The 576,716-nt window shown below is 35.0% G+C and overlaps 3 long non-coding RNA genes and 1 pseudogene across 9 annotated transcripts, besides 2 other annotated features; 1 reads left to right on the top strand and 3 right to left on the bottom strand.

Annotated features, from left to right (window-relative positions):
* Positions 1 to 97,151: 97,151 nt before the first annotated feature.
* HNRNPA1P57 (heterogeneous nuclear ribonucleoprotein A1 pseudogene 57) lies at positions 97,152 to 98,142 on the bottom strand (annotated as a pseudogene).
* Positions 98,143 to 284,439: 186,297 nt separating this feature from the next.
* On the top strand, positions 284,440 to 575,966 carry LOC105374497 (uncharacterized). 5 transcript variants are annotated; one of them, XR_001739423.1, is made up of 5 exons: positions 284,440 to 284,498; positions 417,379 to 417,535; positions 516,555 to 516,629; positions 557,780 to 557,862; positions 558,589 to 558,873. It is a non-coding gene; the product is annotated as an uncharacterized LOC105374497 (long non-coding RNA). The 5 variants fall into 5 exon arrangements; XR_001739421.3 differs by lacking the exons at positions 516,555 to 516,629; positions 558,589 to 558,873 and adding an exon at positions 574,490 to 575,966; XR_939995.2 differs by lacking the exons at positions 516,555 to 516,629; positions 558,589 to 558,873 and adding an exon at positions 568,135 to 569,911.
* Positions 469,544 to 469,838: a silencer, noted in NCBI's record as "tiled region #3356; HepG2 Repressive DNase matched - State 9:DNaseU". NCBI's record gives its function as "represses a minimal TATA promoter and a strong SV40 promoter by Sharpr-MPRA in HepG2 cells {active_cell/tissue: HepG2}" and the evidence as "EXISTENCE:reporter gene assay evidence [ECO:0000049][PMID:27701403]".
* Positions 489,749 to 508,226, bottom strand: LINC01794 (long intergenic non-protein coding RNA 1794). 2 transcript variants are annotated; one of them, NR_183396.1, is made up of 4 exons: positions 507,595 to 508,226; positions 500,078 to 500,141; positions 499,488 to 499,569; positions 489,749 to 490,450 (listed from the first exon to the last, which is right to left on the bottom strand). It is a non-coding gene; the product is annotated as a long intergenic non-protein coding RNA 1794 (long non-coding RNA). The 2 variants fall into 2 exon arrangements; NR_183395.1 differs by lacking the exon at positions 489,749 to 490,450 and adding an exon at positions 496,866 to 497,086 and having other exon boundaries at positions 508,055 to 508,226.
* Positions 503,286 to 503,460: a silencer, noted in NCBI's record as "fragment chr2:40978387-40978561 (GRCh37/hg19 assembly coordinates)". NCBI's record gives its function as "represses an EF-1alpha promoter that drives an FKBP-Casp9 reporter gene in an ReSE screen in K562 erythroleukemia cells {active_cell/tissue: K562}" and the evidence as "EXISTENCE:reporter gene assay evidence [ECO:0000049][PMID:32094911]".
* On the bottom strand, positions 522,402 to 537,431 carry LOC105374491 (uncharacterized). 2 transcript variants are annotated; one of them, XR_939993.3, is made up of 3 exons: positions 537,287 to 537,431; positions 536,867 to 537,079; positions 522,402 to 522,509 (listed from the first exon to the last, which is right to left on the bottom strand). It is a non-coding gene; the product is annotated as an uncharacterized LOC105374491 (long non-coding RNA). The 2 variants fall into 2 exon arrangements; XR_939992.3 differs by lacking the exon at positions 522,402 to 522,509 and adding an exon at positions 535,253 to 535,339.
* Positions 575,967 to 576,716: the final 750 nt, after the last annotated feature.

The following is a 576,716-nucleotide window of genomic DNA, read 5'->3' as shown; positions in this document are numbered from 1 at the left end:
GAGTCAGTCTATTTTGTGTCTATTTTTATTCCTGAGGAGCTGGGGTTGAAATTGTATCTCTATTCAGTTTGCCAGGCCCCAGTTTTGTTCAGATACTTAGTTTGCAATAATCTGGAGCTCTTGAAGATATTCTTGATTGTAGGGAGTTACATTGCTGTAAATATGTCTTTCAGGCTTATCTGAATTTATTTCATAATTGGGGCTCCACTTTCTTCTCTCTGTCTCTCTCTATATATATATCTTATCTAATACATGCAAAGTATTAAGGAGTTTTTGTAATTAACTCACTCAATGTGTCATCTCTCATAACAGATCATTTACTAAAAGCAATGTTTTTACTTCACAGTTGCTGAATATATCATTTTACCTCTATTTTAGGTTCCTCCCATGGCCCTTGTAAGTGACCTTAGAAGCAAAAAAGAATTACAGAATTTATTCTTTACCTCCCTTCTTCTTTGTGTCTCCCTTGGCAGTTCCATTCCTTTTGTATTAGAATGTTACCATTCTTTGCAGAGCTCACGTAGAAGGTTATCCATATATTTCTGGTTTTGAGACATTGCCAATGTGCTTTTTAAAAAAAGTCTCTCCCTGATTGTTGTCTATGTGTCATCTGTCTAGCTTGCACCTAGCTATTGTCTTTTTCCTTTTATTCTCAGTCTCCACCATTTTCTTTTGCTTCATAGGTTGCCACTTCAATAAATGTTTCCGTAGGTAGGTATCTTTAAATATATTTTCATCCATCACTATTTTTTTTTCTGTGATATACTTATATTGCATCTACATATACAGTTCATTCCTTCTAACTTCTGTTCCTTAGTTTGTATCCATCACATTTGACTTAATTTGATTTTAACTTTTTTTCCCTTTTATGCAGTCATAGGTAATTCTCACAGATTTGTTGACAGGTCTGTTGACTTATGACTACTCTGTTTTCTTTTCATTTATATACCCCGGTCCCTGGTAAAGAGGATGAATCTAACTTATCATATGTCTTCTGCTGGAAGGGTGTTGGGACAAACTTCCTTTCATTTCTGCTATAAAATTCTGATAGAGTTCCATGCTGCAGTTTTGATATAATCTTCATTTTCTTTCTTTTCCAGTGTTAGGTAATTCCATATCTCCCGAAGCAATCAAATGACTAGCCTCCAGAAATCTAGTAGTTAGTAGTGATTCTGGCAACTTCTAACAGAACTATGTGAATAAAATTCCTGTTAATACTTTAAAAGTACAAATGAGAGGAGACTAATTTGATTTTGAGGTATAAATGCTTAGAAATTGAATTTTGTGGCCGGGCGCAGTGGCTCACGTCTGTAATCCCAGCACTTTGAGAGGCCAAGGCGGGCGGATCATGAGGTCAGGAGATCGAGACCATCCTGGCTAACATGGTGAAACCCCGTCTCTACTAAAAATACAAAAAATTAGCCAGGCGTGGTGGTGGGCGCCTGTAGTCCGAGCTACTCGGGAGGCTGAGGCAGGAGAATGGTGTGAACCCAGGAGGTAGAGCTTGCAATGAGCCGGGATTGTGCCACTGTGCTCCAGCCTGGGCAACAGAGCAAGACTCCATCTAAAAAAAAAAAAAAAAAAAGAAAAGAAAAGAAAAAAAAAGAAATTGAGTTTTGTTTCTAGACAATTTCCTAACGAATTAAAAGAGCTGTAGATATTTTATAGCTGCCTTTAGTTCTGTTTCATCTAGGGACTTATACCTAGAACTCAGAAAATATAATAAAGAATGGCATTTGCATTAAATGTAATTTTTTCATTTAAAATAATCACGTAGGGCTCTTTTGGCTCTGAGTTCCACATCAAATTGTGAATCGTGACACCCAAAGCAGTCTAGTAAGAATGTGTCCACACAATGGCACACAAATATTTTAGAAAAGACCAAATGCATACAGATGTGGGCTGGTGTTATTTACTCACGGAACCAGCAGGAACAAAGGCATATCTTACTCAAACAGTTGGTTAAATATTTTGTCCCAGAGAGGGAGGTTTATATTTCATATAACTGATGACCTTCAAGTGAATTGAAATGGCTTGAGAGTCATACTTTTTAGCCTTGCCTTTCTGCTTGCATTTTGATTGGTGATTGCTTTGCCTAAGTACAAATTTTAAAGGTGATTCATGACCAAGCATGAAAATTTGCAAATAGCAATCTTCCAAGATATATGAACAAATATTCTCTTTCTAAAGGGTCTTGTTTAGTTTTGTATAAAGAACAGATTAATGTTTTCAGTGCATTACTCTAGTAGACAGGAAGCTTAGGCTGGAGTTTTGGGGAATTTTTTGAATCACAAACTCGTTACAAATCCAACAAAAGCCCTGGCCAGGAATATCTGCGTTTGGAAAATTCACATATTCGTTTTAAAACACATTTTAAAAATAATTTTAGGTGAACTATAGAACCCTAAAAAATACACCCCATTCACATATTATAAATACCATTCACAGATTCCTCTTGCAGTCCGTAGATCTCCCAGGCCAAGTAAATTGGTACTTGCCAATTATGTGGACCCTGAGCATTTCATTTCATGAACACTCAGCATATTCATTTATAATATGTATAATGGAGAATATAAACTAGACAGTATTTTTAAAGTGTTAGCATTATCTTTCTTACTAAAGTGCAAAAACATGTCAGTTAAACAAGTAGTACATTTAGTTAAAAATGGAGGGAACATACAGTCTGGCTGATATTTGGAATAAATTTTGTCCAGTGGACAAATCAGTTGTCTACGTATCCTAAACTTTGAAAATATGTGAGTCTCTGGTATCAATGCAAGCTACTGTCATTTTGTGTATTTCGCAAGTTTGTTTACACTCACAAAAAAGGGACATGGCTACCACAGGGAAAATTATAATAATCTATTCATAGACAAAATTTGTCATAATTAGATTAATTTACAAACTTGCCTGAGGTTTGTTGTTATTAATTCACTTAAAGACAATTTTAAATATTCTATTAATTAATGCTTTCTTTTATAATTTAATGAAATATATTTCAAATGACAACTCTTAAAGTTAAGTGGAGGTCATTATATTTTTCTGTCATAGAAATCAGGACAAGGCTGTAAGTAATGTGTCTATAATTCCACAGAGTCAACCCACAGATGAACATGCCCATACTTACATGACTGCAAAATGTATTAACAGTCAGAAATTTCCTTTGATGCTTAATACACCATTGGTGGGAATGTAAACTAGTTCAGCCACTGTGAAAAGCAGTTTGGGAATTTCTCAAAGAACTTAAAACAGAGCTAACATCCACCCAATAATCCCATTACTGACTACATACATAAAGAAAAAGATGTCGTTATACCAAAAAGACACATGTGTGGGTATGTTCATCACCACACTATCCACAGTAGCAAAGAGATGGGATCAACTTAGGTGCCCATCATGGTGGAATGGATAAAAAAAATGTGGTACATATACACTATGGAATACTATGCAGCTATAAAGAGGAATAAAATCATGTCCTTTGCAGCAATATGAATGAAGCTGGAGGTCATAATCCTAAGTGAATTAAGTAGGAATAGAAAACCAAATAATATATGTTTTCACTTATAAGTGGGAGGTGAACATTGAGCAGACATGGACATAAACATGGAAGCTATAGGCACTGTGGATTACGAAAGCTGAGAAGAACTGGGGGAAAACATGGGTTGCAAAATTACCTATTGGGTACTATGCTCACTACCTGAGTGCAATATACCAATGTAACAAACCTACACATATGTCCCCATATCTAACATAAAAGTTGGAACTTAAAGAAGAAAAGAAATTTCCTTTAATTGGTTGAAGAGTTCTTTTGGCAAGGGAGATAATATTGGGAGATAATATCTGGGGATTTCATAATGGGTCAGAACATTTTGAGATAGAAAACAAATATATCAAGATGCTCAAACTTTGTCACCTACACTTGTTTGAGTAAATGCTCATCACAGAACCATTGGAACACATTAAAATAATTCAGTTGTAAATAATTTTAATCTGCCTTTTATTTTTAAATCTTCACTTAAAAAACAGCACCAGTAGTGAGCTAAATGGTGGGTCCCCATGGTATATATGTCGTAATCCCCAGAAGCTATGAATTTTACTTTATTTCAAAAAGAGGTCTTTGCAGATGTAATTAAGGATTTTGAGGTGAGGAGATAATCTTGGATTATCTGGGTGGGCCCTAAATCCAGTGACAGGGGTTCTTATATGAGGAAAAATCAAACACAAAGGAGAAGGTGATGTAGAGACAGAGCCTGAGCTCACAGCAATGTGACCGTAAGCCAAGAAAGCTGACACGCACCAGAAACAAGAAAGGGAAAGGAAAGGAGTCTCTCCAGGAGCGTCTGGAGGGAATATGGCTCTGCTAACACCTTGCTCTAACATTTCTGACCTCTAGTACTGTGAAAGAATACATTTTTATTGTTAGCCACCTAATTAGTGGTAATTTGTTACAGCAACCCCAGGAGACTACTCAGCAGTTTTCAAATGATCTTTCTTTCTTTTTTTTTTTTTTTTTCTTGTATTAGTTTGCTAGGGCTACCATACCAAAACAAGCAGAGTGGCTTAAATAACAGAAATTTATTGTCTTACAGTTCAGGAGGCTGGTAGTCCAAAATCAAGATGTCAGCAGTGTGGTTCCTTGTGAGGGCTATAAGGGAAGGATCTCTCCCAGGCCTCTCTCCTTGGATTGCAGTTGGCCATCTTCCCCCCTTGTCTCTTCTCGTTGACTTCCCCTCTATGTGTATCTCTATATCCATATTTTTTCTTCTTATAAGGATATCACTTCTATCAGATTAGGACCCTCTTGAATGACTTCATTTTAACTTGATTACTTCTGTAAAAACCTTACTTCCTAATAAGGCCACATTTTAAGGTACTGGCATTTAGGACTTTAACATATGAATTTGCAGGGAAAAACAAACTCTTCATAGACCCTCCCTCCCTCCCTCCCTTCCTCCCTCCCTCCCTCCCTCCCTCTCTTCCTTCCATCCATCCATCCATCCATCCATCCATCCATCCATCCATCCATCCATCCTTCTTTCCCTCCCTCCCTTCCTTCTTTCCCTCCCTCCTTCCCTCCCTCCCTCTTTCTAGCAGTAACCAGTGTAACTAACTGTAAAAAGAAGTAGACTGTATAAGACTTAATGTATGAAAGAAATAACTATTTCATGGATGTGATTATAAACATCCCAGATTTCATTAAACTAGCAAAGCACCATTGATTGGTGAATAATATCCTTATTTCATACTTTTGGAAAAAGTACATCAACTTTGTTATTGCTAGCTGTGTGAATTTCAGGATCAACTCTGAATTTCCTGTATTAGTAAAGATTGAGAAGATAGAGTTTATTTTCTTTTTCCTACACTCTAGCTCTGACCTTATAGTTTGTCTCATTTTCCTCATCTCTTTTTCTTTATCTTCTGCTCCATTGGCTTTACTCTAGTAGTTTCAATGGAAAGGAGATCATGCCTCCAATCTAACCAGCAAAACAAATGTCTAATTATTATTCTGGCCTCGATTGTGTCACATACTCTTTTGTAGTAAAGAGCCATGGCTGATGACTATAAAATTCTAGTAGATTCAGCAACATGCTCATCCCTGAAGCCAGTATTGGAATTAACTCTACACAAAGTACATGAAATTGGTTGGGAGTGAGAGTTGGATGGTATTCAGGGAAAGATCAGTGCTGTGTAAACCGAAGGAAGTGAATTGATGCTGAATAGTCAGCAATGCCAACTTTCTGCTCTACTCATCCCTAAGAAGCGTTCCTTTGCCTTCATCACTTTTCCTAGGTTTCTCTAAGGACCTGATTTCAACCAAAATGTACCTAAGCATTCTGAAATTACATACCTCGTTTATTGCATTAGTTTTTTTTAAAGGTGATTTTAGTGATATAAAAAGAGCCGCAAGTGTATCTGCACACCACCCAGAAAATAAAAAGGAATCATAGGGAGGTTGAACCTAAAAGTAGGAGATCTAGAAGTAACATTAAATATCTATAAAACTTTGAGTTGTCACATGACCTCTCTGCAGAGATCATAGAATCTTTACCTATATAACGAATGAATTGGACAACATGTTCTCCAAAATGTCTTCTGCCTCTAAAGTTCTATGATTTCATTAGAAGTGATGATATAGTAATACCAAAACTTTGGTTTAAATGTAGTATCTACCATATTGGGGGAGTATCCCAGGAACAAAACAATCTAATAAGTGAAGTCAAATTCTAAAAACACTGCAGTATTACTTATAAATATTTGTCTTTAGTAAAATAAATCCTAATAGTAACACATACCATTTAAAATACTTTCTTCGGGTGAAAAAATATAGTGATGATTTTAGACTCATTTATTCTAAAGTATCAAGAATTGAGGAAGGTTCAAAGCGTTGTACCTCCTTGAATTAGAATTTACACACACACATGCGTGCACATGCACACACACATACATGCATACATGTATTCACAATTTTGCTTTTTCTGTCTAGTTTATTGGCATGGGTTATTTTTTTCTTATATCTTTGAACATTATAGGGTGTTGCTTCCAGTAGTTTGGTTAAATCATAAAAAGAATTTTTTTTACAAATATTTGTGCTATTATTTTGCAAATAGGAAAGATTATGCTTCAATAAATTAGAATTAAGCTAGTTGGAGAGTAAGTAAACTAACACTTATTTCCTAATTAAAACCTAGCTACATGATTTCTTTACTCCTCTAGTCTTACTATTCTCTAGGAAATTAGCACTTTAAGGAACTGTAAAATCCACTAGAAAATGCCACAGTCATTTTGCCATTATCAAGTTGGTTTGTGACTTTCTCTGTCAGATCTGGCTTCCAACTGTTTAATTTTTCAAAAAATAGAGATTGTCTTCAAAATAAGAAACACTCTGTTGGTGATAAACATGCATACGGCATTTATCTTAGTGATTAAAATAGATTATATTGGATTTCATCAAATTGATAATAAGGGAATGTGAACATGTCAATTGTTTTCCCTGGCTCGTCTGTGCGAAACTGGACTTTAGGTCAGAAGACCCCAGGGTGTTGATACAGTTGCTTTTTCCCTCTTCCTTGTTGACCTGAGATCACTGAGGAAAAAAACTAGGAAGAAAAATGAACTAAAGTTCAAGGCTCTGACTAATACAGGGAAGACACTGCTTTTCGTTGTCTATTGGTGTATTAAGATCAGCTGGTTGGGGAGCACCTTTGGTCACGATACTCTGTAAATAAATATCCTCTGTTTTATTTTTTATCATAAATTATTATTTTGTATGCTTTTTAGTATTTATGACCTTCTCTCTATTTGTTTATATGAAAGGAAAATAATCTGTAATGAAATAACTCCTTGGTATATTCTGGCTGCAGGCGTAGGTAGCTGCCAAAAGGCTTAAAGAAATGGAAATATTTATAAACTGAGGCATATATTGCACATATACCTAATTGTATAGAATGATGTTAAAGATATAAGAGTGCCACATTTCTATGTGTCACCAGTGCCTCTAGGAGACATAGAACCCTGGAATATTTGGGCCTTTCCACCAACGTACTCAGGAAGCAATGCATATGTTGGCAAGAACTTGCTCCTTCTGTAGAACTCTGGAATCACCACTTACCAGATGTACTGTTTTCAATGAGTGACTTAATTACTAGTTCAAACCAGAGAATTTTGTGAGTATCAAATTAGATTTGCATGTGAAAGTGGATTGGAAACTGTAAATCTCTCTATTAATGTGGCTTTGCTAAACATTTTTAGGTTGCAAATAATGAAATCAAGATGAGGGGCAGAGAGAGAGAAAGAGAGAGAGAGGGAGTTATACCATAAGGAGACAAGAATACTTCATCAAACCTGAGAAAAGAAAGTACAGTTGAAGTTCATTAGGAACTAAAATTGGGAACTAGAAATACATTAGGAAATAAGAGCTTTCTCTCTTTCTACGGTGCATGTTTCCTTTTTCTTTCCTACCTAGCAATTCTATGTAGTTCTAAGGACTACTCCCGAGTCCAAATAACCAATGTAACCTAATTAATGTCTCCAAATACCAATTTCAGATTTAATAGGAGGATGATGTGATAGGGTTGGGTTGGGTCATATATTTTGTTAAACCAATTAGAGCTGGGAGAGAATTTTCATATAATATATTTTCAGGGGCTAGGGTAGAGGGCAGTTCTCAAAAAAGTAGTGGTTGCTTATTGGGTATAAATCCAACAGGATAATGTGAAAATCATAAAACAATGTTATAAATAAGAATGTAATGTTATTTATATTCACAATTATGTTCTTGTGACCACTATAGGATGTTTACCTATTCACTACTGTCATTATTAAAAATTAATGACCCACTCCAATCACACTTTTACTTCCACCAGTTCACCAAAACTTCAAGGTTGCCGGTGACCTGCGTTCAATTAATTCTAATGGTTAATTTTCTGTCCCAATCTTTCCAGTCTGTAGCCCTTGATATTATTGTTTTTTCCTTCTTCATTTTCATTATTTATATAGCTTGTAGAAAACCATACACTACGGTTTGTTTTCTCCTAACTCATTAGTTGCTCCTCACTTTCTGTTGCTGTTTCCTCCTCTTCTCTAGCTTCACATTGTTGGAGTGCTCTAAGACACAGTTCAGAGCCTCCTTCACTTCATTAACTACACTCACTCCCTTGATGATAGTCCTAGATGTGAGTCCTATCATCTCATAGCTCTAAATACTATCTGTAATATATGTTGACAACCCATAATTCTTTATGTCCAATTCTGACTGTTTTCTCAAACACCAGGTTTATGTATCTTCTTGGAGGTTTTAGTATCTTGAATTCAGTATGCCCGACATCAATCTCCTGATTTATTCCCTCAAAACTACCCTACCAGAAGACTTCCCCATCTCTAATTATTCAAGAAATAAAGGGTTAATTTCAAAATTCAGAAACATTGTTTAATAACATAGGCAAAATAAAGCCATTTTCAGGTAAGCCAAAACCAAGAAAGTCTTGCAGGTTGAAGGAAAATGATACCAGATGGAGAAATGGAATTTTAGGAAGAAATATGGAGGATTAGAAATGAAAGATATATGAGTAAACATAGAAGACAAATTTTTTATTTTGTTTGATTATTTTGTTTATTGTGTTTACATATAGTTTTTTAATGTAAAAATTATAATATATTTTAATTTATGTATGTGTAATACATATGACAATTATAGCATAAAAGACTGGAAAATTATAGCATAGAAGACTGGAAAAGAAGGCAAATAAGCCTATATGGCTGCACATTTTCTATGTTTTACATGAATTAATAAATTAATTATTATTAATAATGGAGTCTTGCTCTGTTGCTAGGCTGGAGTGCAGTGATGCGATCTCAGCTCACTGCAAACTCTCCCTCCTGGGTTCACGTGATACCCCTGCCTCAGCCTCCCAAGTAGCTGGGATTACAAGCACCCACCACCACACCCGGTTAATTTTTTGTATTTTAGTAAAGATGGGGTTTCACCATGTTGGCCAAGGTGGTCTCGATCCCCTGACCTTGTGATCTGCCTGCGTCGGCCTCCCAAAGTGCTGGGATTACAGATGTGAGCCACCTCACCCGACCAGAGATGTGAACATTTTTAAATAAGAGGGTACACTATGGTATATTTAGAATATTTATCAGGGTATATTCACCTCTTGTGATCTTCCCATTCCATGTCAATAGTACATGTCTCTAATCCATAGAAATTGTGTTAGGTCAAGGGACATGATTTTACAGTAGGACGTGCAGAAGGAATGCAGTAGGGATCAAATATTAAGCATAGATCTTAAGAGACATCACACAGTTTGGCTTGCACTCTCTGGGACCTTCATATCTCCTCTATAAGAAGAAGGTACCCCAGGTAGCTACTGTTTCTTCAGCCTTAGGTCCAGCATGAACCAGGAGAAACAAAATTCAGCAACTCTGAAGATGCATATGCTGAGGTGGCACCATGCTAGCTGACATTTGGACTGAGTGAGATAAGATCCTCATAGTTGGGTACCACTGAGATTTTCTGGCTATTTGTCATGCAGCAATATTGCAACATTATTTGACTAGTATACTTCTTTGTACTCCCTCCCCAAAGATAGATATAAAAATTTAGTTAAAATTATTTTGACTGTAGAAGTTCATAATTTAAATCATATATGGTAAGGAAAACAAAATAAAATTAAACAAAAACTTACATGCATGTGGAACAAATTTAGTAACTAAATTTATACAAGGCCAAAGCACCTTTGCACTCGTGGCCAAGTACATTGCCATGTAAGATATGAATGTGTCTCTTCTCTGATAATTTTATTTGCAGTGAGTCTGGAAAAGCTTCATAATGAGAGTGAGGTTTTAGAAAACCTTGAATAATAAAAGAGGCCTGACCAGGTTATGGGAAGTATTATATGTCAGAATAAGTTATAAGTTCTCTTTTAATGTTATAACAAATTGCAATTTTCTGTCATTTGGAGCCTCTGTTGACATGCTTTTCAAGTTTCAGCAGGAGCTTCTTGCAGAGTAAGTTTTGTAAGCTTATTCAGTGATTCCAGGGATATAGCTGTCACGATAGTATCCCTGATATTTGAGTAATAGCATTACTTTACATTAATGCCATCCTATATTAGCTTGATCCAAAAATCAGTGAGTTCCAAAACCACTCCTGAGACTTGTTATTGGAAAGGAGGAATATATAGAATGTAGAAACATAGTCTAAAAAGATAGTAGAAAGATGAGGCTTACTTCTGAGAGAAATGTTAATTTGAACTCCATAGGTTGGCAGCAAACCTTAAGGATTGCAGAAAAAGTATTTGCTTATCTAAACACTGTTGTCTATCTGTTTAAAATCTTTTACTTTCGATTTCTACAGTTTTAAGCTTTATTTCCTATGGCATTTCTTTGAAACTTTGTTCAGTAAACATTTTATGCCCAGGACTTTGATGAGGCACAATTTTGGAAGGAAAATAAAGAAGATAATAGAGTTTCCCTGTACCAATGCCTGCCCCTAAAAACTGTACAGTCTAGCTCTCATAGCTTACAAGCTCTCATAGCTTATCCAAATTTGAATGTAAACAGTTTTTCTTTAAGAAGGCTTCATTAAGCTGGAAGAACTATCACTTTGTATATGGTTATGTCCCTAGCCTGGATGGATCATGACTGATGCCTTCTATTACATTTCATTAGTATTCATGATGGTACTGGTGTAGCTGCTATGAGTGAAAGCTTGGCAAAAAGAAACCCAAGAACTGTATGAAGTAGAATATGTTAGAGATATTTGATCCCTTTCTCCTTTTTCTTTGCTGCTCAAATTTGGTTACAAAACTTTCATTTTGAAGCTATTTAAGAGAGTTAAAAACAAAAGTAAGTGCATGCATACACATACACAAACACAGTAAAATTCAAATTAAAATGGATTTGACAACAATAATGTATACCCAGTAAGACGTTTTTAGAGGAGTTAAAAATCCAAAGTGATGTAGATTGATTTCATTTCATTTCTTCCCTTCTGATACTGAAATATTTCTACTTACTACTGAAATAACATAGTTATGGTATTCAAGACCCATTCATTTCAAAATGGATATGAGAAGGAGCTGCATATTTCATCTATCTTTCACGAGAAACAGAAGAAGCATTTATTGTTTGAATTTCATTGATTTCTTTTTTGTATGTCACATGATACTTTAATTATGTATCACTTCTCCCTTGTAAGTAATCATTTCAAATAACACAGTGGTTCATGTTAAGGAAATGATTCATCTTCCTAATGTATTTGAAACTATGGTTTGCAACTATTTTAGACACTAGATTATAATTCTATGTTATGCAAAACATCTTGGGAGTCTAAAATTAATGTCGATAAGAAGCTTATGCAACAAGAAAAATGAATACAGGGCAAAGCTAAGCAAAAATAAACCCCTCCTTCCTGACACTTCTCCAGTCAATGAGACTGCACATCTAACCTCCTCATATACTCTTGGACACATCAAGGTCTCTTCTGCATCAAAGAAGGGAGAGGAAAATGAAACCATGTATTTATCAGAAAAGTCTTTTCCTTCCTGTTTTCCTTTCCTGGTTTCTCCTACAAATTCTCTTTGTGTAATGTAGGAATTACACATCTCTAGAAAGATAAAGAAAAAAAAGAAAATATGCGTGCTAATTTTCTTTAAACTTTTATTTTGAACATTTTGTTAATTCATAGTCTCCAGGTCAATAAAAATAATGTGAGAAATTAATCTCAGAAAATGGGAGGCTATTAAATACAGAATAGTGATATATATATAATGAATTAATAATTTTATTTACAGAGTTCAAAAGAGACAGAAAATTTATGGAGGTCAAGAAACTGAAAAGGGAACAGTGTTAGTGAGCACAGTAATGATTATTTCTAGAGTGACATCAGCAAGATGGTAGAATAGGAGTTCTTCTGGCTCATATTCTTTCCATAGAAACACTGGTTTTGCAGCCATTCACGAACAAAAGTGCCTTTGTGGGAGCTTTGGGATTCAGGCAGGAAGTTACTAAAACTTGTTGCTACCCAAGACCTAGGAAGGTTGATTTGAGAGGGCAGAAGTATTCCCAGGTTGCAGACTTGCCAACCGTGGTCCCGCCTCTAAACCCCGAAATATCTCCATTCCCTTGTGGATTGAGTTCATTTCCATTTGGCATGGGTCCTATTGCCAGAACCATCTGACAAGGAACCCAGCAGCATTCATGCCTACTCATGCCTTGGATAGCAGGCCTGCTGGCCTCGGTACCTGCTATGCACCCTGAAACAGCCTTGTAACTCAGTTCTAACCTCACTCAGTTCTGGTCTGAGAGCAGTTGTGCCTGTCCAGGGACTGAGGGAGAGAAACACACATCTGTCCCCCAACTGGAAGAACAGCTGAACTCAGTCTCACAACAGATCCTCAGATGGAACCTGGCTCCAGTCCTTGTCAGCTGCAGTCTGAAAGCAGCCCAGAAAGCCTGGTTTTTAATGGATTTTTTGAATTTTGGAAGTAACTTTTAATTAAGAGTTGAGCCTGAAAACAGAGACATCCATCTGTGCCCCTAGGGGCAACCCTACAGACATGAGTCTCAGCTGTGGAAATTGACAGAACCCTGTAACTCAGTTCTTTCCCAGCTAGAACTCCATTCTAGCTCAGTTGCAGTCATGGGCCAGTATTGCCTGCCCAGGTATTTAACCAGTGACACAGCAGGAAGCCGTCCCGAAACCCAGAGGAAGTGATACCCATCTGAGCATCTGTATATTTGGTAACAGTCTTTCTGTTGGCAGACACTGAATAAGACGCTGGTCCAGGTGCAACCCCTACTGACCAAGGCTGTGGAGGCAGTTAAGTGCACCAAGAGACTAGATAGAATCCATGCCCATTCAAGCACTTGGTAATAGATCTGCCAACTACAGGCTCCACTGCAAACCCGGCAGCAGTTAGGTGACCTGGCTTCAACCCCATTCATCTGTGATCCTGAAGGTAGTCATGTCTTTGCAAGGACTCCAAAAGAGAAAGTCTTTATATGCTAAAACCAGCTTATAAAAACTGAAAGAGGTGTTTGCTCCTTTAGTTGCACAGGCAATAATGTGAGGCTTTATGGACAATAAAACAACCAAATGAAACTAGAAAGGCTCCAGTAATCAATCCTATAGAAATAGAGATCTACAAATTGCCTGACAAAAAAATCATCTTGAAGCTCAATGAGATTCAAGAGAACACATACTGAAAACGAAACAAAATTAGGAAAGCAATGCATGAACAAAATGAGAAGTTTAACAAAGAAATGGAATCCATAAAAAGGAAGCAAACAAAAATCCTGGAGCCGAAGAACATAATGATAGAACTGCAAAATTTGATAGACTCAATTATAAAACAGAATTAGGGAACTCAAAGATTAGTCATTTGAAATTAGCCAATTAGAGGAATAAAATAAAAGATTGAAGAAAGCATAAGGGACCTATGGGACACCATCAAGCATAGAAATATATGAATTATAGGATTTCTAGAATGAGAAGAAAGGGAAAATGAGACAGAAAGCTTATTTAGAGGGCTGGGCTCAGTGGCTCATGTCTGTCATCCCAGTGCTTTGGGAAGGCAAAGCAGATGGTTTGCTTGAGGATAGGAATTTAAAACCAGCCTGGGCAACATACTAAGACCACCATCTTCCAAAAAAAAAAAAAAAAAAAAAATCAGCCAGGTGTGATGATACATACCTGTAGTCCTCACTATTCAGGAAGCTGAGGTAGGATGATCTCTTGACTCCAGGAGATCAAGGTTGCAGTGAACTATCAATGTGCCACTGCACTCCAGCCTGGGTGACAGAGTGAGTTACGTATGTCTTTAAAAAAAAAAGAAAAAAAAAAAGGCAGCTTATTTAGAGAAATGACTGAAAACTTCCAAAATTAGGTGAAAGATATGCACATCCAGACTTATGAAGCTCAAAGGATGACAATAAGTTAAAATCAAAATTATCCCAAGACATATTATAATGAAATTCTCAAAAGTTAAAGACAAAGAGAAATCCTGAAACTAGTAAAAGAGTCTCTTCACATATGAGGGCACCCCAATGAGTCTATCAATGGACTTCTCAGAGGAAATTTTATAGACCAGGAGGCACTGAGATTATATATTCAAAATGCTGAAAGAAAAAATAACTATGAAACAATATTACGAAAAACTGTCCTTCAGAAGTAAGAAAGAGATAAAGACATTCCCAGACAAAAAAAATGTGGGAATTCATCACCATAAGACCTACCTTACAATAAATGCTAAAGGAGGTTCTTCAAGTTGAAACAAAAAGACAAAAACCAGCAACATGAAAATGTATGAAAGTATATATACACAGATATACACAGGTAAAGATAGATATATAGTCAAATTCAGAATGCACTAATATAGTAGTGGTTGTATTTAATCTCTTTTAACTCTACTATTAAATTTAAAAGACATATATAATAGAAATAACTATAGCTACAATAATTTGTTAATGTAGACATAATATAAAAGGATATAAAGTGTGATGTCAATCACATAAAATTATTGTTTGAGAAAAGTAAAGTATAATTTTTGTATGTGATTGAAGTTATCACTTTAAAATAGAATGTTATAATGATAAGATTTTTATATAAGATTCATGGTAACCACAAAAAACCTCTAGTCAGTGCACAAAACATGACGAAAAAGAAATCAAATACCTAATGCATGCGGGGCTTAAAACCTAGATGACGGGTTGATAGGTGGAGCAAACCACCATGGCACATGTGTACCTATGTAACAAACCTGCGTGTTCTGCACATGTATCCCAGAACTTAAAGAAAAAAAAAAAAAGCATACCACTACAGAAAATCAACCAATCACAAAGCAAATCAGAAAGAGAGGAAATAAGGAACTACAAAACAATTAGAAAACAATTGAAAATAATATCAATAGTAAATTCTTACCTATCAATAATTTCTTTAAATGTAATGGATTAAATGCTCTAGTCAAAGGACACAGCATGGCTGAATGGATAATAAAAAACAAGATCAAACAGTATGATTCCTGCTGGGGACTCAATTTAGCCTTAAGAAGACATATTGACTGCAAGTGAAGAGAAATAAAAAATATTCCATGCAAATGAAAACAAAGAGAGAATGGGTAAGCAATATTTATGTCAGAAAAAATAGACTTTGAATCAAATCTGTCATAAGAGATAATGTCATTATATAATGATAACAGGGTCAATTCATCAAAAGAATAAAACAATAGTAAACATATATCCACTCAACATTGAAGTACCTAAATATATAAAGAAATATTAACAGAACTAAAAGGAGAAATAGATAGCAATACAACAATAGTGTGGGACTTCAGTACTCCACTTTCAGCAATGAATAGATCATCCAGACAGAATCAATGAGGAAACAGTGGACCTGAATACCACTGGAGACCAATGTATCTAACAGACATACACAGAACTTTCCACCAACCAGCAACAGATTACACATTCTACTCAAGTGCACATAGAAAATTCTCCAAGATATACTATATTTTGGACCACAGAATAAACCTTAACCAACTACAGAAGATTGAAATAATATTAATTATCTTTTATCACTACAATAGCATGAAACTGGAAATCAATAACAGAAGGAATTTTGGAAAATTCACACATATGTGGAAATTAAACAATGCAGTCCTAAACAAGCAAGTCAAAAGAGAATTCAAAAGTGAGAGATACATGTTAGAAATATATATATATTTTTGTGACGGAGTCTGAATGCAGTGGTGCAATCTTGGCTCACTACAACCTCCATCTCCTAGGTTCAAGCAATTCTCCTGCCTCAGCCTCCTGAGTAGCTGGGATTACTGGCATGTGACACCATGCTCAGCTGATTTTTGTATTTTTAGTAGAGACGGGATTTCGCCACGTTGGCCAGGCTGGTTTCCAACTCCTGACCTCAAGTGATGTGCTCATCTCGGCCTCCCAAAGTGCTGGGATTACAGGCATGAGCTACTGTGCATGGCCTAAAAAAATATTTTTACACAAGTGGAAATGGAAACACAACACACCAAAACTTATGAGATGCTGTAAAAGCAGTTCTAAAAGGAAAATTTATAGCAATAAATTCCTACTTAAGAAAAAAAATTCAAAAACACAAATACATAACTTTACACCTCAACGAACTAGAAAAAGAAGAACAAACTAAACCCAAAGTTAGCAGAACAAAGGAAATAATAAAGATTTTGAGCAGAAATGAATAAACTAGAGACTAGAAAGGCAGTCGAAATGATCAATGAAACTGAGTTGGTTTTTAAAAAGACAAATGAAATCAACACACTTTTAGAAAAATTCACCAAGAAAATAAGGGAAAGGACTCAAATAAATGAAAGAGGATACATTATAGCTCATAACATAGAAATGCAAAGGATTATAAAAGGCCACCATGAACAATCATACACCAACAAATTGGCTAACCTAGAAGAAATGAATAAATTCCCAGAAACATACAACCTACAAAGACTAAATCATGAAGAAATAGAAAATCTAAGCAGACCAATAATGAATAAGGAAACTAAACTTAAAACAAAAATCCTAAGAAAAGCTCAAGACCAGATGGCTTTATAGATGAATTATACCAAGCATTTAAAGAACTAACACCAATACCTCTCAAACTTCCAAGAGATTAAATAAGAGAGAACTCGTTTCATGAAGCTAGCATTACCCTCACAGCAAAGCCAGATAAGGACACCAGAAGAAAAGAAAAATACAGGCCAATTTCCCTGATGAGCATAGACGCAAGATTTCTCAACAAAATGCTAGCAAACTGCATTGAAAGAATCATACACCATGATCAAGTAGGATTTATCCCTGAAATACAAGGTTGATTCAACATACATAAATTAATCAATGTAATGATTTGCATTAACAGAACGAAGAATAAAAATCATATGATTATTTCAGTAGATGCAGAAAAGCATTTGACATGGTGTTTAACCATTTATCTGTTGAGGAACAGTTGGGTTGTTTCCACCTTCCAGTTACTATAAGTAATACTGCAATAAGCATTCACAAACAGGTACCTCTTTGAGTACCTGTCTTAAATTCTTGGGGTATAGTATATCTAAAAGTAGAATTTATGAGTCATATGGAAATTCCGTGTTTAACTTTTTGAGGAACTTCCAAACTGTTTTGCATAGCAGGTACACCATTTTACATGTGTGAAGATTTCAATTTCTCCACACCTTCACTAATACTTGTATTCCATTTTAAAAATTATAGCCATCTGATATGGTTTGGCTGTGTCCCCACCCAAATCTCATCTTGAATTGTAGCTCCCACAATCCCCATGTGTCATGGGAGGGACCTGGTGGGAGGTAGTTGAATCATGGGGGCGGATTTTTCCCACTCATGCTGTTCTTGTGATAGTGAATAAGTCTTACTGAGATCTGATGGTTTTATAAAGGGCAGTTCCCCTGCACATGCTCTGTTGCCTGCCACCATGTAAGACAGGCCCTTGCTCCTCCTTTGGCTATTGCCATGACTGTGAGGCCTCCCTAGCCATGTGGAAATATGAGTCCATTAAACCTCTTTTTCTTTATAAAATATCTAGTCTCAGGTATTTCTTCATAGCAGTATGAACATGCACTAATACACCATCTTAATAGGTGTGAAGTAGTGCCTCTTCTCATCTTTTCATATATTTGCCATCTGTATATCTCCTTTAATGAGGTGTCTGTTAAGTCCTTTGACCTATTTTTTAGTCAGGTTGTCCATTTTCTTTCTTTTTTTTGAGACGGAGTCTCACTGTGTCACCCAGGCTGGAGTGCAGTGATGCGATCTCAGCTCCCTGCAACCTCCGCCTCCCAGGTTCAAGCGATTCTCCTGCCTCAGCCTCCTGAGTAGCTAGGGTTACAGGAGCGGGCGACCATGCCTGGCTAATTTTTGTGTTTTTAGTAGAGATGAGGTTTTGCCATGTTGGCTAGGCTGGTCTTGTATTCCTGACCTCAAGTGATGCTCCTGCCTTGGCCTCCCAAAATGCATTTTCTTGTGTATGTTTTTGAGTTATTTTCCTTGTAGGTTCCATTGGGATTATGATTAATATTCTAAAATTTTAAAAATTTAATTAGAATAACATATAAAACTCTGGTTCTACACAGTTATTTCCCTTCATTTTATGTTGTTGTGCAAAATACATTTTTGTACTTAATAACATAAATATATAATTACTTTTATGCATTTGTCTATTAAATCATGTGGAAATAAAAGTAGAGTTTCAAACCAAAAATTCAGTAATATTGGCTTTTGTACTTACCCTAGTTACTTTTGCAAAAGACTTTGAGTTACTGTCTAATAGCTTTCATTTCAAACTGAAGGACTCTAGGATTCTTGTAAGGATCGGTCTATTTATAACAAATTCTCTTAGCTTTTGTTTATTTGGAAATTTATTAATTTCTTATTTTTAAAGTATAATTTTTACTGGATTTTACTGGATAAAGTATTCTTGGCTTAGAGTTATTTTTCTTTCAGTATTTTAAGTATATCATCCCACTGTTTCTGGCTCAATGATTTCCATTGAGTAATTGGCAGTTAATCGTAGTGAGGACCTAATGATGAGTAGTTATTCCCTTGCTGCTTTCCCATGATGAGTAGTTTTCCCTTGCTGCTTTTAACATTCTCTTTGTCTTTTGACAGTTTAATTATAACATGTCTTGGTGTGGATCTCTTTGAGTTTTTCCTACGTAGAGTTTGTTGAGATTTTTGGATATGAAGATGTAGTCAAATTTTGGAAGTTTGTCTCATTTTTCCTTCAACTATTCTTTTCATCTTGTTCTCCCTCTCTTCCTTTGGAAGTTCCATAATGTAACTGTCAATCCATTTGATGGTACCCACAAGTAATTTTGCTCTCTCTACTTTAATTACTTTTTCTTTCTGTTTGTCATACTAGATAATTTCAATCGTCTCATTCAAAGTTCATGAATTCTGTCTTCTCCCTGTTCAAATTTGCTCTTGATTCTCGGTAATAAATTTAGTTTTTGTGTTTGTTAGCTCCAGAACTTTTGTTTGGTTCATTTTATAATTTCTATTTTTTCTTGAGATTCTAATTTTGTTCATATATTCTTTCCTGATTTCTTAGATTCTTTGTTCACGATTTCCTTTAGTTTATTTTTATTTTTATTTGAGATAGGGTCTGGCTCTGTCACTCAGGCTGGAGTGCAGTGACACAAACTCAGCTCACTGCAACCTCCATGTTTTGGGCTCAAGCCATCCACCCACCTTAGCTTCCCAAGTAGCTGGGACTATAGGCACATGCCACCACACTGAGGTAATTTTTGTATCTTTTGTAGAGATGGGGTTTTGCCATATTGCCCAGGTGGGTCTTGAATTCCTGAGGTGATTCAACCACCTCAGCCTTCCAAAGTGCTGAGATTAAAGGTGTCAGCCACCATGCCCAGTTCTTCTTTAGCTTTTAAAACACATTTAAGACAGTTGTTTTAGAGTCTTTGCTATGTACACTATCTAGAATTCCTCAAGGATGTTTTCTATCAATTAATTCAGTTGTTTTGGATGGGCATACTTTCCTGTGTGTGGTGTTTTTGTTGTTGTTGTTCTTTTTTTTTCTGTATGCCTCATGATTATTTGTTTAAAAAGACAAAACAAAACTGGACATTTGAATAATATAATGGTGTAACTCTAGAAATTAGATTCTCATCCTTCCCTGAAGTTTGCTGGGTTTTGATTGGTAAAATCTGTATCTGTCCATTTGTTTAGTGACCTTTGAAAACAATTTTTGCAAAGCCTGTGTTCCTCATTGAGTGTGATCACTGAAGTTTCTGATTATTTATGTTGTGTTTAGCCAGTGTTTTGTCAGAGATCTCCTTGAGTGCCAGTAGTTACAAAACAAAAACCAAAAACCAAACCTCTTCCAGTCTATGTAGATTAGCTCTCTGCAGGGGCACTTCTTCCACAGTTATCCGGGCTTGTACTGGGCCTTTATATTAGCAAGAGGTGAAAGTTTACAATCTTCTCAGTTCTTCCCTGAGTGTGCATCTTGTTTTAGGTGTGCAAATGTCTGCCTAAATACTCCAGTGTAGGTGGGTGCTTTTGTCTGTCCTACTTTTCCAGAGAAATTCTCTACAGCTTTTCATTCCAGGATTTAGGTAGTCAATTGCATGTCTCAACTGTAATATAATTTTCCTCTAGGTGATTGTAAGTTGTTGCTATCCTTATAGTATTTTAGGACAATGCCTGCTGCTGCTATTCCAACCTGACTGCAGTCTGTGTTCAGTGAAATAGAAAGAACACTTGGGATCAGTTCTTCAGATAGTCTTCAGATGGTTAAAACAGACAAACATTTGTGAATAAAATTGGCTCAGCAGGAGCCAAAGTCCCACACTGGGGACAATGACTGTTCACTGCAAAGTGGGCACTGTGCTGGGAAGGGTGTAGAATAGGGGGGTATTGAAAATGCCACAAAACTTTTCTATCATTTTTTAAATTTCCTTTTTCTTGCTTTTGTGTTTACTTGGTCGCTGTAAACTTTTGACTGTTTTTGCAAGGTCTGACAACATTGTTTCTGTTTGTTTTTGCTATTTAAAAAAAAATGTTTCTGTGGAGGAACAGAAGCTTAGAACTAACAACTTTTTCATTTTGCTGATGTTACTCCTCCATTAACGGCCATTTAATACATGGAGACTCTGTAATGTTACCTCTTTTATTTTTGACATTAGTAATTCTGTCTCTCTGTCATTGATCTGTCTAACTAGAGATTTATTGATATTATTGATCTTCTCAAAGACTCAGCTTTTGGTTTCACTGATTTTCTTTCTTCTGAAAGATTCAGCTTTTGTTTTCACCGATTTTCTCAATATTTGGGGTTGTTTGTTTTTCTTGTAAATTTGTTTAAGTTCCTTGTAGATTTTGGATATTACACCTTTGTCAGATGGATAGATTGCAAAAATTTTCTCTCATTCTGTAGGTTGCCTGTTAACTCTGATGATATTTTCTTTTGCTGAGCAGTTCTTTATAACCTTGTATAAATCCATCTTTCCATCTGATATGTTTCCTTTTTCTTGAAAGACTTCCTTTAACACTTGTTTAATGTGTATCTCCTTATGACAACTTTTTTCAGCTTTTACATGTGTTTTCTTTAATTTTTATTATTGTATAGTTTTGTAATTAATATAGTTGCACATATTTTAGCGGTACATGTGATATTTTGATACATATGTATCATGTTTAATGATCAAGTCAGGGTAATTGAGATTTCTAACACATTGAACGTTGATTTTTTTTCTTTGTGGTGGAAACATTACAATTCTTCTCTCCTAGCTGTTTTGGAATGCACACTAATTTATTGTTAACTATAATTTCCCTACTGTAGTATCAAATACTAGAACTTATTCCTTCTATTTAACTGTATTTTTATACCCCCCAACCAACTCTCTTTATTCCCCACCAACCCCTTCCCTTGCCATCTACTCTCCCTTGCCATTCTACTCTCTACTTCCATGAGGTTCACTTTGTAATTTCCACATATAAGTGAGAGCATTTAATATTTATTTTACTGTGCCTGGGTTAATTTACTTAACATGATGACTTTCAGTTTCATTCATGTCGCTGCAAATGACAGGATTTCATTTTTATGATTGAATATTTTATTCTGTATATATTCCACATTTCTTTATTCATTCATCCGTTGGTGGACACTTAGGTTGATTCCAAATCTTGGCTATTATGAATAGTGCTGTGATAATCATGGGAGTGCAGACACTGCTTCCATATACTGATTTCCTCTTTCTGGATATATAGCGAGCAGTGGTATAGCTGAATCATATGGTGTTTCTATTTTTAGTTTCTTTAGGAACCTCTGTGCTGATTTCCATATGGCTGTATTACTTTATATTCTCATCAACAGTGTACAACTGTTCTCTTTTTTATGCATCCATTTTTGTGGTCTTTTTAATAACAGCAGTTCTAACTGGGCTGAGATGCTATCTCACTGTGGTTTTGATTTGTATTTCTTGATGATTAGTGATGCTGAACATTTTTTTCATATACCTGTTTGCCATTAGTACGTCTCCTTTTGAGAAATATCTATTCAGTTATTTTGCCAATTCTTAAATTGGATTATTCTTTTTTAAGCTATTCAATTGATTGAGTTTGTATATATTCTGGTGATTAATCTATATGTGGGGCCACAAAACAATCCTCACATAAATTCAAGAAACATTGAAATCGTATGAAGTATTTTTTCTGATGACAATGGAATAAAACTAGAAATAAATCAAAAGAGGAACTTTGGATACTGTACAACTACCTGGAAATTAAACAACATGCTCCTCAATGACAAGTGGGTCAAAAAAGAAATTAAGAAGAAAATTGAAATATTTCCTGAAACAAATAAAAATGGAAACAAAACATACCAGAACCTATAAGATACAGCAAAAGTAGTACTAAGAGGGAGGTTTAAAGCAATAAATATCTATATTAAAAAAATAGATTCCATATAACTAACTAAATGATGCACCTCAAGGAACTAAAAAAGCAAGAATAAACCAAGCCCCAAATTGGTAGAAAGACAGACATAATAAAGGTCAGAGCAGAAATATATGAAATTAATACTAGAAAAATAAAATATTAACAAAACTGACAAACCTTTGACTAGACTATCTAACAAAAACACATAAAAAAGAGATGAAAAAGGAAATATTACGACTCATAGCATAGGAACACAAAGGATCATTAGAGACTATTATGAACAACTATATGCCAGCAAAATGGAAACCTAGAAGAAATGGATGAATATCTGAACAATACAGCATACCAAGGTTGAACCATGAAGAAATAGAATATATGAATAGACAAATAATGAGTAATTAGATTGAAGTCATAATAGAAAGCTCAGGACCTGATTAATTCACTGCTGATTTCTACCAAACATATAAAGAAGAACTAATATGAAATCTACTCGAACTATTTCAAAAAATTGAAGAGGAGGGAATACTTATGAAATAATTCTATGAGACTGGCATTACCTTTGTTACAAAACTAGCAAGGACTCAACGAAATAACAACTACAGGCCTATATTCCAGGTGAAAATAAGTTAAAACAATTTTCAACAGAATATTAGCAAACAGAATTCAAAAATACGTTAAAGAGATTATCCACCGTGATCAAGTGGGAGTCATCCTAAGGATGCAAAAACAGTTTAACATACACAAATCAATAAATGTGATTTATCACATCAGCAGAATCAAGGACAAAAATTACATGATTATTTCAATGGATGCTGGAAAAGCATTCAATAAAATTCAACATCCCTTCATTATGAAAAGTCTCAACAAATTGTGAATAGAAGAAACATACCTCAACACAATAAAGGCCATATATAGTATGACAAGACCACAGCAAATAGATAATATACTAAATGGGAAAAATTGAAAGCCTTTCCACTAAGATGTAGAAGAAAACAAGTATGCTCACTTTCACCACTTTTATTCAATATGGTATGGGAATGTCTAGCCAGAGCAACTAGGCAAGAGAAAAATATAAAGGGCATCCAAACTGGAAAAGAAGTATTCAAATTAGCTTTTTATGCGGAAGACATGATTTTATATTTAAAAATCCCTAAAGACTCCGTCAAAAAATTTTTACAGTTGATAAAAGAATGTCATAAAGTTGCAGGATACATTGTCCGCATATAAAATTAGTGTGTTTCTATACACTAACAGCCATCAATCTGAAAAATACATCAGGAAAGCAATCCCATTTAAAATAGCTACGAAACAATTTATACAAAGCAACAAATTTAATCAAAGAAATGAAAGATCTCTACAAGGAAAACTATAAAACAGTGATGAAATAAATTGAAGAGGACACCAAGAAATGGAAAAATATTTCATTCTCATTGATAGATTTAATATTTTTAAAATGTCCATGCCACTTAAAGCAATCTACAGGTTCCCTATGAAAATACCAATGACGTTCTTCAGAGAAATAAGAAAAATGGTCCTAAAATTAGTATGGCACCATGGAAGACCCTAAATAGCTAAAGCAATCTTGAGGAAAAGGAAAAAAGCTGGAGGCATCACACTAACAGATTTCCAATTATAATACAGAGTTATAGTAACCAGAACAATATGGTACTGGCAACAAGCGAATACACAGAACAGTGGAAAAGAATAGAGAAACAAGATATAAATTCATGCACTTACAGCCAACTCATGTTTGACAAAGTCATCAAAAATATACATTGGGGAAAGAACAGTCTTAAATCAATGGTACTAGGAAAACTGTATATCCATGCAGAAGAATGAAGCTAGACCCCATCTTTTACCATATACAAAAATTAACTCAAAATGGATTAAAGACTTACACATAAGACATAAAACTATGAAACTTCTAGAAGAAAATATTGGGGAATTAATTGCTACAGGACATTGATCTGGGCCAAGAGTTTTTAGGCAAGACCACAAAAGCACAGACAACAAAACCAAAAATAAAATAGGCAAATGGGATTACATCAAGCTAAAAAGCTTTTGCGCAGCGATTGAAACAATTAACAAAGTGAAGAGGCAACACACAGAATTACAGGAAATATTTGTATGTCTTAAAATACCCCTACCTCATGTTAATTTTTGGAAGATATTTTTGCTGGTTATAGAATTCCAGGTGGACAGGGTTTTTTTTTTAAAATTCATGTCAGCACTTTAATGATACTGCTGTTTTATCTCTTGCATTGTTTATGATAAGAAATCTGCTGTCATCCTTACTTTTGATTCAGTGTACACCATACACGCACCCTTGCACACCTCTTGATGTTAAATTTTTCCCTTTACCATTGATTTTAGGTGATTTGATTATGATATTCCTTGGTGTAGTTTTCTTCATATTTCTTGGACTTGAGCTTCTTATATCTTTGGTTTGGGATTTCATTATATTTTTTAAGTTCTGAGATATTTTTCTGTCTGCCTCATTAGATATGAAATATTAATATTTAATATTAAATTTTTTTTATGTCTCTGACTCATCCTCTCCTATCCTATGGGGTCTCCAAATACATCTTCATTAGGCTGCTCCAGTTTTAATGTTTTAACTATTCTCACCTCTATATAACTTTTCTGTATGGAATCACATGAATGCTGCTTCTGTTCCATGAATATGTAGCTATTTGAAATTGTCTGCAGCTCCCTGATGACAGGTTCTTTTTCTATTAAAAAAAAAAGTTTGTGTCTCTCATTTTGGTTCATTTCTGTGGCTGTGAATTCAAGTTCATTAACTTTTCTACTGCAGTACCTAACCTTCCATTAATCCCATCAAGTTTTTTTTGTTTGTTTGTTTTGTTTTTGAGATGGAGTCTCACTCTGTTGCCCAGGCTGGAGTGCAGTGGTATGATCTCGGCTCAGCACAACCTCTGCCTCCCAGGTTCAAGCTATTCTCCTGCCTCAGCCTCCTGAATAGCTGGAACTAAAGGCTCACGCCACCATGCCTGGCTATTTTTCTATTTTTAGTAGAGACAGGGTTTAACTATGTTGGCCAGGCTGGTCTCAAACTCCTGACCTCATGATCCACCTGCCTTGGCCTCCCAAAGTGCTGGGATTACAGGCATGAGCTACCACACCCAGCCCCATCAAATTTTTTTTTATCTCATGTGTTGTAGTTTTCATCTTGAGAAGTTTGGTCTTTGTGAGATTTAAAACATTTCTATACTTATCTATTGATCAAGTGAAATAGAATTATAATAACTTTTATTTTAAAGTTTTTGGTCTGACAATGCTAACATCTTTGCTAAACCTGAGTTGGCTTTGATTAAATACTTTTTTTCTTTTTATTTTCAGTTAATGTTTTCTCCACCTTTGCAGGCCTGCTAATTTCTTTGATGCCTAATATTGTAAATATTAACTTGTGAGTGCTAGATATTTTTGTATTCATATTTGAACTTTCTTCTGGGGCTCAGTTATGTTATTTTAGGAAAGTTTGATCCTTTTAAATTTGTTAGATGGGAACAGAGCTGTCTTATTCTAGGACAGGGTTGTTCAACTTCAGCATTATTGACATTTGGGGTTGGATAATTTTTTAGCATAGATCATTGTCCTGTGCGAATAGGATGTTTGGCATGATTCGTAGATCTACCTGCCTAATGCCAATAGCACCCTCCACCTTTAGTTGGACAAGCAAACATTTTTCTACACATTTCTAAATGTTCCATGGGGTTCAAAATCACCTCTGGTTGAGAATCACTGGTTGAGAACTAATTACTACATACTCCTGAGGCAAGACCATTCTGAATATGCTACCTGGTCTCCCTGGATTACAGGTTTTTTTCTTCTGGCTGGTGGGAATGTTCTCAAATGTGTGAAGTGTTAGCCACTCCTCTCCCGGTCCTTTGAGATGGTTCTTTCCTCAGCTTTTTCAGGTTGTTTCTTTACATCCATGTGCCAATCAGTATTATGCCAAATGCTTGTGGGGGCCATGTCTCCTCTCCAGCATTTTTTCTTGTAAATTCTAGCTGCTTGGTCTCCTCTTATTCTCAGTTCTGTCTCTTCAAGTCATAGTATCTGATAGGTACCCTTTCTTTGTACCACAGCCCAGAAATTCTCTCAAAGCAGAAAGTGTGCATCTTTGTAAGCCTTACCTTGTTCATTTCCCACCATCTCTCAGGGATCACTGTACTTCATTATGTAATGTTCAGTGTCTTAAGACAACTGTTTTACATATTTTGTCAAAATTTTTTATTAATTCAGGGAAGAAAATAAATCTTATCTCTTTACTCCATCTTGATTTGAAATGATAGTATCCAATGCATATTCCTTAACCATTGTCAAACCATTCCTTTATATAGTTTCCTCACTTACATTTCTCCCTTATCATTCAACAACCTTCTTTTTTCTCTGTTCTTCCTTATCAATTGATATTTTTATGATAATATCTGGATAAACAGGTAATAGATAATATCTGAAGAATCACGATATCTATTTGACGGTTATCAGCGTATAGCCTGAGTTAAAGCTGTGGGACTGTATAAGATTAGCCTATATAAAAAGTAAAGAAGGAGAAAAGAAAATGCCTAAGAATTGATTCTTGTATATGAGATGTTTGAATTAATGTGTTCCACAGAAATAATTTAACATATATTTGCATGCAAGATGAATTCGGTTGTATATGCTTATCTCCATTTTAAGACTGACTAAACCTTGAGTACCAGGACTATGGCTTCTTTGCCATCTGTTATCTCAGTAGAAAGTAAGTAGTTAATGAGGAAATTGATGATGAGTGGTGAATGTAGCATAGAAGAGAAAGGTTAAGGATGAACAAAGAAGTTGGAAAGATGCTGCCCTATGTTGTGTTTATCATCTGGTTCTGCAATGATTTGAAATAATTACAATCCTAGTCAGCCAGAAAAAAAGCAGATAATTATTTTGCTTTACCTTTAGTGAGAAATAGAGTTTAATTCTCAATCACCAGAACAAATGTTTAGATGGAGTTTTAATTGGTTATGCATCTTCAAAAAGGCTACCATCTGTATATGTTTAAGGCTACCATCTGTATATGTTTTCTATAACCAACACAAATGTCTACAGTGATATGGAACAATACACTTGAACTTTATGGAATGTGGCTATCTGGATAGTTTTGTGGTTATTTGGATTAAATAGTAAAACTGAAAACAAATTTACTCGACTTTGTTATATATGCTTCTGTAATTGTAAAGTAAAATGTACACATCAATAAGAAAATTCTTTTTTTCTTTATTTCTTCTAAAAAAATGGGATACATATGCATAATGTGCAGGTTTGTTACCTAGGTATATGTGTGCCATGGTGGTTTGCTCCACCTAACGACCCATCCTCTAAGTTCCCTCCCCACATCTCCCATCCCCAACAGACCCTGGTGTGTGTTGTTCCCCTCTCTGTGTCCAGGTGTTCTCAATATTCACCTCCCACTTATGAGTGAGAACAAGAGGTGTTTGGTTTTCCGTTCCTGTGTAAGTTTGCTGAGGATGGTGGCTTCCAGCTTCCATCCTCAGGCTTCCATCCATGTCCTTGAAAAGGACTTGATCTCATTCTTTTTATGGCTGCATAGGATTTCATGGTGTATATGTACAACATTTTTTTAATCCAGTCTATCATTGATGGGCATTTAGGTTGGTTCCATGTCTTTGCTATTGTAAATAGTGCTGCAATAAACATATGTGTGCATGTATCTTTATTGTAGAATGATTTATATTCTTTGTGTATATACCCAGTAATGGGATTGCTGGGTCAAATGGTATTTCTGGTTCTAGATCCTTTAGGAATCCTGAGGAATCACCACACTGGCTTCCACAATGGTTGAACTAATTCACATTCCCACCAACAGTGTAAAAGTGTTCCTATTTCTCCATAGCCTTGCCAGCATCTATTGTTTCCTCACTGTTTAATAATCTGTTCTGACAGACATGGGATGATATCTCACTGTGGTTTGGATTTGCATTTCTTTGATGATTGGTGATGGTGAGTTTTTTTACTTATGTTTGTTGGCTGCATAAATGTCTTCTTTTGAGAAGTGTCTGTTCATATTCTTTGCCCACTTTTTGATGGAGTTGCTTGTTTTTTTCTTGTAAATATGTTTAAGTTCCTTGTAAATTCTGGATATTAGACCTTTCTCTGATGGGTACTTTGCAAAAATTTTCTCCCATTCTGTAGGTTGCCTGTTAACTCTCATGATAGTTTCTTTTGCTGTGCAGAAGCTCTTTAGTTTAATTAGGTACCATTTGTCAATTTTGGCTTATGTGGCAATTGCTTTTGACATTTTGTCATGAAGTCTTTGTCCATGCCTATGTCCTGAATGGTATTGCCTAGGTTTTCTTCTAGGGTTTTTATGGTCTTGGGTTTTCCATTTAACTTTTTAATCCATCTTGAGTTAATTTTTGTATAAGGTGTAAGGAAGGGGTCCAGTTTCAGTTTTCTGCATATGACTAGCCAGTTTTTCCAGCACCATTTACTGAATAGGAGGTCCTTTCCCCATTGTTTGTTCTTGTCAGGTTTGTCGAAGATCAGATGGTTGTAGATATGTGGTGTTATTTCTGAGGTCTCTGTTCTGCTCCATTGGTCTATATGTCTGTTTTGGTACCAGTGCCATGCTGTTTTTGTTACTGTAGCCTTGTAGTATAAAGTCAGGTAGCATGATGCCTCTAGCTTTGTTATTTTTGCTTAGGATTGTTTTGGCTCTATGGGGTCTTCTTTGATTCCACATGATATTTAAAATAGCTTTTTCTAATTCTGTGAAGAATGTCAATGGTAGTTTGATGGAAATAACATTGAATCTGTAAATTACTTTGGGCATTATGGCCATGTTCACGATATTGATTCTTCCTATCCATGAGCATGGAATGCTTTTCCATTTGTTTGTGTCTTTCTTATTTCCTTGAGCAGTGGTTTATAGTTCTCCTTGAAGAGGTCCTTCACATCCCTTGTAAGCTGTATTCCTAGGTATTTTATTCTCTTTGTAGCAATTGTGAACAGGAGTTCATTCGTGATTTGGCTCTCTGCTTGCCTATTGTTGGTGTAAAGGAATGCTTGTGATTTTGCACATCGATTTTGTATCCTGAGAGTTTTCTGAAGTTGTTTATCAGTTCAGGAAGTTTTTGGGCTGAGATGATGGCATTTTCTAAATATAAAATCATGTCATCTGCAAACAGACACAACTTGACTTCCTCTCTTCCTATTTGAATACCCTGTATATTTTTCTCTTGCCTGATTGCCCTGGCCAGAACTTCCAATACTATGCTGAATAGGAGTGGTGAGAGAGGGCATCCTTATCTTGTACATGTTTTCAAAGGGATTGCTTCCAGCATTTGCTCATTCAATATGATATTGACTGTGGTTTTGTCATAAATACCTCTTATTATTTTGAGATGTGTTCCATCAGTAACTAGTTTACTGAATGTTTTTTAACATGAAGTCATGTTGAATTTTATTAAAGGCTTTTTCTGCATCTCTTGAGATAATCAAGTGGCTTTTGTCTTTGGTTCTGTTTATGTGATGGATTACGTTGGTTGATTTCTGTATATTGAACCAGTCTTGCATCCCAAGGCCAAGATGGCCGACTAGAAGCAGTGGCGTTCCAAGGCTCCCATCAAAAAAAAAAAAAAACAATAAATGAAACACAGTAAACATGTGAATCCTTCACTGGCAACCAAGGTATCCAGGTTCTCTCATCAAAATTGACTAGAAGGCTGGTGTGACCCATGGAAAGAAGAGCAGTGTGGTCCTGCAGCCCACTTGAGAGCCATGTAGGTCATTCTAGTTAGCAATTCCTCTTATCAAGGAAAACCTTTTATCAAAAGTTAGCAAAATCATTTATCAAGGTTGTTGGCTTCTTTGCATTGGGTTAGAACATATTCCTTTAGCTCATCATAGTTTTTTATTACCCATCTTCTGCAGCTGATTTCTGTCAATTTGTCCATCTGATTCTCTGTCCATTTTTGTGTCCTTGATGGAGAGATATTACAATCATTTGGCGGAGAAGAGGCACTCTGGCCTTTTGGGTTTTCACCATTTTTTCATTGATTCTTTCTCTTCTCGTGAGTTTGTCTAGTTTTGGTCTTTGAGGCTGCTGACCCTTGAATGGCGTTTTTGTGCGGCCTTTTGTTGTTGGTGGTGGTGATGCTGTTGTTGACACTTTCAGCTTGTTTGTTTGTTTTTTTCAATAGTCAGGTCCTTCTTCTATAGATAGGGCTATTGCAGTTTTCTGGGGTTCACTTCAGCCCCTGTTCATCTGTCTTGCTCCTGTGCCTACAGATGTCACTCCAGGAGGCTAGAAAACAGAAAAGATGGGTGCCTTTTCCTTCTTCTGAGACCTCTGACCTTGAGGGGCACCAACCTGATGCCAATAGGATCACTCCTGTATAGGGTGTCTGACAACCCTTGTTGGAGGGTCTCACCCAGTTGGGTGGCACAGGGAGTGGGACCCGTTTAATGAAGCACTTTGTCCCTTGGTGGAAAGGGTGTGTTTTGCTGGAGGGAAGCCCACTTGTCTGGGCTGCCTGGATTCCTGAGAACTATCAGGAGGAGAGGCTAAGTCTGCTGGTCTGCAGAGACTGCAGCTGCTCCTCCCGCTAGTGGCTCAGGCCCAGGGAGATCTGAATTCTATTTCTGAGACTGGCTGGAGTTATTGGAGATCCTGTAGGGAAACCCCACCCACTGAGAAAGGATGGGTCAGGGTTAGACCTGAAGAGGCACTCTCACCACAGACTGCCACAGCTGGTGTATTTTGGGCTGTGAGTACAAGTCTTAGAACCAAGCCATTCAGCCTCCCTGGCTCCAGCAGGGTAAAAGTGCAGCCTGGAGCTACAGAAATGGGTTCCACTCTTCCCCTGCCCACCGAGCTTAGCATTTTAGGCAGTTGTGAGTCCCAGTGCTGGCTCCTGCAGGTCCCCCAAGGAGGTCAGATGGCTTAGACAGCAGGCAGCTGCAACTGGTGCTGGTTGCCCCTCCCACTGGGAGTTTGGTAGGCTTAAGCAGATTCCAGCTGAGAGGCTGTAAGAATCTGCTCTTCTTGGGGTTGGGATGTCAGGCCCCACTGGCATGACTTTGCCAGTGGGATCTTTAGATCTATGGGTTGCCCAGTTCCATGGGAAAAGCACAGTTTCCCTGGCTGGGTAGCATGCTCACTCACTGCCTCCTTTTATTTTGAGCCTGTGTATATCTTTGCAAATAAAATGGGTCTCCTGAATACAGCACACCGATGGGTCTTGACTCTTCATCCAATTTGCCAGTCTGTGTCTTTTAATGGCACACTTAGTCCATTTACATTTAAGGTTAGTATTGTTATGTGTGAATTTGATCCTGTCATCATGATGCTCTTTGGTTATTTTGTGCACTAGTTGATGCAGCTTCTTTGCAGTGTCATTGGTCTTCATATTTTGGTGTGTTTTTGCAGTGGCTGGTACCAGTTTTTCTTTTCCATATTTAGTGAGTGGTTCTTTCAGGAGCTCTTGCAAGGCAGGCCTGATGGTAACAAAATTCCTCAGCATTTGCTTGTTTGGAAAGGATTTTATTTCTCCTTCACTTATGAAGCTTAGTTTGGCTGGATATGAAATTCTGCGTTGAAAATTCTTTTCTTTTCTTTTTTTTTTTTTCTTTTTTTTTTTTGAGGCCAAGTCTCACTCTGTCACAGAGGCTGGAGTGCAGTGGCTTGATTCCGGCTCACTGCAACCTCCACCTCCTGGGTTCAAGTGATTCTCCTGCCTCAGCCTCCCGAGTAGCTGGGATTACAGGCATGTGCCACCATGCCCAGCTAATTTTGTATATTTAGTAGAGACGGGGTTTCACCGTGTTACCCAGACTGATCTTGAACTCCTGACCTCTGGTGATCTACCCACGTCAGTCTCCCAAAGTGCTGGGATTACAGGCATGAGCCACCATGCCCAGCCAAAAATTCTTTCCTTTAAGAATGTTGAATATTGCTCCCCAATCTCTTCTGACTTGTAGAGCTTCTGCTGAGAGAGGTCTACTGTTAGTCTGATGGGCTTCCCTTTGTAGGTGACCTGGCCTTCCTTTCTGCCTGCCCTTAACAGCTTTTCCTTCATTTCAACCTTGGAGAATCTGATGATTATGTGTTTTGGGGTTGATCTTCTTGTGGAGTATCTTAATGGTGTTCTCTGTATTTCCTGAAATTGCATGTTGGCCTGTTTTGCTAGGTTGGGGAAGTTCTTGTGTCCTAAGGCCATATTAATATTTGACAATTTCATTAAGTTGATGACATCTAATATTTCTATCATTGACAGAGCCCAAAAATATATACACTCCTTTTCAACTAATAGAGAAGGTTTGGCTAATAGAAAGATACTGTTGATTAGAGTTGGACTCCCTTTTGTCAAACTACAATGGACTGTGAAGTTGTGATAATCTTTTTTAAGACTATTTTTTAAATAGCACTTTTAGGTTCACAGTAAAATTTAGAGAAAAGTACAGAGATTTCTCACATTTCCCCTACCCTTCACCTCCACAGCTTCCACCTTAATCAATGTTCCCCATCGGAGTGGTACACTTGTTATAATTTATAAACCTACACTGGTACAGCATAACCACCCCAAGTCCATAGTTTATGTTAGGGTTCACTGTTGGTGTTACGTCATGGCCTTTTTAGATAAATAGAAAACCATTTCATTGCTTTCAAATAAAGAGAAAAAAGTAACTTCCTGGAAGTATTTTTAATTTTTTGAGAGTAAAATGACAATAAGGCATTAAATTTCTCACTGTTCCTGCAGTTCAGGTTGGAGAAATACATGATAATTATGTATGCCGTTTGATGACTCAGTGATAAATATACTTAAAAGGAAAGTGGAAACGTCTCTAGAGTAAAGAATGGCTTAGAGAAACTATTTTAACCTTGTATTTATATTGGAATCAACATAACAATGCTACTCTGCCAGTAGTATAAACCATTTAAACTGGACTTCAAATTAATTTTTTAAAAATATTAATAGCTAAATAGTGTATGATCCCTCCTCACCAGAGTCATTTTATCTGATAATACTGGCATTTTTTTCTTTTAACTCTATATAATGGGCTCAGATCTTGTTTTAGGCAAAAGGATGGGCTAGTTAGCTAATGTGTTGAAGACAGGGTAAATATTCAGTAGCAAATATTTTGAGTGCACGCTGTCTAGGTGACATTGACAGTGTTGGGAGGTGGAAGCGCTACCTATTTTGAGAAACACATGGTTTTTTTAATTGAAATATCACCAGAGAGCAAAGCATCTGGGTCATGAAATTATTTCCACTGTGCAGTCATCAGTGTCTCTCAACTGTACCCTTGTCCTGCACACACATGCACACACACACACACAAAAGTACACATGCACACATGCACGCCCTACAGGCTATGGTGAAAATATAGAGGATAGGGGTAGGTGGGAATGAGTTGTGAAACACTGTATGGGATAGAATAAGGTCCAAAGCAGCAAAAGATATGGTAGGGATGGACATTTTAAACATAAGTAGGTATTCAGGAGTTACTGACTCACTGAATATAGGAGATATGAGAAGGAGATGCTGTTAGGAAGACTCTCAGGTTGTGGCTTGATTGCAAATCTTGGGATAGACAACACTGGCACATAAGTAGGTTTTAGGGTTAAAGTAATGATTCTGCCTGGGACATTTTGAGATACTTACAGAACATTTGAGAAAACATGTGTAATAGTCAGTTGAATAAGACAGGTCTAGAGTTCAAAATTAGGACTGAATTTTAAAATCCTCAGCACAGAATAAAATCTTAGAAGACATTTACAGGAATGGGATTGTGGTAGTAAATTACCATGAGAAAGAAATTGTGATGCATTAAATTCTTGGGAAACAAAAAAATAAGAAACAAATGGCTCAAGGAACATGGCTACTTTAAGAGAAAGTCTGGAGAACATGAAAGAGTTCATAAAGACAGGCTTTGTGATACACAAGGCAAGATGTCTGGTAAGATAGAGGAAAAAATTGGGAGAGTGAGGAACATGAAGAGTGCTTAGAATAGTCATGAGGGCAAGTTTAGAAGCTGAGGTGGGGACTCAACTGTGGAAGAATAAAGTATGACAGGATTCATAAAGGAGCTAATCAGTTTGGTCTGGTTATATTATTCAACATTCTACAAAAATAATGAAGACAATGATGAACTGGGTTAATCCAGGTTAGGGAATAAATGAGACTGGTGATAGAGAAGGTCAGTGTGCTTGCTTTTCTCTTATTGAGGGTATTGGTTGAAGAATTTGAACCCAGTATGTAACACGCTAATGAACTACTTACTGAAAGTCACAAAAAAGTAAAGAAATTTGAAAACTTGAAACATAAGGTATTGTAGTAAGAGAAAAGTATTTGAGATTTTTATGCTTTGAGTTGGTGAACTTCGTGGTAATTTGACTTGATAAAGTAGAGATGACATAAAATTCAGAGGTGTTTAGGAGATCAATGGTATGTGAAGACTGAAGGTCTCAGGTCTTATCAACATGTGCTTAATGCAGTGGTTCTCAACTGGGGACAATCTCATTCCCTAGATAGGACTGTCAGGTAAAATACACAACATCTAGTAAAATTTGAATGTCAGATAAGCACAAATAAATTTTTAAGCATCATTATATCTTATGAAATATGTGGGACATATTTATACAAAAAATTGTTGTTTATCTGAAATTCAGATTTCATTGTGTTCTTTATGTTTATTTGCTAAACCTAACAACCATGCCCTGGGACATACTGAGAAATTTCAGTTGTCATATTGTGAGAAGGGATGTTACTGGAAACTAGTTTGAGGCCAGGGATGCTGCTAAACATTCCACAAAGCACAAGACCACTCCCACCCATCACAGCAAAGAATAATATAGCTTACAATGCCAGTAGTGCTGAGGGTCAAGAAACCCTGGCTTAATGTAACTTCATAGAGAAGCTGTCCCTAACCAGTATACTAGGGTAGGTTCTCCTATATATACACTATATAACTTTTTTTTCTCCTTCGTAGTATGTTCTTTTCAGAGTGGCCATAAAATCCTTATTTATTCGTGGACAATTTCTCCTACTAGATTAGAAACCCCATCAATGATGCAATTCTAATTTTTAATCCTGTGATGAGGTACGAAATAGAAGTGCAATAAATATTTATTGACTAATAAAATAGACAAAGAGGCTTTGAACTCACCTGAGATAATGAGAGTGAACAAGAATGAGGGAAATACAATGAGTATTTTGATATGATCAGTATTGATAGATATAATACAGGTGCCCAAGTCCCTGTGGGATATGGAGCAAAATTTTAGAAGGGGCCATGTAAAGATAATACTGATGAGAAGAAAGTGTAATACTAGAATGTAATGTTTTAATGGAGGAGTTTGAACATCTTAGCAGGAAAATTGTAATGAGAAATTTTATAGCGACAGTTGTGAATATAATTAATAAAAATTAATGAGTTCTTATTAATTTGTTCTAATTAAGTTGTAGTGCTTCAGACTGACTTTTCATCTTCAAAGTACATGACAGAATTATCAAATGCAATAAAACCTAGTACTGCTTTAAAACAATAAATGTGTTGGGCCCTTGGCTTAAAGAGCAGGTTCCTGGATATATTAATTTAAATAGCACAATGCACATTGTGAAACCAAAATCTGTGAACAATTGCTATGTGATTTCTCTAGAGGACAACGACATGTTTATTGGGTTACTTTATTATATAACTAGGAATTTAAAGTTTCTGACACCCTATAGTTCATCATGACAACTATTTATTCTTTAAATGCTTTTGTTACTCTAAATATAATTCTTTTTCAAAATTCTGAGTTAGTTCTGATGCTTCTGTTTATTGCTGAATGTATCATTTCTTAGATATTCATAGGGATGTACTGGTTTGTTTCATTGCCAGAGGGCATCATTGAAAGATAAGTTTTAATCATTCTGCCATAAGGATATCTATTTTTCTAATTTTGCATAATGAATTAATCAATCATTTAAATAGCACTCATTAAATAACCAGAAGGTTTCTGCCTCTCCTTGTAGCATTAGGATGCATATTAATTCAGATATATTAATATAATTAAGCATATTTATTGAAAACCCATGTTTTCATAATCTCTGGCTTGGGGGAGATGAAGAAGGATAAAATGATAAGCAAAAATGTATATAGTTTATAATCTTCATGGAGTTTACTAGTAAGCGGGGTGATAATTTATTAGTTAAATTATTATACCAGTAGTAATTTAGTTATACTTGCAAAATATATTAAAATATATTATGAATACATTATGAACATGCCTAATGACACACATGCTAGCTAGGTACACTGCAATAGTTATCTACATTCATAACAAAGTATTCTAAAACTTAGCGGCCTAAAACAACACATTTTTATTATCTTGTAATTTCTGTGTGCCAGAAATTTGAGAATTCTCTAGCTTGGTTCTGGCTCAGAGTCTTTCATGAGATTGCAGTCAAGATATCAACTGGTGAGGTTGTTAATGAGAGGCTTGACTAGGACTGAATGATCCAGTTTAGACATGGCTTGCTCACTTGGCTATTGGCAGGAGTCTCAGTTCTTCACACACTGATGTTTCCAGAGAACTGCTTGAATATCCTCATAATACGGTCCTTGGCTTCCCTTGGAATGAATAATCCAAGAGAGATAGCAAGCAGGAAGTTAAAATATCTCTTATGGCCTCATCTTGTAAGTTACATAATGTCACTTTCACCAGATTCTGTTTGTTAGAAACAAGTCACTAAGCACAACCTACATTCAAGGGGCAAGAAATGTAATTAGGCTCTACCTTTTAAAAAGGAGAGAAGCAAATAATTTGTGGATATAATTTAATGTTACTATATTTATCTTTCTTAATATGAGACATAAAAACCTGTTTCTTATAGGATACACTATACAAATAATTGAAAGATGAATTTAAAACTTATTGCTATATAACAAATGAAGGGTGAAAGATTAAAATAGTTCCAGACATAGGAAACATACACAAATGTCATAAAACGGAAGAAGTCATGAGAAAGAAACAAAGAGAGAGAGAGAGAAAGGAAAAGAGAAGAAGGAAAAATGAAGGAAGGAGGGAAGGAAGGAAGAACAAGAAAAACAAAGGCTGGTGTAGCTGTAGAGACAAAAGTGAAAAAAAGAGTTGCGAGTTGAGGCTGGAGTGGGGCAGGAATGAAGAGGGAAGATATATAGAGTCTGCAGATCAGTTTAAGAATTTTGTCCTTCATTCTAAGGCAACGTGAAGGCTTTAAAGGTTTTCAAGTAAGAGGGTGGGGGTCGGGTTGAGGGTTGGGCACAATTAAGTCACCAGCTTACCAACAAGATACAATATTCCGTCTGTGAAGAGAAAGAAATAAAGGACATCCAAATCAATAAAGAGGAAGTCAAACTGTTGCTGTTCACCAATGATATGATTGTATACTTAGAAAACCCTAAAGACTCATCCAGAAAGCTCTTAGATCTAATAAATGAGTTCAGTGAAGTTTCAGGATACATGATCAATGTACACAAATCAGTAGCACTGCTATACACCAATGATGACCAAGCTGAGAATCAAATCAAGAACTCAACCCCTTTTACAATAGCTGCAAAAAATAAAATAAAATACTTAGAAATATACCTACCGAGGAGGTGAAAGATCTCTGCAAAGAAAAGTACAAAACACTGCTGAAAGAAACCATAGATGAAACAAACAAATGGAAACACATTCCATGCTCAAGGATTGGTAGAATCAATATTGTGAAAATGATTCTGCCAAGAGCAATCTACAAATCAATGCACAAATCTACAGATTCAATGTAATTCCCATCAAAATACCATCATCATTCTTTTCAGAACTAGAAAGAACAATCCTAAAATTCACAGGGAACCCAAAAAGAGCCTGCATAACCTAAGCAAGACTAAGTAACAATAACCAATCTGGAGGCATCACACTACCTGACTCCAAACTATACTACAGAGCTATAGTTATCAAAACAGCATTGTACTGATATAAAAATAGGTATGTAGACTAATGGAACAGAATAAAAAACCTAGAAATAAAGCCAAATACTTACAGCCAACTGATCTTTGACAAAGCAAACAAAAACATAAAGTGGGAAAAGGATACCCTATTCAATAAATGGTTCTGGGATAATTGGCAAGCCACATGCAGAAGAATGAAGCTGGATTCCCATCTCTCACCTTATACAAAAATCAACTCAATATGGATCAAAGACTTAAATCTAAGACCTGAAACCGTAAAATTCTAGAAGACAACATCGGAAAAATTCTTCTAGACATTGTCTTAGTCAAAGTGTTCATGAACAAGAACCCAAAAGCAAATGCAACAAAAACAAAGATAAATAGATGGGACCTAATTAAACTAAATGCTTCTCCACAGCAAAAGAAATAATCAGTGGAGTAAACAGACAACCCACAGAGTGGGAGAAAATATTCACAAATTGTGCATTTGACAAAGGACTAATGTGTAGAATCTATAAAGAACTAAAAAAAATCAGCAAGAAAAAACAACCCCATTAAAAAGTGGGCAAAGGACATGAATAGACAATTCTCAAAAGAAGATATACAAATGACCAAGAAACATGACAAAATGCTCAACATCACTAATGATCAGGGAAATGTAAATCCAAACCACAATGAGATACCACCTTACTCCTGCAAGAATGATCATGATTAAAAAATAAAGAACATATTGGTGTGGATGTGGTGAAAAGGGAACACTTTTACACTGCTGATGGGAATGTAAACTAGTTCAAACAATATGGAAAACAGTATGGAGATTCCTTAAAGAACTAAAAGTAGAACTACCATTGAATCCAGCAATCCCACTACTGGGTATCTACCCAGAGGAAAAGAAGTCATTATATGAAAAAGACATTTGCACACACATGTTTATAGCAGCACAATTTACAATTGCAAAAATGTGAAACCAGTCTAAATGACCTTCAACCAATGAGTGGATAAAATGTGATCTATATCTATATCTATCTATCTATCTATCTATCTATCTATTTATCTATCTATCTACACACACACACACACACACACACACACACACCATGGAATACTACTCAGCCATAAAAAGAATGAAACAATGGCATTCACAGAAACGTGGATGGAGTTAGAGACCAGTATTCTAAGTGAAGTAACTCAGGAATGGAAAACCAAACATTGTACGTTCTCACTTAGAAGTGGTAGTTAAGCTATGAGGACCCAAAGGCATAAGAATGATATAATGGACTTGGGTGACTCAGGGGGAAGGGTGGGAGAGTGGTGAGGTATAAAAGACTACACATTGGGTACAATTTACACTTCTCTGGTGATGGGTGCACCAAAGTCTCAGAAATAACCACTAAAGAACCTTTCTATGCAACCAAATACCACCTCTTCCACCAAAACTATTGAAATTTTAAAAAATTAAAAAAAATTTAAATTGTTAACAAGGAAAAAAAAAGCATGAAAACAAACATACTGTCTGCAGTGTGTATAGGGACAGAGGTTAAAACTTGTTGCCTGATGCTTAAGATTTGAACCAGTTTGTGACTATTGATGGAGAATAAAGAGGACATTTATTATTATTATTATTATTATTATTATTATTATTATTATACTTTAAGTTTTAGGGTACACATTTTAAGTGTATTTGAAGGTAGATTAGATAGGACTTGGGAATTAATTGTATATGGTAGAAAAAAGAGAGAAGGTGGCTAAGAGAATTCCTAGGTTTCTGGCTTAGGCAATAAGTAGATGGTGGTAATACCATTTACCTGCACTAGGAAAGGAAACACATGAAGAACAATAGATTTGTGAGCAAGGAGAAAAATTACAACTAAGATATTTACGACGTAGTAAAGTCAATAGGAGATCCTCCAAAATAATCAATGTAATTTTCCCAAAATCATAGTTAACTTATTTATTGGCAGAATGCAAATCCCTTATATTTAAACTCATGTAATTTATACCACATTATGATTCCCTCTTTATGTTTGTTTTCCTGTTTATTTCTTAGGAGATAGAAAAAGAGAGAATGATTGTAGCACCCCCCCTAGTAAACTCTTTATAGGTTTTTTGACCTATCTTTGCATTTAAAGAAACAGATTTTTGATATGTGTGACTACTTAAGTAAAAGAAAAAAAGAATTTTCATGGTGCTACTTGGCTGATGTTTGGGATTATTTAACTGGAGTTTATCATATAGGCAAAGTAGACATTTTGGTCACGGGAGAAGCTATGGGGAATTGTTAGAGTGACTAGGTAGAAGACGTAGATAGAAAAAGGTGGTTTCATTCAAATATGTGGGTGGAAATTATGTGTAGAGAGACAGAGAGAACGTAAGTATCATTGTGAAAATCAAAATAAGGACTAATAAAATATTTTTCGAACTTATTTTGAAGAACTGCCTTAGTACAATCAAAATTGCCCTACAATGTTATGAGTCATTTTATGTGGGTCCTGGACAGAGTCAAGTAAACAACAAATAATGACCCATCAGTGTTGTTGAAGAAGGAACATGATCTTTGGGAGGCAGAATTGGAAAGCATTTGAGATTCATATCACCTTTAATATCAGTTTAGGGAAATGGAGTTAGCTAATGAAGAGCTTGAAATTCAGGATAAATTCAGGATAAAATGTTCATTTTTGAACATGAAGTGTAAATAATAAATTAGAAACATTAATGGGCAGGGTGTTCTGGATGCTTTCCTGTAGAAAGAATATGAATTTAGAGAAGTCCTCTGTCACTCTAATATAGTATGTATGAGCTTTGTTAGATTTGAGGTTTGCTACAGTCAGGTGGGATTATGGCTTTTATGGAAGGCTATCCAGAATATTATATGAGGGATCATTTTAGGAATCAGATAAACCCAAGAGTGAGACTTGATTGTGCAACTTGTCATCTGAGCAACACTGGATGAGTTAAACAACTTTTTTGAATTTTACCTTTTTCTTCTCCAGTGTAGAAAAAATAACCTCATCAGTATCTCTACCGTTCTGTGGTCTACACTTTCTCCCTTTGTCAGAATCTTTCTCTTCTCTTACAACATTGTCCTGTTACTGCGGATTTGTTGATACTGTTAGGAGAGCGGATAAATAATTGATTGAACTGCACATCCTAATTCATAGTGGGTAATATTTGTGGGTCATAATCACTGACCAGAACAAGCAGAATATTAGCTGATAAATGGATATTCAGAGATCAGCCATTTGGCGAATGAGCTAAACAAAAGCTGGATGCCAAACCTGGGTCTAAGTAGACACGAAGCCAGAAAAATCCAATTAATGGGAGTGCGGTATATTTCCCTGAAGATTTAAAGTATATATGTTCTATACTTACCTACAACCCCAAAGATGTATTAGTGAGTAAAGACTCAAAACTTGTTCAGTCAGAAAGTATTATTGCTCAGTCTGGTTGTGGAGATACCTAAATCGCACATGTTATCATCCTAGTGGTTTGTACACTGTTCTGGAGTGAGACCATCTGGGTCCAAATATCGTCTTGGACACTTAGAACCTGCATGTAATTGGGAAATGACTTACATCCCCTGTATCTCAATTTCCTTATATGTACACTGTGGATAATTATAGTATTTCCTCAAAGGGGTCTTTTCAGAATCAAATTAAATGACAAGTGTCTTAGCCCAGTGCTTGGCTCTGGTAAATGATCAATAAAAGGTTTATGTTACCTGTTGCGATTATTACCTTCAACAACAAATATATAAGTGCCTGCTGTAATATATTGGTACATTGGTTAGCAAATATTCTCTCAGCCTCATCTTTGGGGCAGACTATACTTCTTTACATGATCAACTTTGGCTTGATATTGTGATTCACTTTGATTTTACTTATTTGGTTGGTTTAACGGGAAGAGAGTGTTTAAATGTACCTACATGCTTTAGTTTGTTCTTTTGCTGGGAGACGTGCCTTGAGAAAAATATGCCTCAGTTAGTGCTGGTTCACGGAGAGCATGAAGACATGTACAACTTATTTGAACCCTATCTGAAGCCTGAAGCTTAGCCCAGCCAATGCACAGCTTAAATAGCAGCTGTCCAAGCTGACCTGGCTGACCTCTACACACTAGGTAAGAAAAAAATGCTTATATTTTAAGCCACTGAGTTTTTAGGTGGTTTATTACACAGCATTTTAGTGGCAATATCTGACTTACCTTTTGTGCAGCAGTGATTCATCATTAGCAAAGCAAGCTCCAGGTAGCCACTGCCCCTTTACCTGAGTAGCCTAAAGCAGAGCCACCAACCAAGCCCAGATTAGATGAGCCAAACTAATTGTGATGTGAGCTTAGGAGGATTTTTTTACATTGTTACAATAGCTGCTTGATCCACCTATTTTGTGGCAGGCATGGGAAAGAACAAGGACAGTGTTGCTGTGGTATTTGCATTAAAGTGAATATTTATAAATACTACTAAATATAAGTCAGATGCTCTTATTTCTGACCATAATGTTTTAGACAAAATGCTACAGTTCACTTTTTCTTATCTTTAGCCAAGATATGAAGCTAAAGTATAAACTCTTAAACCCATAAGTGAGAAAATAAATTCCAGAAGGTGCTACAAAGGAAACTATGAAATCTCTTCCCTGAAGAATTTGAAATATAACATAATCAGGCTTTTGGTTAGCTTATTGGGATATCTGCCTATCTGAGGGAAGAGGTATGAACCAGAAAACTTGGAAGTTGCTCTGGTTTTAGGATTTTATTATTTTAAATAAGATGATCTTAGCCAGCTCAAATTGTAAGATGGCTTGCTATTTCCTAGTTTATGAAGGTAAATTATATGTATATAAATTAATAATACATATTATAATTATTCACATAGATATTGGAATCTATGTGTGTATGTATATAATTTATATATATATATCCAATATCTATGTGTGTATATATATATAATGTATACATATATGTATAAATAATACATAAATATCCTTCATAGATATTCCATATATATCTATGAAGGAATATCCTTCATAGATATTAAATATGTATGTGTGTATGCTTTATTTCCATAGATATTCCTTTTCATGGTCCAAGGAAACATGCTTCAAAGCATGTCACCAGTTTGAAAGGCTGTCTTCTTAGAAGATTGAAAGGGTAGTGAAGAGCTTCGTAAAATAGCTAGTACACATTTTCAGGTACAAAGGTTTCAAAGATGTCAAAGAAAACAATCAACAAAGTAAAGAGACAATGTTGGGGTGATCGGACCCAACACCAGGTCATGGGGGTGACAAAGTCTGGTGGAATCAAAGGAATGAGAAAAGACAGTTTGAGAGAGTAAGTGGGTTCAGGGGGACAATGCAAGTTTGGAGGCTGTGAATTCCCAGACTATTTATTGGTGATCAAAGAAACAGGTGGTGAAAATGTGGGGGTCAAAAGGGAGAGTTGCATTAAGCACATGATTTACAGCTGTGACAGTTTAGCATATGCTCTGCTACTTGAGATAATGGAGAGCAAGTTCTTTTAACTCAAGATAACAATCGGTCCTGGGAGAGCAAGGAGCAAGGAGCCAGCAAGTCTAGACACATTCCAGGGGCCATGAGGGGTTTTACGCCCTGAGCCCTGGATTCTATCTAAGCCAAGAGGGGTTTTATGTCCTGGGCTTAGATTATGGTGCGTCAGGGTAGCCTTCCACCCTTTAGCACAGAGCTTGGTGTTCCAAAGGCCACGAGGGGTTTTAGACCCTGAACCCTGGACATGTTTGAAGACTCTTTTACATTTTGTCAGACATGCAAGCCCTGCCTCAGCTTCTCTCCCAACACTCAGCTTTTCTCCCAACAAGACAATCTACAGAATAGGAGAATATATTTGCAAACTATAAATGTTATAAGAGGTTACTATAAAAATATATAAGGAACTCAACTTAATAGCAAAATCAAATAAATGAATATAAAATGTGCAAAAAACCTAAATAGCCACTTCTCAGAAGAAGACATATAAATGGCCAACAGATATATGAAAAAATGCTAATATCACTAATCATCAGGGAAATACAAATCAAAACCACAATTAGATAACACCTTATTTCAGTTAGAATGGTTATTGTTAAAAATGTGAAAATATAACAAATGCTGGTGAGACTATGGAGAAAAGGATATTCACACACTGTTCGTGGAATGTAAACTAGTATATCTATTATGGAAACAGTATGAAAGTTCCTCAAAAAATTTAAAAATTGTACCATTATATGATCCAATTCCTGGGTATATATTCAAAGGAAATGAAGTCAGTATGTCAAAGAGATATCTGCACTCCCACAGCACTATTCACAGTAACCAAGATATGGAGTCAACCTAAGTGTACATCAACAGACGAATGGATAAAGAAGTGGTATATATACACAATGGAATACTATTCAGCCATAAAAAAGAATAAATTTTTTGCATTTGTAACATGAACTTGGACAGGATTATGTTAAGTGAAACAAACCAGTCACAGAAAGATAAATGCCACATGATCTCACTCATATGTGCAATTTAAATAAATATAATTAGAGAGTAGAATAGAGGTTACCAGAGGCTGGGGAAAGTAAGAGAAAGAGATGATGGAGCGTGAACAATATGTACAATGTTACAGTTAGGAGAAATAAATTTATAGTTAACAATTGTCATCCTATAACTATAATAATAGTTACCTACACATAGTTAACAATAATGTATTGTATATATCCAAAAAGCTAGAAGAGAGGAATTTAAATTGTCTCATCTCAAAGAAATGATAAATGTTTTGAGGTAATGGAATTGCTAATTGCCCTGCTTTGATAAATATGCAATATATTCATGTATCAAAACATCACACTGAAAACATAAATTATATGCTTTATACAAGAAACCCACTAAAGTCATAGATAGGTTAAAATATGGAAGAAAAGATAATCTATGAAAATATGAAGAAAAAGAATACTAAAGAGGCTCCATTAATATCAGAAAAAGTAGAATTCAGAACAAGATTTCCTTTGGTATCCCATATATAAGACTTAAAAATTATGGCCAGAAAAAACAAAGAAAGATAGGAAAATATAGAGTTAGAATTATTTGATTTTCTCCACAGTCAGCTGATAGTACCTATCAGTAACTGATACCAATTTTTTCCTTTATCTGTGTATTGATCTTCACTGTGGCAAAACTTCTTTATTCCCCCAGCCCCCACACTAGATTTTGCCTCAATATTTTCTTTGCACACATGCATGTAACCAAATGACAGATCTAATGAAATGCTAGTCACTTTCCAATAATTGCATGTCATAAATAATTGTGTAGTTAAATGTTACCAGAATCATTTTATAGGTGATGGCATAGAGACTCAGACTGGTTAGTAATCTTTTAAAAGTCACACAATCAAGATATGGGGGCAATAAGAAGAGGATTCAGTTTGTTTTCTTCCAGGGGCTACGTAACCCCCATCGCCAAAATTTTGAGACCAGGGCTCCTTATTACACCTCCTTTATAAGTGTTCTATTGCTGTATAACAAATTACCACCAACTTATCAACTTGAATACAGCCACTGTGTGTGTGTGTGTGTGTGTGTGTGTGTATGTATAATATATACTACATATTATAGTATATATATAAAATTTAGCAGTTTTAAAATTCATTCCATATTCTCTTAATTCATTTTTTATGAGTCTGTAGTCTTTACAATTTTGACTCCAGTGACTTTTTTATTTGCTTTTTTCATCGTTATATCCAATTTAACCATGAAAACTTTTGGACTTTTGAATATGTTAATTATAATATCAGAAGATGGGAATGAATAGGAAAGGAGCAGGTTTGGGGAGAGGAGATAAATAGTTGTTTGAGTCAGGTTAATTTTAAATTAGGGATCTGGTAGGAAAGACTGGTGAGTCATTAAATATTTGGGCCTGAAATTCAAAGGAGGAAGTACAGGTGGGGCATGAGAAGGCTTATTCAGTAACCAGACTTAGAAAAGGCATTGGGTTGCTGTACACAGGATGAAATAGGACACGTGAGGCGTGGTGGAATAGTAATTAAGAACACAGGCTTTTGACCACTGTTTGCATTCAAATCCTGGCTTGTGATGTACTTGTGTGATACTTCCTAATCTATTAAGTTGTGGAGGTTGGAGAATAAAACCCACACACACTGACTCACCTTGCTTTCAGTTCATGATCACTCTCCTCAAGTAGGCCCTTTGTGCTGCCCATTTTATTTACCTGGTCCATTCCCCATGCCTCTCTTCTAGATGACCATTTTTATGACTTATAAGAGACATTTCATTTGCTTTTTCCATACTGCGGGCTGCAAGTGATGGCTGTCTTGATTTATTCTTGGATCCCACTCCTCTAGATAACGTTTTGTCAGTGGTCTTCTCAAACCTGAAAATTCCAGCTTTTCCTGCCCCATCCTTGATCCTGGATGCCAGTGTTCGCTGTTTCCAATTTCTTCCCCCTTGAGCCTATTTTAATCAGGCTTTTGCCCTCGCCACTTTACTAAAATTGCTCTTGCAGAGCTTTTCATTGACGTCCACTCTATTCAGCAATCAATTATCAGAACTTGTTTTTCAGCAAGATTTTACATATTTGTTTATTTCTTTGTTTCTAGATACCAATCTATTTCAGTTACCTTTCTACCTAACAGGTCCTTCCTTTTCCATTTCTTTCTGTGATTTTTTTCATCAAGTTGATGACTTCTAAATACTGACATACTCTCAGTCCAAACCTTATACTTCTTGTCTTTTAGGTATGCACTGTAACCTTGGTAATTTTATCAATTTTCAAGCTTTAAATATTATGTATATGTTGATTATTCCCAAATTTGTATTTCCAACTCATTATCCCTAAGTGTCAAACCTATGTATCTAGCTGTCCATGTGACATCCTCACTTAATTGTGTGTAAGGCACATCAGACTTAATATGTCCCAAGTCAAATTTCTATTAACTTTTCTCCTATTTCAAAATTATTGCTTTAATATTATTTTAATCTCATCACTTGCCCACTTCATTTTTACATTTGCTCAAATGTCTTAGATAGGAAAATTGAGATGTCATCCAAACTCCCAGAAAGGAATGCAGATTCAATGGATAACAAAGCAGGTAGATAGTAGATGTGGCAATAGATGCCTGTGGAGATTCTTCTCCAGTTGTTTCTATTTTCTTAGTGAGCCCAGAAACAATCCCATACCTAATACTAAGGTGGAGGAAATGAAAGGAGAGGCCGAAGCGTTGGAGAGAAAGGGGCATTTGAGGAGACTTGAGTAGACTTTCTTTCATACCCCACATCTGGCTCTAGCCTCAAATACATGAGGATTTGAATATTTTGTATTGTCTTTAATGCTACTACTCTCATCTAAGCCATCAGCTGTCTCTTAGATTACTGCAATTCCCTCTTAACTAATTTCCATGCTTACTTCCTTGCCACTTTCCCTTGCAGTTTTATTTTTTTTTAATTCACCAGCAAAAGAGATCCTTTAACATGTAAGTCAAATGTTGTTGCTTCATAAAAGCTTTCTATCTTAACCAGAATAAAGGCCAAAGTCAACAGTGGCCTTCAAGGCCTTGTATTTTCTGGCTCTCTGAACCTCCTTAATCTGTCTCCTACCAGCCTGCTCCTTGCTCCCTTGACTCCAGCTACATCAAGCCTGTTGTGATGGCCAAACACAACAAACATAAACTGTACTTATTGTTCCCTCAACATGGCGTTCTTTTCCCTAAGAATTCTGGTTAGTTCAGTCCCTCATTTCCTTTTGTTTTCTTCCAAATATCACTTGATCAGGGGAGTCTTTACTGATTACACTGTATGAAATTGCAATACTTCTTTCTCTACCATACCTAGTGTGCCTGGTCTTCTTTAGCCTATTTATTATTTTACTTTCCATAGCATGTATCACACAATCTGATATATTTTATTTTTGCCTTAAATATTTCTCCTTTCTTAGAAGCTGTGTAAGAAAAGCACCATTGTTTTTGTCATTATAAAATCTCTCATGCCTAAAACACCAATTTAGCACACAGAAAGTACTCAATGAACATTTTCATATGAATATGCATCATATTTGTGAGAGACCAAATCAAAGTTTAATTTTTCATATTTTTTATCTGCCTAGACAATATTTCACAGGATGTTTGCTTCTGAGAAACATTGAGGAATCATGAGACTAGCAGGGAGATTATCATCAGGATACCTTTTTTGGTTTATGTCATAGTTCTCCTACTTTTTAACTTAAGACTCTGGGTAATAGGAGACTTTATTTCACCATTTTGATCCTCAGTTTCTTAACTGGTAAAACAAAAAATACCTAACTAAATGAAGGCAATGTATATAAGAAGGCCTTGGAATATTTGAAATACCAGAGCACTGAACAATGTAGATTTTTACATTTACATTTTGAATCAGGATTTGTTTTTTAAGGTGATAATGCTGCCATTTTTGAAATGTAGTTCAATTAATGATTTCATACACACATCATCCCTATGTTGATTAATATATCACTAGGTGAGCGACCATCCAAAGCTAGAAAATTTTACTTCTGTACATCTCCATTATACACCTGTAATAAAAATCCACCAAATCACCATATACAGAGCTCTATGCAATAACTGACATTTGGCCAAATTTGCAGAATCAGTCTATTTTCCGGTAACATAGCACTTTTATATGTGATCAATAATCAAGGTTAGTTATTCTGAAGAAGATTTGGTCTATAATTAGGGCAGAGAAGTTATTATTAAAATGTTATTTTTGTCAAAGAAGATTCCCAGTACATAATTAGAGATATTTATGCCTGGGACTAAAACTGGAAAAAAATGGCCATCTATTACATTCTTCTAAAGACAGATTGCTCTCTGATTTATCCGCTTTCAATATCTTTCAAATCACAGTATTATATCCCCTGACACACACACAAACACACACCCCCCACATACACGCACGTACACACACATGTGCACACATGCATTCCTGCTAGGCCTGTAGCACTGTGGCCCATAAGCAGATTAAAATAACATGTTTGCTTGTTTGCACTAATCCTGGTTATGGTGGATTGTGGAACTAGGATACTCTCCTTGATGTGGCATCGTTTGGGAGAGTTGTTCAATCTTCAGAAAGCTAATGTAAACTTATCAGCTTATCCTGTGCAGACTGCCAGGCATGCTGTTTTCCTCCTGTGTCTCACAATGTCAAAACCATCTCTGTCTGCTTCTGTGTCTTTGCCAGTTGATTCATGTTCACGCTACTGCCAGCCCTTCCCCAGGTCGTCCTTCTCTTGTCTTCTCACATCCTTTAAGATGAGGTTTGTGGTCAGCCTTACCCATGAAGATTTCCTAGCCTTGGATAGTCAAAGAATGTCCCTCTGTTCTCAGAAAAGTTTATTGTGCTTAGACACCCCATAGTTTAGAATGTATTTCAAGTTCACTGACAAACTTGCTTGTGTGATAATGACTGAAACCATATTTTGTTTCCTGAATTCTCCATAGTAAATATTTGCCTGAATGATTCATATACTAACTGAATATAAAACCTAATATTGACAATTTCACCCAGTTTTCTGAAGCTACTTGTTTTACTTAAGTAATTACTTCTTTTCACACTTGGCATCACAATTCTAGATTTAGTACAGGAAAAATAATTTTAAAGGTATACTTATAGGGGGGGATTTATCTTTCAATTCTAATAACTTATTATTAGAAGCAATATTGTTTAAATGGGCGAGTTAATGTAATACCAATTCAGTACCCACATAGAATTTCATGCCATGGCAGAAAACTTCTTGGATATACTGTAATAGATTATGGTCCTGAAAGTGTTACAGCTGTCTAAAGTCTCCATTTCAAGTGTTCTACAATTGTAGCTTCCGCAAGGATTTTTCCAGAAGCATACTCCCAGATTTGCACGTAGTTTGTGTTTTTTAAGTGGCACTGAAATCTAGCCTTAGTCATTGTCCTCATTAAAGTTTTGTCACTGCTCTTCTCGAGGTCATTGCTTCATTCGTCTTTCTTTTTTTCTTTTTCCAATATATTCAAAATAACTGGTCTGAATACACTAATTAGCAATTCTCAAGCTACTACTTTACTATCTTACTGCACCAGCTGAGGCACCATCAACAGCAGGGGTTTACTATCACACTGAGAGAGAGGGCCGGAGAGAAAGAAAGAGAGAGAGTGAGACTAACTCTGTCAAACGTATGTAAAATTTGACTATCATCAATGAAGTATTAGGGGTCTATAATATCTACTTCCTTCTTTAATTTGTTTAATCCATTCCGTGAATGCCCAATAGCTTGGTCTAGTTAACAGAAAATGCTGTCAGTAGGAATATCAATCATACTGTTGTGTTGTGAGTTCTACTAAAGTATAAAATCTTGGTGTCTGGTCCTTGATTTTGTCATTTATACACCTCTTCCTAAATCCTACGGACTGCCTGGAGGGCACTTGATAACTATTTGTTGGTTAATGAGTGAGTGAATGAGAACGTTATTTGGAGGATAATTGGTTTTGTGAATGACACAATGTGGCATATCAGAAGGAGATAGAATTTGGGACTCAGATATTCTAGGTTCAAATACCTACCCTGCCATTTTATAGCTATTATATTCAGCAAATTATTTTAGTCTGAGAGTGATTGCTTAACTCAAACTTTCCTAAGGGGGAAATACAGTTATATATTGTTATCTATTCTTTTTCTACATTCATTCTTTTACCAGCTAGTGTCCTGTTCTTCCTTGGAATAATATAGTATCTTCTGTGAAATGATCTGCTGTGTTTTCCTGCCCGCAGGGAAAGATGAAGCTTCCATTTCACACTTACTAAACACCTTTCTCTCGGAAGGTTATCTTTATTCTACTGCAGCCCCTCCAGTAAGTGAAAAGGAAAGCAATTGAAATAAAAATTAATTATAAAAAGAGATTTTCAATGTTACCCCAACAATATTGGTTCTAGGAAGGGGAACAGATAAGCTGTAGCTGGTCTATCATTCCCACTAAGTCATTTTCTGGTCATTAACAACTTACAAAACAGGAGTCTGTGTTTATTTTTAAAAAGCCTATTTTCATGACACACTTCTAATAGTTTGGTCTGCAAAGCTGCAAAATTTGAGGTCCATTTTTAAAAAATAATGGTCCAGAGTGATTGAGACAATGATTACAACTATGAAGGCATGGATGGCAGTAAAGTTGGAGAATTAGAATGGGTCAGAGTCCTGAGAAGAGAGGATGGGAGGGAGAACCAAAATTGCTATTCTTTCTTACATGGAGTTTTTTGTTCTTAATCTTCTTTGCTTGTACTGTACATTTATTACACAAGACTCTTTTCCTCTCAAAGATGGGAACTGGAACTTTGAGAATGTTTGAGACTCTGAAAAGTAAGACTGTTGTCTGAGAGAGAGGTCGATGAGAGTCACAGCATGGGAGTAGGGTAGAAGGTGGCTGGTAGAGGTATAATGGCAAACATCCACGATTTAAAACATTGCCTGATCTCCACAGAGTGCACCTGACTCCTGTTCCCAGGTGCCCCAATTCAGTAACTGAACAGAGTAGGAAACCTGATCTTCTCTTCCTCAAGTCAGCTAACCCCTCTGGACTGTAAATGAAAAATTCAGCTATGACAGTTGTCCAACCGGGAGGATTAGTTACATGGACCTGGCAAAGCCTCCTTGAACCCTTTGAAATTAACATGCAGATATGAGGTATTTGAAACTGACAGAAGTGCTATATTTTGCCCCAGGAATTTAAAGTTCTTCCTGAAGCCAGTGATGAGACACATTTCTTGTAGCAATCTGCTTATGACTCAAAGTCAGAGGTGTGAATTTTTTTCTGATTCCTAATACATAACGTGCAGATGGGGGAGTAGGAAGAGATGCTTAAGGAGTTTTCTTCCCTCCGTAAAGTTACATTTGTTTACTATGGATGTTTATATCATGTAGTTAGTGTGATATTGTTTTACTGGAGGAGGACAAAAAAAATCCTTGTTTGATATTGAACTTTGTTATTTCATATGCAATGTAATTGAGCACAGCTGAACAAGTAACTGGCCATATTGATCTAAAACCGTAGCTCAAGTCAAAATAAAATAGCTGGTCACAGGCATTTATCCTTAGGCTTGAATTTTGGATAAGGAAATTCTTCCAAGATTTCACATGCTTCTTTTTCTTCTTAGAGTATTTAATGGGTGATGTTTCAAAAATCAGTTTATTTCCTTCAGTTCTTTCTTCCATCTGACCTTCCCTAATTTTTTGTTTTGCCTTGGCTTACTAACTTTTAGGCCACTAATAAAACCATGGTGAGTGTTGAGAAGATGTAGATATATCTTTAAAATGTATGATATATGTTACGTATGTAGGATTTGCTGGCCATCGTTGAATGGGAATAACAGTAGCATTTGGCTTTTTGGCGTGTGCTTCATTTATTGAAGAAAATAGTAAACCTCCTTAGTATGGTGGCATTTTCATGAAGCAGCATGGAATCAGCTATATATTCATTGTGTCAAACAATTCACTGTTTGCCTTTTATCTTCTTTACTTTGCCCTTTTAAATCTAGCATGATTACTTTAGCCTTGCAAAAAAGGGGGGAGAAGCTTTACTCTCGTTTAGTTTGGTCTTTCATTTGATAGTTCCCATTACAGAAATCATAATATATTTGAATCATAGGAGATAAACAATAAAATTCCTCATGGCTAATAATGCAAAATTTTGCCCTATAATTTTTTTTTATTTTTGATAAATAAAAGGTTTTACACTGAATCTAACTTTAATAATAAAAATATTTTTTAAAATTCCTCTACTTATTTCTGGAAGGCTAATTTTCTTTGGCAAATTAAACTGAAATTTCTGGCATCACAGAAGTGAATGGCTATAATGGGCATCATCCCAATGTTGGTGAATGCCATAGAAGATATTTAAGGAAAACTTCTACTCCTGTTGATTTTAGTGGTGGTTCTGGTGGTAGAGGTGAGGAGATGGAATCAATTGCCATGTGTAGGTTGCACTTCAGCATAGGATAGAAAGTTTAAATTTTTTTACATTTCAATATAAGATAGACTATTTTGAAATCCCATAGCTATTAACTAATATGATTATACAGAGCTCAAACTTTAGACTCTACATTAAAACTACATATCAGTATTAAGCAATTGTCATAATAAATTTTTCATGAAACAATAATTAGAAAACACGTGTATACGGTATTTGGTGTTGCTTAGTCTGAGACTGTAGATTTCATTTGGTTTAAAAAATTATGCCCATGTGCCTACAGTGGCATCAGGATAAGCCCAGTGTAAACTTGAGGGATTTTATAAATAAACTATTTTCCTTTAAAAGAAATATAAGGCATTTAAAATGCAGGATTTCTTTGAAGGTAAATGGCCACATTATTTGTTAATGGATCTCTGAAATCTGTGACAGCCAATGAGGGAAAAAAGCACCAATATAGTGGTATCATGTTTCTGCAAAGAAGGCTATAGATGTTGGACATGCTGTATGTTTGAGGGCTCTAGGTAAGTTTTAATTCTAATTAACTACACGTTTTTTGACAAAATATTGATTTAATGATCTCAAAACTCATAACTTGTTATTTTTGCTAGTTTAAATAAAAGATAATTTTTCTTTTATTTGCCTTAATAATTCTCACAAAGATAAGCTAATCAAAATTTTTAGAATGGTCAAGAAAATAACCTCTTATGTGAGGCTTTACTTTCCCTAAGATCATCAGAAATATGAATTTTTAGTCCCAAATGCTACAAGATAAACCTCAAGCCTGCACATCCTATTATCCTGTTAGTGGCATAAAACATATGAGAAAAAAGCAGGGGCATCTTTCTACTTGGCATAGAAATTTATTTGTTGCCATTCCATCACTAAATACAGTTCTAGTATGCACTGGTATGGCACCTAGTGAGGTTCCTGTTTTAGATGTTTATTCAGGCTCTTGCTATTTTCTGCAAAGAAACTCACATCATTAATTATTTTATTTTGGTGACTTGCAGAGCTATAATATTTTCTTTCGTTTAAATACAAAATTTGTGTCTATTAGAAAATCATTCCTTTTAAGGCCATTGTTAACAGAAAGTAAATTTGAAATCTAGGTATATCTAGCTATAAATAGGTGGGTCTCTTTACACATCTCTAGGCTATTGACTTTTACTTGACACTGGAAAAAATGGACAGCTTTTTGGTGCTTCTCTGCGGGGTTTTCCTGCATGTAAAATAAAGAGAACAGCTGCCATGCACTCATTCCAAATTGGAGTGATTCATAAGGATCACACATGTGAAGACCTTGTACAGTGCAGAAAAGTGCTAGCTCAGCCAAAGCTATTATAGGAATGAAGGGCAATGTCCATGTCTATTTCCATTATAGCCACCTGCTCTGTTTGCATATGTATTTAATTTTCTGTGACTTTATATCACCCCCTAGCTTTGTTAGAGAAACTACATTTGTTTCTTGAGGATCTTAAATAAAAAGAATATTTTGTATGATTATTTTACAATGAAAACTAGATAAGACTATTAAACCATATCTTTAAATAAAGAAAGACTATTCAGAGGAAATGTTAATCATAGATTTTTTTAAACTAACAACTCTGATATCATTAAAGAGTGATCTTCTAAATTTCCCAAGAATGGGTTTTTTTCCGAGAGACATTATTGGCATGTCTGTTTTGTAGAGCATACTTTGATTTTATTTTCAGTAGTAGCAATTTTGAGTCAGAAGGAAATAACTATATTCTGGGAAATGGTTTGGAAATCTATCATTTCTAATAGTCTTTCCTGATGTAGAAACACAGAACATTGCCTTGGCCAATGGACATATTTTGCTTACTGGCTTAAAATCTTTGGCAAATCTAGTGAAACCTGAGAGCTAGAGAACAAAGAAGAGGCCTATGTGTAATATTTTCCAGCTAAACTATAAACAAAATGGAGGTACCCTTTCCTTGTTCTAGGAGTTTTCTGAAGGGTAAGAGTCCCTTCAGACTTTGAAGATACAATCAAAGATGAGATGAAGCAAGACAGTGCATTGGCATATATGGTAATAGTGAGACTTGCTTAATTTTTGCCTCATGATGCCACTCATTTTTATTTTATAAAGGTCATTTGTATAAACAAATATTTTTCAGTATGGAAAAATTGGAAAATACACACAAAAAGGAAAAAAAGGATTTCTCATAATCCTACTCAGAGATGATCACTCTTAACATTTTGGTGATTATATTTTTAGTCTTTGATATATTTGTCTGTATTATAGGCATTCACAGATATGAATTAATAGAGTGCGTTGGGCTATATTTTCTATTTTTAAAACACTTGCCTTTTTATGAGCTATCTCTTGCCATTTTAGTATTTGGGTAAAACTCCTTTTGAACGGATACATCATACTTCATTTTATGGCTCTCTAATTCTGAAAAATACTTGTTATCTCAACTCCTTAAATGCTAACTTCCAAGCTGACCAAATATAATTGCAATCTTGGGGTGATAAGAAATTCCCTCATCCCCATAATTAATATAGTATTCTACTGACACTATATTGTATATTTTGGAAATGATATTCAGAAAACTCTGTTTCAGTTATCTCACTCATAAAATGAGGAACACATTTCCCATTTGGCCTCATAGAAACATTTTGCGGGTAAAATGAAATGTAAAATATTTTTTAAAAAACCTATAAATGTCCACGCAAATGCAAAATGGTTTTGTTTTTGATACTGAGCTCTCATGGATTTAGATTACATGCATCTCCATTCCCGAGATCATCTCTAAGATGCAGCGTACCAACTGAGTGGATACACCATCATGTTGTAACTGCTTCATCCAACCAGCACCATGGATAGGTCCTTCAGGACTCTGGTATTAATCTTAAGACAATAGGAGTTAAATCTAGAGTGGTTGTAAATTAGATTTCTGTTTAACTTATGTTAAATCCATTTAGATAAAATATCCAAACATAAACACAAAAATTGCAGATATATAAATATGAAAGTTTACAGACTAGGAACTGCATAATATTAGGTTGCACAGGCATCAGCTCTGAAAAAAGAAAAAGGGTTATGCCTTTGTTGACACTATTAAGCCTACATGTGGGCTTCTTGATGTAATAATTAAATGTCATTATTACTAAATTTCTGTTCATCCATTATTTAGCTTCTTGTTGTTGAAGGGATTCTTAAGTTATGTATAATATAAATATAACTGGAGTAATCCTTAATGGGACCTGCATGTTTTTGTTTATAATTCCCATCACCCAAAATAATGCTTTCCATCTGGCAAGTGCATATATATATACACACACACACATATATATACACACATATACAGATATGTGTGTGTATTATATATATCATAGTCACATATATTTAGGTGAATAAAATGGATACAAAATACATACAAAGACATTTTTATGTATTCAGGACATGGCAACATGTGGAGAAATTTGCTTGAACTAGATGACAAACAATGTGAAAGCAGAGATTCTCTTTATTTTATTCATCAATCTTCTCTGAGCTCCTAGCAGAATATTTGTCTATTGCAGAATTTCATGAAGTATATTTTAATTAATGAATTAAGTAGCAAAGTGAAACATTAATGCATGTAGTTACCTCAATAACTCTACAAAGCATATCTCCTGAATATTAGTATTCATTATTTACAGGTGAGAAAACTGATGGTCAAAATGACTAAATTATTCACTCAAGGTCATATTACTGGTAAATAGAACACAGATCTCTTCATCCCCATGGCTAACACTGTGCACATTGCCTTAGGAGCATCTTGTTCATTTAAAGGGATGATTGAGCACATCATGATTGGTTTGTAGCCTAGCAGTTTTTAGCCCAAAGTGTTTTTATATAAGAGGTATGATATGGTTTGGATCTGTGTCCTCACCCAAATCTCACATCAAATTGCAATCCCCATTGTTGGAGGTGGGTCCTGGTAGGAGGTGATTGGATCATGGGGACAGTTCTCATGAATAGTTTAGCAACACCCGCCTTGGTGTGGTATGGTGATAGAGTTCTCATGAGATCTGGTTGTTTAAAAGTGCATAGCACCTCCTCTCACTTCCTTGCTCCTGCTCCCACCATGTAAGGCATCTGGTCCCGCTTTGTCTTCCGCCATAAGTAAAATCTCCCTGAGGACTCCTCAGAAGCAGATGCCATGAGGCCTCCTGTACAGCCTGAAGAACCATGAGCCAATTAAACCTCTTTTCTTTATAAATTAACCAGTTTTCGGTATTTCTTTATAGCAGTGGGAGAATGGACTAATACAAAGTGTAACAATCGGAATGTTTTGACTTCAGTGGTTTCAGGTAGCACTTTTATGCTTGACAACTATCAGAGAAAGAAATAGAATATCTTTTCGTTTTGTTTTTTTTTTTTGGAGTGAGGAGAAACCTACCTGGCATTCCCTAGTAGGCTCCCCCTTGAGTCTCAATGGTCAGGTTACCATCACATGCCTGTTTCTAATTTCTGACCATTTTTATCTTTTTTTTTTTTTATCTCTTCTGCTCCTGTTCCTCCTCTCACCGTCCCTGCTCAAGTGGATCCCTGTGTCTGTTGTTTCCTTCTTTGTGTTCATAAGTTCCTATCATTTAGCTCCCACTCATAAGTAAGAACATGCAGTGTTTAGTTTTCTGTTCCTGCATTAGTTTACTAAGAGTGATAGCCTCCAGCTACATCCATGTTCCTGAAAAAGACATGGTCTCATTCTTTTATTATGGCTGCATAATATTCCATGGTGCATATGAACCACATTTTCTTTAACCAATCTGTCATTGATGGGCATATAGGTTGATTCCATGTCTTTGCTATAGTAAATAGTGCTGCAGTGAACATTCACAACTCTCTACAGTATTTTAATCTTACTGTCATTACTGAAATTGTTTCAGTTCTAATGCTTTTGCAAATCACCCCAGGAAGGTCTATGTTTTAGGACCCTAGTACCTTTTTCTAAGTAGTTTTTCAAATATTTGCACTTGATTTAATAGGCCTATGCAATATATAATGCCTTGTTTGGTAGAAAATGGGGTAAGAAACTCAGAAAGACAAAGAAACAAAAGAAAAAAACGGAAAAAAGTAAATGAGAGAGCAACTATGCTTTAATATGAGAAACCTAGGTACTTTATGACACTCTGAATGGGCAAGTGCCAGAAATGACGCTTATACTACATATAAGGTTTAGGATTGTTGGTGATATAAAATACTAACTCTCTAGGCAGAGTCTGTCTTCAGTGAACATATATTTTAATGGAGAGAAAACCAAGTAAACCTACAGTTATTATATAATATAAGTCTTGATTTCTTGAACCACAAAGTGCTCAGGACCCCATTGGAAGGGCACTTCATCAAATCCTTAAATACTCCAAACATCTCTCTTCTTTTCAGTCTCTTAACACTACATCACACTTTTATTCTACTTCACAGTTTAGCACTGAAGCATATTCTCATGTTTTTCAGTGTTGTTTCGTAAATAGAAAGTAAATCAGTTTTATTTACTAGATTTCCCCTGGGAAGAAAACTGTATTTCTTTCTAATAAATATTTTTATAAGTAACTTAGAAAAGAGGTTGAAATTTGATAGAACCCATGTCTAACTAAATGGCTTTGATCAGGAAATGAACTTATATTGTTCCTGAAAAATAAAGAGGGAGAGGGAGACAAAGAGAGGACAGAGATAATAAGGGGGACAATTTGAGAAAGAGAAGTTTTTCAATCTGTGATGTGGTCCCTCTATATCACTCTTTGAATCATCAGGATTGTAGCTGAACTACTGTAATTTATGAGGCAATTACAAGTAGGTTTTGTGTGTGTGTGTGTGTGTGTGTTTGTGTGTTAGGTAGAAAGAGAGAAAGAGAGTTTCTGGTGAAGGAGAGATGCTTTGTCTCTGACATTGGGAAAAAAGAGATAATATTAGTAAATAAAGAAGCCAGTGGCATCTGGAGGCTACAGTCATCATCTATATGAAATAAATTAGTGTTGGTACTCCAAGTAAGACTGTAAGACTATAAGCTTCTTAAGATAGGGACTGTGATTCACTTTTATGTATTTAATGTGGACCAGAGAAGGCATCTAATTTTTTAATATGAGTCTCTTAGTTTTTGACAAATAAAATATTTGGGCTGGAGTTGGATGTGGTGGAAGGTGACAGAGACAGAAAGGGATGACATTTCTAGAAGTGATTTCAGATACATTAAATAACCAGGCAGCTATGAACATTGCTTCTTGCTGGCAATTTCCATTGAATCAGCAACATAGCATTTCTGCCTTTCTGATATTCTGAACAATGTTCCGCTCCAGACCTGCTGAATGTGATTAGACAACATGACTAACAGCATGCCTCAGGAGAACAGTGTGCAGTCGTCTGTGCTGTGTGGTTGGAGGGATTGGCTCTGTGCCGCCTGTCAAAATGTATAACCTTATGGGCCAGAAAGGTCACAGCCATTTCCTGTGTGGATATAGCAAAGCTACTGCATGAATTCTTGACCAGAAAATGTCCTTGGCCGATATGTACCAGGGGGAAAACAAACCCTGTGTTATAATGGGATTTACTTCCAATGACTTTGGGCTTCGAGGAGAAATAATCTACTCTGACAAAAATGTATTGCAAAAGAAGCTGCCATGCCACTTATCATATTAACACTCATTGATAACAGCTTTGTAACTATATTCCAAAAGCAATATTTTTGCTATTTTTTTCACAATATGCCACAATGAGATCCCATAAGCAGCCAGCTGTCTAATGTTGCCCACTGTTTTTGTTTACCAAACGAATTTAATTCAAGCTTCTACTATGGTGGTATTTCACTAGTTTCATTTCAGACTCTTTCAAAACTATATATTTCCTGGTCTTTCTACAAATTTTAGAATCGAGTCTCTGGAGCTAGGGCCTGTTATCTGCATTTTAAAATGCATTAAAGATGATTTCGATGATCAATTAGTTTCTGGATCTTTGTTCAAAGCAGATGGCACGATCTTTACCACTCTAAGCTACTTAGTTTAAAAGTCTAGGTCAGGACCCCAAAATCTTCCTTTATAACAGGACTTCCTAGAGATTCTACAAACCATCCTTAAAATTAACAAGTGAAAGCTGTCAAATACACTAAATTATTCCTTTCTGTTTTACACTATAATAACCAAATAGCTTAACATTTACACTGACATTATTTGTTGTTTTGACACAGTTGTGCAAATTCTGAGTCTTACTATCACAAATTTAGACACAGTGAAAGCCAAATAGATAATAGAAGAGAAGTTAAAGTTATGGTAAAACTTGTTGTTTTATAAATCCATCTGGGGTACTAGTTAAATATTTGCAAACAGTACGAAGAATAAACTGAAAGGGATTAAGAAACTAACCAGGATGTTATCTGCCATACATCAATATGAACAAAAAATAATAAAACACGTTGCTCTAAATAAAATTGTTATTAAAGGCCTTCTTTCTTTCTTACAGGTAAAAACTGATTCTTCTCAGGAGACAGATTCTTCTAGCTCTCACCTCACTAAAGATTTGAGGAGTAGCTTAGAAAGCATCTCTAAAGCTTTGAAATGTACCAACACCCTCTATAGGATCTCATGTTTTGGGGGATGACTATCGAAAAGCTCTGACTCTAAAGAAGGGTTAGGAATACCACTGATAGAACGGAAAATTCTGTCCAATAATATTAGAAATCATGAAAACTATAAATTGCACATTTAAGAGAGATTAAAAAATTAAAACAAAATTCTTTATAGAGCTTGAAATTTTACAATAGAAAAAAACTCAATGGTTTCTGTGAAGGATGTATATTGTGAAAAAGTAGAAATATATATATATATATATATATGTTTTCATTAATATATATATTCATTTATTTAAATCAACTTCCTGATAGCTAGACCTGAGAATGGGTTTGAGGGACAGCTGATTTTCATGTCTATGATAGTGGTTTTATGGTGACCAAACATATTGGTTTGCCTGAGACTGAGGAGTTTCCCCAGATGAGGGGTTTCTAGGACATAGAACTATCAGTGCTAAAGCTGTTTAAGCAGCAGGAAAACTGGGAAGAGTTGCTCACCCTAGTTAGTTACCTCCTCACATGTACCCCGTGATGTGTGCATCCTGGGTGGACAACGAATTGCCTAGTTCAACTCCCTCGCCACAGGGATTGATTCCAGCAGGGTATATAACTTAAATACTTTTGATGAGTGTGAAGCCAAGGACTTTTGCTTGATACTCTGAAGTAGAGAAGCCCTCCATTTCAGGGTGGCCTTGTGTTTATATAAATATAAAATAAAACTATTACAGCCCATTTTTGCTGCAATGGAGAAACCAAACCCCAGGATGAAACTGACACATGGAGGAGGATACAGTCTATGAACAGTGGGGAGGAACTGGAATCTTGATAACAAAGAAGCCCTCCTTATCCAACATTATCTGAAAGCAACCTCCACCCCGGGCCTATTTAATCATTATTTGGGTAAAAGCCATGCCTCATGGAAGGTTAGATAATCAGAAGGGTTGACTTTATGATATTGGGTAATCCATTTAACCCCGCTTTGTCTCTGAAACCTTATCTATAAAATGGACATGATAATTCCTTTTCTGTTTGCCATATAGGCTGCCAATCAATCTATTAATTTTTTATTCATTCAACAACTATTTATTGGCGTATTCACTGTCTTTCAGGCTCTAGGAACACAGCAATAATGAAGTCACATAGTGCTTAAAAAGTAGCTTTGGGACATAGCAAATTTATAGAGGGAGCCCCTTGATGGAGATCAACCATAATTTGGGACATTGGGTGTCTGGGAGGTGAGATGGCGTATGAAGTTGCTGGAAAATAACCTTAAAGTTTAGGATTATAGACAAGCATATGTTGTGTGGTGCTTATAAAAGATGAGTGACTGGAGGATCTCTGAACATACACTTGACTGTTCTATATGTGTAGTCCATGGTTGATCTTGACCTTCTCCTCTAAATCAGTGACCTGGTAAAATATAGCTACTGCAATTCAACTTTGTATTATTTGTTACTGGCAAGACTTGTAAAACTACTGATGTGTGTGCAATTGCTGTACCTTCAAGAACTTTAAGGGGTCACAGCTATCATCAAATAGAATATTTCCTGGGAGACTGGGTATACATCCAGTGCAATAGCCTGCCTCTAGGTCTTTGCTTCTGTTAGTCTCTGATTCTGTCTTCCACTCTCCATCTGTCAAGTCTTTGATGAAGCCTTTTATAATTCCTTGTAAACAAAAGTGGGCTCTTGTTGAAGCTCTTAGAGAATTGCATCTGTGCTTTACTTTGACTCTTATCACAGATATTCTTGTATTATTATTTGTGTCACATTTAGGTCATTGATGGGGACTCTGTGTGTGTGTGTGTGTGTGTGTGTGTGCGTGCACCATAAATATTTAGCAATCTATAAGCATATGCTGAGTAGAGAATTAAGTTTTTATAAGGGTCCCATAATATGTTGTTTGTCTGTTTTGTGAATACAGCCTCTAAATTTGACCTATAACTTCTGCAAGTTCCTGTTTTAAAAATGACTGCATGTTACAAATAAAACTGCTTTTGTCTGAAGAAAATGGGAAACAATAGTAGGTAAATAAAAAGAAGATGGACATGTTTCTTTTTCTAAGAAAACTATTATTTTATATAAAGCCTTTGGAAGCTCAAATGCCTCTGCCATTGACTATTCTATTCAGCCTATTGCTGAGCTCTCAAATTATGGATGACCTGAATTGGCATCTTTTCTAAGAAAATGAATTATTCTTAGACAATAGCAGGGGTAAAAGTACTGAGCTGGATGAATGAGAGGAAAAGACCAATTTTCCTTTTGTGGTGAACTGGGAAAGAGCCCTTGGAGATAACCATGGAGGAATTTTCAAAATCACAGAAATTATGTTGTGGGGAGGGTTTGCTGAAGAAGAGATGTTATCAAAGAAGTTGTCTTTGGCAAGTGATGCTCTTCAAACTGACCTCATTTTACGTAGCATGTGTTTCTGACAATTATTCAAGTGACTCTGGTTTTGTACAGTAAGTACTGGCTTCTAATGTTTCTTTATTTATCCGTTGCCTCTCATAGCACCTTTTCACCTAGAAGTGCCAATATTGTGAAGTAAACAGGAAACACATGATTACATCCAGAAACACTAAATACAGTCCAGTGAATACTCATTATCTCATATATGTGCAAATCAAGCAAGTGATTTGAACTCGTCACTATGCCTCAAATAGGAATAACAACAACAAGCTGAAAAGGAGCAGAAGACTTGTAGAAAAAAGAGAAATATTGCATAAATGAAATTACAGAAACAAAGGAGAAGTAAAGGTGAGAACAGAGCTGCAAAGCTAAGAGGGATGCTGGAGATTCTTTGGTAAAGGTTGTTATAAGGCCCCTTGTCTCTGAATCTCAGGAATGAAATAAAACATGCACTCAGGTAGAAGAGAAAATCACATATGAGGAAAAATCAAGCTGGTCTCAGTCTTCTTCACAATAAACCACAATTCTAGAGGCCTATATAATAGACTTCTGGAATAACGTCTACAAGGATGGCCCAAGAAGATCATATTCTCCCAGCTGCCATTCATCTGGAAAGGAAGCAAAATACATTCTTAAATGCATTATAGAAAAAGTCCAGTCATTTTTAAAAGTAATAAAACTACTGGATGATAAAATGCAGCGTAAAAGCAGATCTGAATCTCTACAAAATGCTCAGGGCAAGAGGAACTTTGAGGAAAAGAGTTGGGAGCTAAGTATTTAACCCATTGAAATGGAGAACCAGTTTTTTAATCATTCCAATATTTTCATTTTATTAATTTTTATGACTCTTGACCAATATTTCAGAAAACAATATGTATAGTAAAGAAATATTATCTAAAAATTACTGCAAATGTTAGTTTCATTCCTTTTTTTATTTGTTTATAGCAGCTTTGTTTATTTTTTAATTTTTTATTTTAACTTTTAAGTTCAGGAGTACAAGTGCAGGTTTGTTACATAAGTAAGCTTGTGTCATGGGGTAGTTTATTTTCTTCATCTAAACATGAGAGAAATAAGTTAATATCTCATAAAATAATGTCGTAGTCTGAATCTGTTTTTCTACCCTTTTTCTTTCTTCTTTCTCTTATTCTTGACTTTGTCCCTAGGTATATGGGCGTGTCTGAGACCATCTACAACAAATGCTAACAGCACTACCTTCAGGGTGATTTGATCAATATTTCAGCAAATAATATGTCTATGGTAAAGAAATATTATCTAAAATTTACCCCAAATTCTAGTTTCTTTTTTTTTGTTTGTTTACAGCAGCTTTTTTTTATTGTTTTATTTTTTAATTTAACTCTTATTTTAAGTTCAAGGGTACAAGTGCAGGCTTGTTACATACATAAACTTGTGTCATGGGGATAGTTTAATTTCTTCATCTAAGCATGAGAGAAATAAGTTAATCTCTTATAAAAATGATTCCACAGTCTGTTTTTCTACCCTTTTTCTTTCTTCTTTCTCATATTTTTGGCTTTGTTTTTAGGCATATGGGCATGTCTGAGGCCATGGACACCAAACGCTAACAGCACTTCCTTCAGGGTGACTTGATTTTGGCTTAAGCTTTCTTCTCTTGACTGTCCTGTCATGCATGATTTCATTTTTTAGTATTAAGCACATATCATTTTTATAACAGAAGTCTTGTTTTTCAAAAAAACAGAAGCTATATTCATATGTTATTTTCATGTCAAAAGGCTGTGAATGAAGTCTAAAGAAAGAAACTCTTTTTTACAAAAGATATTCAGTAAAACTTTGTCAATCAGGTAGTTTTGAGAAAGAAGCTTGAAAATTTCTTTGGAATTAAAAAAAATATCTCTAGGTAAATCCTCCACCCTGTTGGCATCGCATATCTATGCAGTAAATGGTTGTCTTGCAAAACCCGCTAAGTGCCTGCTTGGGCTCCATCTTGCTAGGCAACAGCCTAAACGAAAAGGAAGGTGTTGCTCCAAATAGAGCCATAGAAAAGCTCTGCTCCTGCCACATTACTATTTTTAAAAATATCAACTTGACTTTCATATGTAAAAATAGTTAAGCCCTATAATAGTTAAGCCCTATATTTCTATGTATTTTTCTTCCATATAGAAAAATGATTTGCTGTCTTTCAGGTTTTAGAAATGACCGTTGTAAAACTTTTGCTGTATCATAAGCTCTAACTTTTAACTTTTACAAATTAATGTTAAAAATAAATTAGGTTCCTTCCTGGCCTTTGCTTATTCATTTAGCATTTCTAGTTCCCCAGAGCTAGAATAAGGACAAAGGCAGGTGGAGTTTCCTAAGGCTTGGAGAGAAGAACTAGAGGAGCACTATATGTCACCATTGCCATATTCCTAGGACACTGGATCAGTCAAGGCCTAGTATTGAAAATAGCATCAGAGCTGTTGTCAAGATCTTTACAGATAATAATATATCTAATCACCACAACCATTTTTATAAATTAGTCTGTGAAGCTGAAGATATCCTGAGTTTCAGTAACCTACCTACGCGTCATAAGACTAGTAAGTTTCAGCATCATGCCCTGAACCCAGAGAGTTTGGCTCCAGACTTTATTTACATGCCTCATCTGATATCTCAGAAGGTAAAATGCTTAGGTGTTAATAGACATGTTCCTAGTTTCATAATGGGTGAAATGGTCCTATAAATAGCATTACCATAAATAATATACTCACTAAGGCTAATATTTGAAAACGTCTTTGAAAACTGAGATGGTTCTTAAATGGGAAAGTTCTTACTCATCAGTGGCACGTGCACATACTTAGTGTGTTTACTCTTTGGGGGATACTCTTTAAAGATGTGTGTGTGCTGGGGGGGATTTGCAATTAAATAAGTATGAAAATAAACAGGGAAGCAGATGTTACAGCTGGATGCTCCTTTGGGGTCATACCGGCAATGTTATTAATGCTCTGATGGTCATGAAGATAGATGTTCTTATGTGCTCGCAAGAGGCAAGAAGGCAGGCAGACAAGGGGAAGAACATAAATCTAACCAATAAAAATATTAGCCTATGCCAGTTTGAATCAAGAAATAATAATCTCTGTAAAGAACAGGGCATGGGTGTTTGTTTTTATTGTGCTGCATTTAGGGTTATTATGAGGCAGTGTAACTTATGTTTCTGTTGCCAACAACATTTGTAAAATTGGCAGTTTTACAGGGAAGATTGTGAACAGCTATAAAAATATTATTTCCCTATAGATAAAAGTTAATTCCTACTTCTATCATACCATGAAGCATGGTCTAGGGATCAACCAAAAGAGTCAGGAGCAGCGGAATCTGGAATCTCATCTCAACTGTTGAGTCCTTAAGGATATGCAAGTCTCATGCTGTGTTTCTTTGATTCCAAGTCTCTCTTGGCAATGAGCTAAGAACCTAGAGATAACTTATTCTTTCAGTTCTTTATAGGACCATTTATTTTAGTACTGCAGTCATAAAGGCTTAAATACTAAAATCCTACCAGTTCCCGTGAACAGAATAAAAAATAATATTTTGCAATGGGCATTTTGGAGGTGATTGGAAACACAGAGCACTACATTTCGGTTTCTGGCAAAGAAAAAAACACACACAACAACAACAACAAAAATTGTCCTAGAGGTCAGCATAATATGTATGCTATGTATCTGTCTCATTGACATGGTCATCAATAAGTTCTTTACATGCAAGTTCACCTTTCTGGATACTCTATGCTGCTATCTGGATACTCTAGCTTATTTGAGAGGATGACAGAAAATAATCCATAAGGTAGCCATAAATAGGAGAATAAAGGGTTTGGGGAGTGTTAAAATTTATGTGAGTGTTAGATAAGCATACGTTACTATTTTCGTCTAGAAAATGGGGACGTGAAAAATGCAAAAAGCAAACTCAGGACTAGAATTTGTCAAATAGGATAAGATAGTATACAGGAGAAAGAGAAAAGGAAAGGAAACTATGTACCACTGCATTATTTTATTTGTTCATTAATTCATTTAAAAAATGTATATTAAGCCCCTACCATGCCTTAGATGTATCTTAGATGCTTGAAATAAATATATCAATGAGATAAAACACATTAAAGTTACAGTTTTTATGGACCTTGAATTTTAGCAAGAGGATACAGAAAATAATAATAATAATGCATTAATAATATAGAACATTAGGAGATGACAACTGGTATGGAAAAATAGATCAAGGCAAGAAGTTATGGAAAAGCTATGAAATTGCATTCCTGGATGCTGATTTCAAATTATATGAAGGTATACAATTTAATATTTTTTAACAGAATGATGAGGATGGTTTACAGGCAAAATAGTTCAACGAAAATTGTTGGTATCTTAGGAAGAGGGATGCATTAATAGAGGCTCTCTACAAGGAATGGACTGCATAAACATTGCTTATTATTTAATAAACATTGCTTATTGTTTAATAAACATTATGTTTACTGAAATGGTATGCTGTTTTCCTGGATGGAGATGTAATATAGGGTCCATTAAAACTCACCAATCCTTTATAATAGTACCTGCTTTCCCTCAGTTTCATAGTAGTAAATCACAACATAAAAATACCTCATTTATGATTATGAAGTCCAGGGAAAAAACTAAAGGAGCAGAAGAGTTTCCTCTATTTTGTTTTTCAGTTTAAGATCATGCTTTAAGAGGAGAAAGAAATTCGAAAAGCCAATAATTGAAGCAGTGTTTCATTATTTGTGGTCTTGGTTTATGGTTTTAAGACTCATGAGCAACGAATATAGCACAGCTTGCAAAATCAAGGAAAAATGTTTTGGGCAGGTCACTGGCAGTGTTTACCTGAAATTCGAGGAGGAAAGAGAAGGAAATAGCTAATATGAAGAACGCTAGGTAGGACATAAGAAAATCTGTTGTTAAAGGGTTTCATGTCACTGTTGGAGAAATTAACAAGGAAACAGACAGGAAATAGTGATGTACGTATGTCTATATATACTTTCTAAAATATATTAAAATGCATCTTAATATCACAAGTGTGAAAAATTGGTAAATAGGATGTTTGGAATATCAAAATAAAAGCAATCAAATAAAAACAATGACGTGGCAGAAAAATACCTACATATAAGAAGAAACCAACCTATAGTGCAAGCACATTAAAGAGTTTTAGCTGAAATTCAAAGGAGAAAGAAATTACAATGCCTGTAGGAAATAACTATGTATTTTCAGATATTTTGTAGTATAGTATATATACAGATAAAAAGCCAGGTTAATAAGTTTTCATGAGGTTGTGCTATAAAGAAGCCGTTCTTGGTCAACTGTAAATTAGCTTGCACTCTTAGCTAATAAGACAGATTGAAGGGTAGATTTTCGAATATCAACCTTGCTGCATGTTCTAGTCAATGTTCTTTGGGTATCAAGAATAAGAGACCCACTCAAACCAGTGCAATAAATGTGGGGTTTTATTTTAAGGATACAAAGACTCACAGGGCAGGAATTGCAAACCAGTTAGGTATCACAAGAACTAAAAAAGTGGGATACCTGACTCAGTCACCAATTTCTGTGTGTATCTTCCATTCCCTTCTCTTTGCAAATTTACTGTATTCAGTTTCCAAATAGTAATTTCCAATCATCAAATCAGTCTGACTTTTCACTATGCTTCAGATAACTCCTTTATTTCTTTGTCTCTGTCTCTGTGTGTATACATACATATATATCCTTCACTGCCTTACTATGTTGTGTTTAGATTAAATTCCTCAATACTGGGTTCATGAATTATCTCTCTGGCTATACTTAGCATAGAGTTTATCTTACCTTTTGAATTATTTATATTTTATATTTTAATATTTTTATTTCTCTGATTGCTAAGTGGTTAATTTAAATTTGTGTGATGTTTCATTCATCCCTATTTTTGTTCCCAAATTTTCTCATTTATGAATATTTTTTGCTATGTCTGTCTTTGAGTATTCTAAATTATCTATTTTAAGCAAATAACATCTGACTAAAATTTTTCTATAATATTAATTTATCTGCAATAAGTTCCTATTCTAATGGCTGTTGTTGAATTCCTCATTTAGCTTTAGATTTCTTCAGGTATTTTTTAATATTGGTTTGTCTGCCCAACTTGAGGGAGAAATTTTGGTTTTGATTTATCTTCTCTCTCTCTCTCTCTTTCTCTTTCTTTCTCTGTGTATGTGTGTGTGTGTGTTTGTGTGTGTGTGTGTTTGTGTGTGTGTTTTCTTACACATCCTTGGCAGTTATTGAAAATGAGGCTGTGTGTTTAGTTGTTATAGTATTAGTTGTATAGTTGTTAAACTAAAAATTCAATGCTGTTACAATCGGGTAGAAAGAATTACCACCAGTCTTTAACCATTCCATAGTAACTTGCTGTTTGCTGGAGAACAAGGAATAGACTTCCTGGTGCCTGATCAGTTTGTAGAATGTTGTAACTTGTTATCAAGGTCATACTTCTCTACACATTATGATGCAAACCATAACAATTGCATACATGAGCACAATGGTTATAATTGCCTAGATGCAATGAGATTACATATGCTTCCCATGTTATAGCCTGGGGACAACAGAGTAAGTTAGCATCACTAGACTAGAACCTGGATGTTAGATGCAGTTGATATTGTATGTAAAAGGCAGTACTTGAAACCATATAAGGTAATTATGCTAGTTTTGTGATGACATGGTCAAACACATAGGTGTCTGATAAGCTCTTACTTAGTGCTCTCCTCATAGCAGGTCCTTGCCTGAACAATTTTACCTCCACAAACCCAAGAGAAAACACCCAGAAGAACAGTGTGATTTTTATTGGGATGGCCTCTATAGGAACAGGCTTTGACTAACATGATGGGTAAAATTTTGACAAATTGAAGTAGAATTTGTTTGCATTGAGTAACATTTACATAAACCTGGTTGATAATTAAATGAGTGTATATCTATAGCTCTGAGAAGCCATGTGTACAGACTCCACCAATTTGGGAATCATGAACGGAACAATGGAAGTCATGAGCATGTGTGAGCAGGGAGTATAGACTTTCAGGGAAAGAGGACCCAGAGAAAAACCTTGAATTACCTAATAATTAAAGGATCTCAGAAAAGAATAAAGTCTTGAGAAACAGGCTGAAGGAGAAGCCAGGGACATAGGAAAGCTGCGAGAAGACTTGTGAGTCAAGTATAGAAACAATTTCAAGAAGATGGTGTTTCTAAATGGTGATGTGTACTGTCAAATATCTATTAGATTTAATAAGGTGATAGTTAATGACCATGAAATGTGGTGGCTACAAAAGTTTAAATTAGTTAGTTAAGGTGGAAGAGATAAATAGGTGAGGAGGATTTTACCAGCTAGAAGAACGGCAATAATTCTAGGTAGAGGATGTGTTGTGGGGGATTTTATTTAAAGAATATAGTAACGACATGAAGCTTTCTGTAATATTTTTCTCTGGGAGACTATGTCTTATAAAACTACGTCGTATAAAACTTGTACTGATTTCACTTCGTAGATACTTAATAAAAATTGTAGAATGGTTGAAGAACACATTTTGAAATAGCTTCACCAAGTGGAGGGAGAAATGTGGGAAGAAACTGACTTGCATTCTGAGTACTTACGAGTGTGGCAAATGCCATAATTGGCCCATTCATATCTGCTAGGCACTCATCATTATAAGCACAAGGCTGCTTACGTTGATACCTGTGACTCTCTGCCTAAGGGCGTTTTTCTGTCTATGGAAGACTGCTCAGTCTACACATAGGGCAAGCTAGAAGCGCTGCACAGTTAATGCTCCCAGAAGCAGCTCTCAACTAGTAACAGGCAAAGATAAATACTTCAGCTTTTTAAACATCAGAGGGATGTATTGTACATTGTCTCTTAGAGTTTATCAGAAGGATTAAACTCCAGTTTCCCACAGTGGTAACTTGCTTTATGATGCCCCTTAATTGACTTTCTTCTTTGCCTCTCTCATTTCTTCTGCTAGGGCTTCCTGAAATAATTTCCCAAATAAATTATTGCCCTAAAATCCTTGTATCTGACCCACTCTGGGATCACCCCAAGCAAGACACTGAGCTAGTCTCTATATGCTTTCACATTTTATATTACTTAATCCTCATGGTTTATTTAACCCTGTGACTTTAAAACTAGGTAGAGTATCCTACTTTATAAGTGATGGGTTGTAGGCTTGGAGAGATTAAGAGTATTGGCCAGGTTTGTACAGCTAGCAACTTGTGGAACAAACTCAACTCTTTTAGTCTAAATCTTAGACTTTTGGTTTTAAACCAAATTGCTGCATCTCTGGTTTCTTGTCAGGTGAAGTCTTTATTCCTCTTCATCAGGACATTTTTTATAACTATGTGTGTACATGGAGAATAAAATAAATGTGAAGAAAGTGGAAAAGGAATTCTGTAATACAGATGTTATTTGGCTATTACCAAAAAGTTGAAAAACAACAGATGCTAGCAAGGCTGTGGTGAAAAAGGAATGCTTACACACTGTTGGTGGAAATGTAAATTAGTTCAGCCACTGTGGAAAGTAGTTTAGAGATTTCTCATAGTACTTAAAACAGAACTAAAACTCAACCCAGCAATCCCACTCTGGGGGTATATATCCAAAAGAAAATAAATCATTCCGCCAAAAAGACACATGTAGTTATATGTTCATCAGAGCACTATTCACAGTAACAAAGACATGAAATGAGCCTTCATGCTCATCAGTACATGTACACGATGGAATACGATGCAGACAAAAAAAAAAAAGAATGAAATCTGGTTTTTTTGCAGCAACATGGATGCAGTTGGAGACCATTATCCTAAGTGAAGTACCACAAAACAGAAAACTGAATACCACATGTTATCACTTATAAGTGAGAGCTAAACATTGGGTACTCATGGACATAAAGATGGGAGCAATAGACACTGGGGACTACTAAAGAAGGGAGGAAGGGAGTGGGGCAAGGAATGAAAAAATAGCTATTTGGTACTATGCTCAGTGCCTGGGTGATAGGATCAATTGTATCTCAAACCTCAGCATCACGCAACATGTGTAGCTAGGCAGCAAACCTGCACATGTACAACCTGAATGAAAAATAAAAGTTGAAATTATTTAAAAAATGAAAAAAAGTTATTTGGAAGAAATTATTTGACTCTCCTAACTATCAAAGGTACAAATGATAGAAATCCTTCTCGTTTCATTTTTGGATATAACCTGTTACACTCTAAAGCTACATTATATTTACTTGTGTATGATTAACCATAGTGCCAATGCTTTAAATGATTTCAAATTATCATAATGGTGGAATTTGGATTTAAAAAATCTTATTCCCAAAGTAACACCATTTATGACTTTTAAAACCCTTAATATTTCTTAATTGAAGATTTTAGGTAATTACTTTTATAAAATTTTGTTTTTTAGATCTCTCCCTCCAGTTGTGGAGACTTTCTGCTAATATTATGTTCCTACTTACTTTAATCAGAACTTTTCACCTATGTAAACTAAATAGATATTATTTATATTTTCAAGAAATATAACCAAATTTGGTTTAATTAGAAGGAGATTAATATATGTTCAGCACACAAATTGTACAGCACCCATAGCTGTCATATGACACTAATTACCCCTCTATAGAGGTTCAGCGGTCCCAAGCATGAACTATACATAAGATCTTATGTGTGAACATATATAATGTCATTTCTTCCTTTCCAGTATTAAGCCTTTTATTTTGCTGGCCTTCTTGCTCTGTCTAGGACTTCCAGGACTATGATGAATATACATGACAAAAGCAAGCTTCCTGGCCTTGTTCCTAATTTTTCAGTCTTTCACCATTTAGTCTGAAATTGAATATGATTTTTCTGTGGGGTTTTTTATATTTGACTTTTATTACATTACGGTAGTTTCATTCTAGTGCTAGTATGTTGAGTGAACACTCATGAAAAGCTTTTTTTTTTTTCACCATGGAAGGGCATTGAATGTTGTTAAATACTTTTTCTTCACCAATGGAGATGACTGTTTATTTCCATTATTCTGTTAATGTGGTATATTACATTGATTGCTTTTTGTATGTTGAACAATCTTTTCATACTAATAATAGATCCCACTTTGGTCATGGTGTATAATTCTTTTAATATGCTGTTGAATTTGTTTTGCTAGTATTTTACTGAGAATTTTTGCATCAGTATTGCTCACATTGCTATAAAGAACTACCTGAGACTGGGTAATTTATGAAAAAAAAAGAGGAACTCTCAGTTCCACCAGCTATACAGGAAGAGTGGTTATGAGGCACCAGGAAACTTACAATCATGGCGGAAGGCAAAGGGGAAGCAAGCATGTCTTACCATAGTGGAGCAGGAGAAAAAGAGAGTGAGCAAAGAAGTGCCACACTTTTAAACCGTCAGATCTTGTGAGGACTCATGATCATGAGAATAGCATGGAGGAAATCCATCCCCATGATCCAATCACCTCCCACCATACCCCTCCTTCAACACATGAGGATTACAATTTTACATGAGATTTGGATGGAGACAGAGAGCCAAGCCATATCAAATATTAATTAGGGATATTGGTATGTAGTTTTTCCATAGGTTCTTTAGATATTGTTCATTATTATTATATATTTAAAATTTCTGTTCCTCAGACATGATAATTTCAATTGTCCTATCTTCAAGTTTGTTGATTCTTCTTTCTATCTGCTCATATCTGCCTGTGTATCCCTCAAGTTATTTTTTTCATTTCAGAATCACAAGGGCAAACTGTGGAAGAAACAAAGAAGAGGTATTGTTTTAAATGAGGAACAGGGTACGAGGTTGTCATCTTGAATGTCCTCTCATATATTGTTTAGCTACTTCCTATTCCAACAGCACTCTGTAAGCCAGAGTTTCTGAATCACCTGGGAGCTTGTAAGAAATGAAGAATTCATGTCTCCTCCCAGACTTAGTGAAGCAGAATCTACATTTACACAATCCACAGGTGATCCACAAACACATGGAAGTTGAGCATTCTTGGTTTATAAAAATTATCTAATATTTTATCTTTGCCAGAGAAAGCATAACAGCAGTGTGTAAGGTGATGACTGGAGACTAATACATGATAATACATACCTTTCTATAGTAAATTCTTCTGTATGGAGTCATATGAATACTATGTGTATATTTAATTAGTCTTATACCATTATGTATGAATTAACAGTCAATTTGATTTAATATATTTGCAAAAATAGTTTTCAAAAGTACAGGCTTAAAACAGATATTTAATTGTTAAATCTAATGTACTGGTTTTATAAAATTCTTATTGAATACATGGTTGAAAATATATCAACTTCATATGCAGAAATTTTACATCCTAAGTGCAAACCCTGGGATTATTTGCATTTTGTGTGATTTTTTCCATGCTGTTAGAAAATATTAAAATGAACGTATCATATTTTTGTGTCCACACAAGATGTTGCTTTAAAAATTGTGCTTTCCTTATCCACTACAATGAAGTTGGCTTCATCCCCAGTATGCAAGTTTGGTTCAATATACGCAAATCAATAAATGTGATTGATCACATAAACAGAACTAAAGACAGAAACTACAAGATTATATCAATAGATGCAGAAAAGTCCTGCATGTTTTCTGATCAAATTCCGATCAAATTCAACGCCCCCTCATGCTACAAAGTCTCCATAAACTAGGTATTGAAGGCACATACCTCAAAATAAGAGCCATATATGACAAGCCCACAACCAATATCATACTAAATGGGAAAAAGCTGGAAGCATTCCCCTTGAAAACAAGCAGAAAACAAAGACGCCCTCTCTCACCACTCCTACTCAACACGGTATTGGAAGTTCTGGCCAGGGAAATCAGACAGGAGAAAGTAATAAAGGTATCCAAATAGGAAGAGAGGAATTCAAATTATCTTTTTTTGCAGATGACATGATCCTATATCTAAAAACTTCATCATCTCTGCCCAAAAGCTTCTTAAGCTGATAAGCAACTTCAGTAAAGTCTCAGGATACAAAATCAACTTGCAAAAATCACTAGCCTTCCTATATACCAACACCATGCAGGCAGAGACCCAAATCATGAATTAACTCCCATTCATAATTGCTACAAAAAGAATAAAATACCTAGGAATACAGCTAACAAGGGACGTGAAGGACCTCTTCAAGGAGCACTACAAAGAAATGCTCAAAGAAATCAGAGATGACACAAACAAATGCAGAAACATTCCATGTTCATGGATAGGAAGAATCAATATTGTGAAAAAGGCCATACTGCCCAAAGTAATTTATAGATTCAATGCTATTCCCATCAAACTAACATTGGCATTCTTCAAAGAATTAGAAAAAACTATTTGAAATGCATATAGAACCAAAAAACAGCCCGGGTAGCCAAGAGAATCCTGAGCAAAAAGAACATAGCTGAAGGCATCACACTACCTGACTTCAAATTATACTATAAGGCTACAGTAAGAAAAACAGCATGGCACTGGTACAAGAACAGACACATAGACCAATAAAACCACACAACTATATCCATCTGATCTTTGGAAAACCTTATCAAAACAAGCAATGGGGAAAGGATTCCCTATTTAAAAAATGGTGCTGGGGAAACTAGCTAGCCATATGCAGAAAATTGAAACTATGGTGCAGTTTCCTTACACCATATACAAAAATCAACTCAAGGTGGATTAAAGACTTAAATGTAAAACCCAAAACTATAAAAACTCTAGAAGAAAATCTAAGCAATACCATTCAGGACATAGGCACAGGCAAATATTTCATGATGAAAATGGCAAAAACAATTGCAGTGAAAGAAAAATTTACAAATGGGATCTAATTAAATCAAAGAGCTTCTGCACAGCAAAAGAAACTATCATCAGAGTGAACAGACAATCTACACAATGGAAGAAAATTTTGCAATCTATCCATCTGATGAAAGTCTAGTATCTAGAATCCATAAGGAACTTAAAGGAATTTACAAGAAACAAACAAACAAAAAAAATTAAAGAGTGGGCAAAGGATATGAACAGGCACTTCTCAAAAGAAGACATACACGCAGCCAACAGGCATATGAAAAAAAGCTCAACATCACTAATCATTAGAGAGATGCAAATAAAAACCATAATAAGATACCATCTCATGGAAGTCAGAATGGCTATTATTAAAAAGTGAAAAAACCAAATATGCTGGTGAGGTTGTGCAGAAAATGGACCACTTTTATACTGTTGGTGTGAGTGTAAATTAGTTCAACTATTCTGGAAGAAAGTGTGGCAATTTTTCAAAAACCCAGAGGCAGAAATATCATTTGATCCAGCAATTCCATTATTGGGTGTATACAAAGGAATATAAATTATTGTATTATAAAGATACATGCACCTGTATGTTCATTACAGTGCTATTCACAATAGCAAAGACATGGAATCAACCTAAATGCCCATCAATGATGGACTGGATAAAGAAAATGTGGTGCATATACACCATGGAATACTTTGCAGCCATAAAAAGGAATGAAATCATGTCCTTTGCAAGGACTTGGATGGAGCTGAAAGCCATTATTCTCAGCAAACTAACACAGGAACAGAAAAACAAACACTGCATGTTCTCGCTTGTGAGTAGGAGCTGAATCATGAGAACATATGGTGGGAGAAAAACACACACTGGGGCCTGTGTGGGGGGTGGGGGTAGGGAGACCATCAGGGAGTATAGGTAAGAGATGCTGGGCTTAATAGCTAGGTGATGGGATGATCTTTACAGCACACCACTGTGGCACAGATTTACCTATGTAACAAACCTGCACATTCTGCACGTGTACCCCTGAACTTAAAATAAAAGTTGAAGGAAAAAAAACACAACAAATAAACAAATGAAAATGTTACCAAATAATGATACAGAAGCAGTCAACTGTAGAAGATAAGTAAATGGACATTATTTTCGCTTTTTAATCTCTCAAACTGGAGGAGTTATATGGCTGTTGTGACATAGTTATGTGAAAGATTTCATTGATGCCTTCTGGTTAGATTTTTAAAAAGTAATGACATCAAAACACTTTAGATACACAGATAATATAGAGATACACTCAGATATACTGTAAGAACTCCGAAAAACGTAATTCTTCTACTGTGCTTCATGGTGCTTTTGGTGGGGCCCTGTGTTTACTTCATGAAAGGGTCTTAAAGGCTGGGCTAGCTCCCCACATCTGTAGAGCTCTGGGGACCTAAGCCTTACTTCAGCATTACTATGCTTATTTAAAAATATGATTTATGCACGAAACATCTTTGCAACAATTTATTAGAAAAATAGCATTTTATAACCCAAATTGTTTTTTAAAATTGAAAGCCCTGAGCAAATATGTTAGTCTCTGGAGTGACATTCAAGACCTTGTATTAACTTAGCATCTTTTCCTGCCCGGCATTAATTCATCACGCTATCTGAATTGCACTTGCATGCAATAAAAAACAACTCATTGTTTCCTAAATTTGATGGCTTAGAGATCTAAATTGTCCACCTTTAGATTAAGGTAATAGTTCATCCCTCTGCCTCTCCCTTGGTCTAGTCCCTGTACTCCTTGAAGACATTGTGTGTTAGACATTTCTTTGACAAATGTGCACTTGCCTTCTCCCCCACAAATGTTACATATTGTTGCCCCATAAAACTTAGAACTCATTATTCACTTGTTCTGCAAATCTTTGGTGGACCTAAAAATGCTAGGTCCTGGGGTACAAGTGAATGTCAATGTGTTCACCATCCAATGAGGGAAAAGACAGAAAAATATATTAAATTAGAAATCCTGACTAGTGAGCTCCATCAGTACAAATTCTAGAAGCTTTCCAGTTAATGATGATATGCATAAGACTTAAAAATCACGGGTAGACCACATTTACAGTCAATCAAGATCTCCATGTAGTTGTATAAAGTGATTCTTAGAGACACATAGAAGAACTCTTGGCATAGTTTACCGCTTTGTTCCTCACCCTATCCCCACCATCATTTTTTTTAAAACTGAAAGGAGTCTTAGGCAGCTTTTATACTCGAAACCCACATTTTCAGTTAAGGGAATGATAAATGGAGACATATAGAGGCATGGCCAAGACACTACTATGTAGTTCTTCTTCTTCTTCTTTCTTCTTCTTCCTCTTCCTCTTTTCTTCTTCTTTCTTCTTTCTTCCTCTTCCTCCTCTTCCTCTTCTTCCTATTCCTCCTCCTCCTCCTCTTCCTCCTTTCTCCTTCTTCCTTTTTTTTTTTTTTTTTTTTTGAGATGGAGTCATGCTTTATTGTCCAGGCTTGAGTGCAGCAGTGTGATCTTGGCTCACTGCAACCCCTGCCTCCCCGGTGCAAGTGATTCTCCTGCCTCGGCCTCCTGAGTAGCTGGTATTACAGGCACATGCCACATACAGCTATTTTTTTTTTTTTGTATTTTTAGTAGAGATGGGGTTCTGCCGTGTTGGCCAGGCTGGTCTTGAACTCCTGACCTCAGGTGATTCACCTGCCTTGGCCTCCCAAAGTGCTAGGATTACAGGTGTGAGCCAACATGCCCGGCCTACTATGTAGTTCTTCTAAGTCCTAGTTCAATGCTCTTGTCTTTCCATGCTGGACAGACTGAGTGCTATTATTATTATTAATGCATTGTAGGTAGGAAAAATAACTCCCTTTTATAAAAGTCTTCTGTCACACATATATACCCTCATGGAAAGCATAAATGCTTTCAATCCTATTTCTTCAGGAACTCTACATGCTTTGCCCTTAGACTTTTATTTTTCACTTACTTTCATGGGCAGTGTCTGAATCTGCACAGTTATCACACTATCATTGTATTTTATTATCAAATCACTTTTAGCATGGTAAGATTCCCTACAACACCAGCTACTAAAATATATTTTTAGCTACTCAATCATAGTTTGAGTTCAAAATATGTTTGCCAGGTTGAAATGTTCTTTGGGATTGCTGTTAGAATCTTTTTCTGGGTTACATGTCAAGAGCAAATCACAAGCTACCATTAGGAATATTTCTATATATCTTTTTATTGTGCCCAGTGATTGCAACACCAACAACCAAAATCTGTGGTGTGTTTTCTGATTTACATAGTACATTTTTGTACAGTTTCTCATTCAAAAGTCTCAACTACTTTTATAAAGGGCAAATATAACCAGAGGAAAAAAATGACTTCCCTGAAGGCACACTGCTAGTCAGTTCTCAAGCAGGGGATTCGATTCTAGGTTTTCTTTTCGGCAAATTTAAGAATGACACTTTATATTACAGGACTGTTGAGGAAATCAGAGTGTATTTTCATAGCGAATGTACTATCAATTGGTGTTCTGTAGAGAGACCTGCTGCCTTTTTCTCAAATGAAAATGCAAGTGGGTGGTAAAACTTTGTTTCATAAATTTGGAGTTCTTCTTAAATTACCAGAGTTACAGAAAATGTACTCAATGAGCAGGCAGACTAATCATGACACACGTGATGGATTTGTTATTATTATCTCAGGATTAGTGCTGGCATCGTATTTGTAAGAAATTCAAATACATTAGTTTTGTGGTCATCTTAAATTATTACTGGATATATATAGATACTGAATCATATTTCATTGGTTTCCACATTTCCATACAGATAAAAGCATAATTGCATTAATCCTGTGTTTTTGTTTTTGTTTTTTGTTTGTTTGTTTTGTTTTGTTTGTTTGTTTGAGACAGAGTCTCATTCTGTTGCCCAGGCTGGAGTGCAGTGGCACTCACTGCAACCTCTGCCTCCCACATTCAAACAATTCTCATGCCTCAGCCAGCCCAGTAGCTGGGATTACAGGCATGCGTCACCATGTCCGGCCACTTTTTTGTATTTTTAGAAGAGATGGGATCTCACCGTGTTTCCCAGGCTGGTCTTGAACTCCTGAGCTCAAGTAGTCCGCCTGCCTTGGCCTCCCAAAGTTCTGGGGTTACAGACGTGAGCCACCACACCTGGCTAACTGCATTAATTCTCTACGGTTTTGTTTTGCAGATGATATACCAATTCACTTAGAAACATCCATGCATTTCCAATATCTAGTTACACTATAAAAAAACGATTTCATTGCAGCTGAAGATTTATTTGAATCCAAGCTAAAATAATACAGAAAGGAGTAGAAAGTGATAGGCCTGGCATGGAGGAAATTATTGTCTTGTGGTAGTATATTTATTTATTTATATTACTATATGCACATTTGTGAGTGTGTGTATGTGTGTGTATGTATTGGAGATCAGGTGATTTTGTATTCAGACTGGCACACAGATGTATTCATCCATACAGTAAGCCACGTGTAAATATATATGTTGATTAAAAAGAAAATGGAAGGCAAGCTGAGAAACAGGGTGACTAGCCTCTGATCATTTTCCTTAGGAAAAAAAGTTGTATGTTCAAATTCAGATGCTGCTGATTTCTAGCTGAATGTCTATAAGAAAGGAATTTAATCCTTTGGATCTCTGTTTCTGCAAATGGAAAAATCAGAATGGTATATGAGATCAGAAATGTTTAGTCTGTCTGTCTATCTATCTATCTATCTATCTATCTATCTATCTATCTATCATCATCATCATCATCATCTAACTAATCTGTCAACTGCATACTATATACTGGCCTGTCAGTATGGAACCTTTTTCATAATGAAAGCTCACATGCAATCACTAATTGTAAAACAAGTGAAAACTGAGTTTTTCTTGTTGAAGCTAGGGGTTCACTTCACAGGCTCAGTTTCTTTCCTTTTTCCTTTCAAAGAGCTATCAGTATCCCTTACCTTCCTTTAGGCTCTTTTTTCTTCCTAAGTCATATTTTTACAATATTATTATATTACAAAACAATTTGAAAAAAAAAAACTGGACCAGATGATTTCTTGGTTTTCCTTATGCTCTTAGACTCAGTGATTAAACAAAAGGAATAAACTCTTAAAATAAATATAAATTTAAGATTAATATTTCTCTCCCTCTCCCTCTCCCTCTGAAATATGTGCATTATAGTGACTGGTTTGAATTAAATTCTAACTTTATTTGCTTATAAATGGGTAATCAATGCAATTCTTTAAATAAATGTATTATTCTCATATATTTGTGAATTATTACACTAATACCATCCCATTACATGCCTTCATACAAATATCCTTATTGAATTAATTTCACATTTTTTGTATTTTCCTTTCTGAAATAGTTTATTCCTTTTATGTATATATAATGAATATAATTCAAATTAATTTGTAATCTTTCATATACATTTTAATATGTCTATAATTTTCTATTATATATCTATTACACTTCTGATTACAATTTTACTGAATTCATAGATTTAATTGAGGAGAGCTTACATTTTCACTAACTAGAAATATATGGCACATTTTACCACAAATTATATCTTTTTATGTTCTTCACTAAAGTTTCATGATTTCACTCATATGATACTTACATATTTCTTGTTAAATGCTTTTATTATACTTTAAAATATGTGGTTTTATTATTTTTGTAATGGAATGCTTTCATTATATTTTTATAATTAATAGATCCTGGTATATAGAAAAGCTGCATTTTAAGATGTTGAACTTAAAACTGTAAACTTTTACTGGTTTTAAAACATTTTCTGATTATGTTATTGGCATGCAATCATACCCTTCACCAAAAAGTATTGAGGTTGTTTCTCCTTTCAAATACTTGAAGCTGCTTGGAATGTAAATGGTACTTTTGACAAAAGGGTTGACAATTTCTTACAAAGTTAAAACTCTACCTACCATTTGACCCAGTAATACAATTTTTATAAATACTAGAGAAAAAAAACACAGTCACGAAAATAATTGTGTCTGGATTTTCATAGCAGCTTTATATGTAACTAAATATTAGAAGCAATTCATGTTCCCATCCACAGAAGAACTGGTAAACTAATTGTGGCTTATTCTTCAATGGAATTCAGCACAGAAATGTAAATGAAAGAACTACAACCTGAACTGATCTCATAGGCAAGCTGAGCAAAACAAGCCTTTTGTTCTAAGGATAGTTTTGTAGGCTGATTGCTAAAATCATTTATTTTTCATCTTGTTTTATTGAATATTTTTAAGAGTATAATTTCAGTTCTCACTTCTGTGGCTGCATCTGCATTCTAGAAATTTTGACATGTAGTTCTTATGTTCATATTCAAGTCTACGTGTTTTCCAGTTATCCTTTTTTAATGCTTAATTTAAAAAATGATGAAAAGTGGGACACACATAGGAGCCAGATGACCATATGAATTCTGAAATTCCGCTGTGAAGATGCTGCCAGGTCCTCCTGCCCCAGGGATAAGCCTTAACTAGCTCTAGTTTTGCTACCTGAGGATGGTACCCAAGTCCATTGCTCTCTCTAGCTTTTGACCCCACTTTTGGGATGTACTTCCTTTTCCATTATCCTCCTTGGCCACATCTGCAGAGTTAAAATGGAAAAGTATGACCTTTTTGGCAGCCAAAAAAAAAGTTTCCAATCTGTTCCCTTCCTTTACAACATTGAAAAACAGATATATTTTTGAATCTCAAACATTTTGGTTTTTTAGACCTGGTTGGCAGTGCTTTTGCTAGTACATCTCTTTTTCAAATATTGATCAATTTCTTTGGCAAAAGCCACCTCCATAAATCTTTTTTAGATAAAACTCTCTATATACTTAATTTCAGGTGATTTGGGTGCAAGTTTCTGAGTAACAGGTATTTAATCTTTCTGAGCGCATTTACGTCTAGGAGAAAGGTCTACTAGACACTAACTAAATATTTCCAAGAGTGTTAACAGATGGAGTTGCAGCCACGCTCTTGATTTGGTCTTTACCTTGAGCCCATTTCTTACTGTTTGTATCCTGGGTTTCATCTTTTCCCTGTAGCTATGTTTAAATGACATGCCTTTGATTTTGTGAAAAACACTTTCATATTCTGACACTAAAATTTATAAGCTCTTTATTTTCCTTCTAAATTATCTTGTCAGTCAATATTATTCTGAGCTTCATCACTTTTTTGGATCACTTTAACAAATGCAACAAGCTGTAGCCTCTCAAACCTCACACTATCAACATACTTTCAAAGCCTCATCATCTGACTTTATGAAAGTATTGGGTACATTTCCTGTTTTCAGATTATTTTAGGTAGCACTTTTACCAAATATTTCACCACCATGTAACATGAGTCACTATTTTTCAACCTTCTATGTTTCTTCACCTCTCTACGGTCTCAAGTCAATACCATATGTTTTAGATTTTTGTTATAGCAGCACTATACTTCTTGGTAGCAATTTTTATGCAGTTAGCTATTGATATAATAATGTTTCATAATATATAACCACAAAAGTTTGAGGCATTCAACCATAAACATCCATTTACTATCCAACCATTGGTGGGTTAGCTTTGATTCAGGTGATCTCGGCGGTGCTTTGTTTGCTTTAGGTCCAGTTCTATCTATTAGTCTCAGACTTCTTACCCAGTGACTGCCCAAGGCATGTTCCTTTCATGGTGAAAGGCAGGAGTCAAAATACCTGGCTAAATTGTGCAAGCATGTTTCAAGCCTCTGTTCATGTTACCTGTACTAACATTCTATTGACCAGAGCAAGCCACATGACTAAGCTCTAAGTAAATGTGATAGGAAATATAGTCATCCTATGTAATGGTGGTCATGAAGAATGAAAATTTTCTGAACGCTAATCCTAATCTACTCAGCTAGTTTTTATTTTTAATTTATAGCAAAATATAGAAGTAATCTCCCTTAGTTAAAAAAATGTCTATTGGGGAAATTTAAAAAAAATCTAAAGATAATTTAAATGTTTTTGTTTTCTTGTTTTGTTTGCTTTTTATGAATCAAGATTATAGGGGTTTGATGGACTTGGGGGCTGGCCAAGGTGAAAATATGACAATGACAGGCTGTAGCACACCAAGCTCTATTGGGCAATGCCTGGCAGGTTGACAAGTAGGGGGAGCTGCTTTCAGAAGGAATGTTTCCAGAGGCTGAGGTGTAGGGGTCTGCTACTCAGAAATGGAGGTGGCTCAGAGAGGTAAGATAACTCCTATAGGAGAGAGGAACCTGAGGACGGGCTTAAATGTCCTCGTGATATTTAAGGAAGCAGGAAGTCTATGGGTCAGAGGACTCTGAAAGGTAGCAGTGATCTGGGGCCTTTCCACTGAAAAGACCTATTTTATCAACAGGTAACAATTGTTGGGTAAGGTTCCTGGGCTATGCAAAGCAGTCTCTGTAAGGCAAAACATTTGCCTATTTATTTTTAAAACGCTAAATGTGCAAAGATATGAATCTCATGCCAGTAGGCTTTTAAGCTAACAGCTCTAAGCCTGCAATGAAGGAATAAACAACATAGGGGGCCAATACACAGAGACAATTTTTGGCTCATTTATGTAACAATGATATAAGAGAAAAAAAATAGGTGATTATACATGGAAGGTTGGCTGCAACTTGAGCTCTGATACTGTTTTTAGGGATTTTAGTTAAATAAGTCACGTAATTCCTGTGAACCTGATTTTCCTCTTCTAAAATAGAGCAGATTAGACCAAGAGTCCACAAACTGTAGCTCACAGGCCAAATCTGGTCTACCACTTGTTTTTGTAAACACACTTTTATTAGAACGCAGCCACATTTATTCATTGATATATTGTTTATGGCTGTTTTTCCTCTACAATGGCAGAGTTGAGGAGTTGTGACAGAGACCATATGGCCTACAAGGCCATTATTTTTATTATCTAGCCCTTAACAAAAAAGGTTAGCTGACCGCTGGACTAGATGTACTACAGGCTTTCTTCAGCTTCAACCTTTTTTGATTCAAATATTTTTTAAAGCCCAGCTCTTATCATCTTGCTCAGAGTTCCTGATTCCATTTTTTATTTACCTTTTGAAAAATCAATATTCCAGCTTTGCCATCTATTTGTAAATTTCATATCAAACACCATAGACCTTGTTTCTCCTACTGCTAAAATGATGCCACTCTTACTGCATAAATCAGTAGCTATTTCATTTTCATGTCAAACCTAAAATGAAAATGGAAACAGAAGGCAAAAATAGTGCAGGAAAATGAAAATGACAAATATAATATTTAATTGAAGTAACATGAATATTTTATGTTAAAAAATGTAATTACATAATAGATCGCAGCCCGTGGCACCCAGCTTACCTCTGTCTTGGTGTGAGTGCCCATGATCATTTTATCTCAACAGGCATTCAGGTCTACAGATTCACATCTTAACTGACAATGGACAAAAATTAGTCAGAAGAAACTCAATTCATTTCAGTCACTTAAGTTTTCATTTGGCAAACATTATCCTTAAGCATTAATTCAATATTTAAACTAGCAATCGTTTGTTATTACCGGGAGCTTTAGAACTGTCAGAAGTCAAACTAAAACCTCTCAGAAATCATTATTCCTTCCTTCTCCAATGAAATTGTTTTGCCATATGATGAATAAAATTTTATACAGATCTTCATTATATTACCATCTCAAGAATAGCAAAACACATTATATAACTGTGTATCATATATATTTTAAAAATAATTTAAAGCATAATGAGAATTCTCACCTAAAAAAGGGATATATGTTCTTCTTAGAATGTTTTTATCATACATATTCAAAATGATTCCTTCATGAAAGTCCTTTTGAATGTGATTGAAATCAGAATTCATTTAAATTCAACTCTACTATGCATATTATGATGAAGGCCCAGAGAATGTAGTAAAAAGATAATGGCCACTCAGTTTCAAATAGAAAATTGATTTTCAAACAGAAAATGCAACATGGGAATAGAAAATTTAAAATATACTTTTGGCTTATGTGAGAAGTACAGTTTGATGGAGTTTTCTAATTTCAATACATATTATGTCTGCTATTTATGCAGATTCCATAATGAAATGCACCTAGATCTAGCTGATGTGTGCTGACTCATTACACTGTTTCAAGCATTACCGGTGGTGCCTTCAGAACTATTTCCCTATTTAATACTGACAACAGCCTTGAACACTAACTACTTATTTTATTTTGTTTGTTTCCATTAAGTAGTTGGGAAACTGAAGCTCAGAAATACAAAGCATACACTAAAAATAGAATAAAAAGGCAACAGAGCCAGCTTTCAAACCCTTCTCCTGGCTTTAGATGTCTAAATAGAATAAGAACAAAGATCTTACCAAGCTAAGTCCATGCTGATTCTGACCTGGTTTGCTGACATCTATATTGATAATAAGACTGGTGAAATCCTGGTTTAAAAAAAAAAACAATTAGGACAAAATCCTTCATATTGCTTTCTGAGAACTTTTCATGACAAATATCAACCATCAAAAAGAGAATAATAGAATGTCGGCAGTAGAAGAAAAGATAAAAGCTTACGAGCAAACATTAATTAATAGCAAAGTCAAACCCTAGTTGTAATGATGGTGGTTGAAAATCACAGATTTCTCAAATGTGCCTTTTCCTTTGTTTCCTTGCTTCTATCCATGCTATAGCACTGTTTTTTGTTTGTTTTTTATTTTGTACTCTGCTTCCTGCAGTATTTAGAAACTACGCCAGCAGAGTGCCTACTTGGACCCCCTTTGATAAGTGTTCTGGAGGGGAGCAGCATGCCATGCCAATATATCCAGTGATTACCAGGGGATGATGGGTCTTTATGGCATCTCCCAGGTCAGGTGGATTGGGCTTTCTTAAGCACAGTAGATCCGCTGCCCTCATGCTGTGGCTTTTGTTGATGCTGTGGAAGTCATTCAGCCTGTCTCCAAAACAGCATGATTTTGACAAGGTTTTTAGTTTCTGCTGCTGAATAGAATATATTCAGTGCCTAGTCACTTTGCAGCAGCAATTAAAAGAACCCTTAGCCTTGCTTCCTTTATGTAAAACTGTTGACAGGTAGTAAAGAGCTGTGTGGCACACTTGGATATGTGTTGAAAATGGCTTGCGTTTTCAGACACACCTCAAATTCCCGAAATCATGAACTATAAAGCAAATGCCAATCAGGTTAATGATTTCTTCCCACAGAATTCCATTACAGAAGTGAAGTCAAGTTTTATGATATATAACCTAAAGTTTTAGTTGAATGCATTTCACTAAGAAGAGGTTAAGGCATTATGACCAAACAATATGCTTGATATTTCTGTTGCAGAAAAAAAATAGTTTTGACAAAGTATTCTCTACTGGCACTACTTTATCTTGGCTCCCACTTCCTTTCCTGAAGTTATTTTTTTCTTAGATGGTATTATTTTCTTCCTTGATTAAAAATTCTCTCTTATCACTAATTGCTTTTTATGTGATTGCTAGGTGACAGGTTTGTGATATTATTTAGTCACAATATTGATATTAAATTAGTTTTTATTATTTTTTTTTTGTAGAAGTGAGATCTCACTACGTTGCCCAGGCTGGTCTTGAACTCCTAACCTCAAGTGATCCTCCCATCTCAGCATCCCAAAGTGTTGGGATTACAGGTACGAACCACTGCGCCTGGCCAATAAGTTCTTTAAGCATGCTCTCGAAAGTGTGTTTTGGGATCTCCAGTGGCTATTTAAATATTTGTGCTTGGCTTGACATCTTTTGAACACTAATGTTGCATTAGAGGAATTTGGTACATTAGACGTCCTGCCTACACAAGCTAGAAGCCCTTCTTTTCATAATGTCCTTCAAAACAGATTTTAGAAAAAGGTCCAAGGCTCTTTCAATTAGACAAATGCACATAAGAGTCTGATTCAGGTGACAGTGATGTGAGAAAAAGGATGCTGGGTAGAATTTATCTGGGAAGATACAAGTTATGATGAAGAGAGGTCTGGCTGTCAGAGCATCCTATGGCTGGAGCTGGCTTTGGGAGTCCCAGGGTTTGAGCTTGGAGGTGGCTGCTGGAAGGTCTCCACTGGAGTAGCCTGCAGTCTAATCTAGGAACTGGAATCTCTAGTCTTAAAAAGTCTTGAGTCCTTGCAGAGGCTCAGTGAGCTGCCTCTATCCATATATATATATATATGACATTATATATAGCTAAAGTGGATATTCTTGTAAAACCAGCACTAAGAGATAACCAAACTTTCAAACACTGACTTTCAATTCTTATTTTGATATCCCATGTAGCTGTTAATAGAAAGAAGCATAGCAGATGTTTTCCCTTATATGCCAACCATTGCTTTAATCTATTTTCTACTCTCCTTGTTTAATCATCAACCATTACCTTTCATATGGTGGATACTCAATAAATACTGAATATATAAACTCTCTTATTCAAACCTTATGATATAAAGCAAATTATCTGTGTCAAGTGCTTGAGGGCAAAGCAGCATTAAATTTATCATAAGTAGAAAATATTGCCTTAGAACTTAGTGGACTGAAAGTGCCTTGAGGGAGGAAGTAGAACAATCAGATGAGAAGAGAGAAGGTAGGTAATAGGAAAGAGGAAATAATAAGAAAAACTTGTTTATGATCCACAAATTCTCCTTTAGTTATGAACAAAAGGAAAAAATGCTTTTTCATAAGCAATCGAAAAATAAATGTTGCCATTTAAATCATTTCTGTGAAAGCAAAGATGTCATTTAAAATTTAATAACACTTGTCCAGAATATTGTTTTATTATTTTTACAATAAAGTATGGAAAATGTAATAACAAAGGATAAAGTAATAAATCAAGTTGCCAGCATGATAAAAAAATTATTAGAGCGATATCAAATTTAACTGGACTCTCATTTAATGGGGTGATAGAAAGCTAATAAAAATAGTTTTGAGGCAACAGGCAATACGTGACTCCAACTCACACAACTTTAATAGTCAGGAAGAAGGGGTCTGGTTACACAAAATAATAATATGTGTCATTTTCCGCAACTAAAATTTCATTGTCTGAGACTTGTTTGGGATTGTGCTCTAATTTAGTAACGCTTATTTTAATTGTATTTTTGCAATGAAGTAGACTTCACTTTCTGTCAAGTGTCATCAATTCAGTTTTCAAAGCTGTATGTCTCCACACACACCTACCTATACTAGTACTAGTAATAATAAAATAAGAATTCTTCAGAATGAGAGAATAACTGGGTCAGAATGTTATTCTGTTGAAACTGCATCATTTTCCTACACAAGTGAAAATCAGCAAGGTATTGTGACATACAAGTGCCAATATATTGAAGGTATAGAATCAAATACTTTTAGAGGTTCAATGCACTTTAAAGGTCATCCCCAATTTTCTACTCCCTTAGGAATCTTTTCAATAACATCTCTGGCAGATGACTGTATAACTGTAGTGGTAGTATTAAGTATCCATTTGTTTACTTAACAAAATAATTATTGGTCTTTTTGCATGCTACAGACATCATGCTAGGAGGGTGTTTGCTAGATATCATATGCCACATGTTGTGGAGGCCTATCTTTAGAATGTTCTTCCCACTCTACAGTGGGGTAAAATTCAAACTTTATGACCCATCAACAGCCATGCATTTTTTAAAATTAATCATTTAGTTAAAATTTCTATGTATATTACGCTTCATGATCCAAATAACTAAATTTAATTGTTAGGTAGAGAAATTCTTATAGTTCCATTTAATTACACTTTTTTATCAGAATAGTAATCTTTATTAAAATATCAAGGCTTATCAATGTAAAGAACACCAGGTCAGGCATGGTGGCTCATGCCTGTAATCCCAGTACTTTGGGAAGCCAAGGCAGGTGGATCAATTGAGCCAAGGAGCTCAAGGTTGCAGTGAGGTATGATCTTGACACTGCACTCCAGATTGGGCAAAATAAATAAATAGATACATTTTTAAAAAAAAATTTAAAAACCCATTTAAGAGAGGATATATACTGAGCAAAGTAAATATCTAGGGTACACTTTATCTTCGTATTCTTAACTGTTTTTTAACAATGTGCTGTAATTCCCAATCATGTTTCACGAAGAGATTTCCCTCTTCTATAGGTTAATCAAAATATAACATATTTTCTTAACTTTGAATTACAAGTCTCTCTTGAATTTAAAACTGATGCAGAGCTTATGCAACTCCTTTGCCTTCTGCCATGATTATGATGCCTACCCAGCCATGCTGAACTGTGAGTCCATTAAACCTCTTTCCTATATAAATTACCCAGTCTTGAGTATGTCTTTATTTGCAGTGTGACAACAGGCTAGTGCAATATATGCAAAGTTTCTGGCACATATAAAATTAAAAGTATCAAGGCATGGAACACTGTGGATAGTATATAAATGTGTTTTTAAAAGCCCTTAATTTTTAATGGACCTAAATTTTCTGAAAGAATACTAGGCGGAAGGGAAGATTACACACATGTACACAAACACACTATGAAATGTTTAAAATTTAAAATTTCTCTAAAGGGTTATCATTTAAAGCAAAAAAGGAACAATATTGTATTGTAGCATTAAAAACATATTTAGAAGACGTAAGAAGAGCACAAAGGACAGGAAAATGTTAAATGGGATTACGCTGTTGCAAATTTTACACATTGTTTCACTGTAGATAAGCAAAATATGCATACAGTAATCTCTAGGGAAGTCAAAGAGAGAAATGTTATAAAAAGGGTATCTCAAGAATTTGTAAAGGAAATACAAATAAAATACTAGAAAAACATATTACTCATCAAAAAAGGGCAGATAAAGATCTGCAGAACAAAATATATATTAGTATTTGGAACAAATATCAATACTTAGAATAAATGGAAAGAAAAGAAACACTCCAATTAAAAGACTTTGATTATAAGACTGAATTAAAAAAACAAGGTCTGCCTATATGCCATCTAAAAGGAATATTAAATAAAAAAGACAAAGACTGCGTTAAAATAAGAGCTTGAGGAAACTTCACTTTGAGAACCCTAAGCATAAGAAAGTAGAAGTAAGTATATTAACATCAAAGTCTAGTGTACTTCATGACCAAAAATATTGTCAAAAATCTGTGTGCTCACAATAATAGACTTTCAAAATACAAAAGCAAAATTAATAAACGTAAAAGAAAAATTAAAATGCCCAAACAACTGGAAATATTAACACTACCCTCTCAAAAATGGATAGGACTCATAAAAATCAATGCAGACATGATATTTTTGAACAGCTATAAATCTTAATTGACATTGATAGAACACTACATCTAACAGTTGAAGAATATATATTATTTTCGAGTGTGCATTAAACATTCACCAAAATAGACAAAATGCTTTGTCATAAAACATAAGATCAAAGAATCAAAATAATACAGAGTATATTCTCTGAGCACAACAACATTGATTTAGAAATCAGTAGAAAAGACATATACTCTGAGTATCTGTAATAATCCATGGCTCAATGAAGAAATCTAAAGAAAAATTAGAAGATCTTTTTAGTGTTCTGCTAAAATGGTGTTTAGAGTAAAATTTTTAGATTTAAGTGCCTGTAGTAGAAAGGAAAATGCCTGGGTAGAAAAGCAGTGATCTAAATATCCACCATAAGAAGGTAGAAATGTGTGAATTTTTTTAAGCAGGTAGAAAAATAATAATAAACAATAAGATCTCATCATACTGTACCCCATAACATGCCCAATTAGTATATGTCAATGAAAACTAAAATACACATAAAAAAGAACAAAATCAATCTATAGGTCAATGATGAAGAAAAATAACGAACAAAATTAATGCTAAGGCCAATAATGAAGAAACATTTTTTTAAATGGAATATTGGTTCCTGAAAAAGATTGATAAACTTCTAGAGAAACTGATCAAAGTTAAAGAGAAAGAGAAAAAAAACTAGCAAGAAAATACAAAATGACAATATCTAGAATTAAAGAAATGGGTATAATTAGAAAGCTTTCTTATATTAAAATGGTGATAAGGAGTATAAACCACTTAGTGTCAAAAATTAGAAAATTTGGATAAAATATTGAAAACAAATCTCAGGACCAAGGCTTTATCTCTATTCCTTCTGAAACATTAGTGAGCTCAAAAATCACTCTGAGGTTCTTGTTAAAATGCAGATTTTTATTCAGAGTTCTAGAGTGAGACTCAAGATGGTGCATTTGTAACAAACTCCCATTTGATACTGATGCTGATAAAGTAACTATACTATATGAGAAGAGATATCCACTATGCTCTTACAATCCTTTTGTGTATTGAATGAATTTGTAAGCATAAAGGACAGTTTGCTTTGATCTGGAATCCAGGGAAGGAGCACCAAAGACATGGGATATTGACTTTATAAGTATTTGAATGGTCACCAGGTTGTAACAGGCACCTGGGTACAAGGAGAAGAATCTACGTATTACTTGGAGAGAAATGAAAATAAAATTCTAAAAACACGTAAACAAAAAATCCACAAAATACACTACTTCACAAGCTTCATGCATCCTTCTTGAACTGGATCCTACTGATTCCAAGCCAGAAGGGTGAAGATACCTAAGCTAGAAGAGAAGCTATGATATAACTTTGATAATGGGTATAATGGAAACCTGTACCTCTTTTTGTTTTTTCTCCCTTTTAATAATGGAGGTAAATTTTCAAAAAAAATACTAAAAATAGCAAAAATAATACAATTAAGTAAAGATCACATTTAAAAGGGCCCTTGATTTGCGGGAAAAAAATCAAGTGTAAAATTTTTCTTGCTATAATAATCTTTTAGGCTATGTCATTTTAGTGAAAAAATGTAATTTGACAACGTTAAAAGAGAGTCACTAGTCTTCAAAAATAGTTAATCTTCAAAATTACAACTAAGGTACTTTTCTCATTTAAAAGCTGCACAGTCAATACAAAGTGTGTTTTGCCTCATATTAACACTGTGTGTCTCTAAAGCTCAGCATAAAGCATGTACAGATCAAACTATTTTCTCTTTGATTTATATTTTTATTTCAGTAATATTTTGCATTCTATTCTGATTAATTGTAAATAAGCACCGACATCTAAGTTAGGATAATGTTGCTTGAAAAACCTTAGAAATTTACTAAGATAAAATAGCAGACAAAAAGTAACCAATTATATCACAGAGCATCATAAAATAGCTACTTGGCTTTTGCAGCATGCTAATTTCTTGGACAGTGGATTTAATTCAGAGTGTGGTCTGAGGACTGAAGTTCCAGAAAATCACCTTTATAAGCAGACTCCAAATTAATCAGGCCCTCAATTTTGTAGGATATGTGTGCACAAAGCAGAATATTAAAACATAGAGATGGTAGATGTTTTTTCCTCCTGAATGTATTTCACTGTCTGATGTGGCACATGCCTTTCCTGGAATCATGATTTCTAAGAACCTGAATTCAGAGCCTTAAGATGACTTACTGCATGAACTCAGAGCACAGGAAACTGGGCTAAAGGGTATGTTAGGCCATGGAAAATCCTGGTGATGTCTGTCATCACAGGATGTGCCTGTGTAGTGATTAGAGGGCTGTGTAGTAAAGTTTGCATTACCCTAATCTGGTGTCTCTACCTATAGACTTTGTTAGATAAACACTGATGATTCTTCCACTGCCTTTGCTTCATGTTGCTGATCTCCACGCAGACCAAGCACCTTCCTCCTGTTCACTCATTTTTTTCTTCAGGCACTGTGGTAGGCAGAAAAGAAATGGCCCCTAAAGATGCCCACATCCTCTCTCCTGGAACCTGAAAATATGCAATGCTCAGTAGCAAAGGGAAGGTAAAGTCACAGATGGAATTAAGGTTGCTAATTAACCAACTTTAAGATAAGGACTATTCTAGATTCTAGGTTATCCAAGTAGGATGAATGTGATCACAAGGGTTCTTAAATGTGGAAAGGGGAGGCAGAAGAGTTAGTCTCAGAGTGAGGCAGTATGAGGTGACTAGACTGGCCATCACTGGCTTTGGAGGTGGTAGGGGACCAGGAGCCTAGAAATGCTAGCAGCTTCAAGAAGCTGAAAAAGGCGAGTAAATGAATCCATCCCTCGAACCTCCAGAAAGAAATCTGCCCTGCTAACACCTCAGTTTTAGTCTAGTGAGACCCATTTCAGACTTTTGACACTGAGAACTGTGAGATAACAAATTTGTGTTGTTTCAAGCTGCCCAACTTGGGGTCACTTGTTACAGCAGCCAATAGCATGGGCATATTATTATGTCCTGTTGCTTTACTTTTGTCTTAGGAAATATCTTGTATTTTAAAGGGGTTTTTACCACTGAGAATTTCATCCAGTGTGAGTTGTCTATAATGAAGACCAACTTATTGATGACTTACCTTACTGTAGTTTTCTATATATTGACAACAAAAGCATGGGATATGGAGTAAAATAGTTGGAGTTCCAACTCTGGTTTTTCACTTGATGGTTCTGAGTTCTCTAATCAATTTGTTTTAAAGACTATCAATTTCCTAAACCACTATGTTTACTCAGCTGTACGTAACTGACCTGACACATAGGATGTTTTGAAGTTCAAATTGGAGAATGATACATAATTAAGATAATCAACTTGTTTTCTTAATTTACAATGATAGACATTAAGACTGAAAGGGAATACTATTTAGAAGCTGACTAGCTTAGCAGGAGATATTTGCCCTATACCACTGTTTTTAAAACTCTGCCACTAGGCCGGTTGCGGTGGCTCTCGCCTGTAATCCCAGCACTTTGGGAGGCCGAGGCAGTCGGATCAAGAAGTCAGGAGATCGAGACCATCCTGGCTAACATGGTGGAACCCCGTCTCTATTAAAAATACAAAAAATTAGCCGGGCATGGTGGCTGGCGCCTGTAGTCCCAGCTACTCAGGAGGCTGAGGCAGGAGAATCTCTTGAACCCAGGAGGCAGAGGTTGCAGTGAGCTGAGATCGCACCACTGTACTCCAGCCTGGGTAGCAGAATGAGACTCCATCAAAAAAAAAAAAAAAAGCCCTCTGCCATTAATTTTGGTGGGAAGCTTGGTTGAGATAGGCAAAGGTTGAAGGAAGGGAGAGGTTGGGTGGTGAACTAATTTACTCCTTACCCACACTCGATTTAAACCAAAGCAATACCAATCTGTGTAAAATAGAATTTGAAGTAAAGGGAGAGGGTTCAAAAAAGTTGAGAACGCTTGCACCGTATTATGTGCAAATGCCAGGTCCATGTAACCTTGAATAGTTCCTCTGGCCTGTCTATGTGAACATTTGGAGATGCACAGTTCCTATAAGCAGGTGCATAGAAACAGAAGGGTACATATTTGCATATAGGATTAAAAGAAATGACTTCCGTAAAACGTCTAGCACAGAGCTACAGAGTGTATTTTTAATACATTACAGTTCTTGAGTAAAGATGATTATTTGATAACACTAAGTGATATGAAGCCAAGAAATGTAGTAGTGTTCGAATCCTTTCCACCTCCCTTACTCTTGGGTTCTGACTTTAGAAACTAAGTAATTCCAGGACATAAGTGAAAACACATTTCAACTGCCCTCTATTATACTTACTTGGTAAATTAGCCTGCGCATTATTTTTAAAATAAATTTTGTTCTATTGCTAAAATGCCTTCTCTAGAAAGTTTCTGTCTGTTGAATTCATTATTTAAAATTGAATCTTACTGCTTTGGGTAAATATCAGTATGTTTACTATATATTTGCATTGTGCTGGCATTAGGTAAGCATTCATACAGTGTTCCTTCTTATGAAGAGTGACATATTTTATAAGAGTGGAAAACCATGGAAATGAATTCTCATAGTTTAATAAAATATATCCAGTGTCTGTCTTGCAAAATATTGTAATACCATATAGTTAATAATATAATAATTAATATTCTTAAACATTTCCAAAAGACCAAGTATACTATGAAAAAATTTTTTTTAAAAGAAGACATTTGGCCGGGCGCGGTGGCTCACGCCTGTAATCCCAGCACTTTGGGAGGCCGAGGCGGGCGGATCACGAGGTCAGGAGATCGAGACCATCCCGGCTAAAACGGTGAAACCCTGTCTCTACTAAAAATACAAAAAATTAGCCGGGCGTAGTGGCGGGCGCCTGTAGTCCCAGCTACTTGGGAGGCTGAGGCAGGAGAATGGTGTGAACCCGGGAGGCGGAGCTTGCAGTGAGCCGAGATCCCACCACTGCACTCCAGCCTGGGCGACAGAGCGAGACTCCGTCTCAAAAAAAAAAAAAAAAAAAAAAAAGACATTTATTCAGCACCACAATCAGACTATTACATTTAGCAATCAACAGCATGGGTGCAAAAAAAAAAAAAAACTACATTAAAACCCTTTGTTGGAATGCTTTACACTTTCCACAGAACAGAAACTAAAATAACCTGTTATACAGTTAGTCGCAAATACAGTCCTCGAGTTTTTTGCCCATACACATGAGTGTTTTTCTAAAACATTTCTTCTTTTTAACAGCTAGGCCCTGCCACCACTGTGCTTGGCTAAGGTTACAAATCTATTACAACCGGTAGCTTCCCTGTCACTTCTCTGGCTCTCCTCTCTTGCTAAGCTTTGTTTCCTAATTAAAATTTTCTGCCACTGCCATAGCTACTGCTTCTACTGGAACCGCCATCACCACCTTTGTTTCATGGTTTGGCAAAGTATTGGCCTCCACCACCATAAGGGCCAGAGCTTCTGCATCCAAAGTTTCCTCCCTTCATGGGTCCAAAATTTGAAGAGTGATTGTTGCAATTGCCAAAATCATTGTAGCTTCCACCACCTCCAAAATTGCTTCCATCATTACCAAATCCATTATAGCCATCCCCACTGCCACCGTATCCACTACCACTATGGCTGCCACCAAAGCCACCACAACCATTGAAGTTTCCTCCATGACCAAAGTTGTCATTCCCACTGAAAAGACCTCCATGACCACCACCAAAGTTTCCGGAACAACTTCGACCTCTTTGGCTGGATGAACACTAGCCATCTCTCACTTTGACAGGGCTTTCCTAACTTCACAGTTGTGGCCATTCACAGTATGGTATTTCTGAATGACAGTCTTATCCATGGAGTCATGGTCATCAAAGGTTACAAAGGCAAAGCCCCTTTTTTTTGTCACTGCCTTGGTCAGTTATGATTTCAGTCACTTCAATATTTCCAAACTGTTCAAAATAATCTCTTAGATGATGTTCTTCAGTGTTTTCATTAATGCCACCAACAAATATCTTTTTCATAGTTAAATGGGCACCTGTTCTTTGAGAATCTTCTCTTGAGATCGCTCTTTGGTTCCACAACTCTTCCATCCACCTTGTGTGGCCTTGCGTTCATGGCTGCATCTACCTCCTCCACAGTGGCATATGTGACAAACCCAAAGCCCCTGGAGCACTTGGTGTTTGGATCTCTCATGACCACACAGTCCATGAGCATTCCCCACTGCTCAAAATGGCTCCTCAGGCTCTCATCAGCTGTTTCAAAGCTTAACTCTCCAATGAAGAGCTTCCTCAGCTGTTCAGGCTCTTTAGGAGACTCAGACTTAGACCTGATGGCAGAGAGAAGAGAGATTTTAACCATGCTTCTTCGGCGGCATCCATGGACAGAAAGGCTATGAAAGTATTTTAAGCAAATAAATGTATTATAAATATTTACACAACACAAGAATTTTTACTATTATCAGAGGATGTGAAAAATATATTAAATAGACATGATATGATCATTTCATTTGAATAAAGAAAGCACAGTAAAGTATCCCAAGAAAAAGTTGAAGAAACAAAAATATTAACTGTCAAAACTTACTAAGGTTGAGTGACAATACAATGTTTTTTCTTGGTAACTTTGCGATAATGTATTTTGGGCAATTTCTATTGAGATACACTATAAAAGTTTGATTTTATTTATAATTTTTATAATACCCTCTTCCCCCACACACTTTCTGGATGAAAACAGCCTGAACTTCTATAATGTTTTCTTTCAAGGAAATATTTAGCACAGACATACACAAAATAAATAAAACCTAAAACCTACTTTAAAAAGCTTCTGTAATGCACTGATTCCATATACATACATACATACATGCACATGTGTATAATTCTACATTGTGTTTATTTATATATATATTTGTGCTAACTTACATACAAACATATCAACTGTCATTACCAATACTGAGATGATTTGAGATCGTGTATGAACATGACCATCTAATGACTGAAGACCTAGGTCTAGGAAAACATCTCTTTACTAAAAATTATTATGTTTAATTCAATAATGAAAAACAATAATAATTATTTTTTACTATTTATAACAGCTTTTGTCCTTTTTGAAATTGTAAGATGTTTTCAAACATTTGAAAAGTTCTCAAAATCTTTCACAAACAGCAGTTATTTTACCCATTGTAATTCTAAAGAAAGAAATATATGCAGATTGTACATTCTAATTACTATTGGTCTCAAGTGGATGCCAATCTATACTGTGAAAATATAATGGAAATTTGCCTTAACTTTGCGTATTGGGGTGATGATAATAGACAATCACTACATATCAAATACTCTACTCCTCTAGATTCTGAAATTCTTTTTTCAACCCATTGTACTCTGGAAGTTCCAATATTGGTACACTGGGAGGAGAAATTTTCTAGAGTGAGGACCAGTTCTTAGTTTTATTATTATATATGATATGTGCAAAAAGTATATAATGTACATTAGATATAATCAGTCTACATACATTTACTGAACAATTATTGATGCCTAATAGACATGTCAAACTGAATATATTCTAACTAAATTCCTGGTCTTCCCCTAAAAACTTGCTCTACCACATTGTAAATAGTAGTAATTCTATCCTTTCAGTTAGTCTTAAAATCTTGGAGTTACCCATGTGTTCTCATTGTTCAATTCCTATCTGTGAGTGAGAACATGTGGTGTTTGGTTTTTTGTCCTTGTGATAGTTTGCTGAGAATGATGGTTTCCAGCTTCACATGGACACAGGAAGGGGAACATCACACACTGGGGCCTGTTGCGGGGTGGGGGGAGGGGGGAGGGATAGCATTAGGAGATATACCTAATGTTAAATGCTGAGTTCATGGGTGCAGCACACCAACATGGCACATGTATACATATGTAACAAACCTGCACGTTGTGCACATGTACCCTAAAACTTAAAGTATATATAAAAAAAACTTGGAGTTACCCTTGATTTCTCTCTTTCACTCAAAAAATCCTGTTATCCTGAAATATTTCCAGAATACTACCACTTCCCACCGCCTCTGCTGCTTGTCGAAGCCATCATCATCTCTAACTCCTATCCTTGTTCCCCTTACAGTCTAATTTCAACCTAGCAGCCAGTGTTATCCCCCTAAGTATAGATCATGCCATCTCTTAGTTCATATGTCCAAGGGCTCCCCATCTTACATAAAGTGAAGGCCAGCCTCTTCACAATGGCTGTGAGGCCCATCACACTAGCTCCCTGCTACTTCTCTGACATATTCTTCAGCTCCAGCCATTCTGGCTCCTTCTTGGTTAATTACAACATCAGGAATTGTATTGGTTCTTCCTGATTCCAGGAATATTCTTTCTCCATATGTCTGGTGGCTCATCCCTCCTATCTTTCCAATCTTTGCTCACATGTAACCTCCACAGAGAGGCCTGTACTGACCACCATACTGAAGCTTGCAAAACAAACCCTGGTATTCTTGCTCCCCTTCCCTGCTTGATTTTTGTCTGTAACACTAATAAACTTCTAACCTATTATACAGTTTACATATTTCCCCTCACTAGAAAATCCACGAGGGAAGGAATTTGTTTATTTCTTTAGCCCAAGTCCCTCGAGGTGTGGCTTACACACAATGAAAATTTCTTGAGTGAATGAATGAATATGTGCTATTCACTATAGTAAGTACCCAGGAAGCCGATAGTGAACAGGACACATGCCTCCTGCTTAACGGAGCTTACAGGCTATTGCCCTAGTTGTAGCACTTAAAACTTGAAGAGATATTTAAAGTGCACATATTCCAACTTCAACATTTTATAGATCAAGAAACTGAGGCCCAGTTATGGGGCTTTTCAATAACACTAGAGGTTTCAGAATTCAATTATCTGATTCATAATGCAGCAGTGTTTTTACTACATACTACGCTTAACAATTACCTTTTATCATAGTTTGCAATCAAAGTACAGCACGTGTTATAAAAATTAAATATAAGACATATAGGGGAGAAGCCAATGTACAATATTACACATTATATTATTTATGCTGCTGAATAAGTGGTATAAACAAGTAATGGAGCTGAGTGCAGTGATGCATGCCTGTAGTCCCAACTACTCTGGACATGAGATGGGAAGATCTCTTGAACATGAGTTCAAATTCGATCTGAGTAACATAGCAAGACTTCCTCTCTTTAGAGCAAAAACAACAATAACAATAAACAACAAATAATGCTGGAGTAGTTCAGAAATCTCTGTGCTCTAGAATTATTATGGCATAATTCAATGAACTGAAAGATGAGTGAATAAAAAATAATGAAATGAGGTATAATATAACCAAAGTTGTGGAAGTAGAGTAGATATAGTTTGGGAAGATGATAAAAGAGAGTGAGAAGCTCCCTTGAATTAATTTAAGTCTTTAGGCTTTAGAGAATTGAAATCCTTCCAGATACTACACATTGAAGATGTGATCACAGATGAACTCCAGATGTCATCATGGAAATCAGGTGAGAAAATGTTCTTTCAATTTTCAAAAAGATAAAAATAGTGGATGACAGAACTAAAAATACTGAATAAACTAGCTAAACAAAGCTTTCATGAGCAATTAGTGGCAGAATTGGCAGTTATAAGGAGTTAGCATAGGCTTAATGATAACAAGACTTGCTATAATGGTTTGATATTGCATCTTAAAGTTAGTATGGCCGAGGTAGGTGGATCATCTGAGGTCAGAAGTTCGAGACCAGCCTGGCCAAGATGGTGAAACCCCATCTCTACTAAAAACACAAAAATTAGCAAGGGATTGTGGCAGGTACCTGTAATCCCAGCTACTCAGGAGGCTGAGGCAGGAAAATCACTTGAACCCAGGAGGCAGAGGTTGCAGTGAGCCAAGATCACGCCATTGCACTCCAGCCTGGGTGACAAGAGTGAAACTCTCTCTTGAAAAACAAAAAAAAAAAGAAAAAAAAAAAGTCAGTATGATGGTGCCCATATTTGTTATGTGTGTATTTGTGTATGTGCATGCACATTTGTATGAATTTGAGAAAGGTATTTGACAAAGTTTCTTTTGTTGTAGGCCATATGGAGTTAAATAATCACCACATTTTGCTGGTTCATAGCTGGCTGAACATTTATACATCAATTATTGATTAATGAATAGGTTTCAACTTAGAATAGTCTATACTGCAGCAAGTTTTCTACCTTGTCTCATTTATTTTTTCCTTTTTAACATTTGTGTCAATGACCTGAATGTAGATCAAAATAAAGCACAGTTATGAAATTTGAGGCTGAGGCTATATAATATGGCTATTTAAATATAAGATGACAGAATCAAGGTTTCAATGACATTGAGCAGAAATGATAATCATAATTTTAATTACCACATATTGGAGTACCTGTTATATGCTGAATAGGCACCTTTATACACTGCATCTCATTTGATTATTACAACTACTCAGCAAAGTAGATGTTATCCTCATTTATACATAAGAAATATAAAAATTAAATCACATACTGATTGGTTGAAAAGCAATTTTTATCTCAGCTCTGTCTTACTCAAGAGCTCATGCTATACCATTCCTATGCTAAAGTTTATAAAATTTATGAGTAGGAAATTTAATAGGGATAAATGCAAACCCCTACATTTAGATACTGAGTCATTTTCCTGAGTATGGAAAGGGGCAACTTGAATTTAAAATACCTATTTTCTAATAGAAGATTTTTTTTATATGAGTGAAGAATTTTATTGAGCTGCTAATGAAGCTAATATAATCTTAAATTTTAGGCTGCATTGAAAGTTTCAGACCAAAAGGATATTTGTCCCATTCTGTTCCTCTTTGATCAGATCATATCTAGACTACTGTGTTTAGTAGGTCCTGTGGCTCCTAAAGAAGTGTACGGACAAACTAAGGAGACTCTTACGGAGCATGAGTAATTATGACCACAGGACGTTTATCACATTCTTTATGTATTTATTGTTATTTTTAAAGTGAGTTCTTACAGGAAAAGTCCCAAATTTCTGTTTGGAAGATACTTATAACAACAGATGACCTAATCTTACAAATGAACATTTCTAAATCCAGAGAGTTAGCGGATATACAAGATTTGAACTCATGCACACTTACTGGATAGACCAGATCTCTGAATGACTCTACAAAGCAACATGAAGTACTTCTGGATAAAGCAAAATAACAATACAATAAACCACTTAGGACTACCACACTGAGAGAATGTAGCTCCAATAAAAGCTTTAACAGAGGAAAACAATTAGGGTTTCTACCTATTTATAAACATTATAGGATATATTTATAAGCATATGTATTCATGCAAATAAAGGGTGTACTTCTTCTGTAAGTTCCACCATTACCAAAGGTGCCATAACACATTTTATAGTCACCAGGTAAGAGTGGGAGGATAGTATAAAGCACTCCAGCCATTGCAGCGTATCATGCAGAGGTAACTTGACTGACTGACCTGAAAAATGACACTGCTGATCATCACATTCTGTTAGACTTTCAGACAGTTCATTTAGCCTTTGATGTTTTGGGTATATTAACTTCAATTTGGGGCTTTCAAACCAGTTCCAACTGATTTGACAGGAGCAGAAGAGACTTCTGCTTTCCACTTAAAGACTATGATCAAAGAAATAGTGAATGAGATTTTTTTTTTTAATTTGCAACACTGGTTTTCTTGAGTGCCTTTAGCTATGATCTGGCTCATTTATTCTTCTTTGAGGAAGAGTAAGGTAAGACTAATTTAACACAAATACCTGCAGCTGGAATACAAAGAGGGTTCACTGTGTCATCTCAGGAATTTTCCTCAATTAAGAGGGAGTGAAGCAATGAAAATTGATGTTCCCATAAATATACTGGTTTTCTTTCCATCAAATAAATTTGGAAACTCTGCCAATTGGAAAAAAGATTTTAATCAATGTCAGTTTTGTTACTCATTTATTCTAGCAAAGGTCATAAAGGGAAAAGTCATAAATATTTCCACAAATACAGCAAAGACCATCAAGATTACTTTATTTAGGTCACATTAATGCTTTGTGCTAATGACCATAAAGTATTTTTCATTTAGCTGCTAGTAAACACTGCTAATGAACATCTTTCAGATCTCCTTCAGGTCAGATTGCCTTGAGTGACACTTTAGAATCCATGAATTAGGAATGTGCTCACTGAGGAGAAACGCTCCCTTAAAAAAAAAAAATTACCTCTTTTCAATATCCTTCCTCCACATAAATACCAAGGACATTAATAATATTATTGTCAATGCAGGAAAGAGATTAAGCTATATTTATCAGTTTAGCATTCTTAGGTCACTTATATTTCTGGAACTAGAATATCAAACATCTATACTCTAGGATAAGTTTAGTGAAAGGCTTTCAAGCAGGTTAATTGATGTAATGACTGAAAATCTTTACATTGCTCAATTTACTGGCTCAGGAATTTATTGCTAACGACAATAGAATAATTAGAATGTCATTTTAAAGTTTATTATTGGCCAGGCATGGTGGCTCATGCTTGTAATCCTAGTACTTTGGGAGGCCACAGCAGGCAGATCACTTGAGGTTAGGAGCTCAAGACCAGCCTGGCCATCATGATGAAAACCCATCTCTACTAGAAATACAAAAATTAGCCAGGTGTGGTGGCACACGCCTATAGTGCCACCTGCTCAGGAGGCTGAAGCAGGAGAATCGCTTGAAGCTGGGAGGCTGAGGTTGCAGTAAGCAGAGATAGCGTCATTGAGCCCCAGCCTGTGTGACAGAGGCTCCTCCTCCAAAAAAAAAAAGCTTCTTATTGATAACTTTATCCTCTCTCTGGGCACTCCAGAGGTTATGAAGACCAATTATATCACAAAACAAAAAATAACAAAAGTGAGAAAAAGAATGCAAACTTCAACTTTGAAAAGAAATCTAGCCTGAACATATTAACTACATTATTCAAACTTGATTGTGGCCAAAAGTCCAATTTAATCAAAAGCACTGGATCTTTTGCTTGTCAGTGCTTAGTTTCAACAATTTGCTGTGTAAAGCAGAGAAAATCAAAATAGTGACAACTTTTTTATGTGGATATAGCATGGGTCAGTAGCCCTTCAACAAAGACTTGCAGGAAATGGTTCCTAAGTGAGGAAACAAGTTATTATCTAGGAATATGCATTCAGATTTATACACTCAAAAGCCAAATTTTAATATCTTTTCTACCAACAGGAGAAGGTCATGACAAGATTTTCATGAGGAAGGAGAAAATAGGACATTAATTTGAAGCATCTTGTAAGCGTCCTGGCAAGAGATGATGAGAATCTAAAGTAAATCAAGCAGGAGTGTGGGGAAAAGGTGGAAGGGATAATTTTGAGTTAGGTGTAAATCAAGACACTAGCTACAACAGAATAATTAGAATGTCATTTTAAAGTTTATTATTGATAACTTTATCCTAAAATCTATAGATTTTAGTGGTTGAATATAGAAAATGAGAGAAATAAGAGTCACAGATAACTACTAGGCTTCTAGATTGGAGGCATTGTTTTGAAGAACAAGGCTAAATGACAGAAACTATCAGAAATCAGAATTTATTATACATCTGTATTAAGACAGTATAGAATTTTATTAGCACAAAGAAAGACAAATAGAATAACTAAATAGAGACTTCAAAAATAGGCCCATATTTACACAATCACGTGATTTACAATTTACAACCAAAGTTCCATCATAAAACATTGAGGAAATAATGTCTTCTCAGTAAATAGTGAGGAGTTTACTCAGTATCAGTATAACAAAAAATAAACTTTCAACCCTATCTTTCACTTCACACAAAAATCAGTTTAGTTGGATGGTAGAAAAAGGGTGAAAAATTAAAAAGATAAACACAGCTTCTATAAGGTAACAAGTATAATTCTTCATGTCTTTATGGTAGGTAAAGATTTTTGTAAACAAGGGACAGCAATAGCAATAAAGGGAGAAATTGAAGAATTGTACTCAATAAAATTATGAGCTTTCCTTCATCAAAAGACAGCATTAAGATAGAAAAAATATATAGAATGGAAGAGATATTTGCTATAAAAGTTTTTGAAAAAGTGCTCATATTGAATATATAGAGAGAACGCATAAAATCAATTTTAAAAAGATAACAATATTTTAAAATGGACAGAATTATTGAATACACACATGATTTTTCGTAAAAAGTTATGTGGAAGTTCAGCTGGCTAGATTTCTTTTTTTACTTATAGTTCAGATTATTTTAAACAGGTGCAAGCTGAAATGTTCAATAATATGTCTTTTCTGCAAAATACTAGTGATTCAAAGGTTGCTCTTTAGCACAACTCCTAAAAAAAGCTGCACCAACTTTATTATGGCAATGGTAATGTGAGTTCTTGAATGATTAGTTTTTTCCTTATTTATTAATAAAACTAGTGACAAACTCCATAAATGTTAGTCGAAAATAATAGGTGCATTTTATTGAATACTTATTAAATACAGAAAACTCTAATAAGAATTCTAGATCATTATCTCATTTCATGCAATAAGCATGTAGGATTGGAATTATTATTATTTCTCCTCTTTTACAGAAAAGGACATTGGAGCTAAAGATGTTAAATAATTTTTCCAAAACCTAAGCACTAATGGGAGATGGAGTTAAATTCAAATTGCCAGCATGCCCCTGGAGAACATGCTCTTAAGCAATGTGCAATGCAGTAACGAGTTATAGTAAATTCCCTTCCAAATTTTAGCAGATTTACCACTGCTTTTCCTAATCAGTGAATTCTAATGCAAAGGTTCATTTGGCAGTTTTTCTAACGTTAGAGATACCCTGAAAGACAGATCATTGAATCAAAGTATTTAGGATCAGTTATAAGATTTCTACTGACTGCAAGTGTTTGACAAGGAAAAATGCAATCAATACCTACAGATGCTTCTAACTGTAACCAAAGTACACTTACTAATAATATGTTTTTCAAGCAGAAACTGATAACAGTAGTGTAAGCTGAGGACACAATTTATTATCCGATTCAAAAGTGCTTATAAGTCAATGACTTTCAACTCGGAAATTAAAGGGGAAAGTAGGATTTAACCAATGAGGCTTTTATTCTCTTTGATTAAGAAAGCAATGCTTACTAAATAATATTTGGAAATAGTGACAAGTGTTAAGAAAAAAAATAAGTAAAATTGCCCAAATTTATATGTTAAAATTCAGACGGTTGGCACAATATATAAAATTGGATCAGGTTAAAGTTAACTTTGAGCTATTTGCAACTAGATGCTATTAAATGAGTGTTATAAAGATCAAAAACCTCCTATTTTAGTCTTGTGTAACTGATTTTATAGTATAGATATTGACTGTAATGTGGTTTAATACTAAAATTTACAGACAAAAAGTGAAAGCAACTTGTCCCAGCTCTGGTTTAAATCAATTCTGTATTTTCTTAGAAAGTTATTTAACTTCTCATACTTATTTGTATTTGTGTTATGGAGTAATACAAAACTGATTCTGTCAATTTCTCAAATTGATAATAAAAATGAAAGAAATTTTAGGTGTCAAACTTTGCATAAGAGAATACTCTCTCAGTGCTCTATGTTTCACTTTTGTTCCTTTTTAATATTACTAATACTCCCAAATAAAATACTATTGCATTTTGTGTGAACCATTTAAGTAGTTTCTAACTTGTCCACTACCCTTCAGCTTTACTCTATGTAATGCAGGGCCCATCATCCTGAGAGACACTCTTCCAAAAGAACAGTTCTAAGTCTGCCACTTCTATTAGTACTCGGTGATTACAGAAATTCAGAACTACTTTAGCCTGCCTTCTTCATCTTTTCCACAGGGGCTGCTGTAAAACTTCATTATATTTTTATGGCTTTCTTAGTTCCTTTAAACCTCTCATTCTCAAAAACTTGGGGAAGGGCCTTTATTGTTATCTTCACACAAAAGAAAATGGAAGTAATCTGCATGAGACCTTGCAATTTGCTCATCCCCTGCCCTCCTCTAAATGTACGTGGAGTACATTCTTACTTCAGAGGAATCCATGCGTCTTCTTTCCGAAGTGCGAACTCCACGTAGGCACTCCAGCTCATCCCTCTTAATTTCCTGAGGTCCATGATTCACAAGTTCCCTTTCATATTTTGTCTTCGTACTTTCCCTTTCTGTGAACCCCTTCCTTCTCTCTGTAAAATTGTTGAAGCTGCCTTCATCTTTTGAAAAGCTTACTTCAGCCTTACCTTGCACTCAAACCACCATTATTCCTTTCCTTCGCTGACACATTACTGAAGCCAAGCCTCTAATTCTTTTCCACTTATTCAGCACCTTTTACTCTTCAAATAATTTCAATTCAGGTTTTTTATTAATTTGAAAATTGACCTTGATAAGATCATCAGGGATCTAAAAATTATTAATCCAATGCCTCACTTCACTGCTCACTAGATAGACCCCCTCTAGGATTTAACATTACTGATGTCATTCTTTAGACTCTTTCTTCCTTGGATTGATAGGAAACTCATTTTTTCTGGTTTCCTTTCTATCTTTTGACCTGATTACTTATGGCTGTTTCATCATCGTTCCCTAAAATGTTGATATTTTTCACGGAGCTCTAACTACCCATTTGCCTCTTCGTTTATATATGCTTCTCCTCTTGGTAACATATGCTACATATGTGGTCTATACTCTTATGATTTTCCCTTACACCTAAACATTCATAGCTCTAACCACTACTTTCTCATGAAAGTTCTTCTCCCCTGCCTTTCCATGCCACAATATGCGTGATTTGATGCTATCTATCTTTCAGAGTCTTATTCAAAATCTTCCAGTATATATGATCCTTGCTTCTTTCCCTCCCTCCTGAGATATCCTATATTGTGTTTTTTGTGTCCTTCTTGTGATACATTACTTTCTACCTTGCTTTATCTGCAGCGATGTGGAAATGTGTGCTACCTGAGAATAATGTTCTTGTTTTTTAGCTGCATATCAGTGCTTTTCACAGTTTTCTGTATAGTAATTTCTCAATAAGCATTTGTTGAATGTGTGAAAAATAAATATTAAAATTGCAAAATATCTTACAGATAATCAGATTTTGTTCTGATAGCAAATGGTCAGACTTGGGGTGGGGCATCTTATAACCTAATATCCTGTGCTCAAAAGAGCCTCATTAGTTCCTGAAATATTTTTGTTGTAGCATATAGATCCAACAGCTTTCATAAAATTTCCCTGATTAAGCAAAGTGTGGTGCCAGTGTTCCTCCTTCCCTCCCAATTCAAAACTTCCCTTCTTTCTTCTGCAGAGATAATGAACAAGATAGCTAGTACATGAGGTAAATATTGTTTAATCCCTTTAGAAATATAGTTTTTACAACATGTTTGACTTTCCTCATGTATGGTTTTCTGATATGTATGCATCAAGACAAAAGGAACACAGGTAGGGATCACATGTTACTGGGAAATGTTCTTTAATTTCAAGAGCAGAAGAAAGACAAACCAGTATGAGTGAAGGAAGAGAAATGGGATCCCCTTTTGGGTTACTCAGTAATCCTGTGATAATATCAGTTCCTGTACACAAATATTTTAAAAATACATAGAGCAAATTAGAGCTGTTTTCCTAATTTCATAGGCTTTTTGAAAAATTAGGGACATTTGATATTACAGAAATTAATTGCAGAATAATAATCGTAAGCTGAGCTAATTGAGCACCAGTGATTGCTGACTCTGCAGTTAGTTTTAGCAATACAAGTACAGGAGAAAGACTCTGAGGAGTGAAGCATTAAATACAATGAAAAACTAAGATATAAGAAAGATGGTCAGGGGCACATGCCCTAATCTAAAACAGGTAAGTTAAAATTCAGAGGCTTTGGAAATTAAAGAACATTTCCCAGTAACATGTGATCCCTACCTGTGTTCCTTTTGTCTTGATGCATACATATCAGAACACCATACATGAGGAAAGTCAAATATGTTGTAAAATCTATATTTCTAAAGGGATTAAACAATATTTACCTCATGTACTAGCTATCTTGTTCATTATTTCTGCAGAAGAAAGAAGGGAAGTTTTGAATTGGGTGGGAAGGAGGAACTCTGGCACCACACTTTGCTTAATCAGGAAAATTTTACGAAAGCTGTTGGATCAATGTACTATTTCTGTAGAATGAATCAAAAGAATTGAGATTATGTAAAGTTCTTACTAGAAGAAGAACAGAAAATATTTCTCCAGAAATTATGACTGGGCAGAGGTTGGTTGATTCAGTCATTCAACAGATATTTATTTACTCTTCTGTGTGCTAGCCATTGTTTTATGTGCTCAGGATAGGCCAGTGAATACAATAAACAAAGATCTCTGACCTCCTGGAGCTTATATTGTAATGAGAGAAAACAGATAATAAGCAACGAGCATGATAATAAATAAGTAAATGATATGGCGTATTAGGAAGTGAAAGTGTTATGGGAAAATAAAGTAGTTCAGGTTAAGAAGCAGCAGGAGCTCTGTGCTGTATTAATGCAGTGGTCAGAGTAGATTCACTGGGGAAGTGAAGTTTGAGGAAAGACTTAAACTAAGTGGGATGGAGAGCCAAGCTGTCGTTGGATTGCCAGTCAGAATACATTTCCAAATCCCTGTGAGAAACTCAGGCATTAAATCTGGTAGGAGGATATTTGGCCCAGGAAATGTGAAGACAGGATTCCTCTACTTACATATAGAGTTATGCTGCTCAAATCATTGATATTCTATTAACTCTCAATTTCTTCATTTGTAAAAGAAGTATAGTAGTATTAATGTCACAGTACAGGAAAAAATGAAAAAGTTTTATATTTAATAACCTTTTAAAATTTAGAATTGATTTAGATTTACAGAAAACTTAGGAAGACAATACAGAAAATTCCCATATATCCTACACCCAGTTTCCCCTGTTATTAATGTCTTACAATAATATATTTGCCACAATTAGCCGACCTATATTGATTCATTAATGTTAACCAAAGTCAAGATTTTATTCAAATATCCTTAGTTCTTACCTAATCTTCAGTACAGGTTATTCCATCCAGGATACTATATTACATTTAGTTCATGTCCTCTGGGACTCCTCTTGGCTGTGAAAATTTTTCAGACATTCCATGTTTTTCTTGACCTTGACAGTTTTGAGGAGTAATGATCAGGTATTTTGTAAAACATCCCTCCACTGGGAATCATTTGATCTTTTTCTCATGATCCAACCAAACTTACAGGTTTTGGGGAAGAAGGTTACTGAGGTAAAGTGCCAGGCTCATCATATTGTATCCAGGGCACACACTGTCAATGTGACTTATAAGCTGTTGATGTTAATCTTGATCAGCTGACTGAGGTATTGTCTGTCAGGTTTCTCCAAAACCTTCACACTTAACAGTGAGTTTTATAGAGACCTAAAACTAAAATCTAGCCCCATGATACTTGATGATATTTGTTGAATCCACCTCCTGGGTAAGGAAATCTACATCCATTAAATACATATTCCTGGAATCTGTTTTGTACTTTGTGCTGAAATGCATCAATTTCATAAATCAACCCAGCTCTTTCATAAAATGAAGTAATTTATGAGTTCTTTTCTCTCAGATAAATGTTGTGGGAAGAACAGGAGTTTTAAAATGTACTTCCTTGTAGCTATATACAAGCCTTTGGTCATGTTTTCCTTCAATTATATTTTAACACAAAAAGTGTAAACTCCTTATCTCTTCCAACTTGTAACATGTCAAATATGTATGTTGCTTTGGAATGTATTGTACTACTGTCTAGCAAGTTCTGTTTGGGAATAGAAAATACATTTTCTAGTGATAAGAGCATATTTCAACTGAAGCAGCAAGTTGGTTATAAGGCCCCAGGTTATATTTCAGAAAATGAAAAGCAAGCAAATCAAACAGAAGGATAGGCAGGCCTTGTAGGCTAACCAAAGCCTTCATGTCTTTCTAATTTTACTTTCATGATTCCCACAGAGTAAATTATACTGCGCAAAGTGAAATGGGGCCTTCTTTGTTCGCACACTCATTCTTTTGTATTTGTTTCAAAAGATGCCAGACCCGGATCAAGCCCAAATTTTAGTGCCACCCTGTCAACACCAATGACAAAAACGTTTGCATTGTACATTACCATTTTTCTTGAAATGCAACTCATTTTCATCAAAAGCAGCCCTCAGAGGGCACAGTGCTAGCTTGGAGTGGTTCATTACAGAATGTTTGGTTAATGATTTTAATCTGTAAAAGTGCAGCAAACAGCTCCTGTAGCTGCCCCTCTGTTGTGGACAGGTCAGCTCTCCCTCCAGGGAGAGTCTGATCCTTGTCCAAACAGAGAAGCACATTTGTCCTTGGATTGTCCTTGACTGCCTCTGGTGCCCAGGGTCTCTTCTGTCCTACAGTCTCCTCATTAATCCAGAACTGTGATTTGGTGAGATGTTAACCCTGAGGCCTGGTGTGATTTTACATAACTTTGAAAAATAAACCACATTCTAGACCAAAAGAGATATTTCTAATCACAGAATATTAGAGGATCTTTTTTGCTCAGGGGACATTGCCTCATATTTATCATACTATTAAACATAGTATGGCTCTGAATAGCTGTAAACTATTTTATTGCTGGAGACATTGTGACATTTAGCTGCGTCTCTTATACCTGCTTTAATATTTTAGTATTACATTTAACCATCCCTCCCCTTTTCTCATAACTCAGTCAGAGTCATCTTCACTGTAAACTTTATGGGATACTGGCTAGAAAGAGGAGAAAATGAGTAACAAATATATAGAGAAAAATATTTAATATTCCTTTTTAAATAGTGCGTGGGATGCCTTTATATATAACTAAAGTTTACTATAAATGTTCACATAAATCCTACCCCCCCATTTCTAATCTGCCTAAATCTATGTTCTTTATACCTATATTTAATTAGCATTAATTCCTACATCTTTCTTCCTAGAATACTACATTTAATTTATCTTCCTTATTTACTTAACCCCTCTGAAATATCCTTTCTTAAACAAGTAATAAAATTCTTTGTATAGATCATGAATGAGTCCCCATGAGTAAGCAGTTGAATTAATTTGTCAGCAAACAACCGTGCGTACATGGGGAATAAAACACTAAACACATGTTATCGGGATATGGGTGGTAATTATATAAGTCTCACAACAAAGTCAATCTGATCCATGTTTAACAATGTCTATATTATTGTGTTGCATAATAAGTATAAAAGAAACAGTTAATCTAATGTCTGTATTTAGTATTTCTTACACTGAACCAAAGCATGTTTTTCTCACCTTTTTGCATCTTTTCCTGTTTTTGTAAATAACAGTCACTAAAATCTGAGCTTCCCGAAGGCACATATCAGCTTCACTGTGTGTCCTCCGGTCTTAGCACAAGGTCCGCTCTATGAGAGTTTCACAATCAATGTTGAATGAGTAAATCCATATATCTACCCAAACATTAAAGTTGACACTTGTCCGTGAAAATATATATATATCTCCTTTCAGACTGGACTGGCATACTGACCAACTGAGATGACCTTATAAACTCAAACAATTCCAGAATTATTTTGTGTCCCCTATTTGTGTTTGACATTGGTCTATATCCAGGTCTACAGACGTGAACAGCCATAGTCCATGCCATCCAGGAGTTAACAGTCTAGTGGAAAAAGTGGATAAGATAAGAAACAATGTGGAATGACTGCATCATACATTGCCTATGAGAGAATGATAAGACTGGAAAATTATGCTTAGATTTTTGATTATCTTGAAAGCAATGGGCATATCTTAGATCACTTTTAAACAGTGACAAGAAACACTTATAAAAAGATATGCAATCTAATACTTCAAAAGTCATTATTATATGTACCTATAATTCTAGCCTAGGGCTGAGAATCCTGGCCTGTTTAACTCCATTTCTAACTTCTATCCCAGTGGTTTTCAACCTTATCTACTTATGAAAATCACCTGCAGAGCACATAAAAAATATTGAAATCTAGGCCATGTATTTATTCTGATTTTTTGGTGTGGATTGGAGGCTAATGCATCATTTTTTAAAAAGGAGTACCTCCAGCTGATTCTAATATCCAGTCATGTTTGCAAATCATGATTCTGTTTTCTTCCTTTCATGACTTGGAAGAACTAGGCATCAGAAATTCAGATGTGAAGCTACAGATGGATAGCTAATTTGGGGAGCTGTAGTTTTATTGTGATATAGGAAGAAATAATCTGAGTTTGTAACTTACTCAGGGGCTGATTTGAGGCAAGTCAGTGATGTTCTACCCTTCATTGACTTAGAAGGTCTCTTTTTTTTTTTCTTTCCTTTTTTTTAAAAAAATTTTTATTATGAGACAGGATCACCCAGGCTGGACTGCAGTGGCCCAATCATGGCTCACTCAGCCTTGAACTCCTGGGCTCAAGTGATCCTTTCATCTCAGCCTTCTGAGTCTCTGGGATTATAGACATGTGCCACCATGCCTGGCTAATTTCAAAATTTTTTTTCTGGGGATTTGGTCCTGCTGTGTTTCCCAGGCTCCTCTCTAACTGCTTGCCTCAAGCAATCTTCTCACTTCTTGATAAAGACTCTTGAGTAGTACCAGGCAAGCCAGTGGAAATATTCCATTGATCTTTGATGTGATTTTGGAGATAGGAGAGGGAAAGGAAAGGTGAGAGAAAAAAATATAAGTACTCTAGGGCTTGAAAGTGAAGGTGAGGAGTGGAATGAAAAGAGATGGAAGTTAAAGAAACTTGAAATTATAAATCTTTCTCATCTTCATTTTGTCATCATACTATTAATAATATAGATCCTATATCAAATGCCCTCTTCCAAACTCTGGAAGAATAATCTGATATGGAAGTGATAGATCTTTCCATGAAAAGGAAGTACTATTATTACTTATTTATAATTTTATAATACAGATTTAATTATAAATCACAGGCTTATGGTATACTTTCTATAATGCTATTCATAATTTTTATGTTTGTATTCTATAATTTTGCTTATGACTTTTGCTTATCATTTTTACTTTGATGAAGTACTTGTGTTGTTTATACAGTCACAGAAAAACAAATTACCCAATGTCTATTTCACAGTTTGCAGTTACATTTCACACCCGTACACAAACATGCCCACAAGTATCTGAACTTTATGCTGTGATCTTGAGGGCCTTTAGCATATTACTTCACACACGCCTTCTTGGTCCTCCTCAAAGCCTGGGTTCTGACTGACTTTGTTGTTAACTTCATAATCATTTTGTTTCCTGAGTTGGGGCCCTTTTTGACAAATATACATATTAAGAATTTCTGATGTCTCAGTTGGGTAAGAACAACAGATAAAGCAAATTTGACTTTGAAATGAGAACAAGAATGATGGTAGAAGTTACTCTTCAAAGCTTTGCAATAATTCTTTAAATATATTGGGGACAGACACACATTTTTGTATAATTTAAACATATATTCATATTTAGAGAGAAAAAAAGTTTAAATTGATAGTTTAACTTGATGGCCTAAATGGATAGAGACTTATTTTCTTAAGTAATAAGATATTAGGAGCTGGGTTCCAAGATGGCCACAACTACCCAAGGACCTCGTGTCTTCTAGTTTTCTGTTCTATCATTTTCTAAGCATGTAGCCTTTGTTCTCATCATCACAAGTTGGCTGCTGCTCCTGCAGGCATTGTGTCTACTTCCCTGGAACAAGTAGGTAAAGTAAGTGCGAAGGAGAAAAATTCAAATTTAAGTGACAGCTGAGTTCATCCCATTTATAAAGCTTTCCCAGGAGGCCCACTCAGAAATTTTCTTTTGTATTTCATTGTCATACCTTGATTATATGGCCACCTCTACCTATAAGAAATTCCAGTATGGCTTAAGCTGGCCATCTTAATCCACCCCCCAGTTTCTCTTCCCTACTAATCTTATCTAAATTTTCTTTGTTTTTAAACTTTAATCTCTTTAATTTCTGGAATGAAATTTAAAAAATTGACTGAAGAGGTAAAGCTGAAACTCACTGATAAGAGTGGTTGATGTACATATGAGAAAACACAGGCTTATAGCAAGGTTCAGTAAGTGTGAAGGGATCACTTAGGATTTAGAACAAATTAAGTTTTCCTCTTAAAAGTACTGAAAGAATACTTCAAAACTGCAGACTTCTTAATAATTTAGTAACCATTTGATTTTGCCTTGCTTGGTTCTTTTTAAGAACTGTGCCATTAGATACATTTTCTGGGAAAAAAAAAGACTCAGGAAAAAATGATGACTTTTATCTTCAAACTACCTTAGAAACTAGGCAGCAATTAGTGTTGCCAGATTAACTTGGAGAGACATTTTGGTGGCACTGTTGCTATTCTTGAGTTATTAACTACCGGTATCACTACATAATGGAAAAGTATTGATATTAAGATAAATGAAGTTGTTACTTCATCCAAAAAAATCAAGCAGAGGTATTCTTTTCTGTGGGTGTTCACTGGATTCATTTATTAATGCTGATTAGAAGTATTTAAGTTAATAAGTGTGCCCATGTTATGCCTAAGTGATATGTACTAGCTTTGAGTCTGATTAAATTTTCTTCATAAATATTTAAATTTCTATTAGGAATAGCAATTTAGTTACTTGTTAGTGAGCCTTTCTTGGCACATGAATACATAAATACAAACAAACACAAACTGAAACAATTTTCTATTCTCCATAGTAAATGTTGGAAGAATCATGTTCTGAAGACAAAATTAAATATCTGTACCTTTGGTGTATGTCTTTTTATAGTAGCTGAATTAAACTGCATTTGCATATGTGTTTGGACCATAAAGGAGTGAGTTTGCCTTACTAATTAGGATGCATACTGAGTGGAGAGTATAAATCAGTCCTTTATTTTTTATTTTATTTTTATTTTTTAGATGGAGTTTCACTCATGTTGCCCAGACTGTAGTGCAATGGTGCCATCTCAGCTCACTCCAACCTCTGCCTCCTGGCTTCAAGTGATTCTCTTGCCTCAGCCTCCCAAGTAGCTGGGATTACAGGCATACGCCACCACACCCAGCTAATTTTGTATTTTTAGTAGAGACGAGGTTTCACCATGTTGGTCAGGCTGGACTCAAACTCCTGACCTCAGGTGAACCATCTGCACTAGCCTCCCAAAGTGCTGGGATTACAGGAGTGAGCCACCATGCCTGGCCTAACTCAGTCTTGATTTCTCACCAGTGATGATAACAAACACACATACACTCACAAGCCATAATTATCCCAGAGAGGACTTAAATTCACTTTCTTGTTTCTCTGATTAAGATTAGAAATTCCATTTCATTTTGATGTTAACTACAGCTGAAGAATTTAAATTGTTAAAAAGAAAAATATGTACTACTTAATTCACACAAATTAAATTGTGTTCATAATGAATGGTTCAAGGTATTCTTTTTAGAAAATATATTTAAATTTTGATGGTTCTAATATGAATGTAGCAATATTTTGATGAGTATTCATATCTTGGTGAAGTACTGTGAGAAAAGTTTATAAAAAGAGTTTTAGTTAATTTGTCAGCTTGTATTTTGTGTTATGACCTTCACATTTGAAGAAACTGTGACAATTGCTGACTAAAATCTGTACAGTGTTGTAATTTTATTGTCAGTAGAAATTACACGAGTTGTTTACATATTTTGAGGCAAGATATTCTTTGCTTGAGGGTCAAAGCTTTGATTATGACTGAATTCTTGTTAGTTTGCAGATGCTTTCACTTTCTGTTTAGGAAAATATATATATATGTATTTTTGTCAGGAGTGAAAAACTGTATTTTGTTCATACTGAATTATTTGCTGCTCTTGTGGAGTGAATGCCTCCTGGAATGAGTCATCAAATTAAATTGATAAGAACTGTTTTCTCTGAAAGCAGTTTTGCCACTGATTCTTCTGTGGGGAACAGTCCATGTTTAATTGACACACAATGTATCCATTAGGATTTTGATCTTGAAGGTATTTTTGTAAATACAAATAGAAATCTGCCTTCAAAACACCTATCCTCTCCTTTTTTAATTATTTTATTTTATTTTGAGACAGGGTCTTGCTTTGTCGCCTAGGCTGGAGTGCAGTTGTATTACATGGCTCACTTAAACCTCAAACTCCTGGGCTCAAGCGATCCTCCCTTTTTAGCCTCCCAAGTAACTGGGACTGAAGGCACAAGCCACCATGCCTGGCAATTTTTTTTTTTTTAAGTAGAGATGACGTCTTGCTATGTTGTTCAGGCTGGTCTCAAGCCCCTGGGACTCAAGCAATCCTCTGGCCTTGGCCTCGCAAGGTGCTGAGATTATAGGCATGAGCCACTGTGCCCAGCCTCCTCCTCGTATGAGTGCCCTACTTCGATTATTTTGACTGGGCTTTCTTGGGTTTAAATGTTATTGTTAGACAGTGGGCTTCTATGTTTATATCATAATTAGAAGAATTCTTTTCAAAGTAAATGTTTTGCTTCAGGATCTAAAATAGACCACTAAAATAGAACTTTTGTTTTCATAATTGCTATAGAAATTTTATGTAAGAAAGTATAGAGGTTAGATGAGATCAGATTAGCAGTTCAATCAAAAGGCTAGTCAGTTTGAGAAGGCTAACTGTGAGAATAAATAAGATTAACTACTGATGTAAGGTGAATGAATCCCTTTAATAAAATAGATTTACTTATCAGAGATTAGGAAAATAACCACATGTGCATAATGCATTCATAACTGAGAGCAAATACTATATATTAACCAGCTTACCTATTAGCCATTTTTCGTTCCAAACCAAAGAAACATAATGTAAGGATAAGATAAAACCGTCACCAGGATGGATCAAACATTCTGAGAATTCAACCTAGAATTAAAAGACGTCTAACGATTCAGAAATATATTTATTTTCAAATTGTCATACTGCATTTATGAAGATGACATTTGGGGATCCTATCATGAAGTATATAGATATTGGCATATGAATGACAATTTTTGAAATTTTATGACATTAAAAGTGTGAAAGGCACTTAATGACAAACAAACCTTAAGGCCCAGCTTTGAGGAGTGTTGCTTTCTAAAACATTAATTGAATGAGGGCCATTCTTCAAAAGTAAAAGTGTGAATAGAACAGAGACTGCTCACAGGAACAGTAGTTGGTTAATACACTGTCAAAGCATATAAAGATCTGGGGATGAGGTGTTAAGTCAAGTGGTGAAAACCTGGGATTCCTGACAGAAGAGATGGAGATGGAGCTAGAAAAAGTGGGAAGCTATACAAACTGAGAGCAGAGAGGATCACATGTCTCTCAGACATATGATAATGCACAACCTTATCTGATTTACTTTCAAAAGATTTTTAACATTCATCAGAATTCCTCAATGGTTGCCCGTACCACCTTGTCAATGCCAGATGCTTGGTCAGGGTCAGAAAGATATTGTTGAAATTCAGAAATGATTTTTAGAGTGTATGTTGTTTCCAGGTGGATTTTTCTGTCCATTTTCCTTGCTGAGAGATATCTAAATCAGCTTCAATAACTCTTGAAAAGCAAGAGAGACTCTTTATTATACTTTTTTTGATCTATTTATCTATATGTATCTATCTTTATCTAGACTCTATACCATATAGCCTAGGAATGTAGTAGAATATACCATTTAGATACATGTAAGTATACCCTGTGATGTTTGCACAATGATGAAATTGCCTAATGATGCATTTCTCAGAATGTATCCCCAAAATTAAGCAATGCACGATGGTACGTATACATTGTTAAATGGTTACCACTATGAAGCTAATAAACATATTCATCATCTCACATAGTTACCATTTTTTCTGCATGTGGTGAGAACATTTAAGTTCTATTCTCTTAGCACATTTTAAGTTCACAATGGAGTATTATTAATTATTGTCATCATGCTATATATTAGATCTCCAGAATTCATTCATCCTGTATAACTGAAATTTTATACTCTTGGGCCAACATCTACCCATTTTCCCCACCTTTTCTGTATCGTAACAGAACTAAGCAGGAAGGGATAACCCTTGGAATTTAGAGCCACAGCTGTCAGGGCTATAAAACATGCAGTCTTAAGCTAAGGCTCAAAGATATTCTGCTGGCCCATCAGATACAAACAACCCAACCAGGCAAAAGGAGGAGAGGAACTAATTGGAAGCTAGAAGGATAAAATAGGGTGATGAGCAGTTTTAGACAATTAGTGGTAGAATATAAGGGTGTAGGTGCCAAGGGATGTAATTTTCAAGATTTGTATATGTTTGCAATTTTCTCCCTAAGGTGACCCTTGCTGCTTTCCTAATACATTTAAGAACTTTTTGGCTATAGATGGGTCTTTCTCCCCCAGGGCTTGATACCACTTCTCTGGTAGATTTTGGCAGTACACCAGGGATAAATATTGAAATCCTGGCATGTGGTTATAAGGCATTCTCCCAGAGAAAGGTCCACCATTTAGAGCCTGAACTCCTACTCTACCAGGACCAGGTAAGTCAGTTTGCTATGTAACTGAAAAATCAGAGGCTGAAAAATATCCCCAGAGAACAGTCTCTGATTAGTCAACATAGCATACAAACGCAAAGATGAAATGAACAAACTTTAGGAACTAACATGATGCAATTTACTGTATCCTGAAAAATAGCTGATATTTTCATGTGAATCTGGATCCAGACACAGAGGATACATACCACATTTTCTATAGGTACATAGATATTTTTCAACATTTTCTACTCTATGGTACAATCGAAGGTAATGGAGTTCTTTGAAAGAACAGTTTTAAATTGCAAAAACTATGCAGCTAACCATTTGGATCCTTCTAAAGGGAGCATAAAATTGTTGGAACACATATTTCAGTGGTATCCACAGAAAACTAATAGTTCAGCTGAAAAATGTCTGGGTGCAATTAAACAGAACTTCTTCTTTCCAACAGCAAGACTGAGATGGATTTTAGTTTCTGTTAAGCACTAACCGATTCTAATTATTTTCTCTCTTTTTGAGTTAAGAAAAAGGGAAAAGTTATTTGGACATGAAACTATCTCTACTATGAGAGCTAAATAACCTTTTTCTTAAGTTCTCTAAATGTAAAAGTTGGAGTATAGTGTAGTATAGTACTATCATTTCACAGTTTCCACTTCAACAAAAATATATGCACTCCCGCAAATATATTTTCATATGATTTTTGCACATACACACAAACATTTTACTTAGCTATCTTGATTCATACTAATAACAAAGATTTTCATTTGAATATATGCTATACTGATATCCATCATATTTTCATTTCTCAACCTTAGATGTTTAATCTAGATATTTTAATTGAAAAGTACCACAAAAGTTATTAGTCTATCAGTATACTTTCTGTATGACACAAAGAATAAATTGATCTACTGCGTGCTTACTGGACGACTAAGTATTTTTCCATGTAGAGTAGGTAATTTTATGATAAGATTACTATATTTTATGATATTATGTCATTTTATGTCATATAACACATTAAATATACAAACTACATTAAATATAAGCCTAAGGAGAGAAGTTTCCATAAGACAACTGTCTTATTTCAGAAAGACTATATCTGTTAAAAAATATGATAATAGGGTTATTGTTTTTCACTCTTCAGGTATATTTTAAGATGTTTCTTTTCTTTCATTTCAATTCCTGCTTCTCCCCTACCACCTCAACCCTCCTTCCGTATGTTTTTCACTACCTATCACATATGAAGAATTACACTAGGTACTAGGAACAAAGACAATTAAAACAAAATTTTGGACCCCAAAGACTTCCAGTCTGAAGTAGACAGAAAAGCAAATTAATAGTTCATTATAGGATAAGTTATAAGAGATAGTCACAGAGAGAGCTATGAAAACCAAACCGAAACCTGACTCTACTCAGAGTATCAAGTTATGCTTGGCTGAGATTATACAAGAATTATAGTAAGAATAAGTAGAAGATAACAAAGCAGAAAATGAAGGGGTATATCCTCAAAAGAAAGGGAGTATTTTCAGTTTAATAAATGCAAGTTATTTGCTATGGCTGTAGTTCCACGAAAATACATATTTTAATTAACAACTCTCATTTTGGCCAGCTGAGAATAGAGGCATTTCCAATGTGAACATCACTGCCAAGACAATCTCTTTGTATTGATTGAATCTACACATTTTTCTAATTTAAAACAAGTTATTAAAAAGCTTCTTGGTCTACCCAAATATGGATTTACCATTGTCTATTTTCACATTAGCAATTTTTAGGCATCCAAAAACTTTGTGATTGTTTTGATGACTCATACCTCCCCTCATTTTTCTCAAGCACTTCTGTTCTCTCATAGAGGAGAAACTAAAGTGAAATGGTTTATCCAAATCTATGTGGTAATTTAAGAAAGAAAATGGAATTAAATATAGTATGGTCTCTTTATTTGGAGACTAATATATATCCCATTGAGTTTTATTTCCTGTTAGCTATTTTCTTTTTACCAATTATGCCTTGGTATACCTCATTAGTGATGAAGCAACCTGATCTGAAAAACATTTAAAACTTCAACAAAAATTTATATGTGGGTTTTCTCTTTTAAAAAGTTTCATTTAAACATCTATTTGTCTTTTCAATGCTAGTATCTGATTAAATCAACCAAGGCTATCTGGGGTCTCCTGAATTTGAAATTAGAAGACTATATCAACATATTTCAGTATTGTTTCTTGATGTCACTAGGATGCCATCTGCAAAGAAATATTGCAACACACTACTAACAACTAGGAACAGAATAAGAAAAAATCAGAAGAAATTCTATTGGTCCTTCAAAATCCACTCATGTGCTTCAGCCTTAGAAGATACTCCATGGATTTGAGGACTTTCAGAAATAGAGCTAAGTCTGTAGTCAACTTAATTTATTCTCTGACATGTATTGCTTCTGACATCTGCACCAAAATGCACATTTATATGTTCTGTCCAGAATAGACATTGATCTGCTCAGGGATACTTTAATATAGAGAAATTGAATAGAAAAAAATCTTTAATCATATTGCTTATTACCCCAGCTGCCTTTTTCTCTCTCCCAGGATTGGAGAAATACCCCATGAAAGAGGTTCAGCATGACAGCCACCAGATTGAACCAGACTGCATTGTGCTCTAAATACCAGAGCTAATCTGAAACAATAAATTCACACAAAGACATTTACATGGCCATAGAGAGTTGATAACAAAATTCCATTTATATTTGCTTGGCAGTTGAAAGACTAGGAGCTATTTGAATACATTTGAAAAGTCCTTTGAAGTAGTTGGGTATAAGGTTAGTAAATTCTGCCACAGTTTCTCTTTTATTTCCATAACGGTGTACATATTCTGATGACACACAGAGTGTCACATTTAATCTAGCTGCTAAGAAACTTAAAAACTAGTCTTAAAGATAGCAATTTAAAATCTGAACTCTGGCTTATTTCTGTAGGCCTATCATACAATGCTCAATTTAAGAATGACTTGATATAGAAAAGTATAGCTTTCTGGTTAGCACCACATGTTTTGGAAACATACAGATCAGGATTAGAAATGACCTGCCACTTACTGGCTGTATGATGCTAGGCAAGTTTCTTTGTTCACCAGAGGCTCTATTTCCTCATCTGTAAAATGGAAATAGTAATAGGATATATGCTGTATATATAATAAATGAGTTAACTATATAAAGTATTTAATAAAACAATTGGCAAAAATCAAATGCCAAAGAAATAAATGGTAGTGTTTGTTATCAGGCTCAAGTTTAATATAGATGGTAATAGTTATACTGTGGCATTTCGGGATAGACTTTTTGTTTCTCCTACACAAATTACTTTGAGTAAATAATTTAGATACATAAACCTTTTTAGTCACTAAGATACCATTTACAAAGAAGTGTTGCAACATACTACTAACAACATAATGGGCTGAAAGGAGAAATGGGCCTTTAAATGTGTCTTCTGGATCGGTGTAGTTGATTATATAAGACTAATCTACTAACAGTTTTCTCACTTTTAGCCACAAAGAGAGAGCCTCCTATAATCTTCCTTGTTTATAACACTTTAATTTTTCAATCTCTTAGGATCATAAAGGCATTCTAGTTCCAGTCAATCTACTGAGTTTGGTTAATATGCACATAAATCATCAGCCATCAGTAAGGAAGGTGACTGCTGGTAGAGCTAATCCATCATCAGGACTATGAGACAGCTGCTCCTTTTATAGAGGAAATAAAAGCAAATACAGAAAACCTTAAGACTTGAAGGTTTTTGTATTATCAAGTCCATGCACTTTTACCTGTGTGATATTTGCAACTTTTGTTTTCTGATTCTTAGAATTATAGTAATATATGTATTAATCCTGCTGCTTTGGCCTTTGGATTTTGGCATGATTTCATTCTTCTTGTAGAAAAAAATATAATCAGTGTCTCTCCACCTAGTTTATTTCCTTAGAGTTTTGCTGTCTAACATGGTGTATACTTTTACTGCTCACCATGATTGCAATCATTATATTAGTATTGAAAATACCCAAAGAGTTAGTGACATACCTTTGGATGAGATTAATAACCATGTAGGGGGAAGAATGGATTGCCAAGCCATATACTGAAGTTCAGAGTCTTTACTTTTTACTGTTTAATTTGGGGAGAACTTTCAAAGAGATAAGGTTTAAAATCTGCACTGGAATTCAGGAAGTAACATGCGCCTGTCTCTAGGAAACAGAAATGAGACTGATGATATAATTTAGAAGTACATGTGACATAAGTCACGTGCAAAACAAGGTAGGTGCTTACTTCAATCATGACCTTTGAAAATTTCTCAGTGATAGTGTGGGAGGCTTTTTTAGGAATGGAATTGGAACAATATGTGCTTCTTCCCACGAGTAAACTGTGAAATGAGTGTTTTAAATGATTTTTAATTACAGTTTCTGAGCTCAGTACTTGAAGGTGCCAGTTGAGATGAAAAGCATGTAGTTTGTTTATTTCATTGTCAGGGTGAGAGTATGATTTATAAAAGAGTTCCTAACTCACATTAGAATTCACTTAAACATTCTGAGAAAAAAAAACTAAAAACAAAAACCGTTGCTAAGTAGGTTTTAGGTAAAATATATTTGAGTAAAATTTGAGTTCAAGAAAAATGTAGATCCTCTCTAAGGAATTTCTATCACTAACAGAGCTATTTATATTTAACATATTTAATGACAAGCAAGGTAGGAAAGTTGTTTTGCAGGCCACTTTTTTATGAATCAAAAAAGTTATTTTTTGCTTAATGAGTGTAAAAATACTAAAACGTAATAATTCCCTCTTACATATTTTTCTTACTTACGTTTTTTGTATTTATTTAAAAATTAGGCCAGTGACAAAAGAAAAACATAACTCAAGTTAAAAATGAAATATATGTGGCCGGGTGCAGTGGCTCACACCTGTAATCCCAGCACTTTGGGAGGCTGAGGTGGGTGGATCACAAGGTCTAGAGATCGAGACCATCCTGGCTAACATGGTGAAACCCTGTCTCTACTAAAAAAAAAAAAAAAAAAAAAAAAATTAGCCAGGCGTGGTGGCCAGCGCCTGTAGTCCCAGCTACTCGGGAGGCTGAGGCAGAAGAATCACTTGAACCAGGGAGGTGTAGGTTGCAGTGAGCCAAGATTGTGCCACTGCACTCCAGCCTGGTGACAGAGTGAGACTCCATCTCAAAAAAGAAAAAAATGATATATATGTTAATCAATTGACATAAAGACGGTTTGACCATAAGATTTTGGGTCTTACATAACTGTGGTGCTTTAAAGTGGCAATAGAATTTCTTATTTGTATATAATTTGATATTAAGAATATACCAAAGGCAGGAAAAACAATAAATAGAACAAATAGGCAAGTAGATAATATTTTGTGGTGAAAGTTTTGTTAAAGAGTGGGTAGATTATGAGACCAAGCCATAATGGTCTGTAAGAATTATTCAGACTCAACAAGATATGTGGAATTCTTTCACAAATGGCATTTAATAACATCTGGGCTCCCTGTTAGTTAGGTCTGCCTTATTTTACCTCATATTTGGGTCTTTTTTTTTTCTTTTTTTTTTTTCTTGAGACAAAGTCTCACTTTGTCACCCAGGCTGGAGAGCAGTGGTGCAATCACAGCTCACTGCAGCCTCAACCTCCCTGGTCTTAGTTGATCCTCCCACCTCAACCTCATGAGCAGCTGGGACTGCAGATGTACACCTCCACTCCGAGCTAATTTTTTAAATTTGTTGTAGAGACACCAGGTTTCACCATGTTCCCCAGGTTGGTCTCAAACTCCTGAGGCTTAAGCTATCCACCTGCCTTGGCTTCCCAAAGTGTAGGTTCTTTTAAGTAATCTTTAACATGAACTAGAGAAGTATACTAATAAATGAATCCATTTATTATTTTCATTAAATAATCTGCTGGCAATATAAGCCAATGTTCTCCAAACATTTTTTATTGTGCATATCCATTTGTTAATAAAAATTTAACATACAAACTTAACATACATTACACCAGTGCTAAAATGCACATTTTTCACATTTTAATATTTCTTAAATAAGGATACATTTCATACTTATAGTCTGACAGTTACGGATAGTGTAATGATTTCAAGTTATGTACCTCGACGGTTCTGTACATTTTGAGTTTGTCATTTAAAAGTCTTCTAAATGATTACTTTGAATAATTGGACATTGAAAGAAAGTGACCTTGTATAATCGGCCTGGCATAAAAACAGGGTGGCAGAGCATAAATTCAATCTATGTGCATCAAACATTTGTCTTTGAAAGAATGGCTTCCATTTTGTAGTTTTTTTGCAAAGGAAGAAAATACATCATGTATCCTAAAAAAAGAAGATATCCACAAGTAAGTAAAAGTTCATTACCATTTTTAAATTATCAAACACCAAGTAATGCAACTGATGACAAACAATGGAATACCATAGAGTAAATGAAGGGAATTCTAAAACAAGAGTCTCTTGTGATCAATATATGTGTCATTCTGGACTCTTTTTTAAAAAGCAGGTTATCATAAGATTTTTTTCCAACAGCATTTTTTCTTTCATAATGATATACAAAATTGTAAATGTTATAATTGATTTCATCTTAGAGTCTACAGGAAATAAAGACTATATGAAATATGAGATATTATGGAAAATAAAATAGTTATAAGTGATACACATTTACTACTTCCCTATTTTATATTAAATGTCTTATGGTTTTACAAATTATGTAATGTATATATAAAAGTATCTTATATATACAATGCACTCATATTTTCTGACATTGGTCTGGATATATACCCAGTAGTGGGTAGAATTGGTGGATCATCTGGTAATTCTATTTTTAATTTTTGGGGGAACCTCCTGATATGGTTAGGCTCTGTGTCCCCACAAATCTCAACTTGAGCTGTAATCCCCATAATCCCCATGTATCAAGGACAGGACCAGCTGGAGGTAATTAGATCATGGGGATGGTCTCCCCCGTGCTGTTCTCATGAAAGTGAGTGAGTCTCATGAAATCTGATAGTTTCACGATTGTCTGGCATTTCGCCTGCTGGCACTCACTCTGTCCTGCCACCCTGTGAAGAAGAAGCCTGCTTCTCTTTTGCCTTTTGCCATGATTATAAGTTTCCTGAGACATCTCCAGCAATGTGGAACTGTGAGTCAAATAAACCTCTTTCCTTTATAAATTACCCAGTTTTGAGTGCTTTCTCATAGCAGTGTGACAGCAGACTAATACAGTAAATTGGTACCAAGGTAGTGGGGCACTGCTATAAGGATACCCGAAAATGTGGAAACAAATTTGGAACTGAGTAACAGGCAGAGGTTGGAACAGTTTGAAGGGCTCAGAAGAAGATAGGAATATGTGGGAAACTTTCTAACTTCCTAGAGACTTGTTGAATGGCTTTGACCAAAATGCTGATACTGATATGGACAATGAAGTCCACGATGAGGTGGTCTCAGATGGAGATGAGGAACTTGCTGTGAACTGGAACAAAGGTGATTCTTGCTATGCTTTAGCAAAAAAACTGGTGGCATTTTGCTCCTGCCCTAAAGATCTGTGGAATTTTGAACTTGAGAAAGATAATTTAGGATATCTGTCAGAAGAAATTTCTAAGTGGCAAAGTGTTCAAGAGGAAGCAGAGCATAAAAGTTTGGAAAGTTTGTAGGCTGATGATGTGATAGAGAAGAAAAACGCACTTGGTGGGGAGAAATTCAAGCCCATGCCTGCTGCAGAAATTTGCACAAGTAACAAGAGGCTGAATCTTAATCACCAAAACAATGGGGAAAATGTCTCCAGGGCATGTCAGGGACGTTTGTGGAAGCCCCTCCCATCACAGGCCCAGAGGCCTAGGAAGGAAAAATGGTTTTTGTCTCCACCCAAATCTCATGTTGAATTGTAATCCCCAGTGTTGAAAGAGGGGCCTAGTGGGAGGTGATTGGATCGTGGGGTGGACTTCCCCCTTCCTGTTCTTGTGATAGTGAGTTCTCATGAGATCTGGTTTTTTAAAAGTGTGTAGCACATTTGCTTTCTCTCTCTCTTCCTCCTCTTCCAGCCATGTAATATGTGCTGTCTTCCTCTTTGCCTTCTGCCATGATTGTAAGTTTCCTGAGGCCTCCCCAGCCATGCTGCCTGTACAGCCTGTGGAACTGTGAGTCAACTAAGAATCTTTTCTTTATAAATTACCCAGTTTCAGAAATTTATTTACAGCAATGTGAGAGCTGATGAATATACCTTCCAGTAATAGAAGTTATATTAAATTATCTTGGAGGACATAATAGAACACTAATTTAGTAATTATAATTGTTATAGGCTTTGTAATAGTAAAAGCAGAAGGTTTGCAGTAGCACATTGCAGTTATCTAACTCAGCATCCAGTGCATGACTTCCTGGGAGAAATATTGTACAAACTGGGATGTGAAGTTTGGGTAACAGCCAGGGAAAATGAGAAGTGAAGAGATAGCTCCAGACAGATAATAACTATGTATGGAAGCCCAGAAGCAAAAGATGTCTAGAATATTTGAGGGAGTGATGTTCAGTATGGTTGTACTGAGTGAATAAGAAAGACAGATAAGACAGACACTAGAAAGGAAAAGAAGGGGAAGATCCCAAAGGGCCTTGTGTTATTTATCATTGAGAGAAGAAAATTCTCCTCCACTTCATGTCTGAGTCAGGCTAGCAATGAACTTCTTCTCTTTGTGGTTACAAATCTTTCAGAAAATAAGTAACATTACAGTTCACTAGGAGGTATACATTCCCGGTTCAGTCAATGGCGAATATGAAGTGAAATTAGTAGCATTTTCAGAGTCTGGATAACTACACCCCATCCCTATGATATCTTAACTCGGCCATCTTTGGCGAATGTGCTGCCACAGTTCTGCTGCATCCTCATAATAACTCACATTGATATAGTCTTTTGAAATTTAGAAATGTCTTCATTCCTTTTCCTAGGACTAGCCCATATTTTTACTGTGAGCTTCTAATAAGTAGTCCTTGTTAACTCAAATGGCATTTCTTATTAGCTGTGTCAGATAGATAATGTTATCACAATCATTTAGGAGAAGGGGAAGTGAGACTAAGCACCTTTAAATGACTTCTGTTTATTAATAGACCAAGGACAAATTGGAGGTTGGATACCAACCATGTCTCTAAAATTCCATGTCTAAAGATCATTTCCCACATCATATCATTCTTGTGTCTCAGTCCCTCTCCAGTGGTTTTGGGTCTTCTCATAGAAGAAGATCATAAAATTTCATTTAAAAATCATTAGCTTTTGTAAACTGAGGCATGGTATATTATGTCCTGTTAGACGAGGATATTTAATAAAAACATGGTCTTTTCTTGACAATAAAAGGAGAGGCTGTCATAATATTGAAAGTTGAAGTTTGGAATTTTCAAGTTTTCAGTCATTGGCAGTATAGCATACAAATTGCACTAAGAAATATCCCACTAAGTGGGATAATTTTAAATATAAATATTACTTCAAACAGAAAACTAATAATGTTTATTTCTCATGTGTGTTCAATGGAAATGATGACCAGGTATCTGTATTACCAAAACTAAATTATCAAGTATACATTAAAAAGGCATTGGGGGTGGGTGGATAACAATTCAACTAAATTCGGCGTGTCTTGCTGCCTGTCAGACATTCCATTTTCTAGTAGACAACAGAGTTTTTGTCTTGACTATCTTTCTTGCTTGGTGTTGGCATTTTGTTCCACGTACACTAAAAAGAACAGAGAGGAGTGACCAAACATGTGATCACAGGACACTCTTTCAATAACCCAAAGAGGACACACATTCTGAAGACAAGTATGAAATGAGAAAACTTCCTTGGAGGTCCTCCTTCGTCTGTTGCTGACACCTATTTTTATCCCTTGTAATCGCTATCCTTTACTGCAGTTCTCCAATTCATCATTCTCCTGTCTATTCTGTCAAATTTAGCCCTTCAGTTTCTAGTCACCATTTTTTGAGTTACTGTCTCTGCCATAGTGTTTGATGTTTAGATCAAAGAGCATCTCTATTTTTACTTTCTACTTTATGTAGTATATGGAAATTTTGTGAGTAAAATTAGTTTTATAATGAGAAAAATGAAAACATATTTCCATTTTGTGAAAATGAAGCATTTGTGAGTGAACATTTAAAGACAAAATTGTAGAAAAGATCAATGTGAAAATTCATGGGGGAAGACTGCTTCGTTATTTTGCTCCACCCATATCCATTTGTGCCCTGAAAGTGACTGAAAACACTTTAGGTATTTTTAAGTGAGGGAATTTAATGCTGATAATTGGTTACATAGGATTGAAGAGCTAAGAAGGCAAATATGGGCTAGAAAGATAAATGGCAATTAATATCGTCACAAAGTCACTAGCACTCTAAAGCTGGTGGTAAAAGGGAAGAGTTGATGGTATTTGAGCCTAGCAGCTAGGATAGTCCAGCAGAGGGTGGATCTTTCAGGCCCAGTCTATTTATTGCTACAAAGTGTCAGGAATATGGCTTTGGAAAAACTAAAAATCTCACCATCTCGTGGCAAGTATAGAACCAGTCACCCAACAAATGACATGGCCTATGAGAGCAAAATGTAAGGTATGAGGAAGAGACAGCCTGGAGATAAGAATGTTTATTATTGGAGATGTAGAGCCCACAGGAGGTGATGTAGCTGCTGCAGGAGGTTCTTCCAAAGATAGAGAAAGGAGACTAGACGCACTGACCCCTACTCCTTCCCACCCTTTCAACTACTGTAATTTTTCCCATGTCAAACTCACTTATAATCCAGATGACAGAGGAGCTTGAGAAATTCAGCTTGGAGGAGTCAGTCAACTTGTGTTATGGAAAAGAACAGATGAATAATGAGTATCATGTGTCTGGTACTGTAGAAACAAGGCCTGGATGGGAATTCTTGTCCAGGTGATTTATGTGAAGAGTGCTTTTAAAAGAAGATTGATAAAAATAGGATCGAGCAAAGGGCAGTGTTACCTAAGCAACACTATGGTCACAGCTGTATCCTGGCTTTCCTCTGAATCCATAGAAAAGTTCAGGAAGTGCAGTTAGGCCCATCTCAAGGCCAGGGGCATACCTTTTGTCCCTGCCAATCCAGCACTCACTGAAGTTTGTGTGGGTGTTGGGATACCTTCCACTTGACTGAGGGGAGTTTCCAGAAAGGGGGTAAATAGTGGGTCATCAGCCACACTCACAGTAAGTGGGGCATGGGTGCACTGCCCATTCAAGAGGGTCTGGACAGGGCACTCAAATCACTGCAAACAGAGCTGTGAGCAAAGAGCCAAATAACTGGTACCATCATGGTTGGAATTACAACAGAATAAAATCAAGGAGAATTAAAAGCATTTGGAATCTTTGAGGGATGAGGTGACGGGAGTCTGTATTGAATTAAAGTAGTGGGAATGAAATGCATTCAACAGGAAAGAAATTTCATTAGAAAGGAAATATTGAAAACTCATTACGAAGTAACAGTTAAGAACACATAGTGACTGATTTTAAATGAAGTTTGTAGAAGATGATTTTAAGATTGTATTATGTTTCTGAAACATTTCTGGGAAAATGATTCTGGCTTTCACAGAAACCAGGAGCAAAGAGGAAAACCTGACTTAGAAGGAAAGGTGGTCTAATGATTTCAGATGATTGCAGAAAATCCAAGCAGACATTTTTTATGTTATTATCAGTATTTTGCACATGGGATATACTGGGTAATTGTGCTTTGTTGTTTTATTAAATGAGAAATGCAATATTGAAAATATACTGGTTAAATCATTTGTATAGAGTTAATATTTTTCAGTAGTCAATGGGATCACAAAGAGAGTATATAAAGAAAATAAATAAAAAGCCAAAGACCAGTTTTAAGAAATACCCCAAAACAAGAGCTAGAGTTAAAAAAAAAAGAGGCAAATACTCTATATTTTGTATCTCAGATGAACCACATACAATGTGAAATATTTTATGAACTGTGAAAACAGTAGTATAAGCTTCTTCCCAGGGAAACAGAAATATAAAATCAGAAAAAAAGTCTCATTTTAAAAAGAAACCCTATTTAGTTAATATGAAGCAATGAGTCAACTTACGTGAACCTAAAAATACTTTTTTCAATGTTCAGAGACTATCCAATAAGCTAAAAATCCTTTCTCTTGACCAAAAAGACAAATTATACAGAATATTTATGAACCATGAAAACAAATAAATCTCATTTGAGACCTCTGTCTCAAGAATAATTTTGTTCATATTTCTAGCTCTTTCAAAGTAATAGGTTTCATCTCATGTTATTATTTTTTTTTTTTGCAAAGAGATATGTTTTTTGCTGCCAAATTGTTTTGCTTCTGAGCTTCTTTCTATCCAGCCAAAAATTTAAATATTGTATCATCATAGACATCAATGTTCATGAAACTTGCTGTAAGTAATTTCGGAAAGTCATAAATAATGGTATATTTGTTTTCTATTTTGTTGATATAACAAATCACTACAAACTTTGTGGTAATTTGTGGATTAAAAACAATGCAAACTTGGCCAAGCACGGTGGCTCACACCTGTAATCCCAGCACTTTGGGAAGCTGAGGTGGGTGGATCACCTGAGGTTAGGAGTTCAAGACCAGCCTGGCCAACATGGTAAAACCCTGTCTCTGTTAAAAATACAAAAATTAGCTAGGCATGGTGGTGCATGCTTGTAATCCCAGCTACTTGGGAGGCTGAGGTGGGAGGATTGCTTGAACCTGGGAGGCGGAGGTTGCAGTGAACCAAGATCATGCCACTGTACTCCAGCCTGGGCAACCGAGCCAGACTCCATCTCAAAAAAAAAAAAAAAAAATCCAAAGCAAACAAAACCCCCCCCCCCACTCTTATTATCTTACAATTTTATAAAGTAAGAAGGCTGACACAGGTCTCACTGTGATGATGTCAGCAAGGCTGATTCCTCTGGAGGGTACATAGTTAAAATCAATTTCCTTACTTTTTCCAGCTTCTAGAGGCCACATGCCTCCCTTGGATAGTGGCTCCATTTCTTCATCAACTAGCAACCATTATTTTCTGATCCTTTCTGCGCTGTCAGTCTCTCTGGACACAGCTGGGAAAGGTTCTTGCTCTTAAGGATCCATGTGATTATATTGGGTCTGCCTGAATAATCCACAATAATTGCCCTATCTCAACGTTAGCTGATTAGCAAACTTAATTGCGTCTTTAACTCATTCTCTTTTGCCACGTTCGCAGGTTCTAGTGACATCTTTGGTTTGAAGGTGGGGAGGGGGCTTAATTTGCATACTTCCCATGAAGACTATATTATCACTTCAGATTTAAGTAAATTTATAATGAACATTAATTTTTTTCAGATTTTTTTCCCAACTGGAAATATATTTGGCATTCTAGAAACCTCAATGAAGCATCTAGTAATTGAAATTACTGACTTTTAAATTGCTTTCTCTTTGCTGCTGCTATGTACCAAAAGTTTGAATTAAATAAACGTGCTTCTGAAAATTCCTGAACATAAAACACAAGGTGGATATTGTATTCTTTCCCATTATTTTATTTCTTATAATGAATGAAGTAGATATTATTTTAATCTTAACATGCACATTGAAAAAAACTGTCTTCATATCTTTAGTTTATTTGCCTAGTTAATTACATTTGAGGATTCTAATTCTTACTGTTAATGTTTTGCCTTGTTTCTGTTCTCCTACACTCTATGATTTCATATATAAGATTATTTATTTTTGTATGGAATCTATTTTTGTCCCACTAGTAAATAAAGTCCGTGAGGCAGATATTTTGTTGTTGCAGTTGGTGTTCACTGCTGTTCCCCATAGCACTTACAACAACATCACCTAACTTCTTCTCTGCTCCACACTGACTCTGAAAGAAGGCAAAGCAGTGAAAAGACTGAAGATGGTGTAGAGCTATGGAAACCAAGAGAGGCGAGAGTGTCTTCTCTGCACTGAGGGTGATCCAGTGATCTTGCTTTATGGCACTGTTACTTATGAAACAGGAGGAAGAAACCAATGATCAAACAGTCAGTCTGACATGTGGATATCTATTTTAACATCTACATCACCTAGGTGGAGGTATAAGCATAGGTACAGGTTTATACTTACATTGAGGTAAATAGTGAAAGGTTTGTGGGCCTAGAAACACTTTTACTATGTGTTTTTTTAAACTATAAATGATACTGACCTAGCTCTACCTGTTTCACCAGAGTAAACTATTTCCTAGTCATTACTTCCTTTAATAATGATAACAGTCATTCGTAGGCACCTAATTTAAAACTTCTTAGGTCCTATTAGCCATTAGTCCACAAATATTTAACAGTGGCTTTCTATGAACCAGACATCATGTTAAGTGGGATACAAGGGGCAGGGAGGGGAGGGAGAGAATCAGTACAAATTCACTTTAATGTGACCTCTAAAGATTTCTTAAGAATGCCCCACCATATTAGTCAGAATTTTCCAAGGGGACAGAACCAATAGGAGATAATATAGAGATGCAAAGATATGAGGTAGCATTTATTAGAGGAGTTGGCTCACGTAATTATGGAGGCTTGGAAGTCTCATGGTGGGCTGTCTGCAAGCTGGACAACCAGAGAAGCTGGTAGAGTGGCTCAGTCCAAATCCCACAGCCTCAGGACCAGGGAAGCCAATGGCATAACAGTCCAAGGTCAAAGGTCTAAAACCTTGATGGGCTGCTGGTGAAAGTCCTGGAATCCAAAGGTCAGAGAACCTGAAATTCTAATGTCCAATGTTAGGAGAAAAAGGTGTCTTAGCTCTAGGAGAAAAAAAGGTAATTTGCCTTTCCCCTGCCTTTTTGTTCTATCCCGGCCCTCAGCCAATTGGCTCATGCCCGCCCACGATGGGTGAGGGCGGATCTTCCTTACTCAGCCCACTGATTCAAATGCCAACCTCTTCTGGAAACAGCCTCACAGACATACCCAGAAATAATGCTCTACCAGCTATTTGAGTATCCTTTAATCTAGTCAAGTTGACACCTAAAATTAACCATCACACTCCCCCACTGAATTTTATCATACTTTTTTCTACATTCAGAGAAAACAAGAGAACTAGCCAATTCGCCCCACTGGTTTAAAAATTCCTTTGAGTGAGAGAATCATAACAAGTAATTTGTAAACAGTATTTCCAGCAAGTTGATAAGAATACTTGCCAAGTTGATTTTTGATGACAACGACTGATCTATTCAATCAGAAAATGTTTCTGTAAACATCATTTTTTTTTTCTGGTCATAAGCCAAGGTACATGTGTCTCAGTCCACTTATTTGAGGACACAACAGAAAAAAAAGAAAATGCTAAGAAATGCCATTTATAATATGGTACCTCTTTCCAAGAGAGGACTTGAAAGTAACAATTTGGAAATCATATTCTAATGGTGTGGAGCTCCTATTTCCTTTCTGACTTCATCTGCTACTACGGCTGCCTTCCCATTTCATTCCAACCAGATTGGCTTCCTCGCTGTCTTTTAAACACAACAGCCATCCACTCATCTTGGCATTTTTTCACTTCCTCTTCTTTTGTTCTGTCGCTCTTTCTACCTGCGTTACTCCCCAGCTCTTTCACAACATTAGTTATGTGCTACCTCCTCAAGGTATATTCTGGCCACACTTCAAACCCCTCTCTACCTCAAATTCTGTCTCCTTTTCCTTTTTAAGTCTTTTCTCTGTAATATTATTTATTATCTGTATCATCTGTCTTGTGTGCCAGAACTTAAGCCCTTGAGGCAGAAGAAGTTTGATTATTTTGTCCAGGGCTGTACCCCCAGGTTGTAGAACATTTTAAGCACTTAATAAATATTTGTCAAAGGAATGGATTCAAGGTCACCTAATCTGATTCCAGAGCTCCAATGAGTAGCTTGAATACATTACTAGACAGTGAGTTCTTAAGGCTAGGATCTCTTGTATAGGATCTGCCTCTCTCTCTCTCTCTCTTTCTCTCATGCTTTTTTTGTTTTGTTATTGCCTTGCAATTCCACAGTACCTGAAAAAAAAGTGTCCACTGAAATGTTTGTTGAATTTAGTTATATTTTATAGCACCTCTAAAAGGAATGGTGAAAATTGTGGCTAACTTTAAAGAAATCTGTTGTCATAGAACAGCTTCTCAGTCTGAGGCCTCTTTGATCTTATGCAACAATTTATAAAATGGGATGCATTTACCATGGTGAGTATTTTCAGAGAACAGATAATTAGTTAGAGAGTTAAGTCCTTTCCTAATAAGAGAGAATTACCTATGCTTACTTTCATTTCAAGTATTTCAACTGTATTCAGGATAGGGAGGCTTAAGCCAAAGAGGAACCATAAATATCAAGAAAATACTATTTCCTTCTGAGAACAAGCATGGTGTGTGGGAGGAAATTCTGGCAAAATGGTCACTGAATAAATTCAGCCAAAATCTTGATGGCTTAAGCAGAAAATATAGGTGTTTTTTTAAAAATCATGCTCCAGAATAGAATACTTAAAGTTGCTTTGGTTTAATTATAGGCAGTTCAGTGACCTTTGGCAAGCCAACCTCTTGCCTGTTGGTAGCCTTTCACATAAAAACAGCTCTAATATAGCAATGCTTTATATTACCTCTCAGGTAGTACTACTGTTTAAAGACTTCTCTAATATTGAACTGCCTTGCTCAATGCAAATCATATTTTCTATATTTTTATATTTCCCACATACCAACACCAACCTATATTTTTTTAAAAAGCAAAAGAAATCTAGAAACTTCCTTTTTCTTACTTGCTTCATTATTTTTTTAATTGACACAAAATAACTGTACATATTTATGGGCTACAGTGTGATATTTTGATACATGTATACAATGTGCAATGATCAAGTCAGGGTAATTAGCACAGCAATCATTTCAAACACTTATTTCTTTGTTTTGAGAATATCAAAAATTTGCCCTTTAGCTATTTGATACAATAAATTGTTGTTAATTATAGTCATCCTATAGTGCTATAGAACAGTCACACTTATTCCTCCTATCTAGCTGTAATTTTCTATCCATTAACGAACCTCTGGCTATCTTCTGCTTCCTAGTCTTTAGACTATCATATATACTGAGATAATAATATGAGGGGCGATTGGTGGATTTTTTTCTGATTTTTATTCTAGGTCTACCTCTTTTGTTCCTGGTGCTCAAAGCATACACATAAACCATATTTTTTTTTAACTGTCATCCATTAACAAGGGGGGATAAGAGTTTTTAAGTTTCCTAAATTTGGGAGTCAATATGGGACAGATAAATAATATTTCTTAGATATTTTCATCAGATATCACAATGTATATATACTGGTGTTCCTCTAAGATCGTTATTTTTCTTCTTCTTCTTCTTTAGTCTCCCTCTGTCACCTAGGCTGGAGTGCAGCGGCGTGATCTCAGCTCATTGCAACCTCCGTCTCCCAAGTTCAAGTGATTCTCCTGCCTCAGCCTCCCAAGTAGCTGGGATTACAGGCATGTGCCATTATGCCTGGCTAAGTTTGTATTTTTAGTAGAGATGGGGTTTCACTGTGTTGATCAGGTTGGTCTCAAACTCCTGACCTCAGTTGATCCGCCCACCTTGACCTCCCAAAGTGCTGGGATTACAGGCGTGAGCCACCACAGCAGGCCAGAGATCCTTTTAAAGGTGCTAAATAATTATACTTCTTTTATCTTTTGTTGGTTTCCTGCTTATCTCAAAATCATCTCTTTTGCTCAGTTAAAACACTAAGCACTTAGAGTGGCAAATTTGTGGAGGTAAGAGAGTAAGTTTTTTATAACCCGCATAGTGTGAGGCGTGCTAAGTTTTCTTTCCCTCCAGAAGATAATAATATAACACAAATAGTGATTAAACATTATTTAATGAAAATTCTTTGATAGAAATAGTATCAAGGCTTTCCTGATTTAAGTGAATTTTCAGACTCAATGACCAAGTTTATTGCTCACATTTTCTCTGAGAACTTGTGACGTAATCGATAAAATCAGTAAATTTAGAATTCAGTAGAATTCAGCTATAGATATTAGATCATACCAATGTATACAGGAGCACTTCCATTTTCACTGACAAAAGAATTTGTCTGTAGAGATGGACTGGTTATGCAATCTTTTTGGATGAAGACTTGATCTCTATAATGTTACGGCCGGCAAATCAGACAAACATCTCAACCATGCAATCAAAGTTAATACCAACATGTTGTCATGTTGGTAAGTCATGCTGATAGAACGCATCCTTGATATGATATGATGAGAATTGTAATTTACCTTTACAATCTTCCTTCCAAATATGTGTAACCCCTGTCTACCGCAAACTGTAGAATGTTCCACAAAATTCCTGACCAGCATGACTCACAACTGTTAAATTTGTTCGGTTAAAAACAAGGAAAACCTGAGAAACTGTGACAGCCAAGAAGAGCCTGAGGAGACTTGCTGACTAAATGTAATGTGGTATACTAGACAATATCTTTAAATAGAAAAAAAGAACACTGGGGAAAAACTAAGGAATCTGAATAGAGTATGGACTTAATAATGTATCAATATTAATCAGCAGATGTGACAAATATACTACCATAAGATGTTAATGGTAGGAGAAATAGTGTAGATTATGTAGGAATTCTCTGTACTATTTTTGCAGCTTTTTATAAAAAAACTATTATAAAATGAAAAGTTTGTTAAAAATGAAGTTTGTCAAATATATTAATAAAAAATTTGTCATAACATATTCATAAATATTAAATAAATGTAAACAAAGAAAAAATATTTTTCTTAGTCCAACTGAACACATTTAAGGTGCACAATAGTTGCATGTGACTAGAGTCACAAGGTTAAGTTGACTAACCCTACTGGACAGCACGGATGTTAAACAGAATCTATTACCACACAAAGTTGTGTTGCACATTGTAAAACTCTGGAGACACCTTTCTTTCAATTTCTGATACTGGTTTTGAAGAATTGATATTATATTTATTGATTTTCTATTGTAGGTCTGCATTTAATTTCATCCATTTATATTCTTATCTATATATTGTATATAGTTTTTCTTTCTACTTCCCTTGGATTTACTTTGTCATTCTATTTTTTAGCTCCCTGTAAAGGAATCGATTAATGTTCCAAAGTGTTCTTTTAAAAATATATACATGTAAATATATAGATTTCACTATAAATATATATTTAAAACCTTCCATTTAGCTATATCTCACAATTTGTGATATTTTTATTATCACTCAGCTCAAAAGTGTTCTAATTTATGTTTTCTCTCACCTGCCTTGGTTTAATGTTATCAATATTTTACTTCTTTACATGTTTTATATATATTATACAAGATGGTTGTTACTGTTATTTTAAAGGATTAATATTCATTTTCTTACATATTTTTATTTTTTATTTCTTCACAATTCCATTCTTACATCTGCAGTCATTTCTTTTAGTGCATCTTACTTTAGTAATGATTTGTCTCAGCTTTTTCTTGTCTAAACCATGTTGATTTTGTTTTTATATTTGAAAGACATTTTTATTGAGTATAAATTTTAGTTTAACACTCTTTTCCTTTTTCCTTTTTTCTTTCTATTCCTTTTAGCAGCACATTAAATGTGTCATTCCATTGTCTTCAGGGTTTCACAATTTTAGTTAAAATATCAGAGGTTGGTTTTATGATTTTTTTCCTTTGAATGTAAAGTCTCTTCTTTGCAGGGCTGCTTTTAAAATTTTCTATTTAGCTTGGGCTTATGGAATTGTTACTATTCCAAACATTGTATGTATGAGAGTGTGTGAGTGTGTTGTTTTGTTTGTTTTTCTACTTAGGGTGTGCAGAGCACAGTAAATTAATGTGTTTACATCTGTCTTCATTTTTGGAAAAATATTTTATCTCTTAAAATATTGCTTTGGCAAAATTATATTTCTGGTTTTTTGAGGGGAGAGTTTGATTTCATGCATTTTTGACTATTTGATCTGCATCTTTCTTCTGCTTGGCTATTTTCATTCTTTATTCACCAGTCTGTGCTTTAATTTGGTAATTTTCTATTGTCCTATATTTGAATTCACTATTTTTCTTCTTCTGTGCCCAGTATATTAAACCTATGAAGTAAGTTATTAATTGTTGTGGGAAGTCAGGGACCCCGAACGGAGGGATTGGCTGAAGCCATGGCAGAAGAATGTGGATTGTGAAGATTTCATGGACATTTATTAGTTCCTCAAATTAATACTTTTATAATTTCTTATGCCTGTCTTTACTGCAATCTCTGAACATAAATTGTGAAGATTTCATGGACACTTATCACTTCCCCAATCAATACCCTTGTGATTTCCTATGCCTGTCTTTACTTTAATCTCTTAATCCTGTCAGCTGAGGAGGATGTATGTCGCCTCAGGACCCTGTGATGATTGCCTTAAGTGCACACATTTTTTGTAGAGCATGTACGTTTTAACAATATGAAATCTGGGCACCTTGAAAAAAGAACAGCATAACAGCAATGTTCAGGGAATAAGACAGAAAACCTTAAACTCTGACCGCTGGTGAGCCGGGCGGAACAGAGCCATATTTCTCTTCTTTCAAAAGCAAATGGGAGAAATATCGCTGAATTCTTTTTCTCAGCAAGGAACATCCCTGAGAAAGAGAATGCGACCCTGAGAGTGGGCCTCTAAAATGGACCCCTTGGGTGTGGCCATCTTCTATGGTCAAGACTGTAGGGATGAAATAAGCCCCAGTCTCCCATAGAAGTCCCAGGCTTATTAGGATGAGGAAATTCCCACCTAATAAATTTTGGTCAGACCGGTTGCTCTCAAACCCTGTCTCCTGATAAGATGTTATCAATGACAGTGGTGCCCGAAACTTCATTAGCAATTTTAATTTCGCCCCGGTCCTGTGGTCCTGTGATCTTGCCCTGCCTCCATTTGCCTTGCGATATTCTATTAACTTGTGAAGTACGTGATCTCTGTGACCCACACCCTATTCGTACACTCCTTCCCCTTTTGAAAATCGCTAATAAAAACTTGGTGGTTTTATGGCTCAGAGGGCATCACGGAACCTACCAACATGTGATGTCTCACCCAGAGGCCCAGCTTTAAAATTTCTCTCTTTTGTACTCTGTCCCTTTATTTCTCAAACCGGCCAATGCTTAGGGAAAATAGAAAAGAACCTACGTGATTATCGGGGGCAGGTTCCCCGATAATTAGTTTTAGAAATTTTAATTTGCATGTCTAGAATGCACTCTAGATTAGTTTTATAGATTTCAATTTTCTGTTGACATTGGCCATCTTTTTCATGCTGTTGTCATATTTTCTCATATACAATTATCAAAATTATTTTAAGGTCATCATTTACCAACTCCAATACCTTAGGCACATGTTTGTATCCTTTTCCTCTTTATTATTCAGTTACATTTTTCCGTCTCTTCACATGTGTGGTATATTTTTCCTTTGTTTTATTTTATTCTGTACATTTTACATAAAATAACCATATGGAATAAAGTTGTTCTAGTGCTTCTTTCCAGAAATTTTACCAAAGTAAAATAAATGGTCTATTAGGCATGAACTACCCAAGGAAATGAGGTGATGTCTGTAAAACAAACAGAATGCTCTTTGATATGAAAGGGAAAGGTTTCCAGGATGTATTGTTAAGTATAAAAAGTATGTAAAGACGCATATGTATAGTATGCTTCTATTTTTTTAAAGTATAAGCATACAAGAATTCTAGAAGTACAATTAAATAATGTTTATTTCAGCTTTTTATTTTTTAAAAAACATGTAAAGATTCTGAAAATACGTATTTTTATTCTTCTATTTGAAAAAAGTTATACCTCCTTCTCAACAAGAAGAAGAGAATAAAAGCAAGACAAAAAGGCAAAAAAAAAATGGGGGGGATGAAAGAGGAAGGGGAAAAAAGTGTCTGAAAATCATAGCTTTAGAGATTATCACCCATAATTGTGAAATATTCCTTATAAAAAGTTACTTAGAGAAACGTTAAAACATTCACTTTTAAATATGTATTCTTTAATAATAAACTTTTGCATTTAATTACCAGATTGTCTCTACTTTTGTGGTGTACAGCTAAGTAAATATTAGAGTCAGTTTTGCTATGAGCTCAGTTTCACTGATCATAACAGAAATTCAAAGTAAAACCACAGCAAGATACTATCTCACACCAGTCAGAATGGCTATTACTAAAAGCCAAAAATTAACAGATGCTGGCGAGGAGATGATGATGTTGTGGAGAAAAGGGAATACACTGTTTGTGGGAGTGTAAATTAGCTCAACCATTTTGGAAAGCAGTGTAGAAATTCCTCAAAGGGCTAAAAACAGAACTACTATTTGACCCAGCAATCCCATTACTGAGTGTATACCCAAAGGAATGTAAATCATTCTACAATAATACACATGTGTGTTCACTGCAGCACTGGTCACAATAGCAAAGACATGGAATCAACCTAAGTGCCCGTCAATGACAGATTGGATTTAAAAAATGTGGTACATATACACCACGGAATACTTTGGTGACATAAAAAAATAATGAGATCATGTCCTTTGTGGGAACATAGATGGAGCTGCAGGCCATTATCCTTAGCAAACTAATGCAAGAACAGAAAACCAAATACTACATTCTCTTACTTATAAGTGGCGGCTAAATGGTGAGAACGCATGCACACAAACAGAGGAACAATAGACACTGGGGCCTACTTAAGGGTGGAAGGTGGGAGGCAGGAGAGAATCAGAAAAAAATAACTCTTGGTTACTAGGCTTAGTTTCTGGGTGACAAAGTAATCTATACAACAAATCCCTGTGACACAAGTTTATCTATGTAACAAACCTGTGTATGTAACAAACCTGCATATGTACCCTTGAGCCTAAAATAAAAGTTAAAATAAAATTTGCTATGAGTATGAATCAAAGACATATCTTGACTTAATTTTGGCCTGGAATTCAATTTCATCATACAATATGAATTGAATACTTAATGCAAATATTAATGCTCTAAAAATAACTTCTGCTTTATGATGAGAATTATCTTTTCAGATACAAAATATACTCAGTTCCCTTGGCAGCCAATATAATTTATAACTAAACTTTTATTTATATAAAATAATAAATGTGCATATATATAAAGAGAAATATAATGTAGTAGAACTTACAGTAACATATATGAACAGCAAAAACTATAAGCCATGAAATTTTAGCATTAACCATTAGTTCACATAGTGGTTTAATATCTGACTTGATATTTCCTAAAATAAATATGTCAATGACTGTTACTGCATCAGCTAACTGAAAGCTCAGTACCTCTCAAGGCAATAAATGTCAGTATCTGACAGTTCTCGTGGTTAGAAATGTAATTCTTTTATCGAGTAAAATTAATTTACTTTCTCCATAGGTCACTTTATCTATTGATTGGTAAGCAGACAATTCTCATATCTAAATAACTAGCCTTGCCCTCTTTAGAAATTCCAGGCTTGAATTTCAAATCATTTTTTATTCTCACTACCTGTATAGAGTAAACTCCTCTAAATCAACATGACCAGAATTTCATCTAAGTGTGTGTATCCTTCTCACACCTGCATTGTCTATTTTATCCTCCTAATTACAACATAAAACATCTTTAATTGTGACCCCCCCCACACTTCATACCATATACCTAGTTCTTCAATAATTCATTTTTACTTATAAAATGCAACTCATTTATTTCCTTCTCATTTCCATTTTAATAGTCTCTGCAATCATTATTTCTCCTTTTTCCTTTTCCTCCTTTGAACTCTTGGGTGCAAATAGTTGTTCTAATCACAATCCCTAGTTTATGATGTACTGTTTTAATTAGTGGAAAGCTATTTTACTTTATTTATGCTAATGGTATAGTGAACATTGTGAACATATTATCAAACCTGAGAACCAAAAAATTAACAATAACTATGTGCTTCTCTCTGGTCCTTAAGCCCTCCTAAATTTATTTTAACATTCTCTTTCTCTTCCATAATAGTTTCATTACATATTTTTATTACCAAACTATATGTTGGTTACTTTTAAATGATTTTGAATTTTGTATAAAGGGAATATATTTTATATACTCCTGTGAAACTTGCTTTTATTAACTCCTTTTTACTTGTGCATAACATTTTATTTATCTAACAGAAATTGTTCATTCTCTTGTTGATCAACACTTTATTTGTTTCCAGCTTGGGTCATTTAGAAATAATTTTTATGGACAACAATGTTTCTTTCTGCACTTATGCAAGAGTATCTCCTGGGTATATGCAAAAGTAAAATTGCTATATGAGTATGTAAATATTCAATTTTTAAAATATTAGAAAATTGTTTACAGAGAGGTTATAGAAATTACATTCCTATCAAATGTGCATATTGATCCATACATATGTTTGCTAAATTTGGTCTGATTAGACATTAAAATGTAGGAATTAAATGGGGCCGATATTGTCTTCTGTTTCTGATTTACAATTTTTGACTAGTAATGAAATTTTTTTCATATTTATCAGAATCACCCATTTTGCCTTTTGAGAAATGCCTGCTTATGTCTTTTGCACAATTTTCCAATATATAGTTTTTCCATGTCCCTTCACTTTTAGGAGTTATTTATACATTCTGGGTATCAATTGTGCCAATTTTATATATTGCGAAATACCTTTTCCCAGTTTATAGCTTGTCTTTATACTTTTTATTTATTTATTTATTTTTGAGACTGAGTCTGGCCTTGTCACCAGGCTGGAGTGCAGTGGTGCGATCTGGGCTCACTGCAACTTCCGCCTCCAGGGTTCAAGCAATTCTCCTGCCTCAGCCTCCTCTCAGCTTGTGCCTGGGACTGCAGGCACAAGCCACCACACCGAGCTAATTTTTGTATATTTTTTTTGTATATTTAGTAGAGACGGGTTTCACCATGTTGGCCAGGATGGTCTGGATCTCCGGACCTCGTGATCCGCCCACCTCAGCCTCCCAAAGTGCTGGGATTACAGGCATGAGCCACCGCGCCCGGGGGTCTTTATACTTTCTTTAAGATGGAATTTGATGAACAAGAGTCCTTAAATTTAAGTAGTTAGTGATTTGTTTCTTGTTTAATAAATAATTCCCTTGACCACATGGTAGAAAGTTGTTTGTATTTCCTTCTAAAAGTCTTGTTTTATATATGAAAGTTCTTAATCCATCGAAGTTAATTTCTATGCCTGATAAAAGAGTGAGATCTAATTTCATTTTTCTTCCATATGGGTAATCCACCATCTCTTTATGATCTGCAGTGACACATATATAAAAATTCCATAAATGTTTAGACTTTTTTTTTTTTTTTTTTTTTTTTTTTTTTTTTTTTTTTGAGACAGGGTCTTACTCTGTCACACAGACTGCAGTGCTTTGGTGCGATCTCGGTTCACCACAACCTCTACCTCCCAGGCTCAAGTGATTCTCCTTCCTCAGCCTCCCAAGTAGCTGGGGTTACAGGCGCATGCCATCACTGCCCGGCTAATTTTTGTATTTTTTAGTTGAGATGGGGTTTCACTATGTTGGTCAGGATGGTCTTGAACTCCTGACCTCAAATGATCCACCTGCCTCGGCCTCCCAAAGTGCTGGAATTACAAGCGTGAGCTACTGCGCCCAGGCCTAAACATGTTTTTAAGTTGCCTATTCATTATGTTAATAAAAGTATTCACCAAATAAATGTACTAAATATCCTTAACATCTAGAATTTTTTATAATGAGTGCTAATATTTGGTATGGCAATACTCTTCCACCTTTTTATTCTTTCTTTCAGAAGTATCTTGAGGTAAACTGTGTTATAGTTTATGAAAAAAATGTTAGTAAATTTTTGTTAGAGTTCCATAGAATCTATAGCATTTAGGGGAGTATTGCTATATCTACAACTATTAACTTATTGAAGAACCTAGAACATATTCTCTAATGAGGAAGGCAAGTACCATGGCCTTCTTTATGGTTCTATAGGTTTTTGTAAAGCTTTTATATTTTTATGTAGGTTTTCCACAGCATTTTGGTGGAATTTTCCCAGGTGTTTTTTAGTTTTTGCTTTTTATGATTGAAAATGGTGCCCATTTTTTAAAAAAGTTTTATTTGAAGTATATATACAGAAACTGTGCTTATTAGAAGGGTACAGCTTAACACAGTTTAACTGAACATGATTCTGTAACCAGCATCAAATCAAGAAAGATGACATTAATTTATGCATATATTTTAAAAATTATATTTTCTTGTGTCTTTGCTCCTGCTTAAAAGTGCAAATGAATTTTATTTTGATACTATTTTTAGCTGTGTAACTAAATTATCTTGTTTCTAATAATTTGAAGATATTTTAGTGTAAATCATCAGAAAATATGCCAATAATGAGATTCATTTTTCTTCTTTCTATTTCTTATGCTTTCAGAATTGTATACTGTAATTGCAACATTTAGGGCATCCACTACAATGCTGCATTGGAGTGGTGGTAGTGGGTCTACTTTTCTTGTTCCTGGTTTAAAGGCTTTTGATGTATTCTCATTTGATTCTTATGATAACTTTTCAGATTACGAATGTTCCCTTAAAACCCAGTCTAATAGAAGTTTGGTCAAGGAGAGATGCTGACATTTATGGAATGCCTTTTCTATATTTGCTGAGAATATAAAATAGTTTTCTTCCTTAATATATGAATGCAATGACTCACACACACATTGTACATGTATACTCATATTAGATCATTTGCTTTTCTTAGGATAATCCCAACTTTGTCATATTACATTATAATTTTAATATCCTCTTGAATTTTTTTCTAATATATTATTTAGAATTATTTGTAGTCTTATAGTATTATTTTTCCTTATTATCTTTATTTGTTTGGATATGTTAGTTTAACCAGAAAGAATGAATTACGGAATCTATTTTTCTTTTCTGTTCTTTCATGTTTCCATGTTCAAGTTTCACATGGAGTTCTAACTTTTTAAAATACCTCTTATGTTAACTTCTTTGGCCCATGAGTTAATTAGAAATAAATTCTTAATTTGTAAATATATTGAGATTTTAGAAATTTTTATTTTTTACTAACTTCTAATTTGATAATTCCATGGTCAAAGCTTCTGACCTACATAACTAATCTTTACATTTTTTAAAAGAATTATTAATACTCAGAAGTTAATCAACTTTATAAATGTATCATGACTGAGAATAATGTGTACTTTCAAATTATTTTATTTAGAACTCTAAATATGTGAATTAGATGAACTTTATTATTTTGCTCAAATATTATTGATTGATTTTTTTAGCCTGTTTGATTTATCAATAATTGATGGATATTAAAGTACTACACTGTGATTTTGTATGGATTAATACTATTTCTTTCAAATATTTATTAAATGCTTAAGTGATTAATGTTTTATCTTCCTGAAGAATTCAGTACTTTGTCAGCAGGTGGTTACTCTCTATATTCTTAGTAATATTTTGCCTTAACATCTGTTTTTAAAATATTAATATAGCTAAAGGAATTTTTTTCTGATTAGTGTTTATTATTTTAAATTTTTCTGTAATTTTTATGTTGATGTTAATTTAACGTTTACTTAAAAGGTGCAAGAATAGTATAAGGAACATTCATAAACACTTTTTCTAGATTCACTATTTGTTGTCTTATTTGCTTTATGTTGTCATTTGTAATACTATTGCTTAATCATCCCCTGAATTGTCCTTCTCCCTTATCGTATATATACATAATATTACTATATACACATGCTGATTTTGTATATTCATATATAATTTTCTGAGCTGACGAGAGTAAGTTGGAGATGAACAGTCTAGTGTTATTTCCTAAGAACAAGGACAGTCTATTACACGACTGTAGTACAATCAAAATTAAGAAATTGATATTCATGTAGTAAATTCTGTTTCCCTAGTCTTTTTTGTTTTAGTCATTCTAGTGTTGTTTAGTGATATCTCATTGTAGTTTAATTTACATTTTTCTGAAACATATTGTTGAAGACTTTATCAGATGCCTTTTGAACATTTTATTTCTTGCTTTGTAAAATGTCCATTCAAGACAATTGTGTTTTTTTGTTGTTGTTTGTGATTATTTTATTGGCTTGTTCTGACTGTGGTTGATTTGTTTTAATTATTGTAATAGTTTTTTTTATGTTTTACTATAATATCACTATCAGATATAAAACTTGAAAACATTTTTGGTGGCTTGTCTATTCATTTGTTTAATGGAGTAGTTTGTTAAGCACATGCTTTTGTTTTTAGTAAAATCTAAATTATCAATTTTTCTTTCATTATTATTTTTTCTGTCTTAACTAAAAAAATTTACCGACTTCTAGGCCATGAAGATATTCTCTTTAATATTTTTAAAAGCATTGTATTTTTACCATTCACTTTTATTTATGTGATTCATCTTGAATTAATTTTGAGTATTGTGCAATGTAGGGGCAGATGTTCATTATTTTCTATAAGTATATCCAGTTGTTCTAGAATTCTTTGTTAAAAGGTGGTCATTTCCCATGAATAGATTTGGTGACTTTGCTGACAATGATTTTATAACAGTGCACATATTTCTGGACTGTTTATTTATCTATTTATTTAACTGGTCTTATTTTAATTCCACACTCTCTTGGCTTCTGTAACATTTGAATTATACTTGAAATATGGTGGTATAAGTTCTCTTTCTTCTTCATTTTGAAGTTGTTTTGGAAATTATTCCCACTTTGCATATCTGTATAAACATAGGAATTGCATTAATTTCTATGATTAATACTGAGATTGTACTGAATTTATAGTTTGACTTGTGGATAATTGGTTTAGCAAAATAGAATCTTCCATTTCTGTGAATCTAGTCATGTGACATCTAGGTACTGAACTTACTGCAGGTTCTGCTGTGATTAATGAAATGGTGGCCCTGCCTGTTTCCAATCATGAGCTGGAAGAGCCTAAAACATCAGTAGCATTAGGAGATGAGGCAGTGATGGAGATTTTAATCCCTGGTTACTTTATTATGGCTGGTGCGTGCTACCTTTGAGGTTACTACTGCCTAGAAACATAATACTTGTCTGAGGTCTGGGAGGGCCATGGGGCCAACTGAAGTAACACATAGCCAGGTTGTTGATATAACATTCCTGTACAGAGCTGGATAAAATTAGTGAGGAATAAAGTCATTTTGTTTAGAATGCAATCATAGAGCATACACATATTTACTACATATAGGTAGGGAGCTGAGCTAAATAAATGGTAAGATATTCTTTTGTCAAATCACTAATTTGGTCAATCCTCATTCTTTTTCTTTTTTGTTTTATGATAATTTTAAAGATCATAAATTATCTATTTAAAAATTTGAAGAGTTTAGATACATTTTCTTTATAAAGCATAATATATTTGGCACCTAATTCCAATCTAGCAATCCAAGTAGAGAGCTTGATATTTTGATCCTCAAAAAAATCTGAATTTAGTTGCAATATCAAAAGTAAAATGAGCACAATGACTTCTGGTAATTCAGATGCTACAAGAAATAGAATTCTTCTCCGTTAGTACAATGGTCAGACTAAAACTGATGACCTCTGTCTTCATGATAGCCTTCTGAAAGTTGAGTAAGAAAAGTGTCTGATGTTATATTCATCAAATTTCCCTCTCATGTTTGAAAAGCCAGGACATGGAATACTGTCAGTATATTTAATTTAAGAATCTTATAATTAACCAAATATAGATACTGTTTAATGTAATCCTCTCACTATATAAACAGTTGTGATTCATTTTAATATTTCACTGAATCTGGAGTTCAGGAAGCAAGGGAAGAGAGAGAGAGAATCAGAGAGAGGTGGAAAGAGATAATTTTTTTTATTACAAATCATCTTATTAACTTGTCCCTTCACACCACTTGTCTATTATACTACTCTGGAGTCTGGAGGCAGGCTTCTCTGAGCAAATGCTCATTCAACAGCATGTTTACTCATAAGCTCAAGGCTCTGTTTAAGATATCAGAAAAATATTACAGTGCTCAGAGTATAATGCAGCTCCTTAATTAGATAATTTATTTACATATTAACTTTAGTCTTCTTTGTATTATACATATTAGCTTTCTGTCTTCTTCCCTTCTCCTTCTTCCTTCCCTTCCCTACCTTCCTTTCTCCTTCCACTCCTTTCTTTCCTTCTTTTATTCCTTTTTCCTATCAGTCTTATTTACTGTATGTGGGATCCTTTATTTTAGTTAGAGTCTTCTGAGAAGCAGATGCCAAAATAGAAATAAATGTCCAGGAGATTTGAGGAATGGAATACCTGTGATTGATAGAGCAATAGTCAGGGAAAGCCTTCAAATACTCATGCAGGTTTGACACCTCTGACAGGAGAAGGAAAAGAAAGAAGGAAGATTGGGCAGGAGGAGATTCAGACTGCTGAGTATTTCTAAGAAAGTTTATATTAGGTCAGTGAAGAATATCCAGTCCCTCAGGAATAGGCCTAAAGAGGTCACGACCTGTCATGCTCAGACAAAACTGAATGGATATAAAACTGTATCCCTATATGTCTTAGAACTCTTTTCTAATAAAAACATACTTTTAATTTTTGTATCCAATATGATAACATCTGGCTTTTAAAAGTCAAGCCTGGTGTATTGATATTTATTGATATATTTACATTTATTTATTTCATTTTTTTTCCTTTGAGACAGGATCTTGCTCTGTGGCCCAGGCTGGAGTGCAGTGGTGTGATCACAGCTCACTGCAGCATCAATCTCCAGGGCTCACACAATCCTCCCACCTCAGCCTCCTGAGTAGCTGGGACCACAGAAACATGTCCCCATGCCCAGCTAAACTTTCTTGTTTTTTCATAGAGACAAGGACTCACTATGTTGCCCAGGCTGGTCTTGAAATTCCGGGTTCAGATGATCCTCTTGCCTTGACCTCCCAGAGTCCTGGGGTTACAGGTGCGAGTCACCATGCCCAGCCTAAATTTATTTCTATCATTTTATTTTGTGGTTTTTATTTCCCTCAATGATATTTGAATATATTTTCTTCCTTTCCTCCTTTCAACTGAAATGATTGTGTTTATGTTTAATTCCTTCTCTTTACCCCCTTCGAAGTTTTTATTTTTATTCTTTTATTTTAAAAGTCATTACTCTTAATATGCATGAAGAAAGCTGATATCTTTATTCAACTCAATGCTAATCAGTCCCTTCTGTCATCCATGATATTGCTATGCACCATTTTAGTTGTAGCTTGTTTTTACCTTAAAACAAGCTACAACTTGTTCTGTATGGACAGAAGAACCCTGTGTAGGTTCTTAGTTGGAAGGAACCCCTCTAAAAAGAGAAAGATTAACAAGAGAAAAACAAATAGAAATTTATTAACATGCATATTTTATTTATACTTGGAAGAAACCCTGGGAATCAATAGTGTTCAAAGACATGGCCTTGAATTTCAGCTTATATCGCATCTTCAACAAAGAACAGGGAATTTTTAGAAAAGTGACAATACAAAAGGACATTGAGTCTCTAGGGGTGTCAACTTGGGGGAAGGCAAATAAATGGCAGGAAAGGCAGATTAACAAGGCTTATTAATGTAGTTTGTTCTGATACCATTTCCAGGATGATAGGATCTAAATTGTCTTCCACGGTTAACCTTTGTCTTTCCTGGTTGGGAGTGTCAGAGTATCTTTTGTCTTTGCAAATTGACGTCTTGCTTTAATGCTAGTAGAGGAAAGGGAGATAACTTTCTTACATCAACTATTTCTTAATTATCTTCAGCTCAGCAATTATTCATAACTTCGGGTGGCAATATCTGGTCTCCCACAACGCCCAAAACTAGACAAGATTATGATTATTTTTTCACATAGTCAATAAATTTTTTATTGTACTACCTCTTTATCAGTTTCTTTATCATTGTTTTTGTCTCTAATCTTCACTTCTGAGACCTATTTACTTTTTTTTCAAATATATCTGTAACCATGGGACCAGCCCAAACTGGACCTGCTATGCTGGTAACAAAATGTAGAGTTATCTTGTAGATATAACAGTATGAAAAACTGGCTCACGTAGCACAGGCATGCACAATAGAAAAAGCTTAGACTTTTCACAACATCTGGAACAAATGATTCCTCCTCTCAGAACCAAGAAGACTGGGACATGACCACAACATAAATGATAGAACTCTTTCAAAAGCAAGGGGTCTATTGGTCTGAAAGATTCAGGGCTAAAATCTGTCTCAACATACCTTACTGTCAATGGTCAAATTTGAAGCCCTCCAATAAGACCCTGCCAAGCAAACATTCTTAAGTCCTTTTCCTTGCCCTCTGATCCCTTAAAACTTGCTTCAGACCTCATTGAGCTTGTTTTCTGTCTCCTTGCTGAAGAGGCAGAAAACAATAAAACCCTTCCTTTCCCAATAAGCCATTGCCATAGTGTTGGCTTTATGTGCATTGGGTGGCAAGTTCATTTGCTTGACAAAATATCCTTTATTAATTTTGTAGTGAGGTTCTTTTAGTAGTTATCTATCAACCCTTTTCGGAATGCTCATTTATGAATGATAGTTTAACTTGGCATAGAATTATAATCTGTAAGTTTAATTTTTTTTTAAATCAGTGAATTGTTAGCTTATGTGTTTTAGTCCTAATTTTTACTGCACTATACATTTTTTTTGAGTCCTGAGGATTTTCTTACTTCATTATGCCTTGTAATTTGTATAGGGGAGGGAATCATGAATTTGTCATCACCCAAAGTGTTCTTCTTGCCTGCTACCCAGATAGAGCCGATTTACCAGGACAACAGAACTGTAATAGAGAAAGAATTTAATAAATGCTGAGCCAGCTAAGTGTAAGACTGGAGTTTATTACTCAAATCAGTTTCCCAAAAAATTGGAAACCAGAGTTTTTAAGGATAATTTGACAGGGGGCTACAGAATGGGGAATGCTGATTGATTGGGTTGGGGATGAAATCACAGGGGGTTGAAGCGGGGTCTTCTTGGTCACCTCAGTTTCTAGGTGGGATTGCAGAAGTACTTAAGCCAGTTTACTGGTCTGAATGGCACTAGCTGGTACATCAGAAAGCAGAGTCTGAAAAACATCTTGAATACCAATCTTAGGTTTTACAATAGTGATGTTACCCAATAGGAGCAACTGGGGAGGTTACGAATCTGTGGTCTCTGGCTTCATGACTTCTGAGCAATAATTTCTCTTCTTGTGGTAAATTGGCTAGGCACTTTAGGCCCCAAGCAAGGAGGAGATTTGTTTGGGAGATTTGTCATCTTTGTTTAAAAGTTAAACTATAAACTAAGGTCCCCCCATAGTTAGCTCAGCCATGCCAGGAATGAACAAGGGCAGCCTGGAGGTTATAAACAAGATAGAGTTGGTCAGGTCAGATTTCCTTCACTGCCATAATTTTTCTATATCAGTTTTTTTCTCAGTGCCATAATTTTTGCAAAGGGGGTTTCAGCTTCCCTGCACACGCCTGGGTTTTTTGGCTGGGCCAAGGTAACTATGGGCTATCATAAGACAGATTAAAAGGATAATTTAAAAACCATTTTAGTTACGTGCATATCTATATATGCAAGGCAGTCTCACAAAAATATGAGACTCGAAGGGCCGGATGATTGAAGCTTATATAGCATCCTGAGTTACAGAAAGACATAGGGGATTGGGGCTTCTTTGGTGGTGGAGGAAGGGCTGAGCCAAATTATGAGCCAGTGAGGGGAGGAAATGTATGGTGAATAAACGTTACCTTATTATGCAGATAAAAGCCTCTCAGGTGATAAAAGTTGTGTTAGAGTAGCTCTCTTCCTGGTATAGATATTTTTACTAATGTAAATTTCCTTTATAGATATGTTTCCTTTACAAATGGGAGGTTTTTAAGAGCTACTCCTGTGTCTGCAGTTTCTCAAAATAACCAACTCCAAATAATCAATATGCCAAAGAGGTATATTTGGAGTAGCATATTCTAGACTCCTGCAGTCATAGTTTGGGCTGGTGTGTCCTGAGTCCCAACATGTGTATTTAGAAATACATTCTTTATGTTGTATCTAGCATCTAGAAATTTTGAAGGGAATTTTGTTTTATTGTTATCTGCTTTGCTATTTTCCGAAAAGTGGAAATCTGCTAACATAGCATCATAAAGTCAGAGCTGACAGGTAATTGCTCTGTCTCTGTTGATTATCAACTTCTAACTGTTATCCATTGTTATTCTCTTTGAAAGGATTTATCCTTAAATGACCTTTTGTTGCACTTTTCATGACACTTTGTGCATTTGGAAGATGAATTAGCAAAATCATTCCATGTTGTGTGAAGTGCAGGAATGGGGATAGGGGTTAAATCCAGACCATCATGTCATGAGAAAGCATTATGAGCATTTCTATGGAATTAGTAGTTTAATTAAACAGAGGCCCAAAATCTATAAACAACATGGTAGACACTGAACAGAAGCAGGAGCATCAGCTACACCAGAGAAAAGACTCTACACAGATTTCATTATGGAAAAGGTTGCCTTTTGTATTAGTCTTTTCACATCTTCATATGTATTATTAATATTGTCAAAAATTCACAGCTAAGAAAGTTAGATAAGGAAAACCTGGAGGGCTTAAAACACTTAGAAAAAGAGTATCAAGCATGTTTTGTGCTGCCATAAATTTCTTTATGATATTTTGTGACTGAGATAATGAGATATAAACCTCTTTAATAAACCAAAAACGTATTAGACACACAAAAAAATTATTCCACTGGGTTCTGTTGATGATTTGGGACTCAGAAAACAGCCTCAGAGTAAAGGCTACGAAACAGACTCAAAGGCAGTTTCTCTCTGACCTTCTCTGCCTTCGTTTCTCTCATCCGTCACTTTCCTGCACTGCAAGCCATAGGATCTAGAATCCTTCTCTCCAAGGGGAGTCATAGAAACCAAAAACCGTTTTCTCTAAAGCCAGTCATAAAATCTAAAAATGTTACTCTAACTTTCCCCCTCCTTTCTATGTAAGAACTGGCCAAGAAAGAAATTCTCTATCTTTTTTGATTGTAGGCAATAAGACCCTCATTCCAGAGAGGGTCATTCCCCATACCTGGAAAGTAGGAAAGCTGCACAAGAGGCCAAAAAGAACTTGAACAGACAGGCCTTGCTAGGTTTCCCCACTCAGTCTATTTTCATTAGCTCGTACTGTTTTTGCCCAATCACATTTCTACGTGGCCATCCCTGCTTTATCAAACCAAAGCATGAAGTCAGATTGTTTCCCCTGTTTCTTCAGGCTTCTTTCTGAAGGCTCCTATGCCATACAAAATTATGATTAAATAAATTTGTTATGTTTTTTCTTGCTAACCTGCCTTTTTGTTGTAGGAATGGAGGTTGCGACCCTGATGATAATGCTGATCATGCTTGCATTATGGAACAGAATATTTAACTCTTAGAGTTCTTTGTTAACTCAGTAGACAAAGATGAAAATTTTTCTATTGTTATTATGCCAAAAATAAGGAAAAGGAATAGATACATTGAAATGATAATGCTTTGTGTGACTCTTGTATTTCTGCATCCACATATTACGTTCTAATAATATGAGGCCAACGTTCCTGTAATCATGATTATAGTGGGTAAAATCATTCATGTCCCTCCAAAATATATGTTGAAGTCTTAAACACTCATTCTTTTGAATTTTATTTAGAAATAGAGTCTTTCAGATGCAAGCAAGTTAAAATCAGATCCTTAGGCCAGGCGCTAATCCAAGATAACTGGTATCCTTATAAGAAGAGGAGACAGACAGAGGCACACAGGGAGAATGCCATGTGATAGTGAGGGCAAAGAGTGGAATGATGTCTCTAAGACAATGACGTGGAGCCAGTTCTCCCTCGGGCCTTCAGAGAGAAATGGCCCTGCCAACACTTTCATTTCAGACTTCAAGCCTCTAAGACTCATGAGAAAATACATTTCTATTGTTTTAAGCCAATCAGTTTGCATACTTTGTTTTAAGCAGCTCAGTTTGTGTACAGTTGTATACAGATTAGGCATTGTGGAAAGGAAGATTAATAAACTCAAATCCAAAGTAAAAGATTAGAAAAAATTTTTTTAAATGAGGAAAAGGAGAAAGCAGAGAAAATGAATGAGGAGGAGGGAATATCAGTCAGTGATCTACGGGATAACTTTAAGTAAACTGGTATATGTGTATCTGGAGTCTATGACAGAGGAGACAGGGAGGAATAGATTGCATGCTAATTTGAACATCTGTTTTAGTTAGGGGTCAGTGTTGTTTGTGTGATTTTTCTCCTCTTGTGGGTGATATTTTCCAGCTTCCTTTTATGCTGTAATTTTTTTATGTGTTTGTAAGTTTTTTTAATTGGATGCCAGGCATTGTGAATTTTACTATGTTGAGCACTGTGTATTTTTGTTTTTCCTAAGTATTCTTAGGCTTCTTTCTGAGTCGCAATTAAGTTACTTGAAAATTATGTGATCATGCTGGGTTTTGCTTTTAAGATTAAGATTTTTTTCAGGTGAGACCAGAGCTGTGTTCAGTCTAAGGCTAATGATTTCCCACTTGTGAGACAGGAATCTAAGGAACCTACTGCGTATTCTATTCCAATTGCCAAAGAATTCTAGTAAGTTTGGTGAAACAGGTCCTATTCCTTGCCCTGTGTGAGCTCTAGGCACTACTGTTTCTCTTTGTAAGTTATTTATCTGGCCTCAGCCGGATTCCCCAGACACTAGCACTAATCAATCAGTGCTGAGCGGAATACCAGATAAGTGCCCTCTGCGAATCTTCAGGTTGCTCTCTTTAAACCTCCTCCTTATTTTGTACTTTGTCCTGAGAACTTTAGCTGCCTTAGTCTCCTCGGGCTGTCAGTTCTAAGGCATTAAGACATCAATTTATGGCAACCTTAGGGTTCACCTTGTTTCCCAGTTCACAGGGATCACTGTTTTTTGTTGCCTGATACACAGTGCTTGCAAAATGTTGTTCTATAATTGTTTTTCTGGTTATTTCAAGTGGGATGGCAAATCTAGTCCTTATTACCCCATTTTGAAAGGAACTGGAATTCTCCCTCCTGCCTTCATTTTAATTAGTTTCTTTCTAATAAACCAGAGAGAACTTAAGACAGAAGATAGAAAATGTTTAACAAAATTTACATTTTAGAAATAACTGTTAAAAAGATGGAAGAAAAAGGAGGTCTAGGATAGATAGGAGCTTTATTGAAACATGAATTTTGTTTTCTGAAAAATGTCTCTTTACTCTCAATTTGTCTTACTGACTTTAACATTTAAAGAGAAGACTCATGGATAGTCATCATAATTTCCCCAAATCTGATATGAAGTCAAGGTAACAGGAAGAAGTGTTACTGATAAAAATATTAGAAATATTAGACATGAAAACATTATAAATAAACTCAGTCCCAAGAGGCTTTTTACTCATGCTATTTTCTTAGTTTTGTTTATTCTGAATTTTCCTTCTCCAAATTCCACTCAATCGTATAAGATTAGTTTAAGCCCTACCCTTACAAGAAAGCCTTCCAAACAGCTCTAGGTTTTAAAATTTGTAGAATTTATGACATAAAAAACAAATTTAGTGGTTTATGATATTCTATTATGCTTTATTAGTTTCATTATATTTTAAAATCTTGTGATAAAAGAATTAATATCCCTTTTCACATTTCTAGATGTCTGCATACGTTTTTTACCTTACTGTTCATTTTTTAAATAGTTCTTGACTTACACTAGGTTACTGAGTATTTTATCTTACTCATGATGTTTTATTTATTACAAACTGTTTAGTTTACATAATAACTGTTTACTTCAAGGTTTTAAATTCCACACTGTCTTCATAGGTTAGGTGTAGGCAAGGGAAATAACTTGTTTTTATTCTGTTGTTTTAAATGTGTTTATTTTAAATAAAGGCTGTAGTTTTATTTTAAATAAAGCCAGTAGTTTATACAAACACAGTAAAGAAGATTAATAAGATAAATTTAACTAAAGTTTTTTGGATATATCCAATAACCAGCAAAAAGGAAGAGAAGAAAAGGAGAATGTCAAGTGTCACAGCAAGGAATAGGGTAGCAGCTGAGATATTGAATCAAACTTTAGAAACAAACTGAAATCTGAACTAAAACTGAGATATACTGGGAGACTATGAAGAAAGGCAAAGAAAGTTTTCTTAATCTATCCAACTCTTTAGTCCATTAGATAATTTCATGGGTACTGTGTGATACTGATCAAGGTTTTTCTCCCAAAGTAAATATCTAATGGAGTCAGCATCTTTTAATGAAAAGATCTTCTTTTCTCTTATGGTATTGTATTAGTAGTACAATTGTCATTAAGCTGGTGACCATTTATGTGAAGGTCTGTATCTGGTTTCTATTCTGTTACATTTTTCTATCCTCAAAATGTTATATTTATATATCTTTAAATTAGATATTGCTAATCTCCACAAAAGAAAAACTTCTAGCATTTGACTAGGCTTTAATTGAATCTATAGATAATTTCAGATAATTGATATTATTGCTCTAGTGAATTTTGAAGTTTCCATTTTGTGACCATGGTTTGTTACTTCTTATTGTTATTATTACTATTATTATTATTTTGAGACAGAATCTCTCTGTCATCCAGGCTGGAGTGCACTGGCGCCATCTCGGTTCACTGCAACCTCCACGTCCCAGGTTCAAGCAATTCCCCTGCCTCAGCCTCCTGAGTAGCTGGGACTACAGACATGCACCACCATTGCTGGCTAATTTTTTTGTATTTTTTCGTAGATATGGGGTTTCACCATGTTGTCTAGGCTGGTCTCAAACTCCTGACCTCAGGCAATCTGCCCACCTCGGCCTCCCAAAGTGCCAAGATCACGCACATGAGCCACCACAATGGGCTGGTTTCTAAGTTTTTAATTTAAGTTTTTGCTTTTTCTCCACAATGATTTGTAATTTCCTGTATGGAAGTACTTTTTATGTAACTACCAGAATGATTTCCAATTTTTATAATTATCATCCACTGTCATTGCTGCTGGCTTATTCAGTTTTTCTCCTTTTAATTATATTGTTTTATACTGAAATTTTAAAAACCATTTACATAAATCCGCTAAGTTCCCTTGTGACTCTTCCCAATCTCGACCCCTACAACCAGATAAAATATTTTTTTTAATTTCTGTCATCATATAATAGTTTTGTCTGTTCATGAACCTCATATAAATAGAATCATATGTACTCTGTTGTGTCTGGCTTCCTCATTCACTTACTATTTTTGAGAATCAATCATGTTGTAGCATATATAATTTTTTTCCTTTATACTACTGAGTAATATTTTGTTTGAATACACTATAATTTGTTTATTCATTCTCTTACTGATTAATATTTGGTTTACTTACAGTTTTTTAATTATTAGGAATAGAACATATTTGAGTATTCCTTTATAAGTCTTCTTTTTTTAAAACCATTTAATGCGCATTTATTTATTGTTACCCTTTGCCAGTTATTTTATCAGGCGTGGGAGACATTGAGGTAAGAAGGCCTCTGTTCTTCGGGACCTCTCCTTCTTTTTTTTTTTTTCTTTTAATTTTACTTTAAGTTCTGGGATACATGTGCAGAACGTGCAGGTTTGTTACATATGTATACACGTGTCATGGTGGTTTGCTGCACCCACCAACCCATCATGTACATTAGGTATTCCTCCTAATGCCATCCCTCCCCTCGTCCCCCAGTCCTTGACAGGCCCTGGTGTGTGATGTTCCCCTCCCTATATTCTAGTCATTGTTCAACTCCCACTTCTGAGTGAGAACATGCAGTGTTTGGTTTTCTGTTCCTGTATTAGCTTGCTGAGAAAGATGGTTTTCAGCTTCATCCACGTCCCTGCAAAGGAGATGAACTCATGCTTTTTTATGACTGCATAGTATTCCATGGTGTATATGTGCTGTATTTGCTTTATCCAGTCTATTATTGAGGGGCATTTGGGTTGGTTCCAAGTCTTTGCTATTGTGAATAGTGGTGCAGTAAACATATGTGTGCATGTGTCTTTATAGTAAAATGATTTATAATCCTTTGGGTATATACTCAGTAATGGGATTGCTGGGTCAAATGGTATTTCTGGTTCTAGATCCTTGAGGAATCACCACACCATCTTCCACAATAGTTGAACTAATTTACACTCCCACCAACAGTCTAAAAGTATTCCTATTTCTCAACTCCCTCGCCAGCATCTGTTCTTTCCTGACTTTTTAATGATAGCCATTCTAACTGGTGTGAGATCATATCTCATTGTGGTTTTGATTTGCATTTCTCTAATGATCAGTGATGATGAGCTTTTTTTTCATGTTTGTTGGCCACTTAAATGTCTTCTTTTGAGCAGTGTCTGTTGATAACCTTTGCCCAATTTTTGATGGAGTTGTTTCTTTTTTCCTTGTGAATTTGTTTAAGTAGATTGCAGATTCTGGATATTAGCCCTTTTTCAGACGGATAGATTGCAAAAATTGTCTCCCATTCTGTAGGTTGCCTGTTCACTCTGATAATAGTTTCTTTTGCTGTGCAGAAGCTCTTTAGTTTAATTAGATCCCATTTGTCAATTTTGGCTTTTGTTGCCATTGCTTTTGGTGTTTTCATCATGAAATCTTTGCCCATGCCTATGTACTGAATGGTATTGCCTAGGTTTTCTTCTAGGGTTTTTATGGTTTTAGGTCTTATGTTGAAGTCTTTAATCCATCTTCAGTTAATTTTTGTATAAGGCATAAGGAAGGGACCCAGTTTCAGTTTTCTGCATATGGTTAGCCAGTTTTCCCAACAGCATTTGTTAAATAGGGAATCCTTTCCCCATTGCTTGTTTTTTTCAGGTTTGTCACAGATCAGATGGTTGTAGATGTGTGGCATTATTTCTGAGGCCTCTGTTCTGTTGCATTGGTCTATATATCTGTTTTGGTACCAGTACCATGCTGCTTTTGTTACTGTAGCCTTGTTGTATAGTTTGAAGTCAGGTAGCGTGATGCCTCCAGCTTTGTTCTTTTTGCTTAGGATTGTCTTGGCTATATGGGCTCTCTTTTGGTTCCACATGAACTTTAAAGTAGTTTTTTTCTAATTATTTGAAGAAAGTTTATGGTAGCTTGGTGGGGATAGCATTGAATGTGTAAATTACTTTGGACAGTATGGCCATTTTCGCGATACTGATTCTTCCTAACCGTGAGCATGGAATGTTTTTCCATTTGTTTTTGTCCTCTCTTATTTCCTTGAGGACTGGTTTGTAGTTCTCATTGAAGATGTCTTTCACATCCCTTTTAAGTTGTATTCCTAGGTATTTTATTCTCTTTGTAGCAATTGTGAGTGGGAATTCACTCATGATTTGGCTCTTTGTTTGTCTACTATTGGTGTATAGGAATACTTTTGATTTTTGCACATTGATTTTGTATCCTGAGACTTTGCTGATGTTGCTTATCAGCTTAAGGAGATTCTGAGCTGAGACAATGGGGTTTTCTAAATATACAATCATGTCATCTTCAAATTGAGACAGTTTGACTTCCTTTCTTCCTATTTGAATACCTTTTTATTTCTTTCTCTTGCCTGATTGCCCTAGCCAGAACTTCTGATACTATGTTGAATAGGAGTGGTGAGAGAGGGCATCCTTGTCTTGTGCCAGTTTTCAAAGGGAATGCTTCCAGGTTTTGCACATTCAGTAGGATATTGGCTGTGTGTTTGTCGTAAATAGCTCTTAGGATTTTGAGATACGTTCTATCGATACCTAGTTTACTGAGAGTTTTTAGCATGAAGGGGTATTGAATTTTATCGAAAGCCTTTTCTGCACCTATTAAGATAATCACGTGGTTTTTGTCATTGGTTCTGTTTATGTGATAAATTACGTTTGTTGATTTGCATATGTTGAACCAGCCTTGAATCCCAGGGATGAAGCTGACTTGATCGTGGTGGATATGCTTTTTGATGTGCTACTGGACTTGGTTTGCCAGTATCTTATTGAAGATTTTTGCATCAGCGTTCCTCAGGGATTTGGCCTGAAATTTTCTTTTTTTGTTGTATCTCTACTAGTCTTCTTGTAGGTACAAGTTTTCACTTAATTTTGGTAAATGTCTAAGAGTGGAATTGGTGGGTCATAGGGTAGTTGTATGTTTATATTTATTAGAAATTCCCAAACAATTTTCCAAAGTGTTTCATTATTTTACATTTCTCTCAGCAATGTATGAGAGTTCAAGTGACTCCAAAGTCTTGCCAGCATGTTTCATCATCAGTCTTTTAATTACGGCCATTTTGCTGAGTATGTAGTGCTGTTCATTGTGGTTTTATTTTGAATTATCCTAGTGATTGTTTCTGATCATCTTTTCATACAATAATTGGCCTCTCAGATATCAACTTTTGTGAACGTTCTTTTCAAGCATTTTTAAAGAGTTTTATTTGTATTGTTTAGTCTTTATCATTCTTTATCCTTTTTATCTGATAGAGGATATATATGGATATGGACATATTTATGGTCTTGTAATTGTACCATTGTCATTAAGCTGGTGACCATTTGTGTGTAGGTCTGTTTCTGGTTTCTATATATAGATATATATATGATTATGGATTAGATATCATATATAAAATATATATGACATATATCTAATAATTATGATATATGAGGTATATAATGATATGTATATTGATATTATATATAAGATATATAATAAGGTATATAATGATATGTATATATATCTAATAATAATGATATATATGATATATAATGATATGTATTTATATATTATATATAATATATATCATATATATATTCATATCCATATATATCATACCTTTTCCAGTCTGTGCCTTACTTTTTCACTTTAACACTTAACCTGTTATTCTCCTTTATCTTCTCTTTCTACATTTTACTTTGAATAAGCCTAGATTCATCAGAAGTTGCAAAAAATGTACAGGCAGGTCCTCAGTGCCCTTCATCCAGTTTTCTCTGATGATAACTTAATTACCTTAAAATAATATCAAAGCCTATAAAAGGACATTTACATTGGTATAATTTACAAAGTCTATTCAAATTTCACCAGTTTTATTTGTACTTGTGTTTGTATACTTTTGTGCAGTTCTGGCACAAGTATAGACTGATCTAATTACCAACACAATGAAGATACAGAACTGTTCCCTACTTCAAGGTAAAATATGCAATGCATTTACATTTTTGACAAACATTGAAATTATTTCAGCCCTGAGTAATTCTAGAAATGTAAAACACCTACATATTAGTCAGTTTTGTTCTTATAATAATATTATTTTAACATTTTGAGTTATTTCATACATTAAGCTAAAAAGTCCACTTCTGAAAATCATACACTTATTGTTTATTCGAGGCAGTAAAAATAAAATATGTAGATGCAACTGTGTTGGTATCACAAATGATTGATTTGCTTGGCATCTTTTGTCCCAATATTCATAAACATAGCTATTTAAAGGTATAAATGACAACAAAAGTTTTATTAGGTCATACTCATTTATATTTAACAATGCCAAATGGTATTTCTTTAAATAGAATTGTATTATATTTAAAATCATGTGTAAGAGTAACCATAATACAAATGGCCAATGGCATAGAGAGTTGGAGAAAGAACCAATAGAATAAAAGACCACCATGTTTTTCTTCTCATTCACCAATCATTCATTGGCCTGTTAATGCAGTGTTGAAATTAAAAGCTCTCATCCATGACACATATTAGATCTTCAGAATTTCATTGATTCCCTAACTGAAGAAACCAAGATATGGGATATAGGAAGGATGAAGGAAGAATGTCTGAACTCTAGACAAAGCCCACAAAGAACCAAATAATCTTTTCCAAGATGAACCCTAATCCACTCATATAATATAATATTATCATCTGACAAAAGTGCTTATGATTTCTGACCTTCTTTTTTGACTCATGTAGAACCCCACTTACTGGAGATCAAGACCTATCTTATAAGATCAGGATATTATAAAGTGGCTACAGGGATGTTAAGCTTATCTTGAGAAGACCAATCTGCTAGTACCGACTTGTGGACTTCTGTAAAAACTTCACAAATCACAAATCCACATCTAAATTATATTCCTATGTCATCTGTGAGGCAGTGCTGTGACAAGTGGGATGCAAAGATGGTCTCCACCTAGTTATTCTTCTCTGCCCATGGAATAGGCCAAAGGAAGCCCTACATCTATACCCAAACCTACAGTTTTATCTTATGTCCACCAGTACTTGTGAGGCTGATGTTGTCAGTTCCAGTCCTAGTCTTACTGATCCCTTTTTGTTCTGAAATAAATAGAAATTTACTTCCTCTCAATTTTGGACCCAAAGTTGTGAGAATATTCCTCAAATCTTTATGTGATTAAAAAATAGACCCAACATAGCTTTTCCTTGTAAAAAGGGAAAAGAATAATACTTCACTTAAATTACTTTGTTAATAAATATATAAACAAAAAAGTTAGTCATCAAGCTATTTTTCATAAGTTCCCCTTTCCCTTTCTAGCTATGTAACGCACTGTACTGTAAATGTATTACATTAAAATACTGATGAGAAAAAAAAGAATGATTTGTTTTTTCCTTTCCTAAAGATTATTCATCTATCAAAAGCTTAATTTATTTGAAAGTAATAAATCATGTTGGGCTTGTCACAAGCTTTTGGGTTCTTATTAGTTTAATTTATGTCAATTAGATAAAAGAGGATACAAACAAATGGAAGAACATTCCATGCTCATGGGTAGGAAGAATCAATATCGTGAAAATGGCCATACTGCCCAAGGTAATTTATAGATTCAATGCCATCCCCATCAAGCTACCAATGACTTTCTTCACAGAATTGGAAAAAACTACTTTGAAGTTCATACGGAACCAAAAAAGAGCACGCATCGCCAAGTCAATCCTAAGCCAAAAGAACAAAGCTGGAGGCGTCATGCTACCTGACTTCAAACTATACTACAAGGCTACAGTAACCAAAACAGCATGGTACTGGTACCAAAACAGAGATATAGATCAATGGAACAGAACAGAGCCCTCAGAAATAACGCCGCATATCTACAACTATCTGATCTTTGACAAACCTGAGAGAAACAAGCAATGGGGAAAGGATTCCCTATTTCGTAAATGCTGCTGGGAAAACTGGTTAGCCATATGTAGAAAGCTGAAACTGGATCCCTTCCTTACACCTTATACAAAAATTAATTCAAGATGGATTAAAGACTTAAACTTAGACCTAAAACCATAAGAACCCTAGAAGAAAACCTAGGCATTACCATTCAGGACATAGACATGGGCAAGGACTTCATGTCTAAAACACCAAAAGCAATGGCAACAAAAGTCAAAATTGACAAATGGGATCTAATTAAACTAAAGAGCTTCTGCACAGCAAAAGAAACTACCATCAGAGTGAACAGGCAACCTACAAAATGGGAGAAAATTTTCGCAACCTACTCATCTGACAAAGGGCTAATATCCAGAATCTACAAAGAACTCAAACAAATTTACGAGAAAAAAACAAACAACCCCATCGACAAGTGGGTGAAGGACATGAACAGACACTTCTCAAAAGAAGACATTTATGTAGCCAAAAGACACATGAAAAAATGCTCATCATCAGTGGCCATCAGAGAAATGCAAATCAAAACCACAATGAAATACCATCTCACACCAGTTAGAATGGCGATCATTAAAAAGTCAGGAAACCACAGGTGCTGGAGAGGATGTGGAGAAATAGGAACACTTTTATACTGTTGGGACTGTAAACTAGTTCAACCCTTGTGGAAGTCAGTGTGGCGATTCCTCAGGGATCTAGAACTAGAAATACCATTTGACATGGCCATCCCATTACTGGATATATACCCAAGTATTATAAATCATGCTGCTATAAAGACACATGCACACGTATGTTTATTGCGGCACTATTCACAATAGCAAAGACTTGGAACCAAATGTCCAATAGTGATAGACTGGATTAAGAAAATGTGACATATATACACCACGGAATACTATGCAGCCATAACAAATGATGAGTTCATGTCCTTTGTAGGGACATGGATGAAATTGGAAATCATCATTCTCAGTAAACTATCGCAAGGACAAAAAACCAAACACTGCATGTTCTCACTCATAGATGGGAATTGAACAATGAGAACACATGGACACAGGAAGGGGAACATCACACTCTGGGGACTGTTGTGGGGTGGGGGGAGGGGGGAGGGATAGCATTAGGAGATATATCTAATACTAAATGACGAGTTAATGGGTGCAGCACACCAGCATAGCACAGGAATACATATGTAACTAACCTGCACGTTGTGCACATGTACCCTAAAACTTAAAGTATAATAATAATAATAATAAAAAAAGAAAAAAGCTGGTCTGTTGGAACTGAAAGTGAATTAATGATGCATGTATTTTGATGTCAGAATGAGCTCTGCCTTAGTTTCCTGAGACTTTTAGAGAATTCCCCAAATCTGATATACCTCACCCTGAAGAAGTGCCTGCCTCCAAGAGGCCTTATAGAAACAGACCTTTGGAAATGAGTCCAACCAAATAAAACAATGTATAGTGATGAAAGGTCACACCCAGCAAGTAGCATTGAGTGATGCCAGTAGAAATCATGAGGGACAGAGAATTGTAGTCAGACTTTCCTCTGTTGATTAAACTCTTGGAAACAGCTATTATAAACCAATCCATTGTTTTCTGGAGGATATAATTTTGTCTGCATCTAATAGCTTCCATGTATTCATCATTGTTCAAAATGTTCCTTTCAAACAGTTACAGGGGTATCACCTATGACTTTTCCCTGTGAAATTTTTAAGGTTATTAAGGTATGCCGAGTAGGCAGTCATGGTCTGCTACTACAGACTTCGTTTACAGAAGTCATAAGTATCTGAAGATGCAGAAAGGCAATTTCTGCAGTAGTGTTTTTGGAGCACACATTTTGCAGTGACAGAAGATCAGTCTGCACTCATCATCTGCCACATTCATGGCTTATGGATAGCAATCCTAGAGTCATACTTTTCCAAGATCTCCTTTGAGAGTAAGGACTATACCTTCTGTTTCTTTGCAATCTGAGTCTCTTGATTATATTTCTCTTTTGAATAGTATTATGTTCTTACCTAGAATATAATTTTTGGTTCTCTTTGTAAAATTTCTCCTATTTTATAAATAATTAGGGGCATATTTGATTCCTGTAATACTTAACAACTATCTTGCATTTGGTTATTGCTCAATGAGTGTTTATAGTAAAAAGAGACAGGATTTGACTCAGAAAGATTGTGTTTGAATATTATGGTTGCATAAGATAGTGGCATAACTTTGGGCAAGTTTATCCAGTTCTTTACTCTTCAGTCCCTACATAAATAAAATGAGGATAATAATTCTAAATTTGCATGGGATGAGAATTATAAGTAATATTTTATAACATCTAGAACATTATCTGTCACATAGTAAACATCTGAAATGCCAGTTGCTTTATTTTTTAACGAATATTGTTAAGGTCATTGCTGAATTACCTTATTATGCCTAACTCAACCTCACAAATGCTATCAACCTACTAGAAGTGTCTTTATGTTTAGGTGAACTTGAGTGGTTTGGGAGAGAATAATTTATTTATGATTTGGCTGACTTTATTTGTGCAAGAGAAAGGAACCAGCATGTGCTAAACACTAGAAAAATTCAATTCCATGAAACCTTGGGAATACTTCAAATGGACAAATCAACACATAGCCACAGATAGTGTCACTAATTCTCAGATTATTTGCTTCCTTGTATGAAACAACATATTGGGAAAAAAAATGCCCAATAAGTTCTCAAAAATAAGTCACTTTTTATCTTATAGTTGGAATCAGCCTACAATATCAGATACTATGTCAATTTTAATGTTTAATTTTGAGTTATCATCAGTTTCCTGAAATGATAGCTAAACTTTATGCCTGATAATGCAATGTGGTAAAGTGTCTAACACCGATTATGTTCCAGACACTGTTGTTAAAATAATATTAAGGCATTGTTACTCTGATTCTTTAGAATAATCTGCATTTTGAACACAGTGTTTCATCATCATACCATATTTCCAATCACTTGTAACTCATTAATTAGTAGAAGATTACATTCTCATAGTTCAATAAATTTGCATTCAACGAAGGGGTATGCATCTGATAAAAATAAGGTCTTCTGTTAATTAAATAAAATATACAAGAATTTTAAAGATATGTGTAAACAACTTTAAGGCAACTTTTCAATTGAGCAATGACATAAGCCATTATGAGGATAATCAAAATGTAGAATTAATTGAGCTGTGCTAACATGTTTGCTAAACTGGCAAATGTTGAGGCAGTGATGGTGGCTTTAGGCTGTCCACCTGATAGGTCTACATAGAAGAATGCAGAATAATTAAACCTCACAAGTGATCTTGATCTACCACATACAACATATCCTGACATTTTATGTCATCTGGAGCTTTGACAATTATAAGGGGACTTCAAAAAGTTTCTGAAAACACAAAATCAAAAGATACAAATTAAAAGCATAAACTTTATTTCTCAACATAACCTTCATGAAAGTCAAGACACTTTTCTAAGCAATGATACCAGCCATTTTGTTCATCCAAAGACCTAAGGACCCTGGGAGTTTAACCATGTCAATGTAGTCTTTTTTTACATTATTAACTGAAAAAAAAAATGGGGAAGTTTTAAATATTTTCTTAAGATAAGGAAACAAAAAGAAGTCAAAAGAGGCCAAATCAGGACTGCAAGGTGTATGCCTGTTGATTTCTCACTGAAACTATTGCAAAAATGCCCTTGTTTGATGAGGGAAAGGAATAGGATTATTGTCGTGATGGAGAAAGACTGTCTGATTAAGCTTTCTCGGGCATTTCTCTGCTGAAGCTTTGGCTAAATTTCTCAAAACATTCTCATAATAAGCAGATGTTATTATTCTTTGACCCTCCAGGAAGTCAACAAGCAGATATCTTGAACATTTTCCCCAAAATGTTGCCATGACTTTTGCTCTTGACTGGTGGTTTGTTTTTGGTTTGACTGCACTGTTTCCGCCTCTTGGTAGCCATTGCTTTGATTGTGCTTTGTCTTCAGAACCATACTGGTAAATCTATGTTTCATTTCCTGCTACAATTCTTCTTCTTCAAAAAAAAAAAAAAGCTTCAGGATATTGATCCCACTTGTTTAAAACTTCAATTGAAAGTTCTGCTCTTGTTTATAGCCAATCTGATCACAATGGTTTTGGGCACTTACCAAATGGGAAAGTTTGTTCAACTTCAATTTTTCATTCAGAATTGTGTATGCTAGAACAGTTGAGATGTCTATAGTGTTGGCTATTTGTGTGGTTATTTGTCAGTCCTCTTCAATTAGGGCATAAACAAGATTAATTTTTTCTCACAAATTGATGTGTATGGTCTGCTACTACAGACTTCATTTCAACATCATCTCATCCCTTCTTAAAATGAGTTATCCATTTGTAAACTGTCATTTTATTTGGAGCATCATCACCATAAACATCTCTTAAAGCATCAATGATCTCACCATTCTTCTACCCAAGCTTCACGATAAAATTGATGTTTGTTTTGCTTCAATTTTAGCAGAATTTGTTTTGCTCTGATAGGAGCTCTTTTCAAACTGATGCATTATCCTTCTTAGTTTCTCCCCAACCTAAATCTTGTTCAAATATGTTTACAAGTTTATTTTGGTGCAAAGTACTTTTCAAATCCATGCATAGTTTTTTATTTATAATACACATTGTCCATATGAACTTTTAAAAGACTCCCTTCTATATCTTTTATATTATTCTCCACACTGTTTATTGTAACACATATTAACAAGGGCTGTGCTTTAGAGCAGAGTTCTCCCACTGCCCCTTGAACCTTCTTTTACTATGCTGACACTAAGTTATCAACCCTGTCCCTCTAAACTTAACTGTTTTGAGGTAAGTTATTCAGAGAAAATTTAAATCCAGCTGTTGACCTCGGTGGGGGTCCTAGCTTCATATGCTAACTTGCATAAGTTATCGAAACTGAAACAAACTTCCCATCTTGACAATTGTTCTGTAAGTTATACAACTTATGTCATACAAAGAAGCTTTTTAGGGTATGCTATCTATATAAACTTAAATTTAGTTATACAGTTCAAGCAAAAAAGATGCATTACTCAAGTATTTCTTTTGGTCCTCATGGGGCCTCTCAAACCAAGTGCAGTTTGTTCTTGGATTAGGAAAGCGGCTTTATTTTACAAGAATTGATATTTCATTCTACTCAGTATTGCTCCATTCACAGAACAGCTGTTAGCAAGAGGATATGTGGGAATTTTTATCGGAATGTAATAATATGATTTTCTAGCAAAGTATAGGAAATGGTGCAAGAGGCTCAATCTCTTCAGGTTGCAAAGTGTGGCAGGATGTTCTTGGAAGGTGACACATTCACAGTGCATGGACTGTGTAACTGATGGAAAGGAAGAAACTCGTAACAATGAATATGAAGACAATAACAACAACAACAATCACAAAATCAAGCTTTACTATGCCCTTGCTTTGATAGAGGAACATGGATGAAAAACAGAGAAATCAGATTTCAGATTTGACAGCATATCTAAGGATACTTTAAGCATTAATTTTTTAAATTTTAGATTATTTCATTCTAACTAAAGGGAACATTAAGTAATCTTATGCTCTGAACTGACTGTAACAGTGATAGAATGATTAAGACTAAGAGAGGTTAATCAGGGTGTGGGTTGGGTCAGGCTCGCAAGGATGTTTGGCAAGGTACAGTTAGCAAATAGGATATACAGTTATCGATAGGATAGGGATGAAGGTTATGGATGAATTTAGAGCAGCATTTGAGGTCAGAACTAACATTTACTTGGAAATAATATAAATATAAGCTTTGTTGTCAAAGAAATATGATTCCCATTGAAAAAGGGAATAGTTTAAAATGCAATTAAGAAGAGAATGATACCAAATGAAAAGTAAATATTCTGCTGAGCAAACTTGCAGGTGAATATACGATCATGAAATATAGTAAATACAAAAACTTGGGAACAAACTCACCTTACTAAAGGAGAACCAAGGATTAGGATATATGCACTTGAAAACGACTTTGGATAATAACAAAGAATGTACATATTAGGAAAGCCAACTTACTGCCTTTGAATGGAAAAAAATGTATGTTAGTCTCACAATATCTTCTCATTTCATTGAAAAAATGTTAAGTAATCAAATACCAATTGTATGTCCAGGGCTATATGCTAAATTCTTGGATTAAGTAGTGTTTGTGGAGGATTCATGGGAACAAAGAAATAAGAAATCAAAAATTACTGAGCTTGTCAAATAGTTGGGGAGCACAAAACACAGAAAGAACATTGAACACAAGTAAGATGATGCTCATGCCTAGTGTTACAAAACTAATCTTTCTGTATCTAAGGAGAGATTTTAAGATGTGATAAAACAATGCTCTTCTAAATCAGAGATGTTAAATTTATATCTGGGAGTGAACTTGGGCTCAAAAAGATTTGGGCTTATTTATCTCCAATATCTGTGAGGTTGGTCAGTCATTTGCCTCTCTAGGCTTTCATTTTTGTAGTTTAATGTGTGAATATACTTTGAACACTTAACAATGTCTAGAACCTAATAAACATTAAATAAATGACAATTTTTAAGTTTACTAATGTGCTTACAATATTAAAAATAGAACGAAAGAGGCAATATGACCATCTTACTTTTTTTTAATTATACTTTAAGTTTTAGGGTACATGTGCACAACGTTCAGGTTTGTTACGTATATATATATGTGCCATGTTGGTGTGCTGCACCTATTAATTCATCATTTAACATTAGGTATTTCTCCTAATGCAGTCCCTCCCACCTCCCCCAACCCCACAACAGGCCCCAGTGTGTGATGTTCCCCTTCCTGTGTCCATGTGTTCTTATTGTTCAATTCCCACCTGTGAGTGAGAACATGTGGTGTTTGGTTTTCTGTCCTTCTGATAGTTTGCTAAGAATGATGGTTTCCAGCATCATCCATGTCCCTACAAAGGACATGAACTCATCATTTTTTATGGCTGCATAGTATTCCATGGTGTATATATGCCACATTTTCTTAATCCAGTCTATCACTGTTGGACATTTGGGTTTGTTCCAAGTCTTTGCTATTGTGAATAGTGCCGTAATAAACATACGTGTGCATGTGTCTTTATAGCAGCATGATTTATAATACTCTGGGTATATACCCAGTAATGGGATGGCTGGGTCAAATGGTATTTCTAGTCCTAGATCCCTGAGGAATCGCCACACCGACTTCCACAAGGGTTGAACTAGTTTACAGTCCCACCAACAGTATAAAAGTGTTCCTATTTCTCCACATCCTCTCCAGCACCTGTTGTTTCCTGACTTTTTAATGATCGCCATTCTAACTGGTGTGAGATGGTATCTCATTGTGGTTTTGATTTGCATTTCTCTGATGGCCACTGATGATGAGCATTTTTTCATGTGTCTTTTGGCTACATAAATATCTTCTTTTGAGAAGTGGCTGTTCATGTCCTTCACCCACTTGTCGATGGGGTTGTTTGTTTTTTTCTGATAAATTTGTTTGAGTTCATTGTAGATTCTGGATATTAGCCCTTTGTCAGATGGATAGATTGCAAAATTTTCTCTCATTCTGTAGGTTGCATGTTCACTCTGATAATAGTTTCTTTTGCTGTGCAGAAGCTCTTTAGTTTAATTAGATCCCATTTGTCTATTTTGGCTTTTGTTGCCGTTGCTTTTGGTGTTTTAGTCATGAAGTCCTTGCTCATGCCTATGTCCTAAATGGTATTGCCTAGGTTTTATTCTAGGGTTTTTATGGTTTTAGGTCTAACATTTAAGTCTTCAATCCATCTTGAATTAATTTTTGTATAAGGTGTAAGGAAGGGATCCAGGTTCAGCTTTCTACATATGGCTAGCCAGTTTTCCCAGCACCATTTATGAAATAGGGAATCCTTTCCCCATTTCTTGTTTTTGTCAGGTTTGTCAAAGATCAGATAGTTGTAGATATGTGGCTTTATTTTTGAGGGCTCTGTTCTGTTCCATTGGTATGTATCTTTGTTTTGGTACCAGTACCATGCTGTTTTGATTACTGTAGGCTTGTAGTATAGTTTCAAGTCAGGTAGCATGATCCCTCCAGGATTCTTTCACTCTTTTACCTTGTTTGATCCAATGGATACATACTGTAAAAAAAAAAAAAAGTCACAAGGAAAGTAGTAAAAGATTAAGCTTACCTGCCATATATCCACATAAAAATGTATGATTTTCAATTGACAGCTAGATATATTATAGCTGGTGTATGTTGTATGAAAATTTATTACCCAAAGATATAATTGAACAAATTAATATTTCTGTTTCATCTTATTTTGATAAAATAACTATGTGCAAGGGAAAATTCTACCCATATAAACATCTCACTTTTATGTGTTGTCAATTATTCTTCACTCATTTCTAAAAAGCTATAAAATTAACACAGGTATATTATAAAGCTGTATGAATTATTTAATGCCAATTTAACACTGATTATTTATGTATTTTTATCCTTATATTTTGCTTATATTTCATTTATTTCATTTTATCTCTATCTTTTCTCCCCAGTCTTTGTTTTTCAGAAAGCAAAGTTTTTATTTAATCCACTGACATGATTAGGTTAAGATATGGGGGCTTCCATGAGTGCTTAAAACTACTCTTGTGAAGATCAGTCTCACACATTGATTTCATTGAACAGGTGAGGAGTCTGCCAAGACATCCTTCCCTCCTCACTCATAATGTCAAGAGACTCAGGAAAGGCTGTGGGAACATATGTGTCAACACCGTGAGTCAGGTACTCAATACTCAAGGTCAGCCCAGTTGATCACAATGTTTTGGTTTATTATAAGGATGTAACCCCTCTCATCCTATTTACTACAAGTCTTCATGTGATTTCAGAGGCAACTATCCTCCTCTACTCTGATTAGTTTATCTGTATTTGTTTCAGAACTCTCTACTCAATTGAAGAGGGTCTTTTGCAAAATGAAGAGCTGCTAGTGCACTGCTTGTCACTTATCCGTTTGATCTTGACCCTTTTTGGAGGAATCATTTAATGCATCTTGCTGTCCACTTGTTATTTTCCACATACCAATAACAAGTTTAGGATAAAGGCTGAGAACAAAGATTTTAGAAACCTAGAGAACAGATTTAGATACCAAGTTATGCTATTTAATAACTGTAAAATCATTTTAAAAATACCTATATCTCCTGGAGTTATTATAGATATTGAATTTTATACCATGTATATGAAACTCTTAGCACAATGCTTTGTACATAGAAAGCAATCAAATGTCAGTGATGGATGACAACAAGGATGTTGCCTGTGATGATGAGGAAGATGATGGTGAAGTTAATGGAGGTGTCATTTTATAGAACCCTGGATATTTGAGAACAAGTAATACATGATTTAGTCAGTGCAAATTATATATAATATAAATATATATGTACACACATATATGTACACCCATGCATACTTTAAATAAATGTATATATACTTTAAATATATATACTTTATATATACTTTATATATATATTTAAATATATATACTTTATATATATATATTTAAATATATATATATTTGCTTTGATATGCCAATAAATGTAACAATGAATGAAAGGGCTACACTAATTCATGGTTTCAAATATTCAGATATTACAATGCTCAGCAAATATTTTCTTGAAAGGTCAGATATTAAATATTTTTTACCTTGCAGGCCATATGGCAGAGGTCACCAGGAACTCAAATCTACCACTGCAGCATAAAAGCAGTCATGGAGAATACATAAATGAATGGGATGGGTATGGTTGTGTTTTAAGTAAACTTTACAGAAAAGTGGCCAGTGCATGTTTGCTGAATCCTGAGATAGACTATTATATGCTTATTTGGTACTTCTGAAGGTAATATAAATGTTATAAATTTGATATCAAGTGTCTGAGATATATAGCATTTTAATGCACTACCACCATTTAATTATAAATAAGTAAAATGGTTAACTTCTTTCTGTACATGTCTTGATTTGTTTACATATTTATTTATCCAACAAATACTTATAAAGTGACAATCAAGTCCCAAATGCTAAATCTTGTGCCAAGATAACAAAGAAGAATATAGCAAAATCTCTTTCCAAATTGGAATAAAAATTCATTCTTTATATATACACACCTACTATGTACCCATAAAAATTAAAAAAAAATTAAAGTTAACAAGTTTAAAAAGATATAATATTTGTATTCACATGCAAAATGAGTAGGATGAACATTATGGAATGCGTAAAATAAATAGGCTCTCAAAGTCCTCAGCTGTGGTAGATTGCAATAATTGTCACAATATTTGGCAGCTCCCCCAATCAAGAGGCAGTGTTGATTTCCCACCCCTCGAATCAAGCCATGTGATTTGCTCTGACAACAGCACATTGACAACTGTAATGAAAGCAGAGACTTGGAAATGTTCTTAAGTATTGGGTCCTGAACTTTCTGGCTGCTATTCAGGGTGCAGAGAGCATCCTGTGAAGAAGTCCAGGACAGCCTGCTGAAGAATAAGAGATCATGTGGAACAGAAATTAGACAGCACAGCTGAGACTCCCTAGATTAATCAGTCTGCTAACAACAGATGTATGAGTGAGACCATCTTAAGTCATTCAATCCCAGTTTAGACTCTTATTAACCATAAATATCAGTTGAGCTGGCACAGACCAGATAAATGGGGCAGCTGACCTGTAGAACCATGAGAAATTTTTTTTATTATTTACTTGTGTCATGGTTTGTTAGGTATCCAAAACTAACTGATATAATGGCTACAGTTCTATCACTTGGAACACATATATAATACATTGGCATATTCACATGTATGTTTATGTGTGTGAGTGTGTGTGCATGTGTGTGTGTGGGATACATATTTAAATAACAAGCACACTCACAGTCTACATAATTTTATAACTCTTTAATGTATATCTCAGTTGTATAAATAAATCGAGATATTTTATAAAGAATACCAATTAATGTAACATTGTATTGACATCCTTTAACTGACATTCTTCAGCTACTGAGAGAAGGTTTCTTTTAAAAGGGATAAAAAAGGAATGAAGAAACAGGCACTGCAATGAACTTTTGCCCAAATTTAAAATGTGTAACATTTAAAAATATGCCATGTACCATATGCCACATTGGCTTATATTACTACAGTAATTCATAACATTTCTGGGTGGCAGCAAAACTTAGTAGTCTGTACAATATGGTCTTCACTTCACTGGCATTTGTCATTACTTGGTGTTATATTACTAACTGTTAGTAAAGAGATGAAATTTCTGACCATTTGGAGGGCCATTAATTCCCATATCTCATAACAGTTCTTACGGTAAGTACTAATGATGCTCAAGCTACTGCATAGGTAATGTTCTTATAAGATATGAACAATTCTTCTTTTCCTACACATAGAAAAAGGAAACACAAGGCGCATCTTCACTTGGCAATAAATGTTAATTCTGGAGCTCTTGCAGGCCCAACTAACATTTTATCCCAGAATAGAATCACAAATAAAAGGCAAGGTGCTCATCTGCATGAGAACTCTGCAGTGTGTAGGAGCTTGTAGACTCCTACAGGGCATGCTTTTCCTCCACCGCCCCATCTGATTCGCAAAATGAGACTTTCTTTCTTTACTGCATTCACATGTGATCCCAGATTATCCTAAGACTGCTCCCTAAGGAGGGTACGCATTCTTTTTGGTGGCCCTCCATTTTATTGTTGTTCTTAGAAGGGTAGTATATGTGTGCCAATGGGAATGAGGAGATGTAGATAGTTTACAATAATGGGACACTTCACAACTTTCTGTCACTTGTTTAAAAAGTCAATAACACCCAAATGATTCTGACGAGACACAGTGCTCTTCTCCAAAACTGGCAGACCTTCGAATGTGAGGGACCAAAATATTATGAATGTTTTTCTAGTATAACTACTGTGTCAGTTGTCCTCAGGAAAACAAAAACAAAAACCAAAAACAAACTTCACCACGGCTTAGTGTCTTAAAATATCTAACTATTCTTTCTTATGATTCTGTCAGTTGGCTGGGTGGTTTCTTGCTGTATTCACCTGGACACACATAGCTGCTTTCACGTGGAGAATCAACTGGATTGGAAGGTCCAAGATAGCCTCACTCACATACTACTAGGCTATATTGGCTTCCCTGTCTGTTAATTTCAGGGCAATGTTCCAAGCAGGTGAGGGAGAAGGCTGCAAGATGTCTTAAAACCTATGCTCCATAACTCATACACCATTACTAATGCCACGTTATTCTAGTGGTCAAAATGAGTGACATGGACAGCCCAGATCTAAGAAGGTAGAGAAATAGACTCCCTCTTTGGATGGGAGATGTGGTAAAGCATAGTTGCAAAGGGACATGTATACTTGAATAGGAGGAATTTGTGACCATTAAGGAATCCATGAATGTCAACTTTGTGGTATAACCATAAAAATCACTGCTTAGTTTGGAATGAAGATCAAATATCATTCTGGGTTATGTTTGCTATAATTCCGGGATAGTTGAGGATAGTATTTCTCAACAAGTGTTCTAAGAAGTGCAATTTTTTAAGATATTCACAGGAAAGTTACAAAATGTGTTCTCTGTGTCAATGTGGTTGAGATAAGCTACATGTTATATTCCACTCGGAGATTATGGACATTAGTAAAACAAAGGTTCTAAATTAAAGGCTAGAAAAGGGAAACTATTGAACTTTGCTTAACTCAGTATTTGAGAAGTGGCACTTGTTACTAGCCATTACCCTTTAAGAATTCTGGCAGAAAGAGTATTCTGGTTTGAAAAATGTTGGAATAAATGAACAGGAAATCCTCACACAAATTGATAAACAATAGCACAATTATTATCTCCCTGGTCAGTAATGGAAAAATAATCAAGTGCTAATAATTATAGGCATAACAATAAATTAATTATACAAAGTACAGATTTTCTACTGCTTCCTGCCAGAATGGGAACATCCTCTGCCTGCTTTTGTTTCATCATCTGTTTGTGATATTTGGATAAAGTAACTGAAGAGGGTTCAATGAGTTAAAAGACCCTGCTATACTAATTTATCTCAAACCAACTTTGTGACAGCATGTATAGCAATTGGTAGTGCCAAAATCTTCTAAATTATTTAAAAATTTGATCTATATGCGGAAGAGACATTTTTCCTCTGCTGTATTCCCCATAGGCTTTTCGAAAGTGTTCATATTCACGATAAATTAGAAAGGTTGGTAATTCATCAAAATAATAAATTTTCTCATGCCAGTTTCAAAGCAATATCACAGTTAACCATTGTTTCCATTTTCATACATAAAATATCTGAGATATAAAGTAAATGTGAGTTTAGCAATGGAGTAACTTTGCTAGGGTAGATGGCATCTATAATGCTATTGAAATACAAGTACACATTGGTGACTGCTCAGTCTTCCATAAATGTAACAAATGAGTCCTAATAATTACATCTTGCATTTTGCATCCTATGTAAGTCTTAGAATATTACCTTGACAACATAAAATGGACTTGCTCCATTTTATGTTATATTATTACTAGCTACACAGTACCATATTGTACAATAACATGTCATAAAATGGGAGCAAGTCCTCATTTTTTTCTCTTAATCGGAAGAATAATTTTTTTGGAGAAAGCTTGTATTGCCTTTAATAGGTGTCATCAATTTGAGATCTTTTGTAATCCAGGCACACTGTATAAGATTTAATTTTTCTACTGAATAAAATAAGATTTATGAGTTTGCTGATAAGGTAAAATAAAGTCTGGTACCTTAGCAATGTACAGGATCCAGATTGTAATTAGAATGTAATTGAGGGACTCTAAAGTAGAAAGGCATCAGTTCATCTACAGATGAGGTTAGATATCTAACTCATATCTAACTTCAGTTAGATATGAGTTAGAAGTTAGATATGAGGTTAGAAGATTTTTGTTATCTTCTCTTTTTTCTAGATTAATGTTCTGTTGTCCTTTTTATTTGAAACTGTGTAAAACAACAGAAGAATACCAACTTAGCCTGTGAATGTGATACAAATCCTATGGTATTAGAACAAATATTTTCCATTGAAAAAGTGTATTTTCAGGAACCTTAAATGAGAACATTGTAGTAAATTAATATCATGTTTTAATCAATACTAATGACTAAGAAGGAAGTAAAAAAGCCGGGAACATAAATTACACTCCTGGCCATCAGAAATTAACTGAAACCTATTTGTCTCCACCATTCCATCAGGAAAAAATATATGAAACTGATTTTTAGACACTGGAGAAAGGTCAGTAAAGGATTGTGATCCTCAAGAGAAGGGAAACAAATGAGATGATCCCTTTGATTGCCTCATCTTGTACTTTCAGGGCAGTTTCTTGGACACAGAACAAGGAGACAAAAAAAATTGAAAAGTAGGGAGAACAAAAGCAGCTGCAGAGGTGGGAGCTGTGTGGAGGTGAGAGCCATGCACAGAGAGAAATTCCAGAGGTCTGCACAGGGTTCCTTATGCCTGTAGCTGAGTTCTGATTACCAAATGTGTTTGAGACTGAGAAAAAAGCCACTTGATAGGAACAGGTAAAACAATCTCAGGAGCTCACATAAAGCCAAGAATAGTTTCTTCTCTCACAGTCAACATGGGCAAACCTTATAATACAGTACTTGGAGTCCCAGGTACAGTAAACAAATACTGTTGCTGGTACTTTTTCCTACTCTTCCTTGTAAGAACAGATTAAAATGCTGTGCATTATATATTAAATCAAAGACCTCAGGATTTAAGGAATGACATAGTGGTAAGTTCTCTGAGTTTTCTTCTTTCAGCATCTTAGATCCTGGGCTGAATGCTAGAGAAGGCAGCACCCTGGAAACATCAACGGACACAGACAAAACAGAGCCCCAAAAGAAACCTGTTCTCTTCACTTAAGAGACCAAAAAAAGGACATCCTAATAGGACAGATAATAACTGTTCTACTCCAACCACAAACCACAGAAAAACTATGGCCCCATCCCCATCTCTCCCAGTAAAGGCTGAATGGAGAGTCTAGACTTCTGCCTTCATCAGGATATAACGATGTGCTACAACACTCTACTGGGATGTTGTCAGAGAGGGCTGCATAGAGAGCTGGGATATCGGTTGTCCAGCAGGTGGTAAGGCCTCTTCTCCCTGATGTTAATAGAGACCATAGAGGGAGCCTGGACATCCACACCATATGGTGGTGGAAGCATCCCATTATCTCCCTGCTAGGGGGGTTGTAAAAAGGAGGCTAGTGGAGATTCAGAACCTCCACCACCACCCAGCAGGAATGAGGCCATCCCCCTACAATGTCAGTATAGGTCATGTGAGTGGAAGCCCCATGGTATCAATGCATAACTAGAGGGAATCTGTATTTCCACATTTTTTTAAACATATGGCAGAAATGAGAGGGCATCGCCTTCCCTTGCTGCTGTGGTATCAGAGGATAAGGTAAATAAAGCAAAATATTTAAATAAGATCCAGAGTCTCACAAAATAATACCTAAAATGCCTAGATTTCATTTGAAAATCACCCTTCACACCAAGAACCAGAAAAATTCAAACTCAAGTGACAAAAGGCAATCAAAGAGACCACACAGCTGTAGGAGTAATCAGAAATGAATTTTCAAACAGCCATTATAAAAATGGTTCAATTAGCAATTTTGAACACACTTGAAATAAATGAAAATATATAGTCTTAGAAAAGAAATACAAATTCCCAGAAATGACATAAAAATAGAAATTTTTGTAATAAAAATGCAATAATAGAAAAAATCCTCCATGGAAGTGCTCATTATAAGGATAGAGGCAACAGAGAAAATAATTAGTGAAGTTGAAGATAGAACAATAGAAATTACTTAGTCTGATTAACAAAAAGAAAAGTGACAGGAGAAAAAAATACCCATCAAGGAACTGTGGGATCATAACAAAGGAATCTCACATTTGTTTCATTGGAATTCCAGAAAGAGAGTAGAAAGTTGTATGGCATTTAAAAAGTATTTTTAAAAAATGACAGAATTTTTTTAAAAAAACTTGTCAAAAGATTTAAACCCACAGACTCAAGAAGCTGAGTAAACCCCAAACAGGATAAGCTAATTAAAAAAATCCTGAAAACTAGTAATAAATAAAGCCATGATTGAGAAATGAAAAATGACAACCTGACTAACTGTAGAGGAAAAGAATTCAAATGACAGCAAATTTGTTGGAGTAAACCATGGCAGCACCATATTTTTCAAGTGTTGAAAGAAGATAATTGTTAAATCAAAATGATCCAGAGAAAATATTCTTCAGGAATAAACAGAAAAATCAAATGAATTAGCACTAAAAAATTCAAGTGAATAACTAACAGAATTTGTCACCTTCAGATCTATTCTAAAAGAATGGCAAAAGGAAATTTTCTAATGATACACAAACATGATACAGAAAAATATATTGAAACATCTGAAAGTAAGAAAGAACAGAATGAGCAAAAATACGGTGAGATACAATAAATTTTTCCATATTTCTTTCTCTTGTATTTTCTAAATTATGGGCTATAGTTGAAGCAAAAAATATAATGCTCTTTTGTGTGGTTCTCAATGTATGGAGAAGAAATATTTAAGAAAATGAATGATAAACAAGGGAAGGTTAAGGAACATAAAAGGTTTCTCAATTTCAATTGAACTGGTAAAATTTTGACTCCAGTAGACTGAGATAAATAATGTATATATAATAAAATACGCATAACAACAACTAAAAGGCTATACAAAAAGATACAGTCAAAAAATTACATATGAATCAGAATGGAAATCCAAATAATATTCAACTAACTCATAGGAATATGGGAAAAAGAAAACAAAGAATCAGAAAAACAGAAAACAAATCAAAACCAAAAAATAAAATAGCAGACTTAAGACATATATCTAAAATTGCCTTTGATATAAATGGCAAATAAATTAAATGACAGAGATTAACAGAGTTAATTGTTTTAAATGACTGAACAGATTGCTGCTTACAAGAAACTGACTTTAAATACAACTCTCTCTATATATAGGTTGCTAGTAAAAGGAAGAAAAAAAATATGGTTGTTCCTTGGTATTTATGAGGGCTCTTTACAAGATCTCCCGCTAATACCAAAGTCCTTGGGTGTTCAAGTTCAAGATATAAAACGACATAGGATTTGCATATAACCTATGCACATCCTCCTGTATACTTTAAATCATCTCTAGGCTAGCTATCTAATATCGAATACAATGTAAATGCTATGTGAATAGTTTTTATACTGCATTGTTTAAAGAATTATGAAAAGAATGAAAAGATGTAGTTATTCAGTATAGATACAATTTTATTTTTTGAAAATTTTCAATCTGGAGTTGATTGAATCCATGGATGTGGAGCATGAAGAAATGTACATATATGTTATAAATCAAGTACAGTAAATGCTAATTACAGGTGGTAGATATATGGTTATTCACTACAAACATGTTTTCAATTTTTCTATATGTTTGAAAATTTATAATGAAGTGTTGGGAGACAAATTCATGTAAAAATACATTAAAATTATCCAAAGAAATGGTATTCCTTCTGTAGCAGTTCAAAAATGGTCATAGATGAGAAGTTGCTATTGTTCTGTCTAATAAGGTTTAAAAGAAAGACTCTAAAGGACACAACAGTTTCTATATAAGTTAACTGCATCTCAGAATAAACCTCAAGTTTATTTATAAGAATTCAAACATGTCCAGCCTCTAACAAAATACAATTCACAATACTTGGCAATCAAGAAAAAAGTACAAGGCATGTAAAGAAGCATAAAAATACAACCTATGATGAAAAATAGAATCAAACCAATAGTAACAGACTCATATATGAGACAGTAACATTCATGCACAAATACATTAAATGAGTTACGAGAGCTAGGTTGGATATGTTACAGAAGGTAGAGAAAAGCATAAGCCAGTTAAGGAGACAGATGCAAAATATAATAAAGATCCATTGAATTTATAGTGATTAAAAAATCTAAAATTTAATATGAAAATAATGCATTGGATGGGTTTAACAGACAATTAGACACTGCAGGAAAAAAAAAACAATTAGTAAACATGAAGGTATATCAGTAGAAATTATACCAAGTGAAACACAAATATTAATGCTAGTAATAGTAACAATAAATAATGGTAATAATAAACAGAGCATCAGTGAGCTGTGGGACAACTCCAAGTAGACAAAAATACATGTAAGTAAAGTCTCTGAAGAGGGGGGCAGAAAAAATATTTGAAGAAATAAGGCTAAAAGCTTTCCAAATTTAATAGAAACTATACACTCTCAGATCCAATAAGTCTGACAAATCCCAAGTACAAGAAAAATGAATAAAGTTCTGTTAAAGCGTGTCATGACCAAATTGGTTAAATAAATGGTAAACTGAAAATTTTATAAATAGCCAGAACAGAAAAACATAGTATATGCAGAGGAGCAGAGAAAACAATGACAGCAAACTTCTTTTAAAAAACACACTACATGACAGTGAAGCACATCTTTAAAGCATAAGAGAAAAATCTCTTAGCTCGAAATCTGTAGCAAGTAAAAATATATTTTAAAAACAAAGTCTGGCCCAGCACGGTGGCTCATGCCTATAATCCTAGTGCTTTGGGAGGCCGAGGCAGGCAGATCACTTGAGGTCAGGAGTTCAAAACTAGCCTGACCAATTTACATACATATACATATATATACACACATATATGCATATATATGTGTATATATATGTATATAAATTAGCAGGGTGTGGTGGTGGGCGCCTATAATTCTAGCTACTTGGGAGGCTGAGGCAGGAGAATCGCTTGAATGCGGGAGACGGAGGTTGCAGTTAACCGAGATTGTGCCATTGCACTCCAGCCTGTGCAACAACAGTGAAACTCCATCTAAAAAAAAGAAAAACAACAACAAAAAAAAAACCCCAAAACTATATGAACTTCTTTTCAGACATGCGAAAGCTAAAATAATATATTACCCTTAGACCTACTATACAAGAAATTTTAAAAGAATTATTTCAGCAAGAAGAAAAATACCAGATGGAAATATGGATTTATACAAAGGAATGAAGAACAATGGAAATAAGTGGGTATCTATAAAAGTTTGTTAAAATATCTTTTAAAATCTTCTTTTAATTATAAGTGACCATGTAAAGCTGAAAAATGACATTGTGGGTTTTAGAATATATATAGAAATAAAATATTTTACTAAAAGAGCACAGAGTTTAATAGTGGAAAACAGTAGTGTACTGTTATAATTTTACTGCACCATGCATGAAGATTTACAATATGTTTAGAAGCTAGTGCATGATAAGTTTACATAATTCATAATTCCATTTACTTAAAAATTATGGAAAATGCAAACTAATCTATGGTGATAGGAGGAGATCAATGGTTGCCTAAGGATGATAGACAAGGACCTAGGAAAGCAGGGATAGATTACAAGATGGCAGAAGGAAAGCATTGGAGTTGATTGATATATTCAATATCTTGATTGTGACAATGGTTTTACAAGTTTATACACATTTATTAATGAAAACATTCAATCATAATTCATTTGAATAATTTGGAAAAATTAGTTCCCTCTTTTAAAAAATGTTTCAGAGTTGATCATTTACTATGTGTCAGGCTTTGTATCAAAAGCATTATATGAAAGATCTTCTTTCATATTTATGACATGCATTACCATGAAAATACAATTATTATGTCTATTCCATACAAGGGAAAACAGAGGTGAAAATGACTGTGTAAGTTACTCAGTGTAACAGAGCGAGTTTTTTGCAGGACCAGAATTCAAGCTTGGACAGTCTGATTTCAGGATCTATAGTCTTCAGGATCCATACTCTTATCACCTACTTTATCCAGCTAATACTGATATTTTGCTCTAATATCAATGTTAAAATCAGTTTTAAGACTAAAAGAAATGGTCAAATGTGTAATTCACACTTCTTTCTTTTTCCTCCTGCAACCTCCATCACCCCTGGAATTGATCAGTTCTGTACTGAAGCACAAGGTGGCTGCAGTAGCATTTAATCTCTCTGACGTTGTTTCATCCTCTCCGCAAAGATCTTGCTGACCATTTCCAGAACTACTGTCATGATACACTAGTTTCCATAGGTCACCTGCCTTTTCAGGATCTTAGAATAACCCTGTGATTCAAAATCCTATTCAAACTTCACAAAATTCCCCATCACTGCCTGCCAGTTACATATTATCACTTGTAATTTTACATATACACAACTCTTGTCACTAGCATGTGACATACATATTCTCAGGCCAGTGTCTGAGTTCAATTGCTCTCTCCAATAAGGACTTCCACTCAACTTATTTTACAGTATTTGAATCTCCTCCTTTCTTTTTTACTGAAATCAAACTCTATTTGCTTCATGGATTCTATTCTGGATCCTGTAATCCATACTCATATCCTCCTTTTCGAATGCATTTGATGTTTATAATCAGCACTTAATATTTAACCCTTGTTTACTGGTTATAGATAAGGCTCGTGAGATTATAAACACTTTCAGAGCAAGACCTACTTCTCCTTTTGTGTCGACTACAATTCCAAAGCAGTTGGAATATCAGTATGTCTTTGCAAGTTTTCTGAATCACAAAGTATACATTTTATGTTGTGAAGTGTTTCTGTACATAGCTTTAAAGTCAATATTACTTATATATTTTTTACTTACAGTTAGTTATGTCAACATCATTATGGCCACTTTGGGTGAATAGGGTTATGGTTAAAGAGCTATCCAGTTACATGATTCATTTCCGTAAATGTAAAAAGTGCATGTATAGTGTTTGTATTCACATCATCTACCACCACTGTGACACAGATATTGTACTAGGTAATTATGTTAAGTATATTATTTTATATATTTTGTATTGTTACACTTTCGAATCTTACAGGACTTTAGGCTTATTGTTTTGAGCAGTAATTCCCATTACACAGGATTATTGATGCTAGCAAGTTCAAAGATTTGGCTGAATGGGCCAACATCTTTCAGAAATGTATTAACTTTTCTATTTGTCTTTAAAACATATAATTTAATTTTTTAGCAAATACCAAGTTTCTGTTTTGTTGCAATAACTGGAAGAGGTAGTGGGAACACAGTGTAAACAGGATATAGGCTCTGCAATCAAGGAGGTTATAGCCTATATTTGTGAAGAAGACAAATGCATAGGCAATGGGATTACAGCATGAGGCAGGCTGTAAAAGAAAGGCATCCAGAGTCCTGTGCATCACAGAGGAGAGTTGTATAACTCAACTGGAGCTACCTATGCTAAAAATGTAGAATCGTGCATTAAAATTTGGACATAATCACATATACTGTCACAAAGCAGTACCAATTTGAGTTCAGTTTTTGAAATTTTCACTTGGAATCGCTGGTACTTTCAATTCAGTTAAACTAATGTTTCTGGGTCTTAGATTGCTTCCTAGGTTATAAACAGCCTTCTAGATGCTATTGTTAATAGAAAGAATAGAAAGATCAGCCTGTCTTCTGGATGTACAAATATTCTCTGTAGCGGACTATCCTTCTAATTTGAAGATGGCAACAAGAACTTGGTCTGGCAAAAAGAATGGGTGATCAATATGCATACTGTTATATTTGGTCAAAAATCGATATATGATTATAGTGTTGAGGCTTATGTTTTTTCAGGCCTTGTACATTGATTTTTTAACAACGCCAAAAATAGCATATATAAAAAATATTTTGAGAAGTAAAAACACCTTAACATATTATTTCTCACCTTGATATATAAGATTCTATGTCAGAATCACTTATTATGTATTTGTAGTCCTTGTGATGTCCCTTCTCCCTCTTTCATCTTTTCAAGAGCTCATTTAATAGCATTGGAATTACTCCCAGATTTTAAAATAAGAACCACAAAGCCAGCTCTACAAAGAGAATGTCTTCTGATATAATTGAACCAATAGAATAATGTTGGTACTTGTTGAGTAAAACATCCAAACCAATCTGAGTTTAAAATATTTATAACACCCAGGAAGGAATCCAAGCTTGTTAAAGAGTTTTATCATGTTGCAAATGTTTTGCACAAATAGAGTGACTTAAATGAGAGTTTGCCTCAGAAGACTCTCCTTTCAACACTTTTATTTGGTTAATGTTAAGTCTACTACATTTACTAGTTTAAAAAGAAAATAAATACAAGAAAGTAAAAAAAAAAATCAAAACCATACTAAGATTGAGTCAACCTCTCTTTAAAGTTTTTCTGTGAGGGAAGTCAAAAGTAACAGCCACACACACACACACACACACACACACACACACACACACACACACACACATTTGTTAGATTAATTGTCTAAACTATATTTGATTTTATACCCAAATTATAGCAAACACTTGTCACTCATTGATTGTGGAATGTTTTCTCAGTCTTTTATTTACAGTTCTGTTTGGAAAACTCAACTCTCTAAAGCACATACTAAATAATGACTTAAAAAGTGAAGGGAAATTAACCTTACAGAAAATGAAAAGCCCAATGAAATGTGAATTATAAATATTGAAAAAGCAATTAATTCAAATTATTCTTCGATTCATTATAATTAGGTGATCTGTGCTTTTCATAAAATTAAAACTTTTCTTACTGTTGATTTTTTATGGCAACTAACTGGGAGCCTGTATGACTGTCTTCTTTGATGTTGCTTTGCTACTTTCTAATCTTCCTTTTATAGTTATATGTATACATCCAAACTAAGAAACTCAACTGAGAGTGCTTAACAAAACTGTGATCAAAAGAATCCTTAAAATTGCCTGTAAAAATATCTTAATTCAGAGATATGTGTCAACATGCAAACCATTCTTTGATACTGATCTGCTTGGTTTTGTTCACAGAATCAAACACAACTTTACTGGAAATTAATGATAATAAATATTTTTGTTTCCTCAATATTGTAGAGGGGTAGTTAGAAAGATAGTTTAATTCACTGCTGTGGCTTTCCAAATATGTTCCTTGGAAATGTGGATCTTCAAGGACCATTTGGAACTCACAGTGTTGAATATATGTATAGCCTATGCTTGGAGTCATGTTTTTGTGCTTTACTTCTAATGGTGAATTGGGAGCCTGAAGTTACAATCACAGCATAGAAACAAAAAGAGAGAAAATTTATGGGTAGGAATACAAAGATACTAATCTTACAGATATAACACTGTGTTAGATATAGAGGAATTAATGATAATCTCAGTTTGGTTCCTTGAACAGCAGCATAATAGATAAAAATATGCTTTTTGGAGGCATGCAGCAGGTTTTCAGATATTGAATGACGTTTTCTATGAGCAACATTTCCTATGACTCAGTTTCCTTAAACATAAAATTGTGTTAATATGACTTAATCATCAAAGGGAAAATGCAATAATAAAAATATTCGAAAAATCTGAGACAAACCAAGAAAGGACAGTAAAAAAAAAAAAAAAAAAAGGAACAGAAGAGGGAGGCCACAGAGCACAAAATAAGATGGTAGATATGAACCCAAATATTTGGATAATTACAATAAATGTAACTATACTAAATGTTCCAATTAAAATACCAGTATTTTCAGACTAGATTTAAAGATTTAAAATCAAATTATAGTCTTTTACAAAAGGCACATATGAACATAGTGCTACAAAAATATTAGAAATAAGTTGAGGGAAAAAGAAACACTTTACCACTATATCCAAAAGAAAGTCTGTGGAGCCATGCTAATATCAGGCACACCAAACTTTAATGCAAGAAAACTACTAGAGATAAGAAGACGCATTCCTGTGATAAAGATTCACAGGGCAAGAACTATTTAAAATTTGAGTACACTCAATAACATAGCCACAAAATGTAGAAAGCAGAAAAAGACAAATCTATGGGGAGAAAATAAATCAACTTACAGTTATAGTGGGAAATTTGAACCAGCTCCTTTCAATATTTTATAGAGCAAGATGGAAAAGTCAACATAATACAAATGCAATACGCAAGAAAAACAAGTATCGATGCCTAGTTTGGAGTAGCTATGCATCATTCAGTAAGATGAGCTAACAGGCCTGAAAATGAAGTCTTTTGAGACATCACCCCTTCTTCCATCCTTTCCACACTTGTTCACTCTGGGTTCAACTTTCCTGAATTCTGTTAGTAACTTGACAAAGTCAGACCCATTAGCTTAGCACAGTCTTTAATGAAAGAACATTTCTTATTCTTTCCCTCACTGCTTCTTAAGGCAAAGTTCCATCAATGATGGACTATTCCATTTTCCAGTGTTCAGCTTTATTCGTTTCCAGCCAGAACTTAATCAAGATTTAAGGTCAATGAATAGAGTCAGTCTGGCCCTTGAGAGAATGAATGAGAGCAAAGGACAAATGTGACTTAGAAAATTCTTATCACTGCCATTAGACCTACAGACAATCAAATAATATCTGGCTCTTTAAAGACTTTATTTTAACACTCCAGTGATCTGACTGGCTTATAATTTGGAAAAGGAAACCCAGCTAGGGCCAGTCAAGGCAATTACATATAAGAAGGAAAGCTTGATTGTTTTTCCATGCAGGAAAACATTAAGAAAATTAAGTCTTTCCCCTTTTGTCCAAGTATTGGCTGTAATTATAGATAGCAGGGATTCTTAGTTACTATAAAATATAGAAGTGCTTTTATATTGCTGCTAACTATATAGTTGTTTATTAAAGGATTATAGGAAAGCTTTGGTTTAATGAGTGCATTTTTGAAAAACAATGGGGAGAAAAGGCATTACTACATAATACTGCTGCTCCTTTATTATTAGCTTGAAAGGACAGCCAAAGTAATGTTAAACTAGCTCAGCCTCCATTCTAATATGAATTTCCCCTTAGTTGTTCTATCACTACCTCTTCTTTCTTAAAAAGACAGGGAAATGCAAATATATAATGTTGTAGCACAAAAGCTATTTAAATTACAATTTTCCTGTGACATTGTCCGGTGTTCTCAGCCTGGTAGGCAAAACAGAAACTCTTGATTTATATCAGAATAAATTTAGAAACATGATGGAAACTTGGTAATAGAGGTGAAGAATATATGTCAAAGAAAAGCAATGTTCTAAGTCAAAAATAAGTTGAATGTTTAGAGTTGGAAAGAAATTTTTAAAAAGACACATTAATTAGGTTGTAGCCAATTCCAATAACTGCCATAATCATAGTGATTATTATTACTAATTGTACAACAGTCTACTCTAACATTGAACATGCAAAACTCAATGGAGTATCATCAGAAAACAACTTGTCTCCCACAGTCCCTTTAAATTTACCCTGTGGGTTTAAGCTTTCCCTTGCCCCTGGAAGAAAAATGAAACAAATCTTCAGGGTGTTTCTCTTTAATCCTAAGTAGTGCAAATCATTATCCAGTCTCTTTGATTCACACAACATAGTTTCAGTTTAGTAACCAATTGTTTAGGTCTATGTAATAGTGATAACTTCAGTATCACTTTCAAGTCCAACTTCTTCCCTGACTTGCTTACCATAAATGAGAATCTGAAGATAGAGAAAGGGCTTACAGTTCCTTACTCCATTTCTGCCACATGCCTTTATTCCTACTTTACCCATTTTGTTAATTATGACTTTCGGCCCCCTATGATTGGAGCAGTAGGAGGAGGAGAGGAAATAGAAGCAGGAAATTTCCAGTGATTGGTGCCATTGTGAAGATCTAGCACCCTCTGAGCTTGGCAGATGTTTCCATTCATTCTCAGAAATCTCGACATCACTCTGACAAATGCAACTGAGGTTCCGTAAGTGTTGAACTTATCTCTATTCTAACTTTTCCCTTGTGATTCCTTTCACAGCCTCTAGGCATCACCATTATGCTCAGCTTCTTTCTGCTGTGAAGTTGGATATGTTCAAAGGCACCCAATGTTGGCTTCTGTTTGTTTGTTTTCACGCAGAAGTGCCAAAGGAAATTCTCATGCTTCCACTACCCTGAAAACCCTGAAAAATTTGTGAATGCTGGAAAATTTGAGGGAATAACAATTGCTTATCTTTTCCACCATCAGAGCAATTAACCAATCACCTAGTCTACCTTCAGATATGTGTGTATATATATATATATATATATATATATATATATATATATATATATATATATATATATATATATAGTATGTCAGAGAGCAGTCCATTGTGTCTCACAAACTAGGTTAGAGCCATGTAAGATGTTCTGAGTTCCCAAGTAAAGCTTCTTTTCTTAGTCTGGAAGTGAGAAACAGGCTTCCTGTAATCCTTCTTTATAGAAGTTGTGATGGTCATCCACTAATATCTGTTAGCCAAAGTATATTCTAATCTGTAACCACGTGAAGCCCTCTTATCTCCTCAAAGGGGATGAATAGTTTAAAAGTCATAAATTGTTTATAACTGGTTAATATGCATTCCTGGTATCATACCTTTTCACTTCTCTTTAAAATGTGGTATGTATTGCCACAGTACTTCAACTACAACTTCCATTTTACATTGTGTTACATTAAGCTTGATGTTATCATTGCACAAATAAGGAGAGTACTTGGTCACAACTAATTTCATTTGATAGATCACTCTTGCACAAAGTTCTTAGATTAATCACTGATTGGGCTAGAAATCAGTGCACAAAAATATCTAGGAATGCTATGGCATTATTCTTACCCTGTGTAGTTGTAGAAGTGGTCCGAAATATGAAGAATAGCACTTTGCATTTTACTAATGTTTATAATTGTAGAACTTTTTGCTAACATTCTTCTACTTACTCATTATTATGATTGCTTTGTAAGGACTGAGTGGATAGTTAGAGATAGGCTAAATAAAGACCTTGTCCTGAAGAAATAAAAGATTACTGGTGAATTTGGAAGCACTAAATCCCCAGAACGTTTATTGCCCCTAAATAATTGCCTGTATTGTGTCTCCACAATAATTTTTTTTATGTTTTCCAGATTATGCAAGCATAGACTAGCGGAAGCAAATTGAAAGCAAGTTTTTACAATGATTACTGCATAATATTAGGTTCTTTTACCAAGTATAGTTTTGCTCTTTAAATAACAGGAATATCACACTCTAATTGAGTCCCTGAGTAATACTGTGTTCAGAAATTCCTTACAAGTTCATTAATGTATTTTCCAGAAAAGCTTGGTAGAAAAGTGTCCAGATCATTCTTTTAGTCACAAGAGAAACTAATAAAGAAAACTGCTGACAGTAAAGACTGCAGGGCTAAGTCCAAGAAACCTGGATTTTCACTTCATGGAAGTGTCATCTCACACAAGATATTTAATTTCCTTGGACTTCATTTTACTTGTTTTCCAAAATATTGAATAATCCTGTATAGGCCGCCTCATAGATTACAAAATAAAATCCATGCATAAAAGTCCTTTGCAATTTTAATAAAAGTTTAAATCACTTTGTTCAGTTATGATCACCACCATTGCTATCACTATTCTTTGGATTTTATTATTTAAATCCTCATGTGGGGTATTGTCATTTAGGCCTTTAAAAAAAACTCTGAAATATTATAGATATTTTAAGAAATAATCTAAATTTGGTGAAATTTGTAACTTAAGACTAGCTGGGACTATGTAACTATAGATTTTTTTCATACACACAAAAATGTTCTCTGATATTAATATTATGCTGAGATTAGGGGAGGTATAAGAGATCAAATCTTGCCAAACTGATAATGTATACATTATAAATGTGACTATCATCATTTTTGATAGACCCACTAAAATTTATTATTCTCATTCTTTAAAGGTCATCATGGAAAAATGATGACCACACTCATCTGTGGGTGAAGATTCAATATATTTTCGCAAGAGGAAAGGGACTACTAGATGCACAGACAACTCATAATGTATCTGTTTTGACAGGAAACTCAACGTATTGAAATAATGATTTTGGATTAATCTAGAGCAGGTCACCTAAAGCGAGTGCTAAAAAAGGTCAAAAAGCAACAACACTCAATAAAGCAATAAAGTTAGTACATTTCCTCTAGTTTTCATTGTCTATATTAAAAACAGCTGTAATGTGGAAGAAATATCCAGCCCCAAGTGTGCAAGGAGTGCCAAAACCTCAAAACCACCAAAGGTATAAAACCATGTCCTACTTAATTGAGGCTGGATGAAAAATGATAGTAAAATGTTGCTTGAGGTTTTCACATAGAGCTTTCCTCAAGCCAGAAGAAAATAAACAATCTCCAGATGTTCAGATGATGTGCACATTTCCTTTACTAATGTTTTCATGTGGTCTCCCAGTTAATTGTTTATAGCAGTTCTAACTGGGAAAAGAATAACATTTTATTTTAGAGACTTTTCTCAAAGATAGATGTTTAGGTGTATAAATCATTCTTTTCTCACTTAAACTTCGAATCTCTTAGGAATAGTGGGATGAAACTTCTTGGAACCACAAAATGAAGCTAATGCTAAAACCAGTGCAATTTGCTGTCTGGCGAAAGAAGCAGGTCAGCTGCCTATAACCACCTTCAGCTAAGGGGTGGTCTAATTAGGTATAAGACAATATTTTTCCGATTATTTCATTCAAGACATTTAAATCGAATGACATAGTCTATGCCATCTCCTTCTTTGACAGATACTCAACCAGATTCCACTTTATGGAATTCTATAATGCCCTCTTATTTCTAAGTGATCTGAGTTGAGGAGGTACTGCCAAAATGAACTAGGAGCTAGGTTTAATGGTATGGCTGTTTTAAATTACCAAGTGTAATCAAGTATCTCTTTTCTACAAATATTCTGACTATTATCATTGTACATGAGTCAATTTACTATTTTTTGTTTTGATTTAGGTTTGGCATCATTAAAGGTATAGACATGGTCAGAAATTATAGATTAACATGATGTATTACTTTTTTTGAAGATATATATTTTTTCTAGGATTTTTCCCTTATTGCAATAAGTTGACAGTAAGGGGCAAAGTGAAAAGGGCATTACTTTTCTGCTGTTTCCAACTTTCAGGATGTATTATTGTCTAAAACATTCCATGAGCATCAGGACCCATTTATAATTGTGTGTGTGTGTGTGTGTGTGTGTGTGTGTGTGTTGGAAGGGGGTATTTTTTATTTTTTAAAAAAACAATTTTCTCAGGAATATATTCACTCAAATTTGATCTTAGTTCCTTATAAAACTACTTAAAATTTTAATTTTAAATAGTTTTTTTTTTGGAAGGGCAGTACTCTCAAGGAACCATTATTATTCCCTGTAGAAAATTCAACTACCATTTTTTTCTGCTTATTTTACACAGAAAGATTTACCACAAGGATAACTTGAAATAATACTTGTCTTAATTTTGTTATTACCATCATAAAAATTACAATAAACTTAGTGACTTAAACAATACAAACATATTCTCTTCTCTGATAGTTATGGAGGTCAGAGTCCAAAATAGAACTTAATGGCCTAAAATCAAAATGTGTACAGGGCATTCTAGAGGCTCTAGGGAAGACTCTATTTCCTTGACTTTTTCAGCTTCTAGAGCTGCTTGCATTCCTTGGCTCATAGCTTCTTCCAGCTCAAAGTCAGCATCTTTTAATTGCTCTCTGAGTCCGATGCTCACTCTTCTGACTCCTTCTTTCACTTATTAGAATCTCTTTGATTAAGTTGGGCACACTCGGATAACCCAAGATAAACTCCCCACCTAAAAGTCAGCTGATTAACAACTTTTCCCATCTGAAAACATAATTTCCCCATCGTATAGGAATAAGATATTCAAAGTTTACAGAAATTAGGACATGGGTATCTTTGGGTGGAGGGGAATGAAGTGAGATGATTATTCCTACTAGCATAATAATTAATCAAGAAAATAGTAGTAATATGGTTACTTCCAGAGACAACAGTCATACCTGAATTCTCTCGAATGCTCACATCCTTTGACTTCACTGTCTTCATACCTCATGGGGATATGGGTTGGATGTTCCATTTCAGTTGCAATTCCCTGTTTGAGGGTTACAGTTCTTCAGAGACATAACATATTAATTATTATTATTTTTTAACTTCTTGAGACTACCCAAAAAGTATTAGACAAACAGATTAAGTGGGTTCTTTATATTCTGCTTGTTTGAAGTGCCTTACTTTTGATATTGTTGTTGCAATTTCAATATCTACTTGGCAAGTTCAAGGTGCTGCCAAAAGGAACTATTGCATGGCAGGCTGCCTGCCTCCTTAGGGACCCTCCTGAAGTGATGTGGCACATATCTCAACAATGCAGAAAAAATTAATACATTTGAAATGTTTTGTTGTGCTAACTTTGGGTTTGTGAACTGACATGTCTTGAGTGTCCGTCGTGTCGGGTGTGTTTAATGAGCAACTTTTATTTATCCCTTGAAACCACCTTTCATAGATGGTGAAGTTGGGGCTCAGTTTTCTGACCTTGCCCAGAAAACATAAACAAGATCACACAGCCAATATCTGGCGGAGTTGAGATTCAAATTTGGTTCTGTCTGATGTAATTACTTAACTAATAATACACCGTAACAAAAACTAAGGAGGGGCATTTTAAAATATAACTATAGTTATACATAGGAGTAAAAAAAGAAAATAGCTCATTCAGTATGATATTGGCTGTGGATTTGTCATAAATAGCTGTTATTATTTTGAGAAACGTTCCATCAATACCTAGTTTATTAAGAGTTTTTAGCATGAAGGGCTGTGGAATTTTGTCCAAGGCCTTTTCTGCATCTATTGAGATAATCATGTGGTTTTGTTGTTGGTTCTGTTTATGTAATGGATTATGTTTATTGATTTGCGTATGTTGAACCAGCCTTGCATCGCAGTGATGAAGCCAACTTGATCGTGGTGGATAAGCTTTTTGATGTGCTGCTGGATTCGGTTTGCCAGTATTTTACTGAGGATTTTCACGTCGATGTTCATCATGGATATTGGTCTAAAATTATCTTTTTTTTTTGCTGTGTCTCTGCCAGGCTTTGGTATCAGGATGTTGTTGGCCTCATAAAAGGAGTTAGGGAGGATTCCCTCTTTTTCTATTGATTGGAATAGTTTCAGAAGGAATGGTGCCAGCTCCTCTTTTTACCTCTGGTAGAATTCAGTTATGAATCTGTCTCGTCCTGGACTTTTTTTGGTTGGTAAGCTATTAATTATTGCCTCAATTTCAGAACCTGTTACTGGTCTATTCAGAGATTCAACTTCTTCCTGGTTTAGTCTTTGGAGGGTGTATGTGTCCAGAAATTTATCCATTTCTTCTAGATTTTCTAGTTTATTTCCATAGAGGTGTTTATAGTATTTTCTGATGGTAGTTTGTATTTCTGTGGGATCAGTGGTGATATCCCCTTTATCATTTTTTATTGCATCTATTTGATTCTTCTGTCTTTTCTTTTTTATTAGTCTTCCTAGCAGTCTATCAATTTTGTTAATCTTTTCGAAAAAAGCAGCTCCTGGATTCGTTGATTTTTTGAAGGGTTTTTTGTGTCTCTATCTCCTTCAGTTCTGCTCTGATCTTAGTTATTTCTTGCCTTCTGCTAGCTTTTGAATTTGTTTGCTCTGCTTCTCTAGTTCTTTTCATTGTGATGTTAGGGTTTCGATTTTAGATCTTTCCTGCTTTGTCTGTGGGCATTTAGTGTTACTAGTTTTCCTCTACACACTGCTTTGAATGTGTCCCAGAGATTCTGGTATGTTGTGTCTTCGTTCTCATCGGTTTCAAAGAAGATCTTTATTTCTGCATTCATTTCGTTATTTACCCAGTAGTCATTCAGGAGCAGGTTGTTCAGTTTCCATGTAGTTGTGTGGTTTTGAGAGAGTTTCTTAATCCTGAGTTCTAGTTTGATTGCATTGTTGTCTGAGACACAGTTTGTTGTGATTTCTGTTCTTTTACATTTGCTGAGGAGTGCTTTACTTCCAACTATGTGGTCAATTTTGGAACAAGTGCAATGTAGTGCTGAGAATAATATATATTCTGTTGATTTGGAGTGGAGAGTTCTATAGATGTCTATTAGGTCTGCTTGGTGCAGAGCTGAGTTCAAGTCCTAGATATCCCTGTCAACCTTCTGTCTTGTTGATCTGTCTAATATTGACAGTGGTGTGTTAAAGTCTCCCATTATTATTGTGTGGGACTCTAAGTCTCTTTGTAGGTCTGTAAGAACTTGCTTTATGAATCTGGATGTTCCTGTATTGGGTGCATACATATTTAGGACAGTTAGCTCCTCTTGTTGAATTGATCCCTTTTCCGTTATGTAATGGCCTTCTTTGTCTCTTTTGATCTTTGTTGGTTTAAAGTCTGTTTTATCAGAGACTAGGATTGCAACCCCTGCTTTCCTTTTGCTTTCCATTTGATTGGTAGATCTTCCTCTATCTCTTAATTTTGAGCCTACGTGTGTCTCAACAAATGAGATGGGTCACCTGAATACAGCCCATTGATGGGTCTTGACTCTTTAACCAACTTTTCAGTCTGTGTCTTTAATTCAACCCATGTACATTTAACCCATTTACATTTAAGGTTAATATTGTTATGTGTGAATTTGATCCTGTCATTATGATGTTAGCTGGTTATTTTGCCCATTAGTTGATGCAGTTTCTTCTTAGTATCAATGGACTTTACAATTTGGCATGTTTTTGCAGTAGCTGGTACTGGTTGTTCCTTTCCATGTTTAGTGCTTCCTCCAGGAGCTCTTGTAAGGCAGGCCTGGTGGTGACAAAATCTCTCAACATTTGCTTGTCCATAAAGGATTTTATTTCTCCTTCATTTGTGAAGCTTAGTTGGCTGGATATGAAATTCTGGGTTGAAAATTCTTTTCTTTAAGAATGTTGAATATTGACCCTCACTCTCTTCTGGCTTGTAGAGTTTCTGCTGAGAGATCTGCTGTTAGTCTGATGGGCTTCTCTTTGTGGGTAACCCAACCTTTCTCTCTGGCTGCCCTTAACATTTTTTGCTTAATTTCAACCTTGGAGATTCTGACAATTATGTGTCTTGGGGGTTGCTCTTCTCGAGGAGTATCTTTGTGGTGTTCTCTGTATTTCCTGAATTTGAATGTTGGCCTGCCTTACTAGGTTGGGGAAGTTCTCCTGGATAATATCCTGAAGAATGTTTTCCAGCTTGGTTCTACTCTCCTGGTCACTTTCAGGTACACCAATCAAACATAGATTTGGTCTTTTCACATAGTCTGATATTTCTCGGAGGCTTTGCTGATTTCTTTTCACTCTTTTTTCTCCAAACTTCTCTTCTCGCTTCGTTTCATTAATTTGATCTTCAATCACTGATACCCTTTCTTCCACTTGATCAAATCGGCTATCCCACAGCCAATATCATACTGAATGGGCGAAAACTGGAAGCATTCCCTTTGAAAACTGGCACAAAACAGGGATGCCCTCTCCCTCCACTTCTATTTAACATAGTTTTGGAAGTTCTGGCCAGGGCAATCAGGCAAGAGAAAGAAATAAAGGGTATTCAATTAGGAAAAGAGGAAGTCAAATTGTCCCTGTTTGCAGATGACATGATTGCATATTTAGAAAACCCCATTATCTCAGCCCAAAATCTCCTTAAGCTGATAAGCAACTTCAGCAAAGTCTCCAGATACAAAATCAGTGTGCAAAAATCACCAGCATTCCTATACACCAATAACAGACAAACAGAGAGCCAAATCATGAGTGAACTCCCATTCATAATTGCTACAAAGAGAATAAACTACCTAGGAATCCAACTTACCTGGGATGTGAGGGACCTCTTCATGGAGAACTACAAACCACTGCTCAATGAAATGAAAGAGGACACAAACAAATGGAAGAACATTCCATGCTCATGGATAGGAAAAATCAATACCATGAAAATGACCATACTGCCCAAGGTAATTTATAGATTCAATGCCATCCCCATCAAGCTACCAATGACTTTCTTCACAGAATTGGAAAAAACTACTTTAAAGTTCATGTGAAACCAAAAAAGAGCCCGCGTTTCCAAGACAATCCTAAGTCAAAAGAACAAAGCTGGAGGCATCATGCTACCTGACTTCAAACTATACTGCAAGGCTACAGTAACCAAAACAGCATGGTGCTGGTACCAAAACAGAGATATAGACCAATGGAACAGAACAGAGGCCTCAGAAATAACATCACACATCTACAACCATCTGATCTTTGACGAACCTGACAAAAAAAGAAATAGGGATAGGATTCCCTATTTAATAAATGGTGCTGGGAAAACTGGCTAGCCATATGTAGAAAGCTGAAACTGGATCCTTTCCTTACACCTTATACAAAAATTAATTCAAGATGGATTAAAGACTTAAATGTTAGACCTAAAACCATAAAAACCCTAGAAGAAAACCTGGGCAATACCATTCAGGACATAGGCATGGGCAAGGACTTCATGACTAAAACACCAAAAGGAATGGCAATAAAAGCCAAAATAGACAAATGGGATCTAATTAAACTAAAGAGCTATTGCACAGCAAAAGAAACTATTATCAGAGTGAACAGGCAACCTACAGAATGGGAGAAAATTTTGCAATCTATCCATCCGACAAAGGGCTAATATCCAGAATCTGCAAAGAACTTAAACAAATTTACAAGAAAAAAACAACCCCATCAAAAAGTGGGTGAAGGATATGTACAGACACTTCTCAAAAGAAGACATTTATGCAGCCATCAGACATATGAAAAAATGCTCATCATCATCGGTCATCAGAGAAATGCAAATCAAAACCACAATGAGATACCATCTCACACCAGTTAGAATGGCGATCATTAAAAAGTCAGGAAACAACAGATGCTGGAGAGCATGTGGAGAAGTAGGAACGCTTTGACACTGTTGGCGGGAATGCAAACTAGTTCAACCATTGTGGAAGACAGTGTGGCGATTCCTCAAGGATCTAGAACTAGAAATACCGTTTGACCCAGTGATCCCATTACTGGGTATATACCCAAAGGATTATAAATCATGCTACTATAAAGACACATGCACATGTATGTTTATTGCGGCACTATTCACAATAGCAAAGACTTGGAACCAACCCAAATGTCCATCAGTGATAGACTGGATTAAGAAAATGTGGCACATATACACCATGGAATACTATGCAGCCATAAAAAAGATGAGTTCATGTCCTTTGCAGTGACATGGATGCAGCTGGAAACCATCATTATGAGCAAACTATCACAAGGACAGAAAATGAAACACCGCATGTTCTCACTCATAGGTGGGAATCGAACAATGAGAACTCTTGGACACAGGTTGGGGAACATCACACCCCGGGGCCTGTTGTGGGCTGAGGGGACGGGGGAGGGATAGCATTAGGAGAAATACCTAATGTAAATGACAAGTTAATGGGTGCAGCAAACCAACATGGCACATGTATACCTATGTATCAAACCTGCACATTGTGCACGTGTACCCTAGAACTTAAAGTATAATAATAAAAAAATTAAATAAATAAAAAGAAAACAACAATGCCATGTTAATTAGGGCAATGCAAGTCTTGAGGATAGAGTGATCAACATTGCATTTGTGGAAGAGAAAGGGAAGAATTAAGGATTATAAGATCACTTAATTAGTGTTGATCCATCTACAAGACAGGGGTATTGGTATTATGATGAGTCAGATGGCAAAATGCAGGGAGATCAAGGGTGATAGGAAATGAAGATAGAAATAAAAAACAATCTCAATGCCAAAAATGAAAGCACTGAAGGAAAGGAAAGAGAATGAATAGCAATTAGAATAAAAGAAGAGCATCTGTTGGTGCTATATAAAAAACCAACACTGGAGTTAAACATATATGAGAGAGAACTTTGCTTCTGCAATTTAATAGACATAACTGTGGCCATTTAATAACTATTTGGACTGCAGTTTCCCATCTGAAAAATAGGGCCATAATAATTAATTAATGTTGTTGTAAGGATAAAGTATAAAAATATTAGATATCATTAGCACTAGAGGATTTAAATGCTGAAAGAAAAGGACTTGATGGAAGAGAATGGGCAGTAATGGTGACAAGTAATGGAGATGTTGAGTGTTTTTTTTTTTTTTTTTTTTTTTTTTGAGACAGAGTCTGTCTCTTGTTGCCCAGGTTGGAGTGCAGTGGCACGATCTCGGCTCACTGCAACCTCTGCCTCTTGGGTTCAAGCGATTTTCCTGCCTCGGCCTCCTGAGTAGCTGGGAATACAGGCATGCACCACCTCACCCAGCTAATTTTGTATTTTTAGTAGAGACAGGGTTTCTCCATGTTGGTCAGCCTGGTCTTGAACTCCTACTTCAGGTGATCCTCTCACCTTGGCCACACCCAGCCGACATGTTGGTTTTTAAGGAGACTGAGATGGATTGAAATCCAGAGGCTAAGTGGAAGAGTTAACATTCAGCCAAAGATTTATATTGTGTGTAGCTCCTTAAGTAAACTCATAGAGTAATTCCATAATGGTGAGAATGAGATACCATTAGAAAATGTCAGATGAGGGGATAAAAGAGTCTCTGATCTCCTTTAAGTTCTTCAGAGTGTCATTGGCTCTATCTCTGCCTCTTTCTAGTCAGTTCTGAAACCTCTGCTAAGAAAGAATACAGTATCTCAGAAATCCCTCTCAAATACGAAGCATTATTAGATTTATGCAGCTTGACTAACTTCTTAGCTTTGTAATATTAATTGGTGGCCTAGTGTGCAGTGGTGTGAATGTGGGGACTTGCATTGGTGTTCTCTGATACGACAATGATAACCCATCAGGAGATGCATGAGTGGGCTTCTGTATAACTGGGCAACAATTCCTTTCCACAAGCAAGGTAATCTAGTCTAATCAATATTTGGAATGTGGTCAGGTTAAATTATGTACTGGGTCTTTGTTTACTTTTTTCATAGGAAATCATTACAGCACAGAAATCAGCATGATTACTCAGTGTGCTTTCATATTTGGCCTCTTAGAAGACACCATATAAATCTCCATTGGAAATTAGTGCCAGGAAAACCTTACTGCTCCTGTTGATATCATATGATTTCTTTTATAGTACATTGACAAAAATAGATCACACAGAGTTGTGCTTTTGTGTGTGTGTGTGTGTGTGTGTGTGTGTTTTGTCTTTTCTTATAGAAAATTCAAAACTAAGCAAAACATTAAGTAAAGTAACTGTGTTGTTGGAGTCCTTTGTAGGATTTTGTTTGTAAAATTTGTATGACAATGCTCAGTTAAAAAAAAGCACAATTATATATAGACCATATTTATAACTACAAAAAGATACATAGAAAAAAAGAATTAGCAAAATGTTAATAGAGGTTGTGCTTGAATAATGAGATAATTGGTGTTTTTCTTCTCATCTTTATTCAATAAGTTGAGTAGTTTTACTTTTATTATAAGAGAAAATAAAAAGGATTAATCCTACATGACCTCAAATTTTTCTTGTAACAGTTTAATTTACTCATTTATTTATTTTGTTATTTTGTGTTTTCTTTGTCATCTCAAATGGCTTATTCTTTGGAAACTAGCAGGAAATAAATTATATTTTATAAAACATAAAATGCTGTATGTAAATATTTTGATAGATCAAAGATATATTATTTACTTTTATTTTAATGCTTTTTCTTTAAATTGATTCTAATTTTAAAGAACAGCACATTGTCATTGAGGATTCTGAGTGGGAAAATAAGAAAAGGCTAGTGAATAGAAAGAAGTCAAATCACAAAAAATATAACAGTCTAGTGAGAGTATCTTTGGATACTAGATAACCCAGCCTGTGGTATTTGCTGTATTCATAAGTGTTCTTTAAAAAAATAAAATAAAATGTAATGATATGGGAACTTCCTGGGAAATCAGAGGATTAACATCTAAGTGTTGTGATTTTTGATTTTAAGAAAGGGAGAGAGCCTCCCCTGTCCTGAATTAGTTAGTTCCTTTTCTGGCTTGCTCTACCAACTAAGACTTGTATGTACGTGTGTGTGTGTGTGTGTATTAGTTTGTTTTCATGCTGCTAATAAAGACATACCTGAGACTGGGCAATTTACAAAAGGAAGACGTTTATTTACAGTTCCATGTGCCTGGGTAGGCCTCACAATCATGGCAGGTGAAAGGCATGTTTCACATGGAGGCAGACAAGAGAGAACTTGTGCAGGGAAACTCCCATTTTTGCAGTCATCAGATCTCCTGAGACTCATTCACAATTATGAGAACAGCACAGGAAAGACCCACTCCCATAATTCAATCACCTCCCACTGGGTTCCTCCCACAACATGGGGGAATTGTGGGAGTTACAATTCAAGATGACATTTGGGTGGGGACATAGCCAAACCATAAGATTCTGCCCCTGGTCCCTCCCAAATCTCATGTCATTTCAGCATTAACTCAAAAGTCAATAGTCCCAAGTCTCATCGGAGATACAGCAAGTGCCTTCTGCCTATAAGCCTGTAAAATCAAAAGCAAGTTAGTTACTTCCTAGATACAATGCGGGTACAGGCATTGGGTAAATACAACCATTCTAAATGGGAGAAATTGGTCAAAACAAAGGGGCTACAGGCCCTATGAAAGTCCAAAATCCAGGGAGGGCAGTCAAATCTGAAAGCTCCAAAATGATCTCCTTTGACTCCATGTCTAATATCCAGGTCACACTGATGCAAGGGGTGGGTTCCCATGGTCTTGGGCAGCTCTGCCCCTGTGGTTTTGCAGGGTACAGCCTCCCTCCCAGCTGATTTTCCAGGCTGGCATTGAGTACCTGTGGCTTTTACAGGCATACCGTGCAAGCTGTCAGTGGATCTATCATTCTGGGGTCTGGAGCTCACAGCTCCACTAGGCAGTGCTCCAGTAGGGACTCTGTGTGGGACTCCCACCCCACATTTCCCTTACACATTGCCCTAGCAGAGGTTCTCTATGAGGACCCTGCCCCTGCAGCAAACTTCTGCTTGGGCATTCAGGCATTTCCATACATCTTCTGAAATCTAGGCAGAGGTTCCCAGGCCACATTCTTGACTTCTGTGGAGTCACAGGCTTAACACCACATGGAAGCTGCCAAGGCTTGACACTTGCACCCCATGAAGTTGCGGCCTGGCTCTATATTGGCCCCTTTCACACACTATATTTTCCCTTCCACGGCTGGAGCAGCTGGGATGCAGGGCCCCAAGTCCCTAGGCCCCACACAGCATGGAGGTCCTGGGGCCAGCCCATGAGACCACATCTTCCTCTTAGGCCTCCAGGCCTGTGATGGGAGGGGCTGCCATGAAGGCGTCTGATATGCACTGGAAATATTTTCCCCATCATCTTGAGGATTAACATTTGGCTCCTTGTTACTTACGCAAATTTCTGCAGCCATCTTGAATTTACCCTCAGAAAGTGAGATTTTATTTTCTTTTGCATTGTAGGCTGCAAATTTTCTGAACTTTTATGCTCTGTTTCCCTTTTGAAACTGAATGCCTTTAACGGCACCTGAGTCACCTCTTGAAAGCTTTGCTGCCTAGAAAGTTCTTCTGCCAGCTACCCTAAATCATCTCTCTCAAGTTCAAAGTTCCACAAATCTCTAGGGCAGGGGTAAAATGCCACCAGTCTCTTTGCTAAAACATAACAAGAGTCACTTTTGCTCCAGTTCCCAACAAGTTCCTTATTCCCGTCTGAGACCACCTCAGCCTGGACTTTATTGTCCTTACTACTATCAGCATTTTGGGTGAAGCCATTCAACAAGTCTCTAGGAAGTTCCATACCTTCCTACATTTTCCTGTCTTCTTTTGAGCTCTCCAAACTGTTCCAACCGTTGCCTGTTCCCCAGTTCCAAAGTTGTTTCCACATTTTTGGGCATCTTTTCAGCAGTACCCCACTCTCCTGGTACCAATTTACTGTATTTGTTTGTTTTCACGCTGCTAATAAAGACATACCTGAGACTGGGCAATTTACAAAAGGAAGAGGTTTATTGAACTTACCATTCCACGTGGCTGGGGAGGCCTCACAATCATGGCAGAAGGTAAAAGGCATGTCTCACATGGCAGCAGACAAGCGAGAGCTTGTGCAGGGAAACTCCCATTTTTAAAACCTTCAGATCTCATAAGTCTCATTCACTATCATGAGAACAGCATAGGAAAGACCTGCCCTCATAATTCAATCACCTACCACCGGGTTCCTCCCATGACACATGGGAATTGTGGGAGTTACAATTCAAGATGAGATTTGGGTGGGGACACAGGAAACCATATCTCTCTGTGTGTGTGTGTGCGTGTGTGTGTGTTAAGAGAAGAAGACATATGAAAGGAAGGGAAGAGAAAAAAAATGGAAGGGAAGAGAGGGGAGGGCTGAAAAGAGGAAAGGAAAGGGGAGGGGGGAAAGAAGGCAGTAGGGGAAGAGAAGAGACAGTCTTGCAACCTTGGACTTAGTGGAAATGATTAAGAATCATACAATTAATTTAAGGGTAAAAGAAAGAGAAGGAGTTAGTCTGAATACCGAAGGAAAAAAAGGTTGTAAAAATAAACTTCTTTGGCTTCTTTCTTCAATAGCTTTTATTTTTTTAAGAATCTGTCATTATTCTGAGAATTTATTGTAGATGCAATAGAATACATGCAATCTATGTTAAATAGTTGAGTGATTGTGTGAGGAACATTCTTAATAAAATGAATCCAATTTTATTTGCATGTGAGTATAAAAGTCTTGGCATAGAATAGGGTGCTGATTTTGTCTTCTAATGTATTATATGTTATTTCTATTTGATGCTATTGGTAGAGTTAAAGAACACTTCATTACTGTAGTTGTTCAAGGCAATAATGAAAAATATTCACCAGGAAGGTGTTCTTAGATTTCCATCATTGACTTCATGCTGTATTTATAATATTTTACTACAAGAATGTCTGTATTATGATGGTTTTAGAAAGATAGTAGAAACTTGATTCCTGCCCTCAAGAAAACTGTAATTTGGCTAAAGAGGTATGAATATGTTGAATAATGTGTTTTATATGGTCAAGATTACATGACAGGTACAAATTTAGAGATATTGAAGATCAGAATAGGAAGAAATATTTTTCATCTAGCTTGATCCAGAGAAGGAGATAACTGAGTTGAGTCTTGGAGAGTAAGTGGCTTTGGGTATGTAGAAATAAAGGAGTAGACATTTCAGAAAAAGGAATGCACCAGCAAAAGCTTGAGATAGTTGAAGATAAGACATAATCAGGAAATGTCAGGTTAGGCAAAGAAAATCAATTAAATAATTTTCATAAGTTTAGTTAGCAAATAAATTGCCAGTTTTTTATTGTTAGCCTTAAACATAAACCCACGTTCTTTCCCTTTGTTATGCTGTTTCTGTTCCATTGACTCTTTAAGAAGAAAAGAGTTACTCGACCAGGTAGTACTTAGCGACATTCCTTTAGATATGTTGTGCAAAATAGTAAGAAACCTTAAAGAACTTGCGATGGTTCACATTGGAAGAGTAGTTTTCAGCCATTTATTTGAACACTGTCTGTCCTTCCTATCAGAATATTATGATTAAAATCCATAGGCTACCTCCTCATCTATCCATCTTTATTTAACTATTTAGACAAATGTAAATTTTTCCGTATTGGCATAATGTATCAGCAATGTGGACAGTTTACATTGCCAAAAGGACCTTTTAAGGCCTGTCAATTAAAATTTGGGAAACAAACTGGTCTGTGAATAATGAACCCATCTTTTAACTGGGATCCCTTAGGCTAGATTTCCTCATTAATAAAGACTGCACTGTTGTCTTAAAAATGACCATTATCTTTTGATCGTTCACAGCCCCAGAAAGCACTCTATAATTCATTTTTTCTGAGTGGAAAATCTCACAAGGAAGTTTCATTGGCTCTTGAACTAATTATTTACCAGAACCTTTTGTAAAAATAGTGGTATTTGGGGCTGAAATATGTCAAAAATGGTCTTGATTACAATAAGCACAAGGAAAAAGATAAGTATTATGAAGAGGACATGAAATCTTGAATTCCAAATAATCAATTTGATCATTACACATTGTATGCTTGTATCAAAATAGCACATGTACCCAATAAATATGTACAACTATTATGTATCAATAATTTTAACAGACCTTGTAATTTGCAGAAGAAGTTGAGAAGAATTATTAAATTTCATTCTAATTTTTCACATTCAATTAAATGAAGACAACATGAATTTCATGCTTACTTCACAGATTTGCAAATGTACTCTGAGTGTTTAAACTGCTCTGCAAATATTGTTAAAATATTGACCCAAATAATAAGCAATGTTATTTTAAGAGTGAGAAACCCATACAGAGCTGTCTTGACATTCAAAGATATAGACCTTGCTTAACCTCTCTTGGTTCCTCAATTATGTCATTGCTTCTGCTACAAATATAGTGTTCTTAATTACATTACCAATTAAGGGGAACAGGATGCTCAGAAAAGGCAAGCTGAATAATGATTTGGGAATAATGATATTAATAAAAATTTTTTAATTCTGAATTTTGTTTTTGAGTTTTCTATTTTAAATGCAGTTGTATTCCTTGTGGCTGTATTAGCTCTTTTGTTCACAACATTCTGCAAAGCTTTATAAGAAAAGGCATGTAAAACTATTGGGAAATTTTTTGAAAGGAATAAATAAATACACATTACCTATAGCATCAGAAAATGTACAAATCTAAGTAGAATGAATCTTTTACTCTCTAAGAAATAAACTAAATAAACTACGTTTCTGTAGACTTTAATTAAAAAGTTGTTTGTTAGAGAACAATTCTGTAATTTCAAAATTGCATTTGAAGACTCCAATTCAAGATGATCTGAAAGTAAAATCAATGCTGTCTACTTTTCAGCATTTGCCGAAGTTCTACATTATTTGGGTGTCTGTATTGTTACTCAGTTCTTTATTAATACTGTGATGTAAGTATGCTTTCCTCATTTAATCCCATTTTGGAACTAAAATGTTTTTAATGTGGGTAGCTTGGGAAAATTTTATTTGTTAAAATAACCAATTCTTTGCACAGAGTGTGCTATAGTAAAACAATTGGCTGCAATGGTAGTGAAAGCACTTACTTCTATATTGGAGATATACCTAGAACGTTCTAGTTGCATTCATAACCAGACTTTATATGTTCTACATAATTCTGTGATTAGTTCTAGGAAAATAGCCAGTTTAACATGTTTCAAACTTGGTATTTGTAAGTGGTGTAGGACTTATAGCTTCTAACACCATATTATTAGAAATGCCTCTGATTTATGAGGCATGGATTTAAATGACAACTGTCAATAGAACAACTACCTTAAAAAATCATCTATTATAGGTAATAAATAAATTGACTGAGATATAAACTGCGAATCTCTTCTAGTTTCTTTGGTCAAGTGATGGAGCTTGTCTCTTCAGCCACCACTGTCTGTGATTACCTAAACATGTTCCGTGGAAAGAAAAATAAGGTTATTGAGCCAGTCTCTCATCAATAATTAAAACTAGGGGGAACTAACAGGCTAGAGAAAAATGGGAATTTATTATCTCATAACCTCACACAAAAACTTCAAGCAAAATGAAATAAGAATTTGTATATAAATTAAAAAGCTGAAATTTCAGGCTGTTTTAATGCTATAGTTCTGCAGTGTTCTTTATAACTTTCTATCCAATTAATGATTTTAGGTTTATAAATTTATACAACTCACCTAGCTGACCAAGCAGAAATGCTATTAAAGACCATGAATTAGTAGCTTTTTACAAGTCATTAAATTCAGTTATAGATCAAGCATTAGTAAGTATCAGCAGGCCATAGAGCACAGGAATAAACACTAGGATTTATATGTGGTTTCCCACAATTCAAGAGAAAGCTCTCTTTGGTTCTCCTAAGCAGCAGAAAGATGAACATCAATTACCATTTATTTATTTATTTATTCATTCATTCATTCATTCATTCATTCATTCGAGACAGAGTCTCGCTCTGTCTCCCAGGCTGGAGTGCAGTAGCATGATCTCATCTCACTGCAGTCTCCACCTCCCATGTTCAAGCGATTCTACTGCCTTAGCCTCTGGTGTAGCTGGGATTATAGGCGAGTGCCACCATGCCTGTCTGATGTTTTTTTTTTTTTTTTTTGAGATGGAGTTTCGATCTTCTTGCCAAGGCTGGAGCGCAATGGCGCGATCTTGGTTCACTGCAACCTCCGCCTCCCAGGTTCAAGCGATTCTCCTGCCTCAGCCTCCCGAGTAGCTGGGATTACAGGCACCTGCCACCACACCCAGCTAATTTGTTGTATTTTTAGTAGAGACCGGGTTTCACCACGTTGGCCAGGTTGGTCTCTAATTCCTGACCTCAACTGATCTGCCTGCCTCAGCCTCCCAAAATGCTGGGATTACAGGCATGAGTCGCTGCACCCAGTCAGTTATCTTAAAAATCTACTCATGTGATCATTTTAATCTTATATGTAACTCTAAAACTTTTGTTAAGCCGATAGTCCAAAAAGAATTGTGATTTTAGGCCGGGCACGGTGGCTCACGCCTGTAATCCCAGCACTTTGGGAGGCCGAGGCGGGCGGATCACGAGGTCAGGAGATGGAGACCATCCTGGCTAACATGGTGAAACCCCGTCTCTACTAAAAAAATACAAAAAAATTAGCTGGGCGTGGTGGCGGGCGCCTGCAGTCGCAGCTACTCCGGAGGCTGAGGCAGGAGAATGGCGTGAACCCAGGAGGCGGAGCTTGCAGTGAGTGGAGATCAAACCACTGCACTCTAGCTTGGCCGACTGAGCGAGACTCTGTCTCAAAAAAAAAAAAAAAATTGTGATTTTAGAAAATTAAGCTGTAGGATTTTAGGGACTAGGAGTTTTCTAAAATGACACTAACATTATATACACATATCTTTCGATTGGGTTGGGGGGAAATTGATGTATGTTTAAGATAGTCTTCCCCAAAATTTGTACAAAAGAATTAGAGCTAGGTCTATATCCTCACATTGTTCTTATTTTCCTGAATGACAGAACAGTTTTTTACAGTCATATAATAAACTTTCAGTTTCTTTTTTCCTTTATTTTTTATTTTAAGTTTAGGGGTACATGTGCTGGTTTGTTACAAAGGTAAACTTGTATCATGGGGGTTTGTTGTACAGATTATTTCATCACTCAGATATTAAGCCTGGTGTAACCCATTCGTTACTTCTCCCAATTCTCTCCCTCTATTCACCCTCCACCCTCCAATAGGCCTCAGTGTGTTTTGTTGCCTTCTGTGTGTCCATGTGTTTTCATCATTTAGCTCCCACTTATTAGTGATAACATGTGGTGATTTCTCCTCCTGCGTTAGTTTGCTAAGGATAATGGCCTCCAGCTCAATGAATGTTCCTGCAAAGAACATCATCTTGTTCTTTTTTATGGCTGCTTAGTATTCCACGGTGTATATGTACCACATTTTCTTTATTTATTCTACCATTGCTGGGCATTTAGGTTGATTCCATGTCTTTGCTATTATGTTTTGTGCAGCAGTGAACATATTCATGCATGTGTCTTTATGATAGAGCAACTTATATTCTTTTGGGCACCCAGTAATGGAATTTCCGAGTCGAATGGTAGTTCTATTTTTAGGTTTTTGAGGAATTGCCACACTGTTTTACACAATGGATGAACAAATTTACACTTCCACCAGCAGTGTATAAGCATTCCTTCTTCTCTACAACCTCCACAGCATCTGTTAATTTTTGACTCTTTAATAATAGCCATTCTTACTTGTGTGAGATGGTACCTCATTGTGGTTTTGATTAGCATTTCTCTAACGATCCGTGGTGTTGGCCTTTTTTCCATATGCTTGTCGGCTGCCTGTATGTCTTCTTTTGAAAAGTGTCTGTTTATATCTGTGGCTCCCTTTTTAATGGGGCTCTTTGTTTTTTCTTATGAATTTGTTTAAGTTTCTTATAGATGTTGGATATTCGATCTTTGCCAGATGCATAGATTATTTTGCTGTAAAGATATTTAGTTTAATTAGATCCCATTTGTCAATTTTTGCTTTTGTTGCAATTGTTGTTGGCATCCTTGTCATTGAATCTTTGCTTATTCCTGTGACCAACATGGTATTGCTTAGGTTGTCTTCCAAGGTTTTCATAGTTTTGGGTTTTGCATCTAAATCTTCAATTAATCTTTGAGTTAATTATTGTATATGGTGTAAAGAAGAGGTCCAGTTTCAATCTTCTGCATATGGCTATCCAGTTATCCCAGCCCATTTATTGAATAGGAATTCCTATCCCCAAAGCAATCAGGCAAGAGAAAGAAATAAAGGGCATCCAAATAGAAAGAGAGGAAGCCAAACTATTCCTGTTTGCAGATGGCATGATCCCATATCTAGAAAACCCCATGGCCTCAGCCCAAAAACTCCTTAGCTGATAAACAACTTCAGCATTGTTTCAGGATACAAAATCCATGTACAAAAATTATCAGCATTCCTATATACCAACAATGGTCAAGCTGAGAGTCAAATTAGGAAGGCAATCCTACTCACAATTGCCACAACCAGAATAAAACACCTAGGAATACAGCTAACCAGGGAGGTGAAAGAGCTCTACAAGGATAACTACAAAACACTGCTCAAAGAAATCAGAGATGACACAAGCAACTGGAAAAAAACTTTTCATATTCATGGATAGGGAGAATGAATATCGTTAAAATGACCAGACTGCCCAAAGTAATTTATAGATTCAATGATATTTCTATTAAACTGCCAATGACATTCTTCACAGAACTAGGAAAAGATATTTTAAAATTCATATGGAACCAAAAAGGAGTCCGAATAGCCAGTGCAATCCTAAGCAAAACAACAAAGCTAGAGGCATCAGGTACGTAACTTCAAACTATACTACAGGGCTACAGTAACCATAATAGCATGGTACTAGTACATAAAAAGACATACAGACCGATGGAACAGAATGAAGAGCCCAGAAATTAGACTGCATACTTACAACTATCAGTTTGATTTTTAGTAGAATCAGAAACCAAGATCAAAACAGTCTCATTGGAAGTTTTTACTTCATTTGCTATTCCATATCAATGATCTTGGTTTACATTTATCTTTTCCTTCAAATGTTCATATTATCTTTCTAAAAATGATATGTAAGTCACGTTTGTACCTATATCTGTGTGTTCCTCCTCTTTCTTTTTCTTTTAACCAATGGATGGCTTTCTCATCAGATGCCTGTATTAAATGTGGTGATTGAGAGCATGAGCTCTTAGCTAGAAAGCTTGGGTTTAAATTTCTACTCTGACAATTACTAATTATGTAACTTTAGACAACATATTTAACCACTCTATGATTCAGCTTTCTCATAGCATTCTTCTACAGATTAAATTGCTCAATACATGTAGTGAGTCAAAGAGCACCTAGCACCAAGTAATCACTCTTATTACTATTATTATCCCTATTATTTTTACCATAGGCAAAAATAAATGTATATGTGGATGATCTATTGGGAAGCTTTCCATCTGTTCAATTTCCCAGGAGCATTATTTCAAGAAGCTAATGATTTCAGAGGTAACAAAGACAAATTCTAACGTGTAAGTCCTGATGTCTTGACTCCAAGAGTCTAAAGAGAGTTTATCTTCAAATAACTGTAAAAGACAGGAGCATTAGTGTGAAACAGAGTGGCCCTGGTTGACAGAGAGGGAGGGCTTAGCAGTTTGATGGTTGGCCAGAAGGATGGCAACTATCCTGATGCTAGAAGATGAATTGATACTGCTTTTGGAGAAAGATGGGGAGAATGGTACTGGCTTTAGAAACATTGTGCTCATGAGTGTGCATGCAGAATTCAGCATCTGGGAGTGACAGATTTCAAGGATTCAGTTGAGAAAGATGGGCTTTCATATACACAATGGGAAATCTGAGCCATGTGGCAACCCAGGTCTTCAGGAACTAGGAATAGAGGTAGAATCTCAGCCAAGAGGTATCTGCTCTCTGCCAAGAGAGAAGAGATAATCTCTGCCCCATACCAGTGACTACTGAAGGTCTGTAAGTGAATGGCAGCAAACACACTTGACTTTGATGTGAAGTACATCCAAGGTAGAGGCTCTTTATATGATTCAGGCTCTAAATTGTCACGGGGCTAAGGAGTGGTTTGTTTTGAAAGCCCAACTAGGACAAGCCGCTGACTCAAATATGGATTAAGGTGATAGGTTTTTTGCAAATGAGTGGAAGGTTAAGATCTTTCAATTAATTTTCTTTACTATACCCAGCATTTCTTGTGTTTGGTATTTGTTGGACCTTGAATTGCAGTATATACTCAATGGGCCCTACTTGTTCACAGACACCATATAACTGATTCTCTCCTACTGTTGGTATCGTCATGTATTCCTCTTTTCAGAGCAGATGGAGACCTCATGGCTGCATTCACCTGCCCAGTACCCTCCTCACACTTCCTTCAAAAGCCATGCATGCACACTCATCTCTCTTGTCTTTTGTGGAGTGGGCTCTGCCCTCTCCTGCTTCATGTGTCCTTCAGGATGGCTCTCTTCCTGTTCTGTCGGGATCCACCAGATGTCTTCAGTTAACCCCCCGCTGATTAACAAGAGAGATTGCTCCACAGGGCAGACATTTGCTTTATAGGCCAGGATGTTTCTCATTTTATGTAGCTTTAGAGAGTATGATGAGAGGTGGCATAAATTAAAACGTCAACCTCATTTTCCTTTCTTACACATTAAACAAGCTGAGTGAGAAAAAGAAAACACCCTGATTATTTTAGTTAGCAATAATTTAAGATTTAAAAAGTGAGCATTCTGTATGATTCAGAAAGTAAATAGATTTATGAGAATAGTAAACCTCAATCAAAACCTCGAAATTGTGAGACCCCATCTCTACAAAAAATTAAAAAATTAACTGGGCGTGGTGGTGCATACCTGTGGTCATGGCTACTCAGGAGGCTGAGGAGAGAGGATGGCCTGAGTCCAGGAGTTCGAGGCTACAGAGAGCTGTGATAGTGCCAATGCACTCCAGACTGAGTGACAAAGCAAGACTCCATCTTAAACAAACAAACAAATGAACACAAATCCCTCAAAAGTTTTTAATCACCACCCCCATATCTTGCTCTATACGGTATATGTAAATCCCCCAAAAGAGATGAAGCAAATTCCTGAAAAGTTGTTTTTACCACTAAAATGTTTGGATGGAGAGAGGATGCCCTTATTTATAAGTGGTTGTTTCAAGACCCATTTAATGGCTATTTGTATCCTTTTCCTAAAAAATAATTCACTGTTACTGTTTTTCTGTGAATTATGTACCTTGACTCCTTGACTCAAACAAAAAAAAAAAAAAAAAAACAAGCAAGAAAAAAAACCCAGAAAACTCAAATTTCCCCAAGTTTCCCCAGACAGCATACATTTAGTATGTCTGGAAGCCATTGCCTTCCAAACAGCTCTGTTCTTTCTGAAATGTTATTCAAAAACAAAGTCCTGATAAAAATATTCCTAGGATATAAATTATCTCTGCCACTTAGGCCTGACGTGGCAAAAATAAGGGAAAAAATATGTTTTACCTGTTTCCCAAAGGGACTATAGTCAGCTTTAAAATTTTGTCCTCTCTTAAAGAAATCGTAAATTACAAAATAAAAAAAATTAGCATTTCACTATGCTAGTGTAGCAGGATGAGCCGCAGACAAAACCCCTCAGACACCAAGTTAAAGAAGGAAGGGCTTTATTCAGCTGGGAGCATCGGCGGACTCTTGTCTCCAAAAACCGAGCTCCTCAAGTGAGCAATTCCTGTCCCTTTTAAGGGCTTACAACTCTAAGGGGGTCTGCGTGAGAGAGTCGTGATCGATTGAGCAAGCAGTGGGTACGTGACTGGGAGCTGCATGCACCGGTAATTAGAACGGAACAGAACAGGACAGGAATTTTCACAGCGCTTTTCTATACAATGTCTGGAATCTATAGGTAACATAACCAGTTAGGTCAGGGGTCAGTCTTCAACTACCAGGCCTGGAATGCAGCGCCGGGCTGTCTGACTACTGATTTCACTTGTGTCTTTTCTTTAACTCCTACTTTTCCTTTGAGGCAGAAATTGGTCATAAGACAATATGAGGGGTGGTCTCCTCCCTTACTAAAATTTTTCTCAAGATTATTACAGTTTTTGTCAATGTTCCAGTTGCAAAATTCCATAAATTTTAAGTGGTCTTCTACAATCTTATTTTTCCCTGTAAACTGTGATTTTGCTGAGCTGAGATTTTTCAGAAGTGCGTATATATAGCATTGAAACAGAAATGCCTTTTTTGTTTTTCTGAGCTGTGCATGCTTTCATTAAATGGAAGAGAAGCATTGAGGCTTGGGAGGGTTTTTCATACACCAAAGTGTAATATTAAATTTGAGTGGCACAATTTAATAATGTTTAGCTCTGCTCAGTGAAAGATTTACAGTGGCAACACGATAGCCAAATGGTTTTCATGTCAGTCAGTTATTTTCAAATTTAAAGCCATAGCCTTACTATAGAAATAATTCTGTTATAGTTCAAGTATTTTAATTGTTTTTGAGTTATTAACAGAGCGCTAGGATGGAAAACTAGGTCTCATCAATTAAATATTCCAGATTTTTTTCTTCTACCTTTTGCCTGAGTGTGAAATTTAAAATAATTCACTGTGTATAAAATCTGAGCATAAAATATGGTTGAGAAACAGGACTGATTCTGGTAAAACCAATCACATTACTTCATCTGAACACATTTTCTTAAGGAGTATGGACAAAAGAAGAAAATGAAGTTAGTACTTACTTCTTAAATCACGTTCCTGGTGACCTTGTGGAAATTCTCCTGTAATTCTGAGTAAAAAGCTATCTATTCTATGTCCCACAGTAAAGAGCAATAATTACAGAAGTAATTCTGGAAGAAGAAGCAAAAAAAAACGACCTCAAGTTGTTGAATCCAGGTGTTCTGAGTTGAATCAGAAATTGAGTACTCCAGACCTGTCCTAACAATAGCTTTAAAGTTAAATGGGGACTGATGATCCAGGGTACAGGCTTGCCAAGCAACGCTGAGATAATATATCATGGTACCTATCCAGTTCAAAAACACACACATTATAAGAAAACTAATACATTGTATTAAAAATCATAACCATGCAATATCATTTCTGTTAGTTTTTAACAACTATTGGTCTGCCTCACAGGTGGAGAATTCTTTTTTTCTTAAAGATAAGTTTAGGCATATCTGACATATTATATTTGTCCATAGGTTTATGCTTATCAGTTGAGGCAATGGTAATGCTGTGTTGCATGTGACTGGTGAGTCATGAAGCAGCCATCCTTCAGGAATCTGGGTAAATTCAGAAGTGTTAGAGTGTAGTAGTTGCATAAAAGGCCTGAAATTGGAGAAACTAGTTTGAATTTTGGTTATGTTGTTTATTAGTTGTGTGACCTTGTGCATGTAACCTCACTGAACTTCAATTTCTCAGTTATGACAAAGTAGAAAACCCATTATTGTGTTTGAAGCTGAATTTATTAATGTCAATAAAGCCACTACTGTTCAGTAAATTTTAGATCTGGTTAGTGATTGGAGTAATGTATTAACTGGAGTAGCTAGATAATCTATTGATAAGCTAAACCACATCTTGTTTTCACCACCATAGAGGCCTCCAAGATGGTAGCCACTCTTAATCCCACCCCCAGAAGGGTAAGTAGTTCATGTTCTTAAGAAGTGAACTTATCTTTCCTCAAGAGAATTGATTATCATTTTTATGTTTCTGGGTTGGAAAGGAGCCATTGACAGTCAGCATTGGTATTGACCTGAAGTCTTTCCTTAAACTTTTGTTTCAATGCTCATGAAGTCATTGAAGCTAAATTGTCTAAAGGGAGAAAGGAATGGATGGATTTTTGTTGTTGTTGTTGTTGTTGTTGTTATGAGCGTTAAGGGTTTGAACACCCAGAAGACACTGGAAGCAAGGAGAAAGTGGTGAGGCCCTTGTACAGGGGTTTGGATCCCAGAGCCACATTTTAAGAAAGGTTCTCTAGAGGGTATGCTACCCAGACAGTGGGTGAATGGGTGTAGAGAAAAACTCTCAGATACCTGGAAGCTTCCAAGGAATAGTGTTAGATCAGAGAGGCAACCTTAGCCCTTCCTGCCTGACAAAACTCCTTAGGGCAGTGGGAGAATTGATCTTTTCTTCCATTATTTAATCATAATTGAGAACACATTGGCTGAAATGAGAAACTTGATCTGTGACTTGCACATTCATGCAAGTGGGGAAAAGAAAAAAAAAAAACTACCACTTTGTCACCCTTTGGGTATTACATTATTGAACCACCCAGTAAGAATGCCTCACTGAATCTCCCATCTCCAACTTCAAAGCACGTTTGGACTCCTACAGGAGGAGAGGAGTTAAGAGAGGAATTTCTGTACCTCTGTCTCTTGAGAACAGTCTGGGGAAGGTGTTATGTGATCGCAAGCTGGGAAGAGAAGAGCGTGTGTACATTGTCATTATAATCACCTCAATATATTTTAAAATCGATATGACTTTTTGATCTTCTAAACACTGGAAAAGAAGAGTTTAATTAAAAGGTTTTCATATTTATATTATCAGAAAGAGTTCAGGTCTAGAATTTTTGAGGAAAAAACTGTTTTTTTACCCAAGGATAGTAAACATCTTTCAACCTTCATCTGAGGTATTTGGAGGCAACTATTATTAATTGTGCTGCTTCTTTTACACCCCGGGTTCCATTAGATAAGTGGTGGTGTCATTAAAAACCACCAAGTAAGGAGGCTCTGAAGGAGAGAAAAGAAAAACAGTTAAAACTAAAAAGATGGGAGAAGCCCTACGGCGAAGTTAGAGACAGATCACCAGCTTTTTCCTTCTCTTAAAATTTAAAATAATTTTTGTTTTCTTTCTCTCCTTTCAGGTACTTTGATTCTTTCCATAGCATCTTGCCTAGTTTATAAAGAGCTTTTGGAAATATCATTTTTATAGGTACTGTTATCACCTTGTAATTTAGCTTGACTAGAAGAATGACAAAGCTGGGGGAATTTAAGTTATGATTGCTTTAGAAATTTAGCAGCGCACTGCTCAGCTGTAGAAAGCAATGTCATTATTAGAAATAGGGGATCTTATTCTGTTCAATATTTTGGGAAGACTGGAGATCTGAAACAGAAACTTCCCAAGAAGTTGGACTTAAAATAAAGTTTCCAGGGACTTGTGCTAATTCTTTACTATATGCAGCGTTTTACATTCACTGTGAGAGTTACCACCTATGACTATCCTGGAAGGAAAATGTAAGTAAGTATTTCCATTTCTTGGATCAGTTACATTGTACCCAAAATGTGTGGATGAGAAATATGTTACCACATAGTCTATGTAATAATGTGTTGTACAAGCAAATAAGGCTTGTAATAATTTTAGTGATTTTCAGAATACTTCATTTTAAAGCAAAAAAAAAAAATAGTTTTCACAGAAAAGAGATTATGTGTGAAATGAAAGTAGATTTATTAAATCTAAGCCAATAAATAGATTTCAAATTTCCATGGTGATCTGTCTTTGTACAATTATTACGTCAGAACTTACATTGGAGATGTGCAAAGCATATTTAACAAATACTTAGAATATTTTTAAATAAATTAATGACACAACTAGGAGTTGAAAACTGTTTGTTTTGTTTTGTTTTGTTTTGTTTTTGAGACGGAGTTTCGTTCTTGTCACCCAGGCTGGAATGCAATGGTGCAAACTATGCTTGCCATAACCTCCGCATCCCAGGTTCAAGTGATTCTCCTGCGTCAGCCTCCTGAGTAGATGGGATTACAGGTGGCCACCATCACACCCAGCTAATTTTTTGTGTTTTTAGTAGAGTTGGGGTTTCATCATGTTCGCCAGGCTGGTCTTGAACTCCTGACCTCAGGCAATCCACCCTCCTTAGCCTCCCAAAGTGCTGGGATTACAGGTGTGAGCTACCACGCCTGGATGAAAACTGTATTTTTATTCCATCGTTATATCCTACTCAGATTTATTGGCTATTTAAATGAAAAGAAAAAAAAAAGGTTGCCTGCCATGTACATTTCCATACCTTATTTCCTTTTAATTTTCACTATGACCATCTGCAGTTTGTTTTATTAAAGACCAGAAAGGTTAACTGAATTGAAAAAAAATCACTCAGCTATTAAGGACCTGAGCCAGAATTAGAAACAAGCGCTATGTCTTTCTAAATATATAACAATTTTTACATGAAGAGACCTTTACTGCTTTACGGCTGACTTCTTTGTGGGATGGTATTTGCTCCACTCTGAAATGATAAGACTGTGTATAAAAACTTTACCTGGGATAGAGAGGGACCTTTCAAAGTTCAGAAAACTGACGGTGCAACTGGATGCCAGACTATGAAACAGAGGTAGATCTAATTATCAGAAAGCTACTAACAAGGCTGTAGAAGATAAAAGATCTGTGCAGTCTTAAAGGTGAGAGAGAAGAAAAATGTGCTTGCTACCACCACTTCTATTAAATATTTTTGTTACAAATCCTAACCGAGAAGAAGAAATAAAAGACATCAAATTTAAAGAGGAAAAAGTAAATATGTTATTATTTACAGATAATGTGATCATTATGTTGAATATAATGAACAAACAAATAACAACAACTACAAAAAACTCCATAAATAATAATGAAACTAATAAGAGAATCACAGTGGTCAAAGGCAGTAGTTTGCTAGACCTGCTGACATTGATTCTCAAGAACTAATTTTTAACAATAATGTCTTGTAATTTCAAAATGGCTAGAAGGGAGGATTTTGAATGTTCTCACCACAGAGAAGTGATAAGTATTTGAGGTTATGTATATGCTAATTACCTTGATTTGATTATTACACAATGCACACATGTATTGAAACATCACACTGTATCCATAAATATATACCAATATCATGTGCCAATCAAAAACAAAATAAAACTTAAAAAAAAAATTGACAAACTGAACCCATGAAAAAGTTAAATTTCCTGTTCATCAAAAGATACCATTAAGAAAATTACAAGGAAAACCATGAACTGGGATAAAATTGCAATCCATATATCCTTAGAAAAAGACTTATGTCTTGAGTATACAATAAACTCTTTCCAATGAACAATAAAGATAGACAATGTGATTTAACAATTGGCAGAAGACTTGAACAGACAGTTCACCAAAGAAGATACATGGATGGTCAATAATCTCATGACAAGGTGATCAGCATTATTGGCCATCAGGGTAATGCAAATGAAAACCCACCATGTAAGGTCATTTCAACAAATTAGAAGCTATAAAATAAAAAAAAGTGACAATGTAAAAGAATAGCAATAATGTCAACAAGTGAACCTGCCACATGGTGTTGATGTGAATACAAAACTGTGTAACTACTTTGGTGAATTGTGGCAATTTCTACTAAAGGTAAATGCATATCTGTTGTGCTTTCTATTACAATTTGATGGAAACTGGGAAGTCCAAGATCAAGGCACTGGCAGATCTGGTAAATCTGGTGAGGGTACTACTCCAGGTTTGCAGACAACTGTTTTATCCTGGTATCTTCTCAATGTGGGGAGAGAGAAATTAACTTTTTCATGTCTCTTATTGTGAGGGCACTAATCCTATTCATGAAATCCCCACCCTCATGAATCCATTCTCCCACAGTTGTCACCTCCAAATGTCAACATATTGGGAACTTAGGCTTTAACATACGCATTTTGAAAGGACATATTCAGTTCATAGCAGCTTCTGACTTGAAAGCTCTGCTAATATGACTTGCACATTACCTATTTTTTATGACTCTGGTTGCCACAGATCACATGTTGGATTTATTCAACTACTCAATTATATGTGACTATGTTTCTATGATAGAAGTGTCTCTAGTTTTCTTGCTCATATTCCAATGATATTGGTTGGCCCATTTTGAAGAGGAACATAATTTATCACCATGAGAATTTTGTGTTATAAAAATAAAAAATAAAAAGAAAATGCAAGATGAGTTCCACATAGGACAAGAGATGTTATTTGTATTGATATATATAAAGAGCCACAACTAAAACAAAGATTATCCCAAATATTAATATAAAAGAATGACAGTAGCAATCTATTACATTTGGATTCTCACATCAGTGGTATGTAGTAAATGGTCATTAAAAGTCTACATCTGAAAGTTAGCAATCAGTGGTCAATCTTAAATATTTTGTAGTATATATAATTCAAGAGATAAAATGATAATGATATTTCTCTTCTTTTTTTTTTCTTTTTTAATTAATTAATTTATTTATTTTTTGAGACGGAGTTTTGCTTTTGTCACCCAGGCTGGAGTGCAGTGGTGCGATCTCAGCTCACTGCAACTTCTGCCTCCTGGGTTCAAGTGATTCTCCTGCCTCAGCCTCTTGAGTAGCTGGGATTACAAGCCTTCGTCACCATGCCAGCTAATTTTTGTGTTTTTAGTACAGACGACTTTCACCATGTTGGCCAGTCTGATCTCGAGCTCCTGACCTCAGGCGATTGGCCTGCCTCACCTCTCAAAATGCTGAGATTACAGGGCGATATTTCTCTTCTAATGCAAAAAGTTACAAGTGCCTGTGAAGAAATGTTAGGCTTACGTTGTAGCTTTCACCTGGAATGACAAAGGAATTTCTGTTTGCATACCATCTCCCAGTTGCTTAGTGGTGGCTGCCTAGATTATCATGATAAAAAAAGTCCTTGGTTGGGCCTTATATAAGTGTCATTAAATGGACTGAGGATGGAAGAGTTGTAACTTTCATATAACATTTGTAATATTTCTTGACTATGGCCTTAGGAAATTTCCACTCTGAAAAGACAGCTTTAGGAGGGCAGCTCTCCCCTTCTATTTATTGTTTCTGTGCTCCCCCTACAGCAGCATATCACCAAGATCCAAACAATTGCATGTTGTGTGTTTTACATGTCCAAAAAATGAGAGGATATGTCAGGATAGACAGTATACGTAGATGTGTAGTGACAGATACAGTTAAATCAAGCCATGTTTAGTGTAGGTTAAGACATCCTTGGAATTCCCTTGTTTTAGCGACTGTGTCACACAGAGGTACTTTTATTTCATCACAGGCAAATCGCTTATTCACTATCCTCGACCCTTCTGTCAGCTCATCCTAGGAGCTTTCTTTAATTCTGTTTTAGCACTACTTTCTTTAATGTTAAAAACACTACCTTGGATTTATATATGATATTTTACAATTTACGTAACACTGGAAATTTTGTCCTTCTATATGATACATTAAATAATTTTGGGATGTCTGTAAATGTTACTCCAATTTTTTATTTAAGGGAGAAAAAAGAGCAAATGTACAAGTCATCAAAGAAACAATTTTCTTTTCTAAATTCAGAAATGATTCCAGAACTCAGCTACCTGACTTTCAAATCTTTAATACTTAGCCCCAAAGAGCAGACATAGTATATACAAACATACTGTATGCAAAACCACAGTAACAAAAATACCCAGGAAAAAGCTGGAATATAATGGTTGTTCTGATAGCTCTTATTACTACCTAGAATACAGGGAATCTTATGTCAGAACAACCAGTTCAAAGTGTAAAACTGCACTGAATATTAGAGAAAGATCTGAAAGATTTTTCTACTCCTGAACGAAACTTTTGTGCTGGTGTGATTTGCACAGCTCCAAAAAATGCTGCACTTCCTGCATTTAATCCTGGACTGTAGTTTCTCTTTTCTGTTTAAATAAGCCCTCTAATCTCCACATAGACTTGCTGAAATGTAGTGGCAATTTGAGGTAATAGTGTCAGTAGAAAAAAGGAAAATCAATTTTTTTTGTTATTTCCATTCAAGGTAAACCATTTTCCAATGCTAATATTTTTCAGAAGTGTTTGTGGGAATAAAAATGGATTCTCAACATGATTTGTTTCTAATCATCTTTTCTTTTTTTAAAAAAGTAGAAGATAAATAATCTGATATAGTTTTGTTATATAAATTGTTACTATCAAAGCTGTCAGGGTCCTGGATGATTTTTAGAAAATTGAAAATAATCAGGATTATGTGAAAAATTTATTTGTGGATGTTTGTATTTAATGCTTTGTATTTGAGTTGTGCTTTTTTGTATATTGGTTTTTCCCTTAGTAACATAAGTAGGGGTCATCATTCTCATTTTATAAAGAAACTAAAGGCCGATGACAAAGTATTTGAACTGGACTTTCAGGCTCAGAACCCAGTTTTCATGATTCCAGTTCTCTGCTCTTTACAGTATACTGGATATACACTCAAAATTACAGACACACAACTCTATTTGAATCTATGCTTTTTGTAATTTCAAAGACAGAGAAGAAAGCCTCAGTTATCTATAAGATCTCTATGTATAAATTCTAATGTTCTTTGTCATTATTTCCTTTCAGCCTTATTTGAATAATGTCTATTTGAATAATGGACTAACTAAGCAGAGTCAGCATTTAAACCCAGACATTCAATGCTCATCTGGGAGAAGTTTCTGGGTGAGAATCTGCCCTCTTCTGGAATGCAATCATAATATGGTGAATGGTCCAAAAGGACTTCACTTAGCAGCTATTTATTGAATTTGTACCTTGAATATTAATATATTGATATGGTTTGGCTGTGTCCCCACTCAAATCTCATCTTGAATTATAGCTCCCATAATTCCCATGTGTCATGGTGGGGACCCAGTGGGAGGTAATTGAATCATGGGGGCCAGTCTTTCCCATGCTGTCCTCATGAGAGTGAATAAGTCTCACAAGATCTGACGGTTTTATAAATGGGAGTTCCCCTGCCCATGCTCTCTTTGCCTTCTGCCGTGTAAGACATGACTTGGCTCCTCCTTTGCCTTCTGCCATGATTGTGAGGCCTCCCCAGCCACATAGAACTGTGAGTCAACTAAACCTCTTTCCTTTATAAGTTACCCAGTCTTGGATATGTCTTTATTAGGAGCATGAGAACAGACTAATACATATATTGAGTAAAGGGAGAAAAGTTACCTTGACTTTTCTAGCTTCCCATTTGAGAAGGGTCTTGAGCATGTAGAGAAATTATCGGATTTGTATCACAGAAAGTGAGTTATGCCTGCTCTTTAGAGCATAGACTGGTGCATGGCTTGATGTAAAGCTGAGTGCATGCCAGGATGATATTGTAACAATCCTGGTGATAGTAAAGAGTGATGAGGAGAGGAATGCGAATAGAGATAGGGGAAAGAGGGTAAATTTGTAGATATTTAAATGTTGTAATAAGAAGTCCTTAATGGATGTTGAGCTGTTTGATAAGGGGAATGACAGAAAGTTGAGGGAGGTGCTTGGATTTCTTACTTGAGTACCCAGGATGATGAGGATGATCTTATAAGGAATTCAGCGGAGAGCAAAGCTTTTTCTTTTGTCTTTTTGAGAAGATTATTACTCATTTTAATTATTTTTCTGAACGATAAAGTGGAAACTTTGAGAAGTTTTGTAGAAAGGCTTGAAGGTTTTTTTGTTTTTGTTTACTGGCCTTTTGGGCTAAAGCATGATGGTCAGTAGAGCTAATATAATACATAGAAGAGAAATTTTCTGCAGTTGAGGTCAGGTATAATCAATGTTCCAATGGGATAATTTTGTCCTGTCTCACTGATGGTGAAATTTCCATGCCTGTCATGTTGTGATGTGTCATAGAGCCAGTCAACTGGCAGCAGTTTGTTCTATTTACCAAGAGCATTTATAGCTTGAAATTGATTTGTTAACTTAATCCAGTGACTGCTAAGCATACTAAGAATAGGAGGTGAAGGGGATCTCAGTACCCTGGGAGGTGGGCTGACAACTTAGAACTCTTCCAGGCTGAACTCTATGTGGCTTTATACATGTTGCACCGCTTTTCCTTTTCCTGCTTTGAAATAAGGGCAGCTGCAGCAGTCCATTGCTGGGCTGTGGATATCCACTCCACAAGGGCAGGATGTCAGCAATGTTACAGTATCTTAACATTATGGAGCTAGAAGGCTTAAGTAAAAAATACACTCCAATTACACACATATTCCAGACAAAATTAACCCTTTCACTTAAATTACCTGTTTGAAATATGTTTTAATGTCTGATTTAAATATTTATTTTGTTATAGGAAAAAACATGAATAATGATTTTTTTTAGCTACATGCCTTTCTACTGTGAAGTTAATTTATTTATTTATTTGAGACAGAGTGTCGCTCTGCCACCCAGGCTGGAGTGCAGTGGCACAATCTCAGGTCAACGCAACCTTCACCTCCCAGGTTCAAGCGATCCTCCTGCCTCAGCCTCTCAAGTAGCTAGGATTACAGGCATGGGCCATCACGCCCGGCTATTTTTTTTGTATTTTAGTAGAGATGGGGTTTTGTCATGTTGGCCAGGCTGGTCTCAAACTCCTGGCCTCAAGCAATCCACCAGCCTTGGCCTCCCAAATTGCTGGGATTATAGGCATGAGCCACTGTGCCAGCCATTTATTTTTAATTCTCACTTCCACATTAAGATGTAAGGTAATGCTCATTTTAAAATATAAAAACATAAGAGTTTCAATGACTTCCCTAAGGTCATTTAATAGTTAGGAGCATAGATAGACCTGACCAAAGCATCAGTCTGATCATATGTGGTAATAAATAGAACCTGAGTGATTTTGCCTACTAGGGGACATTTGACAATGTCTAGGGACATTTGTCAAAGATTGAAAGTATGATGCAATTGGCATCCAGTTGGTAAGTGACAGTATGCTGCTAAACATCTTAAAATACACAGGGAAGCCCCTGCCCCCATCCCCAGCCCCCTCCACACACACACACGCACACACACACACCACAAAGCAGAATAATCCAACCCTAAAGGACTTTTGATCCAGGTAGCATACACCTGGATCAAAGTTTATAGGTAATTAAAAAATGTTAATCTTAGGGAGTTTCTACCTGTCCCAATATACTGCACCTTTTGCAATTTTGGGAGATTGGGCCCCTTGCCTTTTTAGGAAGTAGGAGAAGGTGAAGGTTGCTATTTCCACATTCAAGGGGAAATGTCTGAAGACTATTCTATTTTATAATTATTATATAACTTCTCACCTATTCTTCTGAGGATAATAAACCTTATTAGGGAATAAGAATAATACAACAAAGTCAAAATTATTTGTCTCCAGCAACACAAGTGTACCAGAATTTACATGTATACCCAATTGTAAACATGCATATGCATATATATATGCATGCATTCATTTCTAGACATACCTATACATGCATATATATGCACCCATATACATGCACAAATGTTTACATCCACATACACAGGTAATTTTAGTATGAACACATAGTGGACACAACTCTTTCTGCAAAGATTTAATGATTTATCTGAAGCTATTGCTTGAGACTTCTCCCTGTATGAAGCAAATTACAAATTTGCAATATCAAATTAATAAGAAGTTTATAATCTCTGAAATCACCCAAAGCAAAATTCACAACTTCAGATCTAGAAGTTATCCATGTCAAAATCAATTCTTCATGGAAAACATCAGGAACATCAGCCTATAAATTCTCATCGTAAACACTAAAACGCATGTCAGAATGAGAGTTTAAAAACCCAAACATAACCTCAAATGTGAACATCCCCAAATAAGTCTTTGCTATTACGTTGTAAACAGCAAAATAACCACATAGTTAGAGGAGAGATCCTTTTCCCCTATAATGCAGGTATTTTTAGAATTGGTATTCTTAGATTGAAGTAATTAATTTCATAATTCCATAGGATTTCAGCAAATCAAAATATGTGCATCACTGGAATTCTAATAATCATGAACAAAAGAAGCCTTGGAAGGTGCATAAAATAAGGAGAGTTGGAAATAGTCAATATGCAGCTGGAATAGTATTTTGGAGGGAGTTTGCCAAAAGACCATCAAGTATTCTATAGAGTGGAGGGTGGAAGATGAGACCAAGAGGGATCCATGAAAGATAACTGATATTGAGTACCTGTGGTAAGGCACCATGGGCTACAAGAACATATAAGACATCACTCTAACTAGAAAGGAAGCCTACACAAATTGAAAACAAGAAATATTAAACTGCACAAGATTATAATAAAGGTTAAATAATGCAAATTTTATATATATATATATGTATATAGATATATATATATATATATATTTTTTTTTTTTTTTTTTTTTTGAGCCAGAGTCTCACTCTGTCACCGGGCTGGAGTGCAGTGGTGTGATCTCGGCTCACTGCAACCTCCGCCTCCCAGGTTCAAGTGATTCTCCTGCCTCAGCCTCCCAAGTAGCTGGGACTACAGGTGCGTGCCACCACACCCCACTAATTTTTTGTATTTTTAGTGGAGACGGGGTTTCACCATGTTGACCAGGATGGTCTCGATCTCTTGACATTGTGATCTGCCCACCTGGGACTCCCAGAGTGCTAGGATTACAGGCGTAAGCCACCGTGCCCGGCCGACAAATTATTTGTCTTATAGTTAAAATGGAGAGTAGTTTCACAGATGTATTATTTGGCTCCTTAACTGAGCCTTAAAACTATAAGTTTACATTGAAATAGATGGTACAACAAAGAGAAAAAAAAGAAATTATGTGTTTGCGGTCTGTGATGTCTGTGTTGAGGTTCTAACTGTAATTTTTTTAAACCCACACATGACTTCCTGTTTATCCCCTGATTAAGTTCTTACCTACCGTCCTCTCCATAATCCTTTCCCCTGAGCATCCATCTCCTGCTTACCTTGTCACTGTCTTCAAAAGTTGACATTTATGGTGGGGCCACCATCTTTCCTGCTTTTTTATTCCTGGTTTATGAGAAACATGATACAGCGTAGGCAGTTTATAAAATTTGTTTGAAATAATAAAAATGAAAGCCCAGGGCAAGCTCTGGACGAGGCCAAAGATTTTCTTTACTCATCACAAGGAAAATTCTAGGTCCAGAGTGTACAGTGTATGCAGAAATATTCTGAGACTGAGCACAGAAACAGTGATGTTGATGCAATGTCCCTTTCAGGAAAACATTTCTGTCTTTTTAAGAGCACAGAGTGATTACATTTGAATACACTCATCCTCTCTTGCTCACCAAAATGCTCCTATTCTGAGAAGTGATGTACATAAACTGAGAGACTAAGAAATATTAATATGAGTAAAAATGCAACTATTTTTAGAAATTTTCTCTTTAAAGGTAACTTATTTATTTCTTGTTCTGAGTAAGTGTACCAGTTTGAGAATTCTACATTGGCAAAGGTTCGGTAGAGCTGTTTCCTCTTTAGGTAGAATTACCCTATGGAAATTCTTTTTTCTTCATTTTGCCCCTGTGAAAAACAACCTGAGCACATTTTTTACCCCCATAACCCCACACAGATAGAATCACCTGTTCTGCATCAAAGTTTACGGGAAATAGAGTTTGGCTTATAGAATTGCTATCTGCCCCATGTATGGTTAGCTAAGGTTGTGGGGCATTTCTCTGACCTTGAGACACCCTTTAGAACTATATGTTTAAATGATATTACAGTGCATCTTAAATGATCAATTTAAGACCTGGAAAAATCACTGGCACCCCAAGCTCTCGCAGCTCTTCATAGGCAGCTGAGACGAAGCTAAAACAATTAGAAGTGGCACAGGTTCTCTAAGAGCAGTGGTAACTGGAAGTCATTGACATTCATAATTGCCTTTACATGGTTCTAGCATCTGTAAATCCAAACTCAAATTCCCTTTAAGACAAAATCTGAAACTGGTAATGCAATCCCAAAATCAAAAACTGGGTAGAGTAAACAAGTACAGTGAGAAGGAGAACAAAAAGTACTCCCTATTGAGTATTAGTAACAATGATCCTTAGAAGGAAATCTGCATATGATTAAGCACAATATCTGACTTTACACGAGGGTTTACACCACACCGTTAGTTGTCTCTTAATATACATTTATTCTTTCTTCCTTGTTAATAGAATCTTTTCTTTTCAGTTTATTTAAATTATCTGTTCAAAAATTGTATTTACTTGTAAATTGACGTATAATAATTGTAGATATTTGTGGAGTAAGTAGCGATATTTCACCACATAATGTAAAGTGATCAGACCAGGGTAATTAGCCAATATTTATTATTTCTTTGTATTGGGGACATCTAATATCCTCCTTCTAGTTATTTGAAACTATATATCATAGCTAATTATAGTCATGCTAGAGTGGTATAGAACACTAGAGCTTATTCCTCCTATCTAGCTGTAGTTTTGTATCCTTTAACAGATTTCCTCCTTGGTTATATTCAGGGAAGCAATGTGCCTAAGATAAGAAGCCATTTTCCCAGCTTTCCTTGGTAGTAGGTGTGGCCATGAAACATAATTTCAACAATGAAACATGCTATGGTTTGAATGTGTCCCTCCAAATTCCTGTGCTGGAAGCTTAATCCCCAGTGCAACAGTGTTGAGAGGTGGAATCTTTAAGAAGTGGAGTTCATGAGCGCTCTGCCCTCATGAATATATTAATGCCATTATCATGGGAGTGGGTTAGTTATCATGGGAGCTGATTCCAGGTAAAGGATGAATTTGGCTCCCTTCCTCTCCCTCTTGCACATGCTCTTTTGCTCTTACACCTCCCTCCACGGAATGACACAGGAAGAAGACCCTTGCAAGCTGCCAGCACCTTGATATTGGACTTCTCAGCCTTCAGAACTGTGAGATATATATTTGTTTCCTTTATACATTGCCCACTCTGTAGTATTCTGTTATATCAACACAAAGCAGAGTAAAACAAAACATAAATGTAAATTTACAGCATTTTATTTCAAAAGCTTTTGCTTTCCTGAAAAAGAGGGACTTGCACAGCTGGTATAGCCTTTCTTCCTTCTTCCCTGTCCCTGCATTAAAAGCAGGCCTGGTGCCTGTGATTGAGCAGCCATCTGGTAATCCTAAGGAGACAAATGTGAGGGTGGTGGAGCAGAAAGCAGAATTGCCACAGGTCCAAATGATCTCGTGGAGCACCTGCTCCATGTCTAGCACCCGCCCAGCTCTGGACTTCAATGCATGTGAGTTAAATAAATCCCTAAACTGAATTCAAACTCGATTGAGTTGAATTTTCTGTTGCTAGCAGTTGAATTCAGTCCTAAATGACACAGCAGTCATCTTTCATTATGCAATAAGCACTAAATAATCTAATCATCTAACTCAATGTTTGGGTCAAAGGGAAACAGAGCAAAAATTCAGAACACAAAATACATAATAAGAAGTGATTTCTCTCCGGGATGTGAGGGTGGATTCAATGTTTAGGCAGGTTTTAGGTGACCGTTGAGACAGAAATGGGCTGCACATAAGTAAGGAGTGAAAGGATACATGTGAAAAGATGAAAGATCTGGGAATATATGTGCCAGCAAAAGAACACACTGAACTACTGAGGAGTTAGGAGTTAGACGTAATCATTACTTTGCCTTTAAATTGTTTTGTAGCTATAAGTATCTGGTCACTCACTAAAATAAAACCAGCTAATTTTTGGGAATTCTGTCAATAAGATGAGTTTGTAAAACTAGTAATTATCCCTTATAGTGGGCAAAGCCACTGTTTGGGGACAGTAAAATAACAAATATAAAATAATTTTAAAAAATACAAAGCATCCTTTGAATAAAAAATTACGTAATGAAATATATGGTTAATTAGACAGGAAAAGGTTTTAATCAGAATTGGGCCATTTATCTTAAAATAATGGAACCTTAAAGGTTTAATGTGTTTATCTGAATTATTTTTCCATGTTTTCTTTGTACATTTAAAACATATCTTCTGATATCAGAGATAGGCTTCTGATTATTCAGAAATGTGATTCCCTTAAGCATTATACAGACAAGCCTGCCAGCATGACTCTATTTATTGATATTGTGTAGTCAGCAGGCGGTATCTGTTAAGATACATATTTCTTATATGTGAGTTTAGATTTTCAAGAATTGCCTAAAAGTGAAAATCATTGTAATGCATAAGGAATAATTTCCAGTGAATTTTACAAGTTTATCTGACCCCTCTTTTATTTGGCACAATGATTCTGGTGGTAATGGTGGAAAGTGAGGCATAATGGGAATAGAAATAATGAAATAGATAATAGAAAGGTTAGGATTATATGATTTTATATTACAGAAATATGGCAATTTTAATGTAAGAAATACTGCATGTGAAATGTATATGAACATACATAAGTGAGACCTGAACCATGCAGGGGTTAAGGGTGCCAACTTCCTACAAAGTTGAAAATCTGCATAAAACTTTGACTTACCAAAAACTTGAACTACTAACAGTTTACTGTTGTCTGGAAGACTTACTGATAGCATAAAGTTAATTAACACATGTTTTGTATGTTATATGTACTATGTACTGTATTACAATATAGGAAGCTGAGAAAAGAAAATGTTAAGGATATTATAAGAAAGAAAAAATATATTTGCTCTTTATTAAATGGAAGTGAATCACTATAAAGGTTTTCATCCTAGGTGTCTTTACATTGAGTAGTCTGAAGAGGAAAAGGAGAATGGTAGAGGTTGAAGAGGTGAAGGAGGTGAAAGGGGAGGCAGGAGAGGCAGGCATACTCGGTGTAACTTTATGGAAATAAATCATAATTTCTGTCTGACTTTTTGGCCTTTTCATTTCTCTAAAAATATTTCTATATGGTACCAATGCTTTTTCCACCATTTGTTTTAGTTTCAGTTCGTGTATCATAAAGGGTTCATTTTGCAGTAGAGTCGAAAGCAGGCTTGAATAATCTGAGCCCTTCTGCCAGATTGTCTAATGCCGATTTGTTTTCTGTCACTGCTCCTTCCATGTCTTCTTCATCATCTGGCACTGGTTCAGAAGCACTCATCTCCATCAAGTCATCTTCTGTTCATTCCTGTGGTGTGGTGTCCGTTAACTCTTGAATTTCTCCAAGATCCATATCTTGAAACACTTCGTCCTCCTCTTTTTTTTTTTTTTTTTTTTTTTTTTTTTTGCCGTATCCGCAAATGCTTTCATGATTTCCCTGATTGATTCTGTCAGTGCTGTAAAGTCATGCACAATATCAGAACACAGATTTCTCCAGCAGGGTTTTTTTTTTGCTTTGTTTTTTGGTTTGATAACTTTCATGGCTTTTTCTGTAACTATAATGGCATTTTCAGCTGTGTAATCCTTCCATACTTTTATGATGTTCTTTCTGTAGTTCTCTTCTATATTATGATAATCCTTTTGATAATGTGTATGACAAGACTTTAAGACTCTTATGACCCCCTGATTAGAGACTGAGTTAGAGACGTTGTATTTGGAGGCAAGTGGACCACTTCGACACCTTTGGTATTAAAGTCCTGGGGTTCTGGATGGCATTGTCCAATATCAAAAGAACTTTAAAAGGCAGTCTCTTACTGGGAAGGTACTTATTGACTTCGGGGACAATGCATCAATGGAAGCAATCCAGAAAAGGGATTTCATTGTCCAGACCTTATTGTTGTACAACAGAAAAACTGGCAGCTGGTATTTACTTTGCCCCTTCAAGGCTTGAGCTTTATAGATAAGGGCAGCCCTGACCATAAACCCAACTGCATTTGCAAAAATACAGTAGAGTTAGCCTATCTCTTTCTGCCTTAAATACTGGTGTTGACTTCTCTTCCTTAGTAATAAATGTCCTTTGTGGCATTTTCTCCCAAAATCCAGTACTTTCATCTCCATTAAAAATCTGTTCAGGTAGGTATCCTTCCACCTCAATAATTTTCTTAACGGTTTTGGGAACTCTGCTGCCTTTTAGTAGGCAGAACCTCCTTCTCCAGTTGATATTTCAAAAGCCAAACCTCCTTCTAAAATTATCAAACTATCCCTTACTGATGTTAAATTCATAACTGAGGAATAGAAAAGCAAATATCATATGTTTGCACTTATAAGGAGGAGTTAAGCTATGAGGATGCAAAGAGATGAGAATGATATAATGGACTTTGGGGACTCAGAAAAGGGTGGAATGGGGTGAGGGAGAAAAAACTACACATTGGGTAGAGGGTACACTGCTCTGCTGTTGGGTTCACCAAAATCTCAGAAATCACCACTAAAGAACTTATCTATATAAACAAATTTACACGCTTCCCGAAATCTATTGAAATTAAAAACAAAATTCTACAGCTTTAGGTCCTTTACCTTCTTTTATCTTATGATTTTTTCATATCCTGATTTTGCTTTTTCTCAAATCATATTAGCCTACAGGTATGGCTTTCTCATAGCAATCCTGTACCAACATAAAAGCTGCATTTTCAGTACCAGTTAAAAAGGTATTTCTCAGGATATGGAGGCATTCAGTGAGGAGGGAGAAGACTCTCCTACATGAAGAAGCTGAGCACAGGCTCCCCTTACGTAAAGATCCACTCTACTGCCCCTCTGTACCCAGGACCAGCTGCCAAGTCAAGCTTATCTTCAGTGGTAGCAGACTTGTGCCTTACATGTCATGGCATTTTTCACAGTGGGTCCGTTTTATTAATCATGGTACAGTATCTGTTATTGGCCACTGATTGTATTGGCCATATCTTTAAAAATGAACACCAATTTTCAAATGAATCACAATTTATAAACATACTCCAAATGTTGACACAGATGACTTTATTGATCACAGGCTTAACAAACCCCATGCAAATGAGTGTATATGGCAGAGTCTCATGGAAATATCCCTGAGCATGAGTGGATATTCCAGGAACTTTACGCTAAAGTGCTCTTGTAGAAGAATAATTTTGTAATTTCTTATTTAGTATTTTGTTACCTAAACCCTGAATATCTTTACAGCTTCCATCAAGATATTCTATTACATGAAAAATGGGTATGTGACTACTGAGTAAAGAAAAGAAAAGAAAACACAGTCTATAGTAACATACAAACTTAGTTATTTGATTTATGCCTTCATTTAAGAGAATAAAAATTTATACTTGAATGGCCAGATGCTATTAGGGTTAATCCATATAGTCACATGACATTAGTTTTTATGAGGGTGGAATTTAGATACGATTCTTTTGCTAGCCAGGTCTCAAATAGAATAAACAAAACAAAATAAAACTATCTCTGAATGCCAACATCAGAATGTTTTTTATTACTAGGATATAAGTGGATATAATTTAAAAGAATCATAATATTATAGAGCTGTAATAGATCTTAGTTATCTTTTTCTTCAAATTCTACATTTAGAAAAAGTCAGTTTGGGGGTTAGAGATTATGTACATATATTCAAGAAAACAACTTATTATCACTCTAGTAATAAGTGAGTCAAGTCTCTGAGAATTCCTGGAAATGTATAGCCTTAATGGCTGTGAGTTATGCAAGTTTGTACTGAAGCTTCACAACTGTGTAAAGGACAAGGACATAAACAAGCTTATGTCACTAAAACCGATCTCTTGTTCAATTCCCTTTGTCTCTTTTTTTCCTTCAGTAAGATGCTGGGTCTCTTCATTTCCTGATGTGACAGACCCTTCTTTGTTCTGTTCCATAATGTCTTGGGACTGGCTTAGTCACAATGCTGAATATTCAGCTTCCTCTGCCAGAAACAGTATTACTTGTACCAAAATTAATCACTTGCAGAGACTCTGAGCTCTTTTTTCCAACTACTCTCTCTTAAATATGAAAAATAGTCTACCAGACACCTCTTTTTATTTATTTCTCAGTTGTAGCAAAGTATACGTTGGGCCTCAGATGGTCTCATGGGAACTAAAGAAGAACATAAAGTACCTGAATTTCTATTAATGCAGAATCAGAATCAGTAATAATAATAACATAGTTGCTATTCTGTAAACATTTGATACCTGCTGATTTCCATGTTAGTTTTTTATATGAATTATCTCTATCTCTATTCTTTAAAAAAAATATATAAATAACCTTTATTGTCTCTGCATTACAGATTAAGAAAAGGCAGTTAGTTCAGAAGAGTTAAATTAGTTACCACGTCAACACAACTAGCAAGTGTTTAGTTGAGGATTGTAATGTAGTCTGCCTTTCTCAAATATCGCTAGTCTTTTTACTGTAGCCTTTTCATTTCTTAGTGCTTTTATTGCCAATAGCAACAATAATGACAGTTATTATACGGTGAGTATGACTATGTGCCACACTTTGTGCTAAGCACTTTATCTGCATCTTTACAAATTTTATTTGTCCTATATGCAGATGTGTGATATAGATGATGCCACTGATTAGAATATGGGTCATATGTGGCATTTAGTATATCTGAGATTCAATTACCAATCATTATTGGCATCATTAAATCCCTGCATTCTAAATGATTGTCTCTTAGGCTCGTTATCCAAAACCATGAGCTCTCAAGCCTCCACCTAGATTCCAACATATTCCCATTGCCTTTGCACTTGGCTGCTTATATCGTCCCTAGATGGTCCATGTTTTCTAATGGGCTGTGTGCCTTCATTTCCCATATTTTCTTTGTCCAAAATGAACTTCCTAATCTCTTAAAATCCTCTTATCCTTTTTTACCCAAATATCTTATACTTAGTAAAGTTCCACCTGGTAACCCACTCTCAATATGAAACCATCTTTCCATTTTCTTTGTTCTCAAGAGGACTTTTATTACACTTGTCTAGTGGAACTGATGATTTTAAAATTATGTCGTTCCTGTGTATGTATGTGTATATACACACTTCTACATTTCCTACCTTCATTATACTGTAGGATAAGAAATATATGTTCTCTTTAAAATGGCAATGTTTATTTTCTTTTTATAAGGTAGCACATTTTCTATCAGAAAATTTTACAAATTTAGAAACGTGTAAAGAAGAAATTGTCATTCATAATTCTACCATTTACATAGAATTACTATTAATATATGATTTCTTTAGTTATTTTTTTAGTTTTTTTTTCTTTTTCTTCTTTTTTTTTTTTTTTTTTTTTTTTTTGATACAGGTTATCACTAGGTTGCCCAGGCTGGTCTTGAACTCTGAGCCTCAACCAATCCTCCCACCTCGGCCTCCCAAAGTGCTGGGATTATAGATGTAAGCCACCACACTCAGCCTATAAACCACATTTTTATCTAACTTTTTATGATGATAAAATAGATATTGAATTACTTGTGAGTAAACTTCACAGTTGTTAATCCAATGTTAAAATGCAGTTGTATAATTTCGATATTGCATGTATCCAAAATTATTAAGAGACAAATTTTTATTTGTCTTTTATTCACATTGCAAGAATTTGCACACATGACTAGTAAAGATCAAAATGCATGTACACTTTTGAAAACATTTTGTGGACAGGCACGGTGGCTCACACCTATAGTCCCAGCACTTTGGGAGGCCAATGCAGGCGGATCACGAGGTCAGGAGTTTGAGATCAGCCTGGCCAACATAGTGAAACCTCATTTCTACTAAAAATACAAAAAATTAGCTGGGCATGGTGGTGGGTGCCTGTAATCCCAGCTAATTGGGAGGCTGAGGCAGGAGAATTGCTTGAACCTGGGAGGCAGAGGTTGCAGTGAGCCAAGATCACGCCACTGCACTCCAGCCTGGGCGAGAGTGTGAGACTCCGTCTTATATTAAAAAAAAAAAAAAAAAAAAAAATTGCAGTACATTTCAAGGTACAAATAACATATGCCATCTGATGAAGTAATTGAACAGCTAGAAACCTTAAGAAAAGTAATCAATGTTGCAAAACATGATTTATATGTAAGAATTCACATTGCAATTATTTGTAACTGAAAAATTGTAAACAACTTAAATATAAAAGTATTATATAATAGCCACATATTTGAAACATAATAGTAATAACACATACTTAGCATGTGCTAGAACTTGCTTAGAATATTCCAGAATAGTTTTAGAGCTTTACACATATTATCTCATTAAGTTCTCAAAATAATCCTGTATGATAGTCAATTATAGTATGCCCATTTTCTGGATAAAGGAATAAGGCACAGTTCACATGAGTAGCCTAAGATTTTACAAATAGTATTGTCAAAGCCATAATTTGAATTCAGATTTCTAGCTCCAAGGCCTTTCTTACCACTATATTCTACTGCCACCGTATAGCATCATTCAAGATATTTTTAATATGAATGAAGATTATCCTTCAAATATCTTGAACTTTATCTTCTCACCTCCAATGATCTTGTTTCTCATCTACCTCATCCACACACTACCACTGTCATCCTCAAACCTTTGCTATAACCTTCAAATTTTCCATATCAAGCACTCACTTTCAGATGAACACCACCTATCTTTAAAATTTATTCTGTATTGTATCTTGACTCCAGCAATGTTTTGGCACCTTACTATTTTCGAACAATGTACACTAATGCCTTTTTACTTTTCCTAATTTTCTTCCTTTATTCCAGTTGGATTAGAACCCTGTCATTATCATTACTTCTTTGTAAACCTTCTCTACTTCCTTTTCTTTCTCTTCTTCCAATCTCCATCCAGGTTAAATGTACATCTCTACCTACTCTGAGCCTGACATTTGAGTAGTTGGAGGTGGCTTAGAATATGGAGAAAAACACAAAACCATGCTGAATCATCTCAGTTTTAATCATGAACACTAAACTTGAACACTAAACCAAAAAGACCCCATATAGCCAAGGCAGTCCTATGCAAAAGGAACAAAACTGGAGGCATCACAATACCTGACTTCAAACTATACTACAAGGTTACGATAACCAAAATAGCATGATACTGGTACAAAAAGACAGACACATAGACCAATGGAACCGAATAGAGAACTCAGAAACATAACCACACACCTACAACCATCTGATCTTCGACACATCTGACAAAAACAAACAATGGGGAAAGGAGTCCCTATTTAATAAATGGTGCTAGGAAAACTGGCTAGACATACGCAGAAAATTGCAGCTGGACCCCTTCCTTATACCTTATACAAAAATTAACTCAAAATGGATTTTTAAATACTTAAATGTAAAACCCAAAACTATAAAAACCCTAGAAGAAAATCTAGGCAATGACATTCAGGACAATAGGCATGGGCAAAGATTTCCTGACAAAAAACCAAAAGCAATTGCAACAAAAGCCAAAATTGACAAATGGGATTTAATTGAACTAAAGAGCTTCTGCACAGTGAAAGAAACTGTCATCAGAGTGAGCAGACAACTTACCTAATGGGAGAAAATGTTTGCAGTCTATCCATCTGATGAAGATCTAATATCCAGAGTCCACAAGGAACTTAAACAAATTTACAAGAAAAAAGCAAACAACTCCATTAAAAAGTGAGCAAAGGACACGAACAGACAATTTTCAAAAGAAGACATTCATGTGGCCAACAAGCATATGAAAAAAAGCTCATCATCACTGATTATTAGAGAAATACAAATCAAAACCATAATGAGATACCATCTCATGCAGTTCAGAGTGTCTATTACTAAAAAGTCAAGAAACAACAGTTGCTGGCGATGATGTGGAGAAAAAGGAATGCTTTTATACTGTTGGTGGGAATGTAAATTAGTTCAACCATTGTGGAAGACAGTGTGGAGATTCCTCAAGGATCGAGAAGCAGAAATACCATTTGACCCAGCAATCCCATTACTGGGTATATACCTAAAGAAATATAAATTATTCTGTTATAAAGATACATGCACACATATGTTCATTGGCAGCACTATTCACAATAGCAGAGACATGGAACCAACCCAAATGCCCATCAATGATAGACTGGATAAGGAAAATGTGGTACTCATATACCATGGAATACTATGCAGCTGTAAAAAGAACAAGATTATATCCTTTGCAGGGACATGGATGGAGCTGGAAGCCGTTGTCCTTAGCAAACTAACACAGGAACAGAAAACCAAGAGCTAGCATGTTCTCACTGAAAAGTGGTAGCTGAGGCCGGGCGCGGTGGCTCACGCCTGTAATCCCAGCACTTTGGGAGGCCGAGGCGGGTGGATCATGAGGTCAGGAGATCGAGACCATCCTGGCTAACACGGTGAAACCCCATCTCTACTAAAAAGACAAAAAAATTAGCCGGATGTTGTGGGGGGTGCCTGTAGTTCCAGCTACTCGGGAGGCTGAGGCAGGAGAATGGCGTGAACCTGGGAGGCGGAGTTTGCAGTGAGCTGAGATCACGCCACTGCACTCCAGCCTGAGCGATAGAGCGAGACTCCATCTAAAAAAAAAAAAAAAAAAAAAAAAGGGGTAGCTGAATGATGAGAACGCATGGACACACTGGGGGAAAAACACATACTGGAGCCTGTTGGAGGAAGGGGAGGGAGAGCATCAAGAAGAATAGCTAATGGATGCTGGGCTTAATACCTAGGTGATGGTGTGCAGCAAACAATCATGGCATATGTTTACCAGCGTAACAAACCTGCACATCCTGTGCATGCACCCCAGAACTTAAAATAAAAGTTGAAGAAAAAAAATTAATCTCTTAGTGCTGCCTGACATTACTGCTATTATTTACTCTCTCACTCTCCTAGATGATTATTTCACATAATCTACTTTTCCTCATACCTCCAAATTTTCTTTTTTTTTCTGTCAAATGCAGTTGATGAGCTTATATCTTATTTTATTGGGTAAATAGAATAACAAGAAATTTCCTGGTGCTTTTTATATAAACTTTAGCATAACACATGTACCTTGAGCATTTTTTCAATTATAATGAATTAAACTTTCCACATTCTCATGTAGAGCCAACCCCAATGCTACACACAAGATCATATACCTGCTCTTTATTCCAGAAACTCATACTTGCCTTGGCTTCTCCCTTTTCACCATGAGTAGCGCTCTCTCTCCTTTATAATTATATTATCATGCAAACATAAAATCATATTGCCTGTCTTTGAACAAACCCTTCTGATAAAAGCACATTTCCCACCAGGTAATGCCCAATCTGTCCAACCCCCCATTTTCAGAAAAGCTTCTCAAATTTTAGGCTATATTTTCTTTCCCCGTTTTCTCTAGCCTCACTCTATCTTAAACACACTCCAATCAGACATCCACCTTGCCAATCTACCAAAACCCTTCTCACAGTGACTATGCCCTTTAGAGGTCACTTCAGGGGTTATTACTTAGCTCTCCTATTAGTTGATCTGACAGCTGCATCTGAAACTCTTGATTGCCTCATTCGTCTTTAAACACCCTTAATTTTCTTCCTTTGGGATACCACTCTTTCTTCATATCTCAAAATTTTCCAGCCTCTTACTTTTGTTCCCTACCCTGCATCCTCCTTGGGTTCCTACACTCTACCTGTAGAATTATTCAGAGTGTGGGCATTGGCAATCCTCTCTCTCTTCATACAGTCCCTTGGATCCCCTCCAATATGAAAACACCATCCATTAACTGTTAACTCCCAAAGTTTTGTCTTTGGCCCAGATTACTTCGCTGAGGTCCAAATTCTCAAATTCTTGACATTTTGACTTGAATCTCAAGTACTTATCTAAAATTTAACAAGTTCAAAACCAAACTGCTGATTTCCAACCTGTTCCTCCTATCAAGGTAACTCCCTAGTTTTCATTGGTGCAAATAACATATTTGGCATCATGCTTGATTTCTCTTTCATGGACACCCCACAGTGGTCAGCCATAAAATCCTTTTAGCTCTACAAAAGATAATATGCAGAATTTGACTATTTCTCACTTCCGTAATCACAGTTGGTCAAGCCACTATAATTTCTTACCCAGGCCATACTTTCCTGGATGTTCTTCCTGTGGTCACTCTGGACTCTCTATGGTCTATCCTCCACAGAGCTGCCAAAGCCATCATTTCATAAAGCAACCAGGTCCCATCACTTTACATGACTGGCTGATCACTAATAATAAAAGTCGAAATCCAATATAGCCTTCAGAGCCCTACGTCACCTGGCCACTTTATCCTATTAAGGGTTTCTTTCTTCCACTTCTGCCTTATTCTTTTGTCATCCTTCAAATATTTCAAGCAAGGTTCTGCTTCAGCATTTGCAATAACTTTTCTGCCTAACAGGCATTTCCTTCAGATCCTCCCCTCAGTGGCTCCTTCACTTCTTTAGTTCTCTAATCAAATGTCACCCTTGGAAAGAAGTCTTCCTTGACCACTGTGTGTAATGCAGCCCTCACTCCAATTATTCTTTGTCCTCTTGCCCTGCATATCCTGCACCATTGCACTGCCACTTAACACATATGTACATGCTTTTGCATCTTTGTTTGTTGTCTATGAATTTTCAATAGAATGTAAACTTTAGCAGGATCTTTGTTTTGCATAAATAGTATGTGGTACCTTGTAAGTTCTCAATTAATATTTATTTAATGAATAAATAGGGGATTTAATAAATATGACTTACTTGTGTACACTTTTTAAAATTATTTGCATCCAAAACTTTTGATGAAAAGAGAAAATGTCTAAGATACAATGTTAAGTTGTTAAAACAATAGAAAACCCTGTTTGACAAAATCGGGCAAAACATTTTTTTAAAGCCCAATTCTTCATAATGTTTAATTACACGTAGATATATTAAATATTAATGAGTGCATCAAAATATTGACAGTGATTTTAGCTCAGTTTGAGACTAAAATGTCTAATTTACATTTTGTCTTCATATCATCAAATTTGTAAGCCAACATACATTAATTTTTAATATTTTAGAACCATGAAATGAAAGATTTATTTTAAAATAAATAAAACCAGTATTTATTAACTACATACTATCATACCTTCTTAACAGTTATATTCTTGACACTGTCCAACATAACATCATGCATATAGCAGATGTGTAATCAATTTGCATAAAATAAGTGTCTAAAATGCTATTTCAATGTGAAGGTCTTATGATCAGTTTTAACTTCCAGCAAAGTGCTTCAAAAGTACTTTTATTTATTCTCAGAATTCTATAAACATTTATTAAGCAGCAATTCTGTGCCAGGCAAGGTTCTAAGCACTAAGAATATAGGGTGGATATGACAGCTAATGTTGCTACCTTATGGAATTTACTTTCTACTACAGTTAGACATATTAAGCCCTGTAGATTTCTAAAATATTAAATAATAGTCTCCTCTTTTGTTAGGTTTTATAATAAAATGATGAAAATTTAAGGAAATTCTATTTGATTGGAAGCAGTATGAGATTCTTTCTAGAACATGTTTGAAATGTCCAATCGAATACATTTTATTGACCGATTTTCCCTCATATATATTGTGATAAAATATAATCATTGTTGATACTTATGCTTTATCATCCCTAAAGAAGTGTTTAAGACCTCAAAGATGAAAAACACTAAGAATATTAAAACCATCATAGATATGTGAGTATACATATATATATATATATATACACATACACACACATTTAATGTATATTTTGAAGCACAAACAATTCTTACTATTACATATAACAATATTTATAAGCTTATCTAATTCTGTTTGGGTGATAATAAAATGAAATCATATAAATTTTAGGTTATCAGATTCCAAAGCCATTAATTGTTTCACTACCAATTTAATTCTTCCTCTGATTTCAAGCTTGCCAAGTGTCATTCTGATTGCAATTTGTTTTTTGATGTAATTTATCTTCAGGGTTAAAAGATGGGTGTTGGTGAAGTTGCTGTGAGGACAGACTTGACAGTAATATTTCTTGATTAATGTAATTAAATTTTTATTAGGTTGCATATATCTATGCAAAACCAATGTGCAAATAAATGTTTTCCAGAGATAGTTCTATGACTGGTTACAACCACATCATATCTAATATGAGGAAAAAATACCAATGGTACTTTACCAATTACATGAATCATTAAATATTGATAAGTAATACCATTTTTCCTTCGACTATGAGAATGCCTTTTACAAAACAAGGTTTCTAGAAATATATGCTTAATTAAACTGAATTGAATAGCATAGTCTACAGCATAATACTTCTATTGGCATAAAGTTGTGAAATTAAGTTACTAAATAAGTTAAAATAGCTACAATATTTATACATTATTTACTTGATTCAAAAAAAAGAAAAATTCTAGCACTCTATTTACTTCTAAAGATGTTATCTGGGTGGAAAACATAGTCTCAAAAAAAAGATTACAAGCTCACATCTGAGAATGAACACTATGTGCAATTTTTTCAGACGAGAAAATGGTTTATCGTCAGGTGCTACATGTTATTTTAAATAAAGTTTTATTTCCAGAGGCATTTCTATTCTATAATAGCTAAGTGATATGTGTGTATGTGTGTGTGTGTGTTCTCCTAGATTAAAGTGAATAATTTCTGGTCTAGTTTTATTTTCTAGAAAGATAGCAATGCATAAATTAAAGTTGGTCTCTATTTCTCACTGTATTGTACATTTCTCAGTACCCTTATGTAAAAGAATTAAAAATGAAACACAAATAAGGTGAAAGATCATACTATCACAGGCAGAATGAAAGGTCATTATCTCTAACTTATCTTCAGAAACTTTTAGCTGAGATATTCAATAAGACCAAAAAAATTATAATAATTGCATCCTCTATTTCCTTTTCTACTCAATTTCTTCTGATAATAATTATGAATTTCATCTTGTCAAGCAGTTGAAATATAAAGAACATAGGCTTAAAATCAGACAAAAGAGGATGTGAATTTCACCTTTGTACTTACTCTGTGGCTTAACACAAATTATTTATCAGCACTTATTTTAATTTTCTTTATGTATAAAAATGTAAATAATAAGTTCTGCTTCATGACATTGCAAAGAGTTAATGAAATAACATGCAGAGTGCTGAATACACTGAATGTTGGTTGTCCAGTTTCCTCAATGATGAATCTTGTGGGGTAGGTGAATTTTTTTTAGATGGCTGCGGGTCACAGTTGAGAATTGTGAATTCTAAATTCACGATTAAATTCCAATTTCACTAGAATTAAAACTAGTACTCTGTGTATTTTCTAAAATAGAAAAATTTTAAAATTAAAGATAATAATTTCTATCAGAAGAAAGGCTACCCATAGAGCAGGCATAGCATTAGGCGAGCATTTCTGGTAGTCAGACAAACTCCACGAGTTAGGAACTTAATAAAAATAACTTAAAAATAAAAAAATATGAGGCTCGGTAATGTTGAATAGCCTCCTGTAATAAAGTGCATGCAATATATTAATATCTCAAATCATCCCTTGATTCTCAGTGTCTTTGTTATGCACATGGCCATTGCAATGAGGAAGACTTGCATTAACATTTACATTGAGGGTATATTGACACGGATAGGTTTAAGTTTATCATCTCACTAATTGTTTTCTATTGGTTTAGCTCTCCTTTTCTCCATGTTTCCTCTTTTTCTGACTTTTTGGGATTAATTACAAATTGGATATTTCATTTTCTTTGTTGACATTGATGTAAAAACTGGCGAAATCCAAATAAAATCTGGAGATTAGTTAATAGTAATGTACCAATTTTGATTTCTTATTTTTGATAAACATAGTGAGGCAATAGAAGATGTTAACATTATAGAAACTGGGTAAGGAGTAAGGGATATATGGAAACTCTCTGTATTACCTTTAAAACATTTTTATAAACTTATAAAGTTTTTCTAAAATTTAAGATATTTGAAAGGGTAAAGATATTGCCAGTGAAAACAAAAGCTGAACAAATTAATTGCCAGCATGCCTGCACCAATGGAAATGCTAAAGACCACTCTTTCAGCTGAGGGAAAATAATCTTATAGAGAACTGAAAGGTAGGAGGGACTGAAAAGTAAAGAAAAGGGTAAATGTATATGTAAGTCTAAATATTCACTGTATAAAACAAAATAATATTATGTGGATTTAAAATAAATGTAGAATATTAGATTCTAATAAGGAAAGGATACACACTCTGGGATGAACTGCATAATAAAAATATAAGACTTTTCATCTCACAAACTAAAAAAAGGGAAAATGAAATAATGTATTATTCATTTCAAAGTATAAATGAGACAAAAGGGAAACTAATGATTAGATAGTTAAGAAAAACTGAAATATAAAAATTATTGTAATGTGAGGGATATAATGATATACCTTTCTAAAAAGTCCTACACACAGGCAACAAGAGTAAAACTAGACAAATGGTTTGGCATCAAACTAAAAAGTGTCTCCACAGCATAGAAAACAAGAAAGTGAAAGGACCATCCATAGAATGCGAGAAAATATTTGCAAACTATACATCTGATAAGAGGTTAATTTCCAAAACATATGAGGAACTAAAACAACTTAATAGCAAGAAAACAAATAACCAGATTAAGATGGGCAAAGGACTAGAACAGACATTTCTCAAAAGAATACATACAAATGGCCAACGGGTACACAAAAAATGCTCAGCATCACTAATCATTAGGGAAAGGTAAAATAAAACCGCAATGCGACATCACCTCACACATGTTTGAATGGCTTTTATGAAAAAGATAAAAGATAAGAAGTTTGTAAAGGATGCAGATAAAAAGAAACTCTTGTATATTGCTGGTAGACATGTAAATTAGTACAGTCATCATAGAAAATGGTGTATAGATTCCCCCCAAAAACTAAAAATATAGCTACTATATGATCCAGTAATCCCACTTCTGGGTACAGATCCAAAGGAACTGAAATCAGCATGTTGTAGGAATACCTGCACTCCCATATTCATTGCAGCATTATTCACAATGTTCAAGGCATAGAACCTAAGTGCCTGTCAGTAGATGGATGAATGTTTAAAATGTGGTATATATAAATAATGGAATACTATTCAGCTTTTAAAAGAGGAGAAATCTTGACATTTTTGACAACAGAGATGACTCTGGTGGAAATCATGCTAGGTAAAATAAACCAGGCACAGAAGGACAAAAACCACATCATCTTACTTACATGTAGAATCTGAAAAAGTTGAATTCACAGAAGCAGAGGGTTGAATGATGACTACCTGAGGCTGGGAGGGTTGGAAGAGAGGGAATGGTGAGTTGACTAAAGGGTAGCAAGTTTAAGACAGAAGAAATAGGTATTGAAATTTATTGCGTAGCAGAGTAACTACAGTAAATAATAATGTATATTTTAAAATAATGAAAGGAGTAAATTTTAAATGTCTTATAAAATGATAGGTGATCAATATGTTAATTAGCTTGATTTAATAATTCCACACTGTAGGCATATACTGAAATATCACATTGCGTTCCATAAATGGTAAAATTATAATTTTTCAATCAACAAAAATAATAAATCCATATATATTAGACTAAGTATCAAGTATCCAATTAGAGAACAAAGGCTGTCAGACTGTATATATTTTTTGAAAACCTCACCATATGCTGTTTACAAAAGGAATATAATCCAGAATATTTGAAAGTAAAAGAATTGAAAAACATTTTGAAAATACTAAACAAAGTAAATACTGTATATCAAAGTAGTTTTTAAAACATTATTTGATAGAACCAAAGACATTTATACTTGAAAGATATCATTTTAAATCTATATGAATCCAAAAACTTAGCTTGAAAATATATTAATTAAAAGGTGAAGAACTTCAGGAAGAAATAAACAATTCCACAATATTAGTGGAAGATATTAACACATCTCCCTCAATTACTGATGGAAGAAATAGCAAGAATATAGGAGATTTGAACAACAGAAAAAATAAACATGACTTGATTGGCATATACACAACACTTAAATAGAGAAAAATGTAGTAAGAATCATTTTAACTGAAAACTAAAAATAAAAGTAAAATTATTTAATTTAATTAACCATATTTAGAAATTCCTATACCAAATATTATACTTCATGGTGAATTATGACAGCTTTCCACTGAAAATGGAATAAAAGAAAGTATGCTTGTGGTCAACATTTGTATTCAGGTCCTCAGTGCAAAAAAAAAAGCAACAACAAAAAGCCAGAAGAAATGAAAAGTAAGAAATAAAACTTAATTGTTATGAACAGCATAATTGTATACATAGAGAAAACAAAATATTCAGAGATAAAAGTTTAGAATTAATGGGTGATTTTTAGCATCCTGTTAAATATACAAAAAATTACAAAAATAATTTTGATATTCCATTTAATTCCATACATGGAACAAATCACCAGAAAGTATAAAGTGATACTATTTATATCAGTATTTAAAATATCAAGTAACCAATTGAATGTAAGGTGTTCAAGCATCTCAAAAATCTACAAACTATTACTAAGATAAATTATAAAAGACCTTTAATTAACTGAAGGATTATATGTTGTAATGGTTTGGAAAACTAAATATTGTAAAGATATCAACTTCCCCCAAATTAATCTCCAGTTTCAGTTTAAACCAGTCTTAGTATTATTTTTGTGGAATATAACAAGCTGATTTCCAAACTTTTCATATGAAAATACGAAGATCCAAAGCTAGCCAATATAATGTTGAAGAATAAGAATAATTTGAAGGAGTTTTACTACAATAAATTGAGACATTATAAAACCACAGTAACTAATAACAGTTTGCTATTGGCACAAAAATACATAAATAGGCTAAAGGGACCATATAGGAAGTCCAGAACACTTAACATATAACCATTTGATTTCTGACAATGATGTCATAAATGGAGTGCGGATTTTTTTAAAAACAATGTTAATTGTATATTCATAGGTGAGAAATAAATAGATTTTTTATTTCCTATGTGATATTATACGTAGAAATCAATTCCAGGCATTATGTAGGCCTAACTGTAAAAGGCAAAAATTGTCATCAATTGATACTATTAAGATAATGTGAAATCAAGCTAGACCATAGTTGTGATATAAAATTCCAATGATGGACATGAAATCAAAATATTAAAACTCTTACAAAACAATAAATGAAAAGGCCAGCGAAATTTAAACAACGGGCAAAAGACTTGAACAAGAACGTACCCCTTTCTTTTCATACAAAAATAGTACAATATGGAGGAAGCGCAGCTGTTAGGTAAATAAGCTTTCTTCCTCATGTTGGGTGTCATAGCTGTATGTCAATTAATACAATAGAATGAAGACCAGAAAAACCTGAACTCTCCTAAAGTAAGTGAATAAAGAATAAAATTATAATTTAAGTATGCTTTATGTTCTTATTTGATTACCCCAAATATTTTGGGGTATACTCAATTAAGGATGAAAGTAGAAAATTCAGTGAATTTGAATTGTTGAAAACCAAAACAATCTTGTTAGAGAAAAATTCATCCACTGATATTTGCATGTTTTATTTTGTTTCTTAAAGAATTTTGTGGCAGGTAATTATCAGGACACCAAATTGTGAGAATGAAAGAAAAGATGGAATAAAATAAAAAATATCCTTAGTTTAGGTAAGATATATTATTGGTAGCATGAAAAAAGCAAGTATTATTCTCACAGAATGGATAACCAAGTATTCAAAAACATCAATGTATAAATGAAAAAACACTTTTTATTCCCATTAAAACTTTCAATGTTTGAGCTTTCGTTTGCTGTTGGGAATTTATTTTGAGTAAAAATCTTAAGAGGACAGATACATGAGAAAAAAATCAACTAAAATTATTTTGGTGTATACAACTCACATGCATCTTAGCATTATGGACGAGAGAATTTTTAACATTAGAACTACCTGGAACATGCTTAAGTCAGTTATGATTTAAAAAATGAACAATGCATTACACATTGATTTTTTAACATTATAAGTACAAAGTGTTCTTGATATTTTATTTTATTTATTTTAAAGCAGCATGACATAATATAATTTTGCGGGTAGTTCATTCATTTTGTATTTCACTAATTAATGATTTTCTGGTATTCATTAATTCACGTTATATTTCCTGAAACTGTCTTTCTAAAAAAGGGACCACTTTTCTGAAGCTTAGAATATGACTAGAACTGGCCATATTTGACCAACCTTTCTACTTGGGTTTGGTATGACCAAAAGGCTGATTTATAAAAAATTTATTTCTCCCTCAATGAAATGTGCTTTTTTTCATTCCCCTTTATGTCTATTAGCCAGTATTCTGCCTTTACTACTTATAATTTCATAAGATGCCTTTTTTTTTTTTTCTTTTTTTTTGAGATGGAGTCTCGCTCTGTCGCCCAGGCTGGAGTGCGATGGCGCGATCTCGGCTCACAGCAAGCTCCACCTCCCGTGATCACGCCATTCTCCTGCCTCAGCCTCCTGAGTAGCTGGGACTACAGGCGCCCGTCATAACGCCCGGCTAATTTTTTGTATTTTTAGTAGAGACGGAGTTTCACTGTGTTAGCCAGGAAGGTCTCGATTCCCTGACCTCGTGATCCGCCCACCTCAGCCTCCCAAAGTGCTGGGATTACAGGCGTGAGCCACCGCGCCAGGCCCATAAGATGTCTTTTTAAAGTAATACAATTTTCTACAACAAAGTCCTTACCAGAAAACAAGTTTAGGAATGAGAAAGAAAATGTCATATTTAGAGGACATTGTAGAAAGATTTCAAATACTTTAATACATTTTAACATAGGTAAATATGTGTCTGTGCATCAGGTACCTTAATGTTTTATGGTAAATATGTGTCTGTGCATCAGGTATCTTAATGTTTTATCAGATTCGTCTAAGGGCTTTTTATATACTTTAAAATTTTACCTTAGTATATTTCTTTTATAACTCCTATTATGAGAAGATATTTGTAAGATAAGTTTTGTAAATAATTAGCATTATCATAGTCATAAATTTCATTAAATAAAGTAACAGCTCTCATGATGATCAAACAGATAAAATTTTCTTTACAATCAATAAGGACAACACTCTTCTCTTGAACCAGAGTATACATCATGGAGCTGACTTGGAATCTTGAACCAAATAAATGACAAGGAAGAAGGCCCTAATGAAAATTTTTCCTTATGTAGAGAGCCAGCCTTTTTTTCATCACTTCAATAATGGAGAAAGCTTTCCTTTACAGAGTATTTGTGCTTACCACACTCATTTCTTAAAGTAAACAAAACTCCAGTTTTAATTGTTGACCTTAGCTCCCTCTGATTTGTATAATTTCTGCCTTAAAATCCATTCTTGAGTGAGTAAAGCATTAACTTGTCTAATCATAAGGCACTGTGGAAAATTCTAGGTGTATTTCATCCAAGTTATAGCAAAAGTTTCATATAGTACAAAGAACCCTTGTGTTCATAGTCTGTTTCTGACAGTTTCTACTTGGAAAGTCTAGTCACAAGGTTTTAGTCTCAGTGTTCCAGTAATTTGGGACATAATATTACTACCTCATAAGAATAAGAGCATTAAATGACGTATGTGAAAACAGTCAACATGGCATCTACAACTTTGCTGACTCTTCATAAACATTACCTTTCTTCCTTGTAAAAAAGATAAAAGCTATCATGCTTATTCTAATGTCATTTCTCTCTCATGAGCAAAGGCTTAATTTGGACCATGCGTAGGTCTATTATTCTTGCTACTAGCAAGAATAAAGCAATATTCAGGTCAGTTTAATAATTTAGAATGGGATTATATTTAGACTCATTTTATGCCAAATGCAATTCACACTAATGTTCACATTAAAAAGCTTCACTGTATGTTTTTCACCCAAAGATTTTCAACAGTTTGTTTGGTGTCCTATGTTCATTCCTCTTTAAGAGGTTTAGAAACTGAAAGAATCTATCTACTTTTCTGAGATTACTTATAACAAGTAATAAATTCAAGTTTATAATCCAAGGTTAAAAACGTGCTTAGATTTATATAAGGTCACTTCAGAGAATGCATTTAATTCTCGATTTCAGATTTACTAGGGTGAATAAAATAAACTGCAAGAAAATGTCATTTGTCTTATGGTTTACACATGGCCATAACTGGAAAATATAGTATTTCAAAAGCTGCACCTGCATTTTTGTTTGAATCCTATTTTATTAGCAGAGTTTTATGAGAGAGAAATTGTCAACTAAAAGATAAATCCAAACTTAGGTGAGAAAAGGCTTTATTCAAAAAGATTATTGAAGTAGTGAAAAGAGGACCATTGCAATAGGAAGCATGCTCTAACCATAGTATCCACAAGCATGTCAAAGGTCAGACAGAAAATAAGTTTTCTTTCATAGGTGGGAGTAAACAAGGCTAGAAAGAACAGGTGTCAGATAATTGATAAGGGGATGTCTTTCTTTATGATCAGTAATTTTGAAGATTAATGAGAGGTTGTTTCTCATTCTGATAGCTCAGGCTGAAGGTGGTTCTCAAAGTTCTGAGTCCTGTGTAGAGAAAAGCTTAGCTAAAGCTTTAAGTCAAGTTAGCAAGGCTTTTATTTGGATTGATTGGTGGGGACAAACAGTTTATCTAATCTTTTATAAAGCAAATAATGCAAGTTGGTGGGTCTATGTCTGGCCTTATCCTAGGTGAACAGAGGGGCATCCCATGTCATATCTAAATCATATAGGATAGGGCAGTTCTTTGTGCACTTCAAGATCACAGGATTTTCAGAATCTAGTCAAATGTCTGGAATTTTCATTTTCAACCACTGGTAGACAAAAAAACAATAGAGAGCTATAGTGTTCTGATTCATAGTTGAATCAGAATTCACCCCATTTCATGTGGAAAGCTCATAAGCAATATTCAAAATCTAACATTGCTTCCAAATTCAGTAAATAAACTCTTAGATAAATAAGTGGTAGTGACTTCCTGCAGCTTCTAAAATGAGAGTCTGATCCATTCCTTTCAGTGTCCTGTAATTACAAAATATTGTCAGACACATGTAGGTATTATATTACATGCTAATTGAGTTGCAATAACTCACATTTACTTAACAATGATTAAAAAGTAATACTGTATTTAACAATTAGTTGATTGTATTCATATGCTGCTAATATGTTAGAGGTATTACCTACACAATCCTTAAATTTAAAGAAAAGGGCTTTAATATGTAAAAGGAATACATCCTCATTCCAACAAGGAACAGTGTGGTATGAAGGAACGAACAAGATTTTAAATCAAACAGACCTAGGTTCAACTTCTGCCTCTGTCAGAAGCTATTTGTGTGACCATGAGCAAATGACCTACCTGACTTTGCTTCAGGTTTTTTTTTTTTTTTTTCAGTAAAATACTACCTTGAAAAATCTTCAAAGGATTAGATATAATATAGAGAGTTGATCTTCATTATATGTGGATTCTGTATTTGCAAATTTGCCTACTCATTCATATGCATTTGTAACACCAAAATAAATATTGTGTTCCTTTCATGGTCATTCATGGATATGTACAAAGCAGCAAAATTTGGAGTCACCTAACATGCATGTTCCCAGCTGAGGCTGAACAAGGCTGTCTGTGCTCTGCCTTCTTGTTTGACTTTGCCTACTATAAGTAGTATGGTCTAGTCAGTCCCACAGAAACACACATAAGACAATTTTATATATCGATCAGTTTACAAAAATGTTCAGACCAAAGGCTTATAGGAACCTAACCTTGTGTGTCTAGTAGGAGCAGTGCTTAAGTATTCATTCATTCAGTGTTCACAGTGACTTCATGAATATGTGAATATTCATTAACAATGAGAAACAAGTGTGTATGTGTGTGTGTGTGTGTGTGTGTAAAGTTTAGTACTTGCTACAGTATCAGTATAGCGGGAAAGAAGCAGCCACTGACATCCAGGAGTCCAGGAGCTGGCCTGTCAGTTAGGTCTTGGTGTTCTCCTGCTGAGCATAAACAGTTTTACAGAAAAGGGATCTCTGTGACCCGGATGGATTATGACAAAAATAAGGCTATTCTGTAATGATGCCTGGGCACAGACAAAACATGAACATTGTCCAAGCCATGGAATACATACATAACACTCCCCTCACAAGTAATATAAATGACTGCTGATTCTTTACCCGTTTACCTGTTATTATAATACTTGCTCTTTTCTGCCCTCTCTATTGATACGATTTAGTAAGATATCCAGTTATAGGATGGCTCCACTCTCTGACAGCACCAAATCCACATCAAACTCTTACTTTTTTTGGACCCCTCTCCAAAATCACCAGACAGAGGACAAATGCTCTAATTAGTTCTTTTGAACACCCTCTTACTGAGACAAGTCAGTTACCTATGCCATGTATTCTCCCTCACTGCAGTGAGAAATAAAGCCATTTGTTTACACCCTGTGTGTGTTCCTGGTGGTCTTTGACTGGAGGGCATTAACAACAGATGTAATTAGCAGGTAATAGTGGTGGTGTTGACATTATAGATACATTTTTCCATCTGATAACCATCCCAAATGGAATAACAAAAGCAATTTGCAGGGTGTAGTTCCCTCATAGACAGTTAATTTTTTTGTCATGAGTGTGTTGCAGGTTCTTTATTGTTTTGCATAGTACTGCAAAGAGTTAAAATGTGGAAACTTTACTGTATTAATCGTGATATTTTATTTTCTGATGTTTTGACATGTTGAAGCCTTGCCGGCTCTAAAGGGATTGTCCCTGGAAGGGTTAGCTTATTCCTAGAAATAGCAAACAACTCCCTGTGTGTGTGCCATTCATTCAAACCAAGCAAGCCAGAGTCCATGCCCCCAGTGCTCTCTTTTTTCAGTCTCTCAGGCTCTGGGTCACAATTTCCCTGCCCTCATCACCCCAGGGCCAGTTACCAGCAATTATAAACAGCTCCTATGCCCCAGGTCCCACTGAAATTATTAAAACTAGCCAATCCTAGAACTGTGTGTATGCTGACTGTCTTGCTCCTTTCCATGGAAATCACAAAAATGGTACTTGCCCATAGTTCTCCGCACCCCCACCTTGTTTCCTCTGCCTCCTTCCTGACCCTAGTATTTCCCATCTGACTTGCCTGTAGCATGGTGTATCCCCTTCTCTTGAAGTCTGTGAGTATAACAAACTGTCATTTCACAATTTCGACTATCTCCTCATATGTTGGCCTTGCTATACCTAAATAATAATAAAACTTACATTTTAAAACTCTCAGCTATTCTCATAAATAAATTTTGACTGTAACTTTGGAGACCAGATAACTTACAAAAGAGAACAAAAACAAAGCAATCAAACACAATATGTAACTGCTGCCCAACCTACACAAAGGTAGTTGTAAGAATGATTGATAGGGTTGGCACCAAACACAAGAAGGCTGAATGGGCAATTAAAAACAGCAAAGCACGGAGGAAAGAGGCATGCTTCTCAGATGAGAGATGATTGAAGGTCTTTGTGCAGTACGTGATGAATGAAGCAGTGAATTTGGAAGTAGTTGGTTCCCCTGAAAAATTACTTCATTAATGTGAGGCATTATAATTTTCTGATTTTAATTAAAAAAAATACATTTGATCAGGTAATCGATTAAAAAAGGGTCTGAATGATGCTCATTCCCAAAAGCAAGCATCTTTCTGATGGGATATTTGAGATGCAGATGTGAACTTTGATTTTTATCTCAAAAATGACCTAGAGAAATATATGATGCTTATGAGCATATACCTCTGTATCCAGGCAACATCACTTTGAAGCAGGGGGCAGATTATTGACATTTTATAGCCAGGGTTCTAAGAATACAAAAAAAAAAAAAAAAAAAAAAAAGCCAGTTGTAGAAGCAGAAAGAGCCCACAGGCCAGGGATCCTGGAAAATTGGTATAATTACTGAAATCAATTCTAGCTTGCAAAGAACATAAAAGCTGAACACACACTGTTAAATTGCATTCAGCTCACCTGTGGTTTACTGTGCTTTTTGTTTTTACAAATGCTCAGATTTTTTAAAGGCCAAGTGGAATTTCTAACAGATCATTGATAAGAAGCACTCGTGGCAGTAACAGGAACACCAACTTATCACAGTTCTTAAAATATCTACACTTCCTATAATCTTAAAATTAATAAAATGGAATAAAAATTACTAAATTGCTTTCAGCAAATGCCATTTATGGATAACATGTATATGGAAATGCTTTTTAAATCTTTTAATACATATGATTCAATTTATGAAGTGGCTAATGCTACTTGGATTTGAGAAGTCATATCTATATGAATAATGCCATGAATCTCTAGTAATTATCAGTTTATTAATATACCCCATGTGATCCACACATAATTCAAGCATCATGTAGTGGGCTTTTCAGGATAAGAGATAATTGCTGTCACAAGTTCTGTGGTGTGAATGATTGCCTCAACATGAGGAAGGAATGATCCACAGGGTGTTGGCTTCGTGTCCAATGAACCACATTCATGTGATATTACTGACACAGAGAAGGAACAAATGCCTAAACCAAAAGAAGGGTATTAATATGGCTTCAAACCTATTTAGCCCATAGAAAATCCAGACATACTACTTCAGCACAATTCTGTGAAGGTCTCAGAAAATCAATTCTATAGTGTGTTCTTTAAGCTTATTGCTAGAATGTATCAAAAGTGATAGAGAAATTCATCTTTTGTTCTTGACTGAATATAAATCCTACTGATGCCACCTGAATGAACAATTGCAAATAACGTGTAAAGAGCAATTTTTTTTTTTTTTTTTGAGACAGAGTCTCTCTCTGTTGCCCAGTCTGGAGTGCAGTGGCACAATCTCGTCTCTCTGCAACCTCCGCCTCTCGGTTTCAAGCGATTCTTGTGCCTCAGCCTCCTGAATAGCTGTGATTACAGGCATGCATCATGACACCCAGCTAATTTTTGTACTTTTAGTAGAGATGGGGGTTTCACCATGTTGGCCAGGCTGGTGTTGAACTTCTGACCTCAAATGATCTGCCCATTTCAGCCTCTCAAAGTGCTGGGATTATAAGCGTGAGCCACCGCACCTGGCTGCCAAACATTTTTGAAACAGATGTACTTAGTTTTGAATCTCAATATTGTCTCTTCCTAGCAGAATAACTGAATATAAATTATTGAACCTCTTAGGGCCTCCATTTTGCTCATATTTGTAGTTTAACTACAACACATATCTTAAATACGTGATAATTAAATCAATTAATATGAAGAACAAGATTGGCACATAGTGGGCACTCAAAACATGAATCACTCTTCAAAGAACTGCAGTAATTCTAAAATAAATTGGGATCTTTAGAAGGAATAGCTTAAAGTCACTCTTGGTCTCCTGATCCTACTCAAAACTGGAAAGTGAGGGATTTAGCTTCATTACCGCTCAATTTCCCCTTCGGAACCACTTTATCTTTGTGTAGTGGCTCAGTGCTCCCCATCACTTCTGAAAAATGCTTCTTCTAAGAAGAAAATCTGTACTTTATTCACACTGAGCTGTATTACAAATTAACATACCTTTGCCAAGCATTTAAAGATTTTAAAGCAGAAAAATGAAAGAGGCCTTAGCTATTGGGTACATGTTTTGTGTGTGGAAGTGTGGAAGGCAAAGTAAGGGATGGTGGGAAAAAGAGAGTTTGGGCTGGGATGTTGACTTATGAAACTTAAACATAGTGGATTATAACCTGGAAAACAACTTTAATTTCTGAAGGAAAGCTTTGTGTACTCTTTTAAGCTACATTGTACTAGAAATTGTATTCAGAATGTTTTCCGTGAACAGATTTTTAATGCAAAGGGTTTTAAGAGGGTTTTTACTTAACAGAATGTTTAAATGGGTTTCCTATCCAAAAATGACTCATGCAAAGAAAAAATTAAAATTATAGAGATATATTAAGCTATATAAACCCAAGATCTTATAAGACTTAGAAAATTTTTCTTTGTCCTGTCCTAGGCATTTAGTTTTATTCACTTGCTTTTGTCATTTTCAGGGTAAATGCGCTTCCTTGCTGTTCACTCAGTGCTGACTATACTTATTACAAAGAAAAATACGACTGACTGGAAGTCAGGAGTCCTAGTAGCAGGAGCCTGAATTACTAACAATTTGATATGAAAGCATGACTAAGTTTTTTTCTTAATCTCTTTATTATCTTTTATAATATGTAAAAGTAAAGTTTTGTTTAATTCTGCTTGGAACACTTGCATAAGCATGGCTGGAAATCTTCCTGTATCAAAAGGCAAAAAGCAAGGCGTGAACAATTGAATTGGGGAGATAAATAAGTATAATTAATGACACAATACCGTATGCATCCTTTTTTATAGTCAATGAAGTTCCCCACATTCACAAAAGAGTTTCATATGCTTATGTGATTAGAATGTAGCCTATACCTCATGTAGCCTGAGGATTTTCTCCCCAGAATAAGTAATATGCCATCAAATCAAAATAATTTCATGTAGAGGAAAGCTACATTTGCAAGAATGTTAAATTGGGTAGATGCACCTGGAGGCTCAAAAAGAATCACATTATAAAATTTAAAAAATAATTTTACTTGAAGCTGTAATGTGGGGAATAGACACTGTTGATTATTTTACGTAGTTATTGGCGCTATTTGAAATGATTACTCTTCAGAGTCTTAATTTCTACCCCCTTTGATGGCAGAACTGATTGCACAAAAGTAAAGTTTAATCTTTTTCCAAGTCATATGTTTTACAAATGCAGTTTAACTTTGGGCAATAACATTGAAAATTAAAGGATTTAAGCTGAAAGGAAGTAGGTTTAGAGACAATGTGAATTCAGACCTTCCATTTCCTTAAGCAGCATCTAATCAAATGGATATGTAAAACCTACATACTCTGCGTTTTTCTCACATTTCTCTCCTCTCTCCTATTGAAACAAGGTCCTGACATAATAATGATCTTTGGACTTGCTTCCCGCATGCTGCCGTTAACAGTATCTCTCTGTTCTTTGGCTGAATTGCTGTCACTTTTAAAATAGATGCTTTGAAATCAGTGCAGATATTAGGAGTAACTTGTATTTTAACAGTGATATATACATACACCTTAAATGTGTATTTTTTATTTGTCAATCATACTTCAAAAATTCCGGAGGCAAAACAAAAAGAAAAATGAAATGAAAGATAGATGATAGATAGATAGATGATAGGTAGATAGATAGATAGATAGATAGACAGATAGATTAAATAGACAGGTAGGTAGATAGACAGAAAGAGGATAGATAAAAAGTGCCTTAAATGACTTCTGGCTGTAGTCCGCTGGAAAATGTTTAACAAGGAGACATCTCAGAGATAAAAAAAGTACCACTTGTTAATGTTTGTGGTGTAAATACTTCCACTTCTAGCTACTAATATGGTGTCATTGAATAAGGAGTTGGGAGGAGATGTAGAGTAGCACATCCAACAGAGCAGGGGTCCCCATCTTCAAGGCTGCGGACTGGGCGGCAGCATTACAGCCTGAGCCCCGCCTCCCTTCAGATGAGCCTCCACCATTAGATTCTCACAGAAGCCTGAACCCTATTATGAACTGCACATGCGAGGAATCTAGGTAGCGCACCTCTTATGAAACTCGAATGCCTGATGATCGGAGGTGAAACGGTTTCATCCCGAAACCATCCGCCCAGCTCCCTGGTCCGTGGAAAAATTGTGTTCCAAAAAATTGGTCCCCAGCGCCAAAAAGGTTGGTGATCGCTGCAATAGAGGATACGATGGATGTAAATCACTTCATGAGGATAAATGGTAAAACGTAGGCAGTAATATATTGCGAGTATATTAACTTGTTTTTAGTGTGAATTATTTAATTGTACATTAATATGATTTAATTTCAAATAATATTAACCTTAAACAACTAGCTCAAAAATTCCTGAAAATATAATAATTGGTTCTGATAGGCCAATACAAGGTAACTCCAACGTACCACTGGAAAATCTAAATAGAAGGAAGAGGCAGCAATTAAACTAAGGGTTTTGATGGGTGGACAAGACATAGTTTTAGTTTCAGAACGATTAGTATTTCTTAAATAGCAGTTGAAATAACTTCCTTTATCATTGGTCATGTTCATATATCACCTTAGCATTTGATAAATTGGGAAGATTTTTGCACTTACCCTAGGAGGCATGGTTTCAAGAAACCCACATTTTTGGAGTACAGTTAAATGTTTAATACATTAAAAAGGCAGTTATCCACCTGAGAGGCAGAAGAGGTCACTGCCTTGAAGTGCAGCATTCTCTGAAGGTCAACTACCAGCTTTTACATCTTGGCCTCTCCGGCTATTTTTTATTTTTTGCTTTAGGCAAGGTATTTAAGTTCTCTGTCTCTCTGTTTCTTTATCTGTAAAATATGCAGAATAATATTCCTTACTTACCAGGGTTCTGTAGTGTGGCTGGAAAGTATCAAGTGTTTAATAAAGTTTAGCTATCGATCTCATTTGACTTTTGTGAGATTTTCCCTTTTTGGAAAATGTTCTTCTTAGGCTCCTCGCATGCAACAATTTCCCTACTCGGCACAAAACAACTGTATGTATTGAGAGGTCATCATTAATTTACCACATACTGTATATCACTGTCTTTTATGACAGTTCCCTACTTGATGGGAACAAAGCTATGCTCCCTGACAGTAAACTAACATTAGAGAAGCATACTTTTTTCTTTTGGTCCCTCTGCAATCACTGATCCCTCTGCCTTTTACATAATCTCTCTCACATTGTTCGTGCCACGTTTCTAATTTCACGGACTATTTCAACCCAAGCCCTTAGATTCCTTTGTGTACCTATCTTAACTTTCCCTCTGTAAAGCTATTAGTGTTTCTTATGGATAAAAAAATGTACCTTATCATATCATTCTCTTTTCCAGAACCCCTGATTATTCTAATGATGATCAAAAACTTACTCCTTTCTTAAGGATGTTCCTAATGTTTCTATCTTCCTGAAAGAGAGAGCAGTTTTATATTATTTTAAACAATTTCATTGATTTGGCAGAGATTAGAGGGTGTTTAAAAACGAAAATCCCTTCTAATATGAATGTTCCAGGTTCCTAAAAAGCCCAATGATTTCATGGTAGCCATTATTTATTTATTTTTATTTTTAAATTTTTTTCGACAGAGTATTGCTCTGTCACCCAGGCTGAAGTGCAGTGGTGGGATCTCAGCTCACTGCAAACTCCACCTCCAAGTTAGCCCTCATTTTAATTATTGAATTTAAAATAACCAGAAACAAAGTGAAAGTTTATAAATTTGTTCAACTTTTTAAATTACTGATTTTAGTGTTAATTTTATGAATGTTGTATTTTATTAGTCATCCAGGGACATTTTTATTTAATTTTCAAACATAAATGTTTGAGAAGACATCCTTTTAGTTCGTCAAATGTCTACATTCTCCTTCCCCACTTGAACAAGGAATATCAGTAACAGCACTTTCTTTCTTTTTTTGTTTTTTTTTTTGAGACCGAGTCTTACTCTGTTGCCCAGGCTGGAGTGCAATGGCACAATCTCGGCTTACTGCAACCTCTGCCTCCTGGGTTCAAGTGATTCACCTGCCTCAGCCTCCTGAGTAGCTGGGATTACAGGCATGTGTCACCACTCCAAGCTAATTTTTGTATTTTTAGTAGAGACAGGGTTTCACCATGTTGGTCAGGCTGGTCTCGAACTCCTGATCTCAGGTGATCCTCCTGCCTTGGCCTCTCAAAGTGCTGGGATTACAGGTGTGAGCCACCGTGCCCGGCCAACAGCACTTTCTTTCAATTCTCTAGCTTATAGATAATAAGAAAGCATAGCTAGGTTTTGTTTTTTTTTTCTCATTTCCTTTATTGTCTTTTATGATTTTCTTGGGGGAACCGTTGTATTGAAGATCATCTCAGCTATCAATACCATGCACTCTCAGCATTCCTGTGTGTGTGTGTGCGTGTGTGTGTGTGTGTGTGTGTGTGTGTGTGTGTGTGTGTCTCTTCATGGGATTTTAAAAATACAAAGAACATGTCCGACTCTAATGCCACTCACATTATGTTGTAGCTAAGTAAGTTTTTAAGTATGACTAAAAAATATTTCACAAGAAGATCAAGTGCCCCTAACTGAATTTCAAGTACAAAAAGAGAATAAAACACACTATTTTTATTTCCTCCAAACAACAGGTTCCTATATAAGAAAATAATACATGGGCTTAGAATTCAAGAAATCAACACTCTTTCATGTCGTTTCTCTAAAACAGATAGTTCGTATTAGATTTTGAGAAAGTCAATATAGTCATTCTTTTATGTTCAGCTTTGGTACTAAATGACTAATATTTAGCAATTAACAATGATAGCACATTTTCCATATCTATGCATTACATTTTCTTGATTGGATGATGAAAAAGATATAGCTAAATATATCAATATCCATGTGCCTATATTACCTAATACAGCTAGTAATGTTTCTAGGAATGTTAAATTTGAATAGTTATACCCTTTTAACACTTATTTGATGGTCATTATGCACCTTTACTTTTCTTAAAAGCCTCTAGGATGGTCCCCAATGATTCCCACCTCTAATATCAATGACTTCTGTTGAGTGTGGGCTTTACTCGATGGTTGGCTTCTGAATAATAAAACCGGACATTAACGTGATGCCACTTTTGTAATTAAGCTACAAAAATACTGTTGCCTTTTTTTTAAAAAAAAACTCTTGGGCTGACTTCTGTCATTCTCTGACTCACTTGCTCTGTGAAAAGTCAGCTGCCATGTCATGAGCTTCCTCATGGAAAGAGCCACATGGCAAGGAACTAATGTTTCTAGGCAATAACCATTGAGGACCTGGGGCCTGCCAATAGACACGTGAGTGAGCTCTAGAGTGGATATGTCTAGGACTTACAGGTAGGCCTTAAAATGACTGTGGCCCTGGCCAACAACTTGGATATGGCATTGCGAAAAGTGTGAGCCAAAAGCACCCAGCTGAAGCCTAATCCCAGATCCACAGAGACTGAGATAGCAAATGCTTGTTGCTTTAAACCTCTATGTTTTGGGGTATTTGTTACTCTGTTATTATCTGTTGATAGTAATGCAGGCAGATTCTTTGTTTATTTAATAAGTCTCTCAACAATTTATCATTTGCACAAATTCTACTCTGTTCTGTCAATGATTTTATATAAACCAAAGATTTAGGGAAAAGACTCACTATCACATTGTTTTCTGGTAACCTTTTATTTCCTATTTATGTTCCAAATAATGTATTATTTAATTACATAGAAGATTAGAATGTCAGGTGATCCCTTCTCATTTCATCAAGCTATATTTTTCTTTAGAAATACTAGTTTCTCTCAATGGATAACAATCAAGTAAAAGAATATATTTCTTTTAGATGGATAGACCAGCATAGATATCTATGTAAACAATTACTTTAATTACAGAAAATAATCAATAATTAAGTCAATTAATTCAAATAATATTTGCGTCTCTTCATTTCAAGGAAAGACTTTTTAATGAAAAATCCCATCCAAGATGAAACAGTGCTCTTCATAGATAAATAAATAAGAAATTTATCTATGCTAAAAGAAATATTGAATAGGTTCGGAGTCATGCTGTGAAATCCTTTCCATAAGTAAAAAGTCTTTTGAAGAAGAGTTGACTGGATTTTTATTAGGATATGCAGTTTCCAGAACATTTTGGAAACTTGAAGGTACTCCATTCTGATCAACTGTCCTTAATTAGACCCCAGTAAGACGCGGTGGGAACTATCCGTAGCAGTGATTATATGTTCACAGTGGTCAGTTTTGAAATATATATGAAATAAACCAAACAAATTTGACCATTTTGTGGGAATATGCAGGATAAATATTTATCTATATTTATAGATTGTGTTTATCTAGTTATATGCATCATGGAATAATTACATTCACTGGTTCCATAGAATTTAGTTCTGAATTTAAAACCAAAGCATATAGGATCTAGTCACTATAAATTACTCTCAGAACATGGAGATCCCTGGGAAGGAAAATATTGTTATATGAAGTAGTTACCAGGTGAAATGCCCCCTCAGGAGTCCTGGGATGGATCTGTTCAATGTCTTCTTGGTTTCCAAAGTCTTAATTTAGAAGTTCCTCCTGTGAGTGCAGCTCTAATTGAAAAGACAGGAAAAGCACTCTGGTAAGTGATTACTGTTAATAAGGGAATGAGAAATAGAGAGAAGTTCAGAGGCTGTTAGACAGAAGTATATTTTCCTGACCAGCTATGTCCTTCAGAAAAGATTTCTTCAACGTCTTTTAAGAAGGCAGATAACATCATTCTTTTAAAGCAGGGCTTTTTGAAAACTCAATATGGTTTTGAGGGAGTTTCCCATTGTAAAAACAAAACAAAACTATTGGTGGAGAAAAGTGTTTATATACCTAGTATGAACAGGTCTTTTTATGACCAAGTATCTTTACCTACAAACTAATGCTATTTCCTCTCCTATTAAATTTGATTTTAAAAATGGTGCTCTTTGTTTTAAAGTTGTTTAAACATTTGGACTCATTCTAGGATATATGGATATACATTCATACATCATATAAAAGTCTATGCATATACACTATGTATATTAAGTGTGTATATATACATATATGCAGTATATATATATTTACAGTATACATGTACAGTATACATATACAGTATATACAGTGTATATCCATAAATTCACATATATTTGTTTGTGTGTGTGGATTTAAATGGCTTTTAATCTTGAAAATATAGACCCGACACTAAAGATGTTGATTTATTAATTTTATTAATCATTTTAACATTTTTCTAACATTCCCAAAGGACTTCTTTTTTATAACAATATGTTTAATAGTGTTTTCAAATATATGAAAAGTTCTCAAGAAAATTGACACTTTTAGAAAAAAAGAATTTTGGCAGAACCATTGTAATAAAAATAAAATTAATAACATATTCTCAGAATTTTCAGTGTATTCAAAACAATGTTTCTTTCAGACCTGAGGCATAGTTGAAATTGTAATTGCCCAGTGGGTTCACCTTGCCTACTACCTAGACAGAGCCAATTTATTAAGACATGGGAATTGCACTAGAGAAAGAGTAATTCATACAGAGCCAGTTGTGCGGGATTCCAGAGTTTTATTATTATTCAAATCAGTCTCCCCATAATTTGAGGATCAGAGTTTATTTTGTTAATTTTTTTATTTTTTATTTTTTATTTTACTTTAAGTTCTGGGATACATGTGCAGAACGTGCAAGTTTGTTACATAGGTGGTGGTTTGCTGCACCCATCAACCCATCATCTATATTAGGTATTTCTCCTAATGCTATCCCTCCTCTAGCCCCCCAGCCCCTGACAGGCCCCGGTGTGTGATGTTCTCCTCCCTGTGTCCATGTGTTCTCATTGTTCAACTCCCACTTATGAGTGAGAACATAAACACAACTTGGTGGCTAGGGGGAAGCCAGCTAGCCAGGAGTGCTGATTGGTTAGGTCAGAGATGAAATCAGAGGGAATCAAAGCTGTCTTCTTATGCTGGGTCAGTTCCTGGGTGGAGGCCACAAGACCAGATGAGCCAGCTTATCGATCTGAGTGGTGCCAGCTTGTCAGAGGCCTTAGAACCAGAGCAACTCCATTTTGAATAAGGGCTAGGAAAATGAGTCTGAGACTTGCTGGGCTGCATTCTCAGAAAATTAGGCATTCATAGCCTCTAGATGTTTACAGATAAGGAGACAAATTAATAATATTTACTAAATGGACCCAGACTTGGGAGTGTCCAGATATCCCGATATCTGGAGAACAAAGGCATTCCTTATTTTGCTTTAAAGATAATAGTATCGATTCTTGCAAAACACAGTCATTAAGAAAATTAATCCTTTATCACAAACCTTTATAGCAGAGCACATCTCCTCATATATAGGAGTAGTGTACCTGGGCTGGACACATTCCTTTTCTTACTTTCTGGAAAGTCGTACTCTGTCTATGGAGTTACGGTCCTTTCACTACTTTACTTCCTTAATAAACTTAATTTTGCATCTCTCTCGGGGTCTGGATGGGGGCATGTTTCCTGTAACAAGCTGATCCATCAAGTGCAGGGTTTGTAAAACATCTCAAGCACTGATCTTAGGAGCAGTTTAGCGAAGGTCAGAATCTTGTAGCCTCTAGCTGCATAACTCCTAAGCCATAATTTCTAGTCTTGTAACTAACTTTGTTAGTCCTACAAAGGCAGCCTAGTCCCCAGGGAGAAGGAGGTTTGTTTTGGTAAAGGGCTGTTATCATCTTTGTTTTAAACTATAAACTATACACTAAGTTCCTCCCAAAGCTAAATCCGCCTACAACCAGGACATGAACAAGGACAGTTTGGAAGTTAGAAGCAAGATGGAGTTGGTTAGGTCAGATCTCTGTCACTGTCTCAATGACAGTTTTGCAATGGTGGTTTCAAAATTTGTCTTGACGATGTAACATACAGACAAATTGCAAAATATGTATTTAAAATAATGGAAATAAAATAGTAGGAAATAAAGGTAAAATGAGAAAGAACACAAATTTTATCTGATTTACGGTTGCTTGTAGCCTGCCAACATTACCTTTTTAATAAAAATATCACGTTTCTAATTCAATACTATTGGCAAAGTTTGATTTTTTTACTTGAGGTTTAAATGTCAAAATGAATTTTCTTTAAATTGGTCTATTTTTCGAACCTGAGGCTATTTTTCTCCTGAATGAATTGTACTGATTGCAAATTCAATTGATACAAAAAAGTATAATACTTAGAAAAAATAAATAAAAAACAGCAATTATTTGATATATTGTGTTTAAAAGAAATAGTTACTCAGTAACTTGAAGGGAAGTATTTAATGGGTAATATATCTCAACAAAGACTAAAAGTACAATTTATAAGCTGAAAGAAAATTTGCAATTTGGGATATTGTGAAAGAAATAACATCATTGAGAAGAAACTTTTACCTAATCAAAGCTAACTTTCTCCACATTGTTGATTTCCACTTCTTCAGAGGAAATCTTGTTGTAATTTAACATAATGCTCTCACTTAGTTTTGAATTATAAGTTACTTCTATAGATCGGCTGATATAAAAGTTGTTTTGCAATATAAGATATGCAACTCAGTTTTGAAGAAAAGGCACCATTCTTTTGAGTAGGGTTATGCTATTTAAAAACTGTTTAAATAAAAAAAAGTATACAAGCTGTTTAATGTTTTTGTGAATATCAACAGCTTAATTGCACTAAAGTTATTAACATCTCATTGCTATACCCCAGATTATTTTTAGTAATGTTAGCCAGAAAATTAATCAATGATTTATGGTTTACCAAGCTCATGCACTGAAAGATTTCATCTAAATACGTGTTTTGATAGACCAGGCTCATGGGAGAATATCTTATTCTTTCCAATTCATTATCATTATAAATATTTGAAATTTCAAATCACATGTTTAAAACTCAGAAACAGTAATATAGTGCATGCCTTGGTAATAGCTATAATAATATAGAAGTAATGTAGAGAAGAAACTTCCAAAAAAAGGTTTGGCTGGTTAAAACATAAATTTTAAGTGGTATGATAGAAAAAAAGCTGTGGTATAGACTGAGGCAGTGGATTTGGGTAATTTGGGATGGAAGAAAGAAATAGAAAAAACATATACTGAGCATCTACATGTTTCAGGCGTTTTTAAAGATACCATCTATTCTTCATAATAGTGACAGGTTGATAGAATAAATATCATATTATTACAGTTGAGGAAACTGGACAAGTGATGTTCTTTCCCAAGACCACACAGCTAATATGTTAAAATACTTCTGTGAGGTTTACTTGGGAAATTCAGAGCACCTTGACATTGATACAAACTCATACATGTGACTCCAAAACCTATCCACTTCTTACTGTACCTGATACTATTGTATGAGCAAAGCCACAGTAAGATATGAAATATCATAATGTGTTGGGGTAATGGGACTGTGGCAGGAGTTTGGGTTATGAGGCCATAGCGGAGTTGGACTTACATAGCAGCCTGTAATTTGACTCTCCAATTTAAAGAAAACCATAAATATCAATATAGGAACTTACATTTTACACTGTACTCAGTGGGGAGCCAACAAAAATTTTAAACAGAAGAGTAACCAAATCAAAATTATGGTTTAGACTTGTGAATTCCTCAGCTTATTCTAGGAAGAACACATTCTCCAACACAGCATCATGTTTAAAAGTGGCTCAGCTAAGCTACATTACATTCTAATTGTGTTAGTTTAAAAATAAATTTAATTTAAATTTAAAATATGACAGTTTCATAACAATTGCAGTTTCCAATCAACTTTTTTACTGTTATTTTATTTTAAAACTAAATTTGAAAATGTCCGTTTAGTGATTACATGTAAAATCTTACCTACAATGAACAGTTATCAATCTCAAAAGGAGAAGAATTAGAAGAATGTAGGTGTATAATCTTTACAGAAAAGTTGAGGTTTTTGGCTAAAATGTATTAGACAACATATAATGGGAAAAGTTTTGAGGAGAAAGTAAACCTGGAGTTTTGTTTTTTTTTTTTTTTCAGTCATTCAGCAGGTACGTGTAAAATGCCTCCTAAGTGCCAGAAACACTTGTAGGTTCTAAGATTACATACAGCAGTGAAGATACTCCTTTTCTCCAGTGAATTTTATTTCATTAGGATGGAAACATTCAACAGACAAACAAATAAGGCAATAACAAAATTCTGATAAATGCAATAAAATGGGAAGAGGAAGGAGCAAGTTTGGAGTGGGGAGGTACATTGCAAACAGAATATTTGAGCAGAGATCTGAAAGGCATGAGAAACTGAGTAGAAAGCTTATCTGCAGGTTAGCATTTCAGGCAAAGGGAAGAGACGCTACAAATAAGTTAGCTGAAACTTTGCTGGAATGTTTGATCACCCCGAGTGTTCTTGGAGTGTGTGATGAAATGGAGTATGAGAGAGAAGGGAGTGACAACACACGAGTATTCAGGAGGTAGCTGGGGAGGCTAGAACATGGAGAGTCTTATAAGGCACTGTTTGGATTTTTGCATTTACTCAGAGATAGAAGGGAATTTATTAAAGTGTTTTTATATGAGTGTCTTTTTATTATTATTATTATTTTTTAACATTCTGAAAGGACCATTATGGGGGCAGATTGGGAGGTGAAGACAAAAATAGTGATACAAGTTATAAACCATTGAAATAATCCAAGCAAGAGGTATTTATTGTCTGAAGTTTGCTTGTAGCAGTAGATATTCTGAAGGTATTAAAATTCTAGGTCTATACTCAAGACAAGATAATTTACTGATAGAGTGGGTGTGGCATATGAAAGAAACAGGAAACAGAAGAATCTAAATGAGAAAGGGAGAATGAGGAAGAGAAAATGTTGAGAGAGTTAAGGAATGAAGAGATTAGTTTTATTAATATTAAATTTGAGATGAGTATTAAATATCCAAGAGTAAATATTGACTAACTAGTTGTGTATTAAAATCTGGAATTTAGAGGAATAGTCAGAGCTTAAGATATGAAATGAGGAAACTTAAATGTATAAACAATATTTGCAACTACAAGACTGGGTGAGATCTTCCAGGTAGTAATTCTGAATTAAAAAAGGAAGATGCCTTAGGCCAAAGATTTGGGGCATTCCAATATTTATAAGTTAGACGAAAAAGAAAAAAAAACACACACAAAGGAAGTAGCAGCAATGGATGTACGAGAATCTAGAGAGATTGATATCTTGAAAGCTAAGAGAAAAAAAAAAAAGTACAATGTAGTAAGTCATTAACTGTCTAAGACCACTGGATTTAGCAATGAATAGGTCACTGTTGGCCCTGGCAATACCTGTTTATTCAAGTTTTGAAAAAGAAGGTCTATTTATAGTAGGTTAAAAGGTCAGTGAAGGGGAGTAAGTGGAGGCAGTATTCTTAAGGAGTTTTATTGTGTAAAAGTGCAAATAAATGGAGCATTAACTGGAGCAGAATGTGGGCACCAATATATATTTTAAATATGGCATCTATTATGGCAGATTTTTTTTATTATTAAAAAGACCTAGCATGGATGGAAGAGTTGATGATGTAGCAAAGAAAGGGGAAATTTGAGTAGACAAGGGGAGAGTAAATGTGATCCATAGAAATATGGACATTTTGTCCATAGTAGCAGAGATATAGGTAAGTTGATGGATGTGATCTTAGAAATGTGTAAAAGCTATCTATTATTCCTTCTACTGGGGGTTTATATTATATATTTATTGTCCTTTAAAAAGATATTGAAATCTATAGATTTAATGGTTTTCTGAAAAAAATGTTATGATGTATATGTTAATAAGCAGCTTTCTGGTCTTTTTACTCTTAAGCCAGAGCCCTTTAAAAACTGTTTTAAACCATTAATATTTACAACTTCAGAGAAGGGTTAACAAATACAGAGAAATGTTTTAATACATCTCTCTTTTCTATATTTTTTGAATTTTGGTGAGTAGTATTCATTTTCTGATGTGATCTTGCTATTTGCCAACTGGAGCATGCTAACTTCTCTATAAATATTAGCTATTATAAGGAAAATAAATGGAGGAGTCTAATTTCTTGGTTGATATCACTTTATGACACTTGAGACTTCAGATATTCTTTATTTTTATACACAACAATTCTTTAAAATGTTATTTAACTGTGGAGCAAAACATCTTACTGTGCATAAAAACATCAGACAAGTTAGAGTTTCCCATTTAGTAAGTACAGATAGGGCCAGGTAATTTCCAGCTCAATAACACTATCAGAAAATTTATCACCAGAAATTTGAAGGCTAGGAGAGAATGGGATGGTATATACAAAGTGCTGAAGAAAAAACCCACCAACCAAGAATACTGAACTCAGAAAGCTATCCTTCAGAAATAACAGAAAATTAGACTTTCTCAGGTAAACAAATGCTAATGGGGCTTATCATACTAGACCTGCCTCAGAAAAAATACTAAAGATGTTCTTCGAGCTGAAATGAAAGATCACTAATTAGTAAAGTGAAAATAAATGAAAGTATAAAACTCACTGATAAAAGTATGTAGTCAAATTCAGAATATTTTAATACTTCAATGATTGTGTGTAAATCACTTATAACTCTAGTATATAGGTTAAAAGATGAAAGTATTAAAAATAACTAAAATAATTTGATAATAGATACATAAAATAAAAAGGTATAAATCATGACATAAAAACAAAATGTGGGGGGCATGGAATAAAAGTATAGAGTTTTTATATGCTATCAAAGTTAAGTTGTTGTTGGCTTAAAATAGACTGTCAAAATTTTTATTTGCAAGCCTCATGGTAACCACAAAACAAAAATCTATATTAGATATGCAAAAGATACAGAGAAAGGAATCAAAACATATCACTACAGAAAATCATCAAATCACAAAGGAAGACAGCAAGAGAGAAAAAAGAGAACAAAGAATCTATAAACAGCCCCAAAATATTTCACAAACTGGCAATAGGAAGTTCTTACCTATCAACAATTACTTTAAATGTAAATGAATTGAATTCTTCAATGAAAAGATGTAAAGTGGCTGAATGGAGTAAATAAAAAACAAGACCAAACTGTATGCTGTCTACAAGAGCCCAATATCAGCTTTAAAGACATATATAGACTTAAAGTAAAGGTTTTAGGAAAAAAATCTATGCAAATGTCAATCAAAAGAGAGCAAGGGTAGCACTACTTATATGAGACAAAATAGACTTTCAGTTAAAATCTGAAACAAGAAACAAAGAGGGGCATTATATAATGATAAAGGGTCAATTCATCAAGAGGATATAAGAGTTGTAAATATATATGGACTCAACATCAGAGCACTTAGATATATAAAACAAATGGTAACAGATCTGAAGGGAGAGATAGACTGTAATACAATAATAATACGAGAATTCAATACCCCTCTTTCAGCACTAGACAGAATATTCAATCAGAAAATCAATAAGAACACATCAGACTGGACTTAACCTTTTTAAAATTTGTATTTATTTATTTATTTTTAAAGAAGGGGGTCACACTATATTGCCCAGGCTGGACTCAAACTTCTGGGCCCAAGTGATCCTCCCACTTCAGCCCCCAAGTAGCTGGGACCACAGATGCATGTCACTGTGCCTGACTTTGGATTACACTTTAGAACAAATGGACCTAACAGACGTGTATAGAACATGCCATTCAATAGTAGCATAATACACATTCTTCTCAAGTGTATACAAAACATTCTTCAAGAAAGATGATATGTTTGGCCAAAAAAAGATTTTAACAAGTTTAAGAAGACTGATTATATCAAGCATTGTTTCTGACCATAATGGCATAAAACTACAAATGAGTAGCTGAAGGAAAATTAGAAAATTTAAAAATATGTGGAAATTAAACAGCACACTCTTGAACAATCTATAGGTCAAAGAAGAAATCAAGGCCGGGTGTGGTGGCTCACACCTATAATCCCAGCACGAGGTCAGGAGATCAAGACCATCCTGGCTAACACGGTGAAACCTGGTCTCTACTAAAAATAAAAAAAAAAAAAAAATTAGCCGGGCATGATGGCGGATGCCTGTAGTCCCAGCTACTCAGGAGGCTGAGGCAGGAAAATGGTGTGAACCCAGGAGGCAGAGCTTGCAGTGAGCCAAGATTGCGCCACTGCCCTCAAGCCTGGGTGAGAAAGCAAGACTCCATCTCAAAAAATAATAATAATAAATAAATAAAATTAAATTAAAAAAATAAAAAGTGTAGTCAAAATAACATTTTGTCTACGTTTAAAATGCTCTGTGTTACCTTTAAATAATTGCATTTTATCTTTAAATCATGCATTGTTTTATCTTTAGCTGGCAGGTGCCCTCATTCAGCCAATATAAATTTGAGAAGAATAAGGGTCAGTTTTTATATGCTCAACATAATGGAATGGAAAACTATGATACATGCCTTCACAGCCGAGATTTATGGAAAGGAAAAACTGATTGTTACTTCAAGTGATTGTGCCTCATTCTGATTTTTTTTTTCTTTTTGGTCACTCATTCAACACATTACCTTTTAGAATTCTACTTGAGAGAACTGCTTTCTATATAAGGGAGAAATGGTGATCTTCCTGTTTCTCTCTCTCTCTCTCTCTTTTTTTTTTTTTTTTTTTTTTTTGAGGTGGGGTCTTACTCTGTCCCCCAGGCTGGAGTGCATTGGCATGATTTCTGCTCACTGCAACCTCCGCTTCCTGGGTTCAAGCAATTCTCCTGCCTCAGCCTCCCAAGTAGCTGGGGCTACAGGCGCGTGCCACCACGCTTGGCTAATTTTTTTGTATTTTTATTAGAGACGGGGTTTCACCATATTGGCCAGGCTGGTCTCAAACTCCCGATCTTGTGATCCGCCTGCCTCCAGCCTCCCAAAGTGTTGGGATTATGGGTGTGAGCCACTGTGCCTGGCCACAATATTTTTTATTAAAACAGTTCATTTTATGTTCTTACAAGCAGGGAACTTAGAATTTTTAACACGAAGTGACTATCTGAAATAAGAGCACTCTTTCCTGAGACTCCATGTTGTAGAGACTGTAAAGATATTTTTTATAACTTCTACTATTTTTAGAAGAATTGTCACATATAGGTTGTGTAAATATAGTATATTGTACCTTATAGAACACTAAAGTTCTTTCCAACCGTATTCATTTTCATAGGTAAGGTCTAGAATCCTGAGTGTAGCCACATTTGTTATCAAGTATTTGTTTTATGAGCGATATTGGTCAAGGATGAAGAAACCCAAAACTATGGATTCTCTAAAAGATTTAAAATGAAACACAGATGAAAAATGTTTCACAAGAATAATAGCTAGCATATATTGAACATGTGTGTGGAACACTTTCTTATCACCTTTTAAAAATTACATGTGGTGGATACTTGTATTATTTATATTTTACAGATGAATAGACCAAAGCGTTGACAGGGTAGATAACTATCCATGATCTCACAGATACCAAATGGTGGAGCTGGAATTTAGATCCATGTATTTGGGTTGCAGAGTTCACATACTTAATGACTGTACTCTATTACCTCATCCAACTCAATGTTTGAAAGATAAAAGTTTTACCCATTTTACAGTGTCTCCCATGCCGAAGAAAGTGTCAAACTTTGTTACTGTAGAAACACAAAGCATGCCTTGAGAGCAGGTTGAGGAAACTTCTGAATTTCTAGTGAAGACTTTAAAAATTATTAATACTAGACTGAAGTCAAGGCACATCTTTAATGGTTAAATATATTTTACTTTTGATGACAAAAACCACAATTACTTTTGCACCAATCTAATAGCTGCAGGTTAAAATGAATAGGTGCCAAAATCTGTCTGCAGCATTTGAAAACAGAATATAAATCAAAAGGCTTTGCAAGAATGAGGACTTTGCTTATTAGGGACAACCTTCTGATCAATTTATTTATTATTTTTAATTAAAGATTGTTATGACTAAAAATTTAATAAACTATGTACTTTCTACAGTGATCTCCTGTGAAGCTGAATGGTACCTATTAAAAGTAGAAATGGTTGGAATATGTTTTTAAATATGCTTAAATTTAAGCATTACATCTCGATATTATTGAGAGGTCATATCTTTTATTTTTTATGTAGTTTCAATTTAAAAAAAAATTAGTGAGAGGTGTACTGTTCCTCATAGCCAGAAAAGCATTCTATTACTTGAAAAAAAAATTATATCCTGTTTAATAGAATTCAAATACCAGGAAGTGAACTACATGTAAAGAATTGAAAGCCAATGCTATAAATAATTTTGAACTGTAATATGCAGTGAACTTACAACAAATTCTAATTTTAAAAATTGGAGTGTAACATTTGTTGCCTTTCAATGCAGTAGAATTTTCTTTTCTGTTTTAACTGGGGGCAGGCAGAGTTTTTGTTGCCCAGGCTGGAGTGCAGTGCCATGATCACAATTCACCGCAGCTTCAACTTCCAAGGCTCAACCTCAGCCTCCATAGCAGCTAGGGACTACGGGCGTGCACCACCACACCCAGCTGATTTTGTAATTTTTTTACAGTAGGGGGTCAGACTATGTTGCCAGGGCTGATCTCAAACTCCTGGGCTCAGGTAATTCTCCTGCCTCAGCCTCCCAAAGTGCTGGGATTACAGGCGTAAGCAATTGTGCCTGGCTGGAAGTAGAATTTTCATTCAAAATGTTTCATTGTGGATTATTACTGACTAAGAGGGTAAAATATATAATTCCTTGATTTCAGAATGAGAGACTTCTCCTGGTTATTGGTAAATCCTCAATTCTCCTTCTCTGGAGTACTACCACGTACATGATCATCATAAAGTTGTATAAACCTACCTGGAAAACAGAGTCATCCAGACAGACTTAGATTTTCAATTAAAAGTAAAAAGTTTTATTTGAACATTCATTCAGAAATGTACTTTCCTGTTTTGCCCTGAGGCTTTCTGCTTTATTCATTTATCACCTTTAGATTAAAAAAGAAAGAAAGAAAGAAAAAGGGAATGAAAGAGAGAAAACTTATGCTTCTTCTTAAACTGGACGCTGAAAAAAAAGGCTTTTAGGTTTTATTTGTGGAGAATTTATAGGTTTCTGCCATTCAAGATGAAAGTTTTGAGTATTTACTAACTCAATTGCTATTATTGCTGAATTAATAATTCTGGCATGAAATTAATTAATCTCATTTTCCATTTGGCATAATAATAACGAAAAAGGACATGTTTTAGAAAGCTGTTTTATTCAGCAATTTAAAAAAATCTATGAATGAGTGAAAACTGCTGATAAGATTTTTTCACTTTACAGTTCATAGAACATATAGATTTTACATTCACCTTTTTTACAAAAGTAAAGAGAGACAATAGCCTTACATTGAACTAAAAATTGAACAAACATAAGTATATTTTTAACAAGGCAAATGTAGTTGTTTGTTGATCAGTTCCAGGACTCACCTCTTTACTGATTTCATGGAATCTAAGGTATTAAAATATTTCCATCACTATTCAAAGGTGGAGGAACACCAAAATGGACTTCAAAAATAGTTAATGGCCTAGCTGTGAATAAAATTAACTGCAAAGTAAGTGGTTTATTCTGCATATCATTTTATGGTTTAATTTATTAAATTTGAGTTTGAGGAGTTTTTACTTAAATACATGTTGGACAATCTCAATTTCGTATTATCTCAAATACCATATATAATACCAAAAGCATGTTGAAGACTACATACCTAATCTTAAAGTAGAAAAATGAAAACTAACTCAATCTGATAAACATTTAGCATGGTATCCAGTAGGTATGTATTTTAAATGAAGTAACTGGCCAGTACTAAATCGTTTATCAAATGTGGAGAGATTCTTAAGTCCTAATTTTGGTTGTTACCTAACTATAGGCAAAATTTAACACATACGTAGAGGCAGTGCTTGTTTTTGCACAGTTTCAACATTCATGAAATTCAGATATCATGATTTAGAGAATACCAGTCCCCATAAATACAGTTCAGACTTCAATTACCACAATTTATTAACTGTCAGTAATTGTATAAAGTAAAAAAAAATTACTATTAGCTCTTTATTCTACAAATCACTGCATAAATAACAGATTCCTATCATGATAAATGAATGAACGGTAGTGTCACTTATTTTAGATCTGTCCGTAAGTGGTCACTGCCCATCTGCTATTTAGTTCCTATTCTGACAGCAAACATGTAGAGGTGTTACCTCCCTATTTCCCAGTGATTAAACCACATGCCATTTTACATAACTTGATCTTTGGAATGAGGGAATTGGACAATAAAGATAAAAGTTCAACAAAGAAACTAAAAATGATAATGCTAGAAGTAAAATTCAAAACAAATATAAATGGATGTCTGAAGAAGTAAGTGACTATAGAAATGTTGACAGGGGTTATTTCAAAGACTGCAAATATACAAGCAGTGGAACTTAATACCTGCAAACTTACTGAAATAAATGAGGAAAGTGGTTGTGACAAAAAAAAAAAAAAGTAATGAAGATGTTCCGGAGCAAATGATGTCAATGAAACATCCCACATTAAAGAAACTCCCAAAGGTATTTTACAGCATAGAAAGAACAAAGACTAAAATGTTAGAAGCTGATCTAAATTTACAGAGAAGTATGACAATTCACTAAGGCATTGAAAAAATACTTGCTTCATATTGTTAGTTAATGCACAAAGCAAGCACTGTTCAAATTACCCTTAATTAGTTTTTTACTAAGAGATAAAATACATCAATTCTCAATGGTTTGAATATTGTAAACTGATGTGCTATGGTTTGAATTTTGTGTTCTTTCCAAAATTCATGTTGAAACTTAATTCGCAATGCAATATTATTAAGAGATAGATCCTTTAGGAGGTAATTTATTCATGCAGGCTCTTCCCTCATGATTGAGATTTAGGCCCTTGTAAATAGGCATCTGACAACATTCGGCCCTTTTTACCCTTCTGCCTTCTGCTGTGTTGAGGACACAGTAACATGGTGCCATCATGAAAGCAGGAAAACCGTCTTCACCAGACACAAATTTGCTGGTGTCTTGATCTTGAACTTCCAAGCCTCCAGAACTGTGAGAAATAAATTTATATTTTATATGAATTACCCAATCTGTCGTATGTTGTTATAGCAGCACAAAAAGAATAAGACACCATGCAATAAGTAATATTAGTTTCACTGTTTTTGCATTCTCCTATACATATATGACTGACAATAAGAAAACGTTGAATATTTTGACAAAAGTTTTAAATATGATGGAAAAATCATAATTTCTCTTATCTACTATTAAGGTGACTTTATACAGTTTCAAGTTTTAGTCTTTTTGCAGTCCTGAAAAGCCATACAAAATTACACATATATATGTCTCTGTGTGTATATATGTATACATGTATAAAAACATATATACATATATACATACATATATACACATATAGGCATGCATATACATATATACACATATGTATATATACATACATATATGTAATGAGGTTGCAATTTTAACCTCTCATTTGAAATAGATGTGTGTATCTTCATCTAAGAGTAATTTCACCATTGTAGACCTCAACTGATCAATAATAAAAAGAAAATATTTCTGATGAGAGATTTTTTTCATTCAACTGAGAAGAAAACTCTTCACCATTCTGATCCTAGTATGAATCCTGAGTAAAAAACTATGTCAAAAGGAAAGTGCTTCTTTAAGGACAGAATTGATGGAGGAAAAAGTCCCCCATGCCATCTGATGACTTAACAACATTAAAATGAAAGATTTTCGTGTACTTCTCTCTGTAAACTCAGCAATTAATGGTCATTTTTAACAACCTGCGAATCATGTGTCTTCAGGTCATCTGCCAATGAATCATCCATCAAAGGTAGAGTTTCTCAAATAATCTCAAATTAGAGTCTCAAGCTCTAGTGTTTTTAGATGTACAACAGAGATAAAATCATAGGGATTCAAACCATGCAGCAAAAAGAAAGGAACAATACACAACATCTCAAAATGATTATTCTTAGTGAAAGAAGTCAGATACAAAATGGGACACATGGAATGATTCTACTTATATGAAACTCTAGAAAGTGCAAACTGATCAATAGTCATAGAAAGCAGATCAACAGGTGTCTAGAACATGGTGTGAGGGAGGGATTGACCACGAAGGGACATGAGGAAACATTTACAGTTGATAGAAATGTTTTGTATTGTAATTGCGATGGTGGTTTCTCAGGTATATACATCATCAAAACTCATCAAAGTGTTTATAAATGAGTGCAGTTTTTTGGGTGTAAATTATATGATAGTAAAGTCATGAAAAAGTCATACAGTTCAAGATTTGAACAAGATCAGACTAGATTATGTCAAGCCCCAGAGGAGACAAAACGTATTCTTTGGATTTTATAGCTTTTCCACAATAATCTTTCACTTCTGTGTTTACAATCACAAAGAAAACCTAAAAAAGGCTAATGTAAGCATTATTCATGAATGACATCTTTTTCAATATGGAATGCCCATGAGCTGTGGGAACATGTGTTCATTTGTGTGTACACTTTTGCTGCTACATAGTACTGCCATGATATTGTAATCATTGTTATATGCTCAAAAATTAAGAAGTGGATGTTTTTATATATACATTATGGATTTCTATTAAGTGAATATAAATCTCTGTCAAGCAAAGATTTGAAAGCTCAGAGAAAAGAAAAGTCATCAAAGTCATTAAAGTTCTGCAAAGCAGGTATGTTGTTTACATCTCAACTCAAAAGTCCTTGCAATGTTCATACAGTGAGGGCAAAAACAGTTTTAAAGTTTTAATTTAATTTTACTTTTGGTTTTGTAGTCTTTCTTGAAAGTGTGTAATAGCTGTAGTTATAATGTCATATACATAGTTTATATGCATAGAAATTATAATGAAAATAGCTATAAGTCATTTTTCCTTTAAAATGAATTTTTAAAAATTATTACAGTTTGAGAACTATCTCCCAATATCACTTTGAAAACACTGATAATTTCGTTTTAACTCTACATCTGGTAATAATGTTTCTGTCAAAAATAGCATGACATTAAAATGCAATTCAGATTATTATTCTTTTGAAGTCATAATATTCCCTCCAGTTTTTTATTATAAATATATAATATTCTAACGATATTTTAAATTAAACAAGGTTTATTTGCTTGCTTGATAAATATCTATGAATTCAGAAACTGAAGAACTCATTTCTGTTTGTAAATAGCAACTTGTCAAATGCATTAGAATATAAGCATTTCACAAATGGGTATTACCGATATGTATGGCATGGTTTTTGAAGAGCTGGCAGCATCAATATACATTTTTTTAAACTAAATTTTTTAAAAATTCTGTGTTTTTTTTTTTGTTGGTTATGTTAAAAGCAAACTTGCTCTCCTTAGCAAGTAGGGCACTGAGAAAAATGAAGATTGAGAAAAATGCCAGGTTAGTCAATTTGTGATAGCCACTGCTACACCAGTATAAAGGAATGTCCTGATGATTTTTCATACCTTTTTATTCCAATAAACCTAAAAGATGTTGCTCATGCCTCCAGTGGAAGCAAGCCAGCCAGGTGGGATTCTTCCAATCTTAAAAAAATGGGAAAAATAACACCAACAAGAAAGCCCATTCTGACTTGTGTGAGATGGTATCTTATTGTGGTTTTGATTTGTATTTCTCTGATGATTAATAATGATGTATGTTTGTTGGCCTCTTGTATGATAAAAATGTTGTACATTTACACTATAGCATACTACGCAGCCATGAAAAGGAACGAAATCTTGTCTTTTCCAACATGGATACAGCTGGAGGTCATAATCCTAAGCTAATTAATGTAGAAACAGAAAACCAAATATAGCATGTTTTCACTTATATGTGGGAGGTAAATATTGAGTACACATGGGCATAAAGATGGGAACAATAGAGACTGCAGACTACTAGAGTGGGGAGAGAATAAGAGGGGTGTGGGGTGACAAATTACCTATCGGGTACTATGCTCACTACCTGAGTGATAGGATCCATATCCCAAACTTCAGCATCATGTAATATACCCAGGTAACAAACCTGCACATGCACCCTTGTAACTAAAATAAAAGTAGAAATTATATATAAAAAAGAATGCCCATTAGAGAAAGCTGAAACTTTAATTGAAAAAAATACGTAATAATATATGCTATGCCAGCTTCTGCTACCTTTTTGCCCCTACCCAACAACCAACTGAACACTAAGCCTTGAAATCTTGGAATACTTCTGCTATATAGCCACACAAGGATGGCATTCCTTTGTTTTAGAAGATAAAGTTTACAAAAGCAACACCTTATAATGATAGGCTCAGTGAAGAACAATTTTTTTAATGGGAAGCTAATCAAAACTATTTAAAACTTAAACTGGAAATATTCAATGACATCTTTGGAGTAGCCAGTTATTTTTACACACTGAAATCTACCTAAGATTCATTTTTAATGATTTTGGAGGAAAAGAACAGATAATGGGCTAATGTCCAAGCTTCATTCATGACTTAACAGTTTAAATTGTGTAGAAGCCAATACTATTCAGGGCAAGATAGCGTAATGATTCAGGACACCAGACTCATTTTTATTTTCATTGACTTGTGTGTTGACTTCTGCAAGTTATTTTCCCTCTTAGAATCTGTCTCATATCTTTCAATGAAGCAGATTGACTACGTGTGACATTTTCATATCAAAGCTTCCCTGTATATGCATCAGAGACCCCTAGGGACTGGACTGATCAGGTGTCTGTCTCCCCATCTCCCGTGCTCATTCAGCAGGAAAATACTGTAATTATTTATTTATATACTGGGTTTAGTGTTATTGTTGCTGTTGTTTTTAAGAGAAAAAAATGGACCTAGAGGTCCGTTTTTAAGTGCTTGCAACTATTAGAATGGATTATCTCTATGGTTCCATCCAACATCTATAATTAAGCCTAATAGCAATGGAAATTGGTGCTCAGAACTTGTTATTACTGTTAATAATGACACCAGCAGGCCGCTAAAAGACAGGCATTTGTAATACAATTTGCTCCCGATTTAAAACCAGAATTTGAGGCACAAATTTATTTGTAAGTTAGGTATTTGGGAGATGAAAAGCATTTTTCCAGAGAACCAGTTTTTAAGGCGAAGTGGTTAGAGTAGTCAAAAATAATAATAATTATTAATAATAACAAAACAAGCTAATTTAACTGCCACAGTAAAATCAGTCTGTTTTTAATAAATAGGAGTGAGAAAAAATACTCTCACAAAAGATGCAGTTAAAATTTAAGAAGAAAGCAGTATTATATTTTGAGGTTTTTAAACTTTAATGTTTGAAGACAAATGTTTTTAGAAACACAACACTTATTTTAATATCCTTTTGGTTTTAGAAGTTATCCAAAGTGACATGATTAGAGAGACAGCTCTTTCCTGATGTTGATATGGTGACTGAGATTTCAAAATTTAAATTAAATTAAAAAGTCAATGCCCACTTCAATTTATTCAGAATGAGAGGTTTGCTTAATCCCATTTAAATCTTTATATCCCTCTTCAAGCTAAACCTAAAGACCTTGTGTTAGTGGTAGAGGGGAAAAAAGCAGCACTAATAGCTTTTACCATCTATTTCTACCTTTGTTTAAATATACAGGTTTTTAATCAGAAGATGTTGATAGAGAGTTGCTCCACTAAAACTGATGGAATGTTTCTGTGTTTTCAAAATCTTCCCTCAGGTGCAAATCTTGTTAAAAAGATTAGTAAATGGATATCCAGAAAAATAAAACTTAAGAGAATCTAAATATCTAGGTAATATATTATTCTCAACAGGAATATAAATATCTAGATATTGTGAATGCAATTAATTCTACTTAAGCTATTTTTCGTTTTAAAGGGTTCCAGTACTTAATAGAAAAATCCATTTCACCTATGCTGGAATATTTTCAGGCTAAATATTGTAATGGGAAAGTATGGTTCAGAATACACAGTGCATTAATAAATTGTGCAATATAACCAGTAAATGAGACACCCATCAAAAGTGATCATAACAATTCATATAAAACTCTAGGTTCACCAATCTTAGTTCTTGGATGTTTATACATTTTGCAAGTATCATGTACTTTTTGACCTTCCAATACTAGAATAGTTGGGCATCACCCTAAAATTTTTGTTTCCGTGATTGTGGGAAATGAATATTCCATATTATTACATCCCAAGATTGTACTTATCATAGTCAAAGTTATATGATCATTCTGACCTAAAAGTTAGTACACAGTGGATACTCTGTATATATTTTAAAATGTTGTAATTGTGAAGAAAAATAATCTCTATTATTATCATTAAAATGAAAATTTTTTCTAGCCTTACGTTTTGAGCACTAGTATAGGACCTCTTTCATTATCACAAATACACGAAATTCCCTTTGCTTCTTTGTGATGGGGATGAGCAGTGTATACTCAAAATAACAGAAGAAAAATATCTTTCCAATTTCCCACTTCCCCTATGGCATCAGAGATTTTATAAACAAGAAATTTGAAGGTTGAATGAACATATACCATGAGATTTTAAACATGAGAAGAAGTCTGCTTCTTAGGTAATTATTTTTAGAAAGGTAGTATGTACTTCTCCAGGCAGAGGTTCCATTTTGACATGAACATGACATACATCTCACACAGTAATTCTGTGTCATTTGGGGTAGATTGGCATCACAAAAAATATACATATGCATTATGGCATATGAAAATTATAGCTTGATTTGATTTTTTTTTAAATTTCAAGTAACACTATAGCTTCTTGGAAACATAAATTTCATAAGGAAAGAAAAATGATTTCTCCTTCTGGGAAGATAAAACTGAGAGGTGAAGTCTTACTTTTCTTACCAAAATGTCAGCACAGTCTTTCAACAATGTCAGCATATGGTTGGATCTTGTCTTCCTTCTATATATTTTTTCTCCCTCTGTGAAAGCTGAAAGTGATTGAAGGGGAGGGAGAAATGTACTGTACATTATAGGGTTCTTCAGCAGAAATTCCACTCCCCTTGCTTTCTTGCTCATTATCTGCATCTCACATGTATGAAGAAATTACACACCTAGCCAGGAAAATTGTTTACTATAAAATAAATTTTAAAATGCCAAGATTCTTAAAAATTATACTTTTATAAAAATGTTTTATTAATTTTCTTCTTAAGGTTATAAGATATGCTATAGACTGTTTCTTAATTATTAGTCGTGGGTTTCCCAATCATTAAAATACTGGTTTCTAGAAACCCAAAGGCCACATAACAGGCTTTTGTAGCATATAGAAATTAATCCAGTTTTTAAATAGAGGGCTTTGAAAGAATTTTAAAATTCTGTTTCTGGAATCTTAACCAGAATCTCCATAACATTTTTTAGAACTGAACTGACGTGGAGTTTCGGTTAAATGCAAAAATTAAGAAATGTCAAGAAAGATATTTAAGTTAGGTAACAAAATATAAAAAAGGGAGCTTAAGTTAAAAGTAAAGTGAAAAATAAGAGACAGACAATATTCAGGACATGAATGAGAAACCAGAAATAAGATATAAAACATTTCAGGTAGTAGTTTAACTAAGTAGGTAGGTAACAAGAGAAGCTTAAACAAAACCAGGAACCTTTACACCAAGCTTGTCCAACCCATGGTCCATGGGCTGCATGAGGCCCTGGACAGCTTTGAATGTGGCTCAACAAATTCATAAACTTTCTTAAAACATTATGAAAATTTTTTGCCTGTTTTTCTTTTTTTTCTTTTTTCTTTTTTCTCTCTTTTTTTTTTTTTTTTAGCTCATCAGCTATCATTAGTGTTAGTGTATTTTATGTGTGATCCAAGATAATTTTTCTTCCAGCGTGGCCCAGGGAAGCCAAAAGATTGGACACTCCTGCTTTAGACAGGTATATACATCCACAAGCAGTTGTAAAATAGCAGATTTGTATCTACCTACATTTATATAACATTTTAAATATAACAATATAACAATACTAAATTTAACAATATTAAATTTAACAGTACTACAACATTTTAATATTTCTTTTAGGAAACTGTTTTATTAAAGTATGATATAGTAAAGTGCAGCTTAAGGAGCTTCTATATGTATACGCACGCTGATAACCACAAAATTAAGATATAAGACATTGCAAAATGTTCTCTCTTGCCCATCTCAGCGAATATCCTCCTCACCCATGGTAACCCTGATTCTCTCTTACCTATTACAGTCATTCTGCCATTTCTTGAACCTCATATATACAAAATTATACAGTATGTATTTTTGTGTACCCGTCTTCTTTTTCTTGTCTTTATATCTGTTATAAATATCACATCTTATTTATCCATGCTATTGAGTGTAACAGTAGTTCATTATTTATTTCTAAGTAGCGTGCTATTGTTTAGGTCCACCACAAATTACTTATATAAGCATGCTAATGGTAAGGGGCGGTGCAAACCTCTCATTCCCACTACACAGGTTATTCAAGCATGTCCTCCAGTCTCTTTTGCCACCTCTGATCTCCAAAGGACAAAAAACAGTGGTGAGACCAAAAGCAGAAGATTCCCAACTTTTATGCAGTAGAATATATTACCTCTTTTTTCTTCACATTTTTTCTTCACATTTCAATGACTTTTTTCTTCACATCCAATGATGAATAAATTAAACCAATGACCTCAGATATCAAAACCTACAGAGAACCACTCTTTTCCACCCTTAACGTAATAGCAGGATTCAACAACAGATATACATACATCACCTCTGACAGCTGTGGACAAAAGAATAGGAAGAGAGAAGGGACTCTCTGGTAATGGAGATATTTTAGCCATTCTTCAGGTGGCAGGACACATGCATTTGGGAACACGCAAGCAGGCAGTCACATATTGATGGATGTGACTTGAAAAGGATGTCTCTAAGGGTGTTATTTGATCTAAAAACATGTCCTTGGCTTTTCCAAACAGTTCAAGTGATTTCTCAGACTAAAACTATGTGAAGCATATTCTATGTAATTAGATCGTCACCGTTTATTTCCTATTATCTTAGTACCTCCAACTCTCTCTTTTGTTAAGGACCTGGATGACAGCCCTTTCACCTGATGTATGTTTTGCATCTCAGCAAATAAAATTATATACTATGCAAGACCAAGGTCGTTTTTGAAGTAATTTATGTTCTCTTTTCTACAGCAATTAAAGTTAATTTGATTATAGGCATGTTTTACAAAACGTGAAAACTTAGATAAAACGTATTCAAAATAAGTTTATTTTATTCTTTAAAACTTGTTTTTTTGTGTCCTTTTATAATTCTAAAATGGCAAGAAATTTTCTTCATGCAACATATTTATTTTTAATAAACGGACATTTTGAATGATGTGTCCCATTTTGCCTATTTGTTATTTATTGAATTATTCACTTTTATTTTGCTTGAACCACCCCTTAAAATTCAAACTACTCTCTTATTTGTAGCTCTAGAAAATCCTTGACATTTATGGATAAATTTATCATCAGTTTACACAAAAAAAAGTCAAACTGTATCTTATTAAAATTAATAAGGCATCTATGAATTATATATTATCACGCTTGAAGTTTTATAAATATTGTTTCACTATCTGTGATATTAAATTTAATAGTTAAAATATTTGATTTGATCAATTTGTAAGTGCTTCTTTCTTCAACATCATTTTTTATTCTAGTCATGCATCATTCAACAAGGAAAATAAGTTTCTGTTGAGAAATTCATAAAACTTTGGTTTTTTTTATAAATAATCCAATATCCCTATAATTATGTAGGAATTATATGTTGCGTTTTTTTTTTTAACAGAAAATAACTTCATTCTGCAATTGAAAGAATCACAGCAAGCTCTCATTGTATCAAGGTGGGTAAATTTTTCTTTCTTCTTAAAATGCATGTTTCCATGTCATAGAGGAGAAGGTGTGTTGCTTTAAAAACTAATTTCTGTAGATATTCTATTTTAAAAGACAATAAACTTTAGAGTATTCTACAATACTCACTTTTAAGCATGTAGTTCTTATGGATTAATGTATTGTTTGCATTGATGATTTCCTTTTAATGATTATCTCAAGCTGTCAATATTCTGGAATACCCAAAATTTTGAAAAGTTGGTAACTGTATGCTAATTGATTATAGTGTGTAAGTATAGTTTTGTCCAAACTAATGTTAGTTTCGGTGTTGACAGCCAAATTGTATGTTGCTGAAAATGTATGCTGTAAGCTCTAATTTCATTTAGGTGTTATAGTCTTTTATGGTACGTCTTATAAAACATTGGGGAGATATCCATTGTATGACACACCAGTGCACCTGACTGATAAACCCCCAAAGAATGTGGATTAATGGGTTCATGAAACCTGAAGGGAGGCCTCTTATGAAGCAGTGCAGAACTGTCCACATTTTTGCCAACACCTTTGAAGATGAGAGAGAAGTAATGGTTATTACATTTATAAATGACTGGAAACCCGAAGGTTAATTAATGTGAGGTATAAGATGCAAGATTGGGAGGCCGAGGCGGGTGGATCACTTGAGGTCAGGAGTTCGAGACCAATCTGACCAACATGGCAAAACCCCGTCTCTACTAAAAATAGAAAAATTAAACCAGGCATGGTAATGGATGCCTGTAATCCCAGCTACTAGGGAGTCTGAGGTACGAGAATCCCTTGAAGGGAGCTGGAAGTTGCAGTGAGCTGAGATTGGGCCATTGCATTCCAGCCTGAGTGACAGAGAGAAACTCTGTCTCAAAAAATGAATAAATAAATAAATAAGAGATGCAGGAAAATGTTGATGACTATGATAGGCTCAGGCTAACATGATTGAATTTGACAGGTGCAAATATAAAATTTTATAAAGTTTTCCTCACTAAAAGCGATATAAAAGTATCAGTGGAAACCAGTTTGATAACAAGTATATGTGTATATGTATATGTAGGTGTCAATGTGTAGGATGGTGGAAGACTTAGTGATTTCATTTATAAATAAATTTAGTGTTAACTCAAAATATCAAATGATACAGGCACCTAGAAGCTAGATTTGCATTGATAGAAAAATGTCTTGACTAAAGTCTTCGCACTCCAGTATATACTAGCTCCTTTGTTCTCTCTCAGGTTGTACTGCAATATTATATATGAGTTTGGGGACCACATTTGAAGATCATCAGTGACAAACTGTTTAACCTTTCCAGAAGTAAACCTTAATCCTTGAGAAATCACAGATAGTCTCCCATTTGGTAGTATATAAGAAGCTATAGATATTTACCCAGTAAAAATGCTTAATTACATACACATAAATTTTCTATATAATGTCAGGCATTCCTTGAAAGTCATCGATCAATTTCCTACATGTTTATGGACTTCAGCTTAAGAACCTCTGATCTAAGTCCAAATGGCAAGGTGGTATGGATTATTGATTCCCTAATATATAAAAATTGGAGATGTTTAGTCTGGAGTAAAGAGCACTAAGAATATAGGAACAAAATAGATGCCGTAAAATATGTGAAGAATTTTCATGTTCAAGAGTTATTACATTTGTTCTATGTATCTCCAATGAGACAAACAAAAACACCATAGGGACATATTTTGTGTAAGTAGAAATAGGATGAATGGTAGGAATTTAATTCTGCATTCAATCGGTGCTTTCCAAATGGTATGCTAGACTGGGAGTGTGAATGTAAATATCAGATGAATAAAACAGGGTCTCTTCAGGATGTTTAGAGAGGAAAGTTCCAGCTCAAAAAGCAAACTTCCCTTAAGGAAGTTTTTGAGTTAAGGGAAGTTGTGTGTATATATATATATATATATATTTTTTTTTAATTAAAACATATATATTTATTATAAGGCACTAAATGCATAAACTTATATTTAGTTAGTATGGGGTGGGACATAGTCAATTTGATAATGTCCATCCACCAAAGAATGATTATTCTATTATTATGTGAAGTTAGTTTTCATATTAAAACAATTGAGCATAGAAATACTATTCTAGGTGAGAAGGTTTTTTTATGGTGAATAAATGCATTCTATCTGTTAATTGATCTTATATATCAGCATCATTTTTAGACTTTAATTAAGAGAATAAGTTTGAGCATTATTGTCTTTTTCTCAGCTCCCATCACTACTGTAACATGTAATAGACAAGATTGAAAAGGAAAAGGCATATATCTACAAATTCAGGTATACTCTCTTTGGAAATAAATCACCTTTCCAGCAAATGTCATTTTTATTTCATTTGTGAATAATAATTCCAACAAATATCAGGAAGATCAGCATCTCAAGATTATAGTTCTTCTGGATTATGCTGACATGCTCAAACATTTTACTTAAAGCAGAACTGTTCCGTCAAAGTGGCTGGGTCAGACAGGTTTTTCGGAGTAAACATCAGGCTCATGTAGAACCAGCCCTCATCTAAGAACATGTAAACCCTAGTATGACTCTTCGGGATTTGTTTTATCTGGAAACCTTCACTTTTTGACAGAGGTTTTAACAGGGTGAATCTTTAGTGAGGCAGAAATCTGGATTACTTTTTCTCAAGATGTTCCTTATCCCTATGCAAAGGAACACGGATTTTTTTTATTATACTTTAAGTTCTGAGGTACATGTGCAGAATGTGCAGATTAGTTACATAGGTATACACGTGCTGTGGTGGTTTGCTGCACTCGTCAACCCGTCATCTACATTAGGTATTTTTTTCCTGATGCTATCCCTTCCCTAGACCCCCACCCACTGACAGGCCCTGGTGTGTGACGTTCCCCTCCCTGTGTCCATGTGTTCTCATTGTTCAACTCTCACTTATGAGTGAGAACATGCAGTGTTTGGTTTTCTGTTCTTGTGTTAGTTTTCTGAGAATGATGGTTTCCAGCTTCATCCACATCCCTGCAAAGGACATGAACTCATCCTTTTTTATGGCTGCATAGTATTCCATGGTATACCTGTGCCACATTTTCTTTATCCGTTCTATCATTATTGGGCATGTGGGTTGGTTCCAAGTCTTTGCTATTGTGAACAGTGCCGCAATAAACATACGTATGCATCTGTCTTTATAGTAGAATGATTTATAATCCTTTGGGTATGTACCCAGTAATGGGATTGCTGGGTCAAATGGTATTTCTAGTTCTAGATCCTTGAGGAATCACCACACTGTCTTCCACAATGGTTGAACTAATTTACACTCCCACCAACAGTGTAAAAACTTTCCTATTTCTCCACATCCTCTCCAGCATCTGTTGTTTCCTGACTTTTTAATGATCACCATTCTAACTGGCATGAGATGGTATTTGTGGTTTTGATTTGCATTTCTCTAAAAAAGTCAGATGATTTTAATGTGCTTTCAGGATTGAGAAACACCATCATAAAGCAGTGGTTCTCAAAGTGTAGTATGGCCACATTTGTATCTCCTGGAAACTTATTGGAACTGCAGGTTCTCTGGTCCAACCTTGACCTTCTGGATCAAATACTCTGGGGGAAGAGCCCCCAGTAATTTTTAGTAATATTCAAGTTTGTGAACAATGTCATAATGTCATATAAAGAGCTGTAATTCTTCTACTGATGAATATGAATCAGACTTGTTCGTTAATCAGTCGCAACCAAGAGGATGTCTTGGAGACAAGAACCATATTCTATGTTTCTCCTGTATTCACCTGAAATGTAGATAAATGTGTGAAACATACATTAAGTTATCAATAAATATATGCTGATTAATTTGCTCCTTTGTATTTAAAGATTTTTATGCCTAAAATGACAGAATACTGATTGCTGTGGACTGAACATTTGTTTTCCCCCCTCCAAATTCATATGTTGATATTTTAATCCCAAATGTGATGGCATTTAGAAATAATATTTTTGGGAGGTATCTGGATTTGGATAAAATTGATATTCTAATATGGAGATGAAGAGACCAGATCTCTCTCTCTCTCCCCCATGTGAGGGTAGAGCAAGGGTGTAGCCTTCTGCAGATCTGGAAGTTGGCCTTCACCAGACACTGAGTCTGCCAGCACCTTGAATTTGAATTTCTCAGCCTCCGTAACCATGAGAAATGCATGTTTTGTGTTAAAGCCACTCAATCTATGGTATTTGTAGCAGTAGTCCAAGTTGATGAAGACACTGTTTATGTTCATCCTGTACAGAGCCCTTTGTCTCTTATGTGTCGTGTTTTATGCAGCATCAGAAGTGAATAGACACAGATAAAACCTTGCCATTCATTTATTCAACAACTATTCACTAAGTGTGCAACTATGTGCCAGGTATAATAGATCCTGCGAATACCTCAGTGAACAAAATAGACAAGAATTTTTGCTCTAGAAGAGATAACTCCCTGGTGGAAGAGGCAGAAAATAAGCAACATACATAAAAGCAAAATACATGTATTATATTTGAGAGTTGTATGTATTATAGAAAACAAAGAGTAGGCAGGGTAAAGAGAATCAGGATTAGGGAGGATGGGAAAGGAAGTGGATGGGCCACTTGCAACACTAAATAGTGTTGATAGTATAAGCCTCAGCGTGAAGGTGAGATTTCAGCAGCAGCTAGAAGGAGGTGAGGGAGTGAGCCAAGAAGGTGACTGCATCAAGAACAAAGAAAGGGAACAAAGAAAATAAAGCCTATAAAGTAGGAGCATGTCATTAGTATTTGAAAACCATCATGGTGGCCAGTGCGGCTGTTGGATGGTGAGCAAGTGGAGGTGAGCAGAGAGGAGGTCTGGGAGAAAGCAAAGATTGGAGCAGGGAGGGCCTTGTGGCCATGTGTTGGATTTTTGTCCCTTCCTAGGAGTGGAATGGGAAGCCATTGGAGTGACATGATCAGGCTTACTTTTTAAATGAATTACTGTATTTGCTGGGTGCAACTGGAGTGTGGCAAGGGTAGTAGCAGGGGATAAATCAGAAGACTAGAAGACTTGACAATAATATGGAGAGAAAAATGACTGCTCAGATTAGGATGGCAGCAGACCATCTGGTGTGAATATTCTAGAAATATTTCGAAAATGGAACCAATATAATTTGTTTATGAATCAGAAGAGCAAAAAAGAGGAATTATGTATCATTCTAAGGATTTTGGCTCAAGCAACTGGAAGAATGCCAGACAAACAAATGGTTGGAAATGCAAAAAAAAAAATTATAATAGTAAAACTGTATACATTCAGAGATTATCTTTCTTCTTAAGCCCCAAACTGTCCACTCCTGATGCCAAACGAAAGAACACCAGCCCCTAAGTCACACTGTGTTTGTCTTCATGCCAATTGATTGCTGAGTTTAAGGATCATGGTATCTGTGTCCTTTTAAACTGCTCACAGTACTTTCCCTGAAGGGTGCATACCCAGTAGATTTTTATTCATTTATATACTTAACAAACATTAACCCAGCATCCATCCCCAGGCAATGGGAAGGCACTGGTGATAAATCGCTAACAAGATAAACATGGTGCTGCTAATATGAACCTTATAGTAGACTAGATAATCTGATCACATAGAACCTTTTGTTTCAACTTGAAAATTATTTTATCTCTCTACCTTTCCTGCACTGCCTGAGTAATACCTTAAAAAGGGCAATCTCCCTAATTTGGCTGCTATGGCATGGCTGACCTTAGGAAAGAATACCTGTACAGGCAACAGAAACAAAAATAGACAAATAGAACTATATTAAAATGAAAGGCTTCTGCACAGCAAAAAAATAAAAATAAAAATAAACAATCAACAGAGTGAAGAGATAGTCTCTTGAATGGGAGAAAATATTTGCAAACTACTTATCTGACAGGGGAATAAAACCTATAATACACAAGGTACTCAAACAACCTAGCAGTGAAAAAAAAAGAAAAAGAGAAAAAAGAAAAATCCCATTAAAAAGTGGGCAAAGGACTGAACAGACATTGCTCAAAAGAAGACATACAAACAGGCAACAGGTTTAATACTTAACATCACAAGTCATCAGAGAAATGCAAATCAAAACCGTAATGAGATATCATCTTACCCAAGTTATAAAGGCCATTTTTAAAAAGGCAAAAAATAACAGATGCTGATGAGGATGTGGAGAAAAGGGACCCCTTATATACTGTTGGTGGGAATGTAAATTTGGTTACCCACTATGAAAAACAGTATGGAGATTTTTCAAAAAACTAAAAATAGAACTACCATATGATCTAACAATACCACTATTGAGTGTTTATCCAAATGAAAATAAATGAATATATCAAAGAGATACATATACTCCTATGTTTACTGCAGCACTATTCACAATAGCCAAGATATGGAATCAAGCTAAGTGCCCATCAACCGATAAATCGATAAAGAAAATGTTGTGTGTCTCTGTGTGTGTATATACACAATGGAATATTAGTCAACCATCAAAAATGATGAAATCGTGTCATTTGCAGTGACATGGATGCAACTGGAAGTCATTATTTTCAGTAAAATAAGCCAGGCATAGAAAGGCAAACATTGCATGTTGTTATTCATATGTGGGAGTTTAAAAAGTAGATCACATGGAGGTAGAGAATGGAATGATGGATACTGGAGGTTTAGAAGGGTATATGAACTAGGGATGGGGGCGATGAAGACAGACAGGTTGATGGGTACAAACATACAGTTAAATAAAAGGAATGCATCCTAAGGTTTGATAGCAGAGTGGAGTAATTATTATTAACAAAAAGGTATTGTGTTCTTCCAGATAGCTAGAAGAGGTGACCAGAAGTATACCCAATGCATAGAAATGATAGTCAGGTGATGGGTACCCTAAATATGCTGATTTGATCATTGTCCATTCTATGCATGTAACAAAATTTCACATGTACCCTATAAATATGTACAAATATAATGTATCCAAAAACTAAAAAGTAAAAAATATCTGTAGAATTAACCTAAGCATAGGCAATACTATGTTTCTTTATATGAGACAGCATAGAAAAAGGTAACAAACATTCTGTGAATCCATTAAGAAAAATGAGTAACACAAATGTGTCTAAAACAAGTCAGGCCAATGACTTCACTCTTTTTGAAAAAGTACTATGCATATGAAGAACGTAAATATGTCTTACATGGATACAGTAATATAGAGACTTTACAAAAAGATTTGACCTACAAGCCTTTTCATTTTACGTTTTTTCTTTTTCTTTTTAAAACTAATGTCTTAGCCCCAAAAAAGGAAGACCATAAGTTACATTTAGGATAATGCACTGATTTATTAAAAAGATCATTTGTGCTTTCAATAAGGCTTTTTAATGAGTCCATGGATATTAGCAAAATTATTTTCATGAAAAGCCAAAGGAGTTTGCTGACAGATCTAAATTTCCTAGGTGACGGAAAGTGTTACATGGTTTAAAAGGCCAATGCCAAAAGGCTATCATTAAGAATTTTTATTTTTTACAGCTACAAATCTACTTTTTCCACATTAAGTTTTAATTGTGATTTCACCTACCCAAAATGGGTCATGAAATAATTTGATGAATTAGATATACTTTTTCCATCATTTGATGAGATTTTTCTATTCTTTAGCTCAGAGGGCCCTTTTGATGCAGAAAGAGAAAATTAAATTATTACATTTTGAACCTTCTTTTAGGGAAAAGTTATATGCCTAAGGGCCATACCCATAGAGAAATTATGAGTTCTCAGAATATTTTCACAAGACATATTCCCACGTCTTCATTTCTTCCCCACCCTCAGCAATAACAAAAACAAAACAATAAATCTTGCGGAAAAACACTGTCAGAAGCACAATTTAGCCAGTTCAAGTAGAATATATTTATGGCACTACAGACTTCCTTAGAAAAATTATTTTACAGTATCAGTTTAACAGTCATGCTTCTGCTCCAGGAAGAACTACCCAAGAAGCTCACTAGCTTGGAGTGCCAGCCGGTGGGTCAAAACCCTTGGTGACATGCCAAACATGTGCAGAACATCATGATTTTCACCACGGGACGTCAGGGGAAATGTGTGGTTTTGTGTGAATGTGCTTCCAGTGAATATAGAAAATTCAGGAAATTCAAATGCATTTGATAGAGAAGATATGTAGCAGAAGCGAAAGATTTTCTAGGAGAGATTACTACATGAAAGCAGGCCTAGGGTAATCTTTGAAATGAAAGAAGGTAAAATTGGTTCTGACTATTTTGGGAGATACTGACATGGTCCATAGCAATAACTTACACATTATTCATAATGCATGTAATTTTCAACCGGAGTTTTTAAAGGATACAGGCCATTGCTTTTATAACATGATGCAGGTATGTATGCATGTTTGTGTCTACATATGTGTGTAGTATATACCAACTGGAACAGATGTACAAGAGTTAACTGATAGAAGGATCCTGAAACTTTTTAGATGGAGAGATAAAGTTGGGGCTATTGTGGAAAGAAGAACACAAGTCTAATTTGCATGGTTTATGTCCTTCTAAAGCTGAAAATCCTCTCTGATTCCCTAAACTCACTTTCAAAGGACTCTCTCTGCTTTGCTAAGGCACATTATGCTTATCCCCAAATTACGCTATCTTCAAAGTTATTACTTGAGAGAAGAACAGATGCCAAACACACACACACACAAACACATACACACAAATTAACTTCCAAATAACCCATTTTCCTTCACAGATGAAGTACATTTTTTTAAAAAAAAGTTGAATTTTTGAATGGCATTCAATGTTCTACTCACGTATTAAGAGTTCTGAATATCTTGCCAAGCACATAAACCAAATTGTATTGGAACTGTAACACTTTAATAAGAAGTCTCAGATATTACCTCCCTCCACCCCCACATGACAGGACTCTCATTTATTGGAACTGTTACCAATCTGCCAACTCTCTCTTTTTCTAAATGTTTATAAACCTTCATCTTCTCAGTGACTCTCTTCTTGCGTTTGCATTTTATTCCTTAAGAATCCATTCTCTGGATCTTCCAATTTTTTTTTCTTTTTTGCTACCCTTTTCTTTTGCCATCCCGTACCCCCCACCTAATGTCACTTAAGAATCATCTACCTCTTCGAGACATTGCCAGTTTTATCACTAGGACAAGGGCCTTAGATGAAAAGATCATTTTCTTAATTCAAATGCAGTGTTATTACGTTAGAGTTACAGCCAACTATAGTGAACTTCTTTTCATACTGACCATCTTTTTTATTGTGTCTGTCCCCTTTCTCACTCTCTCAAAAAAAAAAAGTTAGTGTTTATAAGAAGTGGTGACAGGTTTGGAGAAGATGAATTTCATAGTATTGTGAAAAAGAACAATAAGAAAAGAAACATTGCAGTCTTTGTTTTTACTGACTCTCCAGAGAATACCTGAAATAAAATGAGGTATGTTTAAAAAGCACACTATGTCAATGGTTCTGTCTCGTTAGTTCAGAAAAACATTTATAAAGCAGAAAAAGTAATTTTTTCTTCTTAAGGCAGTACTATCTTAAGGAGTACTGTTTCTTCGCAAGAAATCAGAAGTATGGGCTCCATGAAAGGTGTCCTGACTTTTCTAGCCAAAATGGATTTAAGAGAAAGCTGGAGGCCTCTCATCCTACCCACAAGTCCCTCGGTCTCCCTCCAGGGAAGCTGTGAAGGACTTCATTAAAATTCCTGAGGGTTCTTAGAGCACAATTTGAGACAAGCAGTATTAAGGCATGCTAAACTCTGAAAGGTAACGTTTATGATGTGGGAATATCTCCCTATGATATATTCTTATTTGGCAATTGCTTAAAATTATTACTTGAACATCTCTGGTTCAAAAGTAGAAATATCTAAAGAAAAACATGGCATTATAAACAGATTTGCCTATCAGATTGTATGTTAATATTTCAGAGAGGCTTAGAAACTAAGTAAAAACTATATCTCATTTCCACATTGAGCTATAGCCTATTTAAATAGCAATGGTAAAATGCAGTTGGTTTCCAAAAGTATCAGTTCAACTGTGGTTCTCCTAGGACAAATGTACAAGGACACCACATGCTAAGCAGCAGATCCTCTTGCGGAAAGAAGTTTTGCACCTGGTTTTATTTTGGCGCCACATACCACTGGTAATTTCCATCATTCTTATAAATGTCATCTTCCTGGAGATCACCAGAGAGAATGAATGATGGGTCTACTTCTATGATTCAAATAGCACTAATTAAGTTTTAGTCTTTTTGTAGACAAGCTTTGTCTTTAAGTCAAAATTTCCTTCATTTAAGTTAGCTTCTTTCACTCTGACAGGAAAAATGTGGTTTTCTTATTAGGGTTTCAAAAAATTTAACACATTTTCTTCCTATCATTTGCTTTTTTCTATGTTTGTTTTAAGACAGGGTATCACTCTGTCACCCAAGCTGGAGTACACAGACAAGATCACGGCTCACTGTAGCCTCTACTTCCTGGGCTCTATTGATCCTCCTGCCTCAATCTCCTGTGTAGCTGGAACTACATGGGTATAGCTGCGCACCACCAAACCCAGCTAATTTTTTTTTTTTTTTTAGAGACAGGGTCTTGTTATGTTGTCCAGGTTGATCTTAAACTCCTGGCCTCAAGTGAGCCTCCTACCTTGACCTCCCAAAATGCTGGAATTATAGGCATAAACCACCATGCCTTGCCTTTTTGTATTTTTCTGAAGATCTATAGTTCTGGGTGCTGGATGAATCTTTGAATGGTTGCATGTTGTTCTCAGTATAAAATCAAAGGCCTCTAACTTTATTTCAACTAAGTTTGGACAAAAATACCTATACCATAAACAGATTATCTATTGTATTTGTAGTGCGAATATTTGCCTCGACAGTTTGGTGCACACCTGAGCCCAATATACTAGACTACACTTGTCCCTTCCTTATGGAGGTTCTAAATCAAATGCCTTCTCACATTTTATAAGCCATTTGAGAATCATGTTCTTATTAAACATTCTCTGTCTATCATGCTCACTCTGTTTTCCAGCCCTATAATATTCAGACAGTAGCTCTCATATGATGCATACCGTTCAGGGAAAGAGAGTCATGTCCTCACTTAAATATGTCAAAAGTTGCTGTTGATCAAGATTTAACAACACGAGTTTTCTGTGTGTAGAAAACCAATTTGGTAACTACGTAGTAAATCTTGACTAAGAACATCAGTGGAAATTATAGTTAAAGAAATGAGTTATTTATTTTAGTTTGTGTAAGACTTAACAAATTATTAGTTTATCCACTTTTGGAAAAGGGAATGGGAATTCCAAAGAAATATAATCTTTCCTGTGAGATAGTATTAAAAGAGCTGTGAAAATGGATTATGTAGGCAATGCTCATTTCTCACCATTTTTATGAGAATTTTGTATTAGTTTTAATAATTGATAGTTACAAATTAGAGGTAAGGGCATCTAAAATGCCAGGGAGATATTGAATTAACTAACTTTTGCCTTTCTATGTTCTCCAGGGACAACATATTTCAATATGAAACTAAATTAAATGTGAGTTCAAGAGTGGTTTAGATGTGTCAGGAAGATACAATTCTACAGAAAAAGTTGCAAAAATTTAAAAATTTATTAAAAAGATTACAAAAATTACAATGGTTACCTGACGATCTTAAAAAGCATATGGGCTTATTGTTTCACATTTTGTAACATAATCTATTACAAAATAAATTATTCTTCGAGAAAAATTATCTTGAAATGGTAATATTCATATTATAAATTAATAATACAACTGAGTTTGAATAACCATTCAAAACGACTGCAGAATAGCTTTTCTTTAAGTCTCAAAAACTTCATCTGTAAGTGAATCTCACATTCTAGTGCTGCAAAAGTGGTGAAAGATTTTATTTAATTATAGCAGTCTTTCTTTGCCAATCCATGATGGCTTAGCCTAAAAAAGAACTCCTAGGACATGGGTGTAATATTGAATCTAAATAAAGTGTCAAAAAAGCCATACATTGTTATTTAAATAGTGCTGCGATATAACTCTCTTCACAGTGTTTCCTCTTAAGGCAGGAATCACATCTCATACTTCTTGGGTTTCTTTTTTTTCCCTGGAGGCTTATGTGCTCTAAAGACTTCAATATATTGACCAGTATGTGAAATATGAGAACCATATATTAATAAAATGCTTGAACTGAGCTAAAAATGGAAATCGAGTACTAGTAATCTCTAGCTATCTTCCCAGTGTTCTATCTCAACACGCTCCATTCAACCTGCAAGAGGAATGATACGGTTTGGATCTGTGTTGCTGCCCAAATCTCATGTCGAATTGTAATCCCCAATGTTGGAGGAGGGGTTTGGGGGAAGGTGATTGGATCATGGGGACGAATTTCCCCCTTGCTGTTCTTGTGATAGTGAGTGACTTCTCTTGAGATCCGGTTGTTTAGAAGCATGTAGCACCTCCCCCTTCTCTCTCTTCCTCTTGCTCTGGTCACGTAAGATGTGTCAGCTTCCCCTTCCTCCATGATTCAGTTTCCTGAGGCTTCCCAACCGTGCTTCCTGTACAGCCTGCGGAACTGAGAGCCAGTTAAAGCTTTTTTTTTTTTTTTTTTTTAGATGGAGTCTCGCTCTCTGGTCAGGCTGGAGTGGCGCAATCTCAGCTCACTGCAACCTCCGTCCCAGGGTTCAAGTGATTCTTCTGCCTCAGCCTCCTGAGTAGCTGGGACTACAGGCCTCCACTACCACGCCTGGCTAATTTTTTTTGTTTTTAGTAGAGATGGGGTTTCACCATGTTGGTCAGGATGGTCTCGATCTCTTGACCTTGTGATCCACCTGCCTTGGCCTCCCAAAGTGCTGGGATTACAGGCATGAGCCACTGCGCCCGGCCAAAGCTCTTTTCTTTATAAATTACCAAGTCTCAGGTATTTCTTTATAGAGTATGAGAACAGACTAATACAAGGCAACGTGAACTGATTACAGTTCTTGTTTCAAATATTTATGCATTTATTACTCATTTGGCCTGAAAAACAAACAACTTTCTATCTCATTTTCTCTTGCTAAATGTCGAGTTAGCTAGAGCATAATTTCTAGAACCTTGCCAGAACCCTTCAGTTTTTAATAAAAAATGAAAACTTAGAGCTTCCATAGCACATCTGCATAGCTAATGCATCGCATATTATTAAAACCATGTTTGCATAGCTCTCTTCCTTGATTTTAAGCTACTGTGAATTTCAGCTGTTTGACTATAAAGTACCTAATTGTATTTTTTTTCTTTCTTTCTTTTCTTTTCTTTTTTTTCTTTTTTTTTAAGACAAGGTCTTTCTCTGTTACCCTGGCTAGAGTTCATTGTGATAACCCAGCTTACTGAAGCCTCTACCTCCTAGACTCAAGCAATCCTCCCACCTCAGCCTTCTGAGTAGCTGGGACTACAGTTGCGTGTCACCACACCTGGCTAATTTAAAAACATTTTGCTGTTGTTGAGACAGGATCTCGCTATGTTGCCCAGGTTGGTCTCAAGCTCGTGGGATCAAATAATGCTCCCATCTTGGTTTCCCAAAGTGCTTAGATTATAAGTGTGAGCCACCTGGCCCCTAGTTGTATTTTTCTCCATATTTATACTTTCTGGGGCTCATTGAACATCAAGAACTTCTAAATTTATATCATTCACCTAATTGTGAATTGTTTCAGTCATTACTTCCTCAAATAGTTTTTCTGGTCCATTTACTATCTTCTCTTCTTCAGGGCCTCCATTTACACATATATTTGGCATTTACATATTGTCCAACAAGTCCTTAACATCCTATACATTAAAACAAATTTTCTGTTTTTTTAAGATTGGAAATTTATTTTTCATTTTGTAAACTATGTTTATCGAGTCTGTCATCTATATTCTTCTAGTAAACCATTCAGTGAATTTTAAATAACACATATTGTATGATTTTATTTCTAGATTTTTTTATGTAGCTATTGTTAATAGATTCTAGTTCTCTATTGACATTTCTGATCTTTTTATTTATGATGTGTATGTTAGCTCTTACCACCCTGAAAGGGTTTAGACTAACTATTTAAAATCTAAAGCCTTTTTTGATCATTCCAACATCTGGGTCATCTCATAGTTGGCCTTTGTTGATTGCATTTCACCCTGAAAATGCGTTACCTTCTCCTGTTTTATATATGTCAAATAATTTTTATTTTTGTATCCTGCATTTTGCTAATGTAGTACCATAGAGACTTTGAATTAGTTTATATTATTCCAAAGTGCTGCTTTTTTTTTTTTGGTATTAGCATGCAATTAATTTTACTGGACTCCACATGTGAAATCTTATTTTGAATTTTTTTTCTCCTTTAGAAAGGTTGTTTGCTACCTGTCCCACACATGTACAGTCAGACCTCACTCAGTCAGAGACTTAAGTAGAAATATGCCCATAATTAGAGCTCCCCTTGCTGGTTACTCAAGATTCACAGTACTTAAGATTCAAACTGAAGAATCAATTCTCAGATGACTTAATTGACACTTTGGCAACACAAAACTTAAGTCTCTTTTAATATATTGAGATTTACTAGATCAAAATCAATTTTTATCAAAGTTGTCAAATATATAATTGAATAAAGCAAAAGACTGCATTTCCATTTTGGAGAAAAAATTCATCCATTCTTCTTATTCCCATAACCTTCTTTCATCTTTCATTCATCTTTCAGTCTCAAAAGTTGAGTCTACCTCCTCTTTCAATGCTGTTACATGTACCACTTATATGTCCTTTGTCTCTGTCCCTTATCTCAACATTTTTCTCTCTCTGTTCTTTCCCTTTAATCCTTTGTTTTCAACTTAGCAGAGTGGGTTCATACATAAGTGATCTCTACTAGCTGTTACCGTTTTATCTCCACTGACTTTGTCCTTAGCCTCTAAAATCTGACTTTCCTCCCCAGTAATTTTCTACTCAAAAGACCTAATTATTAAAGCCAAAAATATGTTGAAAAACAATGCTTCAACCCTTCTACTATGCCTTCTGGTCACATTCTTCACAGCTATTTACAGTACATGAATCATCTTTTTTATCCTTCTTACTCGACCCAACTCTCTCTGCAGCTCTCTGCAATTCTCTCATTGGTGATAATAACCCATAACCAATTAAATCAGTCTTTAAAATGTCAGTAGTTATGTCTGAAATATTCTATGAAATTCCAGATTTAAAAGAGGGAAGTCTAGGAGTTGAAGGCTATAGTGAGCCATAATCATGCCACTGGTTTCCTGCATAGGTGACAAAGCAAGACCCTATCTCTAAAAAATAAAAAAGGAAATTAAAGAGGAAAGTCAGATTTTTCAAGGAAATAACTAAGAAGCAATTAAATTTAAATAGGAAAGAAGGCAAATAAAGAAAAACTTGCTAGTTAAATCCAGAACCCTGTGTCAGCTTCCATTGCCCCACATGGGCACAATAAACTTGCCTGTGGTTTACCAGTCAAGGTGATTTTTCTAGAGCTTCATGTTCTTGTAGCCCGTGTTAAGAAAACTTCTTTAAAAAAGTTTTTATGTGCAGCACCACAGACTTCTGACAATTGTAATACTCCTTTCCTATACCCACAGTAGAGGAAGCACGTGAGTTTTAGAAAGGAAAATGATGATTTACAAGTCTTGTAGCCAAAGTTGAAATACTCATCCACAAAGTTCATAGAAATGTGGACTGGGTCGAAGCTCAATAAAACATGAGATGGAGACTTCAACATTGACAACACTGAGAGTCTTTGTTGAGAGTTGCATAATAAATGAGCTCTTCCAGTAAATTTTAGAACACCTACCCAACTCTTTTTAATTTTTTTCTTTGAAATAGAATCTCACTCTGTCACTCAAGTTGGACTGTAGTGGCACAGTCACAGCTTACTGCAGCCTCAACCTCCCTGGCTCAAGCAATCCTCCTAGCTCAGCCTCTGGAGTAGCTGGGATCACAGGTGTGTGCCACCATGCCCGGCTAGTTTTTTGTATTTTTTTTTTTTTTTTTTTTCAGAGAGAGAGTTTTGTCGTATTGCCAAGGCTGGTCTCAAACTCAAAGACTCAAACTATCCTCCTGTCTCGACCTCCCAAAGTGCTGGGATTACAGGCATGAGCCATTGGCCCTAGCTGCTTTTAATATTTTTATAACTGAGAGAATTGCTCTGAGAAACCCAGTGCGTATCACTACTCGATGGACAGGCCTCACAGACTTCCTTCAAAAAAAGGTATCACCAACCTGTAGGACGTGAGTCAATTAGATAGATCAAGTAGTCATGTTTACTTCAAACTTTTCTTAGTGAAAACAAGTTGCTATCATCTTTAGTAGGTCAATCTTATTGTTTCGTTCAAGTCTTATGTGTCCGTACAAACTTTTATCTGCTTCTTGAATGAATATTTGAGAATATTTTTTCTCTCTTACTGTGGATTTTAAATCTGTTTAGTTGTGTTAATATGTGCTTCATATATTATGAAACTGCTTTATTGTAAGTATTCAAGTACAGATTTTAAAGTCCTCCCGTTGAGTATTCATGTTATTATCATATAATGAACCTCCTTTATACTGCCTCTTCCTTTTGCCTTAATACATTTTATTATATCAACTTCATTTTTGATTGATTTTTTTCTAGTATATCTCTTTGTAACCCCTTATTTTCAACTTGGTCATAATTAGTTTATTTCTAATTTTTGAAATATCTATGACTCTTTTTGATTTCTAAAAGCTGTTAGGTTTCGCAATAGTTAATTTTACGTGCCAGGTTGGATAGGCCATGGTACCAGTCTTTGGTCAGACACCAGCCTTGATATTGCTGTGCAGCTATTTTTGAAAAGTAATTGACACTCAAATTAGTAGACTTTGAGTACAACGGGTTACTTTCCATAATGTGTGTGGGCCTCATCCTATCAGTTGAAGGTTTTAAGAACAACAACAATAAAAAACTAGTCCCCCAAGGAAGCTTCCAGACTGTTTTCTCACTCAAACTGCAACATTGACTCTTCCCTGGGTCTCCAGCCTGCCAGGCTGCCCTGCAAATTTCAGACTTGCCAGGCCCCACAATTGTGCAAAACAATATCTTATAGTAAACTTTCTCTCTCTCAATAGAAAGATTGATACTTTTAGCAGAGAGATCTAGATATATATAGAAATAGGTATATTGATATAGATAGATGTAATATTTATATCTATGTACATCTATAGCTATGTACACATACACATGCATTCTGTAGCTCATACACACACACAGACTTATATATAGAGAGAATATATGTACACAAATGTACACATGCACAACCATTTTATTGATTCTCTTTTCTGGAGAACCCTGACTAATACAGATTCTTTTCTCAAACTTTTCTTGGTCTTAATTTTTTTTTTAAAGAAAGTATATATTTTACTTTTTTGTTTATTCATTTCCATCTCATTTATTTACTCAAACATATTTATTTCATAACCAGTATTTAATTATTTTATTATTACATTTTTAAGAGCCTAAATGTTGTTTGTGGGCTTTTGTTTGTTTTTTTGCTTGTATATTCTCTCTCATTGTGCACTATCAAGTCAGCTTCATCCCTAATATATTTTTGTACTTTAGATTGAGAGCATACCTTTTATGGAAAATCTACAGGATCTGGGTTGGGAGAAGTCTCTCTGAAGAGGACTTGAAATGGCCCAGGAACTACCATAATGAGAACACTTGACATTCTTTCCTTGAGTCTGGGTTTCCTGTGCCATAAATGTAGAATAACCTTAAACCTCAAAACAACATAAGACAAGCCTGATGTTATAATATTTAGCAAAACCCTTATTTTTCACCTAAGCTCAGGCCAAAACCACATGTTTGTTTTGTAATCTTTTACAAAAGGGTTGTATGTATTTTTTTTTCAATTTTACATATTCATTAAAGGTGGAGACTTTTAATGGTTCTGGTTTTTATTTAGGGATTTCAATTCTAAATGCCCACCTTAGGAAAGTTAGCATCACTGTGTAGTCAAAGTGATGCCTTCTTTTTTTTTTTTTTCTAAGTGATGCCTTTAATGTGCCCTCCTCCTATTTTCTGAGCTGTCCAGTGCCCTCAGGTCTGTGAGACATTCAAATTTCCTCTGCGGTTATTAGCTTGTTCTTGATTTACTATCTCTGGGGTTTATTTTATAAAAGTTTTTAAATTTTTGTCTATAATGAGAAGCACGTATAATTTATTCAGCATTTCTACTTTGTTTATATCAAGGTGTTCACAGAACATGTAGCCCGAAATGAATTTTTTTCTTAAACAAATTAAAATTAATGTACTTATCAGAAGAAAGAAAATTTTAGTCTTAATTGTTAACCTTAGTGTTATGAAAATGAAAATTAATTTTAGAGTTTGTACATTCCTTTTTATATATGTGATTACCTTAAACATAAAAACAAAATAACAGTTTCTTCTCTTCACTGCTGCATGACTTACACCCTCTCTCGATTCCATTAACAGAAGAGTTTCTTTTTTCTTTTGTAGTTATTAGTAAACAATGGAGAATATCTGTAAAATTTAAACTTCTCATTTATTGCTTCAGAGTTCAAAATTTTAGTGAACACTCTTACAATTATCTTAAAAACTATCATTTTACAAATCATTTAAGAAAAATATATGAAGAATGTTTTAAATGATCATAATATTAATATCTACATGGAGGAATGAGAGTACAGAACATGATTTTTAAATTATTCTGTTGTGTTAATTTCTTTGTTGTGACAGTATTTCTGCTAATTTTGTCTTTCATTTTTTTATTTTGTCTCTCAGAGGTGTCAAGTAAGCAAAATAATGGTGAAACTCACTATTTTATTCTCATGATGAACATTTCTCTGAAGTTTAAGAGTATGTTTTTGAGTATGTGTGTAAGCAGACTTTTAAAGTAGCCTAAAAAATGGATATTTCTTAAAAAAATTCTACTTTGTAAGTTTCTGTGTGACACTTCCAAGAACAAAACTAAAAGTGAAGGTTGGAAATATACTACTTTTACACTGAAGTGACTAATGCCTCAATTTACATCTCTGAAACTGGGGTTTAATAATACAGAGTTTAAGATTTTACAAAGAGAGCAACTAGCCCAATGGTAGACACTCAACATTTTCTAATAACCTTTATTTTTTCATTTTAATTTTATTTCCTTTAGAACCTCAGGACATTTGCTACATACACGGGTCTATTCTCCATGCTGCTTAAAGGACTATAGTTCAAACAGTTTACTATCAGTGTTCAAAGGAATCTGAAGTAAGACATTGCCATTAATTGTAGTGACTTAATGATACAGTAGATATTATTTAAAATTCTTGACTCTTTTAAATGAATCTGGACATCTCAGCAAGCAAATAATAATGCCTTCTGATTGAAAAACTAAAAGGGAAACAACATCTGGTTAAAAGTATGTTTCCATTCCCCCTATTCATTTTTTGTGTCCAATATTCCAGGAGGATAATTATTTGAATGTAAAAGTTTGTTGACCTGTAAGATTTTTCTATTAGAATGCAAATGACTCAAAAGACAAACATCTTAAGTCTTAATTATCTTAACTATATTAAGCCATTTGTTAACAAAAAGCTATAAAATACGTCTCTTGGGAGTGTGATGGAGAATGGCAGAGGCAATGCCCATGCTACTCACAGTTTTATAGTCGCACAGACACATCCATACATACAATGTACATGCTGGCTAGAAAACTGATGAAGTCCCATTATCATGTCTATGTGTGTGCATACACTATATAAGAACACATCTAATGAATGTTAATCATCTGTGATGAAGACGAAGAAAGCATTTTCAATGGATTCATGCACTTTTTAATGCAAATCTTTGGAAGGCAAATTAAACTATCACTGAGAATAATTTATCTGGAATATATATTAAAGCAAAATAAAGAACAGATTATTTGCACATATATTTGTTTTCTTCCAAGGTAAAGACAGAATATCTTCATAGGGGAACACAGTGGAAGCAGAAAGACCTCTAATCATCTTGAAACATCTTTGTCTCTTCTTAGAATGTGAAATTTTCCTTGATAAGTGAGCAGTGATGTGTGCTTTTTTTTTTTTTTTTTTGAGTTGCAGTATTGCTCTGTGGCCCATGCTGGAGTGCAGTGGCATGATCTCGGCTCTCTGCAACCTCCGGATCTAGGGATTCTCCTGCCTCAGCCTCCTGAGTAGCTGGGACTTACAGGCACGTGCCACTACACCGCTAATTTTTTGTATATTTAGTAGAGACGGGGTTTCGCTGTTTTGGCCAGGCAGCTGTCAAACTCCAGACCTCACGTGATCCATCTGCCTCAGCCTCCCAAAGTGCTGGGATTACAGGCGTGAGACCCTGTGCCCGGCCGATGTGTTCATTCTAATTCTGTTTATATACTTACCCTATTAACATCCACACTCTTTTGCTCAGAAACCACTACCTACTTCACTGGAGATGTGAATAAATGTGATGGTAATATCCATACTAACATGATTCTGGGATGACCTTTCTGCATCATTTATTTTGGATTTGATTATTCTGATCATGCTGGTGAATGAAGTAACTGAGAAGTGGGAATTGAATTAAGTTCAGATTTCCAAACATAAAATCTCCCCAAAGGCATTTAACGTTTCATATTCATATGGAGACGTTTGGGAGGATGAAATGTAATTAGTTTCAGCAAGATATTTAAGACTTCACTATCATTCATATTCTGTGCTCAATGGAATAAAGTAAGTGTAGATACCATTGCAATCTGTTTCAGTAAAATAGGTGAGAAGCCATGCTTTACCCTTAGCAGTAATAAGGAAACAAGTAAAACAATCCAACCAGCAAAGCAAAACAAAACAAAGAGTAATTTCAGTAGCCTTACTAGAAAGCTGTTTAACAAGGAAAAAAATGTTTTTCTTTATATTCCAGTGAGAACAAGAACAAATTTCTTACTTTGATAACAAAGTTACCGAAAATCTATAACTCTCTCTTTAGTACAAAGCAATATTTTTAAAACGTTGTCTATATAGGTATTAAAAGAAGAGTATAAAATTTTCCGACTGTTTTTCAGATTTCTTTTTAAAAATTTTAGCACAGAATCACACTAATAAAATGAGCAAATATGAAGAAGTTTAATATATTAAAAGACATTCATACACACATGCACATACAACTCACAAATTACCCAAAAAACAAAACAAATAAAAATTGCTCTGGTTAAAGGAGGAGATAGAAAATCACGAAGGCTGAATGTAGACCTCTTCCTGTTTACTCTCTTTCCATCTTCCTTTTTCTCTCTTTTAGTTTGTCCATTGCAAGCTCCCAAACAGACCCAGGAGCACTGTCTAAAAAGCACTGGCAGAGTAAAACGATTCGTGAATTTAGAAGTGTCTTTTTAAAATCTTTGCAAACGTACCACTTATCTCCAAAGCTAGGACAGTGTATTTGGAAAACAAAAGCACATACTCCTGAATGGCAGAACTAGTTAGAAGAGATAATCAGGGATAAATTAGGAGCAAGCAATAACTCATAACCAATTTATATTTATTCCTAATAAACATTACATATGTATGGGATGGTAAATTATTAATAGGTAATAACAATTGTTCAAACATAAAGAAGCCTACGAGACATGAAGAAAATGAGAAACATAAGTATAATTACATCAAGGCACATCATAATCAAATTGCTTCAAACCAGTGATAAAGAGAAAATCTTAAAATTGGACAGAATAAAAAAATCGCATTGAGGAGCAGCGATAAGAATGGCAACAGATCTTTCATTAGAAAAAAATGAGGCCAAAATGCAGTGGAGTCATATCATTAAAGTACTGGGAGAAAAGTAAACTATCATGTTAGAATTCAATAGGTAAAAATATGTTGCACGAGCAAAAGCAAAATAAGAGTTTCTTAGACATACAAAAGCTAAAGAATACATTGACGGAAGATGTACATTATGATAAAGGTTAAAAAAATTCAGCTGGGTGTGGGTGGCTCGCACCTGTGATGCCAGCACTTTGGGAGATTGAGGTGGGTGGATCACCTGAGGTCAGGAGTTTGAGACCAGCCTGGCCAACATGGCAAAACCCTGTCTCTACTAAAAATACAAAAATTAGCTGGGTGTGGTGCTGCGTGCCTGTAATCCCAGCTAGTCTGGATACTGAGGTAGGAGAATCGCTTGAACCTGGGAGGCAGAGGTTGAAGTGAGCCAAGATCGCGCCACTGCACTCCTACCTGGGAGAGAGAGCAAGACTCCATCTCAAAAAAAAACAAAAAAAACAAAAAACATTCTCCAGGCAGAAGCAAAATCATAACAGATGGAAATTGAGACTTACGTACAACAATAAAGAGCATCAGAAATGATAAATATATTTGTATATAAAAAGACTTTTTCTAATGTTTGATGTCTTTAATAGATAATTGACTTATTAAAACAAAAATGATATAAATGTACTGTTGTGTTTAAAACATGTAGAAATACAATGTATGACAACAATGGCACACAGGCTGGGACAGTCAGAAATGCAAGTATCCTATTGTAAGTTTCTTTTACATTAAGTGTGATAGCATTACTTGAAGGTGGACTGTAATAAGTTAAATACAATTATATGAACACCATATATTATATATAGTATTATATATAGTATATATAATAAAATGAAACAAAGTATTGTAGCTAATAATTCAACAAGTGACATAAAATTAGTAATGAAACTTCTCAATAAAGTAAAGGCAGAAAAGAGAGAAACATAAAACAAAGAATAGATGGGAAAAATATAAATTAAATGGACAAATGGAAGATTTAATTCTGACCATTTCAAGAACCGCAATTAAATACAAGTGATCTAAATATACCAATTAAAAGACAAAGATTGTAAGTTCTAATAAAGAAAAGCATGACCCAACTAAACACTGCCTACAACACACACAAACACACACACACACACACACACACACACACACACACAAGTTGAAAGTAAAAGGATGCAAAAAGAAATCCATGTTTTTATTAGTCAGAAGAAAGCTGGAGTGGCTAAATCAACATCAGATAAAATTGATTACAGGGCTAGAATATCATCAGGAATAAAAAAAGTTCACTTATGATAAATAAAATGAATTCTTCAAGAGGATGCAAAAAATTTAAAGAATTTATCTTTAGTAGACCAGCACTAAAACAATTTTCAAAAAGTCTTTAGAAAAATGAAACAGATATATACAATTTTGGATCTGCTATAGTTTGAATGTGTCCTTTTCAAAATTCATGTGTTGAAACTTAATCCCCACTGTGATGGTATTAAGAACTGGGGTCTTTAAAATGTGATTAGCCAGAATGGGTTTGTCTTATAAAAGTGCTTGAGTGTTAATCTCCTTTCCTCTTCCACCACATGAGAACACAGCACTCATTCCTGTTTTGCTCTCCCACCCTTCACTATGTGAGGATGAGACGATGAGATGGCATCATCATTGAAACAGGTCCTCACCAGAGACCACACCTGCTGGCACTTTGATCCTGGAATTCCCCTTCTCCAGAATTCTGAGAAAATAATGTTTCATTTTTTATAAATTATGCAGTCTGTGATATCCTTTTACAGTAGCACAGATGGAAGAAGACAGTATTTATCTACACTAATTGTAAATGTGTACGTATGTAAAAATGCTTAATTTTAAAATATCGTCAAAGTTAATTGACATTAAATACAAATTACAACCTGTGGTGGGGTTTAAAACATGTTTAAAAATAAAATGTAGGAAAATAATACCACAAATGCTAGTAAGCAGACATGGAAGTTTACTGTCATAAGATTTATACGATTAAGAAGTGATATCGTACTGTTTGGAGGGACACTATAATAAATTAAATGTATATACCAGAAACCTCAAATAAGCATCTATAAAAACCAGAGTTTTAGCTAATAAGTCAATAAAAGAGATAAAATGAAATTGTAAAAAATATTCAATCCAAAAGATGGAATGATAAGAAGAGAAAAGAACAAAGAACAGAAAGAATAAACAGAAAATAAGTAGAAATATGGTCGATTTAAACCAAATCATATATATTGTCACAAGTAAAGTGGTTTAACACTGAAGTTAACATATTTTAGGTTTTCTATACTCTTACTTTTGTCCACTTGAAATCTGCTACACAGTGTTGTGTGAATGCTTACTATTATTAAACAGTTTATACTATTTTTATATGTAATACTTTTTATTTGTAATATATTAAATTTTTAATATTTTACTATTTTAAAATATCATATGAGTAAACATATGTATAAATACTATACTTTCATTCACAGGTGTGACTTTTAGCACTGACATTTTTATTCTGAATTCTGCTTTATTTGTTCATTATTTCCGAGGTATTTTTAAAAAATTTTTTTTTGTTATTACAAATGGTGGTTTCACTTCTACTACATCTTGTAAATAATGATATATATTTATATTTTATATAAGTTATATAGTGTATACTATATATAAATTACCTGTTATAAAATATGTCACACATTTTATACATTATATAAATGACTACATATAGAACCACTGCTTATTTCTTTATGCTAATTATATATCCTCCTGACTTAGCTTTATCAATGATTTTCTAGGATTTTCTAGATTTATTATTACATCATCCGTGAATAGAGATATATTTACTTCCTGTTTTTCCTAATTCTTCTCCCTGTGATTGTTTTATCTCCATTAAAAAATAGTGAAGATGGTGAGGATCCTTCACTTGCTTAGGATTTTAGTGGAAATATGTCTCATGCTTTCATATTTAAAAAGTTTCTAGCTTTCATAATGAGGTATGCATATTTATCATATAATGATATATTAAGGAGTATTTATCAGTTCATATTTATTGAGTCCTTTACATCAGAAATGGGAACCAAATTTTGTCAAATGCCCTTTTGGATTCTGAGAGTATAATGTTATACATCATGTTTTCTGCTCTATTAATATGACATATTATATCAATTGATTTGTAATGTTAAACTTAGCCTTGCATTTCTGAAATAAATACCATTTGATTATGGTGCATCATTTTCTTAATGTGGTGTTGAACTCTTCTAATTCTTATCCTTTACTTTTATAACAATATTTATTAATGAATATTTATGGACTATATTAAATATTAATGAATAGCTATTAATGGACCTGGTGCTTTTCAAAGAGTAGTTTCTTGATATCTTTCTCTATTTCATCAATGGAAATTATCCAGTAAGTTTTTTATTTCTACTGCTTTCAATTTTGGCAAACTCTATATTTTTATGAATTACCCATTTTACCTAGCTTTGAAAATGTAATTTTATAGAGACATGCAAAGAAATTCTTCATTATATACAAATGTTAAGTTTTGGTTTCATAGTCATTCCTCCTTTTCATTTTTTATTTGGAAATTCGTGCTTTCTTCCGAATTTTCTTGATTTTGTTGGTTGGTGGGTTGTCTAGTTTATTATATTTATATTTTGTCTGACGAACCAATGAACCGAGGTTTCTAGTCACTAATCAAAACTACTCTTTGTTGTTTTCTATTCCATTATTTTGTCATTGTTTTCTTGTTTTCCATTGTTCTTTGTCTAGCTTCTTCAAGGGAAATGTCATTTTTATGCATTCTTTTTTACTGATAAAAGTTGTTTAGGCTATGGATATAAAAAATTTTTTAAATTACTGTTAGTGCAGTGAGCTGAGATTGCACCACTGCACTCCAGTCTGGGTGACAGAGCAAGAGTCTTTTCAATAATAATAATAATAATAATACTGCTAGAAATATTTGACAATTTTCTGTCATGTAATGTTTTATTTTAGATTTTTCCTTTTGCCTTCTTCAAAGACTTAATTAACATAATAGCCGTATTATTTCTTTGTTTTTAAGTTTCCATGAGGGACAATCTTTTCAGTATGTATTTTTCTATTAGCTTCTAGTTGCTTTCATTGTGCCCAGATTATTCTGTGTCTTATTTCTTCTTAAAGAACTTATCAGTTGTTTCCCTGAAACCAAAGCGATGATCATTTTGTGATATTGCTATGTACAATTAAGAAGGTTTCTTTGATGTATATTCATAAGGCTAAATATTCACATATACTGTAACTTGCTTTGTATACTTGATATATCTTATTTTGAAATTAGTGTGTTAATATTTTCTATTATTACTGTGATTCCTCTTGCATTATCTGTTGTTCCTGCTTTGTAAACATAATGGTGGTGTTATTTGTTGTAGAAACCTTCTCAATTGTTATATCAGTATTTCGAATTGTGACTTCTAGGTTTTTGTCACATTTAATAGATCTTGGCCTGAATTGTATTTGATTTAACATCAAGATCACAGCCTCTGCTTTCATACCGTTTTCCTTTCCTATTCATTTCATTATATTTAGCCTTTCTTTCAGATGGTTGTCTTTTGAACACACAGGGATGGGTGTTGCCTTATGAGGCAATTTGGTATTTCAGTTGATAGGATAAGACCATTTAGTTTATTGATATAGGTATTGTTTAGTCTCAATGCTATCCATATTATCTTATCTTATAAATAATATATATATATATAATATCTACTGTGTTTCTTTTTACCTATATCATTTGGGGAAGCTTGGAATATTTGTATTTATATTATTTTAGTAATTATGTTTGTTTTATGCTTTTATAATGCCCTAGTACCACTTTTTAAAAAATTACCTTTTACTATCTAAGTTGTCAGTTTTAAATAGTATCCTGCCAACTATTTAGGTGATGGGTTGACTACCATCAACCAACTATTCAATAATAAAAGAATTATTTTGTCTTCCTTTTGTTGCCCCTGTCTTAGTCAAAGTAGTGTTATTTCTAATTTGTATTTTAATGGACCTGGTGCTTTTCAAGGAGTAGTTTCTTGGTCTCCTACTAATTTTTGTAGTATAGCTTCATCTCCAGTTTATTGATGTATATCTTTTTGCTTTTCTCTGAATGCAAAATTGACTAGATAATGCTCACTATAAATCTTTGGCCCAAATTTCCCCAATTTGGTTGGATGCAGTTTATCCTCCAGTAAATTCTTCAAGCATGGCACATGAGTACAGTACTTCCTGATTTCAAGTTTATATCCATGTTTAAAAATATTTTTCTGTATGAAAACTTTGGTTTGTACTTTCTTTCTTTGAGTTTCTGAAAAACGTGGTTCCATTCTTTTCTTGTGTTTATGTTGTTCTTCAGAAGCTTGGTATTAGCTTAATTTTTTTGCTCTTGCAAGTAATTTGGTCCTTCCACTTTCTTCTTATCCATGAAGATTTCTTTTATCTTTAAAGTAATAGTTTTGCTGGGCTACAACTTGATCATGGGTCAATTGGCTAGAGTATATCTTCATTTGGGGTTAATATTCTGAGGTACACAACTGACTATTATAGTATGTAGATTTTGGTAGATTTAGGTCTTCTTTTATTTTTGCAAAACTTTTATAGATTATACTACTATATTTTGTTCTCATTATTTTGTTTTTTGTTTTTGGATCACATGATAAAACATTATGATGAATCTTCTCTGCTTCCTCCTATTTCAACCACTATTGTTCTCTCTTTCTGTCACATTGTCAACAAAAAAGTATTCTAATGTACATTCTCTTAGTCCATATGAGTGAGTTTTTTTATGATAACTAATAAGAAATTTAGTGTCTGGTCCATGGACTATGATAATTTAAAATTTTACTACCTATTGTGACTTGCTATCCAAAATTACCATCTCAATTCACATTGCACTAACCATAAAAAAGGTTACCATGTCCCCTTACTCTTGCCCACATCTGCTATCAAACTTTTTCCCAGTACTGAGGAGTATAAAGTGATATTCAAATTTTGTATTAATTTGTATTATCTTAATTACCAATAATACCAATTGGTTTATTATATATTTATAGGCTGTTATTTCTTTTTCTGTGAATTTCTTGTTCATATGCCCATTTTTCTATTGTATTATCTTTTTAAATTATTGATTTATGGGAGCTCTTTATGTATTGTATCAGGGGAACGCGTCCCCAGTATTTCAACGTAGGTTCTATTTTCCATAAGTGTTGGCCGGCTGAGAAATAAAGAGAAAGAGTACAAAGAGAGGAATTTTACAGCTGGGCTGCTGGGGGTGACAACACATATCAGTAGGACCATGATGCCCACCTGAGCCGCAAAATCAGCACGTTTTTATTAAGGATTTCAAAAGGGGAGAGGGTGTATGAACAGGGAGTAGGTCACAAAGGTCACATGCTTCGAAGTGCAAAAAGAGAACAAAGATCACATGCTTCTGAGGAAACAGGACAAGGGCAAAATCAGAAACTCCTGATAAGGGTCCAACAAAGATCACAAGGCAGGCAAAAGCAAAGATCACAAGGCAAAGGGCGAAAGCAGAATTACTGATAAGGGTCTATGTTCAGTGGTCATGTATTGTCTTGATAAACATCTTAAACAACAGAAAACAGGGTTCGAGAGCAGAGAACCAGTCTGACCTCAAATTTACCAGGGCAGGTTTTTCCCCACCCTAGTAAGCCTGAGGGTACTGCAGGAGATCAGGGCGTATCTCAGTCCTTATTTCAACTGCATAGGACAGACATTCCCAGAGCAGCCATTTATAGACCTCCCCCCAGGAATGAATTCCTTTCCCAGAGTATTAATATCAATATTCCTTGTTAGGAAAAGAATTTAGCGATATCTTCCCTACTTGCACATCCATTTATAGGCTCTCTGCAAGAAGAAAAATATGGCTCTTTTTGCCCGACCCTGCAGGCAGTCAGACCTTATGTTGTCTTCCCTTATTCCCTAAAATTGCTGTTATTCTGTTCTTTTTCAAGGTGCACTGATTTCATATTGTTCAAACACACATGTTTTACAATCAATTTGTACAGTTAACACAAATATCACAGTGGTCCTGAGGTGATGTACATCCTCAGCTTACGAAGATAACAGGATTAAGAGATTAAAGTAAGACAGGCATAAGAAATCATAAGAGTATTATTTGGGAACTGATAAATGTCCATGAAATCTTCAAAATTTTTGTTCCTCTACCGCGGCTCCAGCCAGTCCCTCCATTCGGGGTCCCTGACTTCCCGCAACAGTATTGTCAACATTAATCCTTGTATTTTGCATATGAAATATAATCTGTTACATGCATGTATGAGTCAGTAAGTGTATGTATGTATGTATATGTATGTAATAATTGACTTTTTGACTTTTAAAGTTTAATTTCCTTCTGTGTTACATGTTTTTTAAAAGTGATGTTGTTATATTTATTCATCCTTTTGTTAATGGTTTTATTCTTTATCATTAAGAAGCCCTCTGTTTCCTATTGCCAAATCATAAACACATCTTCCTATATCTTCTGCTACTATTTTACAGAATTTTAAATATATATATATTTATCATATCAGCAATTTGTGAATTTGTTAAGAAGTAGAGTATTAACCTTTTTTTTCTTCAAGTAAACAGGCAAAAGTAAATAAAATTTTCATGAGGAAAACATTCTTTCAATCTAAGGAAGTCTTTTTCAATGGAATATTGTTTTATTTATCAGAAAAATAGAATGACAAAAGAAAAACATTAATCTTTTATCTGTAAATATTTTTCATAATTGGGGATTTTATAAATAAACCTACCTCATATGCAATTGTCTCCTAATCTTGTTACCCAGTCTCAGGTGGAGTTTACAGAGCTTTAGTGCTCAGATTGTGAGATATAATAATTCAACTACATTTCGCTGTAATACAACAGCAGGAGTTTGTGTTGATTTGCCATGACCCTATTTTTAGGAATAGCATTGGAGGAGAATATATATGGTGATGTGTTACATATGAATAGAGAAAACCTGGACTTTTAGCCTGAAGAAGGGAAATCTTAGAGAATTCATGATAGCAATGTTTAAATATTTAAAATAATGTCATATCTAAAGAAAATAGAAATGAAATTTAGTTTAATGACATAGAAAGCTATTTAATAGTAAAACTGACTAAGAATTGGGTAGATGGTCATGTGGGAAAGCAGATTCTGATGACCAGAGATCCTCACAGAGGCTGGGTGGCCAGATTTCAAACCATACAAAAGGGACTAGGATTGAACATTTGCAATAAGTTGAACTTAACTAACATCACTTTCACTTCTAAGATACTATTATTTAATTTGATGCTAATTCACTTGGAACTTTCATAGCCTCATGAAAATTAAATGCTGCTAATATGAGCAGAGGGATTTTCTAATGAAATGTGTGTAGAGTGAAGGACTGGGAAACAGTAAGGGTAATGTTTTGTAATTTATGTTAGATGCCATTAACATACTTCCTAACGTAGTTGAGTGAGGGAAAGTAAGTAGGAGGTGCAAAGTCCAGGAGGCTAAAAGCGGTAAGGAGGAGGGGAAGAAAGGCTGACATTTCTGGAGTCTAAAATATTCTGGGTACTCAAAACCCCCTAACGTTTGATGTTGATTTTTTTTTTTTTTTGAGATGGAGTCTCGCTCTGTTGCCCAGGCTGGAGTGCAGTAGTGTGATCTCAGCTCACTGCAACCTCTGCCTCCCAGGTTCCAACGATTCTCCTGCCTCAGCCTCCTGAATAACTGGGACTACAGGTGTGTGCCGCCATGCCTGGCTATTTTTTTGTGTTTTTAGTAGAGACGGGGTTTTACCAGCAATTAAAACAGTCACTGCAGTCACCAGGAGCTGTTGATCTTTATATTGGATCCTCAGCATGCTCCAAGACATCTAAGTCACTCATATCTAGATGTTGTTTTGGTCACTTTGATCTTTGCTTGCAGGTGTTTTTAAACTTCTCTCAACACAAATGTAGATACTTTAAACGAAGTGTTAGGAAGCAAAACATGCTTTGGGCCACATCATATCAATGGTTTTTCTAACTTACATGCAAACAAAACACAGTTGAGTATTCTTTCTAAAGAGTTTGTACAACAACAGGACTGGAACTTCAATTAGATAGTGGAAGTGGAAGCTCTGAGAAAGTGTGTTCATTCATCTGAAATACTGCACCTCATGCCAATTTATTTTATGACCATGGTATATGAATTTGCAGGATATTGCATTAGTATATTGGGAATTAAAATTTATATGGGGTTAACTATGGAACGTATTAATTATTTGCATTTATAACGTGGGAAGATAATAGCAGAATTGGGTAACTGGGATGGTATGAGGTGAGGCAAAGAGGAACAAAACCCAAACTAGACCTAGTGGGTGAACAAGGGCAAGGAGAGGTGTTTGTTGGAGGAGGCAACCCTTGTGACAAATCTTCACGATTAATATTATCATAGAAATATTTTATGAAGAAATGAAAAAAAAAAAAACAAAAACAAAAAGTCATTCACTCACTGGGAACATAACCCAGCTCTCTTAATATCCTGTATTATCTCTTCTCACATAACTCAGTCTGCCTGATTTAGAATATAGAACAAGGGAAACAAATAGCAGAAAGAAAACTGTTAAATTCTTCATTAAGGGTCTCTAAAGGTCAAATTATACAAGGGAGAGTTTTGACATTTTTGCAAAGGATTGTACAGCAGATACTCAAATAAAAAGCCACTTAGCCTTGATTAAAAGGAAAGGTGATGAAACGTCACCATACCTATTTCCTGAGTGACACGACTTGAAATATTCCTCCCTCCCCATTTTCCTTTCTCCATTCCTTTCTTCCTTCTTTCCATCCTATGTACCCTGTTATTTCTTTCCATAATTTGTTGACCTATTCACTTTAAAATAAAATATACCTTGCCTAAACTATACAATATAAAAATACTAAAATATAAATTTTGGACTTTAATTCAAACTGTGAGCGGGTCCTTTTTTCAGAAGAAAAAGTTGTGTTCTTTTTTCCCTCACTGTGGTTATTAGGACATTAGGCTGGTTCAAGGGCAATGTACTGAATGATGAAATAATCTCTGAGCATATCTTTTAACTAAATGCCCAGCATGATACTCTTTGTACTGAATGTTTTAATTGGATACTTTCTCCCTCTGGAGCCCAGAATAAAAATGTTAATCTTGTTTTCCAGACACTGTTAGCACTGTTTGCCATTTTCCTAATAAAGCCACAACGCTCTCAGCCTTTCATCATAGCTTTCCAGTAGGTTCCCCAAACATTCTACCCTAATTACTGTAGCCTGGAAATATCACCTTTCACCCCTTGTAAGTTTTACTGAGCAATCAGCAATTTGCTGAGAGGAACAATGACCATCTTTTATATCTCAGACTTCATGTAGCTATGCTTCTCTTAAATCAATTCAGTTTTATGTTCACTCTTTGAGGGATGATAGTGGGGTTGTTATTTCCAATTCTCAGAGAGCAATTGGTAGCAATAGGTAGAAATGCCTCCTATGAAGAAATAATTATCGTGTCTGTTAACCTTTGGATAAGAGTTGGGTGAGAAGCTAGGTGAGAAACTGCCATGCAGGATGAGCTGTTTTCTCTCCTGAAAGTGAGCCTGCTGAAATATGGTTACATTAGCATTGCTTTTCCTTATTTCTGTCTTAAACTTTATTGAAATGAAAAAGAAATGCCTCAGGAAAGTGAAGTCTCTGGTCACTGATAGCACTGACTATAAGTCAAGACACTGCTTCTTTGGTATTTTCCATCCACCTTTCCCCAACCAGTGGGGTGCAAGGGGCTCCTCATATTGAGGTTTCCTTTGAACCCCGAATGGTGGTATTCAAGCTAAATGAATCAGGGAGAACTAATTCTTTTCTTTTCTTCCTTTTTGTGAGGAAAGATTTATTATTAATGATGTCAATAAATAGAAGCAAGAGTGCAGAACAAATAGAAATTTGAGTATGACAAGTACACTTATGCACCAGAGGAGAAATCTGAAGTGCATACTCAAAATAGGAGGAAAGAGCAGCTCTTCTCACAATGAAGGGTGAGATACAGAGGGTAGAGTTTGCCTAAACACTGACCAAAGGCCAGCAATTAATTTCTGCAGGGAAAGTACAATAAAACACAATGAATATTCCCCTTCGGAATGTATGCTTGAAGAGGAGAGGAAGAATTAGAACTTAGTGAATATCTTGTGTCTTTGAGAAGTACTACGTACAACATCTCAGTTGCTTTTCATAGCACCTCTGGAAGATATTCTATTTGCATTTCATATACCTAGTAATGGAAAGATTAAGACAGCTCTCTCAAAGCACATAGCCAGAGGATGGAGGGATGAGATTTGTTGGGCTATGAACCCATTGCTCTGTCTACTATAGCACACTGTCTCTAACTGAGAAGAGGTTAAGTGTGGAGACAAAAACATGTTCAAATTGTTGCTATATAAATTATTTAAGCAGAGAGTTATAATCTTTGTTAAGTTGTTTAATCGTTAATGTAAGATATATTTATCAGATGTACTATGAGCATGGGGATGTAGTAATAAAAAGTAGACAAAGTATGGCATTTAAGAAACTCACAGTATAGAAGGAAAAATAGTAAACAAATAATCGTTAGTGTGATGAATGTTCTAAAAGAACATTCCTGGATGCTATAGAAGTAAAAATGCTCCATCTAGGTAAATTTATAGGCTTTTTAACAGGGGAAGGAGAGGATGATATTAACAAATCACCTAGAGGAATTCACCTATGTGAATAACCCAGAAGATGGTGGTAAGATCTATTCGATAAGATCATTCCATTAGAAAATGAGAGAAAACACAATTTAAACTGGTTTAGGATAAAAGGAAATTAATTGACTAATCATAGTGATCACACTTCAAGGTTATTTGTGTTCCAAACATGAATTGATTTAAGGCCTAAAATGTGTCACAAGGATTTATCTCTGAGTTCTACTTCCTCTGTTTTGGCTCCATTCTGACAACACGCAACTTGAGGCTCATATCATTATGAGCTGATCATTGAGAATGAAAGAGATTAAGACTTTTCCCAAGAATCACATAGCTAGAATAGAAGTTTGTCAAAGGAGACCTAAAACAAAAGTCACACAACTGATTCTCAACTGACATTAGTATACTCTCTTGGGTCATTAGACCACATACAATAAATCACTGTGTTTGGAGACAGAAGGTACTGATTGGCTTACCCTATTAGTTAAAAATGAAGATTAGATTATCCAGAGACCAACTGGTCTACATTTAACACTAGAGAGTTAGTGGGTACTGTGTGCCAAAAAAAAAAACCCTCCAAATCGGAATTAATAGATTAACATTTCACACTAATTATAACTCAATAATATTTGCAGAGAAACTTGTGTGTAAGCCATTAAGATCAGGCCTAAAAATGAGTCAAAATTATTTATGTTCTGGTCATCAAAGCCCTTACAGTCTAATAAAGCAGCCAAAATAATAGATACACAAATAAGAATTATATAAGGCAGGATAATTCAGCCATTATCATGAACAGGCAAGTTAGAACTTTTACTTTTTCTTCTGAAAATTATCCTAAAGCAACAAGGGAAGAAAAAACTTAAAGAAGAAAACCTCAACTTTCAGTAGACCTTGGAGGCATAAATAATCTGCAGACTCCAAAATCTCTTTAATTGTTGTGAAATGTGATAATCAGTTAGAAACCACATAGAAGGAAGTAAAGAGAAAATGTATGGAACACTGCAAGAATGCCAAATAGCGGCATCTTGGAAAACACCAGTAAATTATACTTCCTGAAAGTATTAGTTTTATTTTGCTTAATAGCAGATTGCCACAAATTTAATGAAGTAAAGCAACATATACTTCTATTATTTCACAGGAGTCTGGGCAGAGTTTAGCTGGGTGTTCTGCTCAGGGTACCACAAGGTTGCAGTGAAATTGTCAGCCAGGCTGCATTCTCATCTGGAGGCTCTAGGGGAAGAATCTGCTTTCCAGCTCATTCAGATTGAGGAGAATCCATATCCTTAGGGGGTCTGGACGAAAGCTGAAGAGTTATGTTTTGCTGGCTGTTGGCTGAATGTGAGCTTCAGGTCCTAGACTCTATTCACAATTTATAGAGGCTGTCCACGGTTCTTTGTTACTTGGACTTCCTCAACAAGGCTTCTTATTTCATCAATTCAACAAGAACACATCTCTCTTTCCAGTGTGCTAAGACTCAGTCTTACATAACACAACATAATCATGGGAGTGAACGTTACCTTTGTTATATTCAATTGAATTGTTTGGAAGGAAGTCACAGGTCTTACCTATATTTCAAGGGATAGGATTATTAAGACAGAATACTAGGAGTCAAGAATCACTGTAGGTCTTTTAATGTTTGTCTACTACCCTGAAGTATCCCAACCCCATATTCTGAAGTAATACTATAGCCTTTGTTTGTAATCACAGGTGGAGAAGCTGCAGTGAGCAAAAACATACTAGAACTGTTCTGGTTCAGATAAACAGAAGAATTAAGTATCAATAAAGAATTCTGCAAAGGGGAGTTAAAGAATGCATTTAGTGCTTGTAGTTGCATAAACAATAGCTTAAGAGTTCTGAAAGCTCTCTAGCATGTAAGACTACTTTTGCAGCCCACCCCGACAAAGGAACCTTATGCAAATAGCTCTTCCAGGAAAATCTAGACCAAAGTTGAGTGTTTAAGGCATTACTTACTGAATACCCATTTGCTCTTTCATTATTGTCATATTTTTCATTAAATATTCTTAAGACACAAGTCTTGCTATGTTGCCCAGGTTGGTCTGGAACACCTCAATCTCCTGAGTGGTCCTGACTACAGGCATGCACCACTATGCCTGGCTTCCATGTGCTCTATTATGTTTTCCAGTCTGCGTTACAGTTTGACTGGGGCAGTGTGACTTACTCTGCCCAGTGGGCTGTTCATAGAACTGATGTAAGCCATACCAGGCTAAGGCATTTATAAGCCAGCATGTCTTTTTGAAAACCATCAGACTCAAGTAATATCTTAAGAGAAGAAAACCTGGACTTTTGAGTCATTATAGATATAGCCAAGGAAAATAATGGAAAGAAATGACTTCTCAAATGGTGGATTCAGGGGCTGTAGAGAACAACGAACCAAGATGCTTCTTGTAGAGAGCCGAAACACAGCCTATAACTTCAATAATGTGTCAAAACAAATAATTGAAAATATAATTCCAGAAAATTTCCCTAAAATAAGAGTAAACAATGGATAAGAAAATTAATTCAGTTTGATCAAAACTAAGATATGTCATTGTTTAGTTATTGGATTTCAAAGACAAAGGAAAAATAGTTGGGCAGCCTATCAAAAATATCAAGTTATTTATATGGAAGAAAAATCAGGTCGGTCTCATTTATTCATAGCAACTTTCTGTGCCCAAACATGAGCATCTTAAATATTCACAAGAAGAAAGTTATGTCCAATAAATTTTATATTCTGCCAAGCTTTTCTTCATATTAATATCAAACAATTTTGAACAGTCAAGAACCCAAAGAAAATTGTTCCCTTGGGCCTTTTTTGAAGAAACTGCTGATCTCTATGCTTTTCAAGAGATAAGTGGAAAATTAAAAAACTGGAGAAAACAGTACATTTATTTAACAATAGAACTGAAAGAGGAAAATGTGGATTGAAACTGTATAGCAGAATGAAAACATTAAGTTTCTAAGAAGCTAGAAATTCAACAACTTACGCAAATTGGAAAGGAATTTTAGAAAGAAGGTATGTGTAATTACATTTGTTGGTTGTTTCATCTGTAAGATCTGGGAGGAACAGATATTATTTAAAATCAACCTCATACTTAAAAAATTAAAAAATATATTTAAAAGCATATTTAATGATATAAAAGTAAAAAACAAAGGTAGTGTTATTAACTAAAATATGACAGTGATGGGGGAAATGAGGTTCACAGACCAATTAAAAATATTATTCAGATGGTATTACACAGCAAGATACAACTTTATTCTATAAACCAAGAACAAACCTAAATTAAAGTGACACAGAAAAGTTAAAAATAAAAAGGATAAACACAGTTAGAGGAAGCAAATATAAACAAAAAGGAAACAGATATGCCAATTATGTTATCAGAAAAGGTAGGCCCAAACCATTACACTGGATACAGAAGTTTATACAGCTAAATCATGTAATTCACAAGGAAACTATAGTAATGGTTATTAAAGAACAAATAATATAGTGTCAATGTCTATAAAAACGAAACTTTGGTAGATTCGGAATTAGAATATACTTAAAGGAAAGTTTAATTAATATCTCCCAGTCCTTGAGAAAGTGAAACAAAAAGTATTGGTGCAGAGGAAAATCTAAATAACATACACACAATGTGATATTATACAGATTTATATATCAAACTTTATATTCTGAGTCTAGAGAATATGGCCTCTTTTCAATGCCCCAAAAATAGTTAAAGAAAATGACCATATCTTAGGCTAAAAAAAAAAAAAACCCTCAAAAATACAAATATGGCTGGAAACATTTCATCATAATGCAACACAACCAATTTTTTTTAAAAAAAGAAAAAAGCACCTTCCGTTTTTAAATTACAAAATTATCTAAAAAAAACTATTGAATATATTAAGAACTACAAACTGAGACTGTAGAATATATAATAAAAATTATAATGAAAATGTGACCTATCAGATCTAATGGAATAATTATAGCTAAAACAGTGCTCAAAAAATTAATAGCTTTAAAAACACTAAATCTATTTTAAAAATATACAGGCAGTGAATAAATCCAAGAGTTGAAGATTCACAAAACAAACTGATGAAAATGGAAAGTATTATGAAGGAAAAAAAACATTAATTAAAAATTAATGTAAAATTAAAAATTAATGTTTTAAAACAGAACAATTCTAGGGATCATAAAGGAATACAAAGGCTGATTCCTTGTAAAAACAAACAATTCAATAAAATACATAAATCCATACCTAAACTAAATTAAGAAAAAGGAAGAAAGTATTAATACCCAAGAAAAATTACACACACACGAACACACCAATGTATATAGACACACATACACATATATATAGGCACAAATACACATATGCATAGGAAAAATCATAAAATTTAAAAAAATAATAAAATATTAAAAAACCAATTTTCTCAACACTAAATAATTTAGAAAAATTACATGATATGGATATTATCTATGCAAATGTAAATGGAAAAACTAATTCCAGGACAGATAGAATTCTATACAGATTGATTTTCATAGGACAAAACTTAAAATTGTCAAAGAGTTTAATACTCCAATTAGAAAATGAATAATTAGAGCTGTATAATTTCTGAGGATTCAACCAAGTCTTTAGAAATAGATAATACAATAACTTCTAAAACTACTGGAAAAACAGAGAAAACTTCTAAAGTATTTCTTTTTTAAAGCAGCTATATCAATTAACTCCAAAACCTGACCAAGTTTGCATAATAATGAAATCTATAGACCAAACTTACTCATAAACATCAATGCAAAAAGCCAAAATAGGATATTAGTATATAAATTCAGTCACAAAATAAAAAACATGACATCATGAGCAGTGGATTTCATTCCAGGATGATAAGATATTACTAAATTTATTAGTATATTTCATTCCATTATTAGATTCATTAAAACAAAATCATTGACCATTGAGTCTGCAATAGATATATTCTTCACCAGAGATACATCAATAAATGAGAGACAAATTCTCTGCCATATGGATTTATAATCAAGTGGGGTGGTTGAATGAGAAGTAAATTTTTATAATAATAAGTAATTATAGAGTTTTCTATTTGGTGATACATGCTAAAGAAATCCTGATGCAGGGAAGGGGAATGGGGAATAGTGTGTACTGGAAATAGACGAGAAGAGTTGCAACGTTAAATGGAGTGCAAGGGAAGTTCTCAAAGGTTAGGTGACACATTTGAACCTTGTGGAAATCAGAATTCAGTGATATAGATATGATGAGATTTGTTCTGATTATCTCAAGGCAAATAGGGTGGCAAATGTGTGAATGTTAGGAGAGTGGGGGAAGGTTTCCAGGAGCACATACAGCTCTAGGGTCCATCTTTTTGCTCTTGCTGTTGGAGGTGAAGAAGCCAACCAAGGTCACTGCACACAGAGAGGGAGTAGCTCCTGGGCACCTGCTCTAGGCCAGAAGATGAAGGTGCAAAAGCCAGGAGAGATTCACTCTTCTCCAGAGCAGTGAGAACTATGGAGGAAATGTGTGATTATCTCCAACAATGCTGAAAAGTCTATTTTTTAAAAATCGACTGTTCTTAAGGAAATACTAGTAGCTGTACATTCCTCTATCATGATGACTGTATCTGTGTCAGCACTAATGTCAGTATGAGGCTTCACTAGGCCTCAGAGAAGGAAATCACATTGAACCAGAAACAAGATGGCTGTGCTCACTGTTGCAACTGTTGGGTTTGAAAATAATTACTGAATACGTTAGGCAATAAATTAGACATGAATTAGGAAAGGAAGAGATTAAACTGTCTCTCAGTAGCTTAAATGATTCCAAGACAGAAACTCATAATAGAAATCATTGAAAAAACACACAAATAATATGAAAATGTGATAAATTATTGGGGTATAAATCAATACCCTACAGAAATTAATAAAATTTTTATGTAAAATAGAAAACACTTAGAAGGTATAGGGCAAAGTTAAAATAACCACATTTACAATAGCGACAGAATGATAAAATAACTAGGAATATGCTTAACAAGAAAAGCAAGAGACCCATTTGAAGAAACATTTAAAATACCCTAGAAAAATAGAAAAAGGAGAGCTGAAACAAATAGAAACACAGATCATATTCTGATAGGAAGTCTCAAAAAGTAAAATGCCAGTTCTCTCTGTAAGTTTAGTTTTAACATGATCTCAATAAAATACTATTAATTACATTGTTCTTGCCTTTTTAAAAGATTGCAACTAATAAAAATGCTTCCACAGTGTTTTACCAACTGAGAAAATAACAGAAATACCTAGGAAATTATAAAAATGAAAATCAGAGAGATAGGCTTAGCCCTACCATTTATTAAAATAATTATAAAGCCTTAGTAAATAAGACTTTATGGTCATGTCTCATAAACAGACATGGAGACCAAAGGAATAGAAAAGAAATGCCAGAATTGGACTCAAGTACATCTAGGAATATAGGTTATGAAAGGCAATATATAGTATCAGTGAAGAAAATATAGGTAAGTCAATAAGTGATGTTAGGACAACCGGTTACTTAGTCAGACATAGTTAAATTCCTACTTTCCATTTGTTACCAAAGTAAGTTTCTAATGGATTAAAAGTACAAATGTAAAATATAAAAGTATAAAACAAGACCATAAAATAATACATCCCAAATCTTGGAGGAAAAATAATATGTCTAATTCTGACTAAACACTCCAGAGTCATTAAAATGGATCAATTCGATAGGAAAGAACATGTACAAACAAACACAACAAATGTAACATGAGAAAAATATATATGTAAATTATTATATTTCTAATTTATAGCACTATAAAAGGATAATTTTTCTTAGGTGATAGGAAATCTAGAAAGCTTTAAGAAAAATATCACAGTCACAATAGAAAAACAAATAATATAGAGAGTTCAAATAAAGGAAATAAAAATAAGTCCTAAAAACAATTCAGGTACTGGCAGTTTCATCTTTCTAGTTGTTAAGGCCAGAAAACTTGGAGTTACAATTTACTTCATTTATCTTATACCACATGTTCAATCCTTCATGAAGTCTTATTTGCTACATCTATAATCTGACAACCTACTTTTACTACTACCACCCTGGTCAAGCTGCCATCACCTCTTAATGGGATTGCGGCATCAGCCCTCTAACTGTCTTTCTTCTTTCACTCTTTCTTTGTATGGCCTAATCTTAACAGCAATTAGAGAAATCTTTTTAAAATATATGTCATATTATGTCCTTCTTTTGCTCAAATTACTCATTGGTTTTCCATTTCATTGAAAACAAAAGCCCGGTCCGGTGCAGTGGCTCATGCCTGTAATCCCACCACTTTGGGAGGCCAAAGCGGGTGAATTACTGGAGGTTAGGAGTTCAAGACCAGCCTGGCCAAACTGGGGAAACTGTCTCTACTAAAAATACAAAAATTAGCCAGGCGTGGTGGCAGACACCTGTAATCCCAGCTACTCAGGAGGCCGAGGCAGGAGAATAGCTTGAACCCAGGAGGCAGAGGTTGCAGTGAGCTGAGATCGTGCCACTGGACTCCAGCATGGGGGACAAAGCAAGACCCTGTCAAAAAAAGAAAAGAAAGAAAGAAAGAAGGAAGGAAGGAGGAAATGGAGGGAGGGAAGGAGGGAGAGAGGGAGGGAGGAAGGAAGGAAAAAAAAAGAAGAAGAAGAAAAGCAAAGCCAACCCAAAGCCCTTTAAGTTATCTACAAGGCCCTGTGCATTCTGGCTTCTTGTCATCTCTCTGACAACTTCTACCACTCTTCCCCTCTCCATTTCTGCTCTGACCACACTGAATTCCTTGGGATTATTCCAAGATGCTAGAAATTCTCCCATTTTGAGAATTTTGCACTAGTTGCTCTTTCTGCCTGGAACTCATTTCCTAAGATACCTGTTTAGCCCATTTCCTCATCTTCTTCAAGTTTTTGCCCAAATGTCATCATATCAAGAAGCCTACCTTGGTTATCATCTCCCCTCTACCTTAGTCTGTTTTATATTTCTTCTTAACAATCATCATAATCTAACATACTATAGAATTTACTGTACACATATCATTACATGTATAATTATATACGTATATATGATTTCTTTCTGTTTGGTTCATTTTTATATTCCTATCACCTATAATAATAATGGTACATAGAGGCACTTAATAAATATTTGTTCAATAAATAAATTTAGTTATATTCCCAGTCTTACAGAGAAAGGCAAATTAAAATTCCAATAAGATGCTAGTTTTCACTTAACTGGCAAAACCCAAAAGCTGGTAACACACTCTGGCTAAACATACTTTGCAAATTACTGATAAGAGTATAGTATGGTATGAGGCATATGGAAAGCAATTGTGCAACATCTGCTGAAATAATTGGTATGTGTCTTTTGGTTTAGCAAGTTTTTGTATTTATACATGGATGAAATAACTTATATTCAGGTTATACGTTGTTATCTTCTTGTTACAGTAAAGGAATAGAAAACAATGAAAAGTTAATTGGAAACTGGTTTAATAAATCATGGTACATTAACCCAGTGGAATACTATACAACTAGGAAAAATAATGAGTAGTTCTCTATGCAATGATGTGGAAAGCTTTCCAAAGTAACTTGTTAAATTTAAAAGGCAAGGCACAGAGCAGTGTGTACAGACATCTAGCATTTGTGTAAAGAGGGACACCAAGCAAATATATATTCATAAGACTTATATACATATATGGAAACACTGGAGGGATACAGAAAAAACCAATTGGTGTTTACAGAAGAGGGGAGTAGGAAAAGGAAAGGAGGAAAATAAAAGTAAGAGGAAGATATTTTTATCCATACTTTTAAAAAGATTTTTTAATCATGTTAAATATGACCTATTTAAAACATAAATAAACTGAATGTAAAACTATCACAAGGCAGTAAATAAAATTACCCACAAAAGGGGTACAGTTAAAAGAATTGAATTGCCAAACACACTCTGAAGAGTGATATAAGTGCACAAGTTTTCCTCAGAACTTAGACATTTGTTAAACTTTTGAGACTCGATTACGGAAAATCAATATGTAAATGGATGAAGTCAGCCATATGGAAAAACACCCACCTAAGTAATTATTTCTTAGAAATGGGTGGTCCCAATCAAGAGATGAGGGTGTATTTTCTATCAAAATATGACTACATTAGCATACTTAAATCATGACTAAGACAATGCTATTAATATATTAAAAGGGTACGTATAGCCACCGAAGGTACATGGTTTATCAGAAATATAGAAATGTTAGAGTCAAAAAGAGAAGCTGGCAGTTCATCCCTCAATATCCCACAGTGGGAGTCCTCCAGACAATGATCCTTAGCATTATGGTCTGCTTAACATACACACCCGCTGTGGAGACAGCTGCAACAAACCATTTAAGCTTGATCTCAAAATCCATTGAAACTATGTAACTCCATAACATTATTTTAATTATAAACAACTTTCTAATTATAATCATATACAGCTTTCTGAGAGAGAATAAAAGTATTAGGGCCATTTAAACATTTCATTCTACTTGATCATTATATTTTTCAATGGAAATTACCACATGTACATTTTGTTCCCTTGAGATTTTGATTAGTGTGAGTCTATATCCCTGACTCTGAGCATCTTAGGGATACTGAGAGATGCTACAAATCTGTGAAACTGAAGACTGTGTTGAGAGTTGAAACAGTATCACTGAAGTATTGTCAGGGGCATTGTCAGAATAACCAGGTAGCAACCTTCTTATATCACTTCCTATTACTCTAATGACAAACAAAGATAATTGGCTAGAGGAAAACAAGGTGGGAAGAAGGAGCTGACCTAGTTAACTCCCAATATATCCCAGTTTTTAAAATATATTAGGATGAAAATGTGAAAAAAAGTTGTTGGTAACTAGCCATAAAGGAATAATTTTAAAAAATTATGTATCATCTTTTATCGATCAATTCCATTAATACAGTACAATTATAAAATACGTTGTTAATAAAGTACCAAGTAGGACACTATTCATGTAAAAACTGAAGAATGTTGAATTCCTTGCTTTTCCATGCTATCTAAATGAAAATTGATAAGAACTTCTATGTCATTTTCTGTTAATGACCACTCAAGCAAAGAGAATATGTCATTAGACAAAAACAACACTTCCTGCAGAGTATCACATTTTTCAAAGTATGGCTATGGTGACTAATACATTTATTTTAAGTATGGAATTAAGAGGTAGAACCTTCATGAGAACATGGTGCCAAAGTTCCAAGTCCCCAGTTATACAAATGATTTTCTTTGAGTTTTAAATTTCATTTATCTTAAACCATTTTCTTTAAATGGAGTTTAAATCTATCGCTCAATATCGCTCAAGAGGTGTTTTTTGTTTTTTTTGTTTGTTTGTTTTTTTTGCCTGATATGTTGAAGTTTTAGGTGTATCAAGTATTTATTAAATACTGGGGCAAGGAGTATGGTAACATCCTGAAGGCAACACTGTTCTAGTTCCTCTTCTTTCCTTAAAGCTACTTGTCTTTCTGTGTCATTTGATCTCTCCTTCCTTCCAGACTGAAATCTTCTATTCCATATCTTTTGCTTTTTGTTTTCTTTTTGTCACTCTGATGCTACTTACTTGCAGGAAAAACCTGATATCTTTCCTAATTATGTGAGGAATTAAAGTAGATAATATTTGCAGATATAAGGAGGTGCTCATTTAAAAAATGTGCTAGGCACAGTGCTAAGCACTTCACAAATATTTCCTCATATAATATTCAAAATCACCCTGTTGTATTCTCATATTGCAGAGGAGAAAGCGAGCACTTATAGAAGTCACTTTATCTCACATCATTAGCAAGAAGCAAAGTCATGTTTAGAGCTCAAATTTTTGGAACTCCAAGAAATATATGACTTTAAGGAGCGGGCAAGATTGACTGACTCTCCTTTTCCCTGCTGATTTTCCACACACATCCCCTTCCTAGCCCTTCAGATACGGGTGCTCTGGGGATGATCCAGAATTCCTAAGTAGTAACCTTGTCCATGGATTGGGCCCTTCTGGATTCTCTTTGTAGCATTGACTGGGTCATCTGTAACATTCTTCTGACTCACTGTAGAACTGGAACTCAACCCTGATGTCTTCTCTTGGATTATTTGGGAAACATTGAGATTGAAGTTAGCATACAGAATGCTTATTGAGGGCTATTCTTTTTGATAATACCTGTTGAGGAGGGAGTGAGGAAAGCAAGATTGGATACAGGGAGAAACTGGACTGCGATGCACTTGCAACAGAGGCCTCAGCTCATTGCACCGTAAACTCTGGAATTTTTACTGACTTTTACTGCTTATGCTGATTAAACTGCTTATTTTGTTTTTATGCTTAAGGTAATTACATAATTACATATATTTTAGAAAGTAATATATTAACAATGTACAATATTTATTTATTTTTATTTTATTTATTTATTATTATTATTATACTTTAAGTTTTAGGGTACATGTGCACAATGTGCAGGTTAGTTACATACGTATACATGTACAATGCTGGTGCGCTGCACCCACTAACTCGTCATCTAGCATTGGGTATATCTCCCAATGCTAACCCTCCCCCCTCCCCCCACCCCACAACAGTCCCCAGAGTGTGATGTTCCCCTTCCTGTGTCCATGTGTTCTCATTGTTCAATTCCCACCTATGAGTGAGAATATGCGGTGTTTGGTTTTTTGTTCTTGCGATAGTTTACTGAGAATGATGATTTCCAATTTCATCCATGTCCCTACAAAGGACATGAACTCATCATTTTTTATGGCTGCATAGTATTCCATGGTGTATATGTCCCACATTTTCTTAATCCAGTCTATCATTGTTGGACATTTGGGTTGGTTCCAAGTCTTTGCTATTGTGAATAATGCCGCAATAAACATACGTGTGCATGTGTCTTTATAGCAGCATGATTTATAGTCCTTTGGGTATATACCCAGTAATGGGATGGCTGGGTCAAATGGCATTTCTAGTTCTAGATCCCTGAGGAATCGCCACACTGACAAATTTACAAGAAAAAGACAAACAACCCCATCAAAAAGTGGGCAAAGGACATGAACAGACACTTCTCAAAAGAAGACATTTATGCAGCCAAAAAACACATGAAAAAATGCTCATCATCACTGGCCATCAGAGAAATGCAAATCAAAACCACATTGAGATACCATCTCACACCAGTTAGAATGGCAGTCATTAAAAAGTCAGGAAACAACAGGTGCTGGAGAGGTTGTGGAGAAATAGGAACACTTTTACACTGTTGGTCGGACTGTAAACTAGTTCAACCATTGTGGAACAATGTACAATATTTAAAATTGATTTTCATATCTAAAACACTAAGGTTAACAATTAGGATTAAAGTTGCTTTTCTTCCACTAAGGACATTAACTTAAACCACTTGAGAAAAAATCATCTCGGGCTACATGTTCTGTAAAGCACTTTGATATAAACCAAGTAGAAATGCTAAATAAAATACATATGCTTCTCATTATAGCTGAAAATTTAAAAACACAACAGAAATCCCTCAGAGACAGTAATTGAATTACATTACTTGAAGAAATTAAATTTAGCAACATTTTTTACTAACCTAAAAAATACCATATTCATATACATTAGTGACAAGCATTCAAAATGTTATTTTAAAATAATATTGTATAAATGTAAACAAATACTATAAGGTACCAAAGACATTTTGAAAACAATGAATAGTAACTTTATAAAGTGATAAATTTTACTGAGAACAAAATAGATTAAAATAATACAACATATACCATGTTCATCCACAGAAATACCTGATAAAAATGGTAAATTCTCCTAAATTTAATTAAATTACAATAAAACATAAGTAAGTTTTTCATTAAAATTAGCACATTAATTCAAAAATTTAAAGAAAAAACTAATGGTTAAGAAAATCCAATAGAATTTTGAAAACCAAATGTAGCATAAGCTGTGAGATATTAGGCCTTATTATAATATCATAGCAATTTTGATATTGTTTTATTAACAGAGAAATAGATCAATACAAGCAAAAAGAGTGCCCAGAATGAGGTCTATGCATATGTGGAAATGTGAAAAATTTATATAGATTATAGAAATGTACTTATATGTCAGAGATAGAATTACACAATAGCTGGTAATGGCAGATCATTCAATAAATTATGCTGACACTATTTGTTATTCACATCTAGTTAATTAGATCTCTATCTATCTACGTATATCTATAAAGTGGGATGACTACCTCATATTATACACAACTCCAGATGGAGCAATGTCTTAACCGTGAGAAATAAAAAAACAAGATATTTAATGGGAAAAATGATATTTTAAGCATGTAACTTGTGAGTAAAGAGTATATAAAGAACTCCTAGAAATCAATAATGAAAACAATTCAATAAAATAATGCCCAAATAATATAAATGTAATCAACAGAAGAGTATATGGTAATGTCCAGTAACCATATGAAAATGTGAGCATCTTCATTAGGAATTAGAGAAACGCAAACTAAAATAAAGATATGAACTTTCATACAGAATTAAAAATATTTAAAAGTTTGATAATACTAAATTTTAGACAAGTGATCACAATTAAAGATAGTAAAACGGTAAATCTGTATAACTCAAGAATGGACTCACGGAGCTCCTATGACTGCAGACTAGAGGAACAGTTTGCACATATGCCCCGGGAGACAGACTGGGGACAATATACGATAGCATTATTTGCAGTAATAAGAGTAAAAGCATTATAATTTTTTATGCCAGTAGAGTGGATAATGTGATGTTTGGTATATAACCATACAGTAGAATATTTTTCATAGCAGTGAAAAAATGGTATAAATTTATATAGATATAGGTCACAAACATAATTTTGAAAGAATAAGCAAATTACCTAGTATAAATGATGTTTATAAACATTTTTAATATATGCAAAACTATACAAGTACTGCTGAAGAACACACACAGTAACAACTTAAAAATCAGAAAGTAGATGATAAATATTAAATTTATTATATGTATATTCTATGTTTGGGGATGGAGGTGGCAGGAAATGTAACATGATAAGAAAAATACATCAATTGACTTTAATGGGTTAACACAATGATTGTGTATACAGTAGGGTTAATTACTTTTAATAGCTTTTTAACATCTAAACTATTTAACATAGCACTGTATATAAATACACTTTCTAAAAACTCTCCAATTTCACTAAGTATTTGGAGAAATAGAAAATTGGTAGAAAGTTAGATAAGATTTGCTGGATAATTTTGACTTGTCATTCAGTGGCTGTGACTATTAACTACTTTCTGGTATTTTGTCCTTTGTCCCCAAATCCATGTTAGCAAAAACTATGTTGCCCGAAAGTTATTGCTGGGCTAACATGAATTATTTCTAAAATTTTTAAAAAATGAAGATTTCTTGTAGACAAAGGAAGCCATAGGGAAATAATATTCAACTGCACAGAAATTTCCAAGTGATTGTTTAGTAAGGTTGTAATATTTTCCAAAGAGAACATGTTTCAGATAATACTCCATTAGATTCAGAATCTAACTCCATTAGTTGTTACCTGAATTAACTTAGTAAAATGCCTTTGTTTCTCATAATAGCTGTCTGGAAATGGGTAGAGTAATGCCTCACAGAATTATTAATTTGGAGTATCACAATGAAAATTTTATGTTAAAGTGCCCTGCACATTAGAGGTATTCAGTGAGTTCTGCTGCTTTCCCTTTCTAACCAGTGAAGTCATGGTAGATTCCTTCATTTATTGCCCAAGTTTTTTATTTCTTTTTGGAACAAAAACTAATTTTGCTAATAGCAACCAATAATATCCCTCCTCTCCCTATTTTAAAGTTTCTTCTAAGGGATTTTAATTTCTAAAAGCTGTGTTGGTCTGGGCTACTTGGTTACATATGAACATAACATAGAAAACTTTCAAATCTTTCCTTTTTGTCCTTGATGTGAAGATTTTAACCTGCACTTTCTTGCTTGACTATGTAAGCTAATTAAGAGCTAAAATTATTTTGTTATCAAATTTAACACTGTTAGTAATCATTTCCAGTTTCTTCTATTATAAATACATCAATACAAGATCCACTTGGACTGTAACACCAAAATGCATAAAACATCAACACTTTGTAAATACCGGTTATTAACCATCTATAAGATTGTTTACCCCAAAGCTAAATGCTGATATGAATAGTTTAATGAGTGTTCTTCAGAGTATTTCTAGCAAATCATAGCCTATAGGACCTATTTTCAATCTAATAAGTTGGAAAGTGGAAGGAAGACGTCTGAGCTGAATGTTCTACTGTTTTCTACTTTGGGAATATAAATTGGCTCATTTGTTTGAGTACTATAAATTACACAGCTAAATCTCTCATTACACCACAGGAAGCTCTAGTCCTCTGAGTAATTACTTGATTATCTTTTATTCTGAAAGGTAAAAAGAGTAACCTCTCAATAGATAATGCATAATTAATAGAATTAAAATATTGAGCAGGGCTCAAAGCCCTGTAACACTCGTAGAGAGTGGCTTTTGCCACTGAAACTGGAAAAACATTCCATTCTTTTATGTTCTGTTTCTGAATAAGAGCAAAGGGACAGACGATTATCAGAGAAAAGATAGGAGCACAGGCCGTAAGGTGTAGCAGAGGATAATAGATTGGACAAATTTCTCATTTCTTGACAATAACCACTTCCGACCATATTTCTCCCTGTTCTGTGGTAGAATTCCCAGACTCCTCCAGTCTCCTGAAACTTCCACCCTCATCCCAACCTTCATCAGCCTATGATTCCCATTTGAGGACTTTGTTTCACCATAACGTTTTAATTTCCTAGGCAAGAAAGTAGATGTCAAAAAATATATATTTCACTAAAAATTGATTTGACAAACATATTTGATCACTGTTCAATATCTTGCTTGAGGTTGATAACTGGAAGCAAGGATCTGAATTTAAGGCATAAGAAGATGTCAAGTCTGCTTAAATCTCCTATTTGTTAACTACAAGGTGACAAGCCAAATTTTCAGCTTGGTGATTTAGGGAAGGTCAATAGAATTGGAAATCAGAATGTAAAACAAACTTTAGAAAACACAATTTTTCATGTGATTGTATAGAACAATTAACATGTTAAAAACAGAAGTTATTTAATAATAAGGATAAGAAATATGGGTAATCCTATTGAGTTTTAAAACAAAATTTCAGACGTTAATCTTCATATATATACATACAGATGTACCCATATATACACATAAGTATAGATATGTATAGCTGTATAAATATATATTATCCATGTATGTATATATGTAATAGGAAACAAGTAGAAAATTTGGCAGCATTCATAGAGCTAGGGATTCAACAGTTCAAGAAGTTTAGCAAGGCCAGATCTATACAGAGACTCCAATGTGAAGAAGAAAGTTCCTTTCTTACTTCCGGAGAAGACACAAAGAATGTAGAGGAAATGTATATTTGATTATAAAATTACTTTTTTCTTTAGTTTCTTAACTTCTTCACATGCTAAAGAACTTTTTGTGGTGTTATGGTTGTTAATAAGGCCAGTCTTAATACCAATGTTTTCTGGCATTTCTTTGGGAACAATGTTCATAATGCTGTTTTGTTCAACAACGCTTTCGTCTGCTTTTCCTGTCAAGTCATTTCTTACTTAAACATTCAAAATGAAGTGAGCTCTAAGGTTCAAAGCAAATTTCCCTTTTCTAAGGATTCCTTTTTTTTCTTTCACTTATATATTAAAGTTAATAACATTACTTATAATTAGTACTTTTCTCATTTCTCTCTCTCTACTGAATGTAATCCCCTCCTTAGTATTTATGTACCTGTATTATTTCCTGCCATTGAATCTTAGTTGACTCTTTGATTTGCTTTCACAAGAAGAGTATGGTGATACTGTGCCAGTTCTGGGCCTAGCAGAAGCATGGCAAGTTCTGTTTTTAAGCTACTGGGAGCTTGGGCCCATCATGTAAGAATTCTGCCTATGCTGCCATAGAGACCATGAGGAAAGACCTCATGAAGAGGGCACATAGAGAGAAAGAGGCCCAGTCATCCCATCACCCCAGGTAAGCCTTCCAGCTCTCCTTAACCTGATGTAAAACTTGATAGTAGCCACGTGAGAGTCCAAGCCAGATGATCAGAAAAGCCACCCAGCTGAATTCTATCACAGGAATCTGCCAGCAAACTTTTTCTATAAAGAGTCAGATAGGAAATATTTTTGGCCTTACAGGTCTATGGTCTTCCTAGCAACTACTCTTTTGTTGTAGTGCAAAAGCAGGCACAGTCAACACATAAACAAATGACTGTAACTGTGTTCCAATAAAACTTCATTTAAGGATATTGAAATTTTAATTGTATATAATTTTGCATATCACAAAATATTCTTCTTTTAAAATTTACTTTTCAAGTATTTAAAAATTAAATAAATCTATTCTCAGCTCTTAGGCAACACGAAAACATATGACAGAAGAGATTTGTTGCTTGGGTCATAGTTTGGTGACCCTACTCCGATCAACCCACAAAATTGTGAGAAATAATACAAAATAGCTTTTTTTAAGCCCTTAACTTCGGGCTTTTGTTACTGAGCAATAGATAACACAAACACTATTTTTCAGATTTTGTCTCAGGGAAGGAATAAAATCATCCAAACTCTAGGTATGGGATAAATGGAATATAGTGAAAAAGTGGGGTCAACTGGAATAAAGATGGATAATTAACCCAATCAGCCTGTGAAATATACTAGTGTCATCTTGTATTTAAAAACATGTAAGTACAGGAAAATCACAAGCAAGTGAGCCACAGATCTGAGAGAGATGAGGGGCTACCTATAAAGTACCTCAGATCAGGACGTAGGAAACAAGGACTGAGACCACAGTTATAGTGAAGGAAAAATCACTTCCCACATATTAACAGGAAAAAGTTGAAGGTGGCCAATGTAATCAAAAAGACAACATAGAAAAAATGATAATGATTACCTTTGAGTATATGAAGAGTGAAAATGAGTTTTTTCTGAACTGTATAAAGAAAAAAAAGGTAAACTGCAACCAAATGTTTAGTCCAAATATTAGGCTTAACTTTCTGATGGAAAATACCAAAGAAAGGCACCTTTAAAACTCAGCAGCTGGCTATCTTTAAGAATTACATGATTGGTTTTTTGCCTTAAAAGATTTAGGTAAAGCCTTATCTAATGGCAGGGGCTGGGATTAGACAACCTCTTTTCCTTCCAATTCTGATTCTGGTATGTGTGATTAGAAATCACAGCCTTTAATATGCAATTTGCAATTTCTACTGCTGAATCTAAACTGCCTCAGTTGGAAACTGATAGCTATTGTTGTATGTGAACTGTAGCAGAGAGTGCACTGGGAGGTTTTAATGGATAACGTAGAATCATCAAAGTAAGCATTTCCCCCCTCCTAGGTTTTAAGTACTTACTATTACTTTGATAGAACCCAAACTACATAAAATAAATGGATAAATGAGTATATAAATAAATGCATAAATATTCTGAGAATGAATTTTGTAGTCTTTTCTCCAAAGAGTAACACATCAAATGTGTTATAAAATTAATGTTTTTACACAAAAACACATGCCTACACATGCCTACTTTTCCTGGGCACTAAACCATAATATCATGACATCGAAAACTCCTCCTGTCACTGAACCCACAGTGGTCATAGCCATTTGCTTTTAATAAGATTCCCCCCCAAAATACACACTTTATACATGTGGACATGTGGGCACACATGCATGTGTGCACAGGCACACACACACACACACACACCAAAAACCCTGGTAGAAAGGAGAAATTGAAAAATAATAACTTGGAGAAATATTCCTTTCTTGAAATTACACCAATATGTAATGACACATTTTATACCCACTTCCACTTGATGTATCATGGAATTATTAGAAGCAGCAGGAATAGCATATGATTTTTACAAATGTCTGAATTGACAAATAAGACATGCTGGTTTTATTAAGTAATATACATGCTTGTTTTGTAAGGTGACTATACAAATCGTTTCTGCTATGGTCTGAATGTTTATGTCCATTCAAAGTCCACAGGTTGAAAACCTAAGCCCAAGGTGACAGTATTAGGAGGTGCAGCCCGTGGAAGGTGATTAGATCATGAGTATGGGGCCCTCACGATTAGGCTAATTGCCTTTATAAAAGAGACAATAGAGAGTGAGATAACCTCTTCAACCATATCAGAACACAGCTAGAAGTCCCCATCTATGTGAAATCAGGCCTTCACCAAACATCACATCTGCCAGTGACTTGATTGTGAACTTAGCCTCCAGATCTGTGGGATGTAAATTTCTGTTATTTATAAGCTACCCAGTTTATGGTATTTTGTTATAATAGCCAAAATGGAGTAAGACAGTGTCCAGATGAAATACATATGATGGGAAGTTTTAGAATTACAAGACTCTCAGACCCCTAAATGCTGATAATTAATGTAGAATTTAAGGAAAGACCTCCATAGTGCTAAAATGATACAAGTATAATTGATCACAAAGCATTGTAAATACGATCATAGTCATAGACATCAGGAGTCAAGCAGAAGAAAGTATAATCACTTCACACAGTTGACAACTTGTGCTCTTTTGAGCATTAGGTGTTAATGCCAATAGTTTCTTCTTTAATATTTAAAGTCACTGCTCATTGTTTTTAGAAAATAATGCCTGAAAATTCTTATTTAGCTCTTACTAAACCTATTTCTCAAAGGTTTAGCAAGAGTGGCTTTGCCTACTAAGTATATTAAATATAAAGCACATCTAACACTTCACCTGAAATGAACCAGTTCTGTTATATAATTAATCTAAAGTAATTCCTGATATAAATAGTGTAACATATATCTAGACATTTGTTTCACATTATTTTTGATGTATAAATGAGTTTGCTGAGGTAGTTCTCTGTGTGTGTGTATATATATATATATATATATTTGACATCACAATTTGAATATTTCATAGAAATACCAAAATTAAGATGACAAGAATTTACTTTTGACCCAATCAAGAGATGGCCAGGCACTCTCTTTATCATTTTTTGATAAGTTTGGAAATCATGACTATATCATTGGTTGCCTCATTTTTTTGTTTCACTTTTCCTGGTTCTTTATTATTTTAACCTGCTAAATATCTTTAAGATATGCTCACTTTTTTCTATCTTCATTGCTACTTCTTAGGTAATACCACCATCATCTCTCTCCTAGATGGGTAAAATAGTTCTTATACTGCTTTTCTGTTATTTCTCTGTGGCTTAGTCAGCCTAGGCTGCTATAACAAAACGCTGTAGGCTGATTGGCTGTATAAATTTGTCTCACAGTTCTATAAGTCCAAGATCAGAGTGTCAGGATGCTAGGATCTCATAAGGGCTCTCTTCCTTATCACACACTATAGCCCCCTTGTTGTATCCTTGCATGGCAAAAGAGAGCTAGTTACTTTCTTATTTCTTCTTATGGAGGGACTAATTCCATTCACGAGGGCTCTACCCTAATGAACTAATTACCTCTCAAAGGCCCCATCTCCAAATACCATTATATTGGAATTAATGTTTCAGCATATGGATTGTGGAGAGGCACAAACATTAAGACCATTGCACCCTCTAATCTATTTTTTACCTATCAGGCAGATAAGCCCTTTCAAAATATAAAGCCAACCTAATAAATCCTCTGAATTCAAGCATTTAGTAGACATACTAGTGTGCCTTAAAGAAAACATGCATTCTTTACCCTGGTGAACCATACTCTTTCTGATTTTGTTTTTGTCTACATCTCCAAATTCCATTCTTATCAGTTGCCTTTTCTGACTCTGTGCTTAAATAACTCCAGTTTTATTTCATTTCCTTAAACATAAGCTTATTTCTGCCTCCAAGATTTTGCTTATGCTATTCTCTCTGCTTGTCATATTTTGCCTGAACCACCATCTCCAGTTCCTGCCAACAACCCTAAGAATAGTTGGATGTTATACTTCAGCTTGCAAATTGACATTTTAGCAACACAATTCCTGGTGATTCTAAATAAGAAGATTAACCCTGTCTTGTTTATGATTGCAGTACTCTGTTGATTTCCTCATGGCATATAACACATTTTGTTTAATAGAAGTACAGAGTTTATTTAGGCCAAGTTTGAAAACTGTAACCTGAGAGACATATATTTCAGTTGCCCTGAATATATGCTCCCCATAACACATTTTAATATAGGTATTGCTTAATGAAAAAAACATTTACTAAGATCTACTGCATACTAATGTGCTACTACCTATGTTTGGTGCTAGGGGTCAAAGGTGAATAATACACCCCATCCCTGACCTTGAGGAAGCTTCTGTCCATCAGAAGAGACAAACACATAAACAGACACTTCAGTGCAGTCAAATAACTGCAGTAAGAAATGTGTGCAGAGGACAATGAGTACATAAAAGGACATCTAGAAAATTTTGAAGAGAACAAGGAAAACTCTGTGGAAGAAACAATGCTAAGGTCTGTCCAAAAGAAATAGAAAACAGACCTGGCAAAAGCTTAGTGGCGGGGATCTGAACAGAAGGGAAATTAGGGGATTAGTATTTGATATATTCCATATTGAGGAGATAAAAATAACAGAGTTACAGTATAAGAAAGAAACATAATGGTTGATGTAAGAAATTTTATACAGTTTGATTTTATTGGGACAAAATATATGTGAAAGGAAATGGTGAGACATGAGAATACAAAGTTAGCCAGGGGCTATATATTTTAAAAACTTTAATAACAGCAGTACTAAAAATAAAAATAATTGTAAGAACAATGGTACTAATTTATTATTACTACACAGTAAGCACTTTTAAAGTGTTTTTTTTTTGTTTGTTTTTTGTTTTTTTTTGACCCTGGACTCTGACTTTCTCAGGCATGAGAGGAGTACAGCAGTGGAAAATGCAGGCTGGATTCCAAATATTCAGCTACCATAGTGACAGGACTAGTTCACTTCATTCCAAGTTAACTGACAAGCAGAGTGAGCACCAAATGCAAATTGGTACAAGGAGACATAGCAAGAAAAAAGATCAATTTGGGATAGGGGTGTGGGTTGCATAGCTTCCTTCTTTGGAGGGTCTTGGACCTTCCAATTAAGGCCCAGTTGCAGCCTGGCTGCCAACAAACTTTCAGTCTCTCCTCGCCCCCTGCCTTGGAGTTTATCACCAACAGACAGGCCTTACAAGAAATGCTCAAGGGTGTCTTACATCTGGAAGTGATAAGAAAACAATCACTATCATAAAAGTATGTAAAACTATAAAAATCACTGGTAAAACCAATATACAAATTAAAAAGGAAAAGGAATCAAACCTTATCACTGCAGAAAATTGCCAAACCACAAAAAATAAACAATAAAAGAGGAAGTAAGATACAAAGGATTTACAAAACAACCAGAGAACCATCAAATAAATGACAAGAGTAAGTCCTCATTTATCAATAATAGTCCTAAATGTAAATGGATTAAATACCCCATTTAAAATATAAAGATTGGCTGAATGTAGAACAAAAACAACACCTTACTATATGCTGCCTACAAGAAACTTACCTGACCTGTAAATCCTTTCACATAGAATTAAAGTGAAGGATAAAAAGTATTCCATGCAAATGGAAACATTAAGCTAGTAAGAATAGCTATACTTCCAGCCAACAAAACAGATTTCAAGTCAAAAGCTGTAAAAAGAAACTATGAAGAACATTATATAATAATACAGGTATTAATTTAGTAAAAGAATGTAACAACTCTAAATGTATGTACAACCAACACCAGAAAACCCAGACATATAAGGGAAATATTATTAGATTTAAAGGGAAAAATGAACTCCAATACAATAAAAGTTGGAAACATCAACACCATACTTTCAGCATTGGACACATCATCTAGACAGAAAATCAACAAGGAAACATTGGGTTTAAACTGAACCATAGACAAAATGGACCTAACACATTGACAGAACATTTCACCCAACAGCTGCAGACTACACAATCTTTTCATTGGCACATGGAACACTGCATAATTGACCATATATTACGATACAAAGCCAGTGTCAAATTTTTTTAAAAAAATCAAAATTATACCAAGCATCTTATCGAAGCACAACAGAATAAAACTAGAAATCAATAACAAGTAGAACATTTGAAACTATACAAATGAATAGAAATCAAACAACATGCTCCTGGATGACAACTGAGAGAAAGAAGAAATTAGGAATAAAATTAAGAATTCCCTGAAACCAATGAAAATAAAAACACAATATATTCAAATGTATGAGGCACAGCAAAAGCAGTATTATAAGAGGAGTTCATAGCAATAAATGCCTACACCAAAAAACTAAAAAGATTTCAAATAACCTAGTGATGCATCTCAAGGAACTGGAAAGCAAAAACAAAACAAACCCAAAAATTAGTAGAAAGAGAAAAATAAAAATCAGAGCAGAAATAAATAAAATTGAGACTAAAAAAGTAATACAAAAGGACAAAGAAACAAAAAGTTCTTTTTTTGAAAAGATAAACAAAATAGACACACCGTTAGCTAGAATAAAAAAGAGAAAGGAACCAAATAAATAAAATCAGAAATGAAAAGGGAAACATTACAACAAATATCAAAGAAATAAAAAGGATAATTGGAGACTACTATGAACAACTATACACCAATAAATTCAAGACTTAGAGGAAATGGATACATTACTGAACATGTACAACTGACAAAGATTAGACTAAGAAGAAATAGAAAAGCTAAACAGACCAATAACCAGCAATGAGACTGAATCCATAATAAGAAGGCCTCCAAGAAAGAAACTCTAAGACTGAATGGCTTCTTTGCTGAATTCCACTGAACCTTTAAAGAATAACTAATACCAATTTTTCTCCAAGTATTAAAAAATGAAATGGAGGGAATTCTTCCTAAGTAACTTAGTGAGGTCAGAATAACCCTGAGACCAAAATCAGACAAGAATACAACAAAAAAGGAAAATGACAGACTAATATCCCCAATGAATTTAGTTGCAAAAATCCTCAAAAAATGCTACAATTCCTGGACACATAAAACTTAACCACAACAAAAAACAAATCCAAATTATAAATCCCACTGTAATCAAGTGGGATTTATCTCAGGAATGCAATGATCACTCAACATACACAAATTAATAAACATGATATATCATATCAACAGAATGAATGACAAAAACCATATAATTATCTCAATAGATGCAGAAAAACTTTTAATAAAATTCAATATCTCTTTATAATTAAAAACACTCTCAGTAAATTAAGTATAGAAGGACAGTACCTCAACCAGGAAAATCCATAGCTAACATTATATTATACCAAATGGGGAAGAGCTGAAATATTTTTCTGTAAGAATTGGAACAAGACAAAGATGCCCATGCTCAGCACTCTTATTCAATGTAGCACTGGAAGTCCTAGCCACATAAATTAAGCAAAAGAAAGAAATAAAGGGAATAAAAATTGGAAAGGATGAAGTCAAATTGTCCCTGTTTCCAGAAAACATGATTTTATCTATAGAAAAATCTGACGACTCTACCAAAAACTCTTAGAATAGATGCATGAAGTGAGTGAAGTTGCAGAATACAAAATCAACATAAAAAATTAGTAGTGTTTCTATACACAAACAACAAACTGGCAGAAAAAGAAATCAAGAAGGCAATTTTATTTACAGTAGCTACAAAAAAATGAAACATCTAGGAAAAAATTTAACCAAGGAGGTGAAAGGCCTCTACAAGTAAAACTATACAACACTGATGAAAGGAAAAATAGACAAATGGGACTTAGTTAAACTAAAAAAACTTCTGCACGACAAAAGAAAGAATCAACAAAGTGAACAGACAACCTGCAGAATGGGAGAAAATTTGCAAACTATTCCTCTGACAGGAGACTAATATCCAGAATTACGAGGAACTCAACTCAACAACTACAACAATAAAAGCCATAATTTCATTTAAAGTGGGCAAAGGACACAGATAGACATTTTTCAAAAGACACCTTAATGGATGACAAGCATATGAAAAAATGCTCAACATTACTACTAAAAGAAATGCAAATTAAAACCACAATGAAATGTAATCTTAAAGAGAAAAAAATAACAGTTTGTTTGTGAGGATGCAGAGAAAGTGGAATGCTTATGAACTGTTGTTGGGGGTGTAAATTATGACAACCTGTTTGAAAAACAGCATGGAGATCTCTCACAGAATTAAAAATAGTGATCCAGCAATCCCACTAGTGGGTATCTACCCAAAGGAAAAGAAATCAATATATAAAAAAATCACCTGCATTAATATGTTTATTATAGCATTATTCACAACACAAAAGATATGGAATAAACCAAAGTATCCACAAATAGATGAATGGACAAAAAATGTGACATATATACAGAATGGAATACTTTTCAACCATAAAATATGAAATCATGTTTTTTATATAGCAACAAGGATGGAATTGGAGGTCATGATCTTAAGTGAAATAAGCCAGACACAGAAAGATAAATACTGCATGTTCTTATTGACAAGTGGGTGCTAAAAAATGCTTGCACATGGAGGTAGATGGTAGAATGATAGACATTGAAGACTGGGAAAGGTAAGGGCATAGCAAGGTTGGTAGAGAATGAGAAATTACTTAATGGGTACAATGTATATTACTTGGGTGATGGATACCTTAAAACTTCTGACTTGACCGTTACGAAATACATACATGTAATGAAATCGCACTTATACCGTATAAATTTATAAAAAAATACAAGTACAAAATAGAAGGGAATACAAACAAACTGAAAGACATCCCATGTACATGAATCAAAATAATTAATATTGTTAAAATGATCATACTACCGAAAGCAAGCTACAGATCTGATGCAATCTCTATCTAAATACCAATGACATTCTTCACAGAATTATTTTAAAAACCCTAAAATTTGTTTGAACCACAAAAGACCCTGAATAGCTAAAGAAATTCTCAGCAAAAATAACAAAGTTGGAGGTATCACACTACCAGACTTCAAAATATACTACAAATCTGTAGTATAAATAGTACTGAAAAAACTGGATATCCATATGCAGAAGAATAAAACTAGACTCCTCCCCGTCAGTCTATACTAATATCAACTCAAAATAGATCAGAGACTTATGTAAGACCTGAAACAAAAACTACTCAAAGAAAACATAAAGGAAATGCTTTAGGATAGTGGTCTGGAAACAGATTTTATAAATAAGATCTCAAAAACATGGGCAACAAAGCAAAAATAAATAAATATGATTATATTAAACTAAAAAGTCTCTGCACAGCAAAATAATTAGTCAACAGAGTGAAAAGACAACATACAGAATGGGAGAAAATATTTACCAACTATTCATTCAACAAGGAACTAAACTTCTCTACAGCAAAAAAACAGTCAGATTAAATGTTTCCCAAAAGAAGAAATACAAATGGCCAACAAATATATGGAAAAATGTTCAACAACACTAATCATCAGAGAAATAAAAATTAAAGCTGCAGTGATGCATCATCTTAACCCAGTTAGGATGAATAATATCAAAAAAACAAAAACTAACAAATGTTGGCACGGATGCTGAAGAAAAAACAGAACTCTCACACACTGTTGGTGGGAATGTAAATTAGTAGGACCACTAGGAGAACAGTATAGAAGATCCTTTAAAACAAAAAACAAAAAAAAAACTCCAAATAAAACTACCATATGTTCCACCAATCCCACTACTGGGAGTTTATCCAAATGTAAGAAAATGGGTATATCAAAGAGAAATCTGTACCATGTTTATCACAGTCATTATTTTAACTAGTTGCATGGATTCAATGTAGGTATTCTACAACAGATGAATGAATAAAGAAAATGTGATATATATACACAATGGAATACTATTCAGCCATAAAAACGATAAAATCCTGTCATTGATGGAAACATGAATAGAACTGGAGGATGTTATATTAAGTGAAATAAGCCAAGAATAGAAAGTTAAACACCACATGTTTTCACTCATATGTGAAAGCTAAAAAACCAAAAGAAAACAAAACATCGATCTCTCAGAGAAGTAAAAAGTAGAACAGAGAATGCCGGCGGCTGGGAAGAGTAGGGGGATGGGGAAAATATGGTGAGATTTGTTACAAGATATAAAACTACAGCTAGAAACAAGAAATACATTCTTGTGTTCTATAGCACTGTAGGATGACTATAGTTAGCAAGAATATAGTATATAATTTCAATTAACTGTTTGAGATGGTGGATATAATTACCCTTATCTGATCACTATACATTACATGCATTGCAGCGTCACTTATATACCCCTTAAATATGTACAATTATGTGAAAATTAAAAAAAATTAAATAATTTTTTTCTTAATAAATGCATTTATCTTTTCTAAGTGCCCTATGAGTAATGAATTATTATGATATCCATTTTATAAACGAAGAGAGATACAGAAAGCTTAAGTGTCTTGACCGAAACTACATACCTGACATAAGAAGCTACTGAATGGTTGTAGTGGGTGCAGCGCACCAGCATGGTACATGTATACATATGTAACTAACCTGCACAATGTGCACATGTACCCTAAAACTTAAAGTATAATAATAAAAAAAAAGAAATTGTATGACTTTATTGGGAAAAAAAAAACATACTCAGAAAAGTGTATGAAATAAAAAGATGTACAGCCCAATAAATTGTTGCAAATAATACCCATGTAGCAATCACCCAGATGGAGAAAAAGAATGGCAAACACTTGAGAAGCCACCCTTAGCCACTTTCAGAATAACAGTATGAGGAGCTACATTAACATTCTCACCAGTGAAGCAAAAATAGATGGTGAAAACTATTAAAAAGCAACAATTAAAATCTCTGATAATTGTCCGAAGTGCATACAAAAAAATGAGAAAAAATTCAAATAATCTGCTAAATTTCCAGAGGAAAGATAGGATCTGTGGTATTTGAAGAATGACCATCCCCACCCTCTGCCATCTCAGTGTGACATAATCTCTGCTCCATATATGTACAGCAAAAACATAGAAGACCCTCTCCCATAAGCTCCAAGTTTAGGACCATGGTATTTCCCTGAAAGAGAAATGCAAGTCACCAGCATTTCTCATTACCCACCTTTTCCACGTAGGTCTATCATGTAAAAATTCTATTTCAGACAAAAGCAGCTGAGAGGTCTGGGACTCCCTTTATCCATCTGGCCTCCGGTTGAAAGGTAAAGCTCTAACCCCAGTACAACAGGCCAAGAATATTAGACCCCAATCACCCTTACTCATGCTCACTCATAGGAAAGATGCTCCAAACCAGGAGAGGCAAACTGAGAAAACTAGCACCTATTATAGCTACCCAGCATCTTGCTCATACAATGTAGATATCATACCACGTGAAGCAGTACACCATTCCCACCTGAGCTCCTGAGTAGTGTTCCAGAGGTTTTGCTCAGCAGGAGAGGCAGGCCATAAGAATAAAGAGCTATGCAGCTCTCTCCAAGGGAACTAATTTATTTGGAACAGAAGTTGGGGAAGTTTATCCCTAAAGGTACTATAGAAAAAAAAAAAGAAAAGAAAAGGAGACTTGGGGAATGAGCAACTAAAAGAGCCACAAGGTAAATAAGAGACCAGCTAGAAGTTTAACAGAGGAAATCAGGAAAAGGGACAGATAAATAGTCTAAATAGTCTTTATAGGGTACAAACAAGCTTGGAAGACTACTGCTGCAGGGAGGCCAAATTTAATTGAATCAGACTGTGAAGCCATTCATTTTCAAAGGTGATTTTGGAGACAATAATCAGATGGTCAATTAGCAGAGGCTAACAGCTGAGTGTGATATTAACCAAGGAACGTGGCTTAACAGAGATCAGGGAAAGCACACTTAAAGAGAGTTTTGCTAAATCTGCTGTCATCCAAATGTGACTGAGTCCCAAAATGTGCCCTCTAAGGAGCAACATTAGAAGCTGCACACTGTGGAGGAATTAAACTTCGTTGAAATAGTCTAACTAAGTTACTACAAAAATAAACAAGCAAACAATGTTAATAGCATAAACAGTAACAAGCATAGTACTAGGGGGATTAGTATTAAGAATTAGTATAGTATATAACCTAAAGTGTCCAGTTTTTAAAGTAATAGAATAAAACATTCAAAGAAATAAGAAAATGTGACACATACACAGGGAAAAAAACAGAAACAGACAAAAAAAACTGCCTTAAGGGGGCCCAGATATTGGACTTAGAGATAAATACTATTAAGCAGTTATTAAAACAGGCTCAAAGAATTAAAGGAAATAATTATTAAAGTAAGATAAGATGTTATGGAATAAATCATGTTTCTCTAAAATTTGTAAGTTGAAGTTCTTAAACCCAGTATCTCAGAATGATATTGTATTTTGATATAGGGTCTTTAAATTGGTATTTAAGTTTAAATGAGGTCATATGAATAGGCCCTACTCCAATTTGACTTGTGTCCTTATAAGAAGAGGAAATTTAGACACCCAGAGAGGCACCAGGAATATACATACAGAAGAAGGCATCCATCTGCAAGCTAAAACAAAAGACCTTGAAAGTAATCAGCCAGCTTGGCGTGGTGGCTCACGCCTGTAATCCCAGAACTTTGGGAAGCTGAGGTGGGTGGGTCATGAGGTCAGGAGATCAAGACCATCATGGCCAACATGGTGCAATCCACTCTACTAAAAGGAAAAAAGAAAAAAATTAGCCAGCCGTGGTGGCTTGCACCTGTAGTCCCAGCTACTTGGGAGGCGGAGGCAGGGGAATCACTTGAACCTGGGAGACAGAGGTTGCAGTGAGCCGAGATTGCGCCACTGCACTCCAGTCTGGCAACAGATCAAGATGATGTCTCAAAAAAAAAGAAAAGTAAAAAGCCCTGCAAAAACCTTAACCTTGGACTTCTAGACTTCAGTAGTTCAAGAAAATTAATTTCTGTTGTTTCCAAACTACAGTATTTGGTCAAGGCAGTCCTAGCAAACTAATACCTAATATCACAATGCCTCATCATGTAGTAACTATAAGTAAAGGTATAGAAATTTTCAAAAATAGAACCAGTGAAAACTTTGGAGTTGAAAAGTAGAATAACTAAGGTGAAATAGTCACTAGATTGGTGCAATTGTAGATTTAAGATGGCAGAATATGGAATAAGTGAATGTGAAAATAGGATAGTAAAGATTATGCAGTCAAAGGGACAGAAAATAAAAAGAATAAAGATAAATAAAAATAGAAATATGGACACCATTAAGTGTGTCAACAAATGTATACTGGGACTATCAGAAATAACTAAAAGGAAAGAAAAAAGTACATAAAGAAATTATGGCTAAATCTTTCCAAATTTCATTTAAAATCATTAATCAACAAACCAAAAGTATCAGTGAATTCCAAGTAGGGTAAACAGAGATCTCACTCCCAACAGATCATAGTAAAAATGTTAAAAGCTAAAGGCGAAGAAACAATTTGAAATAAACAAGAGGAAAATCACTCATTATACACAAGAGAAGCTCAGTAATATTAATAGCTGATTTCTTATCAGCAATACTAGAGGCCAGAGGCAGTGGGATGAGATATTCAAAAAGCCATGAGATAAAACATTGCCAGCCTGGCACGGTGGCTTATGCCTGCAATCCCAGCACTTTGGGAGGCCAAGGCGGGTCGATCACCTGAGGTCAGGAGTTCAAGACCAGGCTGGTCAACACGGCAAAACCCCGTCTTTGCTAAAAATACCAAAGTTAGCCGGGCATGGTGGTGGGCACCTGTAATCCCAGCTACATGGGAGGATGAGGCAGAAGAATCGCTTGAACCTGGGAGGTGGAGGTTGCAGTGAGATGAGATCATACCATTGCACTCCAGCCTGGGCAACAAGAGTGAAACTCCATCTTTAGGAAAAAAAAAGGAAAAGAAAAAGAAAAAAAACACTGCCAACCAAGAATCTGTGCCCAGCAAAACTGTTTTTCAAAAATGATGGTAAAATGAGAACTGACCTATATAAATTAAAACAAATATTTATTTTTTTTCTGGAAGTAGTGCCTGGTGAAATACTAACAGAAAGAATTAATTTAAATACTGATTTCCTTTCTTTTTTTTTATTTTATTTAGGTATATAGCCAGACATTACAAGAAAAAAACCTCTAAGGGTCAATATTTCTTATGAATGTAGATGCACAAATTCATAGGAAAATACCAGTAAATCAAATTCAAGATAGGATTAACATGATCAACTAAGGTTAATACCAAGAATGCAAGATTGGTGTAACATCAAAAACACAATTAATATAATTTGCCATATTTATAAAAAGGGGAAAAGCCTACATAATTACCTCAAAATATTCAGAAATAAGTATGAACTCTAGCATTCCTTTGTCATAAAATACTTAACAAATTAGGAATAGAGGGAAACTTCACCAACTTGTTAAACATTATCAATGAGAAATCTCTAATATCTCACTAACATACTTAATCATGAAAGACTGAATGCTTTCCCGTCTACAATCAGGAACAGGACAAGCATGCTATTACTACTTGTATTCAATATTGTACTGGAGGTTCTAACTAAGGCAGTTATAAAATACTAGGTAGATGGATACATTGGTTGATTGATTCAATTAAATTATGCAATTAATTTCCTATCAAATTCCTAACTTGCTTTTTTGCAGAAATTGGCAGGCTAATCTTTAAATTAATAGGAAAATGCAAATGATTTGATATAGACAAACCAATCATGAAAAAGAATAAAGTTGGAGAACTCACACTTTTCAATTTCAAAACTTATGACAATGCTACAGTAATCAAGACACTGTTACTCACTTAGGGATAAACATATAGGTCAATGGAATAGAATTAGAAGTCCCAAAGGAAACCTTAACATTTATGGTTAATTGATTTCCAATAAGGGTATCAAGGTAATTTAATGGGGAAATAATTCTCTATTCAACAAACGGTGCTGGGACAGTCAGACATCCATACGTAAAAAAAATTGAGTTAGGCCGGGCACGGGGGCTCACACCTGTAATCCCAGCACTTTGGGAAGCTGAGGCAGGTGTATCACAAGGTCAAGAGATCAAGACCATCCCAGCAACATGGTGAAACCACATCTCTACTAAAAAATACAAAAATTTTCTGGGCATGGTGGTGCACACCTGTAATCCCAGTTACTCAGGAGGCTGAGGCAGAAGAATCGCTTGAACCTGGGAGGTGGAGGTTGCAGTGAGCTGAGATCGCGCCTTTGCACTCCAGCCTGGCAAAAGAACGAGACTCTATCTCAAAAAAAAAAAAAAAAAAAAAAAAGAATTGAGTTGGACATATGCGTACACCACATACAAAAATTACCTTCGAATAGATCACAGTCATACATGTAAGAGCTAAAACCATAAACATAGAAGTAAATATTAATGACCGTGGGTTAAGCATAGCCTTGTCAGATACAACACTCAAAGCATAAGCAACAGCAACAACAACAAAAATAGGTAAATGTTTTTGTTGTTTCCAGAGACACCATCAAAAAAATGAGAAGGCAATCACTGATTGAGATAAAATATTTACAAATTATAAAGCCAATAAAACCAATAAAAGACTTCTATCCACTGACATTGTTACTGTTGAAAAGTCACTTGTCAATTTGTTTTGGTTTTGATTTTGTTAACGGAATATCTCATTTCTTAATATTTGAAATTTGTCTATATTTTTTCTTTTTTGCACTTTTACTGTGATGCTTCTTGGTATATATTTATTTTTATTTACCCTGTTTGGGTTTGCATTTGTTGAATCTATAGATTATTATCTTTCATTAGCACTGTAAAATTGTAAATCATTATTTCTTTAAAATATTATTTTTGTTCCATTCTCTGTCATAACAATTAAATATATGTTATATCTTTATTACTGCATCATTTATATTCCTTCATCTTCTAATTGCTATTCTTTTTCCACTCTGCTAAATTCTGCTTTTTTCTTTAAACCAATCTTAGAATACTAATTATCTCTTTATCAGTCTAATTATTTCTAATCTATCAATTGTGTTGTTAAATACTGCATTTATCATTTTTAAAAATTTCCACTATTTTTTACATTATTCAATTGTCTGCTAACTTTCCTAATTTTACATTTTATCTTCTGGCACATAGTAAATATAGCTATTTTGCAGTCTATGCCAGTAATCTCAAATCTTCGGTGGTTCTCTTTCTATAGTTTACAGTTTAGGGTGATTGGTGTCCATATTGTATTATTCCTTTGTGTTTTGTAGTTTATGATAGTGTGTCAAGCATTACATATGAAACATTTTTCAATTAATTTGAGGTCTGAAATGATATTATCTTCCATATAAGATTTAATTGATTTTGAAAGTCAGTGTTGGGCACAATCCCTTCCAGATCAACAAATCAAATGTCACAGTTTCAGCTGACAATAGCTGAGCTGTAGTCCATGAAGGGACCTATTCCAATTCACCATTATTCCTAGGACACAGCCCAAACCTAACATGAGGGGTTCACTTGAGTGCTTCTATTTTCTCGTATGATCTGGGGAGTATCATATTTCTTCTTAATCCTGAAGTGTTGAGAAAATCACCACTTAGCCTCCCTGCCTCTTAGCTTCCACCTCAGGGTTTGGCTTCCTCCACAATGAAAAAAAAATAAAAACAAGAAACCCAAATGTCAGGCTTAACTGCTTAGACAGAATTCCACTCTCTTCAACATTTTCCTAAGATTCTTTCTTATTTCTTTAGATTTCTTTAAATGTCTTCAGGCATTTAAAAAATAACTTGTAGAGCTTTTCTAATTGTCTGGGTAAAATATGATCAAAAGTAGACAATATAGGATTTACATATTAGATGAATTATTGCAATTATAAAGTATAAATTTGAAACTAATTATACATAAAGCGTGTAGAATATTTGGTGTACCATTTGGAGTCTAGAGGATTCAAAATTGTGATGGTTACTTATATGTGTCAGCTTGGCTGAGCCATGGTGCCCAGATATTTGGTCAAACATTATTCTGGATGTTTCTGTGAAGATTTATTTTTGCAGGAGATCAGCATTTAATAGGTGGACTTTGAGTAATGCACTCACAATGTGGGTGAGCTTTATCTAATCCGCTGAAGGCCTTAACAGAACAAAGACTGACTTCCCCCAATAAGAAGGAATTCTGTCAGCAGGCTGCAACTGTTCTCCGATTCTCCAGCCTGCCAGACTACCCCATCATAATTTGGATTTTCCAAGCCTGTGTAATACAATTACATAGCCATTTCCTTAAAATCTCTCTCTCTCTCTCTACATATATATATATATATATATATATATATATATATATACACACACACACACATATATATACACACAAATACATATATGTATATGTATGTATATATGTGTATATATACACACACACATATATATTTAATGTATGTGTGTATAGCACATATACATATTATATATATAACAGGTGTATATTACATATATATTACAAAGACACATCCTATTGCTTCTTTTTCTCTGAAGAACCACAACTACTGCAAAAATATAATTAAATCTTGAGAAGGCAGATTCAGATACAGATGGTGGACAGACATTAGCTAATTAAACATTTTTTCCCAATGATGAGAAAAAAATGGGGTCTCTTTAATTAATAAGATTGGTAAATGGATGAAGAGTAAAAAAAGCATAAGTCTAGAGCTACTCTTGCTTAGGGGCTACATTTCCAGGAATATATGGGCCACACTTATCTCTTTAAGCTGCTAATTAAGGAAATTCAGTAAATGAAGTTTTACGTTAGACTTTAATACTATTTCCAGTTCCCTAAAATGCTCCGTGATTTAATTCTACTCTCTAGGAAACAACTCTTTAAAAAATAAAACAGTAAAACTGCAATGACTGTTTTAAAGGCTCTCCTATTATTTTGGACTGTAAATAAATTTTAATATCTTTGTAGATCTTGATTGTGTACAAGATGAGAGACACAGCTTCTTTCATTGACAGAGTTTGTGTTCTTTAAAAAGCAAACACATAATTGACAATGGAAATTCTAAAAATGGCAAATGCAATATTTAACAACACAATTGATGGATTTAGAAATACTTAGACTTCGATGAAGAAAGAATGCCAGTCATTAGAAAATTGTTGCTTAAAAAAATAAATGTAAGCTGAATAAAGGAGAACATTTTGCTTTAATATCTTCAAGACATTTAGTAACTAAATTATGGTGCGTATTGTGTTATAAAGAACAATATGTTAGCACTGCATAGTTGATTAAACTTGGATGTTACTAGCCCTGTGGCCATTTTTTAAATGGTGTTAAACATTCTTCACTGTTTCACAGGGTAAGTGTAAAATGAGGGTAAGATGAAATGATATAGCTTTGAAAAACTAACGTGCATAACGGATGCTATCTTTATAAAATAATGGTAGTGAATGCTTAACAAATGAAAATATTTGATTTATTGTAAAAACATAATAAACAACTATGAGTAAGCTAAGAACTTTCCTCGGGTAGTTAGTGCCCTGTAGTGAATAGATGATAATTAGATTTGTTTTTAAAGCAGTTACATTTTGGGTCCCATGGCATACCTCCACAAAGCCACAGGAGAGAGAAATGGTGTATTTTACCTATGTCACATCCAGTCTCAGTGGCAGAGCAACAAAGATAACTAAGAACTATATTCATACCAGATAGGAGTACTACACGGTAAAAAATGTTGTTATTTGATTGTTTTCTGGTCAAGAAAAATGGCATTAAAATACTTGACCACTTTAAAACATAATTTATATGAAATGTATCATGCATTTAAATAAACTATATATGTATAAATATATGTGTAGATGTTTATAATGTACATATGTCAGATGGAGAATAATTTATGAACTTTGTACGCAACACCCAACTTACGAAACTGGCATTATTAGTACTCAAGATTTGCCATATCTTTACTTTTTGTTTTAGATTTGCCTTACATTTACAAATCTCCCCAGCATATAACATTCTATTTTTGTTTATTTTTTACTTTTTATGTAAGTAGAAAAAATACATATTCCTTTGTGAATGTACGTTTTACTTTTCCTGTGGACATTCACCCAGGTTGATAAGTGAAAGTGGAATTCATTCAGTGTAAATGTTGTATACTGTTATCTTATATGTCATTTTTACTTTTAATTATTTAAGACATTTGAGTTGATTCAGTTTTTTTTTCCGATTAAAGCCACACTGCTTTCGCGTTGTATGTATTTGTCACAGTGCATACATGTAAGAGTTTCTCCATGATATGTACCAAAGAGTAAAATTACTGAGATTAAATAATGGATTATTATCTTCAGCTTTACAAGACAACTCTAAATTGCTTTCTAATGTGATTTCCCAAGTATAGTCATACACTCCCATTAGTAGTGTATATAAGTAGTCCTAAATCTTTCAACATATAAAAGCACATCCTCATCAACACATGAAAGATTCAGATAGTTTAATTTTTACCAAGTTGGTGGGCATAATTTTTTTCTCCTTATGTTTTGAATTTCTATGCCTCCAATTACAATGTGACTCACATGTTGATTTACATAATAGCTTTTTCCTCCGTGGAGGTTCTGTTCCTGCATTTTTGTTTTTTTATTAGGTTGATTTTTTTCATCTCATTGGATACTATGAGTATTGTATGTTCTAGATACTAATCCTTTGCCAGTTATTTGTAGTACAAACATTATCTCCTGATTAATGTTTATATATAGTAATTTAGGCTTCTGCAAACTTTTAGATTTTTTTTTTGTTGAAATCGTTTCTTTATTTAGCATCTTTAGACATCTACACCCCCTTTGAAACTATAAAGATATTTTTATATTGCCTTTTAATAGCTTTGAATTTCTCTCTTTCATATCAACAACTTTCATCTCCCTGGAATTAATTTTTGTACTGTGTTACAGAAAAATTATTCAGCAATGCTTGTTAAAGCACAGTAAGGAAGACTGTATTCAAGACCACTGCAATAGGCATAGGGGCCACTGTGAGGGGGTCTTGCAGTATGGAAGAGAGATTGACCTCAACTGCAAATGCAGCCTAGGCAAGTGGGGATTTATAGACAAGGAGCAATGTGGGGGTCAGTGGTTGGAAAATTACTAAGGAGAAGCATCAGGGGTAAGGGAGATTACAGCTAAAACAACTAAACAGAATTCTTGCTTAAGACAGGCCTTGGTGATCAAACATCACCTAGGAAATGGTGGAGGATGAGGAACCTGATCAGATACTAAGAATGATCAGATATTGAGGATGAGGGTTTCTTGCTAAAGTGACTTAGCAGGATTCTTTGCTAAAACTAGATTTTATAAGATGTGCACAGATGGGCCTAATAGAAAGTTTAGAAGCCTGATTAAAGTTTGGCTAAGCAAATTATCTTGGTCAATTGTGAAATAATAGAACCGACTCTTTTTTTAATATATAAACACTGTCCCAATACAATTTGTCAAAACTTCATTAATTACCTTTGATATAGAGAATCATCTCTATATTAGTTTTTCAAAAATACATGTGATTTTGCTTTGTGGACTTCCTATTTTGTTCCATTTTTCTATTAATCTACCACGAGTCAATATTGTTTTAGTTATTATATTTTTTATCACGTTGACATTGTTTGAAAACAATCTTTTCACCTTGCTTTCTTTCTTCAGAATAACCTTGCCTATTATTAGCTCCTTTCCTTTTTCTGCTAATTTTAGAATCGTCCTATCATCTTCTATTTTTAAAATATATGTATTTTTGGTGTTTTAACTGGAAATACGTTGAATATTGAGATCATTTTGGAGAGAATGACATCTTTATATTAATGACTTCCTATCCATAAACATGTTAAGTTTCTCAAACTTTTTAGATATTTGTTTTTTTTTCAAAAACTGTATACTTTCCTACATAATGTTCTTACACATTTGTGTGTTTTAATCCTAATATGTTATATTTTGTTGCAAGAATAAATATTTTCTTTTAGAATTAAGTTTTTATAAATCTGTAGGTTTTATATGAAAATGTCACTAGATTTAATTATTGTAGTTGTGTCTAGGAATATTTCTAGACCCTCTTACTAGTTCTAATAATTTTTCTATACAGTCTGTTGATTTTTACATGTGTTGATATATGTAAAAATGTATATTAACTCTGGAGAACTAGGGTCTTTTTATTATCTTATTAATTTTCTTATTTTCTTCTTTTTTCTTCTTGACTTTCTGCACTAGGTAGGGTATTTCTACCTAAATGAAGTCCTCAGACTAGCACATTGTCATCACTGTGGAGGTCGCTAGAAATACAGAATCTCATGCACATTCAGGTGAACTGAATCAGAATGTGAAATTTGAAAATATCCCTAGGTGATCCATGTGCTTATTAAAGTATAGGAAGCACAAGAATATCCAGAATAATTTTGAATAGAAATGATCATGATAGGCACATGGATTTTATAAGGAATGTATTGATGTTTCATCGTAGAATATAACATTTCTTGTATGTTTTGCCTCCAGATAGTCTTATCCTTACAATAGGTAGTTAGACATGAGCAGCGCAGGAGAGCCCCCCACCTCCCCACCCCACCAGGAATGCCCCTGCCTCTGGTGCCTCTATTGCTACTCTGACTTCAACTTTTACTACTCTCTTCCTTACTTATGCCCCTTCAACTACAGTAGCCTCATTGGTGAACTAGCACCATATCAGAAATTCTCTGCCTCAGGGCCTTTGTATTTGTTCTCTCTTTCTTACTGCTGAAACTGGCATTTCCACAAGAATTTGAATGTCTCTTCTTCATCAATATTTGCTCTTTACTCCAATATTTTTATTTTCATGGATTTTCTTCCATATAAAATATGGTCTTTCTATTTAAAATTGCCCCATTACTCACCCAGGACCTTTCTATTACCCCTTCTATTTTAGTTTCCTATATATCACTTATTATCATCTGACATATAATGTTTTTTAACTTAAAGTATGTTTGTCTCCCTCTGTAAATGCTAAGTTGCACCAGTGCCCAGAGGAATGCTTAGCACATAGCAGGACCCCAATAAATTCTTGTTGACTGAATGAAAGAAGTCAATGGCACAATGAGGAAGGAGTAGTATATATGCGTGAGTCCATGCTGTTGAAGGGCTCAGGGCAGCCTTTCTTCATCCCTACTAAGACCATGTTATGAGTCTTTCCTACGGACTCTCACGGTACCCTTCAATTTGTCCTTAGCTAGAACTTGCCATTTGCTTTTTTTTTTTCTGCCTGTTTAATTTTAAGCTACTTGATGTAAAGGAACATGTCATGTTAATCTGTGTACCTGTAGAATCAGTTCTCAATAGGTATTTATTGAATGCATGGATCTACTAGATAATAGCAGATAAAATAAGAAAAGAAGGCAATTACTCTGCTGCTAATTAGGTTTAGGAAAATAGTTAAACATAAATGATCCTGCCTGGTTTCAAAGGAGTTTTTTAGCAACCCTCTCAATACTGACTTAGAAAATCATAGATAATAGATTAAACCATAAATCATAGATAATCTTACATAAACAGTAGAGTGTTCCTAGCATTTCCTGAGCCAGACATTTTGGGTTTAAATTTTCATTCCACTATGAACCAGCTGGTGTTCCTTGGTGAAGATACCGAAACTCTCTGTTCCTTAGTTTCCTCATTGTTACAATCGGGGTGATAATAGTAACTTATCTGTTAAAGTACTAAACAAATTACCAGATTTAAAGCACTTAGAATAGGGTCTTGGACATAGCAAACACTCAATAAATCCTGGCATTATTATTATTGTTGCTGTTATCAGTAGCACTTTTATTAATAGATCATGTATTTCCTTTTTGAGTAATTTAAAACACTTTGTCAAGTCCTATTCCAACCCCAGCACTACCTATAATAAAATATTCCTACCACATGGGGTGTAGGAAAAAGGCATACGAATAATAAAGAATGAAAGAAAAAGAAACCAAAGCAAAGTGGCTTGCCATGAAAAATAAGGGCTCATCCTGGAGCAGAATTATCCATTGAGCCTGAACCCAGGTTCTTCGGTCTATCAATAAATATTTCCTAATTCCAAGTCCCCAAGGTACAGGATTAACATTTTTGATCTTTCTTTAGGGCATAAATTAGTCCATAGAAATGTGTTTCCAGTCAAGTTAATATCTGACTCTTTATATGGGTTAAATTTGATTTTCTATCTTGGGAAGCTCTGGTTTCCAAATTAGATCTTCTCTCTTATTTTAGGCTGCTTAAAAGGTTAAAAATCAAATTAAAACTTGTTTAATTAATTTAAGTTGGTTTTAGTAGTCATATGTATATCAAAGTGAACAAGGGCAATCATATTAGTACTATTTATAATTCCAGGCCACTGCATGGCAGAAGACAAGATATAATTTAATCTAGCTCAATTTGGAGCAAACCAAACTCCTCTCTGGGCTTTTGTTCAAACCCCTAGGAAACTGATACAAAAATCCATCATTTAAAAATAAAGCTCAGTATGTAAGAATGTCAAAGATTTTGAATCATTAATTGTGAAACGTATCTGGGTGCTTACTTTTGTCCCCTTAATCCTCAGATTAAATGGCATTCTACAAATAATGACACAGAATACAATAAGATTAACAGGTCGTCTCTGGTGTTAACTGTCACAGATGTTTAAGACTAAAGGTTAAGGGTATGAATCCTCCTCACAGAATAGTAAGTGAGTCTGTGTGGTATGACAGAAAATTCAGAGCTAAGAATAAAAACCTGAATCTATGCACTGAGTCTGTCATGCTGCAAGCAAGCTATTTTATCTCTCCATGTTTGTTTTCCTTTTTGAATAATAGGACTAAATTATGCCTGCTTGTTTGGATTAAGTTACGGAATATGAGAAAAGACCTAGGATGATGCCAGACAAATGTATTAATTGGACTATTATTATTAACTAAACATAAATCTGATGCTCCCACTAACACTATCATACTACTCAAAAGATTTGCTGTGGTTTGAATGTGTTTTCTCCAAAACGCAGGTGTTGCCAATATGATGGATAAGAGGTGGGATCTTTAAGAGGTGATTAGGTCATGAGGTCTCATTCCTTGTGAATGGGATTAGGTGGCCTTATAAAGGGGTTTGATTGAAGGAGTTGTCTCCCTTTGTTGCCCTTCCACCTTCTACCATGGTAGAATATAGCATTTCTCCCCTGCAGAGTTTGCAGCGTCCTCAGTACCATCTTGGATGTAGACCGTACCGTAACCAGACATGGAACCTGCTGGTGCCTTGAACTATATCCCAGCTTCTGTAACTGTGAGAAATAAATTCCTATTCTTTATACTTTGCCAGTTTCAGATATTCTGTTAAAACAGCACAAAAAATGTACTAAGACAGAAATTGGTACTGAGTAGAATGGTGAGAGTGGATCCTGAGGGAAATCAGCGTTGTCTTTCTTGGCAGTTGCCTCAGGGGAGACCATTACCATTTTCTCAGGCAGTGCAGTATGAGGGCCAATATCACTGTGGGTAGGGGTGCCCCTGCCTCTGGGGTGAGGGAGACAAAAAAGACTCATCCAAATGTAGGAGTCCAATATCCTTAGCTTCAATAGGGTCTACCCACACATCTCCATCCCAATTTGCAAGATTCCATTATTTCCCAATCAATGTTGTCACTTCAGCAGTAGATACTTTGCAAGGCCGGAAGTTCAACTTTTATTGTAATTCAGTCAATTACATGATGAGGATTTGTGTTTGACTTTTTTCAGCAATTTTAGCCCTGTGGCTAGAGGAGGGAAAATTCTCCTTCAGGAAGTACTTAGAAGCTTTTAGGCTATTTATAAGTATGTGAAGACAGGAATTTGAATCTCTGAGATCATTCTCTAATTACTTTGTCCAATGACAATAGGAGCAACCAACCAACATCATATTTCTTAGTTGTCCAAAAATGTTTGAAAGTATCCCATATAGTTACTAAGTTTCTTGCCTCGTATAAGTGGTTAATTAGGAGTATCTAGTGCAGCTATTTTGCATATCTCTATAAACAGTTCATGCCATAGACTATCTGTGCTCTCTGTACTATTGGAAGTAGAATTCTTAGTATGTTTAAATCCAATCAGATTAAAGGACCAATTTGAGAAACCTGAAAAACAATTAAGGAAACTCATCCTGAAAATTCTGTTTCTCTGGAGCCACTCTCAGTACAAAAATCTATTTTAGTCAGTGTTCTCCGGAGAGGCACAAACAATAGGAGGTATATTATATATACCTGAGAATCCAGGGAATCACTGGTGTGAGTCCAACAGCGGGAGAACCTGGGGTTTCAAAGTCCAAAGGCAAAAGAAGGGCATCCCAGTTCTAGAAGCAGGAGAAAGAGAGAGAGAGAGCAGTAATTGGCTCTTTCTCCTTTTTGTTCCATCCAGGTCCCCAGCCAATTGCATGGTGCACATCCACCAAGAAAAGATTGAAAACAGAGTCTTCCCCACTCAGTCCAACAACTCACATACCAGTCTCCTCCAGAAACACTCTCACGGACACACCTGAAACAGCCCACTAATTCTAATCAGATGTCAAACCATCTTGTTTCCCTTTCAACAGAAGAGGGATATGCTCAGTGTCTACTGAAGCACTGAGAATAATACAATGATTGAGAATAATCCTTTACCAGCTATCTGGGTATCCCTTAATTCAGCCAAGTTGACGCCCAAAATCAACTATTACAAGATACCATTATAACTCTGTCCCAAACATTGAGTGTTAAGTCAGCAGCTAATGACTGAGGTATTATAATAGGAGAAGAAAAAAAATACTCTGATCTCCTATTTTAAAAATTATCTTTCACCTATAAGCAATGCATTCTCTTAAATATAATTATCATCTAGCGATTCTTAAAGCGCATACTGCAACACTAGTGCTGCTTCTGTAAAAGGAATAAACATAGAACCCACTTCAGACATTGGAACAAGATTCATAATGAAGATATATTTCATAATAGGATGATGCTGCTCATTAAAAAACACTCTATCAAGTTCTACTTCATTCTCAGAACTGCCTCCAATAATACTCAGATTATATTTACAATTCCAGGTGAAAATATCCCTTGCAAACTTAATGATTATCTAACAAATACTCTAACAACATGGATGATAGTTCATCATGGACAAAAGAAATCCATTCCAAGGCTAGACACCATAGGACTATCCAAAAGGAACAAATGAGAGAACTACTCATCGGTGAAGGATGACTGGAGGTGCCAGGAAGTAATCTTCAGTGATTAAATAGGAGAGCCTCTTCTAACACAGCAGGTAAGGCATAAATAGAGTCAGAGTAGACTGATGTTACAGATGAGGGTCAGTGATTATGGACCACACCTAAAAGAAACTGAGGACCTCTTCATATGTGCAGTATCTCCTATGCCCCTTTACCTTAAGACAGATTTAAAGCACCCTTCAATTGGATATTCAGTATAAAAATGATTAAATGATAGGAACTATACTTTGCATTTATCTTCAAAATACTAATCTCAAACTGAGAGGTTTCCTAGTCAGAATCTTTCAGAGTTCACACATTTTTTTTGCCTTTACACCTTTTAATGCAGCTGCTTCCAAATACAACTTTTAGACTAAAATATATTTACTCAATTCTGTATTTGTGAACATTTAGCTTATTTCCAGTTTTTAAATTTTATAAACAACCTTATCATGAACTACTAATTATATTATTGAAAAAAATGAAACCTCAATGTGTAACATTTTAACTTGCTTGTTCAACTCTCTCTGACTGCTATTACCTAGCCACCACTGATCTATTTACTGTCTCTATCACTTCACCTTTTCCAGAATGTCATAGTGTTGGAATCATACAGTTTGTATTCTTTTCAGATTGGCTTCTTTAATTTAGTAATATACATTGAGCTTCTTCCATATATTTTCATGGCTTGATAGCTCATTTATTTTTGATGCTGAATAGTCTGCCACTGTCTGGATATACCACAGATTATTTACTCACCTACAGAGGAACATCTTGATTGCTTCTAAGTTTGGCAATTATGAATAAAGCTGCTATATTTATTAAAACTTGTGAACATTTGGGTAAATATCAATGAGCACAAATGCTGGATTATATGGTAAGAGCATGTTAGTTTATAAAAAATTGTTAAACTGTCTTCCAAAGTGACTGTACCATTTTACATTCCTAGCAACAATGAATGAGAGCTTCTGTTACTCCGTATTCTTGCCAGCATTTGGTGTTGCCAGTGTTCTGAATTTTGGGTATTCTAATAGGTGTGCAGTATCATCTCATTGTCTTACTTTGCAGTTCTCTAATGACATAGTATGGGAAGCATCTATTAATATGCATATATGCCATGTATATATCTTCTTTGGTGAGGTGTTTCTTCAGATCTTTAGCTTATTTTTAATCAGGTTGTTAGTTTTCTTGTTGTTGAATTTTAAGAGTTCTTTGTATATTTTTGGATAACAATAATTTTTCAGATGTCTTTTACAACTATTTCTCCCCATCTGTGGCTTCTCTTTTTACACTCTTGATGTGTCTTTTGTAGAGAAGACGTTTCTAATTTCCATGAAGTCAGCTTCTCAATTATTTCTCTGATGGATCATGCCTTTGGTGTTATATTTTACATATCATTGTCATGCCCAAGGTCATCTATGTTTTCTCTGCTATTTTCTATGAATGTTGTAGTTTTTCATTTTACATTTAAATCTGTAATCTATTTTGAATTAATTTTTGTGAAGGGCATGAGATCTGTCTAGAGATTCACTTTCTTACATGTGCATATCCACTTGTTAAAGCAGAATTTCTGGAAAAGACTCTCCTCCATTGCATTGCCTCTGTAGACTTGTCGAAATCAGCTGATTATATTTATATGTATTTTTTTCTGGGCTCTTTATACTGTTCGATTGATCTATTTGTCTATTCTTTCTTAATACCATACTATCTTGATTACTATAGCTCTGTAGTCAATTTTCTATCCTTTCATTGTCACTTCACATTCTAGGACACCAAAAATTTAAATATCTATGGTGCCTCCTATGTCATGTAATCTTTACTCACTCTTTTTCACTGTTTTTTTATTATTATTTTTGTCTGACCATGTTACTTCAAAAGACCTATTTTCAACTTCTAAAATACTTTTTTTCTTCTTGACCTAGTCTATTATCAAAGTTATAAAATGCATTTTGTATTTCATTCAATGAATTCCTTCATTCCAGAATTTCTTTTGAGTTCTTTTTGATGATATCTATCTCTTTGGTAAGTTTCTCATTCATATCCTGAAATGTTTTTCTGTTTTTGTTTTGTTTTTTGTATTATTTATCTGAGTTTTCTTGTATCTCACTGAGATTCTTTAATATCATTATTTGAAATTTTATAAGATTTCATAACTTTTTTATTGGAATCTTGCTGGAGAATTATTGTGTTCCTTTGTAGGGATTATATTTCCTTGATTTTTCATGTTTCTTTTGTCTTTATGTTGATATCTGTGCATCTGGTGTAATAGTCACTTCTTTCAACTTCTTGGATTTGCTTTTATGTGGAAGGAATTTTTTCTGAGGAGTTATCTATGGTGTTGGTTGGGTAGGGCACTTTGGTTTTGATTCCAGGTGGGTGCAGTAGTCTACTCTCTGTGTGATTTATGGTTTTGATTCCAGGTGGGTGCAGTAGTCTACTCTCTGTGTGATTTATTGGGCTGTAAACAGCATGACTAGTGTCTGTGATTTCTTCAGTGGCTTAAGGTGGAGTTGTTAGTAGACACTGTGGTGATGCTTCTCTGGAGATGGGGACATCAGTTGCACCAGTCTTTGGGCCCCTGTGATGGTAGTGGTGGACTGAGCATGCCTATCCTTCACCTCCAGGGTGATATATGCTTGTTAGTGGGTCCAGGTGGGCCAATTCTGGGACCTCTGGGCAGCCTGCTCAGGTGCCAGCAGTGACAGCAGTGAGCCTGGTGGGTGCACAGGCTCTAAGGTTCTTCTGCAGTAGGTATGGCATGGGCAATAGAAATAGCAGTGGTAGGACAACCCTCTGGCTTCCAGGCATTCTGCGCTAATGTTAGCGGGGCTGTGATGGGTTGTACAGACCAGTTCCTAGGCCCACAGGTGGTACGTGTGGGTGGGTGCTAGCTGTGGTTTTAATGGCAGATTGCGTGGGTCTGGCCTCAGGCTCCCTGGTTGTGTGTGGGTGCTGGCTCAAAGAGGCAGTAGTAAGGTTTCTGGTGGAATGCTCAGGTAAGGACAGCAGTGGCTGCAGTGTGGCCCTGCAGCCGGGGAGGGCCAGTTTTCTTACAGTGGCAGCAGCTATAAGCAGGTGGCTTGGGAGGAAGCCCTTTGCCCAGGGTGGCTGCTGCAAGTGGAGTACTCTTTCCTCAAGGTGCTTGTAGGTGTGTGGTGGTCCCGATGCTGGGGGAAGAGGGGTTGCTACCAGTGCCCCATGTTTGTGGTAGCAGTCTGAAGCAACACCAAGCTGTGGGCAAGGGATGTCAGTGGGGATCTAGGGATGTGGACATTCAGGGACTTTGGGCCTCTGAGTAGTATGCAGTCTGGTGGGAGCTGTGTTCTCAAAATGGTGCCATGCTGGAACTACTTAAGACTCAGTAGTGTGTGAGACCCAGCGTGAGTTTCCTCTCTGAAGCAATGCCATTGTGCGGTCTCCAGGCAGCTCCCTATAATAGTCCCAGGGCCCCTGTGGGTTAAGGGGCTCTCCTGCGTCTAGGATTGCAGGAGTTTGCAGTGGGAATGTGGACCATTGGGAGTCACTCCCTTACCCTTTCCCTGCATTAGGGAGCTTTTGCAGGCTCCCAGTGGTCCCAGACCAACAGGCTGCCTCGCTTCACTCTCCTTCCTTGCCTTAGGTGTTTCCTGTTAATTCTCAGCTGAATTCTAGTGTTCTCTGTTAGGCAATCTAGTCAAAGTGTGATTATCTACTTGCTATTTTGGTTCTTCTTTGTTGGGGAGGTGAGTACCAGATGCCTCTAGTCAGCCATCTTGAAGCCCCACCCCTCTAGTCCCCCACAGAAACTCTAGAATTAGTTTGTCTTTATCCACCGAAAAAATGCATTTATAAATCATAGTCAATAGTAAGGTGATGTATGCACTAACAACCACTGGAAATTGACTACTGATGCACAATTTTCAGTGACTTAGTCATTCTTTATCTAATAAATGCAGCCACCATGCGCTCATGCTTTACCACTCCATCATTTATCAGGTGTCATCTGGTTTCTCTGTCAAATGTTCCTTCAGTTCTATACATTTTGTGATAAGTGAGAACAAATGTATTTGTATAAATATGAGTAAAGAAAGGTACAATGTAACTCTCAACTTTCAAACCTGATTTTGAAGTTGAATTATTTAAAAAGTGCACGTACCTTTTGTTGATGTATTCTCTAACCTCAAACTATAGCTATACCACAAAATAGCCTGTTTATCAGGATTAAAACCTGATATTCTACAAATGTATAACTTTGGTCTTACAATCAAATGTTTATGATTTCAAGCCTTCAGAGTTATACAATTATGGTTTGTGATTAACTGACCAGTAGTATGTGGTATAGATCCACAGGAAGAAAATCTCCAAGAGGGAAAGGTTTTTTGCTACTCCATTTCCCAAGAACCAAGAAGAGTATCTGACCTTCTGTAGTTTCTCACAAAAAAAAATGAAGGAGTGGCCTCCAGGGCTCTGTTGGAATGGTCTCTGGAAGTATCAAGCTAATGTTTGACTAAAAAATTGATACAGATGCTGGCAGTGATAGCAGTGGGCCTGGTGAGTAAAGAATTAATTCTTCAAACATATATTGCTTTATTCAATATGAAAATTACTTTTATTTAATTTTAATTGACAAGTTATTATTGTGTATATTTATGAGGTAAAATGTGATTTTTTAAAAAAGATATGGGGTCTTGCTCTATCACAAGGTTAGAGTGTAATGGCATATCAGAGCTGACTGCAGCCTCAAATTCCTTGACTCAAGTGATATTCCCATCTCAGTCTCCCAGGTAGCTGGGATTACAGACACAAGTTACTGTGCCTGGGTTATTAAAATAATCTTCATAGATTAAGAAAAGATACTCTCCAGTTGTTTTTGTTGCCCTCTCATTTCAAACTCCAATGTATTTTTGGTTTCTTCTCATACATAATACTCAAGCTAATAGTTATGATGAATTAATTTATCTGTAACATGTACTGTCTTTATTAATGTTTTATTGCCTAGCATGCATTCCAAACTTAGTATTATTAAGTTTATCTGCAAGTTTGAATAGCTCATCAAGATATGTTTTGAAATTTGGATAGACCATCAATTCCTTGGAATAGCCAACCTTGTTACTCTTCCTTTAGAATATACTCAAAATCCAACAATTTCTCTGTAATTTCACTGTCATGAACCAATCTTAGGACACCATCATCTCTCATATAGACTATGGTAAGTTTCCTAAGTGGCATCCTATTTCACCTTTATACCACCACGGCCATCTATCCTCTCACCTATACAGTTATACTCCATATAGCAGCTGTGGTGAATATTTTATCATTTACACCACATGTCATTACATCCAATAATTCCCTACCTCAATCAGAGAGAAGCCAATGTCTTTACAACAATCTGAAAGCCCCTAAATGGCCTGGCTACTTGCTACAGCTCTTACCTTCTGCTCTTACTATTTTTCCCTTGTTCATTCAGCTGCATCCATACTGGCCTTTGTGCTATTTCTTGAACATGCTAAGCACCCTTACTTCAGTGAATTTGTGCATTCTGCTTCCCCTAGTTGGAATATTCTTCATCCAAATATCTGTATGGTTCTCTCCGTTACTTCCTTCAGATCCCTATTGGCATCTTGTCCTTGAAGGAGCTATTACAAGACCTTGTTGTCTTTAATAAGGATCCCAGCCAAAGCTTGAAGGAGGGTAGGTAAATATCTTTGGAAATTTAAGGAAAGGGAATCTATGCTATGTAGCAGCACAAGTTTTTGGCAACATTGTTGCTTATAGTAACTGGGTGATCTAGCTTAGCATCCTCAACTTTTTGGCACTAATTGTTTCCCGGAAGACAAGTTTTCTACAGACAGAGTCGGGGGTGGGGGGGGATGGTTTGGGGAAGAAACTGATCACCTCAGATCATCAGGCATTAGATTTTTATAAGGAGTGCACAACCTAGATCTCTCTCATGTGCGGCTCACAAAAGGGTTCATGCTCCTATGAGAATCTAATGCCACCGCTGATCTGACAGGAGGCAGAGTTCAGGCAGTAACTCTGGCTCAACCAGCACTCACCCCCTGCTGTGCAGTCCAGTCTCTAAAAGGCAGTGGGACCCATACTGGTCCATGGCCCAGGGGTTGGGAACCCCTGATCTAGTTTAAGAGATTTCTAGACAAATGTAAAAAATATTGCCTGTTTGGCCGGGCGCAGTGGCTCATGCCTGTAATCCCAGCACTTTGGGAGGCCAAGGCAGGTGGATCACAAGGTCAGGAGAGCAAGACCATGCTGGCTAACACGGTGAAACCCTGTCTCTACTAAAAATACAAAAAATTAGCCAGGTGCGGTGGCGGGCCCCTGTAGTCCCAGCTACTCAGGAGGCTGAGGCAGGAGAATGGCGTGACCCCAGGAGGCAGAGCTTGCAGTGAGCTGAGATAGCGCCACTGCACTCCGGCCTGGGCCAAAGAGCGAAACTCCGTCACATAAAAAAAAAAAAAATTGCCTATTTTCTTCTTGCTGCTTAGAGTAAAATGTCTGGGTGACCAGACAAATAATTCCCTTCTTCATCTCCTGAGATTACAGAAATTAGTTATAACCTTCTTGATTTTTTAGCTATTGATGATTCTTTCTTTTTGAATACTACATTTGCAATGCTCATATGTTTATTTAATTTTTAGTTAAAGCCTGGAGCAGTATCAACAGCAATTGAGTTTAAAATGAGGCAGTATCATTCCACCTTTCTTGCTGAATGCCCTTCCTATGTATTGTTTACTTTACATTTCCATTGACCTTAGAATTTTCTGGCTTTCCAATGTCATGCAAATATGAGTTTTGTTGGAGCTGGGCAAAATGGACAAAGGGATTGTTTAACATTTTGAGGATATTATGTGGGAATTGCAGGCCTAGTTCTAGTGCCAGGAAATCCATGTCACAGAATTATTAGCCCCATTCTTTCTCAGCCTCATCAAGACACTCCACCGAATCCATCAAATTTTGTTCTTGTCTTATTATTTATTGATTAATTAAATGACATATTCGATATTCCACAGGGTATTAGACTAATATTCTTAAATATAAAGAAGGCACTTTAATGTTCTCCTGTTGAAAGCAATTTTGAACCACCAGTAATTTAATTCCAAATGTTTACTAATGTTTCCCTTACATTTTTCTCATTACTTCTCCATCTTTAATTTATCAAAATAATCTCCATAATCTGCTTCATATTGATCTTTTGCTGATACCAGGACATTAGTTTTTATTATACAAATCATTTTTTTTTCCAAAATGTGATTTATTTATAGTTCTCCAACATTTTGTTTAGTGGCATTCTTAGCTTAAGATACGTTCTAAATTGCCAATGCAAGCAGTAACAGTAAAAATGTATTTTTTTACTACATGTATTTTTCTATGTAGAAGACATTCAATTAATGTCTTCAAATGTATACTTAGTAGAAGATATAAGATATACTCATATGTACAAAGCTTTTACTATTTACTAGGAATTTTGTTAACTATCTTCAACTCCTGAAGTTGCCTAATAAGGACGCTTGTAAAATTCAATTGCAGAAATTAAAAAAAATTTTTTTTTTTTTTGAGACGGAGTCTCGCTCTGTCACCCGGGCTGGAGTGCAGTGGCGTGATCTCGGCTCACTGCAAGCTCCGCCTCCTGGGTTCACGCCATTCTCCTGCCTCAGCCTCCCGAGTAGCTGGGACTACAGGCGCCCAACACCATGCCCGGCTAATTTTTTGTATTTTTAGTAGAGGCGGGGTTTCACTGTGTTAGCCAGGATGGTCTGGATCTCCTGACCTCATGATCCGCCTGCCTCTGCCTCCCAAAGTGCTGGGATTACAGGCGTGAGCCACCGTGCCCGGCCGAAATTTAAAAATTTTTAACCTACAACACAGAAAGTGAAAATACAATTCAAGGTGCCATAGCTAAGTTTTGTGTTTAGATAAGTCTTTCTTTGGCTGTAGAAAGGATAGGTTTTAAAGAAATAAGTATGGCAAAAGAGCACTTAAAAAACTATTTTAGTAATCTTGACAAGAGATAATGAAAGCCTTGCTAGTATTGCGGATAACAGAAGGGAAGCATATATTAGGAAAAAATTTAGCAATAAAATTGTATTTGGTGCATCATCTGTTAACTAGGGAAAAAATAATGGGCATTTGGACAGGATTTTACTAGTAAATGCAATATTTTGCATCTTTTAGGTAAGAAAAACATTAGAAAAGAAAGCCTCAGGTCCTTTGCCTCTGAGAAAATGACTGTTAAAGGGAATTAGGGAAACATGTTGTTTAACTTTTATGTAAATGATAGAGGAAGACTCTTGAAAATACACATGTAATATTTGACAAACACATAATTATTTGTTATGAAGAAAAACAAAATGAACACATATGAATTCCCCACTGTACTTATAATTACATTACCGATACCTATTTATATGCTTCTCTCCTGTCTTCATGCCTGAGGTAGCTCTTATCCTGAAATTCTGTTTTATCTAAGAGGCTTTGAGGACTTTAATAAGGCTCACTAGCCCCCAGTTTGCTGTAATGGTAGTGGAAGTCCCTTTGGACTTGTCAGACTCAACTACATTTGTGTCACCTATGTAACTCATCATATGCTCATCTTTGAGGTGTTATAGATTCACTTCTGTTCTTTCTCATCCACATTCAATCATTTACCAGTATTGGCCCTACGACAGAAAAAGGTCATTTTCTTATATTTTTCTTTATCAGATGGTAATAAATTAACACCTGAATTGCAGAATGGGAAAACTGATATAATCTTATATAACCTTTAACTACTATATTAGCCTGTTCTCACACTGCTAAAGACATACCTGAGACTGGGTAATTTATAAATAAAAAGAGGCTTAATGGATTCATAGTTCCACATGGCTGGGGAGGCCTCACAACCATAGTGGAAGACAAAGGAATAGCAAAGGCACATCTTACATGATGGCAGGCAAGAGAGCATGAGGCAGGGGAACTGCCCTTTATAAAACCATCAGATCTCATGAGACTTATTCACTGTCACAAGAACAGCACGGGAAAAAAGGACCCCCATGATTCAATTACCTCCCACCGGGTCCCTCTCATGACATGTGGGGATTATGGGAGCTACAATTCAAGATGAGATTTGGGTGGGGACACAGCCAAACCACATCAACTATATAATCTTTAGCTATGTAACTTGATATAACTATATAACCTTTCTAACCTTGGGTAAAAAGCTGAAGGGTATGGTCCTACTTTCTTCTTAAAGAAAAAAAGAAGTCCTGTAGTTGAAGGTGTAGTGCTGCCTCTCTCTGAGAATATAGACAGATCATACCTTTTGGAAATAGTCAAGAAACACATCAGGCCACAAGGACAAATTCCCTGGGATTTCAAAAGGAGGAGAGAGAAGTTTTGTGTCTTTTACACTCCTTTGTCTTGAAAAAAGAAGATACATGTAAGTAGGAGGATGGGAATTGTATTTTTTACGCTTGTTAAAAAAATTGCTAAGAACACTACTTAGTTCTAGTAGAACTAATAAGAAAACAAATTTCTTGTTATGGTAAAAATGCATAACATTAAATTTACCATCATAGCCATTGGTAAATGGACAACTCAGTAGTGTTAAATATATTAATATTGTTGTGCAACAGAACACTAGAACATTTTCATCTTGCAAAACTGAAACTCTACACTCCATACTTGTTAAACACTAATTCCTCTTTCCGCCAGCCCTAGCCCCTGACAACCACCTTTACGTTTTATGATTTGAAGTACTTTAGATATTTCATGAATGGAATAACATAGTAAATGTCCTTTTGTGACTGATTTGTTTTGCTTAGCATAATATCCTCCAAATTTATGCATGTTGTAGCACGTGACAGTATTTCCTTCTTTTTTAGGGCTATACCATTTATCTATTCCACCGTCAATGGACATTTGGGTTGCTTCCACTTCTTGATTATTGTAAATAATGCAGTAACAAACATGGGTATGCAAATATCTCTTTAAATTCTCCTTTAAATTATTTTGGATATATACCCGGATGTGGGATTGCTGGGTCATATGGTAGTTCTAATTTTAATACTTTGAGAAACCTCCATATTGTTTTCTACAATGGCTACCCTATTTTACATTCTCACCAACAGTGCACAATGGTGCCAATTTCTCCACATTTTTGCCAACACATTATTTTTGATTCTTTTTATAGTGGCCATCCTAGTGGATATGAGGTGATATCTCCTTGCAGTTTTGATTTGCATTTATCTTATGATTAGTGATGTAGAACATATTTTCATATCTTTGCTGGCCATTTGTATTCTTCTTTAGAGAATTTTCAATTAAAGTCCTTTGCCCATTTTCAGTTGTGTTATTTGTTTTATTATCATTGAGTTGTAGAAGTTCTTTATATGTTCTGGATATTAATCCCTTATCAGATACATGATTTGCAAATATTTTCTCCCATTCTATGGGCTGCCTTTTCACTCTGTTCAAGTAGAATCTTTATTGGCTTAGTTGCATTTTAAATAGCACATGATTTGGCATTTCTGAGTCATAAGGGGTTCAGTCAGATAATTGTAGGAATCTTCACATCTTATTCAAATGTTGCTTACCCAACATATGACCTTGTCATGCAAATCTTTTGCTGCCCATTTCTGCTCTTCTTCTATTGCCCAAATAGATTAATACTTCCTCAATAATGTCCTATATTCTGAAATCTAGTTTTTGCTTCTTCCCAGTGAAATTAATCTCAGATTCTAAATTCAAAGATAAGCTAAACCCAAAATAACTTGGAAGAGTTTGTTTGAGTTGTAGTATTGAAAAGGAGCTGGAGAGCATATCTCAGCTCAGTGAGGGAGGAAGTTCCTGATCAATTATATCTGACAGAAGGATAAGGCAGGAGTAAGGCAGGCCTGGTACTATGCTTTGACTATCTATTTTATAAATGAAGACATGGTAATATCTTAGTCATTAACTAGTATTAGTACTCCAGTCAGCACACAAAAAATCTACTAACCAGAAGGGTGTTATTGATGACTAAGGTAACTATAACTTATTGAACTGTTACTATATACCAGGTTTCATGCTTTATCTTACCCCATGCTTGCAATAATCTTTGTGATAGGTATTTCCCTACTATGGAGATGGGAACACAAATTGACACAAAGAGGTTAAATATTGGCCCAGGTTTCATAATTCTAATTGGCAGATATGGCTTTCAAACTTAGAGCTGAGGGACTCAAAATATCTACTTTTCTGAATTAGAACATATGAGCACATCATCCACATATTTACCATACACTGTTGGTCATAGTATAACAGTAGTATATGATGTAAACAGGAGGAACAGTGAGATTTATTTATGATTATTGAGAGACAGACTGATGCACAATAAATTCAGGAACTGGAGAGAATTTACATTTTCATTTAAAAGAGATGAGAACACTGATTCGTGAGTGGGAGTGCTCAATAGAAGAATGGTTTAAAATGACATGAGGGTTCCTGTCATTATTTTATATAATGCATTTAGCAATGCAAAATACTTGGAAAAATTAGGGAACAGTATTACACAGCTTGTTGAGTCAGTGGAGAAGAATAATGTATGCAGTTGATGTTTCTGATCTGGAGCTGCCTAACAGTAACTTGTATAACTTCTATTTTAATCCTGGTATGATTTTACAAATATAAAAAGATGCATGGTCTTGATGACATTTGTGCCTGATATCTGATATGTGCTTGAGGAAGTTTTCATCTCCAACAGTCTCAGATAGGCCAATTCTCTTATTTTCTATGAAGTCTGCAGCACACTCAGTAAAGTGTGAAGTAAAGGACCAAAGCTTTGAACTATGAAGCAGTATTTCTAGCACATTGAGCTAAAATGGCAAAGAAACAAAATGGCTTTTTTTTTTCCCAGACACACTGATAAAATAGAATAAGAATGTAGAACAGGCTGTTTCCTTCCCTTTTTAAAAATAGTATTCTTTTAATTGGAGCATGTTCATTTAATGCTCTTAGAATTATTATCAATTTGAGGTGAGTTAATAGCAGTATCAGAATCACAAATTTAGTTCTTGCGAGAGGAAAAAAATATATTAGAATTGTATCCTGTCTTTCTTGGGGAAAGCCATGAGAACAATCAAGTGTGAAAGTTAGATTATACTGGTTACTTATACTTAATAACTTATTGAGATCACAAATCAAATCCCTGGTTCTCAAATTTTAATATGAGAAATGTAGTTTCTAAGATACATCTAAGGAGAGCCAAAAATAAACAAAATATTGTCTTTGTTACTGAACATTAACGCTATGTATTAAGAAGTGAAGTACACTGCATTCCACCTCATTTGGTATAATGATGGTAGAATCACATTGATGGATGTGGCTATTCAATATAAAGACATGATGTGCATACAGATGTTCTTTGTCATAAATATGCATATTATGTGCATTGTTGAAACATGTTTGATTCATAACACTGAGAATTGAACTTCAAGTCATAAGTTTCTTGAAGATCTAGACTGTTCCTTGACAATCATTCAAAGAAACATCATATACTGAGAATAAATCAAACCCATATATGTATTAAAAGCCAGTTTCTCCACCAACAAAGTATGAGAGAAATTTCATTTCTGAAACTTTGCTTTCGCCACAGTGTAATAGCAATAGCAGAGTCTATCTTATAGGTGCTGATCATATTCATGTGCTCTGGGAAGCTAGTACAGTACCTGGCCCTCATAATGTGCTTGGTTGCCATTTATTACCTTCCCTCCTTTGCTTTGAAACTCAAATCCTAGTACACAAATCTTAGTTTCATACATGGCAGGTAATCAATAATATTGTCTTTTATAAAAGAAATAGCTAGGCCAGGCACAGTGGCTCACACCTGTAATCCAAGCACTTTGGGAGGCTAAGGTGGGCAGATTGCCTGAGCCCAGGAGTTCGAGGTCAGCCTGGGCAACATGGTAATAGCCAGTCCCTACGAAAAGAAGAAAAATACAAAAATTAGCTGCACATGGTGGCATACAGGTTGAGAGGCTGAGATGGGAGGATCGTTTGAGTCCAGGAGGCAGAGGTTGCTGTGAGATGAGCTAGCACCACTGCACTCCAGGCTGGGTGACAAAACAAGATCCTGTATAAAAAAAAAAAAAAAGTAATAATAATAACAAAAAATAAAAATAATAAAAATAAAAAAACAGCAAAACCATTTTATCAAGGTGCATTTCACATGCCATAAAACCCACCCATTCTAAATGTATGATTCAGTGGTTCGTCTGTATAGAAAATTTCCCAAAATACACAGAATTTTCCTTCGGATAATTAAGGAGCTTATGAATTTTATCATATGTTAGTAAAGAAATGTAAACCTTATTTCTGTATGCTAGCAACCATCAAACATTTTAATTTATCAAATTTATAATAGCAACTAAATGTGATTTTTGTAATTTATAATAGCAACTAAAATAGGACTAGAAATAAAACATACAATAAAATGTATAGAGACCTTTATGAAAAAATTATCAAACATGATTGTAAAACATTATATCAATATCTTCAGCTTATCAGCTATTTCTCTAGTAATATATAGATTACAATGCTTTCCCATCAAAATTCCAATATATACTAATTATAGGACTTAATAATCAGATTCCAGAGTTTATAAGGAAGACCAAATGGCCAGAAATAACTATAGCATGACTGAAAATGACCAAGATATAAGCTTGTTCTACCTGATATACAGATTTATTATAAAGTTACAATTAATGCAGCGTGGCACAGGTATAAAGGTAGGTAAAATGAGGTATATATATATACACACACACACACACACACACACACATATATATTACATATATATTGCTTATATATGGCAGAAGTTATCTCAGATTAATGGGGAAATATGGACACCATTCAATAACTGGTATTTGTGACATAGATTTATACTGTACATAAAAAGTAAATCCAAATGGTTAAAGAATTGCATGTAAAAGACCAATCTTTAAAATTTTGGAAGGAAATAGGAAACAGACAAAAATATTTTTATCACCTTCTCATATGAAATGTTTTTTTAACTGAGACACAAAATATATGATTCACAAACCTAACAAATGAGGAATTATATTGGAATCTAAAAATTCCATTCATTAAAGGTATGGCAAAATAGGGTACAGAACTTCGAGAGTGTACTCATACATTTATTGTCAGCAAAGCTATAAATAAGGTTTATACTTTAGATAAAGAAAGCCTAAAATTTTATAAGGAAAATTCACATAACCAAATAGAATAATAGGCAAATGGTATTTAAAGAAATTTTAAAGAGAAGGAAATAAACTCATTTAAAAAGTTTCAATCCCATCAGGGAAATGCAATTTTAAAAAGATAGGAATTATCTCACAACTACCATACTGAATACAGAAAAATTGATTTCAATAGTTTTAGAGAGTAAATGGCTAATCAACTCCCGTATGCTCTTGGTGGGAATGCTTTTAGTTGGTAACATTGCATTGTAGTTCAATTTGGTGGTGTATTATTGGTCCCTACATAGCAATGAAAATGAGTGAACTACAGAAATACACACTAATATGTAGGGGTCTTAAATAATATGCTAAGAAAAACAAGCAAGCCATGAAAGAATATGGACGTTTTTATGCATTTTATATAAATTTCATAAAAAGTAAAATTATTGGGGATCCATTCATATGAGGTTATTTTAGTTTATTTGTGGTGCTATAACAACACCACAGAGTGGTCATTTATAAAGAACAGGAATTTCTCATGTTCTGGAGGCTGCAAGTTCAAGATCAAGGCACTGGTATTTGGAGTCTGGTGAGGGTTGCATCATCTGGACGGGAGGAACACTTTGTCCTCATATGGCCAAAGGCAGAAGGGCAAATGGGAGAGAACTCCCTCTGTTAAGCCCTTTTATAAGAGCACCTAATCCTATTCACAAGGGATGCACCTCCATGACCTGATCACCTCTTACAGGCCCTGCCTCAATACTATCACATTGGCAACACCTAAATTTTGGTGGGGATACATTAAGATCATAGCAGAAGTCCAAGTAAAATGGCAAGCAAAAAAAAAATGATAATATTCAGGATAGATATATTTGGGAGGGTGAGTGCAATTCAGGAGGAACAGAGGGGTTCAAACTTTTCAAAGAGATTAGAGGATAAGATAGAGCAATTTACTTGCCAAAGGAAAATTCTCTTTAGTTGCAGGTAGAGGAGAGTGGAAGTGCTCATATGTGAATAAATCTTTTCTACATCATAAAAAGCAAATACTTAAGTGACCCCTGACTTCTGTAGGATTTTCTATGTTGTATAACTAGCATACTTTCTTTTCTTCCTTTTCAATAATTTTATAGATTATCAGATAAAGTGTTGCTGTTATAAAGTGTGTTAGCTATCTACAAATCTCTCTCTCCATCACACCAAACTTACTGCTTCACTGATTCTTTCTTGCATGGATTCCATTGTGAGTTCATATTCTTACTCTAAATAAAGCTCTTCTTAAAGAATGTCTGCTATTGAATTTTAGGACTTTCTGCCAGTATGCATTTTCCAAGAATGACAATGGCATTTTAGTAAAGTGTTTCCCTAATAAAGTACTTGCTCAATATTTACTATGTTCAGATATCATTTTACTCAAATGAAACTACTGATAATTATTCTGCTGTAAATTGTGTAATATTTCCCTATTAGAGGATGTTGATTAGTCAATACTGAGTCATGATACTAAATGAATCCAAGAGTAGTAACAGTAGAAGACTTTCTGCAGGGAAAAAAAGTCATATAAGTAAAAAAACACATGATAAAAAAAGACAGATACAGTTTTAAATCCCTGCACCACAAATTAACATATGTGTGACAGTGGGCAAACTACCTAAACTCTCTAAGCTCCACATTTCTTGGTCGTCCAGAATCTGATTTGCTATTGGTAGTAGAGACACGTGAAACTCCCAGCATACTTACTAAATGAGAATAGACACACAATAAGCCATAACTATTAGCATTATTTTGAATATTGTTTTCTGCATGCTAAAAACTTTTGGAAATATATAGCTAATTGTAAAATATTTGACATTTTCCTGTCCAGAACCACTTGCATCCTGAAATTGCATCTGTATGTTAAAAATTAGGTTCACCTTTTTATGAGAAGTAAGAATACTAGTTTGAAGGCCAGCTTTTGTTTGAAGACTAGTTGCAAGATGTATAAATTTGGTAAGAACCATCACTTTTTTCAATGATATTAAAAAAAAATTAACTGATTTTTCAATCCAGCCAAGCCAATTTGCTGATGCTCAAACCTCTGTGAACAGCTCTGGCCAAGAGTTGAGGTAGAATTTATTTCTCTATAAATTTGATTTTCCTTCTGCTCACTGGTTCTATTAATTCAATCAGCCATTCGTTCATTCCTCTCTAATGTCTAATGAACATATAATATGTGTCCATCATTAGTTAAAGAGCACAATTCTATCTCTCTTCCCCTGGAAAATACTTAAAATACTTTAAGACAACTATGAAACTCTGACTTTACCTCTTAAGCATCATAATTACATTTTACTTTATCACTCTATAAACTTTTGTCTTTCTTCACCATCCTAATCCCAAAATATTTGTATCTCTAACAAGTCATGATTACAATTGAGTGAAAGTTCTTGCCTTTTGTTATTTAAATTATATCTTGCTATGACATTATCTTAAAACATATTTTATAATTCCACACTGAGAAATGTACTAAGTTGAGCTACTGGATTATTTTGTAATTGATCTTAACCTTTGATCCCCATGTTGTCCTAGAGATAAGAATCTCTTGGGGGGATGTTATTAGTAGAGTACAAATCACCAAATCTCACCTTTGAATATTTTCATTCAGTAGGTCTGGGTTGAACCTGGCAAACCTACTTGTGTTTTTATTTTGAAATAAATACTCAGGTAGTGTTTCTTTTCTTTAAAAAAGTTTGCAAAACATTGGTATAGTATATTATAAATACAATTATATTAATTATTAGTGATAATGATGCCATATGTTTAAATCCCTTCCCTGATTTTGGATATTAAAACATGAGATTTAAGTTAATGCTGAACCAAATATTTCAGAGTGGCCACATCTAACTCAGTAGGCGGTAGGGGCAAGATCCTTGGAGAACCAAAAGGTCCAGTCTGACTCTTTCATTGACTGGCTATGTAACCTTGGACCAGATACCGAATTTCTCTTAGCCTCACTTCAGTGATCTATAAAAAAAAAAAAAAAAAAAAAGCTTTTGTATACATTTCATAGAATTTTGGGGAGGGTAAAATGAAACAAGGTAGCTATATATGTGTAATGGGATAATAATCTGTAGAAAATCAAGCTTATTATAATTTTAAACTATCAATAACACTTCTACAGATTATCTAAGGCATAATGAATCGATTAAAATAAAGAGTTTTCTAGTTTATTCTCTTATTAGAAATGTTTGGCATTGTCATTTTATGCACATTCTTTTCTTAAGAAAGATTCTAGACCAACTGGTACCAAGAATGCTGATATTATTATGTACATCATCTCCTGCGTTAGAACTAGAGACAAACATACAACTAATTATTTGTAAAACGTCTGTCAGTTTTACTGAGTCCTCAGGGCAGAAGGAAACTGTTATTAAATCTAGGCCTTTGTATTGATGAGGGCAATCTATGGACCAACTTCACTTGACATTTAACAAAACTGTGGGTGGTCATTACATATTTTGAGCAAGTAAATAAGTAAAGGTCTTCTGTGTGCTCTAATACATAACCAACTCTGCAATTTTAATTTTATTTCAAAATCCTCAGTGGGCAAAAACCTACCAACACAGCCACAATTTTTTTCTAGAGCTTGTTTATCTTTCAATTTTTTTGCTCGTACATGCCCTCTTATCTCCTCCATTTTAAAGTATTATACATTTAAAATATTGTACCTGTTAAATAAGTGATGTGTGTTTTCCCTTTTCTAAATTTCTCAAGGAAGAGTATTCTCTCATATTTCTAGTTTATGTTGAGGCTGTACTGCCTCAAGAACCCTCTTGAATAGAGAGTCCCAATAATAATCAATGACATAATAATGTCTAAATTTTTCTTATTCATTCTAAAATAAGAATAAACAAAAATGCATATAGGCAATTACCCTATTACTTCACTGTCACCAAAGCATAGTAAGCCCTCATTTAAAATCATTGATAAGTATGTGGAAATTATGACTTTAAGCAACACACATATAATGAAACCAAATTTTTTCTCATCAACTAAGGATGTTATTTGAAGAGCTGTTACACATTGATTTACTTAAAGTCACAGTTTCCAAGAATCTATCAATAACATTAAGTAAGGACTTAGTATGTCTTACTGAGTTGTACTGTGGATATGTAGTTTTTGGCAATGTGTACTTTTATATATGATTTATGATGAACACCACATCTTGACTTTCATTGTGTTAAACTGCTAGAATGAAAATTACATTAGAAAGTCAGGGCATAGACTCTGAATTGTTTCAGGGTTTTATAAAGTAAGAAGATGCTTTCTGTCCTTAAAGTGTTTTAAATCTAAGAACAAAATAAGGCAAAGATACCTCTTTTAGTCATCCATTAAACCTATATTGAGCATCTTCAATCTGTATCCTTCAAAGAGTGGGCACTAGGAAACAATAATTACATATAAATGAGAGACAAAAAAGAAGGGGTAGCTATATGAGTAGTAGAGTGAGACAGAGGAAAGAAAATGGCCTTTAAAATCAGAGCAAGCATCTGGTACTTACCAAATCTAGCTATTGATTAAATCACTTACATTCTCTAAGCTTCAATTTCTTCACTCATGGCTACATCCTAAAATGTTATATAAAGGGAGTAAAAATTCACATATTGTCTTAATTAGGAGATAAAATAATTCTTAAAAGAAATTGGTGTACATTTTGAAGTCTTGGAGCAGAGGGAGGAACAGGAAAAGAAAATGTCTTTTATTTATGATAGATAGATAGACAGGAGATGAAAAGCAGCTATTTAGCAAAGTGCCCTTTCAGTAAACCGAGCTCCGACAGCTGTCAAATACCATCATAAGTTTGAAAAGATCTGTGTCAGTCAGTCCTGGTAAATTGTCTGTAGAAATTAGAGTTACAGTATCACCTGGCTGAAGCATCTGTCAAGAATCTGATTATCTCTTCACTGTTCGTCCATACTTGACTTATTTTTTAAACAGAAGCAAAGCATTATTTTGTAAATAAGAAATAAGTTTGCAATATAAATACTAATAGAAATAATATTGTATAAGTAAATGAAGACCACCTAAATGAGGGCAAGCAGAGGCGATTTATGCAAAGCTTGCAATAAGAAGGAAGGCAGCCACCATCAGTTGCATTTGGGAGAGATATACAGGCAAGTAGGAAAGTGTGAAAAGGTTAGAGTTTTCGTTTGTTTTTAATGGAAGGCTTCAGATATGCTCATAGTGGAGGTTGCTGGCATGGGGAAACTAGAGGCAGGCTGAAAGGAGTGGAGCATCCTCTGAGATTGTTTTGGGAGCATTTTTGGCTTTCTCTAGTTCATACTAAATTGGAAGCAGAAAGCTGGGGCAAAAATTAGGGAAGCTGGAAGTTTTTGATCAAGTCCTGACTATTCTGAGCCACACGCTGCAGAGGTTGTGGTTTGATTTCCCAAAGTGGTTGTTCTAGAGGTTGTTGGTCAGAGTTCTGTTTTCATGTTGAACTGGTCATTGTCCATTTGTTTATTCAGTCTCTCCATACATACAGATTTATTGCCAAAGTAAAATCTGTCAATTATTCAGCTAATATAAATTACTGATAACAGATTTTGGATCAAATTGATTAAATTACATGATTAATTGAGGTATCAAAAATGAGAAGGAGAAAAGGGAAAACAAGAGATGAAGTTTGGAGGAGATGCAGGATAATGCAGTAAAAAATAACGTCAAGTCAATGGCAGAACACATGAATGAACTGTGCCTAGCTGAATAATTATAACACAGCTTAGGGTCCATGGATAACAACAGCACACATATTCTATTAATACATATTTATTGATTTCGTATAATCAAAACTCTTTGCTGGAAATAGAGATATTAAGAAAAAATGTCATTGTCATTGTTCTCAGTTATTTTCAAGGTGTGGAATTTCTTTACGAACCCTCCAGAATTCACTGCCCTCAATTTCCTTCAGCAGAGTAGGCTGAAAACATTTTCTCAGTTATTAAGACAGGCATTTTCTCCTTCTTATTCACCTAATACCTGCCTAGTGATGAGAAAACTACTCTGGGACCTGAATTCCACTCTCAAGGAGGCCCTACACCAGTCCTCTGAGGCTTAAGACTGTGCCATTACCTTGTCTTCAGTCACAAAAGCCACAGACATGCATTTGGGGAGTCAGAATAGGGTCCAGCCTTCAGGCTTCACCCATATTTGTTTATTTTGTAGTCGCTATATTTGTAGTCACTATAATAATGGCTGTATCATTGTTTTACTTAAACCTTCAGGGGGTATGAGTATTTTCTGTGCATATCTTTTAATTAATGATTGATTTTTCAATAACTCTAAAGTTTGACTACAATTTGTAATTTTTAATGAACTATAAAAACATAAGAAGTTTCATAAGGAAATCAGTTGAGTACAAAATACCTGGTTCATTTGGTTTTAGTTCAGTGATGTCTTGTTAACAATTGAATTATAGAAAGGAATAAAAACAAAATTTGTCCTTGGGTGAAAACTCTTTACATAAAGAGTTTATTTTATTTTCCTGTTAATTCAAAACATTGCAGAGAATGTGATTAATATCCCTCTACTAAGCTTTGAATAATGTATAGGATAGCTCAGTATCACCAGGGGACAGAAGGAGTTTTAAAAATGAAAGCACCTTTAGCAGATGAGGTCATTACATACACTTAAACTGTATAAATATATTCTCAGTTGGAGTCCCGTCTATAATATGATTCAACATTTGCAGAAAGCTCTTACTTGTTTTCTTTTTTAAGAAGATTCATTTGTACTTTTGAAGGACATCTTTTTAAAGGAAGTGGAACTGTTCTAACGATCCACTTGATCTTCACTCCTCTTTTTATTTTCTCCTTACTGCCTTTCCTTCTTGTGTTGTTTTGCTAAATTGGCTTCCTTTTTCTTAACACGGCATGCTTTGAGTGAATTTATTTTTGCTTAGTGAATCTCCACACTCATGAAATGATTAGGCTTCCGCTTACACAAAGGCTTTTCAGAAGTAATTGAATATATAGTCATCACGAACATATTGCATTGTGGACAATTTTGTTATGCTTCTTTAAGGAGGGAAGGGAAAGAAAGACCTGAGGCTGGTGAACAACACAGCCTTGCCCTTTGTATATATAATATACTGTCTTTTGGGGGGACTTTTATCCAAGGAGTTACCACTTGTTAATTCACTAGGTCACTTGGATCATTTGCACATATACACACCAACTTGTTAAAAACAACGCTGAAAGCAGCAAACAATGAAGATTGGGTTGCTACTAGGATAAAACAGTTTGCTGCTATTTAATCTTGATGTTTCAGTTCCTAAATAGGCATTTATGTAACTTCAGAGGGCACTTTTAGGAATCTTTTTAAAATTGTGTTTTTTTAAACTTCTTCAGTGTATCATTACCTATGTGACTCACGTGTTTGATCAGACAGAACGGCACCTTTTATTTTCTTCTGAACAGCAAAAAGAAACAGTAATTGTTCTCCCATTCAATAACCAAGCACTCGTATTTTATACTGATTTTGAATCCCCTCAATACCCACATAAGTAAATTAGGTAGTTCAAGTAGTACTATTTAGGTCATTACAAAATTGTATTTTTGGAAGAAAAAGTTTACCTAAAAAATTAGATTTCTGTTTTTCTGCATATATCTTTTAATTAATAATTGATTTTTCCATAACTCTAAAGTTTGAGTGTAGTGTCTAATTTAGAATGCACCAGAAAATACAAGAATCTTTATAGGGAGACCAATTGAGTACAGAAAGCCTGGTTCATTTGGTTTTACTTCCATGGTGTCTTGTTAACAATTGAATTACAGAGAGGAATAAACACAAAATCTGTCCTTGGATGAAAACTTAAGATGAACTTCTTCAAGACAGTGTCAATACTATTTTATATCTGATTGTTTAGAAAATATTCATATATTCTGTATCTTGGATAAAGCACTAGAAATAGGATTATAGACTTATTAGAAGAGAAATATGATTAATATCACACCATTACGGTCCTTCTTTAAACAAAAACAAACAAAAAATCCACCCTGTCCCATGACACATAAAACAAAATAAAAGCTTACTGTGCTTTAACACTGTAATAGGTCATTTTCTGAGTTGTAGAGGGGTAGTAAGTGGTTCTAATGGCAGGGAATAGAGGAAATTTGGGAGGGATAGAGCTGAGACTCTTTTCAAGGAATTAGCTTATAGAAGGAAATAGAGTAGCTCTCAGTTACTATTTGAATTCCATTTCCCTTACATTATTTCCTGACGTCCAGGGAAGCCCCTTTAAATATACAATATTTGGTCTCAGTTTTTGTGTCCATGCTTTGGATATGGAGTGGGGAATAAGGCATTGCCAAAAACAGCACAGGTGACAGCAAAATTCCTTCACACAGGCCTGGGGTCAAGAGCAGCATCAGAAGGGAATGGAAGACTTCTCTGCAAGGTGGCAGTGTATTAGTCTGTTCTCATGCTGCTGATAAAGACATACCCAAGATTTATTTTACAAAGAAAAGAGGTTTAATGGACTCACAGTTCCACATGGCTGGGGAGGCCTCACCATCATGGCGGAAGGCAAAAGGCATGTTTTATATGGCAGCAGACAAGAGAGGATGAATGAACCAAATGAAAGGGGAGCTCCTTATAAAATGACCAGACCTCATGGGACTTATTCACTACCAGGAGAACAGTATGGGGAAAACCTCCCACATGATTCAGTTATCTCCTGCTTGATCCCTCCCATGACACAGGGGAATTGTGGGAGCTACAATTCAAGATGAGATTTGGGTGGGAGCACAGCCAAGCCATACCAGGCAACTTCATGGAGAAATATCTAGAAGAAAGTGAGATGGTAGCTAATATCAAAAAATGGGACAATGAGGCCTGAGCTATAATAATTTGATATAAAAAGCATTGTGACATAACTAGTAGTGATGAGCTGGTAAAATCTGAGATACATGGGATAGTAGGTGAGATTGTGGGTGAATTTTATTTTCTTCCCTTTAATACTTTTTCCATAATAATAATTTTTAATAATAATTATGAGAAAGAAACAATATTATGTTTATGTGATCATAGTGTCCAGATGGAAAAAGCTCAGGGCCTGAACTACGGTGATAACACTGGGAACAGGAAAGAAAAAACTGAAGCCATCTGAACAGACACCTCACCAAAGAAGTTATACAGATGGTAAAGAAGCATCTGAAAAGATGCATCATGTCGTATGTCATTAGGGAAATGCAAACTAAAACAGTTAGATACTACTACACAGCTATTAGAATGACCCAAACCCAGAACACTGACAACAAATGCTGACAAGAATATGAAGCAACAGAAACTCTCATTATTTGCTGATGGGAATGCTAAGTGGCATAGCTATTTTGGCCCCATTTTTTGTAAAACTAAAGATACTCTGACCATATGATCCAGAAAACATGCTCCTTTTAACGTTCTTTGGCATTTACCAAGGAGCATATGTTTACAAAAAAACAAAAACAAAACAAACAAACAAAAAAAACTGTACACAGATGTTTATCTTAGCTTTATTCATAATGGCCAGAATTTGGAAGCAATCCAGATGTTCTCCAGTAGGTGAATGAAAAACAAAACTATGATGCATCCAGAAAATTAAATATTATTCAATATCAAAAGAAATTAGCTGTTAAGCCATGAGAAGACATACAGTATGTTTCCAATTATATGATATTCTGGAAAAAGCAAAACTATGGATGCGGTAAAAATATAAGTAACTGCCAGGGGTTGAGACTGAAGAATGGATGAATAGATGAAGCACAGAGGATTTTTAGGGCAGTGAAAATATTCTATATGACACTATAATGGTGGCTATGTTGTTTTACATTTGTTAAAACTCATAGAATGTACAATACCAAGAGTGAACCTTAATGTAAACTATGGGCTTTGACTGGCAATGTGGCAACTTAGGTTCATCAGTTTTAACAAATGATCAACTCTTGTGCGGGATGTTGATAATGGGAGAGGCTATGTGGAGAGTCAGGGAAGAGAGGTTACCCTGCACTTTCTGCTCAATTTTGCTGTGAACATAAAACTGCTTTAAGAAACAAAGTCTATTTAAATAGGGAAAAATATACATGACATTAAATTAAAAACCAAAACCAAACAAACAAACAACAATGACAAACAAGAAACAGAAACCATCCTCAGAATGAATGAGCCATTTTCATTTCATTATTTTGATCCCAATGACAAGGCAGTGATGGCGATGAAACAGAAAGCAGGAAGGTACAGGTAGGTCATCTTCCTTGTGCATACCTGTCTTACATTCTTCCAGGATTCTTGGGGACATCATAATTCAACATAGAAAAATATGGTTTCAGAAGAAAAATGGACAGTAGAAATTACTGTCTCAATGAAATGCCCTGGAGCACTAAACAGATACCTGAGAAAGCTGAACTTCCTCCTTTTCAAATTGTATCAATTTTAAATCACCAGGAAAAACACAACAAATATTTGTTATATTCATTTAGGTTTTCGTGTTACTTCTCTGTACAGGTTTAGTAATAATAATAAAATTAATTGCATTAAATGATTCTTATTTCATAGTTTGCTTCAATGACTATTAAAAAATACAACTCTGGCCAGAACCTTCACAATAGTATATATGGTTGCAATGTGGGCAAGTGATTAGATGCTGTTAAAAGCAGTCAAGCACCTTAAATTCATAGAATATTTACGGAAAAAAATGAGGAAATAGGTAGAGGAAAAAAAACAGCAGATATGAGCGCTAAAGCTGTTCATAATTTAATAAAACTTACTTTGGTTCAAACAATATATCGAGTGAATACATGGTAGAGAATATGTCTCTTCTTTCTTACTGAAATAGCAGAGGACACTATTCAGCTATAATAATATAACCATTTCTAAAATGACTATTAATCAACATTCCAACATATAAACCAGATTTAAATTTTTATTTTAAAAATGTATCAAATGAAAATAAGTCATCTATGTGTATTTGTATAAGGAATTTATTTTTTAATGAGATTTATCCCCATATTCTTTTCTTTTTTCAAAAAACGTTATATTTTTAAAATATTGTACATTCTCCTTCTCCCAAAATCCTTTTATATGGCATATTTTCTGAAAGCGATGAGGAGCTAGACAGAATTACTTTATCTCCATGTCTGGAGTCTGCCACAAGAGAATATAAAGGAATGACGTAGCTTTTTGATCTTACACATTCATGCAAACTTAAATAAGTGACAAGTTTTGTAGAAAATAGAAAATACAAGGATGCTGGACAAATGACGGGATGAAGCATAGGTACACAGCCCACACACAAACAGATCACTAGAGATAATGAGCAAGCACATCGCCTGCTCCGGAATCCCACACGGTACTGAATGTACAATTAAATTACTGCTTGAGATCATGATGTAAATATTTCATTACAAAATTAAGCATAAATCATGGAGAAAGAAATGGATTCCAATATCCTTGGCACTCTTCACATAAAACTTTACATCTGGAGTTTTCTGGTCATTTTATTTTAATGCAATATAATGTTCTTTGTGGTTGGACTGTGAATAAGGTGAAAGTATGACATTTTACAGAATCCTATATCTTTCTTCTTTCACTAGAAAATGAGCGAGTAAATAGATGGCAAGTATTTTGTAAAACTGACTTGTAATGTAAGTACTTGCAACCCATTTTAAGGGGCACATATAATGGGTTAGGATCCATCTATCTTTGGGAAGAAGCTATGAGGTGAAATAAGAATGCAACTATTTTTTTGAGATCTGGAGTCTGACCCCATCTTTGCTGATAACATACTTAATAACTTTAAATCCTCTTCAACTCTTTGAGCAACAGAGATTAAATCAAATATTTTTCTCTAAAGTGCTTACTACAATGCCTTGCACACAGTAAGTGTTCAATAAACGACAGCTGCTGCTATCAGTTGCCTCAGTCATATAATGCCAGGTTTGGACTGTGTGATATCTAAGGTCACTTTTGATTCTACTATATTATTTTTCATACAGGAGGCAAAATATTTACCAGTTTTTAGGACATTGATTGCCTTTTCTTTGTCTCTGATGGATATTCTTGTATATAATGTCTTGTTTTTCAGACATTACTTGCATAGCTTTGATGAGATTGGTCATTGTTTCTGTGGCCCTGAAACATAATATTTTTCTTACTCAGGGGTAGGGATTCTGTAGCTATTGGCTTAAGAATCACCTTGGAGTGTGTAAAATGTGTTTTATAACCTACAAAAATTCTGATTCAATCGATGAGTGGTGAAGTCCAGATGATTCTGACGCCTGTGGTCTGAAGACAACAGTTTGAGAAACACTGCACTAAAGAACTAAAATTAATGGGGTGCCACTGTATTCGAGAATAGCAGGAACTGTAAGCAAGATGGGATGTTGTTGATGCTGCTAGTGTTTTTAAAAAATAAAAAACCCAAATTAAATTTTTTCTAGCAAAATAAGTACAAAATTAAAATTTAAGCCTAATTTCTGCATAAGACTGTGGCCTTACAAATGCTTGTACCATTTCTCATCTTGACATAACGAGACTTCCTGAGTGCACTGCAAAACATGGTGAAAATCTGCAGATTCCTGCAACTGCAGCACTTTCCACCAAGCAACTATGGCTATGCTTTGTTGCATTAATTGCAGAAGCAGGGAAGTGTAGCCAAAAAAAGCACATAGATTTTGTATGTGTTTTACAGCAGGAAAATATTAAAAGCTCTTCAAGTACCACTTCAGTAATCTAGCCATGTAAATCCTAAAGAATTTTATGCAGCATGAGCAAAGTTTTAGTTTTCAGCTGGACTGTTCTTAGTTGACAAAACCTGCAGAGAATAAAGAATAATCAGAAAACATGGAAAAATAAGCTGCTTAATGTGACGTTATTTTGGGGTGATCAGAATTTATGATGTGCTTATTTCACATTGCATGCCTTTATCAAAATATCTCATGTAGTCCATAAATATATACACCTACTATGTACCCACAAAATGTTTAAATACTCAAAAAATTTTAAAAGAAGAATTTATAACTTACTCCTCAGTTCACATTTGAGAGTGTCATTATGTAAAGATTCATTACAAAAGTCCCTGGAAACCTCTTGATTAACAAATAAGAGAGAATCTGAGAAAATATACACCTAAAGTGTAAGGCTGAGGTACCAACAGGATCCATGGGAAATGCTTATCTGATATTTAAAAAGGAGCTTTAACTAAAACTTACAGAGAGAGGAACAAGATAACTATTGTCAGCAAGAATATCTCCTTAAAATACGAAATGATTTTATTATTATTATTATTATACTTTAAGTTCTGGGATACACGTTCAGAACGTGCAGGTTTGTTACGTAAGTATACACATTTCATGGTGCACCCATCAACCCATCATCTGCATTAGAAAATACTAAACGACTTCTATTTTGTCATTCTATATGGATTTGTGCTGAAGTATGATTCCTTCAGATCAGTAATAAAATACTACGATATGAAATGCTTAAACAACTACTTTCTTTCTTTCTTTTTTTTTTTTTTTTGAGGCAGAATCTCACTCTGTCACCCAGGCTGGAGTGCAGTGGTGAGATCTCGGCTCACCGCAACCTCTGCCGCCCGGGTTCACGCCATTCTCCTGCCTCAGCCTCCTGAGTAGCTGGGACTACAGGCACCCGCTACCATGCCCAGCTAATTTTTTTTGTATTTTTTGATAGAAACGGGGTTTCACTGTGTTAGCCAGGATGGTCTCGATCTCCTGACCTCGTGATCAGCCCACCTCGGCCTCCCAAAGTGCTGGGATTACAGGCGTGAGCCACCGCGCCCAGCCTAAACGACTGCTTTCTAAAGCTACAAGATCAGCAAAGAATTTCTTCAAAGCACCTTGCCCAGACAAAGAGCCAAACAAAATTCTAAGATATCAAAACCTAAGTGAGACTTGGGTTGAATAGACCCTTCTAAGGCTTGGCCTCAGGAAACTGATTGTATCTTGGAATTGAACACTGTTGCTTCTGGCTAGCAAATCATGAATATAGCCAGTGGGATTGTGAGATCACTACTATAAGAAGGATTCTATCCTCTGAGACAGCAATAGGTTTTGCAGTGCTGAAAACTGGGGAACAGAAAGCAACAAACAAAGAGTACTCACACTATTCAAATGCCTAATAATCTAAAAACACCTATCAAAGCTGGGAGCTTGAGAGCTAGAGACATGAACATAAATGAAGGGTCTTGGGGATTTTTATACACCACCAGCAACATGCTGTGTAGATGAGATCATCTCTGGTTAACAGGCCAGGGAAAGGGAAAATGTCAGAAGAGGTCAGTAGGGCAGACTGGGATAAGGCCAGGTGGCTTGGCCATCATTTACCACTAAGAAAATCAACAAGGTTAGAGTCCCTTTCCTTATATTATAGGCATGATACAAGCCTCTGAGATCTTTCAGTTGACTTCCTGAAATAAGAAGGAATTTATATTACATTTACTAAACTTATCAAAGGAACATCGGAGTTATTTTTCGTTTTGTTCTCACTGTTTTTCAGGTTGGATTATTTACATCTATTTATGTATCTTCAAGTTCATTGACTCTTTTTCTATCGTCTCACTTCTACGGTTATGCTTATCAAGTGAATTTTTTTTATTTTGGTCATTGTGTTTATTGGTTCTAAAATTTTCATTTGGTCTTTCCTCTTATATTTATTTGATGAGATTTTTAATATATCTGTTGGCTTCAACAGTGTTCACATTTGCTTCCTGATGCATTTTTATAATACCTACTTTATAGTCTTTGTCAGAATATTTCAACATCTGTGCCACTTTGGTGCTGAAGTCTACTGATTGTCTCTTTGTCTTTACCCATATGAGTTGAGAGTTCCCTAATTATTTTGTATGCCAAGTGATTTTTGATCGTATCTGGACATTTTGAGTATCATGTTATGAGAATCTAGGTCTTCTTTACACCCAGTGAAGACTAGCTGATAGTCTGTCAATTCAGTCCTCAATGGCTTTGGTATAGTGAATAGGATCTGATTCATGCAGGAGCAGGTTGGGAATGTTCAGGAGTTCAAAAAATCTTTATGGGTTCATTTCCTTGCATTCCTCCCTCTCCATGATTTTCTTAGTACTTTTGAGTTCCCTGGAGTTCTTTTTGGTCCTCTGGTGGAAAAGTTGGGGTTTTAGTTATCCCACTCTGCTATAAACTTCTATAACAGAGTCAGTGCCTGAAGTTAAGGGTAGGAATACAAAGAAAGAAAAAACAATGGGATATGCCCAACTCTATTAGAATCAGAGATCAGCATGAGGGAGAGGAGGGTGGATCACCTGAGGTCAGGAGTTCGAGAACAGCCTGGCCAACATGGCGAAACCTCATCTCTAGTAAAAGTACAAAAATTAGCCAGGTGTGGTGGCGGGTGCCTGTAATCCCAGCTACTCAGGAGGCTGAGGCAGGAGAATCACTTCAACCGGGAGGTGGAGGTTGCAGTGAGCCGAGATCACGCCACAGAACTCCAGCCTAGGTAACAAGAGTGACTTTGTCTCAAAAAAAAAAAAAAAAAAAAAGAATATAATCAATATATCTTGCTATTGTTCATGTAATTTTCTTACAAAAACACACTCCTTAACATATTACATTCATGTTTCAGCAGGCAAAAATTGAGAGAGGTTTATCATGACTACATAAATCGCTAATGCTGTGACTCTTTTTCTCTTGGTTTATTAAGTGTATCAAATTAACAGAACACCTATAGGTAATGAAGAAAAGTAGTTTTCTTATATCTACTTAAGGCTACACTTCAGATTATTAAAAGTAATATATTTTTAACTTTTATGTTAAGTTCAGGCATACAAGTGCAGGTTTGTTACAGAGGTAAACTTGTGTCATGGGGGTTGGTTGTACAGATTAATTCATCACCCAGGTACTAAGCCTAGTACCCAGTAGCTGTTTTTCCTGGTTCTCTCCACCCTCCACCCTCCACCCTCCAAAAGGCCCCAGTGTGTGTTGTTCCCCTCTATGTGTCCAAGTGTTCTTATCATTTAGCTCCCACTTATAACTGAGCATATGCGGTATTTGGTTTTCTGTTCCTGTGCCAGTTTGCTAAGGATAATGGCCTTCAGCTTCATCCATGTCCCTGAAAATGACATGATCTTGCATTTTAAAGTTTAGTACTCATTAATGAAACCTCTTGACTTAGGAGAATTGCCTGCACTTTTCCCTCTGTTCATAATCAAAATATATTTGCAAGTTTTTAGAAAACCCATTCCTAGAGCTGACTGGAACAAACACAGGAGAACTGTTAGTCAGTAGATATTTTGAATTTAACGGAGTTACATATAGGGTAGTACATACAGGGTCTACTCCTGGGAGTTTTGAAAGAATACATTTAGATTTTAAAAACAGAAGATAAAAATTATCTTTTGTCTACTTTTTGTCTAATCAATTTATGGCAGGCATGTCAGCAGGCTGGTGGCCCCAGTGGCATCCTGAATCCATGTACTGAGGATGCAGTAATGGAGATCAGGGACACACCAAGCTTTCCTGAGCTGGGCTAACTTTGATGGTGTATTTTGGCCCAAGATGCTGTTATCCCATTTCTTCTCTTGGACAGTGTGTGGCTCCTAGTGCTGGGGAGCTCAGTTGAACTTTGCTGTAAATACAGTTGAGTTTTATGGAGAAAGAAAAGAGTTTAGATATGCCAGAGACCTTCTAACACTTCAGAAGAAGCCTTAAAGAAGTGTCCGAGGCTAAGGAATTAGAAATTAAGAGTAAGATGTTAGTCAAAATACGCTAGGACATTTTTTAAAAGATAAAAATTATCCTGAGCAAATGGAATGCACTTAGAAGTTAATGCAAATTATTTTGTAGGAGAATATGAACTTAGGGCTAATTTTCAGTGGGCAGCACTGGGATAATTTACTAACTATAGATGCAATTTCACATGCTGATTCATTCATTTGTTCAACTTGACTTGTTTATGCCTAGTGTTCCATTATTGGAACGCTAAGCTTGTGGCAGTTATTTATATCCTACTGTTCAAGGTCATCACCAAAGTCTGATTTTTCACAAATAAAATTTGCAACCTCCGGCATAAATGGATTAAAAGGACAGTGATTTATCAATATATTTATATAGGAAAACATAAACTATAGATGCAGGTTTAGTTCATGAACTGTGGGATCATACTGCCTATGTTTGAATCAAAGCTTCAGCATTTGATAGCCATAAGACATTGAGCTGATTACTTAACTTCTCTATGCCTCAGTTTCCTCATGTGTAAAAGGTGGCAATAACAGGGTTGCTATGAGAATTATATGAGTTGATATGTGCCAGTGAGCGTCTTGTATATCACAGAGTGTGTGCTCAAAAAAAGATACCTTTTATTAATTGTTACCTGACATGATCAGGGCCAGTAGTTGCTCTGCAAATAGAAAAAAATCATCAACTGAAGTTGGGTATCATAAAAAAAGTATATAACACATATACATATGTATATATATACACACATAGAATGAAAAATATATAATGTCACAATGCATTTTTATGTGAATGATGTAAATATATAATCACCTGCCAATTTAGTTGAAGTCATTTTCTATTTAAGTCCTCTAAATAGAGTCCTACATTATTTTCTGTCATAAACCACACTTGTCATGCATAATGTATGATATCTAGTTTTGGTTTCTTCAAAGTGGAGTGAAAAGTTAAAGGCATTTGTTAAGCAATCTGAATACAGAATCCTTATAAATTTTTATCATTTCCTATTATCTTTTTCAGGTGCCTTTAATCTACCCAATATGGTAGCAATGTTTATCACATTTATTTTATTTTAACTAACTCAGATGTATTGAGTTTTTCCCATATCCAAGATAACTTTCTAGAAAACAACTTAAGTGTATAGTCTATTGCACTAATATTTCATTAGTTTACATTTTATTTTATTAGTTTGTATTTATAATAACGGATATTACTAATCTAAAACTGTTTGAAAACAAATCCAGTTGGCACAGGTGAAGAACACAACTTGTCACTGGGGAAAGATGTGGACTGAGAGTTGGCATGTCAGTTTAGCTCCTTTCTTGTACTGTGGGCAACAGTCAATGTGGAAGGAATGAGAGTGAATCTGTCTGGTAGGAGTAAATTGAGTTTCTACAATAGCTCTCTTCATTCACCAGATGCTCTTCCCTTCATTTTACCTGCTTTATAGTCAGTCAGAAATTTGGCTTCTCAGATTTTTAAATAATAAGACTGAGTCAATGCCAGAGAAATATTCACACTATTTCAATGGATTCTGAATTTAGGACCAAGAAGGACAAATCATTTTGAAAACTCCCTTTGGATGCTAGTGGGGAATATCTGAGTTGAAATCCATTAAGGATTATCTAGTAGTCCTTGGAGGACATAGAAGTGATATGGAGGGAAAAAGAGAACAAAAGTATTGCTTCATAGAATGCAAAATTGAGCAAGGTTAGGCTTTTTTTTTTAATAACTTTTTTTTAATTACCAAGTCTGCTGGAATTTTTTTTATCACATAGTATTCCATCATTATATACCAAACCAAAAACTGTTTGGCATCTATTAACATATCCTCATATGGTAAGTAAAATTGAATTTAAAAATAAAATCTACTTTATGTCAAAAATAAAATGTAAATCTTTGGAAGATTCAGAATCTTAATTAGAATCAGAAATTTAATTATTTACTCTTAGAACTGTCATTTTGGTAACGTACTGGTAACTTTGCATAATGGAACTTCAATCACTATAAAATCTTGCCAGAGAGAACCTGCTAAATTGCCCAGAAACCTGAATAAATGCAATGATAACACTGGAATCTTCCTTCCTTGCTAGACTTCTCCATATTCCTATTCCTTTTTTCCTCTTGCATAAGATCCCAATTTGAGAGTGTACTAAAAAAAGTCTTTGACAGGCAGAGGCACACACAGGCCCCAGGAGGATTTAGTGAGAAGGAGAAATGACAGTGGTTGAGAGAGAAAACCAGCGAAAGAGAAACTTATGACAGTGACCCACAGAAAAGGAGTGATAATTCTCTAATGCCGAGGAAACTGCAGAATCCGTGCAATTGTCCTCTCATTCATGGGCCTCTTATCCTGAGTAGTCTAGATAGCTTTTTGGAAGGTCGTAACTGATCTAGTGCGAGAGAGCCAGTACCAGCAGGGACTGAAGAAAATCTCTTCTAGTATTTTAGATGTTCCAGGTGTAGGAGGACAGGAAGATACACCACCCAGTAATGGTCCATAAAATTCAGATGTCATATGAATTTTATCATATAAAATGGATACTATGTGAAATGAAACTCAAACAGCATTTCCCAAACCCACTGCTAGACCAGACATAGACTCAGAATATACCTTAATAGAGTTTGTATTTCCTTATTTGTTTTTAATGCTGTTTGACCCAGTCTTGAGTCTCTGGCCAGAGGCAGGTCAGTTTCCCTTCTTTATTAAGCCTACACTCCAACTAAATCCCTTCTCAAGTTCTCTCACTCTGGGGCTGCTATGCCCTAGGGCTAGGTACAGACAATTAAGGGATAGCCTCTGTGTCACTGGGGCCCACAAGATGATTCAATTTCACCTATCCACAGGAAGCCAGAAAAACCTAGCTAACCCCACCTGGCTTGCCATACTTAAGCTGCCTCTAGCTGTCTGTTACCTTGTCCCTGGGAGCAACCCCTTGTGTGACTCAGCCTTCTCTCATTTGCAATTGGAAGTAACAAGGAGTTCTGACTTTCATTTATCCAATATCTTTTGTGTCGTGACCTGCCATTCAAAGAAACTATAATTCTACCTAAAATCTTGTAATTATGAAACAATGTCAAATTCTATGAGATATTTATTAGCATAGCATTTGTCTGATCTTGGAGAATAGGAGAAGCTCCAATTGATAAATTAAGGCATTCCAGGCACGACAATGGCATAAACCACCTAACAATTGAGTGGGAAAAGCTCTGAGTATTTGAGGAAAAAAAGGCCAAAGCATACAGTTGAGAATAAAGAGTAGTAAAATTTATGGAAGCACATTGAACCTATGCTTAATTACCAGGATGAGGAACATGGTCTTTATTTCATGACCAAATAAAAGTCATTTGGGGACTGCTTAAAATAAAGTAATAAGGAATGCATAAGGAATAACACAATGAATATATATTTCCAAAAAAGGTACCGCATTACTCATATGTTTCTAAAAGAAAATCTCTTTCTAACTTCTTGAGCATCAGAGTAGCTAGATTTGAAGACACTCCCCCCAAGCTACATGCCACTGCCATCATCTCTATTATGAAGACATCAGAATGATTAAGAGTGCTGTGGGTTCTGAACAGAACTGTTAGAAACCCAGCCCCTATACTTGGACCTGTATCACTCAGGACATATCACTTAACCTATATAAACCTCTGTGATGATTAATTTTACATGTCAACTTGACTGGATTAAGGGATTCCAAGACAGCTGGTAAAACATTATTCCTGGCAATATCTGTGACAGCATTTTCAGAAGAGATTGGCATTTGAATCAGTAGACCAAAGAAGATTCATTCTTACCCAATGTGGGTGGGCATGATTCAATAAGCTGAGGGCCTGGATAAAACAAAAAGGTAGAGCAAAGGCAAATGTGCCCTCTCTCACTTTTCTGGAGTGGAGGCACCCGTCTTCTTCTACCCTTGGGCATCAGAACTCCAGGTTCTCCAGCCTTTGAGACTTGCACCAGTGTCCCTCAGGTTCCCAAGCCTGATTAAGACTTTCTCAGACTTTGAGTTATGCTATCAGCTTCCCAAATTCTCCAGCTTGCAAACAGCATATCCTGGGACTTCTTAGCCTCCATAATCATGTGAGCCAATGCCCCTCATAAATTTCCTCTCCTGTGTCTATATCCACATGTATATTTCTATCCTATTGGTTCTGTTTTTCTGGAGAACCTTGACTAATACAACTCAAATTACTTTCTACATATTAATAATAAGGCTGTCATGTGACATTAATAAGATAAATACCTTGAAGTACTGACACAATTCTTGAAATATTTTATTGTTGAGAGCCATGTGACATAGACCCATGTTTTGGTTCTTTCCTCTTAGGCAAACAAGAAATTCAGTTTCCTAGTTTTGTAAATAAACACAATAATGGCAGCACTTTATATGATTATCTGAGAATTAAACTAGATTATGAAACTCTATAAAGTATAGACTACCAACATGTTGCTATTACATAAGTTCCTTCCCCTGTTGTCTCAGAAGACAAAACTTAGATTATACATAGAACCCATTCAACTAATATTTCAGCATCTAATTTTTGCCAGACATTATGCTAAGAACTTTATTCCTCATTGAAACAGACAGGGAGAGAGCAATGAAACAAATTTTAATAAAGTGAAGGCAAGCTTTAAAAATAGCAGGATGTTTTCCAAAAAGTACATTATTTTAATTTTGCTTTTGAATAATAAATTTTAATGAGGGACAGTATTTTAAAATATTAAATTACAAAACAAATTTATAAAGTACAAGGATTTTTTTAAAAAAAGTTAAAAATAACCTTGAGAATAAACTTGGGAAGACTGACTTGTAAAATTTAAGTTTCTGAATTTGGTTATATGAGTATGAAGAAATCAAAAAATATTTCAGAACTCAATTCATATTAATGGAGACAAATTAGTTTTGTGAATGCCAATTTCTCCTTTTTTTGGTAACAGCTTTATTGAGATATAATTCACATACCCTACTATCTACCTATTTAAAGTGTACAATTCAATGGTTTTTATTATATTCACAGAGTTGTGCAAGCATCACCACATTTAATTTTGGCACATTTTTACCCCATCCGACTGAGCCCTGGCAACCATGACTCTACTTTCTGCCTCCACATATTTGCATGTTCTGGACATTTCATATAAATGGAATCATACAATATGTGTCCCTTTTGGTGTGACTTCATGAGAATGATATTAAGGTTCATTCATGTTGCAGCATGTATCAGTACTTCCTTCCTTTTTATTGCCAAATAATATGCCATTGTATGGCTATGTATTTTGTATATTCATTCATTGGTTGATGGATATTTTGTTTTTTTCCACTTGTTGGTTATTATGAATAATGCTGCTTATAAACATTCATGTTCAAGATTTTGTATGGACAAATGCTTTCATTTATCTTTGGTATACAACAAAGAGTAGAATTGCTGGTCATATGATAACTATGTTTAATCTTTTTTATTATTCTTTACGTTTTTATACTTTATTATAAATTATAATACTTTTAAGTTCTAGGGTACATGTGCACAACGTGTAGGTTTGTTACATAGGTATACGTGTGCCATGTTGATTTCCTGCATCCATCAACTCATCATTTACATTAGGTATTTCTCCTAATGCTGTTCCTTCCCCAGCTCCATCCATGAGCATGGAATGTCCCCACCCCCTGACAGGCCCCAGTGTGTGATGTTCCTCACCATATGTCCAAGTGTTCTCATTGTTTAATTCCCACCTATGAGTGAGAACATGAGGTGTTTCGTTTTCTGTCCTTGTGATAGTTTGCTGAGAATGATGGCTTCCAGCTTCATCCATGTCCCTGCAAAGGACATGAACTCATCCTTTTTTATGGCTGCATAGTATTCCATGGTGTATATGTGCCACATTTTCTTAATCTAGTCTATCATTGATGGACATTTGGGTTGGTTCCAAGTCTTTGCTATTGTGAATAGTGCCGCAGTAAACATATGTGTGCATGTATCTTTGTAGTAGCATGATTTATAATCTTTTGGGTATATACCCAGTAATGGGATCACTGGATCAAATGGTATTTCTAGTGCTAGATCCTTGAGGAATTGCAACACTGTCTTCCACAATGGTTGGACTAATTTACATTCCCACCAACAGTGTAAAAGTGTTCCTATTTCTCCACATCCTCTCCAACATCTGTTGTTTCCTGACTTTTTAGTGATCCCCATTCTAACTGGTGTGAGATGTTATCTCATTGTGGTTTCGATTTGCATTTCTCTGATGGCCAGTGATGACGAGCACTTTTCATGTGTCTGTTGGCTGCATAAATGTCTTCTTTTGAGAAGTATCTGTTCATATACTTTGCCCGCTTTTTGATGGGGTTGTTTGTTTTTTCTTGTAAATTTGTTTAAGTTCTTTGTAAATTCTGGATATTAGCCCTTTGTCAGATGGGTAGATTGCAAAAATTTTCTCCCATTCTGTAGGTTGCCTGTTCACTCTGATGGTAGTTTCTTATGCTGTGCAGAAGCTCTTTAGTTTAATTAGATGCCATTTGTCGATTTTGGCTTTTGTTGCCATTGCTTTTGGTGTTTTAGACATGAAGTCCTTGCCCATGCCTATGTCCTGCATGGTAATGCCTAGGTTTTCTTCTAGGGTTTTTAGGTCTAACATTAAAATCTTTCATCCATCTTGAATTAATTTTTGTATAAGGTGTAAGGAAGGGATCCAGTTTCAGCTTTCTACATATGGCTAGCCAGTTTTCCAAGCACCATTTATTAAATAGGGAATCCTTTCTCCATTTCTTGTTTTTGTCAGGTTTCTCAAAGATCAGATGGTTGTATATGTGTGGTGTTATTTCTGAGGCCTCTGTTCTGTTCCATTGGTCTATATCACTGTTTTGGTACCAGTACCATGCTGTTTTGGTTACTGTAGCCTTGTAGTATAGTTTGAAGTCAGGTAGTGTGATGACTCCAGCTTTGTTCCTTTTGCTTAGGATTGTCTTGGCAATGCGGACTCTTTTTTGCTTCCATATGAACTTTAAAGTATTTTTTTCCAATTCTGTGAAGAAAGTCATTGGTAGCTTGATGGGGATGGCATTGAATCTATAAATTACCTTGGGCAGTATGGCCATGTTCATGGTATTGATTCTTCCTATCCATGAGCAAGGAATGTTCTTCCATTTGCTTGTGTCCTCTTTTATTTCCTTGAGCAGTGGTTTGTAATTCTCCTTGAAGAGGTCCTTCATATCCCTTGTAAGTTGGATTCCTAGGTATTTTATTCTCTTTGAAGCAATTGTGAATGGGAGTTCACTCATGATTTGGCTCTCTGTTTGTCTGTTATTGGTGTATAGGAATGCTTGTGATTTTTGCATGTTGGTTTTTGTATCCTGAGACTTTGCTGAAGTTGCTTATCAACTTAAGGAGATGTTGGGCTGAGACGATGGGGTTTTCTAAATATAAAATCATGTTATCTGCAAACAGGGACAATTTGACTTCCTAATTTCCTAATTGAATACCTTTTATTTCTTTCTCTTGCCTGATTGCCTTGGCCAGAACTTCCAACATTATGTTGAATAGGAGTGGTGACACAGGGCATCCTTGTCTTATGCCGGTTTTCAAAGGGAATGCTTCCAGATTTTGCCCATTCAGTATGATATTGGCTGCAAGTTTTTCATAAACAGGTCTTATTATTTTGAGATACATTCCATCAATACCTAGTTTATTGAGAGTTTTTAGCATGAAGGGCTGTGGAATTTTATCAAAGGCCTTTTCTGCATCTATTGAGAGAATCGTGGTTTTTTTTTTTTGTCATTGGTTCTGTTTATGTGATGGATTACATTTATTGATTTGCATATGTTGAACCGGCCTTGCATCCCAGGGATGAAGCTGATTTAATCGTGGTGGATAAGCTTTTTGATGTGCTGGTGGATTCGGTTTGCCAGTATTTTATTGAGGATTTTTGCATCGATATTCATCAGGGATATTGGTCTAAAATTCTGTTTTTTGTTGTGTCTCTGCCAGGCTTTGGTGTCAGGATGATGCTGGCCTCATAAAATGAGTTAGGGAGGATTCCCTCTTTTTCTATTGATTGGAATACTTTCAGCTCCTCTTTGTACCTCCAGTAGAATTCAGCTGTGAATCTGTCTGGTCCTGGACTTTTTTTGGTTGGTAGGCTATTAATTATTGCCTCAATTTCAGAGCCTGTTATTGGTCTATTCAGAGATTCGGCTTCTTCCTGGTTTAGTCTTGGGATGGTGTATGTGTCCAGGAATTTGTCCATTTCTTCTAGATTTTCTAGTTTATTTGCATAGAGGTGTTTATAGTATTCTCTAATGGTAGTTTGTATTTCTGCAGGATCGGTGGTGATATCCCCTTTATCATTTTTTATTGTGTCTATTTGATTCTTCTCTCTTTTCTTCTTTATTAGTTTTGCTAGCAGTCTATCAATTTTGTTCAGAAAACCAGCTCCTAGATTCATTGATATTTTGAAGGGATTTTTGTCTCTATCTCTTCAGTTCTGCTCTGATCTTAGTTATTTATTGCCTTCTGCTAGCTATTGAATTTGTTTGCTCTTGCTCCTCTAGTTCTTTTCATTGTGATGTTAGGGTATTGATTTTAGATCTTTCCTGCTTTCTTTTGTGGGCATTTAATGCTATAAATTCCCCTCTACACACTGCTTTAAATGTGTCCCAGAGATTCTGGTACATTGTGTCTTTGTTCTCATTGGTTTCAAAGAACATCTTTATTTCTGCCTTCATTTCGTTATTTACCCATTAGTCGGTGAATGCCAATTTCTCATATTCTAACTCTACTCTGACCTTTTCTACATTGAAGTGTGGAATATTTTAGCCTTTGTTTTTTTCTTTTCTTTTGTATTCATTCATATATTGTTGATATTATGTCTGATTCTAGGATGCATAAATGGAAGGAATGGAAATTAAGTGTTTTATTTCTATTTATAAGAGTCAACTCTTGTGATTCTGAATTGTAGTTCTGATGTCCAAAGTTCAAATATAGAATCAGATGAGGAATCTCAAATGTTGATTGGTGAAGAAGCATTGCTGAAATTAATGGATGAGACAGAAAGTAAAAGTCAGAGCTCAGAGTCAGTCACATTTCCAGAATTACTTCTCTATATAATGCTTCTCTGCTTGGAATATGATGTGGCCTGTCACAGTGATGGAAGAGAGTTGAACTAGGAAGGGGCTGTTCAATGTAACGAAGGGAATAGCTTGTATGATCCTTATCAATGTTTATAGCAGAGAACTCACTTGGTGCACTGCCTGCTTACATCATCTCAACGGACATCATGAGATCAGTAAATTTCCCCAAGATAATCCAAGCTAAGTAGACTGGTATCTTCTTTGACCCCGCCTGGAGTTTGGGAAGCATACCTATCATAACATGATATGATGGGAAAAGGAGGAACCCTTTGCGAGGGAATCCTAGAAACAGGAATTGGCTACAATAGGGAAAAACTAGTGCAGAGATGCTGCGTAGATCATTGTTTTAATAGTTTAATAAAACGAGAGCTTCATGAGGCAGACCAAGAGAAGAATGTGGCTTTAGAAGACATTTCTGAGTGATAATCATCAGGAAACTTCCTCACACATAATGTGCGGAGATTGGATTAAATTTTCTCAAGGTTCACTAAAGTTCTAACATTCTCTGAGTCTGGGTGATATTTGCAAGTTAGTGGGTATCATGAAAGTACCAAGCATGGGGATTAGAAAGCATAGTAAAGGGACACAGGAAATCATTGAATATAGGATTTATCTGTTCCAATAATTTGACTAAATCTAATTTTTTAATGCTCAGAAGATAAAGACATAGACCCCCTGTTAGTCCAGAGTAGACATACATATCGTCCCCTTTCTTCAGACTCCAAATCTGGTCATCTAAGAGCCTTCATAGTGTTTCATGTTACCATCCGCACATTCAAGCTGCCAGCCCCACCTGACTTTTTAGAGATCACTTGATTTTCATTTACTCCAGTGAGAACAATATTTAATAACTAATAATCCTTATCTTCCTTCCATGTCAGGGGTTACTAATGTTGGGATAGTACAGAGGGCAGCACTAGAGCATCTTAAAATTAAAGTACTAGATGTTATTAAACAAATAAGAATATTCATGAAATAAATTATTGTGTAGGGTAGCTTTAATAAACTACTGTAAAACTGAAAGGGACTTTCAAAAATGACTTTTTATAAAATAAGGTTATATTGTTTGTATATATATGTGTGACTGGTTAGTAAAAATTTGATTGTTTCTTGTTTTTTTTTCCAATTTATGTTACTATAAATTGTATATTCTACACACACAAAGACACACACACACACACACACACACACACACACACACACACAGTTTTTAGTCCCTGAAGACCCTAAGGAACAAAGAGTTATGCTTGCATACTGACTTTAAGCTAATGAACAAGCAGTGGCTGACCTTTAGAAAGTTATTCATGACACCAAAGACAGCCAATCACCAACCAGTAGTGAATACAGGCTCACCATTCCTTTCACAGTAATGAAAGCTGATAGTTTTGAATGATAAATATCTGCAAAATGGTGCTGTGAAGCATATGCCACATCAGATTTAATTTCCCTAACAACTCTATCAGTTGTGATATTATAGCTACTTAAAAATTATTATTGCATTTCATAAGTGAGAAAATAGAAGTTTAGAAAGTTTCAGTAACAAATTCATAGTTATTCAGTTGGTGAGTGGAGGGCCTGTGATTAGAATCAGATGTCTCTCATATTAAACTCTCTGTAACCTTCACATTGGCTCTCTTAAGTGTGAGGTGAGTTGGAATGACAAGAAATGCTTCTGGGTGCATTTCTTGTTAGTTCCTCCTTGAGTCATCTGTGAAGTTAGTCAACTGTGAACAGAAAGTAATATTAGTGAGAATTTAGAAGTGCAGCATTGAAGATAGTAACAAGTCTATGTCAAAAATTTTAAATCATGAAATATATATAAAAAGTATTTTTATATGTGATTATAATAGGATATAAAAAGTAACCACATGTAGTGAAGTTAGTGCTATTATTGCTATAATATAAATAATTATAATATTTATATATTCTAAAATATCATTATAGAAATAATTTAATCTCCTATAAGGTGAATGTGACAGTTAATTTTAAGTGTCAACTGGATTGAAGTAGCACAGATAGCTGATAAGCATTATTTCTGGGTATGCCTGTGAGAATGATTCCTTAGAGAATGTCATTTGAATCAGTGGCCAGAGTAAGATAGCTCCACAATCAGTGTGGATGTGCACCATTCAATCTGCTAAGGTCTCAGATAGAACACAAAGGCAGAGGAAAGGCAAATTTACTTTATCTCTTCTGGATGTGGGAGACCCATTTTCTCCTGCCCTTGGACATGAGAACCCTAGCTTGCCTAGACTTTGGACACCAGGACCTGCACCACTGGACTGTCAGGTTCTCAGGCTTTTGGCTTCAGACATTACCATCAGCTTCCCTGGTTTTGAGGTTTTCAGATGGCTTGTCATGGGACTTCTCAGCCTCCATAATTGCATGAGCTAATTCCCTTAATAAATCTCCTTTCATGAGTATGTGTGTGTGTGAGTATGTGTGTGTGTATACATGTGTATACGTGTACATAGACTATTGGTTTTGGCTTTCTACAGAACTCTGAATGACACAGTGGGGCAGATTTCAAAATATTGTTCCAACAATCTTTCTAGACTAATATTCTACTTATTGCCATATTTTAATTTATTGAAGATAATTATCCTCAAAGCATATATTATCTCAACATAAATTTGTTATGAATTTTATGAATAAAATCAAATCCTTTTTTATTAAATAAGAACTGAGAACTCAGCAAACGGAGAGAGACAGGCCTAAGTAGGAAAGTAGGAAATATTGGGATTAAATAAACCCAGGGAGGATTTTTAAAACTTGGGAGAAGATGAATATTTGTGGGAAAACTGCTCATCTACAGAGCTTTCTGTAACCACTGAGACTGAGTTAAGAGTTCAGAGCACCTTATATGTACAATGATACTGCAGCATGTATGACATAATTGTCCTTTTACCTTTTTGACTTTCTCAGGAGATTTTTGAACTTGATGAGAACAGAGATAATTTCTTACTCAGTGATGAAACTCCAGTGTCTGATACATTACAAACATTCAATAGATATTTCTGCATAAATAAGTGAGTGGAGTATTACCTTTGCAATGCATGGCGAACAGTCTCATTAGTCAAATTAAGGACAGAGAATCTGCAGTAAGCTCAATTTGTTCACAATTATTTATTCCCTCCCATATTCTAATGGTTCCCCTATGGCAGGGTATACTTACCTACCTCTTCAGTAATAGGTTTGGCCTCTGAGATTTGTTTTGGAAAATAGAATAAGAAGGCTGGGTGTGGTGGCTCACACCTGTAATCCCAGCAATTTGCGAGGCTGAGGACTGCGGATCACTTGTTCAAAACCAGCCTGGAGTTCAAAACCAGCTTGGCCAACATGGCGAAACCGTGTCTGTACTAAAAATACAAAAATTGGCCAGACGTGGTGGCACACTCCTGTAATCCCAGCTACTTGGGAGGCTGAGACTTGAGAATCGCTTGAACCTAGGAGGTGGAAATTGCAGTGAACACCACTGCACTCCAGCCTGGGTGACAGAGTGAGACTCTATCTCAAAAAAAAAAAAAAAGAAAAAAAGAAAAAAAAAAGAAAAAGAAAAAAAGAAAATAGTATATGGGATGAAATGATAATGAGCTAGTTCTGAGATAAAGGCTTAAGAGACATCATGTGTTTTCACTCAGCCCTCTTGTGCTTGTGTCACTGAATAGGAGAGAAACATGGTTCCAGAAGGGGGAGAAATGATATGGAAAAGATGTGAACCCAAGCCACAGACTGAGTCAAGTCTGGTTAACCTTAGACACATCCACCAGAAGCATAATCTCCAGCAAACCAGTGACTGAGAAATAAATACTTGTTTTAAGAACCCACTAAATTTGGGGGTTGCTTGCTACACATTATTATTATGACAATAGCTGGATAAGGAAGCATCAGAAAGCCCTGGTAAGAGATAGGAAATATGTGTCAAATGTACTTGCTGAAAAATCACAATGGACTAGGCTATATGCAGAGATTCAAACAAGCTATAGATAATAGGTGTGAGAAAATTATCGTGACTCAAGATTCTCTTTAGTGATAATTCAAATGATATGTTTTATTACATTTTCACAGATTGGCATGTTAAATCATGATTGTAAACATTAAAGGAAAACTTTATTGGACAAACTACCTTTGAAACAGAGGAGGAGGATTTTATTGATCATGCTAGAATTTACCAGGAAATTCAGTAGTTTGCTATTTTTCTCAGCGTGGAAGCACAGACTATAGTAAATAAAAGAACCGGAAGAGAGATGTGTGTATTCATTAAGGGGGCAGAGTTTTCCTCAGTAATTTAGACTGAATAGATAGGAAGAAAGTTATACTTGAATCAAAAGAAGGAGTTTGATAAGCAGACATGGGAGGAAAATATTCCAGGCAGTGAAAATAATAAGTAAAAAGCCCACTAGTTATACATGAATATGGGAGGAATAGAAATCTTAGTTTTGAAGTCTAGAATTATTAGAATTATTAAAGGCCAGTGAGGGGGCAGGAGATCAATGTAGAGAAGTTGGCAGGAGCCATGCAGAGTTCGTTAGACCAATGCTTGAAGACCAATATTTGTCTTATACTTTAAAAACAATAAGAAGCCACTATAAGGTGTTAAGAATGAAGTCTTATTTCTGTGTTTAAAATACTGTGATATGAAGAATGGATGATAGTAGGGTGAGAGTTGAAAGAGGAAATCTTAGTATGCTTTTGGAATAGTGCAAGCAAGATATTTTGTCAAATTTTGTTGGTGTGGTAACTACCCCCACAAAAATTAACAGATGCCAGAAAATGGGCAAATTCAGAGTATATTTTAGTCTTGTTGATGGATTGTGGATGAATTAATTTATAGTGGAAATTAAAGATTATTTTTATTTCTGGGTAGCATCTGACCAGTGACTTCTTTTACTGAAATTGGAAAGCTTGATGGAAGCACAGATTTTTATAGAAAAATAAAAATATTTGCATTTACCTTGTTAAGGCTAAGATATATACAAACTTCTAAGAGTGTTTAGCAAGTAGGCAACTGGGTATATGAGTCTGGATCTTAGCTCTAAGAATGAGGGCTAGGGATATAAATCTGGGAATGGGTCAACAAATGAATGGCATTTAAAGCCATGAGCTGAATGAGATAGCATAATGAGAGAATGTACACTAATTAGTAATATATGGAATTGCATTTATAATATTATTATCACAGTGACCAGAAATGATTGTTTACTTCCCATCTCTCCTCCCCCTCAAATTCATCTCATGCATGTAACAGAAACTGATTATATCAACAATCTCTTTATATCTGTCAAAATTGATCATTATTCTATAATTCCCATCTTAAAAAAACTTTAAAAAATGAAATGTAATAGAAGTATGAAGATTAAGGCAATAAACTAGACTAAAATTTTATGTGCATTTAACACAAAGGACCACCCAACATTTTAAAATACTCTCTATATGTGATGGTAATTTCCCGCATTTGTGTTTCATCCTCACAAAATAAGAGCAGACAAAAAACCCTCTTATTTCCAGATTTACTTATCCTCAGCTGTTTTTTAGTTAAACATGACCTACGCAAGGTGGTGATCACATAGGGGAATTGATTATCTGGCAAGCATGATCATAAGGTATTTGACTGGACACAAGGGCAGTGGTGAAAGTCCTGGTGTCCAGTCCTGGATGCTATTAATGCCATGTGGAGGTGACAGGGGTATTTTTACTATGGCAGCCCCAATGAGTGGTTAAAAATAAAATCTTTGAGGCTGGCTGTTTGACCCACCCAAATATTATGTGACCCCTTATTAATTATTATCCTTTAATAAATTTATTTTCTGCTTTAAGCAAAATAATTTCAATATTTGCTATTAAGTCCTGATCAACTCAGAGATAAGTCACAAAGTTGTCTAATACTCTTTATAATATTTGTTCTTGAGACCTATGTCTTTGTTAAATTTTGTTGTTTGTTGTTGTTTTATAACATATATATATGTATATATATATGTGTGTGTGTATATATATATATATTTTTTTTTTTTTGAGAAAGGGTCTGGTTTTGTCACCCAGGCTGGAGTGCAGTGGTGCAATCATGGCTCACTGTAGCATTGACCTCCTGGGTTCAATAGATTCTTCCACCTCAGCTTCCTAAGTATTTGGGACTACATATGTATGCCACTGTGCCCACTTAACTTTTGTATTTTTTGTAGAGATGGGGTTTCACCATGTTGCCCAGGCTTGTCTCAAACTCTTGGGTTTAAGCAGTCCTCCTTCCACTTCGGTCTCCCCAAGTGTGAGCCACCATGCCCGGCCAACTTCAGCTTTTAATTCTTAGCAATCTGAGAATGCCAGGTTTAATTATATATAAAGTTATAACTAATATGTGCATTTATATCTGCTTCTACATGACTTTTCATTAAAATACAAGTTGAAGGATAAAATGGCAGAAAACTGCAAATAAAAGGTTGGATAAAGTAAAAGGGAAATCAGTCTACTACATTTCAAGATATTTACATAGCTACATTAATCAAGACTATGGTAACAGCAGAGGAATAAACTCATAGAGCAACACAATTAAGTAAAAAATTCAGAAATAGATGCATAAAAATATGCCAGACTGATTTTTGATAACATGACATAACTAATCGAATTCAATGGAGGAAAGATGGTCTTTTCAACAAACGATGAGGGAGCAATGAGCAAGGAAGCAAGCAAGCAAGAGAGAAAAGAACCTTCAGTTAAGTTACGTATCTTATACAGAAATTGATCTAAAATTAATTATGGACTTAAGTGTAAAACATAAAAGTATAAAATCTTTAGAAAAAAGCATAGGAGATATTTTTTAACCTAGGACTAGGCAGAGTTCTTAGACTTGATGCAGAATGTATAATCAATCAAAAGAAAAATTGATAAATTGGACTTTATTAGAACGTAAACTTTTGTATTATGAAAGGCTCTATTTAAAGCTACAGACTGGAAGAAAATATTTGCAAACCCCATATTTGATAAAAGGCTAGTATCTACAATATAGGAAGAACCTCAAAATTCAACAGTAAAAACTCAAACAGGTCAGATGCGGTGGCTCACACCTGTAATCCCAGCACTTTGGGAGGCCGAGGAGGGCAGATCACCTGAGTTTGTGACTTTGAGACCAGCCTGGCCAACATGGAGAAACCCCATCTCTACTAAAAATATAAAAATACAAAATTAGCTGGGTGTGGTGGCTCGTGCCTGTAATCCCAGCTACTCGGGAGGCTGAGGCACCAGAATCCCTAGAACTCGGGAGCTGGAGGTTGTGGTGAGCCGTGATCACCATGATCACGCCATTGCACTCCAGCCTGGGCAACAAGAGTGAAACTCTGTCTCAAAACAAAAACAAAAACAAAAAACAGTCTGTCCAATTAGAACCTGGCAAAAGAAGAAATATTTCACCAAAGATATATAGATGGTAAGTTAGTACATGAAAAGATGTTCAATATCACTATTAGTGAAATACAAATAATTCCCTCAATAAGATATTCTTACATATCTAGAATGGATGAAACATAAAATAGTGACCATAATAAAATTTGACAAAGACGCAGAACAACTGTACCACTCAGACTTTGCGGTGGGAATGAAAAATGATACAGCCACTCTGGAAAATAGTTCAATAGTGTATTTACTAAACATGCAATTGCCATAGGAGTCAGCTATCACACTCTTAATTGACATTTTTCCCATAGAAGTGAAGCTATGTTAACACAAAAACGTGTACTGAATATATATAGCAGCTTTATTCATAAGTGTCAAAAACTGGAAACAAACAAATTGAACTGCAATGGTTGAATGATTAAACAAACTGTGGTATCTCCCTACCATTGAATTATTCTCAGAAATGAAAAGGAACATAATCTTGAAACATGTAACAATCTGGATAAATCTACAGAGAATTAATGGGAAAAAAAGCCAATTCCAAAAGGTTGCATGCTTTATAATTCCATGCCTATAACATTCTTTAAATAACAAAATTAGAGAAATAAAGACTAGATTCATTGTTGACAAGAGCTAAGGGACAGGTGTGGGTGTGAGGAAAGTGGGTGTGGTAATAAAAGGGCAACACATGGGATGCTTGTGGTGCTGGAAATATTCTGTATCTTGAAGGTGTTGATGCCAATATCCTGGCTGTGATATTGACTAGAGTTTTGAAAGTTGTTACCATTGAGGGTAAGTCGGCAAAGGGCACAGGCTCTCTCTTTATTATTTTTACAACTGAATGTGAATTTATAAGTATCTCAAAATGAAGAGTTTAATTTTAAAAAGTCAAACATCTAAAATAATTATGGGACAAGTAAGCCAAATAAGACAAATACTATATGATCCCACTTATATCTAAAGTAGAATCTAAAATAGTCAAATTCATAGAAACATAAAGTAGAACAGTGGTTACCAATGGCTGGGAAGAGGGAAAAACTGGGGAAGTTGTTGTTGAATGGCTATAGAGTTTCAGTTTTGCATGATGAAACAGTTCTGGAGATCTGTTTCACAACAATGGAAATATACTTAACACTACCGAACCTTACATTTAAAAATGGCTGAGAAAGTAAACTGTGTTATATGCTTTTTTACCACAATAAAAAGTAATTACTGGGATTTACTCATTGGGAGATTTAAATCAGAGAGACACTGAATTAAGGCTCAGTGGTGCACTGATAAAGGAGAGACTCAGCTGGGAAGTTGTTTTCTCAACTCCAATTTTCTCACTCAGCATTTAGAGTACTATTGCCAACTGGGCTTAAGACATTGCGTTACCGGTGGAGGGTCTTGACTATGAGTCGTCCAGGTTCCTGGAGTTTTGAACAAAGAATTGGACATAATGCACAAACAAAGCAATGAAAATATGAAGCAACAAAAGCGGACATTTATTGAAATGAAAGTAGCCTCCACAGAGTGGGAATGAGCTCCAGGAAGTAGCTCACCAGCCCTGGTTACAGAATTTTCTGGTATTTAAACGCCCTCTACAGGTTTCCTGTTGGTTACTTGGTTTACACCTTATGCAAATGAAGGAGTGGCTCACTACCAGTCTGGTTGCGGAAGGTGACCCATGAGAGGCTGAAGTGAAGTTACAAAGTTATACTCCTGTGCAAATGAAGACTAGGCTCCTGACCAGTCTGATTGGTTGTGGGAGGTGACTAATCAGAGGTGCTTTCAATTTTTTATCTGCTATGCAGAAAAGGGGTCGGGGATTGCAAAGGGAGTAAACACTGGTCCTTTGGTTATGTGGGCGTGGAAAGTTGAGGTTTTCTTTTTGATTTAGTTCTAAGAAGTCCTAAGAAGTCAGCATGAATTGGCCTTAGGTTCCCTGCCTCCAGACCCTGTACTCCTGCCTTAATTAAACTATACATTGAATGGATTTTCCTCTGGAAAAATATCTGACATTAGAAAAAGACAAGCAGAAATTGATATTTGAGGAAATTTACCAATCCCTGTATGATCATTTCACTGTGAGTCCCGCTAATTGGTAAGTTCCTCTTGAGACATACCAACTTTCTAAAAGATATTTTAGTATATCGTTATTTTTATAATGTTTTGTGCATGGATATGAGTGTGAAAAGACACTAACTCTAAAGTAATATATGCAATAGATATGTAAAGTTTAAAGAACAATTTTATGTATAAACACCACCCAATCCAGGAAGTTCAATAGTAGCAAAATACGAAAACACCCTTGTGGCCTGCCCCTGTTTGATCCTCCCCTTTTCTCAGATTCTATAACTGCTTTGAATGTTGCCTTTTAACACTTTTGCTACATTTACGTGAATCCTTGGAATATTATATAATTTTATCTGTTTTTTAACATATAAATGGAGTCATATTATATCAATTATGATACCTTCTTTCATTCGGCATTAGGCTTTTCTCAATTTATGTCAGTGCATAACAGTGTTATTTATTTGGTCTTTTGTCTGTTTATTCTTTTGTTTAATTTTGTTTTGCTGTTGTAAGCAAGGTTTCATTTTATGCATTCTTGTCCATTTCTCTTAGTAAAGTGTGCAAGAGTTTCAGAATGGTGAAAAAATAGCATAATTCAACATATGAATGGTTAACTTTAGAAGATACCTTAAGGTCGGGCGCGGTGGCTCACGCCTGTAATCCCGGCACTTTAGGAGGCTGAGGCGGGCAGATCACCTGAAGTCAGGAGTTTGAGATTAGCCTGGCCAACATGGTGAAACCCAGTATCTACTAAAAAATACAAACAATTAGCTGGGCGTGCGACAGGTGCCTGTAATTCCAGCCACTCGGGAAGCAAAGGCAGGAAGATCGCTTGAACCTGGGAGGCGGAGGTTGCAGTGAGCCGAGGTCGCATCACTGCACTCCAGCCTGGGCAACAGAGTGAGACTCTGTCTCAAAAAAAAAAAAAAAAAAAAAAAAGTTAAATGTTAAATTGCTTTTCAATTAAACATACCAATTTAAATGTCCAAGAATATTTATCATGTTTTTCATACTCTATCAACAATTGGTAATAATTTAAAACTTTTAAACATAATGTTTTGTCTTTAGTAAAAAGCATCTAACTGTACTTTTATGGTTATTTACATAATTACAATAAGATTAAATATTTTTTGGCACATGCACTCTCTTTCCTGTAATATTTCCATTTTCTTTTTTTTTTTTTTTTTTTTTTTTTTTCTGAGACGGAGTCTCACTCTGTCGCTTAGGCTGGAGTGCAGTGGCGGGATCTCGGCTCACTGCAAGCTCCGCCTCCCAGGTTCACGCCATTCTTCTGCCTCAGCCTCCTGAGTAGCTGGGACTACAGGCGCCCACCACCACACCCGGCTAATTTTTTGTATTTTTAGTAGAGACGGGGTTTCACTGTGTTAGCCAGGATGTTCTCGATCTCCTGACCTCGTGATCCGCCCGCCTTGGCCTCCCAAAGTGCTGGGATTACAGGCATGAGCCACCGCGTCTGGCCTCATTGTTTGTTTTTATTGATTCATGTTTCTTTATATATTGTAGATAAAAAACATTATTTGTTATAGGCATGGAATATATAGTCTATTATGTTTGTAGCTTCCATTTTTGTTACCTTAATAACATTTTTGGTACACAAAATATTTTTTCATTTTAATGTACCCAAATTTATCAATATATACTTTTTTGGTTATGCTTTCTGTTTGAGTTCAATTCAGGAAATCTTTTCTTACCATGACATCCTAAAGATAGCATTCTATATTATATTCTAAAGTTTATATATCTGTATTCCACGTAGAAATGATGGTTTGAAAATGAGACAAAGGAAAATACAATTTCGATTTTTTAATATGAATGGCTAATTGGCTCAGCATCATTTATTTGAAAACTGCTTTTCTCATTAAATTTTCTAACTGTCATAAATTAAACTGCTGTGTATGGATACATCTAGGACTAAAATCTCTACTGTATTCTATTAGTTTCTTTAACTCTGTCCCCATTGTACAATGTCTTAATTATTTTAGCTTTATAATAATTCTTAATGCCTCTTAAGGTAATTTCTTCACCGAGAGTTTTGAGAGTGCCTTGCTTTTTAATAGATCTCTTATTCCCCGATGCTTTTAGAATTACTTTGTCAAGGAGGGAGGAAAAAAAAAAACTCTTGGCAATTACATTTGAATTATATTGAATATTCATATGTTCATATTCCTTTAAATTTTCCACTTGAAGTATACTGATGTGTCTATGGTATTGAATATTACAGTGAAGATACACAGTAAATCTTGCTATTTTGATTTTAAAAACTGGCAAGCATTTTACAATTGTCTCCCCAAGGTCTTTTCCTGTTCTTAGATTTATTTCTAAATACTTTAGAATTTTATGTTATAGTAAAAAGAATCTATTTTATTCCATTTAAAAGGTTTTTTTCCTGATATTTTGAAATGCAATTGAATTTTGTTCATTGATTTTTTTATCCAGAAATTTTGTATTCTAATAACATAGATACATACCTAAATACACACATAGATTGATTGAGTCAGTATGATTCTCTAGGTAGATAATCATATAATCCACAAATAATGAGTTTAATTTCTTACTTCCTAATCCTTTTATTTTATTTATGTGTATATTTATCTTTCCCGCATTAGTCATTTGGTTCTTCACTAATGGTGAATTAAAATGATTATAATAGGTACACATCTTTATTTCTAATCTTGGAGATATTACTTTCAATATCACAATATAGTTTTAATTTTAAAAATACTTTTGTAGCTTTACCAGGTTAAGGATGTCTCCTTAAACTGAAAAGAATCTTCTTTATTTTAATTTTTGAACCATAAACTGATGTTGAATTTTATCATATGCTCTTTGTGTATGTATTAATGTGATTATAACACTATTCTACTTTAATTATTAAAATGATAAATATATTGGACTTTTATGCAAAACAGCCTTGAACTTCCTAAATAAACTCAATGTAGGTAATGCTATAATTTTATACATTGCTTTCTCAGACTCATTAAGATTTTGGTAAGGGTATGTGCATTTATATCCATAAGTAAATTTGTCCTGTAATTTTTTATTTACTGTTCTTTTTGAATTTTGGTATCAAGGTTATGCTAGCATAATTAAATAAGTTTAAAAAAATCTTTTTTTCTACATTCTGAAATATAAGAGTGGAATTGATTAGTAAAACTCATCTTCAAAACTGTGTGGGAATGTATTTGTATTTATGTGACATTTTTAACTGTTAATCAGTGTTTATATTAGATTTGAGCTGTAGATTCTCTGTAATTTCTCAGGTTAGTTTTGATCAGTTATATTTTTCTGAATTTGTTTATTTCTCAAATATTTTTAGATTGAATCATATAAATTTATTCATATCAAAACCCAAGCAGATTTTTTGAGGAAAACTGATAAGCAGACATATTTTATGTTTATATAGAAGCATACAGAATACAGAATAGAATAGCTATTCTTAAGAATAATAATTGAAGGTTTTAAACTACTGCCTACCAAGATTTACCATGTAGCTACAGTTTTGAAGACAGGGTAATATAGGTCAATGTATGTGACCAATGAAACAGAATTGAATGTTATATACAGTCATCTGATATGCAACAAAGGCACGCCTATAAATCAGTGGGGAAAATAATTGTCTTTTTTGATAAGCTGTGCTGAATTAATTGGATATCTGAGGGAAACAAAAAGTGACCCTTGATTCCCTCTGTTACACCATACAAAAAATAAGTTTCAAGTGGTTATAAACCTAAATATGAAAGGGAAAACATAAAGACTAGAAAAATACATCTACATATGTTTTCATAATCTTGCCTTTGACAGTGATTTCTTTTTTATTTATGTATAATAGTTTTCTATATTTTGGGAGTTCATGTGATATTTTGATACCTGTATATAATGTGTAATGATCAAATTAGAGTATTTAGGATATCTATCACCTCAAAAATTTATCTTTTCTGCATATTAGAAAAAATTCCCAATTAGTACATAAAAATCCTGGTTATCAGAGAAAAATAAAATAGTTGAGTTTATTAAAACTAAAAGCTTCTGTTCATTTGAGTAGAGCAATAAAAGAATGAAAATGCAAACATATTGGAAGAATATTTTCAATCTATTTGCTGAATGACTTGTATTCAAGGAAGAGACAAGAAACTATAAAAAATCAGCATAAATAGTGAAGTATTTTAAAAAAATAGATTCCTAGATGCCAATGAACACATTAAAAGATAGATATTAGTCATAATAGATATGCAAATTAAATCCAAATCAAATAACACTACACAGCTACCAAAATTGTAATGAACAAGGTAGCAATTTTCAGGTGATCTTAAATAGGTTGAGCAACTATAAATACCATACTTGGAGGGAGTATAAATTTGTACAACTACTTCAGAAAATTGTATATTACTTACTAAAGTATATGCCCTATCCAACTTTTCTATGTACACATAGTAAGGGTACTATGTACACTCCTGCTATGTGTACATCCAAATAATGTGTGCATGACCACCAAAAGGCATATACAAAAATTTGCACGGAACCTTTACTTATAATAACTCAAAATTTCAAAACATCCAGTTTCCCTTCACGTAAGAATAGACATATAATTTTTGGTATATTTTTACCACATAATACCACCAAAGTAATTTAAAAAATTGCTGCTACATGCAACAACATAAATTAATCTAAAAAAATTCATGTGGAAAAAAATGTGCAAGTCCAGAAGTGAGTATTCTTTGTTTCTACTTATATGAATTTCAAAAACAGGCAAAATTAATTGATGATGATAGAAGTTTAGAGTAGTACTGATGCGTATCACCTGGGAAGGAGCCCAAGGCAAGCTTGAAATACACTATATCTTGATCTTGATGATGGTTACATATACAAAAATTCATTGAATATTTGAGATTTGGTCATTAAAAATGTAAATAAAAACATTAAAAGGAATAAAGATTACACACCAAAAGAGTTCACACCAACCATAAAATTCTAGATTGTGTGTCTACTAGGAAAAACAAAATATATGTCTGTGAATTATATGTCAAGTAAAATTCTTACAGAAAAAAATTCGGAGATGAAAATCAGGTGTGAATCTTTGAGAAGTGATTAGAAGAGGTTTGAGTTAAACACAAAAGGTTCCTGGGACATTCAAACATGATTCCATTATAATGAAAACTGATTTCCAGGAAAAAATCTAAGAAAAAATATAATTTCTTAATAGGACAAAAAAAGTCCTGACCATTAAAGAAAAAATGGTACAGTTGACTATTAAAATAAAAACTTCTATAGATACCAAAATAAAAGACAATGTAAGATACACACTGCATTTACTTATGTATTCAAGTTCTGAAATGAGTCTTTGTGTGTGACTATAAAGTGAAAATTTAAGCAAATCAAAAATAATACCTGAGTTGAGTGACAGGCTGCATTTCTAAGATGCATGTGGTAAGATGGCCCAGTAGATGGCCAGGTCTAGGCAGAGGGATGAGGGTGGGTGGGAGCTGAGGTGTCAAAAGGCTCAGGTCAATGACCTCTTCCTCAAGATTTGCTCTGGTTCAACCTTACCCTTCTCTGCTATCTTGGAGCTGACCTTGGAGCTGATCTTGGAGCTAATCTTGGATGACATACTGAAGACTTTGGAAGAGGAAGCATAGTTATATTAGGTGATGTGTTGAGGTGGTGATGTGGATTCAGTGGATTATGCTGCAAACTTTCACCATGAGGGGTCACACAAGATGATGTTGAGACCCACCAAGCCTATAAACACATGACTCACACCATGAGGAAAAAGAAGGGCTGCTTACCACTGAGTTGGAGCCCATGGGTGTGCAGGAAGAGGATGAAGTGGTAGTTTCAGCATGTGATTATGTATATATATACTCATACATATACATATGTAACTGTGTGTGTGTATATATATGAGAGAGAAAGGAAAGGGTGAGAAAAAATAAGAAAGAAAAGTTTAACTTAGTTGTAAGAAATGGCAACACCACACACAAACTTATATATGCGTGTACATATTTGTGTGGATGTATGTTTATAAATGTGTCAAAATTAAAATGGTTAAAATAATTTAATAAGGACAAAAGAAGAATTACTTCATTATGTATTTAGAAGGCATATGACAAGCTTTCATGGAGCCAGCTAGTATTTTGTTATCAACATCTAGTACTTAATAATTTTAATGATTTTTTGCATGGCTGGCTCATCTTGAAGCCAGTAATATTTATCATTTATTAGTTCTGGGGTTTGGTTTAATATTTTCCATAGTTCCAGCTACTTCCTCTTAATAATTATATAGCTGTTAAAAAGTAAGCAACTGCATTAGGTATTTATAATAAAAAAACACCACGTGAAAGAAGTAATCATCTATTCCTGGAAAGGATTCAGAAGTCTTGGGTTTAGATTCTGCCTCCTTTGTTGACTGTAGTTAACAAACACCACAGAACCATGCCTTTTTTCCCCATACTTATTCCTTTAGAAGTATTGATGAAATAAAAATAATTAAGAATTGTGCTGAATTATGCATGCAATAAACCATAATTCAATTTTATTTTTTAATAAGAATAGCTGTATAACTGAACGAAGCATATGTTTGAGTAACCACCACATGGCCAGAACTATTGTACTGAAATACAATAAAGAGTATAATAAATTAAATGATTATATACAAACAAGCAATTTATTTGGAAAATTTATCTACACACACACACGTATTTGCAGTAACAAGACTTGAATTATATATTAACACTCTTTTCCTTTCTTTTCTGTTCTAGGCAAACTGGCGGTCATACTCTTCTCTAAATGAGCCAACACTCCCTAGGAGACCTCAGTAGAACTCCCTCTTCTCTGCTGGAAAGGTTTTGCCTCCCCAGGACCCATCCCTCACCATCCATGCATGACATTCTGGCCTCAAGTATCCACTCCTCAAAGGTACTTCCTGACCACTTTGTTTAAAGCAATACATCTCAAACTTTAACATGTGTGTGAATCACCTGGGTTTTTATTTAATATGCAGTTTCTTTCAGTAAATCTGGGAAAAGTGGGGTCAAATTCCCAGGTGATGCCTATATTGATGGTCCCAGTGGCACACTTTGCCTGGCAAAGACTTAAAAGAGTCCTTCTCCCATTACTCTTGATCCTTTCATTCTGTTTTGTTTGTTTGTTTGTTCATTTGTTTTTTGAGACAGCCTCACTTTATCACCCAGGCTGGAGTGCAGTGGTGTGATCTTGACTCACTGAAACCTCCACCTCCCAGGTTCAAGGGATTCTTGTGCTTCAGCCTCCCGAGTAGCTGGGATTACAGGTGTGCACCACCATGCCTGGCTAATTTTTGTATTTTTAGTAGAGACGGGGTTTCACCATGTTGGCTAGGCTGGTCTCGAACTCCTGTCCTCAAGTGATCTGCCCACCTCAGCCTCCCAAAGTGCTGGGATTACAGACGTGAGCCATCCTCTGTTTTATTTTTCTCTACAGCACTTGCAATATCATAGCTTTACTACATTAGCAATCAGGTAGTAAGCTTATTTAGTTAGGTATGTGCTTGCTTATTGTCTGTCACCTCCAGGAGACTATATATCATGCAAGCTGGGACATCACATATGATATTCAACCGTGTTCTAAGTATTTAGAACTGTGGAACACACAGCTGGTGCTGAAAACTATTTGTGGAATAAATGGATGATATATCTGATGTCGCATGTAACAAATAGCAATTTTCAATATAACTTAGTTGGTTTATTTTTGTTGTTGTTGCTCTTTTTTGAGGGATGGAATTCAGGTACAAATAGTCCATTCTACATCTCAGTTCATAACACATTATCGCTGGAGTTTTTCTTCCTCACTTCTTTCAGATCCCCTTCTTCTTTCTTCTCCCATATACTTCTACTCTACTGTGTTAAATAGATGTCTCCTTAGATATTCGTACATCTTTGCAAAATACATGATATTATTTTATGAATATTTTTAAATTTAAGTGAATGCCATTTTGCCATCAATCTTAATCTGTTTTTATTTCCATTGGCAGTATTTTCAAGATTTATCCATATTGCTGAGAATACAATCAGTTAATTCTAATAACCGAATTGTATCCCACAGCACGCATCAATAATATTTTGCTTATCCATTCACTAGTGATAGGCTCCTACATGGCCTCCAGTTTTCTGCTATCACAAACAATTGAAAATCTACTAATACTCAGTAAGGACAATAAAAGTCTTGGCATATGAACTGCAATCCACTGCCTCCCTCCACCTTCTAAAGCAGAGTGACAAATTCCAGTCCAGGGGAGGGCAGTCAAGAACACAGGGCTTCCACTTCCTTCAGCTCCCAACTCAAAAAATCAGTAAAAAAAATTAAAATAAGTAAGACATCAGATTATGAAATAAATATTCACTTAATGCAAGAAAGCAATAAAGGAGATCGAGAAAGAAAATCTGACGGAAGTCATATAGAAACAAAAAGTAAAATTTCAGGCTTAAATCCAACTATATCCATAAAAACATTAAATTGCAATGGATAATAGCTTCTAATCAGAAGTCAGAGAGAATAAGATATAATTAAAAATAAAAGCTCCAACTATGTGCTGTCTACAATAGACACAGTTGAGATTCAAAAATGCAAATAGATTGAAAGCAAAAGAATTGAAAAAATGTGTCATGCAAATAACAATTATGAAACTAGAGTGGCTATATGAAATACCATAACATAGACATTAAAATATTATGGAAATAAAGAGCAACATTTATAATTAAACATTAATCAGGGAGATTCAAAATTATAGACTTACTTGCACCAAACAATAGAACATCAAATGCATGAAGAAAAATATGACAAAAATGGAGAAATGGGCAATTCAATAATAACAGTTAGATACTTTAAGGCCTCACTTGAAATATCGGATACATCAACTAAGCAGAAGATTAACAATAAGTAGAAGATTTAAATAACATTATAAGCCAACTAGACCTAACAGTCATTTATAGAACATCGCTCCAAAAACAGCAGAATGCACATTCTTTTCAAGTACATATGGAACATTCTCCACCATAGAACATATACTAGGTCATTTAAAAAATCTTAATACATGTATAGAATTGAAATAATACAAAATATGTTCTCTAAGCACAATGCAAGAAAATTAGAAATTTATATTGGAAAGAAATTTGAGAAACAAATCTGAAAAGTTAATCAACAAACTTTTAAATAATAAATGGCTCAAAAAAGCCATAAAAGGCAAATTACAAAATAGTTTGAGATGAATGCAAAATAAAATGCAACACACTAAAACTTATGGGAAGAAGCTAAAGCAGAGCTTAGAAAAAAAATTGCACATGTAGTTACCTATATTAACAAAGAAGAAAGAGCTCAAATAAATAACATAGCTTTCCATCTTAGGGCACTGAAATAAAGGAGAGTAAATCCAAAGCAACCAGAATGAAGAAAATAGTAGAAAATACAGTGGAAACAAATGAAAAAGAGAATAGAAAAGCAATAGAAAAAAAACGAAAAGAACCAAGTGTTAGTTCTTTCCAAATGTTAACAAAATTGACAAATCTTTAGACAGAGTGATCAAGGTGAAAAGAGAAAACTCAGATTACTAAAATTAGAAATAAAATAAACGACATAACTACTCACCTTACAAAAATAAAATTGATTGAAAAGAATACTGTTAATAATTGTATGCCAATAAATGATACAGCTTAGATGAAATGGACCATTTCTACAAGGACACAAACAACTGAAATTGACCTAAGAAGCCACAGAAAAATATAAATTGACCTTTAGGAAGGAAGGAAGGAGGGAAGAAGGGAAGGAAGGGAGGAAGGGAGGAAGGGAGGACAGATGGGAAGGAGGGAGGAAGGGAATTACATATCAAAAAACTCACAAAGAAAAACCCATACCTAGAAGTCTTCACAAATAAATTCTATAAAACACTTAAAAATAACCTATACCAATTCCTCACAAACTCTTTCAAAAAAGAGAAGGGGGGACTACTTCCCCACTCGTTCTATAGGTGAGTATTTCCTTGTAATCCAAACCAGACAAAAATGTTACCTGAAACACAGACCATTATTCCTTATAAGGAAGAACTAAAAATAGATGCAAAAATGCTGAACAAATTTTAACAAAGCTGCTGTTAAGCTCCTTAAGTGATTTCTTAATTACAGTTATTGTATTTTCCAATATAATATTTTCTCTTTGGTTACCTTTTGTAATATCTATCTCTTGAGCAATATCCTCCATTTGATGATATATCCTTCTTATACTTCCCTTCAATTCTTTAGACATAGTTTACCTACATTCTTTTATATAATAAAAGTTTAATAATGACTGAATTAAAATATTTTCCTAGTAAGTCCAACATCTGGCCCCCTCGGGGATAGTTTCCTTATACTACTTTTTTCTTGCATATTAGCCATACGTTCATGTTTCTTTTTGTGTTTTGCATTTTTAATTGAAAAGTAAATATACAAATTATTTAAGTTATTTATAAAATTAAAAATCAAGCAGTCATTAAAAGCCCTGAAGCAGGTTGATACATGCTAAAATAGAAAAATATTGAAGATATAATGCTAACTGCATTAAGAAAAGTATAGAATAGTATGTATGGTATGCTATCATTTGTGTTAAAAAATGAATATAAACAGATACACACCTATACAAATGTATAAGCATCAAAACATTTATTCTGAGGATACACAAGAAAGAAACTAGTAGCCTGGGCGACAAAGCAAGACCCTGTCTCTGCAGAAATGTAAAAAGTAACAATAAACAGGAGTGCTGTCATACTGCTGTAGTCCTAGCTACTCGTGAGGCTAAGGTGGCAGGACGGGTTGAACCCAGGAGTTCAAGATTGCAGTGAGCTATGATTGTGCCGCTGAACTAGAGCCTGGGTGACAAAGTGAGACTCAGTCTCAAAAAAAAAAGAGAAAGAAAGAGAGAGAGAGAGGAAGAGAGACAGAAAGAAAGAAGGAAAGAAAGAAGGAAAGAAAGAAAAAGAAAGAGAAAGAAACTAGTCACAAGATTAGCTTTGAGTAGAAGAAATTAATGGATGGAATTAAGGTAAATGATACATCTCATTTTTTACTATGTTACATTTTGTACTTCTTAAATTTCATACCCTGTGAATATTTGGTGCATTCAAAATATATTAATGTTATTTTAAAAATTGTCCTTTATTTCCACCTATGTCTCAGTCCATAACTCTTTCCATTCAAAATCAAGCTTCCTGGATGACTCGTCTAATCTAGTTTCTTATAATTCTCTCCAACTTCCTGTTTTCCATTAATAACTCAAAGCCCTACAATCTAATTTCTCCCCCATCATTCTACTTAAACTTTTTGCAGACATCGTTACTGATTTCCATAAGTGCAATTCTGTAATATCCAGTGATTGGTCTTCTGTATCTCAGTGTATGTTTGTCCCTTTTCTGTCACATCATTATATACACACATACTTTTTTTGTGACACTTCCATGTTAATATCGATCACAGCCTTGTTTATTTTGAGTTCTTTTTTTAATTTGTTTAAGATTCTCCTCATTCCTGGCTTTTCTCCTGCTCTTCCTACTTCTTTGGAAGTTATGCATCAATCTTCTTCCCAAGTTCTTATTATTCTCTTAAATATTGATGTACTGCAAGGATCAAGTCTTGGCAGAAAGCTCTTATTGCTCCTTACATAACCCTTAAGTTTTACCATTCACATCTAAAACTTCAGATTTTACTGAAATACTAATGACTTCCAAATCAATACTTTTGCGTAGCTATGCAGATGCTCCACGGATACATCTTATTCTATTATACAAGTAAAATATTGGATTCATTATTTATTACCTTTCCAGCTCAACCTCACCTCAACACCTAAGCCAAGAATCTGTAAATTGCCTTAGTCTCCTTTTTCATTTTACCCTTTATATCTACTGTTTTACAGTACTCTAGATTGTACTTTTTAAAAATGTCTCCAATTCATTCCATTTTTCGAATATAGTCTCTGTCTAAGTGCAAGTTATTAACACCTTTTGCATAAATTATGGTTATAAACTCCTTTCCGCAATGACTGTCTAACTGATCTTTCTGTCTCAAATTCCTGTTTTTCTAAATCATTCCCAAATAATATTTATAAAAGCACAACAATATGATATTAGGCTATTTTGAATTTTATTTTATCCTTTAGAATAAATATCATACCTTATTACTCAAAGCCATCTATGCTATGGCTGTTTCCAACCTCTTTTGCTTCATCTTTCCCCATTACCCACATGAACATTTGCTCCTTTCACATCAAATATCTACAAACTAATAAACTGATGTTTATGGCACAGCAGTTTTCCTCATCCTACTCTCTTCTCTTGGCCCATTCTTTTCCAGTTTTTCTTTTATCCAACCAACAGCATACTGCAAACGTCAGTTCAAGGATCATGTTTTCTCAGATTTCCCAAATCTCCTCCTATTTGAATTGGAGCCTTTACAGTTTTCTGGTGGTTTAGCATATACTGCATTGAGAATATCTCTGTAATTGTACTTATAGTACTTGACAGTTCTGTAATATCTGTCTGTCACTCATTAGAATGTAAGATTCGTAAAGGCAGAAGTCATGCATTATTCAACATTGTTTCTAACAGCACTCAGAAATATGTCTGACACACTGCCGCTTCTCAAAAAGGTTTGTAGATGACTAAATGGGGAAAAAAAAAGATTTGTGATGACTGTTCTTGCACATCTCCAGCTTGTTTATATTTACCACAGCCTGGGATAATAAACAGAAGAATTCAGGATAAGAGTGGGAAGAAATAGCGCATTACTTCAATTAATGATGAGGGGCATCTGAATATGACATGCATCCTGATACTTAAAGTGACTTTTGTAGATAAAATGGGCTTGAAGCACTATTGTTTATTAACTACTTTATTTCTGTGATTCATGTGCACGGGGGCATTTGTTGTATTTGGAATAATAAGGGACTTTTGTAGTAGTGCTTGTTATTGAGATTTAAATGCCCTAGGTGAACTCAATAGCCTATTGAAGGCATCTCTTTTTACCTTGCGCACATCTGCAATGGGTCATTGCTCTTCTGTTCTGGTACACTTTTCCACCATGCGATAATGTTAATAATAAAGCTATTCAATAGCACCTCTTGATTGAACCATATTTGACCTTATGAAACCAAGAGAATATTTCAGCAAGTCAGTTTATGTCAGTATGTATCGTAAATGTGAAAAAATGACATGTAATAGAATGCTATTTGTGAGCACTCTCTGACTCCAGAGCCATTGAGCTCTTCCTAACAAGGTTAAAAGGACACAGACAAAGCAAACCACAGAATGTTTACTGATCTGTACAGGATTACTTGGTTAAAAACCACTCTTTTTCTTGGTGACTTAAAGTTGTGAATATTGTCCTGAAAAGTTCAAACCCATATGGAAACCAGGATTGGCAACAGCTAAGGGATAGGATGGGACTTGTTCATGCTACAGAAGTGGCTGGCAATGGATGAGGCAGGTGATGGTTTCAGGGGAGCGCTAATTTCACTACCTATGAGAGCTTCCTTCAAAAACCTGGATGGAATCAGAAAGAAACTTGAAATATTAAGCAGCATTATAACAAAAGGCAATTGTAGATGGATAAAAAGGGTTCTAAGTACAGGAACCATTTTAATAGAAACTGGAATTTGAGGGCTATTATGAAATAGCAAGCATAGACCTCACTTGGTCACATGACCACAGACAGTATCTGAAAAGAGGAATTGGAGGCACATTCTACTTACCCATATGTGCTTGTCCATCAGCATATCTCTCCCTCATGTCTCAAATAATGTGTCTTCTGAGGGAAAGGGACCCTTTTAGGAGAGAGCCCACCACTTGCAAAAGCAACAGACAGAGGCTGCCTCTAGTGCTGCACTGGGACAGCCTCTGAAAAAGACAGTCTTTGTTGGGTGATGGATTATTCGCCAATAAGAAGACGTAAGAGAGAATGTTGGATAAAAGCACAGGTTGCTTTGTGACTAGCCAGGCTTGAGTCCCAATGACGGACATGTCACCTATGTTGTGTGACGTGAAAATGTTTATTTAAATCTCCCACACCTGTTTTCTTAGTTGTGCACCTGTCATAATACCAACAACTTCACAGTATTGTCTAGAAGCTTTCATGATGTACTATATATAAAGTGCTTAATATAGCACTGGAATTACAGTAAATGATTCAAAAATGATCTCTTAATAGCTAAGTTGAAGGAACAAAACTGATATGCCAGACCCCCATATTATATTGATAATATTTATGTTCCTTTTGAGTTTCTGTGGTAGCATCTTATAATATTTTAGGAAAGATTACAGCAGAATGATTCTGGAATAATTAAAAATAGGGAGCATACCTATTTTGAATAAGTATTTTGTGACAGCAAACATATTGAACACTGCACAAATATGTGGAGTGGCTTAATTCTCACTTTACTAATAACGACACTAAGTCTAATAAGCATTAAGTACCATTTTACAAAACCTGTGAGAGTCAGGTTGAAACCCAGGTTCTTCTGATTTTAGAGTAGCTATCTTCAGAAGGGCACAAAACATTTTTATCATGCCTTTCACTGGGCAACTAAGCAAAATATCCTCCTTTGTACATCATGTTAAGGGTAATTTACTGATGAAGGAGAATTACCAGAATGATAGTTTTCTGTTAACTTTTCACTGGCATCGACCAAATACTCTGGAAATATCTCTGCTCTACACATGGGAGCCTGCTTTGATATAGGCATCCTTACCTCTTCCTTAGAGTAGATTGAATGAAATTTTTAGAGCTGAAAGCTTAATGCTGGAAAACCAATAGGCTTCTAGCTTTTTCTGACCCACAGAATCTAGCCATAAGCTTTTAACTTTTGCTTTGCATATGTAGTTCTTTCACAAGTATTCATAGCATCTGTGTTGATTGTAGACAGCAAATGAGCAGTGAACCAATGAATGAGATTAAGTAATTGATATGAAAATAGTCCAGCCCCAAAGTAAAACACCAACTTAGCCTTTGCCTAGTAACTGTTATGGAAAAAAAAGTATTTGAAAATGGTTCCTTTTGACATAAATTATAACGTTATTATTTTATTTCTGAATAACACAAAGTCTAAATGAAATGCTATTTTTAAGATCCTGTATTTGGTCCTGGCAGTATAATAATATATGTTGTTCATTATGTTTTTGAAAACAAAACTTGTGATGTACTGAGCTAATTCTGATATACTATATAGGAAAGAAGAGACACAAAATAGCAATTGGATCAACAAGAGACTTTAAAAAGATGTGAATTCACACAAACAAAAGAGGCTATAAAGACACTTCACTGCAAAACAAGCAGGTTTAACTAGTTTTACAAATATAACTTTGGGGGACAATGTGACGTGGCTTTTGTAAAAGTAAAATAAAACGTAGTTCGGTCTGAGATCTCATTATCACTTGTCCTCTGCAGTTCTTCAAAGCATTCTCAGTACCCTAATATTAACCGGTCCTAACTATAGCAATCAGAAGGGCAAAATCCCCCTGCTTAGAAGGTCAGTAAATTCTCTTTATAGCCAGCCACTGTACTGATGATCAGAGAAAGATAGCTATGCACTTGAAGAGTTACACAAGGATTTTAACTATATCTTCAATGTTTCACTTGAAAAAAAAATCTGAGGCAAATGTTACAAAAAGTTAAGATTTGTTGTAGCAGTCTGGTAGCACTTTAATTTGTTTTATGTTCGAAGGCAGAAAAAAAAATCAGAAAGAAAACATCTGATAAAATCTAACAATCATTCATTTAAAAACAAAACTTTTAATCTAAGGAGTTTTTTTTATCTTAATAAAGATGTCTACCAAAGAGTTAAAGCAAATATCAAGTTAACAATTATCATAATCATAAAAAGCATCCCCATTAAAACTACTAGTAAATATCACTACTGATATCCTTGCTATTCTACATCGTACTGGAGATCCTAGACAAATGAATAATGCCATAAAAGTAAATGAAGGAAAAGCTTTCAAAAGGAAAGATTAGTGTATTATTTATTGGTATAATAATCTGTCTAAAATCATTCAAGAAACTAAAAATACTAAAACTATTAGAGAGTTTGGAATATGGGTGTAGAAGAGATCAACAATCAAAAATGAACAGAATTCTTATATAGCTAGTAGTTGACATCTACACTTTTTGCCTGCATGGCATCCATTTCTTCTACTTTTAGAATCCTTACCTCGATTTCCTTTTGCTGTTACTCCAGGCCTCTAGGCCTTTCACAGTAGCCTACCCCAGTCCCTGTGCTGGCAGTCATCAAGTCGAACCTGACCAATCACAGTGCTCTATCTACCTGCCCAGGTCTATCTACCTGCCCTACCTGCCTCTGGAGCATGCAAGCCTTTCTAGTTACTCTAGGACTGATGGGAAAGAGAAACTTCCCTTCAGCTGGTTTTCCTCTGCTGCTGAGATATTGCCCTGAAGCTACTGATGGGCATTTTATTATCTCAAGCATAGAGCCTGCTTGAAACAGATGACATAATGGAAAACTGATGCAAGCAATAGAAAGATTCTGAGTCCTGATGTCATTGTTTCAGTCCTGAATCCAATGTTTGCAAAGTAAACTAATACATTTCTTATTTTTGTTGAGGCCAATTTGAGAGTAGGTTCTGTCACTAACAAACAAAAGATCCTCATTACTGCACAACAGCATCTAATCAGTAAATATAAGGGAACATAAAAATAGCCTCATTCACATTGGAACCAAACTTTTAATACACCGAGTAATAAGCAATATATATGTTCTATAATTACACTTATAATTATAAATGTATGTGTAAGAATTTTATGGAGAAACCAAAAGTACTTTATTAAAATTTTAAAAGAAGACCAAAATAAAGAGATAGAACAGGTTTATGTCTGAGCATCAAGGTGCTAAAGATGTCCATTCTCACATACTTCCTTATTAATGATGTGGTTCAGTATTCACATGCAAAAAAACAGAATTTATAGCTACCGATTTAAGTAGAAAGGGGTTTATATTGGATATTAAATGACTCACAGTATAGTAGAACAGACTGTAGGATAGACTTGGCTAGACTGTGGCTAGATGAAAAAGACAACTCTGTCACAGTCCAGAGATTACCTTTCTAATTGGGAAAGTGCTTCGCTACCTGCTGGTCACCATACAAATGCATATAATAACCATGAAAAGCTATTACAAACCCATCGAAAGGCAAGAAATTAACAAATTGGACAACACCAAGTATTGGTAAAGATGTAGAGCAACAGAAACTTCCATATACAGCTTTTGGGAGTGTAAACTGATACTGCCATACTGGAGATCAAAACGGCAATATCCACCAATTTTGAGGATTGCACACAAACATCAATCCAGCCACTTCACCCAGAAGTATATACTCTAGGGAAATTTTTATTCATGCCATAAAGAAGCTAATATGAGAAAATTATTTTCAGCAGCATTTAAAATTGTAAACAAATTATATGATTTTATGGTAAAGGTTAAATAAATTAGAGTACAACCTTAAATCTGAATAATATGCCTAATTTAAGAGGAATAAACAATGTATATTTATTACAATGGAATACCTTCAAGACACAGCAGTAAAAAACGATAATTACAAAACAGTATAATAATGTCACTATTTTAAAATAATTTAAAATTAATGCATTTTTTTCCTGGGTAGAGACATATGTATGGAAAAGCGTAGAAAAAGTTCTGGGAAGAAATAGCAAATGATTATAGTGGTTACCACTGAAGAAGAAAATTAGGGATGGTGGTCAATGTAAAATTTAACTTTATTTGTTGTTTTACTTTTTTCAAGGTGAATATGTTCTTCTAATACTCAATTTGTGAGCTTCAATTTTTTTTTTTTTTTTTTTTTTGAGCCTGAGTCTCACTATTTTGCCTAGGCTGGAGTGCAGTGGCGTGATCTTGGCTCAATGCAACCTCCACCTCCTGGGTTCAAACGATTCCTCCTGCCTCAGCCTTTCAAGTAGCTGGGATTACAGGCGCCCACCAACATGCCTGGCTAATTTTTGTATTTTTAGTAGAGATGGGGTTTTGCCATGTTAGCCAGGCTGGTCTAGAACTCCTGACCTCAAGTGATCCACCCACCTCGCCCTCCCAAAGTGCTGGGATTACAGGCATAAGCCACCATGTCCAGCCTGTGAGCTACAAATTTTATAGTAAAAGTTGTAGCAGCAGCAGAACAACAAAATCAATGTGGTTTAATTGGGGTTGTCACCCATAAACAATGTTAGACATTAAAGGCTCTATCTCTTTCATTATGTATATGAAGAAAATGTTCTAGACATAAACGTTTGCATTCAAATTTTCTTTCTAGTTTAACTCACTCCACCTACAAGGCAAACCGCTATACTACAAATCATCTCCATTTTGTCAATAGCTGATTAAATTAAAGATGAACAGCTGACTCAAGGGAAACCAGTACACACAGAAGAATAAACTGTTTTTTCTCCTGTAATAATCTGAAGAAAGAGACACTGGCACTGTGGTCAGTCTGTACTGGGTGATGCAGTTGAAATGCTGTGAATGTATGGAGTAGTAAGGTATAATGGAGTGTACATGCCCATGATGAGTAAGCAAAGAAAAATAATCTGCAGGGAGGAACAGGAGGAAGAATGAGGCAAAAATGTAAAGGAAAGTAGAGGCGATAAAGACATCATAATAGCTCAGGATAAGATAAATTGTTGGACTTTCTGGCCTTCAACTTCCAGCCCCATATAAGGCTTGGTTATATACATTTCTTGCCCTGCAATGACTGAAATAATTTTTATATATGAATGTCAGCCAGGTAAATTGTAGCCACATCTTTAATATGAGATCAATGTGAAGTTATAGTAGTACCTACCATCCTTCAGAAAGGGAAGCATAATAGTTATTCCTTTGGGGTTGAACTAGTTTAGATGGATTTTTCTTCTTTACCACCTAAATTTCTTAATTAGAAGACAAATAAAAGCCAGAGATGTAAAGTGACCTAAATACAGTGTCATAGCTGGTCGTTGACAAAGCAGGGCACCCTCTGATTCTTAGTGTAGTGCTTTTTGCACCCCATCCTCCTGTTTCTTTTCCTTGTAAAATCCACCATTTGTTGAGCCCCTCCGAAGTGTCTCTTTTCCTACATTATCTCATGGTGTACTTTAACAGCAATTTCATATCAGTTTTGTAACTGAACAAACAGGCTTAGAAAAGTTAAGGGACTGGCTCAAGTTAAAAAAATATGAGCCCTAGTCCACCTGCCTTTGAAAGCTTTTTACCCTCATACTTCCACTTCCATTAGCCATCTTGTCAGAAGGAAATGAAGAGACTAATGAGAGACAAACCTCCATCATCTTTTCCTTTCTGCCAAAGAGTTGGGAGAAAGAAAAGCCTCTGTATAATGGCCACTTTTTGTTTTCTGATGCTTGATAGCCTGTTGTCATCTAAGGCAGTGCAGACCCAATATTTCTAAAGATGGTATGTGTTTACTAGATTTTAAGTTATTGATTCAACATTTAAATAGCAAGCTGTAAGTGTTTGTCATCTGGAGGAAACCTATCTCAGTGCAGGCCAGCAGCAAGGCTTTGTTTGGCAGCTGTATATCTCAAGCATTTTCGTTGCCAACATTCTCAGTGGCTACAAAAGCTGGAGAGTGCTCATAAGCATGTAGCAGCAAAGATGTACTTTATCATATCCCGAACGCACTGCAGCATACCCTATGGTTAAACGAAGTCAGATCATGAATTCATTAGTCATTGCCGTACAGCAGCAAGGGTCCCATTGCTTTCTAATTGGTTATTAGAGTCAGGATCCACTCTACAAGAAAAAATAGGTTCAGAAGCTCATATTGCATTAAGAAAAATGACCACAAATAACTACTATTAGGGGAAAGAATAATGCCCTATCTTTATTTCTCATGTTATAATGTAATTTGTTAAGTTTTGCAACTTGTGCTGCATCTTGGTGCAGTACTGGGGTTAGAATAAATTATTCCAGATACTCGAAATGCTAAACTTTTTCATATGACTTTCCCTTTTTGGGAAAACTTGAAGCCTTCTGCAGCATCTTGAGTTCTTCCTGATCTCCCATTTTTACTCCAAATTCTGGGCCCTATTAGGGTCAAGCCAAATCTACAGTAGGACATTCAAGTTTTCTGAGATGCCGTCACCAAAACAGGCTCTTGGAGGGCTATAATTTGACCTGAAAGATCTGGATGTCAGTAATGAGAAAATAAACAGAATAATTTCTAAATCTCACATTGTCTTTGGACTATTTGGAATTCCTTTGTTAGTTGAATTTTATGGTATTTTTTTAAACTATGAGGCAAATAGGATGTGACCGTTTTGCTTCTTATACAGGATGTGAATGAGGTCAACAAGAAAAAAAGTGAAGGAAATTTTGTGGTTTAGTAGAATGTCAGCCAGCCAGGTGAGCTATTATCAGATGGTATCAGAGAGGGAGGGTTTAATCTTCTGTTTAAGCAGCATCAAATATAGGGCTCAGATGCTGGCATTTTAGAATTCTTTGTTGCGATTCAGTGACTCCATGATATGTACTTGCTGGTCGTATTAGGAATTAGATAAGAATTTAATTTACATCTGAGATTATGTCCACCACACATGTTAATTTTAGCTCCTGGGAACATTCTCAATGACAAATAGTCATTATTAAAATGTAAACGTAATTCTTACCACAAGTCAAAGGCAAAACAATATCTTGTCGTTTATTTAAAGGTCATCGCAATCCCTGGAAAAAAGTGAAACATTGGTTATGGCAATGCTTCTCAAACTTAAAACATCCACAGACCAATTAATATTCCTTAAGAAAAGTCACAGAACAGCTACTTGGGAGGCTGAGGCAGGAGAATGACGTGAACCCGGAAGTAGAGCTTGCAGTGAGCCGAGATCGCGCCACTGCACTCCAGCCTGGGTGACAGAGCAAAAGACTCCGTCTCAAACAAACAAAAAGCCACAGAAGACGGATTTAGTTAACATTTTAAATGATTATAACAATATTTCTGAAAATAGCACTCTTCACATCAAAGAAAATAATAAAATTATTTGAAGTTTCTATAAAATTATTTGAAGAATCTTTATCTATGGTGTATATCTACCACATTTTCCTTATCCAGTCTACCTATGCAGCCATAAAAAAGAACCAGATCATGTCTTTTGCAGGAACATAAGTGGAGCTGGAGGCCATTATTATCCTTAGCAAACTAACACGGGGACAGAAAACCAAATACTGCATGTGCTCACTTATAAGTGGGAGCTAAATGATGAGAACACATGGGCACATCGAGGGGAACAAAACACACTGGGGCCTTTTGGAGGGTGTAAGGTGAGAGAAGGAAGAGGATGAAAACAAACAACTAATGAATACTAGGCTTAATATTATACCGGGCGATGAAATAATCTGTATAACACATACACATGACACAAGTTTACCTATGTAACAAACCTGCCCCTGAACTTAAAACCTAAAACAAAATAAAAAAAGAATCTATATCTAGATTCCTATAGCGAATCTATATCTAGAGTTTTAATAGATAGCTTGAGGTGTTGTGCAGGTTTCAGTTAATATTTCTTCTTGCATTTTATTTCTGCTAAATTAAAATATCCCAACTAATAATGTTAGGTCATTATTGAGAATAAACATCAAAGAAAAATTGTAAGGATATTTCCCAGAATTGAAGGACATAGTTCATATACAGAAAAGCCAATAAAGGCCAGAATAATCACACCAATGAATGATAAAACGCACAGAAAGCATAATATATTTTTCAATACAAGGAATAAAGGAAGATTCTGAAAGTTTCCAGCCCAGGAAAATAATAATGTATACCAGGTTAAAACCATAATTGAAAGTTTCAATCATATCATTGAAAACTGAAATACAATGAAGCAATTTGTCTCACAATTTTGAATAAGAATGGCACCAAACCTATAATTTTATTCTCAGCTAAACTGTCCATTAAATATTAGGATAAAATGAACCATTTTAAAAATATACAAATGTTTTTAAAATGTATCTTCCATGTATTCATTCTCAGCAATCTACCCAAGATTATGCTTCATCAAAACAGTGGAGGATGTGTCAAAACAGGAAAAGGTGGGGTCCAAGAATAATGTTTTCAAGGTTTATGTTGTAGCATGTAAAAGAAATTTTTTGGCTAAATAATATTTCATTTTATAGATATTCCATACCACGTTTTGTTAATCCATTCATCCGTTGATGAATATTTGGATTATTTCCACCTCCTGCCTATTATTAATAATCTTGCTAGGAACATTTGTGTATAAATCTTCGCTTACATGTATTTTCATTTCTTTTGGGTACATACCTAGGAGTAGAATTGCTGGGTCAAATGGTAACTCCATGTTTAAACTTTGAGGAACTGTCAGACTGTTTTCCAACGTGACTGTACCATTTTACATTTCCGTTAACAGTAAAAGAGGGTTCTAATGTTTCCATATCTCATCAATATTTGCTATAGTCTGCCTTTTTTATTATTGCCATTCCAGAGAATATGAAGTGGTATCTTGGTGTGATTTAGATGTGCGTATCCCTGATGACTAATGATGCTGAGTATATTTTCATGTGCTCATTGGCATTTATGTATCTGCTTCGAAGCATAATATTCTTTGTCAATTTAAAAAATTTTACTATTTGTCTTATTGAGTTGTAAGATGGTGTATATTAAAAACATCTCCCTTATCACATATATAATACACAATTATTTGTTGACATTCACTGGGTTGATTTTTCAGTTTACTTATGATGTCATTTGAAGTGAAAAACGTTTAAGTTTTGATGAAGTCTAATTTATCTATTTTTCTTTTTTGTCACATACTTCTGGTGTCATACCTAAGAAATTATTGCCATATCTGAGGTCATGAAAATTACCCCATTTTATTCTAGAGGTTTTGTAGTTTTGTCTTTTACTTTGAGTTTTGGACTGATTTTAGTTTTCAAATATGATGTTCTTATGCTTTTAATATGCTAGATCACATTTGGAGCACTGTCATAGGGTTTGGGAATTATTGATAACTTCATAGGAAAGGAAGGCAACAGAAAAAATAGGGTATTGTTAACTAGAATAGAAATTTAAAAGTTGCACATAATGAAGTGAACATCTAGTATGTCTCAACTGTGAAAACTTATTTATTTTAATACTCTTAATACTGAATATTTATTTAAATGTAAAAGTAAAATAACTATGTTGGAAGGAGAGGAGGGGAAAAGAGAGGGGGCATGTATAAGACAGCCGAATTCCCATATTCTGATCAGAAAGTCAGTTTATTACACCCACAACTGGAGAAACAAACGTAGGAAAAAACATTTTACACAAGCTATTTAGAAAATGAAAGTAAACTAAAGGAGTTAAGTTATTGCTTCTTTGGGGTATACATCTTGGCTGTAGAGGTAGAGAAGACTTGTGTTTTACATTATACATTTTGTTGCTTTATTTTTAAACTATATCTATGTATTGCTAAGTTAAACACATTTTTTTTAACTGACTTAAAAGTGAACTTGGGGAAACAGTTTGAGTGTTAATACTATCTGATTCCCACTAGAGGGAAAACCTCAGTGCCAGTGTAGCAGCTTGCCTGGAAGTCTCTCATAACACCCTACAGAGAGTTATATATGTTTATATCCAACCTGCACTTTGATATACAGCTATTTCTCAAAGAAGACTATACTCATATGCATTTCTCACACAAAAGCTGGATGGTACAATACAGTATTTTAACTTGGAAGGTAATGTCAAATTATTTCCCAGTCCTTCCTTGGTTTGGCATTTGGCTTTGCAAAATATTTCAACTCTCTCACCATATTTAAATGTGGTTTCTAAATGTGTCCTAAATATGCTGTCGATTTCTTTTGCAGTGAATTAAGACAAATATTAAATATTTAAAGGAGGTCAAGTTCACTGACTATGCTATTTTCACTGAAATTTAGTCTTAAGAAATCATAATGTTCTATGCTCAACATTTATGAAAGTGGTCAGCCCTTTGATCTAAGGATTTTAAATATATCTCTGTATATTTTTGCTAAACATATACATGTATATCAGTCAAAAATGCTTTATTAACAGACCATTTAAAAATTCAGTAGGCTCACATAAGCTATTTGCCACTGACTTCCACATGATAATAAGAATATATAGCATTCTACAAAATGTATTTTAAAATAGGTGCACCAATTATTTCCTCCACTTCATTAAATCAGATTGTAATCTGAATAACATATTCTTTAATTGGGTTCTACCATAGTAGTAACAAAAGTACTAACATCTGTATTAGATAAAATCACATGGACAGGGATGAAGGAAGCAAATATACTTCATTCATGTATTTGCACTGAGTTGCGTCCCTGAGGTTCTTGTATATCAGACGTTCAGTTACAGCTATGTAAGACAATTAGCTCCTTATTGCAATGATCCACCGAATACTCCAATAATTGAAGTTAGAAAATGCATCTAAGATCAGAAAAGCATTTATTTGTGTTTTCCAGCTTTCCTACTCAGGTTTTTTGTTGTTGTTTTAACATTCAGGAAACCACTATTCCATTAAACACTCTTTCATGATACCACTTTGTCTCTGGTCTTTCACTTGATACACATTCTCTCCAAGAGATGCTTTAGGAATCTTCTTCTGTGGGTACCTTGGGGACCACCCCTCAATATAAAGTGGTCTTAAGTCTGTGAAATGGTCACCATAGCTGTGCAGCATTTTGATCAGTCACAGGTTTGTTGCATACTGGCTGTGATACAGCAATACAGTACTGTCAGGAGCAGTATTAAATAATCCACTATTTTTGAAAAAATGCACGTTTATAGTACTAAATTCAGACTAAATATTATTAGTTTCTAAAATTATTAGGTTGGGAATAGCTATGGCTATTTCAAATCTACCCTGTTTTCAAAATACAATTAAAATGACTATGCAAAGATTAGCACTTGCTTTTCAAATATACACTTAAAAAGTAAAAATTAGTACTTTGCATGAGCAATTTTTATAAGCTGGATTTTAGATTTTACCTAGTAATCAGTCTTGATAGTGTTTAGGGGACCAATTATGTATAATCCTTTTTAATAAGCAAAAAGCAATTTTTCTTAGAAATATTCCTGGGGAGGTTGGGCACTTAAGAAAATACATAAGACTTATGGATTTGGAAACTGTACTTTTGCTAACCACAGTAGTCGATCCCATATGACATGGTGGCAATACCTCTAAAACCTAATTTGGGGCCAAATCTAATTGATTTAATACAAAAAACTTAAAAACTGAAGTAGTCATGGAGTCGTAGGAAATTGCAAAGATGATACCATAGTTTTCACTTACACTTTACCCAGTTTCCCCCAATCGTTATATCTTAACTATAGTACAATATCACAAGTTTGTATTTGACATTGGTATGATGTGTATGTTCTGGAATGAAATAGAATTTCTCCTTAATTTCTGAATTATATAGAATTCTAGGTTGGCAGTTCTCCTCCCTCCCTCCCTCCCATCCTCCCTCCCTCCCTCCCTCCCTCCCTCACTTCCTTCCTTCCTTCCTTCCTTTTTCCTTCCTTCCTTCCTTTCTTTTTCTTTCTCTTTCTTTCTTTCTTTCTTTCTTTCTTTCTTTATTTTTCTGTCTTTCTTTCTTTCTTCTTGCTTTTCTTTTCTAACAGTTGAAAGATATTGTACTACTTCCTTTTGGGTTCTATGGCATTTGTTTTGAAATATGCTGCCATTCCAATTGCTATTTCTTTATGGGTAATGGATCATTTCTCTCTGGCTCTTTTCAAAACTTTCTTTGGGTTTGGTGTTCAGAAGTTTGACAAGGATATGTTTTGTGGTGGATATAGTTGGGTATGTGTTATTTTGGGTTCATTCAACTTTGTTAATTTGTTGGCTTAAGTTTTCTGCAATAATCAGAAATTTTTCAATCACAATTTCTTCCAATACTTTTTCAATACAACCCTTTTATTTATCTTTTGGAATTCTGATGACACACATGTTAAGTTTTTGATATTGTCCCAGAAATGTTTTTATTTTTGCAGTTTATGTCTATCTGTTGTTCATATTGGGCAATTTATATTATTTAACTTGAGGTATATTCACACTTTTTTATGTCCTTTACATTCTGTTATTTAGTGTATATAGGTATTCTTTAAATAATTGGATAATCAATATATCTGTATTACGTGGTAGCAAGCAATTAGAGTTCATTTGATGCCAAACATAACAATAAAACCATGTTTTTCATGTTACACTGTTTAGTGTCCCCCAAAATCTTAGATTTACACAAAAGAAGCTTGTAATTAGGTATGTATTCAGTCATTTGCAGCCAGAGTCCTTCACACACCCATGCCCCCAAGTGGTCCCTTATGTGCCCTTAATTCCAGTTTAAAACTTTGCAAAATGTTAATTTTCAGAAACATGTAAACACTATAGGAGATGAACAATTCCTGTTTATGAAAAGTTTGTAATATCCCTGTAGCTGCCTTCAAGTGATTTCATTCAACCAGTTTCTCACGGGAATACCTTTCCCCAAAATTTAATCGATATTATGCTAGGGAGCAGTCATCGATATCTCCTAAGAATTTTCATTTTAATATAATTTCATGTGCTCTCTTAATTATTATCACTGAAATTATAAAGCATATCAAACACTTTGTCCTTTGTTAATATTTTCAAGATTTACTAAATGTTGATAGCATCTAAGACACACAATAAAAATACTAAACTTAGATAAGTTAAAAATAACTTGCATGATTTCTCCATTCATATTTGCTATAAATAGCATGTTCTTATCTAAACAAATAGGCAATGTATCCATGCAGTGAAGATTAAGCATGAAAGATAAATATATCTCAAACAAATCTACATCTGTTCAGATATTTAGTATATGTTTAAAATGTCCAAACTCTGTTCTGCAGTTTTTCTTATCAAAGTACTAATATTTCACCAGTATTTCAAGACCACTGCAGCTTAATGACTGAAGATTCCCAGTTTCCACTGCAACGCACATTAAGGGGCAAAAGCAGATAAACAGCAACATCCCTTGGAAGTAGCAATATAAGGTTAAAACCGAGATGAATGCATGGAGCAGGATGGAAACTAAGAGAGTCCAAGGAGGGCGAAAGGGGCAGGAGAGTGAGGCAATTTGAACTTAAGGCAAAAGGAACATACCTAAAGTACTTGTAAAAAGAAGGGAGATTTTTCCAATCGACATTCAATCCACCTAGATGTTCTCTTTCCCCCAGAGCTGCAGCTATTTATAATACCTGTTCTGCCACAGGAAGGTAGTTATGCAGTGGTAGCGTCTGACATATCTGCAAACTGCATTATCTGTCTATCTATCTATCTGTTTATCTAACCACTGGAAAAGTCTGTGTGTATATAATCCCCACATATATTGTGATTCATAGCTCAGTAGGGAAATGGATACATAGTGAAGCAACAGAAATGAAGCAGGTGTATTTATTTTAAGATGAAATATTAAACAATGGAGTAGTCTCTTAATTAGCAGTCAAAACCAATCCAAGAAAACAACTAGACAAATGTCAACTAATATAATGGAAAAAAACAAGAAAAACACAAACAACAACAGAGACCACAGGCAGAAACAAAATAGACACTTGCCTGACCCTGACTAATTTTTCACAACTGAGGTTTGAAGATTAAAATCCATTTTCTGCCTTTTTATCAATTGAAAACTGGTCTGTTAAAATAAGGTCTCAATTTTTTTAATCTATACCAGAACAGATAGGGGTGCCATGTATCCCAAGCTTTATATTCTCAAAAACCTCAAATTGAGACTTCTGAGACTTCTCCAACACAGTCACAGGGATATGCTGAGACGAGTGAAACAGGATAGGTGTATCCAACATTTTGAAACTTATTTGCATTCCCAATCTATGCTGCCTTTGGTACACCATCAATTATTTTATTTCTAAAATAAATTCTTTATTGTGTAAAAAGTACAATTATATTGCATTCATATATTTGCTAGAAAAAATATTCAGTGTAACAGCTTTAAAAGTGTCTTAATAACCTTCTTGGTGCATGGAGGTGGAAAACCAGTGTGTTTATTACCTTTCGCATCTAGCCAGGCATTGGGCCATCTAAATCGCTTCTGTCCACGTAAACATAGTATCGCTACCCCTAGTCCCTGTAGTCCCAATGATGTCATTCTTTCATTATTTTAACAATAACTGGTAGTGCAGGGTGGCTCCTGGAATAGAGTGAGTTCCCTTCTGGGAGTAAAATGAAAGTCCATTTTCTTCCCATAGAAAGGCAAGGTTGGGGCTATAATTTTGTCCTGAGATTTACCAAAATCTTTAGGAAAAAGGATTTGTAGTTAATGCTGACATTAGGCTGTATACATAGTATTGGTAAATGTAAATATTTAGTAAGAAAGGTGCTCAGTATATAGATACTTAATGATCATTTCTTTCTCCCCCATGGGTATTCGATTTACAAGTGCAATTTTCCTGCATATCAGCACATACAGATAAATTACTGTTTTGTTTAATGAACTCTATAAAGGCTGTAATGTAGATTTGTTCTTCTCAAATAAAATCAGTTTTCTCAGTGCAGTGTAGAGCACACACCTGTAGTCCCAGCTACTAGAGAGGCTCAGGCCAAAGGATTGCTTAAACCCAGTAGTTTGAGACCAGACCATGCAACATAGCAAGATGCCTGTCTCTAGAAATAAATAAATAAATATATATATTTATATTTAAATCAGTTGTCTTTATGAACTCTCAAATTATATTAATATAATGAGCTTCCGAAATGGTGGCCTAATTCAAAAATTATAGTGAAAATTTGTTGTGCAACTGGGTCGGAACTGGTAATAATCAACTTTCTAAAAATGGTGTCTGAGTAGACTGCATCACTTCCACCAGAGTGTCCTCAAGAATCAATCTGGTCTCAAGTATCTGTCACTTTTAAAACTAAAATTAATAATACCTGACACTTTAATTGTATTAGGAAGGGACTAAATCGATGCCAAATAAACCCTCAATGTTCATTCAGAAATAAATCAGGCCAACAAATGGGACGGCATCCAGAGGTACAGAGATAGAAACGGATATTTTTACATTTTAAATTATAGGCAAAATTCAAATTAAGAGAACCTAACATAACTCTATTCTTTCTCCAGAACATGATGTATCATAGCTGATTGTATGAGCGATGTGGTTTGTGTGCCACATGATTTTATAAGCTCCTCAACAACAGACATTTGTGAAGCAGCCTACCAATAAACTTCAGTTGCAGTCATAGCAACTGAGAATAATAGAAACACAAACTCCTGTCATTGTTTTTATTAGGAAGGCACATAAGGAGATGAATGCAAGCTCATTTCAACACAGAAAGCGGTTTCTTCAGGAAGCCCTTATTTTCAAAATTCTGTCACACCTGCCTTCAGTCATTAAATGTAGATTCCTGATGGTTAGGAAACCTAGGTTTGTCTTTTAAATATTTCTGAGTTTCATTTGCCAGAGAAATTTTAGCAGTTGAATGGGATATAAAATATTGGCATTTTAATAGAACTTTGCTCCATAGTCTCAGAGGTGGATATAGTTATAATTTGCAACAGCATAGCTATTAGCTAGACGATCATTCAATAAACAATAGTACAGACCAAATCACCTTCCAGAGACCATTACCAGACCTACATAGTGGGAGCTGACACTCCCAGAATATTGAATGAGGAAGTAGAAAGTGATATGGAGTTAGGGTGTTAACTGCTTATCCAAAGTCAAAATGCCTCCTGGTGACTGCCTAAGAAGAACATTAGTGGCTGTAAGTGTCTTCTGTATGTAAAAAATAATCACATCAAAATAATGTAGTAGGTGCTTTATGGATTTACAAGCAGGAATATCTGAACTATTTCATAGTATAGCTTTTAAATTTGTGTGTGGTCAACATTGGAACCATAATGAAAGCAATCCATTTTCATGATATTAGTCATTAATCAAAAGAGAACAAAAGTGACCTGGTGGCAGATTTTATATAATCCACATATAGAGGGTAAATGTGTGGTGTAGCATCCATTTCCAAGGACTTATATTAAGACAAGTAGAGTAATCATGTGAACCTGACTTAGGAAAACATTTTATAGAAAAAAAAAATGCAGAAATGCTATGTCATTCCATGAGACCATACCACATAGGTAAGAGAAGAAAGCCAAGTAGAATACTTAAAATCATATTTTCTACTTTGTCATTATATTAGGATGTTGTTATTTCTATGTCATGTTATTGAAAGTAATGGGAAAAACTGCAATTACTTTTGCGCCAAACTAATATTATGCCTTATACTTTTTATTCCATACGCCACTCAAAATCTACTGTAACATTTTGTACAGATTGATTGTCATTTACATTGATGCAAAAAGATCACAGGCCGTTAAGGTGAAGATTTAAATTTCAGGTCACTGATTTGGTACCTGACCGCTGACATATTTATAATGATCTGTTCCTCAATTTCTTTATATGTCAAACAAAGATTCTGGGAATTAAAAGATTAGTTACTCTCAATTTTAGTAATCTATGAGGTCAGAGAACTTAGAAGACTGTGTCCGACATCTCTGTTTCCTAATTAGGGAAGCCTAAGCTTTAGAGAGAAAAGTGGGCCCATATGAAGATTTAAGTTCCATATGGGTAACGTTCTGGGTTTGACAATGTGTTGGTAGAGGGGCTCCACTGGGAATCTGCCTCTTGGGATATGTTAGTTGCAATAGTTCATGAGTGCTGCTCATTGAACCAGCTTCACCTGAATCATCTAGGAACTTTTTAAAAGGCAGCTCAGTGCTCCACCCTTGTAATTATGATTTCCTGGATGCAGCCAGGAATGGGTGTTCTAAAAGCATCTTTCCAGGTGATTCAGATGCAGCCGGGTTTGGAAACCTCTAAATTCATATAAACTTCCTCAGTTGTACATCTGTAGAGGATAAATATTTTATGAAATGCTCCTTTATCTCTTCCATAAACACTGTCTGATTCTATTTGTTACTTACTCTCAAACACATATATTTCACAATTTGTTCAGACTTTAAAAAGATTAAATGGTGGTTCTCACCTCTTTTTCTAAGCTCCATTTAAAAATATTCATCTGGACCAGATCCATATGTTCAATCCAATTCCAATCACTCTTACAGATTGATGATGGGGTTTAAAGAGAGGGCAAGTGCCTGTAGAGCAAGTGATTATAAAGCCTTTTGTTTTTCTCCTTAAAATGTTTACATGATACATTCAAAAATGAATATTTACATGTTCATTACTGCCCCTTAAACAGTATAGCTTTTTCTAAATGAAGAGATTTCTTTTTCTTCACATCTAGAAAGGATGTTCTGTATTTTATTCTTCTCCAGCTCTTTTCTTTAATAATCAATAATCTTATATTTAATAATCAGCTTTCTTAGAACATAGCACAGGTTTTTGATCCCTTGAAAGTTTCCTCGAAACTTATATCTAATATCAAAAAGGTCTAGTATTTTTTTTCACCTACATAACTGCCTTATATTTTCTGAGGAGAATGTGTAGGTCTCGTACATTTTGTTTAGGGCAAGTCTAATTTTATTATTTTTATTATTTTATTATTAGATTATCTATTGCTACCTCTTTCCCAAGATAGTGTTAGTAATTTTGAGTGGTGGTTTACATACATTGTTTAACATCTACTTGGCATTTTTAGGAAGCTTCTGGTTTCTTGGAATAAGAAAGCTAAAGTTGTTTTAACACAGGATACACAAAGGCACAGGCATCAGCATCTTCTGTCTCAGGTTTATTTAGCATATGTACAAAACATTCACAGACTAAGAGATGAAACTTTTCAATGGTAGGGCAAAGGAGAGAAAGCACATGGGGTGCTGTTATGACCCAGTTCCTGCTCCCATGGAGCTTGAAATCAATTTCGTTATAGAACTACCCACATGTTTTGAAACTAGAAACCCACTGAAGTGCCATAGCAATGCAGAAGACAATTAAATGCTATAGGCAGAGAAGCAGTCAGCTTTTTATCGATTGTTATTGTTAACAAAGAGCTTACAGAGATGGTAAGATTTGAGATCAACTTCAAGCAATATTAGCACAGAGAACTAGACATAATGATTCATGGTATTTTCCTTTTCTTCTACAAGATTCCATCAGGTAGTCCTTCATTTACTAAATTAAGTCCTAAAAAATCATAAGATAATTATAAGTAAAATGTATTTACTTCTTGTATTATAACCCTAGTTTTTGCCTTTATTAACTTTATCTCAGATAATCAAAGCTATGACAGATGAATTTAGCTCTATTCTTAGTTCAAAGCTTCAGTAAAATGTTGTCTTCCAAACCCAAATTAGAAACACTTATATTGATGCTTGGTATTATCTAGCTTACCTCCCTTCTCCAGTCTAGTCCCTTAAATTAGGCCCTATGAATCAACACCTCCAAGAGAAGAAAGTGGTACTGATTGCAGCCTGTGTCCTTAAACATCTTTCTTAGGACCTGAATGACATGTAAATTCAAGGAAAATGTAAGTCTCTTTCCATGCAACTGAGATTGGGATTTCAAGTGACATGATTTTTTTTTTTTTTAATGAAGACATTTTTTTTTTTTTTAAGTGAGGCTGAGTCACTGATCTTTATTCTCTGTTCTTTGTTATGTCTATACTTATCCTGAAGATAACTAATGTTAAACATTCAATTTCTGTTCTCTGGCATTTTCAAGTATATCCCTGCCACCTGGCTTCTGCTACTGATAGTTCGTTTATCCTTCTCGGTCCTATTTTCCTTTCTGAATATTCTTGACATTTTAAGATTTATACCAAGTTCAACGCCTCTTTAAATCTCCCACACTAGGTTGGCCTGCACTGGTCTCTGTCTGTTCAGCAACCCTTAAACACTTTTAAACCATTCACTTTACCTATATACCCTGGGGTCTCTGTTTTTAGCTAGGTAAAAATTATTTTCCATATTATATATGGGCTCCTTCACTGCAGAGAGCATACATTACATATATTGTTGGTTTTTAAATTTTGTAGTACTTGACACAGAAGTGGGTATATAGTAGTTATTCAAGTAAATAGATTTGTATAACTAAAAATGATATTTAAAAATTACACATTCCTATATATATATATTTGTATCCCTATATATGTATATATATACATCCCTATATATATTTCCATACATATATATACCTGTATTTGCACTAATATTTTATCTGCATGCAAAGAGATAAAAATCATATTATTAGTGTTGGACATGAACTAAAGTTCTAATATTTGATTTTCAGACCCCAACTAGATCACCCTTAGTACTGACTTTGGAGATCACTGATTTAGCAGATCATGTCATAGAAGTCTCTGAGGAGTCCAGCAGTTTTTGCAAAGATGCCTAAGAGACTATTTAGCAGTTGAAAAAGGCAGTCAAAGAGGAGCTCTGAAATTTTCCACTTGCTACTCACCCACATTCATTTGCTTAAGGTAACCTCTAATATTATCTTTATAATATAATATCTCTAAAACACTAGAGGTTTATAAAAGACTGTTTTTGAGCAAATAGTTCAGTTGGAAAATCATGTTTTAAAATCAAGATATGAACAATTTTGAAGTAAATAACACAAATATGGAATGATTTATCAAGATCATGTCAATTTAAAGGCTAATAACACATTCTTGGCTGTTTGGCAATAGAGCACAACACATTCCATTTATTAAATAAATATAATCAAAGACCTGTTACGTAACAGCACAGACTCTTAGTTTGTTTCCTTTTTTTCCTATACCACTCTTTCACTAGACAGGAGAAAAAATAGGAAAGGCTACAGAATTGTTTTTAGGAAATTATTTTATAGTTTCAAAGTGAATTTATGTAGGACAAATTGGAAAAAAAACAACTCTGGAGAGTTATTTTTATAAACAAAATATGCAGCTCAGAAGTCTAAAAAAAGATAGGCAAATCTGAATATATAAGAATTTAAAATGTTAGCACCAAAAGACACCAGAAACAGTGTCAAAAGTTAAATAAGCAATAGGTGGGGAAAGTTTTGCAACATAATGAAAAAAATATGTATTTGTAACATGTAAAGGTCTTCCATAAATTAGTACTAATATGACTACTGTCCAAAATGAGGACAAAGACATGAATATGGATTTCCTAGAAGAATAAATACAATTAGTCCACAAATATATCAAAATAATCAAATGTAATTTAAAATATAAAAGATATCATTTTTCATGCCAATGGACACAAATTAAAATACTGATTATATTTATTATTCAAAAATATGAGAACATTATTACATTCCTACACTAATATTAGAAATATAATTTGAGAGAATTTTAAAAAGACGATTTGGAAGTGTCAATCAAAAATTAAAGTATGCATATCCTTTTACCCAAGAATTTCACTTCTATTAATTTACACTGCAGAAAATTACACATTTGCACAAAGCAATATTTTAAAGAACCCTTTATCAGTGAGAAACTGAAGAAATACACATATGTAGAGGCATATAAAATATATTATTAAATATCCATTTTTGTGGAATACTATAACAAGAACATTTCTCTATGTTCTCCGAAATAGAAATAATAATTATCCAGCGAAAAAAGCAAGACACAACAACTTAGGTTGTAGGATCTTATTCATATACCTCGCCACATTAAAACAACAGAAGATTATGAGGCTTTACTGTTGTGAATAGGAGTGTGTGTGTTTGTGTGTGTGTGCACATGCACCAAAATTGAACAACAGTGACCTCTGGAGAGGGAAGTGGAATGATTTGGGGCGAAGGGAAACTGTTGCTTTTTACTCTGTTTTTCTATTAGTTTGAACTGTTACAAAAAGCTTTCTTTTTGTAATGTAACAATCTGTTAGACGCACAAACATATACACTCGTATTCTTTTTCTTTGTTGCACATGCACACGCGGACACGCAAACACGCCATCTTAGTCCTAAAGATTGGCTCATGCCTGTAATCCCAGCACTTTGGGAGGCTGAGGCGGGCGGATCACGAGGTTGGGAGATTGAGACCATCCTGGCTAACACGGTGAAACTCCGTCTCTTCTAAAAATACAAAAAATTAGCCGGGCGTGGTGGCGGGCGCCTGTAGTCCCAGCTACTCGGGAGGCTGAGGCAGGAGAATGGCGTGAAGCTTGCAGTGAGTGGAGATCACACCACTGCACTCCAGCCTGGGCGGCAAAGCGAGACTCCGTCTCAGAAAAAAAAAAAAAAAAAAAAAAGATTGAGATTATAATAAAACAATTGGTTTGAAGTAAATATAAAAAGACTTAACTAATCATATTCATAATTGTAGTGGAGGATAACAAGGCCTTTTAAACTTGTCCTTCCTTGACAAAATCTTCCTTGTCTCATTATTTCTTCATGGCATATTAATCATATAAATGGATAAAGAGAGGCAAGAAGTTACATGAAATAAGTACTTACGTATCAAAAATATGTCAAACATTTTACCTATATAATCTCATTTAATTCTCATTCAGTCAAAGAAAGGAAAGTTTGACTATTTTTGTTTTCAGATGAAGCAGGTGACAAAGAGGCTAAGTAACTTACTCAAGGTTATTAAATCCTGGTAAATAATTGAAATGAACCCTGAAGCTAGTAAATCCTGAAGCCAGGATTCTAAGCGAGTTTTGCTCCGAAACCAGCTTTTAATGGTCAAAGCCTCAGTAGGAATAGAGTTTAAAGAATAATTTGTTTATTAAAAATGTGGATATGATGCAGAGAAACTACAAGTGATCATGCCTTTCCCAGGTCTGGTAACCTCCAAATCTGAAAAATCTGTGTGCGGGGGTGGTTATGGGATTCTGGAGGCCCATGGTCTCCTAAGAGAGGCCACTGATGGGAGATAAGACCTTCCGGGTAAAATATTACCTCTCCCAGGAAATATGAATCACCTAGAGAAATATAATTTCAGTGTTTTGAGGGATTCCTATCGTAGTTAAATTTGACTTGCCAGAGGCTTATTTTAGCACATCCCAATGAACTAGAAATAAAAAGTCTCAAGTAGCCATCCTAGGTTCCGCTGAAATTTTATAAGTATCACCATGTGAAGGTTTCATTCCCTCACACAAGATACTGCAATATTAGTTGAAAAATCCTGTCCTTTTATGAATTTCCATGGTGATATTGTCAAGGTACTGGTGGAGCCTGGTTTCCAGAATCATCCAGTAATTGGATTAGTTAAGAAATTTGTTCTGCCTCTTTCTTGTTCTGCTGCCTGATTTAGACTAGATCACTCTCTATTAGGATCTCTTCAGGAGGTGAAGTTCCGAAGAGAAATAATTAGAAATTCATTATTCGGCTCCCATTATAGTAAACACACAGGAACTTGCGAAAAGGAATCTTAAAAAGTAGAAAAAAAAAGTAAGAAGAAAATCTTTAAAAATAACTATAGTATTGTGTGAACAAAGGGTAAATTGAGCATTGGGATACATAGAAGTCATCTATGAGGGAAAAAAATCCTACACTAGCAAACAGAGTTTATGTGATAAAACAATGCTTTATTTAATGAGAGAATTTGTGGGTGAAAGATGGTGCTTTATATTCTGAAAGCTGCCTAAGAGGAAGTTGAAAGGTAAAAAATGAGGCTCTACTTTAGGGTAAATAGGAAAAAAAGAGAAATGCACAAAGGGCTAAAGTTTGGCAAGAACATATGACAACAAAAGCTTTAAAAATATTGAGCAATAAACCTTGAGATTAGAGAGGAGTTTCTCATTAGTATCCATTTCAAAAAATACAAAAACAGATCATAATATACTAAAATGACAATGGCCCTTTGTAAAAGTAGCATTATCTAAATACAGGTGAACTAAAAAACTGTTTAAAATGTTCTCATTTTTGAATTCCGAAACTATATCTGACTTAGTTAACTTGCAAAATGACTTTCAACCATATATAAATAGACTATAGAATATCAAACTACAGTATCAAATACCCCCCACAGCAGTTGGCATCCTTCACAGTAAGTGTACCTGCAATCTGGTATGCTTAGTTAGGATCTGAAAAATGTCCTCAGCTCTCCTGTAGACTTGTTATTCTCTACATAAATGGCAAAGTAAGCACTTCAATCTTTTTTGGGGTAGAGGGTAGCAGACATTTAAGCCCAATTCCGGTCATCAGAATTGGCTTTAATGCCGAATATAGAAGGTAGCAAGTGCAAGGTTGTGTTGACCTTTTTCATGTAATTCACCTCCAAAGGCAAGTAATACAGCATTATACATATAAGTTGGAATCTGATCTCCCACTTATCAGCTCTGCGACTGTGAGTAAGTTACATAAGCTCTTTACTTCTACTTTTCACGACTGTAACAATTGAAATAGTAGCTAACAATTACATAGCACTCTCCAAGGCTGCTGCACACAGCTGTACAGGCTGTACACTGTAGAACAACAGAGGGTACAACAGGGGAGCCCTGGCACTCATTATGTGCCAGGCACTGCTCTAGATACTTCATATATTAACTCACTGAATCCTTCCAGCAACCTGTAGAGTAGGGACTATTATCAATCCCAGTCCAGATGAGGAAATTGAGGCACAGAAATGATGACTTTATATATTGACTCTGACAAATCATCAAAGACTGAATATAGTTTGCCAAATTTATTGTAAATAACCTTCAAATACTGAAAAAAATGCAAAATAAAATTTAACATTTTAGTTATATATATGCTATTCACATCAGAATTTATCACACCTGTGGGCTGGGTACGGTGGATCACGCCTGTAATCCCAGCGTGATTACACTGGGAGGGAGAGGGAGGCAGATCTCTTGAGATCAGGGGTTGAAGACCAGCCTGGCCAACATGATGAAACCCTGTCTCTACTAAAAATGCAAAAATTAGCCAGGTGTGGTGGGGTGTGCCTGTAGTCCCCGCTACTCGGGAGGCAGAGGCAGGAGAATCACCTGAACCTGGGAGGTGGAGGTTGCAGTGAGGTGAGATCATGCCACTGCACTGCAACCTGGGCGACAGAGCAAGACTCCATCAAAAAAAAAAAAAAAAAGAATTTCTCATACCTGCAGATACAACATTATTCTGAATAGCTATTTTGATGCAGGAGAAGCTCTAACTAAGTTCCATTTTTATCGGTGGATGTACTATTTCATTTCTGAAGCCTACTGGATTGAGTATGTTATCTATAAAACATATTGGCAACTATTCATAACATACTGTATCCTTGTAGCTGATAGGCTAAGGACACCCCACTTTATGATTGCTATAATTTTAGTTGAATACTTTCTAACAGTCAGTTTTACTTATTCCTAAACCTATGTATTCTATTGTACATGATCCTATAATTGCATAATTCAACTAAACATCAAACAATCCAATACATTGTGAGTATGAAAAGAAATGAAATTGTTGCTTCCAGGTAAACAAATTATATGCTTTATTAACTCTTAACAAACTGAGTTAATTTTTAAAAAAATGATGAAGTTGGTGTGAATGAGCCAAATATAAAAGTCTGGTAATCAATGTATCTATAGTCAAAGAAAAAGGACAATTAATATACATTTAAATAATTTATGTGTCAGCATAATGCCCAGGTGTTAGTCATTTTATAACTTTCATATATAATTGACTTACTCAACAAAAATAGTAGGTTAAAAATTTAAAAATAATATAGGATTTTTCTGTATATACTAGGTTATTATCACCTGCCAACCTGAATTTTATCAGAAATTAGTGGTTCTCGGTTGTTTTTCAAAACTTGCATAGCAGAGCTGGTGTACCCAATTTCCAAATAATTAGTGCCCTTCAAGGGAGGCTTTTGCACAAGTTATAAATCTATCTATCTATCTATCTATCTATCTATCTATCTATCAATCATCTTCAAGGATATGTTGATTACTAAGAAAAGTTTTGTGAAGGATCTTTGAGATTTGTTTTGAAGACACAAAAATATATTTTATTACATTAAGGGCATTCTATGTTTTGTATATTAAAAACATGTATAAACATGGGAACCACATACCAACGCTATATTTTTCAAATACCCTATATTTTTTTTCAAAAAATCTAGATCACCATTAAATGATGATCTATCAAAGACCCTGGATAAAATTCCAAGAGGAGTTCATCAAAATTATGTTTGCGATGGAAACGTCTGTTTTCCTTGCATACAACCTGTCAAGGTAAATATTTCGCAGGGACAGCACTAGTTTGCTATGCTTGCTACATTAAAGTCAAATTCTCTTATGTTACTGCTTATTCAAGTAATGCATTTTCTTTTTTCCCCAAATGTCCATGAGTAAAGCATTTTCTTAGTGTTAAATATGTTCAAAATATCTTCTATCATAGCAAAAATATATTTTTCAAATGAACATTGAGATTTTTCCTTAAAGATGACTTCAGTTTGTGAGGACATTAACTTTTTGCTGTAGCAAACATATTCCTAATCATATTTGGGGCTTTTGCTGACACGTATTGAAGGGATTATCTTCCAGGCTAGCTGATTCTATTTATCTTTTAGTTATCAGTTTAAGGTCACAATACTGTCTCTGACTATTCAGCCACAAGGTTTCCATATAGAGAACACAGCAATCATGTGTCCTTGACTTTCTAGAGTAGTACCTACTTCAATATGAGTAAATATTACTTATATATTTTTTTGTCTTTGGAGAGCTTTGTTTTAAATATAAATTAATCATAGGAAGGAGTTTATTGAATTCCACAGCTTTGCCTTTTTGTTTGTTTCAGGAAAATGTTCTCACACAATCTATATTGTGTATCCAAATCTAGCTTATTATGAGAATCACCTGATGATTCTGGCTTGGTCTTCATTGTAAGCAACAAAATCCAATTTGGGCTTAAGCATAAATAATATGTGTTGAAAGAATATCAAGCAATTCATAAAGCATATTGGAGAATTACGCTCAGGAATAATAGGGGAGGGTAGGGAATGGGGTGTATGTTTAAGGTCACCACAAGGACAATCTGGTTATGATTCAACACCTGAACACCTGCTGCCACCTCTGGAATTTTAATTACGTCATTGATACTGGACTTGAAATGCAACCAACCCTGCAATGAGTAACTCTTTAATTCTCTATCTTTTTTTTTTGTACTTTCAGTGTTCCAGACAGAGGTTTTATTGAAAACACCTAGGTAATTGGTGTAACACCTAGGTAAAAATGACCCCCTTGGTCACTGTCTCACAACTAAATTAATTAAATGCAAGTTTCTTTTCAAATAAGAACAAGATATCTATGCTTAAAATAATAAAATTTCCAGGAACCAGACCCCGTCTCTTAGAGATGTTGGTACAGCAGGTCTAAGATTGAAGAGCATCAGTATATCATGGAAACTGTGAAATTTAATAGCCCTGAGTTCAAATCTGTCTCTTACTCTTACAAGGCAGTGTTCTCTGCCTTGGATTTCTAGCCAGGTACTGAGATGGCTGTTTATCAAGCCCTTCTGCAGTGGTTAGATGCGTTGATTTTGGAGTCAAACAAACCTGCCCATCCCTTACACTTGATAAATATGTGACCTACATAAACTTAGTTTAACTCTCTGAGCTTTGACTTGTTCATCTATCAAATGAGGATAGTTATAATACCTGCCATATTAGCAGTTATTCGGCTAATCAGTATTTGAGTTAATGCATGTAAAGTAAGTTCAACATTGACCCATTGTATATGCTCAGTAAGTGGTACTGTTATCATTATTTTAGAAAGTAATCCTCTCTATGCTACAGTTTCCTGTGAGAATGAGTCTATTATAGGCTCCAATAATCCCTGTACATTCTACTGAATGTGTCAAACTGCAGGATGTAACCATTCCTGACACTAAGCAGTTTCTGTAGATGGTTTCACAGGCAAATAAGTAGGCTAAGGTGACTGATCACAGCACAACTATCATTCAGCTGTTCATTCTCCATAGGAGAGAAAGTGGATTGTTTTCCGCTTGCTGAAATGTAGCTAAGCCTTTAGCCCTATGTTTCTTCTTTTTTTTGAGACGGAGTCTTGCTCTGTCGCCAGACTGGAGTGCAGTGGTGCGATCGCAGCTCACTGCAACCTCTGCCTCCCAGGTTCAAGGTTCAAGCAATTCTCCTGCCTCAGCCTCCCGAGTAGCTGGGACTACAGGCACACGCCACCACGCCCAGCTAATTTTTGTATTTACAGACGGGGTTTCATCATGTTGGCCAGGACGGTCTTGATCTCTTGACCTCATGATCCGTCCGCCTCTGCCTCCCAAAGTGCTGAGATTACAGGCGTGAGCCACTGCGCCCGGCCGTTTCTTAACTCCTTTATTTTATTTTTTTATTACACTTTTCATTTAGAGATAATTGCTGATTCACATGTGGTTGTATAAAATAATACAAAGCGATCCCATGTGTAATTTATCAAGTTTTCCTTAATGGCAAATTCTTTTTTTTAATTTATTTTATTTTATTATTATTATACTTTAAGTTTTAGGGTACATGTGCACAACGTGCAGGTTTGTTATATATGTATACATGTGCCATGTTGGTGTGCTGCACTCATTAACTCGTCATTTAGCATTAGGTATATCTCCTAATGCTATCCCTCCCCGCTCCCCCCACCCCACAACATGCCCCAGAGTGTGATGTTCCCCTTCCTGTGTCCATGTCTCTCATTGTTCAATTCCCACCTATGAGTGAGAACATGCGGTGTTTGGTTTTTTGTCCTTGCGATAGTTTGCTGAGAATGATGGTTTCCAGCTTCATCTATGTCCCTACAAAGGACATGAACTCATCATTTTTTATGGCTGCATGGTATTCCATGGTGTATATGTGCCACATTTTCTTAATCCAGTCTATCATTGTTGGACATTTAGGTTGGTTCCAAGTCTTTGCTATTGCGAATAGTGCCTCAATAAACATGTGTGCATGTGTCTTTATAGCAGCATGATTTATAATCCTTTGGGTATATACCTAGTAATGGGATGGCTGGGTCAAACGGTATTTCGAGTTCTAGATCCCTGAGGAATTGCCACACTGACTTCCACAGTGGTTGAACTAATTTACAGTCCCACCAACAGTATAAAAGTGTTCCTATTTCTCCACATCCTCTCCAGCACCTGTTGTTTCCTGACTTTTTAATTATCCCCATTCTAACTGTTGTGAGATGGTATCTCATTGTCGTTTTGTTTGCAGTCTACTTATCTGACAAAGGGCTAATATCCAGAATCTACAATGAACTCAAACAAATTTACAAGAAAAAAACAAACAACCCCATCAAAAAGTGGGTGAAGGATATGAACAGATACTTCTCAAAAGAAGACATTTATGCAGCCAAAAAACACATGAAAAAATGCTCCTCATCACTGGCCATCAGAGAAATGCAAATCAAAATCACAATGAGATACCATCTTAACTTTTTTAAAGGTCTGATATCTGTGACTTGGGGTGGGGGGAGGGGGCGGGGGGGGGCGGAATTGCTTAAGGGATTATGGTCATGGGAATCATGACCATGCAGCAGAGTTAGAAAGTAGTACAAAAACAAACAAAAAACAGTTTTAACCTGAGAATAGGTAGCAATATGAAAGCTGAAAATAATAGAATTGCCTGTTTTCCTGAAGCAAGAAATGCCCCCATGTGGAGCTATGAAGGGAGGAAGGAGAGAGTAAAGAAGACAAAAAGAAAAGGCCAGGGGGAATTAAAAAAAAAAAAAGGGAGGGCAAGGGGAGGTGGATGTAAGAAAGAAAGGAAAAAGGAGGAACAGGAAGAGAAGTACTTATCTTCATCATATGTAACATTATTTAAACTCATAAAACAATAAATTAGGACATGCTTAGAAATAATAGGGGAATGAATGCATGCAGTAATTAATCTATGTATTAATAAATGAATCACAGGTACAATTAGAAGTAAGATATCAAGTTAATTAATAAGTAACTATATTTTATTCATAAAAGAAGGTACTTCAAGATAGGTATTGAGAGAAAAAAATTTTTGAGGGTCTTTCTATAAGAGATGGGGCTTTCCAAAAAGATTCAACAAGCTACAAAAGAATAAAAATCATTAGAAAATTTGTTCATTCTTAAACTGAAAGAATATGTAGCATGAGTTAAAGATAATATCCTCACATTTACAGAATGTAGATACTGAAGAAAACTGCTCTTCTTTTGGGGGGGGGAGGATAAACTTTGGAGATATTCATAAATTCAGAAATTTTAATTTGCCTGTAAGAAGATAAGTTCTTAATTAACAACTAAACCAATTAGCAAGTTGAGATTTGCAACCATTGTTTGATTAAGCCCTCGATCAAACTCATCAAATACAAATCTTCAAGGTCTTAACAGAAAAAGATTACAATTAATTATCTGTTTATAAATTTATAAACCAAATGGTGGTAGAATAATGAAGGTTTTTCCCACAGACCTTTACTAATGACAAACCTCTGAAGTAACTGTTCACTGTGCTTTATCTAATTAATCTACACCATGCTCTGGAAAGTTAAATTGGGATAAGACTCTCATTTCAAGTGAGAAATTAAAGTACAAAAATTAATTAATAGTCTTATGTCATGAATTAGAGTTCAAAGCAAATACAAATCTTCCCAATAATTCCCCAGCGCTCGTCTCAGTTAAAGCAAGATAAGCAATTGCCCATTCCTGAGGTCTGAGGGGCTTTGGGAAAGCCTTTGAATATTTCCCATCCAAAACGTGAAAAATATCTGTGATGCATTTTTTGGATCAACACAGTTCTTGAAGACAAAATAACCTAGTGTAAATATCCCCAAGAGAATTAATGCACTACTATTAAAAGCTTTGTTAATTATAGCAAATAGATCTTCTTAACTACTTGATAATGTGGTGACACTGAAGAAATTGGTTTAAAAAATCTACTTTGATGTATTAGATAGATATGATGTGAAGAGCTCTTCAGTGAGACACTGGGATGACATAAGACTTTTAACCGTAATAAAAAATGAAGTAAAGAAGAATGGAAAGGTGGAAATGGCTTATTTAAATAAAGAAGTATGGTAATAGAAGACATTGTATTTACTGCTGAGATTTTCCAAGACTAATTCCTAATGAATACATAAAGTTTCAATGCACAGTATAAGGGTGTATATCCTAGATTGTGTGTGACTTTCTTATTGCAGTTTAAACATATGTCTTCTTCATCTTGTCAAAAGCTATCTAAAAATTCAACGCAAACCCCATCAGAATACGACCATCATTCTTCACAGAATTAGAAAAAAAATGTAAAATTAATATGGAACCAAAAAGAGCCCACATAGCCAAAGCAAGACTAAGCAAAAAGGATAAATCTGGAGGCATCACACTACCTGATTTCAACTATATTATAAGGCCATAGTCACCAAAACAGCATGGTACTGGTATAAAGGCACATAGACCAATGGAACAGAAGAGAGAACCCAGAAATAAACCCAAATATTTACAGTCAACTGATCTTCGACAAAGCAAACAAAAACATACTATGGGGAAAGGACACCCATTTTAACAAATGGTGCTGGGATAACTGGATAGTCACATGTAGGAGGATGAAACTGGAATCTCATCTCTCACCTCATACAAAAATCAACTTGAGATGGATTAAGGACTTAAACCTAAGACCTGAAAGTATAAAAATTCTAGAAGATAACTTTGGAAAAACCCTTCTAGACATTGGCTTAGGCAAGGACTTCATGAGCAAGAACCCGAAAGCAAATGCAATAAAAACAAAGATAAATAGCTGGGACCTAATTAAACTAAAGAGCTTCTGCACAGCAAAAGGAACAGTCAGCAGAGTAAACAGACAACATACAGAGTGGGAGAAAATCTTCACAATCTATACATCTGACAAAGGACTAATATCCAGAATATACAACGAACTCAAACAAATCAATAAGAAATAAAACAAACAATCCCATCAAAAAGTGGGCTAAGGACATGAATAAACAGTTCTCAAAAGAAGATACACAAATAGCCAACAAACATGAAAAAATGCTCAACATTACTAATGATAAGGGAAATGCAAATCAAAAGCACGATGTGACACCACCTTACTCCTGTAAGAATGGCTATAAAGAAAAAATTAAAAAACAGTAGATGTTGCCATGGATGTGGTGAACAGGGAACACTTCTCCACTGCTGGTGGGAGTGAAAACTAGCACAGCCACTATGGAAAACAGTGTGGAGACTCCTTAAATAACTAAAAGTAGAACTACCATTTGATCCAGCAGTCCCACTACTGGATGTCTACCCAGAGGAAAAGAAGTCATTATACGAAAAAGATACTTGCACATGCATGTTTATAGCAGCACAATTCACAATTGCAAAATCATGGAACTAACCCAAATGCTCATCAATCAACAGTGGATAAAGAAACTGTGATATATATATATATATATATATATATATATATATATATATATATATAATCGAGGCCTTTCCCCTTAGGTAACTTAATAACTACAGAGATATCTGTAATTTATTATTATACTTTCATTCTAAGTGGAATTATAGAAATGCCAGAATAATGCTAATTCTCCTGTTAAAAGTTGCTACATGTTTCATTATCTTGAGAAGAGGATAATGTTTGTACATTGCTTGATTCATGAAGTAATAAGATTAATTTGAAAAAATGTTCAGAGACCGTACCTAGAGTTACTATAGTAAATAAATGTCCAAGTATTAATTGGACAAAATTAAACATATCTAGTTATGTAGTTGATAGTTTCTCACTAGATGCTGTATACTGAAGGCCTAGAAAGCATCTATCACTATACACTTTTCTGGTTGATTAAATGAATTAATGAAAACAGTACTGCCTCTTTTATTAGTTATATGATCTCAAGAAAGAAATTTACTCTGAGTTTGTTTCTCATTTGTTGTAAGGGAAAAATCCTTGCCTTGCCCACTTCACAATGCTTTTGTTATAATCAAATGGCATATGGAATATTTAAACAGTGAAGTTAAAAATACAGACATACCTCAAAAATATTGCAGGCTACATTCCAGATCACTGTATTAAAGCAAATTATGGAATAAAGCATCACGTAAAGTTTTTGATTTCCCAAAATGTGCATATAAAAGTTATGTTTACCCTATATTGTAGTCTATTAAATGTGCAATCATTATGTCTAAAAAACAATGTATATACCTTAATTTATAAAAATATTTCATTGCAAAAAATCATGAGAACCTTTAAGCCTTCAATGAGTCATAATCTTTTTGTTGATGAAGGGTCTTGTCTCCGTGTTGATGGCTGCTCATGGATCAGGGTGGTGGTTGCAGAAGGTTGGAGAGGCTGTGGCAGATTTTTAAATCAGACAGCATGAAGTTTTCTGCATCAATGGACCCTTTCTTTCATGAGAGATTTCTCCACTCCATGAGATGCTGTTTGATATTAATAGCATTTTACCTACAGTAGAACTTCTTTCAATATTGGAGTCAATCCTCTCAAACGTTGCCACTGCTTTATCAACTAAGTTTATGTAATATTTTAAATCTTTGTTGTCATCTCAACAATGTTCACAGCATCTTCACCAGGAGTACACTTCATTTCAAAAACCACTTTATTTGCTCATCCATAAGAAGTAACTCCTCATCCATTCAAGTTGTATTATGGGAATGAAGCAGTTTAGTCACATTCGGGCTCCACTTTTAATTCTAGTTTGCTTGCTGTTTTTACCACATAGGCAATTACTTCTTCCACTGAAGTCTTGAACCTCTCAAAGTTATCCACAAGGGTTGGAATCAACTCCTTTCAAACTCCTGTTAATGTTGATATTTAACCTCCTCCCATGAATAACAATCAAAACAATTTAGGGATCCTTCCTCCACTCCTGCTCAGCTGCCAAGAGATTACGTTTCAGCCCTGAGTCATTCACTACCTTAGACTTTGTACAGCTGTGGAAAGCAAATCAGCAAATTCAATATCTTTTTCTGCCAACAGGAATATATCAAGGAAATTATTAAAAATAATCAGGTAATTGGTGACCTTCTGTTTCCTACCTGCAGACATCAAGAGTTGAAAAACATTATAGTAAACTGCCCAGTAAGCCTTTGAAGGCCATTTGAAACTGGGTTTTATGACAAAGGAATAAAAGATGGAAAAGAAAAACATACCCATGGCATTGGATGTTGTCATAAAAAGTGGGAAAAAAAGACAAAACATTAAAAGTAAGACATGAAAAAAAAAGCACTGTTTAGGTCATGGTATATAACACAGGAGCAAGAGATATAAATCAAGGAAAAGACTGGTAATTTGAATCCAATTAACATGAGTGACATGTTCACAAGAAAAGGTTTCATAGGAAAAGAAAAAAGAAAAGCCACAGTTGAATAAAATTATTTTAACACATATAAACTATAAAAGATTAGCAGCCAGCGAATACAAATACCTCATATAAATTAGTAAATATAACTTAAAATTATGTCCAATGTGAAAAGTAGGCAAAGGTTTTGAATTCATGTGTAGGAAATTCAAATGGCCAAGAAAAGATGCCCAACCTTACTGTTAAAAAAGCAAAATAAAGTCTAATTAATTAAAATTGTACCCTCAAATTTGCAAAACACATGTTAAACGTTAGCAATAGAAGTGAATAAACATCACCTCTTATTCACTGCTAGTATGAATGTAAATTGGTATGCCAACTTTGATAGCAATTTTGAAATATCAAGTAAATTAAATAATAACAGTGAAAAATGTAAAATAACCTAAACATTCATCGAGAAAGAGAAAGAACTTACACTGACATGTAATTACACAATTGAACATGTTACAATAGTTAAAATCAATGGACCACAGTCACAGGTGTTCATTTTAATAAATCTCCACAGTTAATATTGAGTAAAAACTATGTATTTAAATCTTGAAAGACACAAGTAAACTCTTGGCAAAACTAGTAAATCATTGAGGGATGGATACAAACCAACATCTGAATGGAATTATCTTGAGGGTGAAGAAAGTGATTAGTATCAGGAAAGGTGTTGGAAGAGGGCTTAAATTGTATTTAGAATTCTTTATGTCTTTACAAATATAACTGCAAGAGAAGGAGGTATGGAGTTATTGTTCAATGCATACAGAGTTTAGTTTGGGAAGACAAAAATGTTCTGTAAATGGATAGCAGCTATTGTGTACAACAGTGTGAATATACTTAATGCCGTGGAACTGTATACCTACAAATGGTTAAAATGGTAAATTTTATGAGATCTATATTTTATCACAGTAAAGATATATATCTGAAGAAAATATTGAAATGTATATAAATTTGTTTAAGCTGTGTGGGTTTTTTAAAGTGGTTTATATAAAAGGCAAAATATAAAACCAAGAATTCCATAAATATTTATGTAAATTATACTCATAAGGATAGAAGTTATATTGTGAAGGTAAAAAGGTGGTTTGCTCACTTAATATAAATATTACCAGAATTTTTATAATGAGAATGCTTTAATACATTGCATTCAAAAGTCAAAAATAAAAATAAAATCATATATATATCATACTATATATATATATATATACACACACATATATATATATATATTTGAAACCTAGACTCATACACACAGAAGCTAAATGGCTTAAATGTATATGTAGTTAATGCTAAAACATGACTTTCTGGCCAGTATAGTCATATGAAATTATTTTAAATTCCTTGTTCTTCTTCACATAATATCACTTTTAAATTGTTATACTCACACATAATAATAGTAATCCATGTTAAATCAAAGTGGCATAACTTGAAACTAAGGCTAGAATCATCCCTGTTTTCAACTATATACTTATGAACATAGCCTAAGATCATGTTAACTTTTATTGTAACTTCATTCCATAGTTCTCCAATAGTATGTTTAAATCAAACGAAATAAATGATCAATTTTCATAAATGATGTTGATGAGCTATGAACTCAGTCTGAATTCCATCTTTAGATTTACCATCTGCTTCATATTCAGCTATAATATGATGCACAGACCCTTAACATATAGATACTGCTTCTGGGTCTCCACTAATAAAGTAGACATCTTGATCACTTGACCCTCTATCTTTCCAGTAAACCCAGATATCTACTGTAGATTCATTCCATTCCAGAGATATTTAAGGTAGCCTGGGTTCAAAAAGATGGATATGCTCAGAGGTGAACATGTGACTTACACCATTCCATTTAAAATTACTTTCAGCTTATTTTCTGGTAATTCTGGGAGACAGGTGCTCTCTCCCTTTCTCATTCTAGACAATGTGGGGTGCGCCTGTCAGTGTGAGGCCTGGAGCTGTAGCCATTTTGTGATCATGAGGGAAACACAAGGAAGACAGCAGAGAATTAGACAGTGAACAAGACAGAGTTCAGAATTCTGGTCAAATTTTACCTAAAGCTTATCCTGAAATTTGACCTTTAAATATAATTTGTATAATCCTTTCATTATTTTAAAGAGTAGAGTAGGTTTTCTTTTCATTATAAATGAAAATATTCTCTCTAATAATAGAATGTGATTCAAGGAAGAGCAGTGTTATATCTTACAGATCCTAAATGTGGAATGGGTTGCAATTGGGAGGGAACAGTAAAGTGAGCATCCTGGAGTTTTCAAATGGGTAATCTTTGCCATTAAGTTAATTCTTTTTTTCTCAAATTGTATTTACAGTTCCTTGACTAGCCATTAATATGCTGAACGGCTACGGCATTAATATATTTGACAAGAGAATTTGAATGTGCTACATTGTGCTGGCTACTTGTTGTAGTCTTAATGAGATGCTGTTAGAATTAATGCTTGCATCAAAACTGGCCATTCTGAGACCATAAAGGGAAGAAAACGTTGCTTTGCTAGAAGCCTTTTCTGAATATTATCCATCATCCAACTTGATAGAGAATGTGATTATTTCTTATTCAGGATTAGAAAAGCTAGATTAACCTAACCTGTTAGGGCCAGCAGATATAAGGAGGAAATATATATAGTCGAATAAAGATTGGGGAGCAAGAATAGCAAGACCAGTTCCAAAGCACCTGTGTTAGATATTCTGTACCTGAAAAGAGTATCATGACTCGTTAAGAAGATGCAGCCAGATTTAACCTAAGGCAAAGGGGAGGTTATCTTTGTATTACTACCTATTCTACATTTTTACATTACTCAATAGAATGGATGTCAATCTGAGGCTAGATGTGAGGCAGTCCAAGTAAGGCCAGGCTGGCCATCAGTAGAAAATCTTTCCAAGGCTATATCCTAGGCTCAAACACTAGGGTAAGAAACATTTCTGGGTTTGGTTTTAATGCATGAAAACAAATAGACCAGAGGCCCACAGGCTTTTAAGAGAGTTGTCTATTAAAGTAGACCCAACCTGAGTTATCATCCCATTTTTGCCCAAATCATACAGGGCCGCCTTACTTTTTTAATTCATAACAAGAGGAAATGCATTCCAAAAGCAATCAACACCTAGATTTTCATATGAGTTTCTGTGCAATCAAGTCTCTCTTGTCAATTTCTGCTAAAGGATATAACTTGTCCAGGTCATTTTGATCTTCAGACTGTGACAAGTGTTTAAACATTTCCTTCTTGTTACATTTTTCTTATGGATTTGTTTCTGAAAAGTCAGTAAATTTCCATTACTTGATAACTATGAAATGGCAAACAAATTAGCAGCTCACATAATTCAATCCAGGCTGACCTTTTATTCAGTGATTTGTTCGGGGAAATACAGTATAAAGGATAATATATATTCTGCTCAAAGCAACAAGAAATGAGGGCAAATAATTTACTATATTAGTAGATTAACTATATGGAATATAACACAATAGAACAAGAGCATTCATTGTAGTATTTATGGAATATTATTCTCCGAGATGTTTAGTATTGGCAATTTTGAATATTTCAAGATAAAGCTGTATCTGTGCCTTGATTCACACATATTTTTGTCTTCTATAAGCCACATCTTTTGAATTCTTCATCTCTGATGGCTCATTTGTGAGAATTCATATAAATGAAACATTTTGCAAAGATAAAACCCTATATACAATGTCTATTGTTGTTGGAATAAAAAGAGAGCATCCAAAATAGCCTTAGTGACCTTATAGAGCAGAAAGGTAAATTAAACAAAGCATGTTTTATTTAGAAATAAAAATGCAGCCCTGAAAGATCCTATAATATAATGATATTCAATTAAAGTCATATATTGTCTTTGATTTTAACCCAGTGAATATCAATAAAAACAATTATTTAAATTGTAGCACGTTGCAACACAGCAGTATCTTTAATAAATTATTTAAAACATTGCAAAAAAACTACAATGGGCTCAGTGGCTACAATAAAATAAATTGTTGTTTCATTTTTGTTATCAGTGATACAATTTTTAAACTTTCCTTCATTTCTTCTTATTAAAATTTACTTGAGAGGTAGATTGACACAAGAAAACATCTGCTTTTTCAAATGGAGTGATAGCCTAAGCATAATTTTCCAAATAGCTCCACTGGCAGAGCCAGAACTTAGCTGCCAGTCTCCTGACTCTGGTTACAATGATTTTCCATTGACTATGCTAAATGTGATGACAGTTTACAACTCAGACCCACACTCACACATGCTGATTTAGGGGAGATTCTGCCCCTAAGACCACGTTAATCTGGTAAATTAGGAGAAGTGGCAAGTTGTCATATGGAAACCAGGTGTTTGTGCTTAGAAGAGCTATACCTCTCAGAGAATCTGTGTATGGTCCTCTGAATTTCTCTTTTAGCCATGAATTGCATACATTCATTAATCAAGGGAAAAGAGGATATTGGATTGTGGAGAACAGAGGACACAGCTCTGATGAAGATATAAAACTTCTGACTCGGAAAGGGATCTCAAAGCTGTAAGCTAATACAAGTCATGTTTGTAAGAATAAAGTCTCTGTGTTAAGTGGTATGACTTACCAGGCCAAAGGCAAGTATTTTCCACTTAAGTAGGCATGACCCTTCTGAGTTTATTGGTTGCAGGGAATCTGCAACAGATGAGCCTTTGGAATTTTTTAGGCTATTGGTTTCTTGGAAAAACATTAAGTACTTTTTAACATTAATTTTCCAAATTTTCTGGTAAACTCTATTTGAGAAGCTCAGAATATTGCAGGTGAGAAGTCATCCCCAGTTTGCAGAAAGGAAATCAGAGGCCCTGCCACATATATTGTGATGGTAAATTTTATGTGTCAAATTAACTGGGACACAAAGTGCCCAGATATTTGGTCAAATATTTTTAGGGTATTTTTATGAGGGTGTTTTTGATGAGACTTAGTATTCAAGTCTGTAGACTGAGTAAAGAAAATTGCCCTCCATAATGTAAGTGGTCCTCAACTAATCAATTAAATACCCGAACAGAACAGAAAGAGTAACACAAGAGTAAGACAACTCCCAAGAGTAAGACAGAGTTCTTTTTCCCTGACTGCTTTCAAACTGGGACATCAGCTTTTTCCTGTCTTCAGACTCAAATTGAAGTCCTGGGCCTTGATCCTGCCAGCCTCTGGGCTGGAACTATACCATTGGCTCACCTGTGTTACCAGTTTGCTGACTCATACTACAGATCTTGGGACCTTTCAGCCTCCATAATCTCATGAGCCAATTCTGTATAATAGTGCTTTTTTTTTTTTTCTGACTGCAACATTCTTATCATTATTATTATATAATATAGGTATTTGCTAATTCATGATACTAGAACAGGGATATTGAATGGGGCTATACTCAGTTGACAATGAAAACATATACACAATTACTAAACCTGCAATTATACCATGAATAGAAAGCTAATGAACCTACTCAGAAAGATTTTACACAAGTAAAATATGATTTTCTGATCCTGGTCCTACCCTCACTTGTCACTTAGGAAATATTTGAGGAATCCACCACTTTTAACTTTTAAACATTCCTTTGAGTAATCGTTGCAGAATAATTAAGAATTACAAAAAACTTAGAAAAAGACGTGGGTTTTTGTATTTTTTGTTGTTTTGTTTTTCATTTGTTTCTGAGAATACATAGAAGAAGCACATGAAGGAGAAGGAAGTGTATAATGAAAGAACAGACACTATGGAGAGCCAGTTAATACAACTGGCTTCCTGCAAATCAAAGAAAAAGAGTGAATAGGAAAGAATACAGTGCTAATGTCTAAGAAGCTACAAGAAAACCTGCACAAGATAGAGCTTGCTTACAAGAAAGGGACAATTTCAATACAAGATTGTTATACAGATTTATTCTACAATCTACATTTTCTCCCATTCTGTAGGTTGCCTGTTCACTCTGATGATGATTTCTTTTGCTATGCAGAAGCTTTTTAGTTTAATTAGATCCCATTTGTCAGTTTTGGCTTTTGTTGCCATTGCTTTTGGTGTTTTAGTCATGAAGTCTTTGCCCATGCCTATATCCTGAATGGTATTGCCTAGGTATTCTAGGGTTTTTATGGTTTTAGGTTCTGTGTTTAAGTCTTTAATGTATCTTGAATTAATTTTTGCGTAAGGTTTAAGGAAGGGGTCCAAATTCATACTATATCATTTCTATAATATCATCTTCAAATGGGTGGGAGAAGCTCAAGTCCAGCCATAAATGTCAACACTTGTATCTTTCTTAAAGTGTAAAGATTTATGGAGTACTATTTGTATAACATTTAACAATTAAATGCAGTTCAATAATTGAGATCTAGGTTATTACCACAATACTCCACAAGGGAAATTTCGTTGAAAACAAAGAAATGAGAGTACTAAGTCTGTAACTTCAATAGCTTTGATTTTTTTTTTATTGAATTAACTTTCAGTGACCGTTTCCAAATTAAAACAATTATTGTTTCTGACTGGGACATAAGTTTATTATCATATAAATGACTGGTACTTCTAGATAGTAACTTGAGACATGAAAATTACCTGGATGCAAACACATGGATTTTGTCTAACTTTAGGTTATTTCAGAGCAGACAATATATCTGTAATTCATCAAGCCATAGTTTCCTCTTCCTTATTTCTTACACTGCCTATAATTTAGAATGTACTTGAGTATCCATATTCCCATCAGTCCAGGGAATGACAAGGAAGGAATACAAGAATGCTGATGCGAAAGTATAATTGGGTATGTTTGCCTGTCTGAATAATGAAAGTGAAAGCAACTGGTGGAAGAATGTGGTAGATATTAGTAAAAATAAGGCTAAAAGTGGAAGTTCATATGTTTTCTATTATCCTTTCTTTTTTTATTTATTTATATTTATTTATTTATTTATTTATTTGTTTATTTATTTATTTATTTATTTTTTGAGACGGAGTCTCGCTCTGTCGCCCAGGGTGGAGTGCGGTGGCGCGATCTCCACTCACTGCAAGCTCCGCCTCCCAGGTTCACGCCATTCTCCTGTCTCAGCCTCCAGGGTAGCTGGGACTACAGGCGCCCGCCACCACGCCCGGCTACTTTTTTGTATTTTTAGTAGAGACAGGGTTTCACCGTGTTAGCCCGGATGGTCTGGATCTCCTGACCTCGTGATCCACCCACCTCGGCCTCCCAAAGTGCTAGGATTACAGGCGTGAGCCACCACGCCTGGCCTCTATTATCCTTTCTTAAGTAACCTTTAATAAAATAAGCAAATGCTCTACTTATTATCCCAGAGGTTAAACTGGATCATAAAAATGTTGTGTTTATCTGCTTCACATTGTAGGTTTAAATAAAGGGGAAAAAATTAAGGACGAGATGTTTGTATGAACACACTGAAAGATCATTTCTTTCAAAATTATATCAGAATATTCACAGCATAAAACCAGTAATTCCTTCTAGCAACAAAAAATGGAATTTATAACAAACTTTAAAAATGTCATTCATGATAGGTCCTAGTAAGAGCAAATAATTATAAAATAAGGCTTCTCTGAGTGTAACATTTCAGAATGTCAGATCCTAAGGGGAAATATAATTTATTTCAAATTTAAATAGAAATTAACCTCAAATATCCTTATATATTTGATCAATTCAAATTTTTGCTTGTTTTAACAAAATCACCTGTTTAGATTATCCTTTTATTATTTTCACTATTTTTGATGTTGATAAAATAACTTGCTGTAATGATCAATTTTTCATATTAATAGAGAGGTTAACTGTGATAAATATATGTAATTATTTCTGAAAGGGTATTTTTTACTCAAAGAAAATATTTTTTAGGCTTGGTAATAACATAATTACACTAACGTACTTTAGATACACTTCTTTTCATGATGCATTGAATTTTGACCAAATAAATTATTTTTACTTTTTTGGATCACTGTTCCCTCATAAACCTGATAATGCATATATATTTGTATATGTAAATATATATGTATATAAGATATATATCTGCCAGTAAGTGCACATCTGGCATATATACCATTGATAGAGGGGAGGTAAATGAAATAAACTGCTTAGACCTCAGATTTAGAGTTGATTTGAAGTCAAATCTGTTCTCTAATGTTAATTGTAAAATATAGTCACTGCCATTCTTATTTGATAGTTTATTTAGATGTACTCAATAGTCTATAACAACTTATTCAAAATGATTGAAGAGCTGATTATTAAATTGATAAATTTCCTAGAACAAAAATATAACAAAGATTTTCCAAGCCAAACTCTTATCAGAAAGATAGACATAAATAACATTTTACAATGATTAATATGAAAATGGTCCACTGGTGTATTTATATTATTTTGCTCTAGGAGTGTAACAAAATTCTTAAGTAAAGTAAATACATACTTGAGTCATTTTTACTTTCTTAAAATATAAAGCTTTTTCACTCATCTTGCAAAAGGGTGAAAATGTTTCCACACGAATGGAAAAAAAAAATCACCAATATAGATGTGGTTACAATTTAGAGTTTCATTAATTATTAGGTATTCTGGTCTCAAAAGGCTTGTATTATGAAGAGGCAAAGACCCACAAGCATTCAGGAATACATACACCATCACCCACACACAGGCACATACGAACACGCATGCATACACACGCACATACTTAAGTGCTTGGTTAGCTGATTTTTCTCTAATAGTTTATAATTACAACATTTACCATTGGTTTCAGAGTGATACATGCTAGAGTAAAATCCTGCTAGAATAAAATCTAATTACTAAATGGCAAGGTGCTCTTTCTCATCTGTTTCCTTCCCTGTAAAATAGCTTTCCTCACCTATCATAAGACTTTATGACTAACAGGACTTTTCTGAAGAATAAACAATTAGTCATTTTAAGTGTCTATTCCAGTGCCTGGAACATAGTAAGTATTCAAAATGTTAATTATGAATGTTGCTGTAACTATACTGTGATATTATTTTTATCACCATCATCACCGTCATCATTTAGTGGACTCTAAGTTATTCCAAAACTTTTCTGAGGAAATAGAAGAGAGTAAGACACAGATATACAGATGAAAGTAAGTACAGATCTATGTAAATATACAGGCACATACAGCACACAATTCTCAGAATTTGGTCCTGGGACATCTGGACATCTTGGGGCCTCCAAGATCCTCTCAGGGAGTTTGTAATGTCAAACTGTTTTTATCATAGTACTAAGATTTTTTTGCCTTTTTCACTCTTATTTTCTCACAGACGTAGAGTGAAATTTCTGAGGCCAGTAGGCAGAAGCAGATATGGGAATCCATGTGCCCTCTATTAAGAAAGACATTAAACAGATTTGCAAAATGCATAACAATGCCATTATTCTCACTAAATTGTTACTTGCTTTGGAAAATATAATTACTTTTATAAAAAATGTTACTAATGAAAATATGCAATGGCTTCTTGTTGTTTTAAATGATGTAAATATGTTAAATATTTCTCAGTTTTAATTTCAAATAACTATCACTAGATAAAATCCACAAAAACAAAATAACTTCAGTGCCCTACATGTAAACGTGTCTTGAACTAAGAAGATTAGGAAAGCCTGCTCTAAAGATTGTTTTGCAATTTGTTTTCCATTATTTAACCATCTACTAGGAACATTTATCCATGTAATGACAATATATCTGCATCTATAATTCCATTTCTATATGGCTGAGTAATATCCCATTTTTTAAATGTACCCAATTCATTTAACCTGAGAGGAGCTAATTCTTTAACAGGGAAGAAGACCAAATGCTAGAGTGTGTTTCCTTTGGGAAGGGAGGAGAGCTTGCTTAATTATAAGGCTAAGTTTTTCAACAGGACTTCTGTTAAATGTGCTGCTTGTTTGTTTTGTTTTCTTTTGTTTAAAATTTTATTACTGTGTCAATCTGCTGAGCATATTTGATAACTATAAAATCAGGCAAGGAAAATAGCAGACCAGTCATTAATGATACATGTTCTTATCAGCTCTAACAGAATGCCTATAATAATCATAGCTATGGGGAAATAAACCAGTAGGAAATACCAAACATAATTGCTCCCAAGTCCATGAGCACCTAATCACTGAACATTTAATCAGTAGCAAGGAGAGTTACTTTATGTTTCACTAAACTTACGAGATGAATGTAAACCAGTGAATCCAAATTACAGCTAGATTATGAGTGTTATTCAGTGATGCTGACTTTAATCTAGAGATCCCCAAGTCTTTTGAGATCTGTTTTTTCACACTAAAGGAATAACTAAAATATTAGGTCTGAGTGTGTTATCCAGATTTGGCTGAGATTAGGTCATGCTCAGAATATCAGGGTCTCAGTGTCAGTGATCAACACAATAACAGCCAAATGTTATGGAGAGAAAACAACTCTATGTCAGTAATTTAAATTCCAACTTGACTTTAAAGGTAATATCTTTATTATGTTTGCATTAGTTTGTTATTGCTGCCCTAACAAATTACCACAAACATAATGGCTTAAAATAACACCAAGTTAATCTGTTACAGTTCTAGAGTTTAATATTCTAAAATCGAGATGGTAGAATGGCTGTGTCACTTCTAGAGACTTCAGGGGATAAGGTTTTCTTGCCTTTCCTACTTTTCAGGGGCCACCAAATTATTTGACACTAGTTTGACACTTTTTCAGATAAGGACTTTTGTGATTTTTATTGCACCCATCTGATAATCCTGGATAATCTCCCCATTTGAAGACTTTTTACTTCACATCTGGAAAGTCCCTTTTACCATATTCATTTACTATTCCAAGTGACATATTCACTGGTCTGGTGATTAGAATGTGGATATCTTTGGGAGTAGTGAAGAAGCATGATTCTATCTACCACAGCACTTAATGCTTAATAGGTAATTTTTATGGAAAAAGGTTATCAATAATTAAGTATCTCAGTGTTTAAAATCCCTACCATGAATTCTCTTAAATAATTTTCCAAGTGATAGGGAGTGTCTCATACCTTTAATCCTAACGACTCGGAGGCCAAGGTGGGAGGATCACATCAGGCCAGGACTTTGAGACTAGCCTGGACAACATAGCAAGACGGTCATCTCTAAGAAAATGTTTTAAAAAAATCTTAGCTAGTTTCAGCTACTTGGGAGGCTGAAGCAGGAGAATTCCTTAAGCCCAGGAGTTCAAGGATGCAGTGAGGTATGATCACACCCCTGCACTCCAGCCTGGACAAGGGAGAAAGAACCCATCTCTAAAAAAAGAAAAAACAAATCCCAAACTACCTATGAATATCAAATTGTATTTTTTTAACTGAACTACAATAAAATGTGCTAGTTAATCAGGAATACTAGTTGATTTGCCAAAATATAGTTATCTGCAGCAAATTTTGTTTTTGAGTTTTGTCTGTTTTGTTGACATTTGCATTCATTTTTCAAACATGTATTTGTCAATCAGTTACCACAGGAAAATTACCATTACCAAAGAATGGTATAACACATATTCTTTTCACCAAAGAAAAGTACAGTGTTTTGTGAGGGAGAAGTTATCTATGTTTGGAGGCATGTACACAGATAAATACCATCATAAGCCATTATACAACAAGAAATTTAAAAGGAAGTGTCCAATAAATGAGGAATAAGCAGTACAGGAATTACATTCTGAAGTTCAGATAAGAGAGAAATCTGTTCCTGGGAAATTTTTATGAAAGTTCTGTGGCAGCAACTAGGGACTTGGTAACAATTGGGCATGGGAGCACAGAGGAGACCTGTGCTCCTCTGTGTTGATTTAACTGTTGAAGTTTAGGGCTAAGCATAGTGGAGTATCTTTTGGGTCTTAGCTATTGTGTGTTCAGAAGTATTAAAGCCACTTTCGTAGTTTATTTTATATCAGCTGGAGTTTTCTACAACTCAGGTGAATTTTAGCTTTATTGGGGGGGGGGGCAGTTTGGGAGCAGGAAGAATACATTCCAGGTGCAGGTAAACACAGAGAGGAAGAGGGATGTTTGTGAGATAATAGATCTCTTAACTGAGCTGGATGATTCAAAATAATGTTCAGAAATAAAGTTTAACCAATAAGTTTTGGCTAGATTAGAAAATATCTTGAATGACAGGTACAAGAGTTTGAATACTATGATTTAGACAAAGTCCTAACAATACAGATTTTAAAAAATTAAGTAATTGAAAAAGCAATAAAGTAATAGTTAGGCCCTTTGGTTTTTACTAGGTGAGTCTGTCTGGCTATGGCTTTTGTTCTTTTTTCTGTCTCAATATTTCTAATTAGAAAAACAAAGACAAAACAAAACAAAACAATTTGCCAATTTTATTTTCATATTGGTTTGAGAATGATATGAGATCATTCATGTAAAAATGTTTAACAATTGTAAAGCAGCATGGAATGAAAGGCCCCACTTAAGTATTAAGTTGCTTATGCCCTAACACAAGCAAATGCTTTATTTGTTCCAAAAACCATTGATAGAGATGCCTTTTAGTATAGAACAACCACCTTTCAGCCCTAAGGAAAACGTGAGTAAGTACATAATAATAAAAAGGAGGAGAAAGAGAGAGAGTACACATGCTCATTTATTTTTTTCTTTTTATAGTGCTGTGAAAACAATTTTATCTCTAAGTTTGAGAACAAAAACAGGATAAAGATATTCTAATGAACTAGACCTTTACAGTGAGTTCTCATGATTTGATTCAGGTCTCACGAATTTGGTATCATCATTGAAAATACTTTTAATGTCAAATATACATCCTTCAAATATCTTCAGATCTGTATTTTCTTGTCTTTTCTTTTCTCCGTTAGAAGGGATACTGAAGAATGGAATCTACTATATGCAAACATTAGTTGAGGTATTTCAACTAATTCACTAGTTTCAAGAGGTGACATTCTGAGTTCATGACTACTAAATTTGTAGTGCTGATCTTGTGAGAACCCTTGAGTGGAAATGTTTCTTCATTAAGAAAAAGAATGTGATCAGCGCAGTGGAATGTAAATTTCATAGGCTCAAGGGTTTCCTTGCAGTGTTTTAATAGAGCTTGACTTTATGGTTCTCTTAGTTTAAGAATTTATCAGGCATCAACAATAGTTCCAGGAATTTCTAATAAGCATATAAACAGATAAGAAAATATTAACAAGGTGCAAGAGACTGCCGTTAGTTTAGATTTTTGAAGCCATCTAAAGTGCAATAGTATTAAACTAGGCATGCTTGAAATTTCTGAGTAATAAAAAGGACCTCAAGATTGCTCTCTAATTTTATTTCTACTCCCGTCTCTAACCCATGACCAATCTTAGCCACCATTAGAACCACTTACACATATCATATCCACTGTGAGAACAGGATCCTTTCCTCTGGGAGCATTAGAAAATACCGTCTGCTATAGGGCACTTTTCCACTCCAAATTACATTGTTTCTCTGCTTCTTTGTTTGTTTTTCCAAAATAATAGACTGAATACTTTCCATGGTTTTCCCTAAAGGTATTTCCCAATCTTGATTCAAATTCTGCTCCTTAGTACTTTGATTCTAGCTGGGACATGAGACATTTAACATTATTGAGTGTATCAGACAAGATAAGGCATTTGAAAGTAATTTGAGAACTAATTGCCACTGTAAGTCATTTCAATTTGTAAAGATATTGGTAATAGTCTAGTGTGGAAAAGCATTTTATCCATTCTCAATATAAACACACACACACACACATGCACGAGAAAACAAGAGGGCAAGAAAGGGAGCAAGAAAAGGCGATAGAATAAAAAGCGCCCTTTATAATTAGTTTATTTTATTTCATTTTATTTTATTATACTTTAAGTTTTAGGGTACATGTGCACAATGTGCAGGTTAGTTACATATGTATGCATGTGCCATGCTGGTGTGCTGCACTCATTAACTCGTCATTTAGCATTAGGTATATCTCCTAAAGCTATCCCTCCCCACTCCCCGCACCCCACAACAGTCCCCAGAGTGTGATGTTCCCCTTCCTGTGTCCATGTGTTCTCATTGTTCAATTCCCACCTATGAGTGAGAATATGCGGTGTTTGCTTTTTTGTTCTTGCGATAGTTTACTGAGAATGATGATTTCCAATTTAATCCATGTCCCTACAAAGGACATGAACTCATCATTTTTTATGGCTGCATAGTATTCCATGGTGTATATGTGCCACATTTTCTTAATACAGTCTATCATTGTTAGACATTTGGATTGGTTCCAGGTCTTTGCTATTGTGAATAATGCCACAATAAACATATGTGTGCATGTGTCTTTATAGCAGCATGATTTATAATCCTTTGGGTATATACCCAGTAATGGGATGGCTGGGTCAAATGGTATTTCTAGTTCTAGATCCCCAAGGAATCGCCACACTGACTTCCACAATGGTTGAACTATTTATAGTCCCACCAACAGTGTAAAAGTGTTCCTATTTATCCACATCCTCTCCAGCACCTGTTGTTTCCTAACTTTTTAATGATTGCCATTCTAACTGGTGTGAGATGGTATCTCATTGTGGTTTTGATTTGCATTTCTCTGATAGCCAGTGATGGTGAGCATTTTTTCATGTGTTTTTTGGCTGCATAAATGTCTTCTTTTGAGAAGTGTCTGTTCATATCCTTCGCCCACTTTTTGATGGGGTTGTTTGTTTTTTTCTTGTAAATTTGTTTGAGTTCATTGTAGATTCTGGATATTAGCCCTTTGTCAGATGGGCAGATTGCAAAAATTTTCTCCCATTTTGCAGGTTGCCTGTTCACTCTGATGGCAGTTTCTTTTGCTGTGCAGAAGCTCTTTAGTTTAACTAGATCCCATTTGTCAATTTTGGCTTTTGTTGCCATTGCTTTTGGTGTTTTAGACATGAAGTCCTCGCCCATGCCTATGTCCTGAATGGTAATGCCTAGGTTTTCTTCTCGGGTTTTTCTGGTTTTAGGTCTAACATTTAAGTCTTTAATCCATCTTGAATTAATTTTTGTATAAGGTGTAAGGAAGGGATCCAGTTTCAGCTTTCTACATATGGCTAGCCAGTTTTCCCAGCACCATTTATTAAATAGGGAATCTTTCCCCATTGCTTGTTTTTCTCAGGTTTGTCAAAGATCTGATAGTTGTAGATACGCGGTGTTATTTCTGAGGCTCTGTTCTGTTCCATTGATCTATATCTCTGTTTTGGTACCATTACCATGCTGTTTTGGTTACTGTAGCCTTGTAGCATAGTTTGAAGTCAGGTAGCATGATGCCTCCAGCTTTGTTCTTTTGGCTTAGGATTGACTTGGCGATGCGGGCTCTTTTTTGCTTCCATATGAACTGTAAAATAGTTTTTTCCAATTCTGTGAAGAAAGTCATTGGTAGCTTGATGGGGATGGCATTGAATCTATAAATTACCTTGGGCAGCATGGCCATTTTCACGATATTGATTCTTCCTACCCATGAGCATGGAATGTTCTTCCATTTGTTTGTATCCTCTTTTATTTCCTTGAGCAGTGGTTTATAGTTCTCCTTGAAGAGGTCCTTCACGTCCCTTGTAAATTGGATTCCTAGGTATTTTATTCTCTTTGAAGCAATTGTGAATGGGAGTTCACTCGTGATTTGGTTCTCTGTTTGTCTGTTATTGGTGTATAAGAAAGCTTGTGATTTTTGTACATTGATTTTGTATCCTCAGACTTTGCTGAAGTTGCTTATCAGCTTAAGGAGATTTTGGGCTGAGAGGATGGGGCTTTCTAGATACACAATCATGTCATCTACAAAAAGGGACAATTTGATTTCCTCTTTTCCTAATTGAATACCCTTTATTTCCTTCTCCTGCCTGATTGCCCTGGCCAGAACTTCCAACACTATGTTGAATAGGAGTGGTGAGAGAGGGCATCCCTGTCTTGTGCCAGTTTTCAAAGGGAATGCTTCCAGTTTTTGCCCATTCAGTATGATATAATTAGTTCTTAAAAGTGCTTTGTTTACGTTGAAGTTTAAAAATCAAAAAGCAAAAGGTTCAAGTTCTGTGTCTTAGCTACCTCATCCATAAATTAAGGCGTAAAAGTTTTAAGAAATTGTCAAAATAATCAAGATAAAAATAATGAGATGATGCCTTAAGGTAAAATAATGCTATCTGTAATATACATCATTATCATTTGTTATTATTAAATATGTATTTTTGGTGAAAATATTCTTCATTAGAAGCCAACTTGACACAACAGACTAGTCACTGTGCATTCCATAAAGCATGATAACATAAAATTATTTGTCTAGTAGGTTGTATTTGTGATATTTTAGAATCTCTTCCCCTAAAGGATAGTAGAACAGGTGGAAACCTAGAAAATAATTTATCATTCCTCTCTGAAAGTGTCTATTCCAGTAAGTAACCCAAAAGGCTTTCCTTAATGTCCTAACATTTTTTAAATTTTAAAAAAATTAGTACAATTTTTATATATTTAATGTTAACAACATGAGACTATAGCCAAGCAAATTAACATATTTATCTCCTCACATGTTACGTGTGTGTGTGTTTATGTGTGTGTGTGTGTGTGTGTGTGTGTGTGAGGTGAGAACACGTGAAATCTATTCACTTAGCAAATTTCCAGTATATTATACGGTATTGTTAACGTTAACTATACTAATTATGCAGCACATGGGTTCCCTAGATTTATTCATCCTACTTAACTGTAACTTTGTACCCTTTGACCAACATCTCTTTTCTTCCATTTTCCCAACCCTGGTAACCACTGTTCTATTCTCTGCTTCTCTGTATATGACTTTTTAATATTTCACACATAAGTGAGGTCATGTAGTATTTTCCCTTCTATGTGTGACTTATTTCACTTAGCATATGTCATTCAGCCTCATCTGTGTTGTTTCAAGTCACAGGATCTCCCCTCTTTTCTATGGCTGAATAATACTCCATTGTATGCGTCTACCTCACGTATAGTTTGTCCATTCTAGCATCAAAAGTTACTTAGGTTGTTTCCATATCTTGACTATTGTAAATAATGCTGCAACAAACATGGGGGTGCAGATATCACTTTGAGGTATTGATCTCATCTTCTTTTTATATATACTCAAAAGAGGAAATGCTGGATCATATAGTAGTCCTTTTTTACGTTTTTTGTGGAACGTTCATACTGTTTTCCATACTGGCTGTACCAACTTACATTCCAATCACCTGTGTACAGGGGTTTCCTTCTCTCCGTATATCCACAAACACTTGTCATCTTTTTGTTAATAGCCAATCGTAGGTGTGAGGTGCTATCACTCACATTGTTGTTTCGATTTGTATTTCCCTGATGATTAGTGATGCTGAGCACGTTATCACATTCATGTTGGTTGCTTGTATACCTTCTTTGAATGCCTTCAATTATTTTCTTGTCTGATTGCTCTTACTAATGAATTATTAGCAAGAATTATGTTGAATAGAAGTGGTAACAGTGGGCATCTTTGCCTTGAACCAGAGAAAAGCTTTCAGCTTTTCTCCCACTGATTACAGTGTTAGCCTCATAGAATGACTTTGGAAGTGTTCTAACTACTTGTACATTTTGGAAGAGTTGAAGAAGAATTGGTATTAGTGCTTTGAATATTTGATATAATTGAGCTGTGAAGCCATCTGGTTCTGGGCTTCTGTTGTTGGGAGGTTTTTTATTTCTACTTCAATTTCCTTATTTGTTATTGGTCTGTTCAGGCTTTCTACGTCTTGATTAACTCTTAGCAAGTTGTATATTTCTAAGAATTTATTCAGTTTTTCTAGGTTACCCAATTTGTTGGCATATAATTGTTTCTATTAATCCCTCAATTTTCTTTTTTATTTTTGAGGCATCTCTTTAACATCTCCCTTTAATTTCTGTTTTTATTTTAGTGTTCTCTCTTATTTTCTTAGTTGGTCTACTAAGGGGTTGTTGATTTTGCATATTTTTTTTCAAAAAACCAATCAGTTTTATTGAATTCTTCTACCGTTTATTTGATTTATTTCTGCTGAGATCTTTATTATTTCCCTTCCGTCTGCTAGCTATATTTGTCTTCTTTTTCTAGTTCTTTGAGTTATAAAGTTCAGTAAGATCTTAATTCTTTTTTTAAAGTAGAAATGTTTTAATTTATTAATATAAACTTCCGCCTTAGTATTACTTTTGTTGCATCTGTAAGTTCTGATAAGTTGTGTTTTTGTTTTTGTTTTATCTTCGGGTTTTGTAAAATACCCTTTTGATTTTCTCTTTAACTCAGTTTGTGCAAGTGTGTTAGTTTTCATGTCTTTGTGAATTTTTCTCATTTTCTTGTAATTAATTTCTAATTTCATGTCATTGTAGCTGGAAAAGACACTTGGTATAATTGTTTAAAAAATTCAATTGATCCATTGTAATTTTACATATTAATGGATCATAATTTGATGTTTTGATACGTATGTTGTAAAGTGAGCAAATCGGAACATTTAGTATATATATCACCTCATGCATTTATCATTTCTTTGTAGTAAGAACATTGAAAAACCTTTCTTCTAGCTATCTTGTGATATATACTATCTTACTGTTAAACACTATCACTGCATTATGCAATAGAACATCAGAATTTATTTATTCTTTCTAATGTAATTTTTTACCCACTGACCAACCTCACCCCATTTTCTGCTCCCCCTGCGCATCTACCTACACTCTCTGCTATACGCTGTTCTACTCTCTTCTATCATATCTATTCTATTTTAGAAAAGATGTTCCATATTAGTGAGATCATGTGGCGTTGTCTTTCTGTTTCCGGTTAATTTCACTTAACATGATGTCCTCCAGGTTCATCCATCTTGTCACACATGACGGTGTGTGTGTGTGTGTGTGTGTGTGTGTGTGTGTGTGTGTGTGTGTACTACCATAAAGTGAAGAACAATGAAATAAGGTATGCCTGTGTAGTATACTTCTCTTTATGGTACTTCACACATATGCATTTTTTACAAATTGAATGTTTGTTGAGTAACTCTGTTAACAATATTTTTCCAGTAGCATGTGCTAACCTCATGTCTCTGTGTCAGCTTTTGGTGGTTCTTGCAATATTTCAAACTTTTTCATGATTATTATTACATCTGCTGTGATCTTTCATAAGTGATCTTTGACATTACTATTAAAATTGTTTACTGTCACCATGGATTGTGCCCATATAAAGCAACAAACTTAACCAATAAATGTTGTGTCTGTTATAACTGGTTGGTTATAACCAACCAGTTGTTGTCCTCTTTCTCCCTCTCTTTTGGCCTCCCTATTTCCTGAGATACAACAACATTTAAATCAGGGTAGGTAACAAACCTACAATTGCCTCTAAGTGTTCAAATGAAAGAAAGGGTCACATGACTCACTTTAAATCAAAAGCCAGAAATGATTAAGCTTTGTGAAGAAGGGATGTTAAAAGCCAAGACAAGCCTAAATCATTGCCTCTTGTATCAGTTAGACATGTTGTGAATGCAAAGAAAACATTATTGAAGGAAATTAAAAGTGCTATTCCGTTGAACACATGGATAATAAAACAAAACAGCCTATTGCTGCTGTGAAGTAAGTTTTAATGATCCAGATAATAATAGAAAAGCAAACCAGTCACAACATTCCCTTAAGCCAAAGCTTAATTTAGAGCAATGTCCTAAGTCTCTTCAATTCTATGAAGGCTGAAAGAGGTGAGAAAGCTGCAGAAGAAAAGTTTGAAGCTAGCAGAAGTTGGTTCATAAAGTTTAAGGAAAGACATCATCTCTATAATATAAACGTGCATGGTGAAGTAGCAAATGCTGATGTAGAAGCTGCAGGTTATCCAGATGATCTACCTAACATCATTGAAGAAGGTGGCTACACTAAACAGAATTTTAATGTAGACAAAACAAGATTACATTGAAAGAAGATGCTATCTAGGACTTTCATAACTAAAGAGGAGAAGTCAATGCCTGGCTTCAAAGGACAGGCTCACTCTCTTGTTGGGGTTAATGCAGCTGCTGACTTTAAGCTGAAGTCAATGTTTATTTACTATTCAGAAAATCTTTAAGAATTTTGCTGAATCTGCTCTCCCTGAATCTACTTGCCCTATTAATGGAATAACAAAGCCTGAATAACATCACATCTGTTTGCAGCATGGTTTACTGACTATTTCAAACCTACTATTGGGACCTACTGCTCAGTAAAATATATATACATTTTTTCTAAAATATTACTAGGTACAAATGTACCTAGTCACCCAAGACCTTTTCACCAGAGTTCTGACAAACTTGCACCACTTCATCAGAGTTCTGATGAAGATGTACAAGGAGATTAATGTGTTCATGCCTGCTAAGCCAACATTCATTCTGTAGCTTACGGATGAAGAAGTAATTTTAAATTTCGAGTCTTTTTGTAAGAAATTTTTTTAAGGCCATAGCTCCCATAAATAATGATTCCCCTGCTGAATCTAAGCAAAGTAAACTGAAAATTTTCTAGAAATAATTAACCATCTTAGACACCATTATGATTCTTGTGAGGAGGTCACAGTACCTAAACTGTGTTTTTGTCATTTGTGTAGTATATATTTTTCCATTTCTTCACTTTCAGCTTATATGTGTCCTTGAATCCACGGTGAATTTCTTATAGATAGTATGCAGTTGGATCTTGATTTTTTTGTTTATTTGTTTTTTTTCCAGTCTCTCTGTATATTGTTTTTATTGGAGAGTTCAGTTCATTTAAAGTAATTATTTGTAGGAAAAAATTTGCTATTGTCATTTTGTTAACAGTTTTCTGTTTGTCTTGTTCTTTAGTCTTTTTTTTTCTCTCTTGCCTTCTCATAATGTATTTTGATGGTTTTATGTATTGATAAATTTTGATTCCTTTCTCTTATTTTTTGTGTAACTTCTATACCTATTTTCATTCTGACTACCAAGGGACTTACCTAATTTTTTTTTTCATAATTACAACAGTCAATCTTAATATAATAACGACTTAATTTCCCTCGCATACAATAACTCTCTGCTTTTACCTTTTCTCCTACCCACATTGTATGCTACTGATGTCACAATTTATATCTATTTTATTATGTATCAATAAACATAATTTAGGTATAGTTGTTTGTAATACTTTTGCAATTTAACTTTTGTAGTAGCATTAAAATTGATTTTCCCACTATCATTATAGTAATAAAATATTATCTTTATTAAGAAAATAATAAAATATTATCTTAAAATGAAGATAATATTTACCTTTCCAGGCAAGTTTCATCCTTTCTTATATTCTGGTGTTGCTATTTAGCATCCTTTAATTTCATTAGAAATACTCCTTTTGGCCTTTCTTGTAAGGTAGGTCTAGTGGTGATAAACTCCCTCAGCTATTTTTTGTCTCAGAAAGTCATTATCTCCTCTCAATTTTTGAATCAAGATTTTTGAACAAGGTTGTCTGTGTATAGTATTCCTAACTGACATTTGCTTCCTTTTATTATTTTAAATATATCACTGTACTCCGTTCACGCCTTCAAGGTTTCTTCTGAAAAATTCTCTGGTACTCCTGTCTAGGATTCCCTTACATATAACAAGTTGCTTTTTCTTGCTGCTTTCAAAATTCTGTTCTTATTTTTGATAATTTGATTATAATGTATATCAGCGTGGGTCTCTTTGGATTTATTTTATTTGGTATTCCAGAGACTTCTGAGATCTGTATGTCTGTTTTTTCCCTAGAAATGGAAAAATTTCAGCTAGCATTTCTTTGAATTAGCTTTTAGGTAATTTCTCTTTTTATGCTCCTTACAGTAACCCCATACTTGCATATATTAGTTTGTTTGGCAGTGTTTCATAAGTTCCTTAAACTACCTTCACTGTTTTTACTGATTTTTTTTTTGTTCCTCTGATTGGTTTCCAGTGACATATCTTCAGTTTCACTCAGCCTTTGTTTTACTTGACCTAGTCTGCTGTTGAACCCACCTGTTGAACTTTTCTGTTCAGTTATTTTCTTCTTCTATTGTTAAAATTAAAACATCTGGAACCAGTCTGAGAACTTTTGTTTTTTTTTTTTTTTTTGGTCTTAGGTCCTACCCTTAATTATTTACAAATACTAAGTTATTGAGTGGGACTTATATTGTGAGTTGGGTCTAAATTATATTATGAGAAAATTATTACTTGGAATTATAATTTATGTATATGGCAGTTTATTTTTAGCACCTTGTACAGTGCCTGTACAATGTATGTTCTCAGCAAATAGTTGTTGAATAAATATATGTATTTTTTCCTTATAATATCACATTAGATCCTCAAAATAATTGAAAAAGGAAGAGAAAGAGATCTCGTTTTATACATAAAAAACTGAAAAAATATTTCTAAGTTGCCTAAGCGTTGCATAACTAGTGCAGTGAAGACAGCTTTACTTGAACTCAAGCCTGGAGTCCGACTCCAAGCTGTAGATTTTGTTTTCTTTTCTTTGTTTCAGCTGGGACCTGGTAGTATGGGGATGTTTCCTTTGTAGCAGAGCTTGGAGTTTAAAATTAAATATAATAAGTTAATACTTGCATTAAATATAATTTATATAAATTCAATTCATACAAAAAGTAGTATTCAGTTATATAATCAATTTCAGTTTTCTCTAATGAGGCACATGTAAATAATATCTGCTAATCACAATATCAGTTGTTTTTTGTTTAGTTTGTTTTGTTTTTTAAACATATTCTTCCAATCTTTTATTTTCAGTACTTATCAGTAAGTGATTATATGGTTTAAAATAATACATAAGATTAATACTCTCAGTGGATTTTTGAACCTTAGACCTAAGTTCCATATTTTCCAAAAAGTCAAACCAATGAACAGAGATGCCTTAACTTATTCACCTAAACAAAAGCAACATAAATGTCAGAGGAGAGTAATTACTTAGGGACTGAAATGTGAGAAAAGGTGATAATTTTTATGAAATTTTATTGTCTGCTTACTAGATGCAAGCCTTTATACTTTGTCTCATTTAAACCTGACAAAACTTTTATGAAGTAGGTATTTCATTTTCATCTTGCATCTGGTAAAAAGTGAAGCTTGGGGTGATATAGTGACTTGCCCGAGATGAATCAGCTATTAAATTGTAGGGCAATATTTCTCTGACATCAGAGTCTGAACTTTTAACAATATCTGTTATTGACTCTCGCTAGGCCTCTGTAAGTGTGAAATGTCAAAAAAAATCTTCTTAAAAAATTGCTAGAATTTTATGTAATCTCATTATAAACTATGTTTGTTTATTTTATAAAACAAATTGCATATTGATCCTTGAAGCTTAGAGATTGTTGACCCTGGGAGTTGTGCCATGGTAGAGAGTCTCTGTCTTCTCCCCAGTACACACCCAATATCCAGTTTGAAATTTACCTGTTTTCAACATTTCCTGTGAATATGACTTAGCTCAGCAGAAGTTTAGACAAGAGTCACACACAAAGAACACAGAATGCAAGAGAGAAGGAAAACAAAGGATCGGGTACTCTTGTGGCCTCCACGGTATGCACACCATTCACAAAATTCCTCCCATCTATTCTGTACTTGGTGGAGAGGACAAAGGGAAGAAAAGCAAAAAGAAAAAGAATGAGTGGGAAAAGAAACAGTAGGGTGTGCCTATCATCTGTCCCCAAATCAAAGACCACAAATAAAGCTTTCCTTTCCTCCCTGTATCCATATCCCTATAATATACCCTGCAACCCAAACTACGTGAAAATCATGTAGTTTTGCTTGCAGGGTATGTTGTAGAGATATGAACTACATGAAAATAATGTAGCTTGGGCTGCAGGGTATATTGGCTTACTGCATTCATTTGATTTATGATTCAGAATATAGACGAATCAAGAAACTATTCTTTTGTCTGACGTTTCTGTTGCTGCTTGAAAATTCACTTGGGACAAGCATGACTTTTGTCCATCTTTCGTGGTAGTGAATTTAGTGACATGTACAATGTAGTAAAAAGAGGATAAAAATAAGAGGAAAAACAGTTTGGTGTCTGGAGACCAAGTCCATCAGGCTCACAGTAAGAGAAGAAATCAAAAAGATTTTTGTTTTGTTTTGTTTAAAGAATTTGGCTTTGAAGATAGTAGCATTTTGCTATCAACACAGGATAAACTTCTTTGGGAAAAAAGTCTCTGTTGGTGAGCAGTTCTCAAGGTGACCTGGTAGGCTTAGAATTTAAACAAGAAATGTCAACAACACAAATGAGTGCTAAGGAGAATAATGTTGATGCTTTTTGAGAAGAGAGCACAGGGATTTAAAAATAAATAAAGTTGGAGCTTTTGATATTTGGCACAATTTTCTCAAAAAAAATTATGTGCAATTACACTTTAGACCCAAGCACTTCTCCATGGTGTGTAGGTGGATATTCAGCTCTCAAATCAGCAGCAGCAACCAAGTCAAATGGGTTTTTCCAATTCTTAGCCTGAGTAGGTGTCAGGGCTTGTTAAAGTTTCATGATGAGGGAAGGAGATTTCGTCTTTTGGCAAGAGTGTTGGGGAGAGGTTAGAAATATTAATAATCTATTGTTAAAATTAAAACAACTGAAACCAGTCTGTGAACATTTTTATAGTAATTTGCATGAGACATAAGATTCCTAAGTAACTGAGTTGTGTTTTCATCCAGCTATCTTTCAAGTAAGGTGCTGTCTCAGTTCTCATTTTACAAATAAGAAAACTGAGTCTTTAGAAGTTTGTTTTTTGTGTTTTTTTTTTTCCATGTCCAGGAATCGAACCTATATTGTTCAACACCAGATCCTAAGTTCATACCACTATAAGACATTGTCCAAAATCTGTGTTCTAAATATTTTTAATATATTAACATTGAACTATGTTTAGGAAACTCTGGATTAAGTAAAGTGCAAAATGGTTTCTTTTTTGTAAAACTTTTGCATTGTGAGTTTCCAAGAGTGTAGTATATGTTGTAGCATTACTCACATTGGTATAACTAGGGAAATATTAATTTGCTGTATGTATTATTCTGTTTTCACGCTGCTAATAAAGACATACCCAAGACTGGGTAATTTTTAAAAGAAAGAGGTTTAATTGGCTCACAGTTCCACAGGGCTGGGGAGGCCTCACAATCATGATGGAAGAGCAGGGAACATCTTACATGGCCACAAGCAAGAGAGAACTTGTGCAGGGGAATGACGCCTTATAAAACCATCAGATCCGGTGAGACTTATTCACTATCAGGAGAACAGCATGGGAAAGACCCACCCAGACCCATGATTCAGTTACCTCCCATCGGATCCCTCCCATGACAGGTGGGGATTATTACAATTCAAGGTGAGATTTGAGTGGGTACACAGAGCCAAACCATATCACTGTGTATTTTCAGGGACTGCAGTTTCTCAGAACAAATTTGGGAAATGACACAAGTGGTATTTAAGTGTCAACATTAGTTGCTTTTAGTGTCTGAAACCAAACATAAGGCAAAAGAATAGTTTCACATACAAGAGAAAGCTATAGGTTGATGCCAAAGTAATTGCAGTTTTTGCCATTACCTTTAATAGAAAAAAATCACAATTACTTTTTCACCAATATATTAAGGAATATATATATTTGGTGACCCTTCATAATCACCTTGAAATTTGCCAGATGAATTCATGAGATGGAATAGTGAATGATAAATAGCATTGACCTCAACAAGATTGCCTAGGTTCAACACTCAACTCTGCCATTTACAAGCTGTGTAATCACAGATAAATTACCAAACTTCTCTGTGCTTCCGTCAAACAGAGATGATAATAATAATATCTATGTCATAAAAGTGTTATGGAGATTATATGAGTGAATATTTCTAAAGTACAGAGAGCACTTAATAATACCTAGTAATCCCCATGTAGGAGTTTATTAATAAACTATATAAATCTAGCCTTAGTGTTCTACCATGGATTTAGAGTTTTTTAAAAAGGACCAAAAATTAATCCACTGGAAGCTTTATTTGAATAAATTAATGAATTATAACACCATGAGAAATTGATTTTCCATAGTTTTGATAGTAACTTCTCTGGACCTTTGCATAAATCTCTGGATTTGCATGCAAGCAAATGTCTAATTCTGAAAGACAGAAAGACTTGATTCTGTATCCGGTCTTTTAAGAAAGCTTGAGAAAATTACCATAACTTCTCCAAGTGATGGTTTTCTCACCTGTTAATCAGAAGAAATAATTCCTGTCTGGTCTTTAGCCATGCTTTTCAGGTAATGTATATAATGTGCTCGACCCATAGCAGCAATTTGCTGGCCTCTTGCAATACTGATAACTCAGTAATACATATTTTCCCCTAAGAAACTATACAACATAGATGTTGGTAAAAGTATACTCTAAAAACTGTAAGAATTAGGATACCAATACTAGGTGAGGTATTGAGGAAAATTAGTAAAGCTAATACTTTAATAAGTTCCTATGGAAATTTATTTATCTTTAATTATTATCTAGCTGACTATAACATTTGTGTATTGGTTTCAATTCTTCTTTTCTCTTTTGGTTAAATCTTCTGAATCTTGACCAAAGAACAAAGCTGAGACATCACACAAATTGACTGCAAAATATATTATGAAGCTATAGTAATCAAAACATTATGGTACTGGCATAAAAACAGACAGACACATTGACCAGTGGAATAGGATGGATAGCCTGGAAATAAACCCAGACATCAGAGTCAATTGATTTTTGACAAAGGTGCCAATAATATACAATGCACAGTGTCTTTAAAAATGGTGTTGGGAAAACCAGATATACATGTACAGAAGGAAAATGGATTAAATATTTAAATGCAATTCCTGAATCTATACTACAGATACTAGAAGAAAGCACAGGGGGAAATCTCCATGGTATTGGTCTGGACAATAATTTCTTGTGTGTAATCCCAAAAGCACAGGAAACAAAAGCATAAATAGACAAACATGATTCCATCAAACTAAAAAGCTTCTGCACAAAAGGACACAATTGTGTCAAGAGAAAATGCACAGATTAAGAAAAGTATAAAAATTATACATCAGATAATGGGCTCTTTTACAAAATATACAAGAAACTCAAACTAATCCAAAACAATCCTATTAAAAACGGGCAAAGAACTCAAATAGACATTTCTTAAAAGAAGACACACAAATTGCCAATAGTTATATGAAAATGTTCAACATCTCTAATCATCAGAGAAAGCAAATTAAAGTCACAAAGATATATCACCTCACACCTGTTAGTTTGGCAATTATCAAAAAGATGAAAGATGGCTAGTGTTGGTGATGATGCTGAGAAATGGGCACAGTTATGCCCTCTTGGTGGTATTGTAATTTAGTGCAGCCATTTTGGGAAACAGCATGAATCTTTATTAAATAACAAAAAATAGAATTACCATGTGATCCAACAATTCCGCTACAAAATATATACCCAAAAGAATTCAAATCAGTATGTTGAAGTGATGTCGATACTCCCAAGTTCATTGCAGCACTATTCACAATAGCCAATTCATGGCAACAACCTGTGTCTATCATTAGATAAAAATCAATGGATTTTTTTAAAAGTGGCAAGATATACATAATGGAATACTATTCAGCCTTAAAAGAAACAGGAAAATATGTCATTTGCACTTAACATTTATGTTAAGTGAAATAAGTCAAGCACAGAGAAACAAATACTGTATGATCTCACTTCTAAGTGGAGTCTAAAAAAGTCAAACTCTTGGAAATAGAAAATAGAATTGTGGTTACCAGAGGTTGTGGGGTAGGTAAGTGGATGGGGAAGGGGGAAATGGTCAATTGGTATAAAGTTTCAGTTAGAAGGAATAAATTCTGGTGTTTCATTGCACAGCATATTGACAATGTATCCACAACAATACATCAAAACATCACATATTGTCTCATAAAATTATTCAATTATTATTTGCCAATTAGAAATGAAACATAACTTAAAAATTCTCCCAAGGACAGTAATGATTATGTGCTATGAACCAAGGAAGAGAATTAACTCCATTTTCTGCACTTGGCATCCAGTATAAAAGGGAAAATAAATCCACTTGAATGTCTCCCTGGCATCTCAAAGAGAAATTTCAATTTAATTAGACTCCTTATCTTTCCACCCTTCATTTCTACTTAAGTTAATGTCTATACATGTTTTTCAAACTTTGCTGATGGTTTCTCACTGTAAGAAACACATATAAACATTACATGTACGTATGTACAACTGAACCAAATGTTTCTCAAAACACCTTGTCCCTTAGTATTTGTGATTTATTTTTCCTATTTTCTAGTCTTTTTCATTTTAAAATACTGGTTGTGACCCGTTGAATTGGTTTCCTATCCCATGGATGGGTAGCAACCTGAAATCTGAAACTCTCTGGGCTGCACTCTAAATAGCAGTCAACTTAGACAGGCTGCCTCAGGGGATCTTCAGGTGCTGCATGTAGCTGCCCTGAAATCCTCATTTCTGCCTCTGTAATATTTCCTAAACGCAGCCTACTCTCCAGCCCTCATCTCTCCTCTAGAAGATTTCAGTAATGGATAATAATTATAAAAGCAGACAGTGTTTTTTTAAAGCTCCCTTAGTTTTTGTCTGCTAACAGCTAGTAAAACTTTTAGCTGGATTATTGATATTTTAAAATAGCTGAACTAACAAAATTACTTAATTTTAAGAGTTGTTTAAGATAAGCAAATGCTAATTTTGAATGCTTTTGCACTGTCTCTAATTTTCTACTTAATTCAAATTAAATTTTAACTCTCTCTGAAGAAGATAACGTATTGTTAGCTTACTTCAAGTCCCATTATTGTGTGTTGCCCAATGTGATGAATTTTGTATGTGATGAAGTGGGGGTTCTTTGCACCATAGTGCCATGTCTTACTTGTCCACTGATTGCTCTCAACTCTAGAGGTCAGGATTCAGAATTACTCTAGAGTATCTCGATCATTAGGTAGCATGGTATATGCAAAGGAAATTGGCCTGCAAGTTCGAAGACTGGGCTCTGTTTTTGCCAGTTTAGTGCTTTTCTCTAGGTGGTAATTCTTCCTCTGCCAGGGAGGAAGCTGGGCTAAATGTCTGCAAGGTACCTTAGGTCAATTTAACACCTACTTTAATTTAAAAACTGAACTCTCCCTTCCTTTAAAGCCGGCCATGTTTTTAAGAAAGTGTTATAAAAATATTTTATCTTATTGAGAGACACTTTATTATTTCATAGCTAATTCCAAACACCTAAATGTGGGGAATTTTATTTTAGATAGTTACATGAGTTTGCTGTGTACCTCATTCGGGTGATCTAATGAGTAGGCTGGGAGACTCCGCAATAAAGGTAAATGTGCAAACTCAGATAATTTATAAGCGTTCCACATGTTAAACAAAATTCTGGCCAGATCACATTTGCAACAGATGGCCTCTAATTAACAACGTTTCTTTCCCCTGTTCACAAGTAGTTAGATCAATCAATTTCTCACAAGGTAACTTTATTTATTCTAATAACAAAAAAGCCATTACTTTGTTGAAACACACAAATGTGCTGTGGCTAGATTTTTGGAATTATATCCTAAGTTGCATATGTAGTCTATTAAGTTTATGAAATCAAAGTCTTATAAATACTAATCAATAATTTTATCTCGACAAATGTATATAACAGCCTCTTATTTTAAGATTTCTAACCCAGAGAGGATTTCTTGTGTGGCATATAATCACTAGTTAATGATTTGACTCTGATTCCTGATGATCTCAGAACTATAACTTCCAGCTCCATCGTGTTCTGTTTCAATCTCGAGACACTGTCTTGCTCCAACCACTCACTTGGTGAGAGAGTGCCTTTTCAGTTGGTCATGAGAGAAATGGATAAAGGGATAAAGATAAATGAAAACAAACTTATTATCTAGAAACAAATCTCTGCATATATTAAGCTCTAAGGTTCTGACATAAAATAGTAATTAAAATTATAGTTGAGTAGTTGCCAGTTAAACATACATATATCTAAATTATATGTATATATAACATTAAAAGTGATTATTTTCCTATCAACATTTAACTTTTATTACTAATATAAATTTATCGACTACAAATATTACTGATATACTTTCTGACACAATAATTATTTGTTCTCATCAATAAGTTGGTAGCCTAATCTCATACATAGGAATTAACGTTCTGTGTCACCAGTGTTTACCATATCACATGGAGGTTCTTCAGACATTTACTAAATGTATAGACATACACTAAGATGTTTTCAAACAGTGCTATGGGAACTCAGTGTTCCATTGAGGTGTTAGTCCTAATTGTTAACATAATAATCAAAATGTTTAAAACCCACTATCCTACATGTTTTGTACCTTTGTTTCCATCAACTAGTAAGCTACACGCTTCTCTTTTTCCTGTATTTTCATTTCCATATTCTCATTCACTAGTTAACCTACCCATGGAATCCTGATTTTTCTCAATTTTCCTCTTTCTCCAACAGTCACACTGGTTGCTCTCAGGTACCTTTGGCCATCTTTGGTAACTCATATTCTTACACTTACACACATACTCCTACACATATTTGTGAGTCTCCATTCTCTTGCATAATGCTGCCAGGTAGCATCCTCCTTTTTTGATATTTGTGTTGCAGGTTGCAACTGAGGCCAGTATTGTATGAGCAGTAAAATGAATTTACAAAGACAGTTGTAGGTAAAGAAAGGCAGTTTCATTAGAGACAGTATGAAAATACATTGCAAGGAAGCAATGGGCAAGTCAGCAAGAGAGGAGCTGACTGCAAGGACACAAAGGCTTGCTGGAGATTTTATAGGATGGTGCTTCTGCTTTGTGCTAAAGAGGGCTCTATGCAGTACTGATAACACCAAGGTTGCAGTGAGCTAACTTGCATTTTTCCATCAGCTGAGGGTCTTGTGATAACTGGGCACAAGAAGACTATGTGTTCTGGACTATGTAGAAAGGCAGACTTAAAACTTATCTGCTTTCTCATTTTGCTTTCCCTTTGTCCCACCAGCCCAACTACTTCTCCCTAATTTAGGACTTCACAATTTGTATTAGTCACTGAGACCTGCACTACATATATTAAAGCAGCTAATAATAATCAGTGGTGTCAGCAAGATCAATGAAGGGCAATTATGAATAAGACAAGAGAAAAGTAGTGGTGAGAAAAAATTACAACTAGAATGTTGGTTGACTAGTCCCTTTCATCCCTTGTACTTACTTTGACATGAAGATGCTTTCTCTGCTGAAATCTGCTCTATATCCATCTATGCACAGTGCCCCTATTTACATTAGCTCTTACATATTCCCTAAAAGACTTAAAGATTAAGAGAGTTTGGCTGCCTTTACAATTCTTACTTTGTTGCAATATCACTTAATTTTGTAGCATTTAAACTGCATTGAGTTACAGCAATAATAAAGTCTCCAACCATCCTATTCAGTCTGTGCTTTAAATGAGGTTAAATTTCTACTAGACCATCTTTGAAATATTACACCCATGTATAAAATGAGGCGTTTGTATTTTAAAACGTAATTCTGTTGGGAAATATTAAGACCCAATTTTTTTCAAAAACATTGTCAACTGCACCTAAGTTTTATACTTAAAAGAGTGGAGAAATTAAAAGGTCATAATTATTGATAATATAAGTAAGGACAAATCACATATTGCATATAGCAGATACTCCTAATCATTGGTGAAGCATTAGCACACATATTTAAATCATATTACACTTGAAAACTCAAATTATTTTGTAAACATATCAGGGAACCCAAAAGGTCAAGTGTTGTTTTTGCCTTATAACTATTATAATTCAAGGACTGAGAGGAATGATATATGTCATGTGATCTGGATGACACACAATCTCATCTTGACATCTTCAAAAGGACCACTAACCAAAAGAATATCCCTGTTACAGAACATTCATTAATACAAGTATATCATCTTTACACAAAACCTATGAGAACATTCATACTTACTCACTTATAAAATATCACTCTTTCACTACTAGGCCCCCACAGGCCCTTGGAAATTCAGTGGAAATCTGAGTTTCTTACATTTTTTTTCTCTTCTACAGCAAATTTTTATTTTATAAAAGCCTTTTCATTTTAAAGCCTGTTTTTATTTTACATTCAAAATACAATCAGATATGTGGGTGAAAAGAGATAAACGTGTTGATGGGAAGCTTTAGTGATAAAGATAGAAATGGCATTTTACATTTTTTGTTTGAAAACAGAATAACAAAGATTGTAAAACCTGTCAAGAAAGAAATGTAGAATGAAGCATGTTTGGTAAATAAGTTTGTATACATGATGACAAAATTAATATCTGGAAATTTGAAAACAGTTATTTTGTTGATTCTTCCACATTGTGGCAATAACAGGCTTGATATTCCCTTCTCTTTAAATAGATAATCCTTTTCTTGATTCCCCCAGGGAAATCAATATTAGGATAATACATTGAAATACAGATGTATATTTCAGTGATGAGATATGCTTGCAAAAATAATTGGTATTTATTATTAGTTATATATAAAATCTTAGTTCACTAGTATCCATTTCCTTGATTTAATGAAAAATATTTTGCTGTGGGCATTGTCTTCACAAAGGGACATGGTCTTGTCCATGGCCTAAGATTTTATCTGCCAAAGTTTGCATGTTGAGACTTCCTCATATGTTAGCCACATAGTAGGATACAGACTGTTTCTGGTATTTTCATCACCTTTTCCTTGTAGATTACCCCCCAAAATCAGCAACTTCAGCCATCCAGATCACGCACCTTCTGAAAAGAACCAAAGTTGCCCTAAAGTACAATTAATAAAGACATCTGGATTAGTATTTCCTTCTAGAGAGCTAAAATATTCCCATAGTACTTTTCCTGATTATTCCATGTGATATATATTTAGAATTTGCTCTTTGTGATGAAGAGATTTTTATGTTCCAAAATCAACTTTTCTCCAAGGTAGTTTGCTATTGTCCAATATAAACTTTTAAACACACACACACACACACACACGCACACACACAGACACCAATATCCATACTTAAAATATTGTTTAAAGTTTCTGTTACCTTTGCAAAGCAGATTTGGGATTATTTTTACCAGCTATTTCCAACCACCTATTAGAGTACCTAATATGGTTTGGCTGTGTCCCCAACCAAATCTCACCTTGAAGTGTAATAATCCCCACATGTCAAGAGCCGGGCCAGGTAGAGATAAGTGAGTTATGGGGGTAGTTTCCCCATACTGTTCTCGTGGTAGTGAATAAGTCTTACATGATCTGATGCGTTATAAATTAAAGTTCCCCCGCACAAGCTCTCTTGTAAGACATCCCTTGCTCTTCCACCATAATTGTGAGGCCATCCCTGCCATGTGGGACTGTGAATCAATTAGACCTCTTTCCTTTATAAATTACCTAGCCTTGGGTATGTCTTTATTAGCAGCGAGAGAACAGACCGATGCAGTGCCCATGTTAAATTTTCAGGTAAGAAATTTGCAACTGTGGGAAGGTTTCCCAGAATGGTAAAATTAGACACATAACCAGATCACTATTTCCTAACATGGTTACCTTTGGCTATATTTCCCTCAGAAAGGAATCTGTTGAGACCATTTGAGGACATTAAAAGAAGAGATTAAATTTTAGCCAGACACAAGTTTTCTCCAGGAGACATCAAGTTTTATATAGTCCCTTACTGATAATTTATGACAGTTTCCTCCATGATTTAATATCTCCATTCCATGAGACATGGCCTGGTTGCTGAAACCTAAACTACCTTCAATTATCAATGTGTTAGGCCTAGAAACTCCATATGTATATAAACACATGCCCACACACATATGTATATATGTGCATATGTATGCATCTGTTTCTGGAGTTGTAACGTGCTTTCTATATATGTAGTTAGTATATCAGTGATGATGAGATTTAATTTCTGGTTTATCTGAGACTTCATAATAACCAGTAATATTTTACTGACATTCAATTATGCCTTAAAGTGAACTCAGTAGAACTAGTATTTCGGTGAATAAGTCATAGAATCGGGCCCACTTTGAATCTTTACCGCTTACTAGCAGTATTGTAGAGTTAAGAATTTAAGTTACCACTTCAATATGGAGAGAAAATATATCTGCTTCACTTCTGTACCTCATTGACATATAGTAATGAATCAAATTTTAACTTTTTCTCTAATTATATCTTATCCTTTCATTTTTAAGTTTCTTTTGATTTCCAACAATTCCTATTCTGAAAGTATAATTGACAGTTTAAATTTCCAAGTCCTATTAAGGCTGTTTTACCCACACTTTTCCTTTTTAAGACGACATCTTGGAATAAGATGGCATGGATGTCACCATGAGATTGGGGTTAGTGGTTATCTTTGTCTCATGCTGGTCCTTGGGTGGCTCTCCACTGGCTGTGTGGAGGCTGGTATACCCTAAGATGAGGATAGTCTGTTCATATCCACAAGCATCCTACTAGTATGCATTAATGAGTTCTGTCCTCCTGGCCTAGCCACAATCCTATAGCTTTCCCTCGATGACTTATTCTCACTGAGGCCCAAGGAACTTTTCCTGAATCATGACTGCAGGATAAATGAACCTTCTCAGTAGCCCTTAATATTCAAGATCCTTTGCTCCCACAGTGATAGCTACTAGATGTTCAGCTACTTTTTTATACTCTCTTCTAGAAAATGTAGGAATCTGTGGGTTCCTGTAAGGGTATATGGCTACAGTACAGCTTAGGAATGCCTTCCCGTGTTCATTTATTCTTTCTCTGCTCTTTCTCTGTCATCTCCGTATTGGCACATGACAGTGTGCACGACCATTTCTTCCCAGGTGGCCAAATGGTGGACAAGGATAAACTATCCTTGATTTCAGCTTTCTCTCTAAACCTATTCAATAAGCTTTCCTACTCTAAGAACACAGTTTGGAAAGAGGCATTTCAGATACAGAGTCCCATATCTCTGATTTCTTTCATCTTATGTGCTTTGATGGACAGAAAGTGCAAGCTTCACATTTTCTCTTCCTGTCTAGTGTAATATTTACTTCTTTCTAAAGTTTCTTAAAGTATATAATGTCTTATGGGGCAATGAAAGAAACTAGATCTCTTGGGTTAAATTTCCAAGGAACCAGGATCTGATGTGGAAATATGTATGGAAGAGAGTTACTCGGGAGTCCTCTCAGGGAGAAAATTCAACATCTACTACTAACAACAAAAAAAGGAAAGAAGGACATCAAAATAGTAAGAGAAGGAAACTTCCTCAAACTCAAAAAATGCCATCCATAAAACTCAAAAATAAGAAGAGAAGGAAATCAAAATGAGAAGCAAACTTCCTTAAACTATAAAAGGGCATCCATAAATCATATATCTGGCATCATGCTTAATTTGGAAATAGTATGTTCCTCTGAGGTGATGAACAAGTCACGATATCAACTATCTCCAGTTCTAGTGCACAGTGTGCTGCAGATTTAAATTTGTAGGGTAAAACTAAATAAGTAAAATAAAATAAAATGCATCCAGATTAAAAAACAGAAGAAATAAAATGCAGATCCATGTTCCATGTACAGGAAGCACAAGATTTCAATATTGACCCTTACCTCACACCACATTCTATAATTAATTTGCAATGGATCATATAGTACCTGTAAAACATTAAAAATTTTCTAGAAGGAAATATTTGCAGCCTTGTATAGGCAAAGATTTCTAAGGGCACCTAAGAACAAAACATAAAAGAAACTTCGATAAAATGATTATTATCAAAATTAAAATTTTTTCTCCTATAAAAGTCATATTAACAAGTCTGCAATAGAATGGGAAAACTATTATATATATAAAAATATATAAAGCGTTATATCCAGAACATATAAAGAACTCTTACAACTCAATAGGAAAAAGTCTAGTAACTCAAGAACGTTACTATGTCTCACTAGGTCAAGCTCCTCATGACCACAGATTTAAGGAAATGTATAGTTGCTTAAATGTTTATAAGTAAATGTGTTATAGTAATCATTCCACTAATTCTATCTCTTTGCATAAAATTCACAGTTTACAAACCAAATAAAGTAAATTAAAGTTAGTTTTGCAATAACTGAATTATAGAGGATTAAGAATTGTCATTTTTCATTTGGAAGGGAAACTTCAGAATTTAATTTTTTTTTTACATGTCATATATGTGTGCTAGAACAAAAGGAGATCTGGGAGGTGGGAGGTTCTTACTATTTCCATGACTGTGCGTAGGTTAAAATTTAAACCTTTTAATTAAGGCCATGTCTCCTAATGGGCCAGAATTTTACAAGTGTAACAGTTTAAGGGATTTTGAGACAATTTTGCTGAATCCCAAGTAAGTACTGGCTCCATGAGTTTTCCTTCCTGCTCCTGCCATCCTCGACACTACAGGTTTACTGACTCCCCCTTTTTAGGGGAAATATTAATGTACTAAGCCGCTGGTAATTTCAGTGAAATAATACCTTTTTCACAACATATAATTTGGTTAGGCTGATTGAAGTCTTGAAACGCACTGAGTGGCATATGTGCTAAAAGACCAGGGGATGATATGTAGATTGTGATCTCTAGGCAGCTTGCCTTGAATAGCAATGAAAGGAACAGTAATGAGATTCCACGGGTACCTTGATCTGGATCTTGTCTTTTAATGATAGGCCACATTGGTTCTTCTTACTACTTAGCTTAGCCAATGCTAATCCAGTTTGTGGAGACAGTGGGGACAGAACATTTCAGATCTTCGTATGGGCTCTATTCTCTTATTTGTAACATTCTGGGTGGGGGAATATAACATGTAACCACTGGAGGACAGCAGAGAGCCAGGAGCAGATGCAGTGGTGCCTTGCATGGACACATTTGGAGTAGCAGTTGATGCAGTAGTCTGTAGCCAGTTATCACACCCCTGAACCAGGCTCCAACTTAATTGGAGAAAAGAAAAATACTTAAGTGCTATCCATAAAAGAGACTTAGAATGTAGTCCTCTAGCGTATCACGTCATTGGTATAAAATTTTGGATACTAAATGGAACAAGTAATACATAGAAATGGAAATGGTAAATGCTTCAGAATCAAACAAGTATTAATCTATTTAACACGTGTGTGTGTGTGTTTGTGTGTGTGTCTGTGAGATTTTAAACACCACTGCATTCAGACTAGCCAACAAACATTTCTTGAGTGGCTGCTATAAACCATGTACTCAGCTGGAATTTGTAAATAAGAAGATATAATGAAGTTCAGAAAAAGTTTTGAACAGAGAACTGCCATTATAAAAGGAATGTTTAAGGCAAATTCTCAAGGATGTAGAGACATGGCCTATAAATAACTTTAGCCCTAATTTAGACAGGAGTAGTAGAATGTGAAGATGTTATCACAATGCCAGTATTTAACAGAAAATAGGAGAGGTAAAGATAGACAATGAGACCTAATTGGAAAGGATTAAATGAATTGGAAGGTAAAGTATGAGAAGCATATCAAAATCAATACCATAAAATGCATCTAAGACATAAGGAGAGTGAGGCTAGGAAAACAAACAAACTAAAATTTTAAAATTCTGGACTTATTTCTAATGTTATTGGAATAATTAAATACTATTCCAGAAAAATTGAATCAGTAAATTCAAGAGGGCAAAACAAGGGTATATCACTTTTTAAACTAAGAGTGGGAGGAAAGAGAATAAAAGTAAAAGCTGACAACTACGGTTTCACAAGTTTGAAATTGAAAGAAGAGAAATAAGATTGCAAAGGGGGTAACATTTTTAGAAGAGAAAGAGAAAATGTATGAAACTTAGATCCAATCATTGATATGTGTCAAATACTTCAAAAAGTAAATTTTAATTTGTTTTAGAAATAGCAATAGCTAAAACTAAAACCAAAACAGAAACACAAATCATTTTCTGTTTGAAGCCATAAACAACACATTGGAAACTTGTGATAAAAAATCATCCATATAGATTCATATTATAATGAAGATCTTCTAGTACTTTCAATATCTCACTGGACAGAATCCAAAATGAGCCTACATTAAACGGAGTTTTGGGCTGTTACGGTTTACAGTAACAAGAAGAATTTCACTTCCTAATTGTGTTTGGTGAGTTGGATGTAGCCCAAGTAAGAAATGTGTTGGTGGAGTGCCTGTGTTCATTTCATTAGGCTGCTAGGAGATGTTATAAAAATGACATATTACATTTATATACAAGTGTTTTTTCCACAGAGCTCTAAGCACTGTATCTTTCTCTGAAAGTTCTGCATACTTATTAACAAGTACAATACTCTTGAGGGGAGAAGGTTATAGATATTATTTCTCTTTTTTGCTGGCAAGGGTACAAAGAAGCAATGTAATGTGTTCACAGAGACAGAGACAAAGACACAGCAAGACAGTACTTGATTAGCTTAACCTGTATTTATGAGACATAATTAGCGTGCCTAGTATCTGCAGGAAATGTGGCAACTAGATTGAAGAACTACCACATCCACCAATGTGAGCAAGCTATGGGAAGAAAAGATTATGTGCTCACAACTTCTGTAATACAAAACTTTATCAAAGGAAAAATCTTATGAGATCTATGCTGACCAAATAGAGTAAAAAACTGGAGTATTTAAGCAAGCATCATGATATACCAATTTCTATACACACACACGCATACATTATATATATATATAAAGTTCTGGGACACATGTGCAGAACGTGCAGGTTTGTTACATAGGTATACATGTGCCATGGTGGTTTGCTGCACCTATCAACTAGTCATCTACATTAGGTATTTCTCCTAATGCTACTACTCCTCCAGACCTCCATCCCCCAACAGGCATCAGTGTGTGATGTTCCCCTCCCTGTGTCTGTGTGTTCTCATTGGTTCAACTCCCACCTATGAGAACATGCAGTGTTTGGTTTTCTGTTCCTGGATACACCAATCTCTATGCATATCTTTTCCGGACTTTGTAACTAGAAAACATATAATGAAAGTCTAAGGAAGGGTTTGAAAAGGAAACTGGCATGAAAAGAAATAATTGAAGCAAATTCTCATGGATGTAAAGAAACAAACTGTTAATAATTTTAGTTTTAATTTGGACATGGTAGAAGGGTAGGCCTTCTTTGGGTTTAGGTTAACTAGTTTCAGTTATCAAATATGTTTTTAAAATGTATGTGTTGATTTTTTTCCCAGGAGCACAAAGAAGGTAGAAAAAGTTCATAAAATGATTGAATGGATTTGGAAACTCTTATATTCCCATTGTCTACACGTTTAATTATCAGGAAAAAAATATGTGTACAAATTCTGGATTATATTATAGATTTGGGAAAGAAAATCAAATACGAAAAGTAACATTTTATGCTTTTGGCAAACCAACTAGGTATTTAGTGTTTATTGTTTCAAGGTAGCTTCAATAGCGAGAAAGTCTCAGTGTCTTAATTCGCTGAAGTCCAGACATTCAGTAACTCCTTTGCCTAATCAAAATAAGTCAGGATTTATTTCAAGTAATATTTTTCATCAAGCTTTGATGTTCAAGAAAGGGATAGTCAACTTTAGAATAAAATCTACTTTATACTCAGTACTTAAATTTTGTATTACAATACTCAGTCTTTTCTTGGAAATTTCATTAACTTTTCTCTTAAAATCAACTTTCTATACTTTGATCATTCTGTGAGTATTATTCTAGATAAATCTATACCTATTTATTACAGTAACAGAGGCTATGATGATAAGATATGGAACCATCAAATTTTAAACAAAAGCAATGCTTGTGATGTAAAGAAGAGTCTTAAAAATCAAACAGTTAAATGAAACATGGTAACGTGCATGATAGGATATTACACAGCTATTTGGAAAATATGTCTCGCTACATTCTTTATGTAATGGAAGTGAATCTGATATAGTATTTAACAAAAAAGTAATATACATAATAGTGCCTACAATATGATCTAAATATTTATAGAAAAATGCACTAACAAGTTAACTTTTTAAACTGATTGATGAACTTATTGGTGATTTTTATATCTTCATTATAACGTGTGATGCATTTTCAAAAATTTCCAAATGAGCTTGTATTACTTTGTCAGGAAAATATGAAATAAAAGTTTCATATTTACATTAACAAAAAAATCAAACTGAGATATGCAAAAGAAAAATAATGCTGGCCTGGCATGCTGGCTCATGCCCAAAATGCCAGCACTCTGGGAGGCCAAGGCAGGTTGATCACTTTAGGTCAGGAGTTTGAGACAAGCCTGGCCAACATGCCAAAGCCCCATGTCTACTACAAGCACAAAAAATTAGCTGGGCATGGTGGTGCATACCTGTAATCCCAGCTACTCGGGAGGCTGAAGAATGGGGATCACTTGAGCCGAGATTGCACCACTGCAGTCCAGCATGGGTGACAGACTGAGAGAGGCAGGGAAGGAAGGAAGGAATGAAGGGAGGGAGGGAGGGAGGGAGTGGGGGAGGGAGGGAAGCAAGGAAGGAAAGAAAGGGAGGGAGGGGGAAGAAAGAGAGAGAAAGAAAGAAAGGAAAGAAAGAAAGAAAAAAGAAAGAAAGAAAGAAAGAAAGAAAGGAAAGAAAGAAAGAAAAAAGAAAGAAAGAAAAGGAGAAAAGAAAAAAGGAAAGGAAAGGAAAGGAAAGAAAGAGGGAGGAAGGGAGGAAGGAAGGAAGAAGAAAGAACAAGAAAGAAAAAAGAGACAGAGAGAGGGAGGGAGGAAGGAAATAAATCTGTGTTTGAGAACTATGATCTTTTTATCACTAATACCTTGGGATAAAACAAAGAATCATTTTGTGTGTTTCAGTGTTTGATAGTGTTGTGCTTCCAGCTTTAATATAATTCAGTTATGGCTTCCTTAATAGTATCAAACTGTTTTCTAAGTCACTAAAAAAAAAAAAAAAAAAAAAAACAAGTATTTAGTATAAAACGTTATTCAGGATCCAGACCTCCAATAAAACATTTTGAAGCATATATGGCAAATTATATCAATTGTGGCTATTGAAAGAGTGAAGTTGACTGTCATAGTGGCCAAAATCATTGACTCAATAGGCTAATAGTACTATCAAGATCTTCCAAAAAATTCTGCTGTTATAAGTCTCACTCTATTAATGTAGTTTATTTGCTTACTAAATGAATGTACAAATGGGTAAGCAAGATTTAATGCTGATTCTTTAGACCAAAAAAAAAAAAAAAGAGTTCAATTATTTTTCTGGAAGCAAAGCACACACAACCAAACAAATACCAAAAGTAGTCATTCAATTCTATCTTTGCATTAAAAAGGAGCTTTTGAATTTTATGCAATTTGGAAAAAAAAATGTCATATGTTCAGAAGAGAAATCCTCTGTATTCTCTGTTAATGAGAGACATTTTAATCGAAATGTTTTTCATAAAGTTCATCTAAATTAATAATCACAATATATTAAAGTATCCTTAAAGGTGGGAATTACATAGTTTTTAATATTTGATATTAATTAGTGATAACAGGCACTCTTACCTATGAAATCGTTACTGTGAATAAGAAACTACCAAGGGCTACGTGGCTTAATTGATATTCAGATACTCATCTACTTTTAAATGTTTTATAAAATTTCAAAATTTAAAATGTTTCAAAGTTCATCTTTTTGACCAAAAAGTTAAATTATAGAATTTCGTTTTGTGTAGAGATTAGGAAATATGCTATTTAGTCATCAGAAGAATACCATCGGTATGAAATACTTTGTAGTGTTAAGTACTATTTGTTATTAAATATACATTTTCAAAGACACATGTTGATTTATTCTCAGGTGCTCAGACAAGAAGGTAGAAAAAGATAATTTTTAAAATTTGAATGGATTTGGCAACTCCTATTTTTCCCATCAGTCTAAATGCTTACTTACCTTATTCATCCATAAACTGTCTTCATTCAGAAATCCCATGTTAAATACTGTGTTAAGTTCTCAAAATAGCTTCTCCCTGATTCTTCAGGATAAAAGGTATATTGCAGATGTCATCTCCATGGCAGATTTCCTGTCTATTAAACCCATCAAATGAAATCCAAGCAGTGATCACAGCCCTTTGCTCTGGCATAATCTTAAACTCCCCTTTGCAGGTGAAATGGTGGCCTGGAATGCAGTGAAACTGGGTAATAAGCATTGCATGGTCTTTTAGAGGGATATTGAAAGCTGCTCCTTCTATTTTGTATATTGAACTAGTGTTTAGAATTACTCAAATCAGTCTAACTTCTTGTACTTCAGTGTAATGCATACATTTATATAAGCAGCAACACTGGAATTGTCAGAATAATGTTGTCTATTGATCATCGTATTCAAAATGTTCTTCTCTAGGCTGAGAAGTCATTTCATTTTAATTACTATCAATTCAAATTACATCTTTCTTTTTTCCAAGCAACTTTGCTACTTTTATGTTCAGCCTACTTTGGAAAATAATCACTGCCTTTCCTTCTGTAACCTAAGTAAAGTAAACTTACGATTTTTAAATGTGGAAAGAAATGGAGTAGTCAAGTCCAATGATATAATTGGAAGTTCATATCCCTGCAAATAGAAGCATAAAATAAAATAAAACACTACCCTTTCTAGGCATATGATGAAATCTATTTACTGGAGATATATACACATACCATCTTTTCTTAAAATGTAAACTTATTTTATTCTTTCTTGCTCTTCAATATTTAATATTGGCCAGACTCCTCATTAATTCTTTGTTCATTCAACAGGTATTTACTAAATACCTACAAGGTGCCTGCAAGTGGTGTTACATGAATGAAAAAAAATACATTTCCCTGCTCTGATAGAGGTTTAATCTTAGCATAGGGAAAAAGAAAAAATATATTAAACAATTACATTATATCATATGTTTGGAGGTGCTAAGTGCTTAGGGAACAAAAGGGAATGGGGAAAACCTGGCTGGGGTGGGAATCACAGTTTTACATATGATGGTCAGGTACATGTTACAAAGGTGATAACTGAGTAAAGATTTGAAGGATGTGAGGGAATGACCCATGCAAACTTTTTTTTTTTTTTTTTTTCAGGGGAAACAGTCCCCAAGTACAGGAAACAGCCAGTGCAAATATTCTGAGGTAGGCTCATTCCAGCATGATGAATAATTTTCAGCCTATGAACACTTTCTAAGGAGTTTTTCATTCAGGCCATTGGTCCAAATACTACTATTTGACAAAACTGAGAATAAAAGTAAGTCTCTCTCAAGTTCTCAAATCTCTCCCAAGTTCCCAGGTATGAGGCTTAACGTGCCCTGCTTCAGAAATTTAGTTTTCACATTAGGAGGCCAAATTTATGAGCTAAGACCCTTCCTCAAAATTATGCTAAAATGTGAGTGTTGTATAATACTGCATTTGTCTTTTCTTAAATTGAGATATGCATAGAAGTAATCATGTTTAAAGTATGTGAGTCTTGCAATGTTTTTCTCAGTTTTTCAGGCTGTAGAATCCTCTGCATCTCAGATTAGCTTTTAGCAGTAAGATAGAGGCCTCAATCCTGTGTCTCTTCCTATGCAGTTTAATCCTAAACTAAAGATAAAGTCTTACAGACTTTAATGAATCTTACTGCAAGTCTAAATCATGTACAGAACCCTGGTTTTAGAGAGTATTAGAAATTTAGTTTATAGTTTTATTTTTCTAACTTCTGCTAACAATAAAAACTTCCTAAAAGTCAATAGGAATAAGTATTAGGCAAATTAGTCTCATTCATAGATCTGTCTAAAACAACAAAAAAAGAAAGCAGTTTGGTTCTGTGTCTTTTTTTTGTTTGTTTTGCAACAGTGCATTTCAGCAGGGTAAAATACATGAATAAAAGACATCAATTTTTTAGACTGTCTTTAAAGCTGCATGTGGCTAATGACTGAGATGTTGCCAATTCCTGGCCAATGGAATTTGTGAGAAAATGTTGGATATACTTTCAGAACAATTCGTTAAAAGGAATTGACCCAGATAGAAGGGCCACCTTGACCTTTTCTAAGTTTCTTCCTTTTACTGGTCCAAGTGTAAGTGGGATGACTGAGGCTCTAGACACCATCATGGGCCAGCAGGCGATCTTGCTGATGTATATGTGGCAGAGCAAAAATAACTGAGCCTAATCCTTGCCGACACCACTGACTCCTCATGCCAAGCCATGAACTTCTTACTACTGGACTTCCTTATTTTAAAGAAATAGTTTCATTTTGTTTAGTCTATTTTAATTTGGTAATTTTTTTTCTTTATGAGTTCTTATTCACTCCTTACTAGTACAATCATCTCATCCCATCTTTTAAAACATTCTTGAAATGATGGACATAGGTAAAAATATCTATTTTCACCACTCCAAATTAGAAGGCAATCGTGTGATTTTGAGTGAATTTTGTCAACTTTCTGAAAGGCTATCTTTCATTAGCTTGTGTCAGCTAGCCTTAGATACCTTAATTGGCTGAAACTACCCTCAACAGATTTCCCTATATTTCTGATTAGTTACCAGTGCTGATGTAAAATTTTCCCTTTAAAATGTCAATTATTTCAGTGAACTTCTAGTAGAACTGCTACCTTACACTGAATTTTCCAATGTGCTCATTCATATATGTATTCCCATGTATGCACATGGATGTATGTTCATGTGTGTATACATATATACAGAAAAATAATGCATACTTATGATGTTTGTAATTGCATAAAAAATTTGTTGAGCATCTATTATATGCTAGATATAGGAAATTTAAAATGTCTTCAGAGATCATAAATAGGTTTTACTTGGATCAATGTGGCTAAAATGTAGAGTGAAGAGAAGGTTTTGAAAATACAATGACTGGGAAACTTATGCTAAATAGAGAAATTCAAATTAGGTCTAATAGAATTTGATTCTAGAAAGATGACTACTCTTCTAAAATAAAACGAAAACAACAGACTGTTCTCTTTAAACTCAGAGCAATGAGAAAATCCTTTACATAATACAAAGTTCCTGTTCCAGTTCTTTGAGTAATCTCTCTGAGTCACATAAGTCAAAGCAAACTAAATATTGGAATAGAGTGAATTCAAATGAATTAAAAATTGGAACTTGAAACCAGTGGCTTCACTTTTTAATTTTTGTTACTTTCCTTTAACATCAAATAAGCAGTGAATTTTTATTCATACCATGAACAACATTACTTCCTAATGTGAGTGGAATATAACACAAAACACAAATAATCTGACCTTAATTCTGTTACCGATTAGCCTCAAGGAATGCTACGGTAATGTATTGTGTTCTGTCTGTACAAATCAATGAATTCTGAAGAATCAAAAAAGCAGATATTTGAAAACTATCCTTAATTGCATATTTTATGCTGATTTTAAGTAGCAGCATGCATCTCGTATATTCATATGCTGATTCATTACATAATGGAAAGGATACTGTATTTGGAATCAAAATCCTGGGTGAGAATTTTTGCTTTACCACTAATAATAAAACCTAAGGGAGTGATTGAACCAATTCAGCCTGTATTTCCTATCTGTAAGAGGGAAAAATAATGCCTTCCCTATGTTACTTTCACAGTTGTTGGGTAGATGTAACTTAGGGCCATGGAAGAGCCCTAACTCTAAATCAGAATATCTAAGTTCCATTCCTGACTCTATCACTGATGCCCTTCATAACCTTAATTACAACACTTTTCTGATCTTTTCCTCATTTGGCTTACTTCTAAATGAAAGGCTAAGTCACATGTGTCTTATTGATATTAGTACTTTCTAGTTAGATTCTAAAGTAATTTCAAACTTACAGAAATAATGTGAATAGCAAAAATAATTCCCGGCCGGGCGCGGTGGCTCACGCCTGTAATCCCAGCACTTTGGGAGGCCGAGGCGGGTGGATCATGAGGTCAGGAGATCGAGACCATCCTGGCTAACAAGGCGAAACCCCGTCTCTACTAAAAATACAAAAAAAAATTAGCCGGGCGCGGTGGCGGGCGCCTGTAGTCCCAGCTACTCGGGAGGCTGAGGCAGGAGAATGGCGTGAACCCGGGAAGCGGAGCTTGCAGTGAGCCGAGATTGCGCCACTGCAGTCCGCAGTCCCGCCGGGGTGACAGAGCGAGACTCCGTCTCAAAAAAAAAAAAAAAAAAAAAAAAAAAAAAAAATAATTCTCATACTTTATGCAGATTCACCATTTTTTAACATTTTGTCACAATTGTTTTATCATTCTTCCTTGCATATATATATACACACACATTGTGATATGTATATATGATTTACATAGAAATATATATTTGAGAACATTACATATATCATTTCCATTTATACTTCATTATGTATTTCCTAAGGTATAAAACTTACACTAACTTCACTGAAGTATTCAGGTTTTTAATATTTTAACTATAAGCAACACATGTGAATTATACTGTGAAATCTAAAGCACTACTAAAATTATAAATTGTTTTTCTTAAGAAACTAGCCCAAAAATATTTTATAAAAGAGCTAGCTATTTTTCAAATAAAAGATTGAACCTACATTTTTATAGATTTGGAAACATTGTACCTGGAATATACCTAGAAGAAAATGTAATGATTTCCAATTCTAATTTGTACAGGTAATAGAAATATATGTACAATTTCTGGCAGTCTAAAAATAATTTATATTACTCATAGGGAAAATATTTCATGTATCACATCATTTGAGTCAGGTTTAATTAATCAAATATAATAGTACTTTAATCACATAGGTAGACTATTAAAATAAACAATGGTCAGTCCTGAGAATGTATTTTTTTTCTACTCTAAAGGTTTAATGTTTTATGCATAGTCACTTTAGTACATCAAATGTGTAGAGTATATTTAATACAGCATTCTTTTCAATAGAATATTGTCAATTGCAAATCATGTTTAAATCAGCTAATGGAGAGATTTGTGCGTGCTACTCCTTCCCACACACCAGCCAGAAAACATGTAGCCATGTTTGAGATGACAGGAGAATGCTTATTTGAATTTAAATCATGTTTAAGGCAGAGCTATATTAAGCAATGGCTCCATAACTAATGAATTTCTTTGGAGAAATTGCTAAATATTATACCATCATACTCCAATTTTTTAAAAACATATCTAGCAAATTCATTTGAAAGAAAACAACAACTGAATTATCTCTTAGGACAGACCCACTCCAATGGAGAAAGAAAATACACCTACCACCTCTTCACTGCTTCCAGGATGCCAAATTTTGATGTCAACTATTGTTTTCTTTCTGTTACCATAGTGAATGATAGAATGGATTGCTAAAGTCCCTTGGAGAAAGATTTCTTTCTTTTTAAAACAAACGTTATTTTTTTTTCTTCTGAAGAACAATGCTATGCGCACAATGTAGTACTTTGAAGTCTTTAGGATTTTGATCATTATAATTTCCTGAAGCATACATACAAAGCTCTTTATCAAATACTTTTTCAAAGCTCTCTGGTAATTATATACTAGCTGATTTTATATTTTATTTAAAAATGCATTTCACAAGTTTTATTCCAAACTACACAACCATGTCCGTTTTTGTTCATCCCTCAAGCTCCATCCCAATGCCCCATCTTCCACAGAGTCACATCTGTTTTGAAAAATAATGCTTGAACATTTCAGCAACCACAAATCTTTATCTGCACCTCTAATACGGCTCCAAATGCTTTCTATATGATGGTATGTTAATTTGTGTGCAATCTTCATCTCTTCTTTCACAAAGGATTCTTGTCTTATTAATATTTGAATTATCCACAAGTTTTTAAAAAGTCTGAATTAATACTAAATTAAAAGTAACCCCTCTGAAATTCCAAAATATAAAAATCTTTTCATGCATTTTTAACTTATAAATATATCATATTTTCTTCCACATTTTTCTGTCTCCTAAACAAAATTGTACAAGTTTAAATAACATATTAAGACACTCTTTAATGAAGTTTAAATAATATATTAAGACACTGTTTAACACAACTTTCCATTTCTGAGATTTTCCCCATTACAGTTTATGGTAAAATCATAAAGGATGTACAAAATGGGAATTTAATGAATGAATATTATTTTCAATCTTCCCAACTCAGATACCAATATATTTTATTAACAGTATATTAATACTTGCTATATCTCATTAAATTATGCTTTTTATTTACGTAAACAGGGCCCAAAATAATTTACTTCTCAACTGCATAAATAAAGCCAAACTATTAGCGTAAATAAAATAAAGCATGGTGTATCTGGCATTATAAATGACAATGACCTGTTGAGTGATTTGATGCTGTGCTAAACTCTGGAGTCATGGAAATATTAAAGCTCATAGGAACAATGCAGTCAGAGTTCTGAAAGACCTTACAGTTGACTGGCGCTCAGATGTCTGATAAAATGCAATAGAAATAGTACAAATTTATAAGCAAGAACACATATATTAGAAACAAAGGGTGTATTTTTTTTTTTTTTTTTTTTTGAGACAGAGCCCTGCCCTGTCACCCAAGCTGGAGTGCTGTGGCGAGATTTTGGCTCGCTGCAACCTCCACCTTCCAGGTTCAAGCGATTCTCCTGCCTCAGCCTCCCGAGTAGCTGGGGTTACAGGTGCCCGCCACGGCGCCCAGCTAATTTTTGTGTTTTTAGTAGAGGCGGGGTTTCTTTCTTTCTTTTTTTTTTTTTTTTTCTTGAGACGGACTCGCGCTCTGTCGCCCAGGCTGGAGTGTAGGGGCGCGCGATCTCGGCTCACTGCAAGCTCAAGGCGGGATTTCACCATGTTGGCTAGGCTGGTCTTGAACTTTTGACCTCAGGTGATCCACCTGCCTCAGCCTCCCTAAGTGCTGGGATTACAGATGTGAGCCACCGCGCCCGGTCTAAAGTGTTTTTTGTTTTTTTTTTTGTTTTTTTAAGGGAGCCAGGTTTGTTTTCTGGAACACATATTCTGTATGCCTTCTATATTCTTTAGAAATATTGTTTACCCAGAAATTTTCTAGTTCAGCCTGAGTTTCTTAAGAATTGGAGAACATTTTTGAGTTTATAATTATTACCATTCCTGGTCAGAAAAAGAGAAATATATTTACTGTAATAACAGTCAAGATAATATGTAACAACTTTCCCATAAGGTTTTCCAAGTTCCTTAATATGACATTGCCTGTAAAAAGTATAGTGCTAGCTAGGTGTGTGTTTAACATTTAGAATGCTGTGCACTCCAAATAGATATTAATCCACAGCAACTGCGGTGAAAATTTAATATGTTACCTTAATAGAAATTTGTCTCAAAGAAAAAAAAAATCTTATTTCAGTTTATTAAATACCTCAACAGACCATTGTTTGGTAAACAGAATTGTGTATAAATAATCATCCATCAAATAGGAAAGCATAGTGTTGACAGAGAAAATGTACTTCATTTTAACCTGTCTTTAAGTTCTCCTTTCTTGAGAAATGATAATTTCATTATAAGAATTATAGGAAAATATGGATTTCACTACCAGAATTTCACTGTAAGATTGAATGACGAGCAAGTATTAATTATGTGTGTGTGTGTATACAAGAGAAAGAGTGAAAGACTGAGAAATGAATGAAGAGTAAGTGTCTTTTCTAATAAAACAGCAACATAAGCAATGTTAATATATTGGGCAATATGTGGGGCAGGAAGAGAGAGAGAGTGGAAGACTGTCGTGATAGGGTACAATGACATTAGTGACACTATCAGCTGTTGTAAGCTTGAATACGGTTCTGATAAGGGAGATGCAAATTGTGCCAGTCCAGAAAAAGACCAAGATGGATATGTAACTTTTTACCAGCAAAGTGGAGAATTTGTCAGCTTCTGCACATCTGTCAAAAGATTTTCTGAGTCATCAACTATACTTTGTCATAAACTTGTTCATGTCAAGCAGAGAGATGAAAAGTTCAGGGGAGCTCTCATCTCTACCATGAAGTTCACCTCTTCCTTAATTTCACTGGCAAGCATTGTAACTCTAAAATCTTGTCCTTATAAATTATTTATAAGTATATATGTAATTTAGAAAAATCCATAGATGGCAGTTTAATGCCTCTGAATAGCTTACCAAATGCAGAACTTCATTTTGTAGATATTCTTTCAGAATCTTTATGTAATAGAACTTTAATTTTTATTTTAAAACAAACATGTATTTATGGCCTGATAGAATTCCCTATTTTCTATATAATAAAGAAGATACTAACAGAGGTTTTGGTATTAGATAACATGTAGACAACGTAACCTGAAAATGCTCATGGCAGAAACTTAGAGGAACTCCAATAGTCTCCCTTCCTCCATAGAACTAGAACTCTAATTTTAGAATGCTGGCTGCTTAAATGCTACAATTCTCAGGAAGCTTCCAGGAAGTGTAGCCATATACCTAACATCTGACATATAAAGCGAGAAAGAATAATATATGCAACTTTGAGGATGTGTCTTTGAAAAGAAGGAAATGCCTTCTTTCTTCTCTACCTCCAATCTGCTCTGGAAAAATGAAAATGTTAAGTCCAATTTGGAAATTGTGTTACCGGTGGAGGGTCTTGACTGCAAATTGTCCAGGTTCTTGGCATTTTGAACAAAGAATTGGACAGAATGCACAGCAAAGCAATGAAAGAATGAAGCAATGAAAGCAAAGATTTATTGAAGATCAAAGTACACTCCACAGGGTGGGAGCTTGCAGAGCAGCTGTTCAACGACCCTGGTGACAGAATTTTCTGGGGTTTATATACCCTCAAGAGGTTTCCCATTGGTTCACTCGAGTGACCTGTGACTAGTCTGATTGGTTGAAGAGGAGGCCCACGACCAATCTGATTGGTTGCAGGAGGGGACCAATCAGAGGTACTTTCATTTTCCAACTGCCATGCAACAACTGCGAGGCAGCAAAAGGAGGGGTTACAACTGCCAGCAGCAACTGCCATGCAGAATAAAGGAGGGGTTGAAAAGGGAGTAGCCTCTGATATCGAGTCAGGCAGAATCAGCCTTAGGTTCCCTGCCTCCAAACCCTATTCTCCTTGCCTCGCTTGAGACCATGGCATATAGTATAGAAATTATGTAGAAGAAAGCTGAAATAAAGCTTACATTCTAGATAGATATGTAAACCTAAGCTACCTTCATCAGGACCTAGCTTTTCTCTTACATGAGAAAGAAAGAAACTCTTGTGGTTTAGCAAATTTTATTTTTATTTACTTTTTTAATGCTTTATTTTTAAGTAACTGAAGATTCACACACAGATGGGGAAATTAATATACAGAAATTCCATAAACTCTGCGGCCATTTTTCATCAGTTGTGACACCTTGTATAGCCATAGTATAAAATCACAACGAGGAAACTGGAATTTTGAGTCTTTCTTACAAACTTACTTAATAAAATAGTATTTATTTAGAATGTGCAACATTTGGATCTCTGTTTTAAACTTAAACCTAGCTGTTCCACTTTATGGTACAATTTACTTAGAAATACTGGATTTACTATTTTTAAGTCCTTTAAAAATTATAAGTGCTCTCACATAAAAGACTACCAGAGATTAAAAGCAAAGAGGAGACAAAAAAATTATAGCCATAACTAGAGTGCTTAGCTCTCAAACTGAAGCAAACCGGACAGATCTGGGGTGAAGGTGGAAAGGTTCCAGTCTTCTCATTGATGAAAGTGGGTTTTAGAGCAATATGGGAGCTGAAGATGTAGCCTACGGTCCTCGAAAAACTGGAGGGCAGCTCTACCAAAGTGAAAGAGTGGATTAAAACAAAATTAACTAATGCAGGATGGGTGGCCAGGACAGAAAAGAAATCCTCCCAAGCAAATTCACAATCAACTGCCTGGCCTACCCACAGTCTGGGGTTCACATTTGTATTATTTGGATCCATCAGGGTGCCTTGGTCCGTAAAAAATTAACATAAAAAGATTGGTCCAGGCTAGTGATACTCCTCAGGCTTCTGGAATAGTTACATATATGCTCTTTGAAAATGAACATATCTTCAAGTCAGGATCCACAATTCTCAAGGAAGACCTTGCAATCCAAGAGTACAAAGTGCCCACGAGCAAGAATAGACAGAAACAAACAAACTAACAGAGCAAGATTACATTCTGTATTTAATTCCCAAGGGCTGCTGTAACAAATTACCATTAAAGTTGTGGTTTAAAACAACAGAAATGTATTCTCTTACAGCTCTGGAGACCAGAGTTTGAAGGTGTAGCCAGGACTGGGCTCCCTCCAGAGGCTCTATGGAGATTCTGTTCCTTGCGTTTTTCAGTTTTGAAAACTGTCAGTGTTCCTTGTCTTTTGGCTGCAACACTCCAATCTCTGCCTCCCTCATCTACTGCTCTTTTAGTGTGTCTTCTGTGTGTCTTTTGTAAGGACACTAGTCATTGAGTTTAGGGCCTACCCGGATAATCTAGAATGATCCCTTCATCCCAAGATTTTTAATTCAATTACATCTGCACAGACCCTTTCTCCAATAAAATAATATTTGCAGGCTCTGGAGATTAGAATGCTGCATGCCAAAAAAGTTACATCCACATTCTAATCGCCACTCTCTAAAGAATTTCAGATAATAGAGCCAGCAAGGAGTCATTATATGTTTATTTAAAATAATTGCCTTCTTTATTAAAAAAGGCAATAATATGATGCTGTAGAAAAATGCTGGCCAGTTTTGCAAAAGCCCAGAACAGAACTTCAAAATATAAATAATGTAGGCATCAATATAAAATGAATAAATAGATGAATTTCACAGCAAATTAGGGCATTGGTAAGATTGTTAGTTATCTGAATTATATGTGTGTGTGTGTATATATATATATATATATATATATATATATATATATATATACACACAGAGATTGAAATGTTGTGATATAAAGGACTTAAATAAGTTTTATACATATATTTAATAGAAGTTTCAGAAAAAGATAACTGAGTTACTGACAGGTAACACATGCAAATATAAACTAAAAAATATAATTCAGTGTAAATTTTCAAGAATTATTGAAGTATATAAATCCTTACATTCAGGAATTATAATGAGTATTAAGTAGAATGAATAAATAGTAATCTACACTTAAGTAATATACAATGAAACTGCAGCACACCAAACACAAAAGGAGATACTAAGTGCAACCAGAGACCAATTTTATCTATAAATGAAGAACAATAAGTTGAAAGCAAACTTCTCAATAGAAATTACAAAAAAGAAAATCCAATAGAATAATTTTATACGTGCTGAGGATTGACTTTTTGCAACACTTATTCTTAACCTCCTTCCTTCATTGGGACTCAAATTATAAGATATCTCAGACTCTCTTGCAGAGTTATAGTTGTATTTTAGATTTCACCAGTTTAAATGGACACACAGCAGTTTTGTATTTAGAATCTCGTTCAATGAAGTAGAAGGTGTCAGAAAGAGAAGCACCCCTCTCCTTCTTCCAACAGCATAGCTTGAGTCAACAATTCCAGTGGCAGTTTCCTGATCCTTGCATGTAGCTAAGGTACCCTAGTCCTGGAAGCAAAAGTTGAGAAAGCAATCTCCTGCTTCCAGCAAAGGTAAAATTTTTCTTGATAGATTAGTTCTGAAGTGCTATTCTATGAATCGGTTTGAAGGCCCAGGCTGGAGCTTGCTCCTCTAGGATATCTAATGCTTTTATAAATGCATATTTCCCTATGTCAAATATTCTTCTGCTTAAAGTTGCTGGAGGGTTTAGTTATCTGAAATCAAGTCTTTATTGATAAAGTACTTGGTACCACCAGTGATTGTAGGCAATGGGAAAGTGATTGGTTCTCTGATATGGTTGGTTTAAAAGCGAGAAATATCTTATTTTCCCCACTATATAATGGCAGATTAATAGTTCATGGTGTTCAGTGTTAAGAGCTTTACCAAAATTTTCATCTGTAAGTGTAAAACTTTGGAAAATTAAATGGTAGCTTGAGAGACTATGAAACAGGCTTTTTCTAATAATACTGAAAAACAAAGAATAAAGCAATAGAACCAGGGCTTTAAACTCTTGGCTTAAGACACAATCAGAAAATCAGGAAATGTCTATGATCTGTCTAAATTATTTTCTTATATTATCTGGAGGGCTATTACAGTCAAAGATCAGACAAAATCGTACCTTTTGAGATGCTAAATTACAAAACAGGTTATATCCACAGACTCACTATGTTGCTTATGTGAAAGTTAATTATGAAAAAATAATATCCCCAAAGGTGGAATTTTTTATTCAAATAATTTTATAAGTGCAAGCATTCTAAATGCTCAAACCTCAAAAAGACTATTATAGCGATCTGCTTTATTGCAGAACTGAAATGACCTCACAGGTCAACTTGGAATAAAATACCAATTACCTTCTTGCTTTATTACTACTATCTAGTTTTTTCCACAACCATATTTAGAACAGATCCCAGGTTGCCAGAGAGGCCAGTTACAATGGCAAACCAAGGAAAAGAAGATTTCCATGCCAAAATATCTACAAGGTGATTGCATTTTTGTTTAAATACTTTTTGTGTCTGCTCCCATGGAAAATTAGCACATCTGTACCCCGACTGATGTAAGGTTTGGCCATGTGGCTTGATTTGGCAAATGGAATGTGAACAGAATTGATGTTTGCAACTTCCAAGAAGAAGCTCAAGAGCCAGTGTGTGGTCTGCCACCATGTTTCTCTTTCCCTGCCACAAAATCAACAATTTCCAGAAAGGTCCTACTCCTTTAGCTGGGCCCTGGGATAAAGACAACATAGAGCAAAACAAACTGCAGCCGTCTCAGAAATGAGACATAACATGGAAAAATATATATATAAATATGTATATATGTATGTGTATGTGTATATACATATCAAACATATATATTTTATGGCCACAGAATAATTTAGCTTAAGTTTAAGCTAATGAAAATATATATTTATATCAGCAAAACTTGATCACAGGAAGAATATGATTTTAAATTGGGTTTCATTAATTGATATAGTTAATCTTATCAGAAATTCCGACTCCATCTCCTAACTCAAACGTATAGGAGTCTAACTAATTGTTTATTCACTGAACTCATTGGTGATTTATGCTGAATAAGGTTGTGGTAGAAATTCCATCATATATATATATATATACATATGTCTTTATATATATATAAAGTCTTTATATATGTATATAAAGACTCAGAGACATATGGATATTAAAGCAGATTTTTCTTGTACCATCTGCTAGCTCAGTTCATAAGCACGACTCACAAGGTGACCCAGAAGACCTCTTTTCAGAAGACAGCACAAGCATCCTTGAAAAAAAAAATTGTGGTGACTGCAGATGAAAGTGAGAAATGCTGTAACTGAAATAACTTCACTTATTTCGTTATGGATGCCGATATCTGAGGATGGCAGGATCCTTGTAGCTATAGTTAACTGCCAGAGGAAGCATAGGCATGATTACAGTATTAGGTAACATAGCTGGAGTAGAAGTTGAGTAATTTGACCCACTGAGATCTTTGATAGTGGCTCATTACTCATGGAATTCTTAAAGTAAAATCAATAGGAAGGTTATTAACCTACCTCACCTGTTTAACAAACACATCCTGATGAACAGAGAACTACCTTGATTCACCATGATATTTATTAATAGGATGACCATATTGTTTATTATCCAAATTAAAATATATTTGAAAATGAAAGCTGGAATACCAGGCATGAAACAGAAAAAGCATTTTAATTCCATGATCCTGTGAAATGTCTAGACAAGATTACAGGCACTCTACAGTCTTATATGGCTGTAACTCTATAGTCTTATATGGTATGTCAAAAGCCAGTTGGGTATTGATGTTTATTGTCCTTTTTTGTCCATAAAATACAGATTTTGGTCAAATTTTATAGTTAACCCTGCATAATAGAACATGGTAATTTAAAACATTAACCAAAAATAGAAAACACTGTATCTCCATTTAAAGTGTTTCGGTATGTAAAAAACAACTAACTTTAGGGTTGAAAACATCTAAAGTACATAACCATTTTTAATTGCAAGGATCACATGGGTTATTTGTTCATTTATATTTGAAAATCTTAATTCAGGAAGGAAGATAACATAAATGAGTTCCAAAATTATCTCAGGAAGTATCCTAATATGTGTAATAATATCCTACAATAAAATTTTTTTTGATGATTTACATTTTAAGAAACTATGTTCTCCTTACAGGAAAGGGGTCAAATAGAATAGCTGATGTATTATTCCTGAAATATGAAGAATTTGATCTTAAACCTTAAGAATTCTATACATCTGTGTGTTACTGAACACAAACTCAGAAGTACAAACTTTTGAAGTTCTACTTTTGAATGTTCTACTGTGTCCTTCAAATGTATATACAGCTATTTCGGAGAGATGTTGGGGATGAATTACCAAAAAATATAGAGGGAATTACAAGTAGTCCCCTGGAGTCCCCCTTGTTTTGCTCTTCTTTTCTTTTGATCTCTAATAACCATTTCTTATGGAAAATAAGCTTGCTCCCAATGAGCTTTTCTAAGTCTTTTGAACACTTTATTTCGTAACTCCCACCCCTTTTCTGTCACATTGCCAAGTTCTGGCCTTGACATGTTCATTTTCCAGGATATAGCACTGACTGATAACATTATCATTATGATCAGGGCTAGCTTTGCAGAAAGTAGAGTGACTGAAACACTAGAAGACTCTCCAATCCCCCACATCATTATTCTTCATGCTTAAAGTTCAACATGTCATTTCATTTAATAATTGCCTTTTCTGTCCAGATTATCTTTTGAAATGCAAACTGTTTTAGAAAAAAATGAATATGCAAAAACCACGGTGTAAATAAATTTATCAGTCATTTTCTGTAGGTGAATAGAGAGAACTATTTAGTGTTAAGAAAGAAATTAAAAGAGACAAGAACCTAAAGTAGAGGCTGGAACACCAAAGATAATTATATTATTCCTTAGAGCCAGATGGGCTGATTATTATTTTTGATCGAGAACACACTGATCTTAGCCATTCCAATTCTGCTAAAAACTACCCTTTGATGACTGCTAATAATGAAAGTAATTTTTTTTTGCTTTCTCACATATATTCTCCTTCAGTATTATATTGTTATACAATAATACAATTATTATAATGATTGTGTTATTCCTTAGAGCCAAATGGATTATTGTTTTTGATTGAGAACACACTGATCATAGACATCCCAATTTTACTAAAACTACCCTTTGATGACTGTTAATAATGAAAGTAAATTTTTTTGCTTTCTCACATATATTCTCCTTCAGTGCAGTATTGCTAATAATCAGTGGCTAAATGTTAAAAAGACACCCTAATAAATCTGCATCCACTCATGAAAGACAGAAATGAGCACTCAAATACTATGACACTGTGATGTGTGCACACATGGTCTTGCCACTACTGTAGTCTTAAATGGCTAACTGGGTATTGATGTCAGGTACTCCACATGCTGTAGAAAATAGCCTGGCAGTGAGTGTTTTGGAAGGTCAAAGGTTTAGGGAAGAGGACAGATATTTCTTTCTTGAGAACCTTTAAATGGAATAGCAGTAGGAATTCCAAAGCAGAATGGTAAAAACACATATTACCCTCACCTTCTTTTTTGAAATTTACTCAAAACAACGTGAACCGAAATCAGAAATTCAGCACAAACTCTACCCATAATTAAGCCAGAAGAGAGCTGTTGACTCTAATCAAAATGTATCAAGATAGAAAATGGATGCAATACATGTAAATGACATATCAAAGAGAAGATTTAAATTAAGAGTAATGAGTCATGGTAGAGAAAAGTATCTTCAAAAGCACATGTATTGATTAGTTCTACAGACACTCAAAAGGCTCAAGAATTCACATAACTGGTCAACATAAGAGTGAGAAGAAGGAAGAGGACTGAAAATAGGGAACTTTTCAAAAGTATTTATAAAGAGAGGTGAGACCCCAAGGGTCTACATTAATCCATCTTTTCTCACTGCCCAGGGAAGGAAAGGTTTATCCTCTGTGGTGTCCTTTTTAACTCAGATTATGTCATCTTCTGGTGAAAGCACTCCAATAATTTCCTTTCACTTTTTCATGTTCTATTTCTGTTTCAGAAAAAAACGTAACTAAAATGTTATACTTTCTCTAAGGGTCTTTGATATACTTAATTTTTAAATAGGAGTAATTAAATTTAAAATTAATTTTTCCCACTTGAGTGGGAAGATTGCAGACTACTGACCAGTAGCTTTAATGACTGTCTGCATTCAAATCTACACTCAATAGTTATATGTCATTGACAAGTAAGTTACTTAACCTCTTTGTTCATCAGTTTCCTCATCTATAAAATGCTGGTGATAATAGCACAATTGACCTTTGAACAGGGCAGGGGCTATGGACCCCCTTTGCAGTCAGAAATCTGTGTGTTACTTGTCATTCACCCAAAACTTAACTACAAATGGCTTACTGTTGACTTAAGACCTTACTGATAACATAAACCATCAACTGGCACATATTTTGCCTGTTTTATGCATTGTATACTGTATTCGTACAAAAAGTATGCTAGAGAAAAGAAAATGTTATAGAGAAAATTATTAAAGGAAGAGAAAATATATTTATTATTTGTTAAGTGGAAGTGGATCATCATAAAGACCTTTATCCTCATAATCTTCACATTGAGTAGCTGAGGAAGAAGGGGAGGAGGGGCTGGTTTTGCTGTCTCAGGGGTGGCAGAGATAGAAGAAAAACTGCATATAAGTGGACCCACACAGTTCAAAACCATATTGTTCAAGGGACAACTATTTGTTGACTACATATCATGAAATTGTTTTGAAGATTAAATATGTAAACATTTACAAAATTAGCCTGGAATATAGAGTGCTATATTGGAGTTTCCTATTCTGTTATCTACGTTCTGCTATGATGACCACCTCCTAAAATCTGACAGCGAGAACTAGAAACATATAAAGATGTTTTAAATAATTATTATCATGAGAATAAATTGACTCAAAGTTAGAGACGGCTAGTTACTCATGTACTATCAATTATCTGCATCTTGTCACTGATATATTCTAATTTAATCTAGCGCAACAAAATAACTGAATGGAAGATTACATTTCCCAGTCTTTGCTTGCAGTGAGATACAAGCAGAAGCCATCAGGTAAGAATATCTAGGAAACCTATTGAAAGTGAGAGATTTGCTCTTTTAGTTTTTCCTACTTCCTCATTCTTCCTTCCTGGAATACAGATGTATTATCTGGAGCTACAGTTGTCTTCTTGTACGATAAGGTGACCACAAGCATAGAAAACGTCCTAAGGAAGGCAGAAAAGAAAGATTTTAAAAGACAGGATTCCTTAATGTCAGTAAAACAGCCGTACCAATTCTGGAATTCTTTTATGCACAATTTCTGTGAGACGAAATTAAGATTCAGTCATTTTAAAGCCTCTTTAATTTGAGTTTTGCATTATGTGCTGCTGAAGCCAATTCTAACTTATATAGATGCCTGTAGTGATTCCATTTGACCCAAATAAGATTATTTGTACTATTTTTACTCAATTAAAAATACAAAATTAAGCCTTTAAAATAATATAAATTCAGAATTAACTACAGACCCTGCAATGAGAAACATTTTTCAGTTAGTTTATTCTTTCCATAAGAAGTTTCTCCCTGTTTGTTTTATGATTATATCTCCTCTGTGTCATGGAACAGAGTGTCTTTTGTTTATTTCTTGTAAAGCAGATACAAAATTTGAGTGTTCATTTTACTGTTGGTTTTTCCAGCATTACGAACCCCAAGCTTTTGATCAAATTTTTGTTAGCCTTTTATGTCTGAGGACACTTTGCAGTAATGAATAGTGAACCATTACGATGCTCATAATGTTCACAGTCAATAAAAGGACCATTTTATGTGCATTTGTTGGCAAGGCATACATATGTGAGTTTTAGGACTGGGGAGAGTAAGCGAAAGTAGCTTTTTTTGTTGTTTAACTTAATTTCAAAGACTTCTTTTCCAAGTCTCATTGAAGTCTTCGGTGTTGAAAAAAACTATAAAGACCCTCCTGGCTTCCAGTGACTTGATTTTATCATCCATGTACCACATAGAGAACCACAATATAGTTCCTCGAATACTTGACATTTTTTACATAGACTTACGTAGGTTAGAAGACACTTTTTACTCTGTCTGCTTGCATAGTCCAATGCTGTTCTAGACAACATGATATGGCAGAGACACAGGGATGATGAGGAGTGGTTGGAGGGGCCATTACAAAGAGGAACAGAATACAGTAAATTGTTACTGTAAATTTACTATCTATACCTCTAATATGTACCTTTACTAAGTATACCTCTAATCATCACCTTATGAGACATTAGCAACTTTTATATTTCCAAACCAGCCATCAACACCAAGGGATCTGAACTTAACTGAACTTGTTTGGGTTCCTTCATCATGTCTACAAGAATAACAAAACCACATAGCCCCGACACATTCATCAGGATAAAGGAGAATGGCGGTGAATGTGATTATCACCAGGTATCTCTCTTAAAGAAAGAGGGAAATCCAAAATCACTTGCTTCCGAAATACAGAAAATACTCCCAATTTTTAGATGTCTATTTATCATTTTCACTGAAAAAACATTTTCCCAAGATGAAATAATAAAGAAGAAGGAAAGCAGGCCACAGCATCTTTAAATGTAAGTTATCTCAAGCCACTTTTATTTTTCAGTCTGTCTCAGCTTCATTTTGGCAGTTTTATTCTCCTTTGGAGAATGGAAAAAAAGAAATCAGGTCACCATCAAGCTTTTATTCTTTGGATTAGAAAAGGCAATGAAGGCTGCATGAGCAGCAGTATCAGTAGCAAGGACATTCCAAGGGCACAGCTGTCCCAGATGCATGTAAGGAAATTCCTAGGCTTCAGATTGTGATATTCAGGGTGTAAAATTTCACAATACCCCAAATTGCTATTTTGTAACAACAACCTTAAATTATGGTTATTGTCTTAGTTCATTTGGGCAGCTGTAACAAAGTACTATAGACTGGGTGGCTTATAAATAACAGAAATTTATTTCTTACAGTTCAGGAGACTGGGAAGTCCAACATCAAAGTGCCAGCAGATTCTGTGTCTGGTGAGCACCTGATTTCTGATAGAGAGCTATCTTATGACTCTAACGTCACATGGCAGAAGGAGTAAGGGGTTTCGCTGGGTCCTCTTTTATAAATGCACAAATTCTATTCATGTGGGCAGAGTCCTGATGCCCTAATCACTTCCCAGAGGCCCTATATCCTAATACTATCATCTTGGCAGTGAGAGTATCAACATATGAATTTGAGGAGGAAATCGACATTAAAATCATAGCAATCATATCTTTATTATTAAGTAAGTTATCAAACATTTCTATATGTTCACTTAGATATAAACCCTTTGAAGAGAATGATAAAAACGTTCTCAATGATCCTGGCCCAGTGGCTCCGTGGTTATACGTGGTAAATAAGTACCTTACTATCTCTTCCCCTAAGAGGGCTATTGAAATGCACAAAGCATGTAGAATGGGTAAAATGGTTGGTTTGTGAATCATAAATCTTTTGAACTCCTGTGCCTAGATTGCCATATTAAGCAATTTTTTCGAAAAAGGATTTCCATTTAAATTTGAATTTTAGATGAACAACTTTTTTTTTAGTCTAACTATGCCCCATGCAATATTTGAAACATACTAAAAAAAGTACTTGTTGTTATTTAAAATTCAAATTTACCTAGGTGGGCATCCTGTATTTTATCTGGCAAGCCTACCCCCACCTCATAATAGTACATTTAAAACATTCTTTTAAATATCGAATAAGGTAGATTCAGTCACTGAAGAGTAGACATGTATCTTGTTTCATGTGACACAGTTTAAACAAGTATGTTTTAAACAGTGTGATATAAAATATATTGTGAAGTTCAATTGTCGTTCCATCTAGTTTACATGATTTTTTCTTTCTCTTTAGCTGTCCATATTAAGTCCATAACACATCAGCTTATGGAATCTCAGAAACTCATGTAGAAGTGGGTTTTTTTTTTGTGTCTTATCACAGAAAGATACTCCTTTGCTTTGGAGATGGACTTCCAATCATGTTCTAAAACTAGATTATGAGACCTTTAACTGAAGCATTCCATGAGGTTCTGCAATTATTTTGCCTACCCTGAAGACTTAAAGAAAGTCAAATTCGACATTCCTGAGGTGGCACAACAAATATTTTCTGTATATTGTCATCTTTCTTGTTAGTTAAAATGGAAAATATATACATTCTTCATTCATTCGTAATATAGTGGTTAACATTATAAACCCTATAATTAGGCAGCCTGTTTTTTGTTTCTTATTCTAGCTTCATTGTGCCACAGTCCTTATATTCTCATGCTCCATTATATCATAAAACCTCATGATGTTTAGGGTTTTAAGAATTTGTAAAAAACATACAATATTACTTAATATTTTAGTATCAGCAGAGAAAATTATCCAGGTAGATGAAAACTAACCTCTTTAAATTCCTAAACATTTAATGATTAAATACTTAAATAATTGGGATAAATTATTTAAATATGTTATATGTTTCCACAACTTATAATAAGAAGTAGAACATAGAATATGCTTTTTGAAACTCTGGAGCATTTATTGGAATGCTAATTGTTCTCAAGCACAAACGAAGCAAAGCTCTGGAGAAACATGGCCCAGAAGAATCTTTTTTCAGGGGCAGAAATGTTGTGTGTCTGTGCTATCCAATATGTGGACACAAGCCACATGTGGCTACTAAGCACTTGAAATGCGGCAAGTAAAACTGACCTCCTACATTTTAGATTTAATTCTAATTAATTTAATTTAAATATTTGCATGATGCTTGTGGCTACTCTATTGGACAGTGCAGATCTAGAGAGTTGAGTTGTGAGGGTTTTAAGATCTTATGACTAATTTCTTTAGTTTTTTTTTTTTCTAATTCTGTCTCTTCAAGAAAATTCCATGTAGTTAATTGGTAGTACTTGTCTTTAGTGAACTTCGTAACTGCTTTCTATTTTTTGTTTCTAATAAGCTCAGAATAATTGTAAAAATACACTTTTTAGAAATACACTCATATTAAAAGCAGTCAATTTGAATGAAAACACAATTCTTTCTTAAGAGGAAGGAGTATGTGCTATTGTATAAAGATGCCTCCCTAAAAAGACATTAAAAATAAAGGTCTATGTTAGTTGTGAAAGTTTTTTTTTTGTTGGTCCCCAGCAAGTACCATAAAGTTGACTTATTGGCTAAAAGCTCTCTAAATTAAGGAGTATGCTGTATTTACAAGAATCCTTCACATTTTATTATAATTTTATATTTAATTGTAGTTGATATTAAAAATGCAGAAAATTAGATAGTTGTTTGTTATCAGTGCTATTAAATATGTTGGAGAAGATCCAAGAAAATAAGGAAGGTCTGAGATAGACCAGTTCTTGTCATCAGGAATCTAATTAAGGGATGTTAATCCTGTGGTCTTGAGAAACTAGGCTAAGAGAAAGATTGTAATTATGTGGGATTATGTAAACCACCAGCAAACCATAAAAAGGTATAGTTAATCAATAGTACTAAATAACCATCACAACTTGTAAAAATGTTGTTTTTTGGCCATTAGACAAACGATGCACAGCCTGGTATTTACTAATCCTGACGACTGAATGACATAAGTGATCCATTTGAAAATTACTGTTGATTCATTTATATTCATTTGGAAATAAGACATTCACCAAAATAGAGATAATGAGAATCTTTTACTGTATTATAAAAAAGAAAATGAAAACCTAAACACCCAGGATGCAAAGGATTAACTTTTTTGTTTTTTGGCACTTGTGTCAAAACCTCTAACTCACACCTTCTCCAGATAGTAATTACCATGTCAAAGAAAATGCATAAAACAGGCAGCAAAACAACAACATATCAATCAAAGGTGTTGATACAGACAGAGCACATAAACAACAAAAAAGAAAAGAAATAGAAAGTCATGGTTTCCAGGCATTGTACCTCAGACAATGCAGGACTGTAACTCTTGAAAGAAGAAAATCCATAGCACAGGGATAGAAGTATATGGCCGAACCTGGCAATGTCTCTGAGTTGAAGGGACCAACTGGGTGTCTAGGGAGATCAATGTGTGTAGAGTTTGCAAGACAGAATAACAGAGTCTGGAAATCTACCAGGAGTCTCCCTCTGATCTTCAACTGAGTACTGGTGAGCACATGCATATGATAAAAATACCTGAGGGCAAGGAAAGAAACAGAGGAAACAAAACAAACAAAGGAAACATTCCAGGGGTTGTATACAGGGCCAGCAATTGTTTATGTTCCTCCATCCACAGTAAAAATCCATGTAATTCAATTTAAGAATTACTCAGAATGAAACTTTCATAAAATCAACTGTTTTCCAAAACTTTCACTATGTTGCAGAACAAGGTCAAGAATATTTATAGGAAATATCAAACATGCAACAAGTTCACAATGTCTAATATCCAAGTGAGAATTGTCAGGTATGAGACAGCAAGAAAGTGCAACCATGATGAGTAGATGGTCAAAAAGATCCAAACCAAAGTTCCGAGTATGAAAAATAAAATGAGGTGACAACTATGCTAGTTTTTCAGCACTTTGGAAAACATTGACAATGCAATGCCCTCCAGATGATCCAATCATTCCATTTGTACTTACTCAACAGAAAACTTGCACTTAAATTGTCATAGAATATTGATTTTTAATACCCCCAAATTATAAATAACTCAAATGCCCATCAACAGATGAGTGAAAAAACAAATTATAGAATATCCATATGTGTCAGTCAGTTCAGGCTGCTATAACAAAATAGTTGGCTGGGAGGCTTAAACAACATACATTTAATTCTCACAGTTCTGGAGAATAGGAAGTCCAGAATCAAGGTGCCAGTAGATTTGGAGTCTGGTGACCGTCCTCTTCTTTTTTTGCTGATGGCCTTCTTTTCATTATGTCCTCACGTGGCCTCTCTTTGGTGTAAAAGAAAGAGCTCTTGTTTCTCCCTGTTTTAATGAGGGCATTAATACCATCATGAAAACCTCACCATCATTACCTAATTACCTCCCAAAAGCTTTAACATATAAGTTTGGTGATGGGGGACACAAACATTCAATCCATAGCAGCATACATATGGAAACATAGTATTCAACAATAAAAATAAATGTACTATTGATTATGCTGAATAAAAAAAAGCATTACCTGCCTCTGAAAAATTAAAAGAATATATTCTCTATAATCCCAATTATATAAAATTATTTCAAAAGCAGGGAAAACTGTAGCTGAAGAAAGCGTATCTGTGATTGCCTGAGGATGGCTAGGTGGGGGAGAGGCAAGAGGGAAAAATTATAAAGGAACATAGGAGAATTTTGGAATTTCTAGATATGTTTATTATCTTGATAGTGGTGATGGTTTTACATGTATTTATAGACACATACACATACATCAAATCTTACAGCTTATTTTTATTAAGGTTATGTTTTAAATTGAGATCAATATAGCTATAAAAACAATAAAAGACTTAAAGGACATGATATAAATATTTGAAAATAGACACATATAGTGCATATTTGGTGCTGGAAATTGTTCATAGAACATATAAGCATTGAGTATTGTGTTTGTAGTAGACAGTCAATACATATTACTCTACCATATGGTCTATGTAATATTTTTATTTGAAAATATGTGGCATAGAGCTCAAAGTTTATATCTAAATTACATCTCTAATCACAGTATCCCTCTGGACCTTTTTGGCTTAAACTCAAAAAAGTGAAACAAAAAAGGTTTTACTAAGCCCTGAACCCCAACAACAGTAACATTTAAACACACACACACACAGAAACACAGACACACACAGAAATACAGACACACATTATCTTTTTCAGTAAAATTAATAGCATTCCTATTTAAAGTTATGCATATGAGTTTCTAGAACTCTTTTTAGTGATACCTAGAAGTTTTTTAAATATAACTTATTAACTTATTAAACAGACTGGCACTTACTGGTGCTCAATAAATATATTTTTAATGAAACAATGAGCAGTTTTTTTATCATTTGCATGTTTTATAAGGGCCTGTCTATGAAGATAGCTTCCAATAATGTTTAAGTGATTTCATTATGAATTGGCAGCATTAAAATCACTGCTTTTTATAAAAAAAACAATTTCTTTGTATTCATATGTCCTAATTGATAATGTTAAATAACACTAATGAAATAATATTAGTAGTGTCTAATATTTAAATTTAAAAATAAAATAATTTTTGAAATATTTTTATAATGAAAATACTACATATTGTATCTTGTAAGTTACAGAGAAAGCAGTATTTAGCGGGAAATATATAGCCTTAAAGCTAATATTAAAAAGGTAGAAAATACTGAAGGGTGATTTAGCATATATTTACTTAAACACTTTGAAGAACAGTACAAAAAAATTAAAATAGAAATAAAAACATAAGGAATTTAAGAAAAAACCTTAGAAAAATATTAGAATACATTTACAAGGCCAAAATTTATTATTTGAAAAATTAATAAAATAGACAAGTTCTAATGACAGCAATCAAAGAGAATGAGAAGCAGCACAGTAAATATTAAGATATGAAAAGACTACATAACTACTAGTATACTAGTACCACTCCCCCCAAAAATAATAGAATACTTTGATGCTTTTTTTTTTTTTTTTTTTTTTTTTTTGAGACAGAGTCTTGCTTTGTTTCCCAGGCTGGAGTGCAGTGGCGCGATCTTGGCTCACTGCAAGCTCTGCCTCCCAGGTTCACACCATTCTCCTGCCTCAGCCTCCCTAGTAGCTGGGACTACAGGTGTCCGCCACCACGCCCAGCTCATTTTTGTATTTTTAGTAGAGACGGGGTTTCACTGTGTCAGCCGGGATGGTCTCGATCTCCAGACCTCATGATCCACCCACCTCGGCCTCCCAAAGTGCTGGGATTGATGCTTAGTTTTATGTGTCAACTTGGCTGGGCTATGGTGTCCACTTGTTTGGCCAAACACTAGTCTAGATGTTGCAGTGTAGATATTTTGTTGATGTGATTAACATCTACAGTCAAATGACTTCTAAGTAAAGAATGATGATGATGTGGGTGGGCCACATTCAATCAGTTGAAAGGCTTCAGAGCAAAAACCAAGGTTTCTCAGAAAAGAAAGTTTCCTTCATCAAGATTATATTCTAATAATATAATAATCTGTTATTTGAATAATAGAAATCCTGCCTGAATGTCTATCTGTTCGCTTGACCTATGGGTTTGGATTCAAGACTGTGACTCCAACTCCTGCCTGAGTTTCCAGCCACGTGGCCTTCCCTACAGATTTTGGACTTAACACTGTGATTGCATGAGGCTATTTCTTTAAATCTCTCTCTCTGAGGAACCCTAACTAGTACTAATATTACAATAATGTAATACCAATACATTTGAAATATGACAGCAAAATTGACTGAAAATGAAAATTTAAGCCTGCATACTTTTATGTTCATTAAAAAATTAATTTGATTGAAACCTTTACACAGAGAAATTACCAAGTTTATATAGTTCTATAGGTGAATTCTAATTTATCTCAAGAAGTTGATCATTAATTCTATGTTGTCCCTTCCAGACAATAGTAAAATAGGAAGCATTACTTGTCAGATTTTATGCTTTATTTAAAAACCAGACTATTATGCTCCAAGAAAAAAAAATTACACCCTAAAACATCACTCCCCCAAGAAATATATACAAAAGCTCCCAAAGAGTGTCTTAGCAAACTGAATTCAGCAATGGATAAAAAAGATGCATCGAGTTGTTTCTTTCCTAATAGATTCAAGAATGGCTAAACATTGTAAAATCTTACATTGTTATTCATTGAATTATCAGGTTAAGTAAGAAAAAATATAAATATTTCAATAGATTAGTAAAAAACTTTTAATAAAATTCAATGCCAACTTATGGTTTTAAATTAAAAAGGAAGGGAAGAAACATACTTTTCCTGAGAATGAGTAAATACCAACAATTGATAACACATATATAGGCCTACACTGTAGAGAATTCTCTTGCCCATGTAAACCAATACAAATCAAGAATAGCAAATGTCAATCAATTCTTTGTAATACATTCATATAGTGGAATACCTACATAGAAATGGAAATAGATAAATGAGGGTTGTATGTATCAATAGAGATGCATGTTAGAACATAGCATTGAATGAAGAAATAACAGAAGGTATTAAATTCTATTTTCATAAAACTCATCAAAGAGAAAAACTGGCATATGTATCTAAGAGAAAGACTTTCACAAACACACACACAAAGCAAGTTCCTAATAAATACAAATCAAATTAGTGTTTAGTTCTTCAGTAAGGACAGAGGGATATGGGTTAGGGAAGGAGCACATAGATATATGGGAAGAAATTGATAATGTTCTAGTCATTAAAGTCGATTGTGTATTGATTGTTCTATTATCAGGTTTCTTTATTACACACCTATCATATATGTAATGTGTATAATATATAATGTGTGTTTATATATCTGTATGTGTATATATGTGTGTATGTGTATTCTGTGAATCATGCTTGCATCACGTAGGCTAGATGGGGGCAAAGGAGCTATATCATCCCTGGAGTCAGTCCTATTTTATTGACTCTTTCACACACTCTTCCCAACTATTTCCCTATTTTCTTGCCTCATCCCCTTTACTTGACATTGTTGCTCAAATGTGTTTTAGTAACTCTTTCCTGATTGGAAGAGCAATACAACACATTTCTAAACAGCTGGCATAGTGGAAAAATTAAAGTGAAAATCACCCATAATTCTACCACATAGAGAAAATATCACTTATCTCATGTGTGCATGCACTATACATACACACAAACCCCAAAACAGGAATTTCTATATGTTCACCTTTGTCTACTGCCATAATGTATTATATAATAGGAAAATAAGTAGTAGTATATGTAACATTATGTATGATATAAGCAGTATAATATGCAACATTAAATATTAATGTGTAATATGTATGATATACTATTATACACTATTCTGTTATAATATTAATATAGAATATATCTTATATATTCTATAATATATTAATATTTACATGCTATAATAATATAGAAACTATATTCTATAATGTCATCACATAATTATATAATGTATACAGTTAAATAGTGCATATTTCTTATTTTACTATGTATTTTTTCAAGTCATTGTTTTTCATGACTGGAGCCTATAGGCAGAATTTTTGTTTTACTCTTCTACCAGGTCATCCTTTCTTTATCCAATGTCCAGTAGTTTTCTCTTGACTTGTATTTCCCAATTATTCCTTTCAATTTACAGGTACTTCTCAGGGCTTTTGAAATCTTTATGCAATAGCTAAAGTTTGTCATATACCTTATAATAATAATTAATATTATTTGTATTAAGATAAGTTAAAAAATACAATGCGTCCCTTTGATATTGGGGTATTTGAGATTCCTGTAAGGTCAGAGACTCAATTCTTATAAACATTTATTTTGTTAAATACAGCCTTGGGAACAAATCAACATCCAGTCAGCAAAATTATTGTTAGCCCTAGGTGTAATCAGAATAAAAATAAAATGTTTAAAAAGAAGCACAATGCATAAAGAAAGATGCTCTTTACTTTTCTGGCTCTTTGAGAGAGCAGTGTTGTCATATTTCCTTCCTGGTCCTAAGATATGATTGATACTCCTCTCTGCTCTACTCAGAGCACTCTGTCTGGAGGAAACACATGGGACAATAGCACCAATGGCTTCTGACTCCTACCTACAGTACCACTGCCTTTGTTATATTTGACCAGTCATTTTCTTTCTTTGCCTAGGATGGGAAGGTATGAGACTCAATAAAAAATACAACAAATTGATGAGTTTTAATAGAAAAGTGAAAAAATATATAATTTTAATTTATTGGAGCCTAGTCATTTTTCCAATATGGTGTCCCTTAGTCAATGTTTTTTTTTTAATCTATTTTAGCTCAACAGAATTGAAAAACTATGACTAACCTCACAATAGCAACAACAATAACAAAAATCTATTGATGCTCCCCATATTTTGAGAACTTTGAATAGGATATATTGTAAAGAAAGGTAAAGATCAAGAAATGTTTCACTGAAAAAAATACACTTATTTGGAATTTAAGTGTAACTTAGCCTGTATGGGCTATTGCAGTGACCTAGAATTTAAAAAAGACATCCAGTTGTAAGATAGTGTTCAAATCATTGTCAAGAATTGTTACCCAACATTAAGTTCATTTTCTCTGTGTTTGACTCTGCATCTGTAGCTCTCAGTAACATGAAAAGGTCATTTTATCTGCTTTCTATGGAAAATTGCTAAGGAAACCAAAAAACTTTGACTCTATCTGTGCCTTTATCTTTGATTTGATGAGAGTTTATATGGAAAATTAATAACAATTTTAAATAAAAATAATAACAAAGAGCAACAGTAGAAAAATACTTTTTAAAGAATTCATACCAAAATTTGTATTTGAAGCATTATGGACAAAATGCAGAAAGAGTTCCACCGTTGTCCTTTCTTGCTCCACGAAATTCTGAAAGTTTTGTTTGTAATTTATTTGGCCTAGGGATTAATGAAAGCAGCAGAGCTTTCTATTAATGCGGAAGCTTTTGGGTGCTTAGTGTGTATAAGCATCACCAGGGAAGCTTGATAAGCACACTCAGACCTACTTAAAAGATATGGGGTAAGACTCTGAGACATGCATTTTAACCAATGATATAGATGGCCAGTGACTACCCTTTTAAAACAGGGTCTTCAGTTGGTCACTCTTAGATTCTCCCTCTGAAACGGTTGTGCTATAAATTCTTTTAGGAAGTTGTATGTTGATTTTCAAACACTAAGACCCCAGCTACCTTAATACAGGTCTTTTTATACCTAGATATTGTGATTAGCTGGAGATTTCAGTTTCCAGTAGGAGCACCATGAAGGTGTAAATTGTGGGAAACCTGCCAACTGGTGAAACAAATAGAGTCTCTTGGGGTGATGGATTAAGTGCACCTGAATTCCAGCAAATTTTAAAGGGCAAACTAATTCCATTTCCTTATTTGTGTGGGTGTTTACAACAGCATGTTGAAAAACCAGTTCTATGTGATGTAATCATAAAAACAAATTAGTAATTATCTCCTACTGTTTCTTTAACACTGCTAATAGGAAAGTACAGATACAGGTTTTCCACAACCCAGGAAATCTCATGCCGTTTTTCGGCTACTCACAGGTAATAGGAAATTCTATATTCAATTAGAATTACTAAACATAATATAAATTCAGTAAATAGAATGTCCAGTACCATAAAATAATCAAAACTTTGAAGGTGAAGAGGTCAGCCTTTCCTCTTCTGCATCTGGGTCCTGCTGAGAGCTGGCTATTTGCAGTGAGAGGAGGCAATGCAGTAGTATTCACTTCTCTCAAATTCTACTTCTTCCCCCCTCCTGAAGCTGGCTAAAAGGAATTTCCACTCTGCTAGAATGGAAGAGAGAGAAGAAGGAGAGGCAGATAGGCATCTAAAAAATATTTTATATTACTGGTAAGATTGGAAAATGTCCATTATTCCTGGAGATAGGCAAATTTTTAAATTTTTAAAGCAGACTCTTTCTTAGGCAGCTTTGTTAGCTCTGTCCTGCTAGACTATCCTGCTATCCCTTATAACTGCACCTATATTGATAGGGAAAGCAATTTCTGTTTTCTTTTTCTTCTTTGAGCTCCAGGTTTTCCAAAGCCCATGCTTTCTCACTTTGTTTCACACCTTCTCTCTGTTGGTAGCTCTTCTCTCCCCTAGATAATTGTTTGAGCAAGATTTTAAATGACCCCAGGTAGACGTTGTTGCCACTAGACTGATCCCTGGATTTCATGCAGCTTTGCCCTACTGTCAGGGATTCAGGGAGTGTGGGTACTGCCAAGACACAGCTCTCAGATCTGTTGCCACAAGCTACGCTAGCCAACACTCTAGTATTTGACAGCCAGTAGAACTCTGCTTCTCAGTAAAAATGTTCAGTGGATCACCTAGTTACACAAACACCCACACACGTACAACTGCACTATTTACAGAAATAACTTAAGGGCACATAAATGTTTGGCATATGATTTATTTCCTATTTAAATATAAATAGACTCAACATGCTAATTTTGTGACAAAAGTGACTGCCCCAAAAAAATAAATAAAAGGCAGTCCCTTTTCATCTTTTCTATGTATTCTATGTATTACTCCTCTCAGAATTTAATGGAAAAATTTGCAGTATGTCTTAACACAACCTTTAAGAGAAATGTAACCTGGTTTCTCATTGCTACTTTTGCTTGCCTTCTTTCGAGAATTATTTATCTAATATGAATTATTTTTGAAATCATTTAGTACCTATTAAGTACAACGTGTCATCTGTGACATTAACATTTCCTTTATCTTTCATGGTTTTCATCCAGGATAGTATTATTTTTCTGTCTTTTTCTTTATAAGCTTTTGGAAAAATAAATATGAATTTAATATCTAAGAAAGTTTCAGTGTGACTTCCTTAAGTTATAAAGGAAGGAGATGTAAAATATCATGAAATACTATAGTTAAAAATTCGACTTTGTAAAACTCCTGAGAAAATGTAATTTTGATGACAACAAAGATAATCGTGATAATAACCATGATGACAATTATTGGAATAATAATGATGGTTAGACTAGACTAATAGAACCGTCTAATTCAGTGGTCCCCAACCTTTTTGGCACCAGGGACTGGTTTTGTGGAAGACAATTTTTCCACAGACCAGGAGTGGGGATGGTTTCAGGATGAAACTGTTTTACCTCAGATCATCAGGCTTTAGATTCTCATAAGGAACGTGCAATGTAGATCCCTCACATGTGCAGTTCACAACAGTGTTGGAACTCCTGTGAGAATCCAGTGCCGCCACTGATCTGACAGGAGGTGAAGCTCTCAGGCAGTAATTCTCGCTCACCTGCTGCTCACTTTCTGCTGTGGCACTGGGTTCCTAAGCGGCCACGGACTCATACCAGGGGTTGGGCACCCCTGCTCTAATTGATATTTTCATTAACATGACAGAAAAAATACCAGACAAAAAAGCAAGTGTGCGCATTTTAAAGTGTAGAAAATTGTTACAGAAACTTTGAAAGTGACCTTTATTTGTAATAGCAAATGGACTACCATTGTACTGTTTTTGCAAAATATCATTATACAAATGTAAATAAGTACCTTTGGTAGATAGAAAAGTAGTTGATGTGACAGATTCTGGTTGTCTAAAACCAAAGCACAGAAGGTAATATAATGGAAATAAACCTTGGTAATTGAGTTCAAGCTTGTTAGAGACCATTATTAAATCATTCCATAAAAAGCCAAGCGCATTCACATTTCTAATTGTTCTTTTAAAGTTGAATATGGAAAGAATGAATACAATGATTATGGACAGCACAATTGCTAATTATCTTTCAAAATACTATGTATAGTTGTAGTTAATTGATATTACAGCATTCATCCAGAATCCAATTCCTCAACTTTGACTCAAGGAAAACATTGGGAGGGGGAAGATATACAAAGAGAAAATACAAATTTTTTTCCAATTGTAGCATATTTTTCTGCTTAAAGTTTGCATAATATTCATTGTTTAAAAAAAAAAAAAAAAAGAAACCCTGGATGTTATTCAGAAAAATATGGGAGCCAAAATATCTTTGCTCAGTAATTTCTTTTGACAAAATTTTAAAAATAAACTTCATAAATGTAAAATAATATGAACAATTCAACTTGTACCAAAACATATAAAATGAGAATAAAGATTTCCTCTTCACATCTGACGTCATTACTCTCCCTAAAGTCATCTCAAGAAGCAAACACTAATAACATCTCTCTAGACATCTTTCTATGAATAATTACAAATTAAAGTATAATCAATAAATACATGAGTAGATGGGTAAATGGATAAATGAGTGTATAGGTAGGTAGATAAGTAGATATAAATATTGTTTCTAAAACTAAAAATATAATACATATAATTTCTTAAGATTTAGGACAAATCCAATTTTTTATCTCCTTGTATCTTCTCACAGTCACCCAACTTTAACCACTTGCTTAATTTAGAACTTCAGCTGAAGCTATTATTGCCTCATGTCCTGTTACACTAGCTGCCACAGCCTCCAGAATGGTGTTGAGAACCAGGGTTTATCTGGTCCTCCGTTATGCCTGAACAATCATTTATGTCCTGACTAGGCACATAGAAGTTCTATCTTCCCATTTAGCCAACAAGAAAGAATGTGGGGATGCCGCTGTCTCGTGACATTAGCGTGAAGGGCCCCAGTACACAAGGTCAGGTAAATGCCGCACCAATTCATTATAATGAAAGTGTTTCTTGAGGATCAGGCTCAAGCAAATGAAGAAGACAGAAGTAAATTACATAAACAGGTTGTCCAGACTCCCATGTCACCTACTTCTGTTATATCAACTCTTCTCCAGCTTACATCCAAGTGAGCCTCACTACAACCAATAGTCAAGGAAGGAAAGGACTGGAGCCCTACTTTGCAAATTGGTTGTCATGATATTGCAACATCTGCCACAACTCTGCTGCTGATTCATAACAGCCCAATTCAAAGATGGCCCCAAATGAAAGTATAAAGAGGAATCCTCCTCAGGGATGGAGGGGGATGCAAAGTTGTAAGCAGTATACTTGGTTGCCCACCTTGTATGGCAGAAGTGGCCCAAGGCGAAGGCATATTCTAAGTTCTGAAACTAGTAAGTGAATTGTGTCTTTAGGCAGAACCTGGTGCATGACTGAAAAATCAGAGACAAGGCAGTGTGAAGAAGAGGTATAATGCAGATGGATCTATGTGAGTGATCACTAAAAGTGCAGATGTTTTGGTCTCACACTAATGCACATTGGAGAAAATCCTCCACAGCCAAGTCTCTCAACAGTCAGTTGAACAAGATAACCCACCTTGTGGAATGTCTGCCAGACTTTCCTTTTGTTAATCTTGGTGGTTCTGAAGAGCCAGTGAGGAGAATAATTACGGTGGCAGGAATGGAGACAATGTATGGGTTCAATAACCTGGACTTTTTCTCAAGTCTGTTACAGTTACTGCCACTTCTGAATACCCAGCTCTGTCAGCAGCAAGCACAGGTGCTAAATCCTCCTTATGGCACAATTCAGGGAAACACAGTGGCTGAACTGTGTCAGTTACAGTAATGAGCCCCTTATACCTTGGAAGAGATGGTGGTTTACCCTTTCCAACAGGAATGTATACTCCCTATATTGGTGTGTCTTCTCTGTCTACCAGCTCATAGACCTATGTTGTTTGCTCAATGGAGAGTCTCTGCTGCCTCTTGCATTACTGTAGTTTCATCTTCTAACTTCACTGGTGGTGTCTGCCTTCCCCAGTGATTATGCCTGGCTTCAGCATAGCGTATGTCACACCCCTGAAGCATGAGTCACAACTATGCCAGTGTCCAGGTCTGAACCAGCTGAAACTTGGAGTCTTCAGATTCTAACAGAAAGAGGTTCATATAACCTGGATGTACAGGGAGATAAATGTCCCATGGGACAAACTTGACTAATGAGGGACAAGAGACAGGAAGGATCCAGCATATAATTTTCATACTTTTTCTTCCCTTGAACTATTTCAAGGCACAGTGTTCCAGTGACTTCTCAAGGATGTTCTGCACACTTATACAGTCAGTTTTATTTTCTTGAAGATTTGGGCTCAATATATTATATTTGTTTACTGTCTTTCCTTGCCTCACAGTTTTTCCTTCTTTCTTTCTTTCTTTCTTTCTTTTTCTTTCTTTCTTTCCTTCTCTCTCTCTCTTTCTTTCCTTCCTTCCTTCCTCCCTCCCTCTCTTCTTTCTTTCTTTCTTTCTTTCCTTCTTTTTCTTCTCCTCTCTCTCTCTCTTTCTTTCTTTCTTTTTTTTTACTTTTGGTGCCCTGAGTTTGCACTCCAAATACATTACTAATATGTAAACTTTGCCCCAGTATGTTTTCTAGGCACCTAGGCTAAGGCAATCTAATTATTTTATTTAATCTTATTTGTATTTGAGAAAAGAAACTAGACTGAAACTTAATTACCGAACTACTAATTGTCCATGACATACCTATTATTGGCTAACTGATCTATAGAAAAAAGAAAAATATATGCGTGTGTGTGTGTCTACTTATATGTGAACAAAATATCCAGAACTTATGTTTTTATAACAGAATGTTTCAGTTTTAAACATTATTGATCATGCCACCTCAATAAAATATAGTGAAAATTTACATTATGTCATGACTTTCCGTATCCCTTCCTTCACCTCATAATTATTAATAATTATTTTATCATTTTTAAATCGTTGAAGATTATATCATCTACTTTATAATTCCCCCAGATGTTACACTTACATATTTAAATGCTTTTAATGCTTCCCACTAAGACTTGCCAGTATTCCTTTTCCCTGAGACCCTAACTAAGCTCCCTTGACCTAATTAAGTTCCCTTAATTATTCTCCTTAACTGCATCAACAGTTTTATGAAGGCTTTGTTTTCTTCTTTACTGGTGCATTGCCTCATTTTGCAGAAGTATATCCTGAAATAGCTTTTTAGAAAAGGGTCTTGGAAAGATAAACTTTTTGGGTCTTTGTCTGAAAATGCCTTCTATCTAAAGTTATACTATGTAGTTTTCTATGCAGTTTAAGGATATAATTGTAGGTTGAGAATTAATCCCCTCAGAATGTTGAAAACACTGCTGTGCACCTTCTGAAACTTTGAGTATTGATTAAAAAATCTGTTACCAGTCTGATTTGCAGTCCTTTGTATGTGACCTGCTTTACTTTTCTTGAAAAATTCCCTTTAATTTTTGTTTTCTGAAATGCCATGAGGGTACATCTAGATACATGTTTTTGGTTCATTTATTCATGACTTCTCTCCATTTAAAAAGGATTATTACTTTGTTCCTCAGTTCTGGAAAATGTTACTGTATTTTTGTGAAATTATTGTTTTCTGTTTTTTTAATTCTCTCTGAAATCTTTATTAGTTAGATTTTGATCTCCACATTTTCTCCATATTTTCTTTTTTTTCTACTTTCTGGATCTTTCTTTAACTTTATCTCATGGCATTCCTATTAAAAAAACATATTCAGTTTATTTTGCCAGAATCAAATTTTATTTCACGTGGGGTCCTTTTTTGTTTTGTTTTTATTTGTTTGACATGCTTTTCATCACATGCTGGTCTTGAAATGATGAATGTCATCTGAAATCTCTATCAGAATGCTTAAAATGTCTTCCATATTATGTTCTATTAACAATCATAGTTTTTGTCAAAGAATAATTTTATGTTTAATTATTTGGTCTCTCATTTTTATGTTGCAATTTTTTCTTAAACATATGGTGCAATTGGTTATGCAATTTTATTTAAGAAAGAAGCAATGAAAAGCTATTGAAAGTTCTCTGTGTGTGAATAGGGATTATCTATTTGTGAAAGTTTAATGGAAGATAATTAGGCAGAAGACCAGCAGTTCTGTTAAGATGATCTCAGTATCTCAACAATGACCACTCAATTGTTGTGATCCTCCGTCATAAGTTGAGAGATGGAACATTTAATCCTTCTTCCCCCTCCTTCCAGCTCATCTCATGCGTTCCATTAATCATGTAGGATGTTTTTAGATCCTCTCTGAGTCTTTCCAGAGTTCTGAAAAGCAGAGCTGCAGTTCCTTTGTCAAGAGAATCTTACTATAAGAGTATTTTATATTGAAGCTTCTTCCTTTTTTGCTAAACCCATTATCACTCCTTCTTATGTTCCAATGATTTGTAGTAATCATCTTCTGATGTCCTCTCTGATGTGTTTATCTCGTTTGTATTTGTTCTCTAGTATTCTAATAGAGTATCAGAAGTGAAAATGATAAGTAAGTATGGAAGCCCCACTTAATAGACTTAATAGTTAAAAGTAAATTGCACATGATGAAATCAACTAGAGATACATGATTATTTAATGTTAACTTGTAGTTCAGATATTTCAATAACAAAATCTCTTTAAAGAGAAAAAGTATATTTCCATTTCTTGCCACCATTTTTTTCAAAAAAGACAGTCCCCAATTTGTTCTAATCCCACATTATTATTAATTTTTACCATCAAAATTGATATATTATCACAATTAATTGATTAGCTGGGAAGTACTCACAGTGAGACCATTATTTATAATGTTTCCTGTCATGAGGATTCAAAGATACATGGAATAATAAATGTTAAAGCGAAAATTGCACCAATACCAAGTTAAACAAGTAAAAAAGACCTTTAAGGCTATTGAAATAAGGGAGAGAGGTCAGAACTTAGTCTGAGCCCAACTCCCTGAAACAAAGGATGGGAGTTTTAAAGAGCTGGGCTGGGAGAAATCAAAGGCCATCTGGGTTTGCTGGCTGGCCTTGACCAAAGGAAAAGTGAAGTTTCTCCTATCTTTATGCCAGAAGATAGTGTTACAATTTGGAGAAAGGCGCCTAGAAGTTAGGCTGCTACCCTCACACAGAAAGATAGGGATACTATCTTTCTTGATGAATACATTTCAAAGGGATGGCTTGCAAGTCTTTGAGAAAGACATTCCTGGGTTGAAAATGTGTCAAAAAGCTTTAAAAGAGATATCTCAAAGGGGGCAGAGAAACAATCTACAATTAAAAGCTTTCTAAAGTAAATGGTCTAAAAAAAGATGATCAAGGCCTAGAGTTAGAAGAAAGCCTGTCTAAAGTTTAGTCCAGCTGAGAGGTAAGTTAAGATCTTCTTCGTCATAAAGCTGTAAGAAATTGTAGAGAATATTCTATACCCCTTTATTTGCAGGTAAGGGGACTGAGGCCTGGACAAGTTAAATAGTTTTCACAGGAAAGCATGTGTAGTTGTTGGTAGGACCAAGGCCAAGTTACTTCCTCAAACTGTAGAATGCATTGTAATACTAGTCACAACACCCAGACTGTGGGATGCAGTAAATGGGATAGGTCTGTTCCACTAAATAAACTAACAACTTCTCATTTCCTTTATATTTATTAGCTATTAAGACCATGTGTGTATAACTTGCCCACCTTTTCTTATAGAATGCTTTTACCTTTCTCTAATTTAATCACATTATGTCCTGATATTTGTACAACTCTGTCACGAAGAAACAAACTTCAACTATAATGTACTGTGTGTGTGTGCTGTGTTCCAGTACTGTTTGAGACTCCGTTAATACAAACTACTAAGACCTAAGTACTGAGTTTTGCTCTTAATCCCAGAGTGTTAACGTTTAAGAGAGAAAACTATTTGGTCTGTTCATTGCAGTATAGTTTAAAAGCACTGTCTTGAAAGATCAGAAGGAGAACACCTAACTCTTAGCTCAGCTAGATATCAGCCCCAATAACTTGATAAAATCACTTACCTTCTCAGTTTTCTTATTCGTAGCCTGAAAGACCATTAATATTTCTTTGAACTCTGAAATTCTGATTCCATAAGATGTAATTATTTCACATCCATTGAAGTGTAAAAAGTATAGACAGTTTTGTGCCCCTCTTAGGCACTGGTTAGTATTGTTCCACTTTTTCAAGCATGCAATTTTTTTCAAATGCTATTTCTTCCTGTCATCTACGTTATTCTGAGGGAACAGGAGAGAGAACAGTTTATACTTTGATTCAGATAGCACTGGCCCTCCATAAGAGAGTACACGTTGCCTGAGAAGAAGACAAGCACCATTGGGTTTTTTAATTTAATAGCCATTGTATTAGTCAGGGTTCTCCAGAGGGACAGAACTAATAGGATCTATGTATATATGAAAGGGAGCTTATAAGGAGAATTGACTTACACCATCACAAGGTAAAGTTCCATGATAGGCTGTCTGCTAGTTGAGGACCAAGGAAGCCAGTGGCAGATCAGTCTGAGTCCCAAAACCTCAAAAGTAGGGAAACTGACAGTGCAGCCTTCAGTCTGTGGCCAAAGGCCCGAGGGTCCCTGGCAAACCACTGGTGTAAGTCCAAGAGTCCAAAAGCTGAAGAGCTTGGAGTCTGATGTTCAAGGCAAAAAGCATTCAATACAGGAGAAAGGCTGGAAGACTCAGAAAGTCTGCTTAGTCATCTTCTTCTGTCTGCCTTTTCTAGCTCAGCTGGCAGCCCAGGGGATGGTGCTCATCCAGATTGAGGGTGGGTCTACCTCTCCCAGTTCACTGACTCATATGTTAACCTCCTTTGGCAACACCCCCACAGACACACCCAGGATGAATACTTTGCATCCTTCAATCCGGTCAAGTAGACACTCAATATTAACCGTCACAGCCATGACTTACATAGACTAGAGTAGTGATTGCTATGTAGAAAAAAATGAAGAAACACTGGTGGCCAAAGTGAAATCCAGAATAACTGGAGTGTTTTATAACAGGACATTATTTTTTCAGAAAGTATTAAAACAATCCAGCAGATGCCAAATACTATTGCTCAGTCCCTACTTATGAATATTTATGAATGTACATAAGTTTAATAAAAGAACTAAATGTGTATATACATGTGTACACAATTTAAAAAAAAACCTTTAATTTTTTTTAAATCTAAAATACTGGTGTAATTTTAGGAATTATATTGGAAATAGCACTTATATACTCTCAATTTAACAGGAGTATAATTTATATCTCAAGCCTGTATGTCTCCTCTAAACCTCAGACTTTGTAACCAAGTGCTTTCTTGATATTTCTAATCAAGGTGATAAATGCTAATAATATCTCAAATTTAATATGTCCAAAACTAAACCCCTACTATTCCATTCCATATGTGCTCCTCTCTCAGTCTTCTTTATCTCAGTCATGAAAAGCTTTTTCTTCCAATTTCTCATGCTAAAAACCTGCACTTATCTTGACTTATCTCTGCTTTTCACACCGTGTCTAACTCATCAGCAATTCCTGTAAGCTTTTCTTCCAAATACACCTACATCCTGACTACCTCTTAATGTTTCCATGATGATCAACTCTTTTCAAGACACCATCACCTCTTGCTTGGATTATTGCAGTAGCCTCAGAAATGGCCTCTGCTTCTGCCATTACCTCCCCGCCCTTATAGTCTACTCTTCACACAGATGCAGAGTAACCTGCTGAAAGATAATCCAGATGATCTTCTTCTTCCACTCTGAAAGCTCCAGTGGTCCCCAGTTGCACTTGGGCAAAAGCCATTGTTTTCTTGATGACCCAAATCTCTAAACAATCTAACCCTCTCCCCCACTTTCCTCTCTGAATTCATTTCCTACTACTTTTCTTTTGGATCATTCCCTTTCAACCACACTGGTCTTCCTTCTTCCTTAATGAAAGTCAAAAGTGCTTCCACTTCCACTGCAGGGCAGTTGCCCTATCTGACCACTTTTCCTGGAATTCCTCTTCACGTGAGCGACTGCATGGCTTACTTTATCTTCTGCAGGTCCTTGTTCAAACATTAGCTTCTCATGAGCTATTCTCTGCTCCCTCTACCTAAAATTACACCACCATTATTGACTATACCCATTATTAAATTTTTCTCACTAACATTTTCTTATCTTAGCACTTATTATCATCTAACATACATTACTTGTTCATCTTGTTATTTCTCTATTCAAATTAGAACACAGCTCTATGATGAAACGTATTGTTTTTTGTTCCATTTTCAAAGTTGAATCCCAGCTACTAAAACAGTGCCTTATATAGCAGACATGCCGTAAATATCAGCTGGAATAAAGAATAAAGCCCACAATATGCTTTTGTTTCTGATTCTTTAAATAAACTTATTTAATCTTATTTTTGTTCAAACTCTAAAACATTATATACCTCACTCCAAAGTAGAATCCTCTTTCACCCATGTTAAGAGTATAAAAGGGTGAGGAGGTTAATGGTGAACAAAGAATTTTTAGACAGAGAGAGATGTTGGGTGCTGTGAGTTTTAATCCAAAGTGGAAGGAGGAGTGTCTGCTCCTCACCTCAAGATTAGGGAAGAATCATTTCATGAAACACACAGATAGTTTGTTGTACACAGTACAGTGGTCTAATTTATGGCTTGGAAACTTAAAGGTTAAGAGGCTGGTTAAGGCATACTTTCACCCCAGAGGGAAGTCCAAGTCTGATACCAGTAGTCCTAATATTGAGCTGAAGGTGAATATTCCAGAGGTGGACTCTATGCACAAAAGAAAAATCCAACTGGAAAATTCTTTTTTTTAATTTATTTTATTTTATTTTATTATTATTATACTTCAAGTTTTAGGGTGTGGGGGGAGGGGGGAGAGATAGCTTTAGGAGATATACCTTATGCTAAATGATGAGTTAATGGGTGCAGCACACCAGCATGGCACATGTATACATATGCAACTGGAAACTTCTTAAAGGAAATTTGTCCAAAGGAGTCAAATGGAACTCAACAGAAAGATAGGAAAGTGCACCCCTAAGCAGATAACCAATGGAGAATGCACCGTCTGCATCGAGGGAACTGCAGTAGTGAACTCTTCTAAGAACACAGGAAATTGTTGTAGAAGATAATGTCAGTTTTACATATTTTCAAAACTCAGAGCAGTATAATTATTCACAATAAGTATTAATTACAATAATAATGATTGTAATAAGTAATTACATCATTCACACTTAAGTGAGAACTTTTCCTGCCCATTTTCTTCTCTCATTTCCTCTCTCTTATTGACTCTGGAAGGGCCAGAAATCACTGTTGGGAAGATGCAGGAGAAGAGCTAAATTATAAACTAGGAAAGAGAAAACCTGCCACCTGCATTTCTTTCTAATCAGTGGTGGGATCAGGTTGTAACATAAAAGAAACAAGAATTAAGCAGGTTAAAGTTTGATTATTATACTCATGGATATACTAATTACATAAACTGCTGTTAATTCTTGAAAATAACACAAAAATCATGAAACTCTATTGAATTTTATCAGGGGGTGGAGGGTATTAACCCTATAGGATAAACTTAAGCAAGAATGGGAATTGAAAATTAAGTTGTTTATAATTACATCCCATGAAACATATTTGTTCAATGTTATCGTTACATTATGTGGTGAGAATCAAAACATTATGTACTTAGTAGAATTATTTGTATGTGAAATAGTTAGCTGTTTGGCATATGAAACATTGTCTCATTAAAATTTTTCATGTTGAGACTCAATTATCTTCCTATTAACATTTGCTCAAATTCTACGTGTCAAAAAATTGTCACTGCTACCTGACTCTTCCTTTGACCAAGGAGAATAAATACCCATGCTTCAAATATATTTCTCCAATAAAGGAGAAAAGCAATTGTACTCAATATGTAGGTAGGTTATAACAACCACTAATTGACTTTGGTGAGCTGGAGAAATCAACCCACCTGTTCAGATTACTCTATAAGAATGCCACCAAGCTCAACAGAACACTGGCTTTCAATGCTGTGGGATAAATTATAACATGCTAGCAACGCAGCTAAGATTACTAATGCCAATCTAAGTTTAATAATAGAAATATACTCTTCATATTAAGGGAACTAGAACTATAGTTTATTCTGCGTTGTTCAGATCACATAAAGAATATTGAATTTTATTGTCAGTCCTGTATTATTATAAAGAAGGTGCCAGTCTAAAATACACATACATGAAGTGATCTTAAAAAATTATGTAATTTAATGAACATTAAAGAATTGAAGAGTAGATTATATATAAAAATGAAAGTTGCCCTCATTTAAAAATATTTTATATAGAATAAAAAAGAATATAACAAAAAATTAAAATAACAAATCAAAGCAAAAAATACTAAACTTCAATAATTACCACAGACATACAAATTAAAATTATTCTCATCATATTGGGTAGAAATTTCACATCTAGAGCTCCCGGGCAACATGGCTGAATAGGAACAGCTCCAGTCTGCAGCTCCCAGCTGGACCAATGCAGACGGCCGGTGATTTCTGCATTTCCAACTGAGGTACCTGGTTTATCTCAATGGGACTGGTTAGACAGTGGGTGCAGCCCACGGAGGGTGAGCAGAAGCAGGATGGGGTGTTGCCTCATCTGGGAAGTGCAAGGGGTTGGGGAACTCCCTCCCCTAGCCAAGGGAAGCCGTGAGGGACTATGCTTTGAGGGACCGTACTATCCGGACCCAGATACTATGCTTTTTCCATGGTCCTCGCAACCCAGAGACCAGGAGATTTCCTCTGGTACCTACACTATAAGGGCCCTAGGTTTCTAGCACAAAACTGGGTGGCCGTTTGGGCAGACACTGAGCTAGCTGCAGGAGTTTATTTGTTTTTTGTTTTTTGTTTTTTCTACCCCAGCAGTCCCTGGAACACCAGAGAGACAAAACAATTCATTCCCCTGGAAAGGGTGGTGAAGCCAGGGAGCCAAGTGGTCTTCCTCAGCAGATCCCACCCCTACAGAGCCCAGCAAGCTAAGATCCACTGGCTTGAAATTCTTGCTGCCAGCACAGCAGTCTGAAGTCGACCTGGGACACTCGAGCTTGGTGAGAGGAGGGGCATCCACCATTACTGAAGCTTCAGTAGGCAGTTTTCCCCTCACAGTGTAAACAAAGCCTCCAGGAATTTTGGGCTGGGCAGAGCCCAACACAGCGTCACAAAGCCACTGTAACCAGACTGCCTCTTTAGATTCCTCCTCTCTGGGCAGGGCATCTCTGAAAGAAAGGCAGCAGCCCCGGTCAGGGGCTTATAGATAAAAGTCCCATCTCCCTGGGACAGAGCATCTGGAGCATCTGGGGCAGCTGTGGGCGCAGCTTCAGCAGACTTAAACGTTCCTGCCTGCTGGCGGATCTCCCAGTGGATCTGCCTGCTGGGGGATCTCCCAGCTGGAGCTCTGCTAAGGGACAGACTGCCTCCTCAAGTGGGTCCCTGACCCCCATGCCTCCTGATGGGGAGTCACCTCCCAACAGGGTTGACAGACACCTCATACAGGAGAGCTCCAGCTGGCATCTGGCAGATGCCCCTCTGGTACAAAGCTTCCAGAGGAGGGAGCAAGCAGCAGTCTTTGCTGTTTTGCAGCCTCCACTGGTGATGCCCAGGAAAACAGGGTCTGGAGTGGACCCCCAGCAAACTCCAGCAGACTTGCAGCAGAGGGGCCTGACTGTTAGAAGGAAAACTAACAAACAGAAAGCAATAGCATCTACATCAACAAAAAGGGTGACCACAGAAAAACTCCATCCAAAGGTCACCAACTGCAAAGAACAAAGGTAGATAAATCCATGAAGATGAGGAAAAACTAGCGCAAAAAGGCTGAAAATTCCTAAAACCAGAATGTATCTTCTCCTCCCAAGGATCATAACTCCTCACCAGCAAGGGAAAAAAACTGGATGGAGAATGAGTTTGATGAATTGACAGAAGTAGGCTTCAGAAGGGGGTTAATTCAAACTCCTCCAAGCTAAAGGAGCATGTTCTAACCCAATGCAAGGAAGCTAAGAACTTTGATAAAGGGTTAGAGGAATTGCTTACTAGAATAACCAGTTTAGAGAAGAACATAAATGACCCGATGGAGGTGAAAAACACAGCACGAGAACTTCATGAAGCATACCAAGTATCAATAGCTGAATTGATCAAGCAGAAGAAAGGTTATCAGAGATTGAAGATCACCTTAATGAAAGAAAGTGTGAAGATAAGATTAGAGAAAAAAGAATGAAAAGGAATGAACAAAGCCTCCAAGAAATATGGGACTATGTGAAAAGACCAAACCTATGTTTGATTGGTGTACCTGACACTGACAGGGAGAATGGAATCAAGTTGGAAAACACACTTCAGGATATTATCCAGAACTTCCCCAACCTAGCAAGACAGGGCAGCATTCAAATTCAGGAAATACAGAGAACACCACAGAGATACTCCTCGAGAAGAGCAACCCAAGACACATAATCATCAGATTCACCAAGGTCAAAATGAAGGAAAAAATGGTAAGGACAGCCAGAGAGAAAGGTCGAGTCACCACAAAGGGATGTCCATCAGACTAACAGGGGATCTCTCTGCAGAAACCCTACAAGCTAGAAGACAGTGTGGGCCAATATTCACATTCTTAAATAAAATAATTTTTAATCCAGAGTTTCATATCCAGCCAAACTAAGCTTCAACAGTGAAAGAGAAATAAACAAGCAAATGCTGAGGGATTTTTGTCACCACCAGGCCTGCCTTACAAGAGCTCCTGAAGGAAGCAGTAAATATGGAAAGGAAAAACTGGTACCAGCCACTGCAAAAACAAACCAAAATGTAAAGACCATTGACACTATGAAGAAACTGCATCAACTAATGGGCAAAATAACCAGCTAGCATCATAATGACAGGATCAAATTCACACATAACAATATTAACCTTAAATGTAAACAGGCTAAATGCCCTAATTAAAAGACACACACTGGCAAATTAGATAAAGAGTCAAGACCCATTGATAAAATCAACCACATAATTGGAAGTAAAACACCCCTCAGCAAATGCAAAAGAATGTAAATTGTCTCTCAGATCACAGTGCATTCAAATTAGAACTCAGGATTAAGAAACTCACTCAAAACTGCACAACTACGTGGAACATGAACAGCCTGCTCCTGAATGACTGCTGGTTAAATAACTAAATGAAGGCAGAACTAGTTCTTTGAAACCAATGAGAACAAAGCCACAATGTACCAGAATCTCTCGGACACAGCAACAGCAGTGTTTACAGGGCAATTTATAGCACTAAATGCCCATAGGAGAAAGCAGGAAAGATCTAAAATTGACACCCTAATATCACAATTAAAAGAACTAGAGAAGCAAGAGCAAACAAATTCAAGAGTTTGCAGAAGACAAGAAATAACTAAGATCAGAGCAGGACTCAAGGAGATAGAGACACAAAAAACCCTTCAAAAATCAATGATTCCAAGAGCTGGTTTTTTGAAAAGATTAACAAAATAGGTAGACAGCTAGACAGACTAATAAAGAAGAAAAGAGAGAAGAATTAAATAGACATAATAAAAAATGATAGGCTGGGTGCGGTGGCTCACACCTGTAACCCCAGCATTTTGGGAGGCCGAGGCAGGTGGATCACGAGGTCAGGAGATCGAGAGCATCCTGGCTAACATGGTGAAACCCCATCTCTACTAAAAAAAATACAAAAAATTAGCCAGGCATAGTGGCGGGCACCTGTATTCCCAGCTACTCGGGAGGCTGAGGCAGGAGAATGGCGTGAACCCAGGAGGCGGAGCTTGCAATGAGGCGAGATTGTGCCACTGCACTCCAGCCTGGACAACAGAGCGAGACTCCATCTCAAAAAAAAAAACAAACAAACAAACAAAAAAAACTAATAAAGAGGAGATTACCACTGATCCCACAGAAATACATGCTACCATCAGAGAATACTATGAACATCTCTACGCAAATAAATTAGAAAATCTGGAAGAAATTGTTAAGTTCCTGGACATATATACGCTCCCAAGACTAAACCAGGAAGAAGTTGAATCCCTGAATAGACAAATAACAAGTTCTGAAATTGAAGCAGTAATTAATAGCCTACCAACCAAAAAAAGCCCAGTACCAGATGGATTCACAGCCGAATTCTACCAGAGGTACAAAGAGGAGCTGGTACCATGCCTTCTGAACTATTCCAAGCTATACAAAAAGAGGGTGTCCCGCTAACTCATGTTATATATGAGGCCAACATCATCCTGATAGCAAAACCTGGCAGGCAGGGACATAACAAAAGAAAAGAAAATTTTAGGCCAATATCACTGATAAACATCAATGCGAAAATCCTCAATAAGATACTGGCAACCCGAATCCAGCAGCACATCAAAAAGCTTATCCACCATGATCAAGTGTGCTTCATGCGTGGGTTGCAAGGGTGATTCAACATATGTAAATCAATAAATGTAATCCATCACATAAACAGAACCAATGACAAAAACCACATGATTATCTCAATAGATGCAGGAAAGGCCTTCAAAAAAATACAACACCCCTTCATGCTGAAAACACTCAATAAACTAGGTATTGATTGAACATCTCTCGACATAATAAGAGCTATTTATGACAAACCCACAGCCAATATCATACTGAATGGGCAAAAGCTGGAAGCATTCCCTTTGAAAACTGGCACAAGACAAGGATGCCCTCTCTCACCACTCCTGTTTAACATAGTATTGGAAGTTCTGGCCAGAGCAATCAGGCAAGAGAAAGAAATAAAGTGTATTTAAATAGGAAGAGAAGAAGTCAAATTGTCTCTGTTTGCAGATTGTATATTTAGAAAACCCAATGGTCTCAGTCCAAAATCTCCTTAAGCTGATGAACAATTTCAGCAAATCTCAGAATATAAAATCAATGTGCAAATTCACAAGCATTCCTATACACCAAGAATAGACAAACAGCCAAATCATAAGCAAAAAAAATGCTACAAGGCTATGGTCACCAAAACATCATGGTACTGGTACCAAAACAGATATATAGACCAATGGAACAGAATAGAGGATTCAGAAATAACACCATACGTCTACAATCATTTGATCTTTGAGAAACCTGACAAAAACAAGAAATGGGGAAATGATTCCCTATTAAATAAATAGTTGGGAAAACTGGCTAGTCATATGCAGAAAACTGAAACTGGACACCTTCCTTACACCTTATACAAAAATTAACTCAAGATGGATTAAAGATTCAAATGTAAGACCTAAGCCATAGAAACCCTAGAAGAAAACCTAGGCAATAGCATTCAGGACAGACATGGGCAAAGACTTCATGACGAAAACACTAAAAGCAATGGCAACAAAAGCCAAAATTGACAAATAGGATCTAATTAAACTAAAAAGCTTCTGCACAGCAACAGAAAATACCATCAGTGAACAGGCGACCAACAGAATGGGAGAAATTTTTTTCAAACTATACATTTGACAAAGGGCTAGTAACCAGAATGTACAAGGAACATTAAAAAAATCACAAGAAAAAACAAACAACCCCATCAAAAATTGGACAAAAGATATGAACAGACACTTCTCAAAACAAGACATTTATGCAGCCAACAAACATATGAAAAAAAGCTCATCATCACTGGTCATTAGAGAAATCAAAATCAAAATCACAATGAGATACCATCTCATGCCAGTTAAATTGGCGTCATTAAAAAGTCAGGAAACAATAGACACTGGAGAGGATGTGGAGAAATCGGAACACTTTTACACTGTTGATGGCAGTGTAAATTAGTTCATCCATTATGGAAGACAGTGTGGCGATTCCTCAAGGATCTAGAACGAGAAATACCATTTGATCCAGCAATCCCATTACTGAGTATATACCCAAAGGATTATAAATCATTCTACTATAAAGACACATGCACACGTATGTTTATTGCAGCACTGTTCACAATAGCAAAGACTTGGAGCTGACCCAAATGCCAATCAATGTTAGCCTGGATAAAGAAAATATGGCACATATACACCATGCAATAATATGCAGCCATAAAAAATGAGTTCATGTCCTTTGCAGGGACACGGATGAAGCCGGAAACCGTCATTCTCAGCAACTAACACAGGAACAGAAAACCAGACACTGCATGTTCTCACTCTTAAGTGGGAGTTGAGCAATGAGAACATACGGGCTCAGGGAGGGGAAAATCACACACTGGGAGCTATTGCAGGGTGGGAGCCAAGGGGAGGGATAGCATTAGAAGAAATACCTAATATAGAAGACAAGTTGATGGGTGCAGCAAATCACCATGGCACATGTATACTTATGTAACAAACCTGCACGTTCTCTACATGTATCCCAGAATTTAAAGTATACATATACATATATATATGAAATATAACAAAATCCAGCAAAAATATTGTTACAGTAATAAGTAAATAAATAATTAAAAAATAAAATGCAAAACAAAAATAAATTTTACATCTAATAGTACAAATGTTGGAGAGAATGTGGAGCAAAAGGAATTTTCACGTGCTGGTGGTGGGAGTATAGTTTGGAATAATTATTTTGGATAATATTGTGATATTATCTAGTAAAATTTAGGATGCATATATCCTATGCCAGAGAAATCACACTACTGAGTATGTATCCTTCAGAAACAAATATATCGAAATGTTCAGAACACATGTATAAGCGTGTTCACTGGCTTTAGGGATGAATATACATGATAGTATATTAATACAACAGCATACTAAAAAGCACTCAAAATAAACAGTACTATGGTACTACAAGACAACATGCTCAGTCTTACAACTAGAGTGGAAAAAGCAAGACACAAAATAATACAAATGAAATACTTCCATTAAAATGAAGTTCAAAAAACAGGTAAAACGATTGCATAATTTAGGAAGGCATACATACGTGGGAAAATAAATATAAGGAAATACAAATCTATTTTTATTTAAAAAATAAGGAAATTCTTACATACCTCATCAGGATAATAATTACCTCTAGAGGAGATGGACTGAGTGGTATGAGAAAGAACATATGTGCATCTCTTGGCTTCTGACAGTGTTTTGTTTATTGATTTGTGTGATGGTTACATATATATCCACATTAGAATCACTCGGTACATTTTTCCATATAAGAGTTATAGTTAATAGTGAAAACACGTTAGGGCCATATAGACAAAGCACTGGTTATTTCAGATGTTAGAAAGAAACATGAGAGAGCTATACTTTGATATCATAGTAAGGGTCAGAAACAGTATGCATGGGTACAAGTTAACAGTGATGCAAAGTTCATGTCAATGAAATAATGTACTTTCTAATACCTAGAGCTATCCATACATGAAATGAACTGCTTCTGATCTTCTAACCTCCCTATCACACAAGACCTCCATAAAGTCCTATATGATTATCACTCAGAAGTACTATGGAAAGAATACATAATTTGAGTGCAAATTGAATTTTGTAAATTCCAATTTTTGCATTCTATAATCTTGTACAAGGTTTCTGTTTTTACCATGCTTGACTGACCTGATATAACTACTCCTAAAAATTCTCCTGCTTGTCACATGAATATGAATATAGAACGTTTGCTGGGGACATGTTCCGCCTTATTTGGGATTCAAAGTCTTAGCTTGTTAGTTTTTCACCTCTGCTCTAAGGGTTACAAATTAGTACATTTTAAAAAGGCGAACCCAGTGAATGTTGCTGTCTAGTGAGTGCTCCTTCTATCTGGAGAGCAGAGCATACAATTTTAATCAATCCTCTCCAAAAAGCTCAGCTGCAAAAATATGGGAAGAAATGTCATTGATCACCTTATCCCTCTGAAATAAAATACTTAAAGCATAAAGACTAGCTTTTTCTTCTTATTTGGTCAAATGACCTTTAAATGTAAACTTGAAGTAATATCCCTGTCATTTGTAGTTCCTGTAAAATACATGAAGCTAACCTGAAACATGTAACATTGGAAATTGATTCCTGCAATAAATAAACTTAAGTAGATGAAACAAATGAGAAAAAAAAATGAGAAGAAACATAAATTATGAGACATTGACAGGAATAAGGCAATGCTAAGAGAACAAGGAAAGTTTAATAAAGATAAATTTTGCTTGAGGTGCTTTGACTACTCAGTGAAAACTAAATACTGCATGAAACAATTTTTCTCTGTTGAGCTTCAAGAAAGAGAAGGTGGAATAAGTATTTGAATCACATTTTGGTTGTTTTGCCATATGTGGTGTGTTTAGAAAGCAGCAACAATTCTCCTTGAATAAATCTGTTCTCAGATGTAAAAATGATCGAATCTTCTCACTTGATAATACAGTTAGCATATCTCAATAGTTTGGGAAAATAAGCAAGAAAATAGATGCAAAGCCTGTGTATCAATCAGATGGATTAGGTTGTTGTACACTTAGAAACAACTTCAAAATCTTAATTCCCTAAATTAATAAGGTTTATATTTCACTCATGCCACACATCCATTTTATGTTGGCTGGGGCCTATGCTCCATCTTTCTTCACTTGCAATGGAACTCAGTTTAAGATCTCAAATATTATCACGCTCTGTGTCTAAGGGAAAGAAATATGTGAAGGTTACTGAATGGAGAATAAATGCCCTCGCCTGCAAGCTGTACAGGCTTTCTGCAAATAGCTCTGATTAGAACTGCTCACAAAGACCTACCTAACTACCAGGGGGTCAAAAATTGTAGTCTTCATGTGGCTATGAATTCCTTGTCAATCCTCTACTTGACAGATTGTTTCTATAGTCTCACCCCTTGAATTTAGGCAGGCTTAGTAACTAGTTTTACCAAGAGAATAAAAGAAAATGATCAGCACTAATTTCCAGGCATCACTTTTAAGAGACTGGCAACCTCCACTTTCTACTCTTGGAATGCTCACATCAGAGCAGTTGCTATGTAAGATTTGTGACTTCCCCAGTACTGCCATGGTATGAGAAAGTCGAATGGAGACACATGGGGAAGATGCATGGAGAGGGTTGCCTAGCCAGCAGACATAACATGGAAAACTGAACAGTACATCCAACAGCCTGATCCAAGGCCTCAGAGATGTGGCTCCAGTCAACTCATCATATCTGTAACTGAACACTGAAGCCACCACAAGTGAGGAGGCACCAGTTATCACAGAGCCAACATGAGCCGTCCCCACTGTACTGCCTCATGTATGACCCACATAATAGAAAATATAATGAAATTTTTGTTGGTTTACTCAACTAACTTTTAAGGTGGTTCTCTATGCAGCAATGGAAAACCAGAACCTGCATTATGAGCCGGGAAAGTGAGGAGCAGGAAATATTTTGTACGTGTATAACTAACACTGTCTCTTTCAAAACCGCAGCACTCCTTTATAAACAGTATTGATGGTTTTCTAAATGCTTTCTCCATCTGATTTATTCTTCAGACTCTTCTTTCTTCAGTGACTGATAAATTTCCTCCTTAGAGATTTTAATCTGGGGATTTTGATTGCACTATATACATTTCACCTAAAAATCCAAAACTCATCTGTCCCTAGAGCTCTAAGATTTCAGAAGAATTTAGGGCAGGGGGATAAACTCTTATGCACACATGGAACAGAACAGAAAATAGTAGAAAAGTTGGATTATAGAAATGAAGTGAAAATAGCCTGGATGCTAGAAAATGTATTGTTCTTCCTTCTATTTTCCCTCATAGGAGTCAAGAGGGACGTGAGAAACTCTTTGTGCTCTGAGTAGAACATCTTCCTGGCCTCTGTATCTCTGGGCAGAGAGAAACTCTGCAACTTGCTGGCAAAATAGTTACCCTTTCCTTTCCCACAGCACTTCCATCCTGGCCTCTACCCTGCATTTGGAGGATATCTGGACTAATCTCAGGTTATTGTTCATTACCTGTTGTCTATTTCTCATTTGTTTCTAAGCACACTGGAGAAAATACCCATCTGTGCCTGGTATGAGACTCCTTTTTTCTCTCCCCTCCCGTAGTACTTATCACTCATGACATATTGTATTTTAACTTATTTGACCATTTTTATTCTATAGCCTTCACCCTAGAATATATGCTTCATGCAGGCATAGACATGTGTCTGTTTTGTTACTGGCTGTACCTCTAAGACTTAGAACAGCGCCTGGAACAGATTACATTTCCATTAAATTTTGAAAAATGTGTGTTTCCATGGACAGATAAACAAATGCAAAGGAAAAATAGATGAAAGTTTTTAGCCTTATAGATATGACCCCAAAATTGTAGTCATTGGAATTGTCCTGTAGACAAGATATATTCAACTCTTTGATTTGATTTAATTCCATAATCCCAATGAAGTTTATATAATGTTGCATTTTTAAAAGTATACAACCAACAACCATGAGAAATGCTAAAAATAAGTAATACAGGACATGGAGACCCACTTTAGTGAGGCAGAAACTGTGTTGGTGACTAGAGAAAAGGGAATCACTTTTTAATTACTGTCTTGATATACTTATAGGTGACTTTTTCACTTATTTCCCTTTTGGTCCTCTGTTTACAATCCGAATTAATCATTCACCAAGTGCATGGTGGTAATCACCCTGTTAGTGACTACATTTCTTCCAAAGATGTTAAAAATTTGAGAGATCAGAGCCATTCACACACCTCATCATATTATCCTTTAAATAAAATGTTTTGTTCAAAGTATTAAATGTAGCAACATTAAAATCAAAACTCTGTAATAAAATGTAATACACGTAAAAGAAACAAAAAGGAAGAAATATCTATGTTTCCATGAAATGTTAACTAATAAAAATTATAAGACATGACAGGTAGGAAAAGTCATGTACATCCAGTAGAATTGTGGAAGACAACAAAATGGATAAAAGCCAGAGAAATTGTATCCCAATGAGAAAAAGATAAAAACATGATGACTTCAGAATCATTTTTTAAAACACCTTCTGTATAAGGGAGAACATTTAAAGAAAAATACAGTCCCAATTTGCACTAAATTAATGTAAATATTAATATTATATAAATTATACCTAGGAAATTTCATGAATTTCGGTTAGTGTAAAGGTAATGCAGGTCAATTCTTACATTTATACATGTATAGCTTACCTGGTACATTACATTGGCAGGACTTTTCTTTCTTTCTTTTTTTTTTTATTTCAATAGGTTTTTGGGAAACAGGTGATGTTTGGTTACATGAATAAATTCTTTAGTGGTGGTTTCTGAGATTTTGGTGCACCCAACACGTGAGCAGTGTACACTGTACCCAGTGTGTATTCTTTTATCCTTCACCCTGCTTCCGTCCTTTCCCCTGAGTCCCCATAGTCCATTGTATCATTCTTATGCCTTTGCATCCTCATAGCTTAGCTCCTAGAGAGTGGTAGGACTTTTTTACTCTTCAATTAAACCTCCTAGTTCTCAGATTTTTCTTCATCTATTTTTCTCCATGCATTTAAAGCAGAAAAGGTAACTTGTGTCAATTAGAGAACCGTTAGTGAAAATTCTATTTTTGATAATATAACAAAAGTTATTCACTCCTTAATTACTTTAACTTTTCTGACTCTTATGTGAACTAAAATTTAAAATGTTTTTACCAGAAAATTTTACATGTCCCTGGTGTAGACAGAAATCTCAGTCAAAGGCAGATGTTATTTCCTAAAGGGTCTGTATTATCTTGAAGAAGAGGTATTCAACAAATACCTAACTTCTATAGGCCAACAAAGTTTAAAAACAGACTTAATATCATTTTACCTACATGAGTTAATGCTTTATTTTCTAACTCAAATTGCTGAGAAGCACACATACACCAAGAATTGTTCTTTTCTTTTTTTAATAATTGTGGTTGCCTTGATGGTTTTGTCCTGAGCCAGCAATGCATTTGTGAGCCACTTGAGATGTAATCAGAGGCATATATTTGAAAGAATTTTCAGGCCTTGGTGTGCAGTAATAAATGTGAGAACAAATTCACTCAACCAAACAAATCTATCTGTTTATAAAAAATTGGTCTTCAGACTCGGCTTACTGATATTTCTAGTTTACTTCATTGATCCCACTATCTCTCTCTTATACAAAATTGTGTACCCTCTAAGGGATCATTCATGGGCTCCACATCCATTCCAGTTACTGCCCTATAGATCTGCTCCTCTTTACAGCAAAACAAATCAAAAGAAATGTTTCTATGAAGTCTTCAGTGCCTCTCCTCCATTTCTCTTGCACTCATTCCAGTCAATGTTTTGCCCTCACACTTGAAGGAGTCCCTGTTTCTAATTGCTCAGATTGCCAAAGCCAATGGTCAGTTCCCAGCTTTTACTCAGTCTATCAAAAGCATTTCATGCAGTTGGTCATGTCATCTTTCTTGATATACTTTCTTTGATTAGCTTTATCTGTCTGTTTCTGTCACACACAGACACTGTCTCTTTTTGTTTTCTTTTTTCTTTTAATTTTTTTAGATAGAACCTCTCTCTGTCACCCCGGCTGGAGTACAGTGACACAGTCTTGGCTCACTGCAACCTCTGCTTCCCAGGTTCAAGCAATCCTCCTGCCTCAGCCTCCCAAGTAGATGAGATTACAAGCACAGGCCACCACGCCCAGCTAATTTTTGTATTTTTAGTAGAAACGGGGTTTTACCATATTGGCCAGGTTGGTCTGGAACTCCTGATCTCGTTATCTGCCCACCTTGGCCTCCGAAAGTGTTAGGATTACAGGCTTGAGCCACATCGCCTGGCTGACACTGTCTCTTTTTCTCTCTCTCCTCCTCCTCCTTCTCCTCCTCCTCCTGCCTCCTGATTTTCTCAGTGTTACCGGTTTCTTCTTATCTACTCGTTTTTTAAACCAGAATGCCCCAGGGTTCAGACCAGAGACTGCTTCTCTCTCTTCTCTCTCCTTACTCTGTGGGTGTTCTTACATAGTCTTATACCTTTAAATTCCACATAGTAAAGACTCATTTCCAAATTTATAAACTTAAAACTTGTATGTCCAACTTTCTGTTCACACTGTCAATTGAATGACTAAAGGGCATCTCAAATTTAACATACCCCTAATTGCTCTCTTAATTTCCACCAACTAGCCCATTTTTCCTAAAAGATTTTCATCCCACAGTCTTTCCCATCTCAGGAAATGGTAACTCCATGCTGTCAGTAACGGTGACACACAGCATAACCTAGGAGTCATTACTGACTGACTCTTCTCTTAAGTGATTCTAATAAATCATTAAACCATAAGTGACCTATCTTTAAAACATATCTGTACCACTATTACCAGATCTCAAAGACCATTATCTCTCTCAGAAATATCGCTGAAACATCCTAGGCTGATAATTTGTTCCCACCATTGCCCTCCCAAAATCTATTCTCAAAACAGCAGCCACAGTACTCTTTTCAAAAACATATGTCTGATCATGTCACTCCTCTGTTAACTACACTACGATGATTTTTCCGTCTCAATTAGCTGTTACCATGACTACTGTGATCTAGATCTTTGCTATCTCTCCACACTTGCTTATCTCTTATGACTTTCCCCAACCTCACCCCACCCCAGCTCATTCTATACTCACCAGACTTGTTTTTCTTGAAAAATCCATGCATGCTCTTTCGTGAATATTTGCACTTTCTAATTATTCTTCCTGGAGAAGTCTTCCCACATATAACTGTATTGTCTGTTCTGTCATTTTATTAAGGTCTCTATACAAACATCGTGTTATCAAAGAATTTCCTTTTATTCCTTGCACCTCATCCCACCACAGCAAATATGTCCTATTCACAGTGGCTTACATTTTTCTTAGTCAACTGTACATATCACTATCTGAAAATTTGTATATTTTTTAATATATTTGTTTCTTTTTTACCATCCAGCTTATAAATAAGCTCCATAAAGGTAAGGACTTTGTTTTGATCAATGCGGTATTTATAGCTCTGAGGATAGAACTTGGCACTTCACACATTTCCTCAGCATATTAGGGGTTTATAATCTGAAGACAAAGTATATCCTGTGTGACTCAGAAAGGATCCTGAGGAGCTGCATCTGGAAGTTTCTTGGGACTCCAATGTTTGCCTGTGCTTTCTTTCTCTATGCTACCATAACCTTTACTTTTATTAAAGCCTTAAATGAACACCTGCAAACGTCTTGTATTTTCAAACATCCAAACCTGTGTAATTGATGCAAAAGAATATCATTAAAGTGAAAAGAGAAACCCAAGAAGAAAAATAATTGTAATGCATGTATCCAATAAAACACTCATATTCAGAATATATAAATTAGTAAAAAATAATAAGCAGACACTTCAGAAGAAAAATGGGCAATGGACTTGAACAGAGATTTCACATGATTGATTTTACAGCAGCTAACAGAATTATTAAAAAGGTAATCAACTTCATTAGCCATCAGGGGAAATTCAAAATAAAACCAAATTCAATACTATTTCCTACTCACCAAAATCACTTAAAGATTCAGCTAATATCAAATGTATATCAAGGATATGGAACAACCAGGATTTTCAGTCACTGCTGCTGAGAATAACATTGGTACAAGTGCTTTGAAAAACTTTTGTCAATTGCTACAAAAGTTGCATCTTTTCATATCCTATGACTTAGCAATTTCATTTCTATTCATAAGTGCAATAACCAGAGGAATAGAACACATGCATATAGCTCATGAAAAAAAAAATTAAATAGATGAAAAACAAGTTCCTTACAGCATTATTTATAATAGCTTAAACTTAAAATGTCTTGAAAATCCTTCAATAGTAGAATGAATAAATAAGGTTTTGCATGTTCATATACTAGAAAACTACACAGCAATGATAATTGCGAAAGTAAATACATTAAACAATTTGGATTAAGTCTGCCAAACGTAATATTTAGCAAAACATCAGACACAAAAGAGGACATTCTGTATGATTGAAGTTAGAAAATCTTTAAAAAGCAGAAAAACCTAATCTATGCTATTAGAAGTGAGGGTAAATGGAGCATCTGGTGAGCTGATATTTCTTTATTGATTTACATATTGGTTACATGAGTGTTTTAATGATGCAAAAATTCTTTCAGTTGTGTCCTTATGTGTAATTTTATGTGCTTATATTTCAATAAAAGTTAAGAATTAAATCATGAGTAAATACCCATATAATCCAACAATCCTTAAAACTATTATGTTTATTTTCAAAACAGCACATAGTATTAGTGGAACAAAATATGTTTAACTAATAACTACATGTTAGACATTGTTTAAAATTTGTTATTTTTATAAATGCCATTGATATCTCCATGTAGCCTTCAATGTGGAGCTCTCTGGTTATTTTATAAAATTCTAGAAGTGGAAATGTTTAATAAAAAGTTAAGAACAATTTTTCAAGTCTTGGTATAAAGTGACAACTTGCCCTCTAGAGAGTTGACACTATGAAAAATTATTCTAATATCTCTAGCTTATCTTCATACAATAAGATAAAACCAAAGGAGATGGAACAAATATGGAATTGCCTCCTGCTGCCTCCACAGTCCTGAAAGGTTTTTATTTCCTTTAAAATATATTGCCTTTGGCATGAGATTTTTCCATCAAGGGTTTATTCAAGGCAACCAGTGCATGAAAATTTCCACATTATAATTTTCTAAATAGTCTTTCATGAACAGTACCACAATATGTTTCCATTCAAGGCAAGGAAAAATGCCTGCTTTGTCCAAGCCCTACCAATTTTTATATCATACTTTTCTTTCATTAACCTGTGACTCCATGCATTTGATTGTTTTCCTGTTCCTATTCCATGACATTTTACCCTCATTTTCATGATTTTATTAGTTTTGTTAAAATTTTCTGTCAAACCTCATCTCACTCATACCTTAAGTCTTCATTCAAGGTCTGTCACTTTCACAAACATTATTCTAAGTCTTGCCAAATCTGAGCCTCTTCTTTGCTGAATATCCAGAGCACTTGGGCCTAGACTGCTCATTTTTCTTTTTGGAAGCAATGACTTACTAAATGCCATCTTAAATTTTCCCCATAGGAAACAAATATTATGCATAGGATTTTCTTCATTGCTAGAATGGGTGTTTTTTTGTAGACATAGCTGTGTTATTTATCTGTGTATTTCAAACTCTCAACTAGAGAATGACACATCATAGGTGCTAAATAATTGTTTTGTAAAAATTAATGGTTTTTTGAAGACTAAACTTCTCACATCAGCTACTCACACTAAAGTATTTTACAGTAAAATAACAGAAAAAAAGTGCACCTTGGTTGAAAATTAACTATGTAATTTTAAGATTTAGTTTGGGTTATACACAAAAGACACAGTCTGTATAGTAAATACTCTAACTTTTCAGTACCCAATATGGCAGCAATTAGCCAAAAGTACCTACTGAGGACTGAAAATGTGAGTAACCTGAATTGATGTGTGCTGTGAGTGCAAAATACACATCAGTGCTAAAGATTTTGAAGAAAAGATAATGTAAAATATCTCAGTAATAATTTTATATATATTTGACATTGAAATAATATTTTGGACATTGTGATAAAACATTATTAAAATTAGTTTTGCCTTGATTTTAATGTGCTTTTGCCTTTTTAATATGTCTACTAGAAAATTTAAAATTAAAACTGTACATTTCTATTGAATAACAGTTTCATAAGTCCTTTTAGGATATAATATCTATTATTAAAATATAAAGATATGTTAGAAAATGCATAAGCTAAATTTATCCCTATCGTCAAGCAGAAATTGGAATGATTCATATATAAAAGTAAAGCTTGCTGAAGTATATCACAGTGAACCAGAGAGTTAAGATGTGAAAAAATATCACGCTAAAGTTTATGGAGGCTTAGACATTAATGTTCTAAAGACATTCTGAATATTTATGTTTGTTCTTCCTGAGATATTTGAAGTAAATAATTCCAAATTATTTTTCCTTCTCTAAAAGTGTCTGATACTTCTACAAAAAATTGTGGAAGGCGTCTGTTTGTATGTCTGAAATCAACAAGGATTGTTTTGTGTTTATTTGCTTAGGAAAAGAAATTGGAGAGATTCGCCTTGAAAATAAGCCTTCATATTAGTGACTTCCTTCTTTTAAAGGACATCGAACAAGTTTTGTGAGTCCCTTAATTTTTTACACAAGTATTTACTATTCTATTATATTATAATCTTCATTATTCTATATTTCTTTTCTTCATACTACTTGCATTCTTCACATTTCAGTTTGTCACATGTATAGAAAGAAAAATGAATTTTTATAAAAAGCAACAGTGTGTGTATGTGTGTGTGTCTGTCTGTCTGTGTGTGTGTGTGTGTGTGTGTGTGTGTGAGAGAGAGAGAGAGAGAGAGAGAGCAGAGAGAGAAGAGAGAGAAGCCCACATTCCTAGTTATTGACCTATCATATTTGTTGACACTGCCTCTAATCTTCCCTATCAGTGCCAATTCATAAAATTTTGGTTACCCCTTCACTTTCTCACTAAGTTCACCAATGACTTAAAATTTTTTTTCAGGATTCTCTTTATTTTTTAGGTATAAATAACAGTTTCCTTTATTCTGTGCATTATACGTAACCATTATTTTGCTTAGTGTTTTCTTTTTAACTTTTATTTTAAGTTCAAGGATACAAGTATAGATTTGTTACATAGGTAAATTTGTGTTATTGGGGGTTAACAGAGACAAGGTCTTGCTCTGTCACCCACATTGGAGTGCAGTGGTATGCTCATAGCTCAGTGCAGCCTTGAACTCCTGGGTCAAGTCATCCTCCCCTTTTAGTAAACAAAGTAACTAGAACTGCAGGTGTGTGCCACCACACTGGGCTAATTAATTTAATTTAATTTTTTTAGAGATGGGATCTCTCTATGTTGTCCAGGCTGGTCTCAAATTCTTGGGCTCAAGAGATCCTCGTGCCTCAGCCTCCCAAAGTGCTGAGATGGTTATACCAGGTGAGATGTGAGTCACCAAACCCAGCCACCAATGACTTTTAAATTGTAGACTTCAAAATAATTGTTCATCAACTTTGGTCATTTATAACAAGTACACACTTATTTCTTGAAATTCTCTCCACTGTTCACAACAGCAAAGACTTGGAACCAACCCAAATACCCATCAATGATAGACTGGATAAAGAAAATGTGGCACATATACACCATGGAATACTATGCAGCCATAAAAAAGGATGAGTTCGTGTCCTTTGCAGGGACATGGATGATTGAAGCTGGAAACCATCATTCTCAGCAAATACAAGAACAGAAATCCAAACATAACATGTTCTCACTCATAAGTGGGAGTTGAATAATGAGAACACGTGGACACAGGGAGCGGAACAGCATACACCGGGGCCTCTTGTGGGGTGGGAGGTGGGACAAGGGATAGCATTTGGAGAAATACCTAATGTAGATGACAGGTTGAGGGTTGCACCAAACCACTATGGCACATGTATACCTATGTAACAAACCTGCATGTTCTGTACATGTACCCCAGAACTTAAAGTATATTAAAAAAAATTCATACTCACAAAAACATAATTCCCTTCTCATAATTTCTTCTTGATCTTCTTAATGAGATCCAAGTGTTAAATATGTGTTGATAATTTTCAAATCAATGTCTTTGAACATCCTTCTCTCCTGAGATTCAGACGGATGAGTACAACTAACAGCCCAGGTGAAGTGGATCCTCATTTAGAAATGGGCATGCTTAAGTCTGAACTCATCTTTTTTCTGACAATACCTTCCATCCAATTTCCCAAATCAGATGCCGGCAAGCAATTGTATACTCCACCCTCTTTGCTACTTACTTACATAAATGCTGTTTCTAAGTCCTGTCATCTGATAATTATAGTTTTTAAATATTTTAAATACTTATTTACTACTCCTATTCATTTCCAATGCTGTCCTAGTAAGGCCCTCATTATCTCCCTCTTATACTAGTGCCATAACTTTCCTATTGAATCTATCATTCTGTCCCCAATACATCTTCTGTTCTTCTTCCAGCATTAATCTTTACAGTATGAAAATCCAATCACGCTTTGCTCTCATTAAATTTCTTTAATACTTTGCCATCATCTAGAACAGTATTTCTCAAAATGGTGCAGAACATTATCAGAAACACTAGAGTAGAAATACTGGGGATAGATGTGTAATCTTGTTTTTTAAAATTCCCCACGTATAATTCATAACACAGAATAGTTTGAGAAACACTCTCATAGGAGAGAAGCAGTTTATCCATTTGCAAAGCATACATTGTCATTTGTTATTTGATTGAAGTTTATTTTTCTGTGGCCTCTTCCCATTATTTGTTCCAGTACTATTGAACTGATTTGTAATCCTCTGAAGGTACTATTTTCTCTCATAAATTTATTCCATTGTACAAACTGATCCTTCAGCTTGAAATTCCTTTTCTTCTTTATTTCCTGGCAATTTTTTTTATTATACTTTAAGTTTTAGGGTACATGTGCACAACGTGCAGGTTTGTTACATATGTGCCATCTTGGTGTGCTGCACCCATTAACTCATCATTTACATTAGGTATATCTCCTAATTCTATCCCTCCCCTCTCCCCCGACCCCACAACAGGCTCTGGTGTGTGATGTTCCCCTTCCTGTGTCCATGTGTTCTCATTGTTCAATTCCCACCTATGAGTGAGACCATGCAGTGTTTGGCTTTTTGTCCTTGCGATAGTTTGCTGAGAATGATGGTTTCCAGTTTCATCCATGTCCCTATAAAGGACATGAACTCATCATTTTTTATGGCTGCATAGTATTCCATGGTGTATATGTGCCACATTTTCTTAATACAGTCTATCCTTGTTGGACATTTGGGTTCGTTCCAAGTCTTTACTATTGTGAATAGTGCCACAATAAACATACATGTGCATGTGTCTTTATAGCAGCATGATTTATAATCCTTTGGGTATATACCCAGTAATGGGATGGCTGGGTCAAATGGTATTTCTAGTTCTAGATCCCTGAGGAATCACCACACTGACTTCCACAATGGTTGAACTAGTTTACAGTCCCACCAACAGTGTAAAAGTGTTCCTATTTCTCCACATCCTCTCCAGCACCTGCTGTTTCCTGACTGTTTACTGATCCCCATTCTAACTGGTGTGAGATGGTATCTCATTGTGGTTTTGATTTGCATTTCTCTGATGGCTAGTGATGATGAGCATTTTTTCATGTGTCTTTTGGCTGCACAAATATCTTCTTTTGAGAAGTGTCTGTTCTTGTCCTTCGCCCACTTTTTGATGGGGTTGTTTGTTTTTTTCTTGTAAATTTGTTTGAGTTGTTTGTAGATTCTGGATATTAGCCCATTGTCAGACTGGTAGATTGCAAAAATTTTCTCCCATTGTGTAGGTTGCCTGTTCACTCCGATGGTAGTTTCTTTTGCTGTGCAGAAGCTCTTTAGTTTAATTAGATCTCATTTGTCTATTTTGGGTTTTGTTGCCATTGCTTTCAATGTTTTAGTCATGAAGTCCTTGCCCATGCCTATGTCCTGAGTATTGCCTAGGTTTTCTTCTAGGGTTTTTATGGTTTTAGGTCTAACATTTAAGTCTTTAATCCATCTTAGATTAGTTTTTGTATAAGGTGTGAGGAAGGGATCCAGTTTCAGCTTTCTACATATGGCTAGCCAGTTCTCCCAGCACCATTTATTAAATAGGGATTCCTTTCCCCATTTCTCGTTTTTGTCAGGTTTGTCAAAGATCAGATAGTTGTAGATATGCGGCATTATTTCTGAGGGCTCTGTTCTTTTCCATTGGTCTATATCTCTGTTTTGGTACCAGTATCATGGTGTTTTGGTTACTGCAGCCTTGTAGTATAGTTTGAAGTCAGGTAGCGTGATGCCTCCAGCTTTGTTCTTTTGGCTTAGGATTGACTTGGCAATGCAGGCTCTTTTTTGGTTCCGTATGAACTTTAAAGTAGTTTTTTTCCAATTCTGTGAAGAAAGTCATTGGTAGCTTGATGGGGATGGCATTGAATCTATAAATTACCTTGGGCAGTATGACTATTTTCATGATATTGATTCTTTCTACACATGAGCATGGAATGTTCTTCCATTTGTTTGTATCCTCTTTTGTTTCGTTGAGCAGTGGTTTGTAGTTCTCCTTGAAGAGGTCCTTCACATCCCTTGTAAGTTGGATTCCTAGGTATTTTATTCTCTTTGAAGCAATTGTGAATGGGAGTTCACTCATGATTTGGCTCTCTGTTTGTCTGTTATTGGTGTATAAGAATGCTTGTGATTTTTGCACATTGATTTTGTATCCTGAGACTTTGCTGAAGTTGCTTATCAGCTTAAGGAGATTTTGGGCTGAGATGATGGGGTTTTCTAGATATACAATCATGTCATCTGCAAACAGGGACAATTTGACTTCCTCTTTTCCTAATTGAATACCCTTTATTTCCTTCTCCTGCCTGATTGCCCTGGCCAGAACTTCCAACACTATGTTGAATAAGAGTGGTGAGAGAGGGCATCCCTGTCTTGTGCCAGTTTTCAAAAGGAATGCTTCCAGTTTTTGTCCATTCAGTATGATATTGGCTGTGGGTTTGTCCTAGATAGCTCTTATTATTTTGAGATACGTCCCATCAATCCCTAATTTATTGAGAGTTTTTAGCATGAGGGGTTGTTGAATTTTGTCAAAGGCCTTTTCTGCATCTATTGAGAGAATCATGTGGTTTTTGTCGTGGGTTCTGTTTACATGCTGGATTGCATTTATTGATTTGCGTATATTGAACCAGCCTTGCATCCCAGGGATGAAGCCCACTTGATCATGGTGGATAAGCTTTTTGACGTGCTGCTGGATTCAGTTTGCCAGTATTTTATTGAGGATTTTTGCATCGACGTTCATCAGGGATATTGGTCTAAAATTCTCTTTTTTTGTTGTCTCTCTGTCCTGGCAATTTTCCTTCAGCTTTCAAGTACAACTATTTGGTGTCAGGGAATTATTATGAATGTCTGTGTCCTCAGTGTCTAGCAAGCATCAAGCATCCAGCACAGTGCCTAGCACAAAGGCTACCCAAATTCACCACCTAACATGTGGAGACACAACCATGTCACTTGATTTATGTCCTCACTTTCTTATTTATGTTTGTTGTGAGTCTCTTTTCCTCCTTTCCATTAACTAGTGTTAACTCACTGAGTGCAGGGGTTTTGTTTTCTGCTACATTGCCTTTATGCTGAACAGTAGCTGACACATAAAAAGTTGTCTGACTTTCTCAACTGAGAACTTAATGTTAGAAATAAGTAGATTTTTTTAAACCCCTGTTTTCCATGATGTATGAGAAAACAACAAACTCTGGAGAAAGAACACCTGGATTCTGGTGAACTATGTTCTAGGCCCAGATATTTTTTGTTTTGTTTATTTTATTTATTTTCTTTTCTTTATTTTTTATGAGACAGAGTTTTACTCTTGTCACCCAGGCTGGAGTGCAGTGGCATGATCTCAGCTCACTGCAACCTCCAACTCCCAGTATTCTCCTGCTTCAGCCTGCCAAGTGAGTAGCTGGGATTACAGGGATGTGCCACCATACCTGGTAATTTTTTTTTTTTTTTTTTTTTTTAGTGGAAACTGGGTTTCACCATGTTGGCCAGGCTAGTCTCGAATTCCTGACCTCAGGTGATCTGCCCACCTCAGCCTCCTAAACTGCTGGGATTACAGGCTTGAGCCACCGAGGTGGGCCTAGTTTTACTTTAAATCAGCAATGTGAGCTCAACTCTTAATGACTCTATGAGGTTTCTCAGGAGGTAAACTAGAGGCTTTGGGTGGTTAAATGGCTTTTAACTCTGGCTGGACTTTATAATCCTATATGGGTTAAAATTCACTAACCCAATCTAGATGCGAGGCCTCAGCTCAGTAGGTCTGAAGTCCTCCCAGGTGATTTCCATAAGCAGCCAGATTGAGATCGCCTGTAGCAGAGGGGGGTTATTATGTGCCTTCGCTGTGACCTTCTGAATTTTCATGTGCAAAGAATGACGTTTATTAAGCTTTTTATCCACATGTGGAACAGCTAAGTGTTTTTCATATGACATTATTCTTTCTGGTTAAAAAAATGTCTTTTTGCTTTTGCTTTAACCAAAAATCAGATTGGAGGCATTTGAAGCTGGCAAAATATCACATCATTCACTTCTGGGAAGGGAAACAAAAGCAATGAGGTGAACTACACCGAATGCATTTTGTTTTGCTTTCTCTAAACACACATTTCTCTGCCTTTTACTATGCTGAGAACAGCATGTTCCTGGACCCCTTTCAGAATCTCTGTTCTTCTACCTTTCACTGGGCCAATGAGTTCCATTGACATGGTATTTATGAGATATCCAGAGAGGAGACAAACGGGCCTGACTCATTTGGACACCAAGAAAGCTAGTCGATATTTGTCTCTAACTTTGGCTCTGTACCCACAGACTAAGACTGTGAGCTAAAACAAGGGGAAAAGGAGAAACAATGCAAGAGGCATTGAAAAGAAAACATCAGCCTAAGTCAGTACTCTGCCATGCCGTTAGTAAGATGGCCCTGGAAAGAGCTTGAGTTATTCTGAATGAGTCGTTTTGGAAGCTTAATGAAAGCAAAAAGAGGTATCATATTTAGTCAATCAAAAGAAAAAGTCAACACTCCTACCAGATACTCAAAGTTTTCTATTTTTTGACCCTAGCCTCTTTTCTAACCTTTTAATCTTTCACTTGCATCCTAATACTTGGGCCAATTAAGCATACTTGTAAGTCCCTGAACCGCAAACATTATTTTGTTTTTACTCATGCTATGACCACTGTCTAGAATTTCCCTTTGTCCAGTGATGTAGGCTCACCTTTTAGCTTTACTTCACGGTCACTCTCAAATGCCTTCATCCATACACATAGACACCTTCAAACCCCACTCCAAATGGCAACTACCCCTTCTCTGCTCTTGAGTATCCATGGCTGTCTACTGGTGACTGTTTAAGCTTGTCCTCACACACTTGGCATGGCAGTTATATATGTACACATGCCTCTAACTGTACTCTGAGTTCTGTCAAGGTAGATTTCCAGTCTGATTCATATCTGTGGATACCTCAGTGCTTGACTCAGTATCTTAATTCTAGTTAGACTCTCAATAAATATTTATCTATATAAGGAAGGTTAAAATACATATTATTTTTTAAAGTGTATGTTCTCAAATGACCAACGGCACAATATGGGCACTTGGAACAGTATCAGCAGCCCCAGGAACTCTTATGTTGCCTACAGAATAAACTGATGATGTATAACACACATATATGCACACAAACATAGAGAAAATAACAGTTAGTTAATACTAATTATGCCCCAGCTTCTATTCAGGGTGCTTTACATATGCTATCTTTTCCAAACCTCACAGTAACCCCATGAGATAGGTACCATTCTTTCTATTGTAAACATAGAGAAATTGAAGTTCAGGAAGATTAATTGTCTAAAGTCACAGGCTATGATAATTGTCTTATTGAGCCCTAAACACTTACTCTTTTCACTATGTTCATTGTTTAGATAGATATACAATCTAAAGTGTTTATCGCAGCATTATACACAATAGCAAAGATACAGAATCAAACTAAGTGTCCATCAACCATGATTGGATAAAGGAAATGTGGTATATATACTCAATGGAATACTATTCAACCTTTTATAACAATGAAATCATGTCTTTTGCAACAACATGGATAGAATTAGAGGCCATTATCTTAAGTGAAACAACTCAAACACAGAAAGACAAATACTGCTTGTTCTCACAACTGTGAGCTAAATAACATGTGCACAGGGACATAAAGCGTGGAATAATAGACACTGGAGACTTCAAAGGGGATTAAGAGGAGGTGGGGGATGAGTAATAACTTAATGGGTACAGTGCATGTTATTCTGGTGATGGATACATTAAAAGCTCTGACTTCACCACTACCTTAACCACTATGCAATATATCCATGGAACAAGGTTACACTTATACCCTACAAAATTATACAAAATAAAAGATTCGCTTGAGATTGGTAACAAATTTCCTCAAATCCCTAAAGTCTTAAAGATTACTATCTCTACTTTGGGAACAAAATACATAAAACAGTCAGAGTTCCCTCTCTTATACAATGGTTAGTTTTCAGTATTTTAGTCTTGTTTCATTTTTAAGAATCATAATTATTACCACAGCTATTCTTGTGAATATGAGCATCTTTTTGAGAATTATAGTCAACATATTATCAAAGTGTTATTATTTCTTTTTAAATATATGTTCTGCATTTTGTTTGTATAATCTTATCACATTCAGAGATCAACATCTTTTCCTTTGTTGTTTTAAAATACAGCTAAATTTAAAAAATAATAATGGTTTAAAAGGTATGTGGTTTACAAAAACTCTTTTGGAATTCAGTAATTTCATTAAATAAGTGGGTCCTTTATTTTAAATGTTCAAGCCAGGTAATCACAGAATGCAAAAAAAAAAAAAAAAAAATCTTGCCTTAATCTGATAGCCCTTGTTCCATTTTAGTATCCTTGGTCAGTATTTTACTCATGTTAACTCAAGGGCATTCTAAGGTTGATTGGCACCCTGTAATTAGAATGATTTGATTTTTACTCAATTGAGTCTATCAAGGGATAATGTCAGTTATCCCTTTCTGCTGATCCAATCACCCCTGTGAAAGGAATATTTTTATATAAAGAAATAATAAAAATGACTGAGTAGAATATAATTCTGCAAGCTTTTAAAGTATCAGATTAGCCAAGAAGTTAAAACTTCTGAAAATTGAGGGTGATGATATTGTGTGAGGGGAGCAAATACCAAATCTCAACATAAAACTCAATTCAACACTTCTAAATTTCTCAGGATCTTAAAGAATCATTCGATTTTCAGGATTGGTAAGGATTGTGGTCAGACGGTGAGAAAATATATTCAGACATACTGCTTGGCTTTCCATTGCAAATCATCCAAAGGAGCAAGAAGAGAACAGATGGAAAGAAGCATAGACTATATAACAATTCATCAACATAAGCTTTTCAAGTAACTTTTAAAGCTTACATGTTTAATTATTAATTTGTTGGGTTAATAGCTACAAAATGAAAATAACTGACGAATGCAATCTAAACATAGGAGAATCAGGCCTGCGTTTAACAGACACATGCCCTTGAGGGGCCTCTGTAAAGATAAATAGCATCTCCAGAGTAGGTAAGCTCAGTGTGTTGATGCCAACATCTGTAACTTCTCTCAGCCAAGGACTCAGCACCAATATGCAACTGGCCCCACTGTGACATGCAGACTCTGTGAGTGGTGCCCTTTCAACCAGACATAAAAATTTACATCTACCTATTTTAGGAAACTATCTTTAATATGGTTAAAAAAAGGTCATCATCTCTCTAAGGTCTAGAAAAAGACAAGGGCAAAATATGTAAACTTCAGTGGAACAATGTGTTTTATTTATACCCCCGGGAAATCAAATTATAGGGTTTTAATTGGGCCCACTGTGTAAGCACATATATTCTTTAGTATTTTTCATATTTTCTATTACAAGAATTTTATTTCTTTAACAATTGGCAATCTGTGCTGTTAGTTTCATGCTTGCTTCAGCTGTCCTAAGAGAGAAAATAATGTGGTTTGAACTTACACAACGCTGCATTTGCAAGTATATTTAAGCAATTTCTCTTTGAATAGTCTTATCTCCCTCCACATAAAATATTCCAAATAAGCTTATGTAATTAAGTTAGATGTTAATAGCAAAATCCAGAAATGTTTCTTCTAATTCAATATTACCACTAGAAAGCTTAACGAGAATTGTTGTATTCTTCAAAAACATATATTTTTTTTTGTTTCATACATTTTTGCAGGCTTTTCACTCCTAAAGTATAGAAACTGAAGACGACTTCCTCCTTCCTTTGTTGTATAAATAACCAATAGTCAATCCCTAACTCAAGTGTAGCTAATTTAATAGCATATTAGTAAGAATCATTAATCAACAATTTTTAAAAAAATCGAGTTCACTGTGTGAGTTAGTCAAATGGGAATTTGAATAGCAGTAGTCAATTAGCTAATATTGAAATTGAATACATTCTTATGGCATGTTTTCTTGGCAGATGGGAAACCAGCTGATCCTCGTTTTTACCCATAATCACGTTGTCACACATTTTATTCAGAAAAGTTAATCCAAGTTTGTCTAGCTAATCGTTTATATTAGTCTCAAGATATAAGCTGTTTCATCAACTTTCTCACAGTGAATTTCTAAGGACAATTGTTTACCCAATTTAGCAGGCTAAACAAGGCTTTTCTGCATGTCTCAGAGATATGCCACAAAGAGATTTAGCAAGTCTTCAGGGCTTGCAACAAAGTCTAAAATTTATTTATAATAGATTGTTTATAAAAATGACTATAATAATTCTTTTTTTCTCTTCTTCGCCATGTAACTTCACAGATCCTCTTATCGATGAGTGGAACCTCTTTCTCCATAACTTGAATCTGCACTGGCCATCTGGCTTGCTTTGGCCTAAAGAATGTGGGCCATTTCTGAGTCCAGGCTTCAAGAGGACTTTGCATTTCCTTTTTCTCTCTTGACACACTGTTGAAGTATAATGTAAATGAGCCAGGGCACTCTTAGAAGGTGAGATACGTAGTTCAATGGTTCTCATTGCTCTAGGTGATATCCAGCTAACCCCCAGAAGCAGAGCAACTTGAACAAGTTGCGGCTGACCACTGATCCTCATGGAGTCAGCTTCAATTAGAAGAATTGCTCAACTGAGTGTGGTCTAAATGATCTATTTCTAAATTATGAACACAATAAATGCTTATTGTTTTAAGCCACTGAGAATTAAGGTGACTTGTTATGCAGTAACAGATAATTGATAGACTGTTCATGAGTTCTGTGTCTCTGAAGAGTTTATGTTGTTTGCCTTTGTAATACCTAACATGATGTGTTAAGAGTACTCACTCAATAATAAATTATTTAGTTAACTGAAATGTTTCCATAGCAATAAGAATAGGCAGTTGGTCATTTGATGATTTAGTATGATCCAAATAATCCCTATGAATAATCAATCCATTCTATACCATATTAAGTAATCTGAACATTTAATAGGAATATTGATATATAGAAAAGGCTGAATCTCAAGGTAGGATGGACTGTTTCCACAAAATTTTGATATTGGTTTGAACACCCATACTCTAATACCTGCAGTTATAACAGATGTTAATCATACAAGAAAAATTAGATTAAGTGTTTTCTCCCCATTTTAATGGTCTCTTTTAATGGTCCCAGCACAGCTTAAATTTCTGGAGTTCACTAGCATCTCTATAGTAGTCAAATGACAGAAATATGGCAGCCTTGTTCATCAAAAGTGTAGTCCTCAGACCAGAAAGAACAGTGTCACTTCTGAGCTTTATGGAAATACAAAATCTGATCTGGGGCTAGCTGAAGAATGAAGGAATTAGCCAGACTGAGGGAGAGTCCTTGGGAGGATTGATTCTAGTCTGCAGTCACTTTCTGTTCTTGTTGGAATGTACTATATGGCACAGAGATGGACATTATGGGCTATTGTGACCATGTGATCAAACAAGTTACAATTACAATGGAATCATTGGGCCCCTGCAGTTTCTGTATTTATAAAACCATGCCATTAAAGGGCCTTAAATGACATTTTTCTGAACTCATAGTTCAATGGAAGTCATTTTTTTCTGAAACATGCCTCTCATACCTGGTACACATCAACTTTAAAAAATCAAAAGGCGGGGAAATCTCCCTTATTCTCGTCTAGGGTGAAAATGATCTGTTCTTCCACTCTTCTCCTTAGGAAATGGCAACTTAATCCTTTTTCAGACAGCTATCTTCCCCTAGGAAGCTCTCTTTTTGTGCTCTCAGCTTCAATTACTTCGATTTGCATTTGCCATGTTGTTCTAGAGATGGGGGAAAATGCTTTCTGCAAATGTTAGAGTTTATTTTTACCAAGAGAGCATAAACCAGAGTTGGACTTGAAAATAAAAGGGAGTTTATCTTATGTACTCTCTGACAATAAAAGACTCAATAGAATTTTCTCTTTCAAAAATAAAAAAGAGCTTTATTTCATGTTTGTTGGTCGCATAAATGTGTTCTTTTAAGAAGTGTCTTTTCATATACTTTGCCCACTGTTTTTAGGGGGTTGTTTGTGCTTTTCTTGTAAATTTGTTTAAGTTCCTTGTAGGTTCTGGATATTAGCCCTTTGTCAGAGGGATAGATTGCAAAAATCTTCTCCTATTCTGTAGGTCATCTCTTCACTCTGATGATAGTTTCTTTTGCTGTGCAGAAGCCCTTTATTTAGATCCCATTTGTCAATTTTGACTTTTGTTGCCATTGCTTTTGGTGTTTTACTTACGAAGTTTTTGCCCATGCCTACATCCTGAATGGTATTGCCTAGGTTTTCTTCTAGGGTTTTTATGGTTTTAGGTCTTACGTTTAAGTGTTTAATCCATCTTGAGTTAATTTTTGTATAAGGTATAAGGAAGGGATCCAGTTTCAGTTGTCTGCACATGGCTAGTCAATTTTCCAACACCATTTATTAAATAAGGAATCATTTCCCCATTGTTTGTTTTTGTCAGGCTTGTCAAATATCAGATGGTTGTAGATGTGTGGCATTACTTCTGAGGCCTCCGTTCTGTTCCATTGGTCTATATATCTGTTTTGGTACCAGTACCATGTTGTTTTGGTTACTGTAGCCTTGTAGCATAGTTTGAAGTCAGGTGGCATGATGCCTCCAGCTTTGTTCTTTTTGCTTAGGATTGTCTTGGCTATACAGACTCTTTTTTGGTTCTATATGAAATTTAAAGTAGTTTTTTCTAATTCTGTGAAGAAAGTCATTGGTAGCTTGATGGATAGGCATTGAATCTATAAATTAATTTGGGCAGTATGGCCATTTTCACAATATTGATTCTTCCTATCCATGAGCATGGAATGTTTTTCCATTTGTTTGCATCTTAATTCCTTGATCAGTGGTTCATATTTCTCCTTGAAAAAGTCCTTCACATCCCCTGTAAATTGTATTCCTAGGTATTTTATTTTCTTTGTAGCAATTGTGAATGGAATTTCACTCATGATTTGGCTCTTTCTTTGTCTATTATTGGTGTATAGGAATGCTTGTGATTTTTGCACATTGATTTTGTATCCTGACACTTAGCTCAAGTTGCTTATCAGCTTATGGAGATTTTGGGCTGAGACGATGGGGTTTACTAAATATACAATCATGTCATCTGAAAACAAAGACAATATGACTTCCTCTCTTCCTATTTGAATATCTTTTATTTCTTTCTCTTGCCTCATTGCCCTGGCCAGAACTTCCAATACTATGTTGAATAGGAGTGGTGACACGGGACATCCTTGTCTTATGCCAGTTTTCAAAGAATGCTTCCAGCTTTTGCCTGTTCAGTATGATATTGGCTGTGGGTTTGTCGTAAATAAATGCCCTTATTACTTTGAAATAAGTCCCATCAAAACCTCGTTTATTGATAGTTTTTAGCATGATGGGGTGTTGAATTTTATCGATAGCCTTTTCTGCATCTATTGAGATAATCGTGTGGTTTTTGTCATCGTTTTATTTATGTGATGGATTATGTTTATTGATTTGTGTAAGTTGAACCAGCCTTGCATCCCAGGGATGAAGCTGACTTGATCGTGGCGGATAAGCTTTTTGATGTGCTGCTGGATTCGGGTTGCCAGTATTTTATTGAGAATTTTTGCGCTGATGTTCATCAGGGATATTGGCATGAAATTTTCTGTTTTTCTTGTGTCTCTCCCAGGCTTTACTGTCAGGATGATGCTGGCCTCATAAAATGAGTTAGGGAGGAGTCCCTCTTTTTCTATAGTCTGGAATAGTTTCAGAAGGCATGGTACCAGCTCCTCGTTGTACCTCTGGTAGAATTCGGCTGTGAATTTGTTTGGTCCTGGGCTTTTTTTCGGTTGGTAGGCTATTAATTACTGCCCCAATTTCAGGACTTGTTATTGGTCTATTCAGGGATTCGACTTCTTCCTGGTTTAGTCTTGGGAGGGTATATGTCTCCAGGAATTTATCCATTTCTTCTAGATTTTCTAGTTTATTTGCGTAGAGGTGTTTATAGTATTCTTTGATGGTAGTTTGTATTTCTGTGGTATCCGTGGTGATATCCCCTTTATCATTTTTATTGTGTCTATTTGATTCTCCTCTCTTTTCTCCTCTATTAGTCTGGCTAACATTCTACCTATTTTGTTAATCTTTTCAAAAAACCAGATCCTGGATTCATTGATTTTTTTGAAGGGTTTTTTGTGTCTCTATCTCTTTCAGTTTTGCTCTGATCTTAGTTATTTCTTGTCTACTGCAAACTCTTGAATTTGTTTGCTCTTACTTCTCTAGTTCTTTTAATTGTGATGTTAGGATGTCGATTTTAGATCTTTCCTGCATTCTCCTGTGGGCATTTAGTGCTGTAAATTTCCCTCTGAACACTGCTTTAGGTGTGTCCCATAGATTCTGGTACGTTGTGTCTTTGTTCTCATTAGTTTCAAACAACGTATTTATTTCTGCCTTAATTTCGTTATTTACCCAGTAGTCATTCGGGAGCAGGTTGTTCAGTTTTCATGTAGTTGTGCGGTTTTGAGTGAGTTTCTTAATCCTGAGTTCTAAATTGATTGCGCTGTGGTCTGAGAAACTGTTTGTTATGATTTCTGTTCTTTTGCATTTGCTGAGGAGTGTTTTACTTCTAATTTATGTGGGCTGTTTTAAAATAGCTGTGATGTGCTGAGAAAAATGTATATTCTGTTGATTTGGGGTAGAGAGTTCTGTAGATGTCTGTTAGGTCGGCTTGGTCCGGAGCTGAGTTCAAATCCTGAATATCGTTGTTAATTTTCTGCCTTGTTGATCTGTCTAATATTGACAGTGGAGTGTTAAAGTCTCCCACTATTATTGTGTGGGAGTCTAAGTATCTTTGTAGTCTCTAAGGACTTACTTTATGGATCTGGGTCGTCCTGAATTGGGTGCATATGTATTTAGGATAGTTAGCTCTTCTTGTTACATTGATCCCTTTACCATTAAGTAATGGCCTTTGTCTTTTTTACCTTTGTTGGGTTAAAGTCTGTTTTATCAGAGACTGGGATTGCAACCCCTGCTTATCATCAGTGGTCATCAAAGACATACAAATAATAACCACAACAAGATACCATCTCATGCCAGTTAGAATGGTGGTCATTAAAAACTCAGGAAACAACAGATGCTGGAGGGGATGTGAAGAAATAGGAAGGCTTTTACATCGCTGGTGGGAGTGTAAATTAGTTCAACCATTGTGGAAGACAGTGTGGTGATTCCTCAGGGATCTAGAACCAGAAATACCATTTGACACAGCAATCCCTTTACTGGGTATATTCCCAAAGGATTATAAATCATTCTACTGTAAAGACATGTGCACACATATGTTTATTGCAGCACTATTCACAATACCAGAAACTTTGAACCAACCCAAATGCCCATCAATGAGAGACTGAATAAAGAAGATGTGGCACATATACACCATGGAATACTATGCAGCCATAAAAGAACAATGAGTTCATGTTTTTTGCAGAGATGTGGATGAAGCTGGAAACCATCATTCTCAGCAAACTAACACAGGAATAGAAAAATCAAACACCACATGTTCTCACTCATAAGTGAGAGTAGAACAATGAGAACACATGGACACAGGGTGGGGAACATCACACACTGGGGCCTGTTGGGGTGTGGGGACCTAGGGGAGGGATAGTATTAGGAGAAATACCTAATGTAGATGACTGGTTGATGGGGGCAGCAAACCACTATGGTACATGTATACCTATGTAACAAACCTGCACGTTCTGCATGTGTATCCCAGAACTTAAAGTATAATAATAATTAAAAAATGAAGCTAGAAAGCATAAATTTTTTCAAATAAGTAAATAGTAAAAAAGAGGAAGCCCTAGTAACTTTGACTGATAAAGACATGTGATTTTATTTCTACTAGTAATTTGCTACTTCTAAAAAGCCAGAGAGGCTCCCATTATCGTATTTATAAATCAATATGAAAATCATTTCTAAAAAAATTTCTAAGAAATGATCCAAATATGGAGTTTATATGCATAAGTTTGCTTTGGTTTAGTTTTTTGTGGTATTAAAAACTTGAAAGCAACTGAGATAACCAACGGTATTGAAAGAGTGAAATGAATCATGGTACAATCTTTTTGTGAAGCATTATGAATCCAGAAGTGGAAATTTGCTTATACTGCAGTGAACACTAAATGTAATTGCAAAATATTATGACTGTCATGTTTGCTCTGTAGAAGTTTCATATGCAAAAGTGAAAGCAAAACTTTCCGAAGCTTAGCTAGTGAAATTTAATAAACAAAAAAGCAATAAGGCTGATAAATGCATCTCAAATTTGCACAGCATAGTGGTTTTAATGCTCAAATAAATTCATAACAGCTTTTGGGTACCTAACATGTAATGAAGTATGGGAGTCCTAATTTCAAAATAAAAATTACAGTAGAGTTTCATTTATTAAATTGCTTTTTATTTTCCACACTTTAAAAATATTATCAAAACTTTTATAATTTAAAGATGGATGAAAGCTACTGTTTATGGCAATGTTGTGGACTAGATAATATGAAAACCTTCTTGTTATCAAAATCCTGGAAAATGCTAGTAGCAACATATTAATATTAATTTGAAATTACATAGTTAATTTTGAAAATGAATCCCCAAAGGTCAAAATCAAAGAAGAAATTGGTAAACAGAGTCATTAGCTGAAACGGATGACTTGGTTGTTCTTAGGGTAACTTGTTATTCGAGAGGAATGTCCAAGAGGACTGGGATTTAATAATTATGCAAGGAGAAGAAATGTGGATTTGTGTTGACAATAGACAACGGGTGATAACTTCTTCATGAAGCCTGGGCAATTCAAGGCTGCAACTTAAATGAAAGTGTGGACAAGAGTGATCCACTCACATTCCTGGAGTGATAACAAAGCAACTTGTCTGCTTCATCTTGGAGGCTATGTAAGAAAAAATATCTCCTGGAAAATTCGTAATTTTAGATCTTCCTTCACATTGGGTCGAAGATGTTGTTTGCTGGTTTAATAATAGGGTATCTAGGGGAGGAGGAAAGTACTGATATCTAGCATCTGCTAATTTCTGTGGTGACAATAACATTACTATGGCTGATTTCAGGCTACCAATGTGATATCATGAACTAGGAATTGGGGAGAGATGTGGACCGTCAGCTGACACAAGCTAGTGTGAGCTAGCTTCATCCAGCACCCTACTGATTTAAAGAGTGAACTCATATTACTTGAATAATCCAGCAATAAAAAGATCATAGAAGGGTTATATATTCAGTAAAAAGGTGAACTAGAAAAAATAAACAACCCATTGGAACATTTAATATATTTATTGCCTATTTATAATTTGATTCTGCAACTTAAAATACAGAGGTCCTTTCTAAAAATGTTTACACAGGCACCTGGCCTCACCTAGTTTTCCAGGTCAGCTGTATGCCATTCTCAAAGTTCAGGAAACCCTAACAAGAATTGCTTTAGGACTTATCTCTGATGCATCTGACAAAGCAAATACAATATTGGTCTGAAGAAGAAACTCTCCAGCTAGTTTGCACAGAAAACATCCAGTGAAAAATAATAAGTTCATAATACAAAAATTAAAACATGCAATGAAACAAAATATATGTCAACATTAGCAGAAACAAAAATAAGCAGTATAAACCTTAAACAACTGTATAAATTTTGTGTGTGTGTTTGTCTCTATGTTTGTGTGTGGAGGCATATCTGTGTGATTCCATGTCTTTAATAATGGTAGAACCATTTGTGCTTTCAAAATCTTCTGAATGAGTTTAAGGCTATATTTTTGTCAAAGAAGTTCTGGATTTCACCCAGTTTTCAAATTTATTTTCACAGAACTTCCTGAAAACTTTCTTATTACTTCAGTTTTATTGTAGGTATAATTATGTTTTACTGTTCATTTCTGTGACTACTTATGTCTCACTCCTTTTTTTATCATATTTTCAATGCTCTTAGGATGTATCTATTTACTGAGACTTTTCAAAGAACATGTGTTTCATTTTATTACACTTAAATATTGTTTCTTAGAGTTCTAGTTTATTGAAATCTGTTTATATTCTTATTTCTTGGTAATTTCTTTCTTGGGTTTTCTTTGGAATTAAAATATTAGTCTTTACAAAGTATTCTTGTGTTGGGGGCTTAAGTCATTAACTCAATAAATTCCTTTTATTTCAAGTATGCATTTCTAAATCTATTACTCTTTATTGTCCCTATTGTTCCATTCTAAAAATTTGAACGTTTGCAGAGAATAGAATGCCAAATATTCCCTTGTTTTATAAAGCTAATATATGTTTGATTTAGACAAGATTAGCATGGAAAATAAATTCTATATACATGACATTTCACCTATGAGTATGGGTGCAAAAACAGAGTCAATAAAATGTTAGCAAACAAAATGTGATAATATATATTTTAATGCAATGTAAATATCTTGTGTTCATACTGCAAGAGCAACTGTGATTCTGAATATGTAAATATATTATGTCAGTTCCCACTACCATAAGTAGAAAATAATATGATTAGCTCATTAGTGCTATTGTGTCTGGAATGTATTCCTTCCGGTGGGTTCTTGGTCTTGCTGACTTCAAGAATGAAGCCACGGACACTCGCAGTGAATGTTACAGTTCTTAAAGGTGGCGCATCCAGAGTTGTTTGTTCCTCCCAGTGGGTTTGTGGTCTCGCTGACTTCAGGAGTGAAGCCGCAAACCTTCACAGTGAGTGTTACAGCTCATAAAGGTAGTGCAGACCCAAAGAGTGAGCAGCAGCAAGATTTATTGTGAAGAGTGAAGGAACGAAGTTTCCACAGTGTGGAAGGGGACCCAAGTGGGTTGCTGCTGCTGGCTCAGGTGGCCAGCTTTTATTCCCTTATTTGGCCCCGCTACATCCTGCTGATTGGTCCATTTTACAGAGTGCTGATTGGTTCATTTT

The sequence above is a fragment of the Homo sapiens genome, chromosome 2 (assembly GCF_000001405.40).
Source record: "Homo sapiens chromosome 2, GRCh38.p14 Primary Assembly".
In the NCBI taxonomy this organism is placed as follows: domain Eukaryota; kingdom Metazoa; phylum Chordata; class Mammalia; order Primates; family Hominidae; genus Homo; species Homo sapiens.
This window is presented reverse-complemented; position numbering and strand designations above follow the sequence as displayed.